The following is a 523,532-nucleotide window of genomic DNA, read 5'->3' on the forward strand; positions in this document are numbered from 1 at the left end:
TCAAATGGCCAATAAGCCTAAGAAAGGATTTTGCCATCATGAGTCATTAAGAAAATGCAGACTGAGGCCAATACGCATCCGCTGCGAGGTCACAGGAAAAATGACAAATGGGTGAGGGACAAGATGCCCCTGTCCTCAGGGGTAGTGGCTACAGAGCACCTTCCGTGTGTTTATTAAATAGCAGTTGTCTTTTTAAACAAGAGACAGAGAGACAGACAGACAGGGACAGACAGACAGTAAGGGTGACAGGTGAGAAGCATCAACTCACAGTTGCGGCACCTTAGTTGTTCATTGATTGCTTTCTCATATGTGCCTTGATTAGGGAGCTCCAGCCAAGCCAGTGACCCCTTGCTCAAACCAGCGACCTCATGCTCAAGCTGGTGACCTTTAGGCTCAAGCCAGCAACCACAGGGTCATGTCTATGATCCTATGCTCAAACCAGCGACCCCATGCTCAAGCTGGTGAGCCCGCGCTCAAGCAGGATGAGCCTGTGCTCAAGCCAGTGACCTCAGGGTTTTGTACCTGGGTCCTCAGCATCCTAGGTCAACACTCTATCCACTGCACCACCGCTTGGTCAGGCATATTAAACAGCAGTTTCAAATGCAGCCCATTAAAGAAAAATAAAACAGCTTCTCCTGGTTAGGCTACAATGGCGCTGTGATGGAACAGGCTCCTTTCAAAACTAAACAAAGAATAGGGGAAATAAAGGGTCTCACTCTAACGGCACCCCAGGAAGTTCCATGGTCAAAGGAGGGAGGGGCAGGTCTGACCAGTGGTGGTATAGTGCATAGAGCACTGACCTGGGATGCTGAGATTCCAGGTTTGAAACCTCAAGGTTGTCAGTTGGAGCAAGGGGTCCCTGGCTCAGCTGAAGCCCTTTCTTCCCTCTTCCAGGCATGTATGAGAAGCAGTCAATGAATAACTGAGGTGCTGCTACTACGAGTTGATGCTTCTCATCTCTCTTTCACTAAAAATAAAAAATAAATAAATAAAAGAAAAAGGAAGTAGGGACCGGGTTTGGGAGTGGGATAGTGAACAGGAGATAAAGCTCAAGGTCAAGGCCCAGTGGGTGAAGTTTCAACCATTCAGACCTGAGGCCCAAAGTCACTGCCCAGTTGCCCCAGCCCGCACACCTCCAGACCCGAGAGTGAGTCCAGAGGTGGCCAGGGCCTCCTACCCCTGCGGCACCCCACACCCTGGCTCCCTCAGGAATGAGAGCCATCGTCTGTCCGCAGTCATCTGGTCTTGTGCCTGGAGGGTAACATTTGTTTCCAAGGGTTGGGCAGCCTGAAAAAGACAGAGACCTGGATGTGGCGTCTGGTCCCTGACAGGGGCACAGACATCGTACAGGGTGGTGACAGCGGGGTGGCTGCAGAGCCAGGGACGCTGCTGGGACAGGTCTACTCTCCTCCCGGCCCACTTTGAGAAGAGCGTGTGATGTGCGACCAGGACGCCACCTGGCAGCCCCGTGAGCTGGCAGCCCGAGGCCCGTCCCAGAGGCCGTCAGAGCTACAGCACTAGGGGGACCTTTTCCCTCCCAGGAACCACTGGCCACTCCAGGAGCTGCACCTCCATCTGCCTGATGCCTCAGGGGCTCATAGCCCCTCTGAGGGACCCACTGCCCTCCGCATGGGCTGGTCAGTGTTGCTATGGCAGAGTGTGTGCTGGGGGCAAGTCGGCTGTGCCGGGGGTGCCCAACAAATGTCCTGCATGTGAGACCCTCCACATGAGAGAACTGTGTACACATAAGCAAGTGAGGGCAGCCAGAGCAAAGAGAGGACAAGCCCCGCGGCTGCTCCTAAAAGCAGCACATCACAAAGACACCCCGACACCTCCCAGCGGCTCTGCAGCCCCTGCCACCTGCTCTCAGCTCTCAGACGCCTGTGGGCCAGAAAGACCCAGCTGGGGCCTCGGGCAGCCCATCCACAAGGCCTTCAGATTGGGGCAGCAGCAGAGCCTGGTGCTGACTTGGGTCACCCTTCCTCTAGAGCCACCCAGGGGAGCCTGGTCTATGTGTAGGGCAGTACCCACCCCTTCACACCCAGAGAGGAAATGAGTCCTACCCAGTTAGAGCCGCCACATACATGCCTGCCCCGAGTCTTCCCGCCTGGTGCCACGTGAGGCCGTCCCACAGCTCCTGTCCCAGCCCCCTAGGCCCAGGGCTAACATAGCCTCAGCCTCTTAGGCAGGCTCCATGGAAGGAACTCCACCTGGATGTCCCGATCACTGAACTGGACGAAGGCTAAGCCACACAGTGAGCAGGCGGGGCCGAGGGACATCACTGACTCCTCTATCTGCCTCTGCTTTCCTGCCTACAACAAGCAGGAGTCCTGTTCAGGAGTTTCCTGGGTCTAAAGGACACCCAGTACAGTCCTTCTGCCCTGCTGCCAGACAACCACATGGGTCCCGGCCGTCACAGGAGGTCCCAGCCAGTCCCAGTGAATGAATCATGTTATGTAGAGCGTTACTTTGATTTCTAAAGACCACACACAAACCCCCATGCTGCCATATAGAGGAATACTAATTCCCTGGAAAACATGGACAAGACACCCCAGCGCCTTTGCTGCTGAGAGTTAAATTTTTTCATGGTACTTTCATAATAAGAATGGTCATCAGTTCTTATGAGGCCCCCAGGGAGCAGCAGCCCATTCCTGAGGCCAGCCCACCTACCCACCCCCGTGTCTGGGAAAGGACACAGCATGGAAACTGTCCCACCCAGGCAGCTTGAGGTTACTGGGGGCAGGGACCTGCTCTGTCTGCAGAGGGACTCAAGGATCTGCCCTGGCTCAGCCTGGCACAGACTCTTTCTGATGAGAGCTGTGGAACCACCTGGAACTTTCTAGAAGCCAATGCCAGGTTACCCTTGCTGATGAGAATATCTGGACTATGGGAACAATGTCAACAAGTTGCCCTCTGACTTTTTGATTAAGAGAATTCGGACAAAAAAGTGTTCCAGATGGTGCAGTTCACACAGGTTGGTGTCCCAGTACCCACTGAGGGACTTCGAGCAAGGGCACCTGGTACCCGTAGGACACCGGCCATGAGACAGCGTGTGCTGTGAATGAGGACGCCGTCGGCTAGGTCGAGCCCCTTGCCTTTTTCTGGGGTGTCCTCACAGTCTACCCTAGAAACAGGTGGGCTGTGAAGGTCAGGGGGAGCCCCAAGCTGAGGAGAGGAGGGTGCAGCTGCTCCTGTCTGCTGTAGCCACTCCCTAGGGTGCAAAAAAAAGGGGGCTATTTTCCCTTCACTAGGAAGTTTACCAAAAATCAGCACACTGTTAATCAAACTGTTTAGGCCTCCAAACTTTGGCTGAACAAATAGTATTGCACCTAAAAGGTATCTGTCTTCTGTCCTCTTTAAGACCTCGTAGACATTTAGTATCTATTATCAACTTGGTTTCCAAAAGTAGATTGCCACACGGTATTTAATTAGACCCAGGCTGCTCATTCAGGCTACACAGTGGCTCAGGTGTGGACTCTGGTGCGGGGTGTCCTGGACCCGAGTCCCAGGCTGCCCTGGGCGCTGTAAGGAGTGGCTATGCACTTGCCGTGTCTGTGGTTATGAAGGTGGGAACAGATCAGAATAGCCTACGTGCGGAAATACGGGTCGGCCACAGATCTGGTGAGAATATTGCATTCGCTCTCATTTTTGTTAGTAAATCATAATTATAGTAATTGATTATTAATGAATTAAACGAAATCTAATTGTTCATTAAGACGAATGCTAGTGATGCTGACGATGGGTGGAGTTGGGTGGGTTTTAAAGAAACAGGGTGATGATGGAGCAGTTTCAGCCGCCCCTCCCCCACCGTCTCCGCAGGGCGGCGCTGCCGCCAGTGGCCACAAGGGGGCGCCGCAGGATAGCGCGCCGGTCGGCCGGCGGGTGAGGCGGGGGCTGGAGGAGGGGCGGGGCCGGAGGAGGGGCGGGGGCCGGAGGAGGGGCGGGGCCGGAGGAGGGGCGGGGGCCCCTGAGACCTGGCAGTCCCCCGCCTTCTCCCTACCTTCTCCACCCCCACCTCGTCCCGGGCGCTCTTGGGCGGGATGGGGACGGACAGGCCTCGGGGGCCCCCAGGGGGCCCCCAGTGCGAGGACCCCTGGGCTGGAGATCCCCCCATGCTCGGTAATCCCCCAAGGGCATGCAGCGGGGCAAGGTCCCTGCGCGGGGCGGGGGTTCCTCCGACCTCCCACCAACTCCCGTAGGGCTCCTGACCCCACCCGGGGCCGGGAGCGTGGCGAGTGGGCCCGCACAGGAAGGGCGGCTGCTGTCCCCTGGGCGCCCTGTGCCTCGGGTCCCTGTTCCATGGCATGAGGCCGGGATCCAGAAGCCGTGCTGGCGTCAGGGGACTTGCGGGCTGAGTCCTGACCCCCACTCCGCAGTTTGACCACTCTCGTGGTAGGCAGTGGCTTCAGGCAGCCGAAGCGTGCTGTGTGGCTTTCTGTTTTTCACTTTTATTTTACTGGAGTGTAACACACACAAGCGCCTGGACACACAGGGACAGCTGAGGAATGATCACAGGGTGGACATCACGGAACCAGGCATGTCAACAAAGAGAACAGGAAGCTGAGGCCGAGGGAGCAGCTGGGTCTTCTCTGGGCACTCTGCACACTGAGGTCTCAGCTGAGGGTTGGGGGCTGGCAGGTGGGGACAGGGGGTGAGCTGGTGGTGAGGATAGCAGGCCATGGAGGCGGCTGGCAGTGAACAGGCCCAGGGGAGGGCACTTTGCTCTATGCCCGGACAGCAGTGCAGGAAGGAAGGCCACGGTGTGGACCAGCAGGGAGCCCGCACACCTCACACACGCTGCTGGGAGCTTTCATGACTGGGTGTACACGGGTAGGTCGTCCAGATGACGCAGAAGGCCATACACACCCACATCCAGACCTCTTCGTAGGGATCTCGGCCAGCACCAGCTGTCGTCCTCTCTCAGGAAATCCTCCTCCCTGCAGGACAGAGACCTTCTGGCCTTCGCCAGTTCTATCGCAGCTGCTGCTTCTGCCGTGCAGGCCCCTGTGCTTTACATACTGAAGACGGGGAGGGAATGGTGAGAGCGCCTCTGCTCAGAGAGGTGCGACCGCGGCCGCCCTCTGCCCTGCCCTTATGCTGGTCAGTGATGATGAAAGGGAAGGTCAGAGAGCCTTTGAGGTCAGGGAAGGAGTCCAGGCCCTGGATGACATTGGCCAAGGATGCAGGGAAGGTGATGGAGCCCTCGTCCTTTTCTATGAGACCCAAGATGTAGGACGCGGGCAGAGCAGCATCACCAGCAGGTCCGCCGCTGCCGCTGGGGTCAGAGCCTGGGCCCTTGTCTTGGCTGAAAATGGAGCCACAACCCTTGAAGATGAAACCCTTTACCTGGAAGGACTTGATGCTGCTGAGCTGGTGGCCTTTCTCATGGAGGATGGGGGCCTTGATGCTGACCAGGGCACCCATGCTGGCAGGCAATGCCCTGAGATTGGGGGGCTGGTGCGTGCAGCCCCTGTCGATGATCAGCAGCCCCCGGGGGTCAGCCTCACTTGGGGGGGGGCTCTCAAGGGCTGATACAGCCCTTGTCCTTACCCCCATGCACCAGGGTGAAGAGGACAGTGACAATGTCTGGGTCCACAGTGCAAAAGTGTTTGCTCTTAGAGAAGGGTTCAGACACAGAGGGCCAGGCAGAGTCCCAGGCATGACTGACCACAGGGCCACTGCCCAGGGTTGGCATGGCCTGGGTAGTACTGGGGCTCCTGGCCTTAGGCCCCCAGGCGGGGTCTGGGGGCTTCTGGAAGAAGCAAAGGTCCCGGTTGCAGGCCTTACGGAGGCCCAGAAGCAGATTCCGGGGCACTGGTCTGAGCCGATGCTCTCCTGGAACCACTGCTGCTGGGCGAACAGGACCAGCTTGTCAAGAAAGAGTTGCACGTTCAGCAGGCTCACCTGGCAGTCTCCTCAGGTACCTGGTGGGCACAGCTGATGTGCACCTTCACCAACCCCAGGAGGCTTTCCTTGTCCCACCACAGGTGGGCCAGCCTGTGCACGTGGGAGGAGGACCAGCTGCACTGGAGTCTGGGGAGGAGAGACAGCAGTGAGTGGAGGTCACAAGGTGCTGCCCCTGCACCCCACACCCCTCAGCCTAATGGGTACAGCGTGGGGGTCCAGCATGAGCTTCCTGACCCTGAGCCCCTTCTGGACAGAGACAGGATGCAGGTGCATAACCCTAGCCTGCAACCCATCATCTGAAATGCAAACACCGTGTCATCAGATTGGCACCCAAACACACTGGATGGCTAAGCCTGGCCTGACACATGAGTCATTCCGCTGCTTTTCTGTCACTTTGTTATTAAGAGCTTCAATGCCCTGAGGAAATGTCACCCAAAGCCAAAGACTGTCTGGTGGGTCTTGGTGACAGCAGGAAAAGAAGGGTCTGCAGTGTCTCAGCTGTGGGTTCTAGGAGGAAGGAAGGTGAGGGGCTGGGTCACGGGGACAGTGCCAGAGACAGAGAAGCATGGGCAGAGTGGGGAAGGATGACAGGGTGCGCCCTGCACACATGTGACCCTGGCTCTGAGCGTGCCCTGAGAGGACCCTGCCCCTCCATACTTTGAATTGAACACTTCATAAGCGCGCGCGCGCGCGCGCGCGCACACACACACACACACACACACACACACACCAGCATGAAGGATGAGAAGCAGCCGCTTAGCTCCCTGGACAGTGAAGGTGCTGGTGTCACAGTCCCTCTGAAGCTTTGTGTCCCCGGGGCCGGACAGGTAAGCCCACAGGTCCCACACGAGTGACCCTGTGCAGCACGTGCATGCAGGTGTGGGAACCCACTCGCTTGTGAGGTCTCCCTGTTTGTTTCCTTGGGAGCCCTCTGGGGCATCAGTGGAACTTTCTGTGATGATGGCATTGCTCTGCGTCTGCATCACAAGAGGTTGGCGACATGTGCCCTAAGGACTGTTGAACATCCACTTTATTTAAATTTATTTGAGCACTTCATAGGCACACACGGCCAGTGACCACTCTGCTGGAGAGCATAGGTCTGTGTGTGTGACGGTCCTACCAACTGGTGTCTCTACCTGGAAACCAGCCCTCACCTGCCCACTTTGGCCGTGGGAACAGCACGTGTTTAAAGGTACTTCTCAGACCCGAGAAAGCCAGTATTCCACTGCTCTGGGCCTGCAAGTCCCCATGGCACCTCTCTTAGCATGCCCTAAATCAGGGGTCTCAAACTTGCGGCCCGCGGGCCGCATGTGGCCCGCCAAACAATTTTGTGCGGCCCGCAGACTAATCCACGAAGTTCAAAATATTTTGGATAAAATTAAGTAAGCCTAGGGGCCTACTTGTATTTTTCATTTCTCTAGCATCCTAGCTAGATATTAGCTTAGTTAACAGCAGTTGTGATGCGAACTACAGTTTCTGGTCGTTTTGTGACACTGAGTAAACTGCATGTACGATTGTGCTTGTTGTACTGATTTTTTGTTTGTTTGTTTTCAACTGCAGTGAGAAAAGTGTTGCGTAACAGTTGCCTTTTGTAGACCTAGTGCGGCCCGCCGAACGGCTGTGATCTTGCTCTGCGGCCCACATGCTGAGTTGAGTTTGAGACCCCTGCCCTAAGGACTGGGACGCTATCTGGTTGGGACCCTTCCAGTCTGGGTTGTCCCACTGTTCTAACATGGCTATTGTCATGACAGTGAAGATGGAGACTCACTAACCACCCACCACTACCAGGGCTCCCACCCAGCCTCTCACTGAGCCTGTACCCCAGGCCAGGCACACAAGTACTGTGCTACATCTGTGCACCCCTCAGCTCCCTGGGGCCCTCTGGTCTGGCTCAGTGTAGGTCACAGTTGGGCAATGACCATGGCCCTGTCCACCCCCTGCTCCTGTCAGTGCTGCCATGGAAACCAGGAGATGCTGCAGTGAGCAGACAAAGCCCTCCCTGCCTGGGTGACTGAGTCATCCTACAGGCCCCCATCTGGGCAGGGCCCTGACTGGGCTCCAGGATTACTGCCCTGCCAGGCAAGGTCTGACCTTGCTGCTGAAAGAGACAGGATAGGAGTTGCCCCTCATTCCCAGAGGGAAGCACAATCACCCAGGGCACCCCCCTGCTGAGAGACAGGACCAGGCCAGACTCATTCCCCTACGCCCACCCCTTAGGGGCTACGACACACCCAGCCTGGTCTCAGGATTCAGGGCCAGCCTAAGGCCAGTGACCAAGCATCCCTCAGCCCATCCCATCCCTGGACCCAGCAGGAGGTCCCCACCCCCCACCGCACTTCGAAAGTCCCTCCAGCCAGTACTGGAAACCACTGCTGTCCAGGTGCCCAGAGGCCTTGTTCTCCTTGGGGACCAGCTCCCAGGTGTCCTCTGGTTTCCTCTTGACCATCAACTGGGCTAAGGTGCTGGCCCACACGTCCACCCTGTCCATGCTGGCACTGGAACCCCAGTGCGGACTGAGGGCTGCTCCAGCTCCCAGGAACCACTGCAGCCTCACCCACCCATCCAGTCGCTGCTTTGACAAGCATCCAGTCTCCATGGCAATCAGTTCAGCTCAGACATATGAGACAGGCCTTTTCTCTTATCCTTTTGAATATTTCACTGCACAAGCAATATATTTTTATTTGGGGGAAAGTTATAAACGAATAAATAAAAAGGAAAAGCAACCCAACGTGATGAGATTGCCCATCACGGTGCTCAGAGCTCATTCGTGCTGAGGTCCACATGTGTCCCCATGCATGTGTACATGTAAATACTCGTGTGCATGCTTCACAGATGGGAAACAACACTGAATGGATCACCCCACACACGGACAGTGCCCCATGCTCACCCCAGAAATAAACATCTGCCCTGGCCGGTTGGCTCAGTGGTAGAGCGTCGGCCTGGCATGCAGAAGTCCCGGGTTCGATTCCCGGCCAGGGCACACAGGAGAAGCACCCATCTGCTTCTCCACCCCTCCCCCTCTCCTTCCTCTCTGTCTCTCTCTTCCCCTCCCGCATCCGAGGCTCCATTGGAGCAAAGTTGGCCCCAGCACTGAGGATGGCTCCTTGGCCTCTGCCCCAGGTGCTAAAATGGCTCTGGTTGCAACAGAGCAACACCCCAGATGGGCAGAGCATCGCCCCCTGGTGGGCATGCCAGGTGGATCCCAGTCAGGCGTATGCGGGAGTCTGACTGCCTCTCGGTTTCCAGCTTCAGAAAAATACAAAAAAAACCCCAAACAAACAAAAAAAACCCACAGAAATAAACATTCGCTGTTTTCCAGTCTGGCTCTGCCGTAACTCCACACTGACCTGCCTCTGTGCTTCTGCCCGGGACTGGCGCTTTGTTGTTAGAAACAAAGGTATGAAGAACGATATTGAACATGTGTCACTGCAAATTTTTTTCAAGCTTTTATTGGCTAGAAATGTACAACATTTACATAAAAGTGCCTAAAGCAAAAATGCATAGCTTCCCCAACTTTTATCAAGTCTTAAGTCAGCACCTAGGAGATTCCCGCTGGGACCGCCTGGAGCCCCCACCCTGCAGGGTGTCCCTCTGCTGCTGTCAGCCGGCTGCACCTCCTGTGTGTCCAGCTGCTCTCGCCTTGTCAGTCTTTTGTTGGAGCTCCAGGAGCTCAGGAGCATAACCTCAGGTCTGTTGGTTTGTCCGGTACAGAGAGGAAAGTGAGTTGAGAAGAGAAACGACGGTGATCAGGCTGAGTGGGGTGGGGCCAGAGGACACGAAGGAGAAGCAAAGGCCACTGTGACTGAGGGAGCGTCCTCAGGGCGAAGGTCACATGGACGTGGGGCTGTCCCACTCCTACCGGAGCCCCCCAGGTTGCGGGAGGGGGTGCAGACTTTCTGCTAAGCAACAGGCTTAAGGCCCAGCCAAGGAGCCCACCAGTCGCTCGCCAGGGAGCAAGTCTCTGTGTGTGGATGTTGACAGACTGTTTTCAGCTAAGTAGACCAAAGCCATAAAACAGCTGCTCAGTGTGGGCAAGATAAAAGGGTCTGAGGACTGACTGGTTCCCAAAACCCTCTGCGAGCTCAGCGGCCGGCAAGGCCACATCCTCGGGAGCCCTGTCCACAGGGGCCTGGAGGGAGTAGGAAGAACAGTCTTCCCAAGAATTTGGCAGACCGTCCCAGGACAGAGCTGGGCCAAACCGAGGAGCAACCCCCCCAATAGGGGTCCCTGCCACGTCTGTGTATCTGGGACCCACCACCCCTTCCGCCCTCCCCCGGCAGATGGAAGCTCTGCTCCCCCACACAGACAGGGTGTGCACTGTGTCCCCAGCTGAGGGTCACGGAGCCAGACAACTGACTGCAGATTCTAGAGCCACAGCCTCAGCCCCCTCTGGCAGGTGACAGATGGGAAACAGGGCCCCTCTGTGCCCTCTCTCCAGCCCGTGGTTCCTGAGCTAGTGGCCCCTCGTCCAGCTCCTCCAGGCACCGGTCCGAGCCGGCCCCTCTCTGGCTGACAGCCCTCTGCGCCTCCACATGGGCTGATTGTTTTGTTATTCCGTTCTCAGCTCCCTGCAAGCCTGGATGCCACGCTCCCGTTTCCATTCTTTTGTTGGTGGCCCTAGAAATCCCAACACACAGACTTACATAACCACCACCTGTCGTAAGCCAAGACCTGGGAATGACAGAGCTGATGCCCCTCCCTCCACATGGCATCTGGACGGGCCCCTCTGTGACTGTCTCTCTCACTGCTTTCTGAACAATTTCTTCTCATTTCCCTCTCAGTTCACCACTTCTCTCCTCGTCCTTGCCCAGTCTACCGCTGATATTTTCACAATACTTTTTATTTCTGGAACTTCTTTTTGACTCTTTCAACCACGTGGCATCTTTGCCTTGCGGCCAGTGGGCAGTAGATGTAAGAAGACATTTTGGTCTGTCAAGTCTGGGAAGCTTCCATAATATGAGACCAGACACCTGGGTGTAGTCCAGCCCACTCCGCTTCGCCGTCCGCTGCACAGCGTGCCGAGGTGATGGCCGGCCTGGCCACAAGCCGCCTAGACCACGAGCTCACCTTGCAGATGGCGGCCATGTGTTGAGGAAGCAGAAATGTAAGGCCCTGGATCCTTGATGACAACTGGAGTCACCATGCCACCTCCAGATTGCCTACCCACCCCTGAATTTGTTGTTCAACAGAGAAATAAACTTCTAACTCTCTGTTTTTTTAAGGCCGTGTTTTCCGGGGGGTTTAGGGGTATCACCCTGCCAATCATAGCCATGCTAACTGAGGCCCCGGGGCTGTGTCCTGGGTTTCTGTATGCACATACACATGCTTACACGTGAATGCATACATGCCACATCTACATGCCTACACACAAACTCATACACATATATACACAAACACACACAACTGGAAGTTTAAACTGTAAATTCACATTGAAACTACTAACAAAATTCTAGAAAGTTTAAACACTAAAGGAGGTGAGAGTCCTCTGAGACCCTCGCACCTCAGCAAACAGGCAGTCAGCAATCTTCGTTCTTGCGCACAGTAAATACTCCATTCGACTTTTTTTGCATTTGATTCTTGAATTGGGCAGATAAATTAGGCACCCTTTTTCAACTTCTGGGAAATGCTTCAAAAACAGAATAGAACAGAAAGTTTTTATTTGCAAACACTATTAACCATTTCCTGTTCCAACCTCAGAGGCGGCTGTGAGCCTGCCGGCCAGGGGCTGCGCTCCCCACCACCATGAAACGGAGACCAGGCTGGAGTCAGGCGTCACTGACATCACCCCGCCAGCTTCTTCAGAAGCAGTTTCAGGATGATCTTCCTGCTTTCTGTGTTTCTCCGTGAATGGAAACTGTCTCCGGAGAGCGCGGGGGATCCCCTCTCCCCCACTTTCCATCTGTGCTGTCTCATGTTCCTCTCTGCCTGCCTGATGCTGTTTGCGTGAGTCACCTTGGTGCTGGCTGTTTGGAAACTCTAGAGCGCCCGTTCCCACCAGAAGGGTGGGGGCCCTCAAGGCCGTCTCCAGCCCCTCAGGACCCTGCTGCGAGAGGGAGGGCGCTGCCCTGCAGAGCCCTGACCTCTGCTTCCTTCCTTCGTGTCTACGGCAGGTCCCGCAGGAAGCAGGTGGCAGCCACAGTCACCGGGTAGAGCGGGTACACCACAAGGACAGGAACATGCACACCACGGCACCCAGTGGCCGCAGTGGGCCACTCCCGGGATGAAGGCTGACGGGAACGTGGACACCCCACACCCATGTGCCCACAGCACGGCCACCAAATCTCTGAAGACAGAGAGGGCCAGGCAGCTGCTCAGCAGCCCACAGGGCCACGTGCTCGGGCTTGAAGTCCTCGGAACCTCGTGGCCCATTCGTTTCTATGTATCACAGAAACACAGAGCCACAGAGGAGGAGGTCAGCCCGGGGGCCTCAGGGACGCTGGGCAGGGGGGAGAGGGCGTGGTGAGGGAGCACACAGCAAGCACACACGTTAAGTCCCCATCACAGGCTCTACAGGATCGGTCAGGCATGCCCATGTCAGTGTCCTGGCCGGGATAGAGACAGTGGTCAAGCAAATAGACTGTTGAGGAAAGTGGGCTGAGCATTCACACTCATGCAAGTCTAAGGTCTGCTAACGACACGTACTCTTCTCTAGGGGAGAGCCCACAGAACTGGGGACCTGGCTTGTCTCTGATGACCCCACCCAGGACCTGCTTATTATGTGGAGCTGGCAGTGAGGGCGAGAGACAGGCCACCCTGGCTGTGATCCTTAATACGACCTTCCAACCCTGAGGGGTGAAGCCAGGACACAGAGCAGAGACTAGAGGGCCAGCCAGCAAGGGACACAGGAAGAAGGCAAACAGCGCCCCTGACCGTCCCACCTTTCTCCAAACAGGGACACTGACCTGTCCACACTGAGGAATAGTGAAAGTAGGACAGTGTGATGGGCTCACGTGTGTCTGGGGGGACAGTGTGCTGATCAGCAATGGGGATCCTTGCATGTCACCTTGGGCATGCGGTGCCCCAAGATGTGCTGGGGCTCCTGTCCCCTGTCTCACCTGTGCCAGCCCCCTCTCCAGGCTCTGACCCAGGTATCAAGTTGGTCCTGCCCACCCCGTGTGTCCCTATCTTCCACAGTCTCTGTCACCCCCACACACACTCTTGCCTCCAAACACCCCCTGACGATTCAGAACCTTCCAGGGCCCAAGTTCCTCTTTCCACCTCCTGTCTGGGCTCCCCCACAATGGCTAGGTCCTAGCCCACCAGCCTCCAGCCAAGGGGGGAGGGGTCACAGGGAAAGGGGAGGGTAAATCTGGAAGGAATGAGGAGGAGGGAGGGGGTGAGCAGGAGGAAGGAGACTAAAGGGAGAGAGGACAGGAGGGAGGGGAAGGGAAAGACGGTGGAGACCAGGGAAGTGGACAGGAAGAGCACAATCACCCCTGACTTCTAGCCCCTCTGTGGACACATCCAAGCTCTTGCAGATAGTCATAGGAAGGGGGATACTGAGATAGTTAGGAGAGCCCCCTCCCCAGGGGTCTGACAGCCTCTCCCATCAGAGCACATCCCCACCCTCCCCCGTGGTCCCCTCAGTCCAGGTTCTGGGAGGGCAGTGTGTCCCTAGTGCAGAGCCTTGGATCCCATGGGTACAAACTGCTGTGTCCTAGACAGAGCCTGGACTAAGCTGAAGTGCCCAGTTTGGTGCCAGCTGGACTCTTGGTGACCCTTAGTCTGCCCTAGCCTCAACCCCACCTCCAGAGTGCCAGTCCCCTGAGGGGAGGCCACAGGGTAGCCCATCTGGCTGGGCCTCCTACTGCCCACGCCCACAGGGGGGGGAGTGGCCCTTTGTTCTGAGCTGAAGCCCCATGCGCTCTCTGCCTCAGGCGTCATGTTTGATGCTGTTTCCACCGTTTCAGTTCTTTAATGTTTTCTCCTCACAGCCTGAGCTGCGGTGCCCGCCTGGTGCACGCCTCCGAGCTTGCTGCGCCCAGAAGCCAGCTGTCGGGCGGTTTCTGGGTTTCTGTCTCGGTTATTTTAAGCTGCTGAGACCCACGCTTTGTATCACTAATATCAGCAATTTCCTTTTCCCTGTTTTCTATTCATTAACATAAAATGCTCAGAGCAAAGTACAATGAAAATATCCAACGATCTCACAAACATCTGGCTGTGTGGCCAGGCCAGAGCCCCTGGGGACCCCAGGATCGCCCCCCCCCCCAATCTGAGCAAACGCTGGGGGTCCATGAGGGGTTTGTGACAAGGTAAGGCCTGCCACCCAGGTCTGTGTCACAGGCTGAGCCCCTGGCACCACAGGCTGTCAGGAGGCTGCTGACAGTGGAAAGATCTGGAAACGGGGCTGCCCCACCTGGCGTGGTGCCTCCAGAAAGCCTGAGGCTGAGAGTGGGGTGCTAGGTACCCAAAGTCCTTACGTAGGGGGCCGGCAGCAAGGCCACTATGGAGGCAGGGCATGGAAACCAGGTAGAGGACAAGGGTCTCAGGTGAACCTGGGTCAGGCAGACCTCCAGCTTCCCCACTGCAGGTGGCCTTGCAGCCTGGGGGGAGAGGTGACATCTCTCCAGGAGCAGGAGAGCCAGGAGAGCCCTTGGCAGGACCGGTCTGTGCTGCCCACTGCCCACTGCCTAGGGGGATGGCTGGGTTGGGGCTGTAGAGATCCGACCAGGCCCCCAGCAGCGGCAGACTAAGCGGGTTCACACACAACAGTCACAAAGGCCCCACAAGGAGGCAGAGGGGGCCGTGGACATGGGGTCAAGCCCACCCTTTCCTGCTTCCTGGGGAAACGGGGCCCAGAGAGTGTGACCCATCTTCCCAAGCATAGGATGGCAGGGGAGGGGAGGAAGGAGTCACACACACACACACACACACACACACACACACACACACAAACTTGTGGAAAGGGAAAGAGGTAACCCCAAAAAAAGAGACAAAATCTACTAGGGGATGAAGCGAGACCACCATGATGGGGGGGAACCCAGGCACCACCTGCCTATCTTTCTCCCTCCCCCAGCCCCCCACCTCCACGCCTCTCTCCGCATTTCTCTCTCTTCCTCCTCCTCCTCCTCCCCCCACTCCCGCCCCCTCCTCTGTTTCCCTCCTCCCTTCTCACTCCCTGCCTTGAAGGTGAAGGAAGAAAGGGCGGGGCCTCGGGCGTGTCCCTCAACCTGCCGGGGACTGCTTCCTTTCTGGTGCTCCTCTGCTAAGGCGAGAGAAGAGGAGGTCGGCAGGCCACTGGCGCTAGGGGCATGGGGACCCCGTGGGCGCCCCGGCCGCTCATCTGGATGGTGCTGCAGCTGGGCTGGTGGCCGGGATGGCTCCTAGGTATGTGGGTTAGGGCTGGGTGGCGGGGATTTGGGCTGGGTGGTGGGGGTCAGGTCTGGGAACAACCTCGCGCCCTCAGTCTCTGGCGGGTGGAGGAGGCCGTGCTGGGCTAGGCGTGCCCCCTGGCAGAGTGCTCTGTGGCTTTGGCTGAGAGAAATGCCCTCTTTGGGCTCATCTGGTGGTGAGTCCCGTGAGGAGGCAGCGATATCCCAGTTCTTCCTGTGCCCAGTGGGACAGCAAGCCTGTGCCCCTCTCTGTAAGATTATAGGGCTGGGATGGCCAGAGCCCCGAACCGGGGCCCAGCTACCCCAACTTGTGTTTTCCTGGGGTGGACCACCCTCACAAGGGGCTGACTGGCTCCTGACGTGACAGCTTAGACGGCTCAGACACTTAACTCTGGGTATATTAACAGTAACTGGTGAGTCAAGACCATTGCCCCATCCCCTCCAGGTCCTGGGGCACACCGGCTCGGGCTCTCTGCACAAGCTGCCCAAGTGTAGAGCCTGGGCATGGCTCAGTGTCCACGGCAGGTCCTGGCGAGGGGGCCGGGCCCTGAGCTCACTGTACAAGCTGTCCACTGGACAGACCCTGCACGCCCGTGATCAAAGTCAGATAGTCAGGGAGTGAGCTTCCTCCTGGCTGCCCCATCCTCAGCCAGCGCTGCACAGATGGGCACTGGGGAAGGTGGACCCCCATGTCCAGCCCAGCATCTTTCATCTGGACCTTATTGGGATAGGGATTGAGGGTCCTTGGAAGGACCAAGACAAAGTGGGGTGCCCTGACTCCTGAGTCCTGGTGCCTCAGGGCCCTCGGTCACCCTGCCCCTCCAGGGTCTGCTTGATGATGACGGGGGCACCAGACAGCCTGGTTTTCCTCCTTGCTGTAGCCTCACACCCCAGGAAGACCTCAGGGTCCATGGAGAAACTCAAACTTGGGGTCAGCGGTCCAGGTTTTTAGCTGAAATGCACCCAGTAAGAGGCCTTGCAGGGAGCCCAGGCAGAGGAGCAGGAGGGCTGTTGCAGCTCCTGGGAGGAGGACCCAAGGTGACGAAGCCGTCTGTGGTCGGGTCTCCCCCAGGGTCCCTTCCCAAAGCAGGGAAAGACGAGAGAGAGGCTCTGCAGTCAGACCCCCCAGTTTCAGATGCATTCGCCTGTGTCTCAAGAGACATTTTCAAACTCAGTGTGCCTCAGTTTCCCCATCTGTCACCCAGGGTGACCCTGCTCAGCACAGAGCACGGTAGTGCCTGTGGCCAGTGGGGTCGTCGTGAGCTTTTGCCCCGGACTCAGGCGCTCAGGGCCACAGGCGGCTTCCTGCCCCATGGCATCCTCATCCCTTGCTAATTCATTCTCTGTGTTTATTATTTTAGTCATTCCCCTGGGAACCCCCCTCCTTAGTACATGTTTTTGTTGCATTTTATGAAATATCCTAAACCTACCAGTTGGTGTCCCCTCTTCCCCCCCCACTCCGTTCTACTGGAGGAGAGCAAATGAGAGTCCTAATCTCCGAGTCACTGACCCCCTCTGAGCCACGGTTTCCAACCTGCAGTTTAGGGACAATAATGCCTGCCCTATAGGGTCACGAGAATCAAGTCAGATCATTTATAAAAACTGTTCAGTTCAGCCCGTGACACATTTTTTTTTAAGTCAGATGGTTTTATTTACCTTTTTCAACGTATAGCTTTGAAAAATATTTGAAATATACAGAACAGTTATAAAACAACAGTGAACACCCTTCACCCCCAGTTACCAATTGATAATATTGTCACATTTGTTGTGTGTATCCGTGGCGGTGACAGATACCATAGACCAGGCAGCTTTGTAACAGAAGTTCATGGTCTCACAGCTCGAGGCCAGAAGCTGGGATCCAGCTGTCAGCCAGGCTGGTTCATCCAGAGGCTGGAGGGAGAATTGGTCCCAGGCCCCTCCAGGTCCTGGTGGTGGCTGTCACTCCTGCCCGTCCCTTGGCTTGTAGATGCATTACCCCAGCTCTCCCTCTGTCTTCATGTGGTGTCTCCTGTGTGTGTCTGTCCGCATGTCCCTCTTCTTATACAGACACAGTCATGTTGTAAGTCCCTTACTTTGCGCAGTCATGTTGAAGGAAGGCCACCCACCAGACCTCATCTTGAATAATTACATTGCAACCACCTGTTTCCAAATAAGGCCACATTGAGGAGCTGGGTCAGCCTGTGAATCTGGACCCACATCCCATCTCTGCATGTTACTGAGATTTGAGCTGAGCCACGGAGGGTTGCTTGCTCTGCTCGTGCCGCAGACGGTCCCTCCTCCGCAGCCCAAGTTCAGATGTCCCTGCAGCCCACCCCAGCCCAGTGGCAAGTCAAACAGTGCCTGCTTGTTTGGAGGGCACAGCCCTCAGCTTCCTCTGACCGGAGCAGGCCCTCGAGTACCCCCTCCCCTTTTTTTAACTCAAATCTCAATCTTATTTCACATATGGAAAGCTTTAGAACTAGGAATATTTTTTATTGAGGTATAATTGGCACAACGTTGCATTATTTTCAAGTACAAAACATAATAGCTTGATATTTGTCCATACTGTGAAGTGATAACCCTGGTTAACAGCCATCACCAAACGGAACTACAGAATTCTTTTTTCAAGATTCACTCCCCTGGCTACTCTCAAGCATGCAGTAGCCACGCCTCCATATCCACAGGGATCGGTTCCAGGATCCCCGGGAAGTCTGGTCAAGTCCCTTATTTTGCGCAAACATATTATAGTTAGTAAAGATGTTTCCCACAGAGATAGGAGTTAACAATTTTGAACCTACTTTTGTGTTCTAAGATTGAATAAAAAAGTCATACATTGTAAACTCTGAGGCTCAGGTCTTAACTGTCAGAGAAAGTAAACCCTGTGTTATCAGGTTGGAACTGGATTGGAACGTGAACTCGTGGTTTTTAGCCAACTCTCACAGCAGCCGTACCTCCCGGGACATTGCCACTGGCCTGGCGGCCACTTAGGCCTTCACTGCTGCTCCTGTCCAGCCACACGGGGTTGTCACTAAATCTTGAGAATCCCCTCTTGTGTTTTTTCTCCTGTTCTCAAAGCTGCCACCTGGATTGCCCTGCCCTTACTGACTCACTCCTAATACATGATCATATTCTCCTAACTAGTCTGAAGATTTTCAGAGACAAAAACATCGTCAGAGGTGGGCAAACTCCTGGCTGGGGACTGGGGTATCCTGGCAGGAGCTCATGGAAGGGCAGCCTTGACTTGGCCCCACATATGGAAAATGGCACCTGCGGTTGCAGATTTTCTGGCATTTAAGGAGAGGTTGGAAATCCAAATTTTTTTGTGACATCCTCTATGTTTTATGTGTTATTGAATTCTAGGCTGTTTTGTTTTGTTTTTTAAAAGTTCTATGTGAGGTAAAAGAAAAACACCATGCCTGCAGGTCAAATGTATCCACCACAGCCATTTTACAGGTTCTGGCCAAAAAGCTTGTGAGAAGAGGTGACATGTACAGTCTGCCCAGGGGACTGACTGTGTGCCGCAGCCTGAGGGTGCTCAGGGCTCTTATATAAAATTGCGTGCCTTTCTGCAGATACTATCAGCTGGTGTTCCCACAATCACTGTTTCTCATGGATTCAGCAAGTGCTCAGCACGTGATAAATTCAAGTTTTGCATTCTGGAATTTTCTGGAATTTTTGGTTCTTTCAAATATTTGACCGGAGCTTGGTTGAGTCCATGGATTCGGAACGCGCAAAAGTGAAGGGCTGACTGTTCAATATTAATTTTATGTATGTATGTATGTATTTATGTATGTATGTATGTATGTATGTATTTTTTTACAGAGACAGAGAGTGAGTCAGAGAGAGGGAGAGACAGGGACAGACAGGAACGAAGAGAGATGAGAAGCATCAATCATTAGTTTTTCGTTGCGCGTTGCAACACCTTAGTTGTTCATTGATTGCTTTCTCATATGTGCCTTGACCGCAGGCCTTTAGCAGACTGAGTAGCCCCTTCTTGGACCCAGCGACCTTGGGTTCAAGCTGGTGGGCTTCTGCTTAAACCAGATGAGCCCGCGCTCAAGCTGGCGACCTCGGGGTCTCAAACCTGGGTCCTCTGCATCCAAGTTCGACGCTCTATCCACAGCGCCATGCCTGGTCAGGCCTGACTGTTCAGTATTATTAAGTGAAGTTGCCATGATGTGCGTGACATCCTCAGGACTTACTCACCTGACAACTAGATGGTTCTACCTTTGACCCCTAGTCACCCCTCCCCCCACTGCCACCCTTGGCAACCACCAGTCTGTTCTCTGTATCCACGAGCTTGCTTTTTGTTTTTGATTCCACATATAAGTGAGATTATATGGTATTTGTCTTTCTCTGCCTGACTTCTTTTTGGGTTTTTTTTGTTGTTGTTTGTTTGTTTGGATTTTTTTCCAAGTGAGAGGAGGGGAATTAGAAAGACAGACTCTCTCATGTGCCCCAACTGGGATCCACCCAGCAACCTCTGTCTGGGCCAATACTCTGCCCATCTGGGGTCGTGCTTGCAACTGAACTATTTTTAGCTCCTGAGGCGGAGGCTGCACAGAGCCATCCTCAATGCCCAGGCTAGTGCGCTTGAACCAATTGAGCCATGGCTGCGGGAGGGGAAGAGAGGGTGGGAGGGATGGAGAAGCAGATGGTTGCTTCTCCTGAGTGCCTTGATCAGAAATCGAACCCAGGACTTCCACACGCTGGGCTGACTCTCTACCACTGAGCCAACCGGCCAGAGCCTGTCTGACTTATTTCACTTTAGCATAATGCCCTCAACGTCTAGTCAAGCTGTCAGAGATGGCGAGGCTTTATTCGTTTTTATAGCTGAGTAGTATTTCATTGTGTATATATGCACACAACTCCCCTCGTCTATTGACGGGCACTGCGGCTGCTTCCATGTCTTGGCTTTCAGAAATAACGCTGCAGTGAAAATGGCGTGCACATGTCTTTTCTGTCACTGTTGTTGTTTTTTTTTGGGGGGGGTTGTATTTTTCTGAAGTTGGAAATGGGGAGGCAGTCAGACAGACTCCCGCATGCGCCCGACCGGGATCCACCTGGCATGCCCACCAAGGGGTGATGTTCTGCCCATCTGGGGTGTCGCTCTTATTGCGACCAGAGCCATTCTAGCGCCTCAGGCAGAGACCATAGAGCCATCCCCAGCGCCCGGGCCAACTTTGCTCCAATGGAGCCCTGGCTGCGGGAGGGGAAGAGAGAGACAGAGAGGAAGGAGAGGGGAAGAGGTGGAGAAGCAGATGGGCACTTCTCCTGTGTGCCCTGGCCGGGAATCGAACCCGGGGCTCCTGCACGCCAGGCTGACGCTCCACCATTGAGCCAACCGGCCAGGGCCCTGTCACTGTTTTTGTTTTCTTCCCAAATATGGATTTGCTGGATCATTAGGTAGTTTTATTTTTAATTTTTTGAGGACACTCCATACTGTTTGATCACTGCAGTGGGCACTGGCGGGTGACAGGAGCGAGGTGGGTCCACAGAACCAATACTCTGTGCTCTGGTGGTGCCGTGTCACCACAGCATGTCATCAAGTCTTTGTCCACCTTAGACTGTCACTCACATGATGCTTTCTTTAAAAAGACCTGTGTGCTTCCCAAATAAACGAGTGAAGAAGCTGCCCAGAGGAGCGGATGTGTGTGTGGGAGGTTTGGGCCCTCAATCACGAGGGAGAGAAGGGCCGGCCGTGTCTCCACTGCGGTTTGTGTGGCCCCCAGGAGGACCCCACTTGCCCTGGCCACCTGTGAGCCCCTGGCTCCCTGTGACACCAGTGCCATTTCCAGGCAGTGGCATATACTTCCACCGAGCTTACCCTCCACGGGGACTGGGGGACCCCAGCCTGGGGGCCCTCCTGGCTCTGGGTCACATCCAGCTGGCACTTGACAGTATCCATAGCAATAGGCCCTGCAGGCACGGGACTGGCCATGTGCCAGCCTTGACCATGTGTCTATAGCCAGAAGAGATGCCAGGGAAAGGGACATGGCAGACTGCCCAGGCAAGCTGAGTCCTGACCTCTCCAAGTCAGTGTCCTCAGTATAAATGGTGGTGGGGTGGCGAAGGTCCTGTCCATCTCCGAGCAAGGCCACAGAAATGTAAGCACACTGGGAACACTAGGACTCACCTGGTCTCACTACCTCAAGGCCCATCTGCCCTCTCTAGATATCTGTGGTTTTGCCCCATGTGAGGTGCCCAGGAAGATGGGCAGAGGATGTCCTGGCCACACCTGACCTGCTTTGGCCCAGACTAAAGGGGCACTGGGTCCAGGCATAGCCTGTCCCCCTGGGGGCTGCCACAAGCTCTCTGGGCAGGTGTGGTCTCAGGCCAGGGGACCCACGCCCAGTAACCATTTCCCCTCAGGCTGGAGCTGAGCAGAACAGACATGTGGACATGCGAATGTGAGGGAGGGAAGGCAAGCATAGCCAGGCCTGTGTGTGTGTGTGTGTGTGTGTTCACATGTCAGCCAAGAGCCTCCTCCCATGGGCACACAAGACCACTCACTGCACATCCTTCTTTGGGGGAGTGTGGGCTGGAGCCCAGAGCATCAGGTGCCCCATTTCCGCCCATCTCAAGGCGATAGCTCAGCTCGTCTCTGAACTGCAGTCCCCAGAGCCCTGGCAGAAGGTATAGGGTTTCCACACTGCCCAGGTCAGCTGTGCCCAGCTCCAAGCGTGTCCTGAGATGGGGGCGTGTCCTGACTCCTGAGCCCACTGGGGGTCTGGGCTCTCAGTGGAAACCCCGCCAACCCAGCCCAGCTCCCAGGTTACCTCCCCGTCTGCTAGCACGGTGCGCACAGCTCAGGGACCCAGAATACAGAGTTGGGAACCTGGATTCAATGAAGGGCAAAGGTCCTACAACCGCCACTCGGGAGAAACGAGGTGGGGTGAGGGTTGGGTCAGAGCCAGAGGTAGCCCATGCCAGAGGTAGCCAGAGGTAGCCAGAGGATAAGATGTCCCCATGGTGTTCCCTGGTGAGAGGCGAGCACCCCGTCCCTGGGAGCATGCAGGAGAAGTGACAAGGCTCCATGGTAGAAGCTCTGCAGAGGGTACTCCATCATGGGCTGGGCCTTCCAGAACCTTCCTAGCTGACAGGATGTGGGAAGTGAGAGGGGGTCTTGGTGGACTGTCACATGCCCCTTCCTCAAGGCCTGCTGGTTCTTTCTCCACCCCACAGAAACCCCCAACAGACCCCAGAGGGCCCCCACCTTCCACCCGCTGCAGCTCACAGTGGACAAGGGTGAGACCGCCACCTTCATCTGCAGGTTCTCCAACACATCTGAGAAATTTGCGCTCAACTGGTATCGTGTGAGCCCCAGAAACCAGAGGGTCAAGCTGGCCGCCTTCCCTGAGGACAGAAGCCTGGACCACATGGACACACGCTTCCGCGTGACTCGGCTGCCGAACGGGCAGGACTTTAAAATGAGCATCATTGGCACCCAGAGCAACGACAGCGGCGTCTACCTATGTGGGGCCATTGACCTAAGCCCTGAGATGCACATCCAAGAAAGCCCCCACGCACAGCTCACGGTGACAGGTGCAGGGGTGAGGCCCCGAGGGCAGGGGTGAGCAGGGCAGGGCAGGGCACGGTGGCCTGTTAGACATAATGAGCAGGGACTCTCTAAGCTCTAGTCCAGATGTCCCATGCCCAGGACCACAGTGACCAGTGGCCGTGGGCCCCTGTGCTTAGAAGCACCCCAGACCTACTTGTCAATGGAGGGCAGGTGGCAGGCACCTCTCAGGATGAGGCTCTAGCAGCCTGGGTTAGACTCATCTAGACAGGTCTAGGATCCAGTCCTCTCGGGGCTCCAGGAAGTCAGGGCAGGACCCTAAGTCCCTGTCCTTGTATTCCCATCCCTGAGTCCTTCCAGTATCCCTATCCCTGAGTCTCTGTCCTCTGTGTCTCCAGAGAGAGCCTCGGAACCACCCACTGAGAGCCCCAGCCCCGCACCCAGGCCCGCTGGCCAGTTGCAGGGCCTGGTCATCGGTGTCACAAGTGTCCTGGTGGGCATCCTCCTGCTGCTACTGCTGACCTGGGTCCTGGCCACCGCCGTCCCCAGGTCTACTCAAGGTAATACCCTAGCCAGCCTCCACTGGCTGCCCCGTCCAGGTGGAGCTCAGTTCACTGTCTGTGGCCTGGTCCACCAGCCCCTCCCTCCACTGCCTTCCACACTGAGAACCCCAGGTAGAAGGTGGACTGGACCTACCAGGGTCTGGGATCCCCTCACAGACTCAGGCCATGTTCCTTCTCCCGTGCTTGCTCTCAGGAGGGGTCTGAGGGAAGGTTGCTGTCAAGGTCCCATGGGAAGGCAAGGAGAGCCCCCAGGCTGAACCACCTGTCTAGTTGCCCAAGGCCACACCCTCAGGTCACTCCTCAATCAACAAGACACTGTGACAGTACTTCTGACATCAGTCTTAGGTCCTGTGGTGACAACCACAGCCTCCTCTGACCACCAAGAGGAAGGCTGTGGATACTATCCCCCCCCACACACATACCCTGGTGGTGTGGTCCCAGGCAGCTGGTCCTCAGTCACTCTGTCGATGGGTGGACATCTCTGGGGCTGGAAGAAGGGGACACTGCGTAGAGGGGGTCCAGCTCATCTGCAGGCCCTGCATACCAGAGACTCTGGTCATGCTCTCCCCAGACAAGTATCTAGGGGTTGTATGTCCAACAGCAGGAGGCTCCACAGGGTCCTAGAAAAGGGCAGACAGGGCCTCCATACTCTTCCCCTAAGTGGTTGGACATAGCGGCCATGCTGACCTGCCAGGCCAGGTCCTGTGGGGTTCATTTATCCAGGAATCACATTTTCCTCCTTCAGGTATTTTTGAGGCCCGCTGTGTATCCCGGGCTCCAGTCACGGGTGCAAATGCATGTGGTGTTCCTGTACAGCACCTGCCAGGGAGGTGCTGCCACCGCACCGCTGAGTGTGTGTCCGCTGGGTGCTCTGTGGCACCAGCCGGAGACCCAGAGTGGGTTTGGTGCCCTGTAGTGGGCACCAAGGTTGGCCAGATTTGCAACCAAAGACAACAGGAGCTGTCTGGAAACCAGGTGGTCCTATGCAGTCATGCACCCAGGCAACTCACGTCCAAACAGGACCCTTGGAGATGAGCAGGGACTTAGGTAGTGGCATGGGGAGTGAGGACAGGCAGGGAGGGTGCTCCGTCACCCAGGCCCCTTCTCATGGCCAGAGGCCTTCCTCACCCTCCTCCCTGAGACCCGCACTGAGACTCGCCCCTGCTGGGCCTTCTGGGTTCCCTGACTCCCCCGTGTTTCCCTGCAGGGCCCTGTGCCTGCTGGAGTGAGGACCAGACTCTGGTGAGTTTCCTTCCCTTGCTAGTGACGGTGCTGGGGACACTGGAGATGGGAGGACAGGTGACTCTGCCCCAAGGATGAATGGCCTCAGGAGCAGCCACTCCTTCCTTTGCCATGTCACCTTGTTTGAGCACTAGGAGCTGGACCCCAGGATGACCTGGGGACCAGCTGGACCTCAGGCCCTGCCCGCTGTGTGTGTGTGTGTGTGTGTGTGTGTGTGCGTTTGTGTGTGTGTGTGTGTGTACGCACATCTGTGTGTGCGCTGTCCACTCAGAGTGCTGAGTTCTTTCTCCCTCTTCCCTAAGAAGGAGGGCCCCTCCACAGGGCCTGTGTTCTCCGTGGACTATGGAGAGCTGGACTTCCAGGGGCGGGAGAAGACCCCGGAGCCTGCCACACCTTGTGTTCCTGAGCAGACGGAGTATGCTACCATTGTCTTCCCTGGCAGACCAAGCTCCCCCACCCGCAGGGCCTCAGCTGATAGCCCACCGGGGCCTGGGCCTTCGAGATTCGAGGATGGACACTGCTCGTGGCCCCTCTGACGGCTCCTCGCCGGCCCACGCTTTCAGACTCAACAATAGAGGAGCGTCGTGCCCTCCTGAGAGGAACACGCCGCAGCGGAGGCCACCCGGAGCTGAACCCTGTCAGGGTCACACTCCTGCACTGGGTAAGTTGCCTGGCTTTCCTCCAAATCCTTGCGGGGACCTGCGCAAAGAAGGAACCACTGTCCCATCTGGGCGAGGAGAGGAGACAGGCCCAGGACTCCAGATGCGACGCCTTGAGATGGCCGAGTCGCTCTCCTGAACTGCTGCTCTGTCACCCTGTCCCTCCCACACACCTGCTACAAGTGTCGAGTGTCAGGAGACTTCAGGAGTCACCACGACTATACTGCCCGTTGAGGAGCCTGGTGCCTGGACGTGCAGCGCAGGCATCTTGAACAGAGACTCTGCTTTGGGATGCCAGATCAGGTGCCCTCACAGCGAAGAGACCCAGGACATGCCACTGGGCACACAGGGCTGTTCATGAGCCTGGTGCTCCCGGGTCTGAAAAAGAGCTCCTGGCCATGGCAGGCAGGCAGCACCCTGGAGTGGCCTCTTCCTTGGCATTCATTCATGGTGCTATTTAAAGGTGACTCAGAGGCTCCCACCTGAGATGCCTGGTAGGCACACCACCCTTCCAGGCCCACTGCTCCTTGTCCTCCGCACCAAAGCATTGGCTGTTCGGAAAGGGTGGTCGGTGGGCATCTGGGTGTGGGAACTCAGAAGCAGGCGTTTGTTGTGGGCTCCACACATACTTGAGAGGTTCTTTCCCTGTCTATTATATTATAATTAAACAATGATGGAAGCTCAAAGAAAGTCCCCCGGTTCTGTCCTGCTCACAAAGTTGTGGGGAGAGGGGGAGGAGACCCTGCAGATGCTGGGTAGATGGAAGGCTCTGGCCCTCACCATAGCTGTTCCAGAAACACACAGGCTCCCTGAGGCCTCTCATGTCTGCTTCCCCCACACCCACATCCTCAGCCTCTGACTTCAGGTTGCTGCTTGACACCGCCACCCAGAAGCCCTTCCGGGCTTCACATCCCAGGGCCCCAGGGCCCCCTGCCTGCCCTCAGACCACCTTATCCTGGAACAGGGCATCCCCAAGTTCAGCCCCTGTTAGTCCCTCACACCTTGGGCTCCCTCCTGGGCAGGGTCAGATATAAAATTAGCATCCCGAATTAGAGGGCTGTCATCTATTCAAACACTAACCAGTGAGCAGAAAACGTGGCAGACAGTGTCCCATCTACAGCAGAACAGACATCATAAAATGTCTGAGGAGTAAATCTAACAAGAACTGTGCAGGCCTGACCTGTGGTGGTGCAGTGGATAAAGCGTCGATCTGGAATGCTGAGGTTGCTGGTTCAAAACCCCACACTTGTCTGTTCAAGGCACATATGGGAGTTGGTGCTTCCTGCTCCTCACTCCCTCTCTCTCTCTCCTCTCTAAAATGAATAAATAAAATTAAAAAAAATAAAAATATATTAAAAAAAAAAAGAACCGTGCAAACCCACAGGAGAGCTCGGCGTGGGCCTGACTGACGGGAAAGCCTTGGTTAGGGTCACTTGACACAAGCAAGGCGTCAGATCTTCCTGGGTTAGTTTATAAGTTTAACAAGATCCCAACAAAACCCTGCATATCTGACTTGAAAAGTTCATGTGGAAAAATGAACAAGTAGCAGCCAAGAAAGCCGTGAAGAGAAAGTGAAACACCTGCTCTGTCAGATGCCAGCGCACCCAGTGGGAGCAGAGGGGTTGGCTCACGAAGAGACACACAGGGATCTGAAAGAGCAGAAGGGAGACTTCTTCGCGAGTGGTGTGGCGACCACACCACCGCCTGGAAAAGCACCCAGGTAGACTACCTTACGCCACGCATTTGCAGAGATTCCCAATGCAGCTGGGACAAGAGTGTGAAAAAGAAGCTCTACAAGACAGACAGGTGATGAACCCTTCCTCACGCGGGCTCAGAATCAAGGCACCAGGAGAGAAGAGGTGGAGCACATCAGCAGGGCAGAACCATTGCAGGCCCCTGGGAAGGTGTGGGCAGTATCACACAGAGACCACCTGGAAATGGGGGGAGAGCTGTTCACCGGGCCATTGAGCAGGTGAGCAGGAGATGTGACCAGACAGCACACACACACACACACATGCACACAAGACACCACATACTCGCACAGAAGAGTACGTGCACACACACCACACACACAAGTGTATGTGCACACATGCGTGCTCACACCACATGCACACACGCACATATATATTATTGATATATGTATATGTATTATGTGCACATTCCTTAACGAAAGCATGTTAAATTTTACTCATAATAAGCGAAGTTCAGATTACATGGCTCCTGTCCACTGACACTGAGGGCTGTGGACGAGGACTGCGCCACGCTGAAGGGCTGCAGGTGACATCTGGCAGTTAGCGGAGAGCAGACCCACCTGCAGTACTTCCTAGGAGGCTGGTAAAAATACGGGCTTCACTTGGGGTCACTGCGCTGAGTCTGGGGTGGCAGAGGACCTGTTGGGACACCGGACCCTCTGCTCCCTGGACCAATGGCAGTGCGGGTCCTCGGGGGCGTGTGCGGGGGGCGGAGGCAGAAGAGACAGCCGCAGCCCCAGGCAAGGAACCGCGCTGCGGTCCTGTCTGGAGGCAAGAGGGACAGTTTAGCATCCAAACTGCCAGAATTGAAGTGGAGAAGCCTCGCTGGTGAGCACACTTAGCCTGTCTCAAGCAGCAGAGAGCCTGTCGTCACAACAGACGAGCGCGCGGGGCGGGCGGGAGAGGCGGCGGCGCGGACAGAAGCGGAGCCGTCAGCACTTTGCGCACCGCCTTCCCGTAACGCGCGCCGCGGCCGCCACTCACTTTTTCCGTTCTCTGGCTCTGCGCAAGCCGCATGTGTCACGGCCCGCCGGGGCATCTCGCCCACCCCCGCCCACGCGCTGCGGCGGGTCTGTCCCTGCATCGCCCCAACGGCGCTTCAGGGGCGCGGGTGTGGCCGGTCTCGGGTCTCGCCTCGGGCCTGGGCTTCCTGCGTGAGGCCCGAGGCCCCTGGCAGGCAGGGCGCCCGAGCAGGAGGCGGATTGCTGCCCCAGCAGGCCAAGCTCCACCTGGACAGCCTGGCTTCGGAGTCCAAGGTCCTGCTGGGCAGAAAAAAACAACAACCCCCAAAAACTAAACTAAACAGGAAACCCGAGGTTAGGCATGTAGGACCCGGTCAGGGCTCTGGCCAGGGTCTCCTGGAAGGACGAAGGCATGGATCTCAAAGGGAACTCACTCTCTGGGCCATGGAGACAGGGCTGGTGGCCAGCGTGGAGGCCCTGGGGTCTCACCTAGTGGGTCAGTGGTCCTGCGTAAATGGGTCCCCTTTGTATGTAGGTGAGGCTCCCGAGTTCTGGAGACTTCAGGATGTGGGGACATCCTCTCCAGAGCGAGCAAGCCAGTGTGGCCAGCACAGTGTTCACCCCAGTCACTGGGACCCCTGACTGGAGCTCAACCCAGCCATTCCTGGGGGTCCTGTGCCCTCTGATACCGGGGCTGTGTTTGTGAGGTGGGTGTGGGTGCCCTGAGCTCACCACGTGTCAGGGGCACCTCAAAGAGCCACTGTAGCTGAAGATGAGTAGCCCAGCTGTCCAGCCTTCAGACAGAAAGAGACTCTGGGCAGAGGCGGCCATGTGTCCAGGCATGTGGCCTTGAAGCCTCTTGTCTGCCACTTCCCAGCCTCCCCCACCTCTTTGACTCCTCCCAGCCAGGGATCAGGGCCTGGCTGTAGATCCCCAGGACTCAGCTCTTGTTGGTTTTCAGGAAAAATGGAGCCAGCCTGGGAGTGGGGAGCCAAACTGTGTGTGTGTGGGGGGGCGCTGCCTGGGTGCCTGGGGCTCCAGTGCCAAGGGCTCCTGGTTTGGGCACAAATCCACTTCCACAGTTGTGTTTTGTTTTGTTTTTATCTCAATCTGAATTTGAAAAATAAATTATTACATGGAATATTATTCAACTGTTAAAATAATTAATTTTTAAAGTTGTACATGAAATCACATAACCCGCAGATGGCAGCAGCCCATGGCTGCGGAGGGATGACAAGACCAACGGGGCGTGAGGGGAACTCGAGGGTCCGCCTCAGTGCAACAAGCCAGACAGAGAAGAAGGACAGACACTGTGTGGTCCCACTGATCTGAAGTCCCTGGAGGAGTCAGATGCACAGAGAGAGGAGATGGAGGAGAGAGGGAGGGAAATGAATGTGTAATGGGGACAGAGTGTCAGTTTGGGAAGATGACAGCTTCTGAGCTAGGAGGTCAGCCCCTGAACCACAGGGACTGGTCAGGGTCCCTGGACCAGGTGCAGCAGTGGGGTGGCTCTGCAGTTCTGGTAGCCCCAGGCACACTGATATACAGAAGGGGGCACAAGGCCCTGGGAGAGGTCCCTGTGTCAGTAAGGGTTTTTCAGAGCAACAGAAACTACAAGACAGGCACACAGAGATTTATTTTAAGGAATGGATCACGCGATTGCGGCAAGTCAGCAGCTGGAGGGCCAGGGAAGAGCTGGTGTTGCAGCTGAGCCTGAAGGGGGTGTGGAGGCAGAATTCCCTCCTCCTCAGGGACTTCTCCTCCTCCATCTCTTTCCTAAGATTCACTGATTGTATGAGACCCACCATATCACAGAGGTGACTCGCTTTACTCCGAGTCTGCTGACTTAAATGTTAAGCTCATCTTTAAAAAAAAATGTTTAAACCTCATAAACATCTAGACTGCCATTTGACCAAATATCTGAGCACTGTGGCCTAGCCAAATTGACGCATAAAATTAATCACCACAGCATCTACAGTCCAAGGTAAGTGTAGGTGGATGAGAACAAAACCCAGGCTGCAAAATCCGTACGCTCACGGGGCAGCTGGGCCTCCCCACAGCCAAAGCAGGGTCCTGTGGCTCCCTTCAGAGCCTGGAGGTCCACCTGGGTGGTCAATACCAGGGCCACAGACTGAAGGATGTGACATCTTGAGTTCTTCCAAGTTTTGGCAATCTTTTTTTTTTTTTTTTTTTCATTTTAGAGAGGAGAAAGAGAGAAAGAGAATGGGGGAGGAGCAGGAAGCATCAATTCTCATATGTGCCTTGACCAGGCAAGCCCAAGGTTTCGAACCAACAACCTCAGCATCCCAGGTCGACACTTTATCTACTGCGCCACCACAGGTCAGGCAGTTTTGGCATTTATGAACAAAGCTTCTATAAACATCCATGGGGAGGTTTCCATATGAACATAAGTCTTCAACTCCTCTGGGTATATATCAAGGAGTGTAGTGCTGAATCAGATGATAAGGATATGTTTAGTTTGATAAAAAACAAACAAACCACCAAATGTCTCCCAGTGGCAGCACCATGTGCACTCCCACCAGCAATGAGTGAGAGTTCCTGCTGCCCCACACTCACAGGCGTTTGGTGTCAGTGTTCCAGACTTTGGCTGTTCTGATAGGTAGGTGTGCAACGGTATCTCACTGTTGTTTTATTTTGCATTTCCTTGATGACATATGATGGGGAGCATCTTTTCAAAGGCTTACTTGCCATAATACACAAATAATTTTTAAAACTCAACAGTTAAAACAATCAGCTCAGTTTTAAAAATAGGCAAAAATGCCCGGCTTGTGGTGGCTCAGTGGACAGACTATCAACCTGGACGGCTGAGGTCCCTGGTTTGAAACCCTGGGCTTGCCTGGTCAAGGCATATCCGAGAAGCAACTACTATGAGTTGATGCTTCCTGTTCCTCCTCACCCTCTCTCTCCTCTCTCTAAAACCAATAGATAAAATCTTTTTTCAAAAAATAGGCAAAAATTTGAACAGAAGCCTCACCAAAGAAGATACACAGGTGGTACAACCACTGTGGAAGAGGTGATTTCTTACAAAGTGAAACTATGAAAGACAAGTTTTGCAACAAATTTCTCCCAGACTGCGGCTTGTCTTTTCATTCTCTTAATGTGCTGTGTCAACTTTTCTCATCAAAATTTGCTTTTATGCATTGTGCATGAAGGTGCTGTGTTAGTGCACTTTTTGAACTTTACTTCTTAAAACATGCCTAATTTCTCAGCTCTTTGACGACTCCTTCTCCCAGGAGGGAGGAGGAGTGTCTCCTGTGCCCCAAGCAGCCCCTGCAGCATCAACCCGCACTCTCCACAGGGATGCATGACGTGATGTGTGCTAAGTCCACTTCGAGTTTGACAGAATTCATTAGGAAAGCCATGGACACCTGGAATGTTCCCACAGAGCAGATTTTAAAATTGTGGATTCAGTTTCTTGAACAGGTGTCGGAAGCCGATCAACAGCTGCTGGTTGACACAGTCACAGCAATGAAGAAAAGGCACAACACTTTCCCCCAACTTCTTGGATTTATTTGAATTTTCTTTCCCCCTTATCTGGGTGTGTGTGCTATCATTTATGGCACAGGGATAATAGCACTGTGCTTTCGCAGCAGATTCACAGTAATTTCTCTGGAAATGAGACAGAGCGTGTGAATTCCACAGAAAAGCCTACAAACCCCCTTGCCTTGACCCATGGACATAGGAAGCTGGCTATGATATCCCCCGAAAGAAGCTAAGTCTGTGGGAAAACTCCCTCCTATAAATCATATTAGGGAAAAATAGATTGTGACTTATGAATAGGTAGGAAACAGAAGCTATACACAAAGTCACCTTTCAGCTTTCACCTAATCCATTACTTTACCTCCCTAGCCTTTTCATATAATAGAAAAACTTTCCATTCCTCTTATATACCTTACCTTCAGGTAGTGGAATGTTCTGAGAAAAATAAAGTTAGAACTTAACTAGTATATGAATATAGTAGACAAATATGTATACAATTTTATTGGACAATAGACCATTAGGTAAGGTAAAATTATTAATCAATACTGACCTTTTAGAAGCTTGCACCAATATTGTTGTTGCTGCTCAAGTTATTGTATAACTATACATAGAATGGCTTACCACCTGACTTATAGCTTATAGAAATGTACTGATTTTTCCTGGAATATTTACCCATATTGAAGCAAAAACAATTATTAATCAATGTATTCTGCATACTATGTGACTGTAACTTAGTGTGTATGTATAAAAATAAAGCTGTACTAGCCATCGGCAGAGATGCCTGGCAGTGAAGGCTAAAGAATTCAGGTCTCTCACTCGTTTCGAGCTGACACCGTCCATTCCTGTGGGACCCCTGGATCACCACCCCGGATGGGACCCCAGCAAACAGGGTTTTCCAGATTTTCTCTTTCATCCTGTGTCAGATATAATAAGTCATATTTTTTTCAAAAATTGTCCATTTCCTTTAAATTTCAAAGTTTATTGGCATAAAGTTGCTCTTCATGTCTCCTTGAAATCTTTGAGTGTCTGGGGAATGCTGTGTGTCCTTTCTCATTCCTGGTATTGGTTATTTGTGTTTTCTCTTTCTTTTTTTTTTTTTCTTCTTTTCTTCCTTCATGATCAGCCTCATCAGGAGTTTAGCAATTTTATTAGTTTTCTTAAAACCCAACTTTTGGCTCTATTCCTTCTCATGTGGGATTTTCCTACCCCATTGGTTCTACTCTTTGTCATTCTTTTCTCTCTTCTCTCTCTGAGAGAAGAGAAATGGACCCAAACTGCTGTCCTTTTCTCACCAGAGCAGTGACTCATTTTTCTTCTATTCTAACGTGTGCATTTCCTTCTAATTCTGGCTTCAGCATCATCCCACGAGTTTTATGTAGTGTTTGCATAAACCATTTCAAAATCTTTTCTAATTTCCACTACAGCTTTTTTGAACCGTGAGTAGTGGTTCTTAATTCTCAAACATATGAAGACATTTAATTATCCTTTGGGTTTTTTTTCTGGCTGAATCTCACTGTGGGTTTTTTTTTTTAATTTTGTTTTTTTTTTAATAATAAATTTCAGAGGTTAAAGAACTGCACGATGCAGTTCTTTACCAAAAATTCTAGAATTTCTTAGAACAAATTATCCGGGGTGGGGTGGGGGTGGGGGAGTGTAAGAAAAGAATGACATCATACAAGTGGACATTTTAGTTTAGGTGCTTTTTAGACTTTAACTGAATTCAGAAGGAGGGGATATTTTACCAATTTTATGGCTGACTCCCGATGAGTTGTCAATACGCACATATATGCTGTTAATTAAACAAGTCACGTTCATGCATCAGGAGCCACTTCTGAAATTTTTAATTCCTTACACACCCCTTCAGTCAAGTCCTGCCACCAGAGGTGGTCATTGGTCAAAAAACAACCACCTGAAGCAGACTTCTAGTTACATCAATTTGTCATTTATAGAAAAATCTCGCATGATTTCCCCGGTGCAACTTAATGGGGAGCGGGGCCTCACACGGCTAGTTAAGCAAAACTAATATGACCGTGTACCCTCTAGATAAATATTTTGATTGGAACTGGACATGGCAAGCGTTTTTAAAAGGATGCAGCAGACCCTGTTTACTTTAGTTCAAGTCGGATATCCTTGGGATAATTTAAAGTTACTACTCTACTGATTGCCCAAAATTTTGAAAATTTTTTAGGGAAAGGATTCCTCTCCCTAAGTGAGGCAGTCTGTAATGCAGACCAGGCATTTAAAACAGAACTTCTCCTTTCTGTTTTTAAAAAATAAAAGAGGAAGCAATGTTCCCAGTTTGCCTTCTTTGTAGAGGAAGCCATAGGTAATCTCCAAGGATGTTAAATTTAGCCTGTGAAAGTGACATACAGGGGAATTCTTAGTATGAGTCTAGAAACCTTATTTTTATCTTGTCCACAGAGCCTCCTTTTTTCTTTTTCCTTGCTGTGGTATTGCAACAACAACAACAAAAATGGTTTCCTTCTTGCTAGGTATTCCCTATGAAATTGGTACGGCGTCCACAAAGGGTGGCGGGTCTTTGCCTCCTCCCGTAAATGTGTGCTTCATTGGCTGAGCTGTTAAACTTGCCTTACCTACCTGCAGACTGCGTGCCGGCAACCTGTGTAGAGTAATTTGTAATTCTAATCTGACTTTTAGAAACGGCAGTCAAATTCAGATTTTCCTAACTCCTAGCTAACTCTCTTCCTTACACTGAGTTCCACGGGGAGAAAAAAAGTGCCATTAACACTGGCTGAGATAATATAATCTAATCGATGACAAAACCACAGACGGTTTAGCCATGCTGCCCTTCCCGCCTTCGGGGGGGGGGGGGTGCCCACGTTCATGAAGATTAGGTTTTTGAGAAGTGGATTTCTTTCGTTTGGTTATATGTTTGAATTCCACATATGGTTTTAATTGATGGCAATTTAAGAAGAACAATTATTTATAAATACAAACATTTTACAGGTAGTTTTTCAGACTACAGGGAGGGAGGTCTTAATACTGCACCTCGTGTCACGGGCAAAAGTCACCCGTGTCCGTGCCTTTGTTCAGATACAACACTGAGGATTGAAATCTGGGAGTGCATGGAGGAGCCGCCTTAGTTGCTGCTATATTCTCAGAAGAGTTGTGAGAAGTCACTGCTTTGGCTCTCTGATAAAGGAGCAGTGTGTCTCCGAGGCCAGTTCAACAGGAAGAGGGCCGATCCAAGAACTCTGGAGGTAGGTGGTTCTTGGTGTGATTCCAGCAGCTCATCAACGGCAGGATCAATGCCTCCACTGGTCTTGTGGCTTCTCTCTCCTGGCTGTAAGATGCTATCATGTCCTTAGCTCAAGGCAAAAAGATGAGGGAAAGGACAGCCCAGTCAACTCTCTATCAGGAATGCAAATGCTTTGTTGGTGCTCTTCCTTCTCTCACCACCTTGACATCTACATAGATACCTTTGTCTTGAGGAACGGGTTAGTGAGAAAGGTGTCAGTTTTTAAAAATGGGCTTTTCTTGGCAGTTCTCCTAGAGTGGAATGCTGTCTTTAATTTTGTTTATTCATTTTAGAAAGGAGAGAGAGAGAGAGAGAGAAGAGACAGAGAGAGAGAAGGGGGAGGAGCAGGAAGCATCAACTCCCATATGTGCCTTGACCAGGCAAGCCCAGGGTTTCAAACCGGCAACCTCAGCATTTCCAGGTCAACGCTTTATCCACTGCGCCACCACAGGTCAGGCTCACTGTGGTTTTTAAGCCTTTGAAGTCTGTGAGGATTTGGTTTTCAGATCCAACATAAGTTGGTGTTTGTATCTGGCTGTGTTTGGAAAGTCGGTACCTCCTGTAGGTGTTCTGTGCCATGTCTGCAGGTGCCAATATGGTTGAACTTGTTAGGCAAGTCATAGATAGCCACACTTGCCCTGTCCCGGCCAATTTTATTTTTATCTGCTTGCTCCATCACTTACTGAGACACTCATGTCTAAAACTTGCTACTATAATTGTGGGTCTATTTTCCCCAATAAATCGGTCCCTTTTTTTTTTTTTGGTATTTTGAGGCATAATATCAGGTACGCACAAATTTAATAGCTATAATTTGCCGTTCAGTCAAACAGAGTTCTGTTGAGTTTGTATTTTTTAAATATGTCCCTTTATCACTCACTAGTCAAGCTTTAGCCGGAATGTCCTTGCCAGATAGAAACACAGCGCCACCCTCTGTTCACCAGCACCTCTGTGGGCTGCTTTTCCTCTCTTAGCCTTCAACTTTTCTCTGTCTTCTGCCCACTGTTTGGGGTAGAGTTTGTGCTGTTGTTTTGCTTTCTGCCACGACCATTTTGTTTCTTAGTTGAAATATTAGTCAAGTTACATGAATGTGCCTGGCCTGTGGTGGCGCAGTGGACAAAGCATCAACCTGGAATGCTGAGATCACCGGTTCATAACCCTGAGCTGGCCTGGCCAAAGCACATATGAGAAGCCACTACTCACTTCCCTCCACTTCTCCCTCTCTTTGTCTCTCCTCTCTAAAATCAGTAAGTAAAATCTTTTAAAATTTTTACATTAATGTAATTTTGATATGTTGTTGTTTTGATTAGATTTTTTTTTTTTTTTGGCAAGAGAGAGAGAGAAAGAGAGAGGCTGGAAAGAAAAGAGATGAGAAGCATCAATTCTTTGTTGCGGCACCTTTGTTGTTCATTGATCGCTTTCTCATATGTGCCTTGACGGGGGGGGGCTACAGCAGAGCAAACACAGAGACATGCTCGCAAATCTTTAATTAAAAAAATAATGTTAAAAAAACAAAACATACTCATGTATTACAATCCATTCATTTCCTACTGCTTATGTTCATGGTTGCGGGTGGCTGGAGCCAATCACAGCTGTCCTCCGGGACAACACCAAATTTTTATTGGATAATGCGTAACCTACACGGGTCATTGTATGGCTCTCACAGAATTACATTTTAAAATATGTGGCATTCATGGCTCTCTCAGCCAAAAAGGTACCTGACCCCTGCTCTAACCAGTGTGCCACTGCCTGGTAAGGCTGATTGGATTCTTAATATTTGCTTTTTCTTTTTTTTTTTTTTTTTTTTTTTTTCATTTTTTCTGAAGCTGGAAATGGGGAGAGACAGTCAGACAGACTCCCGCATGCGCCCGACCGGGATCCACCCGGCATGCCCACCAGGGGCGACGCTCTGCCCACCAGGGGGCGATAATCTGCCCATCCTGGGCGTCGCCATGTTGCGACCAGAGCCACTCTAGCGCCTGGGGCAGAGGCCACAGAGCCATCCCCAGCGCCCGGGCCATCTTTGCTCCAATGGAGCCTTGGCTGCGGGAGGGGAAGAGAGAGACAGAGAGGAAGGAGAGGGAGAGGGGTGAAGAAGCAGATGGGCGCTTCTGCTGTGTGCCCTGGCCGGGAATCGAACCCGGGTCCTCCGCACGCTAGGCCGACGCTCTACCGCTGAGCCAACCGGCCAGGGCCTATTTGCTTTTTCTTGATCTTACCAGTTTGATGTGTATTTTCTTTCATTCCTTGCCTTTTTTTTTAATTGATCACTATTTTTTTTTTTGTATTTTTCTGAAGTTGGAAACGGGGAGGCAGTCAGACAGACTCCGCATGCGCCCGACCGGGATCCACCCGGCATGCCCACCAGGGGGTGATGCTCTGCCCATCTGGGGCGTCGCTCTGTTGCGTCCAGAGCCATTCTAGCACCTGAGGCAGAGGCCATGGAGCCATCCTCAGCGCCCAGGCCAACATTTTTGCTCCAATGGAGCCTTGGCTGCTGGAGGGGAAGAGAGAGACAGAGAGGAAGGAGAGGGAGAGGGGTGAAGAAGCAGATGGGCGCTTCTGCTGTGTGCCCTGGCCAGGAATCGAACCCGGGACTCTTACACACCAGGCCAACACTCTACCACTGGGCCAACTGGCCAGGGCAATTGATCACTATTTTATTTTCTCATTTGTCACCTCTAACAATCTGGTGATTATACAGTTTGCTATTCTTTCAGCACTTGCTCTAGAGATTCCTAAGGCCAGCCTGGGCCAGGACATGAATTCGGAGGACATTACTCATCCAGTGCAGAACTGAATGACAGGACATGGGCCGTATACACCTGCGAGTTCTACACTTCCGGAAACCCCACCCCACCACTACCCTTGCTCGTCTTTGTTAGCCTCTCTGGTTTAGATTTTAAGACAAGACCTGTTGTAAAGACCTGCTGAGGGCCAGACCAGCTGTTCCCCCCAGGCAGGGAGAGGGGTGGTTGGCCTGAGGTGGGAGTCCACGAGTGCAGGCAGGTTTAGGGCTCTGGGGGGCCCTGGATCAAGGCTCCTGTCCTGCCACTGCCTGGAGCCCAGTGGTGACCTTACAGGGGCCTGAGAATAAAGGTGAGCGATAAGGGGTTCCCTAGACAGCTACAAGACTTCTTGGATGCCCCACCTTTGGGGCAGGTCACCTAACAGGCCTTGTGAAGAAATTATATCCAGGCTTGTGTGTGGTGGGTGTGCTGGGTATGAAAGATAGCTAATCAGAGAGTGACAGTTAGGAAACCACTTGTGCTAAAACACAGTAGAATTTTTTTTTTTTTTTTAGCAAGAGAGATAGAGAGAGATAAAAACAGGAAGGGAGAGAAATGAGAAGCATCAACTCATAGTTGTGGGGGACAGGCTGTAAGCTGACAAAGTCCTCACAGCCCTCCCCCACATTCCTGGTTTGATTGAATTGTTAAAGGCAAATCTATATTCCCTTCCTCTTACCCTTTACATGACTTTGTATCAGAGACTTCCTTGCTAAAATTCATGGGAATACCCAAGTGCAAGCTGCTTTGTTCTCTGCATCTTAAATAAAGTTGTTTTTGAGTTTCTGGGCCTTTGGTAGGTAGGTCATCAGCCTGCCTGCTAGGACCTCCCGATCCCATTCCTTTTCTCTCTGTTTATTTATTTTTTCTTTTTTTTTTTTTTTTTTTTTTTTGTATTTTTCTGAAGCCAGAAACGGGGAGGCAGTCAGACAGACTCCCGCATGTGCCCGACAGGGATCCACCTGGCATGCCCACCAGGGGGCGATGCTCTGCCCATCTGGGGCGTCGCTCTGTTGCGACCAGAGCCACTCTAGTGCCTGAGGCAGAGGCCACAGAGTCATCCTCAGCACCTGGGCCAATCTTGCTCCAATGGAGCCTCAGCTGCGGGAGGGGAAGAGAGAGACAGAGAGGAAGGAGAGGGGGAGGGGTGGAAAAGCAGATGGGCGCTTCTCCTGTGTGCCCTGACCGGGAATCGAACCCAGGACTCCTGCACGCCAAGCCGACACTCTACCACTGAGCCAACTGGCCAGGGCCACATATCTTATTTTAAAGTAAAAAAACAAAACGGGAACAAATACAATATTTAAAATAAAGAACAAGTAAATTTAAATCAACAAACTGACCAGTATTTCAATGGGAACTATAGTCCTGCTTTTGGCTAATGAGATGGTCAATGTACGGTTCCATACTTGTCACTGCTAGCCGTAAGAAGTGATATGACGCGCTTCTGGAGCCATGACGCATGTGTACCGCGTCACCAGAAGTAGTACTGTACGTGAGCGACGCCACCACTTACAGTACTCCAGGAGCACAGGATGCATCTTCTCACTGACCACCAATGAAAGAGGTGCCCCTTCCGGAAGTGCAGCAGGGGCCGAATAAATGGCCTCAGGGGGCCGCATGCAGCCTGCCGGCCGTAGTTTGGGGACCCCTGTTCTACATGAGCATATTTTATTTTTACAACCAGAAATGAAGAAGAAATAAAAATGTGCTTCCATGTGGGCACAGGGGCATGTCCTGGCAGGTAACACTGCCTGCAACACTCCAGCGGGAAATGCAGAGACATGCAAGGCAGCCCCTATGCACACCCCAAGCAGATGTGGGAGCTGCCGCACCTAGACCCACTTTTCTTGGCCCCACCTCTGACAGAGTTTGGCCAAAGGGGTGGATGGGTAGGGGGAAACAGTGCAATGAGATTGGGGGGGGGGGCAGGCAAGTGGGCGAGAGAACTGGGTGCCCTCCGCAGGGCTTTGATGGGGAAAGAACTCAAGAGAAACGTATGTCCCTGGGCATAAATGCACAACCCCTTTATTTCCCATCCAGAACCCAGGAAGCAGAGTGAGATTAAAGAGCCAGATGCCAAAAACACTTTGTGCTGGTCTAAAGGTCCAGAGTCACCGGCCTTCACCCACGGCCTGACGCCTGCCCTTACAGGGCTGGGTGGGTATAAAAGTGTTGAAACTGAACTTCCTGTCTGTCATTGCACAAGGTCCTTCTTGGAGACACACTCTCATGACTGTCCATGCAGAGGCCAAGGGGCAAAGGCACCTCTCCAGGGGGCACCCCAGAGCTCTCTCCAGGCCCTTGCCTCCTCCCCCTTTGTCCCCAGGGCCAGGCCTGGGCAGAGCGCCCGTTAGGAGGGCCAGCACTGTTGCTGAGGCTTGCCCCCCAGGGGGGGTGGCTCAGCACGTGGAAGCACGTTCTCCAGGACCTCACCCAGGGAGAACACACAGAAGGAGATCTCCTCATAGGACACCCGGGCTCCGCTCTCATACAGACAGGCAAAGGTCAGGGCACCCTTGGGGGTGGGCCCGATGGATGCCAGGTCAGAGTAACCACTGGGGCCCTGGTAGATCACCCAGGGCTTCGTCCAGCTGTGGGGGTCCAGGGGGAACCTGCTCAGATGGACACCCATATGGAGCCGAGCCCTGCGCCCCGTGGGGTGAGAGTACAGCAGCCACGTGGGGCTCTGGGTCAGGGTGGCAGAGGGCCTGAGGAGTTCCAGGCTCCAGCCCCTCCTGTCCCCACCAAGCCCAGGCTCTGGGCTAGGCTCCCTGAGGCCAGGGTCCCTGGGGCCATTCCCAGATCTTTCTGTCCCATGCAGCCCCCCACCCTCTGGGGTGTCTCTAACTCCCTCCTCTGGGGACTCCTGGGTTCCAGGACAGAGGCTTGGAGCAAAGGGGGTCTTCTTAGAGCCCACTGACCATCCCTGGTCACCAGGCCGGCTAGAGGGTGGGGCTGGAAAGCCCAGGATGCTGCCCTGGCAGCCCCAGGCAGTCTCAGCCAGGGTGGGCACCAGCTCCCCCAACAGAAAGGAGGTGCCCTCATCTGTACTGAGGGCCTGCACGCGGCTTCCCAGGGGGCTCCGGGCGTTACAGTAGAGGACACTGCCAGCCTGCCCTCTGTCTACCACCGCCAGTTGGCACTCGCCCGAGCGCAGGTTGGACACAAGGCCACCATTGTGCCAGGTCTGGCCATGGTCGTCACTGTAGAAGGCGAAGGCGTGGGGGCTGGTCCTGCAGATCTTGCCAAAGCATTCGCGCCGGTCCACACGGTAAGTGTAGGCTGGCACCAGCAAGCGGCCCGAGGGCAGCTGGATGCCGTGGCCTGGGCCCACCGCAAATGTGGCCCAGTCTGCAAATACAGGGGCTGCTGGTTACCTCAGGAGGGGACAGCCACAGCCGCAGGGGGTGGGGAGGACGGGAGCAGTGCCTGGGATCGGGGAGCAGTGTGTGAGGGAGCCACCTGCTGACTGTACCTCTGCCCTCCACTCCTTCGGGTCACCCTGAGTCCTCCTGGGCTGGACAAGCCTCCGAAGGACATTAGCAGGAGGGGAAAACCCAGTCAGGCCACTTGTTTCTCAGCATGTGAGCGGGCGGGCAGTACTGGAACTCAGGTGGACGGCCAACCACCGTGCCCAGCATGAGGGCTATCCAGACAGGAGTAGCTGAGAGGGGTGAGGTGTGAGGAGCTTCAGGGCTGGGTAGAGGCAGCCCCTCCTGGCCCTGGGCCCAAATTCCCCTATAGAGTCCCCACCAACAGGTAGCTCTTCAATTAGCTCCAGGCCTCAGAACCTGCCACCTGCCAGGGTTAGAGTATCCCCTAAGGGCAAGGGGCAGCCAGGCCCTTGGGGAGAGGCAGCTGGAGTGAAGGAAATGCTCTGAGATAAGGGAGAATGAGGAGGGGGGGGAGGAGGGGAGGAGGGGGAGGAGGAGGGGGAGGAGGGGGGAGGAAGGGGGAGGGGAGGAGGGAGAGGAGGGGGAGGAGGGGGAGGGAAGAGGGGGAGGGGAGGGGAGGAGGGAGAGGAGGAGGAGGAGGAGGAGAGAGAAGGTGGAAGAAGAAGTGGTTCAGGATAGAGGCCTTGGGGTTTGGGCACTCAAATTAAAACACAGCTCAGGGAGATGCAGACCTCCTCCTGCGGACATGACCAATATCCGTATACGGACTCAGGGGTCAGGTATGAGACAGCCGGGCAAACGGTGTCCATGGGCCTTAGGCTGGGGGGTGGGGGCGAAGACGGGCAGCCCAGGGACCTTGAGCTAGACCCGACCCCACCAGCGGTTCGGAACCCCCACGGCGGTGAGGGTTCACCGCACCTGGTGCAGACCCACCCCCCTTCCACCCCGCGTAGACTCCTTGTGCGCCGTCCCTGCCCGGCCTACCCTGCTCAGCGCCTCCCACCGCCTCCGCGGTGAGGTCCCGCGGGCCGTCCCAAGTGCGCCCCGCATCCGGGCTGGTCACGCAGCAGAGGCGCGCGGCGTTCCTGCCCGCGGTGATCTGCGCAGCCTCGGAGGTTTGGCCACGCACGGCCACGAAGAAGAGGAAGACGGTGCCGGTGTGCGCGTCGTGCACCGGGCAGGGGTTCATGGACCGGTGCTCCTCCAGGGCTGCGGTGCCCAGCACTCGCACGGCATCCCACTACCGGGAAGGGGGGATGGAGAGGCAGAGGGGAGGGCGGCCTCAGTTTCCCGCCTGTACGGGCACGCTCGCTCCCGCCCTCGCCCGGTCACTCACCCGCACGGAACCGCCCTCCAGCGTGCCGCGCCTCTGCACCAGGCGGTGGGCGTGCGCGTCGTTGGGGCTGAGCCGCTGCTCCGCGAAGGCCAGCAGGGTGGGCCCGGGGGGCACGGGCAATAGCGCGGGCACGCGGTAGGTCAGGCCGTTCCTCTCGCTCTGGAAGAGCACGGTCCGCATGGGGACTAGTGGGGTCTCCATGCTCTGCGGGCCCATGGCAAGTGGGTCAGTGGGCAGGATCCAGGCCTGCTCCCCTAGCTCCATCTGATGGTTCGTCTGCACCTACCCATGCCCAGTCACATTCTTGTGCCCACCAACGAGCACCCTGTCCCAGGCTCTCTACCTACTTCTTAAATCATGGCCAGTACACCCCCAAATGTTTGGAATCGGCCCCTTCCTTCTGTCAGCACAACCCTTGTAGGGAGAGCAGGGCGCCTGGCCAGAGCCCCCTGAACCTACCACCCGTGTGCCTGGGACAGGTCTGCACAGCCCGCCCAGAAGGAGGCTGGCCAAATGCAGTCAGGACCCAAAGTTTTGAGGGGTTGGGTGTCTCCAAATCGGGGCCCCACAAACTCAGGAGCCAGCCATGCAAACAGAGAGAAGCACAGAAACAGATACACTAGACAAAAAAGAACAAAGACTCACACAAAACATGCAGATGCACACACATTCACACAGACACCACTTGGGAGACACACACACATACATTCCATACACAGGAAGAAAGAACCCTCGCTGCTGCCACCTTTCTCAGACCTATGGAGTCACAGGAATCAGGGGATTCTGGGGAGCAGCCGGGAGAGGTGAAGGGTCACACACTGAAACCAAGGTGGCCCCAGTCGGTCTGCAGAGAAGGAGCCTGAACTCCAGATCCCAGCAGCATGTCTGTGGGGTCAGGTGACTTGCTGCCCTGCCCCTTAGGCTCCTGAGCAAGTCTGGGGATCCTGCAAGGTCTAGCAGAGCCATGGCCACCCATAGGGAACCCCTCATAGCTCCCATGTGCCTCAAAAGACCTAGGAATGGGCCCTGGCCAGTTGGCTCAGTGATAGAGCGTCGGCCTGGCGTTCAGGTTCGATTCCCGGCCAGAGCACACAGGAGAAGCACCCATCTGCTTCTCCACCCCTCCCCCTCTCCTTCCTCTCTGTCTCTCTCTTCCCCTCCCGCAGCCAAGGCTCCATTGGAGCAAAGTTGGCCCGGGCGCTGAGGATGGCTCTGTGGCCTCTGCCCCAGGCGCTAGAATGACTCTGGTTGCAACAGAGCAACGCCCTGGATGGGCAGAGCATCGCCCCCTGGTGGGCGTGCCAGGTGGATCCTCGTTGGGCGCATGCGGGAGTCTATCTGACTGCCTCCCCGTTTCCAACTTCATAAAAATACAAAAAAAAAAAAAAAAAGACCTAGGAATGGTGTAGACCAGAGGCAGTGAGAGGGACCCCAGAGAGGCCAGAGGCCATCACTCTATGATCCTGCCCCATCCCATCAGAGAAGGGACCACAGGAGAGGTCTGGGGTGGGCGGAGCCAGTGCTGTGGGCCAGCTTTAGTCCCTCTGGGTTGAATGGACACAGCAGGACATTCTCTCCCCTTAGCTGGCTCCCCAAGACCTGGGACCACTAGGAGCTGGTGTCAACAGAAACAGGGGGCCTAGGCCCAGGCCCGACCTGAGGAAAAAGTGGCAGAGAGGGAGGCTCCCAACACCAGATGGTCCTTCTGGTTGCTGCACAAAGAAGGACAGACCTGCTAGGCACTTGCAGCATCCTTGCCTGGATCAGAGTCCAGAAGTTCTGTGAGGACACCTATTGTAAGAGGAGGAACCAAGCCCCAACCAGTGTGGCCAATTCAGCAGATTCTGGGGCTTTGGCTTGCCCAGATGTCTATGTCTGAATGTTAACTAGAATCAGCACCTTTATCTGGGTGTTCACCCACAACCCCTAGCAGGGCTCCCCTGAGAGGTGACACATGACAGAAAGGGAAATTAAGGCCCAGAAAGGCCATGGCACCGCCAGGAGAACCTTGTCTCCTAACCCTGGACCCTGGGGGTCATTCCGCCTCAGCAGCGGCTTGTCCCAGACCTGCCTGCAGCCTGTCCTCCCTGGGTTCCACCTTGGACCACTAGGGCTAGCCAGTGGTCACCTGCCTCACATGCTCCCTCCCGAGTTTATCCTTTGGACCTGTTAGTGCTGGGCCAGTTCAGCCTGCTGACATCACATGAAGAGCCATGGCCCTTTGCATAATAATCAGGCAGAGGGACCACCTGGCATTGTCACCTCCATGCCGCTCCAGTCTAATCTGAGTGCTCTGTGCTTTGTCCAGATAACTTAATTACAGACCCTTCTGCCCGGTGGAACATCACCCACAGGTCCATCAGGACCCTGTGGACTGGGACCTGGGCCAGCGACTTTGGGCCCCAGCACCCAGTCTGCATCCATCCCGTCCTCTGCATCTACCCCCAGGGCCCTTCAGTGTCACACCGGCCCCCTTGGGCCAGGAAACTGTTTATTGAGGGTCTACAGCCCCATGGCCCTCAGCCCAAAGAGGGGCAGCCAGGGACCACAAAAGCCGGGTTCCGGCCCTAGATAGGTGGGAAGCCAGGAGGGAACTCACCGGGCACCGTGGGGAAGCTTCAGAGTGGGCTGTGGGGCAGCCGCAGGACTGCCTGTCTGTCTCAGACCCAGCGAGCTGCCCAGAGACAAGGGCCCACTGTGTGGGCAGGAGGCAGGAGCTGGCCTTGTCCCAGGGCTGCGTCAGCACTCGAGACCCTCCTGCCATCTGTGTGGCTGTGGTGCCACAGAGCAGACAGGGTGCAGAAGGACACCCGGGGTGGGGGGCAGTGTCAGGACGGGACCACACAGAGCTCCTCTCTTCTGGCTGGCCTGCTCCACCCTGGGGTGCTGGGGACCTGGGGGCAGGGGGAGGGGCCACAGCTGCCCCCAGGCCTCCTACAGAGATGCCTCAGACTACAGGACGCAATGTGACTCCTCCCTTGGCCCCCAGGATGTGGCCTCTTAGAGTCTTAGTAGGCTCCAGCCCCATATTTATGCTCAGGGACCCTAGCTTTGAGCAGGCAAGCCAGCACCCCACCCTCCTCAGCACCAGCTGCCTCCCAGGGCTCCGCCTGCCAATGGCCCCATTCACTCTCACCTGCTCCCCCACTGCTGTCTTTAAGGTGATTTTGTGGGTGATTGCTACTTGGGTGACTACCCAGTGACTGCTGCCTAGGTGACCACTGCCCAAGTGGCCACTGTCCGGGCCAGGGCCTCAGGGGAGGTGCTGTCAGTGGAAGAGGCTATCGGAAGGGCCAGCCTCCTCAGGGACTCCCTGAGCCCTGTCCTACCTGACAAGACTTCAAAGGTAGAAGTGGGCTTAGGGGAAAGTGAGACATCATACAAAGTCCACAGAGAGATGACAAACTTCCTATGTTCCTTCAGGCTGTGGACGAAAAAGGGGCCACACGTTGAACTGACCAGCTCAGGGAAGGCCTTGCAAACTGAGAGACCTAGGGTGGTCTGAAACGAAGACTGTTTAATTTAAAGAAGTTTGTGGTGGGTAGTCATATCCTAGGGAGGTATCTCTCTCTTACAAATGTCCACGCTCACGTTAATGGAGCCTGTCGTCTTTTTGCATCTACAGTAACGGTACCGCATAGCGTACCTTTAAAACATGAAAATAATCTTCTTTTCCAGCCCCCTCAAAGTACAACCACCCCAGGAGAGCAGAGACCACAAATCCCTTCATGGTTAATTATCATGTGAATTAACTATCCTTAAAGGCTTATATGTTTCTTACATTGACAGAGGTTTCACATAACAACCTGTGTTTCTAGCTTCTCTGAAAACTGAGAGGGCCTGCCTCCTGGACTTCTCCCATTTGTCCTGAGACAAGCACATGCCCTTCAGTCACTGGCAGCCCCTCACTTGCCCTCCAAAGGAGGTTCAGGCAGTCTGCTCCCAGTTTTCACTGGCTACTCAGGACGCCACCATGTTCAACTTCTTGGGTGGGCAAACTGTACTGGTCATCTCTGACTTGTTAAAAAACACATGCACTTTACGTGGTAATAAATACTCCAGAGTTTCCCTCCAAAAACAGTACTAGTTTGTCAACATAAGAAATATCCAGCCTGACCAGATGGTGGCACAGTGGATAGAGCGTTGGCCTGGGACGCTGAGGATCCAGGTTGGAAACCCCAAGGTCGCTGGTTTGAGCACGGGCTCATCTGGCTTGAGCATGGCATCATGCACATGACCCATGGTAGTTGGCTTAAGCCCAAAGGTCGCTGGCTTGAGCACAGGGGTCACTGGCTCAGTTGGAGCTCCCCCCACCTTCCCATTAAAGCACATATGAGAAAGCAATCAGTGAACGTCTAAGGTACCACAATGAAGAATTGATGCTTCTCATCTCTCTTCCTGTCAGTCTGTGTCTCTCTCTTCCTCTCTCTCTTGCAAAAAAAAAAAAAAAAATTCCAAACCTGTAAGGGCTGTTTATGAGTCTACTTGAGCCAAACTATCAATAGTTGCCAGGAAACAAAGTCTCAAGGGGTTGAGAAAGTGCTCTGGAAAATGGCGGTTTTACCACTTAACTTTACACATCAGAATCAAAGGAACAGACCTCAGGGGGTTACAGGAAACTGGTGATAGATTAGGGAGGCAGGAAAAGGCAAAGTGTGAAAATCTCTGGGATGGGATAAAAAGTAAAATTGTATATACTGAAACTTTTTTTACATGGGTGGAAATAAGATAGTTTATAGTTAACAACCATGATGACAATGAGGGGGTTTGCAGATTCCCTCTGTGGCAGGGTGTCTGCCCTGCGGGGAGCAGGAAAAGAAGGAGACCCTTATACTTCAAAGGTATGTTTTGTAGATGCAGAAGACAACAGGCAGGCTCCATTAAGGTAAACATGGACCTTTGTTAGAGAAAAATACTGCCTAGGACACAACTACTCAACATGAACTGCTTTAAGTTAAACAGTTAATTTCAGACCATCCTGGGTGGTTACTTGAGGTCTCTGAGTCGGCAAGGCCACCGTGCAGGCTTTCCCTGAGCCTGTCAGGTTGAACATGTGGTCCTTTTTTGTCCAAAAGTTCGTATTCCTGCCAACCTGAAAGTCATGATCAAGTACCATGGAATTTCTACAGTAACTCTGAAACTGGAAAATATATAGGAGTTCATGCTGCATGTTACCAATTCAGCCATACAAGTAAAGGCAGGGATTGAATATGGGAATTCAGATGGCTAGCAACCTGGGGAGATGGATTCCCAAATCATCCTGATTCACTTTCCCCAGCCAACCTTTTTATAAGGGGAAGAAAACAGTAAGTAAGGGTTTTAGGATTTCAAGGGAGAGCTAATCAGATCATAGTCAAAGTTAACTGAGTCAGTCAGATGGCGTTCCGACCTTGGAGCACAAAGGCTTTGCTTGCAGATTTCCTGGGGCACAAAGGTGGATCATTAGCAGATCTCGTTAAGTCTTGTAGGCCTATTCAGGTATCTCAGTTCCCAGAACAAAGCTTTTACTTGCATTAACCACTATGCCCACTGACCATCACCAAAATCACCATTACTCAAGCTAACATTTTAACTCAAGTTCCCCCATCAACTCCACATTCTTAATTCTGTGCAGCTGAAATTGGACCGTGTCTGTGGCCACGGCCGCCGGTCTCTCCCCTCCTCCCCCAACACAACCTACTCTGTTACCCAGACGTAGTAGCCTTCCCTGCTTATCCTGGGTTCACACCCAGGTTAGCCCAGGTGTGGATCTTGCTTTCTTTGGGGGTTGGCAGAACCCACCTGATGCTCAGGACACTGAATTTGATCTGAGTCTTTCTTGTTTGACTAGTTTCTTATCCATGGCTCTGCAGTCCTTCCAAGCCACCTGCCACACCCAGGTGCCACCTCATCAGGCTCTGATTCCCCCTCTGTATTCCTGAGGAACTCCACTCTGCCTTGTCCGCTGGGTCAGAAATGAGTCCCCAGCTCACCCTGGCTCTCTGCAGTGACCTCTTGTGCACTGTCTCTGTTCAGTGTTTTGGAAGTCACTTCTTCAGTTTTCAAATAGTGCAAACTCTGCAAGATGTCCTCTAATCTCACTAAAAACTGATTCTTCTTAAAGTTCTCTCCATTAAACCAGTGTCCAGGGGAGCTTCTGTCTGTTCTTTGAAATGCTGATTCACCAGAAAAGTGTGGACACACCTATACACAGAAGTACCTGCAGCAGGTGCCCAACCCAGCTGCCAGGGTCTTCCAAGCTGGGGACCCTGGTGTAAAAGGAAGGAGACCCCCAGCCCTGGGGAGGCAGGCCAGGCTAAGCCTCTAGGCTGAATGTGTGAGAGCAGCTCTTTCTCAAGTGCTCCAGGCACCCTGCATTTTGAAGGCACAGGGTATATGCCACTGAGTCTGTGCACCCCACTCTAACCACTGGGCACCCAAGCAGCCAAGGATCATGTCCTGTCGGGCAGGGCTTTCTCAGCCCCCCTTCACTGCCAACAAACAAGGGTGGCGTGGGGCTGTCCTCTTCTGGGACTGCATCCAGCATGGTCTCCACTGGACACTAAGAGGAGGGGTTTTCATCCCAATGGGGCTGCAGCACTGACCCTCCACCATTTTTCTTGTAAGCAATTTGAACATTTCTCAACCCAAAACCATTTTTTGGTGGAAAATAAGCATCCTACCACCAAAGATGGGAAGCTGGGTATTCCAGACCCTTGTGCCTCATCCCAGTTCCCCAGAACTAGCACTGTCTTCCAAGCACAGCCTGTGGAGCTGCACCCGCAGCTCAGTGACCAGCCTGTGTTCCCACAGCCAGCAGATGCAGGGGAGCCACTCTGAGCACCATCAGGAGCCCACAGCTCTGCCGTCCCGGCCCCTCCACACTCCCTGGCCTGTCCTTCTGATGTGTCCACACGTGTTCCCTCTGATGGACATCATGTTGTTAAGCCTAATTCGGAGGGACCTGTAACATGGAAGACAGGAACAAGGTCCGTCGATTACACATCAAAGCTTTATTGTCTAGCTTGGCCAAGCGGTGGCTACTCCGACAGAATTCTGAAGGAAAACGCGCCTGCCCTTTGTTCTATTTAGTTTTTATAGTTTTGTAAGTGGGAAGTACAGAAGCAAAAATTGTCATTAGGAGCCCCTTACCACTATTGGTTATAGTCATATGTCCTTTAACATTGATAGGACCACATGTATGGCTTCAATTTGCAAGCCATACATCCTTTTGGAGAAAACAAAATTTACAAGTCAACACAATGGCAGAAAGATGTTTTTTTACATATTAAAAGGTATTCCTATATTATCTAGTGTTCATCTGCTAGCTCTCTGTCCAGAGTCACACATATTAACCACATGCATTTACATAGAAGAGGTAGTTTCCATGGGGACAAATGCCCACAAATGGCTCATTGCTATAAGAAAAGGTTTATTTTGGCTTTTCTCTCCCTGCACCTGGCTAGCCATTCGCCCTTTTCCCCACAGGCGTGGTGGAATGTCTGGGGATCCATGTTTCCCTCCCCTTTGCATTTACAACACAATGCCAAGGGCCATCCTGACTATGCCAATCACACAGTACAGAGACTATTCTCACAATTTCTCTGCACACCTTAACCCAAATTAATAAAATGTTCTCCAAGCCTCTTAAAATATTAATTCTGTAGCCTTTGGTACTTTACAACACCTGCGGGTGAAATGGCTCAGTGGTTCCTCATTCCCCCCTCTGAATGGGAGGATAAGACGCAGTATCTACCAAGGGGAGAGGCTGGTAGGTAGGCTGAAATGTAGGTCAAGGGACCAGGAGGTTGACGGCCCCTAGCTGGCATTTGACCAGGGTGGGATAAGCAATAATCAGGTATTGCTCTGTTAACTGGGCAGGTGAGATGGGTGGTTAGGCCCAGCACCTGTCCCCTGGATATAAAAAAAAACCCTGTTTATATTTCGGTCTCCAACAGATATTAAGATTTCAAATTTGTGTGTTGTGATTCTTACTCATTTGAATTCCCATGTTCGCATTTGGAGGCAGACTGGAAAAATATAAAATAAACAACAGTAAAACAGCCAATGCTAACAAATATTATAACAAGTGTCCTAATACAATTAAGTGATTAAAACCTATTAGATTAATAGGTTTAATCTATTACAAAGTCTTAACTAATACAACAGGATTAAAAATAAAAAATTAAAAATTTTTTTTAAATAAAATTTTTAGTCTTAAATGTCCTTAATATGTTAATGTAATTTCACCAAGTCCATGTTGACACTATTATCGCTTCATATTATTTTTAAATGTAACCCAAGCCTACTTCAGTTTGAGAAGTGTCCCAAGGAGGAGTTACACACATTCAGGAAAAGTTCACAAGGCACTGGAGTTGTGGTCACATTTCCATGCTTTGCAGCTAGGGTCCAAGTCCCAATGACCACTGCTTCTAGCTGGTAACAATTCAGGTAGACTGGAAAAGCCGTCTGCAGCACGTATGGAGACGGAGCTTCTGTTTTCTTTAAACTGGAGAGGTGAACCCAGGGGACCTTTCTCTGGAGCTCTGCAATCATGGCGTGGTGAAGAGAACCTGTGGATACACTGTGCTGGGTAGCAGAGGTAAATTCGTCTAGATTAGGAGTAAGTCCCATCCTAAAATAGGCATGGGGCATTGAAGCAAGAGGAATAAAGGAAACACTAAATATTAAACAAAGCAGCAGAAAATAAGACAATCAACACCCACAATAGAGATCTTCAAGGGATGAATAAAAAAACTGAATATTCAGGCAAGGCATAGTAAGTGGCCCTTGTGTCCATAAGAAAGATCAGTTTACCTGCTACTTGGAAGAAATACCCTAGGCTTGTCCACAGCGATGTGAGATGGGGCCGATGGCCCTGGGCACCTTTAGTCTTCAGTGGCAAGCCTCAGTAGTCTGACAAGGTCAGGTCACAGGTAGCCGGAGCAGGGCTAGAAGAGACTGAACCCTCCCTTGGAGGAGTGAGGGAGCAGCTTACCTTCCAGTGTCCCTTTTTGCCATAGTAAAGGCATGTCCCTGGTGGGGGCCGAGAAGCCTGGCAGGCTTTAGCTCAATGACTTTCCTTTCCACTCTTGAAGCAGGGCCCTGATGGAGTCCTATGAAGTCTCTCGAGGGCTTTGGAGTCTTTATGGGTGTATGCCAAGAGCTGGCATTTTGCCTGATCTCTTTTTGGCTCTGCCTGCCTTTTCTGTTCCTCTCTTGGTCATTATAGACCTTAAATGCCATGCTCAGAAGATCTCGTTGAGGGGTTTGAGAGTCCCCATCTGCCTATATAAACTTTTTCCATATACCTAGGGCTGATTGGAAAAAGACAAAACAGCATTATCAACTGGATTAAATAAAAAAGGGTAGAAGTTTGCAGGAAGAGAAAAGAAGTTTGGCATCTTTTGTAGGATTTCAGAGTCTCTCAGTTGCTGAATAAACCTGTACATTAGTATTTAAGAGAAAAAATTTTAAAAGGTCCAAAACATGAAGTTTTATTGAAAACAATAAAATACAGCAGATTCTTATTTTAAAGTAAAACTGACATTTCCCAGAACTTTCCTAGTACCGCACCATTTTGATTACTATTAAAAAACAAAACAAAGTCCCAATTTCAAAATAATTAGCAAACCTATTGGTAAACATTCTTCTCATGGTTCTAGTTATTTTTCTAAATTTTACATTTGCGCTTTTTCAAGAATGAGAGTTTTGTTTTGTTTTTTTTACACTAAAGGAAATAAACAGATTTATTGTAATAAACTTAAACATAAAAACCTGAATGTCAGAATTACACAGACCTTTCATTCAGAATAAATATTTAAAGAATAAGCTGTCCTGACACATCTAAAATATCCATCCAACAGATTAAAACAAATTTTAGCACATACTTGCACAATGCACACTTGCAGTGGTAAGATACTATCAGGAATACAAAAATGAATCTATTTAAGTAACCCATATAACAATAACAAAGTTTTCAATGTATTAATACTATTAGCGAGGTATTATAAATTGGTACAGTAGCTCAGTGCCATGAAAGATTAATTTCAACCGGTCTTTAAAGAGAAAGAGGTAGTATGTAGTCATGTCAGACAGCTTAACTCCAGAAGCAAGTTTAGATTTTAACAGAATCTTAACTCTCTCCTATATTTACCAATGGAATCAGAGCCTTGCTTGGGGTGGCTCTTTTTCTCCCTTGTTATCATATAGATTTTTTTTAAGCATTTGTTGAGTACACTTTATAATATCTTTACTTCAAAATTGTAAGAAATACTTGTCTTTATGTTAACAAAACATAGTAAATGCATTTTCAAGTAACATTTCCAAACTTATTAAAACATTTTTATCCTATTAACAGGCAAATTAAAGTGCACAATAAGGCTGGAAAATTCCAGTGTGGCTATTATTTTCTATATTATTAATGAAAATCTACACCTTTGCTAGGTAAATTCACCCTGTTTTAAGCTTTGCAGCCTGAAATTTGAAGTAGTTTAGCCAAAATTAGCAAGTTTTAGGATTCACATTTTATTCTATTTAAATTTAAATGAGCGTGCTATATTTACTCCAATTAAAATTAGAAATTTGTAGGGATGATATCATCTTATTTTTCAATATTAAAGCCGGCATTTCTAATTCTTGCATGCAAAGACCAAACATAAATGACGATCTTCAGGCATAAAACAGTAAAGAAATAAAACGAGTTTAGAGAAAGAGAATAACTAGAAAAATCTGCAACTTTCCCAAACTCTTAAGTATTCCCATTTACCAAAGAGAATCAGACAATAACACAACTTCAAAAAGCATCTCAGTCTTCCAATCACTCACAAATTCTATATAAGAACTGCAGCAGCCGAAATCCGCCTCAACCCCCGCTGACCTGGGAAGCCACCATGCACTGGTCGAGGCCGTGTGGTGCGGGCACATCCCCAGGGACGCGAGCCCCGTTGGGCATTCCGCACCGCGCAGGGTTGAGAGGCCGGAGGGCGCAAGGCCCACCGTGGGCCTCCGCGTGGTCCCTCCGGGGAGCTCTTCCCTCCGGCCGCACGCAGCAGCCTTTCGGGGGAGGGGAAGGCGGTCCGGTGGGGGCGGGAACCGGGCTTCCTCTGGTGTTTCCCGGAAGGCGCCCCCACGGGCCCCCCTCTAGGCACAGAGGCAGTCCCACAGCCCCAGGACGCCGACTGGGCCCTTCTTTTACCCCCACCCAAACACCGTCCAATCTCGCTTGGGCGGGCCGCCAAACCCTGCCGCTGTCTTCGCACACAACTTCACCCTCCCCACGGCGGAAAGGCGCTTCTCTCACGATGACCCCGGATGGGGGAGCACCCCACACAACCAGTCCTGGGACGCCAGAGGCGGCCGCCAAACCACGCGCCCTCGGGGCTAGCCTGGCGTCTGTGGCAGGGAGGGGCCCACACCAAGCGCATGCGGAGGAAACCAAGCGGGTGTGGGAAGCCCCTCGGGGCAACAGGCAGGTCCACCGGGAAAACACACGGGAATCCCCCAAACCACCACACAGGGGCCGCCGTGATGCCCAGCACGCCCAGTGGCCCCCTGGGTGCACACACGCCCACGCCTTCCCTTCTCCCCCCCCCCCACACACACTGTACTTAGAAGCTTCACTCTCTAAAAGCTTTGACTTGACGAATGCAGTGACAAAAACGGATAGACAAACAGCAAAGAAAACAGGCAAACAGTAAAAAAAAAACCAGATAAACAGCAAAAACGGATAAACAGCAAAAAACGGATAGACAAACAGGCACCACACTTCCCTTGAGCTCGGAATATCTAAACTCAAACGGGGTTTCCTAAAGGCGGGCTGCCCCCCCAAATCTCCCAACCTCGCCTCTGAGGGGAGACGGCCAGTGGCTCCTTTCCGGCCAGTCAGCCAGAGCTCACGTGGAAAACAAAGGGTCATGACCTTGTTTGTTCTACTTACCCGGGGTTGGACAATAAAGCTCTACGGCGGTCCCTCGTTTCCCGGCCAACGCACCAAATGTTAAGCCTAATTCGGAGGGACCCGTAACATTGAAGACAGGAACAAGGTCCGTCAATAACACATCAAAGCTTTATTGTCTAGCCAAGCGACGGCTACTCTGACAGAATTCTGAAGGAAAGCGCACACCTGCCCTTTGTTCTACTTAGTTTTTACAGTTTTGTAAGTGGGAAGTACAGAAGCAAAAATTGTCATTAGGAGCCCCTTACCACTATTGGTTATAGTCATATGTCCTTTAACATTGATAGGACCACGTTCAATTTGCAAGCCATACATTATTTTGGAGAAAACAAAATTTACAAGTCAACACAATGGCAGAAAGATATCTTTTTACATATTAAAAGGTATTCCTATATTATCTAGTGTTCATCTGCTAGCTCTCTGTCCAGAGTCACACATATTAACCACATGCATTTACATAGAAGAGGTAGTTTCCATGGGGACAAATGCCCACAAATGGCTCATTGCTATAAGAAAAGGTTTATTTTGGCTTTTCTCTCCCTGCACCTGGCTAGCCATTCGCCAAAGGCGTGGTGAAATGTCTGGGGATCCATGTTTCCCTCCCCTTTGCATTTACAACACAATGCCAAGGGCCATCCTGACTATGCCAATCACACAGTACAGAGACTATTCTCACAATTTCTCTGCACACCTTAACCCAAATTAATAAAATGTTCTTCAAGCCTCTTAAAATATTAATTCTGTAGCCTTTGGTACTTTACAACACCTGCCGGTGAAATGGCTCAGTGGCTCCTCAATGTTGACATTTAGTTAAATAGCCTTCACTTTTCTACCTTGTAAGACTTTCCTTCTTTTAAAAGAATTGATTTTAGAGAGAGAGAGAAAGGGAGAGAGAAAGAGAGAAAAACATCAATTTGTGTTCCACTTATTTATGCATTCGTTGGTTGATTCTTGTACGTGTGCTGACGGAAGATTAAACTGTAACCTTGGTGGAACAAGATGATGCTCTAACCAACTGAGCTACCAAGCCAGGGCAAGGCTTTCCTTTTTGTTTTCTGTTGTTATTGTTGGTTTCTAGGACTTTCCTTTCTGATGAATAGGTTCACACTTTCATATGGCATGTGTGCCTATTGTCCTAGACTTGGGACTCGGACCAAGAGAGTGGATCACTGGTGAGTCTTTTCGTAGGTGCTCACCCAGAAGACTCACGGTCCCGCAGAGCTGGATCTCCTGATGCTCCAGGAGCACCGCTCTGAGCCTGAGTCTGTGCCCAGGGCCCCCAGGGATGACAGCAGAGGGGCTGGTGTCAAAGGCGGGGGGGGGGGGGGGGGGGAGGGTTATGCCTCTTGTAAGGGGAAGCTCTTTCGGGGCTTTTTTGGGAACTGCAGGGCGTACAAGTGGGCCATGTACTGGAGCTCGGGCATGGCCATCCTCTGGCACATGCGCAGCGTCTTGTTTTCCAGATCCTGCCTGAGGTTGTAGCCCAGGATGTTTGCGTCTCCCGCCTGGTAGGGGAACAGCCGGAGGTCAGTGATCTGCGTCTTGTTCTTGGGCGCGCCATCCTGCAGGCACAGGGCCATGAGCTCGCGCCGCCGTGCCCGCAGCTGCTCCACCTCGGAGCGCAACCGTCGTGGGCCCAGCTCGGCGTGCACCGAGGCCCAGAACGTGCGGTTGAAGTGCTGGTAGAGGCGCCAGTCCAGGGCGCACCAGCGCTTGGCACGCTCCTGGTCCTCTGGCGTCACGCGCGTGATACTGCCCTTGCTGCGCGAGTTGAGCCTGAAGGAGATGACGTCGTCCAGCCGCCAGCGCAGCCGGCGCCGCAGCAGCACCATGGACTCGTCAAAGTGCTCGGCGATGAGCACCAGCTGGAAGCGCTGCTCCACCTCCGCCAGGCGCGCGCGCACGTAGTTCTCCTCAGCAGGCGCGTCCGGGTCGAAGCCCAGGTCGAACCACATGTGGTTCCTGGCGTAGACATTGGCCAGGCCCAGGCTCTGGTTGTAGTAGGTGCGCGGCGCGGCCAGGAAGGCGTTGAGGCTCGCGGCGGCCTTGAAGGCGGGCACATACCTTCTGTAGTAGGTGAAGGAGGACTCCAGTTGGAAGACGGGGTTTCTGAGGATGGAAAAGTAGAAAGTGTCGTTGGGCATCACTCTCTGCACCTGTGTAGAGACAGAAGGAGGGCTGGTGATGCTCCAGGCTTCTTGGAAGCTGGGGGCAGGTGGCCCCTCCTACCCACATCCTCCAGCCCGCTGTATGCCTGAACCTGCCTCTCCCACTGGCTTCCCTGCATCCCATACATGCTACCTTGCTCCCCTCACTGCCACTTTCCATGAGTGCTCAGAATGATTCTAAAACACCTGAACCTGGCCACATCCTTCCCCCAAACTCCTTCCACTTCCCCCTCTCCTTCCTATAAGGGAATAAGGGAAGCCCCCCAGAAGAAGGTGACCTCTAAGCTGAGACCCAAATGATGTACAGGAGGAGGTGTGAAGAACATTGCCAAGGGGAACAGCACGTGCAAAGGTTCTGGGGTAGGAAGACCCGGTGGTTTGGGAACCAAGGGGGTGCTGGAGAAGAAGGGGAGGGCAGCAGGCTGTGCGGGCGCCCAATCCGATTCTAAGAGCAAATACAAGTGACTGAGAGTGAGAGGTGAAAGGTTGGGGTGACAAGGTCTTCCAAGGGACCTCTACCAGCCCCCTCTAGTCAGGACCCTGTACACACCCCCATGCCCTTAGTCTCTCTAGTGGCCAGGCCGTGACCTTTCTCCCTATGGTCATACCTCAAAGCCACAAAGTGCCTCCAAAGCCTGAGGCTGAGTCCTGTCCCTCCATCACACCCCCATCTCCCACCTGCAGAGGGCCTGCCCCCCCCCTCGCACCTCGGGCAGGTTAAACCTCAGGTGATTGCACATAATGTTGAAGTGTCGCTGTGAGCCGTCTGCCATGCCTTCTACGTAGCGTGCAAGGAAGAGCCATGGGTAGCCCAGGTGGACAGCTGAGCCGGCGGGCAGGGCCACTGAGAGGTTGTGTGTCTCAGCAAAGCGGAAGAGGATGTTGAGTACTGTGCTGCTGGCGGTCTTGTGTGTCTTGAGGAACATGATATTGGTGATGGGTGGCCCCTCATCCTGGCCCCTGAGCAGGCTGAGAAGAGAGCATGCCACTGTCAGGGATGGACATTTTCCCCTGACTGCACTCCCCATGCTGGGGACACCCCATTTCCATCCCCCCAGCCCCAACCCCAGCACTGTGGTCCCCCTGACCCAGAGACCCCTCAATCTTGCAGCCTCTGAGGATCCGTTGGCACAGACATGGTTCTCCCTAAGTGGCTGTCCTGTCTGTCCCCATGTACCGCAGGCTGCGTCCCCAGGCCCTGGCACCCCCCTCAGCTGCTCAACTTTCTGTCTGGCTCCCAGGGCACCTGGCCTGGCTCTGGCCCTGTGACCTGGACCACAAGTCTGGCATTTCTTGGCTGACCCTTCATATCAGGATGAGCCGAGCTGACCACAACTTGTGCCTACCCAGCTATGGACTCCATCCTGGAGCAGCAAGGCCCCAAGGCAGGGCCAGTAAGAGTGACCCAGGATGGTGGGGGACAGGGTCTAGAGGCCTGCACCAGCCTTGGGGACAAAGGGAAGGTGGCAAAGACCCAGCAGACTTCAGTATTCTTCCATCTCCCATCGAGATTCAACCCAAGGGGTGGGGATAGAGGGAGGAGGCCTAGTCACAAAACCCTCCCAGCAGCCAGGCCAAAGTGCTGGACCTGTGTGGCCACCCACATGGATCCTGGGCTTCACAGAGGACGTACCACTGGTGAGCAGTGAGCAGGGGTCAAGACCTGCCCAGTCCGGCCTCCCAACACCCAGTCACTTTCTGCTCACAGCTGCTCTCCCCAAGACACTCCCAGCCTCAGCCCAGCCCCCACTCTCCCAGAGCCCTCCTCACTGCCCACAGGACTCACTGGGAGGGCCTTGGGAAGTAATGGGTCCCCAAAAGGAATGGCCCACCCCTCCTCTTATGGAAGGGAGACTGGAGACAGCCTGGAGGAGTGACCTGCCACAGTCACTGGCCAGTGCTCAGAGGTGGGCAGGCTGGACCCTGTACTGGTCTGGGAGCACCCAATGCAGCACTCACGGGGTAAGCATGCCAATGTCCACGTGCAGGAGGCTGGCCAGCAGGAACACAGTCAGGGCCAGGAGGAGGGTCCAGAAGCACCTGGGGGCAGGGGAACCAGTGAGCCCCCACAGTCAGGGGCACAGGAGGGGCTGGTGCTGCCCCCCCACCCCCACCCCAGCTCAGCATCATCCACAGAACAGCTCCGATTGAAGCTCCGTGTGTGCTTGTGCGGGCCCTGGGCAGATGGGTCATCAGACTCCATGCCCACTGGCCTCCCTGCCACACCTCTCAAAGAGGCAGATCCAGTCCCTGAGAAGGGGGGGATCTGACAGGAGGAGGTGAGAGCAGGTCAGGGGGCCCCCTGAAGACTGGCCTGACTAAGACCTCTGAGCTCACACCCCAGGGGCACATCTGGGGTGGGGCCTGAGAGGGGGTACATCCTGGCATTCCCCTCTCACTAAAAGGAGTAGCCCCGCACAAGGAGACTTTTACGAGGCTTGCCTAGGCAGCAGGATCTCGGCAAGTGGAATTAAGACACTGGTCCCTGGGCTGGGACACCCATGGGAGTCACTGTGACCCAATGAAGGTGCTCCGTGGCTAGGACTGTCCCTCGCTGTTGCTGGTGCTCAGGTTGCATACCTTTCGGGACTGCCGAGTTAAAGTGCAGGGAGCCTTTGTCCAGAAAAGGTGTGTCTAGGGCTTTGTCCTGTAGTCACCAAAATAGCCCTGTATCACTGCACCTGACATGCTCTGCCGCATGGAGTCTCAGGGGGTCACTGGTACCCACTGGGCAGTGGAAGATCATATCCCTCACCTGAGGTCACATGCTGGGGAAGAGGCCTGTGGTCCAGAGACTCATTAACCAGCAGGCCACACTGTCCCCACCCACACAGCACTGGGGCCGGTGGGGAAGCCTCCTGGGACACTAGAAGAGCCAAGACTTGTCCAGCAAAGCATGTCCAGTGGGAAGAACCAGGTCAGGACAGAGCGATGCCACTGTGGGGACAGGAAAGCCCAGGTGGATGCCAGAGACCCCAAGGCTTTGCCCGGGGAAAGGAAGCAAAGAGTGCTGGTAGGAGTTGAAAACACAGGTGCTGGTTACAAGGTTGCCATCCCGTGGGAAGTGCATCAGTCGGGTCTGTTTTCTCTTTATAGCCAGATTATTGTTCCAATGTGCCTCTCCTTGAGTGCATTTTGATTTGCTAGTTTTTGTTGCCCTTGTAAATGAAATATTTATCCAAGTTCCAATCCTATCATTAGAGCAGAAAAACACTTTTTTAGCCTGACCAGTGGTGGCACAGTGGATAGTGCTGACATGGGCTCATCAATGTGAGTCTAAAGGTCCCTGACTTGAACTCAAAGATTGCCGACTTGAAGCCCAAGTTCGCCGGCTTGGTTTGAGCCCTGCAGCTCATCAAGGCACAGATGAGAAGCAATCAGTGAATAACTAGAGTGTGCCGCAACTATAAATTGATGCATTTCATCTCTCTCTCTCCTTCCCCACCTTCCTGCCTCTCTCTCTCAAGAAAAAAAAAAAAAAGATAAACATTTTTTTCCTGTACATCGTAACCAGTTCCATTACCAGGCTGCTGGTCACCTTTTATTCTAGAATCTGGTGCCCTTGGTCTTGGTGGTGTCCCTGCTGCCTGGTATGACAGGCTGCTCCGGGCTCATCCTCCTGGGCCTGGAACCAGACACATCTGCTCAAAACCCTGGGTCTTATTGGCAGGGACCATAATCTAGGGCAGAGAGTGCTTGCTGCTCTGGGTCCCCGCAGTCACAGAGCTGGCCGTCCCGTGTGATTTGCACCTGTATGTCCAGCTCCAGTTCAAGTCTGTGGCTTTTTTTAAAGAAGAACTTTAAATTTTATTTTTCATTACAGTTTGTAGTTAATGTTATTCTTATTATATTCAAGTGTACAGCATAGTGGTTAGACAATCATATACTTTACAAAGTGTGCCCTGATATTTATAGTACTCACCTGGCACCATCCATAGTTGGCTCAATATTATATTCCCTGTGTTGTGTTGTACTTTACATGCTGTGACTATTTTGTAATTGCCAAATTGTATTTTATTTTATTTTTTAAGAGAGAGAGACAGACAGACATGGATAGACAGGAAGGGAGTGAGATAAGAAGCATCAACTAATAGGTGTGGCACTTTCTTTAGTTGTTCATTGATTGCTCTCTCATGCGTACCCTGACCAGGGATTTCTAGCTGAGCCAGTGAACCCTTGCTCAAGCCAGTGACCTTGGGCTCAGGCCAGCGACTATGGGCTTCAATCCAGCGACCACGGGGTCATGTCTATGCTCCTGCGCTCAAGTCGGCGACCCTGCACTCAAGCTGGTGATTCCGTGCTCAAGCTGGCGACCTTGGGGTTTCAAACCTGGGTCCTCAGTGTCCCAGGTTGACGCTCTATCTACAGCGCCACCACCTGGTCAGGCATCAATTTGTATTTCTTAATCCCTTTACCTTTTTAACCCCAAACCGTGACTTTTTAAATGAACCTCTTCGTACTACCTCATTTCCCTTCTCCCACATGAGTGTAGTCTCAAAGACACAGGGTACAGTAGAAGTAAAGCACCCCATAATTATCCCAGCATCATCCGCACTGCACACACTATGGACGCTGAACACACAGCACACACCACACACACAATGCACTATGCACACTCCACATGCTGCAGACACTGCACACACACTGTGGATACTGCACACTGCCCGTACTGTACACAATGCACACCACACACTACACACACAATATGCAGACACTTGATAAGCTCTTCCCACCCTCACCTCCTCTTTGTTCTCCAAGTAATTCTCTCCCTGATGCTCCCCCAGTCCTTATGACAAATGTCACCAGGTGAGCCTTAATAAGCAACTGAACAGCATGGGGGCCTGATGGGGAAGAGCTCCCCCAGTCAGCCGAGTCAGTGGTGGCCTGCAGGCTGCAGCACAGAGACCCCGTAAGATGCACAGGAGTGACCAGGAGGAGCAGGTAAGGGACAGTGGAGGTCTGGGGACCCCAGCAGGATGTACGGCTCTCAAGGGGCCCAGTCACCCACATCAGGGTGAGTAGGCCAAACCCCAAAGGGTGCCCTTCTAGAAGGTCACACTGTGGTTACAGGGTCACAGGAACACAGGGTACCTGTGCTACAGTCATTTCCACTGAACTCACGAGACCTTCCCAGGGAAGCAGTGTGCTGTCCTCTGGTTCCAGAGCACCATGGAGCTGAGGTGGTGTGGGGCAAATGAGTTTGTAAAATCTGTATTTTCTGGTTTTGCTCATCTTTATTGTTAAAAATGGCCACTGTCAAGTAAAATAGCCAATTACATTCCTGCTTGGGAAGGGGCTTTGTTATGTTAATGTGTGTGAGAGGAGGGGGTTTTCAAGCCAAAAAGTTTTTTTTTAATTTATTTATTAAATTTAATGCAGTGACATTGATAAATCATATGTTGAGAGAAAACATCTCTAGATTATTTTGACATTTGATTGTGCTGTATACCCCTCCCCCAAAGTTAAATTGTCTTCTGTCACCTCCTATCTGGTTTTCTTTGTGCCCCTCCCCTCCCCCAACCCCTCTCTCCTTCTTCGCCCCCTCCCCCCACCCCCCACCCCTGTTGCCATCACATTCTTGTTCATGTCTCTGAGTCTCATTTTTATGTCCCTTCTATGTATGGATTCATATAGTTCTTAATTTGTTTCTGATCTACTTATTTCACTCCTTATAATGTTATCAAGGTTCATCCATGTTATTGTAAATGATCCAATGTCAAAAAGTTTTAAGGTGGCCCTGGCCGGTTGGCTCAGCGGTAGAGCGTCGGCCTGGCGTGTGGGGGACCCGGGCTCGATTCCCGGCCAGGGCACACAGGAGAAGCGCCCATTTGCTTCTCCACCCCCACCCCTTCCTTCCTCTCTGTCTCTCTCTTCCCCTCCCGCAGCCAAGGCTCCATTGGAGCAAAGATGGCCCGGGCGCTGGGGATGGCTCCTTGGCCTCTGCCCCGGGTGCTGGAATGGCTCTGGTCGCGGCAGAGCGATGCCCTGGAGTTGCAGAGCATCGCCCGCTGGTGGGCAAAGCATCGCCCCTGGTGGGTGTGCCGGGTGGATCCCAGTCGGGCGCATGTGGGAGTCTGTCTGACGGTCTCTCCCCGTTTCCAGCTTCAGAATAAAAAAAAAAAAAGTTTTAAGGTGAAGAAGGAGAAAGGGAACAGGAGGCCACATTTTTGCGGAGAAGCAGCCAAGATGGGGGTGCTGAAGGAGAAGGCAGTTTGTGCAGAGAAGAGAAGGGAGTTGGGGAACAGAGGTGAGGACTGTTGCGAGCTCTGCTGAGACTGGTGGGGGCCTTTGATTGTAGGAAAACTCGGATGTGTCAGTCGCTTTGTGAGCACTGAATGAGTGGGTTTTGGAGCCCTGTGTGTTTGTGTTTTTACTCGCCAGCCAGGTGCGAGGCTAGAATAAAGGAATGGCCCACCAGTTTTTGACTCCGCAGTTCCGAATCTAATGTGAGCCTGCACCTGCCAGGCTGTGATGGCGGTGGCGGCCCCTGGCCTCATAGGTGGTTTATAGCCCCAGTGGGACATTCATCAGGCTGGTCTCCTGCAGGATTCTACCCAGACATCACTTTTGTGGACAAAAAAAAAAAAAAAAAAGTGCCATGAATTAATCCTGACAAGCTCAGGTGAAGTCTGCACAATGGCCTTGCGAACTCAGAGTCCTAAAGCAAACACTCAGCATGGTCTAAAATTAAACCTTTCTTGCTAAAAACAGTTTATGGTGGATGGTCGTGTCCTAGGAAGATGTTCTCTCTCAACCAAGGTCAATGTGCATTTTTACTCAAGCCTGTCTCTTATCTTTTGCATCCACACTGATGAAACTGAAAACATGTCTTTGGAATATAAGGGTTATATTTTTCCATTAGGCCAGACATCCCACCAGAGCAGGAACCAACAGACCCCACCCCATTTTTATTGCTGTGTGAGCCATTAACTGTTTCCTGTCCTGTCCCCGCCTATGTAAAAGAAGTTTCAGCACATTCACTTTCACTTTTTACCCAACCCCAGAGGTTTCCTCTCCCGCTTTGCCTTTTCCTGCCATCCTAATTATCATCAGTCAATTTCATGCAACCCTTGACATCTGCCCCTTTGACTCTGATGGATAAAGAAAGTGGTGAACCGCCATTTCCCAGAGCACTTTCTCAATCCGTTGAGACTTTGCTTCTTGGCAACTGTTGACAGTTTGGCTTAAATAAACTCATAAAAATTCTTCCAGGTTTAGAATTGCTTTACATCGACATTTTGTTCGGCCATAAACCCCCGCCCCACAATCACTGTGGGTTTACTGGCTCCTTGCCCAGGCAGTTAATAAGATTCTGCCCACACTGACCATCTGTGTGAAACTTACAATAACCCCTTTGGCCTCGAGACAACCTGAATGTGTCTCAGTTCTTTGCAGCTGCCCAGTGCAAACCACGAAGTCTCCCAGAAATATCCCCAAGTCTAAAGAGAGGCTCTTCCTTTGCCAACAGGCCCTCTGGTCCCAATGCCCACAGGTGGGGCCAGCAGGGCATGGAGGCTGGAGCAACCAAGGAAGGCGGTGGGAGCATGGAGACAAATGGTCAGCCAAGAGGGGCCCGTGTGCTTAACCAACCCTCAAGGCCAAGGGGGAAGTCCTGCTCCGGCCTGCTTTGACAACAGGAGCTACTGACAGACAGTCATTCTTCAATGAGAGCTCAGTGGTTGCAGGAGGTTAAATGAATGAATTGTTTGGTATGTCGTAAATTACATGTCAATAAAGCTGTTTAAGAAAAGTAAAATTTAAAAAGATTTTACAGGCGCTAGAATGGCTCTGATTGTGGCAGAGCATCGCCCCCTGGTGGGCGTGCTGGGTGGATCCCAGTTGGGAGCATGCGGGAGTCTGTCTGCCTCCCCGTTTCCAGCTTCAGAAAAATACAGAAAAAAATAAATTAATTAAAAAAGATTTTAGCCTGACCAGGAGGTGGCGCAGTGGATAGAGCATTGACCTGGGATGCCAAAGACCCAGGTTTGAAACCCAGAGGTCGCCAGTTTGAGCACAGGATCACTAACTTGAGTGTGGAATTGCCAGCTTGAGCGGGGGATCATCCCCATGACCCCATGGTCTCTGGCTAGAGCCCAAGGTCACTGGCTTGAGCGAGGAGTCACTGGCTTGGCTGGTGTCCCCCCATCAAGGCACATATGAGAAACAATCAATGAACAACCAAAGTGATGCGACTACGAGTTAATATTTCTCATCTCTTTCCCTTCCTGTCTGTCTCTCTCCCACACACACAAAAAATAATAATAAATAAATAAAATTTTAAAGGCTCCAGCTGATGAAAAATCTTGTAAGCCAATAACTATGAGAAAAACTATGAAATATACTTGGAAGGAATAAACCAGGGGTCCCCAAACTACGGCCCACGGGCCACATGCGGCCCCCTGAGGCCATTTATCCGGCCCCCTCTGCACTTCTGGAAGGGGCACCTCTTTCATTGGTGGTCAGTGAGAGGAGCATAGTTCCCATTGAAATACTGGTCAGTTTGTTGATTTAAATTTACTTGTTTTTTATTTTAAATATTGTATTTGTTCCCATTTTGTTTTTTTACTTTAAAATAAGATATGTGCAGTGTGCATAGGGATTTGTTCAGTTGTTTTTATAGTCCAGCCCTCCAAGGGTCTGAGGGACAGTGACCTGGCCCCCTGTGAAAAGAGTTTGGGGACCCCTGGAATAAACCATGCAACCATGCTTCCAAGTGCCTTTAGCTGGAAGGAACGCCTCAATCCCCGAGGAGCCCGTCACTCACACACTTCTCTGGGACGCCCTTTCCCTTTGAGGGGGTGGCCTGTGTCCCTCACAACCCCTGCATTTGGAACCAAGAACTGGATGTGGCATTGGTCCGGTCCCACTGGGGGCCGGTGGGGAGAATATAAAGCCCCCAGTCCCCAGCCAATGGTGGGATTCAGCCGGTCCGCACTGGTTCGGCAGAACAGGTACCGATTTTTTTGTTGAGTACGGTGAACCAGTTGTTAAAATGGCACTGTTGGCCTGACCTGTGGTGGTGCAGTGGATAAAGCGTCGACCTGGAAATGCTGAGGTCGCCAGTTCGAAACCCTGGGCTTGCCTGGTCAAGGCACATATGGGAGTTGATGCTTCCAGCTCCTCCCCCCCTCCTCTCTCTCTCCCTCTCTGTCTCTCTCCCTCTCTCTCTCCTCTCTAAAAATGAATAAATAAAATTTTAAAAAAATGGCACTGTCATCAGGGTTCTCTCTAAGGTGGGCACCTGGGCAGCTGCCCAATGTGGAAATCACAAATTTACATCCTTTACTCTTTGTTAATGTTCATCTGCACAACAGCGTAGTCTAAGCGCCTGCAGGCATGTTCATTCCATCCACAGGTGAAAAAAAAATGTAAGCGAGGACATCAATCAAGAAGCAATATGGAAATATCTTAAATAACAGTTTTATTGTTTTTTGTCAGGTATTATTTAATATATTTTCTTAAAACTCTTTCTTATAATCTAGGTTTTTGTGCCTTCTTTTATTGTTCTTATTTAAGTATTAAATGCATGAAATAATAAACTATCTTTCAATATATTGTTTTTTTATACTTAAAATGGTCATTAGGGCAGAAAACCGGTTGTTAAATTATTTGAACCCGCCACTGGCCCAAGCCCAGGCTCTAGCATAACATGGGCTGACCAGTGAGTGGCCCCCCACATGAGGCCACTCCTAGGTCATTCAGAAAGAATTCCTGAGCATCTGGTCACCACCAACAAAAGATATAAAATTGTGAATCAAGACAGCCGTGTGCCTGACCAAGTGGTGGCGCAGTGGATAGAGCCTCGGACTGGGACGTGGAAGACCCAGGTTCGAGACCCTGAGGTCGCCAGCTTGAGCACGAGCTCATCTGGGTTGAGCAAAAAAAAAGCTCACCAGCTCGGACCTAAGGTCGCTGAGCAAGGGGTCACTCGGTCTGCTGAAGGCCCACGGTCAAGGTACATATAAGAAAGCAATCAATGAACAACTAAGGTGTCGCAAAGAGAAACTGATAATTGATGCTTCTCATCTCTCTCCATTCCTGTCTGTCTGTCCTTATCTATCCCTCTCTCTGACTCTCTCTCTGTCCCTGTAAAAAAAATAATAATTAAAAAAATAAAAATAAAAATAAAATAATAAGACAGCTGTGTGCAGCTCAGGAACTCTGGCTGTGGTGAGTCTGTTTACTCTGAGCAAGACTCACTCTTGTCTTATATCCAGGATCCCACACACCCCTGCAAGCCCATCTGACCAGCTCAGTAGACATGGAAAAACACCTCCATGGGGCTATAAAAGGTCATAGAACCAGATGACCGACCACCATTCAAAGGTCAGCCAGTTTCAGCTGGAATCTAGAAAAACAACACTCAGCCTAATCTTTGGAGCTTGTAAATCACCCCCCAAAATCCACCACCACAGGTAGAAGGCCCCGGCCACACCTGGGAACCTGTCTTGCCCTCTCTCTCCTGTCAGGGGCCCCTGGCTGGAGGGAAGAAGAATGAACAGGAAAGGGGTACTGCCCTCCCATGCCCACCCCCAAACATACACTAAAACACAATAGTCAAGCATCAGGAAGTTCTCCATCTGTCCTCTGGATCCAGCCACAGGCTTTTTTTTAGAACAAATTCTCCCTCAGCTGGTCCAGATCCTCAGCTGATCCCTCAGCTCATGGAATAGAGTAGGATCCAAATCATCAGATAAAGCCATTCCCCCTTAACAGCAGTCACTGCTCATCCATCCATCTGTTGTCCCTTCCAATGATCCTCATTGAGCTCCAAGTGCCCTTTAGGACCAACCGAAGCTTGAGTGCAGAGGGATCTTTTAATTAGCAGGGGCCAAGGACGAGACTGAACAGTTACTCAGCCATCCCCTACCACAAGCATCTGCTATATTGTCAAGTCAGTCAGTCTAGCATGGGGATTGTAGCCAGCACGAATAGAATAGAATAGAATAGAATAGAATAGAATAGAATAGAATAGAATAGAATAGAATAGAATGTAGTAGAATACAATAGAACATTATACAGTAAGATGGGATGGGACAGAATAAATACAGAATAAAGATAAAATGGATGTAGAATAGAAAATAATAAACAGAATAAATAAAAGTAAACATAGAATAGAAAAGGAACTATCTGAGCTGTGGGCATGGGGACTGTGTTGTGGCCTCTCCTTTGGCCCCACAGATGCCAGCATCCTGGATGCCCAGACCTCCTCTTGACTTGATCCCTCAGGGAAAGCAACATGGTCCCCACAAGCAGAGGCAGGAAAGTTCTGCCTAATCAGCAAGGGAATCCTGTCAGGGTCGACCGGGAGCCCCCCACAGCCCCCCATGAGGTCACACAGCCCCACCTCTACAATTCCTCAGGGCTCAGCATTCCCAGGGTTTGTTGCTCCCCACAACAAACTAAGGCTAAGTCTCAAACAGAAATGCCAGGTTTCAGAAGCCCCAGCAAATGTCCCAAAGCCATCCAACAACTGCCATACAGTCAGCAAGTCCATGGCCTTGGGCTGGGGTCTCCAGAAGCAATAAGAGTCTGAGGAGATGCCCCCTAAATCAGGGGTCACTCAGAACCTTGAGCCACTGAGGTGGGTTTGTGCCTAAACCCATCAGAACAGAGGGCTCACTGCGATGCCACAGCCCACCCGGCTGGACGGTCTGCCTTACTCCCACAGCTCCTCTGATGGCCCAGGGCACTGGGTGACCCGCCCAGCCGGCCTGCCCACAGTTTGCCCCTCAATAAGAGCGATAAGCCTGCAAACACTGGCACAATTCAAGGACAGGAAACAAGAAGCTCTAGGTAGCCAGTGCCAGGGATGTGGGGACAGGGACTCTGTGGCCGCAATGACTTGGGAGCCCCTTCATTCAAGGACTTTGAGCTGAACCCATGAGCCTGGGATGCTCAGAGTGACCCCCGACCCCTGGCCTTGGGTCAGAGCCACCACTATGCTATCGGCCTAGCAACCCATGCCTTGGGGTGCCCACGTTGCCTCACCTGCCCAGCGCCCAGGGTGCCCAAGGCTGACCTGGCTCCCAGCTAATGAAGTGACCAGTGACTGACCCCCAGCCTTCACCCCTTCTTCTCAGTAAGGTAACATCACCCACAGGGAGGAGGGCTGCTGGCACCCTCCCTCATCTCTGCTGGCCCCCGGGGCCCCCAGGGGGTGGGGTGGGAACAGGTGGAGAGGAGAGCACCCAGAGGTGCTGGAATCTCCCAAAAGTATGTGGGGTTAGACAGAGACGTAAGATGCAAAGCCTCTCCAACCACACCGCCTCCCTCCCAACCTCAGAGCAGCAGAGAATCTCACTCCTCTTACAAAGGGAACCACCACCTGTTGCCCAGAGCTCGGGGGACAGGGGCCCGGACCCTGTGACCGGGCTTTACTCTTAGCCACTCAGGCTCCCCAGCAAGCACCCTAGGATGCAAATGCAGATAACTGCCAACAATAGGAAGCTCATCAGGAAGGCAGGTTCAAAGATCGCTGACAATACTGGTGCCCCAAAGGGAGGATCAAAGGGCCCGACCACAAGCAGGTGAGGACTAGACCCAGGCCAGGACTCAGACCCTCAGCAGCTGCCCACCCAGCCTTCAGCTGCCACCAAATCCTTGTCTTCTCCTCGCCCCTGGGCCCTCGTCCCAGAGGTCAAGTCTGGAGGGTGAGTTCTGAGAATTGTTAGTGGGAAATAGCCCCAAATCCCCGACTGGTTCCTTTTAAAGACAAACCAAAGCCCTGGCCATTTGGCTCAGCGGTAGAGCGACAGCCTGGCATGTGGAAGTTGGTCAGGGCACACAGCAGAAGCGACCATCTGCTTTTCCACTCCTCCCCCTTCTCTCTCTCTCTCTCTCTCTTCCCCTCCCGTAGCCAAGGCTCAAATGAGCACGCTGGCCCTGGGCACCGAGGATGGACCACGGCCTCACCTCAGGCACTAAAATATAAAATAGCTCAGTTGCCAAGTTACAGAGCAGCAACCCCAAATAGGCAGAAGAACATCAGCCCCAGATGGGGAGCATGCAGAAGTCTGTCTCTCCACCTCCCTGCTTCTCACTTGATAAAAAAAAAAAAAAAAAAAAAAAGACAAACCCAGAATGGCTCCCTTCTGCCAGGTTGTCACAACATCTGAGGATTAAAGACCGCTTGCCTCCCCTCCCCTCGAGGGCCCAGCCACCACTTCACCTCTTCGTGTTGCCCAGCAGGGACAGCATGCTGGTGGGTCCTTGGCGCTGGCACAGCAGGGTGAGGAGTTCAGGCTGGATGCAGCCTCTTGCAGAGTATCAATCTGACTCCCGGGGAAGCTCACCTGCCCAGAGTATCAATCTGACTCCCAGGGAAGCTCACCTGCCCATGCAGGTGTGAGGCCACTCCTTGCACCCTCACCCGGATGGGAGGGATTAACAACGTTGGGTTGAAGGAAGAACCAGACCTCCTTGGAGGTGCTGTGTGTGGACCCGGCTTCTTCCTCAGCCTCCCCTCCTGGCTCCCCTCTCTGCTCACACCTGTTCACCCGGCCCACCTCTGGGGTCACCGGGCCCAGGGTGAGCATGGAGGGAGCTATGGGAAGCCTCCAGGGCCTCTGGATCCTGAGCTGGGGGGCAAATATTTGCGTGTGACATGAAGATGACAGGTCAACAGCTTTGAGGAGGAATTAGGGAAACAGGAGACCAGGTTCAGGATCCTCCTCCCTCTCCTTTTCTTTGGAAAAGCTTGCTTCATGCTAGCAGGAAATTCACTTTCTTGGGCTGAAAAAGCTTTGAATAAAGATATGATCATAAAAAAATCAACAGTGCCTGGTCAGGTGGTGGTGCAGTGGATAGAGCGTCAGACTGGGATGTGGAGGACCCAGGTTCGAGACCCCGAGGTCGCCAGCTTGAGCGCGGGCTCATCTGGTTTGAACAGAGCTCACCAGCTTGAACCCAAGGTCGCTGGCTCCAGCAAGGGGCTACTCGGTCTGCTGAAGGCCCGCGGACAAGGCACATATGAGAAAGCAATCAATGAACAACTAAGGTGTTGCAACGCGCAATGAAAAACTAATGATTGATGCTTCTCACCTCTCTGTTCCTGTCTGTCTGTCCCTCTCTCTGACTCAGTTTCTGTCTCTGTAAAAAAATAAATTAAATAAAGACAAACAACAGAAGATACTGAGGAAAATGTTTGCAGCACTTGATCATGTGCCAAGTCCATAAAAAAAAAAAGCAAAACTAGCCCTACAGCCCATGGGCCAGCCCAGGGAGACCCATCCCTGAACCCACGAACCTGCAGCCCTGGTGGCAAATTCTAGAGATGGATTTAATGGCGAGGGCACCCCGTGTATGCCCTAGGCCCCAACTTCTGAAGGGCCCTACAAAACCCCCACCTTTTTCTAATGACACCAAGTTTGGTTTCCTATGTGCAATTTTAACATTAGTAGTACATAATGTTTTTTATTAATTTAAAAATATGGCTAACATGTATTTTTATTTTCCCTCTATTTACTTATTTTTTATTTTTGTATTTTTCTGAAGTGAGAAGCAGGGAGGCAGGCAGACAGACTCCCGCATGCACCCAACTGGGATCCACCCAGCATGCCCACCAGGGGGTGATGCTCAGCCCATCTGGGGTGTTGTTTCATTGCAACTGAAGCCATTCTAGCGCCTGAGGCAGAGGCCATGGAGCCATCCTCAGCGCCTGGGCCAACTTTGCTCCAATGGAGCCTTGGCTGCAGGAGGAGAAGAGAGAGGGAGAGAAAGGAGAGGGGGAGGGGTGGAGAAGCAGATGGGCGCTTCTCCTATGTGCCCTGACTGGGAATTGAACCTGGGACTTCCACACGCCAGGCCAATGCTTTATTGCTGAGCCAACCAGCAAAGGCCTGTCTCTCTCTTTTTTTTTAAGGGACCCAATATTTTTTTCTGTGCCTGGGGCCTCAACTGACCTTAATCCGCCTCTGGCAACTGCGGCCTCTCCTCCAGGAAACATCAGCCACACTCGGGCAGTACTGAGACTGGGCGCTTTTGCTGTGAGCCTCCTCCTTACAAAGCCCCCTTTCCGTGCTCCCAGATTGGTCCGAGCCCATCAGCAGCCTCTTGCACTGGCTAGTGACGGGTACAGTGGGAGCAGTAGAAAAAGGGGGGGGTGGGCTGAGGGTCCTGGAGAGGAGAAGAGGGTGTGCGGGAGGCAGGCTCTGGGGAGGACACCGCACCCTTTCAGACCCTTGTTGAACCTGGCGCAGGAGGCCACCAGTGCTGGGACCTGCACCTCCTTCACCGCGGCATCCCACCAGCTCACACAGCATCATGCCGGAGCTCCGGGGCCATGGCTTGGAGGGCAGGGAGCCTGCACCCCAGGACAGCCCTCGACTAAAAGAGGGTGGGGAGAAGTTTGAGGCCTGCCTGGGTACTTAGAGGGGTGCTGGAGCCAAGTACCCTGTGTTTCATCTCTAAAATGGGGGGAGAAGTTGAAAAGAAAAACAAAGGGATTCCGAAAGCAAAGACAGGCAGCACGTGGGCAGTACCCACCTTGCCAGGAATCCAACCAGCGCAGACCCAAAGGAGATTCCACCTTGACCAGCAGGCTGGCCAAGGTAAAACTATCTGGACGCTGGTGTATCAGTCAGCAAGCCCCTCACTAATGCTGCATGAGAAACTGCCCTGAACTTCGGAGGCTCGGCAGCAGGCCTCTGTCCTCCAGCTCACGATCTGCGGGGCAGCTGTGGCCCTGCCGTGGGTCTGTCCTGGGCTTGAGCAGCCACCGGGACACGCTCTTCTCATGGAGGATAGCGGGAGGCCACGTGCACACTTCAGGCCCTGAAGCCACGTGGCCAAGGCTGAGGTCAAAGGGAAAGGCATGAGGCCACAAGGGCGCCTGAGACACTGACCTGAGGTAACGGCAGATAGTTTCAGAGTGACCTGGCATCCCCTCTCCGCGGCTCAGGTGGATTCCAGTCTATGGTGGGAAGACTGAAGAAGTTGTCCTAAAAGAAGACCAAGACTCACATGTTATCAAAGGCCTGGAGCCCAGCACTGAATATGAATGAGGTCTCACTGTCGGCTGTACTGGATGATGGAAGTGAGAGTGAGGTGGTGACCGCTGTCGGGACCACGCTTGACAGTGTTTGGACAGAACCAGCTACAACCATAGTACCTACCAGACCTGTGACGTCAGTTTTCCGGACAGGAATCAGAAACCTGGTTGTAGGTGATGAAATGACTTCTACCCTGTGGGTAAAATGGTGTATTTCAGACAGCAGTGCGCAGCAGTTCAGGGTGACCTACCTGCCCACTCAAGGGAAGTGTTAGGAACGGTCTGTACGCAAAGATCTGACTAGAAACTCTGAGGCTGCTTGGCTAGCAAAGCATCCTCTGACCCTCCAAGGCTGGGGGACAAGGAGCCAGGGGGGTGGGGGACCCTCGCCTGGCCTGAGTCCTGGGACACCCTTGCTGAGGTTTGTGGCTCTGTGATAGCACAGGGGCTTGTTACACAGCCTCCATGCAGGGCAGTGTCTCCCTGTGCCGCCCGCCGTACAGGAACAGAGCGGGGATGGAGGGAGGGTGGCCTGCAGCGAGGGCCAGGCAGCCACTTTAGGAGGGAGGCCTGCTGACGCTCACTGTGATGCATCCCCGGGCCCAAGGGTCATATGGAGAAGGGGTCTGGACAGAGGACAGTGGCGTCACACACCATAGGCCAACCCAGGGAGGCCCAGAGGGCCGTGAAGACATGGGCTTCGGGAGATGCTGGCCTCCTGGACCTCAGAGACCCTTGACCAGAACATCCACCTGGTGGAAGGCCCACAGCCTCTGCTTGCCTCCACCTACAGCCCAAGGACGTGGTGCAGACAGGGCCTGGGCAGCTCTCCACCTGGAACTCCCTGCACCCTCGCATTCCTCCCTCCGTGAAGGTCTGGGGGGCTGCCTTCCTTCACCTTTAAAGGGAGTGCTCTCTTCCCACCCAGCTGCCCCCAGCAGTCTGGTCCCTTGCAGGTGATGGGGCCTACGGACACCACACTCCATTTGGGTTTCAGGTCCCAGGATCCAGGCAGGAAGCGTGGGCAAAGGGGGAGGCCCAAGGCCCTTGTCTGCCACTCAGCTCAGACCGGGGCCGGGGGAGCACAGCGGGACAAAACCCACAACTTGGAATTTTGAGGTCAGCAGGCCAGGTGACCTGGGGGATGAGGGAGGAGCCCCCTGTGACTGTGGCCCAAGGGGTAGATGGAGCACAGAGAAGCCACGAGTGCAGTCTGGGGACAGGCAGTGCCCCTGCCGGCAGAGCCAGATCAGAGGACACAGGGCCCCCTCCAGGTCCACTCTGCCATCTGCTTCCTCTAAGGAACCTTGACCATCTGCAGGGCTGCCTCCGCCAGACAGCCTGTTCACGCTCACGTTTCTGTGCCGGGTGTGTGGCCTGGATTCCTTGGAGATGCACGGCTTCTGGGACAGACTCAAGGCAGGAGGGGAGGCCAGTCAGGCCACGTGCTTCCTTATCCCCTGGGCTCTGCCCGGCCCCAGTGGGTGAGGGGTTGGCAGGACCCAAGGGTGGGAGGGACCCCTGTCCACAAAATCAGGAGTGCGGGTGGGAGGGGCCCCTGTCCACAAAATCAGGAGTGCGTGCTCTTTGCCGGGGGACTGAGCACCAGGGCTGCCAGCTGACTGAAGACCCTCTGGGTCCTGGCTTTCGTCCAAGCATGTCAACTGCTCCCAAGGCCTGAGTCCAACGCAAGACAGAGCCCAGCTTTCGACCTCAGACCAGGCAAGCTCAGAATACGAGTCATCAGGTCCAAGGTCCCAACCCCCCCAGCCAGTCACTCTTGGACATACCTGTGGCCCGTCTCCCTCTCAATCCTGAGAGCCACTGGTCACTGCAGATTTCTTTCAGACAGAAGGGCACTACCCAGGCCAAATCACAGGGAACACCTATGTGCAATGTCTGGACCAGGGCCAGCGGGCAGGGGAGCCAGGAGATAGGCCCTCCAGGGCACATCGGGAAACCCCTTCCTCACACACCCCGGGACCTGGAGCTGGTCCAAGAACTTCCCACTGACTCCCGTGACCCCACAGGAAGATGCCAGATGCATCCTTCAGGGTCACACCAGGGACATCATATGGGCAAGGCTGCTGGTTGGTCCTCACCATCCTGGGAGCCGCCATGGCTTTCAGGGTCTGAACCTTTGTTGGAAGAAGCTGCCCTTCCTGGGGCCCCTGAGTCCAAGAGGCCTCAAGCTGAGGATGGTGGGTGGTGCGCTAGGTGGGAGTGGTGTTGATGAGGCCGGCTGAGACCCCCCAGTCCTCATGGGGGTCAGGGAGAAGGTGGAAGGGTGGCCTGGGACTACACCCAGCGTGAGGTCGGTCTGTCGCCAGTGGGGTCAAGGTCAGAGGTCAGGCATGTTGCACTGTAACCTGTCATCTCTGCCTCTCCACAGAGCAGCATCCTGGCGACCACCCTCAGGAGCCCTGCGAGCCACATGACCCCTAAATTCTTCTCTGAGCCCTGTGGGTTTACACTCATGGGATTGACCTCAGCACCCTGAGTCCTGAGCTTACAGGAAGCCTGTTGTCTACGAGGACAGTGCCCCCTGCTGGCCTGGGTGGAGCTGCACATTCCCCAGCCACATCCCTGGGGTGAGGGGCAGCCTCCTTGCCCCCCACAGTTCCCCCACCCACTCCCAGGGCTGAGACCACAGGCCTCCCCTCTCCCTGACTCGTGCAGGCTGGGGCTTCCTCACCACTCCCTGGGCCCCTCCAGGCAGCTCCCCTGCAGCAGCGGTGGGGTGGCCGTGGGCTCTTATGTAACCTCTTCTCACATTGCAGTTTAGAGGTTTCAAACCAAAAATTATAAACTCTTCCTAATCCAAACACAATAGCCACCTCCCTCCTCTGGCACATTCTAAATTATCCTCAGCAGCAGCCCCACTTCCTGGAGGCAGCTTTGGGAGGGAGTGGTCTCTGCAGCCCCACAGTCTTGGGGTCCCGGCTCAGGGCTCTGGGTTCAGGGCTCAGGGTTCACAGTTCAGGGCTCGGGCCTTGGGCTCAGGGATTGGAAGGCAGGTTTTATTTTGCTGACTTTCCCAACAGGTCGGCTTCCTCATTTCAGGGGATGCTGTGTGTGGCGTGGCAGGGACAGCGTGGAATTCCCTGTGCTTTGGTGTCACGGGCACTCCACCAGCTCTCGTGACATCCATGCCACCTGAGAGTGTGTTCTCCGTGGGTACAAAGGCATGCGGCCTGGGCCCTGTGGGTCTGTGGTGTGGACCAGTGTTCATCAGGTTTTCCTGCTGGTTGCAACAGGATTTCCTGGGTGTGCAAAAAAATTCTCAAGACCTCCCCATCTTTGGGGTGCACGCTCTAGGGTCACAAACACGGTTTGCCCCTCGCTTCCTGTCTGGCATCCACCCGGCCCGGCTGTGCTGTGTTTCGCTGACTGAGCCACCGTCGACTTTCAGGAAAGCTGGAGCAGGGTGGAGGGTCTCCAATGGTCCACAGATTATAGAGTCTATAATCGCTGGGTCTGTATAATCTTCCTACATCAGGGCGGTGAGCTCTTCCGTGGACTGGCAGTGGTTCGTGTCGTCACCTCTGGGAGACACCCAGCCCCCCAGTGTCGGGTAAACATCACAAGAGCAGAGCAAACAGCTGTACCCCACACACGCTCTGAGAGTTCCCAGAGGCCCCCACCCTCACAGTGACCACTGTCCTCCAGGCCGCACTGGTAAGAAATGGGCAGCGCAGGCCCATGTCCACAGCCCAGTTACTGCCACCTGCAGGCTGCCAGCCCAGCCTCCAACCCACAGACAACTAGAGAACACTGGCCTCAGACCTGGCTTCCAGGGGTCCAGGGCTAAGTGCCAGGAGCCGTCTGCCAACCTCGGAAGGACAGAGAGCCAGCTGCCAGGCTCTGAGTCTCAGGAACCCACAGTGTCTCTCTGGTCACCTGGCCGTCTTGGGGCTGCCCACAGGCACCCAGCCAGGGAGGGCCGGATCTCAGGGACAGTGGGGCAGGAGGACCCAGGACACCACAGCAGCAGCCCCACTGACCCACCCAGAGATGAGGACCCTGACCAGGCATGTGGCCCCAGGGACCTGTCGGGGGAGCAGGGGCTCTGCCTGGACTGGACTCCCCTGGGTGACGGGGTGAGGGCACCATGGAGAAACCTCCCTGAGGCCTCACTGCCAATTCAGCAGCAGCCGGCTGCCCCAGCCGGATGTCTGAATCAGCCTGTCACCTGGTTTGTCCTTTTTTTTTTTTTTTTCCAATTTTTAAATGTACATGCGCTTGGCCAAAAAAGAAGTGCAAGGCATCTAAAACATACAGAAAATACCTCCTTTCTACCCTGACCTCCAGGCACCCTCCCTCCCCAAAGTGAGCTCAGCTGTAGTCTCAACACACCGGCATAACCAGCTTCAAGCTGACGCCCTCTCAGGAACAGGTGGCTGCCCCCTGGTCCCGTTCTCAACATCCCCCTGAGCGTCTCAGAGGCACATGTCACCTTCTTTCCCAAAAGGCTGGCCGCAATCTGGCCAGCAACTGCTGCCTCGTGCTGGCAGTGCTGTGTGTGTCCTGAGGACAAGCCTGTGTGCGCATATGCATGTAGTGCCCCTGTGTGCACGTCTTGCATGCATGTTATGTAGTGTCTGTGTGGATGCATGTGCCTTGCATGCATATGCATGTAGTGCCCCTGTGTGCACGTCTTGCATGCATGTTATGTAGTGTCTGTGTGGATGCATGTGCCTTGCATGCATATGCATGTAGTGCCCCTGTGTGCACGTCTTGCATGCATGTTATGTAGTGTCTGTGTGGATGCATGTGCCTTGCATGCATATGCATGTAGTGCCCCTGTGTGCACGTCTTGCATGCATGTTATGTAGTGTCTGTGTGGATGCATGTGCCTTGCATGCATATGCATGTAGTGTCCCTGTGTGCACGTCTTGCATGCATGTTATGTAGTGTCTGTGTGGATGCATGTGCCTTGCATGCATATGCATGTAGTGCCCCTGTGTGCACGTCTTGCATGCATGTTATGTAGTGTCTGTGTGGATGCATGTGCCTTGCATGCATATGCATGTAGTGCCCCTGTGTGCACGTCTTGCATGCATGTTATGTAGTGTCTGTGTGGATGCATGTGCCTTGCATGCATATGCATGTAGTGCCCCTGTGTGCACGTCTTGCATGCATGTTATGTAGTGTCTGTGTGGATGCATGTGCCTTGCATGCATATGCATGTAGTATCCCTGTATGCATGCATGCCTGTGTATATAGTATAAGCATGTGTGTACTGTGCATGAGTACTATGTGCCTATGTGTTCCTGTGTGTAGTATATTGTATGTGTACTGTCTGTGTACACGTATGTACTATATACATGTATATAAGTGGATTCTGTAGGACAACCTCAGGAGTGAACAGCAGAGCCACTTCATACTTGGACATTCTGGGGACCAGCTTGTCCCCATAGGAAGCGGAGGGTCCTCTGACACTTGCTCCCAAAACCTCAGTTCCTGGGTCACCTGAAGCCCCACCGCTCCATCAGCAGAAAATGCCTCGACATTCTTAGCCTATTAATACTTCACATATTATTTTAATTCTCCAAAATAAACTTGCTTAGTCATGAATCTATTATTAAACTCATTACAAATACGAACAGATCCACCTCTGACAGCTTTGGGACAGGGTCTAGGGAGGGGGCCAGCCACCCCAAAGGTGGTCAGGCCCGGGCCACTCTGGCGGCCCCAATGTCCAGGTGCACAGGGAGTACTGCACCTGGGTCCTTCACCGTGGGCCTTTATGAGATAATGTTTCTAGTAACAGGAGTGCCCTGATTGTTTTTGCTGGAAGTTCATGGCAGCCAGAGAGAAAATGTGCCCCACCTCCCAGACTAGCTCCACAGCCCAGGAACTGCCACGGGGCCACTGGTCAACAGGGACAACCCGAGTGTCAAATGTCTGGGGAAGCGGGGACACAGGAGGGTTGGATGTTGTACACACACGTATTCCTGTGGGGGCTTCACTGAGGGACGGCTGACCTACGTGGACTCACCCCAGCAAGTCACCTAGTGCAAGAAACAGGTGTCTGGGCTGACACTTGGGGGGAATGACACCATCCAGGGCCCAGCAGTCACCCGTCCCGTCAACCATAAAGCGCCTGGTAAGCCAGGCTGTGATGGTCAGAGCCCTGGGAGGGACAGATGCTCTGGGCTGCTCACATGGAGTTCATCACTGCTGCCCGGGCTGCAGGGCTCACACCACCCAGGGTGGGGGTGGGGGGTCAGGGGGACCCCCATGCCCCTCCCAGGACTGCGGCCCACAAGGTGGAACCAGGGGCCACAAGCAGGGCAGGTGCTACCTGCTCTACTTCTGAGTGGGCAGGACTGCTCGCCCCAGCCTGCACTGGAAGGAGGCCCTGCTCCCCACTTGCAGAGATGGGAAGTGTCCACCAAAAGGCCGGGCAGAGTAGATGGGGCAGTACCAGGCAGCTTTCTCCTTTCCACTCACACAGTGGAACCCATAGAGCCACCAGAGGGACCCTGCCCGAGAGTGACCACGGTCCACAGAGCCAGTTCCCAGCCCCTCCATCCAGGGGCTCCATGAGCAGAGCCAAGCCCACACCAGCTCTGGGGCCCATCCCAACGGACAAAAACACGACTGGACCAAGGCTACTCTCGCTGACCCAGATGCCCCTTCAGGCCTGAGCGGGTAGGGTCTTATAGGGATTCAAGATGCCCTTGGGGTCCAGGAGGGTCTTGAGCTGCCGCATGAGCAGCAGGGCCTCGGGCGGCTTGCTGTAGCCCAGGACGCTGCGCTTCTTGAAGCCGACGCCGTGCTCAGCACTGACGCTGCCCTGCTGCCCGGCCGTCCACTCGTACACGTAGGGCTCCAGGTCGCCCAGCAGTGCTGCGCTGAAGGCCTCCGCCGTCACGTTGAGGTGCAGGTTTCCATCCCCTGGAGGGACGGGGACCCACACATCAGGCTGGGCAGGACTCCTGAGAGCCCTCCCCTCCACCCTGACGCCCCTCCCCTCCTAGAAAGCCCCGTCCTGCCCTCTGTCTGGTTTCAGTACTTCAAGCCACTGGCCACTGATCTGAAGTGACAGAAACAGCTTCTGGGGGCCACACTTCTCTCTCCAGTTCTCTCTCAGCCGCCCCTCACTCCACAGGCTCAACTCCCTCCAGGGGCTCCTGACTGAGAGTGACCACCAGGACTTGACCCACTGAGAGCCATGGGTTCTGACCACAGTGACGGCTGCCAACAGACTCATGGCTCCAGCTGTGCCCAGGATGGCCCATCACCCCAGAGGCCCCTCACAGACACCATAGGGGCCTTCCCTACCCCCAGGACACCTCCTCTTGAGATCACCCAGCCCACATCCACTGCAAACAAAGTCCTGGCTCCCCAGCCGTCTTCTCTCAGGTCCATTTGGCCCCTGCTGCCCTCTGGCCTTCAGGCTCCCTTACTGAGATCTCCAGGGCCCTGGCTTTCCAGAAGTGTCCAAACACACACTGGGCTGGCCCTGGTGACAGCCAGGCTCACCCCACGCATGTACCCGCTCTCTGGGTCCCAAAGCAATGACGAGAGACAGAGATTCACTCAAGTCAGTGAGACCAGTGAGCTGGGTGGGGCTGTGAGCTCGCTGAACCCTGGCTGGAGAAAGCCCAGGGTGTGCCTGCACCCAGCAGGGAAACAGGTGGTGGACGAAGTTGCCACTGACCGGGGCCTGGTGGGGGTCTGGGGGGTAGGAATCGTGCTGGCCCTGGGAGACTGGGAAGTACACCCAGGCAGTCTGGGTGTGATTAGCACACGAAGCCAGCATGGGAGCCAGAGCAGACATGCAGAGAAGAGGCCCCACACCCAGAGCCAGCAGTCAGGAAGGTGGAGGGTCTGAGCAGATGGTGAGTCAGCCCAGTGAGGACTGCTGCCCACCTAGAGGGGCTGGGAGCCTCAGAGGCCAGTGGAAAGCGCTCCCGAGGCTGGAACAAACACAGCAAACCTGGGGCAACATGGAGGGCGAGGAGGGGCAGGCCTGGGGCCTGCACCACAGTGACCGTGTGGTTCTTACACCGCCTCCTCCATCTGGGCCTTTCAAATGTGGGCGTGTCACAGCGACCCCTCCACGCAAAAGTAGCCCTCACTGACACACTCAGGGAAAAGGCATCTAAAAATGCGACCAAGAGCTTTGCCCAGGGAAGTGCGTGTGGGAGAAGAGACCCATCTCCACCAATACCTGGATGCTCGTGTCAACCCGCCGCAAAGCTGCAGGCAGGATGCACCCTACCTGGCGCCCAGACACTGAGCTCAGGCTGGGGGACACAGGTCTGCACTCCACCCTCCTCATCCCCTGCACAAACAAGCAAATCACCTTCCACCCAGGCCTCAAATAGTTCCGACAGGGAAAAGATACATGAGCCCAGGCCACACATGAGCAAGGACAGCAGAATCCAACCACAAAGCCTCGATATACTGTCACGTCCAGAAACAGAATATAAATGTTGCATATGTTTAAAGAAATGAGATAAAAAACAAAATACGGGCCAGGCAAAGTTTTTAAATGGCCAAGCCAATGTTTTGGAAATAAAAGGTGTGATTGCCAAAGCAGACAACTCAATGAACAGGTTTGTAACAGGACATCACACACAGCCGAGGGAGCGTGCGACCTGGGAGACGAGCAAGGTGGCCACGTGCAGCAGAGGCCACAGGCCTGGACCACAGGGGCCAGCGACTCACGCCTGGGCTGCGGTTGCCGCTGGAAACGGAGATGGGGAAAAACAGCCTCTGAAGACACAATGGCAGGCCCCAGGCAGGACACGCAGCCACCCAGATGGATCACCAGGCAGTCATCTGAGCCCTTCTGTTGCCTGCGTCCCCCTAAAGCAGTGGTGGTCAACCTGGTCCCTACCGCCCACTAGGGGGCGTTCCAGCTTTCATGGTGGGCAGTAGCGAAGCAAAGTATAAATAAAAAGATAGATTTAACTATAGTAAGTTGTTTTATAAAGATTTATTCTGCCAAATTTAGCAAAAATCCAACATAAAGTACTTGGTAAGTAATTATTATTATATGCTTTAACTTGCTGTAACTCTGCTTTATAAATTTTATAAAGTAAAGTGACTTCCCTACTTTATAAATCACCATGACTGTGGAACTGGTGGGCGGTTAGAAAATGTTACTACTAACATAGATACAGAAGTGGGCGGCAGGTGTAAGAAGATTGACTCCCCCTGCCCTCAAGGATGAGATCCAGGCAGAGGCTGTGAAACCAGACAAAGCAGGACAAGAGGTGCTGCGGGTACAGACCCACACTGACCCAGGAGTGACAGCAACAGCGTGGCCACACGGGCTGAAGCACGACCAAACCAAGATACACCCAGAAACACTGTGAGCAGGTGGAGAAACACTGTGAGCAGGTGGAGAAACACTGTGAGCAGGTGGAGAAACACTGTAGCAGGTGGAGAAACACTGTGAGCAGGTGGAGAAACACTGTAGCAGGTGGAGATCACAATCTCGGCTGCAGGGTCCTCAAGTCCTTGCACGCGGACCAGCTGGGCTCCGCAGACAAAGGGAACCAGCAGGATGTGTGCAGACAGAGAGATGGAGGGGTGGGGAGGGGCCAGGGACAAGGAGGAGGGTTTATTTTAAGGAACCGGCTCACACAATTCCGGGGACTGGCAAATCCGAAATCTGCAGGGTAGAGCAGCAGGCTGTAGATCAAGGGGGGTGCTGATGTTGCAGCTTGAGCGTGAAGGCTGTCAGGAGCCAGAAGTCCCTCCTGTTATAGGATCTCAGTCTTTTTTCTCTTAAGGCCTCAAGTGACTGGACGAGACCCACCCACGTTATGAAGGACAATCTGCTTTGCTCAAAGTCTCCTGAATTAAATGCTCATCCCACCTAAAAAATACCTTCCCAGCGACATATAGACTGGTGTTGTTTGACCAAACATCTGGCAACACAGCCCAGCCAAGCTGACACATAACGTGGCCCTCCTGCACTGTGTGGAGGGGCTAATGACCCTGCTTAACCTCAAACCCTGCTCAGCTAAGAACACTGGCTCTGCGTCCGGGCCACCCAAGTAATTATTATTATATGCATGTACATTATATGCAAGGAGCAGATATACATGTACAATTCCCTACTTGGTAAATGGAAAAACCTTAAATGAGAAAAAAACATCAACCAAAAGAAGGCTGAATTAGAGAAAGGGAAATAGGGAAGCAATGACAGACCCAGAGAAAGCCAGAGCAGGGTGAACTGGGCCAAACCAGTGAGAGTGAGACACGTGACTATTATATCGAGGCAGCAGACCCGCCCCAAGAGGCCACTTTGGTATAAGCAGTATCTCAGCGGCAGGCAACTGAGGAGCAGCAGAAGAAAAGCCGTCTGGCCCCTCTTTCACCTAATGCAGGACGTCCGTGTAAAGGTCTCCCCATCCCTCCCTCTAAAAGGAAAGACAGAGACAGTCGTCAGAAATGCTGGGCCCTGGGCCCTGGCCGGTTGGCTCAGTGGTAGAGCCTCAGCCTGGCGTGTAGAAGTCCCAGGTTCGATTTCCGGCCAGGGCACACAGGAGAAGCGCCCATCTGCTTCTCCACCCCTCCCCCTCTCCTTCTTCTCTGTCTCTCTCTTCCCCTCCCACAGCCGAGGCTCCATTGGAGCAAAGATGGCCCAGGCGCTGGGGATGGCTCCTTGGCTTCTGCCCCAGGCACTAGAGTGGCTCTGGTCGCAACAGAGAGACGCCCCAGAGGGGCAGAGCATCGCCCCCTGGTGGGCAGAGCGTCGCTCCTGGTGGGCATGCCGGGTGGATCCCGGTCGGGCGCATGCGGGAGTCTGTCTGACTGTCTCTCCCCGTTTCCAGCTTCAGAAAAATACAAAAAAAAAAAAATTTAAAGACAATGACTGGCATCCCTGGCCAGTTAGCTCAGTTGGTTAGAGCATCTTTCCAAAACACCGGGATTGTGGGTTTGATCCCCAGTGAGGGCACATACAGTAAGCAACCAATGAATGCATAAATATGTGGAACAGTCTGACCAGGTGGTGGCGCAGTGGATATAGTGTCAGACTGGGATGTGGAGGACTCAGGTTCAAGACCCTGAGGACCCCAGCTTGAGAGCGGGCTCATCTGGTTTGAGCAAAGTTCACCAGCTTGAGCCTAAGGTCGCTGGCTCAAGCAAGGGGTCACTTGGTCTAGTATAGCTCCCTGGTCAAGGCACATATGAGAAAGCAATAATAAACAACTAAGGTGCTCCAGCAAAGAATTGATGCTTCTCATCTCTCTCCCTTCCTGTCTCTGTCCTTATCTGTCCCTCTCTCTGACTCTCTCAGTCTCTGCCACAAAAATAAATAAATAAATGGAACAAATTAATGTTTCTACCTCTCTCTTTCTCTAAAATCAATCAATAAATTTTAAAAACAGAAAAAGACAATGACTGCCAAACAATGAAGAAACCTCAGCTCTGTGCTGTCTTCTAGGCACACGTCTAAATCACAGATAGAAATGGCTGGAAATCACAGGAAGAAAACCATAGGGCCCTGGCTGGACAGCTCGACCGGCAGAGTGTCATTCCAGATCACAGAGGCTGCCGGCTCGATCCCTGGTCAGGGCACACACAGGAACAGATTGATGTTCTGCTTTTTCTATCTCTCTCCTTTCCTCTCTCACTAAAATCAATTAAAAAAGAAAGTTAAAAAAGAAAGAAAGAAAAAACAGTATGTAAGGCAAACACCAAATAGAGGAAAACTAACGTCCTGTGTAACATCAAGCAAAGGAAGCTGCAAGACTAAAGAAACTAGAGATGAAAAGCCTCGCTGACCCGAATGAAACAGCAGTCCCCACCTCCTGTCTTCAGCACTGGCAGGCCCCCAGCTGAGACGCTGGTGCTGCGACCCGGGACTGGCATTGTCTGCACAGCCAACAGGAAGTGGCGGGTCGGACACAACGTGAGCCACTCTCTGCGGGACCTGTGCACACACGGGCTCCAGGCTTCCAGAGAGTAGTTGTCCTGAGAAGTCACCACTGTTACAGAGTCAGACCGCACGGGGCCTGCTGGGCCGCTGACTGGTGACACTGGCCCGTATGACATAGGCCTCATGTGCCATGTCATATGTTTGCAAATTCAAAAACACATTTCTGCCCTGGCCGGTTGGCTCAGTGGTAGAGCATCGGCCTGGTGTGCAGAAGTCCAGGGTTCGATTCCCGGCCAGGGCACACAGGAGAAGTGCCCATCTGCTTCTCCACCCCTCCCCCTCTCCTTCCTCTCTCTCTCTCTCTTCCCCTCCCGCAGCCGAGGCTCCACTGGAGCAAAGATGGCCCGGGCGCTGGGGATGGCTCCTTGGCCTCTGCCCCAGGCGCTGGAGTGGCTCTGGTCTCAACAAAGCAATGCCCTGGAGGGGCAGAGCATCGCCCCCTGGTGGGCGTGCCGGGTGGATCCCGGTCAGGCGCATGCGGGAGTCTGTCTGACTGTCTCTCCCCGTTTCCAGCTTCAGAAAATTACAAAAAAAAATCCCACATTTCTACCTAACTCATGCCCAACACAAATAGACCAAAGAGAGGACGATGGAGATGAGAAAATATTTAGAGTTAAAAATAACGAAAGTGCCATCAAATCTGTGGAGGGGGGGATGAGGAATAGAGCAAAAGGACCAAAAATAACCTCAGGGATTGGACATCTGTGCAGCTGTTGTGGTGGGGAGAGGGGACAGTGGGAGGGGGAGGGGACAGGGGGATAAATGGTGACGGACGAAGACTTGGGGGGTGAACACACAATGTGGTGTACAGAGGTGTGCTGTAGAGTTGGGCACCTGACATCTGTATAATTATGTTAACCACTGTCACCCCAATAAAAAGAAACTGTGGGACCTCCACACAAACGCAGGGCCCCCCTTGCTGAGGTAAAAGCTCTCAGGCACCAGCCCCAGAACCACTGAGCTGAAGGTGCCCTCCGGCCGGCCACTCCTGGGCGTGGGGCTGAGGTTAGGGCTGCAGAAGGGCAGGGGGCTGAGGTCAGGGCTGCAGAAGGGCAGCGCAGGGTCATGGCAGCAGCAAAGAGGCCGGGAGACAGAGTCCAAGCAAGTAGGCTACAAGCATCTCACACAGAGATGCTCCGCCCGCCCCACTGAAGCCCCCAGGGAAGTCATGCTTTGTTTACGATGACACCTGGACCCAGAGCCACTGGGACTGAGTAGTAGCTACTGTCCTGGCTGGGGCATGGCCCAGAGCATGCAGGGTCTCACAAGGTAATAAACAAAGATACTATTTAAAACAACAACTAGGGATCAGTTAAGCTGAAACTTGGAGGAAAATGGAAACACCTAAGTTAGAAAAGAAGAAAACCTGAAAACCAATGAGCTGAGTACTTCATTCATAAAGTCACAAAAGCAACAGAATAAACTGAAAAATGGAGAAGAAAACAAAATAATAAACGTAGGGACAGAAAAGAAGGAACTAGAAAACGAACATTCTGGAGAAAGGACTAACAAAGCAAGCGCTGATTCTCTGGAGAGACTGCAACGTTGGGACTACAGAGGGCCACCTGCCGAGTGTGACAGCAGGTAAGGGAACAAGACAACACTGTAAACAACGTTACATCGATATATCTGAAATTCTAGTAGAAATGGACAAATTCTTAGAAAGAGAAACTGCGGTGACCAGCTCAGAAGCAAGGCTGGACCAGCCTGCACAAGTTAGACACGGGGCCGCAGTCAGCTCCACACAGCTTCCGCCCCTGATCTGCACTGGCAGGTTCCCCACACGCGAGGAGGAGGAAGCTCCACCGAGCGAGCACAGACCCCAGAGACAGGTAGAGGGCACCCAACATCAGTGGGGACAGCAGCAAAGACCCTGGTGGGGCAGCACCATCCACAGACTAAAAATGTCCCACTCAGAATCAGATCAATGGGGTCAAACAAGACACAGGAAGGTCATGGTCAAGCAGGGCTCAGGCCCGGAATACAGCACGTCAGACACAGGAGGGTCTCGTGTCATTTGCTCCCTGACTGTTATAGGACAAGCACCTGGTCATCTCAAAGCACCTACAAACCCAGCACTCACTCCTGATTTCAGATGGAGCGCCCTCAGGCCCCTGTGACCACGATGGTGTCCCTGGCGGAGGTCCAGGCTGGGGTCAGTGTCCCCAGAGGACTCGCCTGTCTGGAGGCTGCCCTCTCGCTGGTGGCCCTGCCCCACCGCGGTCTTGGGGGAAGAGCCTCAGCAGCCTCGCATCACTCCCTTTCTGGTACTGGCCTCGAGGACTGTCCCCTGCATGGTCCTCCCACGCTGCGTCCAAACCATGCCCGCCCTGACCTCCTCCCCAAACGCTAGGGTTGTGTGTCCCCATGGAGGTTGTTTGAGGAACAGAATTATTCCCTTTCAATGAAGCTGAAGTTACTGGTCCTCCCTGACTCAAAGTCCCACAGACCAGCCTGTGCTGTCCCCTAACTCGGGTCAGGGCTGCCCTCGTGGGGGCCCCCAGCCCATGTGGGACAGTGTGATTCCAGTGCAGTGGGGTCTCAGACTAGAGGCTCCCATGCCCAGTGCCCTTTCTCCAAACACCCGAAGGACTCAGGAAACTCAGCACCCTCCTGGAATGCTCCCCCAAGCCAGGTTTTACTGGCCCAGTTCAGGGCATGGACATGGTGCTAGCTAGCCCCTGGTTAAACATCTAGACCACTGGCTCTGCTTACCCAGGTGGCCATAGCCCACCACATGCTTGGCCCGCGGGCCGAGGCGGGCACGCACATCAGTCACGAGGTCGTAGAGCCTGTCCACAGGCAGGGAGATGTCATACTTGTACACGTAGCCGTCCCGGCTCAGAGCCTCCGTGATCCTCTCCCGCAGGGCCCACAGCGCCTGGTGGGTGGAAGAAACAGGCCAAGTCAACACCTGACAGCAATGGCCATTAGAGTGGCAGCTGCTCTGGGAGTGATGCTGCCCTGTGTTGTGGCAGGAAGAGTCCACCCCGACCGGTGCCAGGCTCACCCCAGGACAACACCGAATGCCAGCGATGGAGGTAGTGAGGGCCCCCTCTGGACGGGGACAGGCAATGACGGAGGGCACTCAGGCACACCCTGTGTCCCTGTAGGGGATATGCGGGATGCAGGGCACGGGTGGGACAGGGGTGCTAGTGGCTGGAGCAGGGACAGTGGGGGGTGAGCAGTCTTGGAATGGGAATGGGGGGTTTGTTACAACAGTGCTCTTGCACACAAACCCAGCTGTGGTTCCCTGGTTTGGGTTAACAGTCTCTGTGGACATGTGAAACCCTCGTGAGGGAGCAGAGACAGTGTGCCATGCCACCATGAGATGCCACCATGAGCCCCACTGTCCCACATGGGCCTTGTCCTCACCCCACGTGCCCCACCATCTCAGGAAACATCAAGCAAAATCTCTACAAGGTAAGGTGCTCCTTTTGTTGTTAACATGAGCATAGTGCCATGAGCACCCCTAAAAATAACAGGTGCCCCCAATTCCCTCATTGATTTTACAGCCCCGAGGGTCACTCCATGCCCCAGTCATCAGCAGGTCCTAGTGGTGGAGCCCTTCACACACCCAGAGCTCAGCAATGTTACCACACCACTGCACGAGCCGCGGGGACCCCAACTCGCTTGCTGCATGGCTGAACTGCGCACCCTGCTGCCCGCAGGCTCCCCGCGCCTCCATCCACGTCAGTCACACGCTCCTGACCCCAGACGGGCTCTCCCAGCCCACCCCTCCTGGGCCTGCTGCACAGGCCTCCTGGGGTGCTCCCCATCCTTCCTTCACTCAGTGCCCTTCACGGGTGCCACCCCAACCTCTACCCCTGGCCACCTCCCTACCTGGACGCCCCCCAGACCTCTGCCTATCGGGGAGGGAAGCCAATGCCTCCCCCCCCAATGCATGACCAGACCTCTGGGCACCACTGTCTGAGAGCAGGACTGGGGAGCCAGCAGCCCAACAGGCCAGGACCAGTGCACTCCTGCCTCCCCTCAAGAGGACCTCGGCTGCCCTGTGCGGGAGGTCCCCACCCAGGTTCACGTGACCCGCCCAGCCCATGAGCTCTGCAGAGGCCTGGAGCACAGAGGTGTCCCCTCTGGGTCCTGCTCTGCTTTCTCTTTATAGAGCCATGAAGTCGATAACCAACCACAGAGACATTCTGCTCCTCCACACCCACCTGGGCCCGTCCTGCCACTGTCCCCACACACTTCCTGCCCCCTGCTGGCCACTCTCCACACTGCAGCTCAGGAACCATGGGGGAGATGGGTGTCAAAGGCCTGTGATGGTGATGTGGCTCCCTTGCCCCGGGACCCCACCTCCTTCCTTTGGGCTCAGAGGCCAAGTCCTTCTTGGTGCCTCGTCATCCTCAGGACAACATCTCACCCCCTTGAATGGCTAAGCATAGCGCTAACCCTCCCACAGCCCACACAGCTCTCTCAGCCCGTTTAAAACACTGAAAAAATGATCTGGGCACCAGGAGTGTGCTTGCAAAGAAGTTCTTCTGTCAAAGCTGGGTCATCTGCTCATGTCCAGCCAGAACCCACATTCACAGCCGACACAAGGCCTTTCACACGGCCCAGATGAGCCAGGCTGGGCCAAGGCCAGGGGAGGCGGGGGCGTCAAATAGCACACACACCTTGACTTTCCTCTGGTCAGTGGCCACAGTCCCGTCGGTCACCAGGCCAGAGCCCAGTGTGCGCTCCAGGAAGCTGCTCAGCTTCTCAGTGTCATGCTCCGCTCTGGAACCCGAGGTCTCAACCAGGACATAGAACGGACTTTCTGGAGGGGCAGAAAGCAGGGTGGGCAGGGCCAGAGGCGGTCAAGGCGAGCTAGGACAGTCCTGGGCCAGTGCGCTACACTACTCTGATGGCTGTCCTGGTGCCAATGGGGCCCCAGGCAGCCCACAGAGCAGGAGCTCTCTGCTAATGCTTTATTTCAGATGGTTTAAAAACAGATCTTTCACTGTGACAAACCACACTCGCTGGAAATACAGAAACAACCCAGGTGACACTGTGGAGCCCTCATTGATGGCCTGGATGACCCAGGGGTAACTCAGGCTGCAGGAGGCCACTCTTACCAAACCCCAGGAGGCCCACTATCCGCTCAAGCCTCCCATCTGCCCAGGGGTCCTCCATCTTTCCAATGGCTGCATATGTGTCTTCTTTGCCACTAGACACTTACATTCCTACTGTATACTAAATGTAGCATCTCAACAGAAAGTTAGAGCATAGTCTGACTGGTGGCTCAGTGGATAGAAGGTTGACCTGGGATGCTGAGGTCCCAGGTTTGAAACCCTGAGGTTGCCAGCTTGAGTGTGGGGTTGACATGATTCCTTGGTCGCTGGCTTGAGCCCCCTGGTCAAGGCACATATGAGAAGCAATCAATAAACAACTAAAGTGAGGTAACTACAAGTTGATGCTTCTCATCTCTCCCTTCCTCTCCCCTACCCTGTCTCTCAACAAAAAGAAAAAGAGAGAAAAAAAAAAGAAAAAGAGAGAGAGGAGGATGAGACACATGGTCTCTCTGGTCACCATGTTGAGGACATGGTAAGAAGGTGGCCACCTGCACACCAGGGAGTAGGGCACACCTCAAACCAACCCTGATGGCACCTTGACCATGGGCTTCCAGCCTCCAGACCCTGAGATAAATTTACTTTGAGCCAACCCACCTGTGGATCTTACGAGGGCAGCTAAGACGAGGACTCAGGAGGAGAACCACCAAGACCTCAGCTGGATATTCTTAACCTCTAGCTCATGATGCAAACTGCCAATCAACACCCCGAGTGCCCCCAGCAGGGACTGGGGCCTGGGGGCTGCCCTTGCTATTTGCTCACTGAGGTGAGAAGGTGGCCGTGTCACGGGATGCCGTGTCTCTCGGCTGTGGAGCCAGGACAGCATCCCTGATGAGTGCACTTGGACGACGGTGTTCAGTAAACTAATGGAGGGCACATTTACAATGAATGTAAATGACAATTCCATGCTCATCCAATCCTGGTGACACAACACTACAGCAGTGCCGACATCTCCTTGCTGCCCCCTTGTGCGCAGGACGAAGGCCTGACAGCCTGAGCCACCCCGTGCGGCGGAGAGCTTCAAGGGACTGGGCGGCGGGCAGGGACAGTACCTTGCACGGGGCTGGCGAGGAGGAGGTGGTGCCTGACCAGCTGCATGCACTCGTCGTCCATGAACTCGTACGCCGACAGGATCTCGCCCAGCATCCCCTTGCAGGTGCTGAACGTCTGCACAACCTCAGCGAAGCCTGGGCAACCTGCACGGGGCACAGCGCCTCAGGCACACGTGGCCCGGAGTCTCGCCCAGGGCCCCCTCCCCTTTCAGGCCCCGACCTGACTCCCAGCCAGCTAGTGAGGTGGCCTTGCGAGTGGCAGAAGCACTGCCGATCAAACCTGACCTGTGACTGCACAGTGTCCACCTGGAGTGCTGGGGTCCCAGTTCAAAGCCCCGGGCTGGCCCAGTCAAGACACATACAAGAAGCAACTACTAGGAGTTGATGCTTCCCACTCCCCCTCCCCCCTCTAAAATCAATAAAATCTTCAAAAAGAAAAAATAAATAAAAGAGGCACTGCCAATCAAAACACCACTGGTCAGCCAACAACTGCACCGTGGGCATCAAAGACAAGGACAGAGCGGGCTCACTGAGGTGCCCACAGAGCACAGCGGCGGGGAAACAAGGGGGCACTTGGGAAGGCGTGCTGAGCCACACACGGCCCCTCTGGAGACGGCCTACTTGTACTTCTCTTACTAGAGCAGCACGCTGCTCAGGTTCTCACCGTTCCTCAACAACTCAGTCAACACACGTTGTGGAGCATGGAGAGGTCACTGTGGCGCCCCAGGGCAGGGGAGGCTGACTGTCCAGCAGCCGAAGGCAGAAGGGATGCAGTGGACTGCTGCAGTTGGGAGGGGCCAGGACACCCAGTGGTGGGGAGGGGTCAGGCATCAAAAGGTCATGGAGATGTTGGGAACAGTGTCCCGGAAAGAAGAGGCCTGAGGAAGCCTGCTATGCGTCTCCAAGGAACAGGTGGCCCCACAGCCGAACGCGGCTGCTCAGAAGGCTCAGCTGCATGCGGACCACAAGGGGAGCATTAGTGAACTACACAGGTTGGGAGAAGCAGTCCGGAATGCAACATAGACAGTGAAAGAGACAGAGGGGGTGGAAGAGGGTGAGACAGGAGGGCAAGCAAACACTGCCGTGCGTGTTCAATCACAGCCACACAGGGGGAGTGGTGACACTGGAACCAACAAGACTCCGGGCCAGGGAGACCCAGAGAAATGTTCTGACACTCGACGTGCTGAAAACCACGAGAGACCAAAGGAGACGAGGAAATCTGTAAAGTACCCAAAGAAAGCGAGAGACAGAGCCCTTCAGAGCACCCGAGGAGGCCGCCCAAGCTGGAGCACTTCCGACAGGCGGGGGAAACGAGTGCCTGCCTGAACCAGCACACCCAGCGATCGTGTCTCTGCAGAGTGAGCGTGACCCACAGGCACTGCAGACAAGCCGCAGGTGAGAACTCATCACCAGCGGGCGTCCCCACAGGAGGGCTCGAGGGGGTGTCTGAAGGAGCCAGCGGAAGTCCTGACGACAAAGGCACGAGGACGAAGGAAAGTGGCACGTTTATAAAATGACAGTGATTGTGATCTGAGAGAGGAAGACAAGCAGGATCAAGATTCACGACAAGAACAGGGAGGTCTGGAGGGGAAGAAACCACTAACGTCCTCACGACCCTGACTCCCCGCAGGAAGACAGTGATGGGACTGACTGCACCAGCAAGTTAGGGGCCAGCGGAAGCTTCCAGAAGACTGGCGGTTTGCATCCCTTCTGACCGAGGGTAGGAGGAAGCAGGTGACACACCTACTCAATGGGAGAAAGGCAGAAAAGGAAGTGGTCCCAGGTGAAGGGCGGGAACTGAAGGACGCAGGTGTAAGGTCACAGTTAAAGTCAGCTGTGCAGGGCGGTGGGTGCTGAGGGCTTTCCCACGGGGAAACATCACGTGTGCATTTGCTGGGGTTCGAGGGAGGACATCCGTTTGTCCTCATGAGTGTGCAAATCACTCCACACAATGCCAAATCACTTGACCTAATGCCAAATGACATTATTTCCCACAGAATCCTAGGTATACACTCCTTGAATAACAAAGCGGGTGAGAGGGCTGAGGAAGCCCAGTTTTTAGAGAACAAAGTTGTTCTGTCCAGAACCCACAGGCTTGAATCCAGGCTCCAAGGTCAGGTCCTGGATCCCTCTGGAAAGAGTGAGAAGCCAGGAGAAACGGGCCAGGCTGTGGGGCCCCTTCCATCCCCTCCCCTGCACTGTGGCAGGGCGGCAAGGAGAGCCAGGCTCCTGGCAGCAGGAACCTACCGAGGAAGGCCACGTTCACGGCCCTGGGCTTGGGTGGACACAAGATGGACACAGCGGTAATGACCCCCAGGGTGCCCTCCGACCCAATGAAGAGCTGCTTAAGGTCATAGCCAGTGTTGTCCTTCCGCAGGGAGGTAAGGCAGTTTAGGACGGTGCCGTCAGCAAGCACCTGGTGAGGGAAAAGAGAAATGACATTCTTGCAGTGGCCCCCCCCAGGAATGCAGAGGGCCCAGGGCAGGGCCTGAATCCACCCAATCAAGCTTAAGGAAAGACCCCCCACCCCCCGTGGAGTGAAATCCCCCTCAACCATGACTGTAAGCTGCGGGGCACAGTTCTCAGGGGAAGCTGGCCTGAAGCAGGGCCTACACCTGGGGGGTGGAGCAGGACACTCCTCATAAACATGATAAAGTGACTTATAGTAGAAATAACATGCAGCGGAGAACAAAGCTACTGGAACTTGGTGCATTAGAGGACGGAAGTCCCGCCCTGACCAGTTGGCTCAGTGGTAGAGCATTGGCCTGGCGTGCAGAAGTCCCGGGTTCGATTCCCGGCCAGGGCACACAGGAGAGGCGCCCATTTGCTTCTCCACCCCTCCCCCTCTCCTTCCTCTCTGTCTCTCTCTTCCCCTCCCGCAGCCGAGGCTACATTGGAGCAAAGATGGCCCGGGCGCTGGGGATGGCTCCATGGCCTCTGCCCCAGGCGCTAGAGTGGCTCTGGTCGCAACAGAGTGACGCCCCAGAGGGGCAGAGCATCGCCCCCTGGTGGGTAGAGCGTCGCCCCTGGTGGGCGTGCCAGGTGGATCCCGGTCAGGCGCATGCGGGAGTCTGTCTGACTGTCTCTCCTGTTTCCAGCTTCAGAAAAATACAAAAAAAAAAAAAAAAAAAAGAAGAAGACGGAAGTCCCATGCACAGTTTTATGTCTGTTCCATCCTTGGGTAACAAGACAGAAGGCTCCATGCCTTAGGAAACCATGGTGCACGCAACAGAGTCAATGAGGGTTCAGGAAAAGGGCCTCCAATGCCCCTGGAGGGGCAGGAAGTGATGGTGTGACTAATGGCCAACAGAACCTCGCTCCAACTCTACACAGAGCCCACCTGAAAGCCACTGGTGAAACGTACTGGGTTGTGGGAACCCGCTCAAGGGGAAGGGTGCTTAGAGCACCACACATGGACCCGGAAGTCATGGGCCCAGCAGCAGTCTCCCGGGAAGCCAGAGCATGGCCTCCCTGAGTGGGTGCTGTGTGTAACCCACCCGTCCTGGCAAGACTGGGGCCAGACCAAGGTAGGACAATGGGAATCCGATCACCTGTGCCACTGCGACCTGAGGGCAGCCCGGGCACCACCCCAGTGTCCACACACCTGTGGGCCTGCGCAGAGGACTGAACCCTAACCTGGAGGCACAAGGTAGGACTGAGAGCCGAGCCCGACAGGCCCACTCAGAGGCCTCGTGAGCACACTGATGGCTGGAACAGGCTGTGAGCCACACCCTGTGACTGGGACGGGGACACAGGAAGCCAGGCTGCCGTCCTTGGAAGTGGGGCCGCACGTGGACACAGAGCAGTGGCTCCCAGCTCACCACTTCCAGGCCCAGGACGGTCCCGTGCAGTGAGCCGTATCTCAGGAACCGCAGGCCGCCTGCGTTGGTGGCCAGGTTCCCCCCGATGTGGCAGCTGCCCTTCGCCCCCAGGTCCAGGGGCATGATGAAGTCCCGCTCCTCCACGTACCGGCTCAGCTCCTCCAGGACGCACCCTGCCTGGCAAACCAGGATCCCTGCCAAGCAAGCACAGCTACCACAGCGCCCTTGGCTCAGGGTGGCTCAGGCAGGGCCTGCAGTGCAAACCTTCCCCCAAACAAGGAGCAGCCACCTCGGGGCCCTGCCCAGACCCAGGAAAGGAACACATGCCCCATCCCTCCACAAGAGGTTATCTCTGTGAGTACCATGAAAAAGAGGAAAACTGGTAAGGCAAAAAACGAGAAGAAACAAGCACACGCGCACACACACACACACACACACACGCACGTGCATGCTTATGGAAGGAAGCAGAAAAGAGGGTTGCTGTAAGGCACTGGTTCTCAACAGGGGGTACCCCCCCAGTGCACACATGACAGTCTGGAGACATTTTGGGTTGGGGGTGCTGCTGGTGGCCAAGTGGGTGGATGCCAGGAATGCTGCTCCACACCCTACAGGGGCCAGGTGTCCACACCACAGAAAATGATCGGCCCAGAAGTCCAGCTCAAGAAGCCAACACCATGATGCTGCCGCCCCCGAGTAGAGAGCCCTTTCACACTTATGGGGTCTCATACGCCCAAAACGTGGTCATGGCCAGAAACTGTCAGAGCCCAAAGGAGGCCACAGCGACAGCCCCTGCCCTTGACCTCAAGCCCACAACGTAAGTTACTAAGTGGCCAACTAAACAACACCCACCGTGAGGACATGCTCAGAGGGCCCAGGTCCCCCACCGCCCAGCCCCGGCAGCTGACGAGGTGGCCCCGACAGGCAGCCCGGCTCACCAGACACGCTGTGGAAGCTGATGACCTGGTCCATGAGGGCAGTAGACAGGATGACCTCATCAAAGACAGGGACACTGCCTCCCACCAGGCCTGTGTTGCCCCCCTGGGGGTTCACAGCCAGGTTCCTCTCATGACAGTACCTGGAACAAGCACAGGAGGGGTGCCAGGCCACACTTCCCCACCCCATGCCACTGCCCGGTGGGACACACTCTGGGCCAATGCCTGGCTGTGAGGGCAACGATGGCGATCAAGGGCCTGATAGGTAAGAATTTAGAGAAATGGGTGTGCCCACACCTGGGAAGTATTGTGTCACATGCATCAAAGAAACCCACCCTTCGAGGTGCCAGCCTCCAGAGATAGATTCTGAGAGCACACGGAAGCATAATGTACAATAATGTGGAACTAGAGACCACCCTGGTGTGATCTGGCAACTTCAGGGAACTATGAATTATACGGCACTTGTGGGTGGGGCACCTTTCTTGGGTCAAAAATGGCAAAGAAGCCCTGGACGGGTAGCTCAGTTGGTTAGAGCGTCATCCTGATAAGCCAAAGTTGAAGTCAGAGCACATACGAGAATCCAGCAATGAGTGCATAAGTGGAACAACAAATCTATGTTTCTTTCTCTTTCTTGCTCTTTCTACAATCAATAAGTAAATTTTAAAAAATAAATAAGAGCCTGACCAGGCGGTGGTGCAATGGATAGAGTGTCATTCTGGGACGTGGAGGACCCAGGTTCAAGACCCCAAGGACGCCAGCTTGAGTATGAGTTTAGCTTGAGCTAAAGCTCACCAGCTTGGACACAAGGTCGCTGGCTTGAGCAAGGGGTTACTCAGTCTGCTGAAGGCCCATGGTCAAGGCACATATGAGAGAGCAATCAATGAACAACTAAATTGCCACAACAACAAAAAAATGATGCTTCTCATCTCTCTCCCTTCCTGTCATCTATCCCTATCTATCCCTCTCTCTGACTCTCTGAATGAATAAATGAACGAATAAAAAGTATATTTTAAAATAAATAAATAAATAAGAAAATGACTCGGAGAAATAATTCACACGAAGAAACAAACATGGATTTGAGAGAGAGAGAAAGAGGTGGGGTGGGATAAAGTATCAATTCATACTTGCATCACTTTAGTTGTTCAGATTGCTTCTCATACATGCTTTGACTGGGGGCTCAAGCAAGTGACCTTGATCCCACACTCAACATGATCCCACACTCAAGCCAGTGACCTCAAGGTTTTGAACCTGGGGCCTAAGTGTCCCAGGTTGACACTCTAGCCACTGCACCACCACCAGTCAGGCTATATTTGCCAAATGGAAAGAAAAAAAAAGACAACGTCTTAGATACAATTTGATAATATTTAAAACCACCCACATGCAGAAAAAATACTAACGTAACAAACCAAATGTCATCAGTAGTTATCTTCAGAGGTGAAAATAGCGGTTGCTTTTGCATTTTTTTCTTTATGGTTTTCTAATTTTCCTATAATAAACATGATAGTTTACTGATATAAAAAAAATCAAGGCCCTGGCCGGTTGGCTCAGCGGTAGAGCGTCGGCCTAGCGTGCGGAGGACCCGGGTTCGATTCCGGCCAGGGCACACAGGAGAAGCGCCCATTTGCTTCTCCACCCCTCCGCCGCGCTTTCCTCTCTGTCTCTCTCCTCCCCTCCCGCAGCCGAGGCTCCATTGGAGCAAAGATGGCCCGGGCGCTGGGGATGGCTCTGTGGCCTCTGCCTCAGGCGCTAGAGTGGCTCTGGTCGCAACATGGCGACGCCCAGGATGGGCAGAGCATCGCCCCCTGGTGGGCAGAGCGTCGCCCCTGGTGGGCGTGCCGGGTGGATCCCGGTCGGGCGCATGCGGGAGTCTGTCTGACTGTCTCTCCCTGTTTCCAGCTTCAGAAAAATGAAAAAAAAAAAAAAAAAAAAAAAAAAAATCAAGAAATGTATATTTTTTTTCAAAAAGGTCCATTTCCTTGGAATCTGCAGCCAAGCCATGCCAGGCCCAGCGCCCAAGGTTTCAAGGTTCAGGGCTTGGCCCTGCACGGCTGCTGGCTTCCTGGGGCCGACATCTGTGTCTCTGTCTTCCTGAGGAAACTACTCAGGAACCACGGATGGGCACACAGGGCTCCTTACCTGAGGATGTGAGACACCTCCCGCGATGTCCGGGGCTTCAGCAGCACCTTGCTACAGCCTAAGACAGAAAAGCCCATTCCACACGGTGAGGGGACCTTCCGGGTCTTTGCTCTGGAGTAAAAGGTGGTTCTTCAACACCAGTTTCTCCTAACTCTGTGAACTGACCTGCACTAGTCACCTGCAAACCTCAAGGACAAGAGCGGTTAATCTACACACTGGAAGGAGGCGGAGGTGCCAGCAGAGGGCACTGAATGCAGTAATGGTGAGGGTGGATGGGGGGGATACCTCCCAGGATTCTCCACTGAGAGTTATCTCCTGGGCAGATTTGACACTAGGTAGATACTCTGTTGCTCCTAGTTCACCCATGAAATCAGCAGCTGATTTTCTTGCCCCCAGCAGTTCTTAGGATGGTTGCCAAATGGTAATTTTTACCCATCTTCCACTGATTAGCTGACCTGTACTGTAAGGAGGGGCCTTCCTTCTCTCCTGTGTATTCAGCTATCTAAGCATATCAATGTGGGCTCATGGGTTCTTCTTTCATTCACTGGGTTACAATTCTTTGCTGTCATCATTTGAGGTCCTGAAGTGGTTGGTGGGAGCCCCCAAACTAGTCTTTTGGCATCCTTAATCACTGCGTCCCTTCTGCACCTCTGTTTTGTTGAAAGAACTCTGAGTAAGTGAGCAGAGGCTGCAGGGGCAAGAGGAGTACCCAGCACATGTCTGTCATTCACTCTTTATGGAGTTGTGAGAGATTGGGTTGTAGTGTTTGTTTGTTTTGTTTGTTTGGGCTTTTTTTAGAGCAAGAGAAGGGAGACAGAGAGAAAGAGAGAAAGAGAAACATGCATTTATTGTTCCACTTATTTATGCATTCAGTGGTTGATTCTTGCGTGTACCCTGAACAGGGATCAAACCAGAAACCTTGGTGTATTGGGACAAAACTCTAATCAACTGAGCTACCTGGTCAGGGCAAAGCTGTAGTGTTTATTTTTGTTTGTTTGTTTTGACAGAGACAGGGAGAGTCAGAGAGAGGGACAGCTAGGGACAGACAGACAGGAAGGGAGAGAGATGAGAAGCATCAATCTTCACTGCGGCACTTTAGTTGTTCATTGTTTGCTTTCTCATATGTGCTTTGACGTGGGGGGGGGAGCTACAGCAGAGTGAGTGACCCCTTGCTCAAGCCAGCAACCTTGGGCTCAAGCCAGTGACCTTGGGCTTCAAGCCAGTGACTTTTGGGCTCAAGCCAGCAACCATGGGGTCATGTCTAGGATCCCATGCTCAAGCCAGCGACCCCATGCTCAAGCCAACAACCTCAGGGTTTCGAACCTGGGTCCTCAGTGTCCCAGTCCGACACTCTATCCACTGCGCCACCGCCTGGTCAGGCAAGGCTGGAATTTTTAAGCTTACTTTTTTTTTTTACTCTGAAAACGATCTTTCATTTGTTTTTCATCAAATAACCATGTTTGCCAGGGGCTGGCTGTTTGGCACTGTCCAGGGACCTTGGTCACCAACGAGGTTCCTGCAGTTTAACTCACTCACTGCAGGGTTCTCAATATTTGAGTGCCCTCCCTGAGTACTGGGCCCTGGCACAGGCTAAGAGAATGAGAACAGATAAATCGCATGCTCTCATGAAGTTTACCTTCTGATGGAAGAGAGGAGAAGAAAATGAAAGGTCTGATATACTCACAGTGGGAACCCACAACGAGAACAGAGCACAAACGAGAGAAAATCATCAGACAACTCAGGAAACTGAAGCAAAGTAGTGTCTGAGGCCGGGCTGCCAGCCAGTGAGAGGCAGAGAGAAAAGAGCCCCACAGGGTCAGAGCACAGCCCACTCAATGCCTCCCCCAACTCTGAACACCTGCGCATGCTCTGGGGGCCTGTCTCTGTGGGTGAACTGCCTTCAATTCCTGCACATTCCGCATCCTGCCCACCACCTGCAGCTGCCCCGTCTGGGTTTTGTGAGGGACAGTCCATAAACTGCAAGCACCCCCATCACGGTTCCAAGTGCCCCACCCCCAGAGGAGTGCGGTTGCCCAGTTGCACTCCTGGGCTCTGGAGCAGCTGTTTCACCAGAGCATGAGATCTGTCTGGAAGCCCTGGGAAGCAGCTGCTCCAGAGTCCAGGAGTGCAACTGGGCTAGCACAAGGCTCACAAAGCCATCGAGTCCCTGATGGTCCTGCCCCCTTGCTCTCTGACCTCCTCCCTTCTCCACCCACTCCCGCCCTACAGGCTCCTCAAACACACCAAGTGCATCCCTGCTCAGAGGCTTTGCACTGGCTGTTCCTGCTCTAGGAATGCCCTTCCAGACAGCTCCCCATTTTGCAGTCCATTTGCCCACAGCCACCAGCCTGCAGTGACAAGCCAAGACTGGGACCTGGCGTGGCTGAGTCTGGGGAGGGCACTGCCCTCTCCTGACTCCAGGTTGTCACACATGAGCCCACAGGACCTGTGCTGGGCGGCAGCTCTTGACAGGACAGCGTTGCTCGATGGGGTCCTTGCTCGGTGGGCAGAGTGGGGCTCCTGGGCACTGCTGGCACTGAAAAACTGTCCAGGGACCTCCAAAGTCATCAGCCTCTCTGCAGGGAAGAGCTGCCTCTGTTCCTAAACCCGCACCCCAACTCTACTTGCCAAGACCTCACTTTGGTTTGGAATCCCAAAGACAGCACAGCGCTCACCGAGTCCACAGCTCAGCACACCCCTCGACTGTTCATTTGTCATCCCACGAGCGCCGGATCCAGGCCCAGCCTGAGGATCTGCACGCCCAGCCTGTCCTGGAGTTACAGGATTTTTTTGTTTGTTTATTAAATTTTTTAAAAATTGATTTTAGGAAGAGAGAAGAAGGGAGAGAAAGAGACAGGAACACTGGTCTGTTCCTGTATGTGCCCTGACCAGGGATTGAACTGGTAACCTCTGTGCTTCAGAGTGAAGCTCTAACCAACAGAGCTATCCGGCCAGGGAGGCATTACAGGTTTAAATACATCCTTTTGTTGTGAACTGCTCATCTTCTAGCTCTCCTTAATACTACAGCAAAAATGTGGTTTCTTTAATTATATTAGTGGACAGGTTATATTATCTCCAAAGTCATTTCAGGAGAAAACACAGGGCATTACACAATCTGTTATCAGAAAGGCTTGCTGGACCTAGGAGGCTAAGACCCACCCAGTTGGTGCATAGACTTGAGGAAGGGACCGGATGGGTGTGGTGAGAGGAGAAACTAGGGGGCAGCTAAACCAGGAACCCTGCATCTTGCCCTAGGGAGCTGTGGTGGGGAGAATAAGGCCCCCCAAAAGTACCTCCACACCCTACACTCAGAACTTGGAATGTGACCTGTTTTGGATAAAGGGTCTTTAAAGATAGGCCCTGGCCGGTTGGCTCAGTGGTAGAGTGTCAGCCTGGCGTGTGGAAGTCCCGGGTTCGATTCCCGGCCAGGGCACACAGGAGAGGCGTCCATCTGCTTCTCCACCCCTCCCCCTCTCCTTCCTCTCTGTCTCTCTCTTCCCCTCCTGCAGCCGAGGCTCTATTGGAGCAAAGTTGGCCCGGGTGCTGAGGATGGCTCTATGGCCTCTGCCTCAGGCGCTAGAATGGCTCTGGTTGCAACAGAGCAATGCCCCAGATGGGCAGAGCATCGCCCCCTGGTCAGCATGCCAGGTGGATCCCAGTCGGGCGCATGCGGGAGTCTGTCTGACGGCCTCCCCGTTTCCAACTTCAGAAAAATACAAAAAAAAAAAGATGTAAGTTAAGGATCTTGAGATGAGGTCATCATGTATTAGACTGGCTGTAAATCCAATCACAGCTGTCCTTACAAGAGAAAGGAAGGGGAAGTTGAGACACACAAGGGGATGTGGACGAAAAAAAGGATTCTATTTGGGAAAGTGACCTCCCAGGGTGATCTGATCATAAATCCCTGCTGGGCAGGTCATGGTGGGCAGTCACACTCCAGACCTATAACTTCTTTAGTAAAAGGTTTGTCTTTGCTTTAAACAAGCGCTGCCCATTGTTCTTGTGCATCTATGTCAACACACTTTTGAAGTGAGTATAACCACCCACAAGTGAGCACAGAATCTATGTCGTTAACCACCCTGTCCTCCAATCCCACCTTGCTTTCTCCCAGCTCCATATAATCCTCATTATGGTCTCTCCTTAATTTCAAATGCAGAATTATTCTCTTCTGAAGCATATATTTTGCTCCCTAGCATATGTCATCAGTTTGGCTCAAATAAACTCATAAAAATTCTCTACAGGTGCCCTGGCCAGATAAGCTCGGCTGATTATTGTCCCGAAGCGCAGAGGTTGCCAGTTCAATCTCTGGTCAAGGCACACACAGGAACAGCTCAACGTTCCTGTTTCTCTCTTTCTTCCTCTCTCTCTATTATCAATAAAAAAAATTTCTACAGATTTGGACCTTTCCTATGTCCCATTTGATGACAGGGAAAGATTGGAGTGATGTTGTTATAAGCCAAGGGTCCCCAGACGTTGGGAGAAGGGCCGTCCCCTGCAGCCTCTGGAGGGAGGACAGCCCTGGGACACCTGGATCTCAGACTTGTTGCCCTCAGAACCGACAGAATCAACTTCTGTTCTCTTAAGCCCCACTGTGAGAGGAAGCCCCTTAGAAGCAGCCAGGGGACTGCCTTGTCCTCCAATTTGAAGGTGCCATGTACCACCAATAAACTTCTGTAAATTCTGTCCTCAGAGCACTTTAACGTCACCAATGTGCAGCTTCTCCTGGGCACAGAAAGGTGTGTGGGGCCCTTGCTCACCTCGCATGGTTCTCAGCCAGTCCACGTTGGAAGCCTCCATTTCCTCAGGGTCTGTGATGACCCTCCCAGGGACAATGCGCTCAAAGGCAGCCAGGTCTTCCTCAGACACCACAGAGAAGGGCAGCCGCTGCACAGGGTAGCGCTTGCAGGTCAGCGCCACCTCAGGGGCCCGGGAGGACGTGGAGGAACTGCCTCTGCGAACCAGGGGGCTGGGGCCTGCAGCCCCAGGAGGGCAGCCCCACGATGGGGGTCTGGACTGCCCCACCCACGTCTTCTGCTGCATGGAGACTCCAGGAGTGCAGGCCACTCGCCACCGGAAGAGCCAGGCAGGCCACCTGGGCACTAGATGAGGCACCATAGCTCTTGCTCTAAAAAAACAAGTGACAGGACCTGTAACCCGGGAAAGCTAGGAGCTGTGAAAAGCAAGTAACTGCCCAAGGAAGAGCGGAAGTGGGGAAGGTGGGAAACAGGCTAGGTGGAGGAGATGGGACAGGAGGCCATGCTGGGAGGCTCTGCCCTTGCTCCTGTGCAGGGTGTAGTGCCCCTGCAGGAACCTCCTTCTGAGAACTCACTGAGCTGTACTCCCGGCTCTGCCCTCCCGTGGGGTTCATCTTTATGAGCCCTCATCCTTCAGGACAAAGCCAAGATTCAAAGTGTTCAAAGGAAAGGGACAGATGCCACTAAATTGAACACTTAAAGGTGGCTAAATGGGCCTGACCTGTGGTGGCACAGTGGGTAAAATGTTGACCTGGAACACTGAGGTTGCCAGTGGGAAACCCAGAGCTTCCCTGGTCATGGCACATACCAGAAGCAACAGAAGCAGCTACTACTACAAGTTGATGCTTCATGCCCCCCATCTCTAAAATCAATAAAGAAAACCTTTTTTAAAAAACAGCTAAAGGGTAAACTTTATGTTTTACGTATATGTTAACCACAAGTTTAAAAGGTACAGAATCATCGCTGGCAAGGTAACTCGGTTGCTTAGAGCATGAACCCGATACACCAAGGTTGCGGGTACGAGAATCAAAATAATGCATAAGTAAATGGAACAAACAGATGTCTGTCTCTCTCGAAATTCAATCAGTTAATGAAAAACTATTTTAAAGCGCAGAATCAAAGAAAGGAGGGATGAGGGAGCTTCTGTGGCTGCCCACGTGGTGGAGGCGGGTTCGCACACGGATCCCGCCAGTGTGACAGGTGACAGGCGGACACCTCCCCTCCCCTGGCGCTCAGACGACTCGGTGCGACCTCGGGAGAGGACCCGCCGCGCCACCACGGGGCCCGGCGGTAGACGGGCGCAGGACCGCCCGGCACCCGCATAGTAGGGGCCGCGCGCGTCAGGGCACCCGACCGGGACGAGGGCCGGCGGGACCGCGCGGGCCCAGCAGGTGTCGCCCGCCGGCAGGTCGCGGAGCGCGCGCAGGCCCGTCCCGCGAGAACCGTCGGGCGCGCGCGGACGGAGTGGTCACGTGACGGACGCAGCCCGCACGGGGTAGGCTTCGTCGACAGGCCCGGCGCTCGCTGCCCCGGGCTTCTGACCACAGCTGCCGCTCCGCCCCGCAGCCCGCGGCCCCTCCACTCAAACCCACAGCGGCTGCGCGCGCGCGCCCTCACGTCCGCGTCCTCGTCCCGGCTGCAGGGGCGGTCGCCCTCCTCAGGCCACCAGAGCCAGAGTGGGCAGGGCGGACAGGACCGAGCCTGCGCACTGCCGCCCTCCCGGCCACGCCTCCCACGAGGCCCGCCCCCGACGCCGCCGGCCCCGCCTCTCCCCGTAGACCCCGCCCCCTATCTTCCAGTCCGGAAGGCGGGCCCCCTGTGGCCGGGCGCGCAGCAGTGTCCACAGTTCCCACTGCGGGCACCTCCGGCCTCTACCAGCGTCCCGCACCGCTCAGCAGGGGTCTCGGCACACCCTCTCACCACCTCCCCGAGGGCTGGCCGCACTGTGTTCTCCCCGACGGCCCTCCTCCTGCCGCGGGTCCCCGGGGAGCACCGAACCCTAGCCCCCGCTGTGGCCAAAGGGCAGACATCCCTGCGGATCGGGTGTGTTTTGCAGTCGGAACCCGAGCTAGTTCCTAAAGCTGCCTGTCAAGCTGCGGGAACATTATCCTCAACAGAGGCTCTGCCCTGGGACTCGAGTGGAGGGACCGCCGAGGGGACCGGCTGCGGGAGGTCGCTGCGGCTTTCCTGCTCCAGCCGCTCCAGGTTCCCGCCCTCGGGGAGACGCAGCAGCCGAGAAGCACCCTCACCCGGACTTCTGAGTCCCAGCTCCACGAGGCACTCCCTCCCTGAGCGCCGGAGGCACCAGCCAGATAACACCTACTGCCCCATCAGCTGTGCAGCCAGCCTCAGAGCAAGTCCTAATCAGTCCCCTCCCTGCCTGCTGCCAGGTGCGGATACTCTGGCTTCCTCCCTTGCTTGCTCGCCCCCGCCAGGCTTAGGGGTGGTAACTGCTTCCTGCACTTGTGGTGCCCTTGGCCGTCCAGTTAAGTACCCTAAATTAAACTGTTACAGTAAAACGTGGCTTCCACTTTCCTGACACAGTTCCTGGTTCCAGAATAGGGTTCACCTCCAAACCTCTGGCTCCCATGGGTCCTCCTGAGGCATCTCCAGTACCTATCTGTTCAGCTAGCTCTGTGTGTCTTCCATAAAGCAGATGGCAGGGATACTTAACTCTGTGCCATGTCCCGGTGATAAGGGGCTGTGGCCACATGACTACAGACAGCAAGAGTGTTCACTGAACTCTGACTCAACACTAAGGTGCACCAACAGCTTTGCCAAGTGGAACAGATGGGTCCTTGCCAGACCACTGGCTGTTTGCCCAGTGCCAAGAGTGTGCCCATATGCTCTGGTAACAATGCTGCAGCTGGAGTCCTCACCTGACTCCATCTTTGTACTACATTCCCAGAGGTAAGTTGGGGGGTATTAAGTACATCCCACTGCAACTTCCTGCCAAGGATGTGTTTGCCTTTGCATCTCTGTTGTGGCAGGCGGAGGACAGGATGACCCAGACACTGCCACCCAGCCCTTCTTGCCTGGATGGCCTTCCTTCACAGATCAGTCAGTCACCACAGGATCCTGCCAGCTGTCAGGACTGTTTCAGTGACACAAGCAGGTCCTGGGAAGACAGCCACTCAAATATGACTTCCCACCTGATTGCCATAGGCCCTCCTCCGACTGATAGACCCCTGGGGATTGATAACAGTTCAGACAGTGAGGATGGCCACCCCCACTCCAAAACAAAGACCTGGTGTTTCCTCTTCCCAGGGAGTCACCCAAAGAAATGGCTGCAGGTGCCCTTGGAGTGCTCAGAGGGGGACAGCCTGTGGTGGACTCCAGGTCTGTGAATGGTTTTCATCTGAAAAATGGGTGCAGCTGTGCTTCTCTATCATAGTGACCTTGTCAGGTTTCTGGACCCTGACTGTTAACTCTGAAGGAATGTCCTAAGAACTAGTCTTGACATCCCTGTAAGTCTTGATAGCAAACTTGTTCTAGACAAATCACTTTAAATCTCCACACAGCAACTCAGAGCACTCTCATCCACACATATCTTCTGTGTGAGCTTGGAGCCAGCCTTTGACACTGTGACACAGCTGGGACCAGGGTGAGGCCTAGGGTCCTACCCAGGCCGAGAAGCACCCTCACCCGGACTTCTGAGTTCGGGTTCACCTCATGTTCACCTCAGTCCCCTTCAAAACCCCAGTGTAGGATGTACTCACCACCTCTGGACCCAACACTGGAGTTTTATCATTTCCCAAAATAATGGGTTTTCTAATGTTTGTTTCAAAAAATACTTTATTTATTAAACAATATATCCATAATCTATAACATGATCCAAAAATACAGATATACATCTTTACATTATTTAATAAAAAGATTTACATTATCTTTCCTTTACAAAGGGAACATAGATAGTAATTCCTTGAAAATAAAATGTAACATTCATGTTAAAGCTGCATCATCTTTTTGGATGAAATGTAGTAAAGGAGATCACAAAAACACGTAGGTAGGAAGAAACTCCATAGGACTGTCTCCTGAACAAGAACATTTCTTAGACTTCCTGTTTTAAACGCCTCTGAGCACAGGTAATGACAACTACTCGCTGTTCACTAAAAATGGATAGAACCTTAACTCTGCGATGCCCACGAGTAGTGTCCAAATCCTGCAACAGGGCAGGTCCTGGCTATGGCGTGTGGACAGCACTCTTGCTCGAAGCAGCCCCTGGCAAGGACTGTCATGGACAGGGCAGTAGGCAAGTGCAGTGTTACCGTCTGGAACAGCACCAACACACAATGATGGTTGTCCCCAGCATCCCAGCACACTCCGCTATCATTACTGCTACACATGGCCCTGGCCGGTCCTGGTCTCATGTCCGCCTTCCCAGGGGCCTATCCTGCACAGCAGGGACAGTCACAAAGACCTCAGCCGAGTCAACTGCCCCAGTAGGACAGCCAGAGATGTGGGGGCTCAGCTTAACAAACTGCTAGTGCAGACGTGTCCTGTTGGAGAACAAGGAAGTTTCTCAAATGGCTGGCTGAGAGTACAGCGCTGAGAACTAAGAAAATGGTGCTTCTCCTATGAACAAGATACTTCTTCCCCTACCAGTAAATCCCCAGCCATGGAGGCACACCCTCACCCACTGGCCCTGGCCCCGATTCTGTAACCTGAGGGACAGGGTTTACTCCATAGCCATCCCCAGGATCAGATGTGGGACCCGGCAGGCACAGACGGGGGTCTGGTCTGAATCAGCCTGGTACAAGAGTGGTTAGTCCACGGGGAAGCAAAGCCTCAGTGGGGTTCCAGCCGTCTCCACAGGGCCAGAGCCAGGCCAGGGGGCATGATGCTCTTTCCCAACCAAATGGCCACTCCTGCATTTTTCTGACTCCACTGATATAAACAGTCAGGAAGCATGTTCAGTCATCATCCAAACAGCGTCCCAGGGATCCATCCTGTCATGCTCATGTTTTCTGCTTTCTCCAAAGCTGTCTTCATATTATTTGGTGATATTATTATAACTGGCAAAAGTCAACACTAGAAACAGATAAGCACAGAAACTTTAAAAAGTCGACACACGGGATGCTACACAGTGACAAGCAGGACAACAACACTGAACTTGAAACAAAAGCTTAAGACCTTTTGGGAAATGAGTGTGACCTCAGGAAACCAGGTGACAATTGAAACCAGTCATCCATCCACCTGCACCCACACAGTGTTGTCATGGCAACAGCAGGTGTATCTGCAGATGAAGTTTGAATGTTAAATGAGTTTCTAAAGAATCATCACAAACTTACAATACTTACCTATCCTGTCCACAAAAACTGGTAAAAGTGAAGAAAAAATTTTCCACAGTTGATTCCCCACCATTTTTAAACACCTGTAATGTAAAGCTATGTCACTAAATACAAGTGGGCCTCATGTTCTGGCGTGGCTGAATTGGGGGTGTGCTCCCAGCTTCTTCCTGAACAGCAGGAAAGCATTGGTTCTGAGAAAGCACGTCAGGCCTGGGAACCACCAGGGACCCACGAGGAACAGAGGCTGACCGCTACCCTAACTACCAGCCCAAGACAAAGGGTCACGTAGGCTGAAGTGACCTACCCAAAGTCATTTGCAAGCAAGTTCTACTCCCTCGAGTAGCTCTAGAAAGGACAGCAACTGGACACATCCCAAGCTAGTGAGGACTATCGAGGACTGCAGACTCCTGCTGGACCCTGCCCTGACATCCACTCTCATTGACCAAATATTAACTCCTTCGCAAAGCAGCCAGTGTAGGACGCAGCTTCACCAGTTCCTCTGTCCTGTTCCCTCTCCTTGGTGAGATACTGGAAGCCCAGAGAGGACATGGTGAATGAAGCGTTTGGGAGGACCCTCCTTGCAAAGAGAACAATTCTTCTGACACTGGGCATTTCACACCTCAATTCTATCTCCTGGGTTTTGTTTTTTGGCAAGAGAAACCCAGACTTGTCTGAATCACACAGGGCAGGTCTCAGAGAGTCCAGGACACTCCCAGAAGCCACGCTCTAGGAACCATCACAAGCGGATCTCAACACACCAAATATGTGTGATGTCCCCAACTAGTATCAAAGAGATGGTTTAAAATCGGTTTGGTAAACGCTGACTAAACAGAAAGTGCACTCTAGTTTCCTAGCGTCTTTCCAGAATTGCTGTTGTGGCACAAGAAACTCAGAAATCACATCACATAAAGGTAGTTCCCTGGGAGAGAAGCTGCTGACCCAGTGTGCAACAGAAACAGTTTCAAAAGCGGCTTTTAGTAGACTGGACTGACTTCATACACACAGACCCACTGTCTTCATATGATTACAATAATTTCACCTTCACAGTAAAAACATCCGGAATTCCCAGAGAAATGGAACATCAGCCTGTTACGCTGTCTCTCATTGGCGCTGGTCGTGGTAACCTACGACCTGTCTGCCAATCCACAGCCGTTTACTCCAGAAGGTAAAACCTCAGGGAGGAACCAGCAGTCCAGACGAAAGGGCAGGGCAGCCGAGCAGAGCTCCTCTTTGGGGGAGCCGGCCCTTCCTGCACAGCCACCAGCTCCAAGAACACCCGAGTCAGGAGGGCGCCTTCCGGCAACGCCCGCCAGACAACACACACGTGCAGTCAGCATGGACCATATGCATACAGAGGCGTGGGCTCTCAAGAGCGGCCCAGGAAACTGCAGATCACGCAAGGCTCACACCTCTAGCTGCAGACTGATGGCAGTTCTGCTCCCAGCTGGCACATCCCACCGTGCCCAGCACACCACACGCACACACCAAGAGTCACTTGGCTCCTTCTGGGACTGCCATGCTCAGTGCTGGGGTCTGTATAAAAAGTCATGAGAACAAAGTCGCTGTGGCAAGTCCCCATAAGATCCCTTCTCTGTGCAAATGGGGCTCAGGTGGGTTCTTGGTTTCAGGAAATATCCAGAATTACAACTGGCCACCGAGTTCTTAAATATCATTTGAGACAAGGTAGTTTGAAGATGAAGACAGAATATTGCAACGTGAATGAAGGAGTGTATCAACTTGCTCCACTGGCCCCAGAGTCAGCCTCTTCCTTATTTCTTCTTCCTCCTCTCCTGGACGCACCGTGGACAGAACCTGTGATGAGAGGGGCACAGCATCGGCCCTTTGCCGATTTCCACCAGCACGCAGGAGGCCTAGACCCTGTCTCCCGGTGAAACAGCACCAGAAGAGAGCCCCACAGACACAGGGAAAATCTCCTAAGCAAGTCGCTCTATCTAGCACAGCTGTTTTGAAGTTGACAGATACAAATCAGTCAGCAAAAGTGCATTCCGGCATGACCACTCCTCTTGCTCAAGCTAGTGGCTCTCCAAAACGGAGATGACAACTGCTGTCAAACTGGTAGCCTATGGTGGGGGCAGGATGGTGTGCACGCCAAACCAGCCAGGCTACAGGCTACAGACTCCCACCCTGTCCTGGAGACGGAGGGACCAGGAGACCCTACGCAAGCAAGTTCTGGAGCCGCAGACATAGTGCGCTCTCTCTTCACTCCCGGACCATCACAGCCACAGGGACACAAGGTCGCCCTAGGCCCAGCCACCCCACATTCACGGGGAGGAGACAGGAGCACCCCATACTGACCATTTTCCTTTGGGCTTCGTAGTCAAGTCTACACAGGCGAAGTGAAACCACTCGATTGGACACTGCAGGGCAGGAGGAGGAGCTGCAGTGAGCACTGGGCTTGCTGTGTACCACACACGGAGAGACAGCTACCACCCCAACCCCACCAGGTATAGGGCCCTGCCCCGGGTTCCACACGGGGATGCCAGTGTCTCACTTCCCACCTCAAGGCCCCGTGTCCCGTGGCAAAACCCTGCTGCAGTGTGTCCAACACTCACATCTGGATTATCACAGCCAATCATCTCCCCGTAGGACACCTGATGGCAGAGGCAGTAGGTGGGCTCGTTGGGGTCCACGGGCATGTCCAGCACATCGGAGGGATGCACAGACAGGATGGTGTCAGTAAACTCGGACCTGCAAGGACACAACAGCACTGAGCAGCAGGCAGGAGGGGCCCCGGTGGGGCCAGACCAGGGTGAGGAGGGCAAAGGTGCCGACACCTGAGGAGGAGAAAGCACTCACCTCCCGGCCTTGGGGTCCAGGCCCACTTGGCATAGGATGCCATCCATCTTGGTCCCTCCACCTGGACAGGACCTGCTCCTAGGGCTTCCCCCCAGGCTGACCCTCCTTGGCTTCCTGGGGGCTCCTCCCCGGGGGCAGGCACCCAAGAACTCTACCTGAATCCCACCCTTCCCACCCCAGGCAGGTTTGGGTGGGCCTGCCCTCACCAGCTCTCTCCCGGTCCCTACCTCGAGAAGGGCTGGTGTGTTCCCACCCACATCCCCACACACCTTCATTCACTCTGAAACCTACAGAACCCACCATCTCCCCTCACCCTCCCTGGAATCAAAATCTTGGGAGCTCTCTCTGCCTACCCAGCTGCCCACCCATCAGCAGGGACACTTCTGATTGCAGCCAGCCTCCCAGCCCACCGGAGAAGCAGGCTGTCATGGTGGGGTCTCTAACCCACAGCCCAGACAGGATCTCGCCATGCCCAGACACCCCTGCAACCACTGCCCACGGCTCTGCAGGCAGGCGGGTGGGACACCCACCAGTTCCAGGCAAGGGTGTGGGGCATCTACTCCTAATGCGTCTCAGTATTTGTGAAATAAAGCTGCAAGCTGCACGCTACACAGACAGGATAGCCCTGTCATAGAGACCCATCCCCCATTGAGAGCACACATGTTCACTGGACACACGTGCTATATACACTAGTTTACAGGGCAGTGGGGCAGAGGTGATGCAGAGTAGCACTGGCAGGCGTGACAAGGGTGACGTGAGAAGTCTGCTACCCAAAGAATCTCAACCCTCACCTTCTCCTGTCTAGGAAGGTCATGTACCAGGCTCCATAATGACCCCTGGCTGCTACACAGTTTACCCAATATGTGCTGCCCGCCCCCAGTGAGAGTGCTGCCCATGGAGGTGCCAGGCCTGTCTGAGTTTCCTCCCTCTGCTCTGTCTCTGGGAATAGACAGGATTTTCTCTTTATATCTGAAAACCACACTGTCACAAGAACCTGCCCTTTCCAGGTTCTTTAACACTGCTTCAGGGAACAGTGCCAGCTGACCTCAGGCTAGGACCCTGAAACCCAGACTTGTCACATGGCCTGTGGTCCTTTCTCACCCACACGCTGGCTCTGGCCTGCTCCCCAAGTGCTCACCCTGAAACCTAGACTTGTCACATGGCCTGTGATCCTTTCTCACCCACACGCTGGCTCTGGCTTGCTCGGACCCTGAAACCTAGACTGGTCACATGGCTTGTGATCCTTTCTCACCCACACGCTGGCTCTGGCCTGCTCCCCAAGTGCTCACCCTGAAACCTAGACTTGTCACATGGCCTGTGATCCTTTCTCACCCACACGCTGGCTCTGGCTTGCTCGGACCCTGAAACCTAGACTGGTCACATGGCTTGTGATCCTTTCTCACCCACACGCTGGCTCTGGCTTGCTCGGACCCTGAAACCTAGACTGGTCACATGGCTTGTGATCCTTTCTCACCCACACGCTGGCTCTGGCTTGCTCGGACCCTGAAACCTAGACTTGTCACATGGCCTGTGATCCTTTCTCACCCACACGCTGGCTCTGGCTTGCTCGGACCCTGAAACCTAGACTGGTCACATGGCCTGTGATCCTTTCTCACCCACACGCTGGCTCTGGCTTGCTCGGACCCTGAAACCTAGACTCGTCACATGGCCTGTGATCCTTTCTCACCCACACGCTGGCTCTGGCCTGCTCCCCAGGTGCTCACCCTGAAACCCAGACTTGTCACATGGCCTGTGATCCTTTCTCACCCACACGCTGGCTCTGGCTTGCTCGGACCCTGAAACCTAGACTCGTCACATGGCCTGTGATCCTTTCTCACCCACACGCTGGCTCTGGCCTGCTCCCCAGGTGCTCACCCTGAAACCCAGACTTGTCACATGGCCTGTGGTCCTTTCTCACCCACACGCCGGCTCTGGCCTGCTCCCCAAGTGCTCACCCTGAAACCTAGACTTGTCACATGGCCTGTGGTCCTTTCTCACCCACACGCCGGCTCTGGCCTGCTCCCCAAGTGCTCACCCTGAAACCTAGACTTGTCACATGGCCTGTGGTCCTTTCTCACCCACACGCGGGCTCTGGCCTGCTCCCCAAGTGCTCACCCTGAAACTCAGACTTGTCACATGGCCTGTGGTCCTTTCTCGCCCACACGCTGGCTCTGGCCTGCTCCCCAAGTGCTCACCCTGAAACCCAGACTTGTCACATGGCCTGTGGTCCTTTCTCGCCCACACGCTGGCTCTGGCCTGCTCCCCAAGTGCTCACCCTGAAACCCAGACTTGTCACATGGCCTGTGATCCTTTCTCACCCACACGCGGGCTCTGGCCTGCTCCCCTTGTGCTCACCCTGAAACCCAGACTTGTCACATGGCCTGTGGTCCTTTCTTGCCCACACGCTGGCTCTGGCCTGCTCCCCAAGTGCTCTCCCTGAAACGCATGTACTCGGCAGGAACTCTCCGCCTCTGCACTGACTTCATTTCAATTGCCACCTGACCCGCTCCTGTCACCCTGTGTTCAAGGGCACTGGCCAGATGCAGGTACCCGCAAGAGGGGCGGAGGGAGCCTGACCTGTGGTGACGCAGTGAATAGAGCATTGAACTGGAATGCTGAGGTCACCAGTTTGAAACCTTGGGCTTGCCCGGTCAAGCCACATACAAGAAGCAAGTACTACGAATTGATGCTTCCCGCTTCCTGCTCCCCCCTCCCCTTTCTCTCTTCTCTCTCTAAAATCAATAAATAAGTTCTTTAAAAAAGAGCAACTGACAGAACCGAAAAGAGAAACAGACAAATCTATAACTAGTGTTGGAGATTTCAACAAGCTTTTTTCAATAATTTATAGAACTAAACAGAACATCAGTAAGAATACAAAAGCCATGAATAACACTATCAACCTAGCTATCAAATTGATGTTAATAGATACTTCACTAGCCTGACCAGGTGGTGGTGCAGTGCACAGAATGTCGGACTGGGACGCAGAGGACCCAGGTTCGAAGCCCCAAGGTTGCTGGCTTGACCGTGGGCTCATTGGCTTGAGCATGGGGTCACTGGCTTGAGCGTGGGATCATAGACATGACCCCATGGTCACTGGTTTGAAGCCCAAGGTCACTGGCTTGAGCAAGGGGTCAGCTGCTCTGCTATAGTCCCCCAGTCAAGGCACATATGAGAAAGCACTCAATGAACAACTAAGGAGCCACAACGAAGAACTGATGCTTCTCATCTCTCTCCCTTCCTGTCTGTCTGTCCCTATCTGTCCCTCTCTCTCTGTCAAAAAAAAAGATACTCCACTGAGTATAACACAGGTTCTTTTGAAGTGCATATGGAACGTCAGCAAGACAAACCATAAATCATAATACACATCTTAATTGAGTGTAGAGGATTTCATTATTGAATGTTCTCTGATCACAACAAAATTAAAATTGATACTGAAATCAGAAAGTTCTATGGAAAACCAAAATTACTGAAAACTGAGAAATCTACTTATACATAAGCTATGGAATAAAGAAAAATCACCAAAGAAACTTAAAGATATTTTGAATGGAATAAAAAATACATATATACATCAAAATTCGTGGGACGTGAGCCTGGCCAGGTGCCTCAGTTGGATACAGCACTGTCCTCATGCATCAAGGCTGCAGGTTCAATTACTGGTCAAAATCGTCTCCAGAGAAGCCAGCTGACATTTTACCATTTTCTCTTTAGTCTAAATATTACTTCTGAGAAAAGCAACGCTACAATACAGGGGAGGAGGGGAAGGCGGGTGAAGGCTTTAAATGAAACATCCTCAAAATCAAGTTAAAAATGACGTGTGTTTAATAAACGTATTCACACAACAATGACTATATACAAAAATATATTTATATGTAAAACGATCAACCAGTTTGTAGGCAGCTACTGAAGAGCAACTTGGCCCGCACTGTGCATGAGCACCGTGACGTCACTCAAGAGGCAGACTCACAGCCCAGAGAAGGGCCTGTGGTGCCAGCCTGGGGCTCCTGCACACGGGCCACCGGGCGGGGCAAGTGCCCATCTTGGGAACCAGTACCTACCAGCCTGCTCACCACGGCTGCTTCGAGGACTGGCAGACCAGCACACAAGAAGCCCACAGAACTGCAGCCATGCTGGGCATGGTAAGCACTTCCTCAGGGGTGACTGCCATTGGTGTTTAGACCTAGCAAATACTGATGGCGTTCTTTGGGGGAAAAAGAGAAAAGAAAAAGGGCGCTCACCCTCCTTTATGCTTCTTTTTCTTTGGAGTGTCTTCCTCTGAGGTCCTCCTGCCCCGCCCCCGGGAGCTTCTCTTTTCTTTCTGACTCCGACCTTCTGAAAGACAGTGCAGACCCAGTCTTGTCACAGAGTTCACTAAAGCAGGACAAGACTCACCCAAATGTGATATTTACCGTCAGGCTCCTAACATTAATTAGACAATTCTTCAAAACTCAGTAGTTAAAAGTAACAGAATAAAGAAAAATGGACAGACTTGCTTTTTAACCCTCGTGCTGCAGAGCTCTCAAAGTCGCTGCCCTCCAGCTTGTCCTTCAGGTCTGCTTCAAAGCGCGCCAGGTCCGCGTCAAGCCTCCGAATGTGTTTGTCCACCTGCACAGAAGGATCTCACACATCACATTTAACAGGAGAGCAAACAGCCCACTAGCAGCCCACCACACTGCAGTATCTAAGCCTCTACCAGAGCCTTCCATTAACAAAGTTCTGCTAAGGCGAGGCCACTGTGTCACAGTATATAAGAGGGTCCTTTCTGACACCTCAACCAAATAAATCCTGCTCAGTAAAAACTATAGGTCAGCAGCACTGACAGAGTTATGAAACGTAATGAACTAGGGTTGAAGACATTTGAGACCAAGTCCTAACTTAAAAACCTTAGGAACATATAGATTCTTAAACAGAATAACAAAAATAAAAAGAAAACAAAATTCTTCCAGTGCTTTGGCTACAGGATGAGATAGAAGGGATAGAAGGCAGTGCGGTCAGGGCAGCGGGAGGAGCTGCCCACCGAAGTCACAGCCTGCCAGGGAGGAGAGACGATACACTCCCAAGCAGACACGAACTGCAATCTGAAGTTCATTCTGCATCAGAGAAAATCTGACTCACTAACAAGAGATACAAACCAACATTTCTGGAAACAGGCTGCTTACTCTATAAAGACGTAGCAGTTGGGGCATCAAAATCCCAAATACAACATTATAGTATTCTTCTAGAGTATTCTCCAACACAAGTTAATTCAAGGGGTTAAGAAATCACTGTCGTCTGACTGGGGAGGCGGGGCACGGCATCTGTCAGGTGGCGGCCTGTGGGACAACAGAGACCTGCACACAGGTGCCTCACAGAACAAGGACTCAGGCCCCGCACAAGCGCTGAGTGAAGCTTACTTGAGAGGAAACAGGATACAATTCTAGGACTTTTCCTAAAGCTGACCAAAAAACAGTTTTAAAAAATCTATATAGAAAAGTGGAGTTTCTCCAGCCAAATAAATAAGCAAAAGAGCAGAGAAAACAAGATTCAGTCATGGTACAGGGTGAATGACACCTGTTTGTACTCCTCTGGAAGGGGCAGTTCGCCACAGCCTGAGCCTCCTCCAACCAGCCCCTCGCCATCTCGTAGTTCTGCATGGCCAGCTGCCCCTGACCACCTGGCCCCTGGGCAGCTGTCCCTCACCCCACACTCTGACCCCTCACCATCTCGTAGGTCTGCATGGCCAGCTGCCCCTGACCGCCTGGCCCCTGGGCAGCTGTCCCTCACCCCACACTCTGACCCCTCACCATCTCGTAGGTCTGCATGGCCAGCTGCCCCTGACCGCCTGGCCCCTGGGCAGCTGTCCCTCTCCCCACACTCTGACCCCTCACCATCTCGTAGGTCTGCATGGCCAGCTGCCCCTGACCGCCTGGCCCCTGGGCAGCTGTCCCTCTCCCCACACTCTGACCCCTCACCATCTCGTAGGTCTGCATGGCCAGCTGCCCCTGACCGCCTGGCCCCTGGACAGCTGTCCCTCACCCCACACTCTGACCCCTCACCATCTCGTAGGTCTGCATGGCCAGCTGCCCCTGACCGCCTGGCCCCTGAGCAGCTGTCCCTCACCCCACACTCTGACCCCTCACCATCTCGTAGGTCTGCATGGCCAGCTGCCCCTGACCGCCTGGCCCCTGAGCAGCTGTCCCTCACCCCACACTCTGACCCCTCACCATCTCGTAGGTCTGCATGGCCAGCTGCCCCTGACCGCCTGGCCCCTGAGCAGCTGTCCCTCACCCCACACTCTGACCCCTCACCATCTCGTAGGTCTGCATGGCCAGCTGCCCCTGACCGCCTGGCCCCTGGGCAGCTGTCCCTCACCCCACACTCTGACCCCTCACCATCTCGTAGGTCTGCATGGCCAGCTGCCCCTGACCGCCTAGTCCCTGAGCAGCTGTCCCTCACCCCACACTCTGACCCCTCACCATCTCGTAGGTCTGCATGGCCAGCTGCCCCTGATCGCCTGGCCCCTGAGCAGCTGTCCCTCACCCCACACTCTGACCCCTCACCATCTCGTAGGTCTGCATGGCCAGCTGCACCTTGTCGTCGCTGTACTCCTTGCACTTGCTGTAGGCGCTCTGGATCTTCTGCAGCTGCTCCACCCGCTGCTCTGCAGACAGAGTCTTCACCGTGGAGATGTACTCCGCAGCCAGGATGTCGATCTCCGCTTTCTTATCTGATAAAGCAATGGTTGAAAGCTAGCTCTTGCACGAGAGGCCAGAACATGCTCACCAGACTGGCAAGCCTGACAACACCAAGTGCTGGCAAAGTGACTGCTGTGCACCCTGAAGCACTGTAGGTGGGGGCGCAGTGCACACGGCCCTCAAGAGGCAGCGTGTCTGCAGACAGAATGGCATCACAGAGCTGGGCAGACACTCCAGCCTGGGCCAGGTGCCCAGGACAGTCACCCGTATGACTGCTGTCCCAGGTATAAGCATTGTGCCTGCTCTGACTCTCAAAAGTCCTTGTTTAAGCAATGAAGTGTATGCTTACCTACTCTTAGGTACCCACTGTATAAAGATTTAGACACAAGGATATACACAGAAAACAAGAAACCACCCACATGTTCAATCCTCACTCAAATAGATAAATGAGCTGTGGTCCAGCAACAAAAAGGACCAGCTGCTGCAACATGGAACAACATCAATTAATCCACAAAAGGTGACCTGGAGCAAGAAGAGCAACACACAGGGGGGACAGCCTGTGTGGCTCATCAACATCAAGGTGGGACGGACACACTCTTAACTCTGGTTTAGAGGTGGGAAAATGCCTGTTATAGATGGGACTCAGCATGGTAGAGCTAAGGGAGGGGCACACAGGTCCCCAGGTGCCAGAAGCTCCATCTCACCTGGGGACAGTTTCCCAGGTGATATGCTGTAAATGTTTATGCTTATTTCTGAATGTAAATCTGTATTTCATAATAATAGAAGTCTCTGTATTCCACAGTTAGGATGCTATACCTTCATGAAAAACAAGATATTCCAATAAAGAAAACTGAATGAAAATATGAAAGTCACGTACACCCAAGGTTATCATCACCAAATGTAAAATCTCAGGGCTCAAGGCAGGCTGAAACTTCTAACCAGGACAAGAAAGAAGATCACATGTGTAAAGGACGAGGGACCCAAACGGCCTCAGATTTCTCAACAGCAACATGGAAACCAGGAGCCAGTCCGCAATACCTGTCACATCCTGGGGGGAATGACTGTCAACCTGAAATGCTACACCAAACTATTAATTGACTATGAAGACAAGCACATTTTCAGACATACAATGTCAGGAGAAATTTACCTTCCCAAGGACCCTATCCCAGGAGGCTACTGGAAAAGCTCCTTGAAACAAGGGGGCAAGCCAAGAAAAAGGAAGCTTATGGCCCAGAAAATGAGGTCCCAACCAAAGAGGAGGCAAGGAAAACCCAGCGCCAGCCTGTGCAGACAGACCTGCGGGACAAAGGGGTCTGGAGAGGTCTCCGCACAGAGCAGGCAGAGGACTTAGGGCAGCAGTCACACCAAACATGTGGAGTGAAGAAAAAAGAGTCAACAAACAGCAATTAGGAATGCCAAGAAAAACTCAGTTATGCAAAAAAGGTCGTGAAAGCACAGCATTGGTGAGGCTCAGCAGTAAACTGCCTACAGAGCGGTCCCAATGAAAACACCATCACCGGTCCAGCACAACCCCAATTCCAGCCCACCACACCCAGGAGAGAGGGGCAGGGGTGGCGCATAGGGTGGGGGGGGCGCAGCTGGAGAAGTAGAGCTTCATAATAACTGAACAGAGGAAGTCTAAAACTGAAAGGGAATTCATAATAGCAAAATGTGATGCTGAGAAATACGGAGGTAAATACCAAGATATCAAAAAGTACTCTCTTTTTATTTTATTCATTTCTTTCTTCTTTTTCTTTTTAACTTGTTTCTTAATGTTTATTTTATTGGCTTTAGAGAGAAGATGGGAGAGAGCCGGAGAGAGATAGGAACAATCTCTATGTTTTGGGATGATGCTCTAACCAACTGAGCTATCTGGCCAGGGCAAAAAACTACTATCTAACTTTTTAAACTATGCATACATAGTTCCAAGTTAGAAAGTCTTTTAAGAGAAAGCAAAGAGCCTGACCAGGTGGTGGCGCAGCATAGAGCGTCAGACTGGGACGTGGAGGACCCAGGTTCCAAACCTCAAGGTCACCAGCTTGAGTGCAGGCTCATCGGGTTTGAGCACAGCTCACCACCTTGAGCCCAAGGTCGCTGGCTTGAGCAGGGGTCACTCGGTCTGCTGTAGCCACTCCCCCAACCCCAGTCAAGGCATATATGAGAAAGCAATCAATGAACAACTAAGGTGCTACAATGAAGAATTGATGCTTCTCATCTCTCTTCCTTCCTGTCTGTCCCTATCTGTCCCTCTCTCTGTCACAAAAAAAAGAGAAAGCAAAGATAAAAAATAAATAATAATAAAAGAAAAGCTAATAAATATTTTGACTGTAAAGAGAGGATACTCTGCTTATAGATATGATTTGAAGATGTGTAAGAATCCAAAGAACTGTTTGCTTAAGTATCAACCCTTTCGCCTGACTGTTGGTGGCGCAGTGGATAGAGTGTCAACGTGGGACTCGAGGTCCCAGGTTTGAAACCCAAGGTTGTCGGCTTGAGTGCAGGCTCATCAGCTTGAGTTGCAGGGTCACTGCCTTGAGCATGGGATCAACATGATCCCATGGTCGCTGGCTTGAGCCCAGAGTTCTCTGGCTTGAAGCCCAAGGTTGCTGGCTTGAGCAAGGGGTCACTGGCTTGGCTTGAGGGTCAAGGCACATATAAAAAACAATCAACGGGCCCTGGCCGGTTGGCTCAGCGGTAGAGCGTTGGCCTGGCATGCGGGGGACCCGGGTTCGATTCCCGGCCAGGGCACATAGGAGAAGCGCCCATTCGCTTCTCCACACCCCCCCTCCTTCCTCTCTGTCTCTCTCTTCCCCTCCCGCAGCCAAGGCTCCATTGGAGCAAAGATGGCCTGGGCGCTGGGGATGGCTCCTTGGCCTCTGCCCCAGGCGCTAGAGTGGCTCTGGTCGCCGCAGAGCGACGCCCCGAAGGGGCAGAGCATCGCCCCCTGGTGGGCAGAGCGTCGCCCCTGGTGGGCGTGCCGGGTGGATCCCGGTCGGGCGCATGCGGGAGTCTGTCTGACTGTCTCTCCCCGTTTCCAGCTTCAGAAAAAAAAAAAAAAAAAAAAAAAGCAATCAACGAAAAACTAGAGCACTGCAACTACAAGTTGATGCTTCTTATCTCTTTCCCTTTCTCTCCCTTTCGGTCTGTCTCAAAACATAAATAAATTAATTAATAAAGTATTAGCATTCTCTAAGACAACATCCGAAGCCAAAGCCTAGAGCTAGGCCCCATGCACTGGGTCCCCTGGTCACCTAGTGCCAGTCCAGGGTCCTCGTGCCTCCTCTCCCCGGCTGTACTGAAAGCCTGAGCCCACCTTCTGTCCTTTGGTCCAGCTCTCGCATCAGTTGAAAGTTCCTCTGAAGTTCACAAGGAAGGTTCTCAATACCTGAAACACAGGGACATGGGCTTCTCAGTAGGAGCACACAAATCTGCCTGCTAGGCTTTAAACCTACGATCTACACATCACAAGCCCACTTTGTCTTCTCTTTCTGTTAGGTTTTGGAGAAGACAAGGATGAAGGTATCTTCTTTTAGGGAGGAGTGAGTACCAAACACTGATCATAGGCAGATACACTTCAGAACAGGGGTCAGGAACCTATGGCTCGCGAGCCAGATGTGGCTCTTTTGATGGCTGCATCTGGCTCACAGACAAATCTTTAATAAAAAAAAACGTTAAAAATATAAAACATTCTCATATATTAAAATCCATTCATTTCCTACCACTCATGTTCATGGTTGTGGGTGGCTGGAGCCAATCACAGCTGTCCTCCAGGACAACACCAAATTTTTATTGGATAATGCCTAACGTACATGGGTCATTGTATGGCTCTCACGGAATTACATTTTAAAATATGTGGCGTTCATGGCTCTCTCAGCCAAAAAGTTTCCCGACGCCTGCTTCAAAAGTTGCCAGAAGCTGGAGAAGTCAGAGGCGAGTCTAGAAACAAGCTGTGAGCAGAGGCAGGGAGGACAGCCATGTGAATCTCCCACCCCCCCTCCCGTCTAGATGCCCCCCACCACAGCCAGCCAGTCCAAACCCTGGGGTCCTCTTTGATCTTCCCCTACCTTACCCTGAAATCCAGTGTACTGGGTACTGCAGGCCAGTGCTGCTGGCAGAACTTGATGCACAGATGTGAACCTTCTCTGAGCTGCCCAAAAATGTGGGCACTGGCCACATGGGGCTACTGAGCACACGAAATAAGCTAGTACCACTGAGGGACTGAACTTCTAATTTCGCTCAAGTTTAATTCACTTAAACAGGCCATGCGAGACCTTGTAGGTGGAGGACCCCACTCCATGCTGCTAACCCATCTACGCTGCCGTCCTCCTAGTCCAGGCCAGCCTTCCCACACACCTGCATGGCCACAACAGGCCCTGACTTGGCTCCTGCATCCAGTCTTGGCACTCCCCTCCACCCTCACCACGCACCAGTCTTCATTTCAAGAGCTCAATCGAATCTTTCAAAGCTGCTGCCCAGTGCTTTAAGAAAACCATGAAAACTCCCAGCAAAGCCTCAAGAGTCACTATGCCCTCCCTGGACCTCCCTGCTCTGTCCTACTACCCAGGGCTCTGTAGCACAGGGCCACTTGGTACTCTTGAATCCTGCTAGGCCCCTTTATGGCCTTTAATCTTCTATGAACTTAAAAAAAAAAAATCTATCTGCCCATATGACAGTAAGTTCCAAGAAAATGAGGATCATGGTTGCTTTCCTGGAACAGAGGAGGGGGGCTCAAGGAGCAAGCAGGTGCCTCCATTTCCTGAGCCTTCATTCAAGTTCCTCAACCCTCCCAGGGGCCCACTGGACAGGTGGTGGGACAAAGAAGGGCAGCTCCAGTACTCCCCAGCAGACACCTGGGAGCAGGCCTCTCTAGCAATAATGGGGAGAGGGCTCCCCTCAACATGCTCTACCACGGGACCAGTGCTCAGGATGGGCCAAAAGAGCAGAATAAATGACCAGGATTGGGTGACCCCCTTGGGAAGAGCTGATCACCACTATCTGCTCCAGAGCAGGGACTCACTCCCTACTCAGCATCCTCAGGTGAAGTGCCCAGGCCCGAGTGACCATGAATATCCCCAGTGCACCCCAGTGCTCCATGCCCCAGCCGGAGCCAGACCCAAAATGTGCATGACACTCATGAGCTACTCAGTTCCGTGAAATGGGGGGAAAACCATTTGCTCAGGAGTGGTCAGGATGGTTCACCCTGATCTACAGGTAGACAGGACGTCTGCTGGAGGAGCCTCACAGCCACCGGCCCTGAACACCTTAATCAGCACTGGAAGTACTCCTGAGAAGAGGTAGGCACCCTGGGAGACCCTCCATGCCAGCATCGCCTCCCCGTTTTCCCGATTCACAAGCTGAGGCTCGGCGCCCGAAAGCGACTCCAGGGACCCCAGGCCCGGAACCCTCAGACTCAGTCCAGAGTCCAAGGGGGCTAGAACTCTACCACCTTCTTAGGCCTGAGTGGTGGGAGCCAGGCCCAAACCAAGTCAGGGCAAGGCCTGAGATAAAGACAGAGGAGGGGCGGGGCAGAGCCGGAGGGGGCGGGGCTTAATCAAGGACAGTGGGCCGAGGCCTGGCCGGGGAGGGTCGGAGCCACCAAAGAGCAGGGCTTACGGGGAGGGACCTAACAAGGAGGGAGGGGCTTAACAGGCGGGGCCTAATCGGAGGAGGAAGAGAGGGCCAGTGGTGGGCGGGGCCTAACCGGGGACTGCGGGGTCCCGCCCCCCCGCAACACACATAGAATTGGCGCGGCCGTGACGGCGGACCCAGCGCCGCACTAGTGCGCGCGCCCCACCCTCGTACCCGCCCGGTCGCGCGCGCGCCCGTCCCCGCCGACCCCAAGCCGCCCCGCAGCCCCCACGAGCCCCAGGGTCCAAATGCGGGTCCTGGCGTGCAGGGGGGAATGGCAGAGAGGGCCCCACGCAGGCGGCGGCCTGAGGGGTTTAGGGGGGTGCTTACTGTCCAGGTAGTGCTCCAAGTACATGGCGGTCGCCATCTTCGTCCGCGGCCGCGCTCTGGGTCTGCGCGGGCGGGTGGAGCCGGGAGAAGTGGAGGGCGGAGCCGGTGCGCTCACTATTAATGAGTCGCGTGCATGGATTGGCTAGCAGGCGGGGCGGCCGCCTGCCGATACGCCCCCTGGCTTCCGGCAGGCGCCGAGCTGGAGCCGGGTGGCGGCCAGGGGGCGTTTGCTGCAGGGACACGGAGGGGTGTCTACGGGGTAGTTTAACCCCCTGGACGTCCTCGGCCTGAGAGCCGCCGACATTTGGCCCGGGCGGCTATGGCGCAGAACAGGTGCCTACGAAGAGTGACGAACGTAGTCCAGCTGACGACAGGGTCTCCGGAGTACACCGGGTGCACACAGGAAAACTGGGGGTGACGGGGTCAGCACGTGTCGATGAAGGTTCGGTAGATGCAGTGCTCAGCTCTGGTCGCCCCCGGGGCGCCTCGCGGGGAGGGGTTCTGCGCGACCTCCGGCCGCACAGCATGCCCGAAGGACAGCTCGTTACTGGACTGCAGAAAGCTGGGTCCCAAACTGCACCGTCCTACCCACTTCGTCCCCGGGGATTCAGGTGGTCGGTCTACAAGTAGCATACCCTGACCAATGAGCAGTAGTTTCCTTATTGAAAATGCATGTTTAAAGGTGTACCCCCTGCCTGGATCTGGAATGCTGAGGTCATTGGTTCGAAACCCTGGGCTTGCTTGCTTAGTCAAGGCACATATGGGAGTTGATGCTTCCCTGCTCCTCCTCCCTTCTCTCTCTAAATCCTCTCTAAAATGAATAAATAAAAATCTAAAAAAAAATTTTTTTTAAAGATAAGTGTACACCTCCTTCTAGAACTCTTCCCTAAATCCCAAATTTTTGAAAATGAAAACGTTTTTGCCAATTTTACTTTCATTACAAAAATTCAAACTGTCCAGGAACTTGTAATTACAATAAGTTTCCCCATCTCTGGGGGGTACAGAACTGATTATCTTGCTCACCTTTTACTCCAAACGGTAGCAGTTTTGGTGCATTCTCTCTGTTCCCATGTAATGCTTGAAGAGAAGACGCCCACACGAATTCACACATAACTAAATACTATCCATCTTTTTTATTGTTTTAAATGGCCGTTTTTTTTTTAATTAATAGACTTTTTTAGAGCATTTGGATTCACAAATAAATTGAGGACAGAGTTCCTATATACCCCCTCCACACAGTTTCCCCTATTACAAACAATTTGTATTGGTGTGGAACATTTATTAAAATTGATAAAACAGTATTGAAACATTATTAATTAAAGTCCATAATTTACATTAGGGTTCACACAGTTGTACAATTATGTTAGGTATCCACCATTATAGTATCATATATAAGTTTCTCTGCCCTAAACATTCTTTGTGTGCCACATGTTCACCCCTCCTCCCCTCACAAACCCTGGCAACCACTGATCCTTGTGTTTCTGTAGTTTGACTTTCTCAGCCACACAGCTGGAATGGTACAGCATGTAACCTTTCAGATTAGCTTCTTTTACTTAGTAACATGCATTTAAGTTTCCTTCATGCCCTTTCTTGGCTTGATAGCTTCTTTCCTAATGATCAAATATTTCATTTTTTTTATGTATCACACTTTACCACCTATTGATAAAGGTTGCTTCCAGTATGTCAATTATGAATAAAGCTGATCAATTTGTTCAGTACAGGTTTTTCTTTGACTATGGTACCAAGAGGTGTGATGCTAGGAAATACTGTAAGATTACAGTTAGTTTTATAAGAAACTGCAAACTGCCTTCCAGAGTTGCTGCACCATTTTGCATTCCTACCAGCAATGAATGAGAGTTCCTGCTGTTCCACATCCTCATCATCATTTGGTGTTGTCAGTGTTCCAGACTGTGGACATTCTAATAGATGTGTAGATCTTTTATTTCCAGTTCCCCAATGAAGCATCCACCGGGTATAATAAAAAAACAAATGTCGGAGACTTTCAGAGGTAGGTATAGATGTAATTTTATTGGCCAGTTTCACCTGCGCAGGGGCGAATTCCCTGATGTCCGGAGACACCGTACTCAGTAGGAGCTGCAAATGGGAACCGCCCCAGGCGCTTACAGCTAGTTCCTTATATATCCTAAGCAAGCAAGCATAATACAGAAGCAAAAATAGCGGTTACTTATTCGCTAAGGGAGTTGCACATAGCATAGCAACAGGGGCTGGGTCTAGCTCATTGGCGAACTTCAAACATAAACTTCTGATAAGGGTCTCTAACCAATGGAATGCAGACGTTTGTCTTCCTTTGTTCTTAGCCTTACAGGGTCCCTAACCTTACCTCCCTGTCTCTGTGTCTACACTCTGGCAATCCCAGCAGACTTTCCTGAATCTAACAATTTGATCTTTTCTTGATCCTTACATCTAACATGATGTTGAGCACCTTCTCACATGCATATCTGCCATCTGTATTTCTTTGTTTAGATGTCTGTCCAGATCTTTTGCCCATTTTTCTTTCTTTTTTTTTGTATTTCTCTGAAGCTGGAAACGGGAGAGACAGTCAGACAGACTCCCGCATGCGCCCAACCGGGATCCACCCGGCAAGCCCACCAAGGGGCGATGCTCTGCCCCTCCGGGGCGTCGCTCTGTTGCGACCAGAGCCACTCTAGTGCCTGGGGCAGAGGCCAAGGAGCCATCCCCAGCGCCCGGGCCATCTTTGCTCCAATGGGGCCTCGGCTGCGGGAGGGGAAGAGAGAGACAGAGAGGAAGGAGAGGGGGAGGGGTGGAGAAGCAGATGGGCGCTTCTCCTGTGTGCCCTGGCCGGGAATCAAACCCGGACTTCTGCACGCCAGGCCAATGCTCTACCACTAAGCCAACCAGCCAGGGCCATTCTTTTGCCCATTTTTCAATTGGGCCCTTTGTTTTCTTGGTGAGTCGTACTTTCCACTTTTACACTATGTACATTTTTAATTTAATATGCTTCATGAGCCTGACCTGTGGTGGCGCAGTGGATAAAGCGTCGACCTGGAAATGCTGAGGTCGCCGGTTTGAAACCCTGGACTTGCCTGGTCAAGGCACATATGGGAGTTGATGCTTCCTGCTCCTCCCCCCTTCTCTCTCTCTCTCTCCCCCCTTTCCCCTTTCTAAAATGAATAAATAAATAAATAAATAATAATTAGTTAAAAAAAATATGCTTCATGAATTCTGACCACATTTTGCTCAGTTCTACATCATGCTGTTTACTACATATATTTCATTGTGTTGTGTTGCGAACCAGCACAACTAGTAATTCCAGGTCCTGAGTGGGAATGGTACGAAATTAAGAAAATACACTTAAAGAATTAAAGAATGGGTTCAGGAGGGTTCTGCAAAGCTGACAGCAGAAACATCGCACCCCAAACCACATCTTGCTTTATTTATAGGGCAAAGTGGGCCATTAGCAAATCAATGAGATCTCTGATCATGTTTCCCAGGCAACCCAAGAATTTTTACTAAGTGCATTAAAACCCCAGCATTCATAACATCTTAACTTTACACAAAACAAAAGATAGAAGAAACTTGCCTCCAGTCTTTCTGGGGACATGGGGGTAGAATAAGTAAAAACAATCCAGCACCACAGCTTAACAGCCTTTTGCAACCTAATCAGTAAAGTGGTGGGGGTATGGGCAGACTGTCAGCTTGCAGCTGACAAAAATCTAACTCCTTGTTGGCTTTTTGGTTCCCAACAGTGTTGGTTTACCAAACTTTAACAAGTTCCTTACAGTTGTACAATATTATTATAATGCTCTGGTGAACCTTGGTTCATATAGCTATCTATAGGTATCCATCTGTCACCTATTGCTCATAATAAACTACCTGAAAACTTAAGTGTTGTGGTTGGGATTTTTTGTTTTTGTTTGTTTGTTTGTTTTTGACAGAGAGTCAGAGAGAGGGATAGAAAGGGACAGACAGGAAGGGAGAGAGATGAGAAGCATCAATTCTTCGTTGTAGCTCCTTAGTTGTTCATTGATTGCTTTCTGAATGTGCCTTGGAAGGGGGTGCTATAGCAGAGCAAGTGACCCCTTGCTCAAGCCAGCGACCTTGGGCTTTAAGCCAGCAACCTTTGGGCTCAAACCAGCGACCATGGGGTTATGTCTATGATCCCACGCTCAAGCCAGTGACCCCTTGCTCAAGCTGGTGAGCTTGTGCTCAAGCTGGATGAGCCTGCGCTCAAGCCAGCGACCTCAAGATTTCGAACCTGGGTCTTCTGCGTCCCAGTCCGATGCTCTATCCACTGCTCCACCGCCTGGTCAGGCAAAAACTTGTGTTTTAAAAGCACCATTTCAAAAAATAAAAACACCATTTAATTATAGCACACACTGTTTGAGTCAGGCATTCCAGTAGGGCTCAAGTGGATCATTCTTCTGTTCCATGTGATACCATAGAGAAGACTGGGGTGTACTGTACTGAAATCCCTTTGTCCTTTTGAAGGCAAGGAGATGGACATTTTAGAACAAGACATCTATCAGACAGCAGGATATTGCTTACCTACATAAGGTGATATTAAATAGTCTTTGCATTATGAGTTTTCACCAGGTTGTGCTACAGTAACAAAGAACCCAAAAGTCTCTGCTTGAGTCAGAATGGTTTTTCTTTCTGGTGCTACCTATCAGGCTACACTGGTTGTAGCTTGGCCGTGACTGTATCTTCATCCCAGGATACAGGGTGAAAAAGAAGCCCTAATTGTGCACTTGCTGCTCTCATGTTGAGGTCAGAAGGGAATGGACAAACAACGCAACTGCTTTTATAGTTTCTGCCTGAACTTGTGCTGTCAGTTGTGGTTACAACAGCATTTGGAAGTCACATGGCCAAGCTCAACATCAAGGAAGGAAGCAAATAATTGGAAACAATATAATCTATCACCCTTCCAAAACTCAAAACCAAATCAGGGAGGGGGTCAATAAGGAAAATAAAAAGCTACTGTTAAGTGTCTTGGGTAATACTGTTCTCAGGGGCTTGCGCAGCCACCCAGAGAATGGGGGAAGAAAGGTCAGAAATAGTGCTAAGAGCCTCAGCCCAAGCATTAAACGCGGGCAGTCTCGGGGCGGGGGTGGGGCACTGCTGTTCTTAACCCTCACAGACCTCATGGTCTGCAGCGGTGAGGCAGGTGGTTCTCAACAGCTCACTAGAGAACAGCTTGTAATTGCACACCTACCACATTTCTGCTGCATCCACCTCGGAAAAAGTGGCCTCCAAAGTTTGCACCAGTGCCTCTCCCCCGCAGCCTAACCCAGAAATCCTGGGAAAAGTGGTTCCTAGCTTGCTCCAGCCTGAATGTTCGCGTCCCCACCTTGTGATGGCATTGGGCCTTCAGGGTAACTGGGTTTAGACAGCTCCGAAGCCGGGACACTCATGTGGGAACAGTGCCCTCCTTAGGAGAGAAAGGCAGCCTAAGCGCGCAGCCGGAGGACTCTGAGGCAATAACAGCAAACACTGCTGTGCTCTGTAGATGCCAGGGCTTGTCTGACTAGCCGTGTCACCTCTCTACGACAGGGACCGTTCGTTCACCCTCTCCTGGTCGGCGCCCACAGGTCAGAGACAGACACACAAACGGAACAATCCCCCTTCTCTCCTCTCTACGAGTCTGCACACGTCGTCTTTGCAAACAGAAGTCTTTGCAGGCCCGTGCGTTAGGTCCGACAGTACAGTGACCGCGCCGTGCTCATCAGGTCTGCCGCGCGACCCCCATGCAGACACACCTCCCGCATTGCAGGACACGCGGGTGCAGCCGCGGCCCCGCGCGCGCTACAACACCCGGCCGGCCCCGGAACTCCGCTCCCCTCCGCACCGCCCTTCCGTCGTAACGCGACGCTGCCTCGACACTGGCCGCCCTGGGCCAGATCGCGCGCCGCCCGCACGCCCCCTAAGGCGGAGGCTCCCACAGGGCGAAGCACTCCCGCCTTTCGGCCTGAAAGACTGGGGCCCCGCCGGAAAAGGCGTGGGGACCAAGGCGTCCTCAGCCCGCCCCTACCCCCATTTTAACCAATCACAGCGCGCGCCGCTGATGCCAGCCAATGGGGGCTCAGGGCGGCGTGGCAACGCGCGCCCGCGGCGGGCGGCGGTAAGGGCGAGTTGCAGGGTCGGCGATGGCAGGCCGGCGCGGAGCCCTCATCGTGCTGGAAGGCATGGACCGCGCCGGCAAGAGCACACAGTGCCGCAAGTTGGTGGCCGCGCTCTCCGCCGCCGGCCACCGTGCCGAGCTGCTGCGCTTCCCCGGTGGGTAGGGCGCGCGGGCGGGCCTGGCGGGCGGTGAGGAGCCGCAGGGCGGGAGAGGTTTAGCAGCAGCGGCCGGGCGACTGGACCACCCGGGGGAGCAGGGGTAACCCCGGTCCGGGGACCGGGTGTGTCCACCGTGTTCGCCCTGTCCTTCAGTGTTCGTGGTGTGGGCGGGTTGAGGTATCTCATCCGAAGCTGTCTGATGAAGAAGGAACCCAGCCACGTGCAGAGATGGTTTACCTGGAGCCGTGGGTGGCCACCGTCGGTGTTCTCATATTATTCCAGATGGTTTGATGCTTTTATATTTTGCACAGCTGTACTGATCTGTAATTGATGAGCAGCAGAGCGCACATGTGGGAAGTGTGTGGCAGATGACCTTAGACGTAATTGTACACACATGGAACTGTCTTCACACTCAAGACCCCAAAAGTTTGCTGGTGCTGTTTTGTAATCCACATCTCTGGTTTTGCTGTTTACGGCATTTTTTTTTTTCTGAGATGCAGTTTTAATGATATTAAAAGAGAACTGAGCCTGACCAGGTGGTGGCGCAGTGGATAGAGCGTGGGAATGGGACGCAGAAGACCCTGGTTGGAATCCCCGAGGTTGCTGGCTTGAGCCCAACGTGACTGTCTTGAGCAAGGGGTCACTCGGTCTGCTGGAGCCCCCCAGCCCCCCCCCCTGCCGTCAAAGCACATATGAGAAAGCAATGAACAACTAAAGTGTCGCAATGAAGAATTGATGCTTCTCATCTATCTCCCTGCCTACCTGTCTGTCGCTCTCTCTGTCTCTCTCACTGTCTCTCTTGCTAAACATACAGGGGTTGCTGCAGGCATTTGCTGGCATGGGGTTGCCTGCGCCTGGACATGTTCAGACTAGCATATCTTGGTTTATTGCCTTTGGTCACAGACTGTCTCCCTTTCCTAACCCTCAGGTCCTTCGTGATGGCCTTGTCCCAAGGACATTTCTCAGAACCTGCCCAGGGTAGGGGTAGTTGCTTAAGGTGAAGTGGAGGTTGGGTGAGGGAGATGCTTAATGAAGAAGTTGCCCTAGTGAGAGGTTGGGTGCGGGGAATTTGAGTTTAAAGGCACCCTGGACCCAAACCTAACAGAAACAAACTCAGAAAAAAGGTTAAACTGGCCGTGCTTTTTTTTTTTTCTGAAGTGAGAATGGGGAGGCAGAGAGACAGACTCCCGTGTGTGCCCAACAGGGACACCCCCACCCCCGCATGCCCACCAGGGGGCGATGCTCTGCCCATCTGGGGTGTTGCTCCACTGCAGCCAGAGCCATTCTAGCACCTGAAGCAGAAGCCATGGAGCCATCCTCAGCACCCAGGCCAACTTTGCTCCAATGGAGCCTTGGCTGTGGGAGGGGAAGAGAGAGACAGAGAGGAAGGAGAGGGGGAAGGGTGGAGAAGCAGATGGGCGCTTCTGTGTGCCTTGGCTGGGAATCGAACCTGGGACTTCCACACGCCAGGCCGACACTACCACTGAGCAAACCGGCCAGGACCAAACTGACCGTACTTTATATGAACTCAAGTTCCCAAGAGCCTCGTATGGAAGGTTACTTGAAAGTGCTTATAAAAATATTAATGTTCAGATAATAGCTTAAGCTTAAGGCTTACAAAACAAGGATAAGGAAATGGGAGAAATGTGTTTTAAATATCATTTTACTCTTTTTTTTTTTTTTTAACACATGCTCCTGCCGAGAGATGGGGAGGAAGAGAGATGAGAAGCATCAGTTTACAGTTACCACACTTTAGTTCATTGATTGCTTGTCATACTGCCTGGGGAGGGTCCAGCCGAGACAGTGACTGTGGGATCATGTTGATGGTCCCACGCTCAAGCAGGCGACCCTGAGCTCAAGCAGGATGAGCCCTTGCTCAAGCAAGCAATCTTGGAGTTTCGAACCTGGGACCTCAGCATTCCAGGTTGTTGCTCTATCCACCTTAGGTCAGGCAATATCGTCCTAATCTTTAAGCCAACCATTCTACAAATGTTAGAAATACTGCCCTGACTGGTTGGCTCAGCAGTAGAGCGTTGGCCTAGCGTGCGGAGGACCCGGGTTCGATTCCCGGCGAGGGCACACAGGAGAAGCGCCCATTTGCTTCTCCACCCCTCCGCTGCGCCTTCCTCTCTGTCTCTCTCTTCCCCTCCCGCAGCCGAGGCTCCATTGGAGCAAAGATGGCCCGGGCGCTGGGGGTGGCTCCTTGGCCTCTACCTCAGGCGCTAGAGTGGCTCTGGTCACAACTTGGCGACGCCCAGGATGGGCAGAGCATCGCCCCCTGGTGGGCAGAGCATCGCCCCTTGTGGGCGTGCCGGGTGGATCCCGGTCGGGCGCATGCAGGAGTCTGTCTGACTGTCTCTCCCTGTTTCCAGCTTCAGAAAAATGCAAAAAAAAAAACAACAAAAAACTTCCTTTGTGGTAACTTTCTTCTACCTGAGTTCCTTTTTCCTAAGGTATTTTCACGCCAGTGTGTCTGCATACTGCTGCATTTCTTAGGGCAACTCTTATGCCTTCAGAGGAAGGTCTGAACTTGTCTAGAATGTAAAAAAAACCCAATCTCAAGCTCAGACTTGAGTCTAGGACCAGAAGTTTAGCTCAAATTGTTTCTGATTTAGATGGAAAGCCTCAGTTTTGTGTGTTTCTCTCTCTTAATTTTTTTTTTCTTTTTAGAAAGATCAACTGAAATTGGCAAGCTTCTCAGTTCTTACTTGGAAAAGAAGAGTGACGTGGAGGATCACTCAGTGCACCTGCTTTTCTCTGCAAACCGCTGGGAACAAGTGTAAAAGCATTGCCCTCACCCCCCCTTCTGCGCCCCCCCCCCCCCCCCCCCCCCCGTGCTTTGCTTCCTCTTGTGATTCAAGACGGGATGGATGCAGCTCTTGACTCAGAGGTGTTGCGAGTGGTGCGGGAGGCTGAACCTTTACAGGGTTCCTGTAGTCACCATTCCTGTGACCGGGTCTAATCACTGGGCACTCCCCAAGAGCACTGATAGATGCTTTCTCTTTCTCCTGCCCACCCCCCTCTTTGTAATTCTTTAGATAGCTTTAGGTAGACAGAAAAGCCATTCAAAGGGTACTGACTGAGTCGCCCCATACCCCTGTCCCTTCCTCCTGCTCCCCCATAGTTCTCTTTATTTCTTCAGTTAACTGAAGTTTGCAGTTTAGGTTGGTGTTTCATCCTCTCCCACTCCCTTTTTGTTTGACATCATCTTAGAGCCCTTCTCCCAACACTGAACTGTTGACTGAACAGTAGCCTGTGCTTTCCCAGGCTCTTGTTTCCATTCACACGGATGTAGGTAGCACATCACTGCCGTCGGTTGGTTGTGTATAAATGGGATCCCTTGTACAAGTCATACAGCAACTGCTTTCTCACTGCCTTGCAGACCTCTGACAGCGGAGGGAGGCCGCTCTCCCTCCCTCTTGGCCAGCGCTGCAGGCTGCTCTCCAGAAGGGCATCTACAGCAGTACTAAGGGGTGTTCAGGGGTTCTTACAAGCAAGCCCACTTTGCTCTCTGCTTGGCTTACTGTCTTGCTTGGAAAGCCCTTCCCTACTCGAGGACACCAAGACCGTTTTTACAGTTGGACATTGCCACTTATAGACATAATTGTTCTGGATTTTGCTTTTTGTGGCTTTGTAGAAAAGTAATATAGGCCCAGTTCAAAATGAGTAATCATGCTAGCTACTTCCTAAACAGTGATCTCATCCCCCTGTACAGAGGGCCATGTGTCTGTTGTCCCTCTGTTCTGCCACAGACCCCCATGCCCTGCAGATCATTCGAGCCACTTCCATCAGACTACGGTTTCTGAGACTGGAAAGGCCTTGGGTGACAGGTACCAACTTCACAAGTGGCACCACTGTCCTTGTGACCTTGGTCTTGCTCAGCCCTCAGCCACAGCTTCAATGTTGGCACAGTAGTGTCCCTGACAGGTCATGTGCAGTGGACCAGGCAGCCTGCGAACAAGTGCTTGGTAAGCCTCGACTGTTTTGAATTCATCCTGATGCTTGGAGCACTTTGTGAGGAAATTAGTTATTTCCTCAAAGCCATTTAATTTTTCACCCTTAACTTTGCTTCATCTGACCTGGGTTGGTGGTGGTCCCTGCAGATATCTTACACGATGGGGGGAAACGTTCTTCAGACCCCTTCTCATTTCTATGGCCTTAAACATCTCTGTGCAGGAATTCATGCCTGTAAATAAGTGATTTCTCTTCCCTTAGCAATTTTGTACCCTACCTGTTTTAGTGGTTTTTTTGTTTGTTTTTTAAGGTGAGAAGAGGGGAGACAGTGAGGCAGACTTCTGCATGCACCCCAACTGGGGTCCACCAGCAGCCAGTGCTCAAGTACCAAGCTGTTTTTAGCACCTGAGGTTGTTGTGTTCCGATAGAGCTGTCCTCAATGCCCAGGGCCATGCTCAAACCATTGGAGCCACTGGTGGTGGGAGGGGAAGAGGGAGGAAGGGTTGGAAAGCAGATGGTCACTTCTCCTTTGTGCCTTGATGGGGGATCTAACCTGGGACGTCCATATGCTGGGCTGAAGCTCTGTTCACTGAGCCACCAGCCAGGGCCTACTCCACCAATAATTTCAATCAACTGGAAGAGTTGTAAGAATAGTACCAAGAATTTCCAAATGCCCTTCACCAACCTTCACCTTTGATTAACACTTGCCACATTTATTATTTGCTTACTCTAAAACATTACAGGCCACCTGTACAGTGCTGCATTTGTCCGATGTTTCCTCCCTAGTGGACGGGTTTGGACTCTGGCAGGAATGCCAGAGGCGATGTGACTTTGGGTCCTTAGGGGGTCAGGCAGGTGGAGAGGTGAGACACTGGCCATCCCTGACAGAGTCCCTGGATCACTGGTGAGGGGTGCTGGCCGGCCCCTTCCACTTAAGTGACTATCTTTCCTGTTGTAAATAATTAAAAGGGGAGATACTGCAAAATTATATAAATGCCCCCTCAGCAAACTCTGAAACTCAGCTATGGGTTTCATTAATATTCTCGTCGAAAGCAGTCATTGTGGTTTCACATAGTGACGTCTCATTCCATTCTTTCTACGTTTCTTAGTTGGCACTTAATGTAAGGAAGAGCTTTCCTGCCTTCCTGTCCACCCATCGTTAGTGTAGACTCACAAATTTCTTTTTACTCAGTGAATCACAAGCCATTTCTGTCATTTGCCGTGTTCCCAGGCCTCTTATTTTGAGAAGTTTTTGGTATAACAAGATGTTTAGGCTTGCCTGACCAGGCGGTGGCACAGTGGATAGATCGTTGGACTGGGATGCCGAGGACTCAGGTTCGAGACCCCGAGGTCGCCAGCTTCAGTGTGGGCTCATCTGGTTTAAGCAAAAGCTCACCAGCTTGGACTTAAGGTCACTGGCTCAAGGAAGGGGTTACTGGCTCTGCTGAAGGCCTGTGGTCAAGGCACATATGAGAAAGCAATCAATGAACAACTAAGGTGTCTCAATGAGCAATAAACTAATGATTGATGCTTCTCATCTCATCTCTCCATTCCCCTCTCCGACACTCTCTCTGTCTCTGTAAAAAGAAACCAAAACAAAGAAAGATGTTTAGGCTTCTCATGTTTTCTCCCATTCTAGCCTGGGAACCAGCTGTTCTTTTCTTTTTTTTTTTTTTCTGAAGCTGGAAACGGGGAGAGACAGTCAGACAGACTCCCGCCTGCGCCCGACTGGGATCCACCCGGCACGCCCACCAGGGGCGATGCTCTGCCCCTCCAGGGCGTCGCTCTGCCGCAACCAGAGCCACTCTAGCGCCTGGGGCAGAGGCCAAGGAGACATCCCCAGCGCCCGGGCCATCTTTGCTCCAATGGAGCCTTGGCTGCGGGAGGGGAAGAGAGAGACAGAGAGGAAGGAGGGGGGCGGGGGGTGGAGAAGCAAATGGGCGCTTCTCCTATGTGCCCTGGCCGGGAATCGAACCCGGGTCCCCCGCACGCCAGGCCGACGCTCTACTGCTGAGCCAACCGGCCAGGGCCAGCTGTTCTTTTCTTGAAGGGGAGAGGAGTGTTTGAAAACCCAGCTTTTGGTGATAGGCGTGCTCACTCATAGTGGGGTGTCCCTTGTAGGCTTCTGCTGTGGACAGACCTACAGGTGCTTATCGGCTCTGCCTCTGCCTGTTGATTTACTTTAGTCCCCTTACTGGTTTCACTTTCATGGTTTCAGTTACCTGTGGTCAACCACAGACTGAAAAGATTAAATAAAAAAAATTCCAGAAACAATTCAGAAGCTTTAAATTGAACACCGTTCTGAACAGCAGGATAAAATCTTAAGCTGTCTCCCCTCCCTCCCACGACGTGACTCATCCCTTGCCCAGCGTCTCTGTGCTGTGGACTCTGTTAGTCACTTAGTAGCTACCTTGGTCACTCTATTTAATGATGCCCCAAAGCTGCATAGTAGGATGCTGGTGATCAGCATATGCCAAAGAACAGCCATAAGAAGGGCCTCCCTTAAGTGAAAGGTAAAAGATGAAAGTTCTCCATTCAAAGAAAGAAAAAAATTGTATGGTAAGTTATTTAGGGTAGGAACAAATCTATCCATGAAATTGTCTAATTTATAAACTAAAGTTTATTATAAGTATATCTATATACACACATGTAGGTGAAAAAACAGTATACAGGCCCTGGCTGGTTGGCTCAGTGGTAGAGCATCGGCCTGGCGTGCAGAAGTCCTGGGTTTGATTCCCGGCCAGGGCACACAGGAGAAGCGCCCATCTGCTTCTCCACCCCTCTCCCTCTCCTTCCTCTGTCTCTCTCTCCCCCTCCTGCAGCCAGGGCTCCATTGGAGCAAAGATGGCCCGGGCGCTGGGGATGGCTCTGTGGCCTCTGCCTCAGGCGCTAGAGTGGCTCTGGTCGCTGCAACATAGCGAGGCCCAGGATGGGCAGAGCATCGCCCCCTGGTGGGCAGAGCGTCCGCCCCTGGTGGGTGTGCTGGGTGGATCCCAGTCGGGCGCATGTGGGAGTCTGTCTGACTGTCTCTCCCCGTTTCCAGCTTCAGAAAAATACAAAAAAAACCCCAACAACAACAAAAAACAGTATACATAGGGTTTGGTACCACCTGTGGTTTCAGGCAACCACGGGGGGTCCTGGGATGTACCTCACGTGGATAAGGGTGGAGGACTGTACATACCTGTGCTGACCCCTGCTGTGGGTCCAGCCCCACAGCACTCCTGGCTCTGGCAGGGTGGAGGATGTACATACCTGTGCTGACCCCTGCTGTGGGTCCAGCGCCACAGCACTCCTGGCTCTGGCAGGGTGGAGGACTGTACATACCTGTGCTGACCCCTGCTGTGGGTCCAGCGCCACAGCAGTCCTGGCTCTGGCAGGGTGGACGACTGTACATACCTGTGCTGACCCCTGCTGTGGGTCCAGCCCCACAGCACTCCTGGCTCTAGCAGGGTGGAGGACTGTACATACCTGTGCTGACCCCTGCTGTGGGTCCAGCGCCACAGCACTCCTGGCTCTGGCAGGGTGGAGGACTGTACATACCTGTGCTGACCCCTGCTGTGGGTCCAGCGCCACAGCACTCCTGGCTCTGGCATCTGCTCCCTGCAGTGCATTCCTCTAAGAGCCTGCGTAGTGGGCAAGGCTGTTGCCCCTCTCTCCTTAGCTCAAGGGCGCAGGGAGAGCCGTGTTCAAGTTTTGGGGGTAGGTTTTCTTACCTTCCCTGTGTGTTCATGTGGATACAGTTGGGTTCATTCAACTGTATACAATTTTTGGGTGTTATTTTTTTCGTGCTTCATTTTAGCGTTTGAATACATAAAACATTAAGTGTTTCTAAAAGTCAAAACCACACAAAATATGTCACTGCCTTACCCATCCCCCTCTGTCTGACACCTGCCCTCCCCTCACCTATGGGGAAGTGTCCCCTACTGACTTCTTTTTAGGTTTTTTTTTTTTTAGTTTTTTATTTTATTTTATTTATTCATTTTAGAGAGAGAGAAAGAAGGTGGGAAGGAGCTGGAAGCATCAACTCCCATATGTGCCTTGACTAGGCAAGCCCAGGGTTTCAAACCGGCGACCTCAGCATTTCCAGGTCGACACTTTATCCACTGCGCCACCACAGGTTAGGCCTGACTTCTTTTTAAACAAAAGCAGATGCTGTCATCCTGATTCGCTTGATCTTTATTAGTGGCACATTAAGAGACTTGTTCCTATCCCCTTATGGGCATCTTTCCCAATCTTTATGATTGCATCATCTCTGTTGAGTACGTGCCATATTTCACGTCTGCTGATTGGGTAGTTTTTCAATACTTGTGATATCAAATGAAGCTGCATCTTCCTGTTGCAGGTCTGACTCCCCGACCCCTACTCTTCTGTGAGCCTCCCTAGGTCACTGGTGGGAAACACCCTTTTGCTCCTAAGCCATGCTTCTTGCTAATGTCAGCCCTTTTCTGCACATTGTCCTAAGAAGCTGCTGTCACCTGGGTGAGAACATCCTTGGCATCCCCCACCCCAGGCTGGAGGGCAGGAGCCCTCCTCCCCCAGCATAACCTGGCTGGTCCACCACTCCACTCTCCTTACCCACCTTTGTCAGTGATATCTGTGATTCATGAGGGGACTTGTCTTCCACTTTGGGCTTCCCCGGGAGTACCTGTGTGGCGTCTTTTAAGAGAAGATCCGGAGCTTTTTAAGAATAAAGACACATGTCACTGGCTCAGAATTCTTCTTGGGTTATTATAGCATGACAGTTGAGGAGCTGTGGAGCCAGGTCTGTAACTCAGAAGAATTTTCTGTTTTTTTAGGCCATTAATTAAGGAGAAGTTGAGCCAGGGCATCACCTTGGTCATGGACAGATACGCGTTTTCCGGTGTCGCTTTCACCAGCGCCAAAGAGGTGAGCGCTGCGGCCAGTGGGACGCTGTCAGGTGTGTGACTGCCCAGAGCAGCAGTCCAAGCACGTGCGCCATGACATCACACCAGTGGGACGCTGTCAGGTGTGTGACTGCCCAGAGCAGCAGTCCAAGCACGTGCGCCATGACATCACACCAGTGGGACGCTGTCAGGTGTGTGACTGCCCAGAGCAGCAGTCCAAGCACGTGCGCCATGACATCACACCAGTGGGACGCTGTCAGGTGTGTGACTGCCCAGAGCAGCAGTCCAAGCACGTGCGCCATGACATCACACCAGTGGGACGCTGTCAGGTGTGTGACTGCCCAGAGCAGCAGTCCAAGCACGTGCGCCATGACATCACACCGGTGGTGAGGTCCGTGGTCATTTTGTTCGTTGCTGGAATCTGGTCTTTATCGAAAGGAAGGGCAAACATTTGTGTCCTGTAGCTGTTTCCACATCACAGGTTTTCCGCGCTGGTCTCCAGCAGGGCTTTTCCTACGTGCCTTGTTTCCAGACAGATGGCGAGAGCATCTGGCTGCTCTGATTTCCCTGGACTGTCCCTGGTAGAATGGTGGTGACTGCACTGCCCTGTTCATTCCTGGTTTGCTTGTTTTTTTTATTTAGAAAGTTTCAAATAAGTATCAGCAGAGAAAATCAAACCGCCCAGTACTGTGACCCACCAGACACATCATTTGCTTTATAAATGTTTCAGTGCACATCCCCAAAATAACCTTTTAAAAATACCTCGCCTGACTGGTGGTGGTGCAGTGGATAAAGCATCAACCAGGAATGCCAGTTCAAAACCCCGAGGTTGCTGGTTTGAGCAGGGGAATTGTCCACATGATCCCAAAGCTTGCCAGCTTGAGCCCAAAGGTCACTGCTTAGCAAGGGACACTGGCTTGGCCCTAGTCAAGGCATGTATGAGAAGCTCAATATACAGTTCAAGTGAAAGCAACTATGAGTTGATGCTTCTCCCCGTATCTTCCCCTTTCATGTTTCTCTCTCACACACACAAAAAAATACATGACCTGTGAACACTAAGTGAACTCATTTAGTATTCAGTTCCTCATTCCTCAGAAGCTGTTAGATTGAACCACTGTACTCAAAATATCTCTTAAATCTTTTCCTGTAGATAGTTTCCTGCATCTGTTTCTTTGCATGAAAACTTTTTTTTTTTTTTTTTTGAGAAAGAGAGACGGGAACATCAAGCTGTTCCTGTATGTGCCCTGATTGGGGATCACACCGGCAACCTCTGCACTCCGGGATGATGCTCCAGCCAACCAAGCTGTCCAGCCAGGACTTAATATTTATTGATTTTTAGAGACAGGAGGGGAGGGGGAAGCACTCATTTGTTCCACTCAGCCGTGCATTCTTTGGTTGCTTTCCGTGTGTGCCCTGACGGAATCAAACTCACAACCTTGTCCTTTTAGGACAGTGCTCTTAACTGACAGAGCTAACCAGCCAGGGCCTGGAAACTTTCTTGATGTCATTTTCATAAGGCTTCTTCGGAGGTCCTCAGGGCAGATGTCTGGTCACCCCGCGTGATAACAGCCCGATGACAATTAATTCATGAGGGGCTGCCTGACCGGGCGGTGGCGCAGTGGATAGAGTGTTGGACTGGAATGTGGAGGACACCAGCTTGAGCGTGGGCTCATCTGGTTTGAGCAAGGCTCACTAGCTTGGACTCAAGGTTGCTGGCTCAAGCAAGGGGTTACTCGGTCTGCTGTAGGCCCATGGTCAGGGCACATATGAGAAAGCAATCAATGAACAGCCAAAGTGCCCCAACGAAAAACTGATGATTGATGCTTCTCATCTCTCCGTTCCTGTCTGTCTGTCCCTGTCTATCCCTCTCTCTGACTCTCACTCTGTCTCTGTAAAAAAAATAAAAATAATTCATGAGGGGCTGCAGAAGGATAACCTTTAATTCTGCCAGTTCTCCCCAGCTGGCTGGAACGCTCCCTTCAAGGACAGCTTCCTGGGAAGCTCCAGCCACTCGGTTTCACCTGTGAAAGGAGAACCTGACAAATGACTGACACGCTGTCCGTGGGCTGGTCCCTCACGTCCTGCTGCTGGGCTGCGGAGGCCAGAAAAGGGCTGGCAGGCTCAGTGCTTAGCTTGAGGGTGGTGTGGACCTCCAGCGAGCAGCCCTGGACTCGGCTAGGTTATAACCCTACATCAGGGCTGTGGCCGTGAGCCGTGGCCTTTCTGGCCCTGTGTTTTCCTCCAGAGACACGGACACTTTTTAGTTGGTGGCACGAGGAAGAGGAAACAAGCATGGTGGGTCTCCAGGAGTGCTGGTCTTTCCTCTCCCTGGAAGGAGGGTGCGCCCCGGGCAGTGTGCAGGTGGAAGGGCAGGACCCTGGGCCCTGCGCCCATCCCTGGCCCACCTGCTCTGCCCCAGGGCTTCTGTGCCTGGTGGGCCTCTCCCTCTGCCTGGCCAGAGGGTGTGGGGCTGCCTCAGCGTGACCACTTTAGTTAGCATGGGCTGCGAGGGAGGAGACCACGGGCCACGTGCCTTCTGTCCACTTTCAAACGTGCTCACCAAGTCAGACCAGAAGGAGGTGGCGTGGGAAACAACATTCGTGACCTAAAAAAATCAAAAGCCATTTACTGGGTGAGGATCCTCACTTCCTGGTGTCTCAGCAATTGGTAGCTTATTTTTCCAGTTTTCTGTGACTTTTAAAACCACACATTAGACCCCATGCAGTTCTTTCTCTGACTGCTGGTTTCCTTGTGGCAGAACTTCTCCCTGCATTGGTGCAAGCAGCCGGATGTGGGCCTCCCCAAACCGGACCTGGTCGTGTTCCTTCAGCTGCGGCTGGCGGAGGCTGTGGAGCGGGGCGGGTTCGGCTGCGAGCGCTACGAGAACCAGGCCTTCCAGGAGCGGGCTCTGCGATGCTTCCACCAGCTCATGGAGGACACGACCCTGAACTGGAAGGTGAGTCGCCCACAGTGCTAATGCACACAGGGGCGCGGGCACCCTAGGATCCTGATCCCCAGTGGTTTCTCACGGCACAGGAAATAGGTGCCTGGTGGGCAGGTTGACAGAGACCCACAGCAGCATCCTCCTTGGTGGGCCCTTTCCAGAGCTGACCACCCAGTAGGTCCCTGTCCTCCGGTGGGCCTCTGCCTTGTGACTGTTAAATGGACATGAAATCCCTGAGTCACTCCTCATCACCCTCCCTGCCCATCAGAAGAATAACACTTTAGTTTGTGGCCTGTGATTAGGTCCTTTCCTCGGAAGTTGGATCTTACCCACTTTGGGGGTCAGCCCTTAGTCCACCCCCTTTTGGCTGCTAGGGTCAGAGGCTGCCTCCCTTCTGACCCTCGTTCTGCACAGTTCCAGCCCCAGGGTGTGCCTGCACCACTTGTGGGGAACACCTGTGTCCACACTAGCTACCAGGCACGAGACAGCTCCTGGCTGCTGGCTTGGTCTGGGGTGCTCAAGCCCAACATGCTCCTGCTTGGCCCTCTCCTGTATTGGGGCTCTCCCCTACCCTGGTGCCAGGCAGCTGGTACCCTGGCACCAAGTGCTACCCTCCTCCTCCCCCCTTGCAGACGGGCCACTGTCCTGCTCGCAACACCAAGGCTGACCCAGCACTGCCGTCTCTCGGGCACCCCAAGTGCCTGGGCTCTGGGGGTCCAACAGTGCAGCAGGTGCCACCTCAGGCCTGCAGAGCCGCTTCTCTGTTGACCAGGTTCCCCGTCGGCCACGCACTGCGCCTGCCGCTGTGTGGAAGGTTAAGCTGTTGGCCCTCTCACCTGCATGTGCTTCCCACCTCCCTGCTCGCTGCTGAGCTGCGTGTCCCGACTGGGGCGAGGGCTCCCTCTCCCCGCGATGGGGTTAGCACGGAGCCTCTGGTAGCCGTCACTCACACTTGGAGCATCTCACTAAACCTGGGGGTCAGTTCCACAGGGTTTAAATGACTTTTAAATACATTTATAACACATTTCAACATCTGCAAGGAACAAGCCAGGAATGTAGAGAAGTAGGAATGTGAATCAGGAAACATTGTTTTTTTTTCTTCATCTTCTTTTTCCAAGTGAGAGGAGGGCACATAGAGACAGACTCCCGTGTGTCCCTCGACCGGGATCCACCTGGCAACCCCCACCTGGGCCCATGCTTGCAACCGAGCTATTTTTAGCACCTGAGGCAGAGGCTCCACGGAGCCACTCAGTGGCCATGACTGATACTGGAACCAGTCAAGCCGTGGCTGCAGAAGGGGAAGAAAGGTGTGGGGGGGAAGCAGATGGTCACTTCTCCTGTGTGTCCTGACCAGGAGTCAAACCTGGGACATCCACACATTGGGCCAACACTCTACCACTGAGCCAACCGGCCAGGGCCACAAAGGACACGCAGATACTCGTCTCTCCTTCCAAGTTTTCAGCATGTTTCATCTCCCTCAGCCCTAAGAACTTCCTTTTTTCCTGTAGGGAAGATCTCCTGGAAAAGCTCAGCTTTTGATAGAGATTGATAGAATTCTCAGCTTTTATCTGAAAGTTTTTTGTTCTTTTTGGCATTATTTTAAAAAATGTTTAAGCAGTAAGACACTCAAAATGGCAAAGATAGCCTGGCTGGATAGCCCGGTTGGTTAGAACATCGTCCCAAAGCACAGAGGTTGCTGGTTTGATCCTCAGTCAAGGCACATACAGGAGCATAGCACATAGATGTTCCTTTTTCTCTCTCCTCTCTTGCTAAAGTTAAAAAAAAAGTGGCAAGGACAGTACAAAAAAAACCTCCCCTAGGACTATTTGAGAATAAATTGGTACTTAACACCCTCATGCCGTCCATAGTCAGTGGTCGGGCTGGTTCTGTGCAGCTGGAACAGTGGCCAGTGAGGTGACCTTCGGGGTGCACTTACGTGGGGTCCCAGGGACTGGGAGGAAATCTTTCTCATTCCTGCTAGTCAAACCTCATGAAATGGCTCGGTTTTTCTGACCACGTCTATACTCCCAGGAGCTTTTCCAGAATTGGCTGTTCTTGGCCGAGACCCAGAATGATGGCGGGAGAGGGACTCGAGTCCCCGTCCTCCCTCCCGGTGGAGACCAGTTTCTCGAAGGTCGGCCCGTGCTTTCCGTGTGAGGGCGCAGCATTTAGTGTGTGAATGTTGTGGCCGAAGAGGTGCAGAAGTGTGGCCTAGAGTAGACACTGCCCTTTCTGCCTCCTCCGCCAGATCTGAGCTTGTAACTCGTGGGGAAGGGGCTGGTGTGTGGGCACTTCGTGGACGTGTGCCTCACGGGGTCAGGGGCGGGGACCAGAAGCAGGGTGAGTATTTCTCCTGCATCTGGGCTGCAGCAGGCACGCAGGGCAGCCTCGTCTCCAGGACACAAGCAAAGCCCTCACTGCCCAGCTACGTCTGAGAGAGGCGTGGGGTGAAGGACCCCGGGGGGCCTGTGCTGTGCCCTTCAGAACCTCACCCCGTCTAAAATCCCCCATGCACTGAGAATGCTGAAAAGCATTAACTATCCTCTTTCTCCTTGCACCCCACGGGAACAGATGGTCGACGCTTCCAAAAGCATCGAAGATGTCCACAAGGAGATCCGTACCCTGTCCGAGGACACCATCCGGGCCGCCGCACAGAGACCGCTGGGGCAGCTGTGGGCGTAGACATGAAGGGACCCCCTCTCTGGCGTTCTGTGAGGTGGGAGCTGGTGGGAGGTTCGGGGTGCAGACCAAGTGTTCACTTTGCACCACAAGGGGGCTGTGCCCGAGCTGACAGCAAGCAGAGCTGCAGGCCGACCTCTCGAGCTGCAGGCACAGCCTCGTGGTCTCTCAGCCTTCCTTGGCCGCTTTTACCCTGAGAACTTGTCGAGCTTTTTCCTGAAACTTAATAACCATATCCAAGTCATTTCAAGATCACTGAAGTTGCGATCTGAGTTTACATGCACAAATAAAGATTAATTTGAAAGTGCATTGTGGGAGGCCTCCCTCTCCTTACGGTTCTTCTGGGAAGGAGGGCCCTGTGCTGGGCCCTGCTGGGCCTCTCTGGACATCCCCTCTCATCTGGACACCCATCCAGGCTCTGACGGTCTCAGCCTCGCACGGGCTCCAAGCACCTCGTGTGCTCGCCTTGCTGGGCCCCAGCCAGCCGTGTCCTAGGGTGTGACATCCTGTCTCCTCTGAACACAGCTTGTAGCTTTGCTGTTCTTCCCGTTATGGTCCTGAATTCCACGATTGCGACTTATTCCATCTCGTCCTAAACTGCTCTGAGATAGGATGTTCCCTGTCCTTCCCCAGCAGAGCCCTCCCAGGGCTGCACAGGGACCCTATCTGTACAGACAGCAGCTGTGGGTCAGTGCCCTCCCGAAGCCAGGACACTGCATGATGGGACACTTGCTTAGCCCGAGTTGTGAGGAGTAACAGGCCAGTTCTGATCGGGCTGGGGCAGAACCTGCATTGGCCAGGAATGTCCGGTACCGCAGTAACAGCCAGGCCCCAGTTTCCCCAACCAGGCAGGGTCCACACTTGTCTGGGCTCCACAGACAAGGCTGCCTGTCGTGTCCATGTTACTCAGCAAGTGGGTGTAGACAGGATGTGCCCAGGCCGCCTGGCCCTCTGTCCTGGTCCCTGCATAGCACCTTAAGGACACAAGACATGACAGAGGATGGGTCATGTCCACATGCTCAGGGCTGGGGGTATGGTTCTGTCTACTCACAGGGGTTTTGGGAGCTCACTGCAGCCCTGCTGATGGAGCGGGTCAGCCTCGGGCACCAGCACGTCCCCCACACCACGCTGTACACACTCAAAGGTCAGAAGTCGAGGGGCCGCAATGGAGGAACAGCATTCAGGAATCACGTGCAAAGACGATTTTCATTAAGACGGAAAACCTGGCGACCTCCTCACCTGCCTGACTTCAGAACTAAGCCCCGTCTGTACTGGGGCCGAGGCAGGCCGGTCTCAGCGACTGTCGGGGGAGCTGGTGTTGGCAGGGGGCCTCGGTCAGAGGGCCAGAGGGAGCCACGCGCCAGGCACGGGCTAGGACAAGGGTGAGCATGGGTCCCAGCTGGAGCTGGGGAGGGCTGGAAGCTGGACTAGAACTTTCTCTGGCCCGGATCAGGATGTGGGGGTGAGGTGGAGGTCGCAGTACAGACCACCCTCCAGGGGTTGTAGGCGGTGGTGGGCAGGCTCAGGAGAGGCCAGACCTGAGCAGAGTCCCACAGGCGTGGCAGTGGGGCTGGCTTGGAGGCAGAAACAGGCTGACCTCCAAATGAAGCCCGTCTTATCTTCATAGATACAGCTTGTGTTGTCAAACAATCCCGGCCAGGGTGGTGACAGACATGGCCAAAGGGCTGCAGGCCTCTGAGCACCCTAAAGAAGCCTTTGGGACAGACATCCACATCCTCATCCCCAGAAACTGTGAATGGCATCTGCACAGCAGAGGGACCTTGAAATGGGAGGTCACGCCACACCAGGGTCTCCTGCAGGGAGGCAGGAGGGGTAGAGAGCCACCTTCACCAGCTCTGAAGGTGGAGGCAGTGCAGGCAGCTCTGGAAGCTGGACGGATGAGGAAACCCCCGGAGCTGCAGCAGCACCCCACCCCACCCCCTGCAGCCAGTGCTCAGCTCACCAGAGGGACATGAGGCTGGGCTGACCTCCGGTTGAAGAATGGGTGGCCGTGTTTTCCTACACCAAGTTTCCTGGCACTTTTTGCTTTTAGGACCACAGGCGGCCAACTTCACCTGCTTAGTGTGGGGGAGACGCCTTTGCCACAGTTCACAAATCCTCACCAAGACTCGTGGGACACGAGCTTAGGACACGTCCATTCTCATCCTGTCATGTACAACTAACCCAGGAAGGTCAAGACACAGAGACAACAGACGGTTTTCTATTTAAACTGTTATTATTTGCCATGAAGAACTGCAGACTATACTAAGAATGGACAGCACTCTCTTCACTGAGCCTTTTCAAATCACTAAGACAAAGCTCCCTTTGGTCTGTCACCCCCTCCACAGCAGGAGCTATAGCAAGCCCTCCTGGCCCAGCACGCCGGTGGCACATCTCCGAGACTTGACAGAAGGAATGGAGACCACCCAGCCTTTCTCCTTCCCCAGAGAAAGGGAGAGACAGAAGGAAGAGCAAAATAACTTATGTCAGCTGGGAAGTCCTCTGCTACCCGGTGGGCCCCTGCCCACTGTCCTCACACGTGCAGACGTGGAGGGAGGAGTGGGGCTCCACAAGGAAGGCCCTGGGGAGAAGGCAGCCACCTCCCTGAGCTCCCAGGCCCGTCCACATGTCCCACGGAGGCCACTCTTCAGGACCCGAAGCCCGCATGGGAGCCGTGCACCCTGGGACCAGCGCCAGGGTTCAGGGCTGCAGGTGCTGCCATTAGTCAGTGCTGAGAAGGTCTGGAAATGTCTCCAAGTGATGCGATGAGTGATGAGCTTCCTGTCTTGCACCATAAACAGGGTTTCACCCTCTGGCCCCAAACCATCTGAAGCCTTGGTGACCAGGAGGGCAGTTCCACGGCCCCCTTAGCCTCTGCCCGCTAGGCCTGTGGTGCCCCCATACCCCACATGGGCCTGAGACCACAGGCCAGGGCAGCTTCCCACCTGCCCGCCACTGACTGCCCACCCAGGGGAAGCCGGCACAACAAGCCAGCAGCACATGGGTGTCTCAAAGTGCCAGAACCAGGAGGCGGTGAGGACCGTGACCCCACTGCGGCTTTACCTGAGGGTGTCCTAGCGAGTCACACGCACGGTGGTGTCTCTGCATCGCCCCACGTCTCCCCGAGGCTGGGAGGTGCCAGCAGTCACTCCTTCCTATCTCCCACTGGGCAGCCTAGAGGAGCTACAGGCCCATTCCCAGGGCCACGCCTCACTCGGCCACCAGTCTTCTTGGACTTGGGACAGTCCCAACAGAAATGCATGTCTGTCGATTAACTTCAAACAGGACTTTAATTCCAAAGCAAACCCAGAACCGAGGGTCTGGAGGAAGCGGGACGGAGGCGATGCGGTCACTCAGAGCCTGGCCCCTGCGCTGCTCCCACAGCCGCGGCTCCTGGTTCTCTCCCGCGGCCCTGAAGCGTCTGGGCTGAGCAGTCCTCCTCCCGCAGCGAGGCCTTGAGCACAGTGCAGTCCCGTCAAGGGCAGAGGCAACCGGGGCACAGGCAGCGGGCGGGGTGGATGAAACGCGTGGCACCGAGCGCCCCGAGGCTGGGCTGGGCTGGGCTCTCACAGGCGCCCCCAGCAAGGGTTAACTGAGATGTCCCCTTGCTCTAAGATTTTCAAAGGGACAAGATTTCGAAGTCCTCATCTTCTGAGTCAAAGAATCTTTCCAGTCGCTCTACATCAGAAGAATCTAGAAGAAATAAGACAAACCCCATCAGACATGTGCATGGATTCCAGGATGTGGGCGGGAGACAGGTGCCTGTGTGCCAAGCTGGCCCTGCTCCTGTGCCTGATGGGCGAGGGTGCTCCGGCAGGGTGGCCAAATTACAGTGGGCGCAAGAGAACACCAAGACTGCCCAGTGGAGGGTGTGGCCTCTAGGCCTGAACCAGCCAGGGGCCTGAACCAGCCAGGGGCCTCGCCAGCAGGGAGGGGAGCCGGAAGGAGGGGCCAGAGGCTCTTTTACGAAGAGGAGGCAAAGCAGACACATCTTGTGCCAGAACCCAGAGGAATGTGACAGGGCTGAGGGTGAGGACCACCAGTCCCAAGGAATGTCCACCCTGTATCACCTGGGACTGATGGGGCATCTATCCCGAGTCTCAATGCGGGCACCCAACCCCACGTGGTTCTGTCAGGCAGAGGGCTTCATCGTCCTCTTCCGTCTCCTCAGTGACCTTCACAGAAACGGGACAGGGGGCTGCACTGTCCTCAGTCGTTTTCAAAGACAGGACAATGGGCTCCATCGTCCCCATTGATCTTCAGAGGGGGGCCGCGGCTCCGTCTCTGTTGTCCTCATGACCTTCACTACACAGGATACAGGCTCATCGTGGTCCTCACAGTGGTCTTCCTGGGCACGGATGGAGACGTGAACTGGACGAGCTCTCAGTTTCAGTGCCAAGTCCCTGTTTTCGTGTGCTGCATCCTTGGTTCGTGTGGAGGGAGTGGAGGGTCTGCTCGAAGGAGGCGGTGCCTGGGCCCAGAGCACAGAGTGGTGGGAATGAAGACCACCTGCAGCTCTTGTCAGCTAGACCGGGACGGGCTCCCACGGTGGACTGTGTGCAGAGCACGCATCGTCACAGAATGCTGAGCATGTTCTGGGTCATGCTGAACCCGGGGAAGTCTGAGAAGCATACCCAGGTCCACACGTACGGGCCCAGGTGGCCACACGTGGTAACCACATTGCACACACAAACCAAGTGACTGCTGGCCACAGCTGGGGTTCACACAAATCTTAAAGGTCAAAATCAAGTGGGAACAAGACCTACAGGGAAGCAAGGAGGGAAGAACAGAAGCTCCCTACAGACCACACCTGAGCACCAGGACAGGCAGGGACCACCTGCACCTGAGCTGTGGCCCTGCGGCCTAGGACTCACCTAAGGACAGGTTCAGGACGTCGGGGCAGGCCAGGTGGGAAGGCTGCTGCTCCACCAGCTCAAACATAGGCAGGGCGCCTCCGAGCAGCGACAGCTGTCAGCAAGAGAGCCGTGAGAGGCAGCCCCCAGGGTGCAGCCCCACCTCAGACCACCACTGCGGGCAGGAGGACGCCGACGAGAGCGGAGGCGGCCTCCACACTGAGGGCTCTTCATCTTGGGCTGAGATGGGAACCCCCAGGTGGAGGCAGCCGAGGAACCCCCTGTCCCAGCACCCTGTCAGCACAAGGCTGAGAAATTAGACCCCATTCTCAGGCTCCTGAGCGGGTCAGCCCCCACACCCTCGAATCACGACTAGGACGATGCCAGAAGCAGAGATCACACTGGTGCAGGGGGCGCTGGTGGAGGAACGGGGGGGAGGTGGGTGCCAAACTGGAGATCCTGTCCATGCAGACAGACTGCTACCAACCTTTTTTATCTGCTGGCACCAGTCATTAAAGTCATCCTCCGTCTTACAGAAAAACCCCTGAAATGAATACGTGGTAAGCAACAGCAAGCACCAGGCTGCACTTGGCACTGCAGAGGCACGGCCTGAAGGGGTCTCCATTCCCAGGACCACTGCAGAGACCCAGGGCACCTGCTACTGTCCTCACTGCTCTAGCCTTCGCCCCTCTCCACTGGCTCCATCCATAGCTGGAGCCTCTGCCCTCTGCTCTGCCTCAGGTCATGGCGGTTGTGCGTATTATTTTTTATTTATTTATTCATTTTTTAGAGAGGAGAGGAAGAGAGGGGGGGGGGAGAGGAGAGGTAGAGAGAGAGAAGGGGGTAGGAGCTGGAAGCATCAACTCCCATATGTGCCTTGACCAGGCAAGCCTAGAGTTTCGAACCGGCGACCTCAGCATTTCCAGGTCGACACTTTATCCACTGTGCCACCACAGGTCAGGCGGTTGTGCGTATTTTTAAGGCACGGAAATGAGGCAGCATAATTAGCAGGACACACAGGTCTCCTCCCCCTATGCCCCTGGGGCCAGGTTGGAGGGTTTGAGATTCAGCCTTGACCAGCCTCCCTCAAGCAGCTCAGCAGCAAATGCTACCAGGACCCAGGTACCCGCAAGCTCCTGCAGTCACAGGGGTGGTGGGCTGGAATGGGCGACGCACCACAGCGATGGATGGGTCGAGCTCCCCGATACTCATCCTGCTCGGGGGGTGCTGGCAGTGGAAGCTCTCGTCCGGAATAGAGCAGCTGTCAGTAAACTCCACTGCTGGCTGCGTTGTATGGGGGTCCAGGTAGATGAGCTCCTCACCTGAACAAGACGACACAGAAGTCAGCAGAAAAGGAGCAGGCGGGTCCTGTTTCTGACCTGCCACACTGCAACCCAGCCCACTGGACGGGCCAGGTAGGGAGACACTGGGCAGGAGACGGGGGGGGGGGGACAGGCAGGCACTTGGGAGGCACCACTGCCCAGGTGGGGACAGGCAGCTGTGCCACGGGTGGCCCTGGGCCAAGCCATCTCTAGGTGTGTGGGGGGTGCTGTGCTGGGAAGGTGCCCTGAAGAGGACTCCCTCCTTTGCCTTCCAGCTGACTGGAGCATCGCTGGGACCCAGCACTCACCCACATAGCCGATGAAGTAGTGGGCACTGTTGGGCTTCCCTCCAATCACTCCCAGGGACTGAGGCATCATGAAACAGCCCTGCAGGAGGAAGGGAGAGGGGGCTGCTGAGTGCATGCGAGCAGGAGGCCTACACCTCTGAATCGAGCCCCCAAGGGCTCACTCAGGAAGGAGGATGAGAATCATGTGGCGTGGGCTCAGCCCTGCAGGAGGAAGGGAGAGGGGGCTGCTGAGTGCATGCGAGCAGGAGGCCTACACCTCTGAATCGAGCCCCCAAGGGCTCACTCAGGAAGGAGGATGAGAATCATGTGGCGTGGGCTCAGGAGCTCTGCAGGAGGCGGGCCGAGGAAGGTGACGTGAGAGCCCTGGGAGGGAGGCAGGGAAGTATGGCGAGGGGCCTGCACACTGAGGCCAGTCTAATCAGTTTTGCAAAACTAAATAAAATTACACACTGTATTCTGCTTGTTAGTTTTCATGCATGATGTCATGTTTCTCCTTAATAAATTGGATAGCTGATCTCTCCAAGACACCTCAATCCTAGAGATTGGGGTCCTCCACTTGAGTATTGTCACTGCCTCATTCCTTTGCAGCTCCTTTTCATGAAACCCTGAATACCAACAACAAATGGTGCCCGAACAAGGACCGTGAGGAAGAAATAAGTCTGAGACTGCTTGGTTTTCAGCACAAGGGAGCCAGAGGGATTTGTGGGGACTGGTAAGTCAGTGGAGCAATGGGAATTCCCCATCAAGTGACTATGAAGCCTATGCCTATTTCCTATTCACAGTTGCTTAAGATGTTGTTACATAGTTCCGAAGTCAAAGAAAGCAAGTTTAGAGGAACTATGGTATTTAGTTAGAAGGCATTGTTATTGGTTTACCCCCACAGGAAAAAATTTACTTAATTTACGACAGTGGACATTAGTAATGAAGTCTCACCAGAGAGCTCATCAGAGTGGAGAACTCATTCCTTTAAAAGGCTGGTCCGATGGCAGTGGGTTATCAGAACTTACTTAGTTTGCCGCTCAGCTGGAATTGGGGTGGAGGAGAGGTCTCGGCATGGTCAACCTGAACTGCCAGTTGCAGCAGCTATAGAATTTGAGAATGGACAGGAGACTCAGGTATAAGGAAGGTTACAGCTTTTCCTGTTATGGTCTGATTTTCTTTAATGTTTTAGATACAATCATCTGAACCATCATTTTGTTTCTTTCTTATTTTTTGCCTGGAAATTTAGACAGGGGACTCCTGATGGATCCGATTACAAAATCTGTCAGCGGCCGTTTTTTTCTCAGAGATTTTGATTGGTCCTATCCATCCTTAGTCTCTGTCAGAAGATGCCGAGACCAGGCAGGCATCTGTCTAGTCTGACTGTGCTCTGAAATCCTGGGTTTCTCTAAGATTCTAGTTTCTGTTTAGTTTTTGTTTGATTTTGTTTAAAATGTGATTTTTAAGGCCTGAATTAAGTTCAAAAATTGGAAATGGCCTGACCAGGTGGTGGCGCAGTGGATAGAGCGTCGGACTGGGATGCGGAAGGACCCAGGTTCGAGACCCCGAGGTCACCAGCTTGAGCGCGGGCTCATCTGGCTTGAGCAAAAGAGTTCACCAGCTTGGACCCAAGGTCGCTGGCTCCAGCAGGGGGTGACTCGGTCTGCTGAAGGCCCACAGTCAAGGCACATGTGAGAAAGCAATCAATGAACAACTAAGAAGTCGCAACGCGCAACGAGAAACTGATGATTGATGCTTCTCATCTCTCTCCGTTCCTGTCTGTCTGTCCCTCTCTATCTCTGCCTCTGTTAAAAAAAAAAAAAAAAAAAAAAAAAAAAAAGCAGTCAATGAATAACTAAGGTGCCACAACTATGAGTTGATGCTTCTCATCTCTCTCCCTTCTTGTCTCTTTCTCTCTCGCCAAAAAAAAAAAAAAAAAAAAAAAAATTGGAAATGCTGGCTCTTATATAAGGAGCACTCATTTAAATTTAAACTGAACGGAATGTGGATCCTTAAAACTTTCTAATTTGGTTAGTGCATTGTAAGGTATATTCGAAGTTAGAAGTCAGTCATTCAAGTATTAGGATTAATCAGTTGTTATACTTGTGTTTCTGTGCTGTAAATTGTCTTGTTTGTGTGTAAAGATGTGCTCAGGTCTGTGAAACAAAGGAATTGAGCAAAATTAAGCAGGGCCCTAATATGTCATTTCAAGAATTTGTCTCAAGCTGCTGCAGGCAGTTGGCTGCTTGTCAGGCCACATCCTGCAAAGGAGCGACTTTTTGAATTAGTCTAAACTTTCTGACGTGGAGGTTCGACATAGTACTAACTCTTTCAAAACTGACCAAGATAATTGGCCTCCGCCTCCTCCTTCTGTTGTTGGGAGATGTTAGCTTGGACTGTTCTTTCAAGAGCGGAATATTTACAATTTATGACTTGGTGGGAGGATCAGGCTTGTATTCAAGCTAATCGGAATGCTAACGCTAACCCTCCTGTTAATATTATTGGACAGGGACAGTTTGCTGATTTACAACAGCAATGTGGGCAAAATAGGGGGCGAGGATTTGCTCTTATTTCCACAGATATAGGAGACCAGTGGATACCTTCCAGAAGATTGAAGCCTCGGCATGAGTCAGAAGTAAAAGAGAGATCTGACATCTTTGAGCCGCCAGAAGAGGAAATGACTAAGCCTAGAGCCAAAGGTTATCAGAGAAGTGAAGATGAAGACAACCCCAACACAAAAAGCTGAACCCCCTACTTGGGGGCAACTGAGAAAACTTACCCAGAAGGCAGATAATGTTTAATTGGAACTAAGACTCCAGAAATATCCTTAACTCTGTTTTTGGCAATATTGGTTGTTGTGTCTGTAACAGTAAGGGGAACTAACTATTCTTAATGGGCTTATATTCCTAATCTTCCTTTAAATAGACTTTTTAATTGAAAAAACACCCCCCTTTTCTGTTTATGTTAATAATTCTGTTTGGCTTCCAGGACCATTTGACAGCCGTGGACCCTTAAGGCCTGAAGGACTGGTTACATCAAATTATACTGTGGGCTCAGATAGATCACTCGTTTGTATAGGTGCAGGACATCATTGCTTAAAGATAAGATCACAGGGTTGGTTATCTACTATACAGAATGGGTCACATCACCTTATTCTATATATATGACAAGGGTGGACCTTTCAGACTTGTGTATGTCTACCTTATATGTTCATGATTGGTCCTGTGTTCTGGAATGAATCAATTAATCTCATTACCTGTGTGAATTGTTCTTTTTATACATGTCTCAATTTCTCTATTAATTATAATTAATCTGTTGATTCTGTGTATATACTTAAAGCCAGAACAGGAATCTGGATCCCTGTTCAGATGCATAGACAAACAACTGCAATAAGATATATATGACACTTTTAGAGAAAGATTGAAATTGCCTTCTAGTACACCTTTATTAAGTAATATTGCTGATAGATTATCTGAACTAAACCCTGTTAAACATTTACAACTGTTAGGAGCTTCTACAATAAGCACATTGTCATTGCTGTTTTATGTTTTTGTATTTGCTTAGTCTGGAGAAAGAGCAGAAGCGACTTGTGTTGTTCGGCAGGACGAGCCTCCTTGTACAGCATGATGTTGCAGAATGAGTTAAAGAAAAGGGGGGAGGCCTGACCTGTGGTGGCGCAGTGGATAAAGCATCGACCTGGAAATGCTGAGGTCGCCGGTTCGAAACCCTGGGCTTGCCTGGTCAAGGCCCATATGGGAGTTGATGCTTCCTGCTCCTCCTTCCTTCTCTCTCTCCCCCCCCTCCTTTCTAAAATGAGTAAAAAATTAAAAAATTAAAAAAATTAAAAAAAAAAAAAGGGGGGGGGAGATGTTGGAGGAAAGCCAAAGCACTGAGTGACTTTCCATTCCCACCCTGAGGAAGTGAAGGTCGAGACCAAGCACACATGACTGAAGGCAGTTGCGTGCATCCAGGGAAGGCCTCAAGGACGCGAAGCTTGGCCCTGCTGGAGCTTTCTGCAGGTCAGGAATCAGACAGCAGATGGTGTGGTGTTATGTCTCAATCTAATCAGTTTTGCAAAACTAAGTAATAAAATTATACACTGTATTCAGCTTAAGTTTCTCACGCATGATGTCATGTTTCTGCTTAATAAATTGGATAACTGAGCTCTCCAAGGCACCTCAATCCTAGAGACTGGGGTCTTCCACTTGGGTATTGTTGCTGCCTCATTCTTTTGTGGCTCCTCTTCATGACACCTTGGATACTAACAACAAAGCAGTATTTCAATCCCCCCACTGGTCAGCAAGAGGACCCAGCACAGACCCACCTTCAGTGTCTCCACGTAGGCCTCGTTGATGTCCGTGAGCCCCAGGCGCAGGGGGATGAGAAGCACCAGAGGTCTCCACAGGGACGGCCTGTTGGTGACCTCGGCTCCTGCAGGGAGTCCATTGCAGTGCCCTTGGGAGTCTGCAGGAAATGCAGTGGCCCCCACACATGGAAGGCTGCTCTTGCACACTCTTCCTGAAAAAGGGAGACGTGCTTTTATGGGCTAAAAAGAAGTAGGGACAAGTTCGCCCAAAAGAAACAGATATATAAACAGGGCACACAAAAACCAAGTGTCTGAAACACAACTCAGCCTTGGGAAATAAACCTTCAGATGAACCCTGCTGCCCACAGAGAAAAAAGAACCAAACATTCTCTATGTGAGTTCAATTAAACATTTTTATTGTGAAATAAAGCATACACAAAAAATAGTGCAAGAACACACTGATGTGCCCCTCAAAAAGCCACCCTACAACAGGCGTCACGGAGCAACCAGCCTGGCCAGGTGCAGAACTGACCAAGTCCCCAACCTCCTGTGACCCCACACCCAGCAACAACACCAAGAAATAGCTTCTTCAAAATGTTTAGGCAACTGAGCGTCGGCCTGGCGTGCGGGGGACCCGGGTTTGATTCCCGGCCAGGGCACATAGGAGAAGCGCCCATTTGCTTCTCCATCCCCCCCCTTCCTCTCTGTCTCTCTCTTCCCCTCCCGCAGCCAAGGCTCCATTGGAGCAAAGATGGCCCGGGCGCTGGGGATGGCTCCTTGGCCTCTGCCCTAGGTGCTAGAGTGGATCTGGTTGTGGCAGAGCGACGCCCCTGGTGGGCGTGCCGGGTGGATCCCGGTTGGGCGCATGCGGGAGTCTGTCTGTCTCTCCCCGTTTCCAGCTTCAGAAAAATACAAAACAAAACAAAACAAACATTTAGGCAACTTATTTCTTTCCTCTTTTCTTTCTTTTTTTTTAGTGAAAGAGACAGAGGAACAGGCAGAAACAGACGGACAGGAAGGGAGAAAGATGAGAAGCATCAACTTGTTGCGGCACTTTAATTGTTCATTGATTGCTTTCTCATATGTGCCTTGACTGGGGGGCTTCAGCTGAGTCAGTGACCCCTTGCTCAAGCCAGCAACCTTGGGGGTCATGTTCATAATTCCGTACTCAAGCTGGTGAGCCTGCACTCAAGTCAGCGATCTCAGAGTTTTGAACCTGGGTCCTCAGCATCCCAGGCTGATGCTCTATCCACTGTGCCACCACCTGGTCAGGTCTCTCTTTCTCTTTTTATTAAGTGAGAAGAGGGGAGGCGGAGACAGATTGCTGCATGCACCCCAACCAGGATCCACCTGGCAAGCCCCCAAGGGGCCATGCCCTGCCCATCTGAAGCATTGTTCTGTTGCTTGGCAACCAAGCTATTTTCAGCACCTGAGGCAGAGACCACAAGCCATCCTCAGCAACTGTGGCCAACTTGCTTGAATCAATCAAGCCATGGCTGTGGGGGAAAGGGGAGAGAGAGAAAGAGAGGGGGAGGGGGAGTAGTAGAGAAGCAGATGGTTGATTCTCCTGTGTGCCCTGACCAGGAATCAAACCTGGGACATTCAAATGCCGGGCTGAAGCTCTAACACTGAGCCAACCAGCCAGGGCCTTATTTGGATGCTTATAAAAGTTTCTCTTCATTTTTACAATTTGGAAATGTCACCAGGAACACGCATATTTTACATATTCTTGATTTTTAAAGTTCCGGGTTCTTTAGCTCTTAAGACTTAACTCTTCTTCCATCTATGGTTCCTTCTTCTGTCACCCTGGCTTCCTTCCTGCTGTTTCAAACCACACAATCACTTCTATTTCTACTATCAGATTCTTCACCCCACACCTTTTCTGAATACACCTGTATTCAATCTGCATTCACCCATGTCACCTGTACTCACTGCCAGACAATTTTTTCCAATCTGCTGTCTCCTTAGACTCAGTGACTTCCTACCACCTACTAAGCTTACAAAGTGTGACTCCATCAGCAATAAATGGCTGATAGGCCTCTGCAGAATGCTAGGAACTGCAGAAACTGTGCTTTTTACTAAGAAGTGATAACCCCAGCTCCCTAGTCCTATGCAGACAGTAGCCCAGGGTGGGGCCCCACTGCCCAGCAAGCAGGGAAGCAACACCTCTAAGCCAATGTACATTTGTGGTCCACTTCTGGCCATGCTCTATACCAGTGGTCCCCAACCTTTTTTGGGCCACGGACCGGTTTAACATCAGAAAATATTTTCACGAGCCGGCCTTTAGGGTGGGACAGATAAATGTATCACGTGACGGAGACAAGCGTCAAGAGTGTCTTAGACGGATGTAACAGAGGGAATCTGGTCATTTTTAAAAAATAAAACATCGTTCAGACTTAAATATAAATAAAACAGAAATAATGTAAGTTTTTTTTTTAATTTATTTATTTTAATTTATTTATTTATTTTAAAGGAGAGAGAGAGAGAGAGAGAGAGAGAAGGGGGAAGGAGCAGGAAGCTTCAACTCCCATATGTGCCTTGACCGGGCAAGCCCAGGGTTTTGAACCGGGAACCTCGGCATTCCAGGTCAACGCTTTATCCATTGCGCCACCACAGGTCAGGCAATGTAAGTTATTGATTCTTTCTCTGAGGACCAGTACCAGTCCGTGGCCCGGGGATTGGGGACCACTGCTCTATACCACCAGTCAGGTGTGCAAGACCTGCTTCTAAACATCAATGTTGCCCTGCAAATCTGTATATTTGCAGATGATGTAGCACAAAGTGTTCTCCCTTTTGTAAAACTAGAGTCAGGCAACAATCTATATGTGGAACTTCAATAAAATTGGGGTTGAGGCTGCCTTGGTAAGTTCACTGGGAATTGGTGCTGCTGAGTAAAAATTTAATAAGGCCTTAAAGATAAAGAGAGCTCTGTTAGCCTGGGTGATTAACAGGACATAAATTGCGAGCTCAAAACTTGTTCATGACAGGCTATCTGCCAAACAGCCCTCAGCCTCCTCTGGACTAAAACATCAGTGTGCCCAACTCCTTCAGGTTTCCAGGGGATCCTCCCAAAAGAGATGGAGCTCTATCCCTGCTTCAGGTCATGCCGCAGCCTGAGATGGCTGAGTCGGAAAGTTTTTCTTGCCTCCTTTGGCGGTACATTGTGCACATGAACACCTGTACAAATGCAGCTCAACCCAGCGTGCCTTAACAACGGCACAAAAGCCATGTGGGGCCCTAAGCAACCCAGCTGTGGAGAGAATCCAGGCCCTCCCCTTGGCCTAGTCCTCTCTGTAAGGAAACGTGGGTTCCTCTGGCCCCTGGTCGGGACCCAGCTGTTCTGCAGGACGCACAGTCCCCACCTCCAGGCAAGGCCCCTGTGAGCCCAGCGGGGACATGTGCTCAGCGCCTGCTCCCTCAGTCCCTTCAGTCCCGACCCTGCTCCCTCGTCACTTACTGATCTCCTCCATCACCACCGTGTTGTCCATTGCTATGTGGACGGCCAGGGCGCTCCACGTGTCGAAGACAGCAAGCTTCCTATCAGAAAGGGGAGGACAGGCCAATCAGCTTTCACAATTCAGGGACAGCTCAGCTCTGCAGGACACCGAGAGGACAGCATTTCCCAAACGAGGAACACCGAGGCTCAGAGACAACCGTGCCCAGCGGAAATAAAGCTGAGGCTGGGGCCTGTTTCTTCCCCTGAAGCCCAGTGCTCCTTCCATAACCCCCAGCTGCCCTTGGCAGAGAGGAAGTCCCTGCACAGGAGCCTCTCGGTGGCATGTCCTAGTCTAACGGGCACTCCTAAGTGGGAAACAACACGAGCTAGGTCGGTACCGCAGGCTTCACCAACCTGAGGTGGGCCCTGGCCCCTCACTTCCCCAGCACCTTCCTTCTGCTCCCCTCTTCCCCCCAGACACGCAGAGCTGAGGTTCCAGCTATAAACGACAGGAGGAGCAGTGGCCACAGCCCTCAGTGCTAGAAGAGGGGCAGACTCTGCCACCAGAAGCCTAATGGGGGAGAGGCATGCGAGCTACTCTCGGGTGCAGTGGAGAGAGGCTCCCACGCGAAGGAGGACCTGCTGCATCTGGGGACAGGGGTGGGAGGCACCAGGGAGGCCACACAAAGCCCCTCTGGGGGCAAGGCCAGATGGGGTGCCAGGACAGCCCTTGCAGGACTGCCTCCCTCCCGTGCTGAGAACGCACTGACCTGCCAGGGACAAAGCCCCGACAGACATTCCAGGGGGAGGCAGGCAAGAAAGAAGAAACCCCATAAGGTTCAGCGCCTCAGAGAACAAAGCAGGGGCAGCAGAGGAGCAACCAGAGTGGCACAGGAAGGCCCGGATGCAAAGCACAGCACACGCAAAGGGCCTGAGTGGGTGTGCCAGGGAGGGCGCAGGGCAGCCAGGCCCACACCTGTAGCTTCTGAGCAGTCACCTGGGAAGCTGGGGATGTGCTGAGAAGAGGGATGGGTGGCCGACCTACACAGGTGAAGATGACTTCTGCTACTATATGAAGAGACTCCGGGGCGGCAAAAAGAAGGAGGACCAACGAGGAGGTGGGAGACGGCCGTGGACCAGGGTGAGCACAGAGAGGCAAAGCACCCCAGTCAGGAGAGACTGGATGGGTGTGTTGAGAAAGAAGAGCCCAGCATGATCCCTGTGTGCGGCCTGAGAGCCAGGAAGGAAGCTGCCTTCCATGCAGAAGAAAGTCTGGTAGGGTCAGTTTGGGGTTCTGGCTATTGGGTCCACATGCCTCTTGGACATCCAGAGTGATGAGTGAGCATCTTGACATGCCAGTCACCACTAGGAATGTGACTCTGGGAGCTGGGAGCAGAAAACAGCTAGAGCTGGGTGTGGACAGTGCAAACAGAAGCAGCCGCAGGACCAAGACAAGACCCAAAGTGCTCGCGGGCGGGGAGGAGGGTCAGCAACAGAGGCTGAGCCGACCGGAAGGACAGAAGGACCAGACAGCATGGCCCTGTGGCCCAGGTTTCCAGAAATAGTAAGTGCCTGTGCCAAGGGGTGCTTACTGGATGGCCACGTTGGGGCAAAAACTCAGCCTTCAAACATGAAAGGGTTGATGGTGACCTTGATGGGGCTGCTTCAAGGCAGCAGTGGGAAGGGAGGTATCAGTGAGCAGTGCAAGACAGGAAGAGCTCACACAGACCACACAGGCTGACCACACTGGTCGATCATGCACGTGGACGATGCTTCCAAGGCACGCATCACTGGGCCCAGGACCCTACAGGGAATGTACAAGGGCTGAGTAATTGAGGGAGCTGGGTAAGGAGAAGTGGCAGGCTTGGGGGCCAGCTGGACATGGACGTGTACACAAAGGAAGTGTCCTGGAGGAACCCAAGGAACCTGACAAGGACAGCTGGGTGGATACAACAGCTGTCCACTACGAGGAGGGAAGAGAAGGGCAGTTCCAGGAAGGCCGTGTGGGGCCCTGTGGGAGCCTCCCATGGGGCAGAGAGCAGGCAGGTAGACAAGAAGGGAGGCAGAGGCGAGGACAAGGCTGGAGACAGAGGCTTCAAGGAAAGGGAAGCCAGGCAGAAGAGAAGCAGAGCCCCATAGTGGCTGCACAGGGGGCTGCCCTCCCCACCAAAGTGCTGCCGTTCCCAACCAGTTTCAAGCTCCCCAACCATCAGACCACCATGGCAGACGGGTCCACCCACAGATACAGAACAAAAGCCCGAGCAAAGGGCACAACCTGGATCATGGTATTCATTCTACTGGAAAACTAAATTTCTGATTCACAGGAAGTGATGACCACCTGAGGACACTCCTGAAGGCCCTGAAGAGTCAGAGAAGCTTCTGTCCTTCAGCAGCAGCCCCAGGAGAGTCTGCACGCCCCAGGCACGGCTAGGCACACACTCCCCAAAGAAACAGCAGGGACAGAGCTCGTACATACTTGAGAACCTGGGCGACCGTGTTGGGCCCGTACCACTGGCCAATGGACTTGCCCTCGCCAACTCCCATTTGTGCTGCAGGAAACAGACCTGATTAGTGACACGTATGTCCTGACCCCAACCCCAACCCTCCTCCCCCTGCCTCTTAGAAGAGGCTGGTCCTGGTGGCATGTGGCATGATGAACACTTAAAGGAAGCCTGGAGGGGCAGGCCCAAACCTGCCTCCAGCATGAACTGATGGGCACCAGGGCACTTTCTCCAAAACGGACAAATGCCGCCTCCAGGTGTGTCTTTCATTAAGGGCCAAGATTCCAGTCCTTCAATGAGAAGCAGGGTCAGGAAATAAATGACTCTGAATTCAGAGCTGTATTTTACTTCCTTCTACAACTGAGAAGATGATGCTCAAAAGTTGGACTTGCTTAAAACAAAAGAGCATTCCGACTCCCTGACCAAGTCCGATTTTCACAGGTGCTGTGACATTTTCATAGAGCAGCCTGGCCCACCCCCAGCAGCCCACAGTGGTGACAGGCCTCACGCTATACACAACATAATCCAGCAAAGCTCTCAGGAACGCCACGACTTGCTGCCCCTCTAAACAGCCAAGAGGTGGGCACCCTGTCTCTGCCCACCTATCTGGTGGATGGAGTAGTAACTGTCCTTCCTGTCGATGAATGCATTGAGGACGTGGAAGTAGCTCTCTGGCTGCCTCTTTCGCTGCGTCCACCTCCAGTCTAGAGGAGACAGGGGCAGAGTGCAGTTTTATCAAGTGTGAGAAAGACACCATTGCATTATGAAACACACAAGACACAGACGGCATCCAAACTGCTCTGAAGCCTGCTCAAGTTAAAAGCCAAATTCCCTAGGATTCCAAAGACGCCGACCCATCAATACAAATCCATAGAGAAAGCAAACAATAGTTTCAGGGGTTTAAAGAGAACTTCTGAAAGACAAACATTTATCAGCATTCTTTAAAGTCACTTTTTAAAAATCAGTGAAAACCAGTGGTCATTACTAAAAAAAACCCTGAATTTTATCTGTTTTACAGAATCTCAGCCACAGTCCTTGCTTCCTGAGAATGTCACTGTTCCCGGCACGACTCACCTCGGCCCAAGTGCCGGCACAGCAGGGCCTGGGCAAAGATCATCTGTCCGCAGCGAAGCATGCAGCCCCAGCCCGTGTCCGAGGTGGGGCCGGTCCCCCCTGTTGTGTGGGGAGAGAGAGCAGACTCGCCGTCAGGGGGCAGCCACCAGAGCACGCTGGTCACTCTGTGCTGCAGGCGTCAGCGCCATCTCGGCAACACGCATGACCTAGAACCTGGTGATGCCCAGGATCCATGCTGGGAAGTGAAATGTCCTCTAACAAACCCTCTCAAATGGGCAAAGTATGTGAAGAGGTCACAGAGAAGCAGGACTATCTGGACCGCACCGGGAGATGCTGCCCCTGTGAGTCATCAGCACACAGACAGGAGAACAGGAAGGGGGTCAGTGCTGGGAGGGGGCGGGCCTCAGCATGCCCTCCACCTGTCCACACCCTGTCCACTCGCCAGCACGCAGTCTCAGACTCTGACCCTGGGTACATAGTAGCACGTGTAAGGTGAGATAGGCCTGGACATACAGGAAATGTCCTGACGTCCCAACCATCAGCAAGACTCAGGCTTGCTGGCAGTAAAGAAGCAGAGGCAGGGTCCAGACCACATGGGCTACAGCCTCACTTCCCAGCCTCCGGAGCCCCGCCCAGGCATGCAGGGACAAAGCCCACCTCTTGGGGCAGGCGTGGGATCAGAGAAGGCACCAGCATGGTACCTGTCAGCCCCCCGCCCCCATACCAACAAGCCATGTCCAAGGGGCTAAGGGAGGAAACACCATTCTGGCCTTCAGAACTGGGACAGCCTACCTCCTCCTCAACAACTGTGTCAAACAACACAAGGCTCCTCTCTAGCCTGTCCTCCCTCCCTGTGCTCAGACATCTGACCTGTAGGACAGCACTGTCCTCCTTCCCTGTGCTCAGACATCTGACCTGTAGGACAGCACTGTCCCTCCTATCTCCACACAACACGCTTCAACTAGTGGGTGGGCGACTCACTCCCTGCACCCAGAGCTGAGCAGACCAGCCTCAGAGTAAGTGTGCAACCAGAAGACAGTGCACCTGAAAAATCACGTTCTTCATTATTAACCTGGTCTCACGTCCCTAAATGTCAGTGTCCTGAACATCAAGCATGTGGCTATGTTACGCCCACTCACTGGAGAACAGAAGAAACCACCACATCTTGGAGAGGAACTGAATCAGGACCAGGCACTGAGGTGTAGCCTCCAGGCCTTGAACCTCTGGTCTCAGGTTTTCTGACTGGCAAGGCCAGGCCAAGCTGGTGCTGCCCTTCAGCGCTCCCACAATAAGAGCAGAACATAACAGAGAAATGATGGACAGAGCAACAGCCTCCAGCCACCGTGGACCTACAACCCTGACCTAGGACAACACTCAGACCTATAATCCAAATACAGCCTCTGAAACAACTCACGCTTCACAGTCCACCGTCCTACACTTTCACTGACTGTAGGCCCAGTAATAAAGGGGGGCTGGTGGTTGGAAAGCCACTGCCTTCAGAAGCCCTGGGTGTGGAATCTAGCTCTGCCACAACTCAGGGGAGACACCTGCTTCCCTCTGAGGGGTTGCCCTGAGGACGAACGTGGAGTGACCAGCAGTGGGCACGTCCAAGCCTTCCTACTCATCAGTCTGTCTCCTCCTAAATGTGCACACTTCATCACACAATACAACAACAGTACTCACCAATGGCTGGGAAGTAACCAGCAGTGGGCACGTCCAAGCCTTCCTACTCATCAATCTGTCTCCTCCTAAATGTGCACACTTCATCACACAATACAACAACAGTACTCACCAATGGCTGGGAAGTTCTTCCTGTACGTAAACCACAGTCTGGACGCCACATCGGATAAGATTTCGTCCTTTTCTGGAGAATGTTTGAGGAGAAAAAAACAGGCACACAGCCTTAAGTGTCAGGTCGCACGTTACAGGAGGCTAGCAGATAACCGTTACCACCACACAACAGTTGGAGATGAGCACTAAGAGCACAGTGGCTCCCAGGCGGCTGATACCTGTGCAAACGCTGTATTTTCTACCCAGTATCCAAACAGGCTCCGAGGTCTCTGGGAAATCTTCAAACTCAGCAAATCGGAGAGTGTCATAGGTCAGGGTAGCTATTGAAACGAAAGGCATATACTGATCAAATTTTTATAACTTCACAAAATGGTATTAAATTATCACATTTCCATATAAAAAACCCATGTGTCTCACAGCCACCCAGCAATCACCACTACTGATGGAACAAACAAATGTGTCTAGGCAGTGGTTCTCTAATGTGTGGGGATCTGTGGGGACAAGGTGTGGGACCTGCCACCCGCTTCCTGAGCCTTTAAGAGTCAAAGCCCGAGGCAGTCGGTGATGGTGACGTGCACGAGGGACTTGGAGCCGGGCGCCCACCCCGGCCCCCCACCCCCGCGGGACGCTAGCCTCCACGAGTAGGAGGGCCAAAAAAAAAAAAAGAGTCCAAACCCGAGTCAGTGCCCATAGAAATGAGGGTGAGAGGCCAACTGTGGGCCAGGCCCAGGGGAGAAAAAGTAAAAACAAAACAAAAACAAAAAGCCATTCAATTTAAACACGTTTTAAACTTAAAATGTTTAAAACCTGACAGATAAAAGTACAATGGAGCCACACCCTTATCTTTGTGTGCACGGGAGGCAAGGCTGACAGGAGTGAGTTTCCACAGCCACCCTGGCTCCCCAGACGGCAGCTGGGAGCACATCCCCGGACAACGGGGGATTCCAGCCCACTGCAGATTCCTTAGGGGCAGGGCACAAACCCCTGGGTAGGAGCCCAGGAATCAGAAAGGGAGAGAAAAGTCCCCTGAAGCCCTAGTGCCAAAAGGCCTGGATATCAAGGCCAGAAGCCTGCTTTCACTTCAACGATGCTACCAGATGGGCACAGACACCAGCTTCTGCTGGCAACGCCCCACTTCCTAAGGAAGATACTGTGTGCAGAGCATGAGGTCTGCCTACTGACCTAACAAGACCAGAAGTTCATCTTACTCTGTGTTGCTTCCATAAGAAATGAGACAGGGCCCTGGCTGGTTGGCTCAGTGGTAGAGCGTCAGCCCAGCGTGCAGGAGTCCCGGGTTCGATTCCCGGCCAGGGCACACAGGAGAAGCGCCCATCTGCTTCTCCACACCTTCCCCTCTCCTTCCTCTCTGTCTCTCTCTTCCCCTCCTGCAGTCAAGGTTCCATTGGAGCAAAGGTGCCCGGGCACTGAGGATGGCTCCTTGGCCTCTGCCCCAGGCGCTAGAATGGCTCTGGTCGCAACAGAGCAACTCCCCAGATGGGCCTAGCATCGCCCCCTGGTGGGCATGCCGGGTAGATCCCGGTCGGGCGCATGAGGGAGTCTTGTCTGCCTGCCTCTCCACTTCTAACTTCGGAAAGATACCAAAAAAAAAAAAGACTACAAAAATATCGTGTAAGAAATTATCTGCAGCCTCATACTCAGCAACAAATGTCTTCCCAGCGGTTTTTCTGCACAGACGAGGCCACAGGACACCAGGGGTTTCTTCATTGTACTCTTCTCAATGAGACGGTCAGTAGTCAGTCCTCAAGGTCACCACTCCACCTGTGTCTTGTGTCTCACCAGTTCTGCAGCATATGCACCTGCTTCCCACCACCACCCTGTTGGTCCTTCTGTGCTGTGCACACCGCAGGGGGTCAGGGGCAGAGTGCTGGCTCTGGCGCCTGATGGCCAAGCACCCACAGGTTGCAGGTTCTTGGGGCGCTGACGTAATCTCTCTGGGTGGAAATTCCCTCACTCATAGAACAGGGAAAATAACAAGATGCCCTCACTGCACAGGCACGAAGTGTCCGAGGACCCTCTCCAGGAGGTGCTTAGGAGACCGAGAGAAGGGCTCCAAGGTCAGCAGCATCAACAGGGACAAGGACTGTGTGCTCAAGGGCAAGCATTTCGCTACATCAGAGCCTGAACCAATGCACAGGTAAGTACCCAAAACAGAGCCAGAAAAGCCACATGCTGAACCATCAGACCCGCAGCCACACACGGCCGGTGTGCGTGGCCGTCAGGAGCCCAGACCCAGCTCTGCCTTTCCAGGGTCCCAGGAGTCCTGTGCCCCCAGAGCAAGCCGTGCTGCCCAGAGGGTCCTGGCATAACAGCAGATGCTGGAGCCTCACTCCTCTCTCACATCTCCTGTGTCCATGTGTCTACATTCAATGTCAACCAAGGTGCTCAGTGAGGGGAATGCAAAACATAACATCAAGTTTATTTGCCTTTTTTTTTTACATAAGATTAGTTATTGTTGTACATGATTACGAAAGCTCAGTTGGAATGAATGAAAAGTCCATCCTCTCAAGGAAGTGAAAAGACCACACATCTCTGCTGTCCCTGAAGTCCCTCCATATCTTCAGCACTCACTGTCATCTGTGACCTCCAGGCCTTCACCAGTATGTGGACTCAAAGCCACAGTTTACTCTCAAGGAAGAAGCGTGCTAATGACACCTGTGGGATTTCCATCAACAGTAATTCTCATCCTGCTGGAGCTGGAACACTCCGCTGATGTCTGAGGCCTCCCAGGGCAGCACTGTGGACTGAAGACACACACTCCTAGAACGCCGGAGAGCTCTGAGCGCTCTGCGAGAGCAGCTCCTCTGTGACGGTGGCACATGTCAAAAAATCACGCCACTCTCGATAAGTGTGCAGTGTCACTCCTCAGATACCTAGCTTCCAATATGAAAAAAATGATGACAAGGAAGGGAAAGGGTTGGCTCAGTGGTAAAGCACCTGGCTGGCTGGCTCAGTGGTAAAGCACCTGGCTAGCTGGCTCAGTGGTAAAGCACCGGCCCAGCATGTGGATGTCCTGGGTTCAATTCCCAGGCAAGGCACACAGAAGTGCCCATCTGATTCTCCTCCCCTCCCCCTTCTCTTTCTTCCCTCCCACAGCCATGGCTTGACTGGTTCGAGCACACTGACCGCAAGCGCTGAGGATGGCTCCATGGAGCCTCTGCCTCAGGCGCTAAAAATAGCTCAGTTGCTAGCAAGGGCCCAGATGGGGTGCGTGCAGGAGTCTATCTCCCCTCCTCTCACTTGGAAAAGAAGGGAAAGGCTCCTTCTAAAGGGGAGGCAGTGGTGACAAGGCTTAGAGCAGCTTTGAAGTTTAGGAGTTTCCTCATTGCAGCAGCAAAACACAAAGCAAGCATATTTCTTAGCTTTATGAGCAAACTTTATAGGCTACGAAGCCAGCTTCAGAGGAAAGGTAGTGAGAGGTGTTCTATTAGGTTAAAAGACATCCCTAAATTTTCTACCCTAAGAAAATTATGGGTTGTGTAGCCTCAGATTCTTTATTGTATGAGCCAAATGCAAAGAGACGAGACTCCTGCAGGGAGTCCACCCCCAGGAGGCAACCCCAGCGCTTGTCAGCAAACAGGAGCACACAGCAACAGCACACATGCCTACAGGGTCCCTAAGGAGGCTCCCATCCCGTATCCCCATCTCTCGCTTCACTGCCTGTCCTGTCTAGGCAAACATCCAGGCCTCTGACCCCTCTCACCCAGATGAACTTGTGTGTCACATCTGCCCCCAGAATAGGACATTAACGTGTCCCTCTCATGATGGGAAGCATCATAGCCTCTGTGCCCTGGAGGACACCACGTGCAGAAGGCATCTATTGTCACACCTGCTGAAAAAACTCCCCCAGTGCAGAGCCAGAAGCCCAGGCCATCCTAATCAGTCCCGTGACCCCAAGTCAGTGGCTTTCCTGTGCCTCAGTTTTCTCACTGGTAAAATGGGAACGGTTGTGCTTTCCTCAAGGCTTGTGTGAGGAAAAACAAGTTAATAAATGTGAAAGCTTCCCTGGCCGATTGCTTGGTTGGTTAGAGCATAGTCCCCATATGCGAAGGTTGTGGGTTTGCTCCCTGGTCAGGGTATGACAGGAACAGATCGATGTTTCTGTCTTGCTCTTCCTAAAGTCAATCAATAAATTAAAATAAATAAAAAAGCTGTGACCCGTGTTGGGCAACAGTAAGCACATCTCTACATGGATGCTCTGGGACTTCCCGCGATGGGTGAGATACACCTCACACAATGCACCGCAGAAACGTGAATTACTTCAGTCCCACCGAATCCAGGATAACACACGTCCTCACACAGACAGGACTGCGAGAGCAGAAGCCAGCCGTCTGCCACTGCATAGGCTCACCCAATGCCTGCAAGCTTTCTCCCTGGAACACTTGCACGAAATGCCCCCAGACCTACAGCAATTCCCACCAGAGAAGCAGGTGAAGCACCTCTCGTCCCTGAACAGCCACTGCAAAGTCCTGACTGGCATCGGTGGCTCTGTCCCACCTGCACTGGGGGCAGGACCAACCTGCCTGACGCCTGACATGCCACAGGCCAGGCACGCTCACAACTCACTCTGCACGACAGAGGTGCCTGGACAAGACCCCCTCTCCCAGGCCTTCTAGATCTGACTTTCGAACGGAAAAAGGAGATTTTCTAAGTAATACTTCTAATGCTCAACCTCCTAATTTCTATGAAGATTTGTTTCTGGAGACAGAGCTCACTTGCTAGCTGTGTAACACATGACTTCTCTAAACCCCACTCCTATCTGTATCTTTTCAGGTCTCGTGTGGACTCTGCTCTCGGACCAGAGGCCTCCACCTGCGTCCCAGAGATGGCCCCTCATCTCAGTTCACAGCTGCATTATAATATCACCCTCTTTCCATGCAATGTCATTTTGTTTATGAAGCTGTCCCTTACCTCCTGAGCTAAAAGGACTTCCTGATGTCAACTTTAATTTGAGATAAGATGATACACAGAAGCAGCCAGATGGAGAGGCATCATCTACCTTATGAAAAGGCTCTTTGATATATTTTTTCTTTTTTAAAAAAATTTTATTTATTCATTTTAGAGAGGAGAGACAGAGAGAGAGAAAGGGGAGAGGAGCTGGAAGCATCAACTCCCATATGTGCCTTGACCAGGCAAGCCCAGGGTTTCGAACCGGCGACCTCAGCATTTCCAGGTCGATGCTTTATCCACTGCGCCACCACAGGTCAGGTGGCTCTTTGAGAGCACTTTCCCCATCTGAATACCTGAGGCCTGATTTTCCACATTTTCCCTGGGATATCCCTGATCATACCTGGAAGACGATGTGGAAAGCCCTTAAACAGAAATAGTAACTCCACTAGAAAAAAATTTCAACTTAATATTATTAACTTGATAGAAAAACTGAAAATTGTGTTAAAGTAATGTAACTAACTTGTCTGCACTTGGCACCAATCACACTTTCATTCAACCAGGGATAACCACAGAACATCATTAGATTTCTTCAAGAACTTACCACATGGATCATGTTTCAAAGATATTTCCCCAAAAAACTTCTGCATTCTGAAAAGTTATCCTTTAAAAATAAAATCAAAAGGAAGGGCCCCCCTTTCCTTTAGAAGATGCTTGTTTAAGAAAATGGGTTTGCACCTGACCAGGCGGTGGTGCAGTGGATAGAGCGTTGGACTGGGATGCGGAAGGACCCAGGTACGAGACCCCGAGGTCACCAGCTTGAACATGGGCTCATCTGGTTTAAGCAAGGCTCACCAGCTTGAGTCCAAGGTCACTGGCTTGAGCAAGGGGTCACTCGGTCTGCTGTAGCCCCCCCCCCCCCCCCCCCGGTCAAGGCACATATGAGAAATCAATCAATGAACAACTAAGGAACCGCAACGAAGAATTGATGTTTCTCATCTCTCTCCCTTCCTGTCTGTCCCTATCTGACCCTCTCTCTGACTCTCCCTGTCTCTGCCACAAAAGAAAAAAAAAGATAATGGGTTTGCAAGTAGTTATTTTCTTAAATTCAAAATATTTTATATGAAGATGCTGGTGGTTCAGTTCTGAATGAAAAGAAAAAGGGGAGGGGAGGGGAAGGGGGGAGGGGGGAATGGAGAGGGGGAGGGGAAAGGGAGGGGAGGGGAGGGGAGGGGAGGGGAGGGGAGGGGAGGGGAGGGGAGGGGAGGGGAGGGGAGGGGAGGGGAGGGACCCAACTGGGAACTTGAGCAACACCAGGAAATTCGAAAGCTCTGCACCAATAAACAGAGGACAGAATGTCCACATTAATCCTCACTGCCCTGCCATGAGCAGTCCTTCTCATTCACTGACAACTTATACTAACAGACTGGGTACACAAACTCTATGACTGAAGTTCACAGTACACAAATGTGCAAGTTATTAATGCAAGTTCTGCTTCTTCAATTACCAACCATGTACGTGCTAGACACACTGGAGCACTAGATAAACAAGCATAAGACACCACTCAGTCTTCAAGGAACAGACAGTGGCCATTTAAGCATTGCACCTGCCAGTTCCTTGAACCGGGAGCACATTTTGATGGATAGTGCTGGAGGCTCAGTGAAGAATACGGCCAGCCTGCTGTCTGCCTGGTGTTTTCTGGACCTCTGTGTGGCAGTAGCCGTGGGCCACCACCACCCCTTCCTAGCTCCTTCTCTTCCTTTCCACACTCAGACCTTCAGTGACCTCATCCAAAGTGGCCTTACACACACATGTACCTCTAGGACAGGGGTCGGGAATCTTTTTGGCTGAGGGAGCCATGAACGCCACATATTTTACAATGTAATTCCGTGAAAGCCATACAATGACCCGTGTAGGTTATGCATTATCCAATAAAAATTTGGTGTTGCCCTGGCCGGTTGGCTCAGCGGTAGAGCGTCGGCCTAGCGTGCGGAGGACCCGGGTTCGATTCCCGGCCAGGGCACACAGGAGAAGCGCCCATTTGCTTCTCCACCCCTCCGCTGCGCTTTCCCTCTCAGTCTCTCTCTTCCCCTCCCGCAGCCAAGGCTCCATTGGAGCAAAGATGGCCCATGCGCTGGGGATGGCTCTGTGGCCTCTGCCCCAGGCGCTAGAGTGGCTCTGGTCGCAACATGGCGACCCCCAGGATGGGCAGAGCATCGCCCCCTGGTGGGCAGAGCGTCGCCCCTGGTGGGCGTGCCGGGTGGATCCCGGTCGGGCGCATGCGGGAGTCTGTCTGACTGTCTCTCCCTGTTTCCAGCTTCAGAAAAATGAAGAAAAAAAAAAAAAAAAAAATTTGGTGTTGTCCCGGAGGACAGCTGTGATTGGCTCCAGCCACCCACAACTATGAACATGAGCGGTAGGAAATGAATGGATTGTAATACATGAGAATGTTTTATATTTTTAATGCTATTTTTTTTTATTAAAGATTTGTCTGCGAGCCAGATGCAGCCATCAAAAGAGCCACATCTGGCTCGCGAGCCATAGGTTCCTGACCCCTGCTCTCACAGACCAAGTCTACTCCCTCAGCTCCAGGCTCATGGACACAAGGCTCCTGGGATATCACAACATGAGTATCTGACAGGCACCTCATATCAACATGTACAGAACTGACTCCCAACAGATTCCCATGAGGCAGGATATCCCCAGGTGTTCCCCATCTAGCTTCTGAGCTCAGGCATATACTACCACACCTGCACCTCTGTAACTCCTTCCTCTCCATCCCCCCCTCTCACCACTTCCCACCTGTACACAACCCTATCATCTCCACCTTCAACACAACCAGAATTCAGCCTCCTCTCCGGGCATCTGGCCCAGCTTACCGCAGCAGCCTCCTAACTGGCCTCCTGCTGCTGCCCTGCCCTTCTGCAGCACATTCTCAACAGACCAGCCAGAGTGAGCCTGTTAAACTCACCCCAGTCTCTTTACACCTCCTCTCAAACCTCCGGAGGATCCCCGTCTCCTTCGGGATAAACATCTGGCCGAGTCCTCACCACAACCCAGCCACAGCTGGGTTCAAGTCTTCTCTCTGCTTCCAGCTGCGGCTTCTCCGCCCACCTGCGGAGCTTCGGCCACATGGTCTACCTGCTGCTCCTTGCCGGCCACCTACCTTCTGCACTGCTTCCGAGTCTTAGTCAAACTTCCTTCTGCAGTGACACCTCCCCAGGCCATCCTGGCTCCAGCTCCAACCACCCTGCTTAGCCCGCATTACTCTTCCACCTGACCCATGCGGCTGGGGTCACGTCTGGAACATCAGGCAGAGCATGGTTCTCCGCGACTTTGCTCACTGCTCTAGCCCTGGGGTCTAGAACAATGCCCAACACAAACCTCCCATACAATAAATGTAGTTTATTGAGTGAATGACTATGAAAACAACCAGGAATCCCTTAACACTTGGTCAGAGAAGGCAGACTTAGTAAGGACCACAGTAATCATGGGAGAGTGGATCATTTACTATCCCTAAAATGACGTAAGCATCAAGCCAGAAGAAAACACCCCACCACACCCTACAAATACGACATATTTTTATCAGCATCAACACAAGCCTTCAAATGAAAACACCTTTCCTACTTTGAAGCAGCCTGCAGGGTTCCATTAAAGTATCATATGGCTACTCCTAACTTTAACATAGCAATTTTCACATTAAAGGTAACATGTCCGACAATTAAACTGTTTTCCACCTTAACCAAGTCTCTCATGTGAACGACTTTAGATGTCAAGCAGAAACAACTTCAAAGATAGAGCGCAAGTAATCCTATTCCTTCCCCACCCCATGCCCCAGCAAACTGTACAAAAGTGTCTAATACATACTTTTTATTTCTTATATGAACTACACAAAAAAATATGTGTGGTTAACAGGCTCTTTTGGGAGTCAGGGCTACTGTTTCCTCCAGCCACCACACATTTAAGTGAGCAGCTGCCACAAATCATGTCAATACTGGCAATTCGCATCTACTTTGCAGGGAGATTTCAGGAAATCCATGGTACAGCTACCAGGAAAAGGAAAACGAAGCAGAAACAATGTGACAGGTGGAATGAACCCCCATGAAAGTCTTCCTTGGGGAGGCAGGTATCTGAAGTCAAAGCACCCCTTACAGAAATGAAAAAATTGAAATTTCTGTGGGATGAAAAAGAGTGTCTGGGTAAAAATGCTTTCAAGGCTACTGGAAAAAGATCCAAAATATCTTGCTAGCAAAATCTGAGGAGAAGCACGATGAGCTAGGCGGAAACCCCTATATATACCTGTATGTATGTTCGCATGTGTACGTGCGTGTACACACATCCTCCCACCCCCACTTTGAAATTAGGGCCTCAATAAACTAAGATAGGGTGGGATGACTTCACTTTTCTGTTTACAACCGCAGAAAAAAGAATCGATTGGTTCCTGAATTGAAAACTAAAACAAGGCGCGGGTACCGTGAGTGTCGGTCTGTCTCTCGCCTCCGGCCTATCCACAGAACTTCACAAAAGTTAACATTTATGCCTCGTAACTCCCCGCGGGCGGAGGCAGCGGCTTCCCACGACCCCCGTTTCAGGACCCGGCTCCGCCCGAGCGACCAGACGCGCCCGGCCCCTCGCTCCCGCTCGGGCGCCGCGCTGCCCCTTCTCGTCCGAGCCGGCCTTGGGCCTGCCAGGCCGCTGCCCGGGCGCTGCGGGCGGACCGGGGACGCGCCGAGACCCGCAACACGGGGCTGTCAGATCCGAGCCGACCTCCCCGCCGACGCCGCCCCGCCCGCTCCGCACCCTCCCAGCCGCAGCCCCGCGCTCAGCCCGCGCAGGGAGAGTCCCCAGCGACCGAGGAGCCCGGCGAGCGCCGGCCGCGGGTCCCCAACGCCCCGGCAGGCCCTTACCTGCGTCCATCTTCCCACTCCGGCCGCCGACTGAGCGCCGCGTCGCTCCGACGGGACCGCAGCGCGACGCGACGGGCCGCCGCCAGGGCCAATCCGAGGCGCGGGCGGGGCCGGAAGTGTGCACGGAAGAGCGCCGACCGCCATCTTGACGTACGGCGGGGCCCGGCACGAAAGGCCCGACTAGTGCGCTCGGCACCCCGGCGGCCTTCTGCACGCGCTGCGAGGGTCCCAGCAGCGACCTGCCAGGGCTCTGGAAGCAGGAGCAGGCGGCCAGCGAGGCATTGGGGCGAGCGCGTCAGCCCGCGGTGCGCTCGGACCCGCAGGCGCGGCCATCTTGCCGTACGGACGGGCTCGGCGCGCCATGTCGCCGTACGGAGCGGCCGGCCAGGGCGCCCTTGCCCACCCCCGACGCCGCGAGCCGCGGGCAGAGCCCCGCCGGGTGCCTGAGACCCCGGGCGCGCCGAGGACCGACGGCCGGCGGCAGGGAGGCGGGCGCCGCCATCTTGCTGTACGGCGCCGCGGGGGCCGGCTCCCACGTCCCGCAGCCGTGTTGCCGCGCACCTCCCCTCGGGGCGGTCCCGCTCCGGGCTCGGCGCGACGAAGCGAGGGCCAGAGCCTGGCGGCAGCGCGGCGGCCCGAGGCCCGAAATGGTGATCTGCTGCGCGGCCGCGAACTGCTCCAACCGGCAGGGCAAAGGGGAGAAGCGCGCCGTCTCCTTCCACAGGTAAACCCGACCCGGCCCGCCGCCCGCTCGGCCCGGCCACGCCCCCGCCCGGTCCGGTCCGGCCCGGCGCCGGGGAAACTGAGGCCGCGCGGCCCGGTCCGAGGTGCACTTTCCGCGCCGGGCCTTGGGGCCGGTCCTGCTGGTGAGTCAGCGCCGGGCGCTGTGTGACCTTGGCCGGGGCCGCTGTCTCTGGGCCGGGCGCCTCGGCCAGCGGCGTCCACCCCGCGCGGCCACCGCACGGCCACCAGCGCCGGCCGGGGACCACCCCGCGGCCAGGGCGCCCGTTCCCCGCGCACCCTGTGTCCGCGTGGAGGCCGTCCCCAGGCCCCCGGCGCCCACCCGCGGCCTCGGCGCCCTCGCCCCCACCCCGCGGCTGCTGCGCTCCATTGATTCGGGTTGGCGCTGCCGGCTTCCAGAAGCGGTGTGTTCTGGAAGCCGGTGCCTTGGGTCAGTGGTCCTCCGCACTGGCCGGGTCTTGCCTTCTGTTTCGGTCGCGGGAGAGGCTGTCCTGATCTCTGCCATCGGGGCCGCGCGGAGCAGAGGCGTTCTGCGCCTCGTCGATTATTAACGCGCGCCCCGGGCGCTCTGGCTGGAAGGGTCCCCAGTCTCGGGGACCGAAAGGGTAGCTGTGTCCTCGCGGGGAGGTGAGTCCCTGGAGGGGCCCGACAGCCTCCTGCCCCGAAGAGGCGGCACTTCCTGGCCAGCTTCCCCTCGGAGGCTGCCAAGGGCTCCCGGCCGGGCCGAGGGCCCCCGCGGGGCGAGGGGCTCGCCTGCTGCCCGCCCCGTCGGCAGGCCGCGAGCTCACGGAGGCGCAGGAGGCCCCGGTGAACTGAAGGGATGCTCGATGTGTGTTGCGGGGCATTGGTGTTTAATTTTTAAACCCCCCAGTGACACTACTTTTAATGTTACTGGAGTCTGCCGTGGTGCACTAAGTCTTACGTTGGTTCAATCCGTCAGAAGGAATGGGCTATTTCAGAGCCGCGGCCGTGCTTTCCTCGCAGTTTCCTTCGGAGCCTCTGGTCCCCAAAGTTTTTTTACTGTTTCGAAAATGAGGCAAAGCCCTGCAGAGAAGGCTGCTCTTAGTGTCACTCATAATGGTCTAATGTGGTGTGGGTGTAAACGAGGTGGGAATTGGGGGTCTTCAGAAATTTAGAAGGTCATTTGAGGACAACTTGCTGAGTAGTGAGATCCCAGGCCATCCTAGTCCACAGTGGTCATGGTTTGGTGAGAGTTTTCTAAGTGTAGATTTGCCTTAATGAAAAGAAATGATTAAGTGTCTTATTTAGTGGCCTTTGGGGACAGGGAGTGTAGTAGAAACACAAAACTACACGGTTGAGACTGACCTCCACTGAGAGCTGGTCTCCCATACTCCACTGCTTGAGTCTCAGCCGGGGCTTCCGGGATACTCGCTGGCCTCTGGCTCCCCTCTCTGATGGCTGACGCCTGTCGGGCTTCTAAAGTGGGGCGACCAACTATCCCACTTTCAGCACCCAAAGTCCTTCATCCAGGCACACGAGGACGGTTGCTCAGCCATGACCTTCTGGGAACTATTTCCAGGGCTTCCTGGAGCTTTTCCTGTTGTCTGGATGCCATCCTGTGCTTCTCCAAGCATCCTAGGAGGAGTCACCTACCTTTGTTCCTGTCTGCCCTGCAACTGTAAGCTCCTTCAGTGTAAACCATGGTTCTTCCATTTTACCATTCCAGGAGTGACTTACAAGTAGAATGTGTTTCTTAAACGTTTACCAAATTTTTAGCCAGGTAAAATCAATATGGGTTTGGGTGTTTGCAAAAATACTTGATTTGCTTTTATAGTTGATCATTCTAGGGGAGACATGTAATTATTTCTTTCTAATCCCTTTGTCATATGCCCCGCAGGTTCCCCCTAAAAGACTCAAAGCGTCTGATCCAGTGGTTAAAAGCTGTTCAGAGGGACAACTGGACCCCCACTAAGTATTCTTTCCTCTGTAGTGAACATTTCACCAAAGACAGCTTCTCCAAAAGGCTGGAGGATCAGCACCGCCTGCTCAAGCCCACAGCCGTGCCCTCCATCTTCCACCTGGCTGAGAAGAAGAGGGGGTCTGGAGGCCATGGCCGCAGCAGGAGAAAGGACACCAGAAAGGCTTCAGGGGGCCTGAGGGGACGTGCAGCCGAAGCCGACGGGAAAGGAGCTGCAGGCTCACCATCGTCCTCGAGTGAAACCCTCATGGCCAAGCCAGAGTCTCGCACGTTGAAGCGGGCCGCCCTACAGGTTGAAGCCGCCAGTCAGGAGCGGGCGCAGCAGCAGGGTACACAGGGACCTCCGGGTGGCACTTTGGCCTCAATAGGGTCAGGCAGCGGAGCAGAAGCAAACGGGCCTGCATGCGATGCTGGCGACGAGAGCAGCACCGCCCCCGAGGAGGGCCTGGTGGATAAGAGTGGCATTTCAATGGATGACTTTACCCCCCCAGGATCTGGGGCCTGCAAATTCATTGGTTCACTTCATTCTTACAGTTTCTCCTCCAGGCACACCCGAGAGAGGCCGTCTGTCCCTCGGGAGCCTGTGGACCGGAAGAGGCCGAAGAAAGACACAGAGCCCGGCTGCAGCGGGACCAGCCCGGGGCCTGAGAAGGGCCTGGCCCAGAGCCCCCCAAGTTCATCTCTGACAGCAACACCGCAGAAACCCTCCCAGAGTCCCTCTGCCCCCCCAACAGACGTCACCCCGAAGCCGGCAGCGGAGGCTGTGCAGAGCGAGCACAGTGACGCCAGCCCCATGTCCATCAATGAGGTCATTCTGTCGGCATCGGGAGCCTGCAAGCTCATCGACTCCCTGCACTCCTACTGCTTCTCTGCGAGGCAGAACCGCAGCCGGGTGTGCTGCCTGCGGGAGCAGGTGGAGAAGAAGAACGGAGAGCTCAGGAGCCTGCGTCAGCGTGTCAGTCGCTCCGACAGCCAGGTGCGCAAGCTGCAGGAGAAGCTGGACGAGCTGCAGAGAGGGAGCGCCCCACGCCTGAGCAGCCTGCCGGCCCCCGGCCGCGGTCAGTACCCGCCTCAGGCTCCCACTGCCTGTTCATTAGGGGTCTCCTCTGCTGAGGCTTGGATAGGAGCTGTGGATGAGGTCCAGTCAGAGAGCTTACCCCCGGCAGCTGAGGGGCCTCTAGCTGTGGGGTCAGCTACTCAGTGAATGGGGCCCTGACACTGGTTTTCCGCTTGGACCGGGTAAAGTCACCTCTACAGCCTACCTCACACAAACAAATTCCATAGGGGTTAGGGTCAGGTAGGTGTAGAAAACGATTAGGAAAATGATAGGAAACAGTCTTTGGGAGGGTCTTTCCATTCGTGTTTTATGGTTATCTTTGAAGTTAAGTAATTTTGAACATTAATAACAGTACAATTTTAAACCTCTCCTTAAGTAGAAGACATTCTTTTCCATAAAAATCTAAATGCTACAAAAATAGCCCCGGCCGGGATAGCTTGGTTGGTCAGAGCATCATCCTGAAGCACAGAGGTTGCTGGTTCGATCCCCACTCAAGGTACATACAGGAGCAGATTGATGTTCTTGTCTTTCTCTTGCTCTCTCCTTTCCTCTCTCTAAAGTCAATAAAATTAAAAAACAAAAAATTAAAATCGCTATAGTAATATACAGGCTAAGAAGTGATAGAAACTCCCTTCTCTCTGCCTCCTAAACTTTTATTCTCTGTTGCTGTTAAAATTTGGTGTGTGATGTTTTAAATTGTTTTCTGTAGCCTATATATTTTTTGTACATCTACAGATAGGTTGGGTATATTTTTTATATGTTTATTGGCTATGTTTTTGCTTTCACTCCTGTTTTACTGTTTAGTATGTAAAATAATTCATTTCTAGATATTACATATTGAGGATGGAACTTTTGCCTGTAATAGATACATGAAAAATGTTTTCCTACCACATTCTTCTTTGGAGATGTAGTTCACACTTCAGGAGGGAAAAGGCTATTGTGTGACAGGCTGTTCATTAACATCTGGGCCCCCAAGACCAAAGCCACTAGCACGACCAAAGCAAAACCCAAAATTTCCTGCATGTTTCCAAATGCATCCTGGGGGAGGAGCAGCTCCAGCGGAGGACGACTGATGTCCTGGTCAGAGTGACACACTGTATTCTCCTGTCTCTGCAAAGCTGTATTTTGTAGTTTCTTGATGTTACTTTTTTATCATTTTCTGTTCCTCTTGGTCAGCTGTTCAAAGTTTGTCACTGTTACAGGTTTTTCCAAACTGCCAGCCTTGCACGCCATTGATCCAATCTGTGTTGTTTCTGCCTCATTAATCCTCATTTCTTCCTACTTTCTTCAGTTTCATTTTGTCTTCAGCTTCATTTCGTGGCGGTTCTTGCTTCTGGATGGAGGAGCTTAGTTTATTCTTGTACGCTTGTATCGATACTTCTGATACCTGCGTTTGAGGCTTCAGTCCCGTCAGCCCCTCAGGGTGGACCTGCCTCATGCTGCCCTGCTTGCTCACTTCTGAACCGTTTCTAATGCCAGTCTTGCTGTCCTCTTTAACCCAAGTTATTTATTTAGAAGGGTGTTGACAGTTTTTTCAAGTGGATAGATTGGGGGAGGAACCTAATTCGCTTGTAATTTTTTTTTAAGAATTTTTTTTAGAAAGAATTTATTTTCATTATTTTTAATTTATTTAGAAATTAAATTTAATGGGGTGACATTGATCAATAAGAGTACATTGGTTTCTGGTAAATATTTCTATAGCATTGAACTGTTGATTATGTTGTGTACCCATCACCCAAAGTCAAATTACTTTCTGTCAGCATATATTTGTCCCTCTTTACTCTCCTCCTGCACTCTCCTTCTCCTGGTCACCACTTCACTTTTATCTGTGTCCATGAGTCTCTGTTTTATATCTCACCTGTGTGTGAAATCATATAGTTCTTAGCTTTTTCTGAATTACTTATTTCACTTAGACTAATGTTCTCAAGTACCATCCATGTTGTCATAAATGGCAATATGTCATTATTTCTTATGGCTGAGTAGCATTCCATTGTATATATGTACCACATCTTCTTTATCCAATCCTCTATCGGGGGACAAAACCAACAATAACTAAAGAAGGAATTTTTAAAAATTCTTATTTATTGATTTTGGAGAGTGACATCAATTTGTTGTTCCACTTATTTATGCATTCTTTGGTTGATTCTTGTATATACCCTGACCAGGGATTGAACCTGCCACCTTGGCATTTTGGGACGACACTGTGACCAACTGAGCTACCTAGCCAGGACCTCTACTTTCCATTGATTACATTTTTTTTTAGCAAGCGACAGATAAACAGGAAAGGAGAGAGATGAGAAGCATCAACTTGTAGTTGCGTCACCCTAGGTATTCAGTGATTGTTTGTCTATGTGCCTTGACCAAGAAGCTCCAGCTGAGCCAGTGACCCTTTGCTCAAGCCAGGGACTTTGGGCTCAAGCCAGAGACCATAGGGTCATGTCTATGGTGCCATGCTTAAACCAGCAACCCTGTACTCAAGGTGGATGATCCTGTGCTCAAGCTGGTGACCTTGGGATTTCTATCCTGGGTCCTTGGCATCCCAGGCCGATGTTCTATCCACTGTGCTACCACCTGGTCTGGCAGGCCATTGATTACTTTTTAATTGAGATATTGTTTTCTTGGGAAAATTTTATTTTATTTCCAGAAAAATTCAGCAAACAATGCAGAGAATTTCTCCTCCCACCCACCTAGTTTCTTCTATTATTCACATCTTGCCTTACCACCTGTGTTGGTGGGATTCATTCATTTCAAGTGGTGAACTGATATGAATACATTGTTATTCCCTGAGTCCATAGTTTACATGAAGCGTCACTGTCTTGTAGTTGGATTTTGACAAGTGTGTGCATAGTCTCATGTATCCAGCGTTCCAGTAAGGGTTATACAGAATGGTTGGAGTTCCCAAAAATGCCTGTGCCCCACCCATTCATTCCTATTTCTATAGCAGTGCCTTTTCTCAAATGTCATGTAATTGAATGTATGGGTACCACGGACGAGAGCAGTGTTTTCGGCCGCTGGTCTGGACTGGTGCCAGTTCACAAAAGACTTAACCAACCTGTGGACGGTGGTTGAAAACCACTGGACTGGAGTGTGTCGCTTTTTCAGGTTGACTTCTTTTACTTACCAATATGTAGGTATGGTTTCTGTGTCTTTTTGTGGTGTGATAGCTCATTTCATTTTTTTTCTTTCTTATACTGAGTTAAAATACATATAACAAATATATCATGTAACTATTTTCAAGTGTCCACTTCCGTGGTTTTTAATACATGCACATTGTTGTGCAGCCATCCATCCTCCCCATAGCTCTGGTATGTCTGAAGCTCTGTCTGTTACACTGTAACTCGCCCTTCTCCCCTCCCCTGCCCCTGCCCCTGCCCCTGGCAACCACCATCTACTTTCTGTGTCTGATTTTGATGACCCTAAGTCCCTTGTGTAAATGGAGTCATGCGGCGCTTGTCGTTTTATGACTGGTTTGTTGTACTCAGCATAATATCACCAAGGTTCATCCATGTTGTATCAGGTGTCAGAATTTCCTTCCTTTTTAGGGCTGAGTACTATCCCTTGTGTGGATGGACCACATTGTGTTTGGCCCTTCATCCGTCTGTGGACACTGGGGTTGCTTCCTGTTTTAGCTACTGTGAGTGATGCCGCTGTGAACACGGGTGGCAGACATCTCATTGAGGCCCTGCTTTGTTCTTCTGGGTGTAGATACTCAGAAGTGGAACTGCTGGGTCATATGGGAATTGTGTTTTCTTTTAGATTTTATTTATTGATTTAGAGAGAGGACAAAGAGAGAAAGAAAGGGGGTGGGGGTGGGTAGGAGTGGAAAGCATCAACTCATAGTTGCTTCTCTTATGCATTTCGACCAGGCAAGCCCAGGGTTTCGAACCACTGACCTCAGCATTCCAGGTCAATGCTTTATCCACTGCGCCACCACAGGTCAGGCAGGAATTCTGTTTTTAATTTTTTCAGGAACCTCTATCCTGTTTTCTACAGTGGCTATGCCATTTTCCATTCCCATCACTAAGTGCATGGGTTCAGATTCCTCTGCGTCCTTGTGAACACTTGCTTTCTGGTGTTTTTTATAAGCCATCCTATGAATGTGTGGTGGTATCTCACTTTAATTTTGATTTTCATTTCCCTAATGACTAGTTGCTGTTGAGCATCTTTCCAATGGGCTTCTTGGCCATTTGTGGACCTTCTTTGGGGTAATGTCTGTTTCAGGGCCTTTGCCCTTTTTTTTTGTTTGTTTTTGTTTTTGTTTTACAGAGACAGAGAGAGGGATAGATAGGGACAGACAGACAGGAATGGAGAGAGATGAGAAGCATCAATCATCAGTTTTTCGTTGCGACACCTTAGTTGTTCATTGATTGCTCTCTCATATGTGCCTTGACCGTGGGCCCAAGCTGGTGAGCTTTGCTCAAACCAGATGAGCTCACTCTCAAACTGGTGACCTCGGGGTCTCTAACCTGGGTCCTCTGCATCCCAGTCTGACGCTCTATCCACTGCGCCACCGCCTGGTCAGGCGCCTTTGCCCATTTTTGAATCAGATTGTTTTTTGTGGTTGAGTTTGGGAGTTCTCTATATCTTCTGGATATCAGTCTCTTACCTGAAGATTTGCTAATATTTTCTCCCATTCTGTAGCCTTTTTATTCTATGGACAATGCCTTTTGCTGTAAATACTTTTTTTTTTTTTAATTTATTCATTTTAGAGAGGAGAGGGAGAGACAGAGAGAGAGAGAGAGGAGAGACAGAGAGAGAGAAGGGGGGGAGGAGCTGGAAGCATCAACTCCCATATGTGCCTTGACCAGGCAAGCCCAGGGTTTCGAACCGGCAACCTCAGCATTTCCAGGTCGATGCTTTATCTACTGTGCCACCACAGGTCAGGCCTGTAAATACTTTTTTAAATTTACATGGAGTCTAAATTGTCTTTTTTCTTTTTTCTTTGGTATATCCAAGAAATCATCGCCAAGTCCAATGTCATGAAGCTTTTGTCCTGTGTTCTATGACTTTAGTTTTACGTTCAGGTTTTTGATCCATTTCGACTTAGTATCTGTATATGGTGTTAGGTGAGGGCCCCACTTCATTATTTTGCCTGTGAATTTCCTGTTTTCTCAGCACCATCTGTTGAAAAGACTGTCTTTTATTCATTAAATGGTCTTGGAACCCTTGTCAAAAATCATTTGACTATATGTGCGAGGCTTTATTTGTGAACTTTCTATTCTGTCTTTGATTTCTTCCTGAAATGTTTTATAATTTTCATTGTACAAGCTTTCACTGTCTTGGTTAATTCTAACTAATCATGCTTTTTTGATGCTATTAGAAATGGAATTGTTTTTGTAATCTCTTTTTCAGGTTATGTACAGAAATGCAGTTGATTTTTGTATGTTTACTTTGTATCTGCTATTTTTGCTGAGTTTATTAGAGCTAACAAAACTTTTATTGACTCTCTAGGATTTTCAACATATGAGATCAGATCATACGCAGACAGACAATTTTACTTCTTTCTAATGTGGTTGTCTTATTTCTTTTCTTTTTCTTTTTTTTTTGTATTTTTCTGAAGCTAAAAACGGGAAGAGATAGTCAGACACTCCCGCATGCGCCCGACTGGATCCACCCCGCACGCCCACCAGGGGGCAACGCTCTGCCCACCAGGGGGCGATGCTCTGCCCCTCCGGGCGTCGCTCTGCTGCGACCAGAGCCACTCTAGCACCTGGGGCAGAGGCCAAGGAGCCATCCCCAGCGCCCGGGCCATCTTTGCTCCAATGGAGCCTTGGCTGCGGGAGGGGAAGAGAGAGACAGAGAGGAAGGAGAGGGGGAGGGGTGGAGAAGCAGATGGGCGCTTCTCCTGTGTGCCCTGGCTGGGAATCGAACCCGGGACCTCTGCATGCCAGGCTGACGCTCTACCACTGAGCCAACCGGCCAGGGCCTGTGGTTGTCTTATTTCTTTATCCTGTTTAATGGCTCTGGTTAGAACTTCCAGTGGGTTTTGTTATGCTGAGGTTTTTTTCCTTCTGTTCCTATTTTGTTGAGTGTATCACAGAGGCGTTGAATTTTGTCAAATGCTGTTTCTGCATCACTTGACTTGACCATGTAATTTCCCCTTTTGTTGATGTGGCACATTACATTGATCCATATTTGTATGTTGAACAGATTCCTTGCATTCCAGGAATAAATCCCACTTGGTCGTGGTGTATAATCCCTTTAATATGCTGCTGAGTTCAGTCTGCTAGTATTTTGTTCAGTATTTTTGCATCGGTGTTCATGGGGGATATTGGTGTGGAGCTTTTTTCTTGTAGTGTCTTTGCTGGCCTCAGAATGAGATAGGAGGTGCTTCCTCCTGCTACTTTTTAGAAAGGTCTAAGAAGGATTGGTATTAGTTCTTCTTGAAATGTTTGGTACAGCCATCAGCGACACTCTCAGGACTTCTCTTTGTTGGGAGACTTTTTTTCATTACTGATTCAGTCTCGTTACTAGTTATAGGTCTATTCCAGGGGTAGCCAACCTTTTTATACCTACTGCCCACTTTTGTATCTCTGTTAGTAGTAAAATTTTCTAACCGCCCACCAGTTCCACAGTAATGGTGATTTATAAAGTAGGGAAGTAACTACTTTCTAAAATTTATAAAGCCGAGTTACAGCAAGTTAAAGCATATAATAATAATTATTTACCAAATACTTTGTCGGATTTTTGCTAAGTTTGGCAGAATAAATCTTTATAAAACAACTTATTATAGTTAAATCTATCTTTTTATTTATACTTTGGTTGCTCCACTACCGCCCACCATGAAAGCTGGAACACCCACTTGTGGGCAGTAGGGACCAGGTTGATGACTACTGCTTCAGTTTTCTATTTCTTTCTGATTTAGTCTTAAAGGTTTTGTGTTTCTAGGAATTTGTCTATTTCATCTTGGTTATCCCATTTTTGGCACACAATTGTTCATAATACTCACTTATAATACATGCTTTTTATTTTTGTAGAATCAGCCATATCCCCACTGTTATTTGTGTTTAATAATTTGAGTTTCCTCTCCTTTTTTCATTTTTTTTCTTTTATTTTGTATTTTTTTCTGGAGTGAGAAGCGGGGAGGCAGAGAGACAGACTCCTGCATGCTCCCAATCAGGGTCCACCCGGTATGCCCACCCATCTGGGGTGTTGCTCTGTTATAACCAGAGCCATTCTAGCGCCTCAGGTGGAGGCCGTGGAGCCATCCTCAGTGCCCAGGCCAACTTTGCTCCAATGGAGTCTTGGCTGTGGGAGGGGAAGAGAGAGACAGAGAGGAAGGAGAGGGGGAGGGGTGGAGAAGCAGATGGGCGCTTCTCCTGTGTGCCCTGGATGGGAATCGAACCTGAGACTTCCACATGCCAGGCCGATGCTCTACCACTGATCCAACTGGCCAGGGCCATTCTCTCCTTTTTTCTTAGTCTGTCAAGCAGGAAAAGGGACCATGTGCTTTTCCACCCCTCCCCCTCTCACTTCTCTTTTCTTTTCTCTCTCTCCCCGTCCTGCAGCCATGGCTCCATCGGAGGGAGTTGGGCCCAGGCTCTGAGATGGTTTCAAGGCTTCTGCCTCAGGCACTAAAGAGCTCATGTGGCTTGTCTTTTTTTGTTGTTTTATTTCTTTTAATTTTTAATTTATTGTGTTGATATGGTTTCAGGTGTCCCATTCAATATAACACCACCCTCGACATTGCCTCGTACCCCCATGCCCCAGGCGAAGTCTCTTCCATCCCCATTACCCCCATGCCCCCTTCTTCTTACATCCACCCCTCGTGGCTTCTCTTTCTAGTCTCTCAAAGTCTTTTCTAGAACAGACTTTCTTAATTTTAATGAAGTCCAACTTACCAGTTTTTTTCTTGCATGGATGGTGCTTTTGGTGTTGAATCTAAAAACTCATTGCTAAATCCAAGGTCATGTAGATTTTTCTCTACATTTCTTTTAGATTTTTTCTTTTTTTTTTGTATTTTTCCGAAGCTGGAAACGGGGAGAGACAGTCAGACAGACTCCCGCATGCGCCCGACCGGGATCCACCCGGCACGCCCACCAGGGGGCTGCTCTGTCGCGACCAGAGCCAATCCAGCTGGGGCAGAGGCCAAGGAGCCATCCCCAGCGCCCGGGCCATCTTTGCTCCAATGGAGCCTTGGCTGCAGGAGGGGAAGAGAGAGACAGAGAGGAAGGAGAGGGGGAGGGGTGGAGAAGCAGATGGGCGCTTCTCCTGTGTGCCCTGGCCAGGACCCCTTGCATGCCAGGCCAACGCTCTACCACTGAGCCAACCAGCCAGGGCTCTCTACATTTCTTAAAGGAGTTTTATACTTCTGTGTTCTACATTTATGTCTGTAATCTGTTTTGAGTTGATTTGGAGGGCAGGCCTAAGGTTTGTGTCCTGGTTCCGTGTGTGTGTGTGTGTGTGTGTGTGTGTGTGTGTTGCTGTTCTTTCTCCATTGTGTTGCCTTTGGTCCTTTGTCAGAGATCAGTTGCCTGCATTTGTGTGGGTCTGTTTCTGAACTCTGTTGTGTTCTGTTGTTCTACGTGAGTTCTTTTTGGCCAGTACCGCCCTGTGTGGATTCTTGTGGAGGGTGAGAAGTCTTGAGAAAGTGTACTGTGAGCTCTCTCTCCATTGTTGTTTTCCGTCAGCACGAGTGCTGGCTGTTCTGGGACTTTTCGCCGCCATATAAACTTGAATGTCAGTTTGTCCCTATCCTCAAAATAACTTGTTGGGATTCTGATTGGGATCTGTTGAATCTATAGACCAATTTTGGGAAATTGAAATGTTGACAATATTGACAGTTCTTTTCAATGAACATGGAGTATCTCTCCGTTTATTTAGATCTCTCATATCTTTTATCAGAGTTTTGTAGTTTTCCTTTTGTAAATATTATACACATTTTGTTAGATTAACTCCCAGATACTTCTTTTTTGGTGAAAATATAAATGTTATTGTGTTTTATATTTCAAATTCCAATTGACTTTTGTATGTTGACCTTGTATCCTGCAACCTTGCTATAATTACTTCCTAATTCTAGGAGGGGTTTTTTTTGTGGATTTTCTGCATAGACAGTCATGTCATCTGCAAAGACAGGTTTTTGTTTTTACTTTTATTATTATTATTTTTTATTATTTAGTGAGAGGTAGGGAGGCAGAGACATACTCCTGCTAGTGCCCTGGCGAGGATCTACCCGTCATGCCGTCTGTGGGGTGGGGCTTTGCCCATCTTGGCGTTACTTCACTGCTCAGCAACTGAGCTCTTCTTTAGTGCCTGAGGCAGAAGCCATGAAGCCATCCTCAGAGCCTGGGCCCAACTCCCTCCAATCAAGCCAGGGCTGCAGGACAGGGGGAGAGAGAGAAAAGAAAAGAGAAGGGGGCCTGACCTGTGGTGGCGCAGTGGATAAAGTGTCGACCTGGAATGCTGAGGTTGCCGGTTCAAAACCCTGGGCTTGCCTGGTCAAGGCACATATGGGAGTTGATGCTTCCTGCTCCTCCCCCTGTTCTATCTCTCCCCCCCCTCCAATAAAAATGGATAAATAAAATCTTTTAAAAAAATAAAAAGGCCCTGGCCGGTTGGCTCAGTGGTAGAGCGTTGGCCTGGTGTGCGGAAGTCCCGGGTTCGATTCCCAGCCAGGGCACACAGGAGAAGCGCCCATCTGCTTCTCCACCCCTCCCCCTCTCCTTCCTCTCTGCCTCTCTCTTCCCTTCCCGGCTCCATTGGAGCAAAGTTGGCCCGGATACTGAGGATGGCTCTATGGCCTCTGCCTCAGGCACTAGAATGGCTCTGGACACAACAGAGCTACGCCCCAGAGGGGCAGAGCATCGCCCCCTGGTGGGCGTGCCGGGTGGATCCCGGTCGGGTGCATGCAGGAGTCTGTCTGCCTCCCTATTTCCAGCTTCAGAAAAAAAAAAATTTTTTTTTAATGCAAAAAAAAATAAAAAAAAGAAGAAAGAAAAGAGAAGGGGGAGGGGGAGGGGGAGGGAGAAGGGTGGAGAAGCATATGGTCCCTTTTCCTGTGTGCCCTGACCAGGAATCAAACTCACATGCCCAGCCGACACTACCACTGAGCCAACCAGCCAGGGCTTGTTTTTATTTTTCAATTACAGGTGACATACAATATATATTAGTTTCAGGTATAAAAGACAGGGTTTTTTTTTCCAGTCTCAATCTATAAACTTTTTATTTCCTTTTTTAATTGCATTAACGAGGACTCCCAGGACACTGTCAGATATGAATACTGAGGGGCATCTTTCTTTGTCTTGTTCTTGATCTTAGTAGGAAAGCTTTGAGTTTCTCACCATTACATATGATGTTATCCATAGAGTTTTAAAATAGATACAATAAATGTTCTTTATCAAGTTGAGGAAGTTGCCCTTTATTCCTAGTTTATTAAGAGCTTTTGTCATAAATGCATGTTGAATTTTGTTAAATTTTTATTCTTAAATTTTATTTATTGATTTTTAGAGAGGAGAGAGGGAGAGAAGGGGCGGGGTTGGAACAGGAAGCATCATCTTGTAGCAGTTACTTCTTGTATGTGGCTTGACCAGACAAGTCCAGGGTTTCAAACTGGCGACCTCAGTGTTCCAGGTCGATGCTTTATCCGCCGCACCAGCATAGGTCAGGCGGATTTTGTTAAATACCATTTCTGCATCTATTGAGATGTTCATGTGAATTTTCTCCTATAGCCTGTTGATAGGATTGATTAAATTAATTGATTGTAGATGCCGACCCAGCCTTGCATACCTAAATAAACCCACTCAGTCATGGTATGTAGTTTTCTTTTATATATTGTTGGATTCAGTTTGTTAATGCTTGTTAAAGACCTTTGCATCCGTGTTCATGAGACATATTTGTGTGTGTGCAGTTTTCCTCTTTCGTGTTGTCTTTCTCTGGTCTGGGTATTAGGGTCATGCTACCCTCATAAGGATGAGTTGGGCAGTGTTCTCTCTGCTTCTGTATCTTAGAAGAGATTGTAGAGAAATATATATCGATTCAGTTTCTTCAGTAGATGTAGGCCTCTCTTCCACAAGGTCAGGACATAAAGAAGACTGCCGTCTGTAAATCAGGAAGCGGTTCCTCACCCGACCCCAAAATACTGTGGCCTGATCTTAAACTTCCCGGCTTCCAGACTATGAGAAATAAACTTCTGTTGTTTATAACCACCATGTCCCAAATAGATGCAAGCCCGTCGGATTATCTATTTTTCCTTGTGTGAGTTGCAATACTGCGTCTTTCAAGGAGCTGGTTCATTTCACCTAAGTTATCAGATATATGGCACACAGTTAGTTCATCATATCCCTTTATTAACCTTTTAGCATCCACGGAGTGAGTAATGCTAACCTCTTTTATTTATGATATTGGTGGTTTGTGTCTTTTCTTCTTTTCTTAGCTAGGCTATTAATTTAGTTAATAGGTTTATCAATTTTATTGATCTTTTCAAAAAAAGAAAAACCTTTGATTTTCCTGATTTTCTCCAGTTTCCTGTTTTTAGTTTCATTGGTTTTGCCTCTAATTTTTTTTCTTGTTTGCTTTCAATATAGCTATTCTTTTTTCTCTACTTTCCTTTTTTTGGGGGGTGGTGGTATTTTTCTGAAGTTGGAAACGGGGAGGCAGTCAGACAGACTCCCACATGCGCCCAACTGGGATCCACCCAGCACGCCCACCAGGGGGCGATGCGTCACTCTGCCACAATCAGAGCCATTCTAGTGCCTGAGGCAGAAGCCACAGAGCCATCCTCAGTGCCCGGGAAAACCTTGCTCCAATGGAGCCTCGGCTGCCGGAGGGGAAGAGAGAGACAGAGAGGAAGGAGAGGGGGGGGGGTGGAGAAGCAGATGGGCGCCTCTCCTGTGTGCCCTGGCCGGGAATCGAACCCAGGACTCCTGCACGCCAGGCCGACACTCTACCCCTGAGCCAACCGGCCAGGGCTTCTCTACTTTCCTAAGGTGAAAACTTAGATTACTTATTTTAGATTTTTTTTTAAGTTTCTTTTTTGATTTTAGCCGGAGAGGAAGGGAGAGAGAGGGGAACATTGATCTGTTCCTGTATGTGCCCTGACCGGGGATCAAACCGGCAACCTCTGAGCTTCGAGACCAAGCTCTAACCAGTGGAGCTCTCCAGCCAGGGCACTTATTTTAGATATTCTTTTTTTCTAATGTACACATTCAGTGCTATAAATTTCCTCCAAACATTGCTCTTACTACGTCCTACAAATTTTCCTGTTTTTATTTCCATTTACTTCAGGTGTTTTTATTTCTCTTGAGACTTCCTTCTTGATTCACTTGTTACTTAGAAGTGTCATATTTAATCTCCAAATATCTGGGGATTTTTAACTATCGTATGGTTACATATTTCTTGTGTAATTTCATTGTGGTCTGAGAGCATACTTTGTGTGATTTCTATTCTGCTAAATTTGTGAGGGCCCAGACTGGAGTCTGGGAGAATGTTCCATGTGAACTTAAGAAGAATGTGTATTCGCCTGACCAGGCGGTGCGCAGTGGATAGTGTCGGACTGGGATGCGGAGGACCCAGGTTCGAGACCCTGAGATTGCCAACTTGAGCACAGGCTCATCTGGTTTGAGCAAAGCTCACCAGCTTGGACCCAAGGTCACTGGCTCAAGCAAGGGGTTACTCGGTCTGCTGAAGGCCCACTGTCAAGGCACATATAAGAAAGCAATCAATGAACAATTAAGGTGTCGCAATGAAAAACTAATGACTGATGCTTTTCATCTCTCTCCATCCGTTCCTGCCTGTCTGTCCCTGTCTATCCCTCTCTCTGACTCTGTCTCTGTAAAAAAAAAAAAGACGAATAGATATTCTGCTGTTGGTGTAAAGAAGACGCTGTTAGTGGTCTCCAGAGAAACAGCCAATAGGACACGTGCTTGTATGCATGCATAGGGAGACTTACACGTGAGGAGGAGAGGTTTATCTTAGGAATTGGCTCCTGTGGTTGTGGGTGGCAAGCTGGAGAGCCAGGGCAGCTGGGATCTGTGGAGCCCCATCTACAGGCCTGAGAGTTGGAGGGGGTGGAGATCAATTCTGGTCGGAGTCTAAAGGCTCAAGAGCCAGGAGGAGTACAGACATCCACACAAAGTCAAGTCTTCCTTCCTCCATGCTGTTCAGGCCCTCAGTGCCCACCCCCTTTAGGAGGGCCTTTGTTCTGTGCAGTTCTCCAAGTCAGACACTAGTCCCTTCTAGGAACACCCTCACAGACACACCCTGAAATGATGTTGTTTTTTAAGATTTTGTTTATTGCTTTTAGAGAGAGAGTGGAAGGGCAGCGGGAAGTATAGTAGCTTCACTTGAGTTACTCACTGCTTGCTTCTTGCTTGTCCTCTGTGCCTTGACCAGGCAAGCCCAGGGTTTCGAACTGGTGACCTCAGTGTTCCAGGTTGATGCTCTGTCCACTGAGCTACCGCAGGCCAGGCACAATTAGTTTGTTTTTGGTTGATTGATTTTAGTAGAGAGGAAGGAAGAGAGAAAGACAGGAACATCGATCTGTTCCTCTGTGTTCCCTGACTGGGGATCAAAATGGCAACCTCTGCGCTTCAGGTCAGTGCTCTAACCAACCGAGCTGTCCAGCCACGGCCTGAAATAATGTTTTACCAGCTGTCTGGGCATCCTATTCGCCCAGTCAGGTTGATACATGAAGTAAACCGCAGTATCTACAGATGTCATTACGGCCAGTTGATTGTGCCATTGATTTTAACTGTGTCCTTACTGCTTTCTGCCCACTGGATCTGTCCCCACCTGGAACAGGGGATTTGTCTGTTGCTTCTTGAGCTCTGTCAGTTTTGTCTCACGTTTTAAAGCCTTGTGTGAGGCACATAGACACCGAGAATCAGCATGTCTTCTTGGAGGATTGACACCTTTGTTGTTAGGTCATGCCCCTCTCTCCTCAGGTACTCTTGTCTTCACATCTGCTTCATCTGAGACTCATCAGGCTCTCCAGCTTTCTTTCAGCTTGAGTTCACAGGGTGTGTCTTTCTTTAGACCTTTGTTAACCTATGTCTGTATGGAGTGGGTTTCTTACAAACAACAGAATGATGGGTCTTTTTCTTTTTTAATCTACTCTGACAGTCTCTGTCGTTTGGTAAACTTAGACCATTCATGTTAAAGTGATTATTGCTGCTACAGCGGGATTAGTATCTGCTGTGTCCGTAGCTGCTTTTTGTCTCCTTCTGTTTTCTTCCTGTCCTTTTTGCCTTCTGCGGTTTTAATTGAGCATTTTATTTGATCTTATTTTCTTCTCTTTCTTAGCATATCAATTACACTTCTTTTTAAAACTCTTTTTGTGGTTGTCCTAGGGTTTGCACTAAACATTTATAGCTAATCTAAGTCCAGTGGCAATAGCACTATCCTGCTTTGTGGGTAGAGACAGTCCCTTGTAACAGAGGGTTCCCAATCCGTCCCTCTGATCCCTTATACAATTGCTGTCATTCATGCCCCTTACACACATGCGATAGTCTCACCATTACTATTATTAATTTGAACAAACATTTATTAGGTCAGTTAAGAATAAGAAAAGGAATAGATTTTATTTTACCTTCATTTTTCCTTCTCTTGTGCTCTTTGTATGGATTTGTGTTTCTGACCTGGATCATTTTTCTCCTCCTTAAGGAACTTCCAATATATCTTGTAGGGTCTGTCTACTGGCAATGAATCTTTTTGTTTTTATTTAAAAGAGTGAATTTCTTCTAGTTTTGAATACAGAATTCTTATGTTTTTGCTCTATTGGTAATCTTTTTCTGCCACCAGCTTCTTTCTCTTTGTCCTTGGTTTTCTGCAGTTTGACTATGAATGCATGGGTGTAGATTTTTTGGGATTTATTAAGTGCAGTGTTCTCTGAGCTTCCTTGATCTGTGGCTTGGTGTCCATCATTAATTTTGAAAAATTCTCAGCCATTATTACGTCACATATTTCTTCTTTCCCTCTTTCTCTTCCTTCTGTCACTCCCTTATGTATAGCTATTGCTTTTGTAATTGTCCCACAATTCTCTGATATCTGGGTGGAGGGTTTCATTCTTTTTTCTGTTTGCATTTTATTTTGGGAGGTTTCTATAGACAGATTTTTAAATTCACTGACTCTTCCTCAGCCTTATCCATCAAAGGCATTCCTCATTTCTGTTACTGTCTTGAATCGTTGTATTTCTTTTTTTCTCTTACATTGCTTATCTGTTCTTGCATGAGGTCCATTCTTTCCATTAGAGCCCTTAGAATATTAATTGTAGTTATGGTATTTAAATTCCAGATCTGATCATTCCAAAATCTCTGCCACGTCTGTGTCAGTTTCCAGCTTTGTGCCGTCTCTTTTTCTTGCCTTTGATCACGACTTGTAATTTGGAAAGGGGACTTGATGTATTAGATTACAGAAACAAAGGTAAGTGGCCCTTCCGCTTGAGGTAACAGGTTAACTGCCCATCAGTTGGCAGTGTCTCATCTCTGCTGCAGCTGTCGCTTAGGTGTCAAGGGCTTCAGACCCTCTAATGTCCTCATTTTTTCTCCCCTGTTGTCTTTGGGTTTCTGCGTTCCCATACGCTGCACTTAGGGCTCTTCCATTATAATCTCTGTTGTGCTAGAGCCCTGAGGAGCGGTGTGGGGCAGTGTGCTGTAACCTAATGATTACGTTTCAGCCTCTTAGTGGCCTGTGTTCTGGGGCTGTGACCTTTGCAAGTGTTTCTTCCCTTTCTTTGCCCCTGGGGTGAGACAAGAAGACTAGCAGGGCTGGAGTGGGGGGTGCCCCTCATGCAGGCAAGATGAAGCTCTGGTCACGTCTCCTTCACTGCAGAGCAGCCCTGTGTTCCGGAGAGTGCTCTGGGCTGGTTTCAAAATGTCCTCTGCCCCTCCCCTGCCAAAGACAGGAGCTGATTCCTCATTGGATCTCCAGGGTGGGGTTCCTGAAGTAAAACCCATGAAAGTTTGGGGTCCCCAGGAGATTCTCACTCATGCTGGTCTATACTCGGCCTCCAGTGTTTCATCCACTTTCCCATCAAGATTTCTACTAGTTCATGTGTCCAGTAGGTTCTGCTCTGGTGAGCATGTCTCCAGAGTTCACTGCTCTGATGGGTCTAAGAGTCATCAATCTTCAGTTCATTCAGTATTTCTCTTGTAAAGACAGGAGTTACAACTTGTAAGCTCTTTACATGTCAGCATTGAAACTGGAAGTCCTCTCCCTGCTTTTTATTAATTTTTTTGTGTATGTGTGACAGAGAAAGAGACAGAGAAGGGGACAGATAGTGACAGACAGACAGGAAGGGAGAGAGATGAGAAGCATCGATTCTTCATTGCAGTGTCTTAGTTTTCATTGATTGCTTTCTCATATGTGCCTTGACTGGTGGGGGGGGCTACAGCAGAGTGAGGGACCCATTGCTCAAGCCAGTGACCTTTGGGCTCAAGCCAGCAACCATGGGGTCATGTCTATGATCCCACGCTCAAGCTGGTGACCTCGGGGTCTCAAACATGGGTCCTCTGTATTCCAGTCCAACACTCTATCCATTGCGCCACCGCCTGGTCAGGCCTCTCCCTGTTATTTTTAATTTGCTTATTGCTACCAATTTTGGTAACTAACCATCTTATCAAATTCACTTAATTCTGACGGTTTTTTAGTTAAGACTGTTGGATTAACCAGGTAGCCAATCAACTATAACATCTGCAAATAATGATAATTTGACCGGTCTCCTTTTGTGTTTGCTCTGTTTTCTGTCGCCTTTTCCACGTGTGTGGGATGCCTTTCAGTTTAACGGGTGATGAAGTGAGGGCTTTGCTATCTCTTTAAAAAGAGCTTCCCCTGGAGTGCCGTGCCAGTGGGACCCAGATGGATCACCAGCGCGGTAATGTCCTCTCCACCTGGGACAGCCAGTGTTGGGCGGGAGGCCATCTTCCTTGACACTCCCTACCCTGTTGTGCTGTGCAGTTAGCGTCGTTTCCAGAGTGCTGTGGTGGGAAACTTACCACTAACACAGAGCGATGTGAGTGTGGGAGGTACCGGGAAGGAGTCTGTCCTTAGGTCCCAGTGAGCATTTCCTGTCCCTGGGGTCCAGAGCCATCTGCTGACACATTTGCTAAGAGACAGCAGTCTCTGAGCATCCACATTTTAAAAATTGCACTTATTAGGGTGACACTAGTTACTATAATCATACAGGCTTCAGGTTCCCAACACCACAGACATCTCTTTCAAAGCCAGGAGGAGTAGGTGGTTAGCGCTCTGGGAGACAGATTGTAGGGAACTACAGTTCCCAGAATGCATTCTTCAGCTTTGCCATTCACTTCCTGCCAGGCTCTTAACATTCAGGTGCAAACATTTCCCGTCAATTGGCAGAAAACAACCTTGAAGAACCTTGACGGTGTTCGAGTTTAGAAAATTTAGGGATGGGTAAGCCTTCTTTCGCTGTCTTGGGCCAAAAAATGAAAATTTAAATTTCTTGAAGGAAATTTAAATTGTTTTGCATTTTGGTTAAGATTTTAATAAAAGGAAAATGAGATCACAAAAAATGCATTAAAAAGTCTGTCGGAGTTACTTGAAGAGGTTGACAGTGGCAAATATACTAGAGCCCTTTTTATACTTTTTATTTGTCTGACTTTTAAATTTATTTTATTTTTGTTTTTCTAATGAAGTATAATTTACATAGAATGAAATACACAGATCTTAAGGATGTGGTTTAATGAAATTTGACAAGCTTGTGTAGCCTGATTCTGGATTTTAGAATTATCTTGTTGCTCATTCTCCCCCCTCAGAGCTTCAGTGAAAACTGGGAGAGACGAGGCCAGGGAGCTGCCAGCAGAGCTGTGGGCAGTGCGCAGGTGGGTGGTGGAGGAGCCTGGGCACTGCCATCCTGGGGTGGAGCCCACCTGCCTGCCACCGACTACTCCTGGCCCTGGTGTCCTGTCCAGATTAAAACTCCTTCCAGTTCAGAGCAAATAACAGCAGGCCGGGAGGCCAGTGTGCACACTCTCAGAGCAGCCGGACATCCTGGTGCAGAAGCAGACACCTCAGGGTATGGCACCTGTTTGCTGGTCACTAACCCTCGATCACATGCAGTCTCCTGACCTTCATTTCTAGTCAGATTTACTCTTTCTACTCAAAATGTCTCTTCTGACTTTAAAAAGAAGAGTCATTTTGGGATTTTGTAGTCTTTTCTAACATTCTGCCTATAAACGATTTTTTCCCCGTGTTTCTTCTAGTGATGCCACAGGGTGTTTGTAGGGCCCACTCAGTGAGCTCTGTGTCCTCAGAGACAGATGGTACTTAATGGCTGCTCCTCATCCAGAGGCACTTGTTGAACTTGGATTCACAGAGGCTCTACACCACGGGCACACATGTTCTGGCCATTGCAGAGTCGATTCCTGGGCACACGTGTGACCGAGTGGGCTCCAGAGTTGTCAGAGGCAGGAGACCAGGCCCTCAGCAACCTTGCTGCTCTTCTGGAAATGCTCCCACCTCTGTTCAAGGGCCAGTGACTGCACTGAGCCCCCTTCTCCTTGGTGATTCGATTCTGTCCTAGGGCACTGTCCTTTCCTGACTATGTGGCCAGGCTCCTCTATTCCTCTCTTCTGCCCTTGCCCGCCTCTCTAACCCACATTGCGTCTTGAGTCTTGCAACCTCTGTTGCTGTTCTGGTGATGCCCTTGGCCCGTGTCCCTGGGACTGGTCAGTCCTTCGTTCTGTCACCTGGCTGTGGTTTGCACACCAGCTGTTCTGCATCCTCCTCTCCCCTGCCAGTGCCTACTGGGTGGGCCTTTGCCCAGACCGCTGGCCAGCCTTGCTGTCTTATCCCAAGACCCTGTGTTAGTACCCCGTGGTGTAAAAGGTGCAGTCCAAGCCCGCCTCGTGCGCCCAGCTCAAACCTCCAGGGTGAGCTGGTCTGTGCTTGTCATGCCTATCTCTGTCACAGTCCCTTGTGCCTGTCCTGCCCATTCTTCAGGAGCAGCTGGGACCTGTCCCTTCAGAGCTCCTTCTCCATCCTGTTCCCCATCTTATCTCTGTCTGCCTTGTGACATCATTTAGGTGGAATTGTACAAATGCCTTCTGCCTGCTAGCCAGAGAGGGCAGGGGTGGAAACTCCCTGGTCCATCTTTGATTGGTGAGGAATTGCAGTGCGTCCCTGGGCCCCCTGGAGCAGGTAGAGGATCAGTCCAGTCTGACTTCGCTGGGACTCCCGTAAGCCCAGTTCTCACGCCCTTCTCAGCAGGTGCTGCCACCCCCATCCTCCTGCTCCTTGTGGGCTGCTGATTTCATGTTGACAGCAGAGGACCAGCCCCTGTCTGCACACAACATGTGTCCCTGTGTCCGGAGCCAGCACCCTGCACACCTCAAACGGACCAGACACCTGCTCACTTTCAGACACAGCTGCAGGCAACAGGATTCCTCCTAATGTTCTGTGAGCCATTAGTTCAGGACCTGGAGGACTTACGGGGTGACACCAGCCTTCTCACTCCCTGCTATCAAAGGAACAGGTGGAGGAGCAAAGAGGAGAGCACAGGCTGGACCTGGGGAAGGACCAGGAGTGTGCTGGGCCACACTGAAGCCCTCAGACCTCACCTGGCCCCCCACATGCTCTGTTCTGTCTGAGAGCAAGGTCTTGACTGCCTTCTGGACAGGACATCCAGGGATAAGGGCATGTGGTCCACATCACAGGTGTTTATTTTAATTTGAACACATCTTTAGAAATTAGGATTTCTACCCTGGACAGTTAGCTTAGTCAGTTAAGAGCATCATCCTAAAACGACAAGGTTGTGGGTTCGATCTCTGGTCAGGGCACACACAAGAAGCAACCAGTGAGTGCATGACTGAGTGGAATAACAAATGGATGCTTCCCTTCCCCCTCCCCTCTCCCACTCTCTGTCCCTGTCAAGAATTTTAAAAAAAGTCTCTGAGGATGATTCAGTTGGTCTAAGTATGTCAGCCTTAGGTGCTGCAAATAGCTTGGTTGATTCAAGCATCAGTCCCAAATAGAGATTGCTGGGTATATCCTGGTTGGGGCGCATGCAGGAGTCTGTCTCACTATCTCCCCTCCTCTCACTTAAAAAAAAAGAAAAAAATTAATCCCTGGCCAGATAGCGCAGTTGGTGAAGTTGTCATCCCAGCGCACGGAGGTTGATGGTTCAATTCCCTCCAGTCAGGGCGCACGTAGGAGCGGCTACATGTTTCTGTCTCTCTCTCTCTCCCTGCCTCTCTCGAAAGAAAGAAAGAAAGAAAGAAAGAAAGAAAGAAAGAAAGAAAGAAAGAAAGAAAGAAAGAAAGAAAAGAAAGAAAAGACAAAAAAGAAATTGGGATTTCTAAAGTTTATTCCCAAATCACTATTTCTGGCTTTTCTTAAAACACCAGAGGACCTGCAGCATAGGCCCCTTATCCCTGGGGGCACTGTCAGCTGGCACAGACTGAGGCCCAGGGGGCTGGACAGCTCCCGGACATACCAACTCTGGGGATGGGGATGATGTCACCTGGCCACTCATGACCCACACTTTTAGAGCTTAGCAAGTGGGTGAGCAAACAGGTCCAGAGAAAGGGCATTTTGGTCTCTGACTTTTTTTTGGATGTTTGTTTTGTGGAAATTTTGCCTTTAACATTTCTTTTCCCATTGATTTTTGAGAGAGAGAGAGAGAGAGAGAGAGAGAGAGAAAGCATCATCTCATTGTTCCACTTAGTTGTGCATCCACTGATTTGATTTGATTGTCTCTCATACATGCCCTGACTGGGGGCTTGAGCCAGTGCCCTTAGGATCAAGCAGGTGACCCTAGGATCGAGCTGGCACACCAGGATTGAACTTGTGACCTCGGCACTTCAGGACGACGCTCTATCTACAGGCCGCGTAGCATTTTTATTGAGCATGCTGTCTGTGAGTGAAACAGCCCCAGAATTGGTGCATTCCTGCTTTACTGGTTGCCACCATGGGTCTGTCCCATTGTAGGATTTTGTACCAGTGGAATCATAGAATATGTACATCTTTGTGTCTGGCTTCTTTTTTGTAGCATAATGTTTTCAAGGGATAACTGATAGTTTTTAAATTTCTACTCCTGTTACATTATGATCAGACAGCATGGTGCGAACTCGTTCTACTTTTTGGAACTTACAGGTTTTCTTTGACCATTTAAAAAACTTTTTTAAAGAGAGAGAGGGGAATGGAGAGAGAGAAACACTGATTTGTTGGTCCACTTTTTAGTGGTTTCTTGTATGTGTCCTGACTAGGGTTCGATCTCACAACCTTGGTGTGTTGGGATGATGCTCTGTTCAACCCAGTTAGGGCTGCTTTGACCATTTAAAGGTCAGTTTTCATGAGTCTTCTGGAAGAACTTGAAGGAATATTCTTATAGTTTCCAGCTGCAGAATTCAATGTGTATCCATCAGAAGTGCCTTATTTATCATATATATATATATGTGTGTGTGTGTGTGTGTAATATATATATATTTTTTATGATGTGTTTTTTATTCACTTGCATATAGAGAGACATGAATTGAAATTTCCTTTAGCTTCTTTCTATCAACATGTGTCTCTTAAGTAACTTCTACTTTATAAACTCTACTGATGTGTCTGGTACGTGAGCCTTCACATCGTGGTCCCTTCGTGGTGACTTGCACCTTCAGCCGTTCTGTGACCAGTGAGTTTTGGCTTGGACTTCATTGTATCTGACTGCTTTCTTCCTGTTGCGTCTGCCCTCCTCTCTGGATCGCCCTCTGAGTCACTTTGTTGCTCTGAGTCACTTTTCAGAGCAAAGGAATGGGGGGGGGGGGGCGTCTTGCTTTGTGATCTACATGAAAAGCTTTCTTTTATGGGAGGTCAGGTGTGGCTGGGCTTAGTTCTGTCTTATTATTTATATTGTGCTGCTGGGTTTTGTCTTTAAAGTGGAATCTCCCCTGAGGGCTCCGTTGCTTGGTTTGTCAGCCCTCAGTGACGCGACTGTCAATGGCGGGCCACAGCCTGCTGCCCCACTCCCCACGGCTGAGGGCCGTGCCGCACCGTCAGGGCGTCCACCGCCCTGGAACCAGGCCCATTTACTGTGATCCCTTTTGCCATCGTCTATCGTCATCTCATGGGGAGGTCTCCCTTCTAGTAACGTCCTCCGGGAGTGTTCCCTGAGTGTTGAAACAGTCCATAACATGAGCTCATCTGTAACTTAAAATTTTCTAACAGGCAGAGAGAAGCAAAGTTAAGGTAAAGTTAATTTTAATATATTTTACTTAACGCAATATTATCTAAAACAGAATTTCCACATGGAACCCACCAATACTTAAAATTACTGAGGTATTTGGAAGTTTTTATTGGATGTGTTTCTGAAACGCAGCATGCTGTACACTCAGAGCACACCTCCATGGACCAGCCACGCTTCCAGGGCTCGCGTGTCCGGCACTGCTGTGGGACAGCACAGATCTGTAGCCGGCCTGTCAGAGAAAGGTGTGGTAGCTGTAGATTCTGTGTCTCACCTTCTGTCCCTGTGTCTCCTGAGTGTGACACTAGCATCTTCTGCCCGGAAGGTGCTGTGGAGGAACCACGGCCTGCTTTCTGCTGCTGCAGCCTCACCTGTTCTGACTGGAGGAGTGGAGTCTGGCCTTCGGGGCCTCTCCGGTCTGGCTCTTCCCTTAGCACAGTGTTTGCAGGGTTCATCCGTGTTTTAGCAAGTGTCCGTCTCTTGTGCCTCTACGGCCGAGTGAGAGCTGTGTGATCTGGATGGGACCCAGTGAGAGCTGGGTTGTCTCTGTGCCCTGGCTGCTGTGGCACTACTGTGAACACTTGTGCACCGAGTTGTACGTGGGTGGGTGTGTCCTCGGATCTCGCGGGGGTCTTGCTGCAGGGCCCTGGTTCCTCAGTCTGGGGAACCGCCAGACTTTCCCACCAGCGGGGTGTGGGTCTCTAACCCTTACAACTTTGTTTTCATTTCTTTTTTTTTTTTTTTTTTTTAATTTGTTGAAAGTTGGGTTGTCCCAGATGGGCAGAGCATCGCCCCATAGGGGACTTGCCGGGCGGATCCTGGTCGGGGCACATGCGGGAGTCGGCCTCTCTGCCTCCTCGCCTCTCACTTAATAGTAATACTTTTTTAAAATTTATTTTTGATTTTAGAGAGAGACAGAAACATCGATCTGTTTCTGTACGTGCCCTGACCGGGAATCAAACTTGCAACCTCTGCTTCTCAGGACAATGCTCTAACCAACCGAGCAATCCAGCCAGGGCTCCTTTTTATTCCTTTACCTTTTCTCTCCTCTTGAACTCGTCTCCGCCAGGTCGTGTTACCCAGCAGTGCCCTCCCGAGCCCCTTCCCCGTTCCCCTCCATCTGGTGGTGCTCTGATGAACACTGTTTCTTTGGGGGCTCCAGCTTCCCCGCTTCCCCTGCTCCTGTCTGGGGTCGCCAGTGCAGCCCTGTGTTCCCCGCCAGGGGGCGGCCTTGCTCCTCCCACGGCCTTGGAGCTTGGGCCAGACAAAAGGACCAACACACTCAGAAAACCGGAGAGAAGGAAGGAAGAACGCTGGTTTGAGGTGGCATCATATTACCAGGACAGTTTTATGTGAGCAGTCACAGACTCTCGGCCAGAGTGACCGTCCCCCACCCGAGATCCAGAGATGTGAAATCAGTGCTCCCCCTACCCCCTCTGGCTTGTCTCCACCCCTCCTCCTGTTGCTGGTATCCAGGGAGGGGCTCCTGGATGTGCTTCCTGTCTTTTCCAAAGGGCCCCCTTCTGAGAGGCATCTGGTGTGTGCAGTGAAGGGCCCAGGTGTATGTATCAGAGGTCAGGGGATTCCAGTTCACAGCTCCAGGTGGAGCAGCAGGTCAGATCTGGACCCCTCTGCATCTCACCCCCTTGCGCCCAGGGTGCTGAGGTGGCCAGGCTCATGCCAGCCTCCGTCTTGATTGAACCCCCACCTGAGCTGCAGGGTCAGCTCGAGGGACCAAACCGCTAGGTTGGCATCTTGGGCAGCCCTGTGCCTGGCTCTGGCTCTCCTGGTCACAGACGAGGCCGTGCTTCGTGTAGAGACCAGGACCTGATGTCAGAGGAGCAGAGCAGGCTGGGAACCATAGAAAGGCCTGAGGTTTGCAAAGAGCGTGTTCTCAGTGCCCCCCTCTGCCTCACAGAAGTCCCCCAGGTGGGAAGGTTCTCTAGGCCATAGTCGTCTGTCTGGAGAAAAATGATTGCTGTGTATTCTGGAGAGCTCGGGCTCGGACTGTCCTGACAGATAGGTTGCCATTAGATGTTGAGCCTCACACTACCCAGCTCCTCCGCCTCGCATGTCAGTCGGTGGCAACTTGTCTTCTTAGCTGTTCAGGCTGTAAACCTCCCAGGCTCCAAACCTCCCTTTCACTTACACCACCCGAGCCTTCAGCAAATCCAGCCACCTATACCTCCAGATCAGACCCGGAATCTGGCCCTTTCCACCGCCTCCACCGCTGCCAGCCGCCCAGGCTGCCCGCCTCCACACCAGGTGCTTCCTGCAGCTGCGCCCACTCTGCTCTGCCAGAGTCAGGGCCAGAGCCCTCCCCAGCAAGGCCAGCCTGCCCAGCTCAGGGCCTTTGTGCCTGTGCATGTCTGCCTGGCCCTCTCTTCCCCAGAGTGGTCGCCCAACACTTCCAGGGAGGGAGGCTGGCTCTGCCCCTCCTAAGTAAGATCTCAAAATCCCCATCATCCCCCATTTCCCTTCCTGGCTATAACCAGATGTATAATCAGTTCTGCCTCTTTTCTTTATTTCTTTGTGTATTGTGTGTCTTCCCTCACTGGAGTGTAATGCCACAGGGTGGGCAGGGATGTTTGTTTTCTATTACCGTCTGTTAGCTGGCGGCTGTCTGCCTCCTACAGGGACAAGTGGACAGTCAAGGGGAAAGGTCACAGGTGGCTCACAAACATGAGCAGCAGCTTCTGGTCTAAACTCTTGGCTCTGAAGCTTTTATTTATCTGTCAGAAACTGACATCCTGATTTATGTTTTTGTTGTCTAATTAATGCAAGTCTTATCAGCCAAAGCTCTATTGGTGCCACCCTCACTAACTTTCCACATCCTATTTTAAAAGGAAATACTGAAAGGGATTCTGGGTTGGAGTGGAATGGCTTTTCACCCCACTCCTGTTCAGGCCCAGATGGCATGCAAGCCCCAGTTCTGCCCTCGGTGTTCTCATTGTGGACCCAGCTGCCACCTCGCCACGTGGCCTCTTCCTCGGGTCCCAGTTGTCTCAGCCATGGACAGATGCTTCTCTGCCTCCAGAGCCCTTGACCTCTTTCCCTCCCAGCAAGTTCTCCCACTGTTCCCAGTTCACCCCGAAGGTTGTGTGAATTCAGAGGCCAGTAGCTCTGCAACTCCTGTCTTTCTGTGTAGGAGCTGCCGCATCTGGTGCTGCTCTGCAGAACAACACTTGCTCACCCCTTGGCCTTTTTCTCCCCCTCTTGACAGGTGGCTGGTGGCACGTTCACAATCTGCAGGGTATGCTGTGGTTACGAGGCTTGTGCCGATAGAGTGTGTTTCCCCAGAGCTCAGCAGGACTCTGTCAGAAGGAAACCTGTGGACTCGGAGCCTCTGACTGTCTTGTTTGCCCTCAGAGCCGCCCAAGATGAACCCGGTGGTGGAGCCGCTGTCCTGGATGCTGGGCACCTGGCTATCAGACCCTCCAGGAGCTGGGACCTTCCCGACACTGCAGCCCTTCCAGTACCTGGAGGAGGTACACATCTCCCATGTGGGCCAGCCCATGCTCAACTTCTCGTAAGTATGCCCGAGTCTTCGTGAAAACACCACGTGGGAAGGGTGCAACCCAGAGAAATGCCTTTCACCCGCACCTGAGACACATGGTGGGCAGCAGTGGGAAGCCCTGGCTCACCTCTCTAACGCTGGGCTAGTGAGAGCTCAGGCTTGTCACCCCAAACACAGAAGTGAGTGCTTGTGCTCAACCGAAACCTTCACCCAGTACTACTGAAATGCCAGGCTGGGCTTCCTTTCACACTTACCTGAGCCAGTCAGGGTCTCAGAGGAGCTGTTAGTATTGTGCTGCTCAGAGGTTACTGGACAACAAAGAGAAGCCCTTGAGGTCCTCCAGCTGTGTGCCTGTCATCCCCCAGCCCTGCTCTTTTCATTTCTAGCACAAGAGATACAGACAGGCAGGGACAGACAGACAGGAAGGGAGATAGGTGAGAAGCATAAACTCAGACTTGTGCCACTTTAGTTGTTCATTGGTTGCTTCTCATATGTGCCTTGACCGGGAGGCTCCAGCCAAGACAATGACCCCTTGTTCAAGCCAGCGACCTTGGGCTTCAAGCCAGCAACCGCTGGCTCAAGCTAGCCAGCGACCATGGGGTCATGTCTATGATCCCACGCTTAAACCTGTGGAATGAGCTCTGGGGAAACACACTGTATCGGCACACGCCTCGTAACCGAGCTGATGAGCCCCCGCTCAAGCTGGATGAGCCCCTGCTCAAGCTGGCAACCTTGGGGTTTTGAACCTGGGCCCTCAGCATCCCAGGTTGACGCTGTGTCCACTGCGCCACTGCCTAGTCAGGCACCCTGCAGTACTGATCTTTTTTTTTTTTTTTTTTCCTAAAGACAGAGTCAGAGAGAGGGATAGACAGGGACAGACAGACAGGAATGGAGAGATGAGAAGCATCAATTATCAGTTTTTCGTTGCGACACCTTAGTTGTTCATTGATTGCTTTCTCATATGTGCCTTGACTGTGGGCCTTCAGCAGACTGAGTAACCCCTTGCTTGAGCCAGAGACCTTGGGTCCAAGCTGGTGAGCTTTGCTCAAACCAGATGAGCCCGCGCTCAAGCTGGCGACCTCGGGGTCTCAAACCTGGGTCCTCTGCATCCCAGTCCAACGCTCTATCCACTGCGCCACCGCCTGGTCAGGCTGTAGTACTGCTCTTAAGGAGGCAGGTTGCAGGGTAGGTAGCTAAATAGAGCAGGACCAGAGGAGGTGGCTGAGGATATTTTTATTTTTAATTTTAAAATTCAAGCCTGACCAGGCGGTGGCACAGTGGATAGAGGGTTGGACTGAGATGCCGAGAACCAAGGTTCGAGACCCCAAGGTCGCCAGTTTGAGCGCGGGCTCATCTGGTTTGAGCAAAAGCCCACCAGCTTGGACCTAAGGTCGCTGGCTCCAGCAAGGGGTTACTCGGTCTGCTGAAGGCCCGCAGTCAAGGCATATATGAGAAAGCAATCAATGAACAACTAAGGTGTCGCAACGAAAAACTAATGATTGATGCTTCTCATCTCTCCGTTCCTGTCTGTCCCTCTCTCTGACTCTCTCTCTGTCTCTGTAAAAAATAAAATAAAATAAAAAAAGAAGTAGTGGAAGAAAAAGGTTCTTCCCCTTATAAAAAAAAATTCAAATATATAAAATAAAAAGTAAATCTCTACTCTTCCCCAACCTCCATAGTAAAAATCTTATTAAATTAACATGATATTATTTGTGTCATGCCTAGCAACTTCAGAAGGATTTAGACGATTTGTTTTTTAAAATATTACCTCAGCCTGACCAGGCGGTGGCGCAGTGGATAGAGCGTCGGACTGGCATGCCGAGGACCCAGGTTCGAGACCCCGAGGTCGCCAGCTTGAGCGCAGGCTCATCTGGTTTGAGCAAAGCTCACCAGCTTGGACCCAAGGATGATGGCTTGAGCAAGGGGTTACTCGGTCTGCTGAAGGCCCACGGTCAAGGCACATGAGAAAGCAATCAATGAACAACTAAGGTGTCACAACAAAAAACTGATGATTGATGCTTCTCATCTCTCCGTTCCTGTCCCTATCTATCCCTCTCTCTGACTCTCTCTCTTTCTCTGTAAAAAATATATATATATATATATTACCTCATACCTTTCTATGTTATTCTTGACTGAAAGGATGAGGACAAAGCAGTATTCCACACATTACACAAAAGGAAGACATTTTTGATAAAATAATTCACAATGTAAAGAGTCCTTTTAAACCATGAGTGACAACCCATTAGAGCATTTTGTGGCTAGCATTAGAAGAATATAGTAGAAAGTGTCTATTTTGGTAAATACGACAGGGTGTGTGTGTGTGTGTGTGTGTGTGTATGTGTATGTGAATTCGATTATGACCCGAAGTGTATTTCTCATCAGGAGTCATGGTAGAGAGGTGTGTGCTGTGGCCACCAGCACTGGCCTGTCAGAGTTGACCTGTTCAGGGGTAGGTTCTGCCGGCAGCTGGTAGTGCTGGGAGAGTTCTGTTACAGTGTAAGTGCTGTTGGCACAGCTGTCTCTTACGCACCACCGTGAACTGGCATCATTACGCCAGCTGGTGGATAAGAAGCTGAGTCCTGGCTCGTCCTGTTCTGTTTCCTACCATGTGGATGTGTGGGCGTCTGAGGCAGGATGATAGCTCATGGGAGGGCAGGCCTGACTGGGGGAGGGATTTTACCCATTGGTGTGCAGGCCTGAAGCATATCATGCCTTGGGGGTTACCCCGAGTTATAAAGAGCAAGTTACAGCCCTTGAGGTAGAGACAGGCACAGTGGAGTTGGCTGGAGGAAGTTTCCCAGGGGGACACATCCAGGCTGGAGGCAGAAGCCCTGATGCCCCTGGGGCCACAGCCCACGCACGTGGTTGCCTGAGTGTCCCAGTGTCCTTTGTGTGGCTGTCCGTTTCCTTGTGAGCGAGGAGCACATGACCTTGTGCTTAGTGGGGGCCTGATAAAGTGGGGAGGGTAGCCACAACACCTGTGCTTGGGGCCCTACACCCCTGTGCTCCCCTCTGCCTGCCCTCACTCCACGATCCTTGTGCAGGTTCAACGCCTTCCACCCGGACACTCGGAAGCCCATGCACAGGGAATGTGGCTTCATCCGGCTTGAGCCTGACACCAACAAGGTGGCCTTCGTCAGTGCTCAGAACACAGGTAACCCTCGGCCACACTGGTAGCCCCTGGGCGAGGGAGCCTCCACTCCTGGTCTCAGGCACTCTGGTGTCCCTGCTCATAGACACATCTGTGGGTGCCAGTTGGGACACAGACCTGACCTGTGGGTGCCTTTCAGGTTGGGAAGTGTAGGGACAAGTGCAGTGGGGCCCTGTCCGCAGTCTCTGGGGGCCCCAGGAGGTGGGTGAGCTGTAGGAGCGTCTCTGCTCTCTTCCAGTGATAGCACATGCCCAGCACCTGTTTCAAGGTGCACGTACGTCAGTGTTCCCGTCAGTGGGGGAAGAGCTAGGCCAGGGAGGCTCACTGTCTAGCCGAAAGCTCTGTCTGGAAGTGTGCTTTGTCTCCAGAGGGAGGTCGTCCTAAAATAGCTTCCCATGTTTGTAAGTTAGAAATTACTCAAAATCCACCTGTCGACCTTTACCTGGTTCAGGCGAGTCTCACTTCCTGGAAGCAGGTGGACAGTTAGGACCAGTCCAGTTTAGAATAGAGCCCACAGCGTTGGTGGAGTGGAGGTCAGTGGGGACCCAGAGGGGCGTCCATTCCCCTGGCCACCTTCCCCTCCTCTCTCAGATCCCAGGGGACCAATTTGATTGGGGGGGTGGGGGGTGGAGTCACAGCGACCCTCTGTAGATCATCACCTCCCCGGCTGTAAGAGGAAATAGAGTCTCTTCTGTCTTGATGCCAGGAGGGCCATTGCAGGCAAGAGGCCTTTGGGTCCCAATGGCTCCAGTGTCGGGTCTGTTACTCCCTGATACAAAGACGGTAGAGGCGTAGAGGCGCTGGGCAGCGAGAGCCTGTGGCAGGCTGCCCTGGACTGACGGCCCCCCCTTGCAGGCATCGTGGAGGTCGAGGAGGGTGAGGTGAACGGACAGGAGCTGCACATCGCCTCCCACTCCATCGCCAGGATCTCCTTCGCCAAGGAGCCCCACGTGGAGCAGGTGAGCCCATCCGCGCAGCCACCATCCTAGGTGTCATGGCGCGGTGGACGTCTGTTATGATGTCACGTCGTCCCCCTTCCCTTGACCTGGGGGCCTGTGTGTCTCCGAGCACATCCTTCCTCTTTGCTCCTCATGTGCCCTGCTGGGGGCAGTGGGGTGCTCAGCCGCCTGTTTCTCTATCTTAGACTCTTTACATTTGTGTCCACTTCTGCAGATACCTCCCCATCTGTTAGATAAATTTCTCCCGGTTAAGTTGCTGGAGCAAAGGGTGGGTTCACTTTAAATTTTGACAGATACTGTGAAGTTCCTTTTCCTAATGGTTGCGTTTCTGCCAGCATTGTAGGAGTGCCTGCTTTGCTGCCCCCTTCCCAGCATGCCGTGATTGCAGGCTTCCTGATGCTCTTGAATCCCATAAATGAGATGGTCTCATTCGTGTTTTGAATTGTAACTTGTGAGTGAGAGGGAGCTCGTTGCCCATTCCTATTGTTCTGTGTACTTGACGTTCAGAGTCATTGCCTGCTCTCTCTCCTGTGGGCTCTCACTTTCTGGTTGACCTGTGAGAGCTCTTTACATGCTGTGGGTGTGAACCCATTGTCTGCTGTACATGTGACAGGCATTTCCCCGTTGGAGGCTTGTGTGACCGTGGTGTGTTCTGTGTTCGGCCTGCAGGTTGTAAGCTCTTTGGAAGTCCCTCTAGGGGTCTTCCTCATGTGGTGTATGGATTTGGGTTCATGCTCAGGATGGTGTTTTATCCAAAATGATAAGCTTATTCTTCCATTTTCTTGTACTTTTGTAGCTTTCCTTTTTACACTCAGACCCGTAGTCTCTCTGTTTTGTTTTTATAGGATGCAACCTAGAGATCTGACTCCCCATGGCAGTGACCAGTATCCCACAGATTTGAAGTCTCAGCCTATCTCAAGCCACATCCCCATAAATAGGGGAGGACCTGTTTTCTTTCCTCTACTTTTTCACTAGTAATTTAAATTTAAAATTTTGGGGGTTATTGATTTGAGGGGGAGGGAGAGAGAGAGAAACATCAATTCATAGTTGCTTCACTTGATCTGTTCATTAAGTGCTTCTTATGTGTTGATTGACTGGGGCGCTTAAGCTGAGCCAGTCCTTGCTCAAGTCAGCAGTTTGGGATTATGTTGATGATCCCACGCTCAAGCCAGTGACCTCGGGGCTTCCAACTGGGGACCTCAGTGTCCTGGGACCTCTATTTACTACACCACCACCAGTCAGATTCTTCAGTAGTAATTTAAAATCATCTAGGCCCTGGCCAGGTGGCACATTGGACAAAGCATCGTCCTGGCGGGCCAAGGTGGCAGGTTCGATCCCCGGTCAGGGCACATGTGAGGGGCTCTGAGTGCAAAAGTGAAAGGGAATGGAGCAACTAAGTGGAATGAGTTGATGCTCCCCCCTCCCCCTCCCCAAATCAATGGAAACCTTTTTCAAAATAAAATCTAATAATTGAGGGTTATCATAGCTTTATGTTCTATCTTAACGTGTAGGGAAAGCTCTTGATTCTCTTCCCAAAGTTTTCTTAATTCTTAAGCATGTCCTCGTTTAGATGACTGTAGAATGAGCTTGTCCAGGTCCATACAGTTTGCATCCGACTGTGTGAGTGCGTTGGTGAATCGGAGAGTCCGGTGCCGTCTCATCTGCGCTGCACAGCAGGGTGATGGTATGGCAGTGCCTCCGGGCCTTGTTCGGTGTCTTCAGGAGACATCAGAGTTCATTTCTGTGTAACTTGAATCACACAGCTCAGTTCTTGTTGCTTTGTGCAGAGAAGGTTGTTTCCCTTTCCTGTTCTGATTGGTCGTTGGTTATGGGGAAACTTCTGGTTTCTGTATGTTTCTGTGAACGCGGCCATGTCTGCCCATTTCTGAGTGCTGGGTGTGAGGCAGGGCGCTGACAGGGCTGCAGGTGAGCTTCAGATGGTCCTGCTGTGTCCCTGCCCTGTGGGACACTGGCTGTAGGCAGCCATTGCCAGGTCAAGGGTCAATATCCTGTGTCTGTGTGCTCTGGACTGTTCTCAGGGAGGGCTTTTTGAGTCTCATTAAATGCTCTTGCAGCCTCTTTGGGGAGGATTCTGTTTTTCCTACTTGAAGCTGTCAATACAGTGAATTACATTAGTAACTCTAAACGTTGAAGAGTGTTTGTTTTTTGAGGATCACTCCTACTAGTCATAATGTATTAAATACGTTTTTTTTTTCACATGTTGTCTATTTTGATATCACTGATTTGTAGAATGAGCTGGGAGCTCTTGAGCTGTTTTTGCCTCTGACAAAAAAGGTGGCCCCACAGAACTCATCATGGTGACCCTCAGGAAGGCACCTGAGGTCAGGGGCCACGTCTGGACGGTGCTTCTGCCTCCATGTTGATCACCTCACGCCCCTTCCTCACTACTTATGCAAATTCACGTTTGCCAGGAAAAGTGCTCGTTTCATCACTATTCTCAGAGTTTTGGGGGAAGCGACCAGACTCCCCGTGGTTCTCTGTGTCTGCTCGTGTTCTGGTTCGTACTTGCCAAGGCTGCTTGCTGATCAGAGTTTTGTTTGGTTTTTGTTTATTTTTGCTGAGAACTAACTTTTGGTTTTATTAATTTAACAAAAGTTCCTTTTCTAGAAAAGGGGGGTGGGAGTAGGCGGAGGTGAGTGAAGCCTGTGGGGTAGGGTCAAGGGGAGGGCTCTGTCCCACCAAGTGACCTGGTTGACCAGAGGCTGGCCTCACATGCCGGGTTGACCTCTCCCCCAGTTGACAGTTGACCTTCCCCCTGGTTGAGCCTTACTAAGTTCTCTTGGGTTAATTAAATATTCTTAGCATTCTGCCTGACCAGGTGGTGGTTCAGTGGATAGAGCATCATCCAGGAATGCTAAGGACTCAGGTTCAAAACCCCAAGGTCGCCTGCTTGAGCACAGGCTCACTGGCTTGAGCTTGAGGTCGCCAGCTGGAGTGTGATATCATAGGCATGACACCATGGTCACTGGCTTGATCCCAAGGTCACTGGCTTTAGCAAGGGGTCACTAGCTCAGCTGGAGCCCCCCAGTCTAGGTGAATATAAAAAGCAATCGATGAACAACTAATGAAATACAACTATGAGTTGATGCTTCTCATCTCTTTCCCTTACTGTCTGTCTATCCCTGTCTGTACCTCTTTCTCCTCTCTCTCTCTCTCTCTAAAAAAATAATAATAATCTTAGCATTCTGTTTTATTTTTTCTATTAGCTTCTTAACTATATATCTTTTTAATGGCTGCTTTAAGGTGTCTGCGTTTTAAACTTAATATCAATGTTGTTTCATTACGTCCCCGCCGCCCAGTTCATGTGTGCTAGCCTCACAGCTTGGAATCTCTGTGTACCCTCCTTCCGTGCTGCTGTGGCCACACCTGGTCTGTATAAAGGTGTGCACACACCGCACTAGAAACCTTCACAGTGCTCCTGCCTTCACTCTTAAACAGTTGACTTTCAAAGAAATGACAATGAGGGGAAAGTAACCTTACGTGATGGCCACACACTGACTCTCTCTGTGGTGCTGTCTCCTTGCTCTTGATCTGAGTTTCAGTGGCATTACTTCTCTTCATCCTGAAGACCTGACTTGTCGCACAGGTCTGTTGGCAGTAATACCCTGGAGTTTATTTCACTCCCAACTTTATTTTATTTTTTAATATTTTATATTGAGTTAAAACACATACAACAAAGATTTATCATCGTAACCATTTTCAAGTGTCCACTTCCGTGGTTTTTAATACATGCACATTGTTGTGCAGCCGTCCATCCCCTCACAGCTCTGGTATGTCTGAAGCTCTGTCTGTTACACTGTAACTCGCCCTTCTCTCCTCCCCTGCCCCTGCCCCTGCCCCTGCCCCTGCCCCTGCCCCTGGCAACCACCATCTACTTTTCTGTGTCTGTGATTTTGATGACCCTAAGTACCTTGTGTAAATGGAGTCATGCGGCGCTTGTCGTTTTATGACTGGTTTGTGGTACTCAGCATAATATCACCAAGGTTCATCCATGTTGTATCAGGTGTCAGAATTTCCTTCCTGCCTGACCAGGCGATGGCGCAGTGGATAGAGCATCGGACTGGGATGTAGAGGACCCAGGTTCGAGACCCCAAGGTTGCTGGCTTGAGCGAGGGGTTACTCGGTCTGCTGAAGGCCCACGGTCAAGGCACATATGAGAAAGCAGTCAATGAACAACTAAGGTGCCACAACGAAAAACTGATGATTGATGCTTCTCATCTCTCCGTTCCTGTCTGTCTGTCCCTGTCTATCCCTCTCTCTGACTCTCTCTGTCTCTTAAAAAAAAATTTCCTTCCTTTTTAGGGCTGAGTACTATTCCCTGGTGTGGATGGACCACATTGTGTTTGGCCCTTCTCCGTCTGTGGACACTGGGGTTGCTTCCTGTTTTAGCTACTGTGAGTGATGCCGCTGTGAACATGGGTGGCAGACATCTCGTTGAGGCCCTGCTTTGTTCTTCTGGGTGTAGATACTCAGAAGTGGAACTGCTGGGTCATACGGGAAGTCTATGTTTAATTTTTTAGGAACCTCCATCCTGTTTTCCACTGTGGCTGCTCCATTCTCCATTCCTGTCACTATGCACAGGGCTCCGGTTCCTCTGCATCCTCACCAACACCTGGTGTTTTCTGGGCTTGATAGCAGCCCACCGGGTGGATGAGGTGGTAGGTCGTCAGTGCTGGAGCATCTTCTCATGGGCTTGATGGCCGTTCGTGTCTCTCCTTTGGAGAAATGTTTGCTCAAGTCCTTTGCCCATATTTTTTGTTGTTGTTGAGTTGTAAGAGATCTTAATATATCCTAGACATTAATTTTTTTCTCTTCTTTTTTTCCTTTAAGATTCTACTTACTAATTTTTAACACATGCACAGGAGAGAGCAAGAGGGATAGGAGCAGGAAACATCAACTTGTAGTAGTTGCTTCCAGTATGTGTCTTGACCAGGCAAGCCTGGGGTGTCTAACTGGCAACCTCAGCATTCCAGGTCAACGCTTTTATCCGCTGCGCCACCACAGGGCAGGCTGGAGATTAGCTCTAATATCAGATATATGTTTGGCAAATACTTTCATTCTATAGGCTGCCTTGTTATTCTGTGGAGAGTGCCTTCTGATGTACTTACAAAAGTCTAATTGGTCTGTTTTTCTTTGGACTGTGTGTTTCGTGTCATTTCCAAGGCAGTGTCGCCAAGTCCAGCATCGTGAAGCTTCTGTCCCGCGTTCTCATCTAAGAGCCTTGTAGAGTCAGCTCTTCCATCCACGTCTGTGGTCTATTTTGAGTCACTGTTCTGTGTGCACTGTTAGATAAGGCCCGGTTTCATTATTTTGCGTGTGAACATCCAGTTTTCCCAGCACCATTAGCTGAAAAGACTGTCCTTTTCCCACCGAATGGCTTGGCAACCTTGTTGAAAAATAATTAGAACAGCTAGCTAGGAATGTCTTCAAAGGAAGGATCCATTTCATTAGACAGTGAAGGCAGCTGGGGTCTTGAGCACAGAATTGGAGCTGAGGGACCCGGGGTTCATAGCCTGGAATTGTTTCTGGCCTCCTTCCCTGTCACCTCCCATATTCCACGTGTCACAGAGAATTGCTCATTCTTCCTTAGTGATATCAGGCCCCGCCCACCCTGCCCAGCCACTGCCAGGTCCCCATGGCCACAACCTTCAGTCTCTCGCTGATGCCATTTTTTAAACCCTGTGGTCATGACTCCACTCAGGAATCTTAGGAAATGCCCTTTGCTCACATTGTAATAGCCACACTCGACGCAAATTACTCATCACTCACACAGTTCTCACATTGTAATGTTCCAGTGACTCTAGGGGTTTTGTTGAAATGCAGACTTTGACCCACTGAGTCCGAGTGCCCCCTCAGAAAGAAAAGACAATGGTCTTCCTGTAGCTTCAGCGGCTTGGATGCCCTTGGACTCCCCCTGTAGAGCGCCTCCAGCCGGGGTGCTCTCAGTCGCCTGGGCGAGCGCCGTTGGGCAGTTGGCGAGGCAAGCCGTCGCCTCCAGCCACACCTGATTGGAACGAGGACCAGTTTGGCTCAGATGGCTCTCTGGCAGCCTTGGGACACGCCCGCACTTATCATTAGTGACCTCACGGGGTTGCTGCTTGCCACCAGCAACAGGCCTCTGCCTGTGGAGCCTGAACAGGGCAGTATACACCTGCCTCTGTGTTAACTCTTCCAAATAACGAATTTGAAGAGGAAAATAGCACAAGAAAGTTCAAGGGGAGAAAGTCTCCAAGGACTTGACAGGTGGCTCTTGGGGCGGCTGTGCATGGCACTGCCATTGCTGAGCTAGCCACTGTAACAGCCGACGGTCATCCTGAGATGCGGGGACAGCACTCTGGAGGCCACACCTGCTGACTGCACACCTGGGGTGGTGGGCACAGGGTAGCCCTCACCACTTTTCCCAGCACTGCCTCCTTCCTGGGACCCAGGAGAGGTGGCCTTGGTGTCTTCACCGCGGGGACGCGCCCCTCCCCCCTTATTCTGAAGCAAGATGGCTGCTGCGGTGTTTGCAGGTTTGGCCCAGGCAGAGCTGGAGGCCGAGGGACAGGTCGCGCGGGGTCCCTCGAACAGTGAGATGATGTGAGTGCGCATAGCGTGTCCAGGAGCCACTGCGGCCGTGCGGGCAGAGCTGGGAAGTAGCGGGCGACGGAGCCATGCTGGTCTGGTCTCTGCACTCCCTTCTCCCTGGGACCTTGGTGACCCGTGGCCTTGGTGGCTCTCATGCCTTCAATGAGACATTTTAAAATTTGGCTTTTTCTCTGCCGGAGGGCTGGTCTGTTACAAAGCAGTTGGCTGTGGCCCAAAGGAGCACTCCTCTTTCGTGTGCTTCTGGAGCCCCCAGAATGTTCCAGAACATGAGAAAGGATGGCGTCAAGGTGTCTCTCAGCTGTACGAAGAAGTCCAGGCAGAGGACTGGTGCTGCTTCCTGTACTGCAGCTTCCTTGTTGGGGACGGCTGCCATAATTCGTTCCCAAAGTGTCGCCCTGAGTCTTCCAGGAACATGTGAGATGGGTTCAAGCTGTAGAGTGAAGGAAGGTCAGCGTCTGTCTGACAGGTGTATAATTTACCGATGAAAAAAGAAGCTGGCATCTAAACACCCTGAGATGGGGCAACAAAGTCACATGTTCACCTGTTGGCCTTCTGGGCACAGCTGGGGGCAGGGAAAGGCACAGACCAGGGCTCAGGACACCTGGATTACGGCAAACGCTGTAGCGCTGTAGACACTCGTCACCGGCTCACGGCTAAGGTGACATGTTGCAGCCCACGCGGAACACTTGGCCTGTGGTGCGACGTCACACATTTGTTGAATCTGTGGGAGATAAAACTAAGGTGTTTTGTATTTGTTTTGTTCTGCTCAGATTACCCGAAAATTCAGGCTGAATTCTGAAGGCAAACTTGAACAGACGGTGTCCATGGCAACCACTACCCAGCCCATGACTCAGCATCTTCACATCACGTACAAGAAGGTGACCCCTTGACCCAGAACAGAACTTCATCCGGCCGTGTGTCCTGACGTGACGCTGCCTCAGCAGGTGTGGGCGTGCCGCAGGTCCAGTGGGTTCAAGGATGTTGCCCCGGGTTCCTGTAATGGCATAGAAACCAAATAAAAGGCCTTTATTTTTATGGCTGAGCATTTTGCTATTATCACGTGAGCAGACTGTACATCTCCTCATCTACTGGTGACTGTTTTCCAGAATGTTTTCCCTAAAAACTAAGAAGGGGGGGCTCTCTTTCTCTCTCTCTCTCTTTTTTCCTGAATATTTGACAAGATCTGAAATACTTATAAAGTGTAAGTAGTATGATCAGTAATGAGCTAAAGACAGATGGGACAGAAAGGGTTGCCATGATTGTTAAGGAGCTAATGGAGTGAGGACCCCGTTTCCACAAGGACAAGCCACGCTGCCGGGGCTCAGGGTGGTTGTGGACTTTGTCATGTGACTCTCACTTTACTACTCTGTAAGACATTACTTTGATTTGAGTTTTTTGTTACAGAGACAGGGGCAGATAGGGATAGGCAGACAGGAAGGGAGAGAAATGAGAAGCATCAATTCTTCGTTGCAGCTCCTTAGTTCCTTTATTGCTTTCTCCTGTGTGCTTTACGGGTGCGAGGGGCTACAGCAGACCGAGTGACCCCTTGCTCAAGCCAGAGACCTTGGGCTCAAGCTGGTGAGCTGTGCTCAAACCAGCGACCTCGGGGTTTCGAACTTGGGTCCTCCGTATCCCAGTCCAAAGCTTTATCCACTGCGCCACCGCCTGGTCAGGCTGATTTGTTTGTTGACTAGGAGTTTGCAGACACGCACGGACCCTGCACCTGTCACCCAGCTTTAACATCCACCACTCTCTGTCCCAGTGGGTCCCTTGGTTTCCCCCCCCTTTTTTCCTGCAGTATATTTTTTAAGATTTCATTATTGATTATAGAGGGGGGTGGGGGAGAGAAAGGAAGCAAAAAGCATTTGTATGTGCCGAGACCAGGCGAGACCAGGGTTTCAAACCAGTGACCTCAGTGTTCCAGGTCAGCGCTCTATCCACTGTGCAGTATTTTTTAACAAATCCCAGACATCATGTCATTTATCCCCCAGGGCTCCAACATTCGTTTACAGACAAAGCTGGTTATTGTCTTAGCATACCCAGGGTGTCAGAGGCCACAGCAGGGACACAGACTGATACGGGATGAGAGAGGAGGCACTTGGGCTGCAGCAGCGGCTGTACCACTGCCCTGGGGGCTTAGGGACAAAAGGCATTACCAAGTGGGCACTGGAGTCCAGGTGAAGAACCAGCGCTGGTGCTGAGCCCTCAGAGGAGCACGACCAGTGTGCAGGAAACTTAGCTGGTACCCCAGGTGCTGGGGGCACAGGGAGGCTGGTCTGGGCACTCTGAGTAAATCAGGGGTGGAGGAGGCTCAGGTACAGCTCATCTTGAGCCACAGCCCCTCCAGCTGTGAACCTGTGCAGCCAGACAGGTAACATGCCTCCAAGCCTGATCAATGGTGGCACGGGGAATAGAGCGTTGACCTGAGACACTGAGGTCCCAGGTTGAAACCCCGAGGTCACCGACTTGAGAACAAGCTTGGCAGCTTAAATGTGGGGTCATCAACATGATCCTGTTGTCACTGGCTTGGCTGGAGCCCCCCAGTCATGGCACATGTGAGAATCAATCAATAAACAACTAAAGTGCCGCAACTACAAGTTGATGCTTTTCATCTCCCTTCCTGTCTCTCTCTCACCAAAAAAAAAAAAAAAAAAAAAAAGCCTCCAAAATATGGTGGAGGGGCCGGCATGGATGGACACTCCCATTCCAAAGGGGAAACGGGGGGGGAATTGACAGGCCCTGAGCAAGACCAAAACCTAAGACTGCAGAATAAGTCTCTGCCCCAGTGTTGCCCTCTAGGCCCCTGGGATAGAGGTCCCTTCCAGACTGCATGCACACACCAGTAGCTCTGCCCACCTGGGGTCACCCTAAGGGAGCCTCACTGTAGCAGCCTCACCCATGCAGGGCCCGGGTCTCTTCCTGGGTTGCGAGCCCCAGGGCCATTGTGTCTTAGGAAATCCAGGCGGAAGTAGCAAGGCCCCCATGGCTTGTGCACATGCTCCCTGTGAGCAGGCCTGTGCCCCTAGAGGATGGCTTGAGAATGTGGGGAGCAGGCCTGCACTCTGGGCCTGGAAGGGAGGCACCCCATACTCTCCGAAGTGCTGTCCATCGTTCTTCCTGGTCTTGGAGACCAGCCCCTAGCTTCTTTGAGACGACCATCAATAGTAATCTCCTTATCACATGTGGCAACACCTCTCATGTTCCACAGAACAGCTGTCTCATTACTTTAGTATGGACAGGCTGAGAATTTTCCAGATTTTTACAGTCTGCTTTCTTTTTTTTCTTTTTTTCTTTTCTTTTTTGACAGAGAGAGAACGACAGGGACAGACAGACTGGAAGGGAGAGAGATGAGAAGCATCAATTCTTCATTGTGGCTCCAGTCTCCTTAGTTGTTCATTGATTGCTTTCTCATATGTTTCTTGACCAGAGGGCTACAGCAGAGCAAGTGACCCCTTGCTCAAGCCAGCGACCTTGGGCTCCAAGCCAGCGACCTTTGGGTTCAAGCCAGTGACCATGGGGTCATGTCTGTGATCCCACACTCAAGCTGGCGACCTCGGGGTTTTGAACCTGGGTCCTGTGCGTCCCAGTCCAATACTCTATTCACTATGCCACCACCTGGTCAGGCTATGGTCTGCTTGCTTTTTAAAGAACAATTTTGTCTCTTAAATTATTTCTCATGCATTTTACTATAAATATTCAAAAGAGAAATTAGGCTGCTCCTTCAACATTTCAACTTTCCTTAGAGATTCCCTGCCAGATATCCGGCTCCGTGGCTCCCAGGCCATGCCTTTCCCGAACTCCAGGACACTGACTCAGTTCAGCCAAGCACTCCGCCACTTGGGAGCAGTGAGGGTCTCCCTGCAGCTCCATCTGAGATGTCATCGGAATGGCCACTACTGTCCATACCTCTACAGCATCCTGCTCGTGGGGCTTAGGTTTCTCTAGGGCGGTGCAGGCTTTCTCCCCACTCCCCTCTTCCCTCTCCGAGTCACCAGAATCGCCCAGAACGGTCCGTTCGTGCAGTGTAGACTTGCTAGCATAGACCTCAAACTTCCAACCTCCACCCTCTCCAGTTGCAAGGTGTCCACACATGAGACATGTTAGAGTAGCACCCACTTCTCGGTGGTAATTTCTGTTGACCTCCGCTTGGGCTACTATCACAAAAATGCCACAGACGGGGCGGGGTGGGGGCCGACTTATAAAGAACAGAAACTTACTTCTCAGTCTGGAGGCTGGAAGCCCAAGGTCATGGCATTGGGCGACTGTTCTCGGGAAGGTCCTTCCTTCATAGCTACATCTCCGCTGTAACCTCAAGGGCAGGGGGGGGGGCCCTCCAGTCTTGCAAGGGCACGAGTTCGTCTAGGGAACAGAGCTGTCATGTCCTGACCTCCTCATGCCGTCACTTGAGGGGGGCTAGGATGTCAGCGTTAGGAATTCAGAGGAAACAAGCAATCAGACCATAGCACTGAGGGGCCTGGGAGGTTGGGGTCCACTGTCTTCGATACTGGAGTGAAGATGGGAGAAGCAGGGAGCATCAGGTCCGGCCCTCATTCCGCATCCTTGCCCCCGCATCCCAACCAGCACCCCAACCCCAAACATGGCCACCTGAACCCCGAACCCCACATCCTGCCTTGCATTCATCCCTGCACTCCACACCCACCCCTGAATCCTGCCCCAACATCTGCCCCTCTATCCCACCCCCATCCAACCCCGCACCCTCTACCCCTTACCCCGCACCTTCCCCTGCACTGAGCTGGGAAGGCAGCACCCAGAACAGAGCTGGAAAATGAGAAGCAGATAACTGAAGGTCATCTGGTCACCTCCCCATGTCCAGCCATTGACTTGTTGGGAAGCTGGTCGCCACTCCTGGAAGGTGCCCAGCTGTGACCTGGGCTCACCTGGGTTCTCTTAGTGATGGACCTGTGCCTCTCCTCCCTCTTATCTCCTGTAGTCTGGGAGCTCCATGGAAAGTTCTGGTTGGACACCTCCCTGTTGTGGGGGCCCAGTCCTCACTGTCTGCTCCTGTTGCTTCGCTGATGCTGGAATGAATGGGCCCGGACTGTGCAGGCTCTCATGTCAGAGCTCTGCCAGCCCGGGGGAATGCTCTGAGCTGCCCCTCCGTCAGCATGGCGGCTCTGTGTCCCTTCCTCGCACACGGGGCTGGGGCTCCTCAGGAGAACTTCCCTGCACCCGGGGGCTACGTTTGGTTTCCCCGAAATGTTCACACCAGTAAACCAGCATAAGAGTGTAACTGCCCTGGCCAGGCGGTTCAGTAAGTAGAACGTCGTCCTGAAACAAGGTTGCAGGGTTGGATCCCCAGTCAGGGCGCACGCACACAAGGGAAGGAACCCGTGAATACACGGCTAAGTGGAACAACAAATGAACGCTTTCCTGCGCCTCCTGTCTCCCCCCTTCCGCTGCTGTCTTTCTAAAAGCCATCAATTTAAAAAAAAAAAAAAGGCATAGCGCAGTTGTTGACAAAAGGAATCTTCAAACCTGCAAAAAGCCTTAATAATAATTTATTTGAGGACATGCCCAGAAGATCTCAATGGATTGAGACAGTGCTCTGGAGAATGGTAATTTTCTAGTTATTTTTCTAATACTAAGATCAAAGGAGAAGAAAGACTATAAGAAAAGTCCCATGAAGCCAGCCACGCAGAGCCGAGAAGGAAGGCGGGGACAGCTACAGGACTGGATAGAGAAGAAAAAGGGGAGACACAGGCTTGCTGTGCATGGGTGGGGGCGGGGTGCTTGACACCTGGCCACCGCAGAAGCAGCAGGATGTTTCCACGTGACCTGCCGGCCACTGGCAGGCCTGTTCTGAGGGTCTGGAAGCGCAAGTGACTCTGGCACTCCCAGGCCCTGCTGCCCTAGATGCTCAAGATTGGACTGGGCTGGGTGGGGTGAAGAGGAGGCTTTTCCTAAGGGTGTGGTAGGCCTGGGACAGGACCGCCCACCACGACCTGCCCGGTGAGGGCTGATGTTCAGACCCCTGTGGGGCTCCTTTCTGTCGCTAGCTCGTCAGGTCTGCTCAGCCCCCTCTTCATTCTCACCTTTAACTATCAATTGTTAGAGGAAGAAATGTGCCAACCCTGGCAATGCCAGGACCCTGGGTGATGCCAGATGGAGCCGTTTTCACACACACACCCCTGAGCTCCACCTGCTCTGGTGAGAACCCAGTAGGTACGTACCCTTATACATTTGACAGGACTCTAGTCCCTTGCAGCCTTTTTCCCTGAGACAGGAGGTGCTCAAAGGATCCCATATTTGACCTGGGAGCCCCCAGAGGCAGTTCTTTCTACGTGGGTGGGACTCAGAAACCAAAGCAGCAGCTGTGCTTCCAGGCCTCTTCTGTGGGCGGATCTAGAAATGGTTTGTAACTGACTTATTTTCACAGAGCTGTGTGAGGCTGGGGCTGAGATCATGGCCCTGCACCTCAGGTCACCTTAGCACAGGCCAGACCCATGTTTTAAGAAAGAAGAAAACAATGTGTCCACACTTTCCAATTCAAATGTTAAGATTGTAAATTATTTTTTACTTGATTTTTTTTTTTTAATTTTACATCTTGTAATAAGGAAAATCTTGGTTCTTTGCTACATTAACATTGTTTGCTTTATTCTACAGGACACACAGTGATTTCAGGATGATACTATGATTAAACAGTAAGGTTACTGATGAAACTTTCATTTCTTATTGTTTTTATCCCTTTCTGTGGTTGCTTATGTCATCAGCTGCCAGACGAGATAGCAGCTAGGGAAATGCAACAAACTTGATATACGAGCTCATTTATTTTAACTTCTACAAACTGAGTGTTCTCTTGTCAGCTTTGCTTGTGTAAAACGTTCTGCAGGACTTGACTGTCAAAACTGTGAGCTCAGGTGCCTCTTACCTGCTCGGGAGCACAGTGCCAGTGTGCCTGCTTCCCAGTCTGCTGATGGCCTGTCAGGGGACAGCCTGGGTTTGCACTTTCTCCAGGATACCTTTGGGATAGATTTCTAGAAGTGGGATTGGCCGCCTCGGGGTAAAAGCATGCCTGCGTGTCCAGATATTGCCCCTCCCCATCCTCCGTCACAAGGAGGGTGCCACTGGGCCTGCCTCGCCCACAACTCAGTCTGTGGTCAGGTCTGGATTTGGACCAGGCTGATCAGTGTGATGTAGGGTGTTTGGTTTGCATTTCTTTCCTTTCTTTCTGTTCTTTTTCTTCTTGATTTTTGGAGTTGCTGAACTGTAGTTTTTATTGAGATAAAACGCACTGTTACAACAAAGTTTTCATCATTTTAACTTTAAGAAAGTATCTAAAAAGCATGCGGTTCAGTGTCATTTAGTATACTTGCAATGTTGTATAACCTTTACTTGTCTACTTCCAAAATAGTTTGTCACCCCAGAAGAAAACCTCGTGACCACCCATTAGTCACTGTCCGGATACCAGCTATGGTTTGTCCCAGATTGTGTTTTTAAAAATGTTAAATGTTATGTTTTTTTAGTATATTTTATCTTTTGTTCCTGAAACTTAAATCTTATCTGGGAAGGTTCTGACCATGCCTCAGTTCCAAATATAATAATTCACTCTTTTCTTTCTAGAGTTTTTCGTCTTTTTGATCCTCCGCTCTCTGGTTCATGTGGAATGTGTCTGCTGTATAGTGGGACATGCCAGTCAGATTTAGTGTTTTTCCAAGTGGCTCACAGCATGTCAGCACTTGGTGACAAGCCCAGCCTCCCCTGCTGCCGTGAGCCGCCAGTGCCCGCAGGACTGGTGTTCCCATTTGGGCCTGCGCCTGGGAGTCCCGTGTGCCTACCTGCCTGCTTGGCCTGGCGCCTGGTAGATAGTCCACCCACATGGCCCTCCCTCCTCCCTTTTTTCTTAAAGCTGTATGGCTTTTTTTGTTTCTCTCATACGAGCTTTATAATTAGCTTGTTTAGATGCAGGGGGTAAAATTCTGGTATTTTTGTAAGGACTACATCAAATGTGTCAACTCAGGGAGGACGACATCCTTGTGCAGGGTTTCGTCTATCTCAGAAGCATGGTGCTTCCGTCTGTCCCTCTACTTGGGTGTCCTTATGGTCCTGAAGTTGTCCTCACAGTGTGAGTTGCTGAACTGTAGTTTTTACTGAGTGCTGGAGGGGGTGGGACAGGTCAATGTGAGGCAAGCTTCCCCCGTCTTGTCTGGTTCGCGCCTAGAATTTTCTTCTTCTGTTGCTGTTGGAAACGGGGCATCTCCCCAGTGGTACCTTCTAACTGCGTGCACACAGACTGCTGTCACGCCACACGCCACACCCTGCTGCTCCTCCCAGTGCCCTCAGGGCTGAAGTGTTACTTTTTATGCTGGAAACACCAGAGCCTTTGATCCAAGCAAAGGACAGGAAGCAGGAGCAGGAAGGGTGGCCTTATGTACCTAATGGCCATCCCCTTCCTCTCCTCTCTGTCCCTTTCTCCTGCCCACTCCCTCCCTTCTTTCCACCTGCCAGACTCACACTGCGGGCCCCTGGGAGAGGGGCGGGGAGGACTGGTGTGGGCTGGGGGGGGGGGGCAGGAGGGGGCGACGGGCCTGCTGAGGAAAACTGCACCTTCGGCACCCTCGCTTCATCCGGAGGCTGCACGGGAGGCAGGGCTGGGTCTCAGCAGTGGTCTGAGTCACCCTGCCTCGTACAGAACGGGAACCTGAGGCCCAGAGGCCCCCTGTGCCATGTGCCTGTGGTCCCAGCTAGAGTTAGATGGGCTGCAGAGCACGGGCCCTGCTGGGGACAGACCAGAGCCAGGCTGGGAAGTGTGTGTGTGTGGGGGGGAGTGGCGAGGAGCAGCCTTCAGAGAAAGCAAGCTGCATCGGCGGGCAGAGCAAAGGCGGGCGGCTGCCAGGAGCAGGCTGCTGGGCAGAGCAGAGACGGGTGGCCGCCAGGAGCAGGGCTGCTGGGCAGAGCAAAGAGGCGGGCGGCCGCCAGGAGCAGGGCTGCTGGGCTCACTCCTCTCCTCCTGCGTGTGCACGCACGAGTGTGTGCGTGAGCCCCCACAGCCCACAGGAACAGGAGGCCACAGATGAGGGAAGATGGCTTATCACACTGGATGCATCTGCTCCAGGCAGCTGCACAAGACGAGCACAGGGAGTGCGGGCAGGTCGCCCACCTCTGCCAGGACACTTTATTGGAGCAGATCACACACGCCGTCCTTGTCAGCTCAGGAGCTTGTGCATTCACAGCCCAGGTGTGCCAGCCTTGAGCCCACGCCCCTGGTCCCTGCCACATGAGGACCCTGCCCGGGGGGGGGGGGCGCACTCCCTCCAGAAACGGATTAAGCAACAGCCTTACAGCCTCATGCCACGTTTGTGGGGTCCAGAAAGTCCCACGGCTCCTCTAACCTCGGCCAGGCCCAAGTCTCCTTCGGGCTGAAGGTCCTGACGTGTTCACCCTTCATGGACGGGACCTGGCGTCCAGTGAGAGTTTGATGACCCCAGCTGCCTTCCTGTTGGGCCTGGGAGGTGACCCCGACCTCCCAACTCCAGGAGAAGGGACACAACAAGGCAGGGCACTGCAGGCCAGCTCCAAGCCCAGGGGGGCCCCGTGCTCCCGCTTCCCCAGGGCCTGGGTGTGCAGAGGAGGGTCTGGGCAGGAGCAGGGTGACGCTTCCGCCAAGAGCCTCCTGGGCGCAGCGCCAGGGTCATCTGTCCGGCAGCAGCACGAAGAAGGCAGCCTTCAAGAAGCGGCCGAAGCTGCAGAGCGCAGCCACGAGCCAGTGGGAGCAGAAGCTGGGGTCGCTGCTGATGACGCACTTGAGGATGTCGGTCTGGAGGGAGGGAAGACGGTCAGAGGGCAGGGCTGGGGAGCACAGACACCGCGCCTTCCACCCCCGCCAGCGGCCGGGACGGAGCACAGACACCGCGCCTTCCACCCCCGCCAGCGGCCAGGACGGAGCACACAGCCATGTGGGGGAGGTCTGCGGTCTGGTCGGGACTGAAGGCGTCAGCAGGGACCCAATCCCCCCGTGAGGATTCAGATGGTGAGAAGAGAAGGAAGGAGCTCAGGCGGGCACCCACGCCAGGATGTCCCAGCGGGCTCCACAGGGAGAGGCAAGGAGGGCAGAGACCTCAGAGTCTCTGTGCTGGGAGGTGCCGCAGCCACCTGGAGGGGTCACCTCCCCACCCAGTGCCGCCTTCAGGAGAGACCACAGCCCTCGGCTGCAACCCCAGCAGAGGGCTGAGCTCTGGCCCACCTGCCAGTGCACCCCACACACTTCCTACCACCCCTCTTACTGAGAAGACAGATCTCCTATGGGTGGGGTGGTCCCACGCCCAGGGCCCACAGCTCCCAAGGGCTGGCCAGGCCAGGTGAGCCATTGGGGGCAGAGGCCGTGTTGGGGTATGACCAACACCGCTGCTCATTTTGCCGCGGAGCCTGGGGCGAGAGCAGGACAGTGCTGGGCCTTTCCCAGGGGCCTGAACTGGCCTCCCCAACCCCTTCTGCAGTGCAGGGCTTGGGCAGCGGGTCTTTAGTGCTGGAGGTGGGGGGGGACAGGTCAACCTGAGGCAAGGCAGCAGGGCCAGCCCCAGGCCTCACCCCCTCCTCTCACCCTTACCCCACCCCCCTTTCCGACACCCCCAGACCCACTCACCCATCCGCCTCGCCTCCGCAGCCAGGTCGCCAGGGTCTTGCGCACAAACTCCCCGAGGCAGTCAACGAGGGCGTGAACCATGGCGGGCTGGGCCTGCCGCACACAGTCCACGGCCAGCCCCGCGGCCACCAGGTACAGGGACACCACCTTGCCCCACGTGATGCCTGCAGGCAGAGGAGGCTGGTCAGCGGAAGGCTGTCGGAACCCCGCTCCAGTCCAGCCGTGGGGTTCCGTGAAGAGGCTGAGCATTCCGCCTGCGTTCTGCTGGTGGCCGGGAGCCAATGTGGGGACCAGCCCCTCCCCGCAGCACCACCTGAACTGGGAGCCTGGCTGCCGTCGGCTACAGGCCAGTCCTGCCCACCCTCACGGGTAGTTCTTAGAGATTTCTTGGGCCTCATGACACACCTGCACGCCTGTGCCAGAGCCCAGGACAACCCGGCCCAGCCCCCATCTCCCGGAAGAGGCAATGTGACAGCAAGGTGGAATCCAAGGGGTGGGTGGTGCTGACTGACCTGGAGCTGGACACAGTTAACAGTGAGCGAACTCGCTGTGCACCTGCCCACCTGAGTGGCACAACATCCCACGGGAGGAAGGACCTCCCAGACCACCGAGCTGCGGGTGGGTCCGGGGGAAGGGCAGAGCTGAGAAAAACCACCCAGGGAGGAGTGCTTGCCCGTTATAGGACGTGAAGTCCCTTCTAGATGAAAAGACTTTACGAGTCAATGCGCAAAAAAATGCAAGACCTTTCGAAAGAAATGAGCTCAGAACACGAACAGTCGACTCACGAAAGGGGAAGAGAAACGTCGGACGTGAACAAGGCTCACTGATAACCAGAGGGTGCAGACTGAACTCCGTGAGACTGCAAACTCCAAGGGCAACGTGCTCCCCGTCACGGCAGCATCTGCGGGCACTCGGCCCCCGTCCCAGGGAAGGGCATGGCGGCAGAGAGGCGGCCCCTGCATCCCACTCACACAGTAGCACAGCGACCGTGATGACACGGACGTCAGCTCGAGCAGGGGCTCGTTCACGAGCGTTCACAGCAGCCTCACTCGCGTGGCCCCAGCTGGGAGCGACACACGCCCTGCGTCCGTCCAGACAGCCGAGTGGGACTCGGCCCAAGAGCAAAGCACGACACTCGCTGGGACTGGACGCACCACGGACGCTCCGCTCAGTAAGAACAGCGACACAAAGGCCACGTGGGCGGGTCCCTCTATGATGTCCAGGAAGAGGCCGGTGGTTGCCGGGGACGGGGGAGGGACAGGTAATGGGCACAGCGTTCTTCCGGGGTAGTGAAAAACTCAGTGGCACCGTGAACCCACTAAGTGCCATGGACCTGTACACATTAAAATGGGTTCTTGGCCTGACCTGTGGGGGCGCAGTCAACCTGGAAACCCTGAGGTTGCCGGTTCAAAACCCTGGGCTTGCCTGGTCAAGGCACATACGGGAGTTGATGCTTCCTGCTCCTCCCCCCTTCTCTCTCTCTCTCCCCTTTCTATAATGAATAAATAAAATCTTTAAAAAAATAAATAAAAGCTGCTGTTACTTTAAAAATAAATAAATAAGTAAAATGGGTTCTTGTATGTTATATAAATGTCACCTCAATAAAAATTTAAAAACCTGGCCCTGGCCGGTTCGCTCAGCCGTAGAGCATCGGTCTGGCGTGCGGGGGACCCAGGTTCGATTCCCGGCCAGGGCACATAGGAGAAGCGCCCATTTGCTTCTCCACCCCCACCCCCTCCTTCCTCTCTGTCTCTCTCTTCCCCTCCTGCAGCCTAGGCTCCATTGGAGCAAAGATGGCCCGGGCGCTGGGGATGGCTCTTTGGCCTCTGCCCCAGGCGCTAGAGTGGCTCTGGTTGCGGCAGAGCGATGTCCTGGAGGAGCAGAGCATCGCCCCCTGGTGGGCAGAGCATCGCCCCTGGTGGGCGTGCCGGGTGGATCCCGGTTGGGCGCATGCGGGAGTCTGTCTGACTGTCTCTCCCCATTTCCAGCTTCAGAAAAATACAAAAAAAAAAAAAAAAAAAAAAACCCATTCCACAGACCATATCACTCTCTGCTTAAAACAGACTCAAGTCTGAAATGCCACAGCGCCGGCCTCACCCCTCTCAGAACTCCACCCCCTCCTTCCAAACACCCGAGGGCTCTGAGCAAGGTCCCCCTCCAGGTGCCACATAGGCCCCCACACCACGCTGCCGCAGGGCACCAGGCCTGGCACCCACAGGTGCTCAACATGGAGAGGGTAGGCGAAGGCTCAGTGTGGAGAGCGGGGACAGGAGCCTGACGTCTGGACTACCTTCCTGGGGTCTGAGAGAGTGAGTGACAGCAGGTTCTGAGATGCCACCGGCAGAAAGGTGCTCGCGATCCCATGACAGGTCGGTGACTGGCAGGAGTTGGCCGAAGGTGCCAGCAGGGAGGCCTCCGGGACATCTCGATTCCTTTGAGTTCTTCCGTGTTTTACCATTATACAGATGTCTCATTACCACAAAGCCGTCCTTCCAAAGCGAGATATCCGTGTTTCAGCACGTTCACCCAGTGGTGCGACCATCTCTGCTGTCGTGTTCCAGAACATTCTTATCACCCCAGAAAGCAGTCTGCTCCCGTGAGCAGTCACGCCTTGTCCTCCAGCCCCAGGCCACTGCTCTGGGGACTCACCTGTGGTGGACACGTCACATGCGGAGTCACACAGCGTGTCCGGCGTGTCTGCCTGCGTTCAATCATCAGGCCAAAGTGCGTGCTCTCGAGGCCGAAGCCGTCGTGTGGGCGGACCACGCTGCTGATCCACTGCTGGGGGATGAGCAGCCTGTCTGCACCTCCCCGGCTCCTGGGAATCCTGCGGCTCTGAACGTCTGCGCGCCAGCGTCCGCGTGGCGTGCTCTCGTTTCTCTGGCTCGCATGGTGACTGGCGTTTCCCAGGCAGTGGCCCCCTTCCCATTCCCCGTGGTGGTTTTCCCTGGAAATACATCTGTCCCAATCCTTTGCTCATTTTTTTTTCTTTTTTTTTTACAGAGACAGAGATTGAGAAAGAGGGATAGACAGACAGGAACGGAGAGAGATGAGAAGCATCAATCATTAGTTTTTCATTGCGCGTTGCAACACCTTAGTTGTTCATTGATTGCTTTCTCATATGTGCCTTGACCGTGGGCCCTCAGCAAACCGAGTAACCCCTTGCTTGAGCCAGTGATCTTGGGTACAAGATGGTGAGCTTTTTGCTCAAACCAGATGAGTCTGTGCTCAAGCTGGTGACCTCAGGGTCTCGAACCTGGGTCCTCCGCATCCCAGTCCGATGCTCTATCCACTGCGCCACCGCCTGGTCAGGCCCTTTGCTCGTTTTTCAGTCGGTTGTCTTTTTAGGATTATTCCTAGGAGTTTTTAGTTTCCATATTTTCTGATCCTTCTGTTGTAGAATAACTTGCTCTTGTGATATGAGGGAAAAGGAAAACTTGTCAACTTTTAACCAGGGAGGAAAATCAGTTGTTCCAGTGGAGTGAACAGAGAAACCCAAAGTGCAAACATCTGCCTTGAAGGGGGCTCGGCCACTGCAGAGGCCACCATGGAAATCGGCCCTGCAGATCTGCAACTGCCCACAACACGGGCACAGCCCTAGCTCTGGCCAGAGCCAGCAAAGGTCAGGCCTGGTGGGGGACGAAGGGGACAAAGGTCCAGCCCAAGGGTTAGCCTTTGCCAGGCCCAGCGGCAGCATGCCAAGGGCTGCAGGCAGAGAGGGACAAGGGCGGGCAAGCACCTGATGGCTGTGCACACCCCCCTGTGGCCAAAGAGCCCAAAGACCCTGAGGTCTGGGATGGATGAAGGTGGCAGGGAACCTACAGGCAACAGGCAGAAGGGCACCTCTTAGGCCTGCCCCACCACCACCACGTGGCAAGGGCAGGGTTCTCTGACCTGGTCCTCATCCTGTCTGCTGCACACACACACCCACCGCCATGCAGGGGCCGGGCCCCCAGCTCCCCGCTCCGTCCCCGCCACCGGCAGGCTGGAGCTGTCTGCACGCAGATGAACCTTCCTTTTAAAGCCAGCCTCGGGCTTGTAAACCAGCTGCCTGACAGTGCGGAGACAGACACAGGTGGCCCCATGCACCGGCGTCAAGCCCAGGATATGGTAGTCCAGGAAGGGCCGGGGGCAGGCGTCACCCCAGGACACTCACCGTGCCCCTGCTTTTTTCACAGCCCACCGAACACCTCTTCCATCAGGTGCCTGACAGATCCCAGTCCCTTCCCCTATCCCCCCCCCCTGGACCCCCACCCCCACCCCTGTGACCTCCCCAGACCTGGGTCAGCCCTGGGAGAGCCTGACCCAGACAGACACCCCTCACATCGTCTTTGCCACAGCGACTCCTGCCCAAGGAGGAGGCTGGACTTGACAACTGGCAGTCCCGAGCCCCAGCCAGCCCTGTGTCTCACTGCCACACTCAGGGTCCGCTCCGGCCCTGGTCGTCTGGCTGTGAAAAGCCCCTTCGGCCACAGGACACTGGCCCCGCTCCAGCCGACAGCCTGGCAGGCCCCGTCTTCATCGAGGGGGACAGCACAACCCCGGTCCTGACCCCTGACCCTGACCCCAGGCCACGCCGGCGCGGTGGGCTTCCTGGGCGGATGCACAGACCTACCTGCGGCGAAGATCTGGGCCGCCACGGCCAGGAAGGCGTCGGTCACCACGCTCTCGGAGTGCAGGGAGATGTTCAGCTGGCGCGCCACGTTGCGGTAGACGCTGGGCCGGATCATCTCCAGCTCGTCCCCTGCAGACCCACGAGTGAGTCAGAGGGTCCCCAGCTGCCTGACCCCGGCCCTCTCCTTAGTCCCTTAGCCATGGCTGGTTGGAGACCCTTCCTGCACTGACTGGTCTATACCTGACCCCCACTTAACCCCCACCCCAGGGTCCTGGAGACAAGGAGACTGGAGAGGTGTGGTGGGCACCCCCAGAGCTGCCTCTGTGGCCTGCCCTTCTGATGAGCCAACCCCCCAACCCCCACCCAGGGCCAAGCCGGCTTGGCCGGTGGGGCGGGAATCCCAGGAGGAGCATGGGCCGTGCCTGGCGGGTGACTCAGCTCACAGTGAGCTGCCAGGGCGGCAGGCAGACGGGCGGCAGGCGGACAGGGCAGTCAGCCAGACCCAACGTGGGCAGGGGCTGCAACCCACACAGTTGGGCAGCCCTGGTCATCGCCCCAGAGGCCATCCTCAGGTCCAGCACCTCTCAGTGAACCAAGAAACTCAGCCATAGTCCGGGGCCCCCAGCAGAGCCCAGGTTCCAACTTGTGCCCTGGGCCAAGTGGGTGTGTGCATGGGGCAGCCACCCTGGAGAGGACAGGCCTGTCACCAGCACTGTCTGCTGCCTTTGCTCCTCACGGAACCCCTGGCAGGGACGTGCAGGGAATTCCACCGCCCTTGCACTGGGTGTCCCCAGCCCTCCCACCTCTCCAGCCAAAGCAAACAGGGAAATGCCGACTGGACAGTCCTGGCCGATAAGGGCTCCCACGTCAGCCCTGGGGCCAGCCGCACACCATCTAGTTAATTAAGATCTGGAACGAACCAGAACTGAGGCACGGCAACGGGGCAACGAGAGGGGCACGGAAATTCCCAGCCTGGCCCAGCTGCTCCCACACAGACCTCGGGGGCCGCTGGGGACTAGCCCCGAAGAGAGTGACCATGGGACGTGACCCAGCTTCTTCCTGTGTGCCCTGTCCCCGGGAGCTGGGAGTCCGCTGAGCAGGGCTGGGGGCGGGGAGGCAGCCCCAGGCTGGGGGCTCACCATGGAGCAGCTCCAGGGAACCGGACACACAGGCACACTCTGCGGACCCGAGGGCCTCCCTCCATGTCCCCCCAGTCATCTGGCAGGGGCTGGGCCCTGGGAACTGAATGTGGCCGAGCTGAACACTGCTGGGAAAGGGCCTTGCAGGCCCAGTCTTTGAGAGGGCCAGCACAGCGACCCAGGCCCCGGCCGGAAGTGCTGAGGCTCTCAGGGTGAAACAGAGGGAAGAAGGCACAGAAGGCCAGTAAGGTCTGCAGAGTCCAAAGCAGGGCTTTTCGGGTGAGCTTGAACAGCAAGGGCAGGGGCCCAGGGTGGAGGCAGCCCCCAGGAGGCTGGGGGCAGGGTTGCAGAGCAGGCAAGGGCAGGCAGAACTTCCTCCTGGCCGCTCTGAACATCCTCCAGACGGCGCCCCCAGTGCCGTCCCCACAGCCCAACCTGAAGAAACAGCAGTGGGCAGCTAACCTCGTGGGAGGCCAGGCACTCCGGACTCCTGGCTGATCCCCAAACCCCATTTGCTCTCCACACTTAAAAACCTCTCCCCTCCCCCAAGACCCCGGTGAGGCAACACCCTCCCGCAGCCCTCTGCACAGGCCACCATCAAATCTGTGTCTCATACACACTCCTGGGAGGCCAGGGACACATACAGCCCTGCCCCCAGGAGCGACACACACACAGCAGAGACAGCAGGCACGGGTGTCAGCTCCTCCCCACACTTGGCCTGGAGAAGACTGGCCAAGGCCCATCTTTGCTTTCCAAGTACCCACTCCCAGAACTGATAATGGTCCCCCCATGGTGACCATGGTGAGGTGGACTGACTGACTGGGGTAAGGGGTCCAGGCCCTGGAGAGAGTGGAGACAGTTACTGGGCTATATTTAACCTCAGAAACAACAAGAATGAACAGCGCTGCGGAGGTGTCAGCTGTCCTGGGCATCCAATTCTGTTGGGAACCCTTGGAGGCCCCCAAATCAAGAGAAAAGGGCAGAAGAGGGCAGAATTTTGGCCAGTAACTGAGAGGACGTATTTTCCAAAACAAACATCAGGACACGTGGCCCAATTAGGCTTTTTGTACCCAGCTAAGTACAAGGGTCACTCTGGAAATTTAGCCACCAAAACATTCTTCCAGCAGCTTTTTATCCATTATGGCCAAGATGTCTGAAATCTGGGGCGAGCAGGGGAAGTCGTGGGAGGTCTGCCGGCGCTGAGAGCCCGAGGGGGTAAATACAGGACAGCACCCGAGAGGGGGAACATCCGCGTGGGTGGCCTGCCTTGCGCGCATGACTATTCCGGGCACCCCCAGGCAGCCCCCACTCTGCCCCAGAAGGAGACTGAGTCTCAAAAGTGGAGGGTGAAGTTCAGGTCAGCGGGCCCAGCCCAACCGGCCACCTCGGGAGGGGCCGTCTGGGGACCTCGCCCGTCTGGTCCCACACTCACCCAGGCGCAGCAGTACCGCGCACACCTCCGCCAGGCGGCCGCCCGGGGCGGGCCCGGCTCTCTCCGGCGCGTTCCAGACGAGGCCGGCGCGCAGCAGCCGCGCGTGCACGAACTCCCGGCCGAGCGCCTTAGCCTGGGCCACCAGCTCCTTGTCGGTGGGCGAGCGGTCAAAGGCGTCCATAATCTCGGCGGCGAAAACTGAGGAGCGCCGCAGCACCTCCATGGCGGGGACGCGGACGCGGACGCGGGGCGCCGCACCTGCGGGCAGACAATGCTCAGCCCGCCAGGCCTGGATGGCGATGGGGGAGGCGGCCGCGCGAGGAGGGCGGGAAGGGGCGCGGCGTGTGCCCAGATCACGCCCGCGCGCGCGCGGGGCTGGGGCGCACCGGGAGGCCGGGCCGGGCGCGGCTCCGGGGAAGGGCTGCGGCCAGCTGCGGGTAACCGTACGTTTCTTTCTGTGCCCCGAGTCTTTAAAAGCACGAGTCACACACTCGTTTAGATTCCGGATTAAATAACAAAGATCTCCGTGGCTGCCAGGGATAGGAAAGACCGCGGGGAAATGGCGATTTGATCTGGGGCCGCCGTGCCCGCGCTCTACCGACGAGTGCACGGGCGGCGGAGGCACGGACGCCACCGCCCAACCTGCGCCCAGCAGCCAGGGCCCGGGCCCCGCGCGCGCTCCTAGGTCACGAACCCCGCGCCGCGCCGTCGACGATGTTTGTTCCCGGCCCGGCCGTTCCCTTGGCGCCGCCGCCAGGGAAGGGACACCGCGCGCGCCCTCCTCACCTCTCCAGCCGCATGTCGCGGGCGCGGGGACTGGGGAGGAGTTCTGGCTTCAGGTTCTTCTTGCCGCCGTCTCCGCGGATCTCTCTCCTTCCATTCAAACCCGCGAGGACGCGCCCGTGCCCGCCCCGTCCGCGCCTGAGCCGGGCTGGAGCGCCGAGTGCGCGGGGCCTCGCGCGCTCTGGGACTCCGGCGACCGCACTGGGGGCGTGGGGAGCGCGGGGCGCATCGAGGTACTCTCCGCGGGCCAGAGGCGAGGCTTGGGGCTTCGCCTTCTATGGGAAAGGCAACCCCCGGGGCGGAGCCGCGCGGGAGCTTCCCCGCCGCCTCCCCGCTTAAGGAGGCTCGAGCGAGTTCCTGTACGCGCTCAAGCTTTCCCCTCCTAGCCCAGTGAGGCGGACTGAGCTGGGACTCCAGCCGCCTGGGTTCACTCCCCCGGCTCCACATTCTTGTTGATTCCTAGAGGTTGTTTGTGTTGTATATTCTGGATAGTATGTCCTTGGTCCAACACATGGGTTTGTGTTAGAGATGGATCCGTGGGTTTGTATTGTATTGAATATTTTGTGCCACTCTGTGGTTGCTATTGCTTATAAGGAACAGGAGTTAAGTCTCAATGAGGTCGAATGTATCCGTCACTTCATAATGATAGTCTATGTTTTTTATAGAAGTGTGATTATTTTAGCGTTCTCATGGTGGTGGTTTACAAGATTAAATCTTTGTGAATGGTGTGGTGGTGGGGCGGGTTCATGTATTTTCCATATGGATGTCCAGTTGACCCAGCATAATTTATTGAAAAAACCATCATTTTTCCATTAAATTGGAAATGAGCCCCAATCATACGTCAAGTGATGTATATGTGAGGATCTGTTCTGGACGCTTCCATTCCACTGGTTATATCTCTATCTTTAAGCTAATACAGCATAGTTCAGACAACAGGATTGAATACCTTGCCCCAATACACACACATATAGCCAATACAATACTGGGGGCCCTCAGTTACAACACAGTTCTGTTCCTATGACACTGATATAACCTGAATTTTAGTGTAAGTCAAAATACACCCTAGCCTAAGTCACTTCCTTATCCTAACACGGTTGTAAAATCATAATTTAGAATACAAAAATACAACGAAACCGCAGAAAAAGAATACTGCATATTCTTCCTCCACACGTAGTTCCCCCACGTGGTCTATAAGCAGGACACTAATGGCATAAGCCAAAAATTCACGTCTCAATCTTTTAAAGTTTTTATAGAATTGAGCCTGTTAAACTCCAAACACCATGGAGACTGTCATAACCCAAGGCTGCTGTACATGTTCTTTTTCTTTGCGAATGGGATGTTAACCAAAATAAACCAAATCGTGGGCCTTACGGTGGCAATGAATTTCAAAGGATTGAAACTATACCAAGTGTATTCCCTCTGATTTAATTAGAAAATAACAGTAAAACTACTAGAAAGCCTCCTAGTTCTTGGAGATTAAACATCACACTTTTAATTTTTATTTATTTATTTATTTTTTACAGAGACAGAGAGTGAGTCAGAGAGAAAGACAGACAGGAACGAAGAGAGATGAGAAGCATCAATCATTAGTTTTTCATTGCGCGTTGCAACACCTTAGTTGTTCATTGATTGCTTTCTCATATGTGCCTTGACTGCGGGCTTTCAGCAGACCGAGTAACCCCTTGCTGGAGCCAGCGACCTTGGGTTCAAGCTGGTGGGCTTTTCCTCAAACCAGATGAGCCCTCACTCAAGCTGGCGATCTCAGGATCTTGAACCCGGATCCTCTGCATCCCAGTCCGACGCTCTATCCACTGCGCCACCGCCTGGTCAGGCACATCACACTTTTAAACAATCAAAGAGCCAAGTAGTGAATCACAACAGAAGTTGCAAAATATTTTGAAGTAAACAATAGTGAAAATATGACATTAAATGCTGTGGGATGCAGTTAAAGCAGTTCTTAGAGAAAAACTTATAGTGTGTGTGTGTGTGTGTGTGTGTGTGTGTGTGTTTGAAAGATTAAAAATTAATGCTCTAAGCTTCAACCCAAAAAGCTAGAAAAAGAATAACAAATTCAACTCAAGGTGTATTCCCTCTGATTTAATTAGAAAATAACAGTAAAACTACTAGAAAGCCTCCTAGTTCTTGGAGATTGAACATCACACTTTTAAACAATCAAAGAGCCAAGTAGTGAATCACAACGGAAGTTGCAAAATATTTTGAAGTAAACAATAGTGAAAATATGACATCAAATGCTGTGGGATGCAGTTAAAGCAGTTCTTAGAGAAAAATTTATAGTGTGTGTGTGTGTATGAAAGATTAAAAATTAATGCTCTAAGCTTCAACCCAAAAAGCTAGAAAAAGAATAACAAATTCAACTCAAGGCTGAATAAAAATAATAAGCAGAAATTAATAAAACAAAGCAAAAGTTAGAGAAAATCAACAAAGCCAAAAATTGGTTCTTTGAAGAGATTAATAGAATTGATAAACCTCACCCTGGCTGGATAGATCACTTCGCTGGAGTGCCAACCTGTAGTACAAAGGTTGCCAGTTTGATCCCCTAATCAGGGCACATACAGGGGCAGCTTAGTGTTCCTGTCTCTCTATGCCTCTCCCCCCCCCAAAAAAAGAAAGGATAACTCCTGAAATATTGGTTAAGAAGCCCCCCACACACATAAATACCAGGTGTGAAAAAGAGGACATCACCACAGATACTTACAAATATTAAAAGGATAATAAAAGAGCATAAACAACTTCTACAGTACATTTGAAATTTAAATGAAATGCAATTTATCAAAACGGATACTAGAAGATATAGAAAATCTGGATAGTCCTATACCAATGAAATAAATTTAATCCATAATTTAAAATTCTCCTACGAAGAAAATTCTGGGTTCAGATGGTTTCTTTGAGGAGTTCTTAACAGTTTAGGAAATATCACCAACTATATACAAACCTGGCCAAAGAGTCAAAGACGAAGGAGCCTGTCTCAGGTCATTTTGTGAGGCCAACACAGCATTGATCCCCAAGCCCATCAAGTATTACAAGGTGCTAGGAAAACTACCAGACCTCTGTCTGCTTGACATTCCCACCTGTAGAGCAGACAATAACAACATCTACCTCCTGTGTTGCTGAGAGGACTGAATTAATTAACCTATCCAAAAAATTACTTGGCCCTGGCCAGTTAGCTCAATGGTAGAGTGTTGGCCCAGTATGTGGATGTCCCAGGTTTGATTCCTGGTCAGGGCACACAGGAGAAGCTTCCATCTGCTTCTCCACCCCTTCCCCTCTTACTCTGTCTTTCTCACTCTCTCTCTCTCTCTCTCTCCCCTCCTGCAGCCATGGCTCAAATGAGTGAGTTGGCCCTGGGTGCTGAGGATGGCTCCATGGCCTCCACCTCAGGTGCTAAGATGAGCTGGGTTGCTGAGCAGTGGAACAACACCCCAGATGGACAGAGCATTGCCCCCTAGTGGGCTTGGCAGGTGGATCCCAGTTAGGGTTCATGCGGGAGTCTGTGTCTCTGCCTCCCCTCCTCTTACTGAATTAAAAAATAATATATATATATATATTTTTTTTTTAATTGCTTAACGTGTAGTAAGCTCTTGGTAATTTTTAGCTGTTTTTGCAGAACAGCCACAGAACTCTAAAATGTGAGTGTGCACTCTCATGGTATCTTTAACACAGAATCTGGTTAACAGAATCAGAACAGAGTATGCCTCTGGCATTTCTGAAGAACATTCAGGTTGGGGTTCCCTGTGTTTTATAGGTGGGAATGTGGACGCACCCAGAGGAGAAAGGGACTTGCCCAAAGAGTGGCTGCAGGACTGGGCGTAGCCAGATTGTGAACTTGAGTCTGACCCCAGGGCCTGGCAGGGAAAAAAATCTATGTCTGTGGACCCCCATGATGAGCCCACCCCCACCCGTATGTGAGATGTGTGACCTCAGGGAACTTCTGGCCCCACTTACAGCCTCAATTCCCTCCTATACAAAATGAGAACTGGCACCTGGCCTGTGGTGGCACAGTGGATAAAGCGTTGACCTGGAACACTGAAGTCATTGGTTCGAGACCCTGGGCTTGCCTGATCAAGGCATCTATGGGAGTTGATGCTTCCTGCTCCTCCCGTGTCTGTCTGTCTGTCTCTCTCCCTCTCCTCTCCTCTCCTCTCTAAAATTAATAAATAAAAAAAGAATTTTAAAAGAAAAGAAAAAAAAATGAGAGCTGGCTCTTAGTTTCCTGTGTCCTGAGGCGTGATGGGTGTAGAATGACTTCCTGAGCTCTGAGTGATGAATCACTGGGCATTACTGATAGTGGCAGGGCCCCTTCAGTCCAGCAGTGGCCACGCCTGGATCCAGCCATGCCTGAGACCAGTAGATGACTTTCTGGACATTCCAGGTCAGATAAAGCCATGTCTCAGGACATTCAAGACAATATTGACAGCAGTGAGGACGGGCACAGGGCCCAAGTGTTCATCAGCGGTGGTGGCGGGATACTAAAACCATCTGGAGTCCTGGGACCACAGCCCTTGAGCCCTTATCCAGACCTTTGAAAGCCCAGGCTGTGCTGGAATCAGTCAAGGTCTTCCTGCCCCTTGAGGCCTGGAGGAGGCTGGCTTGGCCCGCCCACTCCCAGCCCATGGTTTCACATTCCTCCAGTTACTCCAGCCTTGATTGTCTGCCTGCTGGAATTCTTGCTTTCCACTCTTATCCTGCATCTGCCCCCTGTCTGCCCGGCTGTTGACCCAGGGTGGAACTTGGTTCCTGGTTGGTGAGGAGCTTTCTGAGTGCCCGACAGCCTGCAGTGACTTGAGAGCGTAGGGAGGTTTGTGGAATGATGTGACTGAAATGTCAAGGGGGGAGGTCCTCTGGATCCAGGCATGGATCTCTCTGTCCGTCTAGGGGTCTGTCTGTGCTTCTTCATGCTGGCTTTGCTCTCAGGCAGCTTGTCCCCAAAGGATTGCAGAATAATGCCTACACTATTATTATATATCCTTGTATACAACCCACCACCGATTCAGCCTTTCCCAGGGGGAAAAGGCCACTCTTTCCAGGTAGTTCCTGGGGGTGCCCTGGTGTTGGAGCCTGCAAGCTGACGGGGGTCCTTGCTGCCCATGCCCCCACCTCACTCGCCTGATTAGGTTGCTAGAGGCTAAGCTCCTCCCCACCACCTCTGACTGATGGTTGAAGGTGGTAACGACCGTTCCCTTCCCCCGCACCTCCGTGTTAGCTGTGATGCTGGATTCTTTCTGCTCGTCCAGTCCTCCACTACCCTCCAAGAGACTGCAGGCAGTTTTCTTTTCACCCTTTGTTTTGTGAAGTTAAGATGTTACGCAGGGTGTGGGGGGGGGGTGGTTTCTGCACTGGGGAGAATTCTTGGGTTGCCTCGAAAATGGGACTTTGTTTCAGAGATCTCTTTGATTTGCAAATGACTTTGCTTTACACTATAAAAATAAAGCTTTGGGGAGTGCAGGCGCTTTTGGTAGGCCATCAGCCACCATAAGACCTCCGGGTCTCATCCTTTTTCTTTCTGTGTTTATTTTCTAATCCTCTTTCGTTCCCACTCAAGACCTGCAAAATGACTAGTCACAGGGATTCGCAACACCGTGGGGCTGGCAGCTTCTGCCCTGTGCCTGTCACTGAGGCAGCTGTGGCTGGATGTGGGGGAGATGCCCATTGTCAGGCCTGGTCACAAACCTGGTCCTGGATGGGGTACAGGGGCCCTTCAGTGCCCCCATAGGCATGGGTGAAGGCAGGGTTCAGAAGCTTTACCTGCTTACGGCTATTTTGTGGGCCACGCTTTGGGAAACAGTAATCTAGTAATGCCAGGTTTGTAAAATGAGTGGCAATACCTCCCTCGGATGTGGTCGGAGTCCCTGCCTGATCCCCCTTCAGCCATTCAGGGGAACAGACATACGCAGGGTGGTGTCCCCGCCCCCCAGAGCAAACACGGAGGTCCCCAGAACACCCTTTCTACACCACTGTAGCCTCTGCCCTGGAGGGGAGTGGCCAGGGTTTGCAGGGTGTGGGTGGGTGTGGACGTGTGGGCTCACTGAGAAAGCTGGCATGCCAGGCTTGCTGGGGGTGGAGGAGAAGGTTGGGGCCAGGTTCTTGGCTAGAGTCGAGGCCTCTGGATTGGGTCCCAGCCTTCCAGGCCGTTATGCAGCCTGCTTGTCCCGGGCGAGTCCATATGCTTCGTGGAGCTCACTGTGCAGGCTGGGGACACCATGCCCACTGTCCAGGGACCCACAGCTGGGTATCCTTCACCATAACCTCTTCACTCTCTTTCAAAATCTATTCTGAGCACTGCTTCTGCCCCCTCTGCTGCTAGCACCGTGGTCCAGGTCAGCCCCCCTCTCCTCTGGAAGGCCTCCCTCTGTCCCCACCCCACCCCAGTCCACCCTGTGTGCACGGGGACACTGTTCTTCCAAAACCAACCAAATGCACCAGTGCCTGGCCCCCCCACATCTGATGCACCCTCTGAGGGAAGCTAGAGCGCCCCCACCCCTTGCTCTCCGGGCTCCAGCCATGCACCTCCTTGCAGATGATCAGAAACGCCAAGTGCCTCAGGACCTTTGCACTTGCTCTTCCTCCTTCTAGGTCTGCTCATGGGTCATTTTCTCAAAGAAATCTCTCCTTCTCCTTGTTGCTGCTCCACCTGCTAAAGCGTCCCCCACACATGTCATCTCTGTGCAAAGCAGGTCCCTGCAGGGGTGGCCAAGGACAAAGTAGGCTAGTGGGACATGCGGTGGAGCCCCCAGGTCTGCCCTTCAGATCCCAGATCATCATGGCTGCTGGACATTCTTAGTTCGCATTGCTTTATGGGTGCAACCTGCTCTTCCTTCTGGACAGGTGTCCTCCTCAGGTCTCCCCTCTCCTCTTCAGTGCATCCCCTGGATCTCAGGGCAGAGCCTGTACTGAGTGCCTGTGTAGACTGAGCCCAGAGCGGAGGCTGTGACAGTGAACCCCACCCCTTTCAGTGGGTCCTCCCAAGTCATCTGCTTTATTTTTATTTTATTCCTTTTTGTGAGAGAGAAGAGGTGCGGGAAGAGAGAGAGAGAGAGGGAGAGAGAGAAGCATCAACTTGTTCCACTTAGTGGTATATCTATTGATTGCTTCTCGTATGTGTCCTGACCGAGGATCAAACCAGTGACCTCAGGGTTGAGCCAGCACCCTTGGGATCAAGCCGGAGCCCTCAGGACCGTGATCCAGCGGCCCCGGGATGGAGCCTGCAACCTCGGCGCTCTGAGATGATGCTCTCTCCTCTGTGCTGCGGCCATGGCCCTCGTCTGCTTCATGCTAAACCCACGTCCTTCTTGTCCCCTTTTCTCTCGAGGTCCCGGACATCCTCCATTAGCGATCCCAGCCGCAGTGGGATGCTGGGCCGTGAGTGACAGAAAACCGGCTCTCACGCTGCTGTCCCCTCCCTGAGGGCTTCCATCGGAGGGCACAGGGGGAGGAGGCTGGCCTCCCAGCACCAGCCTCTCCACAGGAGGGAGGCAGGATTCTGACCCAAAGTGTATGGGCTCTTCAGTCCCTGGAGATGTTTTATTTAAGAGCCCCAGAAACAGAAGCTAACGAAGGGCTCAAGCAGACCTCGTTCTGCACCGCTGCCAGAGCAGACAGCCCAGGAGGGAGCCTCCGGGGTGTCATGCAGCAGCGGTGGGGTGCTGGCTCCCAGGGGGTCACCACTTGGGTGCTTCTGTGGCCCCACCCACCGCTGGGACAGAGGGACCAGGACCATGCCCTGCAGGTCAGAGCTGCACCTAAATTCCCCGTGGGAGCCACTGTGGGGACAGGGAACCCTCACTGCCCCCCTCAGGAGAGCCATGTGGGACAGAGGTTGGGGACAGGGGCCCCTGGGGTGGTGGCCCTTCTGATGAAGGCGGGTGTCCCTCCCCTGCCCTTCCTGCAGCAGTAGGACACGATTAGATGGGGTTTGGGTGACAAGGCGGCACCTGGGAGATTTCTGGGGCTGAGGCCTGAGGGTCTGTCAGCCCGTTTGCCCGACTTGTTCTGGCAGCTTTGTCAGAAGCTTCTTCAGGAGAGATTGAGCTCAGACCAGGAGGGTTTTCTATGATCTGGGCTGAGTGCTTGACAGGCCGGGAGCCCACAGACCAGAGGGCAGCGCAGCCAGGCAGGGGGGTCTGGCCCCAGGCACCTGCCCCCTCCCACTCAACCCGATGGGATCTGGAAGGTGGGTTCCTGCCTGGGGGCGACCCCAGCTGTGGTCTCCCATCCAGGGTCAGCTGGACCAGCCGCTTCTTCACCCTGACCATGGACTGCCCCCCTCACTGCCTCGAGCAGCACCCTGGGTATTGTTAACTATCCATGTTTAAATAGTGTCCACCTAGTGGGTGAGCAGTGATAGATACTTTGTTTTCTTTTTGTTGTTGTTGTTTTTTTTAAAAGATTTTACTTGTTGATTTTAGAGAGAGAAGAAAGAGAAAAAGAAAGGCAGGGGGGTTGGAGGAGCAGGAAGCATCTACTCATCATGGCTTCTCATATGCACGTTGACCGGTCAAGCCCGGGGTTTCTAACCGGCGACCTCCTCGGCATTCCACGTGGACGCTCTCTCCACTGTACCATCACAGGCCAGGCTAGAGACCTTGTTTCAGGGGGCTCCTCTGTCCCTGGTCGCCCCAGGGGCTGCACAGCTGCGTCCAGCCATCCCTGGTGGAACACCTTCGATTTGTCTGGATGTAGACGTTGCCCCTTTTTCCAGGAATATTTCTCTTCCTCCTTGACTTGATCGTTGTCCTTGTACCTTATGACTAGTAACCCTGTAACCGCTCGACCCGGGACGTCTTTCTCTCAGGCTGTCACTCCAAACCTTGTCTTTTTTTGAGCTCAGAACTTGCAGGTTCCTGTCCCACGATGAGTGCCCCACCCTCACCCCGCGACCCTATGCTGCTGCCCAGGCCGGTTCCTGACCTTCGCTTCACTTCTTAGGTCCCTTGTGCATGTCAGTAAGAAAGATTTTACTTTCTTTTTTCTCCCCAGATCAGCTTGGCTGCTGGTCCAGCACTTTCTGCTGTGAGGCATTCGCCTCTCCAAGACTTGAGACTCAGCCAGACTGGGTTCGAGTCTGCCTGGTCCATGAACCAACTCCTGCGCCCCCCACCCCTCACTCCCAATCATTTTATCATGGGTCCTGACACCCAGCACAGGAAGTTCCACTTTCATGCATTTGGGGGCATTTTATTTTATTTTCTGGGTTTTTGTTTGGTTTTTATTTTTTCTTCCTTCTTGTTTTTTTTTTTTTTAATTGGGCATTTTAACCAAAATTATGCAAGTTCATGATTTAAAGAATCCAGTGGTTCTAGGAGGTTTTCAATGAAAAGCAGCTCCCGGGGGCCACCTCCCAGGATGCGTTTCCGAAGCATGGCGCCTGACAACCCGCTCTCCGAATGTCCCTGCTTCCACTGCCCGGTCGGTCGGAGGCAGAGTGGGTGGATTTTCTGTGACGAGATCCATGCCTGGGTCTGGTTTCTGGAGAGTTCCCCAGTTTCATCTTCCGACTTTTTCCATCGACTTGTGATGCCCCTTGCCGATTCCTTGATTGATGTCTTAACACCTCCTTCTGAGGACTGAGCTTTGAAGGAACTTTTTTGTGGGTGGCATTCCCTACTTCTTGTTGGCTTCTGTACAGTTTGGTCCTTCCCTTGAGGGAGGCGCCCTGTGGCTGTCCTCCGTGTGGACAAGGTCCACAGCTCCTTGTAGGGTGTCCAGGCAGAGCCTGGTGACTGGCCAGCTACTTTCTCAGGAACCCCCAAAGGAGGTCCTTCTCCTGGGCGATTTGACTTCTCCTGAGAGGGCTGCCAGGTGGGGGCGGACGTCCCCGTCTGGCTGGTGGCATCCTGGAGCAGAGTGTAGGAAGCCAGAACCCACAGTCAGGAGGTGGCATCTCCCTGTCCCTCCCTGTCCTCACCATCCCAGGGTGGGGGGGGGTGTCCCTCTGCTGGAATCCTTCAGGGCTTGGGAAGGGGCTGCTCAGACCCTGTGGGAGGTATGGGAGAGGTTGGGAGGGTCAGACCCCCCCCAGCAGCCTGTGTGCCCCCTCTGGCAGGGACTGGGTTGGAACATGCTTGGGGTATGTTGGGCAGATAAAACATATTATGCTCACTTTGTTAAAGATGGCGCTGCCCACATGGAAGCCCGTTACCCAGGTGATAATATTAGTTGCCCTTCTTGCTTGGGATGGGTGTGATTATGTTAATATGTGTTGGGGGGCTTTTGTGCCAAAATGTTTTAAAAGTAAGAGAGATCACGTTGTTCCAGAGAAGAGTGATTATGTTCTAGGAGGAGCCCATGCTGTAGGAGAGCAGAGAAAGGCCACGTGGAGGAGGCCAGGAGAAGCAGCCAAGATGGCAGAGTGCTGAAGGAGAAGCCAGTTTGTGTAGTTTGTACAGAGAGAAGGAGATGGGGAACAGAGGTGAATAAGGCTGGTGAGGTAGAAACCTTTGATTCTAGGAAACTCGGATAAGTCAGTAGCTTTGTGAGCACTGAATGAGTGGGTTTTGGAGCCCACTGTGTGTTTTTACTTGCCTGCTGGGAGCAAGCTAGGATTAAAGCTAATGGCCTATCAGTTCTTGGCTCCGTTGTTTCATTACTGTCTGTCCGAATCCAATGCGAACCTGCACGGGCCAGGTGGCTGTGATGGTGGCCGTGGCCACCCCAATAGTCATCATCCTTACCTGTGGGGGAGGAAGATACTCCTGTCCTGGACATCTGGCCCCGGTCCCCTAAATCCTAAACATGTGCAGGCTGATTTCAGCAAGGGGAAGAGCCAGCGTGTTTCTACCTGTCCCCTGGCCCCCCTGCCCGGGCCGCTCTGCCCCTGCCTGCTGGCTCCTGGATGAAGCAGGAGGGGCACAGAGTGTGAGCAGAGCCGGGAGGGGTGGTGCCATGTGACAAGAACCCCTGCGGCTGGGCCAGGTCGCGGTGACCCTGGGGGGGGGTGTATCTGTGTGTTTGTGTGTGTGACCTCGTGACTCGTGACTCACCGGGGCTGACGGCTACGTTTGCGGGAGGCGTTTCCACCCTCCCCCTTCGATTAAGATGGGGTGGAGAACCCTACCCCCCTCACCTTTGCTGTCTCCTCTCCAGTTGTCTTTGTTCTTCTGGGTCTTCCTCCCGTTTAAAAATGTTCTCACTGTCGTTTTAGAAAGGCTGAAAGGCTTGGGGGGGTGGGGGCAGGCAGGGCCGTGAGTCTTTTTTACCTGGGATGTCACACAATCAGCCCTTCTGTCCTCTGACACCACAGGGCCGACTTCTCTGTGCCCTGCTGCCCGGTGCTCTGCTCCCAGGACGCCCTGCACCAGTGCCGCAGACCAGGCTCCGGGCAGAGGGAGGGAAAAGCAGCAGATGGTTGCTCCTCATGTGTGTCCTGACTGGGAGTCAAACCCGGAACATCTGCATGCCAGGCTGACGCTCTATCCACTAAGCCAACCGGCCAGGGTTGTTCTCAGTTTTTTTCTTTTTTTTTTTTCCCCCGAAGCTGGAAACGGGGAGGCAGTCAGACAGACTCCCGCATGCGCCTGACCGGGATCCACCCGGCACGCCCACCAGGGGGCGATGCTCTGCCCCTCCGGGGCGTCGCTCTGCTGCGTCCAGAGCCATTCTAGCGCCTGGGGCAGAGGCCACAGAGCCATCCCCAGCGCCCGGGCCATCTTTGCTCCAATGGAGCCTCGGCTGCGGGAGGGGAAGAGAGAGACAGAGAGGAAGGAGAGGGGGAGGGGTGGAGAAGCAGATGGGCGCCTCTCCCATGTGCCCTGGCCGGGAATTGAACCCGGGACTCCCGCACGCCGGGCCGACGCTCCACCGCTGAGCCAACCGGCCAGGGCTGTTCTCAGTTTTTATCCCTTGCGTTCTGGGATCGTACCGTACGCATTGCTCTTCAATTTGGGGGACATTTTCTCATGTGTGAGTGGGGCTCTCTGTGTCTGTCTGTGTGCCTGGTCTGAGTGTGTGTCTGTGGGTGGTGCCCCCTCCCCGGCCTCCTCCTGGAACACCTGCTCCTGATGGACAGCAGAACTCGGGGGCTCTCCTCCCTGTCTCAGTTTCTCCTTCACACGCTTCTTCTTCCCGGGTCCCACATTCTGGAGGAGGAATTCCTAGGCTTGGTCTTCATCTCATAAACTTTTTCACCTTTGGTCATTTGCTCCTCAGTCTGTTTACCGTGTTATTTTATTTCAGGTCACATCTTTTTTTCTTTTTTTTTTTAATTTTATTTATTTATTTTTTACGGAGACAGAGAACGAGTCAGAGAGAGGGATAGACAGGGACAGACAGACAGGAACGGAGAGAGATGAGAAGCATCCATCATTAGTTTTTCATTGCGCGTTGCAACACCTTAGTTGTTCATTGACTGCTTTCTCATATGTGCCTTGACCGCGGGCCTTCAGCAGACCGAGTAACCCCTTGCTTGAGCCAGCGACCTTGGGTTCAAGCTGGTGGGCTTTTTTTTTTGCTCAAACCAGATGAGCCCGCGCTCAAGCTGGCGACCTCGGGGTCTCGAACCTGGGTCTTCTGCATCCCAGTCCGACGCTCTGTCCACTGCGTCACCACCTGGTCAGGCAGGTCACATCTTGATGCCCGTATCTGTGGCTGGAGACGCAAGGCTGCCTCTCTGAGACGTGAACCCGCGTTCCGGGCCTCCAGGCGCCCCTCACCTGGGCCTCCCTGTCAGGGCCCCGAGGTCCTCCTTCAGCCGGGTGGCTGTTTCCTGCCACCTCGCCTCCCCCCAGCGCTCCGTGCGCCCTCTGAACAGCCACCCCCACTCAGTCTTGTCCTGATCCCTGTGGCTGTAGCACCTCACCTAGCAGGTGCGGTCAAATCTTGGGTCCTGAGCTGAAGGGAGTGCCCTGGGTTCTCCGTGGGCCTAATGCCATCACCAGGGCCCTCCCAACGGGACTAATGCCATCACCAGGGCCCTCCCAACGGGACGGAATGAGGTTCCGCTCAGAGAGGCAGCGTCAGGGAGGTGCGCATGTCCCGCTCTGCAGATGGAGGGATGGCCGCAGGCCCAGGGAGACGGGGCTTCTAGAAGCTGCAGAGGCCGGGAAACAGATCATCCCTGCAGCCTCCAGAGGAGCCAGCCCTCGTGACACCTTGGTCTTCGCCCCGTGAGACCTCTGTCGGAGTTCTGTCCTCCGGAGCCATCAGGTGCGTGTGTGCTGTTTGCAGCCGCCATAGGCACCTCACAGCCCTGGCGCTCCTGTCTGCCTTCGTCTCTGTTCGGGGGTCCTCCACACCCACCTGCTTGGAGAGGCAGGCGCGCCATGTCAGGGGGCAGGATGGGAGCTGGTCTCTGGGCCGCCCAGGGGGAACCCAGTCATGCAGTAATAGGTGCTCATTTGATAGACTCTGGAAAATACAGAAGAAACATAAAGGATTTGCATAAAAGGTCCATGGTGTGGCTCACAAACAGCCATTGTGAACGGTCTGGTATATTTTCATCCAACCACAGGAAGGAAAATGAGAAAGGGAAGGGGAGAGGGAGGGAGCTGGGTTGTAGCTGTGAGTGTTTGTCCACTTCTCACTCTGGTCGCAACTGTGAGCCCTTTCCCAGCTCCTCACCATTCCTGACAAACAACAGTTTGGTGACAGCACCTGCTCTCCTCTGTGGCTGTATCACCTAGTTATCTAGACCACTGGGTGTGTTTAAGTGGTTTGTACTTTTCCACTATTGAGCTAAGTCGTGTCTCTAATCCCTGTCTCAAGCATCGCTGCCCAGAAGTGGAGTTTCCAGGTCAGCAGTAAGGGGCATTTTCAAAACTCCGCATTAGGGCGAGTTTGGGGGACATTTCGGCCCCGTGGAACCCCGGTGCCTGGCTCTGACGCTGGAACAGGTTAAGGACTTTGAGCTCGTGGGCGTGTGGCAAAGCAGGCGTCTGGTCTGCACCCAGGTGGACGGGGCTGGCAGTGTCCAGGAGGCCGGTTGGAGGCTAGGGCCCGGTGGCACCTGCAGGCACCCCCCTTCACCAGCCTTGGTTTGAATATTTCCAAAACTTAAATTCAATCTTAGCAGATGAGGACAGAGGACACTGTGACCGAGGCCTCCAGGCGTGCAGCCCAGGGCAGGACGTGACCATGGGGGCAGCTTGCCCTTTGCCGCCTTGGATTGCAGTGGGTCAGCCTGGGGCCTGGCTCGCTGGGCTCTGTGAAGACACATGAGTGAGTTTCTGAACACAAACTCAGCCAGCTCCGCATGCTCCCGGTTAGGGGCTCCTGGTGTGCCGCCCCTTACGTGCCAGCACAGCACCCCAACCTGGGCTGCGGGGAGCCTGTCTCGTCCATCCAGGGGTAGGTGACCTCCTTGTGCGCCCACGGAGGCCTAGGCGGCCGCACTGTCCACCACGCGGGTCATTCATTCGTCTGTTTGCTGAACGTTCACGGGGTGCCCACCCCGAGGGGCCTCGCTGGTCGCCGGAGGCGTGGTGGTGGGCACAATGGCACCATCCCCCTTGGGTGAGGCAGACGCTTTCCCCGGGTCCCACAGCTTCCTGGGAAAGGGCGCCAAGGTCTGCTGGGGGGGAGGGATAAGGGCCTGGACCTCCCGCGCAGGGTGGGCGGGCCGGGCCTGCACTAGGGACACCCCCATGGTCTCAGAGCTGGGGCCTGTGGCTGCTGTGAGCTCCAAGGAGCTGAGGGTGGGCACTGGGCACTGGGCACAGACCCCTCCAGCCCCCCACACAAGCTGCCATGCCTCCGGAGCAGCACTGTGTCCTCAGTACCACTGCTTGAGGCAGCTGAGTCCGTGCTCCAGAGGGAGAAACTGAGGCTGGGTGTGAGGGGAAGTCGGACCGGGGTGGCAGCTCTGGGGATGAGGAGGAGCAGAGGGAGGGCAGTGCTGACCCCTCACCTCCCGACGGCCCACGCCCCGGTGTGGGGCTGGAGACCCTGGCCCCCCAGTGCTGGCCGCCGTGTGGACAGGCCTCTGGCTCCCCCTTCACGAGGCCACACATGAAACCATGTCCACAGTCACCCACCCCCGAGTAACCCGAGGACTGCTCACCAGGTCTCTCCAGGCTGACCACGGGTGTGCACCTGCCAGCCAGGTGCCCACACAGGGGGCACGTCCTGTGTCCCACGCTCCCACACAGGGGGCACGTCCTGTGTCCCACGCTCACAAAGCTGTGGTCCCCGAGGGGGTGAGTGCAACGGTCCACCTGAGACTAAACTGGGGGCCCAGGGCTCACCTCTTCAGGGGTGGCGGGAGCCCCCACTGCAGCCCGTGTGGGACAGAAGCGAGGCCCAGTCCTCGACCGCAGCGGGCCCAGTTCAGGCAGCAGGAGGGACAGACGACCCGTGGTCTGGACATTTGTTCCCCCGCCCCTTAGAAATTCTTTTTCTTCCGCCTTTCCCCTTTCCATGTGATCTGGGGGCATGGTTTATGCACAAATATGCTGTTCTGCATTGTTCTGAGACTTCAGAGTCACGGCCAGCGGCCAAAGACAACATTTCTGTGACTGAAACAGTAAAACTTGGTCACTAAAGTAAACTTGCAAGACTTGAAAGGCATAAAAGAAGAAAAAAATTAAAGCCCTAGCGCTGTGTGGAGACAAGGACTGTGAGTACTTGGGCCCATTTCCTCTGAGTTCAAAGCAGTGCACACATTTATACAGAATTCGTACATGGTTCTGAAACCTGGTTTTTACCCAACGCTCTGTCCTGAGTGTTTCCATGGTGCCGGGCTGTGTCGTGTCCTGCGCTGTGACTCGACCCCCCCCCCACTCCTGGAGCAGTCAGACTTTATCCACACCACCCACCTGCACGGGGAGCACCCGACCTCCTCAGACGGCCCACGCACTGCCGCCTGGTTCGGGTCTCAGGGGCCTGGGGATGTCCGTTGAGGACCCCCTTGCGGTCAGGGGGGAGCTGAAGCCCACTATGGCTCAATCCCCTCCCATCCCAACTGCCCTCACCCTGGGTGTGCTCCTGACCACCGAGGTGAATCACTTTGACCCCTGTACTGGCCAGAAGAGCCCACACTTGGGGCAAAGTCTTCCAGGCTGCCTCACCCCAACTTCAGGCCCCTAACCGGGGGTCCCAGCAGAGTTCTGACCCCAGCGCCAGGGTCACCGTGCAACTGGGATCATTAGAGAACCGGGCAGATCTGGAGGGGGTGACAGGGAGAGAGAAGACACTTGTGCCTCACCTGGGCCCGCTGGCCAAGGAGAATATGAACTCTGAGTGACCTCCAAGGGGTCAACAGGAAGCCTCTGCCTATCCCCCCCCCATAAGCTCAGGCTGTCATGGAGAGGGGCCTGTGTGGTACCCCACCCTCTGAAGTTCAGGAGGCTCTCCAGGTCGTCCTCAGGCACCGTCTCTCCCCACACCCCCTCCCCACACATACAGAACCCGATACCTTCAGTTCCTCCCCCCCTTTGCCATGAGCCAGGGCGGCCTCCACGCTGCAGCCCCCACCCCCGGGCTGGGGTGTCACTTGCGCCTGCCGCCCGCCTGAGCGCTTCTCTGGCTTGGCGCCCTGGGGAAGGCAGTGGGAAGACACCCCCACCCCCACCCCCGTCTTTCCTGCAGGTGTTGCCAAACCAAAGGTGTCCCTCTGCCTGCACATCAAAGCCCAATCAAATGCAAACGGGTTTGCAGCCAAGAAAGTAAAAGGCGCCCTGTCTGTGTCCCAGGCGAGCTGATGTTCCCGCGGCTGCAGGGCTGCGTTGTGCGGAGAAAATCCTCAGCTACGGTGGCGAGGGGAATTAGAGCTGCAGGCAGGGTCGTGTCTCTATACATTGGTCGGAGCCAGGGTCCTGCGTTGTTGATCATTGCGTCTGGTCCCAGCGGTGGGATTCAAATAATTTAACAACCGGTTCTCTGCCCTAATGACCTTTTTTTTTTTTTTTTTTTTTTTTTTTTTTTTTTTTTTTTTTTACAGAGACAGAGTCAGAGAGAGGGATAGACAGGAACAGAGAGATGAGAAGCATCAATCATTAGTTTTTCATTGCACATTGCAACACCTTAATTGTTCATTGATTGCTTTCTCATATGTGCCTTGACCACGGGCCTTCAGCAGACCGAGTAACCCCTTGCTCGAGCCAGAGACCTTGAGCTCAAGCTGGTGAGCTTTTTTCAAACCAGATGAGCCAGCACTCAAAGCTAACAAGCTCGGGGTCTCGAACCTGGGTCTTCCGCATCCCAGTCTGATGCTCTATCCACTGCGCCACCACCCGGTCAGGGCTAATGACCGTTTTAAGTATAAAAAACGATATACCGGAAGTAGTTTATTATTTCATGCATTTAATTCTTAAATAAGAATAAAAGAGCTACACAAAACTGGATTATAAGAGTTTTAAAATATTAATGAAAAAAAAATTAAATAATACCTGACAAAAAACAATACAAGTTATCACTCTGGATGTCTGGCACTTTTTATGTTATATGTTTGTGTACTGAAGTAACAAACATGAGGGAATTAAAATGTAGTATTTCATTAAAGGTATAATGAGTTTTATGAAATGAATAAATAAATATTAGAAGCATAGTTCTGTCAAATTTTTTTCACCCATGGATGGAATGAACATTGCTACGGGCGCTTACAACACGCTGTTGTGCAGACGAACGTCAAAAAAGAATAAATAATGTGAGTTTGTAATGTCCACATTGGGCAGCTGCCCGGGCGCCCACCTCAGAGAGAACCCTGATGACAAGTGCCATGTGAACAACCGGTTCTCTGAACCCAACAAAAAATCAGGTATCGGTTCTGCTGACCCGGTGCGAACCAGCTGAATCCTACCACTGTCTGGTCCTGATGTTAGCCATTGTGTCTCTGTCTGGTTTCTCCAGGTTGTGTCGTGGGGGCCTGCAGCCGAAACTCAGCAGAGGTCTCGATGTTATCTCTGGTTGGACTGAAACTGTCTCTGGGGTCAACAGACTTGAGGCTTTGTCCCTAAGATTATTTAAGGCCAACCAGGGCCTCCCTGTGCTGAGGGCCTAATGCTGAAGGGAGTGGACGTGCAGGGGAGACTGGGTGAGTCAGGGTGCCTGATGGGGCCAGTCTGAATCAGAAGAGAGGAGAAAAGGCCAGATTGAAGGGGTGAAGTTTCTGTCTGGTTACTGGGTGGGATGGGTGGGATGAGCCCACCCCTCCCCCCTGGCTCTGTAGCCCTGGCTGGGTGGGCCCAGTGTCAGCCGGGTCTGCGTTCTTCTTGAGTGGCTTCAGGCCCCGACACTCTGCTTTGTGTATATTCCTCTAGAGTGACTGCTGTGGACTGGCTTGTGTCCCCAGATTCATATGTTGAACCCCAATGTGATGGTATTTGGAGATGGAGCCTTTGGGGGGGGTGGAACTAGGGAGGGCTAAATGAGGTCATGAGGGTGCAGCTCTATGAGGGGATTTGATGCCCTTATAAGAAGAGACACCGGGGAGGCTGTGCTCTCTCTGTCTGTCCCTCCTGTGAGGACAGAGCAAAACAGGTGGCCATCCATCCGCCAAGCTTGGAGAAAGCCCCTCAGGAAGCAGCCCTGCTGGCCGGGAACTCGGTCTCGGACCCCCAGCCTCCACACTGAGAGAAATAAATGTCCATCATCTCCGCCCCCATGTGGTGTCTCTCATGGCCGTTCCAGCCAACTGATACAAGTCTTGTGTCCAGTCATTGTTGCAACTCTCCGTCCCTCAAGCACCCACACGCTCAGGGAATCCCCGCCTCAGGTGGGGCTCGCCAGCAGATCGCCAGCCAGCCGGGACTCTGATTCGCAGGGTCTGCAGTCTCTCCGTGTAAATACCCCACCGGCCACCGTGGCTGGTGGCTGACGGCACGCGGTCAGCACGCCGTGTGCTGGGTCTCCGCTGTGCTGATGCCTCTGAAAATGACCTCACGGGCGCGGATGTGTTAGGAAAATGTGGAGACATGATGAGCAAGTGGTATGTTCTGAGTATTTATTAGCTATCTCTGTCTGTCTCTATTTCTATTTCTATCTCTGTCTCTCTCTCTCTTTGTCTCTGCCTCTTATCTCTCTGCCTCTGTCTCTCTCCCTCTCCCAGAACCCCCATCCTGGGCCAGTCCCCAGAGGACTGGAGGAGCTTAGGTAGGCTCTGCAGTTGGCAGGGAGAATGACATCGGGCAGCAGAGGCTCTGACAGGCAGCAAGTCAGTGAGGCTATAGAAGGTCATATGCAGGGGTGGCCATGGGGTCTCCTGGTCTAAGCAGAGGGTCCACCAAGGTGCCAATTGGTGTGGCAGGGGGCCAAGGACACACAGGTTGGGGGCCAGCCCCTTTCCCCATTCCCAGGCCAGCGGCACCCCATAGATCTGGGTGCCTGGACAGAAGAGGGGGCAGGACAACGCGAGGAAGGACATGGCAGGAACCCCAGAGGGGGCCTCGGTCTCCCCAGCCAGCAGGTGGCTCCTGGGTAGATGTGGGTCAGGATGGCTCTCTGTTCCTGGCCTAGTGCCCTGAGCATCACCTGAGGGGCCCCGTGGGGTCTCTAAGCCTCGGTTGGGGTTTCTGTTTCAGGCAGGAGAACTGGCTCTGAGGGGTGAGGTGAGCCCAGGCTGCCAGCGCCCCACCTGCCCACAAGCAGCAGCCACGTGCGGCCACGCGGCACAGCGAGATGGCCCCTCGGAGCACTGGGCCCACCACGTGGCTGTAGTGACACCTTGGGTGTCACCCAGGTTTGGCCTGGGGCCGGGGCCAGGGCCAAGAGATGCAGCTGTCCCATCCTTGATGCTGAGGCACTTCTGATGCAGAAGGTTTGTGCTCAGGGGTGCTGAGGCCGTTGGGCCCTTCAGTGGAGTTGAGGCTGAGACCCCAGATCACCTGGGGTATTGGGCCACCTGGGCTCCTCTGGCTCTGACCTCTTGTCTCCACTCTTTCCTCTCCGATCCCCACACCTGTCGTGAGGGTGCTGGTGACAGCAGAGCCCGAGAGGCTGTGCCCTGCTCCACTTCCTCTCCAGCCCCTCTTCTGTACCAGCTCCGGCAGTGCCACTGAACCACGGGGCAGGGCTCACCGTGGGCAGTGCAGAGAAGAAACCGGGCACCTGCTGGGACATCCTCATGTAACCTGGGTTCCAGGACCTTCCAGGAAGACATGCTGTTGTCCGCCCATTGGGGTGTGTGTGTGTGTGTGATCTGTCTGACAAAGGTGCCCTGTGCCTCCTCACAGAAACAACGGAGCCTCAAGTCCAGCTCTGAGGTCACCAGCCGGGTTCTGAGAGAGGCACTGGCATGGGGAGAGGGAGGCAGTTGCTGGTGGGTGTGAGGTCGATCTGCACAGCGTAGTCTGGGGCCCTCACTGGGATCCCTTATTGGGATTTGACTTGAACAAACTGTGTACAGTCATATATATGAAATCACAGGTCTGTGTACACACACATGTATGAAAGTGGAATGTTTGATATATTTGATGTGGAGGACTCATTGTTAACTTTAAAATTTTTATTTAAAAAATAAGGCCCTGGCTGGTTGGCTCAGTGGTAGAGCGTCAGCCTGGCGTGCGGAGGTCCCGGGTTCAATTCCCGGCCAGGGCACACAGGAGAAGCACCCATCTGCTTCTCCACCCCTCCCCCTCTCCTTCCTCTCTGTCTCTCTCTTCCCCTCCCGCGGCCAAGGCTCCATTGGAGCAAAGTTGGCCCGGGTGCTGAGGATGGCTCCATGGCCTCTGCCTCAGGCACTAGAATGGCTCTCATTGCGGCAGAGCGATGCTCCAGATGGGCAGAGCATCGCCCCCTGGTGGGCATGCCAGTTGGATTCTGGTCAGGCGCATGCGGGAGTCTGTCACTCTGCCCCCCCCCCCGCCCTTCTCACTTTGGAAAAATACAAAAAAAACCCCAAAAACTGCCAAGCTGGGAGTTTAGAGCAGCTGCACCACTGAGCATTCATACCAGTTACAATCCATGAATCTCAGGCTGTCAGGCCCGGCCTCCTCCTCCTCGCCCGGAGTGACCATGTGACCCACCACCTGCTTTGCCCAGGACTGGGGGCTGGAGGTGTTTTCTGGGATTCGGGACTTTCAGCATCAAAAGTGGGAAACTCCTGACCCTGTCCAGGTAGCTCAGTAGATAGAGTGTCATCCAGGTGTGCCCAGGTCGTGGGTTTGATCCCCAGTCAGGGCACATACAAGAGGCAACCAATGAGTGCACAACTAAATTGAACAACGAAGTGGAACGAGTTGATGCTTTTCTCTCTCTCTCTCTTCTTGCTCTGTCTCCTCTACCTCGTCTCTCTCAAATTAATGGAAATTTTTTTTTTAGAAAGTGGAAAACTTCTAGGAAAACTAGGATGGTTGGTCACCCTATCCTTGGCAACACTTGCTAGTGTCAGTGTTTTCCATCTTAGCCATTCTGATATGTGTGTAGTTAGTATCCCGGAAAGCTGGTGATGTGACCATCTCTCTTCATGTGCTGTTTGCCACTTATATGTCCTTTTCGGTCAACTATCTAAGTCAGCGGTTCTCAACCTGTGGTTCGCGACCCCGGTGGGGGTCGAACGACCAAAACACAGGGGTCACCTAAAGCCATCGGAAAATACATATTTCCCGATGGCTTTAGCCGCTGAGAAGCCGCGCTACCGTCTGCAGCAGCGCTATTCAGCTTGAACGCAGGCCGTTATGGACGTGAGTTCCAAACTGAATGCCTGCGGTCAGGCGCAGACGTGATTGCATCATCCGTCTGGGGCCTAAGGGGCGGGGGAAGGGGGGCACGCTCCACAGTCCATAGCAGCGCATTACGTGTCCGGCGCTTGCTGACTTCATCAGTGGGCGGGTGCAGCAAGCGCCGGAGGACAGAAGCCTAGGAGGCGGAGAGGCAGTGAGAATACATAATGCATATCAGGTATTTACATTCCGAATCATAACTGTAGCAAAATTATAGTTATGAAGTAGCCACCAAAATTATTTTTTGGTTTGGGGTCACCGCAACATGAGAAGCTGTATTGCGGGGTCACGGCATTAGAATGCTTGAGAACCACTGGTCTAAGTCTTGCCGTGACCAGCTCAGCAATAGGCGTGCACGAGAGGAAGGCGCTGCAGGACTTAAGAAAAAACACAGGCCCTGGCCGGTTGGCTCAGAGGTGGAGTGTCAGCCTGGCGTGTGGGGGACCCGGGTTCGATTCCCAGCCAGGGCACATGGGAGAGGTGCCCATTTGCTTCTCCACCCCCACCCCCTCCTTCTTCTCTGTCTCTCTCTTCCCCTCCCGCAACCGGGGCTCCATTGGAGCAAGGATGGCCCGGGCGCTGGGGATGGCTCCTTGGCCTCTGCCCCGGGCGCTGGAGTGGCTCTAGTCGCAGCAGAGCAATGCCCCGGAGGGGCAGAGCGTCGCCCCCTGGCGGGCGTGCCGGGTGGATCCCAGTCGGGCGCATGCGGGAGTCTGTCTGACTGTCTCTCCCCGTTTCCAGCTTAAAAGAAAAAAAAAGAAAAAACACACACAAGACACAACATAGAGAAGAGATGGGTCCAGGGGACTCCCAACCTCTAGGACTGAGAGCCCAGATCTCTGCAGCCTCATCGTGTGTATTGGTCTCTTTGCTGACCAAGCAGATTAGCAGAGCTTGGGTCTAATTAGTCTACAATGGATTCTGGTGCAAAGAAAGATGACCAACCAATGCCCCCCAGGCATGTAGGAAAATGGCTACAGGGATCAGCTGCTTTCTATAAACAATCACAGTAGTGCTTGCCGGGGCGGCATTCTGCCCCCGCGGGACTTGGCTTTCCAAAGTCCACACCAAAGACTTGTCTCAAGGCTGCAGTTTAATCTCTCAGCCATTTTCCCATAGTCTAATCTCAATTATTTATTTATTTATTTGTATTTTTCTGAAGTTGGAAACAGGGAGGCAGTCAGACAGACTCCTGCATGTGTCTGACCGGGATCCACCCGGCATGCCCACCAGGGGGCAGTGCTCTGCCCATCTGGGGCGTTGCTCTATTGCAACCAGAGCCATTCTAGCGCCTGAGGCAGAGGCCACAGAGCCATCCTCAGCGCCCGGGCAAACTTTGCTCCAATGGAGCCTCGGCTGCGGGAGGGGAAGAGAGAGATAGAGAGGAAGGAGAGGGGGAGGGGTGGAGAAGCAGATGGGCGCTTCTCCTGTGTGCCCTGGCCGGGAATCAAACCCGGGACTCCTGCACGCCAGGCCGACGCTCTACCACTGAGCAAACTGGCCAGGGCCTAATTCCTTTTTTTAAACTTTCTTTTTTTAAATGTTTATATTATTTTTAAAATGATTAAAACTTTTTTTTTCAGGGGCAGAGAGAGAGTCAGAGAGAGGGATAGATAGAGACAGACAGGAACAGAGAGAGATGGGAAGCATCAATCATCAATTTTTCGTTGTGATACCTTAGTTGTTCATTGATTGCTTTCTCATATGTGCCTTGACCACGGGCCTTCAGGAGACCGAGTAACCCCTGGCTCGAGCCAGCGACCTTGGGTCCAAGTTGGTGAGCTTTTTGCTCAAGCCAGATGAGCCTGCACTCAACTCAAGCTGGCGACCTTGGAGTCTCGAACCTGAGTCCTCCGCATCGCAGTCCGACGCTCTATCCACTGCGCCACCACCTGGTCAGGCTGTTTATATAATTAAAAAAAAATATTTTATTTATGCCTGACCTGTGGTGGTGCAGTGGATCAAGCGTTGACCTGGAACGCTGAGGTCATTGGTTTGAAACCCTTGGCTGGCCTGGTCAAGGGATATATGGGAGTTGATGCTTCCTGCTCCTGAGGCCCTTCTCTCTGTCTCTCTCTCTAATAAATTAAAAAAATATTTATTAAAAATATTTTTAAGGCCCTGGCCGGTTGGCTCAGCGGTAGAGCGTCAGCCTGGCGTGCAGGGGACCTGGGTTCGATTCCCGGCCAGGGCACACAGGAGAAGCGCCCATTTGCTTCTCCACCCCCCCCCCTCTTTCCTCTCTGTCTCTCTCTTCCCCTCCCGCAGCAAGGCTCCATTAGAGCAAAGATGGCCCGGGCACTGGGGATGGCTCCTTGGCCTCTGCCCCAGGCGCTAGAGTGGCTCTGGTCGGCAGAGCGACGCCCCAGAGGGGCAGAGCATCACCCCCTGGTGGGCAGAGCATCGCCCCTGGTGGGCGTGCCGGGTGGATCCCGGTCGGGCACATGCGGGAGTCTGTCTGACTGTCTCTCCCCGTTTCCAGCTTTAGGAAAAAATAAAAAATAAAAAAATAGCCTGACCAGCCTGACCAGGTGGTGGCGCAGTGGATAGAGCGTCGGACTGGGATGCGGAAGGACCCAGGTTCGAGACCCCGAGGTCGCCAGCTTGAGCGTGGGCTCATCTGGCTTGAGCAAAGAGCTCACCAGCTTAGACTCAAGGTCGCTGGCTCCAGCAAGGGGTTACTCGGTCTGCTGAAGGCCCACGGTCAAGGCACATGTGAGAAAGCAATCAATGAACAACGAAGAAGTCGCAACGCGCACAATGAGAAACTGATGATTGATGCTTCTCATCTCTCTCCGTTCCTGTCTGTCTGTCCCTGTCTATCTCTGCCTCTGTAAAAAAAAAAAAAAAAAAAAAAAAAAAAAGCCTGACCAGGTGGTGGCGCAGCGGATAGAGCGTCGGACTGGGATGCGGAAGGACCCAGGTTCGAGACCCCGAGGTAGCCAGCTTGAGCGCGGGCTCATCTGGCTTGAGCAAAGAGCTCACCAGCTTAGACTCAAGGTCGCTGGCTCCAGCAAGGGGTTACTCGGTCTGCTGAAGGCCCACGGTCAAGGCACATGTGAGAAAGCAATCAATGAACAACTAAGAAGTCGCAACACGCAAGGAGAAACTGATGATTGATGCTTCTCATCTCTCTCTGTTCCTGTCTGTCTGTCCCTGTCTATCTCTGCCTCTGTAAAAAAAAATAAAATAAAAAAATAAAAAAATATATATATATATTTAAAATATTTATTGATTTTACAGATTGGGGGCGGAGGGTGGTATCAAGAGAGGCAGTGAGAAGTATCGACTCATTGTTGCCTCACTTTAGTTATTCATTGCTTGCTTGTTGCTTGTATCCCAGGGTTTCAAACTGGTGACCTCAGCGTTCCAGGTCGAGGCTCTAGCCACTGTGCCACCACAGGTGAAGCTTTTTTACTGATTTTTAGAGAGAGAGAGGAAGGGGGAGAGAAAGAGAGACAGGAACATCAATCTGTTCCTGTATGTGCTCTGACCAGGGATAGAACTGTTAACTTCTGCTCTTACGGATGATGCTCCGGCCAGGGAAGAACTTAATTCCTTTTTATTATTTTATTTATAACTGTGGCAAAACACACGTGATCTAAAATTTACCATCTTAATAGTGCGCAGTTCACTTGCGTTAAGCACATTCACATTGCTGTGCAGCCGCCACCACTGTCCATCCCCATAGCTCTTCATTTTGCAAAACTGACACTCTGCCCGCATTGAACACTCACTCCCCACCCCTGTCCCCCACCGTTTCCTCTCTGTCTCTGGGAATCTGACTCCTCCAGGGGCCTCAGATCAGTGGGACCACACAGTGTCTGTCCTTCTGTGTCTGGCTTGTTGCACTGAGGTCAGTCCTCAAGTTCCCCTCACGCTGCAGCAGGTGTCCTACTGCTGCCCTTTCAGGCTGACCCACACTGCGCTGCATGGATGGACCCCACTCGTCGGTCCTGTCATCTCTCCACAGACACGGGCTGCTGCCGCCGCCGCAGGGCCCACGGCCTCTACGGCGCTGGGAGGGATGCAGAACAGGATGGGGACGCGGGAGGATGGAGGAAGAAGACCAAAGGAAGAAGAGAAGGAGGAGCAGAGGGCGGCCCCAAGCCTCGGGCGCTCTCGTGGTCCTGCCCCAAACCTGGCCCCGCCTCTAGGCCCCGCCCCCGCCGAGGCCTGCTGGGAGAGAGAGTCCAGAGCCTCCCAGCAAGCCGGACTCGGAGTCCCAGCGTGCCCCGCGGCGCGCCTGCGGAACGCGACACCGCCCCGTCCCCGTTGCCTGCCGGGACTTGTAGTCCAGCGATGCCAGACGTCCAGGCACGGGCTAGCGGTGGGACTCGATGTCCCAGAGAGCCCCGCGCTGGGCCACGACACCCGCGCCGCCCTCGCCCTCGCCGTCGCCGCCGGCCTTTCTCCGGCCGTCGCCGCCACCGCCGCTGCTTCGCGGGTTGGAGGGCCCGGACGTCCCGGGGCGAGTGGAGGCTGCGGGTGGGAGCCCGCGTGGGCACTGCGGAGCGGGCCGGGGGAGGCCGGGATGGAGCCCCCCGGAGGTGGGCGCGCTGCCGGGCGAGCCCGCGCCTGGGGCGGTTGGGGAGGGGGCGCGGGGCGGGGGAGGGGGCCGGGGGCGGGGCCGGGCCGGGGGCAGACCCGCCGGGCGGCCGGGGATCCGCGCGGCCCTCCCTCCCTCGGGGCCGGTGGCCGGGGTGGGGGCCTCTCCCGGCTCCCGCCCGCCACGCCCCGACCCCGAGCGGGGCCCCGAGCTGCCTGCTCTCCCCGCAGTTGACTGAAGCGAGCGAGCCGGGCCCGCGGGGGCCGCGCCGGGTGGTCGGAGGCGGCGCAGACATGGCTCACCTCCGGGGATTCGCCAACCAGGTGAGGGCGCGGCCCCGGGCCGCCAGCGCTGAGCCCGGCAGAGGAACGGGCGCAGGGGGCGGAGGGGCACCCTAGTGCCCGAGGACTGTGCCTCGCACCTCGGCCTGGGGTTCCAGAGGACCCCTCCCCTGGGCCTTCCCGGGAACCTCGGTGCACGTCTGTCTCGGGGGGCAGAAGTCCCCAGGCCTGGGGCAGGCGGGGTCCGCGGCGGCAGGTGTGCGGAGACCCGGCTCGGGGACTGGGCGGGGCAGGGCGGCGCCTGCGGGAGCCTGGACCCGCGTGGCTGCGGGCCCCGCGGAGGTCAGAGTCCACACTGGAGGCCGGGCCTGGGCTGGGCTCGTTCTGGCCTGGTTGGGCCGGGGATGCGGGGGACCCCGCCTCGATGGGCAGTAAGAGTGGCTGGGAATGCGACGAAGCAGCTGTCGTGTGGGAGGCGCGGGCAGGGAAAGCGGAGGGCCTGCGTGTTGAGTGTTTCCATTGAGAGGAGCTGCGTTAACGTTCTCGCGGGGCAGGTGTGCTTACCTGGACGGTTTCCACGCCCGCTCTCTGTCTGCTTCGGTTGGTTGAGTCTTGCAATTCATGACAGCAGCTGACTCTGGGGGACTCTCTGCAGTGTGTCCTGAGTTTGTTTGGAATGAGGACCTGCTACTAGGGCTGGGAAGCGGGGGACGTGTGAGGGTTTGTGGTCTGTACCTCCTTTCTTCAGTTATTTCAAAGCAAGTGCGGTGTGACGCTGATTTGAAGTGGAGTCAACCACCTGAAGGCAGGTGGGCCCGGGCCTCACCATCTGGTGGGGCTCCTCTTGATGGGCCAGCGTGGGCAGATGGCAGCGACGGCTGCAAGCTATTAGAGAGTTGTCCTCCAGCTCCCACCGCGGGCAGGGTCAGTGGGGGCAGCGCACGGGAGGAGCAGGAGGCGGGTGTCCCTGTCTGGCCAGGAGGACTGGGAGTCGGGGTTCAGCTCCGGAGCCAGCGGGCCACTTGGAGAAACCCCGAAGGGCACGTGCAGCTGTTGGGCAGGGCGGCGGGACCGGCTGTGGCCGCAGATGGGAACTGGGCTTGCTAACTGACCGGAGTTAACGCCCACAGGTGTTCCTTCCCCACCTGACCTGTGTCTGGTAAATTACGTGATAAGGTGCTGGGAGAGAAGTGTACTTTTAAGAGCTACAGGAATAGCTCCCATGGGTCCCCGAATGAGAACTTGGAGCCGTGAGCTGCCTTTTACCCGTGTGCCAGTGGTGCTCGGGGCTTGGCCTGGGTGTCCAGCCAGACCTGGGGAGGGAGCGTGGCGCGGAGGAGCTGGGGAAGGAACCCCAAAGGAAGGAAGCCCCCTTTATCTTTTTTAATTTTAATTTTTTTTTTTTTGTATTTTTCTGAAGCTGGAAATGGGGAGAGACAGTCAGACAGACTCCCACATGCGCCCGACCGGGATCCACCGGGCACACCCACCAGGGGCGACGCTCTGCCCACCAGGGGGCGATGCTCTGCCCCTCCAGGGCATCGCTCTGCAGTGACCAGAGCCACTCTAGTGCCTGGGTCAGCGGCCAAGGAGCCATCCCCAGGGCCCGGGCCATCTTTGCTCCAATGGAGCCTTGGCTGTGGGAGGGGAAGAGAGAAACAGAGAGGAAGGAGGGGAGAGGGTGGAGAAGCAAATGGGCGCTTCTCCTATGTGCTCTGGCCGGGAATCGAACCTGGGTCCCCCAGCACGCCAGGCCGACGCTCTACCGCTGAGCCAACCGGCCAGGGTCCCCTTTATCTTTTTAGGTGGAGAGACTAAGCCTTTGTTGGTGACAGGAAGCCTGACAAGACAGTGCTTTCTCTTGAGATGTCACTGCCCTGTGGGTGGTCCCCCACACCTGTGCTCCTGCCCTGGGTTTCCTATCTACCTGGTTCCTCCTCCACCCACAAGGCCTGGGTGGCTGTGAGTGCTCCCTGGCTGCTGCCTGACATGTGGGTGGGGACAGCTTGGCTCTTATTTTATGGGGTGACACTGCTAACATGGTGTACCCAGATCTGGCCGCACTAGGGCTGATTTGGAGAGCCAGTCAAGCAACTGGAGCAATTGTCCAGACCACGTGCTCTACCTAGAAGGGCAGCCTAGGCCCCCAGTGTGGGTAGCCTCTTGCCTTTCCTTCGCCCAGTGGGGCTCTCTGTGACTGCTGGTGAGGTCAGTATCATGGCCAGGACTGTTCCCGTCACGCCTGTCTGCTCAGCTGACTGACCTGCAGAGGTGGGGAGCCAGAGAACGCGAGAGTTGAAGGTTGGAGTCCCCTTCCCTGTGCAGTAGGGGTGTGCTGTGTTCTGCTTGAGGCTATGGCGTGTGCCTGTGCCACCTGGGTTTCCCTTGAGCTCCGGCCCTGTTGCAGTGCCAGTGTTCTCAGCAGAGCCTAGGAGGAGGCTGTCATCAGCAGAGGCCTGAGAGAGGTGGTGCGGGGACCCCTGAGAGCCAGGTGGACATTGGTGCCCAGGGTGCTGCCAGGCCTTGGCCCCACCTCCTCCGGGTCCTAGGCCTTAGAAGGAGAGGGACTGTCCTTGCTGATCAGGACACCAGCTGGACTGGAATCCTTGGACTGCTGGGTGTCTTTGCAGGAGGACTCCAACGTCAGCTGCGGCTGGGGGCAGGCCTGCAGGGCGCTGGTGAAGCCCTGTGGGAAGGGCTGTCTGGGCTGCTGGGGGAGGAGCAGGCAGAGACGGGCCCTTTCCAGACCACACTACACATGGCCAACGCTGAGCAGGGAGCAGGGAGGTTTCCCATCCAGATTGGAGCGGCTTTCTCTCAGGAGGAAGGTGTTTCATGCTGATTGCTGAGTGGTCCGTGGTGTGGTTCGTGCATTGATGAGAAGTTATTCTTACTGGGTGGGATTGGTTCTAATCTTGTGACCTGTGCCCCTACCCGCACCCTGAAGATGTCTGAGCAGCTGTGATTTGAAGCAGCACACCTGTTAGAGCGTGTGGCCGGATGGCAGAGGCTGGGACAGCCCAGCCTGAGGGACCCGTGCTGTGCTCCGCTCGCCTCATCCTGCCCTCGACCTTGACTTTGGGAATTTCTGGCAGCAGTTGGCTGCCAGCATCTGTGGCTGTCTCTTCCTCTGCGTGCGCTGGGCTGCCAGTTCTGGTGAGGGAGTGGGAAGGGCTGCATTCCTTACCCAGCTGAGCCAGGGTGCTGGTGGACACCTCACTGGCCTGCTTGGGTCACCCGCCTGTGGCTGCAGCCCCTATCTTGCTCAGCCCGCCTGTGGGGAGGATTCTGTTTGGGACCTTGCTCCTGGCCCCTGGCCCCTGGCCCCCGCAGTGGCCCCTCGCCTGTGGCCGCGGCCCTCCCTCTTCTGGCTCGCAGGTGTGCTGTGGGCTCAGGTAGGTGTAAGCCTGCGTGTGACACCTTCTGCCCTCCTCGTTAGGAACCCCAGCACGGCAGGTAACTGGCAGTTTCTGATCGACATGTAGTCTCAGGCTGGGCCAGGATGAAGCTCTCTGCCTGGGGGTGAGCCTGGGGTGAGCGTGGGCTCCGTGGGGAGCGCTCCCTCCCTGGGGTGATGTCTCAGCACTGAGCGCAGCAGGTGTGACTGTCACTTTGCGTGGGCCCTGCTGTAGGTGTTTGGGAGGGGAGGTAAGCCTCTTCAGAGGGAGATGTGCCCGGGGTATCTGTGGCTTATAGGGTTTGGAAACCTTTCTGCCTCTGTCCAGACAGTGGACTCCCCCTCCCAGCCCTTCCCCAGCCCTGCCCAAGGCTGCTGCACCACAGTCCTGGGCACCCGGCTCCCTTGTCACTGGGCTTGCGAGGACCAACTTTTGCTTTCTGAGAACATGGTCAGTGGTGGTGGGTGGGGTGCAGCACTCTGAGGAGCCCAGGAAGCCACGTGGGCTAGATTGGGGGACGCACAGGGTGGCCCTGGCCAGCTCTCTAGTGTTGCCATCCTCTTGACTAAGCCATCTCAGCCCCTGATGTTTCAAACTGGCGACCTCAGTGTTCCCGGTGGAAGCTTTGTCCGCTGCACAGCATAGGTCGGGCGGGAAGCCCTTGCTGAGGGTGTAGCTTCTAGGTGTGTTTGTGCACTCTGGGTTGTCTTACTTAATTTAGGTTTGGGGGTGTTTTTTTGCAGTTTTACGTTTACAGGAAAATAAGTGAGAGTCCCTTATTCCTCCTGGGGTGTTGACTGTTACAATTGATGAGTTCCTTTGGACACGTTACTGACTGGGCCAGGGTTTCCATGTGGTGGTAGACGCTGCAGGTCTCTGTGCTCCACCTGCTCCCCCGGAACCCGTCACTGCCTTCTTGGGCCTCCCACTGATGGGAGTGGGAAGCAGACAACATGACGTCATGGCTCCCTGCCTGCTGCACGCCTCCCCCCGTGGCTGGAGCCCGGCCTCTGCACTGAGGGCTGTCCCTGGTGTGGATCGTGTGTGTGGGCAGTGGGGGGAGTCAAATAAGGTGACAACCGGTTCTCTGCCCTACTGACCGGTTTAAATATAAGAAAACAATATTCCGAAAGGTAGTTTATTATTTCATGTATTTAATACTTAAATAAGAACAATAAAAGAAGTACACAAAACTAGATAATAAGAAAGTTTTAAAATGTTAATGAAAAAATATTAAGTAATATTTTTACCTGCTCAGGTAATACAATTACCCTGACAAAAATAACAAAACTTTTAAGATATTTTCATATTGCTTCTTGATTGGCTTCCTAACTTGCAACTTTTTGACCTATGGATGGAATGAGTGTGACTACGGGCGCTTAGAATATGCTGTTGCTCAGATGAACGTTAAAAAGGAGTAAGGAATGTAAATTCGTGATTTCCACATTGGGCGGCTGCCCAGGCGCCCACCTTAGAGAGAACCCTGATGACCAGTTCCATAGAGGCCCTGGACGGTGGCCCAGTGGATAGAGTGACAGCCCGGCGAATGGACGTTCCGGGTTTGATCCCAGTCAAGGCACACAGGAGAAGCAACCATCTGCTTCTCTCCCCTTCCCTTGGTGCTCAAGCATTGGCCCCAGACGGGGTCGCAGGGTGGATCCCGTCAGGGGGCATGCGGGAGTCTGTCTCCCTTCCTCTCACTTAGGGAAAGTGATAGAAGGGATGGAAGGAGAAATGTGAAAAGAAGCTGATGCCCTCCTGGCGCCTGCGCTCTCCATGTCCGCGAGGGGCGCTCTCCCTGACTCCGCCCCTGCCCTCGGGGCTGCCCTCCCTGACCCCGCCCCTGCCCGTGGAGCTGCCCTCTATGACCCCGCCCCTGCCCGTGGGGCTGCCCTCCTCGACCCCGCCCCTGCCCTCCCGGCTCCCCTCCCTGATCCCGCCCCTGCCCTCGGGGCTGCCCTCCCTGACCCCGCCCCTGCCCGTGGGGCTCCCCTCCCCGACCCCGCCCCTGCTCTCCGGGCTCCCCTCCCCAACCCCGCCCCTGCCCGTGGGGCTCCCCTCTCCGACCCCGCCCCTGCCCGTGGGGCTGCCCTCCCTGACCCCGACCGTCCTGTGCCCCAGCAGCATTCGCGTGTGGACCCTGAGGAGCTCTTCACCAAGCTGGACCGGATTGGCAAGGGCTCCTTCGGGGAGGTGTTCAAGGGCATCGACAACCGCTCCAAGGAGGTGGTGGCCATCAAGATCATCGACTTGGAGGAGGCCGAGGACGAGATCGAGGACATCCAGCAGGAGATCACGGTGCTCAGCCAGTGTGACAGCCCCTACATCACCCGATACTTCGGCTCCTACCTGAAGGTGCCTGGGGGGCGGGACATGTGCTCAGGTGGATGCCCAGGGTTCTGTGGGGCTGGGGCCAAGCCAGCAGTCCCTGTGGGGAGAGGCCTGGTCTGAGGCGAGGGGCCCGACAGCTGAGCATGGACACAGCTTCACAGTGGAGCAGACCCCCAGAACAAGAGCCCCGAGGACCAGGCAGGTGTGCAAGAGGCTCCTGGTCTCATCCTGAGGGGAACCCCTGGGAGAGGCAGCGCATAAGCAGGGTCCGAATTGACCGTACGACTCCCTGGCTAGGGCAGCCCCCATGGGATGCACTGGTGAGGCCGAGCTGGGAGCACTCTGGGACCCTGCAGTGGAACCCAGAGCCCAGCGCCAGCTCGGGGCCTGCCCGGGACACAGTGCAGGTGCTCCGAGGCTGAGTGCTGGCTGGGCAGGGAGAGGGAGAGAGAAAGCTGGGGGGTTGGGAAGCATCAACTCGTTCCTCCTAGTATGTGCTCTGACCAGGCAATCCCGGGTTTCAAACCCACGACTTCAGCATTCCAGGTTGGCATGTGATCCTCTGTGCTACCACGGGTCAGGCCCAGCTTGGATTTCGATGGGGTGTTGTCGAGTGGACTGGGCCACTGGTCTGAGCGTCTGGTCCGTCTGCAGAGCTGGTGTCCCGGCTGTGATGGGAGGGGAGCCCGGAGAGGCTGCTGGTGCCCTTTCCTGGGGGGCCCCAGGCAGAGCCCTGTGGGGAGGGCGTCCGGGGCGCTGACGGGAGTCTCTCTGGGCCCAGAGCACGAAGCTGTGGATCATCATGGAGTACCTGGGCGGCGGCTCCGCGCTGGACCTGGTGAGATGTGGCCCCACAGCAGTGCCCACAGCGTGGGCAGCTTGCCCGGGGCAGGACCAGACGAAAGGTTGCTGTGGGGTTGCCCCAGCTGTGTGCTGGGCTCCTGTGGGCTCCTCTCCTTGGCCATCTTGCTGTTAGGTGTCAGTCAGGAGCTGCTAAGTGCTATTTTAGTGCCCCCCACCCCCACCGGGGGTGCTGGCCTGTGGGGGCAGGCGGGTTAGTGCCTTCCTCCCACACCTGGGCTTCATCTGTGACCTTGACAGTGGTGGTGAAGCCAGTATACTGGAAGCAGCCTCCCCCCACCTGTCCCGCATCTGAGACGTTTCATTTCTGAGTAGGAAGCCCCACCTTTCACAGGGCCACCCTTCCCTGGTGGAGAGGGTCAGGCTTGGGCCTTGGTGAGGGTGTGGCGTGGTGTGGAAGAATGGGCGGGTCGGCCTTGGTGGGGGGAGCCTGAGACCCCGTCCTGTCTGTGCAGCTGAAGCCGGGCCCCCTGGAGGAGACCTACATCGCCACCATCCTGCGGGAGATCCTCAAGGGCCTGGATTACCTGCACTCGGAACGCAAGATCCACAGAGACATCAAAGGTCTGTCGGGCGCGGCTCCCGCCTGGGCCCTTGAGCCCCGTGACCCCGGGACGGCCAGGGCACAAGGGGGCAGGTCGCTGTGAGCACCAGGCTCTTGGTGCCGGGCGTTGGGGAGGTGGGGACCCTGGTAGCTCGGTGGCCACTGGAACCTTAGCACAGCCGTCAGCTGTTGCCAGGTGACAGGTAGAGCTTCCTTAGTGCCACGTCCCCATATAACAGGGACACCTGCTGCGTGCCTAGTGGAAGACAGGGCCCTTCTTAAGCTGACAGTGTGTGTATGTTCTAGTTTGTGTTGGGTGTGGGCTGGCCCTGCTGAGTGTCCCAGGAAGGACTGGGCTGAGGGGCTGACTGGACACTGGTGGAGCGAGGGGAAGCGTCAGGGCCCCCTGCCTGTTGGGGATGGCCTGGTGGGTTGGTAGAAGGGGGCCATTGCTCTGTCCTTGGGGTCTTTCACAAGAGGCCAGCTGAAGCAGGGCCTGGAGCTCAGGCAGGGACAGTGCACAGGGTGGCCCCGTACGCTCCCAGCACTGTCCTGTGGCCATGAGTTGAGGGTAGACAGCCCTGGCCCTGTCTCTGGCCTGCTGGAGGGAGAGGTGAGCAGAGGTCCCAGGGACAGCTCCAGGGGTGTCCCCAGAGGCCAGGTGGCTGCCAGCAGGCTCGTCTCCAGGTGCACACGGTCAGGTCCGCTTGACTCCGAGGGTGACTCTGCCGTCCTGTGTTGGGCAGCTGCCAACGTGCTGCTCTCAGAGCAGGGAGATGTGAAGCTGGCGGACTTCGGGGTGGCGGGGCAGCTCACGGACACGCAGATCAAGAGGAACACGTTTGTGGGCACCCCCTTCTGGATGGCGCCCGAAGTCATCAAGCAGTCGGCCTATGACTTCAAGGTGGGCGCCGCAGGCATTAGGGGGGCTGCCGCAGGCTCAGGTTGTCCTGGCGGTGAGTCTTAACTGTGGCTCTGTCCAGGCCGACATCTGGTCGCTGGGGATCACGGCCATCGAGCTGGCTAAGGGGGAGCCTCCCAACTCCGACCTCCACCCCATGCGTGTCCTGTTCCTGATCCCTAAGAACAGCCCCCCCACGCTGGAGGGCCACCACAGCAAACCGTTCAAGGAGTTCGTGGAGGCCTGCCTCAACAAGGACCCCCGATTCGTAAGCCTCAGGCCTGGTGCCAAGGGGTGGGCTAGGGCGGGTCCAGTCCTCTGGGGGGTGGTCTGTGGTACGAACTGGAGATGACAAGGTCTGAGACCCCTCTGCCCAAGTCCCCCTTGCCCTGGGCCCCTCCCAGTCCAGGATATGGGGATGCTCTTGGATGCTTTGGCCTGGGGTGGACAGTGTTTAGCCCGGCCCCAGCCTCCTGGTTGCCTCCCCACGGGACCCCCCTTTGGATCCTGCCAGAGAGCCTGGGGACTAGGCTCACGACCCGGCCCAGCTGCCTGGAGGACTCGGGGAGTCTGAAGGGCAAGCCCAGCCACCCCCTCGTCCAGTGACGCGTCCGTGTCCCTGCAGCGGCCCACGGCAAAAGAGCTCCTGAAGCACAAGTTCATCACGCGCTACACCAGGAAGACCTCCTTCCTGACAGAGCTCATCGACCGCTACAAACGCTGGAAGTCCGAGGGGCACGGAGAGGAGTCCAGCTCCGAGGACTCTGACATGTCAGCTTGCTTGTCCTGGGGGCTCCCATTCTGGGCTGTGACACACGAGGGGTCCCCACTCCAGGGCGGGGACTTGGGTGCTGGTTGCTGGAGACCTGTATGGTCACTTGGCTCCTGCAGCCTGGGCAGGGTCTTTCTCACCATTCAGGGTTGTGGGGCTGCTTCATAGAGCAGTGGGTGGGGGGAGGGTCATTGCTGAAGGGCGTGTGCTTGGGACCCCCAAATCCCGGCCCCCAGGGCTACAGTGGCTTCATTCTCCTTGCAGCGATGGGGATGCCGAGGACGGAGAGCAGGGCCCCATCTGGACATTCCCTCCCACCATCCGGCCGAGCCCACACAACAAGCTGCACAAGGGGATGGCCCTGCACGGCCCCCAGAAGGTGGGGTTCCCCCGCCCCCAACTCCGCACATGCTGGGAGGGTGGGGTCGGCCAGCTGAGGCAGGGGCTGTGGCGGGGGCACACCTGCACTGGGCGCCCTCGTTTCTCGGACCTCTCACCACCAGGCCTTGCTCTCAGTCCGCAGAGCCTGTCCAGAGGCAGCCACGCTCCCAGTGCCTCTCCACGCTGCTCCGCCCCGTCTTTGGAGAGGTGAGGCCCGGGCTGTGCTCCCAGCGCCTGGGGTGTCTGGGTCTCGAGTTCACAGTGTTTTGACTGATGAGCAGGGCTTTGTGGCAGAGGACTGGAATGGCTGGGCTGGACTGCCCTGACACAACTCAAGTTCCCTGGCCTGCGGTGTCTTCCGGGGTCCCAGGACGGCTTTGAACGCAAAGACGTGGGTTGACCAGAGCGCTGGGAGTCAGGCCAGGGCAGGGAGGGAGCCCCCAGGAGCCCTCACACCTGGGAGTCAGGGTGGCAGAAGGTCATGTGACCAGTTCCCACCCCAGAGGGACAGCACCTGCAGTCCAGGGAGGGTGGCAGGGGGCAGCAAGGCCTTCCTGAGGACGGTGGGGCATCTGGGCAGGGCGGGCATGCTCTGACCTCTGGGAGCCTGGAAGGCGGGGGGAGGAGGCTGGGTGGAGCTGGTGGGCACAGGGACTGTCACAGGGGCCTTGTGGGCTCTTGGGTCTGTGCACTGGGAGCTCATAAGCTCAACCTGAACACTGGGACCAGAGGCTGGGCCCCTTGTGGGAGAGGGCCTGGGGCGGGGTGGTGGTTGGAGAAGAGGACCAGGCTGCTTTGAGTGTGTGGAGGGCGCCCTGATGTGGGCTGCCGGGCGGCTGGTCTGGGAGGCATGCAGGGTCCCCCATCAGCGTCAGGTGTAAGGGGTGTGGCGGGAAGGACAGAGGGCAGTGCTGGACCTGTCCCTAATCCCTCCTCCAGGCCAGGCCGGTTCCCACAGCTTGGGGCATCATGGAGGCTGAGGGTCAAAGCTGGCCATCTGGTGTGCAGTGCATTCTGGGAGTTCTGGGATGTTTGCTCAAACCCCCTGGCCCTGAGCTGTCGCCCACAGCAGGGCGGAGGTCCTGTGGTCAGCCAGCTGGCTGCATCACAGGAGGCTGGCAGAGACCCCTTGGAAGAGCCACGACTTGAGAGTCTGCGGGGCAGCATCTGCCTGCGGGTTGGCTGGGTTCCTGAGCAGAACCTCAAGTGCTTAGCGGGCCCAGCCGTCCTGGGCTCCCGATGCAAGCCAGGGGCCCAGAGGCTGCAGGGCACCTCTGAGCAGGTGTGTGGTGGGGGTCTGCCCGCAGCTCAAGGAGAAGCACAGGCAGAGTGGCGGGGGCGTGGGGGCGCTGGAGGAGCTGGAGAACGCCTTCAGCCTGGCGGAGGAGTCCTGCCCTGGCATCTCGGACAAGCTGATGGCTCACCTGGTGGAGCGGGTGCAGAGGTGAGGGCGGGGCCCAGGACAGGCTCTGGTGGTTTCTTTGCGGTCATCACCCTGGAGGAGGCTCTCGGCCTGTCCTGTCTTTGTAGCTCTGGGGCTGGAGAGGGAGGGTTCTCCATGCGGACAGGACTACCCTGGGAGGTGCCCTGGTCCCCAGGCTGCTTGGTGCTGCTGACCTCAGCCCACGCCCCCTGGTGGCTCCTGTGGGGCAGTGACGGGGCCTCTCTCCTCCAGGTTTTCACACAACAGGAACCACCTGCCTTCCACCCGCTAGAGCTGCTGTTTGTGGAGAGCAGGGTCCCGTGTTGAGCTCTGAGGACCACGCGGACTCGGATGCCCTTGTGGGACACGGCCCCCACCCTGTGCCGAGGGCTGTCCCACGTCATTGTCCCTCCGGGCCGGGCTGAGGTTACCTGGCAGCAAAGACTCATGGAGAACTGTGTGCCCTGCAGGGAGCAGGCACAGCCTCCAGGTCCCCTCGGCAGGACTGTCCCCCTCTGGCTCACGGGGTGGTGGCCACGCGGACTAAGGAGCGGAGACTGGTGGGCAGAGCAGCACCCTTCCCCGCGCACCCAGGCCTCCTCCCCACCAGGGCCCACGACAGCCACCGTGGTCATAGGTTTCCCTCGTGACGTTGGGTCAGGTACCGTGTCTTCTCTCGAGCACGTGTGTCAGCCAGAATGTTTTTGTTTAAGAAAACCGAACTTCTTTGTTCCTTGTATACTTACTCTGAGGTTAAGGTGTTAGTTTTCATAGAACATTGAGAGACTCCTGCCACTTTCAATAAAGACCTGAATTGGAGACGTGCTGGTGGTGGGCGAGGACCCAGGCAGGGTCCCAGCTGCCCCGTCTCCCCCTGGAGTGGTTGGTTCCTGGCTCCTGAGTTGTCACAACACACGGTGACCTCAGACAGAGACTGAACAGAGAGGGCAGCAGGCAGGCGCAGAAAGATGCCTTTTATTTTCAGCCACACACAGGTAAGCACAGAGAAGGCGTGTGGCTCCCCTGCTGGGAAACACTGGGTACAAATAAATTAGAGGCCTTGCCTTCCCAGGGCCACACGGAACTTCGCTTTCCACTTCTCCAGAGGTGTGTGGGGTGGACACCAGAGTGGCTTCTGCTGGACTTTTGCACAGCTGTGACCTGAGGGCCGCTGCCCCACCCCTGGCTGCCCCAGACCAGAGGACAGGCAGCCGGGCCCGTGTGCAGCTGCGGTGGTGGGTGCGGGAGCAGTCGCTGCACAGAGCTAGTTCTCCGCAGGCCCCGCTCTGGAAGAGGAGCCGGCTGGTGAGCACCAGCTTGACCGCCACCGGAGAGGCGGGGTGCGCTTAGCACGTGTTCTCTCCAGGGCCCCTGGGGACAGCACTGGGTCTTCAGGGGGACAGTGTGCCTCCCAGATGTCACTGTGAGGTCCCCTGCACTGCTGCTCTGTTTTGGGAACTCAGGACAGCAGTCATGGGGCCAGTGCCGACCGAGCTTCGCTTCCTGGGCTCCAGGCTCCATCCTCATCCAGACAAGGTGGGCTTCATGTCTCCTCCTCGGGGACCCCGACCCTCCCGGACGAGCTGCCGGCTCTCTCAATCACCTCCATCCACCTGGAGAAGGGTTGGCCCATCAGAACGCCCGGGATGCTTGTTTGGGAAGCAGTGTACTTTCCGAATATCTGACCAGTGGGCTTGTGCTCAAATATCTTCCCAAGAATGACCCAGAATACAGAGCGAATGGGACAAGACTGGGCCGTGAAGACCCTGGCACCGTGTGCAGCCCTCCAGCCCCAGTGGGAGGGAGGAGGCCACCGCAGTTACCTCCCAAACGTGTACTTGCTCTCAGCCCGGAAGAAGTAGACGTGGGACTTGAACTGCAGCTTGAAGACGTGCTCCTTGTGGATGCCGTCAGCCTCTCCGGGGATGCTCACGCTGTAGCCCAGCAAGGGGAGGCTGGCCAGGGGGTAGTCATCCTGGAAGGGGACACAGCTCAGCTCTGGGGGTGCTCCCTGGCCATCCTCCCCTCGTGTGGCAGTGGGGTCACATGGACCCGCAGGCCAAGGGGCCCTGGGAGGGTAAGGAGATTATGAAGTGGGACACAGGGCATGGCCGTCCCAGGGCCTGGTGAGCACCCCTACCTGATGTGTTTTGTAGAAGAACAAGCAGAAATTTGTGAAGACCACCCAAAGCTTCTGCCAGCCATTACTGTTTTTGAACTTTCTTAGCAGATACCCCGAAAGCTGGTTCTGAAGGGAAGAGAAAGTGCATCAGTCAGGGTCCCAAGATCCCAGACGCCCAGAGCAGTCATCCCCCTGGGGTCCTGGGAGAAGGTCTGCTCTCCAAGAAGACAGTTGGCTCCTCTGGATTTTTTTTTTCTTTCTTTTATTTAGTGAGAGACAGAAGGGGGAGAGATGAGAAGCATCAACCCGTAGTTGTGGCACCTTAGTTATTACTTCTCATATGTGCCTTCACTGGAGGACTGAAGCCAAGCCCGTGACCATGGGGTCATGTCTGGACCCACACTTGAGCTGGTGAGCCTGGGATCTTCACTGTCCCAGGTTGGCGCTCTGTCTACTGTGCTGCCACCAGTCAGGCCCCCACACCCTACAACTGTCACAAATGCCCTGGCACAGAGAGAGGATGCTGTGCGGGACCACACAGGGCCAAGTCTGGACGGTTCTTTCACGTGGGTCTGTGGGGCAGGCACGGGAGCCCTGGCCTGAGCGTGGCATCCACTTGGCAGTTAGGACTGAGCCACACTCAGTCCTGAGACGAGGTGTGAACCCTGGACCAGACGAGACTGCTTCCTGCAGCAGCCACTCCTGCCCCCTCACCCTGAGGGGACACGGATCCTGAGTACATCTGTGGACCTCTCTACCCCCCAGGTGTGACAGATGGGCTCACAGGGGACACTGTTCACATGTGCCCCGTGTTTAAGCCCCCCAACAGGTGAACCTGGGGCTCTGCTCATCTGTACCCAGATTCGACAGAAGCTCAGAACCCACAGCACACGAGAGGCTGCCTAGGAGAGGTGGCCAGAGCCAAGGTGACGCTGGGGACAGGCTCAAGAGCAGTGAGGACACCACCCTTCTGGTTCTTCCCAGCACACACAGCTCTTAAGTTTTCCTCATTGTGCTGCACAAGCCCTGAGGGTGACTGTCACCTCACAACCCTGGCAAACCCCAGGCTGCTGTGCCTGAGGGGACTTTCCAAATGGACTTCCTGCCCACGGGAGACGAGGCAGCTCGCTGTGGCCTGCGGGCCTGGCCCAGCCCTGCCCCATCTGCGAGCTCAAGCAGAGGGGGTCTCAAACCTCGACGGCAGCGCTGTGGTCCGCTCTCGAGACGCTGGTGTTCCGGTACCAGCACACGTGCACCGTGGTGTTGGCCCGGTGCTGGCCCTGCCCCTCGGGGGAGCCGTGGGTGCCGCGGGCATCTTCTTCCAACTCCTGCTCTGAAGAGGCCTCATCGGAGGGTCCTGAGGGAGAAGTCAGCCTTCTGCTTAGAGAGGATGGGTGCGCCCTGGTGAAGGGGCCCCGGAGCAGGGAAGCTGTCCCTTTGTGCCCAGGTCAAGAGCAGGCAGAGAGCAAAACTGCGTGGGGCTTCTGGCAGAAGAGCTCCCCCTTCCCACCGGGCGTGGCCTGGAATGTTCCTTGTACAAGAGCATGTGGGCTTAGTAGGTGGAGTGTGGCTGAGAAAACCCATTTACAAAAAAGCTTCCTCAGTGCAGGGGGGCTGGGCCGGAACTCACTGCGGGGAGGAGTGCACACCGTGCTGCCCGGCAGGGCCAGGGTTGTGTCGCTGCCCTTGGCTGCTTCGATGGCGCTGTTCAGGTCGTGCATCCACTTCTCCTTCTCCAGCCTGGTGCTGCGGGGGGGTGGGGGGGTGGTTCTGGTCTTAGCGCCCCTCAGGGGACAGAAGTCGGGGTGCCTGTCTTGTGGGTCCAGAGGGCTGTTGGAAGTGCTGCTAGTGGCCCAGCCTGCATCCTCCCAGCAGCACCTCTGTGTGGACTGGGGTTCCCTAAAGGGCAGTTTGATCCTGAAACAAGCTGTAAGCCTCAGATACAAGGCTGGTTGGTCCTGGATGTAGCTAAGCTGCCAGGGTTTCCTGTTGAGTCCCTGCACTGAGAGATGGACAAAGGGCTGGACCGAGCACAGCATGGTGCTGATGACAGACAGGGCTGCCTGTCACCTCTGAGCTCAGGCCTGCTGTTGATCTGATGTGGGGACAGGGTAGCAGCCGATTGCTCCTGGGCTGTGACCGGTCAGCCGGGGCCAGAGTGCAGGTGAGAAGGGGCCCTGGCATGGCCACCCTGTTGGGCTCTCCCCATTAGCCTGCTGGCACTGCCCCTTGAGTGTGTCAAAGTGCTTGTGCCCCTGGGGACCAACCATCCTCACAGGCCTGTTGAGCACTGTGACCCTGCGGCACCATGGCCAGTGTCTGGGGCAGCGGTTCTCAACCTGTGGGTCGCGACCCCGGTGGGGCTTTAGGCGACCCCTGTGTTTTGGTCGTTCGACCCCCGCCGGGGTCGCGACCCACAGGTTGAGAACCGCTGGTCTAGGGGAACATTCCCAAAAGTCAAGCTTCTCTCTCAAGGGCCACATGTACTCCTTCAACTGTGGGGACAACTCTCCTGCCACTCAGGGGACTGGGTCACGGCAGACGAGCCCCTGCTCTGGGGGCCCCTGGGATGTAGGTGTGAAGGCTCTTACCTGGCTGCCACCACGATCGTTTTCTGAGCTGCGTAAATAGTGAAACAGTGCGGCACAGACCACTCACTCTGGCTGTCTTCCACCTGTGGACGGGAGAAGAAGTCGACCAGGAGCAGGGCTGGCTGACACCACACTTTTGAAGCACAACACAAGTGGTGTGAGAGTTCTGTACTGTCTAAGTCTACGCTGACTCTACAAGGGGCTACGGGAAGCATGAGGGTCCCCAAACCATGGCACCTGCCACCCAGCTGGGTGAGCTGTGGGCCACAGGGCACCCAACTACTCACCGGTGGGTCCAGCACTATTAGCTGAAAATCAAGCACAGGAAAAAAAATGTGGATCATTATCATTAAAAAGGGCGTTGGACAATCCATGTCATAAACTTGGTACCAAACCTAAGAGTCAAAGAAAAGCCTAGACATAGTAACCTCAGTTATAAATGACTAAATGAAGTCACTTCAAAATAAAGTATTACAGCCTGACCTGTGGTGGCGCAGTGGATAAAGTGTCAACCTGGAAACGCTGAGGTTGCCTGGTCAAGGCACATATGGGAGTTGATGCTTTCTGCTCCTCCCCCCTTCTCTCTCCCCTCTCTATAATGAATAAATAAAATCTTAAAAAAAAAAAAAAATAAAGTGTCACATAGCCCTAGAAGCAGACTGGAAATTGTCCTGTGACCAAGTGAACTTGTTCTAGGAATGCAAGGGCAGACACCAAGTCAAAGGGAAGATGGTAATCATCTCCAAATGCTGAAGACACCTTTGCTGAAATCCAACATGTTACTTCTAATACTGTCTCTTAGAATCAGAAGGAAACTTAACATGATCAAGGTGGTCTTTCTCAGGCCAGGAGGTGTCCTCCTTCCCCAGGATCAGTCAGTCACATATCACCTGACAACACACAGCTTCCCTGTGCAGTGCATGTGGGAACACCAGCCGAGCCTTACACTGGACATAAGAGATCTGAAATTAACACGAGCAGTGGGCAGCAGGAGAAGGTTGTCAAGATGTTCTAGTCTTTCCCCCCAAGTTATAGGTCATTTTACAGCTAAGGGCTGCATAACATTTCTGTCAACAACAGACACACATGTGACTGTGGTCCTATAAGATAATGGAGCTGAAGAATTCTTATTGCCTATTGACACAGTGGCCATAATATCCTAGCACAGCACCTTACTCATGAGTCTGCACAGCGGGCAGTAGGTTATCAACAGAACTACTGCCTGCTGTACAAAAGTATGTAACAAGTTACCACGCCACTGGTTTACGCAGTCCCTTTCAGAGTGTGCTCCTAGAATTAAAAACCAGTTCACTGCAGAGCAGCAGCTGCGTTGAGCCAGCGGCCGCCTCACGGCTGCTTCACTGTCTCTGGATAGCATTGTCTCTTGGGCCTGATTCATCTCGTGTTGCCCTATAAACTGAGTGTGGCCTGAGTGCACAGGGTTTACAGTCCACAGCTGTGTGCAGTGATGTCCTAGCCCTCACATCCACTCCCTGCCCGCTCACTGACTTGCCCTGAGCACCTTCCAGTCCTGTGAGCTCCGTGCACGGTCTGCGCCCTATCCGTGTACCACCTTTTACCCCCTACTTTTATCTTTTATACTGGATTATTACAGTACCTTTTCTGTGTTCAGCTGCACAGATAACATTGTGTTACAGTGGCCTGTGCTATTCAGTACAATAACTTGCTGTACAGGCTTGTAGCCCAGGAGCAACGGGCCGCACCCCAGCCCCGGTGTGCAGTGGGCTGGACTGGCCAGGTCTGTGTGGGTGCGCTCTGAGGTGCACACGGCAAAACTGCAGTGACACATTTCTCAGACTCATATCCCCGTCATTGTCTCATGACTGCAGTGCAATTTCAGTAGAAATCTCCGTGGTGTTTTCTGAAGGAATTTGTCCAAATGATTCCGGAATTTATTGGAAGAATAAATAGTTGAGAATAGCCAAAAGCTTTTTTAAGAGGAGGACAAATAAGGGATGAAACGTATTCCCCCCGAGAGCGACGGTCCCACGTTACAGCAGGAATTAGAGGTGTGGACTGATGCATGGAACAGGGCTGTTCACGTGGGAAAGGCAGCCTCTGAGGTCAGGGAGAAAAGGATGGGTCAACGAACAACCGGAAACTCTCTGGGCAGAAAAGGTTACACAATCTAATAACACCCAGGACAGCATTTTAGGAAGATTAACTGAACGAGAAATGCCATAAATGTACAGGAAGACAAATCTTGGCGTGGGAAGGACTTTCTGAGCCCACACCAAACCAAGGGCAGAAACCCTGAAGGGAGAGATGGGCAGATGTGACTGCAGAGAATGTCTGCATTCACTCCCTCAAGACGAATGTGCCAGATGCTGTTCTATGAGCAGGACAGTCCCTGCCCCGCTGGGCGGCAATTCTATAAACCAAAGTGCAGGCAGAGTGAACAGGAGTTACTCACTGGAAAAAGCATCCCTGACCTGTGCAGTCAGCTGACATCTTCATAAACATTTCACAAATGCACAGGAAAGCTAACAGACAGCCCTGGCTAGCTCGGTTGGGTAGAGCGCTGTCCTGATGCACAGAGGTTGCCAGTTCGATCCCTGGTCAGGGGACACACAGAAACAAATGGATGTTTCTGTCTCTCTTTCCCTTCCTCTAAAATCAATTTGAAAAAAAAAGAAAAAAGCTAACACGCCTGGAGACCAGAGTGTCAGACACACAAGTGCCTTTAGAGCAGTGGTAGTCAACCTGGTCCCTACCGCCCCCTAGTGGTAGTCAACCTGGTCCCTACCGCCCCCTAGTGGTAGTCAACCTGGTCCCTACCGCCCACTAGTGGGCATTCCAGCTTTAAGAGTGTCAGACACACAAGTGCCTTTAGAGCAGTGGTAGTCAACCTGGTCCCTACTGCCTGCTAGTGGGCATTCCAGCTTTAAGAGTGTCAGACACACAAGTGCCTTTAGAGCAGTGGTAGTCAACCTGGTCCCTACTGCCCACTAGTGGGCATTCCAGCTTTCAGGGTGGGTGGTAGCAGAGCAAACAAAGTATAAATGAAAAGATTTAACTAGAGTACGTTGTTTTATAAAGATTTATTCTGTCAAACTTAGCGAAAATCCAACATATAGTACTTGGTAAGTAATTATTATTATATGCTTTAACTTGCTATAACTCTGCTTTTAAATTTTATAAAGTAAAGTTACTTCCCTACTTTATAAATCACCCTTACTGTGGAACCGGTGGGCGGTTAGAAAATGTTACTACTAACAGAGATACAGAAGTGGGCGTAGGTTTAAACAGGTGGCTAACCCCTGCTCTAGAGGGAGTGACAAGGACCCAGTCGCATCGCCAGCGTCCCCTGTGCTTCCCAGGGCTGCGCAGAAGGTGCAGCCTCAGATGTCACCAGTGGGACGTCCGCTGCTACAAATGCCCCAACAGCCACGGAGCAGCAACACTGAAACTGTGGGAACGGCACACAAGGCCCAGACAAGGCGCTCTGGAGTTTATCTAGGACGTGGTTAAGGATGTGTCGAGAGGTGTGCGACGGGGTCTCCTCAAGTTCTGGAACGCTAGCTGCTGCTGGAGCGTGAGGCCGGGGATCAGCATGACTAACCTCCCCTCGGCGAGGTGGGAGAGGCAGAGGGGACACAAGCTAAGCAAGACAAGGTGGGGCACGGAGCAGCTTGCAGAGGTGCATCCCCTGTGGCGGCAGAAAGCAGCGATCCACACGTGGAGGGGGGCCGTCCAGCACGCCAACAGCGCTGACTGCTGGGAGCAGAGTCGTGACTGATTTTCAGTTACTTTTTTTCTATAAGAAAAGTGTAACTTCTAAAAATACACTTTAAAATGGGGGGGGGGTCTGCTTCCAGCGGTGGTGGGTGAGCGCTGTCACACTAACCCTCCTGGCTGAGAGCTAGAGAAGCCTGGAGGGGTGGGGAGGGCCAGGAAGAGCACCCCTCAAAGACGGGGGTGCAGGATGGCTCTGAGCGGCAGAAATCGAGACAGCGGGCTGCGCATGACAGAGCAGAGCGTGAGTGTGGAGTCCAAGCACAGACACCTGGATGGAGGCCTGGCGGGGGTGGCGGGGACACTCGCTGTGCTCAGGCGCTCAGGGCCAAGGGCAGACCCCAAACAGAGTCCCCATGAGCGCGGACTGACACTGCAGGGCAAAGGACGGGCCCGTGGGTGTCTGTGAGGGGCTCCCACGGCCTTCACACTGTCCTCGCGAGGCCACAGAAGACACTGACCACAAAGGAGGCACCAACACACTGGATCACACTAAAGTGAAGAATTTCTGCTCGTCAGTGACATTAGTGTCATGTTGCCGCTGAGCGCTCCCGGGGCAGCAGGACCCCGAACGGCCCAGGCCCCCAACAAGAGCGGAGACGGACTAAAGGGGAAACGAAGGTCACAAGAGACTCACTGCAAGGACCTCCCAGGGGACACGGAGGGGAGAAGCCGAGTGCTTGTTCACAGGGAGCCCCCCGCCCATCGTGAACTGCATCTCACCAGAGGAGGCAGCATCCACGTCAGAGCTGTGTGTGCACGTGAACTCACTAACGATGCCCCGAAGGACCAAACCTTCCGTCTAAGAGAGGCTGATACAAATCAAAGACATGAAAACTGCCCAGTCCTCCCTGGACGGGTGACGGGTAGCTCAGCTGGTGAGACCGTCGTCCTCACACACAGAACCCGACTGCGGGCTCTGTCCCCAGTCAAGGCACACACAGGAGTCAACCAATGAGTAAGTGGAACAACAAACCGATGCTTCCCTCTCCCTCTCTCTCTCTCAAATCAATAACTAATAAAACGTAAATAAAAAACTCACGCCTTAAGAGCTGGTGGTTCAGTTTTCTCTTTCAGAACCAGTCAGCCCCGCCCTCTGGCAGCAGAGGGGCCCCAGCACCTGCCTGGGCTCCGTCATCACATCTCCCCCCAGAGGTGCCCTGGGGGTGGCCGGTGGAGGAGCTGAGTGGGGCCTGTCCTGCAGGGGCTGGTGCTGACCGCAGGGGGCGCTGTCTGAGCACCGACAGTCACCACGACGGGGTGGAGACGGGCCAGCGGGCGCCTGGACACTCACCAGCATGCCCCGCAGCGGAAGGAGGCCCCGCATCCGGAAGTGGCTGGTTCCAGAGGCTCCTCTGCTTGTGTACAGCAGCATATCTGAGAACTGAGTTAAAGACAAGTGACAGGGTTTCAGCACCTTGACTGTCAGACCAACTTCCACTCCATGTCAGCTTGCTGGAGATTTAGGGCAAAAAAAAGGAACTTTTATTCCATTCATACAATTGTTTCTGACCAGAGGTAACTAGTAACCACAGGAACAGCAGACGTCCTGGGCCAGGCAGCCCTCGCCCAGGACACCGTGGCCCGGCTCTAACTGGGCGTGAAGGAAAGTGGGCGGCAGGGACGCACTGAGGGCCACCGCTCCGGGAGCGAGACCCGCGAGCTGGCAGCTCGCAGGAGTGGACATCCTGCGGCCAGAGGCACGCAGGATCTTCTGTGCTGGCTCTGCTCATCCCGCAGATGGGCCACGGCCCACAGTCAGGAGGACAGCTGGCCCAGAGCCTGTCTGTGGTCCTCACTTGGTGTCTGACTTTGATGCCACCCTCCTGGCCCAGTGTCGGCACAGCCCCCCGTAGAACCACCGTCCACCTACCAGGAAGAACATCCGCTGCTGCAGGCCCTTCCTGGTGAGCTTGTGGAGACAGCCCTCCCGGATGAACTCCTGAAAGACAGCCGTGAGGTCCCCTCATGCAGGCCCGAACCCCTCAGCAGATGGCATGCTGCCAGGCTGGGCCAGGCCAGGCTGATGTCACCATGTATGCTTCTCTGAGCCCCTTATGGCCCCCTCAAAGGCTCTGTCCAGCACTTCCACAGCACCCTCCTGCCCAGATGCCCAAGGGCCCTTCACGCCTTTCTGTCTTCCTCACTCCTGCCCGTTCCTCTCGGCCACCCAGGGCCCATCTGTGTGCCAGGTAACTAGTCCCCAAAGTCTGCTGAGCACCGGAGCCTGGTCTCACCGGGCCGGCTGTGCGGAGGGCTGCCGTGTCAAGCTCAGGGCACTGCCCATTACTGAGAAGCTTCTGGAAGGCTCAGCGACAGAAATGACAGCAGTCCCACCTTGAGAAAACCTAGGTGGGAGCAGCTGAGGGCTGGAGGAGGAGGGCGGGCACACCTGGTTCCCACCATGCACGGCGTCAGGCTCTGCAGCCAAAGGGAGGAGCTGGAGGGGCTGAAGCTGCGCAGGGCCGTCCAGGCCTTTGTGGGAGGAGGAGGGCAGGGACTGCACAGGACGAGGCTCCCTCGGGGCCTGGCCCCGCATCCAGGACCCCGAGGACATGCTGACACTCCACACCCATGACAGCACAGAGGCCCCCAGGGAGCCTGCGTCCCTGGCCCCACACGCCTGCCGCTGAGGGCACAGGCACCCGCCCTGATGTTGGGAACGGCGCGTCTTGGCAAAGCCGAAGGCTTCTGGGGACCCTTTACTGCCTGTTCCTTTCACAGACGTGGCCTCCAGTCCTCCGCTCTACCAGCTGAGCTGCTGACAGGCGCACAGGCCTGTTCCTCTCAGACCAGCAGGAGCTTCGTGCCCCGAGGACACGGCAAGGGTGCAGCCTCAGCAGCTCCCAGAGGAGCTGAGCTGGCACAGAGGGGACACCCCGAGGACAGCCCTCCTGACCGCCAGACCTACAAGACGGGGCTGCCAACGCCCTTGTCTGGCTCTCACGCCACACCTGGCCCTGCTCTTGGGGTCACAGACCAGCGCTGCTCTTCCAGGTGACAGGGCCACCAGACTGGAGACCCCACCAGGGGTCTCCTTCTGCAGCTGCCCGTCCAGCCTGCAGGCAGTCCTGCCCTTGCAGAGCCAGCTTCACCCCTGGGGCCCTCTGCAGCACCCCCACCCCAGGGGAGTGCATCCCGGACACACGGGCATCTCCCCACCGAGCTCAGCCCCCAGCCCGCCCTCCGTGGGCGCTGCCGCACAGTGAGTTTGCCCCTGGATACTTCGGGCTGCTTCTGTGCCGTGTACTGGTTAGCCGCTGCCTGCCTGGTTAACAACCCTTGCTCTGGAGTTCCTCTGCTGAGACACCTGGTGTGGGCCTGTCTCTGACAGCACGCACTCGTGCACGGCACAGGTGAGCGGCCGACATCAGTCCTCTTGTCAAGCCCAGGACCCTCCATCTCAGAGAGGTGGGGCTCAGGCCCTGCGGCCACCGAGAGCCTGCATTCCAGCCGTGGCTCCAGAGCCCACTGGCCGCTGCTTCCTGAGGCTACTCTAGTTTATTGTCCCTTTAATGGTGGTTCCCTGGGACTACCGACTCTAAGACCCTGGGGGAGGCACTAGAAGAAATGATGATGTGTGAGGAGAGCCCTGGGGACCCCCAGGCGCGTCCAGGGCCACCACGTGAGCCACAGGGCCAAGGACAATCAGGAAATGAAGCTGTCCTGGCCCTGGAAGCCCCCAGTCCAGGGGGGCAGGACAACCAGGAAATGAAGCTGTCCTGGCCCTGTGAGCCCCAAGTCCAGGAGGGCAGGACAACCAGGAAATGAAGCTGTCCTGGCCCTGTGAGCCCCCAGTCCAGGAGGGCAGGACAGTCAGGAAACGAAGCTGTCCTGGCCCTGTGAGCCCCAAGTCCAGGAGGGCAGGACAATCAGGAAACGAAGCTGTCCTGGCCCTGTGAGCCCTAAGTCCAGGGGGGCAGGACAATCAGGAAATGAAGCTGTCCTGGCCCTGTGAGCCCCAAGTCCAGGGGGGCAGGACAACCAGGAAATGAAGCTGTCCTGGCCCTGTGAGCCCCAAGTCCAGGGGGGCAGGACAATCAGGAAATGAAGCTGTCCTGGCCCTGTGAGCCCCCAGTCCAGGAGGGCAGGACAGTCAGGAAATGAAGCTGTCCTGGCCCTGGAAGCCCCCAGTCCAGGGGGGCAGGACAACCAGGAAATGAAGCTGTCCTGGCCCTGTGAGCCCCAAGTCCAGGAGGGCAGGACAATCAGGAAACGAAGCTGTCCTGGCCCTGTGAGCCCCAAGTCCAGGAGGGCAGGACAGTCAGGAAATGAAGCTGTCCTGGCCCTGTGAGCCCCAAGTCCAGGAGGGCAGGACAATCAGGAAACGAAGCTGTCCTGGCCCTGTGAGCCCCAAGTCCAGGAGGGCAGGACAGTCAGGAAATGAAGCTGTCCTGGCCCTGTGAGCCCCCAGTCCAGGGGGGCAGGACAGTCAGGAAATGAAGCTGTCCTGGCCCTGTGAGCCCCAAGTCCAGGAGGGCAGGACAACCAGGAAATGAAGCTGTCCTGGCCCTGTGAGCCCCAAGTCCAGGAGGGCAGGACAACCAGGAAATGAAGCTGTCCTGGCCCTGTGAGCCCCAAGTCCAGGGGGGCAGGACAACCAGGAAATGAAGCTGTCCTGGCCCTGTGAGCCCCAAGTCCAGGGGGGCAGGACAATCAGGAAATGAAGCTGTCCTGGCCCTGTGAGCCCCCAGTCCAGGAGGGCAGGACAGTCAGGAAATGAAGCTGTCCTGGCCCTGTGAGCCCCAAGTCCAGGAGGGCAGGACAACCAGGAAATGAAGCTGTCCTGGCCCTGTGAGCCCCCAGTCCAGGAGGGCAGGACAGTCAGGAAATGAAGCTGTCCTGGCCCTGTGAGCCCCCAGTCCAGGAGGGCAGGACAACCAGGAAATGAAGCTGTCCTGGCCCTGGAAGCCCCCAAGCCCAGGAGGGCAGGACAACCAGGAAATGAAGCTGTCCTGGCCCTGTGAGCCCCAAGTCCAGGGGGGCAGGACCTCCTGGCTATTTTAGGCAAAGTCTGTTTCTTTGAGCTCACAGTCCCCCGTTCTCGGTCCCTTCTCCTCCCCAGGCAGAGGCAGAAACAAGGTTTGCACACCCACACTCTGACACACGTGACATGGTTTCCACACCCACACCCCATCACACGTGACATGGTTTGCCCACCCACACCCACACTCCGTCACACGTGACATGGTTTGCACACCCACACCCCATCACACGTGCGCTGGGGTTGAGGCAGGAAACGCCCCAGGCAACGCACCAGGCGCTTCCTGACGCTGACAGCGCTGAGCTCAAAGCAAAAGGCATTTGTGACGGAAAGTAAGCAGCCCAGTGGACACGGACACAGCGATGGAGCCGAGAGTCCAGAAATAAACGCAAATGGTGCCGGGACAACTGGACATCCACAAGGAAAAGAATGCGGTTGGGCCGTTGTTGGGAGCCGATCAACGACTGCTGGCTGACAAGGTCACAGCAGGAGAAGACCCACAACTGCTGGCTGACAAGGTCACAGCAGGAGAAGACCCACAACTGCTGGGTGACAAGGTCAAAGCAGAAGAAGATCAAAAACTGCTGATTGACAAAGTCACAGCAGAGAAGACCAATGGCTACGGGTTGACAAAGTCACCGCAAAGGAAAGGCACAACGATACTTCCCCCTTCGACTTTTTGAATTAATCTGGCCTTATATCCCCCCTTTTCTGGGTGTGTGCTATCATTTATAGCACAGGGATAATAGTACCGTGCTTTCCCTGTAGATTCGTAGTGATTTATTTGGAAATGAGACAGAGGGTGTGAGTTCCACAGAAAAGCCTGTAAGCTCCTTGAACTGGGCTCATAAACATAAGAGGCTGGCTATGATATCCCTCGTAAAGGGTTAAGTTTGTAGGAGAATTTCTTCTTAATCATGTTAGAAAGAATAGATTGTGACTTGTGAATGGGTAGGAGGCAGTGGCTATGCACAGAGCACCTTTCGGCCTTAATTCATCATTTTTCCTCCCTAGCCTTTTCATGTGATAGAGTAGAGAAACTTTCCTTTCTTCTTGCTTACCTGACCTGCAGATGGTGGAACACTCTGAGAAGAATATAGTTAGAACTTAACTAGTGTGTGAATATAGTAAATAAATAAAATTTGACTAGACAATAGAATTTTAGGAAAGGAGTAATGGAATGGCTCGTTGCGTGGCCTGGGATGGGAACGCAGTCAGCAAGAAAAGAGACTTTTGCTAAGAGACTTGTTTTATGACTAAAGGCAGTTGCTGGGCTTTCTCAGTGAGACATTCTCATGAGATTTATATACTTTCCAAGGTTTTTCGATTCAGATAATAAAGAGGAATATGGGGGGATCCATAGAAGCAATAGCAATTAATGCCTTCTGATATTATGTTGCTACTAAGCTATCTTGCAGGTGCACTCTATGTATCTTTAAGCAAAAGTTACTCTTGATGTTATGCCAATTTCTTAATAAGCAAGCCTTTTGAAGTCTTGTAAGAAAAATTAGGACACTGCATGAACTCAAGGCCATTTGCCTGAGCAAGTGGTGGTCCTTTGCTAGTCCTTAATGATTTCGTCTGCTAATCTCTCTCTGCGCCCTTGACTCGCAACAACAGTAAAGTAGAGTTATTAATTAGTACTAATCTTTTAGAAGTTTGTACCAATATTGTTATTGCTATTGTATAACTGTACTTTGAATAACTTACCACCTGATTTATAGTTTATAAATATGAATTAACTGTTATCTGGAAACATGTAACCATAGTGAAACAAAATACCATTTGATTGTAACTTAGTGTGTGTGCATAAAAAGAAAGCTAGACCAGCATTTGGCAGAGATGCCTGGCAGAAAATGCTAACTAGGCCTGACCAGGCGGTGGCGCAGTAGATAGAGCATTGGACTGGGATGCAGAGGACCCAGGTTCAAGACCCCGAGGTCATCAGCTTGAGTGCGGGCTCATCTGGCTTGAGGAAAAAAAAAAAAAAAAAAAAGCTCACCACCTTGGACCTAAGGTCACTGGCTCGAGCAAGGGGTTACTCGGTCTGCTGAAGGCCCACGGTCAAGGCACATATGAGAAAGCCATCAATGAACAACTAAGGGGTCGCAACGAAAAACTGATTGATGCTTCTCATCTCTCTCCGTTCCTGTCTGTCTGTGCCTATCTATCCCTCTCTCTGACTCTCTCTCTGTCCCTGAAATAAATAAATTAATTTAATTTAAAAAAAGAAAACGCTAACTAGAGAATAAAGAGAAAGAAAAGAATTCGGCTCTCTCACACGATTTTCGCCAACGCCGTCTCCTCCTGTGGGACCCCTGGATTCCCCCCCGGGGCTGGACCCCGGCAGGCCGTACCTCACAACACACACAAATGAATTCAAAATGGATCAGATCTAAAGGTAAGAGCTAACACATATAGAAACCTGTAGAAGGGGGAGAGCGCTATGGGGAGGGGGGCAAAGGAGATGTTGAGGGGAACACGGGGAGGGGGATGCATTTGGGGCAACACTAGAATCTATGTAAACACAATAAATTAAAATCAATTAAAAAAAAACAACTTGTAGAAGGAAACAAGGGTAAATCTTTATACCTTGGATTAAGCGATGCTTTCTTAGCTATGACACCTCATGTACAACAACCAAAGAAAAAAACATACATTGAACTTCATCAAAATTAAAAACTTTTGTGTTGTAAATGGTAACGTCAGGAAAGAGAAAAGACAGGCAACAAGATGGGAGAATATATCTGTACGTCATATTCTGGTGAGGTTCTGGTATCCACAGCAGATAAAGAATCTCACAACTGCCTGACCAGGCGGTGGCGCAGTGGATAGAGCGTCGGACTGGGATGCAGAGGATCCAGGTTAGAGACCCTGAGGTTGCCAGCTTGAGCGTGGGTTCATCTGGTTTGAGCAAAAGCTCATCAGCTTGGACCCAAGGTCGCTGGCTCGAGCAAGGGGTTACTTGGTCTGCTGAAGGCCCACAGTCAAGGCACATATGAGAAAGCAATCAATGAACAACTAAGGTGTTGCAACGCGCAACAAAAAACTAATGATTGATGCTTCTCATCTCTCTCCGTTCCTGTCTGTCCCTGTCTATCCCTCTCTGACTCACTCTCTGCCTCTGAAAAAAAAACAAAAAACAAACAAAAAACAACAAAAAAGAATCTCACAACTGAAATTAAAATATAAACAACCCAGCCTGACCAGGTGGTTGTGCAGTGGATAGAGCGTCAGACTGGGATGCAGAGGACCCAGGTTCGAGACCCTGAGGTTGCCAGCTTGAGCGCAGGTTCATCAGCTTGAGCACAGGGTTGCCAGCTTGAGTGTGGGATCATAGACATGACCTCATGGTTGCTGGCTTGAGCCCAAAGGTCACTGGCTTGAAGTCCAAGGTCACTGGCTTGAGCAAGGGGGTCACTCGGTCTGCTATAGCCCCCCCCCCCCATCAATGCACATATGAGAAAGCAATCAATTAAGAGGCCACAATGAAGAATTAATGCTTCTCATCTCCATTTCTGTCTGTCCTTATCCCTCTCTCTGACTTTCTCTGTCTCCCTTTGTCTCTCTCTCTCTCTCTCTCTCTCTCACACACACACACAATATAAACAACCAAATGAAAAGGTAAGCAAAGGGTCTGAAAAGGCATTTCTCAAAAAAAAAGGCATTACTGTGGCCAATAAACATATGAAAAAGGCTTGACATGAGCAGTCAGGGAACCACAGACCAAAACTACAACATGATGCCATGACATATCATCAGATGGCAAGAGCCGGAAAGACAGAAAACATGGAGACATTCTCTCACATACTTCATACACTCCTGGTGGAAATGGAACATGGTGCAGTCACTATGGAAGTGTATGGCCGTTCCTCCAAACGTCCAACACAGAATCACCAAGGACCCAGGAATTCCGTGCCTCCACCCAGGAGAACGGAAAACTCTTGTCCACACAGGACCTGTACACAAGTATTCACAGTAGCATTAGTTAGAGTAGCCAGAAGGTGACAACCAGCCGACGTCCACCAGCAGGACAAGCAGAATGCCGTGTGTCCAGAGACTGGAGTACTCTGCGGCCACCGGAGGTAAGAAAGCACCGACATGCTACCACATAGGTGGACCGTGAAAACACGGCACGGAGGGAAAGAGGCTGGACAGAGGCCACGTACTGTAAGACTCTTTATAAGACAGGTCTAGAATCCGTAAACCCACAGAGACAGCAAGCAGGTTAGCAGCTGCCAGGGACCCGGGAAAGGGATGGGGGTGACTGCTAACAGGTCTGGGGGTTCTTTCTGGTGGGGTGAAAAGGTTCTGGAATTAGATAGAGGTGATGGATGCACAACCTTGCAAATACACCAAAAACTGCTGATCGCACACTCTGGAAGGGTGAATCCTGTAGTCTGTGAATTATACCTCAACAAAAACAATGACCCAAGCAGCTCAAAAACCTTCCTCAGTCACTCACCCTGCCCGGAGCGATGAGGTTCTCGATGCCGATCAAGTCCCGCTGCAGCTCCGTCAGTTTCTGCAGGTTCTCCAGCCGGACAAGGCTGTGCTGGAGCATGGAGGTCACCTCCGTGATGACCTGGAGGGCGTCTGTGGGAAGAGACCCCTCAGGACAGGCGCCCAGGCAGACTGGGCTGGTGGTGGCACAGGCAAACTTGCCTTCACCCAATACTTTGTGACAGGGACTGGCATTTCAAAAAGCAGTTTTCTATTCAAGGAACATTCTACTCAAACTCCACCCATGGTTTTCAACTGCCAGGCACGGCAAGTGGATTCCTGCAGATGACCGAAAGATGGATTTGTTCAGCCCCGACTGTTGACAAGCCAGACCTCAGGGTGTTAAGAAAAAGAACACTCTTTGTAAATAACTGATGTAATGGGCAAAGCAGTCTCTGTTCTTTAGGGGAAATCATTTCCTGTGGTTTAAATTCTAAATCATTTGCACCCTCAAAGCATTTGTAATTTTCTCTTTGAATGGAGTCACAGATGCTAATCTTTTTATTTATTTATTTATTTTTATTACAGAGACAGAGAGAGTCAGAGAGAGGGATAGACAAGGACAGACAGACAGGAACAGAGAGAGATGAGAAGCATCAATCATCAGTTTTTCTTTTTCTTGTTGTTTTTTGTTGTTTTTTTTATATTTTTCCGAAGCTGGAAATGGGGAGAGACAGTCAGACAGACTCCCACATGCGCCCGACCGGAATCCACCTGGCACGCCCACCAGGGGGCGATGCTCTGCCCCTCCTGGGCGTCGCTCTGTCGCGACCAGAGCCACTCTAGCGCCTACCGGCAGGGCCAATCATCAATTTTTTATTGCGACACTTTAGTTGTTTATTGATTGCTTTCTCATATGTGCCTTGACCGTGGGGCTACAGCAGACCGAGTAACCCCTTGCTCGAACCAGATACCTTGGGTCCAAGCTGGTGAGCTTTGCTCAAACCAGATGAGCCCGCGCTCAAGCTGGCGACCTCGGGGTCTCAAACCTGGGTCCTCCGCATTCTAGTCCGATGCTCCATCTACTGCACCACCGCCTGGTCAGGCTCTCATTTATTTTTAATTATAGTTAACATATGTTATATTTGTTTCACAGAGATTAGACACCATATAAGTTACTAAGTGACCACCCTGACAAGTCTCATACCCGCCTGACACCATGCAGTGTTAGGACGTTACTGACTGTTCCCAATGCTGTACTTGGCGTCCCCACGACGACTCTGTGACAACCGATCTGTGCTTCTCAGTCCCCTCCCTCTTCTCACCCCCCAGCCCACCTCTCATCTGGCGACGGTCAAAATGTTCTCTGTAACTATGAGTCTGTTTCTGTTCTGCTTGTTTGTCTTTTAGATTCATTTGTTGATAGATATGTACTTATTGCCATTTTATTGTTCATATTTTTTATCTCTATTTTTACTTTTTTATTATTATTTTTTTTTTATTTTTTTATTTTCTTTATTATTATTATTTTTATTTATTTATTCATTTTTAGAGAGGAGAGAGAGACAGAGAGGGAGAGAGAGACAGAGAGAGATAGAAGGGGGAGGAGCTGGAAGCATCAACTCCCATATGTGCCTTGACCAGGCAAGCCCAGGGTTTCGAACCGGCGACCTCAGCATTTCCAGGTCAACATTTTATCCATTGCGCCACCACAGGTCAGGCCTATTTTTACTTTTTTTAAAGAAGACCCATTAACATTTCATGTAATACTTGGTTTGGTGGTGATGAACTTTTTTAGCTTTTTCTTGTCTGGAAGCTTTTTATTTGTCCTTTGATTCGAAAGGATAGTTTTTCTGGGTAGAGTCATCTTGGTTGTAGGTCCTGGCTTTTCACCACTTCGAATACCTCTTGCCCCTCCCTCCCGGGCTGCAAAGTTTCTGTTGAGAAATCAGCTGACAGTCTTACGGGAGCTCCCTTGTAGGGAACCGACTGCTCTTCTCTTGCTGCAAAGATTCGCTCTTCTTGGCCAGGTGGCTCAGTGGGTAAAGCATCGTCCCTGTGCACCAAAATTGTAGGTTTGATCCCTGGTCAGGGCACATGTGAGAGGCAATCAATGAGCGCACAACTAAATGGAACTGAGTGGCACAATGAGCTGATGCTTTTCTCGCTCTCCCTTTCTCTATGCAAAACAGAAAAGCCACTGCAAACACTCTGGGTGGGCCCCCACACTGGGAGTGCCTGTCTCAGTGTGATCCAGGTTGATGGAAACTCGGACATGGCACCCACTTGGGGGCTCTCTGTGTATCTCAGGAAAAGAGAAACGGCCCCTGCCAGCACTTTCGTCAGGCAGAAAGCTGCCCCCACCCCGGCTCTCGTCCTGATGCCCCACAATACAGCTCTTCCCTGTAGGTCCTGGTTCCTCTCAAGCTGCTGCCCCAGTGCGGGGGCTCAGCGGGAGAGATGAGCGGGGGGGTGTGCAGTCCTGTGAGCGGAGCTGCCTGGCAGCCTCTCTCGGCCACAATCTTCACTGCGTTTCAGTCTGAAGTTACAGGGACTTCTTTTCCTGGTACTAGATCCCTGGGCTGGGGGGCCCCGATGTGGAGCTGGGCCCCCCTTGCTCCACAACTGAGATATCCCTCCCAATTCTGAGATGGCACACACGGGTGCCCGTGCGTGGGTGTGGCTCAGCCACTCCAGGTCTCTGCTCCTCCTCCCACCCTCCACGCGGCCCCTTTAAACCCCATGCAGGACCTCAGGTGGTTCTGGAGGACGGCTGTCTCGTAGTGCAGCTGGAACTCTGACGTGGTTGTGGGAGGAGGCGAGTACCATGTGTACTTGCGCCACCATCTTGACCGGAAGTCACAGATGCCAATCTTAGAGTTCAGTCCAGGTTATGAAAAATTGGAATCAGGAAGGAAAACATATTCAGAGGAAACAAAGTCAGACACTGAGAGTGGTCTTCAGAGACCTGACCAGGCCACACTAAGAAAAGCTTCTGGCCAGACCTGGTCCTGCCCCTTGGTTGCAGTGACCACATCTTCCTTATGTCCTTGTCCTGTGGACCCTGCTGTCTTCTTATCATGACTCCCGCTGACCGCCTGGTCCCAGCACCTCAAGGTCCAAGGAACCACACGAGACGTCCCTTCCCAGCTCTGTGCCTCTCAGCCCTGCCTCTGTGAGTCTGGAGAGTGATCCGTGACACTGGCTCATGTCCTCTTCAGCAGCGGGACAGTCCATGCCCACGGCTTCAGGGGAATAAAGCCAGATAAGGAAGCCCGTGGGGAGATGTTATTCCCTCATAAACAACACATTGTAGGAGCTGTGGTGATGCAACCTCTGGGGCGGACCCGGGAGTCGGTCTGTGCAGATTGAGGCCTGGTCATCCCTCAGGCTCTAGCTCACGTCTGAGCGACACACTGCAGGCTGCCTGGCCCCATGGGGCTGCCCCGGATGGTGCCCAGTGCCATCTTGTCCCTGGATGCTGTGTGTGCATGGAGTGCAGGGCTGGCAGGGTTGGCTACGTGTGGGCTCCACATTGCCCTCGGGCTGGCTCTGGGAGCTGCTGGATGCTATTCTATTGTACAGAGTATCACCCCTGCCTCGGTCTCCATGGAAACAGCGTGATGTTGATAAACCATCAACACACACTCAGCACCTGGCCAACCCTGGCACAGTCCCTGGGAAACACTTACTGAATGAAGGATAAAATTAAAATGCAAGGCCAACTTCTCTAAGATCCAACCAAGAGGTACCCTCTTTTATACAACAGAGGGAAGCCAAAAGGAGTGGTCACGTCCGCACCCCGAGGGGATGCGCCCTGTGGGTGGGTGGGTCCTGGTGGGAAGTGGCTCCAGCTGTTGCCGGCTGAGCCTCGGCAGATGGCTGAAGCAAACCCATCTGGCTGCCAGGTCTCTGCACCACGTGGTGTCAATAGTTTACAAGCCGTTCCAAGAACGCAGCCTCACTGAGCTTCTGCATCAGCCCACAGCTGGTTTCTTCTGGTGAGGAGCCCGAGTGGTGAGTGCACACGGCCCTCTCCTAGGCGCCGTGTTCCTGAAGACCTGGAGGGGCCACCCTGCCCCCCCAGCGCCACCTCCCACTTTAGAAGGTTGATATTCAGTAGCATTTTAAATGTGCTACATTTTTTTTTATTTCCCTGAAAATGCTTGGGAGCTTTTCTGACAATTTTGTTTTTCGTTTCAGCAAACACGAAACACTTGCTTTTAGAATGAAGGAGAAGAGACCTGTCCACGTGGCATGACCTGTTGTTTCTCGTCCACAAGAACCTTATTTACATCCTCTTATGACTGGGGGAGACCAGCTGGAAGGAATCCTCCTCTTTCATCTTTACTTCTAGCGACGGTGAACTTCCTTGTAAAACCCTTCCAATGGACAGTAACTGCCTGCACTGACTTTATCCTACAACTAGAAGTCATACTGTAGGTTCAAGAGGCCAGGGTTTATTCCTTTGCTCCTTTAACAGAAATAAAAGGTGATCAAGTTCATCTATGTCAGAAACTTCTAACAGGCCACCTGGACTTTGAGGTTTTAGAACCCAAGATATTTAGGACAGAAATGCCTACAATTAGCAGGTAACTCTGGGGGTCACTCTACCCCCAGGGCACTTGTGGGGGCTCTGCCTTGGTCATAGTGTCCATGCCTTGTGACTCCTCTAGGACAATGGGAGTCTTTCACTTTCTGCTCAAAAGCAGAGATGGGTCCTGCCCTGGGTGGTGGAGCTGAAGGGGAGTTCCAGCTGCTCAGACAAGGGCCTGCTGGTCTCCATCAGCTGGATGGGAGGAGTGGGCAGTGGCTAGCTCTGGCGGACTCACCCTTCTGCGCTTCCCAAGGAGGAAAGTCAAAGCCTCAGGCTTGCCAATGCCACCCTGGCCCACTCACCACAGAGCCCTGACAGCCCACTCACCACGGCAGTCGGCGTGGTCCCGGTGCCCGGGCGAGCAGAAGGCGCACAGCCGCCTGAGCAGCAGGCGGTAGTGCACCAGCCTCTGGATGGGCTTCAGCAGGAACGAGTTCAGCGGCAGGTAGCAGACCTTCTGGAGCTCGAACTCTCTGTACACCGTCTCCAGCTTCCTGGAGCGCTTTGTCGCCCTTTCCAGCTCCGTCAGGACCTCGTCGTGCCTTTGGAAGTAGCCAGTGAACTGCTGTTCAAGTACAAACAGGGGCCCTTTAGGCTCGGGGCCTGGGAGAGGGTGTCCAGCTGGTGGGCAGCCCATCTGTCCTGAGGGCATTCCCAGGGTGGATGTCACACACTTGCTGGAAGTCCCAGTGGGTAGAACAGATGAAAGTGGCCCAGGGGCGCTCAGCTGGGGCTTTGCAGCCGCCAGGGAGCTCGTCCTGCCCCATCAGACTCCACCTGAACCAAAGCCGTTCCAGACGGGGCGCAGGGCTTGTCCACCGCTGTCCCCACGCCACTGCGAACCAACCTCCCCTGGTCGCGGTGAGGACATGGGGGTCTCACCTCTGCTTTATAGACGGGGAGCCGCGGCCGAGGGCTGTGGCCCCCTCATGGGACACAGCAAGCCAGCTCTGGGCAGGGAGGGGACCAGTCTGAGCCGGCTCTCCCCAGGCCCGGAGCGGAGCGCGGGCGGTGGCGTCCCCAGAGAGGAAATAGTGACCCCTGAATCGTGGCCGCACAGTGCACACACTGGGATGCGTGCGGGGTCTCCCGTCAGGACCCTCAGCTCGCCCCTACCTTCTAGAAGGTTCCGGGCATTAAGGCAGTTTGTTTAAATGAACATGGCAGATGGCCTGAGATCTGGGCAGGTAGCCACCAGCCCGGGACACAGCTGGGTCCCCAGGCCCGTGGACAGCGGACAGGCGGGGCCGGAGCAGCGACACCGGCCCTCCCGAGATGCACCCACACCGCCCCGCGCTGCCCGTGGTGACGAAGGACAAGCGTCGGGAAGGAGTGGTCTGAGGAGGGTGCTGTCCCGAGGAGACACTGTCCCCCCAGGAACTGGGTGGCGAGGTGGACAACGGGCGTGGTCGCTGTTCTGACTGGAATGCTCCTGCGACAGAAGCGCCACTGGGAAGAGGACACGGTCCCGAGGGTCACGCCTCAGGGGCACAGTGCGGAGGCGAGTCCTGTCTTGGGCACCCACGGGCGCACCCACCTGCAGATGCCGCAAGTTCCTGAGCAGGATGTCCCCGATGCGCTGATGGCCGCCTGCGGCGCTGGAAGGTCCGTCCCTGGAGCAGAAGGACAGACACGATCACAACACGCGGAAGCTCACGAGCCTTGCTGTGACCACCGCCCTCATCACAGCCTGGACAGCAACAGGTGCTGGGTGGGGCTGTGCATGGGGGGCGGGGCTGTGTGAGGGCGGGGCCATGCGTGGGGCGGGGCCTGCGGGGCTGTGTGTGTGTGTGTGTGTGCGCGCTCGCGCCATGTATGTGTGGGGTGGAGCCGTTGTGTGTGGGCAGGGCGGAGCCATGTATGCGGTGTAAGGGCCCCGTCTACCGTGTGGGGTCTGCTGTGGGGCGGGCCATTACCAGAGTGCCAGCCTCTGCTCCACCTCCCGCAGGAAGCCTCTGTGGAACTCGTAGATGGGGTCTATGTTGGAGAAGAGCAGGGTCATCAGGTCGGCAGGCATGGCGTCCTCCTTGACCACCGCACTGCGGAACCACTGCAGGAAGAGCTCGAGGTGACTGAGGGATCTCGCCCTTGAGGGTGTGTGGTCACAGGACACCCAGCACTGGCTGAGTCTCCCTGAGGACAGCTCAGTCCAGTGCTATGGCTGTTCTCTTAACCACCAAATCTTCACAATATAAGAGAATAATTCTGGATGAAAAGCTTCAAATAGATGCAGTCCCAGTTTTACAAAAGCTAGACCCGATGTTCTAACTGTAGACATGCTTTAAGCCAGCAAATGTACCTTCACAGAGCATATGCCTGTAGCTCTCATGACAGCTGAGAGCTATTCCTTAGCCGGATTCTTCTGTCTCTGGTTTAGAATTAGGAAATATTAAAATAAAATGGTGTGTTCTCCCTCAGGCATGCACCTTTGCTCTCTTTCTCCTAAACTCCAAGGGTCCCCACAAGCCTTGCGACAAGAGCAGCAGGCAGCAGCCGCCAGTCCTGGGCTCACCCTGAGCCTGACCCCAAGGCCCCCTTTTCCTGACTGCAGTGAGCTGACAGCGCCCCACCTGGGCTCACTTGTCACTGTGGTTCTTACTTCAGAGTTCATGCAGCCCAGCACGGCCCACTTCCTTCCTCTGTTTCTAAAAAGCTGAAGCAGCCCCACCTAGGCCCTCCTGTTGCTCCTTCTCCCCTAAGTCCTTCCTAGATGGTAATGAATGTACTCTCAAAATCTAAAAAAAAAATAAAAAGAAAATATGTAATGAAGGACTTAGTTTTCATACCACGGTAATCACTTCTAAATCCTTCAGGTACGTCCGTTCTGTAGCGAGAATCTCCTTTGCTATGAAGTAGGCCTCGTCCACGCCCGTGCTCTGCAAGAAGGCCGACAGTGAGCAGGTGTCTGCCGGCCATGTCAGCGACAGCAGTGACACTCACTCTCTCCTGCTGAAGTTAACATCATCGTCAGCTCTCCTTCACAATCCCTGAAGGCATTTCCTTCTGAGTAAAAATTAAAGCCCAGTTTTATCTCCTTCACATGTTTTTCTCATTTTATATTATGTATCTGAGCAAAGAATTGCTGTTTCAACAGATACTGAAGCTTAGGGTTCGTTTTGGGATGAAATGATAGCTTAGTTATCACTGCCGGGGTGTAACGGGAGAACACACAGACACTGGAGTGTGTATATGTGCATATATGATTATAAACGATTGAGCCTAACTCACAGAGAGTCATTAAGTTGCCAAGTGCACATTCTAACTGTGCTGTATGTTAGAGCACTAGGTGGCCAGCACACTTCCAGTGCAGGGGCAGAGATAGTCTGGCCCTGGAGCTCCAGAATTCCAGTCAGGGTCTCTGCAGGGCCAGCAGGCAAGTTAGCAATGACAGGACCCTCAGGAGCAGGAAGGGTCGCACTGTACCCCTGGGAACCCGGGCCTCACCATGCCCAGTCCTCAGCACCTGGCAAAGCAGAGCCTCGAGCTCAGGCTGCATGAGCTCCTCCATCCTTGCCCAGTCCTGCTCTCTCCCTGCACAGGCTAATGGGGCGTCACCCAGGAAAGCAGAGAAGTGCTCTGGGTGGGGCAGCCGCAGCCTCCAGGGAGGACACAGGCTGCCTGCTAGAGAGGGTGGAGCTGGCAGCTGGGAGACAGGTCAAGGACAAGGGATGGGTAGGAGATGGGCAAGATGGTTACTGGTGGGGAAGGCTGGGAGGGGCCAGGGCTCCTCAGGAGGCCTCTTCCCGCCCTGGTGGGACAGCAAGGGAGGGAAGTGACAGTTTGTTGTGGGTGGAGGTGCAAGGGACCAAGGAAGCAAGGATGACTTCAGTTTTGGGCCCAAGCCAAGGGAAAAAGCCATGGAAGCCTGCAGGGGTCAGGTCTGGGGAGGAAGGTGGAGTGAAGTTTGCACCTGGGGAGCTGATGTGCTTTAGGTGCCAATGAGCAGGGGAGGCTGGGCCCGAGGCTGATGCTTTGGGGTCCACGCCTTCATCCCTGTGCCCCTCCCCTAGGTGAAGTTTAGAGGAGAGGTGACAATGCTTGCAGAGATAACAAAGGTACTTTCTTCTTGAGAGCCCTGGAGCCCACACTGCAACTGGCCCCCTGGGGACACTCCACTTGCTCAGCGCCCTTCAGAGCCCATATCCTGCTGTCCATCCTTGTCACGTGGGACAGGTCTGCTGGTGGCTTCCCATGTCCATTTTTTACAAATAACCGATAGCCACTCAGCTGGAGTTGCGAGTGAGCCTGCTCTGTGGTCACAGGATGCTCTGTCCTGGTTGCATCTACGCATCTACTGGGAGGCTGACCCCTAGTCCCTGGGGCTCTGGTCCTCCTATCCACAGGAGAGCAGGTCACCTTTCCAACCTTCATGACCTTCCACTTCTTTTTGGGTGTCATGCTATCAAAAAATGACTTTCAAATCCAGGTTGAGGAAGAGCTCTTTGAAATGTATCTCTGAGCTTCATACAACCAGTGAGTTCTGTGGGGTCAGAGCTGGCCCTGAGCAGACCACGTCCATGGTCTGGGAGGCTCAGCCCCACGCAGCCAAGCAGCCTGCAACGGTCAGCCTGGGGCTTCCTAACTGCCCGCACTTCGCTTGGGGTCCTCCTCTAACCCCTAGAGCCAGCCTCAGGTCACCCGAGGTTCTAGACCAGGTCCTCTCCCCTGGGGTGGGGGCCGGAGACCCTCAGAAGCATGACCACCACAGCTCACGGATGGAATCACGTTAATGTCACAGGCACCACTAGGGAGAGACAGTAAGATGCCAGGAGCTGAATGGTTGTGGACGGCAGGGCTGTGGAGCTGGGCTGACAGTTTCCAGTGTACGCTGACCAACAGGTCCCTTTGCTCAGAGGCCTGGTCTAGATGATGAAGGCCACAGCCACCACCATTAGCCCTCTTACCATGAGGTATCAGGGGTCATTACGCTACAGAACTACCTAAAGATCAACTATTTTATTAAAACAGCAAGTAACAAATTAAAATTTAGTTTTTTTTGTTTTGTTTTTAAGGAAATACAATTTTTTAAATTATTGATTTAAATTTATTGCGTTTACATAGATTCAAGTGTCCCACCGAATACATCCTCCCGCACCCCCGAATTCCCCTCAACATCCTTCTTGCCCCCTCCCCCAACACCCTCCCCGCTTTCCTCCAGGATTTGCTCTTCTGCTCTCTATAATGCTGTTATGTATACATAATTTCACCAAGCTCTTTCCCTTCTCTGACCCCATCCTCTCATCCCCTTTCCTTCTGTCCGCTTGCCCACTGGTCCCCCCCCCTTTTTTTTTTTTTTAATCTCTAGTGTCTCCAACTCTGACACTAGAGATTTTTTTTAAGTTTTTCTTTTTTTTAATTAATTTTTTAGAGAGGAGAGAGAATGAGAGAGAGAGAGAGAGAGAGAGAGAGAGAGAGAAGGGGGAGAGAGGAGCAGGAAGCATCAACTCCCATATGTGCCTTGACCAGGCAAGCCCAGGGTTTCGAACCAGTGACCTCAGCGTTCCAGGTTGACGCTTTTCCCACTGTGCCACCACAGGCCAGGCCACTAGTCCCTTTGATCCCTCCTCTGCCTCTATTCTGTTCCTCAGTTCACATTGTTCATTGGATTCCTCATATGAGTGAAGTCATATAATAGTTGTATTTCTTTTTTTCTTTTTTTTTTTTTTTTTTTGTATTTTTCTGAAGCTGGAAATGGGGAGAGACAGTCAGACAGACTCCCGCATGCACCCGACCGGGAACCACCCAGCACGCCCACCAGGGGCGAAGCTCCGCCCACCAGGGGGCGACGCTCTGCTGCGACCAGAGCCACTCTAGCTCCTGGGGCAGAGGCCAAGGAGCCATCCCCAGCGCCCAGGCCATCCCTGCTCCAATGGAGCCCCGGCTGCAGGAGGGGAAGAGAGAGACAGAGAGGAAGGAGGGGGTAGGGGTGGAGAAGCAAATGGGCGCCCCTCCTATGTGCCCTGGCCGGGAGTCGAACCAGGGTCCCCCGCACGCCAGGCCGACGCTCTACCGCTGAGCCAACCGGCCAGGGCCAATAGTTGTATTTCTTGTCTGGCTTATGTCACTTAACATAATAGTTTCCAGGTCCATCCCTGTTGTTGCAAAAGGTATTTTCTTCTTTTTCATGGCCCCACAGTACTCCATGTGTATATGCAGTACAACTTTTTAATCCACTCGTCCACTGAAGGACACTTGGGCTGTATCCAGATCTTCATTATTGTGAACAATGCTGCCATAAACATGGGGATGCATTTCTTCTTTTGAACCAGTGATGTGGTGTCCTTGGGATATATTCCTAAAAGTAGGTTGGCTGGGTCAAAAGGCAGTTCCATTTTTAATTTTTTAAGGAATCAATTTGCATTTCTCTAATTAGTGATGTTGAACATTTTTTCTTTTGCCTATTGGCCATCTGAATGTCCTCTTTGAAGTGTCTATTCATTTCTTTTGCCCATTTTTGATTTGATTATGTTCCTTGATTTCTCTTATCAATGTTTTATAATTTTCTGAGTACAAGTCTTTAACCTCTTTGGATAAATTTACAGCTAGGTACTTTCTTTGTTGTTGTTGCAGTAGTGAAGGGGATTGTTTTCTTAATTTCTCTTTTGGACAGTTCATTGTTGGTGTATAAAAATACCACTGGGTTTTTTAAAAATTATTTTTATTTATTTACTCATTTTAGAGGAGAGAGAGAGAGAGAGAGAAGGGGGAAGGAGCAGGAAGCTTCAACTCCCATATATGTGCCTTGACCGGGCAAGCCCAGGGTTTTGAACCGACAACCTCAGCATTCCAGGTCGATGCTTTATCCACTGCGCCACCACAGGTCAGGCGCCACTGGTTTTTGAGTATTAATTTTATATCCTGCCACCTTGCTGAATTCATTTACTAGGTCCACTAGTTATTTTACTGAGACTTTAGGGTTTTCTAAGTACAATATCATATCATCAGCAAATAATGATAGTTTTACTTCTTTTTCAATTTGGATGCATTTCTAAAATCTTAACTCTACATTCCTCTTTACCCTTGTTCTGTTTACAACAGGACCGTTAACACTTCTTACATCATTGGTTTGGTTGTAATAAATTCCTTGAGGGTTTGTGGGGTTTTTTTTGTACGGGAAGCTTTTTATTTCTCCTTCTATTTTAAACGATAGCCTTGATGGATAAAGAAGTCTTGGTTGTAGGAAACTGTTCTGCATTAATTTGAATATCTCTTGCCATTCCCTTCTTGCCTCAAGTGTTTTTGTTGAGAAGTCGGATGTCATCCTTTTGGGGTCTCCTTTGTAGGTGACTGACTGCTTTTCTCTTGCAGCTTTTAGTATTCTTTATTTCTTAGCTTTGGTTTTTTAATTATGATGTGTCTTCGTTTAGGTTTATTTGGGTTCCTTTTTAATGGGATTCTCTGTGCTTCTTGAACTTGTGTGACTTTTTCCTGCATCAATTCTGGGACATTTTCAGCTATGATTTCTTCAATCAGGTTCTCTATCCCTTGTTCTTTCTCTTCTCCTTCAGGCACCCCTATGATGCAGATGTTGTTTCTCTTCCTATTGTAACAGAACTCTCTTCGAGTTTTCTCAGACATTTTGATCCTCTTTTTCTTTTGCTGTTCTGCTTCCGTGCTTTTGCTTATCTTGTCCTCTAAATTGCTGATTCGATCCTCTTTTTCATCCCGCCTGCTTTTCATTCCTTGTAGTGTAGTCTTCATTTCTGATACTGTGTTTATCATTTCTGTCTGATCCTTTTTTATGATTTCAATGTCCTTTTTGATGCCAGATATCTCATTGTTTAGGTGCTCATGTTGTCTATCTATGGTTGCTCTAAGATCCTTGAGCATCCTCATAATTATTATTCTAAACTCTGCATGCGGCATTTTAGTTATTTCCATTTCATTCAATTCTTTTCTGGGAATTCCTCTAGTTGATTCATTTGAATTGCACTTCCCTGTCTTCCCATTTTGTCTCAATATAGATTGCTCCTTCAAATATGTTGTTTGTGGCCTGACCAGGCGGTGGCACAGTGGATAGAGCGTTGGACTGGGATGCAGAAGACCCCGGTTCGAGACCCCGAGTCACCAGCTTGAGCATGGGCTCATCTGGTTTGAGCAAAAAAAAAAAAAAAAAAAAAAAAAATTCACCAGCTTGGACCCAAGGTCGCTGGCTCAAGCAAGGGGTTACTTGGTCTACTGAAGGCCCATGGTCAAGGCACATATGAGAAAGCAATCAATGAACAACCAAGGTGTCGCAATGCACAACGAAAAACTAATGATTGATGCTTCTCATCTCTCCGTTCCTGTCTGTCTGTCCCTGTCTATCCCTCACTCTGACTCTCTCTCTGTCTCTGTAAAAAAAAAAAAAAAAAAAAAAAATGTTGTTTGTGTAGTTGAGTATAGGGTTGGTGTTGTCTGACTCCAGCTTTCAGTTGTGTAATTTCTAAATCTTCCTGGGATGGCTTCAGCTGTTTGTAATCCGCTGTGGGCTACTTGTCTGTGACAACGTTTTCTTTGCCTTAGCTGGGTCAGGTGTGAGGAGCCTTTCCGTAAGATACCACTCTAACTATGGTTGTTAGGTCTTGAGCTGATGCTCTGTATCTGGCCACTGGATGTACTGGCCCTGGAACTCACAGGCTGGAAACTGGCGAAGACCAGTGGGAATCACTGCTTTTGACTGGCCCTCAGCAACCTTCTTGGAGCTACAGGCGATCCAGAATCATCTTCTCCTCATCCAACACCCGATCCTCCAAGTCCATTGGTATCTGGTTTGACTTTCTCTTCCTTGATCTGCAAATCACTGATCGACTCGACAGCCGCTTCCTGCTCGTCCACTGTGAGGGCCCATGAATCGGTGGCCAAGGTGCGGAGGGAAGGAGGCTGACTCCTAAAATTTAGTTTTTTAAACAGCTTTCCTATCAACCATTTTTGTCATGGCACCAAAGCTGCAAGGCCGAGAGGGAGGCCTGGGGGCCGGCTGCTGGCTGCAAAGCACTGACCATAATGGGGGATGGAGGCCAGAAGCCAGCCCACACGCACACCTTACATCAGCAGGTCTTCTGTCCTGGGGTACAAGGACGGTGTCTGCACGGAGGCCTCCATCCTTGGGAGGGCTGCAGCCGCTGCTGAGGCATCTCAGGTGGCCCCAACACAACATGCTCTTTGGCCAAGTCCGGAGGAAACACAAGGCTCAAGTGTTTGCGAGGACAGTCGCCCACCTAACAGGTAGCTGTGAGGTGGGGGCCCACCACTCGGCCCCTTCAGGTCTGTGCCTGGGGGGCTTCTCTCCAGGCAAGGACACAGACGGAATGGTTCTTGACTCTTCCCTCCTCCTGGGCATGTGGCCTATTATTATTTTTTATTATTTTTTATTTTTCTGAAGTTGGAAACGGGGAGGCAGTCAGACAGACTCCCGCATGTGCCCAACCGGGATCCACCCGGCACGCCCACCAGGGGGCGATGCTCTGCCCATCTGGGGCATCGCTCTGTTGCAACCAGAGCCACTCTAGCGCCTGGGGCAGAGGCCAAGGAGCCATCCCCAGTGCCCGGGCCATCCTTGCTCCAATGGAGCCTCGCTGCAGGAGGGGAAGAGAGAGACAGAGAGGAAGGAGAGTGGGAGGGGTGGAGAAGCAGATGGGCGCTTCTCCTGTGTGCCCTGGCCGGGAATCGAACCTGGGACTCCTGCATGCCAGGCCGACGCTCTACCACTGAGCCAACTGGCCAGGGACTGGCCTATTATTTTAACCAGTGTCTTTCCTGGGGGTGAATTCTCTGGACCCTTTGCCCTTTCTCATGTGTTCATCTGCAACGCACCTCACCCTGACTGCCTTAAACACGACATGGCCCAGGCTGCAGGCCGGGGCCAGAGTGGCAGCAGCCATCACCTTGTCCTGGAGCCCTGCACTCTCCACCTGAGCTCTCAGGGCCTGCCCCACTCCTGTCCCTGACAATACACAGAAACCTACATGGAGATCAACACTTTCACCCCTAAATCCACCCCACTCACGCCTCCTCCAGAAACAACACTCCGGGGCCCACTCACCCATCAGCCCAGAGCCTCCCGGCCCCAGACAAGACGCCTCCCAGCACCGGACCTCCTCCTGGGTGCAGAGCTGAGGGTCCCCCGGGCTGCCTGTTGCTGCCACACCTCTAGGGCCAGGCACTCTTACAAAGACCCTGGAAGAGTCCTCGAGGGTAAGTGACAGGAGGTTCTCAGGACGAGATGTCTCTGGGAAGCCGGCCCACCACCTCCTCTTGCTCAGCAGACCCAGGGTGGGGGGCTGTGTGGGCACAGGCCCAGCCCTGCCCTGCCTGCTGGCTTCCCAGCCTAGAAGGAAGCTGGCAAACCCAGGCCCACCAGCATCGAGCCCTCTGCTTGGGGTGGTGCCCACCTTGTGTTTCGGCTCCTCCTCGTCCATCCCGGCTCCGCCAGCGTCACTGAGGACAGGACTCAGGAGCGGGGGCGAGCCCTGCTCAGCGGGGCCCAGAGTCCCCTGAAACGCAGGGCCCAGGCTCAGCGGGCTCCTCCGGGTCGAAGGAGAAGGCTGAGGGCTGTCCACGGAAAGGCCTGGAAGTGAACGGGGTGGGGGTGGAGCGAGAGATGAGAAAGGGCCAATGCGGGCCAGACACCACATTTCTTACCAGGCCTTAGCAGACTCTAGCCTGACTCGGCACTTTCTGGAAACTGTAAATAGAGCCGCTACTTCTCAGCGTGAGGGAAAGGGAACCTGGGAACAGGCTGGCGGCTGACCAATCCGACTTCACAGATGCCCACCACAGGCCTCCGGGCCCCGGGCTCTGGTTCTAGGGATTTCTCCACTCCAGAGAGAAGGCAGCAGAGCCAGCAGTGCACGCCTGTGAAGCAGGGGTCAGGAGGACACCTCCTGCACGTGTTGTTAGAAACACGCCAAGTCCACGCTAATGCAGTTGAAAGGTCTATTTGAAGGCCAAACATATTAATCGTTTATTAAAAAAAAAAAAAAAAAAAGCTGGACTGTATAAAATTACAACTCATTATATTGTTTTCTACTTCCTTGGATTTTTCATTAACAATGACTGTATTTTGGTTTTTTAGAATTATACCAGAAATGTAATTAATAATTTTTTCCCTTCTTAAAACAATGTCTACTTTTGACTGGAGAGAACCTGAAAACTCTGGCCTCACTTTACGGAGGCAGTGATGAGGTACAGGCTATCACACATCTTGAAAAAAATAAATTCATTCATTCTTTTTTCTTTATTTTCAAAGATTTCTAGTTTTTCTGTGTGAAATCAGTCAATGCCAAAAATTTAAAGATACCACTAAATGCCAAATTTTAAAGATACCATTAAAGCAGAATTTTAAGAAGAAATTTAACTGTTTAAAATCTCAAGGTAGAAATTTACCTTAGGTTTCCAAATGCATAGCGTTTTAACCCTCAACTACCATTCTTTCCTAGCTGTAAGTCAGCTTATCATAGGCCAGAACAGAGGTCACTCCACCTGAGCCCCGGGTGGCTGCTCACGCCCCACCGCGCTTTCCAGCAGGACCCTCCACACCTCTGAGGGAGAGGTCAGACGCAGTCTCCTTCCGTGACCAGTTTGTAAAACCAGAGCTCAGTTTATTTAGCCCAAAACATGGAACTGTGCAGGCAGGCTGGCACAGAGGATTCGTGAACGGGACACACCCGTTTCCTGCTCCCGGGACGGGCTCGGCAGCTGGGCTGGCGTGAGTGAGTCAGTCCCGGGAAGCCTGGGACCAGAGGGTCTGTTTTCACATTGACAAACCTGGAGCTCAGGGGCCACCCGGGGGCGCGAGGCCAGTGGCTTCCTCTGAAATCTCACAGCCAGCAGCTGACACCCAGAGACAGTCAGTCGTTCACTTTAGAAACCCGGACAACATACAATAGGAAGTTATCAATGACCGGTTTATTAGAATTTGCTTTTATTACACATTTAGCATGTGTGCAGCAGCCTTAACATAACATAACATTCCCACCCCGCTCTTCCCACAGCAGGCGGGCTCCGTGCCTGTCCCCGCAGGTCACCTCCCACGTGGAGAAGAGGCCTGTGTCCAAAGACAGGCCTCTTAGGATTCGCATTCCAAAACCTTTTTTTGGCCCCAATAAGCCCCAAATTGCATCATGAGATACTGTCACACATTGAAAATTTAGAAAAAAGTCTAGAAGTGCCTAAAACTCATCTATTTATTCTTCACAACTGTGCTGTTCAAAGCGTGTGAGCCGAGGGGTCTTACACTCACTGGTTCCGAGTCCTCTGTCTCTGTCTCCTGGCACACCTGGGCTCCCCCCTTGGAGCTGGGCAGTCCCCACAGCAAGTTCCTAGGGGACAGGTCACCGCAAGGTTACTGCAGAGCTTGCCTTTACTTTTCAATAGCAGACGGAGTGTGAAAGCTGAGAAGATGGCAGGCATGGCCAGCGCGGGCTGGTGAGGCCGGCGGATGAGAGAGCGCTGCGCCCAGTCAAGCGCCCGCAGCGAAGGACGCGGGAACGGAGGAAAGCCCGTCGGGACAGAGTGCTCACTGGGAGGCTAAAGGCCACCCTCTGCTGTCAGCATCGTAGATACCTGTGACTTCACAGAAACTGTCAACAGATAAAAAAGCACCACCGCAACTGCCATCAACGTCGGTCTTTACTGGCTCTGCTGGCTGCAGCGCAATGTTACAAACTGTAAATACAGATCCTACGAGATCAAGGCAGCAAACCTGTGGGGAGGTGTTTCTTTAGGCAAGCGGCCCATCCCCATCCGCGCTGCCCGCATGTGCACCCTGTGTTCCCATGCCCATCCTGTGCGGGCCAGTCTCTAACAGACTCACACGCCACCCCAAGAAACACGTGTGGGCCACGGCTCGGCGGGTGCCTCGCCGGCAGGGACACTGGTACAGCCCCGGCCCTGCAGTCACACGGGGACCACGAGAAGGGGGCACGCTGAGCGCTCCCAGCCTCGGAAAGCCCTGCCCACGCCCACGTGCACGAGGCTGCACAGAGAAAAGGCAGTTGTCTCCAGAACTTTAACAATGCTAAATAAACATCACGTTTTGGGCATCACGATGTGCTCAGTCTGAAACAGACATGGTGAAGAATTACTCTGAAATATTTGTAACAGACCCGTGTTCAGGATCCTCTAAGCGGCGGGCAGGGCAGGGCAGGGCGCGTCCATGCGGCCCTGAGCCAGCGTCCCCAGCAGGGGGCCCACTCAGACTCAGCGCGCCTCCAGCCACTGCGGCACAAGCGAAGACAGAGCCCTTCCCGTGGACACAAGGAGGTTTTGGAAATGCTTCCGTTTTCAAAACTGAGTTACTGGGGAGTGACACACACGGCGGTCCTCCTGCATACACCCCGTGTTTCTGCGGGAGTGGCTCAGATGACCGTGTCACAGTCAGGCGCTGTCCTCAAAGCTGCAAGTGCCGAGGTCCCGTCATCTTCAAAACCCACAAATTAGAACCCTATTTCAGACTGTCAGCAGAGAGCACCTCCTGCTGTTAATTTTCTTTCTGGCATTGTCTCTAAAAATTTCTAACTGTTCCTTCCACAGCGTTTGAAAAGTCACTTAAAAGCACAGTCTCATTCACACTTCTGTGCCGGCCTTCAGCTTCTTGGTCTGACTAACCAGGCGATGAAACACAGACATCACGTTTAGAGGAAAGGTAAGCTTCCTTTTACTTCACACCCCTAAATCCTCTTCTTCAAATTTCTACAATATGCAATCTTGAAATTTCCTGCCTAATTGAGGGGGGAAGAATCAGCTTCAGTGTTAAAGGTTCAAGGTTAGGTCTGAAGGTTACCATGACAGCAGCAGGTTGAGATCTACAAATTCCTCCTTTAGCTGAACAACAGCTCGGGGTCCCACCAACACGGCTGACTGGTCCGAAGACTCCGGCACTTGGAGAGCACGTTGCTGAGTCAGCAGTGACTTGTCCGAAGACTCCGGCACATGGAGAGCACGTTGCTGAGTCAGCAGTGCACGGTCTCTGGCTCCCTTTCTGGACTAGAAACTTGTGAGTCTCTCCACACAAAATCTGACTCAAAAACACAAGTAGGAGGTAGAAACATGGTTCCTGAGGGGCCAAACGGTCAGTTCACCTCATCCCGGGTGTTCCTGCCCAGCTCACCCGCCGGCTCCTCTTCTACATCTACTGGCAGCGGGTGACAGCCTGGCATGTCGGTGGTGTTCATCATCAAGAAAGAAATGTAATCTGAAGTAACACACTTCAAATACAAAGGCTGCACAGTGGTGCCCTCCTGATGGGGCAGCGGGAGAACTAACAGAGAAATGATGCCTTTAGCAGTTTCGTAAAATCTGGATTTGTCACAGAGGCGCCTCTGTGAGGACCCAGGGGCTTATGTCACCACTGTGTTCCCGAGCTGGGGCACAGGGCAGCGGTGGCCTTGGTCAGGGAGCAGGCGGGCAGGATGTGGGAGGGAGCTGACGCTCCCTGACGCACCGCCCTCTTCTCTGAGTCTGTGCCCGTAGGCACTTTTCTAGAAGCCACAGCTGCCTGGCCCTGCTGCACCTGTGCCAGGAGCCTTGAAAGCCAGTGTCTGTGCTGCTCGGAGCAGCCCAGAAGGAGTGGAGAGGCCCTGCTCTCCCAAGGCACCCTGAGGCTGCGGCCCAGGAGGTGGGGTGGGTCACCACCAACCTCCACGACCCCAGTGGGGCGGAGCGGCAGGAACAGCTCCGGGGAGGCAGCAGAAAGCGTGCTGGCCGAGTGCGAAACTAGTTCAGAGCCGGAGCAGAACCTGCCCAGAATCTGAGCAGCGGCTCCACTCTGGGTCAGGGGTTGAGGGGGTTCTAGCAACTGGGGGGGGGGGCCCAATAATGTTTCCTTTTCAGAATTAAGTAGCCATGTGTTCTGTGCACAGGATGAGCTCAGCGCTGCCTTGGGCCAGAGCCTCGGGCTGGGGGAGGGGCCGAGCAACAGAGGCCCTGAGGCCATGGACCTGTACGACCTGTGCAACCTGTACGACCTGTGCGACCTGTACGCAGGCCACAGGCCACAGGACCTGTACGCAGGCCACACAGGCCACAGGCGCACACGGCACAGGAGCGGGCCCCTCCCCTCCCCCAGGCCTCCAGGGGCCGCCACCGTTCTGTCTGAACAGTCCCACCGCAGAGGGCTGTGTGCTGCTGCGGAGCCCACGGAGTGCCCACGTCAGGGAGGTGAACAGTCCGCAGCTCTCGCAGGGATTCACTTAACACGCGAAACAACCTTTAATTATGTGAATCAAAACTCCAAGCAAGTAGAGGGAAAGAAAGCTAAAAAACCCATTTAAAAATTCATAGTAAATATTTCCTTATTTTATTGAATAAACAATAAAAAATGTTGAATTAGTACATATCTGTAAATTTATAAATGGCAATTTCAATAGAAAACAAGCTTTATAAGTACCACAAACCAGGCAAGACAAGTCTGTTGAAAGAGTGAACACGTTCAGATGCCCAGTGAATGCCCATCCCTCTCCTCCCCACTTTCCAGGGGACGCAGAGACAGCACCGAGGGGCTGCAGGCACGGTGACGGGCCAACCGTGGCCACCACGGCTAGTGTGACGTGTGTGCAGCAAAGCCCCGGCAAAGTAAGACCAGTGGCCTTGAGCATAGATACCACAGTTCTCGACGTGAAGCGCCTGAGGAAATACGACCATTTTCGCCTGTGAAGTAACTGTTCTAGTAACAGACGGAAGCTCCACGAGCCAGGAGGGAACAACTGTACCGTAAGATGTAGGACGAGGCACTGTGTCACGTACCACAAGGGACACGGTGCACGGGCTGCATGCTCGGCCGGGCAGCGGGGGCGAGAGCCTGCCCTCACAGAGCCGCGCCCAGGTGACAGCGACAGGGCCAACGCCCCCCCTCCCGCGCCCTTGTGGCGTGGCGTCTCACGGCTCATCTACCCTGACTGCTGTTCTTGGAGCCTGCGCGCACTGGGACAGGGGCCCTGACCGGGCTCTGTCCTCAAAGAGCCTGGTACCAGAAGGGAGGCGCCATCAATACCCTGTGCCGGAGGTGGTGGCAGTGCACAGTGTCCCTGCATCACAGCGTCCCTGCACCACAGTGTCCCTGCACCACAATGTCCCTGCACCAGTCCTGTGCGACTTGAACATGACGTAATGGCTTATGTAGAACACCTGGACTTGGAAGCTTGAATACAAAAATAGACTTGGTAACTAATAAAAATAAATATTCTACACAAGCAGGGTGTATTCTTAGAGGCGGACTCAGCCTGCTGGGGCCTGGCAGTGTGGGGGCAACACGGGGCTGTGACCGCTGGTGACAGCACACCTGCCTCCTGTCCATGTAAGGCCCTGGGTCGAGCAAGGGAGACCAGCAGACAGAGGGGACTGTCCACACCCTCAGGCACTTCTCGGCCACACTTGAGGCACCTGGTGGCCAGTGGCAAGCGTGAGGGGATGGCTGCACAGCTATGCATTTCATTCACGTTGGGACAATCGTCCTGTCAGCAGGCACACGGCCGCCCCAGGCCGTGCTGCTCCACAGTCAGTAGCCGTCAGCGGCCTAGGGCCTGGACTGCTCTGCCCAGCTGAATATGGACTGAGATCAGACACAATGAGGTCACTGCATCAGCGACCGGCCACAGCAAAAGCCATGACATGAGCAGGACAGGTGGTCCTTGGGCCTTGCTCCCCTCTCGTTTCTAAAGAAGCCCCTCTGGGTGGGTGGGGAGGTGGTCACAGGCCCTCAAAAGTGAAAGGGAGAGCCGTGAGCAGTGACAAAGCCACAACTGATTTTAAAGTAAATGTCTCGTTATAAAGAAAAAGCTATAAACTTAAAAATATTATGAACATGCTGGAAAGTAGAACTTGAAATGACATTTTCACTCGCAGTATCCAGTGTGTCTGGGACCCTGGGCTTGTCCTGAGCTGTGGGTCCCATGCACCAGTGGGAGGGAGGCGATGGTCAGTGAGCTCCAGGCCCAGCCCCAGAGGTATGGAGGCCTGAGGGGCTGACCGGGCTGTGGGGCGCACAGCAGGACCATGTCTCCCACAAGCCACTGGCACAAGGGTGTCTTCTAGTGACAGGGCCCCAAGGGCGACCATTCAAAAGTGGCACACAGACAGTGCAGGACCCTGACTGGACAAACCAAATGGTAAAAGCACTTGAGACCAGCGGTCAAAGTGCAGCCTGACCTCGTGTTCGGTGATGCCAGGGCGTGCTGGTCTGTGGGGCGACGTGAGGTCCTGATGCTGTGGGCACAGACAGGCAGAGGGACACCAGAAGCGTGCCAGGAACCACAGAAGTGCTGCAGGGTGTGGTCAAGCCAGGGAATGCGGACTGGTGAGGGACGGGGGTTAGGTCCTCAGACTCCAGTTCTCGCTTCTGTAAATTTTGAAAACTATAAACAAAAATCTAAAAAAATCACCCCAGAAAATAAACTTTCACTGAAGAAACAAAACCAGCCCTTTTCTGGGAAGGCCTGGGCAGATGTATGAACAGCGTGTCTTCAGACTCTCTAGGACAGACACGTGTGTGCCCAGCGCTCTCCACCACCTGCAGTCCTGGCTGCCTCCAGGGGCCACCACCTGGTCGCTACAGAGCTGGCTTGAGCCCACGCCTGACCTGCTGCCCAGACACTTGTGTGGGTGCTCCTGAGACGGAAAGGACAGCTTGCTAGCTGAGCGCATTGCAGGCAGACGCCTGACCTGCTGCCCAGACACTTGTGTGGTGCTCCTGAGACGGAAAGGACAGCTTGCTAGCTGAGCGTATTGCAGGCAGCAGCAGGTGAAGGACGGGGCTGCCTCCCCATGGCTGAGGCCCAGAGAAGCACTATGGAGGCAGGGTGCGGACTCCTCACAGACCCCAGGCTCGCTTCTGAGTGACGTGCTCCTCTAACGAGCAGCCCTGACATCACCCTTCCCTTCAGAGCACAGTCTCCCGGCCCTCTGAGGTCAGCCCGCTGCCTCGACACTGACCCAACGCCCTGCCGTGCCCAGAAGGTGGTCTGCAGAACGAGGGGATGAGTGGCCACCATGCCGGAAACACTGGTCTAGTCTTGCCCACCAGGCGAGGGTGAGACTGCAATGCAGATTTAAGGCAGCAACAAAAATGGGAAACTTCTCGATGCAGTTAGCCAACACCCCAGCTGTCTGGACCAACACTGATGAGAAGAGAAAGAAGGACCCTTGCCAGAGTCCCTAAGCACTTGGTGCCACACGGCAAACCCACCCAGAGTCACAGCCTCACACAGGACCAGAGGCCGAGGCTAAAGTCACCACAAGACCCGGGAGGAAACCATACCTCTGAACATGGTACCGCTCTCCCGGGAGAGCAGAGGACAAAGCCCGGTCTGGGCGTGACAAATCTAATAGTGCGCCCAGGGCCGGGCTGCAGGCCCACACAGCAGTGGTTTCTCCCAACGTCCACAGACGGACACGTCCAGTGTATGCCATGAGCACCCGCCCACCTTCCACAGCGGCACACACAGGGCCCCGTGGGTGCTCACAGCCAGCCTGGCCGCTCACACAGCCGCCCCCGCTGCCTGGGGGCAGCCTGAGTCCAGGACAAGGCGAGGAGACGGCTGGTGGCTGTCACACCCCTGAGAAGGTGGGAGCCCCTCGACAGTTGGGGGTTCCTGGCGTGCTTGTTTTAGCGAACAACCCACTGTGAGTTCAAGGGAAATGGCTCTCAGGGGTGAGCTGGCGCTACAACCCAAGCCGCCTGGTGCATCTGGTGCTACTTTTCCTGCAAACACCAATTGATACCCTCGATTAAGCTAAACAAAGGAAACAGTTCAATTGCATTTTAAACCAATGCCCCTGCATGCCCACTGCCTAACCCAGCACTCACTCCGGGTCTCCAGTCACTAGTGGGACAGCAGCTTTGGCACCGAGACACGTGGGCAGCCCAAGGGAGCCTGCAAGTACACTGAGCCCAGAAGACCCGGCTCCCGCGGGACGTGCCCTCGCTGGGCAAACAGTCCTGGCAGCGCGCCTCACCTTCAAAAGCAGCCTCACTAGCAGACCATACACACTCTATTAAAGACCAGCATGAACCAGAACTTGGGACGAAGTGGGCACACCAGCTGTCATGTGATCAAAGCACAGCCAGAAACACAAAGCTGCAAACTCACTCACCAGCACCTGGGGACTCGCTGCGAGCATGCATCTGTTTTAAATGTGATGCACAGCTTTTTTTTTACAGAAACAGAGACAGAGAGAGGGATAGACAGGGACAGACAGGGACAGACAGGGACGGAGAGAAATGAGAGGCATCAACCATCAGTTTTTCGTTGCGACACCTTAGTTGTTCATTGATTGCTTTCTCATATGTGCCTTGACTGTGGGCCTTCAGCAGACCGAGTAACCCCTCGCTCAAGCCAGCAACCTTGGGTCCAAGCTGGTGAGCTTTGCTCAAACCAGATGAGCCCGTGCTCAAGCTGGTGACCTCGGGGTCTCGAACCTGGGTCCTCCACATCTCAGTCTGACGCTCTATCCACTGCGCCACCGCCCTGTCATGTGATGCACAGTTTTAAGCATCACTTCGAGGGAAAGTTTTAATTCCGTGACATTCAAAACAGAATAACGCACCAGAGAATTAGAAGAAAGAGTCCCTAGCTGTGGACACAGTGCTAATCTGAGTCTCCACATGGGCAGGAGCGGGTTGCCCTGGGAAGGCGGGAATGGTCAGCATGGGCTCTTATCTACCTGCTCTTCTGGAGTCCCGTTCTTTACGTTATTCTGCAAATCAAAGATGACTCTCTCTCTGCTGGTCTGTGCAAAGGGGTTGCTGAAAAAGAGGCTCACATCTAGAGGGTCCACGGCCTCGGAGCCCCAGGAGTCCGTGCCTGTGCTGCTCGAGTCCTCGGCCGTGGTGGGCGGGTAGCTGAGCTGCTCTAGCTGGTCGAGGATGTCGGAGAACTGGAAGGCCGAGCTGGCCTCCGAGCGCACCGAGCAGGCGGGGAAGTTGGCCATGGAGCTGGCCTCGGACTGGTTGGCGGAGCTGGGTGTGCGCGCGGCCAGGCCGAGCAGCGGGAGGTGGCCGAGGGAGCTGCTCTCAGAAGGGCTCAGCAGGCTCTGCATCAGGCTGGCCTGGGCCTTCACCTCCAGCAGCTCCGACGTGTCCGAGGCGTGCACGCCGCCAAAGCCACGCTCCTCCCCAAACTCAAAGCCGTGCTCGATGCTCCCGGGGGCTGCCTCGGTGGAGTACCTGTCTGGGCTGGACTGGGCAGAGCCCTGGCGGCCACATAAAGAGGCCTGTGTGGCCAGGCTGCCGTATGGGCAAGAAAAGGCCTCAGAGCCTCCAGCAAAGAAAGAGATGTCGGCCGGGTCGTCATCTATGAACTCCTCGAACACCTGCAGCGGGGCGCTTGTCAATGTGAAAACAGGCCCCCCCCCACTGCCCGGCTGGCCACATGGCCGCTGCCCCGTGGGCGGGAGCGAGCCCCCGGTCAGACCTCCCTCGCCGTGGTCGTTTTTACCAGTGGCCCCCCCTGCACCCCTGTCTGAGGCACCGTGATTCTGCTCCCCAGGACCGCTGGGGCTGCAATTCCTCACAACACGACCGAACCCGACACCTTGGCAAGGCTGGGGCGCAGGGGGCCCGGGGGGCGGGGCCTGTCTTGCGCCGGCGCTGTCCACAGGGCCGCGGCTCCTCTCGGCAGCGGGCCTCTTGGCGTGGGGAGCCTGGGGCTCCGTCAGGGAGACGCCGCTGTCCTGGACGTCGGGCTGGCCGGGAGGGGCCACAGGGGAGGTGGGTACCGAATAGAAGGAGGCACGTGTTGACAACGGGGAGGCAGAAGTCCTCACACCCTCGGTGAATGAGACACTCTGGGGACCAAAATTAAAAGAAAAACAGGAACATCATTTTACAAATCACAGCTAGAAAGTTGCAAAACCAACTGGGCCTAAATTAGCAAGCCCACACATTCCTGTCACGGCTCCCACAGACGGCCGCCAGTCACTCCCCTTCACCAGAGACTCGTCATGCAGACGAGGCTGTCTGTTCACAACCCCCATCATCCCCTTCTCTCTGCGGAAGCGATCATCTGCAGTAGAGAAAACTCCCACCGCTGACTGCCGGCCACATGCAGCCTGGCCACATGCAGCCGGCACCCACGTCCCTGAGTGCACACGAGAATGTTTCTGGGTGTCTGGGTTTCCCCAGGGTTTGTCCAGAGAGCCAGAGACGGGGAGCCGGCCCCTCGGGTCACAAGGCCCCACAGCAGTGCTGGGTGGGGTCGGCGTCTGCGGCCCTCAGCACACAAGTCTGCGAGGGTCCCCACCACGGTGACGCGCAACAAGGTGTCAACACGGGCGATGAGGGGGCCCAGGAGCCTGAGACTTGTGGAGAGTGCTGGAGCGGCCCCAGGACGAGGGGAAGAGGCACACGAGGGGGAAGAGACGTGGAGGGCAGAGGCCGGAGGAGCCAGGCAGCCACACCACCTCACGTGCACCTATGCACCCTGTACCATGGGCACAGCGTGGGCCCTCCCTGCCACTTCTCATGCGTCACGGAGAGTCGCACTTCCAGAACACCCTCCACCATGTGTGCACACGCAGCAGGAGGGTGGCTAGCCCTCCCCTGACCGGGCGGCTCTGAGGACGGTCCCGGGCCGAGCCTGCCGCGTGAACACACAGCTAATGTTCAGGCTCTTGTGACCACACTGCCAGACTACTGTGAAAAAGGTGCAGGTGAGCGCCCCGGTGTCTGTTTTAGCCAGAAGGACGCACCTGTTTTGGCAGGTCTGCAGTCAGAGCGCGGCTGGACGTCCGCGTCCTGCTGTGTCGTCTGCAAACAGAGAACAAGCCATGAGCCTCCTGGGCCCCCTGCTCTGACAGCAGCCCCCAAGGAGGGGTTCATGCACAGATGCGGCTAAGACACAGGAAACGTGCCAGAGGCATCTTGCTAGAAACAGGCAGAACAGCAAAACAAAAGCAGATGTCCCAGAAGAGTTAAAATGGTCCCCACACGGAAGGAAAAACCTCACGTACAAAGAAACAAGGTCAGTGTTCAGATTCAAAGGTTACCCAGTGTTCAGATTCAAAGGTTACCATCCTCTGTGAAAATGTATATAAACTGAGCTACATGAACTAGAAACCGAAACCCCCGTCTGTATACAGTAACTGTATGAAGGTCGGACAAGTCCAGTATCGTAAGAAATAAAATAATAGAGCCCTGGCCGTTTGGCTCAGTGGTAGAGCATTGGCCTGGTGTGCAGGAGTCCTGGGTTCGATTCCCGGCCAGGGCACATAGGTGAAGCGCCCATCTGCTTCTCCACCCTTCCCCCTCTCCTTCCTCTCTGTCTCTGTCTTCCCTTCCTGCAGCCGAGGCTCCATTGGAGCAAAGTTGGCCCGGGCGCTGAGGATGGCTCTGTGGCCTCTGCCTCAGGCGCTAGAGTGGCTCTGGTCGCGAGAGAGCGATGCCCTGGATGGGCAGAGCCTCGCCCCCTGGTGGGCGTGCCAGGTGGATCCTGGTCGGGCGCATGCGGGAGTCTGTCTGACTGCCTCCCCGTTTCTGGCTTCAGAAAAATACAAACAAACAAACAAACAAAAAATAATAGAAGTAACAATTCTAGTGTAAAAACACACGTTCATGTACTTGAGATGACTTTTATTCAAGGAAAGGTTAAAATGTTAACTTTAAAAGCATGCACTTTGCATCCTAAAGACCACAGAGCTCACCTTTCATACGGCGTTCTCTTTGTCGCACCGTCTTTGACATAATCGACCAGTTGTCTCTGAGTCCTTCCACTGTGAACGAGGGTTCAGATATTAGAGACAAGAAGCAACAGTATTCGCAGCATTAACTTTCCACAAAGCCCAAGGACGGTAAGACATGCCCACCCTTTCTCATAAATCTGTATATACATCTTATAGTTGTGCTCCGTAATGAGCATCACCAATTTCTAAACAAAGTTTTTACTAAATGTACTTTTCCCACTATTTTATGTGATGCTCCCTCTAGTCTAGTGTGTCAGGAGCTGCCCTCTGTATACAGTTCTCCGAATGTCCTGCCACCTGTTTCTGGCCAAGGGGACAGTTCTGCTCTCAGCCCACGGAGCAGCCAGGAGTGTGGCCGGGCACTGCCCCACCTGTATCTGAAGGAGGAGCCCCTGCTGAAGAAGACAGCTTTCGCTTTCGGCTTCGGTTGATCAAAGAGTCTGAAGAAGGTGTGATACTCCACACAAATCTTCCAGAAGTTCTTACACTCGTCTCTGCTGCCCAACAAGAATTCCAGTGTGTCCTGGTAAGGTCCCTAGAAACAAGTATAAAGGTTCAAGTAACTGATTCAGGAAGCAGTCCAGATAACAGGCTCTTGCAAAGTTAAAAAATGGGAAGGTGTTTCTTTCTGAAAATTGTATGTAAAGACTTCTGGTTCTACTTACATTTAAGAGAAGAAAACACAGCACATCTATATGGACTTATATACATAGTCACTATTTAACTCTCAGAAAACCACCACTCTGGATCACACACTGCAACATGCTGGCTGTCCTGTAACCCCCGCAAGAGAAGGGGCACTTTCTGTGTGGGTCAACACGCTTGTCTGTGTCCCTGCGTTGTTTCCCTGGGGGCTTCTGGGAGTGTCCTGGATGTCCAGGGTGGGCAGCCGCTCAGCTCACAGACACCACCATGAGGAAAGCACGGCACCGTCTCAGGGTTATTGCTGGAGATGTGATGTGAGCCCAGAGACAAGGCACAGGCACCCTCGGGGAGTGACTGTCTAGGCCTCGAACACTCTGACTCCTAGAATTAGACTTAGGAATCTCAGTGCCTGGGACATAAACTGCAACTTTGCCAAGTGCGGCCACAGACACGACTGAACTCTGAAACACAATGCTGTTATAATTAATAGCTGCTGCGGTGCCTTGAGTCACAATTCCCTCCGTTCCCTATCTTCTCAGGGTAACTGCTGGAAACTCCTTCTTCAACTCAGAGGGAGCAAGCAGCCTTCTGCTTGCATTTGGTCTGTTTTTGCCATTCTTTATACTTCCTTTCAACCACAGGAGAGAGACTTGAGTCATCAACACGCCGTCTCACACGACAAAAGCCCTTGCCAGCGAGAGCCTCTGCAAGCTCAGGGCGCCTTCTCCTCCAGCCCCGGCTCTGGCCCCCGCGCCAGCGCTGTGCGCCCTGCCGCTGCCTACGCCTCCAGCCCGCAGGTGGCGCAGCTAACCTAGTTCTCATCCTCTGAAGAGCTTCCTTTGTGCACTGTAAACGCAACGATTGAACGTATTCGAATAGTTTGAAGTATTGAGTTTCTGCCAATTATCAGATTGTATAGGCACTTTCTCCATTTTTACTCATTTCAGTAAATCCATATGCAATTATTACTTTACTGATTGATAATCTCAAGGAATATTTTTTGAAAATCAAGGCTCCTTCGATTAGAGGTGTTCAAGGGTCAATCTCAGAGTCACAGACAGAACGTGGGGAAACCGTCAGCTCACACGTGGCACCTGCCCCGTGACCCAGAGCACCAGGAGGCTCTAATAGGCCCGCAGCCTCAGCTCACACGTGGCACCTGCCCCGTGACCCAGAGCACCAGGAGGCTCTAACAGGCCCGCAGCTTCAGCAGCTCCGGGAGGGCCTGTCAAGCGCATTCTCAGGGCCACCCCGCCCTGCTGAGCCTGGACCCCAGACACACCCTCACCAGAGCACGCTGGGCAGACTACGGAGAGCCCTGCTGGACCCCAACCTGAAGCCCGCCGTTAAACTGTTGTGTGCATTATGCCAAAATGACTTACCGAGTGACTAAATAACTCACTCTCCTAGCAAAATACATTCTCTTACAATTTAGCAACCTCTGAAATAATACTTACATGGACTTCTGGGTGGAGTTTGATAAGGAATCTCTTCCTCTTGAAGCTGAGTTTCCGAACCCGGGACCAGTTGAAGGTGTTAATTTTGGTGGTGCACTAAAACCCAAGAGAAGGACTCTTCATTTATTTATTTATTTATTTATTTACAGAGACAGAGAGAGAGAGTCAGAGAGAGGGATAGACAGGGACAGACAGACAGGAACGAAGAGAGAGATGAGAAGCATCAATCATCAGTTTTTCGTTGCGACACTTTAGTTGTTCATTGATTGCTTTCTCATATGTGTCTTGACTGTGGGGCTACAGCAGACCGAGTAACCCCTTGCTCGAGCCAGCGACCTTGGATCCAAGCTGGTGAGCTTTGCTCAAACCAGATGAGCCCGCGCTCAAGCTGGTGACATTAGGGTCTTGAACCTGGGTCCTCTGCGTCCCAGTCCAATGCTCTATCCACTGCACCACTGCCTGGTCAGGCGAGAGAAGGACTCTTAGTAACACTTGTAACCCAGACAGAGGCATGCACACTTCCCCAGGAACCAGGGTGTTTGAGTTATACCTTCCTAGACAACACAGCAACACCCATGGCATTTTACATGTACACTCGGAATGAGTCAATCGAAGTGGCTACACTACATACTAATCTGTTTAGGAAAGTACAAATCTGTGTGCACGGTCACAGAGAGAAACTAAGCACACGTGGGGAAACCCCTCCAAGAGCACAACACACAGAGTTTACAAAGTTGTCACCTGGCAACCACCACAGTAGCCCAAGCAGGAGGTGGTGGGATGAGTCTCAAAGTATCTCTCCACAAAACAGTTACAAAGGGTAAACAGCAACTTTACAGTAGAAAAGCTTGTGGAACCCAGTGGCAGTGGGCCAGGTGGACACCGTGAGCTACGTCACAGGCACAGTGTCATGTCTGGGATTCACCGGCCCAGACGCCAAGCCGTGGGCTGATCACCAGCAACCCGTGTTAGTCTACACGGTGACCAGCCCGGAGCCTTCCAACACCAAGGTCACGAGACTCGAGGAAAGAGGAGGAAGGTTCCTGACTGGAGTGAGGTACAGATAGAGCACAGCGCTGGGCCTCAGAGTGGACCTTCTGCAACAAACAAGACTGGGGCAGCTGGTGAAGTCTGGACGGGCCGGGAGGGTGGATAGCCCGGGAGGGTGGACGGGCCCAGGAGGGTGGACGGGGCCAGGAGGGTGGACGGGGCCGGGAGGGTGGACGGGCCGGGAGGGTGGACGGGGCCCGGGAGGGTGGACGGGGCCCGGGAGGGTGGACGGGCCGGGAGGGTCTGGGGGGAATATGCTCTTGGTGCTGTGTTTGCAACTTTTCTGTACACTCGAAATTGTTTCAACATAACAAGTTTAAATATATTAAAATACTTCACTGGTAATTGTCTCGTTCCTGCAGACTGGAGATGGACAACAAGGTACAAGTGCTTTCCCTTCAGAGACTGAAAACCCCCTCAGCCGTCAAAGGGGGCACTGACCCGCAGGACAGCGTGGGCTGACCGAGGCCAGGGGCTGGCCGGCGCAGAGACCACGTGCTGCAGGGTCTCAGACCGCAAACTGTCCGGAGGACGTGCAGGCACACAGCAGGGTCGAGGTGGCTGGGGCTGGGAGGGGGCGTGCAAGGTTCTCAGGGGTGACCGCTGCTTCAACACGAGGAGGAACAGTGGGATGTGACCGTGTGCCCTCGGGGGGACAGTAGGCTCCGTGACAGTGAGGACCAGGACAAGACAATTTCTCTACTGGGTAAGTGGTCGGATCAGATGACATGCAAAGCTCCCTCTCCACATCCAAGACCTTCAGAACAAAAACCTACCCCTTCCCAGCACCGCCCCTACCTGGAACACGAGGACTCCCATGTGGGACACAGCCAGGTTGATCTTGGCCCCTTCCCTGTCAGAAGCTTTGTGAAACCTGACGCCGTACATTTCCAACTTCCGGGCAACCTCGAGCACCTGGAAATCCGACTCCGCAGGCGTCTGGCCCCTGTGATAAAAGACAGCAGGTCAGAGCACCGGAAACATCCCAGTTCTAAGAGCCCAGCACGTTACAGAAGAGACCAGGGGACAGAGGACAGCAGCAGGAGGCTGTCGTAGGGTCGACCCTGCCCACACATGCATCGTGCACTGCATGCAGAGACCCACTCCTGCCCAGTGACCCACTCCTGCCAGTGCGACGGGCTCCTGCCCAGTGATCTGCTCCTGCCCAGTGAGACCCGCTCCTGCCCAGTGATCCGCTCCTGCCCAGTGAGACCCGCTCCTGCCCAGTGAGACCCGCTCCTGCCTAGTGCGACGGGTTCCTGCCCAGTGATCCGCTCCTGCCCAGTGGTCCGCTCCTGCCCAGTGGTCCGCTCCTGCCCAGTGGTCCGCTCCTGCCCAGTGATCCGCTCCTGCCCAGTGATCCGCTCCTGCCCAGTGAGACCTGCTCCTGCCCAGTGATCCGCTCCTGCCCAGTGAGACCCACTCCTGCCCATTGATCCGCTCCTGCCCAGTGATCCGCTCCTGCCCAGTGCGACGGGCTCCTGCCCAGTGATCTGCTCCTGCCCAGTGATCTGCTCCTGCCCAGTGAGACCCGCTCCTGCCTAGTGCGACGGGTTCCTGCCCAGTGAGACGCTCCTGCCCAGTGATCCGCTCCTGCCCAGTGGTCCGCTCCTGCCCAGTGGTCCGCTCCTGCCCAGTGAGACCTGCTCCTGCCCAGTGATCCGCTCCTGCCCAGTGAGACCCACTCCTGCCCATTGATCCGCTCCTGCCCAGTGATCCGCTCCTGCCCAGTGATCTGCTCCTGCCCAGTGCGACGGGCTCCTGCCCAGTGATCTGCTCCTGCCTAGTGATCCGCTCCTGCCCAGTGATCTGCTCCCGCCCAGTGAGACCTGCTCCTGCCCAGTGATCCGCTCCTGCCCAGTGAGACCTGCTCCTGCCCAGTGTGATCCGCTCTTGCCCAGTGACCCGCTCCTGCCCAGTGAGACCTGCTCCTGCCCAGTGCGATCCGCTCCTGCCCAGTGTGATCCGCTCCTGCCCAGTGTGACCCGCTCCTGCCCAGTGAGACCTGCTCCTGCCCAGTGATCCGCTCCTGCCCAGTGAGACCTGCTCCTGCCCAGTGTGATCCGCTCTTGCCCAGTGACCCGCTCCTGCCCAGTGAGACCTGCTCCTGCCCAGTGCGATCCGCTCCTGCCCAGTGTGATCCGCTCGTGATCCGCTCCTGCCCAGTGTGATCCGCTCCTGCCCAGTGAGACCCGCTCCTGCCCAGTGTGATCCGCTCCTGCCCAGTGTGACCCGCTCCTGCCCAGTGTGATCCGCTCCTGCCCAGTCTGCTCCCACTGGGTGCATGTTTTCTTGGCACTTGTGATGCTCGGCCTTTCGATTTGCTCTCCACACGGATGCGGGGCGTGCATGTGGCAGATGGGACACTGAACACTCAGTAAACCATCTCAACCCTTTCAACGTTGTCATATGCCCAGTCAGTGTTAGAATATAGTCTTATCGCAAGGAAATTATAAAACTGGACACAAATACCACCTTGCATGTGTTTTTATGCACAAGCAGGGCCCCACACGCCCCGTGTCCCAGGTCCACAGGCACGGTCTCGCCAGGAGGTGGCTGTGGCCCCTGGCACAGGGCAGACTGCCCCTCCTGGTAGAAGCACCCCCATCCCAGGCCTGAACCCTGCATATGGGATTGACTTGTCCCCTCCATCTCACTTCCAAATACCTGAGCTTTGGGTCTTTAGGAAAACACAGGGTTTGGGTTAGGCCATTCCTGGGGTTTCCTGAGTTTGATACAGACATCTGACTATTAACTTTTATTTCCATAAGTCACCAACAGAAAAGGGCACCCCCATGAGTGACCTCACCACTTTCCAAGGCATCGTGGGTGATAAGGGCAATTCTGGTGACTCGAAGAGGGAAGAGGAGTGGGGAGGAAGGCCCCACGAGTGGAATGCTGTCCCCAGGACGGTACCCAGGACGGTACAGGCCGTTCCGATGACGTCTCAGCAAAAAGCAGAGAGAAGGCGACTCCCTTTACAAAGTGCAGAAATCCTGGCTGATTGTCCTGCAGCTCTGTGGAGGGCAGAACTGGTGGCCCATGAACCTGGGTGTCCTGCTGAAGAGACTTCTAGGCACAGTGTGGAAGGTGCAGCCGGCCCCACCTTACTACTCACACAAGACAGGACTGACTGAGAGATGGGATTCTTAAGCATGAAGGGAGCAGAATTTATAGATTTGGAAAATTCTCAACCCGTCCATATTGAAAACAACGGGAACTCTCAGGGTGTGGACAAGCAACCTTCTGTGAGATTAGTGTGGTCAGCCACGTCCATGGGAGGCAGGACCAGGGAGGAGAAGCCCTCCGAAGCTGCTCTACGGCATGGGCCACGGCTGCCTCCCTCTCAGTTTCAAAGGGCAGGTGCCGGGAGCTGCGGGTGGGCCAGTCTGGGCGCCGTGCTGTGGGGGGGCCTGCGGAGCTGTCTCGTGTCTGTCCCAGCGCTGCATGTGGAGGCACATGACTTCGCTGGTCTCACAGGCCCCAGAGAAGCTGGGGGGAGCCTCAGGGGTCCCTAGAGCCTCACCCACGTCGGGCTCAGAGAAGCCTTCACAACAGAGGGTGTCAGGGCGAAGTGAACGTGATTTCCACGTGAGGACATAAATGAGGGGGGGCAGGGGGATGTTATAAATGGAATGTTTTCCCCCAAATCCTTCCACCCCAGTGTGATGTATCTGGAGGGGTCAGTCCCACGTCCAGGGATGAATCCTGAACCAGTGATTATCTCCTTTGGGCTGGCATCAGGAGGGATCTTTGCCCTGCGGGACCTGGGGTCTGGGTGAGACCCCTGGGATGGCTGCACTTTCCCTGCCACCAGCCCGGGAAAAGGCAACACCTGAGAGACGCTGAGCCAAGGGCATCCAGGAAATGCGCCTGAGCCCTGAAGTGCCCGGCCCCGAGCAGGGACTATGGCCTCTGTAAGGTGGCCTAGGGACACTAACGCCTGACACCAAGAGGTGGCCCAAAGTGTCACACCCAAGACGGAGCTCATGCCTTTGCTCAGTATCACCACACAAAAGGGGGCCACAAAAGCACATTGCACAGGGTGTTTGAGGACCACGGGCAGCGTCTGGTCAGTGGCCGGCCTTGCCACCAGCTAGCTCTACTGCTCGGCCAGACCTGTGGGCACCACGGTGGCCCCGCCCGGCTGTCTCCCGACCCCTGCTGTTCCCTCTGCTCAGCCTGTGGCCTCCACCCATCTCCGCACCCGCATCCTCGCCGCTCCCTGCAGGGGCTCTGCCTGCCTCCCACGCAGCTGTCACACTCACAGCGATGCGGCTGCTAGCGCTCGCCCAACGCAGGCCCCTGAGTCTCCTGGGGCCGTGTCCTCGAGGCAGGACGCCTGCTCTGTGTTGTCCACGCTCCCCACCCCACCGGGCAGACAGCAGTGACCGAGAACTCCGCCTGCACGGTGTTATCTGACAGGATGACCAGGCAGCTCCACAGAACCCTTCACGAGGCCGAGGCCAAGACATCGGTCTGTCCGTGGAGCACCCCCGTGATCAACTCACGGTCACCTTCCCCTCGGCCACAGGCACGCCCGGGCTCTACTCGTCCCTCCCGTCTGCGTGTTGCCCCTCAGTCCCCCCAGGCGCCCCTCCCTTCCGTCCAGAAAAGACGCCGGGCCCATGAGGAGGGCCCAGCACCTCAGCACTGTGCACGGCCAGTGCAGGACCGGCTCTGCCACCAACGGACAGGAAGGGCCACGCCGGCCGCCACGCTGGCTGCTCCGTCCTCACGCCTTCCCACCCTGATGCCTCCCCAGCCGTGCCTGTGTGCTGTGTGCACGCTGGCTGCCCCTGGGGGCCGGGGGCCGTGGGCCGACCGCAGGTGCCCTAATGCGCTGCTCCATCACGACCAGAGGGCCAGCGGCAGCTCCGTCCTCATGCCTTCCCACCCTGACGCCTCCCCAGCCGTGCCTGTGTGCTGTGTGCACGCTGGCTGCCCCCGGGGGCCGGGGGCCGACCGCAGGTACCCTGATGCGCTGCTCCGTCACGACCAGAGGGCCAGCGGCCAGCGGCAGCTCCGTCCTCATGTCTTCCCACCCTGACGCCTCCCCAGCCGTGCCTGTGTGCGTGCTGGCTGCCCCCGGGGGCCGGGGGCCGTGGGCCGACCGCAGGCGCCCCGATGCGCTGCTCCGTCATGACCAGAGGGCCAGCGGGAGCTCCGACCGACTCACGTGTGCTTCTGATGGAACTCCAGGATCTTCTCCACCGCGCGCTCCTGATGGGGCAGGTACCTGTTGGCTCTGAGGTGCTCGCGGTCAAGGGTCTCCTCGTAATCTCCTATTTCCGCTGAGGCGAGACGGTAACAGTCAGTAATCTTAGTATTTAAATAAAAAAAGATATAAACTCATGTTACTTTACTACCAATCGAGGGTAACTTCTCCTACTCTTGGTTTAAGCCCTGTGCACCCAACTGCATGAACTAGAAGGAGAAAACAAACTGTTCTAAGTCTGTGGTAAAATAACAGAGTTTATATAAAAATAACGTAAACAAACAGGAGTTTGTCTTTTATTTTCCCAAGTATTTTATGCTATGAAGGCAGGCAGACCAGTGGGGAGAGTTTTCCGAGTTCTGAAAATCAGGCGCAGGAGGGGCCCAGGATACGGTACTTCATTTTGTTTCAAGAGAATGTATTCTAAACCATTTTCTCCTTCAGGGCCTCTTAAGCTCTTGAGGAACAATGCTTCTTTCTAATTTCATGTATTTTCAGACTACAAATATTTAAAAAACAGTCAAGTCCAATAATCTTAAGCAATATACTTCTTTTGCTTTGAGACGACTTGAAATTTGCAGGAAAGGTGTGTGCACGGACCCCCACGCTCTCCCCGCACCCGCGTCCTCACCCAGCACCCAGAGGACAGGCCGTGCGCGGGGTGGCCGAGCGTCAGCCCTGTCCATGGCTCGCCAGCCAGACTGGTCTTTTACAGCGAGGCCCAGGTCAGAACAGACGCTGCTGTGCCTGTCCAGTGTCTTCAGTGGCCTGCAGTCTGAGCGGCACACGGCTAAGGTAAAATGACAGCTGGCGGCTATGACGGCACAGCCGAGCTGCACACCGAGCTGTCAAGCACGAGGCCAATGGGTCTGCGAGGAACGCTATCTGTCCACCTGAGGGGACCTCAGGACAAACAGAGTCAGTCACCTGAAAACCGTGTTAATGAGTCAACCCGTCCGTCACCAGGAGGCAGACCACTGCCGCGTGCGGCGTGAGTGGAGAGGCGTGCGGCGTGAGTGGAGGAGTGTGGGGAAGAGATGGCTGCACTGCCAACCGCAGACCCGTTGACCTGCACCGAGGCTCCCCCAGAACACCGGCTCCACGCCAGGAGGGCGGGCACAGCGCTCGTCCAGAAGCAGTGCGGGCATCTCCAGCCTCTGCTCCACTAGCTGGGGGCCTGGCCGGGCCGGCAAGGCCCGCGCACGTTTGCCAGAAACTGACATTTCTCCCCGTTTATTTCTGAAGTAACTACATTTGTTCACATGCTTCCCCACCGTCTCTTGTCCTGCGTGAGATCCTGAGGGCACGTTTTCTTCGTCCTTCAGGGTTTAATGCCTAACTTGTCATTAGGGGCTGTGACATTCACCGCAAGAGGCCTCTTTTTTCTGGGGGTGCCGAGCTGGGGTTACCATCTGGTTTCTACACTGAAGAGGCTTTTGGTAAAATGCAGGGGCACCACTGAGAGATGATCTGAAAGAACACATGGGGGGCTGACTGGCCTCGAGCCTTAAGGGCCGGACTGGTAGAAGTCAGTCTTCTGTTTATTACAAAATGTGCAAGGGAAAGGCCCGTTCTGTCACACACGTGAGCCCGTGGGCGCCCCCGACACTCACACTGCAGGAGGTGGGACGTGAGGAGGGCCGCGGTGGTGTCTGCGCAGGTCAGACGCTTCTCCAGCAGGTCCCTCTTCAGTTGCAAAGCAAACAGGTATCTAGAAGGGAATTCAGAACATCAGAGGCCAGCGCCAGGGGGTCCAGAACACACTCCCCAGGCCCCCGCTGCAGCAAAGCCCGACGGCTGCTGCCACCAGAGCAGGCGATGAGCCAGGGCACGGGCACGGCCACAGGGCCGTCCCACCCACAGCACCGCCCCCTCCTGTGCGCAGGCCTGTCACATTCACCGCTGCACCCACGACTGTGTGAAAGGGCAAAACATACAAAGATATGGCTGCACACGTGGCTAGGACACGTGTAAGCGCACTGATCATACCTGGCGGCTAGAATCTGAGCAGCCGGGACTGCTGCTGCCGCTGGAGAGAATGTAACTGGAGACAGCAATTTGAAAATAAAATGTATCATTTCTTCATTTCTTCCATCAACAAAGAACTACTGAGCAGACTGTGTTCCAGGTACCGTTCCTGGACCCGGACACAGGATGGTGAACCAGACAGACACTGCCCCTTGCTGGAGTTCACACTCTAGGGTGAGCTCTTAAAGCATACTACATCCTCTTAAAATGTAGAGGTGCAGACCCCTGAACTCAGCAGTTCCACTCCTCTGAACTTTTACAACAGAAGTATTTCCAGAGTTCACAAGGATATGTGGACAAGGGTGTTTATTTGCAGCGTTGTAAGAGAAAAATTAGATAGAACCTAAATACGCACTAGTATTTGAGAACGACTAAATGAGGTTGCAGCCCTATGTAGATTGATAGGGAGTGATGTCCGCGCACACCAAGGACTAGGGGACGACCCCCCCAGAGCTCCTCGTGCACAGCCTGCCGCTGGGAATTCACCCGGAACAGGCCCGGATCAGGCCTTCTGGGCTGAGTGTGGTGCAGGCAGCGCGGAAACTACTTCTGCTCTGCAAAGCTTTAGCTTAACACGCTCCGTCTCACCATAGTGAGCACTCTTTCTTTTAACTTAGAGAAGTGGGGGGGGGGAGAGAGAGAGATAGGAACATCAGGCTGTTCCTGTATGTGCCCTGACTGGGGATTGAACTGGCAACCTCTAAGCTTCAGGACAATGTTCTCACCCAACTGAGCTATCGGCCAGGACTTAAATTTTCATTTATTGATATTAATTTTTTTTTATTTTATATAGAGAAGACAGAAAGGGAGGGAGAGAGAGGGAGGGGGAAGGGAAGCATTCACTTGTCCCACCCAGACATGCCCTCACTGCTTGTTTCCCATGTGTGCCCTGACTGGGGAGGGAACCTGTAACCTTGTCATCTTGGGACGACGCTCTAGCCGACTGAGCTAACTGGCCAGGGCCGTGACACTTTTATAAATAAAACAAGGCCTTCTGCCTGACCTGTGGTGGTGCACTGGATAAGGCATCAGCCTCTAACGCTGAGGTCGTCGGTTCAAATCCCTGGGCTTGCAAGTCAAGGCACATGGGAGAAGCTACAGATTGATGCTTCAGTTCCTGACCCCCCACCCACCCATTTCTCTCTCTCTCCTCTCTTTAAAATCAAGAAATAAAATCTTAAAAAAACACAAGGCCTTCTGCATACACATGGCGTAGGCCTGGGGCCCTGCGTTAGGTAGCACTTTTTGTCACTTGTTTTCCAGGTATATATATTTAGAGGCTAATCCCTTAAAAGGGATTTTTTGCTAACTGTCAAGTATGTAATACACCATTGACAGAAGTTCTCTGTTCACTGTAAGAGCTCTGCCGTCCCGGAGGTCACTTCCTCAACCCTGGCGTGAGGTCTCGACACCCTCGCGCTGAGAGTCCGCGCCCCTGGCGTGAGGTCTCGACACCCCTCGCGCTGAGAGTCCGCGCCCCTGGCGTGAGGTCTCGACACCCTCGCGCTGAGAGTCCGCGCCCCTGGCGTGAGGTCTCGACACCCCTCGCGCTGAGAGTCCGCGCCCCTGGCGTGAGGTCTCGACACCCCTCGCGCTGAGAGTCCGTGCCCCTGGCGTGAGGTCTCGACACCCCTCGCGCTGAGAGTCTATGCCCCTGGCGTGAGGTCTCGACACCCTCGCGCTGAGAGTCTGCGCCCCTGGCGTGAGGTCTCGACACCCCTCGTGCTGAGAGTCTGCGCCCCTGGCGTGAGGTCTCGACACCCCTCGCGCCGAGAGTCCACGTCCCTGGCGTGAGGTCTCGACACCCCTCGCGCCGAGAGTCCGCGCCCCTGGCGTGAGGTCTCGACACCCCTCGTACTGACAGTCCGCGCCCCTGGCGTGAGGTCTCGACACCCTCGCGCTGAGAGTCCGCGCCCCTGGCGTGAGGTCTCGACACCCTCGCGCCGAGAGTCCGCGCCCCTGGCGTGAGGTCTCGACACCCCTCGCGCCGAGAGTCCGCGCCCCTGGCGTGAGGTCTCGACACCCCTCGTACTGACAGTCCGCGCCCCTGGCGTGAGGTCTCGACACCCCTCGCGCCGAGAGTCCGCGCCCCTGGCGTGAGGTCTCGACACCCCTCGTACTGACAGTCCGCGCCCCTGGCGTGAGGTCTCGACACCCTCGTACTGACAGTCCGCGCCCCTGGCGTGAGGTCTCGACACCCTCGTACTGACAGTCCGCGCCCCTGGCGTGAGGTCTCGACACCCCTCGTACTGACAGTCCGCGCCCCTGGCGTGAGGTCTTGACACCCTCGCGCTGAGAGTCTGCGCCCCTGGCGTGAGGTCTCGACACCCTCGCGCTGAGAGTCTGCGCCCCTGGCGTGAGGTCTCGACACCCTCGCGCTGAGAGTCTGCTCCTCTGTGATGCAAAAGGCCTGTGAAAGCTGAGCACAGAGAGGTCCACAGACGGGGAGGACGCGTCCACCTTTCTTCCTGAGGGCTAAACGTCCTGTCCTTCCACACCATACAGCTCTCCTTCACCTCAACCTACCTTGGGCTCTGAGCAGGTGTTTAGGTTGTTGCTTTATTCTCTCTTTTTAAAAATATATTTTATTTTTGATTTTACAGAGAGAGGAGAAGGAGAGTGAGAAGTATCAACTCACAGCTGCCTCACATGAGTGCTCACAGCTGCCTGTCGCATGGCCTTGACCAGGCGAGCCCAGGGTTTCGAGCCAGCGACCTCAGCATTCTATTCACTGGGCCACCACAGGTCAGGCATTGCTTTATTCTCATTACAAAATCAGTACATAAAACACGAGGGAAAAAACCTTCCATAATTCACCCTGTTGCGCAGATGAGAGAACCGTTCAATGTTTTCTTCCCATTATTTCTGCAAAGACTCACTTGAGAATTCCGAGTCGAGGGAAGGAGGCCACCAGCAGCCCCTCTGCCGCCTCCACTCACGAGGGGCACACCTTGGGCCTCCCCACCCAGTGTGCTTTGTAGATAAAGAAGTAAATATGCGGCAATGTTGGTAACAACTTTACGCATCTGAACAGAACCTTTCTTCCAAGTCTCATTCACATTTGTGTTTGTGTAAGGGTGAACTTCAGAATGATTCTTCTCACGACTGCACTGTAACTACAACTTTTACGTGTGTATGGGGCTCATCCATCGTTCTCCGAGTACGCCCTGAGCACCCAGGCCGGGCGCTGTGGGCGGTGCAGCGGAGCTCAACGCCCCGCCCCGCGGGCAGCGGCAGCTCGGAACAGGCTCTTTACCGTGTGAACTCTTCCTGCAGCTGACCCGGATCAGGCGGGAAAAATTTCACCGCTAGGCGAAGCATTGCATTCTTCGGCTCTATAAGAAGAAAAAATTTAAATGTCACAGATAAGACCAATCTCTGCATTTGCTCCATTTCCATTTATGATGATATAATTGAGCTAGTACTTTAAAATGTATTGTTAAAGATCTTTCCAAATAAGATAATATTAAGAAATTTTCTATGCATGAAGTTATGAGTCTTAAGTACCAGTTATATATGTCAAAGAAAAATTGAAAAACTTTTCTGTTAAACAAGAAACCCTAAAAACAGGCAGGAAATTGCACGTTAAAATTAAAAATATGTATTTTTATTTTAAAAAGTTAAGGTGTTTACACCATTAGTAGTAAAAATAAAATATTTTTAATTCCTTATATACTTTACTGAAAAAAAAAGGCTGTCATCTCATTATATTGAATCTGAACAGCCTGATCACTGTGAAGACAAAACATTTTACCAGCTCACCTGAGCACTCCAGCTTAATTGAAATTTTATAGCAACATGACCAGATAATTGTCACCAAAAAGGAAAGAGAAACTTTTTATTTATTTTATTATTTTTTTAAATTTTATTTGTTTATTCATTTTTTTAGAGAGGAGAGGGAGAGACAGAGAGAGAGAGAGGAGAGACAGAGAGAGAGGAGAGACAGAGAGAGAGAAGGGGGGGAGGAGCTGGAAGCATCAACTCCCATATGTGCCTTGACCAGGCAGGCCCAGGGTTTCGAACTGGCAACCTCAACATTTCCAGGTCGACGCTTTATCCACTGCGCCACCACAGGTCAGGCCGAAAGAGGAACTGTTTCGATAAAATGCCATGGCAACTGAAAACAAGTCTCTCTCACACACACACCCCCTTCCCTCCTCGGTTCAGCACCAGCAGAGCCTCCTGGGGGGTTCATTCTGTGCAAGTCGGTAAGAACTAGAAGATGGAATGAGGAGACTAACAAAAGTAATTACATTTATGCGTACAAGAGCCTCATGGTCATTCCATAGCTTGGAAACCGCATACTTGTTTTTGCAAATTGTTTCCAAACGAGAGGCAAGTGGGCCAGACGAGCGAGTCCGAGAACCGCCCGTCTGTAGCTGCATCAGCAGCACAGTGACCTCCCGGGCCGTCCACTGCTGGCCCCCCCTCCCGGGAGGCTGTCCCGAGTGTGAGAGAGAGCATCTGGTCAGGCCTCGAATGTCAACAGTCAGGAACAACAGCCTTTTACATGAACAGAATTTCCAGGAGTTAAATAAAAGACTTACTTCGCACTTGCCTGACGATGGGTTTCATAGGTTCAAGCCAAACCTACAGAGGTTTTAAGAAGAGAACAAATTCATTAATACTCTCTCTATTGACTAATAAGTATGTTACAAATGACAGAAATGTTTGTGACGGAGACGCTGAAGCCCAGGGCCTCGTGCTGGCACACACAGGGCACGTCCTAAGCAGAGACGGGCGGCAGAGCGTCCACTTGGAGAGCGGGGACCTCGGTGAGCTCCAGGGTGCCGGCGCTGCCATGCACAGGATGCACCGAGTCCTGGGTGCGCGCCGAGACCAGACAGATGCCGCACACGTGGCTCTCCAGCCCAGCCGAGGAGAGGGCTCCTGCCTGAGAGTAGGGCCAGAGCTCCACGGTGCTTCTAAACTAGTGGGATTACTCTGGTTTCTCTAAAGCAGTTTCCCCTACAAATATCAATGCTCCACTGCCTTAAAGATTCATCTATTAAGTAAAATGAAGCATAACCGTTTTTGTAAAACAGTTTGCTCAAAACTCACTTCCAGAACGACCATCGGGCAGAATGCCCTCACGGAGGGGTGCTTTGACCACTAATGAAGAAAGGAATTCCAGCACGGTGCGGGAAGATAGGACAGATTCCAGGAGCACGCAGATCAGGCTGCGCTAAGAGGCAGCTATAACAACACATCGAATACTCCAGCTTTGGTAACAACTGTGCTGCAGCTCGGAAGTACCTTCCTCATCTCGCCACAGTCTTCCTCCCGGGCTCTCGGTGACCCACCAGGACCCGCAGTGTAGCGAGGGTTCTGTACCACGTGAATGAGCAGCACCTACCCAGTAGGACGGGGTGTTCTGAAACTCCAGCCCGAAGTAGTCACACTCCATCAGGTTCAGACGCCTCCACACCTGCGACAGTAAGACCTGGCCCTCACACCTGGGCTGTGGGGAGACAGGTGAGAAAGAGCAGGAAGAGGATTGAATGACGACAACAAAGAGTTACACACGCCGTGTGACAGGCATGAAGCTACTGCTTCCTGTGCACAAACTGCACTGCGGTTAGTCCCCTGTTCACATCCCTTCCAAGCAGGCGTCCACGCCGTCACAAAGCACATGCACGAGCCCGGGGCCCTGTGCTCAGGAGCTGACACCAAATAAAGCTAAAGAATTTCTTCAGTTTCGCATTCTCAGCGTCTTTGGTCACTTTTTTTCATAACTTTAGGCTATAGAAACCCTTTTGGTCTCAGTAAACATTTTATCAGATTCTGATATTTACTAAAAGGGCGGGCCTCAGAGTCCGCGTTTGCATAAGATCCTGTGAATCATGTATTACTTGGCGGCATTTCATGCTCACGAGAACGGCACGGACCGTTCTGAAATGAGGGGGCAACTGGCTCTAACCCTCCTGTGGACTGAGGGCCAGCACGAAACCGAGGGGTCCGTTTCTGCAATCCTGGGGTAAGCACATTCTTCCTAAGCACGGCACAAAGCAGAGAAGAGATCTGAATAAAAATGTAAAACTTCTAAACAGAAAAACATGAACAAGGTCGCACTCTGGGACCACAGTGAGAAGACGACCATCTGTCTCACACTGCTCTTGTGAACCGGGCAAGAGAGGCAGAGGCACCAGCCCCCGGGTCACACGGGAAGGAAAGCAGTGGACACGTCCCCACATCCAGGGGGGTGAGGAGGAGGGCGGTGTCCACAGCGGTGCGGCTGGGACGGCACGTGACCTGCAGGGATCACTGGAAAACACCTCACCATCTGAAGTGTACAAAATGCCTTTGCCCAGCAATTCTACTTTTAGAACTTTCCCCTGCAGGTACTCTCACACAGCTAGACGGAGCTAAACATGCAGGTCAAACTCAGTAAAGAATTGTAAAATAAACAACGGTACATCCATAATTGAAAATTATACAATCCTTACGAAGAACACAGAGCCCTGAGGTACTGTCAAAGAACAGAGTTCAAGACCAGTTTACTCACAAGAATGGCTTCCACGTCTGTACAGTGTGTGACTCCATGTTATGCCCTCCCCCCCCCCCCATTTACACACAGCAGAAACCAGGCTGGAGGGCTGGTGGCATCCCTAAGGAGGACCAGAGTGCAGGACGGATAGAGGCGGAGGACGGGTCCGGGGCACTCACTGTCACCTTACTGCTGTAACGTCTGGATCTTCTTCAAAAGGCATGCCATTTTTGCAATTAAAAAGAACACACAGGAGTGTGTGTGAGGGGAAGCAAATATCCACTGTTCCAAAGGACATCTGTCCACTAGGCTGACCACCAGCTCCCCTGATTCTGTGCCCCAGGAGTGTTTATGCTCCTAAAATGAGAATTCTTATTTGAATAAAAATCTGCACCCCTCGAACACAGATGTGTCCAGAGGGCCACAGCACAATGAGCCCCTCATCAGAATGAGGCGAGCTACAAGGTGACCTTATATTGAAAACACAACAAAGGACCAAAGCGCAAATCTTATTTGGGTTTAGGTTCCTCAAGCGTCAGGCTGCAGCCTCGGTGACGTGCTGGCTGACGGGAGGAGGCTGCTGCACTCCGTGAGGCTTGGGTGTTTCAGACTGACACGCAGGCACATGCATGTCATGTGGCCCTTGTGGCCCCACCCACCGTGGGCTCGCTGCACCAGCCCTGCTGAGCCGTGCCCACCCTGGAGAGCTCTCCAGCCATGCGTCCCGGCTGATGACGAGGCCCCTCTTCTCTGCTCTCCCAGCCGACAGAGCTGACCGTGTCGCTGCAGACTGGAGGTGGGTGGGGGTTCTGCAGGGTCGACCTGGAACACCCCAGGCCCCTCAGCTTGAGTGCCCAGCCCCACACTGTGTGGCATCACCCACCCGGAGTGACTGGCACACCCGGGCTGTTTCCTCCTGCCGGCCTCCCGCATGCCCTTCGAGAGCCTGGTCAGCCACCTCCCACCACCTGACTCGGTGCTCACCTTCCTAGATGGTGAGGCTGAAGGAAGAGACTGTCTCACCCAGGCCCAGCACACAGGAGGGCACCACCAGCGACCTAACGCCCAGGCCGCTGCTGCTGCTCCGCTACCCCCGGCCCTGCCTCCTCGTCAGCCGCCTGGCCACCCCATGCGATGGCTGGGCTCACCGCCCTCCACTCCTGGTCGGCATAGCTGGGCTTGCTCCAGGAGACCTGCCGACGGGGCTGAGGGATGCCAACGCACGTTACGTGGGCAGACAGACACGGGCACGGTCACACGCATCCTTATCCTGCCCTGTCCAACACCGAGGACAGCGTTCATGAGTCTGGGCACAAAAATACATTTAGGCCTTCCCTGGGTGGCTCCGTGGGCAGAGCGTTCATTGTTCTGGTGCACCAAGGTTGCGGGTTCAATCCCCAGTCTGGGCACATGTGAGACAAGCGATGAGTGCACGAGTGGATGGAACGAGCTGATGTTTCTCCCCCACACACCCTTCCCCTCTCAAATCAGTAGAAAAGATTTTAAAAATCAGTTACACATGCACACATTTACATGATACACAGATGGACACACACACGAGTGGATATGCATATATACAGACATGTGTGAGACACTCATAGACATGCATGTTAATGAATATGCATATTCATATATGTATGTAGGTGTATTTAACCTCCTGAATTGGAATAAATTTTACTAACTTGAAAAAGTTTCCATAAGTCAATTACCAGGTAAGAAAAGGAATATTGGATTCTCTGTGTCACACATGAAATATGTACATAACTCACTTCTAAAAAAACCATCAGAATCAGGTATTTTCACAAACCATATAGAAACAGACATTTCCAAAGCTAATAAATTGATTCAAAGCATGGCAGTGGGGAATCTCTTCTAAATCTTTTTTATAAAAAAAACCCAAATTCAAACACACACAGACACACACACACACACCTTACAGAAAAATGTCCATTTATGGATATCAATAAAAATGTCCCCAGTAAAATATCAGCAAACTTAATCCAGCAACAACTAAAAGAATAAGAAGCCACAACCAAGTAAAATTATTCTAAAGATAGAGGACAATTCAATATAATATTGGAATATTCATTACTACATCATATTAATAGACCTGTAGAAAAGAAAAACAATCCTATGATGAGTCCCAGAATCCAAGATGCTGAGAAGGCATCTGATAAATTTGGTATGAATTCTTAGTAAAGACGGAAGAGGCATGATTGCTACCATCTATTAATGGGGTCACTCCCAACACCATGCTCCGCTGCTACTGTATGAACACCAACATCAACATGGAGAGAACAGGAGGCAAAAATCCAAAAAGAGGAAACAAAACCATCATTTGCAATGAACTAAAAACTATTATGGAACAAGAAGAGGTCCCATTAGGTAGTAGGGGAAAATTACTATACAGATATCAATAGCCTTCAGGTACACAATTGACCACCATTTTCAAGACAGAAAGGAAAAAACAATCACACCTGTAGCAGCAACAAAAACGGTGAAGTATCTTGGAATAAATTTTAACAATAAAAGAAAGCTTTATATGCCTGACTGTTGGTGGTGCAGTGGACAGGATGTCGACCTGGGATGCTGAAGACCCAGGTTCAAAACCCTGAGGTCACTGGCTTGAGCGCGGGCTCAACTGGAGCCCCTTGTCAAGGCTCATATGAGAAAATGATCAATGAACAACTAAGGTGCCACAACTATGAGTTGATGCTTCTCATCTCTCTCCCTTCCTGTCTCTATCACTAAAAAATAAAAATAAAAATAAAAGAGAAAGCTTTACAGAGAAAATGTAAAATCCACTATGGTAAGAGAGAAAGTGGGGACAGAGAAGAGGCGTGAAGAGGTGGTGAGCACGCCATGTTCTTGGGCAGAAGCCTCCCCACAGAGATGTCAGTTCTTAATAACCCGCTGTCCTAACAGAAGTACCAACAGGCCTCCTCGGAGCCGTGTGGGTCTATTCTCTAGTGCACCCTAACAAATTCAATTTAAAAAAATTGGATTCTTTGAGGAAGTTGATAGGCTGATTCTATAATATGTTGATATATATTTTTTAAATGCATAAACGGCTAAGAAAATTCTAAAAAAAGAAAAATGGAGGACTAGCCTTATCAGATATTCAAATTGCTGAAAACCACAGTAAACAGATGTTTGGTACTGGTGCACGTCTACAATGACAGAGCAGTGGAACAGAACAGGAGGTGAAGAAACAAATCCACATAAATAAGAAACTGGAATGTCTGATAAAAGTGATGTCTGAAGTCTAACAGTGGGAGAAAAACAGATTTTTCAATGAATACTGGTTGGTACCCATCTGGAGAAAATAAGGCCTTCCCTCACATCATAGTTCCAGGATGAGTAAAACATCTCCACACAAAACATCAGTTCATCCAAGCGCTGCCAAGGAGACAGTTTTCTCTGGCTTCCGGGAGGGAGCAGCGTGCTCAGCGGGCTCCGGAAGCCACACGCCCTAAGGGCGGCTCGGGAGACTGAACACACAGAGACCAGAAGCGTCTGCCAAGAAGCACTGTGAACTCAAAAGACTTTTTCAAAGACAAATAGGGGGAAACATGTATGGCTCCTGTCACAGACAAAGGACTAATTTCCTTCAAACACAGCAAACAGTGAATCACATCAAGATCGGAGCTGAACAAGATCAGAGCTGAACAGAAGAACAGGCTGTTCTCACAGCAGAAGCCTAAACGACGTTCAACACTCAGGAGAGATGGACATCGTAAGGAAGCTGACCGCCCACACTGTGTCGGTCAGACTGGCAGAGCACTTGGTCTGAAGGCGTGTGGGGCGTGTGGGAAACGCGGGGCAAACCCTGTGGAGGTCCGCTTGGCGCCACCTGATAACTAAACGTCCCCACCAGTCCCTTAGAAACCCCACTTCTGCTGAGTGTCTCCCAGGTGCGGAACCACGCATACACACAAGACCTGCTCCAGCAGCGCCTCCAGCAGCAACGATTCGGCAGACCCCAGATCCAGCAGGACAGGACAGGGCAGGACAGGCAGTGAGCTGCGGCACAGCCACGGCCATGCAGGGTGGTGAGACCGAGGCTGCCCCCTAGGCACTAACTAGAAGAAAGCAGGTTGCAGAACAGTGCCCAGGACATATACCCAACCCCAGCCATCACCTTCCCACTGACCTAACCTACGCCAACACTGGAGTGGGGGTGTAGACAGACACAGATACGTTCACGTGGGGAGGGGGCACTGGGCCAGGAGTGCTGGTTAGTTCCAGAGAATCGAACCGAGTGCGTATCCTTCTATATTTTGTGAAATCTGTATCATGAGCATGGTCTGAACTACTTTTAAAAAATCTACACATTTTTTTAAAAAGTAAAAAAGTAGGCTGGGTATGGTGCAGGGACGAGTGCAGGGCCCAGTGCAGGACGTTGGGACCCGGGAGGGTGAGGGGGGTGTGAAGGGGGGGTGGAAGTGGGGGAGGCAGTGGAGACAGCAGCCCAGGGTGAGACAGATGTCAGAGCAGTGAGAGCGTAAGTGTGTGTGGGCGGGAGGCCGGGCAGAGACACAGCCCTCAGCTGTGCACTGAGAGGCCCAGGGTCAGCAGGACTCAAGAGGAAGGCATGCATACCACACCTACCACACCCACCACACCTACCACCCCCCTTGGAGGAGGGGCTGATGCCAGGCGTGGGTGCAAGATGAATCGGAAGGGTTTGCACCACAAAATACAGCGAGCTCACAGGTAACGGACGTGTCCAAGGACACAGGCCAGTCCCCACTGGTTGGGCTGGGACAAACGAAGCCTCAGAGGCAACCCAGGGGGCAGAGCCCACGAGCCACACGGATGCACAGTCATGAATCAACTGGGTAGATCTGAGGAGCAGCGAGATGCTTGTATGGTTTCTAAGAACTTCCTCACTGTGCTCGTTACAGAGGGAGGAAGAGAACTTCCCTGTGGAGGAACTTGGAGGCACCACTTCAACCAAGTGGTCAAAGTGACCATCACCAGAAATGGGACAAATGCAAACTACACACCACACACAGTGAGGACCCGGCACCCTTCTGAGCCAGCTCCGCATCTTAGTCTGTCCCGGTTGCCATCCACAGACTTATAACTAGGAATTTATTTCTCAGAGTCCTCGAAGCTGAAAGTCCAAGACCAAGTGGCCGGCAGATACTGTGTGTGGGGCAGCCCACTTCCCGGGTTATATGGTGCCTTCTACCTGTGCCCTCCATGGTGTACAGGGTGGGGGAGCTCTCTGTGGTCCCTTCCCTGACCCCATTCACAAGGGCTCCATCATCATGACTAATCACCTCCCCAAGGCTCCATCTACCTCATAAAACCATCACATTGCAGGGGTACGTTTCAACATAGGAATGTGGGGACACATACATTCCATCCGTAACCCCCTGCCAAAGGCTCACCTACAAAATAACTGTTGTGAGCTTCAAAAACGTCAAGGTCATGAATGAACGCCATGGGTCAGACACCAGTGACTGGGGACTGGGTCCTTTGTTATACAGGACAGCAGTGCACCCGACAGGGCTCTGACAGTAGGAATAGATGTGTGCTGCAGGCCTGACCTAGACTGTTGATCCAGAACCTCCTGGTTCACAGGAAACACACTTGCAGTGTTGCTGGTGTTGGCCGCGTGTTGGCAACTCACTGTCAGATACTCAGAAAAAAATTCTTTGTACTATTTCTGATTTTTTTTTTTTGGTAAGTTTGAGATTTCTTCAAAATAAAAAGTTACTACTCAAAAAACAATTCTGTTTCTGTAAACTAAATAAAAACAACTAGAAAGTGAAATCTAAAAATGGCTATTCCCAGTGGCAGGAAAAACCAAGTGCCTAGAAGAAATGGAAAGATCTGGAAGTCTGCCACACTAGAATGTATGAAACTCTGCTGAGGAACGCTAACAAAGCCTAAATGAAGGGGAGATGCAGCCCATGTCTTACCAGCCTATGGGCACGGCACGTCCTCCGAACGGGACGCTGGCTGACCCAGTGCTCTGACACTGCTTGTGACGGGCTGCAGCACACACAGATCTCACACAGCCCACTCGGAAGACGTGTGTAGGAAACTTAAGGTCTGCAAAGCTGTTCTATGGTAGCTGGTAGCAGAGGCGGAAACAGCGGTGACTTTGGGGGGGTGTTACAACTGACTGGTGGGAAGGGAGCCTGCTGTGTACCCCACTCAGGCGGTGGGTCGTGGGGTACACTCGCAGAATCCACTCTGCTGCTTGGGGAAGGTGTGTGCACTTCACGGTGGAAGCTATAGCTCACAAGAAGCAGTGACAAGCCTTGGCGTTCATGAAGACCACTCTTCACTCCCACACGAACCCCGGGTGTCACCAGCAGCACACGTCCATGCATCGCAGGGCAGCTAGTCCTCTCGACAAGAGCACAGGAGTCTCCACCCCACCCCCACCAAGCTCGCACCTGAGCAGCCCCCTCCAGACAGCGCCCAGTTCCCAGTTTGCCAGGCCCCCCAGAGAACACCAGCACAACCCAGAACCTGCTCAGCAGTGGTCAGTAGCTCGACGTGGGTCACTGGACAGAAGTGGTTTTCCAGAGAACAGCATGCCGCGCTCCACGACCACACAGCACTAAACACACAGCCGTCCACTGCACTTCAAACACAAACCATTTTTGAAAGGACTTAAACACAAGAGAGAGAGAGAATTTCTTAGACTGCGTTCTGGGACAACATGAACCATATTTTAAATTTTGACCAATAGTTATTTAACCAATCCTCACACACAGAGATTTCCAAAAGAGTGAGTGTTCTTGAGGACAAAATGCTACATGGCTCTCTACTTTGTAGCTCTCTACACTTCAACTAAAATCATACAAAAAGAGGTCAGAGTTGTTGACATGGCAGGCACTCATTAATGAATCAGTAAGTCACTTGATAGTATATAAAAAATCTGAGGAAGACGTCGACCAGTTATTGCCAAACCTAAAGAAGACCAAAAGTACATTTTCACTAAATGTAAGGGAACACTGATGGTCAAGGCGAGGAAACAAAAAATAATTTGGGCGTGTTGCCCACTCACCTCCAACAAAGCGGAGACTTCACCTGGCGGAGGGCTGGCCTGTGCCGGGAGCAGGAGAGAGAGCAGGCATGTCTTTCAGACGCCCACTGGCCCCCGGGTCCGTGAGCAGCAGCGGGCCCTCCAGGCGGCCACAGAGCAGGCTGTGGAGAGGAGTCTTGTGCCCGGGTGGTAGGGAGGCTGACCTGGGCTTCCTCATTTGAAAGGTAAGTCCAGTTCCTGCCCTGGAAGGTTTATGGGGCTGCAATGAACAGTGCCCTGCACCGGCCCGGCCGGCTCCCAAGTCCAGAGCCAGGTGCCCGGTCTGCACGCCCAGCGCAGTCCAGAGCCAGGTGCCCCGTCTGCACGCCCAGGGCAGTCCAGAGCCAGGCCCAGGGCAGTCCAGAGCCAGGTGCCCGGTCTGCACGCCCAGGGCAGTCCAGAGCCAGGTGCCCCGTCTGCACGCCCAGGGCAGTCCAGAGCCAGGTGCCCCGTCTGCACACCCAGGGCAGTCCAGAGCCAGGGGCCCCGTCTGCACACCCAGGGCAGTCCAGAGCCAGGTGCCCCGTCTGCACACCCAGGGCAGTCCAGAGCCAGGCGCCCCGTCTGCACACCCAGCGCAGTCCAGAGCCAGGCCCAGGGCAGTCCAGAGCCAGGTGCCCCGTCTGCACGCCCAGGGCAGTCCAGAGCCAGGCCCAGGGCAGTCCAGAGCCAGGTGCCCCGTCTGCACGCCCAGGGCAGTCCAGAGCCAGGCCCAGGGCAGTCCAGAGCCAGGTGCCCGGTCTGCACGCCCAGGGCAGTCCAGAGCCAGGTGCCCCGTCTGCACGCCCAGGGCAGTCCAGAGCCAGGGGCCCCGTCTGCACACCCAGGGCAGTCCAGAGCCAGGGGCCCCGTCTGCACACCCAGGGCAGTCCAGAGCCAGGGGCCCGGTCTGCACGCCCAGGGCAGTCCAGAGCCAGGTGCCCCGTCTGCACGCCCAGGGCAGTCCAGAGCCAGGTGCCCGGTCTGCACGCCCAGGGCAGTCCAGAGCCAGGTGCCCGGTCTGCACGCCCAGGGCAGTCCAGAGCCAGGTGCCCGGTCTGCACGCCCAGGGCAGTCCAGAGCCAGGTGCCCCGTCTGCACACCCAGGGCAGTCCAGAGCCAGGTGCCCCGTCTGCACACCCAGGGCAGTCCAGAGCCAGGTGCCCCGTCTGCACACCCAGGGCAGTCCAGAGCCAGGGGCCCCGTCTGCACGCCCAGGGCAGTCCAGAGCCAGGTGCCCGGTCTGCACGCCCAGGGCAGTCCAGAGCCAGGTGCCCGGTCTGCACGCCCAGCGCAGTCCAAAGCCAGGGGCCCCGTCTGCACGCCCAGGGCAGGGCTGTGACCTGCCAGGAGCCTGGTCTGCACACCCAGGGCAGTCCAGAGCCAGGCCCAGGGCAGTCCAGAGCCAGGGGCCCCGTCTGCACGCCCAGCGCAGTCCAGAGCCAGGGGCCCCGTCTGCACGCCCAGCGCAGTCCAGAGCCAGGGGCCCGGTCTGCACGCCCAGGGCAGTCCAGAGCCAGGTGCCCGGTCTGCACGCCCAGGGCAGTCCAGAGCCAGGGGCCCCGTCTGCACGCCCAGCGCAGTCCAGAGCCAGGCCCAGGGCAGTCCAGAGCCAGGTGCCCCGTCTGCACACCCAGGGCAGTCCAGAGCCAGGTGCCCGGTCTGCACGCCCAGGGCATTCCAGAGCCAGGGGCCTCGTCTGCACGCCCAGGGCAGGGCTGTGACCTGCCAGGAGCCTGGTCTGCACACCCAGGGCAGTCCAGAGCCAGGTGCCCGGTCTGCACGCCCAGGGCAGTCCAGAGCCAGGGGCCCCGTCTGCACGCCCAGCGCAGTCCAGAGCCAGGCCCAGGGCAGTCCAGAGCCAGGTGCCCCGTCTGCACGCCCAGCGCAGTCCAGAGCCAGGCCCAGGGCAGTCCAGAGCCAGGTGCCCCGTCTGCACGCCCAGGGCAGTCCAGAGCCAGGGGCCCCGTCTGCACGCCCAGCGCAGTCCAGAGCCAGGGGCCCGGTCTGCACGCCCAGGGCAGTCCAGAGCCAGGTGCCCGGTCTGCACGCCCAGGGCAGTCCAGAGCCAGGGGCCCCGTCTGCACGCCCAGGGCAGTCCAGAGCCAGGTGCCCGGTCTGCACGCCCAGGGCAGTCCAGAGCCAGGTGCCCGGTCTGCACGCCCAGCGCAGTCCAGAGCCAGGTGCCCGGTCTGCACGCCCAGGGCAGTCCAGAGCCAGGGGCCCCGTCTGCACGCCCAGCGCAGTCCAGAGCCAGGGGCCCGGTCTGCACGCCCAGGGCAGTCCAGAGCCAGGGGCCCCGTCTGCACGCCCAGGGCAGGGCTGTGACCTGCCAGGAGCCTGGTCTGCACACCCAGGGCAGTCCAGAGCCAGGTGCCCGGTCTGCACGCCCAGGGCAGTCCAGAGCCAGGGGCCCCGTCTGCATGCCCAGCACAGTCCAGAGCCAGGCCCAGGGCAGTCCAGAGCCAGGTGCCCGGTCTGCACGCCCAGGGCAGGGCTGTGACCTGCCAGGAGCCAGCATCCTCTGTGCCCCTTCATCTAGGACCGCATGCTCACCCAGCATCCACAACGGGAAGGAGGCAGACAAGACGGAGCCCCTACCTTCCATGACAGGGCCTTTCCTCAAAATGGAAAATGATAACTAATGTCTCCTGCCAAAATATATGCAAACATATGAGAACTCTCTCTCTTTTCTCTAATGAATTTTAAAGATACCAAAGTTTAAGAGTATTTCTCAACATTACTTGACAAAATAATTTTTCACAGGTTTATCCCTCTTAATTCTACAGAGCACCATGACTGAAGCTCACGAGACATTGTGGTTGTCTCTGTTCTCTGTGTCCCTTGTCTGTCACACGTCCACTTCTACCCACTCACATCTGTATTTAAAATTTACCTTTTCTTCCTAAAAATGCAGAAATTCACCATCATTGGACTGTAGCACCCACTGTATGTTCCCCAAAAAGCAAATGGACAGATGACACAAGACTGTCCCTGAACGGGGATGGGAAGCCCTCAGACACTGCAGACGCTGGCGTCATCAACAGGTCTCACAGACAGGACATGCGGCCCCCACAGCGCTGCCCACGGGAGCAAGCAGCCGCCACGGCCGCTCGGTCACCAAGGACAGGGTGGGGGAGAAACCGCAGCGAGAACATGAAGTACAAGATATAGGTTAGAACCGAACTCTTGTTCGGCCTTCCGTCTCCCCAGTTGGCCAACTCAGACATAAAGTGTATTGTTAAAGGGTTATATCCACAACAGTGCCTTTGGAGACTGTCTGGATGGGAATGGGCTACAAAAGCTCAGCTAACAAAGTCCTTCTTTATCCTTTGTCTTAAGCAGCGTGGGAAAACTCCTCTGAAAAAGCTTGATTTCTTCCTTCAACTTGTTTCATGTGCCCATTTAGTTCACTTGCCACATCACACCGTCTCCACTGAGATGCCGCTGCTGTTATAGAACGCATCTCTACTGCCGATTTCGTTGCAAGATGTTTCTTGTCTAGTAATTAAATTGGCCCAAATTTCCTTTTATAATGTTATACTGTAGAAGGAAAATAATCATGAGCGCTCACAGGAAACTGGCTTCATTCATTCCGGATTCTTTGAAAGGTCACCAGCATTTCTGAGGGGCGTCTCCCTCTGTCTGGCACACTTTCAGGTCCAGGTTCTCCCGTATTCTAAGACGCTGTGGCACAGACACTTGTTGAGTTTGGGAGCAGAGCTGTGACTGCTGCTTCTGCTTGTCGGCAGGGTCTGTGTCCCGGGGGGAGGGCCGTGGCCCTCACTCGGCGCTCAGACTGGCGACCTACCTGCACACAGGCCACCTGCACCGTAGGACAGGTGCCTGGGACCCCGTCTCGCCGGTGCGCCATCGGCACTAGGCTCTACTGCACTGGTTCCTCTCCAATGACTCAAGGGAACAGCACAAGAAAGCCCCCACAGCTGACCTGTGAGTGTGGGGAAGCCAGTTTTCCAAGTGTTGCCTCTGCTCTGAGCCCCTTCCTGAGCCTTGCCTTGTGAGACCGGGTCCACAGGAACCCTCCCTGCTCCTGCGGCTCTGGGCTCTCGCCGCCATGGCACGGCTGTGAGCAGGTACCCGCGGAGCACAGGATCGCCAGTGCCCCCACCCCTGCGATGCTCCCGGACCTCCTGCGACCACCTCCATCTCCCTGGTCGCAGCCGGGCCTAGACTCCTCAGCGCCTTTCCTCACTTCCCAGTTCACAGAGCCAGTGTCTCTGCCTCCTGACCAGTCCCTGGAAAACGCCCATGGTCTGCCAGACGCCACAGCTTTACCCAGGACAGAAGAGTCCTAGAATCGGGAGGACAACCCAACGTCCAGCGGCCTCCTGCTGTGCGTCAGCTCGGACACTTAGCACACGGAACGGAACGGAAGCTCTGAACGGCTGACGAGGTGTGAAGAGGCACGAGGTCCACATGGCACCTGTGTGGCTAGCTCGCTCTTGAAGTCCCCGAGTACATCCAGCACCTCTCACAAGTGAGGGGGGGGGTGGCAGGCTGAGGACAGAGCTGGCCATGAGCCTCCAAGCCCAGTGGGTGCAGAGGGCACGAGGGTGGAAAGGTGCGCGTGGAATCTGCTCCGGTCATGGGGAAGGACGGGAGGCCTCCTGGCACAAGGCCAGGGCACATGGAACAGGACACACGTGAGTGAACCGGCTGACGGTACCACATGTGCACACAGCACATGTCAGACACGAGCCCTAAACATGCAACCTGATACTTTTTAGGAGCTGGGAGAGAATCCACTTTTATTCCTTGCCTGTAACTGAGCCCCAGGGACAAAGCAAACCAGTTGTCTCAGCTCAGCAGTCAGCCTCTTGGGCAATTCCTTCCTCATCGAGGACGGGCTCTGGCCAGCCTGCCTGTCCTTGCTTGTGTGTGCTTGTGAGAACACACACACAGGAAGAAAACCCGTCTGTCGGCATGCCCTGCCCACTCACCAGCCAGGGCTCCGTGGCCCGGCAGCTCTCTCTTCCGTAAGGGGAGCCTGTCTGGGAAAATCACACCTTAAAACAGTCGATGAAACCAGCACTGCTCAGTCTGCAGCTCTCTCTTCCGTAAGGGACGTCTGTCTGGGAAAATCACACCTTAAAAACAGTCGATGAAACCAGCACTGCTCAGTCTGGAGCCTCACACACAAAAGTACACAGACAACCAAGAATGAACAGACACTGAAAAATTAAACTCCTGAAACAAAGGTAGCAACCCGAAAAGCAGAAAAATTAACTCCCAATGAACAGAGTGGATGTGCTTTACTAAAGAAAATTTAAGCAACTAAAGACAAAAAGCGGAGGCACAAAGATGATGGCAGAAATTAACCCTCCACAGGAGGTCCGGATGAGAGTCAGAGGTGATGGGGGAGGGGACAGAGCCGGGGGGGGGGGGGACAGAGCCCGGGGGGGGGGGACAGAGCCTGGGGGGGACAGAACCCGGGGAGGGGGGGGACAGAGCCCGGGGAGGGGACAGAGCCGGGGGGGGGGGGACAGAGCCCGGGGGGACGACAGAGCCTGGGGGGGACAGAACCCGGGGAGGGGGGGGACAGAGCCCGGGGAGGGGACAGAGCCGGGGGGGGGGACAGAGCCCGGGGGGGGGGGGACAGAGCCTGGGGGGGACAGAACCCGGGGAGGGGGGGGACAGAGCCCGGGGAGGGGGACGACAGAAGCAGACACGCACTCTGGACTCTGGACGTGGGGTGATGCAAACACTGTCCAACCTGGGACTCGCCCCGGAGTCCCACGTCTGGGGTCGGGACACAGGCCCAGAAAGGACATGCTTTCTCTTGTGCTAAGTTGTCACCCCTCAATCTGTGGGTTTCAAAACCAAGAAAGAAAACAAGGAACAAAAATGTAAACTCCATTTTCATCAAAACTAGGAGACGACTGAACCCTGGATCACAAACTTGGCGGGAGGTGTGCCAGCGCGTGCTATGCACATGGGAGTCGCAGACAAGATGCCAGGGTGCCGTTCCAGCAGGAGCCTCACGGGGGCGGCGAAGGGCACACCTGCGGAGTTAAACCGGAGTCCCCGCGGGGCCTGGCTGGGCTGGGGGGGGCACAGCAGGCTGCGTGTGGGGGACACCTGAGGGGCTGCACTGCAGACGCCCCACTGCGGAGGCCTCCAACAGCTGAGAAAAAATAATGGCCTACCTAACTCACACACAAACCTCGGGTCATTAGACACATTTCAAGTTTTCACCCGTCTATAACCTGTGACCCACAGAAGACCTCCTTAAAACAGCCAATCCACGAACAACTCACCTGCTTCACATATGGGTGACCAGACGAAATTGCTGTCTCTTTGGCAGATGAAACTGGGACCAAAATTTCATCATGAAATTCAAAAACAGTTAGTAAGGCCCCTGTCTCTGATACAAGAGCACAAAGCAGAAATGTTATGAGCTCTAGAAAGAGCCCTGGCCGAATAGCGCGGTTGGTTAGAGCGTCATCCCAAAGCACAGAGGTTGCCGGTTCGATCCCTGGTCAGGGCACACACAGGAACAGACTGATGTTCCTGTCTCTCTCTTCCTCTCTCTCCCTTCTTCTTCTCTCACTAGAGTCAGTAAATAAAAATTTTAAAAAGACCTCTAGAAAGAGAAGACAAAGCCCATCACAAGAAAAAGGGTCAGCTGTGTGAGACTTTCTAGCATGTGACACTGGCCACGCTTTAAACTGGGTCACTTTTCCTTTTAGAATTGAGTTGTCAGCTATTTAAAAAAATATGTAAGTTTCTTATCAGGTATGTAATTTGCTCTCATTCTCTTCACTTTCTCAATAGTATTATTTCTAGCACAAATGTTTATTTTAATGAAGTCCAACTTATCTATGTCTCTTTTTGTCATTTGTGATTTTTGTGTTCTATCCAAGGAACCACGCTCTAACCTGAAGTCCTAGGTCTTCTTTTAAGATTTTTCTAGTTTTAACTCTGGCGTTGAGGTTTTTGATATTCTGAGTCGTGTGTGTGCTGTGAGGTAGGGGTCCCGCCCCGGGCTCTGTGTACGAGGATCCGACTGTCTCAGCATCCTTTGTTGAAGACAGATCTCTCTCCGTGACTCCGCTTGGCACTCTCTCCACTGTATTTTCATGAACTGACCATAAATATGAAGGACTGTTGGACTCTCAACTCTATTCCGCTGAGCTGGCCATCCATCCGCATGCCCCCCCTACACTGCCTCGGTTCCTAGAGCGGCGGTTCAACACGAGGAAGTGGGAGCCCTTCAACTTTCTGCGTTTTCAAGATTGATTTCCGCTACTCTAGGCCTTGCGTTTCCATGTAAATTTTAAAATCAGTAAGTCAGTTTCTGCAAAAAAGCCAGCTGGGATTTTGACAGGGATCTTAAGTCTGTAGATCAGTCAGCAAGTACCGCCGTCGAAATTAAACAGCGAGTCTTCTGATCCATGATCAACGGATGCCTTTCCACTTGTTTAGATCTTCTTTAATTTCTTCCAATACTTTTACAGTTTTCAGTGCACAAGTGTGGTTAAAATGTTTTCACTGGAGTTTATAATCCTTGTGGCATTCGGCTGCAGAAACCGACTCTTGGGCTTCCCCAGCGAGGTCAGGTGTCACTCACTGCCTTTCCTAGAAGCGCGAGGAACAGTGGCTGAAACGTGTTTTTGATATTCTGGTAAGTACTATCCTAAAATGAAAGCAAGTAACATGTGTTTCTCCAAGCCAAACCTCTTCCTTTAATCTTGAGGCATTTATTGAAAGAAAAGGAGGAAAATCTCTTCTTCTGAAACTTGGTTCTGCCATAATTTTTTTTTTTTTTTTTTTTTTTTACAGAGACAGAGAGAGTCAGAGAGAGGGATAGACAGGGACAGACAGGAACGGAGAGAGATGAGAAGCATCAATCATTAGTTTTTCATTGTGCATTGCGACACCTTAGTTGTTCATTGATTTCTTTCTCATATGTGCCCTGACTGTGGGGCTACAGCAGACCGAGTAACCCCTTGCTCAAACCAGCGACCTTGGGTCCAAGCTGGTGAGCTTGGCTCAAACCAGATGAGCCCGCGCTCAAGCTGGCGACCTCGGGGTCTTGAACCTGGGTCCTTCCATATCCCAGTCCAACGCTCTATCCACTACGCCACCACCTGGTCAGGCTGCCATAAATTTTTTTTCTTTCAAGTTCACCTTTTCCAGAAAACACAGTGAGACTTATCAACTTTGTTTTTAGCGGCTCATACCCTCTCCCTTAATTAACAGAGCTTTTCAGGGGAACCCCCACTGGCCTCCATCACAAGCAGCGCTCCCAGTGGACAGGCCAAACGTTAATGCAGAATGGAACAGCCATCATCTCAGGGTTTCACATGTGTTACTGTGTTTAGTTATTAGGGGAAAAAAAATGTAATGTAAAGAACAGTACATATTTTTGTAGCCAGATTCAAAAGAAAATACAAATGTAATTTAATATTTAAAAGACTATTTGAAAACTCTCTTTTTATGGTTTATAACTACAGATTTCCCTTTCAAGAAATTAGTGCAATTTTGAGATTTGTTTGTTCAAGTCATTCCTAAACACTTTGTTCTTTTTGATGACTTTGTATATGGAATGATTTTCTTAATTTTATTTGGATTGTTCGTTGTATCCTGCAATCTTGACTGAATTCATTAGTTCTAACAGCCTTTTTTTTATGGGTTGCTTAGGATTAGGATTTTCCATTTACAAAATTATGTTATCTATAGTTTCATTTCTTCCTTCCCAATATGGATGCCTTTTATTTTTATTTTTTTCCTAATTGTCCTGGCTGGAACTTCCAGTATTAGCTAAGTTTTAAAAACTCTCTGTACCTCATTTTTCACAAATATAAACTAAAACTAATAATACGCTAATAGTGAGGATAAAAATGAAACAGTGCATGCAAAGTGCTTCAGCACAGCACAGGGAAAGTGGCAGCCCCTCAGTGCTGGATCTTTGGTTGTACAGAAGAAACACATTTAAAGCAAATGATTCAGAAAAGTTACACATATACAAAAGAATGACATGAGTACGCCAGCATATTGTGGACGAAAAAAATTGAAAATCGGGGAACCTGAACTTATAGGAATACATAGTTGAATTTAGGCCCTAAAAAACACTGAAACAAAACAAAAACAAAACAAAAACACAGATTAGTTCATAAAAGGACACTAGTGCTCTGCCCATCAAGCTAAAGTGATGACCATAGCTGTACCAATCAATACAGTGCCAACGTCCACAAAAGAAGAGGGAGGCAGAGGGCACAGACAAGCCCCTCCCAACAGGAGCTTATCTGCTCTCCTGGTCTCACACAGGCGGCTAGAGGCAGTGACCCGACTGGTGTGGGGACCACGCATGCACACAAGCACCGAATGTCAGGAGAATTAAATAGGTAATATGGTCAGAACGGCAAAGAGGTTATTTCTGGATGCAGAAGAATAATTACAATTTTTTTCTTATGTACTTAAAATTTTTTTTTTATTTTATTTTAGCTAGAGGAAAGGGGAGAGAAAGAGGGAGGGAGAGAGGGAAAAAGGAGGGAGGAGGAGGGAGGGAGGGAAGGAGGAAGGGAGAGAGGGGGAGAGGGAGAGGGAGAGGGAGAGAGAGAGAGAGAGAGAAGAGAGGAACATCAATCTGTTCCTGTATGTGCCCTGACCAGGGATCAAACCGGCAACCTCTGCACTTCGGACCGATGCTAACCAACAGAGCTATATCCGGCCAGGGCTTATGTGCTCTAATATTGACTGAATTTTTTTACTGTGAGCATGTATTAATTTTATAATATGAAAAAATACATGATGAACACTTTCTAGGTTGGAAAACACAAGAAATTCCCACGGGACACTTATTTTATAAACCCAGTTGATTTGTATAATTAAAAATAACAACACTGATTTCTGAACTGCAGAAAATTTCATCAATAAACTTTATTTAGAACTTTACAGACACAATTTCCCAAGACCGCCTTGCTTGGTGCTCTTAGCTCTGTCCAGACTGGGTTCCACTAAGTAAGAAACAAGGACCTGTCGTCAGAGCCTGTGTTCCAGGCAAGAGTTTGATCGAGTCTCTCGTGACACCCTCTATACTCTTTATGTTAAGATGCTGACAAGTTCGACATCATATATGTTAGCACTTCCTTTTATAATATAATTTGCCGTAACTATAATACATTTAAGGTATGTTTCAATTTTATTTTATTTTTTTATGTTAATTTTAGAGAAAGGGGAAGAAAGAGAGAGACAGACAGGAAGGTCAATCTGCTCCTGCACGTGCCACAACCGGGGACTGAACAACCAGGGGCTGAACCGGCAACCTCTGCGCACTGGAACGGGGTCTGAGCTACCCATTCAGGGCTGTTATTTTACATGGTTTCATAAGATGTAAGATTAGTGTAAGTTAAAGCCAGAAGCAACCAGGCACGGTGCTGACTACTCTTTTTTTTTTTTTTTTTTGAGAGAGACAGGAAGGGAGAGAGATGAGAAGCATCAATTCTTCTTTGTGGCACCTTAGTTGTTCATTGATTGCTTTCTCACATACACCTCTTGACTGGGGGACTCCAGCAGAGTGAGTGACCTTGTTCAAGCCAGAGACCTTGGGCTCAAGCCAGAGACCATGGGGTCATGTCCATGATCCCATGCTCAAGCCAGCGACACCATACTCAAGCTGGTGAGTCTGCACTCAAGCCAGCGACCTTGAGGATTCAAACCTGGGTTCCCTGTGTCCCAGTCTGATGCTCTATCCATTGTGCCATCGCCTGGTCAGGCTGTTATTCTTAATTTAATATGTTTGAGGTCAAAGAGCTCACCCTGTCTTTTTAACGTGTATTCCAACATACTTTCCAGAAGGAGAGCACTGTCTAGAGCCTCAGAGTCACTCTGAGTCATCTTAACTGAAATGACTTTACTCAGGAAAAATGTCTTTTCTTCTGCTACAAAGGTCTGACTTGACTAGTTTCACATATCAATACATGCAAAGAGCATGTGGCCACATACGAGGAAGGACCAAACAAAAAGAGTGTAATTATGAGGAAACATGAACACTAAGAAAGAATGAATTGTTCATGATCAGAAACATTGGATTTATTTTAGGAAAAGATATTTTGGATTTGTCAATAAATTACGACAAAAGTCTGACAGAAGCTTTTAAGAAGGCCATCAGGTGCAGGCAGAGGTTTAAATGTGAGCTGAGAACACTTCTGCCCGGAGTGCACTGTCAGCAGAGAAGGCCCGTGAGCGGGCGGGTTCCTCACTGCCACTGTGGCAAATGTGTTCCATGAAGGACAAAATTAGACCAAGAAAAGCACCACACGTGTGCAGAGACCATTCCAGTGACGACAGTTTGGAAGCACCTACAGATGTTTTCCATGTTTCTCTTTAATGACTAGTCAAAATCTCTAAAAATAAAAGCCCGTAATTACTGAGACCAAGGAGTCCAGAGCTGGGGAGTTTCAGAGCTGCCCCTGGGCCAGTGGTGCAGCCTGTCCGACAGCTGGGGTCAGCGTGAGCTCATGTGTGCACGACAGTGGCATTGCAGAGGGGCCACTCAGGGCAATGGCACCCTGCCCCTGTGCACGAGCTCAGACCCCTGAGAACACAGCCAGGCCCCACACGGCCCTGCTCTCGCCCCCACAGCTTCCAGACACTCCCAGGACCACAGTGATCCTGGCTGCCACCACCCGGTCCCTCCTGTCCACACTCTGTCCTGAGCCAGGCCCAGGTGCACTTCCTGAGAAGAACCCCCGCCCGCCTTCCTACCTAACCGCACCAGGCACCTGGGCCTCCTCCTGTGTGTTCTCTCCTGAGCTCGAAGGCCTTGTTGTACCTTGTTCCCTGCAGAATAGGAAGGCTGTGCTCACTGCCCATCCTGCTGACCTCTGTACCCCAGCTTCTAAAACTGCCTGTGCCATCCCCAGTCAGGGGCTCGCCTGGCAAGTTTCATTTCTACGCCCCTCCACGGAAGTCCTGGAACATGTTCTTCCTTGCACAGCTGTGGTGGTGGGATGGTTACAGGCAGGGTGACCAGGGGACACGCTTCCCTAGTCTTTTCCTGCTGCTAGCTGAACTTCTTCATCACTGTGTCACCAACATAGACGGTGCACACCAACCTCATGGATGTGCGTGTTCATGTGCATGCATGCATGCGTGTATGCGTGTGGGGCTGGGGGGAGGCGGGCCTGGGAGCTTGGTACCACAACCGGGTAACTAAGAATAACAACATCCACCTCTCTGCCTTGTGCCACATTCCTGGGCATCGGGCTCAAAGAAAAAGACCAACTGCCCAAGACGAAATAACAGGACTTCAAGGCCAGGGCAGAGTCACATAATAGCTGTATATTCCAGAAACACACAGAACTTCTGTCGAAAGCCCACATTATCTCCAACTGTCAGATGCTGAATTACTAACTTTTTCTCTAGAGATGAGACTAAAATAAGTTCTAAAGCGGTTATTGCCATATTTAGGATGTTCACGTCGGAGCAATGACAAACATCTGGCTGTGATACTCTGGAATTCTGACTATTTTTTTCTGGCCAGAAAGAAAACATTAAGTTTTTACTGGAATAGCAACGTACAGTCTCCTCGCATGGAACTCCAGGGCTGAGAATTTGTCCTCCTACGTGTCACATACTCAAGCTAAAGCTTCTACAATTCTTAAAAAAAAAGGAAGAAGGAAAGCCCACTCTAAAAATGTTGAGTATTTCAGGAAAAGGGGAGTGTGAGCAAACATGAAGAGCAGCAAAGGCGCAGTGCGCAGGCCGGGTGCGCAGGCCGGGGCACGGCCTCACACGCCCGGACGGCACCCCAGGTGGGTTCTGAGTTACCAACAGCACTTTTCCACAGCACCGACTTCCAGGGAACAGAAAGGCTACAACTTGCATCAGTTCAAACCCTGCTCACAGCTAAAGGTGGAACGGTCTGGACACCGTGCACTCTCAGCCAACGAGGGGACTCCCTCCCTCCACTGCGTTCCTGCCAGGCCAGAGCTGGACGCGTTGCTGGACCTCGACTCTGTACACAGGCCAAGGCAAGCGACACGTGGCTTCCATGTGGCATCTTTGGTGGCTCATAAAAATGACTTTCCAGAGCTAAGGCCAGAGTTCTATTTTCAAAACCACAGAATCCATTTAATCAACCGAAAACAAATCAAGATTTTACTAGATCAAAAAATTGACCAACTGACCTTAGGTAGCTTAAAATCCAACCAATAAGTGTCAAACGTCATGTCCACTAAGACACACGGGGCCCATGCCGAGGGCCCCTCCCTGGGTTCACAGAGGCTTCTGTCTCGGTGCCCCAGCAAGTGCCCTTCCACAGAGAAGGGCTTTCCTGTAACCGGGACCCATATGAAAACCGCCATGCGCACCTCACCTCATGACGGCGCCCATGTGAGCACAGGCTGCCCACCTGTGAGTGCTGTGGACGGGGTGATCACAGACTCTGGTAGCTAGTACCCATGAATGAGATGAACACTGATTTAAATACCATCAATTAAAGTTCCCAGTTCTGTATGTCTGCGTGACAACTCTAAACGCAACTTTAAAATGCTTAAGAATATTTCAAGTAGGCCTGACCAGGCGGTGGTGCAGTGGATAGAGCGTCGGACTGGGATGCAGAGGACCCAGATTCGAGACCCCGAGGTCACCAGCTTGAGCGTGGGTTCATCTGGTTTGAGCAAAAGCTCATCAGCTTGGATCCAAGGTCGCTGGCTCAAGAAAGGGGTTACTCCGTCTGCTGAGGGCCCACGGTCAAGGCACATATGAGAGAGCAATCAATGAAAAACTAAGGTGTTGCAACACACAACGAAAAACTAATGATTGATGCTTCTCATCTCTCCGTTCCTGTCTGTCTGTCCCTGTCTACCCCTCTCTCTGACTCTGTCTCTATAAAAAAAATAAAAAATTTCAAGTAGGCTTCCAGTCTTTGACAGCTTCACTTCCCCAAGTTCACAATGGCCAACTCTCAGCCATGCTTTCTCCATGGTCCTCACAACCAGGGAGGTAGCAATGTTCATTCCTATGAGGCAATCATCACCATCACTCACGAACTATCCAAGGAGTCAATGTTGCAGTAATATAGTATTATAGTAATTGAATATATAGAAATATAGAAAAATATGAAAGATATATAGAAATAATTAGGATATAATATTAAAAGCAATTAAGGAAATTAAATAAAGTTATGCCATCTGGATAGGAATTAATCTAATGTGTTCAGATATGACACGCACTCTGCCTTTCGCGCAGGGCCTAGTGTATGTGAAGTTATATATAGATAAAAAGTGGCTTCATGTCATAATTCTGTAGGTTAACATATGAAGCTTCCCTAGAAACACCTTAAAAGTGGCTTGGCCCTGGTCAGTTGGCTCAGTGGTAGAGCGTCGGCCCAGTTTGTGGAAGTCCCAGGTTAGATTCCCGGCCAGGGCACACAGGAGAAGCGCCCATCTGCTTCTCCAACTTTCCCCTCTCCTTCCTCTCTGTCTCTCTCTTCCCCTCCTGCAGCCAGGGCTCCATTGGAGCAAAGATGGCCTGGGCACTGAGGATGGCTCCATGGCCTCTGCTTCAGGCGCTAGAATGGATCTGGCCGCATGGGAGCAATGCCCCAGATGGGCCGAGCATCACCCCTGGTGGGCGTGCTGGGTGGGTCCTGGGTGGGCGCATGCAGGAGTCTGACTGCCTCCCTGCTTCTAACTTTGGGAAATTACCAAAAAAAAAAAAAGTGGCTTGATGTGACATTTCAGTAGATTAACATAAAAAGGGCACCTTGCGAGGAACTCCCAAAAAAGGTGGTTTGAGGTGATAATCCTGTAGATTGACACCACACCTGTTAGAAGGCATTGGCCAGAAAAGGTACTAAAGCTGAGGGCCCCCCCCCGCTGCGGTCATCGCCCAGACTCCAGCGTGAACGTGGACTGTCTCCACACCGCTCGGACCAAGGACAGCCGAGAGGAGCACGCCCACGGGGCCCCCGTAAGCTGTACCCAGGCACACCCAAAGGACTTGTGAGTAATGAACTGCCTGTATGATTCTCGCAACTACCTGTGTTGGTTGTGTCTTTCCTCCGGTGGCAGTTGGTCTTGACACTGGTAGGCAGCATCCTCATAGCCACCTCTAGAGTCGTCTCGAAGAGGCTGCCCGCCTGCAGATACGCAGGATGTCCCACTGCACGGGGAAGTCGAGTTGGGGATGCCTGATCGGTGGAGCTTGGCTCTGAGGGCAGCGCCTCCAGGGTAACTTCTCATGTTCTCGGCCCAGAATCTTCCTTCTTTAGCCATTTAAATAACTCCTTACAGTTCATCTCAAACCACATCGAGCTACAACCTCACACCCGTGAGGAGGTCTAGACCCCAAAGTCAGACGCGTGCAGACGAGGAGGTGAGGCTGTGGAGGGGTGGGCCCTCATGACACTGTGGAGGGGTGGGCCCTCATGACACTGTGGAGGGGTGGGCCCTCATGACACTGTGGAGGGGTGGGCCCTCATGACACTGTGGAGGGGTGGGCCCTCATGACACTGTGGAGGGGTGGGCCCTCATGACACTGTGGAGGGGTGGGCCCTCATGACACTGTGGAGGGGTGGGCCCTCATGACACTGTGGAAGGGTGGGCCCTCATGACACTGTGGAGGGGTGGGCCCTCATGACACTGTGGAAGGGTGGGCCCTCATGACACTGTGGAGGGGTGGGCCCTCATGACACTGTGGAGGCGTGGGCCCTCATGACACTGTGGAGGGGTGGGCCCTCATGACACTGTGGAGGGGTGGGCCCTCATGACACTGTGGAGGGGTGGGCCCTCATGACACTGCTGGGGCGTCCACGGTCCCACCACTTTGGGAAAGCCTGTCGGCTCCTCAAACAACCAAGCACAGAATTAGCGCATGACCCAGAAATTCCGGAGCACGGAATTAGCTAAACAGCACATGCACACGGACATTTACAGCATCACTTACGACTGTCACAGGAGGGCTATCCATCAGCTGACGACGGATACAGTGTGGCCCATCTCCGCTGAGAAAGGGACAAGTGCTGACACATGCTGCGTGGATGACCCTCTAAGACATAGTGCTCGTGAGAGAAGCCAGCACAGAGACCACAGGTGACCCCACTCAACATGAAACGTCCACCAGTGACATTTGTACATAGAGGGAGACGCAGGTCTGCTTAGAGCTGAGGGAAAGAGAATGGAGGAGAGGGAGGTGACAGCCAACAGGTGTGGGAGATCTTTTTGATGTGATGGCCGGCTGGCTCAGTGGTAGAGCGTCAGCCCAGTGTGTAGAAGTCCTGGGTTCGATTCCTGGTCAGGGCACACAGGAGAAGCGCCCATGTGCTTCTCCACCCCTCCCCCTCTCACTTCTCTCTCTCTCTCTCTCCTCTTCCCACAGCCATGGAGCAAGTTGACCCTGGGTGCTGAGGATGGCTCCATGGCCTTGCCTCAGGTGCTAAAATAGCTCAGTTGCCAAGCAACGGAGCAGCAGCCCAGATTGGAAGAGCATTGCCTGGTAGGGGGCTTGCTGGGCGGATCCCAGTCAGGGTGCATGTGGGGTCTGTCACTGCCACCTTGCCTCTCACTTAATAAAAAAAAAATAGAGAATGTTCTAAAATGGACTGTGGTGATGGCTGCACCTATCCGTGAGTATACTAAAAAACATTAACTTGTACACTTTAAATGAGTGAACTTTATGGTAGGTGACTTATAGCTCAATATAGCTATTCAACATTTTCAGTTTCACTTCATCTTTTTTTTTTTTTTTTTTTTTTAACATAGGCAGAGATAGACAGGGACAGAAGCATCAATCATTAGTTTTTCGTTGCGCGTTGCGACTTCTTAGTTGTTCATTGATTGATTTCTCATATGTGCCTTGACCCACGGGCCTTCAGCAGACCGAGTAACCCCTTGCTGGGGCCAGCGACCTTGGGTCCAAGCTGGTGAGCTTTTTGCTCAAGCCAGATGAGCCTGCCCTCAAGTTGGTGACCTCGGGGTCTCGAACCTGGGTCCTTCCGCATCGCAGTCCGACGCTCTATCCACTGCGCCACCACCTGGTCAGGCCACTTCATCTTTTAACACTATTAAACACTGTCTCTAATTTCTGGCTTCAAGCCATCTTTTATCTACAGCAGCAAACATGAAGTAAGCATGTGTTACCTAGATCCAAGAAAAGCTGGAGCTCTCTCACGCACTCATGCACCATTCATGCCGGGATGGCTGGGAAGCTTTCTCACATGTGTGTTCACCAGGGGGGCTCCAGCTGAGCCAGGGACCTCTTGCTCATGCCAGCGATCATGGGCCTCAGCCAGTGACCATGGGGTCATGTCTAGGATCCTGCGCTCATGCTGGCGACCTCGGAGCTTCGAACCCGGGTCCCCAGCATCCCAGGCCAACGCTCTATCCACTGCGGCACCGCCCGGTTGGGCTGCCGTCTTACAAAGAGAGCTCACTCTGAAGCAGAGAGAGTGAGGGAGCTTCTGAGGGCACACCGGCACAGACTCTGCACGGACAGACAGACGTGACCTGAGAGGTCCACGGGCCAAGCTGCTTTCTATTTTCACTGAAGCAAAACATAGGCATTTCAAAAATAACTAAATGTCAGATTCTTTCCTAAGTTAAAATGGTCCCTTAAGTATATACGCCACCATCGAGTAGGGACTCCCACAGGCCAGTGCTGTCGCCCTCTGTGAGGAAGCCAGGGCTTCCCCAGGCACATTAGCCCAGCGACCTGCAAGTTTGCAGGCTCTACTCTGAAGACTTAAGTACAAAACACAACACATAAACAGACCTGAGACGGTATGGACGGCCAAAAAGCCCAGAACGAACGAAACGAAACACTCGGATGCCTGAGGCCAGAAAACACCCAGAGAGGAAAGACTCAAATATCTTAAATAAAGCATGTTAATCCAGTCTGACTTTTGATTCTGTTCACTCAACATTTATTTACAGAGCAAAGCCCCGTCCAAACACGCAGGGCACAGCAGTGGTTGAACAAAGCCTTGCCTCCCGGAACTCGCCCTCCGGGAGGAGAGACCGCAGGCCAACTCTGGGACAGGGAGTGTCCTCACTGCGGCCAACAGAGACACACCCGGCCAGGGCCCTCACTGCCCTGTGCGCCCACGCCCTGCACTGCAAGCCTGCACCACTCCACAGGTCCAACAGCAATGTCACCAACTATAATGTGTCTCCCCATTCAAACAAAGGAGGGGAGGGTGGCCCAGGTGACAGTGGAGCAGGACGAGAGGCCCTGGCAGGTGACCAGCCTTGCTCTCAGGGTCTTTGGGATCTTTGGAGCTGCGACCCACGAGAGACACGGGAGCAGAAAGAAGTGGGGTACCCTGGTCTTCTCGGGCCAGCCCCTGCAGGAAGGCTGCAGGGCAAGCACTTCCGGGGCCGGGCATCGAAGTGTCCATCATCCGGCAAACCCACCCAGGCCACTGACAGGGCACTGAGCTTCACAGACAGTCTTCTTTCCAAGACTGCGTTCCTGATCCTCTGGCAACGGGGGCTGTGGTAGCCACCAAAGGCCACCACTTCTGAGGCACGCCCCATCACGGTGGCTCTGCCTCTCCAGCCCGTGAATCCGGGTTGGCCTGGGAGCTTCTGTGATCAGTGAACCCCGGCAGAAGTTCAAGGGGCTTTACAGTTTCCAGTCATCACCAGGCGAGCTTGGCCAAGCTGCCGTTGGAGGGTGAGAGTCTGCACGGAGGGAGGTCCAGGGGAGGCCACAGGCATGTGTGTGAGGCTGTCCTAGGCCACCAGCCCTCAGAACCAGCCAGACCAGAGCGACTCCAAGCAAACACTCAGACACGCAGGCAATCCTAAATGTTTGCTTTCAGCTACTAAATTTTGGGGTGGTTGTAACTTCGCAAATCTAACTGATACAATGGTGGAAGACAGTGCTTGAAAGCAGAATACAGCTAACTTAAAAAAAAATTAAATTTTTTCTTTAACTCTTCCTAAAAGTAGGTAACCACTAGCTAAAAAGTACCTTATATAACTCAGGATGTGCAACAGCAATTTGATTCTTTAATTCTGGTAACTCTCCAAGTATATCAAAATACCAAATGTGATAAGTTGTATCTGATTAATAACAATCTCAATTTATTAAAACTTTTACCAAGCTCTAAATAATCTGAAATATTTACAAAACGCCATCTCTAATTTTCTTATGTACAAAATGACCCAGATTCTTAGTAGAGTGCATTTCTAGAGAAAGACTATATCCTGTTATGACTCAACAATAAGCAAGTGCATTTTTCTTTTGGGGGCCTAGTTTTGTGTGTGTGTGTGTGTGTGTGTGACAGAGACAGAGAGAGGAACAGATAGGAACAGACAGTCAGGAAGGAAGAGAGATGAGAAGCATCAAGTCTTCATTGTGGCACCTTAGTTGTTCATTAATTGCTTTCTCATGTGCCTTGCTTGACTGGGGGTTATAGCAGAGCAAGAGACACCTGCTCAAGCCTGAGCAATCTTTGGGCTCAAGCCAGCGACCTTGGGGTTTTGAACCTGGGTCCTTCACATCCCAGTCCAAAGTTCTATCTACTGTGCCGCCACCTAGTTTTAACTGATAAAGACCATTAAACAAGACTAAGAGAAAGGTGCCCTAAAAGTAAACAGTAGTGCATTCTTTTCTTCCTTCTTTCTATCTTTTAAAATTTCTGGCCCTGTTATAAGCCTAGACTATACTGAATGCGTTTAGCATAGGCTGAGGCTGGCTACATGGTGGAAATGCCTGGAAGAGATTTGGGAGCCCAAGTAATCCCCAGACCTTTAGCCTGTTTCCTACAAGAGATTCACGGAAGGGCACCCTGGTGAGACGCGAAATGCTGTTACAGACCAGCAGCCACCCTTGGCCCTCCATGGGGGTGGCTGGTGCCAGACAGCTTCCCCAGACCAGCAGCCACCCTTGGCTCTCCATGGAGGGAGGGGGGGCCGGTGCCAGACGGCTTCCCCAGCAGAGGCTGCCTCCTGCCTCACAGGAGAGCTGGGAGGTTGGACAGACAGGTCCTGCCAGTTTCAGCTGCCTGTCCTGATAAAATGCTATTTAATGTCCTCTTCAAATAAGACTTAAAAGAAGCATTTGGCACCCCCAGTTCGGGCCCTCCTGTGCCCCCTCCGGCACTGTGCTTGCCCCTCCTCCTCCTCTGCCATCAGGAGCCGCCAGAGCCTCAGGGAGGGTCCTCTCAGCCCCTCACAGCCTGACCCACAGCTCAGTAACCTTATTTCCTGGGTAGCTCTTGACTTCTGACAGGAAAACCCAAGCACAATAAAGCTGCTCACGTTGAGTTCACTCTTGTCCTTGCTGTCATGGTATCAGAGCAGGAGACGCTCCTAAAGATACCGCTGTCAGTCATACAAAAACATTTAAAAACATACTATGTGCGTGACATTTGAAAATAAATATTTTTAAAAATTCATTCTAATATCATTTAGAAAATCAGAAAAAAATGTATTATGTTGAACTAAAACTGTTATTTAGAAACCACGTATGCACACAGGCACGCCTATCTGACTGTTCTCGTGACACTCGGCTCAGTCTCTGCCTGGGGCTGACCCAGAGGAGGCAGCTCAGCGCAGAGACGGGGCTGCCCCGCCCCTTGGGCTCTCTGTGTGGTGAGCACTCCGTCCTCCCCGGCCATCCTGAGCAAGGGGGGCTGCAGTCACCCCCACACTGCAGTGAGGAAGCTGACACACAGTGAGGCTAAGGGACACCACCCAGAATCCCGTGGCCGAGCGGGGAGGACCTGGGTGGGCCCCACGTGCCTCCTGAGATCCCACTTCTTACCTCAACGTCAAACGTTTCCACGGAGTTGTCCAGCAGCTTCACTCGGAGGGGGAGGTGCTTCTCCTGCGTTCTCGCCACCGTCCGCGCAGTCCCCAGGGAGGGGGCCTGTCCGGGCTCCAGGGTGCTCACTCCCACAGAGGGCTGAGCGCCAAGGCGTGCCCCTGGGGTCTGCAGAGCTCGGTATGTTCCTTCTATCTCCCCCATTCTTCACCAGCCAAGAGGGAGGAATGTGCTACAACACAATGAAACCCAAAGACTCATCACTAGCTGTTCAGACATTAAGACAATGTAAAAAGTGATCAGGTACACAGGAATTCTCTGCATGATTTCTGTAACTCCTATGGGTCTTACGTTACATAAAAACACAGACTTAACGTGGTAAGTGTCCCCGGTAATGACATTTCCCAGGGGCTCTGCAGGCCAGCAGCATCTGCATGCCCCGACCCCCAGCAGCTCCTCCACGGGGGCTCACCATAACTCGGTGGGCGGAGGGCAAGAGGCCAACAGGCCCACTGTGCTGACTCCGTGTTGTGAGCACTGGCCGGGCCTTCAGCCAGATAATGGGTCCCACACAACACGGTACCAACATGTCAGGTGGCACTCAGCAGGCCCTGTACCGCTGCCAACAGGGTGGGAAAATTCCAAGGACAGAGCTCAAGACAGCCAGGCCCGTTTCTGCCAGCTTTGCACTCCTTGTGGGTTTTTTTGTTTGTTTGTTTTTTAGGTGAGAGGTGGGGAGCCAGAGAGACAGAATACTCGACCGGGACCCACCGGCAACCCCTTTTTGGGGCTGATGCTCAAATCAGCCGAGCTATCTTCAGCACCTAAGGCTGATGCACTCAGACCAACTGAGGGATCCTTGGCACCTGGGCCACACTCAAATCAGTTGAGCCTCTGGCTGCAGGATGGAAGAGGGAAAGGAGGGGGGTAGAAGCAGACAGTCACTTCTCATGTGTGCCCTGACTGGAAACCGAACCCGGGACTTCCATATGCCAGGCTGACGCTCTATCCACTGAGCCAACCGGCCAGGGCCTCCTTGGTTTTTCTAGGTTGTGTCTCTCCAGGCTGGAGTGGGTGTCCTGGGTGGCGGGAAATAATTTCAGACATGGCACAGAGGGACAGTTGGGGTGAGTATCATAAGACCACCTGCCTGGTGTTAGAAGGCAGCTTCCTTACCCCAAACTCACAGAGCCCATCGCCCATTTAACAGATGACAACACGGGGGGGGGGGGGGGGGGGAGGGCCGACAGGGCCAAGCAGCTGGGCAGCGCTGGGTGTCTTCTCAGTCCTCCTGGTGCCCAGAGAAGGTCTCTGCTTCCAAGCTACTGAGCTGAACAGGGCGATCACTCACGGCACAGCCATTAACAATGAAAGAACAGGCTAAGTACTGCCGGAATCTAGGAAGGCTGGCTTGCTTTGACGTGTATCTGTTATTATAATTACCTCTATTTATGGCAAATTTCTTTCTTAAATATGTGTATTTACATTTGAAAGTCAACTTAAAGAAACACATTGAACAGTGACACACAGCATGGCACATGGATGCCACGTGTGCAACTCAGAAGGGATGCTGCCGCTCCACAGTCCTCCATGGCAGTGGTCCCCAAGCCCCGGGCCGCAGACCGGTACCGGTCCGCAGAGAAAGAATAAATAACTTACATTATTTTTGTTTTATTTATATTTAAGTCTGAACGATGTTTTATTTTTAAAAAATAACCAGATTCCCTCTGTTACATCCGTCTAAGACTCACTCTTGACGCTTGTCTCGGTCATGTGATACATTTATCCGCCCCATCCTAAAGGCCGGTCTGTGAAAATATTTTCTGACATTAAACGGTGCGTGGCCCAAAAGGCTGGGGACCACTGCCCTACGGGGTGGGTCCGCAGTCAGAGTTCCCGAGGACCGTCTCCCTCAGTTCGCGGCCCAGGCCCTTGCGCGCCAACGGCCTTGCTCTGAGTCCTCTGGCCCTTTTCTCTTTTTCATGCTTATTTTGTTATCAAGACAAACTCATGAATTTTTATATATCTTAAGTTCAAAAGCTTCTCAGTGAGCAGATGCCAGGCAACCCCCTTGGTTCACTTTTAAACTCTGTGCAGCAGAGATGGCCTGCTCAACCCACCTGGGCAAGAATTTCCACACGTCTGATTTCCCCAATGGCAAGCGAGGAAGTGAAACCCCTGGGAAGGTAGACCGTGAGCAGCATGGGCACCTGGTGAGGAGGTGTGCCATTCCACCAGACACACCGCCCGTCCCAGTTCCCGCACACTGAGCGAACCGCCCCCCTCACACACAGGCGCGCTGAGGACCGGGCCCGGGGTCCACCTCTGGGTCAGGTTAGCAGTCACCTGTCATTCTCAGGACTCTATCTGCAGGTTGTCTGTCCCTGAGAGCAGGACCTCACTTCTCACTGTAAATGTTTGCTGAGGATCTCAAGGGCACTGGCATCAAAGAACCTAGACTGCCTGATTGTGTTGCACCATGTTCACTACAGAAACGCAAGACAGGGCTCTTCACAAGCAGAACAGTGCGTTGGAAAACCGCTGTCTTCATGCCACCAACAGTGCACCTGAGATGCACAGGCTCTGAGAACCACAAATATGAGTTTTTGCACTTCGGTTTCAGACACTTGAGTAGTTTGTGCAAACGTGAGAGGGTGTCAGCGAGGACCCGCCCTGACGGTGTCTCCAGCATGAGAAGATGAACAAGTTCTTGGTCAGCTCACAACATGCAGAGCGGGTTCTTCTGAAATAAGCTGGGGAGCTCTTTTATTTGGGGTACCAAAGCTACCCTCCCCTTTCAAGCAAAGCTACAACCCTGAAAACATAAATACAACCAGTTCCCTTATTTATTCCACTGCATAATTCTCTCTTTTAAATTTTGAGAGTAAGTCTATTATTACAGCTGGGACAGTGAACCAAGGAGGCGCCCCAGACGGAAGCCCCAGACGGAAGCAGCAGGAGAGCCGGGCAGGGCTACTGTCAGCTCCTGGGAAGTCAGAGATAAGGGGCTTTGCAGGCAGGGTTGGGGGCGAGCCCGGGAGGAGCTGCTGCCCACTGCTCCCAGGCTGGAAGTCTCCAGAGGACCCTCCGAACTTAGGAGCTGCATGCTTGTGGGGGAAGAGAAGGGAAAGGCACGGACATGTTCCCGGGAGAACACGCTGTTCTCAGTAATTCCGGATGGAAAACATTTCCTCAGGTTCTTTCTCTTCTATTTATCATAAAAAAAAGTCACATCTAAATACACACTTCTAAGAAAACAGCAGAACCATCCCCTAGTGCCCAGAGGGCACATGTGGGTGAGAAATGCCCAAGGAGATCAGTGCTAGAAAAGTTAGAGCAGTGGTCCCTTGTGGCTGGGTGCGTGCGTGCGTGTGTGTGTCTGTGTGTCCTGTCACTGGGAGAGGGCACAGGAAAGGGGTCTGGGCTCTACTGCTTGGCCAGGACAGTGTTCACTTTATAATTCACTAAGCTATATACACTTGACTCATGTGGGTTTTCTACATCTGCGTTTATTTTATAATAAAAACATATATTATTAATTTTTAAAAATTCATTTTAGATAGAGGAGGGGATGGGGGAGAGGAGAAGAGAGAGAGAAAGGGAAACATCAATTTGTCGTTCCACTTATCTATGCATTCATGGTTGATTCCTGACTGGGGATTGAACTACCTTGGTGTATTGGGTCAATGCTCCAATTAACTGAGCTACCTGGCCAGGCAATAAAAATATACTTAAACAGCCTGACCTGTGGTGGCACAGTGGATAAAGTGTGACCTGGAACGTTGAGGTAGACGGTTCCAAAGCCAGGGCTTGCCCAGTCAAGACACATACGGGAAGCAACCACTACAAGTTGATGCTTCCTACTTCTCCCCTGTCTCTCTCTCTCCCTAAAAATCAATTAAAAAATAATTAAACAGCATAATTTCAATTTAACATAGTTTCATCCATCAGGAGAATGAAGGACATTTTAGACAAAACAGAAAGACTGTTCTTAGCTCAAGGAATACTAAAACATGGCTCCCCACATGAAATCTCTTCCGAGCAGCAAACTTAAACCCCGATGATTCTCATTCAGCCCACAGTAAACCTCAACACGGCTGACACGGACACTCGGGCCACAAAACACTCATTCTAGAGGGTCATCTGAAGAAGACAGTTTCACTTAAGAGTTAATGTAACCCCATGAGGAACCAGCTGTGATGTTCCAAAGAATAAAATCTATTTGCTAGGACACAACAGTAATGTGGCATAAACTACACACTTAATAATTATTCAGCTTTAAGTTTAGAAAAGCTTGGAAAGTAGAGAACTTTTATTTTTTTAGCAGAAGAGAGACAGACAGGAAGAGAGAGAGATGAGAAGCATCAACTCGTAGCTGTGGCACTTTACTTGTTCACTGATTGCTTCTCATACGTGCCTTGACCAGGGAGCTCAAGCCACGCCAGCGAACTTGGGGTTCAAGCCAGCGACTTGGAAATCTTCAGTGAACTCATGCTCAAGCCAGCAACCGTGGGGCTTCCGACCTGGAACATCAGTGTCCCAGGCTGCAGCTCTACTCACTGCGCCACCACAGGCCAGGCTCTGTCCATCTGTTTCAGATCAAGCAGCCCAGCCTGACACTTTCTGTAGAAATGTGCAGCTGCTCATTCAAGTCACTTTCTCTAGCCTGAGAGCCTCCTCCAGCTTGACCAGGCGGAGAATGTATGCACTGAACTGTTTATATCAATTATGACCTAGCAGAGTTACTTTGTTTCATTTTGGGTGCTTATAAACAAATATTACAAAGGCAAGACTATACAAGCTAGACTAGAAACACTAGCAGCCCCTGCTCTCATCTCTGCTGCTGCCAGAGAACCTTTCCAGAAATCCAGAGGAAAGCGGCCATGGAGAGACTCAGCAACCTATGAGGAACTCTGGTTCATTTTCCCATATTCCTTCCACGTGGTGGAAATGCTTTGTGGTCTTCATGCCTAAAAATATTTCTGGTGGCTGGCTCTAGTTTCCACTTACGGACATTTAGTGCTACCTACAGCAACCTCGGCTCCTATGCATAGGTTCTCATCAAATAAAAAATTTAAAAACTACCTTCAGACATACTTCCACCTTGACATGAAAAAAATTAGGCTCAAAGTCTTCGGAGGCTTTGAGTGATGACCCGTCAATGCAGGTTTGTAACAAATGTTGCCTCTGGGGAGGGGAGGTTGATATTGGGGTAAGGGTAGGGGTCATACGGAGAACTTCTGTAACTTTGCTGTGAACTAAAAACTGCTCTGAAAAATAGTCTATTAAAAACAAAACAGTCTGCCATGGAACATATAACTCAGAAGTGACAGGACGCGAGCCAGCCAGGACGTGGCCCCTCCTCTGCTGGGAAACAGCTGTTCTCTGCACTGAGGGCTCACATTCCGTTGTGCAAGAAATCCACCTTCCACAAAAGAGGACCAGAAAACCCAGCAGGTCCTCAGAGATGTCATCTCCTTGTAACGTTGGTGAGAAATGCACTGATTCCCTGGGGGGCCGCTGTCTGTGGAGTGTGATGGCCTTCTGTCTGCATGGGCTTCCCCTGGGAACTCCTCCTGGGATGTGCACGTGAGGAGGATGCCCTGTGCACACTGTCCCCGTCTCTGTGGGTAGGCGTGACCCTACGATGGAGGGGCACCTGGCCAGGGGAGTCCCACCTTATGTCTTAAGCTGCTGGGAGAGGCCTCAGCCACCCATGACCCTGACAAGGTTGGGGGGGGGAGTAAAGAAAAAAAGGAAGAGAAAATGACCTAATTTCTTCAATAAATGGAAAAAAGGTGGGGAGGGGGAATAGAAACTGTTAAAAGACATTATCTGCCAAATGAGAACCTTATTTGAATACTGAATCAAGTACAGCTAGTGCTCGACTTACGACCACGATTGGTTCCGACAGACCGGTCATAACACGATATGGTCGTAAGTTGAGTAGGCTATATGTACAGTACTGTGAAATGATGTTATAAAAATCTTTAAGTCATATTTTATCATAATTTTCTTTCATTATTGTTATATATCATAATTTTCTTTGTTCATTTTATGCCATTTGTATCACCTCTACACCATTTTAAGTAAATACTGCATTACCAGTACAACTGGTTTAATATTTGCAAAGACAATTTCCTCTTGGTAGACATCGTGGGAGGGGTTTGATGAAAAATATCCAGGACACAAAACACAAATTGCTGTACCGAGTCTGGGATAACAGTGGAAATGGTGCACGTGGAGATGGTAGTGCTGCCGGAAGCTGCTCCGCACTGTCGTACACCCAGCTGGGCAACGCTTGCGCTGCCAGATGCAGAGCAGTCGTGGCTAGAGATTGTGGTCGTAAAGTCGAATGGTTGTAAGTTGCATAGGTCGTTAAGTCGATCAATATTTGTATTTAGGGAACAATCAGGGAAATCTAAACTCTAACTACATATTACATATCACGAAGTCCTGTTAATTTTAATTTCCCAGATGTTTTAATGTCACTGGATATATATAAAGAATAAAATGGAACAATGTCCAGGATTTACTTTAAAATAATCTAGTGGGGTGAAGGAGACTACAGACCCACCAAACAAACATGCAAAACCCCAAAATGTTGCCCACATGTTGACTATTTTTATTGTTTTCTTTTTTATTATTTTGGAAAGACTTTATTTATTGATATTACAGAGTGAGGAGGTAGGGGAAGGAGCCAAAAGTATCAATTCATATAGTAGTTGCTTCACTTCAGTTGTTCATTGGCTGCTTCTCCTGTGTGCCCTGACCAACCCCAGGGTTTTGAACCAGCAACCTCAGCGTTCCAGGTCACAGCTTTATCCACGGCGCCACCACAGACTTGACCACGCAAATGCTGATTGTTGAAGCTGGGTTTGATATATTTTTCTCTAATTTTGTGAATGTTTGGAATTGTCCTCGAGTTACGAACAGGTCTGGCAACAATCATCAATGTGCACAAGGATCCGAGGCACTCGGGAACAGTGCCCGGCTGAGAGGGCGCGGGTGAGCCTCCCGCAGACTGTCCCTGGCCCAGTGCTTCCTGCTCACGGGAATCAGTGCCAGAGAACAAGGCCGTGCGGAAGGCCACAAATCCGGTACCCTGGCTCCCAGGCCAATGTAATACAATCTAAGTACAATCTAAGGCAAATTCTTCAAGATTAAAACACAAAAGTATTTGACTTAAAAAACTGTCCAGCATAAATTATAAATTCACTTTCCTCTTTTCCCCCAGGGTGTAGGGGAAGCATTGAATGCAGCCCCACACCCCAAACTGTGCAGTCGAGTGCGCCACATCTGGGGATGTCCCAGGGGTCAGCATGTCCGGAGCGCAACGGTGAGTCTTGCCCTGGAAAACCATTTTTGTGATCACGGTCTCTTTCCTACCAGGTGAGTATCACTCCTTCTTTTTGTCGCCTCCATTTTATGTTATCGTATCTTTGAGTTTTACCTTTTTTCTTTATTTTTGCCAAGACCGTTCTGTCTTTCCATCCGTGTCAGAGCACCCTTTTTGGGACATTTTAATAGCAGCTGCTTTCAACTGTGCTTCATAGCTTTTCACTGCAACCATAACAACTCACCACAAATTCAGCAGCTAAAAGTAACAGCCTTTTATTATCTCCATTTCTGCGGGAAGGATGTCTGGGTGTGTGTGGATCAGCAGAGTTCCCCGCCTGGGGTCCCACAAGGTCCAAGTCAAGGCATCAACTGGCCTGGGGTCCTATGTGGGTGCTCTGGGGGAAAGGTACTTCTGGGCCATTCAGTTCTGCTTGGGGACAGGACGGAGGCCCCCAGCCGTGCTGGCTATCAGCTTCTGGAGGCTGCCTGCCTGTGGCCTCGTCCACCTTCAGCATGCTGAGTCCTTCCCACGCGTCCACGCTCACTGCCGTCCCTCTGCTGCTGGCTGGGGTGGGAGCCTCGCTGTTCAGGGCTGTGGCATCAGAGAGGCCCAGTGGGATAACCTAGGACACCTCGCTCTTTTAAGATGACCTGATTGGGACCCTAAATCACATCTGCAAAGTGCTTCTGCAGTGTAACACAACATAACCCTGAGAGACACCAGTGGGTGACGATCCGGAGGGCCTCACCTCCGCCCACCCCAGGTCTCTGTCAGGTACACCTGTCTTTTCTCTTGTGACGTGGTCTTTTCCCGGCTCTGTGTACGCTGGGTTATTTGGATTGTATCCTGGACGTGTAAAAAATTGTTATGAGACCACAGGCCCCGTTTAAATCCCAGGAGAAATGTCAGTACTTCTGCTCTGGTAGGCACTGGCTGCCAGTCCTGGCCAGCCTCCTGTGGCCGTGGTCAGCTTCAGCTCACCTGTAGAGGCTCTGTCCTCCCTGTGCACCATGATCCGCTGGCCAGCCTGGTTTCCGTTATCTGAGTTGCCAAAGACTCTGGCAAGCTGCGTGGGGTTGGACCCGGGCACGCACCACTCAGCACTGAGTCCTAAGTTCATAGGCCACCTTAGGGGTCACTCTTCCGAACTCCTCCCTCTCCACAATCTCCCCGTGAACCTCTCAGATGCCCGGGGCTCCCTTCTCAGTCCTCTAGCCAGAAGCCGCTGCTTCAGTCACCTGGCTCCACCATGCACCTCCTGCAACTGCACCCCGCCTGGCGGAGAGAGAAAAGGCAACAGCGTCCGCTCCCTCAAAGCCGGAGGTGTCTGCAGGCTCCTGCTGCCACAGGAGTGCGTGGAGGGCAGGGCGGGAGAGGACAGCGTGGCCCTCCCCGCCCGCTCTCTCTGCTGCAGCTCTGAGCTCGCACTGGGCTCACCTCTGGGGGTCCGACACCCGGAGACCAGGCAGGGGCTGCTGAGGACCAGGACCTCCCTGCGGTGCAGCGGTACTTCAAATGCCGGCCTGTGTCCCCAGTCTGCCTGTCCCACTTACTGGTAGCATCCTCGGATAGCTCCACACAACAGTCCAGGCATTCCACCTTCCCGCACTGACCACGACATCCCTGCACCTCAAACTACGCTCACAGTGCTTATCTTCAGGAGAGGAAAGAGGGTGGATCTTTATTTTCTTCTTTCCAATGTTCTGTATTTTCAAACTGCCATTATTTTTTAAAGCAGATAGCTTTTCTGCAGACCACTGCGTAATTATGACCTGCTCTAGAAGGTGTCACCGGTAGGGTGACCTACAGGGTGCAGCTGCTCACCTGCCCAGAGAAAGCAGGAGTAACTCCTCTGTCTCACCTCAAGTTGTGCTTGTTCTTCTAAAATAGTTCACGTAAGCAAAAATTAATATTCTCAAACACTCTGGAATAATTTCTTGTTCAGATACAGTTATGTGCTGTTAATGACTGGGATACAGTCTAAGAAACGCACCCTGAGGTGTTTTTGTCGTTGTGTGAATACCATGGAGACACTTACACAAACCTAGATGGTACTGTATTGTTCCCAGGCTCCCAGCCTGGGGAGCGTATTTCTGGACAAAACACCGTGAGATGAAACAATGGTGCCATCAACAGACAATGAATAGATGTACCGGCAGCTGCCGCTGTGACGTGTCTGTGTGAAGCAGGAAAAGCACACTCTAAAATAACGATAAAAAGAATAGGACAGTAGATACATAAACCAGTAACATGGTCCTTTATTACTGTTTTCAAGACTCGTGTGCTATCCATACTGCATGTGTGGTGCTTCTATACGACTGACAGAAGTGTTGCCACCAGCACCACCACAGACACGTGAGGAATGTGTTGCACTGTGACCTTATGACATCTGTGACATCACTGGGTGGGCAACAGGAACTTTTTCGGTCTATTGAAATCTTGTGGGACTGCTACTGTATCAAAGTCCTTCATTGGACGGAAGGCTGCTTGTTACGCAGCCATGAACCTACTGAGACTTGTTCCCCAGCATTCACCTGGTTAACCACCGCCAAAGCCACTGGGGTTTGAATCAGAAAGGACACGGGCGTTAATAAGGCCCAGCAACTTAAACAGCCTGTGAAACTGGCTAGTAGGCTTCCTCCTTCCCAAACACAGCCCCACTGGCGGCTGGAGGATGCTTGTTGCTGCCTCATCCCGCGAGCTCTCCTGTTTCGTCTGGCGTTAACAAAGGGCCGGAGAAACCACCCCTGCAAAAGCGGCTATTCTGTCTCCAGTTCCTGGCTCCTCCCAAGGTCCTGTGCGAAAGTGTACCTATGATCACCTTTTGTAAAATCTGCACACAAAAAAAACCATTCTAACTGCAATGAGCGCAAGACTGCTGACTCTGCACGCCTTCTTCTCTCTTCTTTTATTTATTTATTTATTTATTTTTTTATTTTTTTTTATTTTTTCATTTTTCTGAAGCTGGAAACAGGGAGAGACAGTCAGACAGACTCCCGCATGCGCCCGACCGGGATCCACCCGGCACGCCCACCAGGGGGCGACGCTCTGCCCACCAGGGGGCGATGCTCTGCCCATCCTGGGCGTCGCCATGTTGCGACCCTCCTGGGTGTCGCCATATTGCGACCAGAGCCACTCTAGCGCCTGGGGCAGAGGCCAAAGAGCCATCCCCAGCGCCCGGGCCATCTTTTGCTCCAATGGAGCCTTGGCTGCGGGAGGGGAAGAGAGAGACAGAGAGGAAAGCGCGGCGGAGGGGTGGAGAAGCAAATGGGCGCTTCTCCTATGTGCCCTGGCCGGGAATCGAACCCGGGTCCTCCGCACGCTAGGCCAACGCTCTACCGCTGAGCCAACCGGCCAGGGCTGCCTTCTTCTCTCTTATGGCAGGTTGCTTGACTGGGGCTATTGGCATTTGAGATTCAGCTAAAGGCACGATGAGGTGGGGAGGTTTGCTCCGGGTTTTTTTTTTTTAAGATTTTTATTTATTTTTTACAGAGTCAGAGAGAGGGATAGATAGGGACAGACAGACAGGAACAAAGAGAGATGAGAAGCATCAATCATCAGTTTTTTGTTGTGACCTTAGTTTTCATTGATTGCTTTTTTATATGTGCCTTGACTGTGGGCTTTCAGCAGACCGAGTAACCCCTTGCTCAAGCCAGCGACCTTGGGTCCAAGCTGGTGAGCTTTTGCTCAAACCAGATGAGCCCATGCTCAAGCTGACGACCTTGGGGTCTCGAACCTGGGTCTTCTGCATCCCAGTCCGATGCTCTATCCACTGCGCCACCACCTGGTCAGGCATCTGGGGGGTTTTTTGTTGTTTTTTTTTTTCTTTTTTTTTTTTTACAGAGACAGAGAGTGAGTCAGAGAGAGGGATAGACAGGGACAGACAGACAGGAACGGAGAGAGATGAGAAGCATCAATCATTAGTTTTTCATTGTGTGTTGCAACACCTTAGTTGTTCATTGATTGCTTTCTCATATGTGCCTTGACCATGGGCCTTCAGCAGACCGAGTAACCCCTTGCTGGAGCCAGTGACCTTGGGTTCAAGCTGGCGGGCTTTTTGCTTAAACCAGATGAGCCTGCGCTCAAGCTGGTGACCTCGGGGTCTCGAACCTGGGTCCTCTGCATCCCAGTCTGACGCTCTATCCACTGCACTACCGCCTGGTCAGGCCTGGGTTTTAATGGGATTCATCTCTGCTGTTTGCAGTTACTTCGTGTATATTTAGGTTACGACCAGCCATCTCAACACAGGTGTGGCTTCCAGCAGCGCTGTACACCAGGGGCTGACACAAAGGAGCACGCGGGGGGGGGGGGGGGGGTGTGTGTGTGGCCCCCGAGCAAACACATCGGGGCTGGCATTGGAGGTGTGTGGGCAGCGGGCAGAAGCAGGGCTTGAAAGCCTGTAATGCTCCCTGTCAGGAAAACGGATAACGTAGTAGTATATCTGGAAGTGCACCATAGAGTTTCCTGGTTTTTTTGAATGATATTGTGCAAAACAGAATTTGAAAGAATTCCTGCTTTTCCAAGACACAAACCTGGAGCCGTGCTAGAAACAGCAAATATGCCTATGTGTGAAACCATGTTTTCTGCATCCTATCAATAATACAATTTTTGGATCAATGGTACTAGAGGAATCACTAAATTCTTTCTATTGTCTGTCATGTGAAGAGGCAATTAAAAAGTACACGGTCAGCCTGACCGGCTGGTGGCGCAGTGGACAGAGCATCAGACTGGGATGTGGAAAACCCAGGTTCGAGACCCCAAGGTCACCAGCCTGAGTGCGGGCTCATCTGGTTTGAGCAAAAAGCTCACCGGCTTGAGCAAGGGGTTACTTGGTCTGCTGAAGGCCCGCGGTCAAGGCACGTATGAGAAAGCAATCAATGAACAATTAAGGTGTTGCAATGTGCAACGAAAAACTAATGATTGATGCTTCTCATCTCTCCATCCCTGTCTATCCCTCTCTCTGACTCTCTGTCTGTAAAAAAAAAAAAAAAAAAAAAAAAGTACACAGTCAAAGAAAAAATATTAGTATATACAAGGCAATGAACAAATATACTATTTTCTAGGATTTAGTGATGTTTGTGTTACTGGTTGGATTCTTCAAATCTGTAACTTGTTTGCTTTTTCTCGTTCTAAATAATTATTTGCTTTCAAAATTAATTTTTATTTGTAATATTGTATTTTTTTCTTAGAAGCCCTTCTACCCCCAATTGCATAAGTTTCAGGCCCCATAAAACTTGACATCCACCCTTACCCCAGATGAAATCTGGTCAATTTATTCAAGCGTTTACTGAGCACCTGGTAGTTTATCAAGCAAGTCTAAGTTCTTGAGGATATGAACTTAGCGAGAGAGAAAATCCCTCCCATTATAGTGGGAGACCAGAGTATGCAAAATGGTGGGAAGTCCCTGGAGAATGTCAGGTAAGGACAGCAGACGGGAATTGGACAAGAGGAGAGGGAGAAGAAAGCCTCAACAAGATGGCAGTATCTGCATCAGGCCTGAAGAAGGTCCTGGTACATTTCCACAGCCACCACACACTGAGTGAACCCCGCTGCTAGGAGCCCACGCCATGCCCTGTCCACATCATTACAATTGACCCTCGCAATCCCCATTTATAGACCAAAGAACCAAGATTCAGGAAGGTGAGTGACTCATTTGTGGTTACTCAACTCTGCAAGGTTTTCAATCCCACTCTGATTCCATGTTGTGCCATTTCCTCTCCGCTTTGAGGGACCCCGGATGCCAAGCAGAGGAACAGAAAGATCTATGAGGGGAGATGACTGTGTAAGTGGTCAGGATCACACCCCACTGCAGCACCAGAGAGCAGAAAGTACGAGGTAGCATCAGGAAGGGGGTGCTGCTAGCCTGACTCAGAGAGGCTTCCCAGGCCTGGACTTGGAGCTGGGCTTTGCAGGGGACAGGAGACTGCTGGACAAGGATCAGCGTGGGCACAGACAAGGCACTGCCGGACAAGAACAGAAGGTTGCGTGTGCCTGAGGCCCTGAGGATGTGCAGTGGGGGGCTGGGCAGCGAGGGGTGTCATGGCCCAGCTTAAGAAGTCTGGATGCAGGCCCTGGCCGGTTGGCTCAGCGGTAGAGCGTCGGCCTAGCGTGCGGAGGACCCGGGTTCGATTCCCGGCCAGGACACATAGGAGAAGCGCCCATTTGCTTCTCCACCCCTCCGCCGCGCCTTCCTCTCTGTCTCTCTCTTCTCCTCCCGCAGCCAAGGCTCCATTGGAGCAAAGATGGCCCGGGCGCTGGGGATGGCTCTGTGGCCTCTGCCCCAGGCGCTAGAGTGGCTCTGGTCGCAACATGGCGAGACCCAGGAGGGTCGCAACATGGCGACGCCCAGGATGGGCAGAGCATCGCCCCCTGGTGGGCAGAGCGTCGCCCCTGGTGGGCGTGCCGGGTGGATCCCGGTCGGGCGCATGCGGGAGTCTGTCTGACTGTCTCTCCCTGTTTCCAGCTTCAGAAAAATGCAAAAAAAAAAAAAAAAAAAAAAAAAGTCTGGATGCAACCTCACACCTACTTCTGGTCTAGAGCCGGGAAACAACATGGAGGATAAGCTGGGGAGAGACGGGCTGAAGAGAGTCATCACTGCATCCTACAACATCATAGCACTGTCTCGCATCAGAATTTTAAAATGGCTACAAACCAAACACCAGGTTAGGGGATCAACAGTCTGGTGACTCTAAAAACTACTTTATTATTGTAACTTTCCTTCTGATTTGTATCCACGCCCTCAGACACTTTTCCAACAGTACAATTGTTGTTGTGCATTTTTGGTTAAGCCATGTATCTGAACACACTTCCATGGGTCAAACTGGATCAAGTTTTGTTAGGAGGGAAGGACAGGAATGGGGTTCCCAGAACATGCTTTCTGACTGTGGAGTGTTATACCACACTGACACACAGAGTTTGCATATCAGTTTGTTTTAAAAACTGGGATTCCACCCTGGCCGGGTAGCTCAGTTGGTTGGAGCATTGTCCTGATGCACCAAGGTTACAGGTTCCATCCCTGGTCAGGGCACATACAAGAATCAACCAATGAGTGTATGAATAAGTGGAACAAGTCGATGTTTCTCTCTCCACCACCCCCTCCTCTTTCTAAACTCAGTCAAACAAACAAACAAACAAAAACCCTCTGAGATTCCAAAATCAAAGTCTTTCTCACATACTGCTAGTTGCTCCCTGGAACGCTGGTGGCTGAGGCCAGGCGGGGTCACCTGGGATTCGGGCACAGGGACTGCGGAGCCAGGAAGCGAGGGTCATGCCCAGTCCATTTTAGTCTTGCACTGGTGGGCGAGCACAGAGGCGGGGGAAAACTGCTCCTCAGATGCAGGGAAGCGGCTGCAGTGGCGGCAGCAATCCGCCCTGAGGAAAAGCACCCGTGACCTTACATAGGCTACACACACCTCGCTCTACCACGTGCTCAGGCACTAACCACGCAGAGTGCAAGAGAGCGAGCCTAACATTAACACGGCTGTTTCCCCAACACCCTCCAGAACAATCAGATCAATTTACACAATCACCACCAATGTAACGGCTCTCCAGAAACCCACCAAACACTGGGATTTTTCATGTTCAGTTTTGTGGAACCCTCACCTGTCTGACTCCACTGCCAAGGTGAAACATGGAGTGACTGTGGTTTCCCTGCACCCGTGACACCTATGTTGTGTGCGGGAAGCTCACGACCCACTGGCAAGCTGATGAGAAAGTGGGTAAAGGAAAAATACAAACCAACCTGCACGGGGGTGCTGCAATGAGGAAAACCTGCTCCTCGCTGAGTACAGAGGTGCTGACCTGACCTGACCGGGGCAGCAGAAGGAAGGACAGAATTCCCTGCAGCTATATGGGTTTAAAGAGCTTGCAGAGAATTATTCCTGTACCAACCTTTGTCAATCCAGTGCACACCCCTCCTGCCACAGAAGGTGACTAGTTAAGTCTTGCCCACTTTTCTCTGTCTCGTGTCTACTCAGCCTAATCATCATCTACCTGAGGACGGGATGGCTGACAGTAAGCACCAACTGTGTGCCAGGCACCCTGCTAACAGCTTTTCTGTTGGCGTTAGTCTTCACAACAACCCCGGGAGGAAAATTTTAATCCTATTTTATCAATAAGAAACTTGAGGCAGAGATGAATTAATGGCATATAAACTTCCTCTTTGGGAAAAAAATATCACCGAAGAAATCTGATGTTCACGTGTGTAAACGAGCAGGCAAATGGTGCAGCTCCGGAGGCCGCGCATCCGTGCTAACCGCGCCATGAATGTGCGGTAACGCTGGGCACCAGGGAGCATGGCACGGGTGGAGGGGCACACCAGCCACTCCACTGCCTCTTTTAAAAGGGACCATGCAGCCTGACCAGGCAGTGGCGCAGTGGATAGAGCGTCAGACTGGGTTGCAGAGGACCCGGGTTTGAGCAAAGCTCACCAGCTTGGACCCAAGGTTGTAGGCTTGAGCAGGGGGTTACTCGGTCTGCTGAAGGCCCGCAGTCAAGGCACATATGAGAAAGCAATCAATGAACAACTAAGGCAGGGGTCGGGAACCTTTTTGGCTGAGAGAGCCATGAACGCCACATATTTTAAGAAGTAATTCCATGAGAGCCATACAACGACCCATGTACATTACGCATTATCCAATAAAAATTTGGTGTTGTCCTGGAGGACAGCTGTGATTGGCTCCAGCCACCCACAACCATGAACATGAGCGGTAGGAAATGAATGGATTGTAATATACGAGAATGGTTTTTTTATTTATTTTTTTATTTTTTAACTTTTTTTTTTTATTAAAGATTTGTCTGCGAGCCAGATGCAGCCATCAAAAGAGCCACATCTGGGTCACGAGCCATAGGTCGAGAATGTTTATATATATATATATATATATATATATATATATATATATATATAGTATTTTTCTGAAGCTAGAAACGGGGAGAGACAGTCAGACAGACTCCTGCATGCGCCTGACCGGGATCCACCCGGCACGCCCACCAGGGGCGATGCTCTGCCCCTCTGGGGTGTCGCTCTGCCGGGACCAGAGCCACTCTAGCACTTGGGGCAGAGGCCAAGGAGCCATCCCTAGCGCCCGGGCCATCTGTGCTCCAATGGAGCCTTGGCTGCCAGAGGGGAAGAGAGAGACAGAGAGGAAGGGGGGGGTGGAGAAGCAAATGGGCGCTTCTCCTATGTGCCCTGGCCGGGAATCGAACCCGGGTCCCCCGCACGCCAGGCCGACGCTCTACCGCTGAGCCAACCGGCCAGGGCCAGAATGTTTTATATTTTTAACGTTTTTTTTTATTATTAAAGATTTGTCTGCGAGCCAGATGCAGCCATCAAAAGAGCCACATCTGGCTCACGAGCCATAGGTTCCCAACCACTGAACTAAGATGTCGCAACGAAGAACTGATGATTGATGCTTCTCATCTCTCTCCATTCCTGTCTGTCTGTCCCTATCTATCCCTCTCTCTGACTCTCTCTGTCTCTGTAAAAAAAATAAAAAAATAAAAAATAAAATGGACCATGCAGCCTGGCCACACCTCCTTTTCAGATTTTGGCAGAATTTTATAAGAGGCATTCAAGTGCTTCACAACTCGACACAGAATGATGTCTTGTACAGGAACCCAGAAAAACTTTTCAAAAATCAGCAGATACGGAAAATTAAAATTATGTTTGGCTTACAAGTAAAGGTGACTCCATGCTGCTGCTCCTCCAACATCTTCCATCTCACCGGCAGGGAGAAAGTCTGCATGCTCTGCCGTAATGCAGTCTACACCCTAACCCAGGGCCACCTGACGGTTATCAAACATTCCCAGAGTGGTCCCGGCCAAAGCTACTCATGGAAACAAAACTAGCGGAGAAAGAAAAACCACCCTCTGAAGACTTAGCCCCTGGCCTGAAATCTCTCCATCCTTCTTCTACACAGTGTATCGACATTATTTCGACAGCACTGCCAAGTTTTCATTTGTTCACACAGCCAGTACTGACTACCACCGGGTCCTCTAGAAGGCTCTCACTGCCCTATCAGTATCTACACACCTCAGTGGGGAAAAACCTGAGTGCCTAACACCGGATTCCTACCTTAAAGATACAATTTAAGGAAAGGCCTACAACCATGCCAGCAGAAGTTGCCACCTGTGGCTCTGCACGGGCCTGCATGCGGGCACTCCGCCCCGCCGCGCACACCTGAGCCTCCACGCGGGCACTCCGCCCCGCCGCGCACACCTGAGCCTCCACGCGGGCACTCCGCCCCGCCGCGCACACCTGAGCCTCCACGCGGGCACTCCGCCCCGCCGCGCACACCTGAGCCTCCACGCGGCCACTCCGCCGCACCACGCACACCCGGGCCTCCACGCGGGCACTCCGCCCCGCCGCGCACACCTGAGCCTCCACGCGGCACTCCTCCGCAACACGCACACCCGGGCCTCCACGCGGGCACTCCGCCCCGCCGCGCACACCTGAGCCTCCACGCGGCCACTCCGCCGCACCACGCACACCCGGGCCTCCACGAGGCACTCCACCCCGTCACGCAACCCCGCCCCGCCGCAAACACCCAGGCCTCCACGCGGGCACATCCTCTCCGTCCACCCCGGGGCCCTCCGCGGAACCCTCCCGAGGCACCCCAACCTTCAGGCAGTGGTTTCCCCACACACGGCCCTCCTCACGTGGGGCCCGCCGTCTTGGAAGGCCTTGCGAGCCCGGGCGTCCACTCCTCCGCTGGGCCGCGGTCTGAGGCGCCAAGCCTGCCCTGCCCAGGCCCGCGTCTTGCGCCCCCACTCCCCACCGCCGCGTCCTCGCGGCCCCGAGCACTCACTCACCCGCCGGCCGCCCGCGCCGTCGCCAGCAGCGGCCTCGCGCTCCTGCGCCCGCTGGGCCCGCTCGGCTGGCTCCCGACTGCCCGCGGGCCGCGCCGCGTCCTCGCCCCCACCTGGGGCCCCGCCCCCGCCCCCGCGGACGCGCCGCCGATTGGCTCGCCTGGAAGCGCTGCACTGAGTTCTGATTGGGGAACGGACCGGACAGGCGACAGGAGGGCGACCCGCGGAGTCGAATGCGAATCAGCTGAGACTCGGCTAGCTCGCTGGGCGGGACCCTGTTATGGGCGTGGCCTTGAGTGGGGCGGGGCCTCGGGTCGCTGGGCGGGACTCTGTCTTGGGCGTGGCTCCGAGTAGGGGCGGGGCCTCGGCTCGCCGGGCCGAATTCGGTCCTGGGCGGGGCGTGGACTACGTCCTGGGCGGGGCTTCGGCTCAAAGGCCGGACGCTGTTACCCCACTCGCGGTTCTCGGCCCCAGCCGGTGCCCGCCAGCCTTCTTCCTAAGCTCCACTCATTGCACTCTTGGGACGACCGAGGCTGTTGCGTTGCCTAAGGGCACCGAAAGCCACTTGAGGGTGTGACGCGGTGGAGACCGGTCGCTCCTGGAAAAGGATCCCTCTAGTTTCGCGACTCCCACCTGGGCATGGAAATGGGTCGCATCGCCCTGGCACCCGCGGCTGTCCCCCGCAAGGGTGTCGAGGTGACTAATCACGACCGGCAGCGCTCCCTGTCCCTAATGAACTAGAAGCCGAGTTGGCAGTAAGTGCTGCTCCCAGCAGGGTGGCCTCAGGTCCCAGGCCCGGCAGAGACCCCTCCCTCCTGCTCTCCAAGCCCTCCAGCGGCCCTTCCGTCTTTTCCTCTTACCGGCCCCCAGCGACGCCACCGCCACCGCCACCACCTACCTCATAACCCATCGGTTGTCCTCGCTGCCCCCAGGGTGGCGCAAAGCCCCCACTGGACCCCCGACAGGTGCACAGTACTACGGGGCACTGCGAACCTGCGAATCGGAGAGGCTGGTTAGAGGGCTGTTGACCCAGTGAGGGAGGTTGCTGGGCGTATGCTGGCGACTGGAGGGAAAGCGCTAGCCAAGGAAGTGCAGGGCATGGGGGACGGGGAGAAGGATCTCGAGGCAGAGGGAGCTTCACTACCCAAGGGGGTGGAATGGGGCCCTCAGTCCTGGGTGGTCAGTGGAATGGACAGAGTGCGCTATCCAACCCCCCGGAGCAGCCTTACAGTCCAGACTTTTAAAATGTCAAATTGTAGAGGTACTTCCCTTTCTGGATCTTGTTTTTAAATTTATTTTTTTATTATTAATTTTAATGGGGTGACATAGATCAATCAGGGTACATAGGTTCAGAGAAAACATCTCCAGGTTATTTCAACATTTGATTACGTTGCATACCCATCACCTTCTATCTGGTTTTCTTTGCGCCCCTCCTCTCCCCCCACCCCTTCCTTCTGGATCTCAGTGATACTTAAAATAGTACTTACTCTATTTCAGTCACTCATTATATTTCCAAGTATTTAATAGTTACTGCCATAGCACACGAGAACTTTCCTAAAATTCCTTAGTGAGTAGACATAATTGAACTCTTACTAGTGCTAATTTTTATCATTTTACTTTAGGTGATCAGATCACTTGCAAATATCTAGTTCCATTTCCAGCCCTGATGGCTTCTTCCTTTGGGCTGGGATTTGCTAATGCATTGTTGGGTACTAGCCCCGGCCAGATAGAGCATCGTCCCCAAGTGCAGAAATTGTTGGTTCCATCCCCTCAGGTCATACAGGAACAGATCAATGCTCCCATCTCTCTCCTCCTTCCTCTCTCACTAAAATCAGTCAATTAAAAAATTTAAATAAGTAAAACTGAAAACAAAAGTGTTGGCTGCTGCTGACACTGAGTGCAGGTAATTGACCTGACTTTTTATGTTTGAAGGGCTTCAAACCTTTCCCAGATCTTACACCATTCCATGGGAAAGACCCAATAATGAGAGCTACTCACTTAACCTCTAGACAATAGTGCTTTATTGATGAAAGGTTAGTTTCAATGGATACAAAATTGCTGTGTAAATTAAGTTTTCAAAATACATTTCTATAGGTAAAGAGTATCTCAGTAATAAGAACAATGATCTATTAGCAAAAGTATTTATTTTTGTCTGGACAACAAAAGGGATTTAAAAGTGTAAAAGTGTAGGTCCACCCACTCTGCAACCATTATTAGGTGGCTGCCAGCACCAAGTAGTTTTACTCAAATGCACTCAGGGCTTACAGACCAACTTGCAAATCTCTCCTTGCTTCCTTTTAAACAGCTTTTACTAACAGTTAATAAATGCCAAAATAACCCAAGTAATTGGCCTTGGAGGTGCTCTAGTCGTGGAACACATTTTCTTGGTAAAAACTTTGTACAATGTGCCTAAACCTAAAGCTTTTGACCATTCACAATTGTGTAACAGTGAAGAGGCCGAGTTTACAAGGTCATATTATTTTTTGTAGTATAATTCTATAACATATTTTGACCTCATTTTATTTTTTGCTCAAAACAAAAAACCCTCTTCATCCTCAGATCAAGCCTTTTCCCCCATTTTCATCCCAACTGTTACAGCAAGATGAAAATAGTGAACCAGCACCTGCTCCCTCCAGGTCTTCCATCTGTCACCTCCTTTGTCAACTCCAGTAGAAATGTGGAGAAAAGCAGGCCGTAAGTCACCAGCACCCTCAGAGGGTGAGACGTCAAGATGGAGTGCAGGACAGAGACACGCCAGGAGGGAAGGGGAAGGCCAAGGCTACAGAGCAGAGAAGACCCACCAGGGGCGGCTCTTACTGGTGGCACCTGCAACCAGCACATGGAGCAGATCCAAAATGTCTCCTCCTTTCCTGATATGTAGAGAAACTTGAATTACACAGAATGAAGGAAATGCTGGTGGCTGAAAATGGGCAAGACAGCCGCACATAAAAAAATGACCATTGTGATGTGTCTCCCCCTCAATAAATCACTCAAAAAAGAAACAGTTCAAGGAAAGCCAAACCGGGAGAATGTGATTGGCACTTTGGGTTTCCTGGCGTGGAGGCCTCAGGACATGTAACAGGTCTAGGTTAAGCACCTGTCCACCCATGAACCCTGATCTTCTGCTGGGGGAGATCCCCTACACCTGCAGTTACAGAAATACATTAAAGTGCAGTACAAAAATACAAAATGTTAGTTTCTGAACAGATCAGTTGCTAATTTTCTTTAAAAAGTTTTTAATTCAGTCAAGTAAAAATAGTTTATTGACTTGCACTGTGCTGGTAAGAATCTTAGCTGCAGTATGAAAACTGGAGCACGTGGATGCTCTGACTTTTTGCGTAGCAGTGGTACCAGTATTAGTGGAGAGCACCACAAAGTGGCTGTGGCACGTTCTCTGCACAGTGGTAGAAAAGAACGACCTAGTAAAAGAATCCAGAAACCTCTGACATTTACCTCTAAAAGCCTGTTTTTTAAAAGAAAACTAAGTATAAATATATATCTCATTAGATAACTCATGGTTTCATTTGGCAAACATAAATGTGCAGACAAACTAACAGTATTGAATTATAGCAGCAAAACCCGTGTTTGGTGTTGTGCTCAAACAGAAGCAGGCAGGGAAGGCTCCACATGGTGCTGCTCTGGGGCAAGTGAATGGCCCTGTACCTTCTGTGTCACTAGGTCCATGTCTCTACCACTCAGGAACATTCTGGGTAAAAACGAATGTTCTAGAAACAAATCGAGTGCTCCTTCACGGCTAGTTGGTTAGGCCAGCCAAACCATGTTAACCAACATGCTGACTGGTCCCTGGAAATCCATTCCAACATTAGTGGTTAGTTAAGGTGGGAGAAAATGCAAATGCAAAGTTCACTCACAAAACATAAAGTCTACCCTCTAGCAAAGAATACAAATGTTAAACCTATTTCATATAAAAGAACACATCAAAAGCTTTAAAAAAATTAAAATTCTTGAGCCACAGGCACTATCAAGTGTGGATGGGCAGTCTCCAAAGATCTCTTGAAAACACAGAGCTGCATCACTCCCCCGGAATGTTTTCTTTATCTTGCAAAGTGTTTTCTGGAAAAACAAACAACACGTTTCAATGGGAGGGATGTGATGCTTGCTGCTTGACCATTAACAGCATTATTTTTCTACAAAACAAAGAGCACAAATTGAGGTGGTCAGACTCATCTGACCATAGAAATAATGAAACAAAATATATGCCGGACTGGTGGTGGCACAGTGGGAAGAGCATCGACCTGGGACGCTGAGGACCCAGGTTCAAAACCTGAGGTCGCCAGCCTGAGCATGAGTGACCCCAGGGTCTCTGGCTTGAGCAAGGAGTCACTGGTTCAGCTGGAGCCCCCTGGTCAAGGCACATATGAGAAGCAATTCATGAACAACTAAAGTGACATAACTATGAGCGGATGCTCCTCATCTTTCTCCCTGCCTGCCTGTCTGTCTGTCTGTCTCTCTCAAAAAAGGTCATTTATGAGACTCTGGAAAGATGGGAGGACTGCAAAGTATACAAAAATACAAACACATTTTATGTACCTCACGTAGAATCTCCCTAATTCCATAGTTTCAAAAAGAGCAGCAACAAGGGCAGAGGGAACCATCACTACCTCCCACCTCGATCAGCCCCCTGAGTCCTTGCTGTGTTCCACTTTACCTCCGTGTCCCCAGTGGGCGCCAGACCTGCGTATGCAAATCAGCCTCTGGAGTCACTAGTTATATGACCGCAGGCAAGTGATTTCAAATGCCCGGACAGCCTCAATGTCCTCATTGGTAGAGTGTGAATTCAGCATGTACCCTGGGACGGTGCCCGGGTCTCTGCTAACTCTGACCCAGGAGGGTGACACCATGCTCCCGGGATAGGAACTGCTCACACTGCACAAATGTACTTGTGTCTTTTGGTGCGTCTACTTCATGACTAAAACTTTTCCTAACAAGCCACACAAGGGCAGAAGCTTTGGTGACCAATGTCCTCAGTATGCTTCTCCAGGTCCTTCCTTCATCACCTGTCCATCGGTCATGGAGGACGTCTGACAGGCAAACCTCTGGGCTCCTTGCCTTCTATCTCCTCAATGCTGCTGCATGTCAGCTCCCAACTAAGCCCGTCACTGCTGTCATCACCCCCCTCCCTGTTCTCAACACCCCCACGCCTCCATGCAGAGGGCCTCGCTGTGCACCAGACATGCGTCTTGCTGCCCAGCTTCTCCTCCCAGACCTGAGCCAGCTCAGACTCTGCCCAGCCCCAGGCATCTCTCTTCTGAGGACAGGGCTTGCCCCTACCCAGCCCCATGTGACAGCTTCCTCCCTCTTCTCAGAGGTGATGGACACAGGCACTAAAGAGTTCTGAATGCCCCCCTGTCCACAGGACACAGGCCTGAGTCCCCAGTCTCTAGACTCCCTTCAGGCAGGGAGGCCACTTACTGATTCACTGTTACCATGGGCTGGAGCAGAGCTGTGGTGAGGAACGGAGATCATAATCTTCATCAGGGTAACCCTGTCCAACTGGTATAATTTGCCTGTCCTGCCAGCTTTGCTTTTGGTCTTCATAAGCTATTTAACATTTTTAAAATTCTCTTTGAAGGCCCTGGCCGGTTGGCTCAGTGGTAGGGCGTCGGCCTGGTATGCGGGGGTGGGGGGTGGGGGGGGGTGTCCGTCCCAGGATTGATTCCCAGCCAGGGCACACAGGAGAAGCGCCCATCTGCTTCTCCAGCCCTCCCCCTCTCCTTCCTCTCTGTCTCTCTCTTTCCCTCCTGCAGCCAAGGCTCCACTGGAGCAAAATTGGCCCAGGCGCTGAGGATGGCTCCATGGCCTCTGCCTCAGGCGCTAGAATGGCTCTGATTGTGGTAGAGCGACACCCCAGAGGGGCAGAGCATCACCCCCTGGTGGGCGTGCCGGGTGGATCCCGGTCGGGCGCATGCGGGAGTCTGTCTGACTGTCTCCCCGTTTCCAACTTCAGAAAAATACAAATAAATAAATAAATAAATAAAAAACAAAAATAAAATTCTCTTTGAAAACATGGTTTCAGCTCTAATAAACTTATACCTGTATAACTAATAAAATTTAGTTTAATATAGTTTTTCTTCTATTGTTAACTGTATTTATAAGCTTAGAAAATAGGAAAAAAATCTTTCCTAGACAGGAGTGGAAGAGAAGCTTCCTCCGTTTCTCCTTCACAGAGAGACAGAGCTTCCAAGTGCCAGATGTGAGTGAGCCCTGAGGAGGAGCAGCACAGCCCCGTGCTCGGGCTGAGTCGGGCACAGAGCTCTCCTGGCCCCCACCTCACACGTGGTGCCCATGAACCGCTCCATCACTGTCGCCGCCCTGCATCTGGAGCTGCATCTGGGCCTGCATCCTTGCGATCATCTCCTGCATGCGGCGGAGCTGCGGGCACAAGAGGAAACGCATCACTGTGGGCGGAGTCTGCTGTCCCTTATTCTTCATGCGTGGATCTTGGGAGGCCAAACATTTCAACTTCTATGATTTCCCCACACAGGAACTCTTACAAACCAGTAAAATAAGCAACAAGTCAACAGGAAACTGATCAAATGGATAAAAATATGCAATTCAAGTACGAAACAGAAGTGATTGACAGAAGTAAAAAAAAACAAGAGACATTTCTAACCTAAACGGTGGGAATGTGAGCCCAGGACAGGGGACGTGGGCCGCCCCTCCCCTCCCCTCCCTGAAGGACGTGCCCCCTGCTGTCCTGTCCACTCCGCCACTGCGGTTTCTCTCTCCTTAAAAGACCATGAGGCTTGCAAGAATCATACAATATTTATCTAAATATTCTTCAGCTAACTTTGTGGTTATGTTTTTAACATTTAAATATTTACTCCATACTGAATTAATTTAGCCAAAGAAGTGAGTTTATCTTTGTTTCCCCAGGCTGGCCTGTGGGGATTCTCTCAGGACCGGCTTCACACTCCACAGGTCTCAGCACTGGCTCTGCCGGAGCACGCGGCCTCCTTCCGACCTGGCTCCAGACGTGCGCTCAGCCAGCCTCCCACACCCGACCGTCACTCAGGGAGACCTGTCCCCCAGTTCTCCGTGACCAGGAACACGAGCCTCTTCTCATCAGTCCACTTCCTGCAGCTTCCCGTGCCGAGTCCTCGACACAGACATCGTTACCTTTACCCCTCCCTCAAAGGACAAGCCAGGCAAGCACACACCACTCTGCTGGAACTGCATCATATTTAGAGATTAATGTAGAGAAGAGAATGATCTTTCCATGAAGCATCCTAAAAAGCTGTGTCTCTATTAGAATTCTGAAAACGATTAGTTTGCCAGTCTTCTCCTAGGTTAATGTCTACATATTTCTTTGTAAATTTTGTTAATGGTTGTGAATGGCAGATTCTCACTAGTTATATTTTCTAACTCGTTATTATCTATATATAGGAAAGCTGGCTTTATGGACATAATATAAAGTCAGTCATGTTACTAAATTCTCACTGGTTCCGACTTCCTCCCTACACTGCTACTGCAGATGAAATGAGATAATCATGTAAAGCAGCAGGCACATTATTACATGTAGGTGTATGTATAAAGCACATTAGTTATATAAACTGTATTCCTTCCAAAAAACAAGCTAATTACAAACACTATGTTGGATACAAACTAAACAGCCGCAGACTTAATAGCAGTGCTTTTTCTACTCACCTCAGCTTCCTTCTCCAGCAAGATCTGGTCTTTATTCATGTCCTCGTTCTCCACTTTTCTAAAAGTCGAAAGAAATTATAATTACAATACGATAAATATGTTGGTTCTTTCTGATGATAGATAAGCAAAGTAACATTTCACTTGATCTTTATGAGAAATGTATCTACTTAAAATTACATATTATCTATCATTTTTCTGATTACTGACATGATTAATGAGAATAATTAAAAAAAACCATGAAATGGAAAATTCAAGAGTTACTCTAGGCTGGGGTGATGACACTCTGTCCTTGCCTATGCAGAATATAGTACCTACTTTCTGAAGAATACTTTTTAAGGTTATTTTTTATGAACACACACTATGACCCTCACACTCAAAATAAGGAACAAGCTCTCAGGTCTAGGCAGAGGGGGCCAGTGTGGAGGCCCAGTTCACAAAGACACAGCTTCTCACACCCCCACCGGGCTCGAGGCCAGTGCCTGGCCGTCTGTTCCTCAGTGGGATCTCCCTGCAACCCGCATAATGTCTCATCCCCACATTTATAAAACAATAAAGCAGACTTTAATGTATACCTTGTGTAAATGTACATATCTGCCAAATTTCTTTTTTATAATACTGCTTTAAATGTTTATTTTACTGATTTATTTTTTAAGAAAAAGGGAGAGAGGGAGAGAGACAAGAACATTGATCTGTTCCTGTTATCTGCCCTGACAGGGAATAGAATAAGCACCTTGGCGCTTACAATGTTCTAAGCCAGTGGTCGTCAAGCTGGTCCCTACCACCCACTAGTGGGCGTTCCAGATTTCATGGTGGGCAGTAGCGGAGCAACCAAAGTATAAATTAAAAGAGAGATTTAACTATAGTAAGTTGTTTTATAAAGATTTATTCTGCCAAACAGTGAAAATCCAACGTAAAGTACTTGGTAAGTAATTATTATTATATGCTTTAACTTGCTGTAACTCTGCTTTATAAATTTTATAAAGTAAAGTTACTTCCCTACTTTATAAATCACCATTACTGTGGAACCGGTGGGTGGTTAGAAAATTTTACTACTTTTTTAAAAAAAATTTTTATTTATTCATTTTAGAAAGGAGAGGGAGAGATAGAAGGGGGAGAGGAGCTGGAAGCATCAACTCCCATATGTGCCTTGACCAGGCAAGCCCAGGGTTTCGAACCGGTGACCGCAGCATTTCCAAGTCGACGCTTTATCCACTGCGCCACCACAGGTCAGGCAGAAAATTTTACTACTAAGAGAGATGTAAAAGTGGGTGGTTGGTATAAAAAGGTTGACTACCCCTGCTCTAAGCAATTGAGCTTTCTAGCCAGGATTCCACCAATTTTTTCTTTTTAGGTGAGAGGAGAAGAGATAGTGAGGTAAACTCCCACATGCGCCCCGACTGGGATCTATCCAGCAACCCCTTCTGGGGCTGATGCTTGAGTGCCAAGCTTTTTTTTTTTTTTTTAGTACCAAGCTATTTTTAGCACCTGAGGCTGATGTGCTCCAACAGAGCTATCCTCAGCACTTAAGGTTAATGTTCTAAACAATCGAGCCACTGGCCGTGGGAGGGGAAGAGGGAGAGAAGGGGGAAAAGAGGAAGACAGAACCAGATGGCGGCTTCTCCTGTGTGCCCTGACCAGGACATCCATGGACTGACGCTCTATCCACTGAGCCACTGGCCAGGGCTCCCAACAAAATTCTGAAATGTGAATAATTTAGTGAAATACAATACAGAAAATTTTTATGAATGATATATATCACATATTTGTTAATTAAGACGCACATGTAGACGTGGTTTTATCAGATATGACTCAGGTGTCCAAACAAACCTATTAGGATTGTAAAACACGAGAGACAAGTGAGGCAGCCATGTGCACTTCTGAGGAGGGTCCTGCCGTTCCTGACGCGAACCCTAGTGGGGGTGCTGCCCTTTCATAAGACAGGTGAATCTGTCCCCATTTACAGACAGACTGACAGCGTTAAGAGAGCACCCAGCACGCATCTCCAGCTTTTCCATCTAAAGCTGTCCTGTATATGCAGATGATTACAGCTGCTTTGATAGGCTACAGAAAGGGCACGCCTTGACTTTATTAGCAACAAGCAGCTTATAATAGCTCTTGAATGGAAAACCAAATCCTGCTGCTCCGAGGTCAAGAGGGTTGGGCTGGACACAAACAGGAGGGGACAGTGTACCTTGGGGCAACACAGTACGGACAAGAAGGGGCAGTGTAACGGAAACAACCGGACAAGAAGGGGCAGCGTAATGGAAACAGCCGGACAAGAAGGGGCAGCGTAACGGAAACAACCGGACAAGAAGGGGCAGCGTAACGGAAACAACCGGACAAGAAGGGGCAGCGTAACGGAAACAACCGGACAAGAAGGGGCAGTGTAACGGAAACAACCGGACAAGAAGGGGCAGTGCAACGGAAACAACTGGACAAGAAGGGGTAGTGTAACGGAAACAACTGGACAAGAAGGGGTAGTGTAACGGAAACAACTGGACAAGAAGGGGCAGTGTAACGGAAACAACTGGACAAGAAGGGGTAGCGTAACTGAAACAACTGGACAAGAAGGGGTAGTGTAACGGAAAAAACTGGACAAGAAGGGGCAGTGTAACGGAAACAACTGGACAAGAAGGGGTAGTGTAACGGAAACAACTGGACAAGAAGGGGCAGTGTAACGGAAACAACTGGACAAGAAGGGGCAGTGTAACGGAAACAACTGGACAAGAAGGGGTAGTGTAACTGAAACAACTGGACAAGAAGGGGTAGCGTAACTGAAACAACTGGACAAGAAGGGGCAGTGTAACGGAAACAACTGGACAAGAAGGGGTAGCGTAACTGAAACAACTGGACAAGAAGGGGTAGTGTAACGGAAACAACGACCTGCCGCCTCTTTTGAGCCTCTCGGAGCGGAAGTTCTCATAGTGAAGGTCCTGGGTCACCTCCTGGAGGTCCTGCATGTGAGTGCTGGAAGACAGAAGAACCACCATGCTGGCGTCAGCCACATGCCATTCGCAGGGGAAAAACCACCAATCAAGCACACGGAGACACCCGGGAACTATACCCACTTACACTTACTCATTACTTGGGACTTGGGGATAAGGCTACGGAAACATCTACAGAGGTGTCTCCCCCCAGCTATCACAGTAAACGCACAACACACCCGCCCAGTAGGGCCGGGTTAAGAGTCCCTCCACGAGGCCTCTGCCACAGGCACACCCACACTCCACCCGAGACCATCACCCCGGACGGGGCCAGATACACAGAGACTTTAGATTTTTTATGTAAACAGTGCCTGAAACAGAACACCCTTTTCTGAAAGAACTTGTAGAAAACATGCAATTCAAATATTCACGACTTCCTAAGCTTAAAATTTATATCAGAAGTTAATAGCTTAAGCTATTCACAAGAGCCCAAACTGAAGTATTAACATTCTGGATAAAATACCAACAGCCCTTTGAATCTTCTAATCATTGTAAAAAACGTTCCAGGGATCTGGCTCAGGTTTTTAAGGAATGGAGATACTCCAGTCCTGTTACTCAGGACCCAGGGACAAACTGAGCGATGACAAAGGGGTGGCCTGATCTCCCTCCTTCTGAAAAACATACAACTGACACCAAAGCTCCCTCTCAGCCTCAACACCCTCCGCTGGTGACAGGAGTATGAGAGCCAAAGACCCACCCTTGAAGGGGCCGAGGAGCACCTTCAATGCCTTACATGGCGATTGAATTACACTTAATAGAGCCTGAAAGGTAAACTTAGGGGTAGTTTTAGTGATTTTAATTCACTAAAATTGCTAACCCAAGTAAGACCTTTGTGGCATGTAGAGTAACTTTCAGTTATACAAACTTGAACTCTTCTGATTAAAAAGGTTAACAGATTTTAGCAACACTCTTTCACCATCTTCCTTCAAGAACAATGCTAACATGTTACTAAATGTAAAATCTCCTTTCAGAGAACACTGTCTGTTTTTGTAGTCGGGTCTGTCCTGGCTGCTGACACAATGGTGGAAACTCTAGGCTAGTGGGGGTCACTCTGAGGGAGCCTGAGGCTGACCGGCAGTGGCAACGCATCCCACCTGGCCCCTGCAGCGGACCCAACCACGTCCTCACCGGAGGAGGAGGCAACGCATGTTGAGTATGGCCACCCCACAGTTAAGTCTAATCTTTTGGCCTCAAAAAGGACCCCAGCATCCGTCAGACAGAAGAGTGTGCTGAGCTACAGGTCACAGGCAGGAGGCCAGTTCAGATCGGTCTGGAGAGCTCACAGGTGGGGTCTTCTGCACCGCACTGCAGCAGGCCACTGCAGGCACGACACAGGCCTTGGGCCCACCCTGGGCCCTCTGTCCCAGGCCCTCTGTCCCGGGCCCTCTGTCCTGGGCTCTGCAGCCGGAGCACACGAGCGTCTTACATGAGCATTGTCCGCAGCTTCAGAAAGTCATTGTGCTCCGGGTTCTCCACCTCCACAACACCCCACGGGTAGAGGCGGCCTCGGACCTTCTTGCCTTTGACTTCAATCAGCTGATTGGATCCAACCACGGAGAAGGGGATACTGGCCTAGAAAGAGACAGTGTTGATGGGCTCCCCACAGGGACCCCCACATTCACCGTGAACACAGGAGCATCGACACAGAGGGGCACCTGGCTGCTCCACAGGAACGCTGAGGGTGCACACTCTATTTGGAAGCGGCAGACATCTTCCAGACGACTGTACAAAAAGCAATCATATCTGCAACCGAGATTTCTAAACCTCATAGACACAGTTGGGTCACAGTACATCTAAAGCAAACACACTACTTACTGTAAGCAAAGCTGCTCAGTAACTTCACAGAGTCAAGGCTTCCAGGATCTGATCTTTTGCCAGCTCTGCACATATTTAAAAAAACTTATTGATTTTAGAAAGAGAGAGGGGGAGAGGAAGAGGAAGAGAGAGAGAGCAAGAAACAGAAGTATTGATAACACTTGCTGTATGTGGCCTGACCAGGGATCAAACCGGCAACCTCTGTGTATTCGGATGATGCTCTAACCAACTGAGCTACCACACCAGGGCCAGCCCCTCACATTTTAAATGCTGGCACCAAGAAAAAGAAGCTAGTCACACTGTGCACCTGGACTTCTAACCTTGAGAAGCCTGGTCTGCTCTTTAAAATCTTCATCTTCATCTGATTCTGCATCAGGTAAGTGATAGATCTTGATGCTATGTTCTTCAATTTCATCCAGAATCTGAAAGAATGAAAAAATCAGGAGCAATTTTAACAAAATGCACAAACTGAGTCAAGCCTAACTCATCATATTAGAAAATACATCAGAATTACCTAAACTTCAATTAAAAAAATCATATGGATGACAAATGATTCTCAGGTTTCATGAACTGCTAAAACAGAATGTGAGCCTGAGGAGCCTCGGTCCACAGTACAGCACCCACCACCACCCACGCAGAAGCGCCCTCACAGAGGCCACAGCGAGTGTCCCAGGAGAGGTGCAGCCAGAAGCTGCCGCAGAGAAGAGCCACAGATGTCACCCGAGGTGTCCCCGGAGACCACGCAGGAGTCTCACAAGGAGAGGCAGAGGCACCCGGGAAAAGCTGTCAAGCGACGAGGGGAGGACACAGAAGGCTGTTTTGGGAATCACAAGAAATCCAGGGTGGCGGGAATGGAGGGCATGAAGTTGGTTAAGACAGGAGACCCATTGGAGTTCCCAGACGCCAGCCTGGGGTCGAGGACACGGACTCTTCCTCAACAGGCAAGAAGTGGCCTCAGTGCAACCTCACACTCTACACTGTTCCACACTGTCAACCGGGGAGCAGACCCCCGAGAGGGGAGGGAGCACAAGGCTCGACTTGAGGTAGGCAGTCACTTATCCGGCTCCACGCTGGTCTCCACCAGGTATAGGCACGCTGGAGCTCTGCTGACTTGGACCCAGGACCTGGGTCTTGTGGCTGGAAAAAGGGTTCTAAGACAAGTCACCTCACAGGGTGACCTGGTCATAACTCCCTAAGTGGGCAAGTCACAGTGCAGTCACAACCCAGACAGGTAACCTCCTCGGCGAAAGGGTTCTCTTCACTCTAAGCCGTGCTGCCCACTGCTTCTAGGTTTACACAGCTATGAAATGCCCCCAGAAGATCTCTCCTTCTAAGGACGTCCTATAATCTGATCACGGTCTTGCTCTCTCCCACCCTCATGCACTCTCTCTTACGTTCCCTTCTGAATTCCAAGTGCATAAAACAAACCACAGAACTGTTATTCTCTGGAGCACTGAGAACCTGCTCTCCTGCCAAGTCATCAGTTTGACTCAAGTAAAGTCTTAATAAAAATTCTCTACGACTTAGACGTTTTTTATGCAGACAGCCCAAGGGAAGACAAGACATAAACCCAGCCAGTGTGTACTATGAGTGCATACAATTCAGAAACCCTGCTACGGAAAGACAACCAGGAAGACGTGCACACGGGAAAGTCAGACTGTGACAACAATCACTGTCTAGAACAAGAGTATCTACAAGTCAATGAAAAGAGAGGCAAGGGGCCGGCTTGGTGGTGGCACAGTGGATCGTTTGTCAACCCAGACACTGAGGTCCTAGGTTTGAAACCTCGAGGTTGCCAGCTTGAGTGCAGCCTCATTTGGCTTGAACGTGGGATCATAAACATGATCCAATGGTCACTGGCTTGAGCCCAAGGTCTCTGGCTTGGCTTGAGCATCCCCCTCCCCCAGTCAAGGCACACATGAAAAGCAATCAATGAAGAACTAAAGTAACACAACTATGAGTTGATGCTTCTCATCTCTGACCTTCCCTGTCTTTCTCTCTAGCTAAAAAAAAGTAAGCCTGACCAGGCAGTGGCGCAGTGGATAGAGCATCGGACTGGGACACGGAGGACCCAGGTTCGAAACTCTGAGGTTGCTGGCTTGAGTGCAGGCTCATCTGGTTTGAGCAAGGGGTCACTCAATCTGCTGTAGCCCCCGGTCAAGGCAAGTATGAGAAGCAATCAACGAACAACTAAGGTGCCACAACAAAGCACTGATGCTTCTCATCTCTCTGCCTTCCTGTATGTCTGTCCTTATCTGTCCTTCTCTCTCTCTCTCTCTCTCTCTCTCTCTCTCTCTCACACACACACACACACACACACACACAATAAAACAGAGAGGCAAAGCTCTAAAACCTAAGAGAATGCAGAGGACCATGAGCATCCGGACCAGCAGTGCTCCAGCAACCAGAGGGAAACAAGCCAAAACTGGTCACACACCAGCAGGGCCCATGTGCTGCTTTGGGAACATAAACTGGTTTTAAAGGAAATTAGCCATCTTTCAAATATTTAAATGCGCATCAATTTCCTTTCCAAAAATTCATCTGACTTCCCATCTGTGAGAAGACAGACGTGGACCACTGTTCACCACGCACACAGAGTGCCTGCTGTGTGCCAGGTCCTGTTCCAACCTTGGGATGCATAGCGAGCAAAGAGCCTAAAGTCAGGACTGAGAGACGGTGGGAAGACCCAGAAACACAATGCAGAAACACTGTGCATGCCAAAAAATAAGGGTGAGGGGTGCGCTTTCTATGTGTGTTGGGAGTTACCAGGAAGTCTAGGGGCAGAGTCTTACACGTGACATAATCCCGTTTCGAAAACAAAACCATACATAAACAGACCACGCTCTGGAAGGATGGGTACCTGTGAACAGTGTTGTTTCTGTGGCTAAAGGAACTCTTAAAGAAATAGCCTATGGGTCTGGACTCTCTCAGTGAACAGGTCAAGGAGGGTTTGTGGGAGAACAGACTGCAGCCAGCACAAGGGCTGCTGGGAAGCAGGAGGCACGGGGGGGGGGGGGGGGGACGACGGACAGACGGACGGACGGGACCACTGCTGTGCAGCCTCCAGGGCCCCACATGAACCCCTCGGGCCTTTGACACCAGACTGTCAGCATTAGTGCAGGCTCCCAGATGAGTGTGTGGGGCGGAGTGTTTAGAAGGAACAGAGTGTCAGGAAGATGAGGACAACCCACCCATGTCGTTACTGAGCATGACATGCCAGCTGCACATTAGCCACCTTCCAGGCACTCAGGGGACCTTCACAGAATAGCAGTAATCAGACCCCTTTGTGAAGGGAAAATGCTGAAACTCACCAGCATTAGGTGCTGGTGCACCCCCCCCCCTGCCCTGGCTGTGCCCAGTGCCCCCCCCGCCCTGGCTGTGCCCAGTGTCCCCCCCCTCCGCCCTCGCTGTGCCCAGTGTTGCCCCCAGCCCCCACTGTGCCCAGTGGAACCCCCCGCCCCGGCTGTGCCGTGCCCCCCCCGCCCTCGCTGTGCCCAGTGTCCCCCCCCTCCGCCCTCGCTGTGCCCAGTGTCCCCCCCTCCGCCCTCGCTGTGCCCAGTGTCCCCCCCGCCCCCGTTGTGCCCAGTGCGCCCCCCCCGCCCCCGCTGTGCCCAGTGCCCCCCCCCGCCCCCGCTGTGCCCAGTGCCCCCCCCCGCCCCGGCTGTGCCCAGTGCCCCCCCGCCCTCGCTGTGCCCAGTGCCCCCCCGCCCTCGCTGTGCCCAGTGCCCCCCCTCCCAGCTCACCCTCTTCTTCAAGCGCTCCCGTTCCTTCAGCGTGAGTGTGTCGGCCTTCGCAATGACGGGCACGATGTTGACCTTGTTATGTATCGCCTTCATGAAGGCCACGTCCAAGGGCTTCAGGCCGTGCCCGAAGGGCGAGATGAAGTAGAAGCAGCAGTGCACCCTGTTGTCCACAATGTGCCGCCGGTTCAGGCCACTCTCGTCGTGCAGGTAGCGCTCAAACTGCTCGTCGATGTAGGAGATGATGGTCTTGAAGCTGAGGGAGACACACGGTGACCAGAGGCAGGCAGGCCCGAACCTCAGGCATACCCAGCTCAACCGCAAGACAGAATGGAACCAACTCCTTCACTTGGCAAGATGGAGATCTCTGGAAACTGCCAGGCGCCAAGGGCCGGGGGTCAAAGGTCAGAATGGGAGCGGTCACAAGGCACAGGGGCGTAGCAGAGGGAAGCAGTGCCGCCCTGCGTGCCTTGCGAGGCTGACCTGCGGAAGGGCAGCTCCTGACGAAGGAGAGTGCCTCTTCTGCCCGGGGCGGGGCACTGGGGCTTCCTACCAGGGGAGGCCCAGGAGCCTCTGGGCATGAGTCGGGACTCCCAGCACTGTCCTGAGGAGGACCGCTCCCATCTCCTACTTGTGGATTTCCTCATTTGTGCAAATGAGGCCAGTAAGCTGCCCCTCAGGCTGAGTCTTGAGTGGAGAGACTTCATTTCCTCACACTGAAGAGGAAGAAGGGACACTGGGCCCTGACGTTACAGCTCAGATCAGGAAGAGGACTGCCGTCTCAGACCTCACTAGACCTTACGGGAAAACACTCAGATTCTCTGTGAAATTCCTTACTTGAAACCTCGGAGTTAACATGCTTTAAAGTGCCTGACTGTTCTACCATAGCCAGTTACTCCACATCCAACAATCATTCATCAGCACTATACACCTGAGTACATCAGGACGGTGCACAGCCTGACCCACTCCCAGAGCCCGACCCCAGGGCCATACCAGTCCCTGCAGTTGATGGCATCGCCGTAGCCAGGTGTGTCCACCACTGTTAGGCGCAGCTTGACCCCTCGCTCTTCAATCTCAACAGTTGAGGCCTCGATTTGGACCGTTCTTTCAATTTTCTCTAGAAGAGAAACAACTTAGTAAGAAAACATGCCTTACCACTGAGCCAGTGTGCAAAGGTAAGAAATTACCTGTCAGCACAATCGAATGTCAAAATAATCTGAGATGTTTTCTCTCAACATATTCCCTGATTTATCAATGTCACTGCATTACATTTCATTTAAAAAAAGAAATTACCTGTTAGGTACTTTGTTATCAAACGAACCATTTGAAAGTCACTGAGGAAGGTTTCAGAAGGTAACAGTGAGGACTGTGTACACATGATCCCCGAGTCGGCAAGGGGCACGTGGAAGCTAAGATTAAAGGTCTGCCTGGGGATGTAAAACTGCCAGTACCGAAAACTACCATTCCTTTTCTGGGACAAAGAAAACGATCTATGAATTCCTTTAAAAACTGAATTCAGAAATACCTACAAAAGGGCTGTCTGTCCCTGCTGTGGCAGCCCAGTCCTAGCTCTTTCTGTGCTCGATCCATCCACCCAGCCAGCACTCAGGGTCAGGCCATCCCTGTCCCCACAGTGATCTACCTGTGACAGAGGGCTGTCTGTCCCTGCTATGGCAGCCCAGTTCCAGCTCTTTCTGTGCTCGATCCATCCACCCAGCCAGCACTCAGGGTCAGGCCGTCCCGATCCCCACAGCGATCTACCTGTGACAGAGGGCTGTCTGTCCCTGCTGTGGCAGCCCAGTCCTAGCTCTTTCTGTGCTCGATCCATCCACCCAGCCAGCACTCAGGGTCAGGCCGTCCCGATCCCCACAGTGATCTACCTGTGACAGCGCTCGCCACGAGAGGTAACGCGGCCGCCCGATCCTCCCGTCACACAGAACAGAGGCAGAAACTCTTTATGACACTTGATAGACAAAGCACTCGGAGAGGATGTCCGCACGGGTGTGCTGTCAGTCTACCAACCACCCCCATGGCCATCGGGGCAGCATGGCTCTCCCCACCTAAAGGACAGTCTCCTGTGGTCACGGCTCAGCCACCTCTCATTAATCATGCACTCCTCAGCAACTTTCCTGTTGAGCTACACTTACAAGGGTGTGGGAACTTTCATACCTGCAGCGCCAGGTATGACTCTTTCGGGGTAGAGATCTGTCAGGAACAGGCTGTTGATGAGAGTTGACTTTCCCAGACCCGATTCACCTTAAATGAAAATGAGAACATGGTCATGGTGTTACCAGGACGAGGGTCTGCTGAGTGCTAATGCTAAGCACCACCTCAGTGCCCCACAAACACCCATCTCTATACAACCACCAGGAACTTGGCACAACGCTCTCCGCTTCACTAATGGGAGATGGGTGCTCCCAGGTAAGTCACCACCCTGAGCAGGGCAATTTGAATCCAGTCTGTAGGCACCCAGAATTTAAACTTAAGACCAGAAATGTGACCTCACATATTCACAATGTGTGGAATGGACTCTGTAGAGGTCTTTATTTTTTGACAAATAGAACACAAAGTAGGTTTTCAGTCACGAGTTTGCTAATCATTTTAAGTATTACGTTTTCAAAAGCGTGCTTTTTAAATTGTTTTTATATTTAAGTGAGGGTTGGGGAGATACTGAGATGGACTCCTGCATGTGCCCCAATAATCCAGCGGCAGAAGACAAAGTTATTCTCCATCCTGGCTAAGTTGTGACAGCTGAAAGGTGACTCATGTAGACCTCTAAGCACAGGTGTAGCAGAGGCAGCCTCTTTTTACTTTTGTTTTTAAAATATTTCTGAAGTGAGAAGCAGGGAGAGACTCCCGCATGCGCCTGACCGGGATCCTCCCAGCACGCCCACCAGGGGGCGATGCTCTGCCCATCTGGGCCGTTGCTCTATGGTGGCCAGAGCCATTCTAGCACCTGAGGCAGAGGCCATGGAGCCGTCCTCAGGGCCCGGGCCAACTTTGCTCCAATGGAGCCTCGGCTGTGGGAGGAGAAGAAAGAGACAGAGAGGAAGGAGAGGGGGAGGGGGGGAGAAGCAGATGGGCGCTTCTCCTGTGTGCCCTGGCCAGGGATTGAACTCTGAACTTCCACACGCTGGGCCAATGCTCTACCACTGAGCCCACTGGCCAGAGCAGGCAGCCTCTTTTTAAATAGCATTTATAGGCCCGGGCTGGTTAGCTTAGTCACTTAAGAGCATCATCCCAAAACAAGGTTGTGGGTCTGATCCCTGGTCAAGGCACACATGAACAGCAGCCAAAAAATACATGACTGAGTGGAACAAGAAACGTTCTCCTCCCCACTGTCTAACAAGCAATAAAAAAAACCCCAAATCTGAGCCCTGGCCAGACAGCTGGGTTGACTGGGGTGTCCTCCCGGAGCGTGAAGGGTGCCGGGTTGGTCCCTAGTCAATGTCCCCGTTTCTCTCACAAACAAACAAACAGGCAGTAATAAAACCCAGTGGTTGACTCAGAACTCTAACCCTTAAGGGTGAGGGACTATTTCAGTTGGGGCAGCTTTGGGGTAACATCTAAACTGCTCTCAAAAGCAGAACGGTGCAGAACTCGGACAGGGCTGTTCCGCCCACTGCCGCCAAGTCCCTCCCGACACTGGGAGCTTCGGAGCTTCTCCAACAGGCGCCTCCAACGGGAAAACACACACAAAGGACCTGGGCCAGTGCAAACGCCTCACATCCAAGAGTCTCGTGGAGAAGCCACGGGCCGCGTCTCCCTTGTCTGGAAAGCAGTGACAGAGCCCAGCCGCACTGCAGTGTTCCGTTTACAGAAGGGCTCATCTGCCCCGGAGGCAATGCGCACCCTTGGGCACAAGGTGGCACAACAGGAAAAGCAGACTCGTGAGAATGGGGCACTGGCTCTGACAATACCACCGAGATCCCAGCAGGCAAACTGTCAGGGGCTTTAGATTTTAATCTAAAATAACAAAATTTAGCTAAAGCCAGGAATGCTAGGAGATAAAGAACTACCTAATCCGAGGGAATATTTGTTCACATTTACTCTTGATTTTAACTGACACAAGAAACTGCTTTCTCCATGTTTGACAAGGGCCCTTCCGAAAGGCCCTGAAGGGCAGCCCCCTCAGCGGTCAGCTTTTCTGCCCAAAGGATGCCTCTCCCATGAGAACACTGGAGCCAACTACCATGTGAGCAGGTTTTTGCTCTAAGACCAGTTTTCATTTCCTTAGCATCACTCGAATGCTCGTGTGCATTTGTTCACACTAAGCATCCTTTCTTCTACCAGGTCACATATTTGGCAATAAGCTTTCTATTTTTAATCTTACTTTTCTTTAAAATGGAGCCACCATCCAGCATAACGGTGGGGGCTCACACCTTGGTGAGTTACTGTCAACTATGAGCCTGGGGCCACCATCCAGCATAACGGTGGGGGCTCACACCTTGGTGAGTTACTGTCAACTATGAGCCTGGGGCGGGCTCTTCAGCAGCTCCGCCTTCCTGGTCTCATGGATGATCTGCCCCTGGACTACCTCCCTTGATGTCCAGCAGCAACTTGTGATTTATTTTTTATTTTTTGAGACAGAGAAAGGGACAGATAGGAAGGGAGATGAGAAGCATCAATTCTTCGTTGCGGCTCCTTAGTTGTTCCTTGATTACTTTCTCATATGTGCCTTGACCAGGGGGTTTGGGGTGGGGCCTACAGCATAGCCGGTGACCCCTTGCTCAGCCAGTGACCCTGGGGTCATGTCTCCGATCCCACACTCAAGCCAGTGACCTCAGGGTCTCGAACTTGGGTCCTCCACGTCCTAGTCCGAACTCTATCCACTGCACTACCGCCTGGTCAGGCAAGTTGTCTGTGATTTCAAATTCCTTGCAGATTACTGCCCAAAAATCTGTGGTCTTTCATTTGCACATGGCCTAGGATTTTGTGAAGTTTCTCACCTTCCTGGCAGTTCTGTGTTGCCCAGCCACATGGAATTTCAGTGTCAACGACAGTGCCTTGAGAACCCAGGCAGATTCTCGAGTCCTCGGCTGTCTCTGGAACTCAGCCAGGCCACCTCAGGGCCCAGGGACTCAGGTTCCCTGAGGGGTGCTCAAGTCCTTCAGCTCTGAGACTCCTGCGCTCTGACCGCCTAGTCCTCCTCAGGGCCGGAGCAAGAGTACATGGTAGAGAGCTGGCATGACTATAACTCATGTCACTTGTTTTCCTTCTCTCGAGGACTGAAGCTGGCACAGCCTGCTGCAGAATACCGTAAAAGAACTGTTCCCTATGTTTTGACCAGCCTTTAGTTATCTGTGCCAAGACTAGTCCACAGCAGTTGTTTCAGAGAGCAGCAAATCGAGCCCACTACTTGTAAAAGCGACACAGGAGCACGGCTGTGGCCCTCAACCCTGGCAGAGCTGAACGGCTGTACTGAGCCCCGCGTGGTTCACAAAGCCTTCAATGTTCACGCTCTGCCTTGGGAATCGTTCTAGCATGGCCAGAGCAAACGTTATTTCCTGACTCAAAATGCTTTATATTAAAATAACTGTGCGGCAGATGATACTGAATTTCTTTCTTCCTTCCAATGGCCATTATCACGTAGTTGTGATCCTAAAACACAGGGGTCCCCAAACTAGGCCCGTGGGCAGCATGCGGCCCCGAGGCCATTTATCCGGCCCCCACCGCACTTCCGGAAGGGGCACCTCTTTCATTGGTGGTCAGTGAGAGGAGCATAGTTCCCATTGAAATACTGGTCAGTTTGTTGATTTAAATTTACTTGTTCTTTATTTTAAATATTGTATTTGTTCCCGTTTTGTTTTTTTACTTTAAAATATGTGCAGTGTGCATAGGGATTTGTTCATAGTTTTTTTATAGTCCGGCCCTCCAGTGGTCTGAGGGACAGTGAACTGGCCCCCTGTGTAAAAAGTTTGAGGACCCCTGCTAAAACACATCACTATCCCTCTCTCTGGATCAAGGGTCCCACAGTTTCTCTCATTTCAGATTAATGAAGTATTCACCCTAGGGAAACAATTATTCCTCCTACTCATACATGATCATCAACAAACTACTTCCTCATTTTGGGGAGAATTTTACAGTTATCAAGAACAAAATGTGATATGGTAAACAAACAAGTTCATCAGTAGATAGTTAAACTTGTTACGGTCATGAAGAAACACAATATATGCTGTAACCCATGAAAAAATATATCTGATAACAGGAAATAATTTCAAGTAACCACTGAATTTCAAAGGACTTTAGGTAATAATTTTTAAAAATTTTAAGAATTGTTACTTGTTTCAAATATACCAGAAAAAAATAAGTAGTCTGAGTATTAACCAAATGTAAAACACACTTCTACTTAAATGTGTATTTGTTAATAATATGTAACAAATTACTGTAAAACTCAGAGACCTAAACCAACAATAAACGTGTTATCTCCTAGATTTTTGGGTCAGGAATGTGGGGTTGTCTATGGTAGGTGGCTACGGCTGGGGACAGAGGGTCCTCTCTCCTGGGGTAACAGCAAGTGCCAGCTGGACGGTCACCACCCCAGGACTGACTGAAGCTGGGGGATGCTTCTGAGATGGGTCACTACCTGGCTACTGGCACGGCTCAGTCCCTTGCCTTTTGGAACCTGGCAATAAGGCTGCTGAGTGTCCTGCTATCACGGTGGCTAGCTGCCCCTGGAGTGAGCCGAGAGAAGGCAAGGTACAGTAACAATGGCTTCTGGGACCCAGTGTCCGAGTCACACACCTTCCTTTCTGCAATGTCGTATTGGCTACACAGGCCAGCCCCACTCTGTGTAGGAGGGAAGTAGAGAGCTGCATGGACACCAGCACACCAGGGTCCCCAGGCAACACTGTGGGATGCTGGCTGCCCCAATGAGTAAAAGTTATTCTTACATACAAATGACAGAAAATTTAATTCCCAAGTTATTTGATTCTGCCAACAAAGGAATTTTCTCTGACTTTGTAGGTCACGCTGCTACTACACTCTGCAGGTTGGGAAGGGGAAAGAGCCACACAGTTAATAAACTTAAAAGTAAAGTTAATTTCTTACCAACCACCATCAGTGTGAACTCAAAACCTTTTTTCACTGATTTTCGGTGAACTTGGTTAGGAAGATTTGCAAATCCAACATAGCCAGGAGTTTCTGGATTTACAAACTGAGCTGGTTGTTGCTAAAATGAGAATTAAAAGAAAAAAAAGAATAAGCACCTTATCTGTTGCTTGTAAGATACAATCAAGCTGTGATTATAAACACAGGTATCATTAGTTCTCACGAACACACGTAATACATACCACTTTCAAACATTTACTTTTATCAGACATTTAATGGTCCTCACTTAAGATGGAAAAAACATACAAAAAAACCCATTCCAGTATTATTCAATACCTATTAGCTGACCTAAAATTACACATTACATAATTAAGCAATACTTAAAAGAAAAACTTATCAGATGTAATGCGTTCTTGAAAAGTATTCAGGAAGAAGTCCTCTCTTGCTCTATTACTAGCTGCACAAAACAAGTCTCTCCAAGAGGGAGGCAGGCAACTAAGGGGGGGGGGGTTCAGTACTCAGCTTCAAAGGCCAAGACAAGGAAGACCGGGAAGGACACACGGCTGACGATACTAAGTGTCAGGGTCCCTGGACAGGCGAGCACAGGACCAAGCAAGCAGAGCGCAGAGCGGGGCCGTGGCACACCGACGGGAGGAAATCATTACATGTCAACGGCTTCTCGACTTTCTAATTGTATAGTCACAAGCTATATCCGTAGTTATTTATGGGGGCTGGAATTAGTTAATTTTTACTTTCCTTCTTGCTTCCTGGTGTGCCACACTAATTCTTGTACAAAAAGCAGAAATTACCCTTTTGCTTATGCATCCAATAGTAACACTGAAAGACTAAAAAAAAAAAAGGCAAAAAGAAATCTTTTTTTGTAATTTTAAACACAAGTTCTGCTTTTCTCTGCATGTCTTTTATAGCTAATTAATTTCAGGGTTTTATGCTAATCTGTGAAAACTAATGTTAATCAATTTATCAAGTCCAAAAGTGCCATCAGTTTCATCATGATAAATCACTAGAATTTTAAATTATTATTTGATTAGTCTACTGGGAATGAGAGGCTAACTGGATTGTTCTGGATATATTTAGGAATAAGAAATAGGAAATCTGAGATAAAAAGCTCAAAGCTTTTTTCTAAAACTCTTCATAAACTGAATATATCAGTTGCATTAGAAATAATGAATTGGCCTGACCAGGTGGTGGCGCAGTGGATAGAGTGTTGGACTGGGATGCAGAGGACCCAGGTTCGAGACCCTGAGATCGCCAGCTTGAGAGCGCGCTCATCTGGTTTCAGCAAAGCTCACCAGCTTGGACCTAAGGTCGCTGGCTCGAGTAAGGGGTTACTCGGTCTGCTGAAGGCCCACAGTCAAGGCACATATGAGAAAGCAATCAATGAACAACTAAGGTGTCGCAACGAAAAACTAATGATTGATGCTTCTCATCCCTCTCCGTTCCTGTCTATCCCTCTCTCTGTCTCTGTAAAATAAATTTAAAAAATAATGAATTGCCCTGGTGGCTCAGTGGTGGACTGTTAGCCCAGTGTGTAGATGTCCCAGGTTCAACTCTCAGGGCACACAGGAGAAGCGCCCATCTGCTTCTCCACCTTTTCCTTTCTCTTTCTCTCTCCCACTTCCCCTTCTGCAGCCCTGGCTCCACAGGCTTGAGAGCTGGCCTCGGACAATGAGGATGGCTCCATGGCCTCTGCCTCAGGTGCTAGAATGGCTCAGGTTGCATCGGAGCAATGGCCCCAGATGGCCAGAGCATCGCCCTCTAGTGGGCATGCCGGGTGGATCCTGGTCAGGGCACCTGTGCGAGTCTGCCTGCCTCCCCTCCTCTCACTAAAATAAATAAAAAAGAATCATATATTTTGACTGTAAACAGTTTGAGAGTATAAAGTAGTTTCTCCTCACACTGTAGACTCATGAAGTATGAGCTCTTACCTTAGACATCTTCAGTGAAGTTCCCTCACTCTGTAAAACAAAACAAACCATACGTATTCATAATGCATACACAGATGTAACTTAGCACGCATAGGCATGAAAGACTTAGATGTAAGGCATCAATAGCCTGTTTCACTGAGATCCTCAATTATATCAAATGCTAATATAATCTCATAGTAGATACATTAGATATGAATTAGCTGATGAAAGCAACCACACTTATGTTTATATAACTATTTCATTTTCAATATTCACTTTTTTAATGTTTATTTTATTAATTTTGAGGGGAGGGGGAGAGAGATAGATGGGAACATTGATCTGTTTCTGTATATACCCTGACTGGGGATTGAACTCGCAACCTTGCACTTTAGGACAATAGTCTAACCAACCAAGCTAATCAGCCAGGACCCAACTTTACTTAATAATGAGTATGTTAGGCACTATGGCTACATCAGGAGGAGATGACCAAGTTTCCACGACCTCTGGAACTGGTCTTCTCCTCTCTTTGAACCTTTTCAACAAGAAAAGGGTGCCCAGAGCGCCCTGGGCTGGCTGCAGGGGAGACTCTTAAGAGCTCTGGAGAACTACATTTTAATACCGGAGAACAGAGCATATGGGATAGGCACTTGGGTGTTTGAGAGATGAGACGAGGTATTTGAAATTTTAATGCTAGTTTTAGAAGCCTTGAAACTTTGGGAAATGTGGGTGTGTTGGCTAACCTTTGATAGCACAGTCAAGAGATATGAATGCAGTCAAATTTTATTTCCTCTGGAGCTTAGAAACTTCATTAAAAAGCTTCTTTCACTTTTCTGCCCCTACATCCCGCAAACCTTAACACTGACTAACGCAGACCGTTTCTCTTCTGAATGAAAATGTTTCCAACCACCTCTCAAGAAATGGGGCCCCTGCACTCCCAGGTATGGTTTGGTTAAGATAGCATTCTTAATTTTAAGCCTTTAACTCTGCGGTATTATATCACAGAACAGCTAGTCTTGCTTCTTTTTTTCAGTGGCCCACTAGAAGCCTCACTCTTATCTGTCAGGACGAATGAGACAGGAAGAGGAAGGTAAGATTAATATTTATATGCAGTCTGTAAACTGCTTTTTGCTCTGACAGTCACATCATTACTAAGAGTGGAAAGGGGAGTATGGAGTGAAGTCTAGAGCTCAACTTAAGGACTACTGATGACGAGCATGTGAAGTGGGATCTAAACTATCCCAACGGTTTTCAGCCTTGGTGGTGAAACGAAGATGAGCTTCAAGGAAAGAATATGGGGCAAGATGAGCAGATGAATTAGAGAAAAACACCTGTCACTGATTTATGGAAATCCTTTACTTAATGTTTTCATCAGTCTTGGACACTGAATTTTATGTCTTTCAGCATCTCTCTGCATATGATTTTCTCCTTTAATTTGTTCCAACAGCTCACTGATGGATGCTTTAGGCACATTTCTGGAATCTAATTGCCAGCATGTATCTCACTGAAAACTTGCATTTACGTTCTTAAGAAAAACCTATAGCTATACCTAGCTTTCTTTCTTAGGTCTTCATCTGGATTTATTATTAAAGTTGTTCTATCTTCATAAAACACAGTGGGAGTGCTTGTCCTTTTTAAGTAGTGGCTATGTCTGACCAGTGGTGACTCAGTGGGTAGTGTCGACCTGGGACGCTGAGGACCCACGTTCGAGACCCCAAGGTCGCCAGATTGATTGTGGGCTCATCTGGCTAGAGCACAGGCTCACCGGTTTGTGCATGAGGTTGCTGGCTTGAGCGTGGAGTCTCCCATAGTCCATGGCTCGGCTGGAGCTCCCCCTTTATCGTCTTGGCACATATGAGAAGCAATCAATGAACAACTAAAGCGATGCAACTATGAGCTGATGCTTCTCATCTCTCTCCCTTCCTGTCTCTAACACACACACACACACACACACACACACACCAGTGGCTTATGTGATGCTGGTGTTATCTGTTCAGGATTGGGTGAAATTCAGCTCTAATCCCACCTAGTCTTGGTCTGTTCTCACTGGTAGATCTTTTACTGGGCTGTCCAGTGGTCACTGTTCGTCAGGTTTTCTAGCCCTTGATCCCCTCAGACTTTCGAATTTGCAGCCACATTGGTATCAGTCAGTCTCCTGTACTTCTGACTGGAACTTCTTTCCTGTATGCATTTGCTTTTGTTCTTCATGGAACATCTAGCAGGGGTCCCCAAACTTTTACACAGGGGGCCAGTTCACTGTCCCTCAGACCGTTGGAGGGCTGCCACATACAGTGCTCCTCTCACTGACCACCAATGAAAGAGGTGTCCCTTCCAGAAGTGTGGCAGGGGGCCAGATAAATGGCCTCAGGGGGCCGCATGTGGCCCGCGGGCCATAGTTTGGGGATGCCTGATCTAAGGAATGTTTCAAAGCACCAGCTTTTGGATTTATTTAGCCTTCCACTGAGTTTTGTTCATTTCTTCATGTCCCCAGAAACAAATTTTCAATGTTCCTTAATAATGAAATGATACAAAAGCCAAATTCTCCTGGGGCTCTATGAAGCTCTGGCTGCGTCCCATTAACTTTGCTTTTGTCTCCTTTCCGTTGCTTTCTAGAGAGCTTGTAGTTTTTGCTATAAATGCCCTTTAAGGATTATCCAGGAATGCTCCAAATTTGGAGTTATTTTTATGTCTCCCACCTAGTTTAAACAGGGCATAATTTGTAAACATCTACTATAAAAGTGTTTTTAAATTTGCTTTAATTTTCTTCAGAGCAGTTATATAATTTTTAAAAATTTCAACTGCTTTTTTATGCCACTGACTGCAGCCCATGGTTTTCAGAGAGAAGGCCTTGATCCAGCAACACAGAATGCCACACAGTGTAACTACTTTAAACCTTGAGTGCAGACCAACTGGATGCCCCAAACCTAAGAAATGTGGTCAAATGAAAATTTTACTCTTTATGGTTGTATTCATTCTAAACGCTGGAACTTGTCTAAATTTTTTTTTCTCCCTGACCTATGGCTTGCTTCTTCCACAAAGCAATACTCCCATTCGAATTCACATAGAGGAAATCAACTTTTACAAAACGACAACAACAAAGAAAATAATAACAAAAGGGTAAAACAGGATTCTTGGCAATATAAACATATTTTGTTGGTGGGATTTCTATTAATGAACTACCCGTAACTAGCATTCACTGTCACGTTACCCCTGTATTTGCAGACATTCCCCTAGTCCACACAACGACCCTGCAATGGAGGCCCTGGAAGGCTGCCTCGTAATCCAGAGCCCTTGGAGTGTGCTGGCATTCAGAGTCTTTGGACCTGAAGGAGACACATGTACAGTGTACTACACAACAGCCCCAAGGGCATCTGGGGCAGCACCCCGCCATCATATGCATTTTAAGTAGTGACATGTACGACTACTAACACAAAGTGGGATAAATACAAGATAGTAAACAGCATCAACCCAATTCTGCTGCCAATGAGTTTTGGTGTCCCCTCTTTCTGTGAAAATAAGTATTTTCTTTTTTCAGCGGTCTCTGAAGTTGGGTATAAAAAGTGACCTGAAATTCTTCTTTTTTCAGCGGTCTCTGGAGTTGGGTATAAAAAGTGACATCACATTTATGAATGATAAAGGAAAGTACCCCCTTCCCCCTCCCCATCTCCCCAGGTCATCCTGCTAGTTCAAGGACAAATCTGATGTGATCGAAAGGCCCTTGCTCTTTACCTCAGACTGCTGTGCTGGGCGCAATAGCAAAGTGGGAAGAGGAAAAAACTATCAAGATATCCTTTAGAGCTGAGACCATTGCCAAGATTCCTCGGAGCAACACACACAGCGAGTTAGTAGGATGCTGGGCGGTGAAAACAAAGGCTTCCTCCAAACTACCAAAAACGGAAATCACGAACTTCAACTACAAACACCAGGAAGCACCTTTTGGGACCCCTTACCCTGTTCTACCTCTCGCATCCTAACAGTAAGGCTGCTTTGGACATGAGCTTTATCCTGAGGTATTGCCACGGACTGCGTCGTTCAAGAATACTCGAGGACCTACCATGCAGAGCTCGCAGTGCTAGGCAACGGGTCCCTCATGGGCCAGTGGGCAACCAACACACAGGATGACAGAGGCTGGCGCAGGCCAACACCTACCCCAGCCGCAGGAAATCTAAACTGGGCCAACTCCTGAATAACAGAACTGGGACTAGACAAGCCAGAGGCAGAGAGGATGGGGAGGTTAACGGGGTTCCAGACAAAAGAAAGGGTTCGGGCCAAGACCAAGGGTGAGAAAATCCACAGCAACCTAAACCAGTTTAGTGTGGCCAGCTCACGTGCCCATGGGCTGGGGACAAGTAACAGTACTGGCAAAAAAAACGAGGCCTGAGAGATGGTGCAGGTCTGTGGGTCCTGCAGACCACGTGAGAACTGGGGCTTGACGGAAAGCCAGGGTCACCGCAGGCCGGCTTCCCACCTGGCCTTCGGGGCAATAGGGGGGCCCTCTCCTTCTCTCCCCTGCTTTAGACCCGCGGCCGCGGGCCGCCTGGACCGTTAGCAAGACGACAAAGAGCTTCTCGAGGTTTCCTCTCCGCCGGCCCCCGGCGGGATGGAACGGCCCAGGCCAGGGGCGACAGAAGGGGTGGCCGCGGGACGAAAGCGCCCGCCCAGCAGGCCTCGACGTGCACTCACCCTCCTGCGGGGCGCCCAGCAACTATCTGCACGTTCGGCACCCCCCGGGGGCAATGACTGAGCCGGCTCCCCGAAATATTGTCCCGCAGGGTGAGCCCGGACACACCCTGGCGCTTCCGCCCGCGCCCGAGCTCCCGGGGGGCGGGGAGGAGACCGAGGGAGCCAAGAAGAGAAACGGAGCCGAACAGAGAAGAGCTCGGGAAACGAGGGGTGGGGGACAGAGGAGAGTAGGGGGGGGGATAACGGGGGAGCAGAAGGAGGGACGGGAGGAGAACACGGGACAGTGAGGGGGGACAGAGGAGAGTGGGGGGGAGGGCAAGACGGGGGGCAGAGGGAGGGACGGGGGGAGGACACGGGACAGTGGGGGGGACACAGGAGAGTGGGGGAAGGGCAAGACGGGGGGCAGAGGGAGGGACGGGGGGAGGACACGGGACAGTGGGGGGGACACAGGAGAGTAGGGGGAAGGGAAAGACGGGGGGGCAGAAGGAGGGACGGGGGGAGGGCCCAGGACCGCAGGCCAGCCGGCCGCCCCTCCCCCATGCCGCGCGGTCACCCCCCGCCCACGCGCCACCGGAACGGCCGGCCGCCGTCCCGAGCAGACCCCCTGCCCTTTCTATGTCCGCCCCTACCTCGCAACCGGGCGGCGGCGGCGGCACAAACCCACAGCGAGACGCACCACCGACGAGCTGCAGGACAGCGACAGACCGAGAGCGCCGCGGATCCGCCCTGGGCCCGCCGTCCCCTGGGCCCCGCCCCCAGGCAGATGGCGTCATCACGTCGCCCCGCCCCTTGCCAACACTTTCCTCGCCTCCGCGCGACCTGTTCTTCCTCCGCTCCCTTCCCCCCGCCCCTCGGCGCCGACTTCTGAGTGCGCAGGCGCCAACTCGTCAGCGGTTTCCACCTCTGCGCACGCGCCGTGCCCCTCCCACGGCGGTTGGCCATATAGACGCTGGGGGGTGGGGGGGAGGTCAAGCGTAGCCTCTTCTCCTTTACCAAGATGGCGGCTTGTCCCTGTTTCGCCACAGTTCCCACCTTGTAAGCCTGATTTCCTTACGCTAATAAGACTGGAACAGGTAATGTGATTCTTCGCCTGTGGGTCACTAGAGTGGGGGGAAGGAAATTTCTTTAGAAGGAGCTAAGTAACTGCCAAGAAGAGAGGCAGTCGGGGGAGGACAGGTGGCGGTGAGAGTGCGGAGCGACCGAAGAGAGGGGTACCGTCGCTTCTGGCCCTCTCCTCCAGGAAGATGGCGGCAGCACCGAGCTGGCAGCGCTGGAGCGGGGCCGGGAAGGGGAGGGCAAGCGGACGCGCAGGGCTGCTCTAGCCCCGGCCCGCCGTCATCTCGATGATCAGAGGACTCTCCTCGATTGGCTGCCGCAGGTCACGTGGGTCGGCCGGCTTGTGCGCGGACCATAGAGTCGGGCACCCGTCCCAGGGGACGTGGCCTTCGTGATCCTGGAGCTGGGAGCTGGGAGCTGGGCCCTGGGGCGGGGGCGGTGCTAGGGTAGAGGCCCGGGCGGGCGCACCCCTCGCTTTCTTCTTGCGGTTTGGGGTCGTCCGGGGAGACCTGGGGGGGGGGGCACTCCGAGACCTAATGTGACCTCGCGGTTCGGGGACGGTGGGGTGGTGGGGTGGGGGACATGCCCGGCTGGGGTCGGGACGGGAGCAACGCTGCCCCCTGCTCTTCCCGGGGTGTCCCTCCTCCCTCCCCGCGACCTGCAGGCCCCGCAGCCTTCCGACACTGTCTTGGAGGCCCAGCTCAGGTGCTCTGGCCTTTTGTAGATTCCTCCAGGCCAAGGAAACACCGTCTGGAGAACCTGGAGCAGCTCCTGACGCTGGCGGTTCCCGAGGGCACGTTTTGGGGGAAAGTGCTTAGTTAGGTACTCAGGGCCAGCTGCCAAATCTCCCCTCCCACCCGACTTAGAGAACGGGAGGGTCGGAGTGTGGATACCACCTAAAACCAAAGGAAAATGTCGACCCGTGTGTTATTAATGAAGCGATGCTTCTGGTCAAATGAAACATCTTCAGGAACACGGGTGACTGGCCCTTGGGTTTTCTGGGTTTTCTTGTGGGTCCTCTGTTTCATGGCTACCCCACTTCCAGGCAATGACTTCCCTGTGTTTGGGGCCAGCTTAAAGATTCTTACTCTTCTTGGCAGGTAACTTTCCTAAGGCCCTATTAAGATGAGGTGTTACAGTCAGGATTCTGTCTGAGGCCGCTGCCTGATATTCCGACTTGGGGTGATGGATGAAACGGGAGGAAGCCTATTGCTCCTGTGAAGACGCCACGCACCTCGAGCTGAGCTCATTAAGGACGTTTAATGTTAGGGTGCTTGGAAGCAGTGTTTAAAGCAGTTAAGGAGATATTTGGTTTAGGGTGGCTTCTTTCGTGTGACTTCCGAGTTCTTTGGGTCTGAAACAGCGACTTGTCCTAAGAGTTTTAGGTTTGGAGAAAACAGAGCATACCCCCTCAAGCCTTGGGGGACAGCACTGGAAAGCCAGTTAAATAATTAACGGTGAGGTTTGAACTTTCCTGTAGCTGCCATTAGTTCAGCTCTGTGCCATGCAGTGTTTGAAGGCTTGACTAATCATCTCTCTAATCAAGTTAATTAACATTGATTAGAGCATTGAGCCTACATTCTGCAGCCCCGCGAGGCCCCTTCTTCTCAGCAGCCTGATGGGAGAATTTCTTCCTGAATCATGAAGTATTTTTTTTCCTTTGGTTTTGTTGTTTGGGGCTTCTGATTGACTTCAGCCTCAAAACTTCACTTCTTCAACAGTTCAGTTCAAGAAATATTTATTGGGGCCCTGGCTGGGTAGCTCAACTGGTTAGAGCAGGAGTCCCCAAACTATAGCCTGCGGGCTGCATGTGGCCCCCTGAGGCCATTTATCCGGCCTGCTGCACTTCGGAAGGGGCACCTCTTTCATTGGTGGTCAGTGAGAGGAGCATAGTTCCCATTGAAATACTGGTCAGTTTGTTGATTTAAATTTACTTGTTCTTTATTTTTAAATATTGTATTGTTCCCCGTTTTCTTTTTTTTTTTCTTTAAAATAAGATATGTGCAGTGTGCATAGAAATTTGTTCATAGTTTTTTTTTTATAGTCCGGCCCTCCCAACAATCTGAGGGACAGTGAGCTGGCCCCCTGTGTAAAAAGTTTGGGGACCCCTGGGTTAGAACATTGTCCTGATATGCCAAGGTTATGGGTTCAATCCCTGGTCAGGGCACATACAAGAGTCAACCAATGAATGCATAAGTAAGTGGAAGGAACAACAAACAAATTGATGTTTCTTTTTCTCTTTCCCCTCTCCCTTTCCCTTACCCCTCCTCTAAAATCATTAAATAAAAATTTTTTTTTTATTTAATGGGAATTGCTGTGTGCCAGACACCAAGAGACTTGGGGATGCAAAGATAAAGAAGATACAGACCCCCCCCCCCCAAGCAGTTTATGGACTAGTGTGGAGGTTTTACTAGTAAAGGGATAATTACATTACAGTGGTCTAAGTGCAGTAATGGAGGTACGTCCAACATTTGGATAGAGGGAAGAGGGGGCAGGATCACCTGTTGAAAAGTCTTCACAAACAATATGGTTTCTGAACTGAGGTTTAGAGGATGAAGACGAGCTTTTCCAGGTAGAGTCACAGGATGGGCTGTTGTAGGCAAGAAAGGTAATGTAAAGGGGACGTGTGACAGCTGTAGCTGGGCACGTGTGGACCAGAGCTGGAGAATTTGGTACATTGCTGACCTCTGAAAAGGTGAAGGGTTTGCCGAGATCCTGTTACGAAGGACTTCTTGTCCTTGTCAGTCCTGTCTGAGGCATTCTGACTGGGACAGGGTTTCAGGTGATCACACACTGTCTGCCAGGATGACTTGTGACCTTTAGTTACAGTGGATCAGGTAGATTCTCCATGAATGCTTTCCCACTGAAACTGAACTCGTTGACCAAGTGAGCAGAGAACACACTCTGGAGCTCCAAGTGGTGCTTATACCAGGTGGGCCAAAAGTAGGTTTACAGTTGTGAGCACATGAAACAGTTTATTCTTGTGTTACTATCTATTAATTATTGTATTATTTTGCGTATGAACAACTGTCAACCTACTTTTATTTCCCCCTATGTTGATATCACCTCTTTAGCACACATTCCTCCCACAGGGCTAGTGATCGTACTTAAGATCATATTTGCATATTTCTATTAAGAGATAAGCAAGTTCCTGGAAGAAATAGTACGCAGCTGGGTTCTCAGTTGCGGAGTTAGGGCTGCAGAATGTCCAAGACAGATGTCAGAGTTTCTGCCCAAGTGGGAGAGCAGCCAGAGAACCGGTGTGTCGGGATGCCCTTTCCCTTACAGAACATCAGCTGCATTCAACATTTGGAAACCCAAGAAAAGAATTAAGCTCTTTTCATGGGTGTAACACTTTAAAAGTTGATCATACAAGTTATTTTGGGCTAAGCAAGATTTTCTTTCTTAAATCGGAGACATGTTGGAAGTGACATTCCTAGCAGGCTGTCGTTTTATCAGGCATGCTGAAGTTCCTCGAATACCATCAAGGACAAGCCAGACGTGTTGTCTCAGGCTTGTCTGGGCATCGTGTGGTTAGTCATCTAGGTGCTTGCCATCAATCTGATAACAATATATTGTGTATATACTCCCTTAATACATTTTATTGTCATTTATATGAATTTTAAAATTAAAAATTGATCTCACTTCAAGTCAAGGATGTATCTTTGTGTAGTTTTTAGAAGTCAAGTACATCTAGGAAGGCTTGTGAGGGAAAACTGAATTTCCTCCCCTGAGAGCACCCACGTGTGCTCCTAGCTGGTTCCCTTGGTCTTTGCTGCCACCTCCAAACAGCATAGACAGTAGCTATGTCTCTTCCCTCCCGTTTCACACATAGTCTTCACTTGACTCTGAGAGTAGATACCAAGTTTCTAGGTTTTTGTTTGTTTTTATTTTTAATCCTTCTGCCTTTGCGATGCAGACAAATCCTTGTCTACCAAAGCAGGTGCAGCGTTAATTTGGTCAGTTCGATATTTATTGATTATGACTACATAGTATCATTTGCAGCTAGGTCAAATGTGATTGGGATCTCTTTTTCTTTCCTGGATAAGTTTTTACTTTCCATGAAGTTCTTAAGAGTCTTGTTTTTGTTTGCTTGCTTTTCTGTGTGTTTGTCACTAAAACTCAATGCCAGATATATCAGTTGTCTAAATCTCTTTCTATCTGATGAAATTACATTTTTTATTAATCTTATCGTAAATAAATCTGTCCCAGACTTCCGACCTGCTGAACTCTCCCTGACGCCCTCACCCACCCCTATTGTGTTTCCTGGAACCCGTTTTTCTTTCTCTTCCTTGACTTGTTTTTTTTTTTTCTCTCATTTTGGTGAAGCAGTTCCTCAAGGAGTTGCCTAGGAAGAAGTGCAGAGGTCAAGTTTGGAGACTCTGCATGTCTGAAAGAGCTCTCTTCTGGCCTTGTCCCTGAATGAGGCCTGGGCACCACTGCGTTCCTCCGTCCCCTGCCTTCCAGTGTTACTGCTGACGCCTTCATAGGTGGCTGTTCTTTCAGCTGGAAGGATTTTCTCTCTGAGATTGAAGAGTACCCGGTGCGATGATACCTTGGAATTTGTTTTTATCAAACATCTTGCCCACATTTGGGCCCCTGTACCTGGTAACTCCTGTTTCTCAATGCTGGGCATTTTTCCTTTCCGTTCTCTTTCTGGAATGAAACTGTTAGAGCTCATAGACTGACACTGATTTTCTGAGATTCCGTTTTCTTCCTGGAAGACATTTTCAGCTTTATCTGCAGACTTTCTGTTGAGTTTTTGTCAAAGAGCTTTCTCTTCCTCTTGTGTAATCTCCTGGTTTTTTTTCTTGGATGTGTTTATCTCCTTATCTGAGGACGAGTGAGTTTTAAAGTTCTCTTTTCCGTGAAGTCACTGTTTCCTTCAGGCTGCTTTTTGTTTGTTTGGGGGTTTTGCCTTTCATACCAGAGCCTTTTCTGGGCTATCTGGTGATGGCCTCCTGCCTGCTCACTTGTCAGAGGGCTTCCGAGCCTGGGGCTAGGCTTGCCAACTCGGCCTCACTCTAGGGGCACCTACCTGGCAGGGCCATTTCCTTGAAACGTCCTGTCAGCTTTTTGGAGGGGAGGGGTTCTCCAGATTATCCAGAGAAATACACCTCCCAGCCTCTTGCTTGGCTGCCTGTGTTCAGGGGGCTATGGGAGGGAGAAGGCTACAATGTTAACAGCAACAATGGAAGGACTTCCTTCCTTTAGAAAGGGTTTACCAGCCATTGAAACAGGTGTTCCCAGCCGGTAGATGGTGTTTCCCTTTCCTGAGAAGAACCAGAGCCTTTGGACAGGGCAGGAGAGACAGAGCCTGTCCTTTCTGACAGCATGTTCTTACCACTCCTGCCTGGTGCCTTAGCCGTGTTCTTTTTAGCTTACAAATTGAGATTCACTGATGTTTGTAGTTCCTTTTGTTCTTTGCTTCTTTCTTTAGCCCAGCTGTGGATTTTGCTTCATCTTAAGGTGCTGCAACACCCTGGCATGAAACGGGTCCGAGGTGTGACTAGGTTAGTCTTCACAGTTAAGAAATTCAGATGGCCAGTGAGCAAAGCAAGATTTCCATTTCACTGAAGATCCAAGGATTAGCATTAAAATCATACTTCCCTACAGCCTGACCTGTGGTGGCTCAGTGGGTAAGAGTCCCCGGCTTGACGCCCTGAGCTTGCCAAGTCAGGGTACATACAAGAAGCAACTACAAGTTGATGCTCCCCACTCCCCACCTTTCTCTCTCGCACACTCTCTCTCTCTCTCTCCTCTCTTTAAAATCAATAAATAAAAGTCTTTAAAAAGTCATTTTTTCCTACAGATCGGGAAAAATAAGCCTGACCATTTTAGTTATCGAGGGTGACGGGTCAGGTGAGGATAAGGTACATGTGAATGTTGTGGAGTGTGGTCACTGTAGCTTGTTGGGGTGCTGCCTTGACAGTGCCCGTCCATGCACCCCTCATGAGATTGCAATTCTAAAACTGTCCTGTGGTGGGGGTACAGCTTCAAGTGGGCAGAGGATAGTCTTCAGCAGTGTTTGTGATCACAGACAGGTCACTCTGTATGTAAAATTGGAAAAACAGCGGCATGCAATTTTTTAATGGAAATGAGAGTAGCAAGTGGTGAAACAATACATTAATTTGATCCTGCTTTTATTTACACAGTGTATTAATATATCCAAGAAACATCTTAGATAAAAAAATAATTTTGAAGATAGGTCTTGGGGAAAAATTATGAGGGATTGCCAGTTTGTTTTTCCTGAGAGAGAGGGGGAGGGAAGGAGGGAGGAAAGGAGAAAGAGCAGCAGCAACTCATTGCTCCACTTAGTGTGTATCCAGTGGATTGCCTCTCATACATGCCTTGGTAGGGGGTCAGATCAGCAACCTTGGGTTCAAACTGGCGACCTTGGCACTCCGGGCCGATGCTCCGTCCACTAAGCCACCACCAATTAGGTCGGAATTGCCAGTTTTTGCATTTTGTTGTAGTTGTGTTTTACAATGTTTTTATGCTAAAAATCACATTCCTTGGTAGACCACTGCAGCAGGCTTGTAGTAGTGTGGGTGTAGTAATGCAGTCAGTATTGCTGTTGTCCACAACCCTGGGACCCTGCTCCAGGCTCTGCGATGGCTGTGGAGCCCTGCCAGGAGGTCTCGCTGTGCCCGGGACTCCACCACTGGTACAGCGGGCCTTCCTGCCTGGGGAAGGGCAGGAAGTGACTGGTGCAGAAGCCTCTGGTTAGCTAGCAAGTGCCATTGAGCAGTCAGTATGCACTCTGTCAAACCCTTCGGTTTGCTGTCTGTGTGTGTGAATCGGTGTTCTCAGATGTTCCTGGCGGTGGGCCTTGGAGGCGGGCAGCAGTGCTGTGTCTTAGGTGTAGCCTGCTGGGCACTGGTGCTTTTCTGCAGACAGGACAGAGGGTGGGTGTTGACAGAGGTGGGGAAGAGCGCCCCTCTGGACTGGAGTCGCAGGCCTTACTTCAGTTTGGACCTGTTCTGTATCAGCCCTGGGACTCGGGTGTTTTTGGTCTGTGGAACTGGAGCTCCTTCCCGTTGAAGATAAGGGAGGCTGAATCTTTTCGTCTCCCCACCCCCACCCCGCCTTCGATAGCTCTAAACCCTTAGTCAACTCGGTTTATCAGTGACTTAGTTGGGAAGAATGATCCTGGGAGCAGATAGTCACTCGGGTAGCATCTCGCTTTGTGATTTGTTTCAAGGGTGCGTGAGTGATACCAGAGCTTTGCCTATGAAAGCTCTGTTCTTTGCTCCTTTCCACATACCAGACATCATGCCTTTGTTTCCAGCAGTGGTGAGCCAGGCGGTTTTGACCCCAGAGAACATCTGGCAGCGTCTGGGGAGCTTTTGGTTGTCATGACTCAGGTGTCAACATCCTACAGCACTGGTCCCCAACCCTGGACCGCAGACTGGTACCGGTTTGTGGGCCATTTGGTACCGGTCCGCAGAGAAAGAATAAATAACTTATATTATTTCCGTTTTATTTATATTTAAATCTGAACGATGTTTTATTTTTTAAAAATGACCAGATTCCCTCTGTTACATCCGTCTAAGACTCACTCTTGACGCTTGTTTTGTAAGTTCGACAATTATATTAAAAAATACCACAGTTTTTACGCCGGACACATAATTTTATTTGTGCATTTATCTGTCCCACCCTAAAGGCCGGTCTGTGAAAATATTTTCTGACATCAAACCGGTCCGTGGCTCAAAAAAGGTTGGGGACCACTGTCCTAAAGGGCCCAGGACAGCCCCACAATGAAAAATTGTCTTGTGCAAAGGTCAGCAGTCCTGGGGCTGAGCAGCCCTGCTTTCCCGGGCAGCCGCCACTGTTCCCAGCATGGGCCCCATTTTTCACGTGAGTGGGGAAACTGCTTGCAGAGGGGCTGAGTTGGGACTGTTGTTGCTGACACCACTGGAGTCCTCACGTTACAGGTTGTTGACGAGGGTAACGGGAATACAAGATCCTCACTGAGCTTTTTGTCTTGTGCCCCTTAGAATTTTGAATATTTCTCGTTGGTTCAGTCATCAAGCAGGTGTTTTCTCCCAAGCGCACATTCATCAATAGGTTCAGGTAAGGAAGTGAACAAATCGAAAGGCCCAGTCTGATGCCAGGGCCCGTCTCCGTGGTCATTGGCCGGAGACGGCTGTCGGTCCGTGTGCAGCCATTTCCAGGGGTCGGCTTTCCAGTCTAGGCTCTTGCTGGGCTACGGTGTCCATGATCCGGTGGCAGCAGCCCAGTGCATTGTCCGGCCGCCTGAGCCAGGCCTCGTGGGGCAAATCCCGCTTGGTCTCACCTGCCCCACCCCCAGTCCGGGTCACGGGCTGTCACGCACGTGTCTTTGCTTGTTTTGGATCCCGTGGGGAGCAGGCAGCCTGGGCATGGCAGGTCCCCGGTGCTTGTTTTGAGGGATGAACAGACAGGACAGAGAGCATCTGGCAGCATCTGGGGAGCCCCAGGACTGCTGACCTTTTGCACAAGACAATTTTTCATTGTGGGGCTGTCCTGGGCCCTTTAGGACAGTGGTCCCCAACCTTTTTTGAGCCACGGACCGGTTTAATGTCAGAAAATATTTTCACAGACCGGCCTTTAGGGTGGGACAGATAAATGCACAAATAAAAGCTCCCCAGACGCTGCCAGATGTTCATTGCTAAAAACGGAATATTCTGAACACCTGTCCATTACTGACTGTCGGTGAGTTACAGGGGCTGCTGATTCCAGAGTCTCTTTCTGGGCTCTGAGGGGGATGCTGGGTGCAGGAACCAGCCGCCCAGAGGCCAGCCCAGCGGCTGCAGTGCTTCACGGCCTTGGGGTTTGTGGCCTTGGCAGCCACTTCGCACAGCAGTTTCTTCTGGAGGTTTGGCTGTGGTTGGATGGACAGACTGCCGAGAGGCCAGAGGTGTGCTGACCATGTGCCTCTTCAGGAGAGCTGCTGCTGCTGGGCGTGCAGTGCCCAAGGTCGCGCGGTGTTCAGGTGGCCATGTGGTCCTGTGGTAATACCGTCACTGTTATCAGCATGATCCCTTGGTCTGACTGGCTAGCATCTTATTTGGGAGCATGAGTTGGGGTCCAAATATCTGAAGAGGAGCAGTAGTTCTTGGCCTTGCTCTGCTAAGTGTGAGAGGACCCTGCCTAGTGTTTCCATGGCTCAGCATTCTCATTGACCCACTGCTCATGAGCAGGACACACGCTCTTTCTGGCCGTGAGGTCAGTGACAGCACTGAAAGCTTCTGGACACAGGCGTCATTGCTACTCTGGGTTTCTTTCTGGAGGGGGAATAACTTCAGCTTCAGCTGGGTGTGTTTGGTCTAAGTCTTACTCTCCTGCAGAAACTGATGTGCTTCTCTGGGAAGTTCTGTGCGGGGAACCTGGTGTCGGTGCCTCGTGTTAGCCCTGCACGTCACCTGGCCTGGGCAGCTTCAGTTACGGGAATGGCAGCAGGGAGGGAAGGCCCTGGATGTCGACATCTCTGGCTTTGCCCCAGTCGGTCGGGTGCAGGAGGGCCTGGGGGCTGGCGGCTGAGCTGTCCCCTGCTCCCTGGTTCTAAGGCGTCCTGCCGACCTGGGGGGGGGTGTGGCTCCCTGGGGGGGAAAAGCAGTTTTCTTGCAGGTTTCTGGATAGCAACTACTTGCATGGCAACCTGTCAGGAGGGTTAGTCTGGAGGCTCTGGAGAGAGCTGTTTTCCTGCAGAGGTTGCCATGACAGACAGCCTCAGGGGACATGGCCAACCTACAGAAACTGCCCCGATCCCAAAAGGACCAGGCCTCCGGGAACAAACAGGTCAGAGGGAAAGAGGAAACAATAGAACTAGAGCGGTAAAGGAAATAGTTTTTGAAAGGGAGCCGTGCGTTTGGCATTTTTTGCTGTTTTTGACAGTGGGGCTGAGGTGAGTGACTTGTTGATACATGGCTCTGCCCCTCGGGACTCCCTCCTCAATACAAAATGTGTGGTTTCTGATTCTTGATGTAGGGTTGAAAACTTTTTGGCTTCTCTAAAACTCTTTTTCTTCAGAAATTAAAAAGGAACGAGGAAAGAATGGCCCTCCACCATCTTTTCTGCCTTTCTGCTGCACATCCTGACAGTCGGTGGGAGCAGGTCTGGTGCGTGCCCCGTGACTTAGAAACAGAAGGCCCTGCTGTGTGTCCCTCACGTAGTGTTCCTTATGTTGGAGATAGTGCCTGGGCCCCTGGGCCTATTAGGTGACCACAAGAACGGACTCCCATGATTGCTGCCTGGCTGGAATCAAATATGTTGCATTATCCTAACAGGTTTTACTTTGTAATCAATGTACGTGTTGCTCCTCATTTCACTCTTAGCTGTATGTTTCTAATTTTATTAATACTCAGCTCATTTATAAATATCTTAACAATGGAATTACTGGATTGTGTTTCCTGTTTTGACTTTGATAATAGAAGATTAGTTAGGTGGTCCTGTAGCACTGGTTTAAATCAGTGTGTATGAGATTAATTTGAAGACTACATTGTTTTCTGTTGCAACAAGGCTCCATTTGCCTATTATGCTGTGGAGCAGACCCCTGAGACCCGAGCTCTGTTGTTGCCCTTGTGGCTGCTGTGATAAGCTCTGTTGCCAGGGTGCCTGTGCAGGGCCCACTGGCTCCCAGGCACAGTTCTGTGGTCTCTGGACTGCCCAGACAAGAGCCAGCTACCACCAGGGCAACCCGTCTCACTTGGTGCTGTGGGGTCCATCCTTAGTTTTTACAGGTGCTGGAGATGACCACCGTGTCCCCTTGAGATTGGTAAGTTGCAACTCTTGTGTACAAGGTTGGGCGAACGGAGAAAGATGGTGTCCCTGGGGGAGTCGGCAGTGGGAGTCTCCCACAACAGCCAGGTGGCTTTCCTTCGAGCTGTGAAGAGCCTTTGCTTGTGAAGCAGTGTGGCATTTCACCTCTCCTTACCTCCAGTTGGTTGGGGCTTCTGGATGCTTAACTACCAGAGGTGTTGTTGGGCTAGAGAACATGTGTGTGGAGGAGTTCTTGATTTCTTCCAAGAGAGGCCCTTTTGGTTTCAGACTGTGCTGGTAGTTTCGGGACTAAATTTGCAAGCAGGAAATGGCTTGTGAAGGACTCGGTGGCGATCTGTGGGTCTTCCCTCTCTCAGATCTCACTGCAGATGCTGCGTAGGGTGAGTAGGGTTTTGTTCTTAGCTGGGGTATGGCTTTACTGAAGGGCACAATCTTTTTGGCCAGTTCAGAACTTACTTGGGAGGATTAGGAGGCGTCTTATGAGAATGTTTTAATTGCAGAATGTACTTCTGCTCGTCTGCTCACCTCCTCACCCCAGTCATGCAGTGACAGGTGTGTGTGGGGTGTCCCTCTCTTTTAAGCCATTGCTGGTTGACGTGGTCACTGTCCACAGGTCACTTCGCTGCCCTTGGGCAGTGCTCCTCTAGAGGGACACGCTGGCTCCACGTGCTAGTGTCACTGAGATTGCCTCTTGCTAGAGAGTGAGTGAGCGGTTTGGGTTCAGCAGTGCTGGTGGCTGGCTCAGATGGAGTGCCATGTGCTCTCCCCTCTGAAGGAGTTGTCCGAACTGCCTGGGGTACTGGGTGGAGCTGGCAGGGGTCCCCGGGTACACCTTGAAGTTGTTTATGATGTGCTGCTGTGTGTGTCTACGCTGGGGTGTCCCCAGTCTCCTGGACACTTCCTATGACTTTCATGAACTTTGAATAAATGATGTGTAACAGACTTGACCATCGTCACAGTATCCTGAAATGGAGGTAGAACTCGTTGTGCTATCTAAAAGGTAGGTGAAGTGTGTCTTTGTCTTAGCAGTTGCTCTCATCGTGAAACATCTCTAATTAAAATTGGGTTTTGGCTTTGAGCTTGAATGGTCAGTGTCACTTGCTATCCCTCTTCTGTCTTGATGTGTTTATTTCCAAATGAAGGCATTTATTTGTTCTAATTACAAAGGTAGTACGTATTATCTGCCATTAAATATTTTAAACTGCAGTATATTATACTTACAGAGGAGTTGCATACAGAACACTATTTCTGAACCCCTGAGTAAGCGGGGGACCTGAACCCTCATTACCCCTTGGCTTCCTTGTGTTTCCACAAACAAGACAGTGACTTTACCATACAAAACCCTCAAACGAGGAGAGGCAACACAGATCCTCGCTGCCTCGACCCATTCTCATCTCACCAGAAGGACCAGCTCAGAGTCATGCTAACATCTCACCGTCAGGTCTCTAGTCTCCTTAACATCGGGGCGTTTACTCAGTGGTGTTTTTTTTATTTTATTAATTAAAAGTATTGGGGTGACATTGGTTAATAAGACTGTATAGGTTTCAAAGCATACAATTCTGTGATAGGTGCGCAGTATATACTGTTGTGTTCCCAGGTGTCTTATTTGGACCAGCTTCAGGCTTTGCCTCCGGCTGGACCAGTACCGCAGGGGAGCCGGTTCAGGCTTTGCATTCTCTCAGAAGGTGCACAATTTCAGCTTGTCCCACTACCAGTGGGGCTCTGCCAGGTATCTCCATAGTGAGGCCTTTGTAATTAATAAGTATACTGTGGGGAGGTACTTTTGAAACAATGTATCTGTTCCTATTAAACTTTCAGATTATTCATTTATTTGGATCAGTATAGGCTGGCAGTTTTCTTTTATTCAGTAGGTTACCCTCTATCATCATCATTTATTTTTATGCTCATGTTATCCCAGGTGTGGACAGTGGGACCCCCTGAAGCCAGCTTATGTCTTTTTGATACACCCCCATATTCGTTTAGCCTTTGTTGCTTTCTGGGACCCCAAGATCCTCTGGGCTCCTCATGCACTTTTCTGGCCCAGCCCTGGCATCAGTCTTCTCTTCAAAGAAACCCAGTTATTTTTTATGACAGTTGGTACTCAGAGAGCAGAGTCTGGGCACCATATAGAGGATTGTTGGGGTGTGAGTGCACCCAGGCCTTCAACAGAGCTGCAGAGTGTATGTGTGCATACATGTGCACATTTACATGTGCATATATACACACATTCTTGTGTTTTTATAGCACTTGTGTCTATTTTTATATCTATTTATATATATTGAAAAACATGAGTTTATTCCATTGCCTCCAGTTTCAATCTAACACCACAGGGTTTGTCCCAGTTTCTCCGTTTTCCAAATTAGTGGCTTCCTTTTCCAACAGTGACAGTCTTAGATGCCATTGTCCCTAATCTATCTGAGCAGTCGTCTTGCATGTCTTATACTGCTTCCCTCTCCCACACAGGTGCTCTCTGCCCTCCATCTTGCAGCCTCGACACCAGCTTTGTGGACATTCTCTTACGTGGAAGCTCGTGTCCCCGTTTTGAAATTTTGTTTTTATCTATTTAGCAAGAGAAAGATGAGAAACATCAGCTTGTAGTTGTGTCACTTCAGTTGTTCATTGATTGATTCTCATATGTGCCTTGTCCAGGGGGCTCCAGCTGAGCCAGTGACCCCTTGCTCAAGCCAGCAACCATGAGATTATGTCTGTGATCCCACGCTCAAGCCGGCGAGCCCACACTCAAGCCAGAAACTTTGGGGTTTCAAACCTGGGTCCTCAGCGTCCCAGATCAATGCTCTGTCCACTGCGCCGTCACCTGCCAGTCACGTGTCCAGGTTTTTAAAAACAAGTCCTATACACGGTCTTGCCCTCCCCAGGCTATTGCCAGAGCCATCACTTCATTGCTGCTGATCGCACACCTGCCGTGTGGTTTCCATGGGACACTGTAGTGACCCCTTTCTCCCTGACACACACTGGTGTTCTTCCCAGCTCTTTGCCTGTAGACAGTGCTGCCTTCCTGTGCGTCTTACGCCTGTGCCTCGGCTGTCCTGCGGGTGCAGCTTCTTCCTGGTGTCCTTAGTGCCTTCTTAATGTTACACTTCCTCAGTGGTCAGGCAGCCTGTTTTTCCTCACCATTTCATAAACAACATCCCTGTTCTTCATCTTCGTTGATCTCAGAGTGAGGGCTGAGTGAGAATGGACGTGTATTCATGTGATTATGTGCAGTATGTGTACATTTTCTATGAACTGTGTGTTGATATGTCCTAACCTATGTAGATGTTTTCCAGACAGAGAAAAACTCTTTGTATCCTAATTTCTCTACCAGATAGTCTCTGCTATATAAAATTCTTAAGCGTTTGGGGTCAAATGAGTCAATATCGTCCTTGATGGTGTCTGCAGTCTGTTGTCACCAGGCTCTTGCACCCCCTAGGTTGCAGGTTTTCCTCAGTCTTCTAGCTACGCGAGGTGTAAGTATTCACCTCTACAGCTCCAGTCTAGCTGAAATTTATTTTGGAGTATGGTGTGAGGTAAGGATCACTCTGAATTTTTCTCCGAATGGATAGCAAATTGACCTAATTCTGTTTATTGCCTAGTCTGTCCTTCCTGCTGATTTGTAATGGCACTTGTATCAAAAGGTAAACTCATAGATGCGTATGACTTCTGTTTAAAACAACAGCAGTTTTCTCTCTCACATTTCTGGAGGCTAGAAATCTGAAATCTGGCAAGGTCATACGACCTTTGGGGGCTTCAGGAGAGAAACTGTTCCTTGCCTCTTCCGGTGTCTGGTGGCCACCCCCACATTCCTTGGCTTGTGGCTGCCTCACTCCTGCCTCTGCCTGAGTCTTCACACAGCTCTTCCCTCTGGGTTGTGTTTCTTTGGCTCTCTGTTGTAAGCACACTTGTGATGGCATGGATAACCCACGCAGATAAGCCAGGGCAGCCCCCTCGAGATCTTTAATTTAATCACATCTGGAAAGACTGTTCTTTTCCAAATAAGGTAACATTTACATTGTAAATCATCAGGACTTCATATCTTTGGGTGACCGTTATTCAGCCCACCACAGATATTATTTGATATTTCCTTGGGATGTAGATGACCTTGGAGAAAAGAGGCCTCTTTGTGATAAGTCCCCTGGACTTTCCTTCAGTTTTTCTAGCTTTTCATCATAATAGAGGGGTCATCTAGATCAGTGGTCCCCAACCCCACCTGTCCGTGGGCCATTTGGTACTGGTCTGCAGAGAAAGAATAAATAACTTACATTATTTCTGTTTTATTTTTTTTTTTAATTTACTTATTCATTTTTAGAGAGGGGAGAGAGAGAGAGAGAGAAAGTGGGGAGGAGCAGGAAGCATTAACTCCCATACGTGCCTTGACCAGGCAAGCCCAGGGTTTTGAACCGGCAACCTCGGCGTTTCTAGGTTGACGCTTTATCCACTGCGCCACCACAGGTCAGGCGATTTCTGTTTTATTTATATTTAAATCTGAACGATGTTTTATTTTTTAAAAATGACCAGATTCCCTGTTACGTTCGTCTAAGACTCACTCTTGATGCTTGTCTCAGTCACATGATACGTTGCCACTAAAATTAAACCCATAAACTAGCAAAATGAGTGAAAAACAAAATTCCATCAAAAGTTCTTTTGCGAAGTGGAAAAGGGCCAATGAGGAGACAGAAGAAGAACCTATAACCTCGAGAAAAAGAAGGCTTCATTTAACAGACAATACCAGGAGTCCTACTTGAAGTATGGATTTATTGCAACTGGTGATTCTCGCGCACCAAGGCCGCTCTGCATAATATGTGGCGACCGGCTAAGTAATGAGGCAATGAAGCCTTCAAAACTGCTTCACCACTTGGAGACCAAGCACCCTGCTTTAAAAGACAAGCCTTCTTAGTATTTCGAAAGAAAAAAGCATGAACAAGAAGGACAGAAACAATTACTGGTGGCCACTACATCAATAAATGCGAGTGCACTGAGACCATCATACTTGGTGGCTAATCGTATTGCTAAGGCTAAGAAGCCATCCACCATTGGTGAAGAATTGATCCTTCCAGCCACTAAAGACATTTGCTGTGAACTTCTAGGAGAGGCTGCGGTTAAAAAGATAGCACAGATGCCTCTTTCGGCTACCACCGTCTCACGGCGCATTGAGAAAGTAGCAGAGGGCATTGAATCACAATTGTTGGAAAGGATTAATAAATCACCGTGGTACGCTCTCCAGGTTGACGAATCTACAGATATTGACAACAAGGCAATGCTACTTGTTTACGTGCGTTATCTTTATCAAGAGGATGTGCATGAGGATATGTTATGTGCACTATCATTGCCAACCAAAACCACAGCCGCAGAACTATTTAAATCGCTGGATGACTATATATCAGGAAAACTGAAATGGTCTTTTTGTGTCAGCATATGCACATGGAGCTGCTGCCATGACCGGAAGGATGTCTGGTTTAACTACTCGGATTAAGGAGGTTGCACCTGAATGCAAGTCTACGCATTGTGTCATTCACAGGGAAATGCTGGCTAGCCGAAATATACCACCGGAACTTAACAGCGTATTGAATGATGTCGTTAAAGTTATTAACCACATCAAAGCACATGCCCTCCACTCGCGCCTGTTCAAGCAGCTTTGTGAGGAAATGAACGCGGAGCACAGACACCTTCTCTTATACACAGAAATAAGATGGTTATCCCAAGGGAGGTCCCTGGCCAGAGTGTTTGAATTACGAGAGCCACTGCAGAAATTTCTTTCAGAAAAAAAGTCACCGCTAGCAGCACATTTCAGTGACGAAGAATGAGTCACAAAACTCTTACTTGAGCAACATATTTAATGACCTCAATCATCACTTCAGGGGAAAATGACAACTGCCTTCAAATTGGCAGATAAAGTAGCTGCATTTAAAGCCAAACTGGATTTGTGGGGACAACGCGTGAACAGGAGTATATTTGACATGTTTCAAACATTCGCGGGAATTTTGGAAGAAACTGAACCCAAGCCTTCATTGTCCCAGCTGGTGCACAATCACCTGTATTTGCTTTTTTTTTTTTTTTTCTGAAGCTGGAAATGGGGAGAGACAGTCAGACAGACTCCCGCATGCGCCCGACCAGGGCGACACTCTGCCCACCAGGGGGCGATGCTCTGCCCCTACGGGGCGTCGCTCTGCCACTACGAGAGCCACTCTAGCGCCTGGGGCAGAGGCCAAGGAGCCATCCCCAGCGCCCGGGCCATCTTTGCTCCAATGGAGCCTTGGCTGCGGGAGGGGAAGAGAGAGACAGAGAGGAAGGAGGGGGGGTGGAGAAGCAAATGGGCGCTTCTCCTATGTGCCCTGGCCGGGAATCGAACCCGGGTCCCCCCGCACGCCAGGCCGACGCTCTACCGCTGAGCCAACCGGCCAGGGCCACCTGTATTTGCTTTTAAAAGAGTTTGAACGCTACTTCCCTACCACAAAAGACCCACAAATTGCCAAGGAATGGATCCAGGATCCATTTGTCAATAAACCAGGTGAATCCAGCATGTCTGTGCAAGAAGAGGATCAACTACTGGAGATCGCAAATGACTGCGGCCTTAAAAATATGTTCGAGACTACAACTCGTCTGGATTAAAGTCATGGCAGAATACCCCGAGATCGCCACAAACCACCAAAAACCCTGTTGCCATTTCTGACATCCTATTTGTGTGAAGCGGGATTTTCTGCAGTGACAGCAACCGAAACAAAATTACGGAATAGACTGGACATAAGCAACACACTTCGAGTGTCATTGTCTCCCATTACCCGTAGGTGGGACCCTCTGGTTGCAGAGAAATGAGCTCAGGGCTCCCACTGATTTAGCGTTATGGTCGTGGAGAAATAGGCTACTATCTCTCATTCTATATAAACATTATAATAAATAACCCTTAACTTACAATTTCATAACAATGGTGAGTTGTATTTTTCATGCACTTTATATTTGTTTTTGTGTTGTATCTTATTTCTAAGGCATGTTTAAACGTTACCATAGCGACTGGAAAGTGTTTGGAGGCAGAGAGGATGTTACTCATGTTATGTTGTTGGTGCGATGTTAAGAGGACGCTTCTAATAAAGTTGCATACGAGTACACAGTGGGTTCATGCTTATTTTTATTGTCGTAGGTTCATGATTGGTAGCGAGCCTGAACCTATCATATTACATATTGATGTCAGACATGAAATGTTGTCAGAATAACAAATTTAAATACAGCCTGAATAATGAGGACATGTTTGTTCCTCCTTTAACTTAGCCCAATAAATATAGTAAGTTTGACAATTATATTTAAAAGTACCACAGTTTTTATTCCAGTCGCATAATTTTATTTTGTGCATTTATCTGTCCCACCCTAAAGGCTGGTCTGTGAAAATATTTTCTGACATTAAACCTGTCCGTGGCCCAAAATAGGTTGAGAACCACTGGTCTAGATAGATGGTCATCTGCAAACAGGTATATCTGTCTCTGTGCTTAATTATGTGTCCTTAGGGTGCATGATTAACAGTCTCTGACAATAGTAGACATCTTTGCCATTTTGTTACTTATTTCAGTAGGTTAATTTTAGCTTTTAACTAAATATGATATACCATATTTCCCCATGTATATGACACTCCCGTGTATAAGACACACCTTAATTTTGGGGCTCAAAATTTGAAAAAAAAAAGTATTACATAAAGTTATTGAGCTCAAGTTTTATTCATCATAAAATTCGTACAACTCATCCACGTGAAAGAGCGGGAAATGCAAGTTTAAAAAAATCTACAACCAATGTATAAGATACACTCAGTTTTTAGACCCCACATTTTTTGAAAAAGGGTGCATCTTATACATGGGGAAATATGGTATTTTACTTCTGGGCAATATTTTTTTATAGCCATTTCCATCTATTCCTGATATCCTGTACTAAATTCCATAGGAAGCAAGGAATAGATGCTGAATTTCATCGGTCTTTTGGGCATTTTTAAATGGCCATTTATCGGTCATGTCAATATGTTTATTTGTCCTTTGAGCTATAAATGCAAGATGTATCCACTTCCTAATACTGAATCCTACTGCAATCCTAGAACAGACCCTACTTAGTCGTGGTGTTTTGTTTTCTAAATTTAGTGGTCTGGTGTTCTGGTTCAAGTTTTACATGTTTGTAAACTGCCTTGTAGTTAGTTGGTAATCTCTTCTCTCTCAGATGCACTCATTTTGGGGAGGCAGAGAGTGATCTTCTTCAGGAATCACCCTTTCCACCATGTGCAAGCCATGTGTTTTAGATGAAATGGGCCAACTGCATGGGTAGACTGTGATGGTTCTGTCTGTTAAATCCCAGCCCCTGGGCCCCTTGACTACAGTTACTGATCCTCTACTGGGCTCAGAACCCGATTAATACCAGTGAGATACAAAAATAATTTGTAGGGTCCCCATGGGGCAAAGAGCTCTAACTTCCTTGGGATCTACCCAAAGATATAATTACTGCCATTTGTAACACTTGTTAGTTCAGAACTGGGTAAGGATGATACTGTATCATTGTGAGCTGGGTTCTGTGTGTTCTGTGTGGGACTGGAAAGTGCTCATTGCTTCTGTTTTTTTTTCCAAACTGATTATAATTTCAATTTACCAACCCATTTGTATTTTGTTTGTTTTGGTTTTGTGTTTTGCCCATTCTTATTTAGTCCTACATTTTTAAAATTTTTTCTTTATTTTGACTCAAATACTTAGCTCATTTATCTTCATTTATGAAGTTTATAGCTTTGATTCACACTGAGTGTGGCTTTGGCAGCATCATGTAGAACTTGAAAAGTAGTGCTCTTTGATTGTTTTTCTTTTTTTAAGTCTTTTTGTTGGAAATATTTTCAAACATACCTCAGATGGAAGACAAGACTGCTGTCTCATACACCTGTCACCTGCCGTAACCAGGGGAAGCATTTTCCATTTTTGTTTTCTCTCTCCCAGCCCCCTCCACGTTTTATTTTGAAAAATTTAAAGCATATCTCAGTTTTCGTGTAACTTGTAAATACTTTAGCATGCATCCTTAGTGGATGAGGGATTTAAAGGAATCATACCTTAGAAAATTAACTATACAGTGTGTCTGTAAAGTCATGGTGCACTTTTGACTGGTCACAGGAAAGCAACAAAAGATGATAGAAATGTGAAATCTGCACCAAATAAAAGGAAAACTCTCCCAGTTTCATACCTATTCAGTGCAGTTCGATGTGGGCTCACACACAGGTTTTTTAGGGCTCCTTAGGTAGCTATCCCGTATAGCCTCTACAGACTCGTCACTGACTGATGGCCTACCAGAACGGGGTTTCTCCACCAAACTGCCGGTTTCCTTCAACTGCTTATCCCACCGAGTAATGTTATTCCTGTGTGGTGGCGCTTCGTTATAAACGCACCGATATTCACGTTGCACTTTGGTCACAGATTCGAATTTAGCGAGCCACAGAACACACTGAACTTTCCTCTGTACCGTCCACATCTCGACTGGCATGGCCGTGGGCTGCTCCGCTGTATACATGGTGTTATGTCATCATCTGTGCATGCGCACATGCTGCCACATCATCCTACAGAAACTGGGAGGGTTTTCCTTTTATTTGGTGATTTCACATTTCTATCGTCTTTTGTTGCTTTCCTGTGACCGGTCAAAAGTGCACCATGATTTTACGGACACACTGTACTTTAAGGTCATTTGATGTCTTTGTTCAGTTTTCTCCAAATATCACAAAATGTGGTTTTATACTTGTTTTGTTTGAATCAATACCCAAAAGTCTCCACACTGCACGTGGTCATTACCTCTTAAGTTTCCTTGAAAATCTACTACAGTTGATTTTTCTTTTTAAAAAATGCTCATTTAATTAGGAGAGCAGTCGGACCATCTGTGCTGAGGGATTTCGTGTGTCCTGGACTGGGTGGGTTATGTGGTGGTGGTTGCAGTGTGCTGCTCTGGCTTCATATTTCTGTAAACTGGCAGCTGGGTTGAGAAGCATCGTTGGTTTCAGGTGGGTTTTTAATGTTTTGTTTTGTTTTTTTGCGGGGGGGTGTGGAAGATAGGGGGAGGTGTCAGGAGTAAGCCCTCAGTCCAGCTATGTGCTCAGGTACATTCCCCAGGAGGCCTGCTGTCTCTTTTCTGATTGATGAGTGGGCACTGTTAACAGGCTGATTGTGTCCCTTATAAAGTTCTTTATCAACCATTTACTTAATGGGTTCAACAGCCACTTTGCTGGTAGTTGTTGTTTCACTGGTGTATTAGCTTCCTATTACTGCGGTAGCAAATGACCACACTCATGGCTGAAATCTCTCACGGGGGTGAAGGCAGGGCGTTGGGGCCTCTAGGAAGCTCTCGGCAGAATACATTTCTTGCCTTTTCTAGCTTTACGTTACCTACCTTCATTGTAGCCCCTTCCTCCATCTTTAAAGTATAATATTTTAAGGATCACGTTACTTATGATTATATTTAGGTCACGTCTGTGTAACTTATCTGTAACATTCATGGGTTTCGGGATGAGGGCCTGGATATCTGTGGGGCCATGACTTAGCCTATATATGGCAGTTGCAAAAGAGAGGTTTTTTTAATTCTGTGCCTACATTTATAACTGGCATTCTTACACAGGCGCACCTTGTTTTATTATGCTTCACAGATGTTGCATTTTTTACAAACCGAAGGCAAGACTCCACCAGCAAAAAAGATTACGTCTCGCTTTATTGCAGTACTTGCTTTATTGCAGTGGTCTGGACCTGAGCCTGCCACATCTCTGAGGTCAGACTGTGTAAAGAAGCTTCCCGTATCAATCTGGTTACCCTGAAATATGGTTCCTATGACAGGGAAAAATGAATACCATAATGTTTAGAAGGTATTGGGGCTAGCAGCTTCCAAAGTGACAGCGCATTGTTGTGGCTTCCCCCAGTATTATACACTTGGTGTTTCAACCCACTGAAGTCATTTTTTGGTGCTTCTGTTGTTGCCCCAAGTTGGCCTCATGTTCTTTGGACGTGGCCCCCTCAGGATGAGACTGCTGCTTTGCTTTCCGCCATAGCACCAGGCCTCATCTTGTCTGCATTCTGCTCCAGTCCTGGAATCAGCCCTTCTTCTAAGGAACCCTGGTTCCTTAGTGAGGAGTGGTGTTTGAATGCCACAGTCTTTGTCTAGGAGTGCCCATGCGGCGTGGGAAACGATTGTGAGTATAGATAGTTTCAATTCAAACAAAAATTTACATGGCTTTTACTTAGATGTGTATCTTTTACTTAGGCTGAAAATGTTGGTTACCTAGTCACCTTATCTTGCAACATGTATAATATTTTCAGAATAAAATATTCATATTATTAAGATATATCCCACTCAGAATATACTGTTAAATTACTGTAGGTTCTGTCTGTTTGTTTTTAATTTTTCCATTGACTGGAGCTGTGGATAGCTCAGTTGCTTTGAGCCTCTGCCCCAGATGCGGGTTGCCAGGTAGAAGTCTGTCTATCTCCCTTCCTCTCACTTAAGAGTAATGAATGAGTAAATGAATGAATGAATGAAAATAAAAATTTTCCATTGGTTTGGGGGGGGGAGGGAGAGTGAGAGAGAGAAGCATCAATTCTTCTTGTTCCACTTAGTTGTCTACTCATAGATTGCTTCTCTTATGTGCCCTGCCCGGGGCCCGAACCCATGACCTCAGTGCTCTGGGATAACCCTTTCTCCACTGAGCCACTCAGCCAGGGCCAAATTATTGTGTTTTAAAGTTACATTTTCTCTGATGATTATGCCACCAAGGTGACCTTGTTAGATTCATCTCAGTTTTTTTAAGCAAACTTTTTATTGAAGTACAGTAAACATACAGGGAGTTCTGCAGATCCTGAGCATATAGGCTCAGTGATTGCTCACTGACTGAACTCACCCATATGACCAGCATTGAGAGAGAGCAGGGGATGTTTTAGTTTGAAGTTTGTTCTCTGATTTATATGGTTTTCAAAGCAAAGCTGTAAACCGTGGTGTGTTCAGAAGTGTTTGGCTTCCATCCCTGTCCTCCTCCCTCTTTCCTTCCCCGTTGTTTCTTTCTGCAGATATGAGCAGATGTCCTCTCTGTACTCTGCACGTGCCCGGGGACCACACAGGGGCGTGTGTAAGGTGCCCCTTCCCATGCCTCTTAGACAGCCTGTTGATGCCCTGTGTGGATGTAGCGTGATTGTCAGTCAGTCGCTTCTCTGGAAGTTGTTTCCAGACTTGGCTAGCTTTTTATTCTCACTGTTTTTTGTGGTTTCTATAACCCCTTCTTCACAGAGCCGCCAGAGGTCATCCCAGGGGTGCTTCACGTCTGTGTGGAGCTGGATGGCCTCAGCGACTTCTCAGTCCTGAGGAGGACCCTCTCCTGTCCTTGGCGGAGTCACAGACAGGTCGCCTTTCTCTTCTGTTCCTCTGGCGTTTGGTGCTGGTTTTCTAACAGTGGTGTTAACAGTTTGTTCTGGCCCTGCTGGCTGTCTCGGCAGGTGGAGCATCCGCGTCCCTGCTCCCAGATCCTCGTACCACGCAGCGTCCTATGGAGTCCGGGCTGTTGTTGTCTGCCTGGCAGAGTAGAAAACCTCTGCCCTGTCTGCACACTGTGCTCGTGGAAGGGCACCCTAACAGGGAGGGAGTTCTTTGGGGGATAGCTGTAACATTAAGGGTTATCAGAAGTGAGGTTCCCTAGAATAATCTCAGAAAAATGGTGCTGGATCCTGACCAGGCGGTGGTGCAGTGGATAGAGCGTTGGACTGGGATGCAGAGGACCCAGGTTCGAGAGCCCGAGGTCACCAGCTTGAGCGCAGGCTCATCTGGTTTGAGCAAAGCTTACCAGCTTGGACCCAAGGTCGCTGGCTCGAGCAAGGGGTTACTCGGTCTGCTGTAGCCCCGCGGTCAAGGCACATATGAGAAAGCAATCAGTGAACAACTAAAGTGTCGCAACGAAAAACTGATGATTGATACTTCTCATCTTTCTCCATTTCTGTCTGTCCCTGTCTATCCCTCTCTCTGACTCTCTCTCTGTCTCTGTAAAAAAAAAAAAAAGAAAAAGAAAAATGGTGCAGACACTTCCTTGTCTGACAGATGAGGGGGAAACAGGCCAAGTGGAGAGGTGTGACAGCCAGTGTCAGCAGGCGGGTGGCGTCATTGGAGTAACCACTGTGGCTTAACGCTCTGGAATCTGCGGAAGGCTTGATTTCTCTGTTTGTTTCTTCCTTTGGAGAAAAGCATTACATTTGAAGCACTGGTTTTGATTCCTAAGTATTTCCACCCTCGGCTTTTGCTAGTTTTGTATCCATAGCAAAGTTTTTATAAACATGAGCTAAGCTCATTCTGGCTCATGGAACTTTTCTATGTAAATTGTAGGAAGAAAACTATCTTCCAAGTATAAATTGTTGCCCAAGGTCAAACTTGGAATTATTCTGTTCTGTACAGTTAAATGGGATTTGTAATTGGAAGATGAAAAGAATATTTTCATTGTAGGACTGCGGGAGAATCGGCCAGAGCTCTGTTCTTTAGCGGCCCTTCCCTGTGCTGGCTCTGCTGCTCTTCCCTCCCCAGAAGCACGAGGCCCTGGTCAGACAGCTCTGTTGGTTAGAGCCTCTTGCTACACAGAGATTGCTAAGTACATTGGGTGGGGACTTGCTGTGGCCCGAGGCAGTGGTGAGGAACCTGTATGTGCAGGAGCTGCTCTGACATTTCAAACGCAGTGACCCCAGGGTCGTGCAGATGTATCTTCACCTGGGAGCACTGGTTGGTTTCTTTAATGAAACAAACAATTTTAGTAATGGGGACCCTAGACATCCTCTAGGCCAAGTGACCGCCCAGGGGGGAGCACGGCATCGTGGGGAGGTTTGCCCCATGTTTGCTGGAAGCAGGTGTGCTCCCTGTCAGGGACAGTGTCCTCGGGCCGAGGTGAACTGTGTGTGCAGCCCTGCGCCCATGTCATTCCTCGTGTGCCTGCCGGCGGCTGCCGGGCCTTCTCTGCTGCTGCCCGGGTGCTTGCACGGCAAGTCTTGCTCTGCAGGTAGCTGCCCTCACAGAATGAGAGCAGCTGAGAAGTCTGACTTCGACTTGAAACAGGTCTTAGGACGGCCATTCACTGGGTGGCAGTAGCCACTGCTTACCCGTTTCCCTCTCAAAGGGGAGCATCAGATCCCACAGAGCTTTCCCCTCCTGCAGATACTGTCTCGAACACTTAGCATATGTCCATCCATAACTTCTGTCCTTGCTAAAGCACACCTCTCTTTGTTCAGCGGCAGATGAAATACTGTGTTTTTCCACGTGCTCGCCTCCCAGCTTTCTGCATGTGACCTAACAGCGTAGTGGCTCCTCTTCAGGCCGACCGGTGGCTGTTGCCAGTGACTGCCACCAGTGACTGCCACCACCTGGCTCTGCCCTGCTGCTCTGGTGGCCAGAGACCCTGGGGCACAAACACACCCGGCTCTCTGGCACAGCGGGGTCCGCGCCAAGGACCGCAGACTCGACGTGGCCCGTGGGTGTATGGTCGGGGTGATGCTCGGGCAGCGTCCACCCTTCGTGCGTGGCTCAGTCTGGGGGTCTGCTGACCGGATTTTACTGCCTCCTCTTACATAGCTCATAACACGTCCTCTGGGACATGAGTCTGTTTTGAGTGGGTAAGAAATTTAACACACTTACAAAGCAGTTGGAATGTGGGATTTCTTGAGACTTTTAAGATTTTTTTTGCCTGACCGGTGGTTGTACAGTGGATAGATTATTGATCTGGGACGCTGAGGACCCCACTTTGAAACCCTGAGGTCTCTGGCTTGAGCTCAGGTTTGCTGGCTTGAGTAAGGGGTCACTGGTTCAGCTGGAGTCCCCCCCCCCCGTCAAGGTGAGTATGAGAAGCAGTCAGTGAACGACTGAAGTGGTACAACTTATCTCTCTTCTGTCCTGTCTCTTCTGTCTTTCCCTCGCTCCTGCATAACTGCATAAGTCTTTAAAAGCAGCCTGCCCTGACCAGGTAGCTCGGTTGTAGCATTGTCCCTGCCAAGGTTGTGGGTTTGATCTCTGGTCAGAACACGTGAATAAGTGGAACAACAAACTGATGTGTGTGTGTCCGTCCCCCTTCCCCCACTTTCTCTCCACCTCTCTCAATCTTCCTTCCTCTCTGAAATCAATTAAACAAAAAAAGCAACCTGCCTTGTTGAGAAATTACAATGTGCTATATTTAGTATTCACAGAACTATTTCTTTTGCTCTTATATTTTCTTCTTTTGTATTATTTAAAAATTATGTAATTACATGAGCGAGCGAGCTGGCATGAGCATCCATTGTCTTGGGGGCGCGGGAGCTGGAGCTCAGGGCCCCCAGGGAGTGCAGGATGGTGTCCGTTCTTGCCCGAGGGGGGGGGGTCAAGACTCGGTCATGGTGCAGGGCGTGGTGGGGGCCAGTTACGGGACTGTGCTCCACAGCATGTTTGCTCACAGCATGCTTCTCTTTGGACACGTACAGTACCTGGGTATAGGTGGGAGAAATTATTAGAAGTAGGATTTGCTGAGTCAAAGAACGTTTGTATTTTAAATTCCAACCTATAATCAAGTTGCTTTCCAAAGAGATCACATCAGTAATTATTCCTCCAGCCACACCAGTTTCCCGTACCTTTCTCAACGGTCATCAAGCTGTACTTTTGCCAAACTGAGAGGTGAAGTGAAGACTCACGCTACTGTCAACTTGGGCTTTATCTTGTACAGATTAAATAAACATTTCTTGCTTTTTTGTGAAAGATGTTAGTATCTTTTGCTTCTGCATGGTCCCCCTCCCCTCCACCTCTTATTTAATGGGTTGTTAGAGTCCTTGGAAGAAATACCGTAAACTACACTCAGTCAACTCTTTCCCGGAAGTCTTTGAGACTGTGCCCTGTGTCACACACCCTTGCATGTTTGTGGTAAAGGAGATATTTTTATGACTGAGACAAATACATTTTGTATTTTTTGCCCTAATATAAATTTATTCATTATAAACAAGAGATTTAGAATAAGTGGTTTGAGATATTTTTTCTCTAGGACAGCTATATAAAGTGTGTCAATAAAAGCTTTTTGTCAGATTTCATTTCTGCTTTGGTTTGGGAAAGGAACCCAATAGTACTGCTGTTCAAACAGGAGCCTCATGCAGTGGTGTCATTGAACACTTTCTGATATCTGCTCAGAAAATGTAAGAAGAAATAGGTGAAGTTAAGTTTAATGATATATATTGTTTAACCTAATCCAAAATATTAGCATTTCAACGTGTAATCTATATAAAACTATGAATAATATTTTAACATGTAATCAATATAAAATCATCAATAAGATGTTTTACTTTGAGTGCTTTTGGTCTAAGTCTTCAAAATCAGTATATATCTTAGACTTGCAGCTTGTATCACTGTGCACTAGCCACACCGTGAGTGTCGACAGACACCGATCACCAGGGACATCGGCAGCGTGGCTCTGACGAGGATTGTTTCATTCCATTCCTCTTTTGAAGCTACCGTTTGTCCAGTCTTTTTATTTTTATTTTTTTGAGAAAGAGAGACAGACAAACAGGAAAGGAGAGAGATGAGAAGCATCCACTTGTAGTTGCAGCACTTTAGTTGTTCGTTGATTGCTTCTCACTTGTGCCTTGATCGGGTGCTCAAGCCGAGCTAGTGACCCCTTGCTCAGGCCGGCAACTACAGAATCATGTCTGTGGTCCCTCACTCAAGCTGATGAGCCCACACTCAAGTTGGATATGAGCCTGTGATCACGCCAGCAACCTCAGGGTTTTGAATCTGGGACCTCAGTGTCTGTCCCAGGTCATTGCTTCATTCCCTGCACCACCACCACTGGTGGTGCAAGCTGCCCAGTCTGCTTTTTAAACAAAGTTATAAGGTGTATTGACCTGACATGTTCTTGAATTAGGCTCTAGATATTATTGTTTTTACTCATCTGTGTAAAGGTACACTGTTTTTCTCAGTATTCTATATATACATTGATGCAGTAGAGTACTTCATCACATGTACTCATTAATGCGATTAAACACTAATATCCTCAGTGAGATACCTCCTGTAGAGCAACAAAGGCTCCAGAAGTTCACAAATAGGAAACATAAGTGTTAGGAGCTTAAACACCTGGCCAAGGGGACCCAGACAGTATCTGAGCGAGACTGTGATCATCGCGTCCTGACAGCACATTTGGTGTTCTCTGCAGCCTTCTTCTCCCAGAGGACATCTGTGTTTTCAGATTATGGAGAAATAACGTGAACCTAGTAAGAGTAACTATCCTTGAGGGAAATTCTAAGTCACCGTTCCTGAAAAGAAGTGGAACTTGACAGAATTAGTGGAGAAAGAACAAGGCTGCAGTTAGGCAAGCCGTGGAGCCCAGCAGTGTGTCTCATCCGAACTTGTGCTGCTTCATGTTGGAGACCAGGCTGCTGAGGTGAAGGTGCCCGTGTTAGTCTACGTTTCCTGAGCAGAGAAGGAGCCTGGGTTCGATGTGCTCAGTCCTAGGACAAGTCAACCTGGGTTGATACTACAGTTTATTTTTATAGCCAAGTATAAATAAGCTTAATCACAAAAGTTTATTGGTGTATTTCAGCTAGCAAGGGGGCTGAAACATAGTATTCTTTGCCCTGACCTGCCTGGTGCGCTAAGGATGGGAGAGCCCACTTGAACAACCTCTCTAAGGGTGTTCCTGTGGGCACAGGACTGCCGGCAAATGTCAGGCCTCAGATGCTGTTAGCCAGTGAGGAGCCTGTGGTCCTGTCTGCTCGTCCTGACCTCTCAGCATGGCAGTTAGCTAAAGCTATGAGGGCAAGTAGCATAAATTATGCACTGTTTCTCTATCCGTGTTCACCCATTGGCCGTTAGAGTTGTTGGCTAACTCATCTGTGATGACCGTCCGTGTACATGTCTCCTTTCACTCACGTGTGCGAGCTTCTTCCTAAGGCCTGTGTCTTGAACTAGAGGTGGTGTTGCTCTCTCGCGGCATCTGCACCTTATGCCTTCACAGGCCTTGAGAGTGGAGTCAGGGCCGAGGTTTCTTCCTCATCGGAATAACCCCTTTTCCCAGAGGCACTGCTAGTAGTCCATCCACAAGGCCACCTCTGGGTCTCAACATACATGCTGGGGAACCGCTTGTCCCGTGTGCCTGTCCCTGCACCAACACACAGCCTGAACTACTGTCGCTGAACATCTTGATGTTGGGAAGGGCAGGCCCTCTCCATCTCATTTTCCTCAGAGTCTTATCAGCTGTTCATGGCCCCTGATTTTTTTGTTTAAAATTTGTTGTATAAATATAAATTGTATATGTAAATATTCTAAAAATTGTATATATGTATATTGTTTTACAATGCACCATTACAAAAATGTCTTTAGAAGTGTTTTGTTCTTTTTTTTTTAAGACTTTATTCATTTTAGAGAGTAGAGAGAGAGAGAGAGAGAAGGGAGGAGCAGGAAGTATCAACTCCCATATGTGCCTTCACCAGGCAAGACCAGGGTTTTGAACTGGCAACCTCAGCATTCCAGGTCAACGCTGTATCCACTGTGCCACCACAGGTCAGGCCAGAAATGTTTTAAAAATACAATTTGTATAAAATCTGGTTGTAAAATTCCACACCTACGTTCATAGGCACAACCACTTTTGGGATTTAACCCTTTGAGTAGTGAGTTTTTTTCATGCTTACTGACCCCTGGGAGTGAGTTTTTGGTTGTTGTTTTTTTCCAAAAAATTAAATTAGTTCCAGTTCCAGTTTTATTAATTTAAAATCATGTTTGTTTGATAACCAATTTATAGAAACAATAAGAACATACATTTGCCTTTTTTTTTTTTAATTTTATTTATTTATATATTTTTTACAGAGACAGAGAGTGAGTCAGAAAGAGGGATAGACAGGGACAGACAGACAGGAACAGAGAGAGATGAGAAGCATCAATCATTAGTTTTTCATTGCGCGTTTCAACACCTTAGTTGTTCATTGATTGCTTTCTCACATGTACCTTGACCGCGGGCCTTCAGCAGACCGAGCAACCCCTTGCTGGAGCCAGCGACCTTGGGCTCAAGCTGGTGGGCCTCGCTCAAACCAGATGAGCCCGCACTGAAGCTGGCGACCTTGGGATCTCGAACCTGGGTCCTTCAGCATCCCAGTCCGAGGCTCTATCCACTGCGCCACCACCAGGTCAGGCTACATTTGCCTTTTTTAATGTTGCCTTATACATTTTTAAAATAAATCGATCGTACTCTGGATGGTCAGGAGGCACGAGGACGTACATGAACGTTCGTACCACTCCAAGGGTTAAGTTGCATTTTCTTTGCAGTTCTAATCTAATTAGAGAAGAATTGCAGCCTTTATGATTATCTTCCTGTGTAAGTGAACATGCGTTTCTACATTTGTTTAGGTCTTTTCTGTATTTCACAAAGGTTTTTATAACATTCTCTATAAATCTTATTTTTTATTTGGTCCGTTTCTAGTAGTTTGTTGCTGGTGTCGGGAACATAATTTTGCGTGCTGGTTTTGTTGGACTTGGTTGTGTTGCTGTGTTCACATGTGGTCGCTCAGACGTGGTCCTGTCTGAGCTCAGGCAGCCTTGCTCTTTCCCACCTGCATGCCTTTCTGTTTCTTGCCTTATTGCCCTGGCTGGAATCTCTAGTGTGGTTTGAATAAATACAGCACTCAGTCAGTGAGCCTGTCTTCTTCACAACCCTGATGTGAATGCTGCTGATGAGGGGAGTGTCCTTGTATTCCCAGTTTTTATCAGGAATGAGTAAATCATATCAAATTCTTTATTTGAATGCTTTGTGATGATCAGATCTTCTTGCCCCAATGCTAATAGTGTGGTGAATTACATTATTTTTCTAACAGTGCACCCCCTTGCATTATTGTAATAAACTTGATTTTATTGTGATGTGTGTGTGTGTGTGTGTGTGTTATTTATTTATTTATTTATTTAGAGAGAGATATAAAGGAAGAAAGATGAGAAGCATCAACTGGTATTTGCAGCACTTTAGTTGTTCACTGATTGCTTCTCATACGTGCCTTGACTTGCAGGCTCAAGCTGATCCAATGACCCCTTTCACAAACCAGTAACCATGGGCTCAAGCTGGTGAGCCTGCACTCAAGCTGGCAACCTCAAGTTATTGAACCTGGGACCTCAATGTCCCAGGTCGATGCTCTATCTACTGCGCCACCACCAGTTAGGATAGATACACATATTTGCTTTTACGTTTCTGGATCAGTTGACCAGATTAGGTTAGGCTTTTGCTTTAAGTACCTAGATGGAATTCACACACTGTTTTTCTCCTGTTACCCTGGTCTGGGAGGTACTAGAGTCCTCTGAGTCTGTAAGTGAAGTGGGAAGGCTCTCTCTTGGGGCATTTGGCCTGCCTTTCTGTTGTGACTTTTATATTTGTTTTTTCAAAGATTGGAGAGGCCTGGTTATTTAAAGTTTACATTTCTAAACAGGATCATTTGCAGAACTTATTTCTAGAAATTGCCTATTTATCCGTTTTTAAGTTTTTGGTAATATGTTATTTTCTCAATAGAATTCTTGTAAGATTTTTCAAAGTCTTATTGTGGCTGTAGTTTTGTGTTTTTTTTACCCCCTTTGAATTCTTAATATTACCTAGTTACACTTGTTCTCTTTTTTCATTAATCATTTTTGCCAGAGAGCTAACTTGTTTGTTTGTTTTTTACAGGGACAGAGAGAGGGATAGATAGGGACAGATAGACAGGAATGGAGAGAGATGAGAAGCATCAATCATCAGTTTTTTGTTGCGACACCTTAGTTGTTCATTGATTGCTTTCTCATATGTGCCTTGACCGCAGGCCTTCAGCAGACTGAGTAACCCCTTGCTCAAGCCAGAGACCTTGGGTCCAAGCTGGTGAGCTTTTTTTGCTCAAACCAGATGAGCCCGCGCTCAAGCTGGTGACCTTGGGGTCTCAAACCTGAGTCCTCCACATCCCAGTCCAACACTCTATCCATTGCGCCACCGCCTGGTCAGGCTAACTAGTTTTTTTTAAAGACTTATCTGTAGGGTTGTGTTTATTCTCTCTAGTATATCTTTTACTTCATTTCTTATCTTTATTTCTTTCTACTCTCTAGGTTTATTCTATATTTTTTTCCACTTTTAGGAGAGAATGATTAGCCAATTAATTTTTTCTTTTTTCTTTAATATGGTGGCTTAAGGCTGTCAACTTGTCTCCAAGTTACACTCTGGCTTCATTCCACAAGTTTGGATATAAACTGCTTTATTCTGAATATTTTCTGGATTCTAAGTATTTTCAGATTTCTTCTTTGATCCATGAATTATTTAGGAGCAAGTTTTAAAATTTCCCGGTTAAAATTTTAAGTTGACTTGTAATTAATTATATTGTAGTCAGACAGTGTCATGAAATTAATTTTTTGCCATTTGTTGAAATTTTTCCCCCTCAACTCATGGCCAATTTTTTTTTTTAAGTTTTTTTTTAAATTTTATTTTATTTTTTTAAATTTTTTTTTAGTTTATTCATTTTTAGAGAGAAGAGAGAGAGGAGAGAGAGAGACAGGGGGGAGGAGCTGGAAGCATCAACTCCCATATGTGCCTTGACCAGGCAAGCCCAGGGTTTCGAACCGGCGACCTCAGCATTTCCAGGTCGACGCTTCATCCACTGCGCCACCACAGGTCAGGCCCATGGCCAATTTTTAAAAAGGTTTCCTGTATACTTGAAAAGAACATGTCATTTCTAATCATTAGGCAAAGGATTAGGTAAACCCAATAATGCAGGTTTATTAACTACATTGTTTTAATTTTCTGTACCATTTTAATTTGTATAATCTGTTACCAAGAGTGGAGTCAGTCTTCCCCTGTAGTCTTGGGTATGTCAATTCTAGTAAACTTCAATTTTTACTTTATATATTTTTGTAGCTATGTTATCATATATACACAGATAATCAGAGCTGATGAATCTTTTATTCTTGACCTTCATTATTTTTGTTTTTTATGTTGTTTTTTTAGCACGCATGAGAAAAAGAGAGAGAGAAATTGATTTGTTGTTTCATTTATTTATGCATTCATTGGTTGTTATGTATCCTGACCAGGGATCGAACCTGCAACTTTGGCATATCGGGACAATACGCTAACCAACTGAGCTACCTGGTCAGGGCTGGAATCTTAATTCTATCTATGTACTGCTTACAGACAGTAGGGGATGTCTCAAAGTGAATATGAAGCGATAAAATACCCCCTAGTTTTTGTGAACGGTATATTTTAACTCTCTCCAGATTTTATTATTCGTAGCATATGGTCACAACTTGTTTCACTCTAGGTTACCAGTTCCTTGATCAGTGTTCTTCTTGCAAGTCTCTGGCTTTCATTCTCTTCTTGCTGAAATGTGTCCTTTAGTCAGTTGTCCACTGATAGTAATTGATTACTTCATTCTGGTTCTTAAATCAGATGAAGAATTTCAAGTTGATAGGTATTTCCTTCAGTGTAGCTGGCAGGTGTTACTTCATTGTCCTCTGGTAAGGTGTCACTGTGCCCTCCTCCCCTGCAGGAGACCCATCTCTTCCCCCAGCTGCTCCTCAGGTCTACCCCTGGCATTCTGAGGTTTCGCTATAGTGTGTTTTGGTGTGGATTTGTTTAAATTTTGCTGCAAGCCACCTGTTGTGTGTCTTTTGGGGAGGGGAGGGAAATGTTGTGTCTTTACATTCTAGGATTTTCTCTAGTTTTCCTTCTCTGTTCTTGGTATTTTCTTCATTTGGAACTCCTATTAGACATATGTGGAATGTCCTCTTGTCTGCGCTTTTTAACCTCTTCATTTGTCCACCTCTAGATTTTTAATGCCGTCTTTATATGTTATGTCTCTAATCACTAGGATTTTTTTTTTTAAGTCTCAGTCTGATAGTTCTGTTATCTGAGGTTCTTGATTCTAATCCTATTTCAATCTTATTTTTTGAATTTTGGACATTTAGCCTCTCTGCAGTGTGGGTAGGTCTGTAGGTGCCCTTTGCAGGCTGGTGTAAGGTTTATTCCCTCCTGCACGGGATTGCTTTCTGTCTTGTTAATTTCTACATTTAACCTAGGGGTTCTTGGACAGATGGGATTGTAGGAGTTTGAACCCTGAACCTTTATTGATTGGTCCATGGTTGCTGGTGCTTAGAGGTGCTCCCAGCACCCCGCACAGGCTGGTCAGAAAGCATCCTGTAACACCTCTGTGCTTGGGGGCTCTTATTCTCTTGTTCTAGCATCTGCCTTCTTCTGAGGGTTAAGCCTCTTGGGGATCATGGCTTTGAGTCAGAGTGGGGATGGTGGCCTATTTCTAACCTTGTACATTGTGCAAGCCCAAAGCTTCTCCCTTGTCCCCAAATGTCGTAGACAGATGCTCACCTTTTGAGGCAGGCTTAAGTGGTTGGCACATTATCTGGTGTGAAATGTTGCTGGATGTAGACATCTCAGAATTCACCTCTGCAAACTATCTCACTGCACTAAACCTCGCTAGGAAGAACAGCTGGTCATAATTAGCACCAAGGCACCCTGTGATGGTTTTTAGCACCAAGTTAACATTTGATATTATAATATTTTTTGTTAATTACAGGTTCTTTAGCCAGCTCTTGTAAGGCTTCCCGTGCAGTAGGCACTGTGTGAGCTGCTCCCTAATCCCTCCCTTGGGCCTCCCACTCCACCCCCCAGTCCAGAGCTGCGCCTTCAGAATCTACACAACAAAACACACTTGTCTGAGTTGTGGCCAGGCAATCCCTGTGGAAAGACTACCTACAAACAGCAGCAATAGCACAAGAAGGGGTTCTGACAAGTTCCTTGGAGCTTAAAGAGGCTCTTCCTAGTCTAAGTAGAGGAAGAGCTTCTCCTGGGGGGGGGGGGGGTAGTGCACCAGGGCACCTTCCTGCTGACTTAGCACACTGCTTTGAGGATGATGTCTTTGGCTCTGAGTCGCAGGTTTTCCTTTGCCTTGCGTGGTTTCTGTCCCACGGTGATGTCGTGAGGGCTGTGGCGTTTTTTGCCCGCTGTGCTGGGCTTCTCCCTGGCCCTCAGTTTGCACATACAGTTGCCTACTTGACATCTCCGCTTAGCCATCCAGTGGACATCCCACATGTCACCTCCTCAGCGTAAGTCCTGATTTTCACATCACACACTCCTTCTCCCTTGGGCCAGCTAGAACCCCCATGCCATTCCTGACTTTTTCCATGGCCCTGTTCAATTAAGATGGAAGTCCGGGGCCACCTTCCAAATCTGGCCACTTAGTTCATCTGCCATTGCCAACCTCAGTGGTAAGCCAGCCAGTCATCTTGAGACTGAACAACTGCAGTAGCCCCCTGCCCACCTTCTCTTTGTACTTGGAGAGTGTTCTACAGGGAAGCTCCCCACCAGCCCTAGGCTGGTCTTACCTGACCTCTCTGTTCCCACAATGCCCATATGCCCCTGCGGCTCACCCCATGTAGGATGGTCCTCTGCTCAAGTATCCATGGTGCACTCCCATACTTTATGCAGGATTCTGCTCATGTGTGTCCTTACCACAGGTACAAATTGGAATCCCTACTAATTCCTCCACTAGAATTGTACTCACAGTGGGCCCAGTCCTGGCATATCATCTACACCCACCTGGATAGAAGCCCCTCTGAGGTTGGGGCTCCTGTTCTGCCTCTATTGCCTGGCAATAGGCACCCCCCTTTTCCTGTTCCACTGCAGAGATAATGTACTCTTTAAAGGAAGGAAGGCCTCCGTTTTTGAAGGGGATTAAATTGGCAGCCAAAAAACAGAGTGAGGATATTTTATAGAAGGACGGACATAAGGAACAGAACCCCACACAAGTGAGGGGAGGGAAGGAAAACCCGTGCTCTGAACTTTGGAGGCCTGGCACGTGTTCCCAGTGAGTGTTGTTAGGCAAAGCCAGCTTGTCATCAGCTACCAAAAGTTGGAACTGGTTGGGGTAGCAGCTCACTGGCTTTGCGCGGTCCCTCGAGGCTTCTCGTTTCTCTTGGCTTTTGGGTGAGAGGCAGAGCTGCAGTTCTTCCTGCCCCTTCCCTGGTCGGCCCTGCAGGTCTCGGGTCCGGAGCTGGGCAGGACTCCTGCGCCCTGACCTGTGCGCGGGGCGGGGCGGGGCGGGGCGGGGCCACCGAGCGGGCGGGGCGCCGAGGTCTGACGTGTCTCGGCGGGATTGGAGCCGCCGCCCTATATAGCCGCCGGGGCCCGTGCCCCGGCCTCGGAGCGGAGCACAGGCACCCTAGGCTGGCGGCGGTGGGCGCACCGCACAGGAGCGAGTGAGTGTGCGAGCTGGCGCACGGAGCGGGCGGGGGTGCGGGCCGGGGGCGCCTGCGCCCAGCTCTGTGCGTGGGGAAGTTGGGGCGCCGGGGGCGGAGCCGGGTGCCGGGCTGGGCCGCCGACGTGGAGCGCCGGGCGGGCGGGCAGTCAAGCGGGGGAGGGGCCGGGGTCGCCTTTCGTCCCCCTACCCTGGCCCAGCCGCTGCCCCTCCTCCCGGCCCGGGCTGTGGGCGCCCCCTCCTCCTCGGGCCGGCTGGGCGGTGGGGGGGGGCGGCGGCTACGTGTCACCAGTGCGCATGGGCCGTGGCGCTGGCACGGGAAGAGTTAGAAACTTTCCCGAGTCCAGCGCCTGCCGGTCCCGAGGCTACAGCGCCCCCCTGACCCCCAGCCAGAGTCGCTGTTCCCTCTGCGCTGAAGCCCCCCAAGGCCCCTACGCAGGGGGAAGTGCGGCCGACCTGGGCCCAGGTCGGTGACGTGGGCGGCTGGACCGTGCTCCCTTACCCCCCCCCAGGAGAAGCGCTCCTCCCCCAGGAGGAGGGGGGTTCACAGATGTCTGTCCCGCAGGGTAGCCGGCGTTGGGGATGGCGGGAGGGGTCTGGCAGTCCGGCTGCACCTCCACCTGCTGCCCACCCCGCCCGCCTGCATGGTCGGGGCCAGCCCTGCGCCCTCCTCGGGCTGCAGCGCATCTTGGATGTGCCCCAAGGTCCCGGACGAAAAATACATTACGGAAAAACACCGAATTTGGATGGAAGGTGGGGAGGCCGAGCGCGCTCCTGCCCCTTTAAGCTTGTCCCCGCCCGCGGGCTCGCGTGGCCTGTGGGAGGGCCGTGCTGAGGTGGCATCTGCGAAAGTTCCTCCTGCGGGATGGTGCCGACTTCCAGACTTGGCGGAACGCACGCGCGCCCGCCTCTGCGAGCTGCTCCTCCGGTCCTCGTGCCGGCGACCCGAGAGAGACTGTGGCTGGCTGATTTCCAGGTCCATTGGGATTTCACGTTAATGAGTTTGGTTTATGGGTCCTGAGAAGGACTTTAAAAAAATTTCCCTTGCAAGTTTGTTGTGGGGATAAAAGTAAGTCGTTTTGGGAGAAGAGGGGAGAGGGCCTGGGTTTCATCTGGAGGTTTTGGTGCTCTCCATACTCGGTCCTGTCTCGTGTGTGAAGTGTGGAAATTTTCGTTAGTTGGAGGTAACACTTTCTGGACTGTTTCTCATGATTTATCTTTGCAAAGATATTTCCTTTTAAATATGTTATTGTCAAAATATCACAAGGAATCAGTTTAGACTTCGTTGTTCGGAAATATAAATTTACAACTTCATTTAAAGATTTTTCTGCTGTGCCTTTGTTAAAGATTTCAGGTGTAATCTGCACATTTCTCTCACTTGGGGTCAAGAGCGCTTGTCGTTTTCTGGGGGCAGAGAAGAGTCTTGGCTTCCATCCACTCTCCGTTTCTAGTTGTTTGCTGCATGCTTACAATCTGAGATCTGGCTTTTTTGCTGTGGACATTTACATTCCAGAGAAACGCCCCCTGAAGTCCAGGTTGAGAGTAGCTTGAGTTTTGTGTTTGGGAGACCCGACTGCTTGTTGCTGGGGAAGGAGTCGGGAGGCAGTGCAGTGAGGAAGGGACCGGGGCCATCTTGGGAATGTCCGAAGTCGGAACATGGCCTCACGCATCCGAAGGAGTGTTGTGGAGAAGAGCAGGTGTGTCCTCTGGCCAGAAGGGGCAGAGGGTGGTAGGTTTGGCATAACATAAGGCAGTGTCCTGACCACTAGAGAAGCACTGAGGTGGAGTGTGGCTCCGTTGGAAGGCTGTGCAGTTCTTGTCTCTGATGGTATTCAGAGACTGCAATAGAGAGATGTCTCAGGCCCCTTTTGGTACTAATTTGAACAATATTATTAAACCAAGTGAAGGCCTGTGATAGCAGATGTCTGGCTTCTGCTCTTTGGGCCTAAAGTCTTCTGGGAACTTAAGGTAGCAGGTGAAGGGTTAGGGTTAAGGTTAGCACCCCCAGTCACGACTTAAGCTTGTGAGGTCCTCCAAAGACCACTGTGAGCAGAAGTGAGTCTGTTCTGGGTTGTGTGTCAAGGCAGAGCTGGAGCCAGTGGGTGAGGTTGGTCCTGGCCGGACCTTGGGTGGGGCTGAGGTCTGATTTACACAGCGGTCATCAGATACATGTTTAAAATGGGTTCTTTAAAGGTGAGGTGTTGAGATATTTATAAGAGAAACGATAGCCTTATTTGACAGTATCAGAACCTTATGTGTTAAGTGTGTTGCTAGGTTTTATCTGTTCACTTAATCTATTCAGCTATGACATTTCAGATTCAAACTGCCATTTGAAATCTGGAGATGGGAGATGCAGTGTGTCCTGTCAGACCAGTGTGTGGTTTCCTGGAGGTCCCTGCTGTTCACAGCGGCCTGAGGGCCTGTGCACACGTGGGGGCGTTGAGGCTCAGCTGCAGTTCTCCTTCCCACACGCTAGGTCCCCTGCGTCAGCCACGTCGCTACCCCTTTCTTGAGTCCATCAGAAGGATTAGCTGGAATTGATTTCTGAAAGGTGTGTGAGCTGTGTCAGAAAAGACCCACCCTCAGGAATGTGTCCCATCTTGTGTGTGATACCAGGTGCGGGGGTCATGGCTAGTGGCTGTGCTCTATGGGCTTGTTGTGTTCCTGACCCTGGGACCTGGGGCTGGTCCTGGCCAGGACAACAGGAGGACTGGTCGGCAGGAGCAGAGAAGAGAGGGTACGGTGTCGTTGTGGCTATGTGTGTAAACCTGGCTTGTAAGGGGGTGGCTGTCCGTGGGTTTGAAGAAGAGACGTTGGTGCCCGAGACAACCTGGAGAGAGAGGTTGTCAGGTAGGCCACCAGGTAAGAGTGTGTGCAACCCCAGGGGGGTTCTGGGAAAGGAGGGTCCTGGCTTCACTGTCAGTGTTTGGACTCCGAACACCTCCATCTTGCTTCTGGACTGGCCAAGTGTGGACTGGCCGGACACTGGGAACCCCACAGAGTGTTCATGCTCCCCACCTGTCAGACCCGCTGGGTGGATGGGCTGCTCTGACTGTGACTAAATAGAAAGGCTTTCTTTCTTCCTCACATTTATCTTTACACTGCAGGTTAGAATTAGGTGGAGACAGATTCCTAAGTAGTCCTGGTCAGTTTTCTCCACCTCATTCCTTGGTCTCTGGGTGCATCTGTGTATTGGATGGGACTGGGGTCCCAGAGAGGCTCTGGCCTGTGGGTCGGAGCGTCTTCCCCTGTGCCACTGGTCCACATCCCAGCTGGGACATTGAGACGCTTTTGAATCTAGTCCTCTGGCTTCACCTGTGGTGTTGCAATGGATAGAATGTCGACCTGGAATGCTGAGGTTGCAGGTTTGAAGCCCTGGGCTTGCCTGGTCAAGGCACATATGAGAAGCAACTACTGTGAGTTGATGCTTCCCACCTCCCTACCGCGCTCTCTACTCTTTCTAAAATCAATAAATAAAATCTTATTTAAAATTTATTTTATTTTTCCAAAGTTAGAACTGGGGAGGCAGTCAGACTCCTGCATATGTCCAACCGGGATCCACCCGGCATGCCTACTAGGGGGCAATGCTCTGCCCATCTGGGGCATTGCTCGCTGTGGCTGGAGCCATTCTAGCACCTGAGGTGGAGGCCATGGAGCCATCCTCACTGACCAGGCCAACTTTGCTCCAGTGGAGCCTTAGCTGCGGGAGGGGAAGAGAGAGAGAAAGGAGAGGGGAAAGGGTGGAGAAGCAGATGGACACTTCTGTGTGCCCTGACTGGGGATTGAACCCGGGACTTCCACACGTCAGGCTGACAGTCTACCGCTGAGCCAACCAGCCAGGGCCAATAAATAAAATCTTAAAAAAATAAATCTAGTCTTCTGATGCCTCTCCAGTTGCCATGAACTGTCTCCCTAGCTCCTGAGCCATGTGTGCGATGGGGTATCACTCTCCTGTTAGGTGGGAAGTTCTGTTACTGTTGTGAAGTCTCCCATTTCTGACTCACCCTTACCTGTCGTTACTCTGCCTCACTGTACCTTGTCCGGCTCGTGGTATTCTGCATAAAGCATCAGGTACTGACCTGGCGGCCTTACTGCCCTGAAGTCCCTCGTGGCAAGGTGACCGGCACCATCCTTATGCACAGAGCAGTTCTTGGCCATCCCCTGACAGCCTCAGAAAGTTCCTTCCCACCTTGCTGTCTTCTGGCCTGGCTTCTAAAACCCAGTGGATTATAAGGGACCAGAGGACTTTCAAGGACAGTAGCTCTCAGGCACCCTAAAAGTTCAGGAGGCCCCAAGCTCCACGTTCTGTTCGTCATAGCGTAGCATCAGAACCTTTTCCTCTGGCTCAGTGGTCAGAGATTGAGTGGTGCAGAAAGAAGACATAACTATGCAGGAGAACAAACCATCAGTTTTGTGAGCATTTTACTTCAAAACAGTTACACTTAAAAAATGTTTAAGAGATCACTCCCTCAGGGTCCCTGGAAAAGGTGCCCTCTGGTTCTGGGTGGTCAGCTCTCATTGCAGTATGTTTTGTTGGAAGCTAATGGCCTAAGTTCAGAGCTCCCCGCCCCCAAGAAAATTTCCTAGGTATTGGTAAGGTTTAAATACTGTTGTAACTGTTTCTGGCGGGGAGGTAGAAGGGTCTGGTTTGTAGAATGCAGATAAGTGATTTTCTCCTCGCTCCCTCTCTCCCTGCCCCACACCAGCAAAAGCTGGCAGGCTGACACAGGTGGCCTCAGGACGGACTTTCTGGCTATTGACCATTTTGCTGGTAAGTGTGCCTGTCCTGTCTGGATGCTTCTTGTCCCTGGGCTGTGTGTGCCCTTCCTTGCATTAGATTTCATCCTTGCCTTCCCGGTAGTTCTGCAGAGTCCGTCCTGCATGAGCGGTGTGTCCACATGTACCCTTGAAGTGTGTCATTAGGCACCCATCTACTTCTAATCTTTTTTCTTAAATGTGATTATGTGTGCTCAGGGTTATCTGAGTGTGGCTAGTGCTTCTCTGTAATGCAGAGCTTAATTTTCTTTAACTTGAGGAGAGAGGTCTGAGTTGTAAAACTGATGCAGAAATTCTTCGAATGAAGTTTTGGGCCTTCACACTGTCTTTGGCCGAGGTGGTTCAGGGCACTTGGAGCGTGATGGTGAGAGCAGAGGGCTCTTCCTCATTGCAGTAGCCGGGGGCGGATGCGAGTCCCCCTGCTCAGTGTCCTGTGAGCCATGGTTCCAAGTGCAGGAGCTGTGGCTTTGAGGGCGGGGTCCATGGCGTCCCCCTGAGTACCAAGGCACATGGGGTGGGATCTGTGTCCTGTGCCAGGTTCCACCTGCTGCATGTCCCCTCCCACACTGGACACCTGTCAGAGACGATTGGTTGCCCCTCTTCTGGGCAGTCCCTGCAGCTCTGTGCCCCATGTTGTTGCCATAGAGCATGGTAAGGCTCCCACCACCCGCCAGTGCCCTCGGCGTGTGGGCTGTTGGGTCAGCGGGCCCTGGTCAGAGCCCTGCCCCTGCTGCTGGACTGCCTGTGTTAGTGACTGTCCTGAGAGGGGCTGGACAAGCAGCAGGAGGTGTCTGGGTGGGCACGTGAGTGAAGTAACTGAGACCACTTCCAGATGCCCTGTTGCCGCGGCACTGCAGTGGGGGGGGGGTTCCCGTTGCCCCAGCAGGTGGGGTGCAGGCTGTCCCTGCAGGTTGGGTGTTCTGGTGCTCGTCCTCTCAGCCGGAGCCTCTGTCTGCTTTTGAGGGGACAGCTGCCCAAGGAACAGACCCTCTTTTACTTGAATTTTTTTTCTTCTTTTGGTGACAGTTTGGGTATCAACTTACCATATGTTTAGCTCCATAAGATGTACCTGACCACAAGACACACTTAGGGTTTTAAGGAGGAAAATAAAATATTCTGAGCCAAATGGTGTGTTAAAATATTTAATAAAATAATGTATTTTTTTCTCTATAAGACACACGGGCATTTCCCCCTCCACTTTTGAGGGGAGCAGTACATCTTACGGAGTAGAAAATAGGGTACATTAGAAGTTGTAAGAGAGGAAAGCAAGGTGTAGTTTGCTAGTAAAAGAGAATTAAACTTTGGCTGAAAGTCAGCGTTAACAGTCTTGTGAATGGCAGAGAGCCGGCCATGCCTGACCGCCCTGTCCTTATCCCCGTTCCAGCGGCTTACCCGGACCGTGCGTGGGCGCGACATCAACCATGAGCTCCGTTGCAGTTTTGACCCAAGAGAGCTTTGCTGAACACCGAAGTGGGCTGGTTCCGCAACAGATTAAAGGTGACAGCCCCTTGACCTTCTCTTCTTCTCTTCAAACAGCGTTCTCTCCAGGCCCCTGACACAGCCCAGGGAGGTGCCCCTGACCCTGTAGCTGCGGGGCAGGCCGGGGCCTGTCTTGTACGTTGGGGTTTGCGTCAGCCTTGTGCGCAGGGTGGAAGGGGCCAGGGGTAGCAGGTGAATCTGGACACAGTGAGATTTAAACTGCAGACAGCTTTCTGGAAAGTGGATGAATTTGACCACTGGTAATTACTAGGATTCTTTCCTGAAAATTGCTGTTCCCAGTGATGTTGAACAGCATAGGGCTGTGGAGCCTCCCAGAGTACTGCCAGGAGCCCAGCTGGGGGATGGGCCTGGGCTCCGGAGCTCCCTAAAGTCCCCGCGGGCGTGACTGCGACACTGGTGCAGTCGGAGTCTGCTGAGGGGTGGTCCTGTCTGCAGCTCTTTGATGGAGAAGGAAAGACTGGTGTTGGGCTGTCTCTATTTTCTTCAGAATCTGGTCTCCATTGACAACTGCAGGACAGCTTGTTTTGCATACCGAATTTTTATCTAAAATTCTTCATCTGTATTTCGATTTTATAAACTTTTTACTTGAAAGAGTAGGTCATTCTACTCCAAGTTGTTCCAAACATTCTTAAGTTTTCTAATAACTGAATCAGGTATTAGTTCTTAACTTTAAAGTAATTAAAAATGATTCACTTTGTCAATCAGGTCACCTTTCACGTGCTCATTTCTAGGGCAGCTTTAACTCTGAGTGCCTGTGTGGTGGGTCTTTCTAGCTGGCCCAGCCACCCAGTGGGGTTCACACTGGGTCCCTTCCAGAGGAGGGGCGAGTCCAAGACAGTGACAGACCTGCCCTGGCCAGCACCACGTCTTTATTGGTGCACGGCGACAGCGTAGCACACAGCTGGCCGTGACGGACCCAGAGTCAGACGTAGGCCTGTCTGATTTCAAAAGTCCTTTCCCTTCTCTGGGCACACCCATTCACAGCGAGTTTTATGGGTCCTCCACCACAGACACTTGTGTTCGGCCTGAGCACGTGGGCTGCTCTCAGGAAGCTGTGCTTGCTGGGACAAGGGTCTGCAGGGAGAGATGGGGGCGGTGCAGGTGGCGAAGGGCCCGATTTCTAGGGCTGGCTGCTGCCAGTGGAGGGTGGGGGTGATGGGACCCAGTGGCCCCCACTGGAGTTCCAGTTGCTGGTACAGATGGAGGCCATGCTTGGCAGCAACATTACTTTGTTCTGCGAAGTTAAGGGCCAGCTCTGTGTCAGGTATTGTCCTAATTGTAGCTTTTTTAAGTACAAGATTAGAAAACTCTTAGGCTTAAAAATATCTGCTGTGAGGCCTGCCTTCAAGGGGCTCACCCCATCAGGGGAGGGACTGGGGCACCTGGTATCCAAGCTGACACTACAGTTCACAGGCTGAGGCCAGGAGTGCTGGGCCTTGAAGTTAGTGGATTTTTTTGTTTTGGGGGGTGTATTTTTGGAATTTTCCAAAGTGAGAAGCAGGGGGGGAGGCAGACAGACTCCCGCATACACCCGAGCGGGATCCACCCGGCATGCCCACCAGGGGGTGATGCTCTGCCCATCTGGAGCCCTTGCTCCATTGCAACCAGGGGCCATTCTAGCACCTGAAGCAGAGACCACAGAGCCATCCTCAGCGCCCGGGCCAACTTTGCTCCAATGGAACCTTGGCTGCTGGAGGGGAAGAGAGAGACAGAGAGGAAGGAGAGGAGGAGAGGGGGAGAGGTGGAGAAGCAGATGAGCACTTCTCCTGTGTGCCCTGGCTGGGAAATGAACCCGGGACTTCCATACACTGGGCCGATGCTCCACCACTGAGCCAACCAGCCAGGGCCAGTGTTCTTCTTTTGAAAAATAAAACCTCTTGACCCTGGCCGGTTGGCTCAGTGGTAGAGTGTCGGTCTGGCATGCAGGAGTCCCGGGTTCGATTCCCGGCCAGGGCACACAGGAGAAGCACCCATCTGCTTCTCCACCTCTCCCCCTCTCCTTCCTCTCTGTCTCTCTCTTCCCTTTCCACAGCCGAGGCTCCATTGGAGCAAAGTTGGCCTGGGCACTGAGGATGGCTCTGTGGCCTCTGCCTCAGGCGCTAGGATGGCTCTGGTCGCAACGGAGCGACGCCCCAGATGAGCAGAGCATCGCCCCCTGGTGGACGTGCCGGGTAGATCCCAGTCGGGCGCATGTGGGAGTCTGTCTGACTGCCTCCCCATTTCCAACGTCAGGAAAAAAAAAAAAAAAGAAAAAAAAACCCCTCTCAGTGTTATTTCATCTGATTTTGAAAGCAGTATGCTTTTTCTTAATCTGTGTTGGCTGGTCTAGTTGCCACTTTAAATTCAGAAGAAGAGAGTGACCCTCCAACCTACAAGGATGCCTTCCCCCCACTCCCTGAGAAAGCAGCGTGCTTGGAGAGCGCCCAGGAACCCGCGGGGGCCTGGAGCAACAAGATCCGCCCCATCAAGGCTTCCGTCATCACTCAGGTAGCAGCTCTGCTCCCCCCTGCCCTGCAGCTCTGCTCCCCCCTGCCCCTGCAGCTCTGCTCCCCCCTGCCCTGCAGCTCTGCTCCCCCCTGCTTTGCAGTTCTCCCCCCTGCCCCTGCAGCTCTGCTCCCCCTGTCCCTGCAGCTCTGCTCCCCCTGCTCTGCAGTTCTGCTCCCCCCTGCCCCTGCAGCTCTGCTCCCCCCTGCTCTGCAGTTCTGCTCCCCCTGCCCCTGCAGCTCTGCTCCCCCCTGCCCCTGCAGCTCTGCTCCCCCCTGCCCCTGCAGCTCTGCTCCCCCCTGTCCCTGCAGCTCTGCTCCCCCCTGCCCTGCAGCTCTGCTCCCCCCTGTCCCTGCAGCTCTGCTCCCCCTGCCCCTGCAGCTCTGCTCCCCCTGCCCCTGCAGCTCTGCTCCCCCCGCCCCTGCAGCTCTGCTCCCCCACTGCCCCTGCAGCTCTGCTCCCCCCTGCCCTGCAGCTCTGCTCTTCCCCTGCCCTGCAGCTCTGCTCCCCCCTGCCCTGCAGCTCTGCTCTCCCCTTGCCCCTGCAGCTCTGCTCCCCCCTGCCCTGCAGCTCTGCTCCCCCCTGCCCCTGCAGGGAGGACTGGGAGCACTGGTGGAGAGTGCTGAGGGTGGAGAGGGAGGAGGCCTTCGGGTTAGAACCGCCCGCCCAGGGCTGCTGCGTGGCGCTCGCTGCCTGGTGCTCCCCAGTGTTCCCAGCGCCCGGAGGAAGAGTGGGTCCCCTTGTGTTTTTCAGCCCAGTGCAGTTCCATCTGTGCTCCCATTCCTGAAACTGCCCCGGCTTCCACCTGAAATTTTCTATCAGCATCTCCAACAAGGCCTGTCTGTCTACCTTGTGTCCCACCATCTTCGAGCAGTCTTCTCTGCCTTCTGTGACACCATTTTTCGGGCTTTTTCCCCCTTTGTTGGCCTGTGTCTGTGGCCCACGAACCTGGGGTGTTGGGGGCTCGACTTGTCTCCGTGAAGTCGGGTCAGGTCATGGTTGTTGCTGGCAGCCTGTGCCACCCAGGGCGCCACCCCTACACCCAGGCTCTCAGAACCAGTGCGTCCTGGGCCTTCCTTCTGTCTGTCGGTCTCCTCCCGGGCACCACCCCTACACCCAGGCTCGGGGAACCAGTGCGTCCTGGGCCTTCCTTCTGTCTGTCGGTCTCCTCCCGGGCACCACCCCTACACCCAGGCTCTCGGAACCAGTGCGTCCTGGGCCTTCCTTCTGTCTGTCGGTCTCCTCCCGGGCACCACCCCTACACCCAGGCTCTCGGAACCAGTGCGTCCTGGGCCTTCCTTCTGTCTGTCGGTCTCCTCCCGGGTACCACCCCTACACCCAGGCTCACGGAACCAGTGCGTCCTGGGCCTTCCTTCTGTCTGTCGGTCTCCTCCCGGGCACCACCCCTACAGCCAGGCTCTCGGAACCAGTGCGTCCTGGGCCTTCCTTCTGTCTGTCGGTCTCCTCCCGGGCGCCACCCCTACACCCAGGCTCTCGGAACCAGTGCGTCCTGGGCCTTCCTTCTGTCTGTCGGTCTCCTCCCGGGCACCACCCCTACACCCAGGCTCTCGGAACTAGTGTGTCCTGGGCCTTCCTTCTGTCTGTCGGTCTCCTCCCGTCCTCCTGGTCTTGCTAAACCCCTGCTCAGTGTGTTGTGCTCAGTTCCCCTCTGCAGAGTAGCTGGGGTCCGATCGGCAGTCAGACGTGTCCTGCTGATAGCACCTCACCATAGCCTCCCCCCCTCCCCCCCGCTCAGACTGCCCCCCACAGGCCTTCCTTAAGCCTTTGCGCTCTCTCCACTCGTCCTCGTGCCCCGGCATCGCCAGCTGTGTCCTGACTCTTCAGGAACTGTCTTCCTGGCCATCCTCAGGACCTCCCTTCGGCCTGCACCCCGCAGCCCCCAGCCTGCCCTTTCCTTCACCACACTTGCCGTGTCTGCAGCTCTGCCGGGTGTGGCTGCTGCTTCACGGGAAGGTCAGCCTCCTGACCTTGAGCGCTTTCTGCTTGTCTCTTTGCTGCCCTAGGCCTTCTAGCAGTGGGGAGAGGGGTGGCACCCAGTGCTTGGACGCTTACACGTCCTCCTTCTCCTCTTGACCGTTTACCTGCCCGTTGACCTCTCTGAGCAGGTGTTCCATGTACCCCTGGAGGAGAGAAAATACAAGGACATGAACCAGTTTGGAGAAGGTGAACAAGCAAAAATCTGCCTTGAGATCATGCAGAGGACCGGTGCTCACCTGGAGCTGTCTCTGGCCAAAGACCAGGGCCTCTCCATCATGGTCTCTGGGAAGCTGGACGCCGTCATGAAAGCCCGGAAGGACATTGTTGCCAGGCTGCAGACACAGGTGGGTGTCCCCTAGCCTGGTCCACCGGACTGGGTGCACTCACACTTCCTCAGACCTCCCGCTAGTATGGCAGGTTTCGTAGTTCAGGGGTGGGATGGCAACTTTTGGAGCCTCTGAACATTTTTAGTGAAAAACCACTAATTCAGTAATAGAACCGAGACACATCTCTCATTTGGGCTATTGGAGTGAATGAACTGAAAGTTCAAAGCAGTCCCAGCGTTTGATACATTTAAAAGGAGCTGAGCTCGCTCCGTGGCGTAGCAAGGGGACCGTGTAGACGAGCAGCACCTAGTCCAAACAGAGTCAGTGGCGCTCTGGTTAGTGCACACTGCCAGGCCCGGACTCTCACAGTCTGTCTGTTTTGAGCCAGTTCCAGAGTCCTAAGAAGTGATACCAGAGCTGGGATTTATTTGGAAACCATCATAATAAACAAGTGAACTGCCTGACCAGGCGGTGGCGCAGTGGATAGAATGTCGACCTGGGACGCTGAGGGCCCAGGTTCAAAACCCCAAGGTTGCTTGCTTGAACCGGGGCCGCTGGCTTGGCTGGAGTCCCCTCAGTCAAGGCACATAGAAGAAGCAATCAGTGAACCACTAAAGTGCCACAGCTACGAGTTGATGCTTCTCATCTCTCTCCCTTCCTGTCTGTCCCTCTCTCTTGTTAAAAAAAAAAAAGATGAGTAAATAAGTAAACCTGTGGAGCCTTTCTCCCGAACAGGAGTCACTTAAAGACCAAGAATCTATGTAGAGAATCATCAGGTTCTCTGACAAGTAGAGCTTTGTAGGTTTATTTAGAACTGGGGGCCTTTCCTCCTGCCGCTGAGTCCTCGAGAATGCGCTCTGGGACGCGTGGTGGTGAGAACGTGGGGCTCTGGTGCGGGAGGGGTCGGGCTAGCTCAGGGGGCGGGAACCTATGGCTCGCAATCCAGATGTGGCTCTTTTGATGGCTGCATCTGGCTCGCAGACAAATCTTTAATAAAAATAATAATAGCGTTAAAAATATAAAACATTCTCATGTAATACAATCCATTCATTTCCTACCGCTCATGTTCATGGTTGCGGGTGGCGGGAGCCAATCACAGCTGTCCTCCAGGACAACACCAAATTTTTATTGGATAATGTGTAACCTACATGGGTCGTTGTATAGCTCTCGTGGAATTACATTTTATTTATTTATTTTTTTTTTATTTTTATTTTTTTTTTTCATTTTTCTGAAGCTGGAAACAGGGAGAGACAGTCAGACAGACTCCCGCATGCGCCCAACCGGGATCCACCCGGCACGCCCACCAGGGGCGGTGCTCTGCCCCCCAGGGGGGGGGTGCTCTGCCCATCCTGGGCGTCGCCATATTGCGACCAGAGCCACTCTAGCTCCTGAAGCAGAGGCCACAGCGCCATGCCCAGCGCCCGGGCCATCTCTGCTCCAATGGAGCCTTGGCTGCGGGAGGGGAAGAGAGAGACAGAGAGGAAAGCGCGGCGGAGGGGTGGAGAAGCAAATGGGCGCTTCTCCTGTGTGCCCTGGCCGGGAATCGAACCTGGAATTACATTTTAAAATATGTGGCATTCATGGCTCTCTCAGCCAAAAAGGTTACCGACCCCAGTGCTAGCGGCTTAGCAGGAGGAGGAGACTGACTCAGCCACTCAGGGCCTTGGGACAGTCCCAAACTCTGCTAGCTTCAGTGAGTTATTTAAGTCACTTAAGTGCAGAAAGTGGGAAATGTGTATAAACTGCTTCCCAGTGTGGCTGGTGCATAGTAGCCACTAGGACTTGCTATTAGCTAGTGAGTACTCGAATATTCTGGGTGGCAGTGGGGACACTGAAAGCAGTTGTCTCTGCCTCCCTCCTCCCTCCCCCTCGTTACTTTAGAGCAAACCCTGGTGCACGTTCACTGGTAAATAATTCAGTGTGGCACCCCTCAAGTCGTTTTGTTTTAACTGTAACCCCTTTGCTGTTAGCTCACTAAAATTAATAGTAATTTCTTAGTGCACCCACATCCCACCCCGTCTGTGTGGACGTCCCTTGCTGGGGTGTGCACGTCTTGTCCTCACGCAGCTGCCGCTGGCTGGGCCTCGAGTCCTTCCTCTGTCCTCAGCAGTGCGTCCCCCTCCTTTGGGGCCAGGCAGGTGTCTGGTTTGTCCCACTCCACCACTGTTTCCTGTACACTGGTGGTCAGGTCTGGGGGCTTGGCTACTTCCTGTTCAGCTTTTTGTTTGGCCAGAAAACTTGTAGGTGGTGCTGTGTACTTGTTATTGATCCCGGGGTGATCAATAGGCTGAGGTGTTTCCAGCAAACCCATCCATTCCAAAGTTCCGGATCCGTCTGTGCTTAGGTGTTGCCTTGTGAGTTGCCGGGGGCTTTCCGTCTCCCTGCCCGCGTCCACAGGTGTTCTCTGAGGAAGACGTTGTCTCCTGGGCAGTGGAGGTGGGAAGGGCGGGACAGGTGGCTGCTCCTGTTTTCTTCCCTGGTTTGTAGACTGAAATCGACACTCTCGTCCTCACTGGTGATCCATGAATCTATAGTGTTGTTAGAACTTGTGACGTGCTTATGAGTCATTCTTCAGGCTGAAGTTGCCTCACCTTTGGCCAGTGCCCCCCCCCGGCCTGGCCCCCCCATCCCTGGCTACCCCCCCCCCCCTGCCTGAGCCCCTGCAGCTTTTAGACCGTCCACCTAGCTGAAAAGTGTGGCCTGACCGGAGCCATGTCCTTCCACAGGCCCCAAATCTGCTTTTGGCCAGTAACCCTTGACATTTGTAGTGGAAAGTTTCTTGAGCTCAAATTGATCCTTCTAATTAAGCTGCAGGGTCGTGGGTTTTGCAACCACTTGAAATTATTCTTCTGTTTAGGTTAGGTTAGTTGGATTCATTCATTCGCTTTAGTTTATTTCCTGCTTTGAAAAGTTTCTTAAACGTTCGATGATTGCAGGTGCAGCTGGGTGATCAGGTCCTGCACCTGACCTCTCTCCCGTGGGCACTTGGGTGGCTTCCCAACGTCTGCTGTTAGTAATCATGTCACAGGAAAGCCTTACGCACCTGCTGTTCTCTGTTTTACCCAGTGTATGTTGGGGTGGTTTCCTGGGCTGAGGTGGCTGGTCAGCTAGTAGAACTGCAGCCATAACTTTGCCATGACAGTGAGGTCCCTTCCCTCGGGCTGTGCCCCTGCCCTCTGCCACTTCCCGTGTCCTTTCCAGGCCCAGCCAGTGTTGGGGATTTCGGTCTGAAAGGCAATGTTCTAAGAGCAAGATTGAGCATCTGGCCGTGTCCAAGGGCCTTTGCTTTCCCTGTGCACCGTGTATGTTTGCCCCTCTGTTACGGTCAAGTTGTCCACGTTGCTCAGTGTGTTTGGGCCCCTAAAACCCTTATCAGTCGCATGCTACAAAATGATGTTTCTCGGTGTGCCATTTGTGTTTGGTCTTGTCCTGCTCTATGGAAGTCTATTTTTATTTACTCAGATTCATCGAACAGTTTGTTATATTGAGTCACTGTTAGGAAAGTTTTTTTCATGTCGAAGTTGTAAGGATGTGTATTTGTACTTTCCCTGGTGCGTGTAGAGGTGTTCTCACGATTCCAGTCCTGCTGTGTGTGGAGTGTGCTGTGAACGGAGCCGGGACACGCCCACTGTCCCCGGCTCCCACCTTGCTCTCCCCTCACCAAGGCCATTTTCAAAGGAACTTCCCCACCCACCCCGTTATTCGAGTGGCTGTTTTTTATTGAGTCATTTGGACCTGCTCCTGGGTGTCCGTCTGACCCGGTCTCTGTGCTGGTGTCCTGCTCTCGTGCGTGGTGCAGCCTGTGCAGCCCTCCAGGACGGCTCCACGTCGTCCTGATGTATTGGTCTTTGTGCTACACACAGACTTCAGCAGCAGCTCTTCGCTCACAGTCACATTAGACCTTCTTTTTTTTTTTATCTTTTTTTTTTTCTTTTTTTCTTTATTCATTTTTAAAGAGGAGAGAGAGAGAAGGCGGGAGGAGCTGGAAGCATCAACTCCCATATGTGCCTTGACCAGGCAAGCCCAGGGTTTTGAACCGGCGACCTCAGCATTTCCAGGTCGATGCGTTATCCACTGCGCCACCACAGGTCAGGCACATTAGACCTTCTAAGGCATGCTTCTGATTTCTTTTTTTCCATCGATTCAAGAGAGAGGAAGAGAGAGAGAGGCTTCAGTGAATTGTCCCACTTAGTTATGCATCAGCTGATTGCTTCTTATATGTGTCCTGACCGGAGATCGAACTGGCAACACCATGATTGAGCCAGTGACCCCGGGATCATGATCGGTGACCTCCGTGCCCTGGGATGACACTTTTATCTACTGCGCCACTGGCCAGGACATGCTTTCTGATCTCTGATGTCCACATTCTGTCTCCTTCGCTGGCTTGGAACCTGGCCCCTTCCTGTCCTTTCCCCTCTTTGCCTGTGTCCCCCCACAGTGTGGGCTGCGGCTCTCCCTGTCCCCCTGTGTCCCCCCCCCAGTGCGGGCTGCGGCTCTCCCTGTCCCCCTGTGTCCCCCCCACAGTGTGGGCTGCGGCTCTCCCTGTCCCCCTGTGTCCCCCCCACAGTGTGGGCTGCGGCTCTCCCTGTCCCCCTGTGTCCCCCCCCAGTGCGGGCTGCGGCTCTCCCTGTCCCCCTGTGTCCCCCCCCAGTGCGGGCTGCGGCTCTCCCTGTCCCCCTCTGTCCCCCCCCCACGCTCCAGTGGAGGTCGTCTTGTGGGCGTGCACAGCCTTAACGAGCGCTTTCCGTCAGGGACAGCTTTGGGCTGTGGCGTGTGCGTGTGTTTTGTCGTGTGAAAAGGAAAGAGTGAGAGGACGTGTGTGAACGGGCCGCGCAGCTCACACTGTGCTGGGTGTGCCCTGGTGGCCGTTTTCTTGTGGATTGTTGCCATGGATGGGTTTGAGTTTTGTGGAGATGATAATCTGATTTTTTGTCTAGATCTAATAATAAGATGAATTATATAAGTAGATTCCCTAATATCGAACCATTTTTGGAATAAACTGTATTTGATCGTTATGAATAAGCCAAGGGCCTTGGTTTCCACACTAGTTAGGAAGCAAGGACCTTTTTTATTGCCTCTGTAATAGAATTTAACATTTCTGTTGTGAGTGTTGAAAATTCTGTATAAAACTATCCCTTGGGGAAGAGGGGACGCTGGCTGGTCTGGGACTGTGCTGGGACGTGGTGGAACCTCGGTGCTGTCCTTTCTCTTCAAGTTCTCTCAGATGCTGGCTGTTTGTACGGAGTTAGAACGCCTGGAACCCTCTCGTCCTCCCGGCTCTCTGTGGTCTCAGGACGTTGATGGATTACTGGCAGTTTGAGTCATGGGATGAGGAGTTTGGATTATTTTCATTTTCTTCACTCAGATGAGTTGTCTGTTTTAACTGGTTATAGTGGAGAAAGAGAGAAGAGTTTGTTACCACAAAGTACCCATGTCTGAAAAGGACAGCCCACCACTCCAGAAACGGAGCTGAGTCTGGTGACTCAGTAGTCCCTGCTTTCCTACCATGCCCAGCACGGGGTGACGGGTCCACTGACATGGACCGAGACAGAGGGACTTGGGTGTTCCTGTCCTCCTGATAGCTTGTGGCTGGGCCGAGAAGATGCTGAACAAAGAATTACCCCTAGATCAGTGTTTCCCAACGTGGGGCCCATGCCCCACCGGGGGGTAATTAGATAGTTAAGGGGGGCAATTTGAAAATGGACTCGACACGACTTTAACTCTTTCGCCCCGGGCCATTTAAATGCAATGCTAGATATCGGTACCAAATTTAACAAAAAATGCAATTCTTAAATAATTGCGGTAAATAATTATTAAGTATAATTTCATTTGACGAGACCAAAATATCAACTGGGTGATTGGCGTCGTCAAGTAAACTTCGTCCTGGGTTCACCGCGGAGCATGCTGTCTGCCGCGGGGAACCCCGGACGTTTTAAAAACTCGCTAAACAACACAGTTATTCTCACCTAATTGGCCCATCGCAACTTCTGTAGTGTTTCACATCATTCAGTTGGTGTTAATTTGAAATAAGTGTCAGTCAAAACTGTTGTAAAAGCTTATTGATTTAATAAATATACATATATATATTGCATAGATATAATTGATAAGTATTTGATTTTATTTTTATCAATATTAAACTCTTTATTAAGTACTTCTTGCATCGGGGCTAGAAAGCAATAATATTTTATAAATATTATTGGGGCTATAATAGTGCATGCACGACAATTTTAATTTTAGAAGCATAACTTTCCAGAAAATTTTGTCAAGTGGAAAAAATATAGATACCTTTTGATTTGTGGTGGTAGTGTAGTAAATGTGTTATATACATTTAAATAAATATGAATTTTTAGTATACGTTTATGTCACATTGAATATATTTTAACACATTTTAATATTAGTTTTTAATTGATCTTATTTTTATTATAGCCCATAGTAAAATGAGTGGTGCAAGCAAGAAAAAAACTCATCAATATTTGGAGGAATATTTAAAATTTGGGTTCATACCCGCTGTTCACAATGAGCGGATTCCTTTTTGTCTTTTATGCCAGCAATGCTTAACCAACAAATCAATGAAATGAGGTCGTCTTGAGGCGCATTTGAAGGCGAAACATAGTGCTCATATTAATTCAGATTTGAGTTACTTTAAAACTTTAAAGAAAAATTTTGAAAAAAGAACATTAAAGTCTCTATTTACTGCTCGTACTTCAACTAATAATCATGTTCTTGAGGCTAGTTATCAAATTTCTTTATTCATCGCTAAAACTAGCGAAAATCACACTATAGGAGAGAATTTAATAAAACCGTCTATATCAGCATTTCTTAAAACGGTTCTTGAAAAAGATGACAAAGATGTAAAAGCTATGCCACTCAGTAACAATTCTGTTAGCAGAAGAATAGACGAAATGAGTGAGGATATTGAAAAACAACTTATTGAAAAGCTGAAAACAAGAAAATTCTCCTTGCAAATAGATGAATCAACTTTGAGAGACAGTGAGGCAGTATTGATAACTTACATAAGATATATTGATAAAGGACATTTTGCTGAAGAAATGTTGTTCTGTAAAAGATTAGAAAGCACCACTACCTCCAAACATATATATAATAAGCTAAAAAACTACTTAGATGTCAATGATATACTAATGAAAAATATAACATCTTGTGCTGCAGATGGTGCTCCCAATATGATGGGCAAGAAAAATGGCTGCTTAAAATTGATGAAAGATACGAATCTAGAAATGATTCTTGTGCATTGTGTTATTCATAAGGAAAACTTGGTAGCTAAAAACATCTCGCCTGTTCTGAATGAATTATTACATACAGTAATAAAGTATGTTAATGCTATTAAAGCTAGTGCCAAATGTGAGCGTCTTTTCAAGCTATTTTGTGAAGAACAAAATGAAGACCACGTGAGACTTTTACTTCATACTGAAGTAAGATGGCTATCTAAAGGAAACTGTTTGAAAATATTTATGGAACTGTTTGATACTCTTAGTGATTTTTTAAGCGACAAACCTGAAATGAAGTATCTGTTAACAATAGATGGTAAAGCATTTGTGAGTTATTTAGCCGATATCTTTGAAAAACTAAATATATTAAATAAGCAACTCCAAGGAACAAATAAAATTCTTGTCGATGCAAAAGCAAAGATATTTGGTTTCATTACCAATATTGAGTTATGTCAGAAACATATTAACAACAAAAACTTTAAACAGTTTCATTGGCTCCAAAAATGTGAAGTAACTGATACCGCTTTACTTGTTATTGTCAATCATTTAAATGTTCTATCGGCTGATTTAAAAGAAAGATTTTCTGATTTAAAACAAATTGATTTCCCAACATGGATGATGCAGCCAATGTTAGTGGATTTGTCTGATATATCAGATATGCAGTATCAAGAAGAACTCGCAGAATTGTAAAATGATGAGTCAGTTAAAGCTTTATTTAATATCAAAGGAGCGATGGCATGGCTTTGTGAGGAAACAGAAATCAAATACCCAAATTCAACCGAATGTGCAAGAAAACTATTGCTACCGTTTCCATCTTCATTTTTAGCTGAATGTGGATTTGGTGCTGTAAATGATTTACTGGTAAAAAAAGAAATCGGCTGGATATAACACAACGTGGAGACTTGAGACTAAAGCTAACCAAATTGGGACCTAATATAAAATCTCTGTGCAGCAAGCATCAAGCGCAAGGGATCACACTAAATTAAAATAATAAATATAGAAAAATCTGTATTAAAATTATTTGGAATTTAAATTTGTTTTTCATTATATGTTTTGAAATTTTGCTTACTGTGTTTTGTTAACAATTTCATAGTGATTTCTTCTTAGAACCTATCATTTATGTTTATTAAGTGAACAAATCAATTTTTTAATGTTAAAAATTATGTTACATAGGGGGGGACATAAAAATTTTAGAAAGGTTAAGGTGGGGCATGGCACAAAAAAGGTTAGGAAACACTGCCCTAGATAATTACAGTAGCTGAGAGTGTGATCTGAGGCCAAGAGAATACACCACACTGGAACTTAACCTAGCCAGGCGGTCAGCACAAGCGTCCCCCAGCAGGTAATGTTTAACCTGAGACTATTCTAAAAGATAGTGGGGGTTGAGTCGCAGGAGCAGCTGAGAATGGTGTTCTAGCCAGAGGCATATCGTGGAAACAATCTTTTTCAGAACTCACACATACTTCTGTTTTCTCTGACTCTCTGCCTGTTGTAGGCCTCAGCAACGGTTGCAATTCCCAAAGAGCACCATCGCTTTGTTATCGGCAAAAATGGAGAGAAGCTACAAGACTTGGAGCTAAAAACTGCAACCAAAATCCAGATCCCACGCCCGGATGACGCGAGTAACCAGATCAGGATCACCGGCACCAAAGAAGGCATCGAGAAAGCCCGCCACGAAGTTCTGCTCATCTCCGCGGAGCAGGTAGGCGAGCGGTGGGCCTGGTGTGCTTGCACTGCCTCCACCCGGGCCGATGGCCATGCCCGTCTGTCCCCAGGCCGTGGCCAGACCTGTGCTCAGGTTTGTCCTCTCCTGTCCAGGATAAGCGTGCGGTGGAGAGGTTGGAAGTGGAGAAGGCATTCCACCCCTTCATTTCTGGGCCTTACAACCGGCTTGTTGGCGAGATCATGCAGGAGACAGGGACGCGCATCAACATCCCCCCGCCCAGCGTCAACCGGACGGAGATCGTCCTCACTGGGGAGAAGGAGCAGCTGGCTCAGGCCGTGGCTCGGATCAAGAAGATCTACGAGGAGAAGGTAGCGATGGGGCAGGGAGTCCCCGCGGCAGGAATGGGGGTGTCAGGGCCCAGCGCTGCTCCATGTCCTGTTGTCCTTGGAGGGGGCTGAGCTCGATGCTGGAGGCTGGACGCACTGCCCAGCACTCTGGCTCCCTCCCCAGGCTGGGCTGCTGCGGGCTGGACGCACTGCCCAGCACTCTGGCTCCCTCCCCAGGCCGGGCTGCTGTGGGCTGGACGCACTGCCCGGCACTCTGGCTCCCTCCCCAGGCCGGGCTGCTGCGGGCTGGACGCACTGCCCGGCACTCTGGCTCCCTCCCCAGGCAGGGCTGCTGCGGGCTGGACGCACTGCCCGGCACTCTGGCTCCCTCCCCAGGCTGGGCTGCTGCGGGCTGGACGCACTGCCCGGCACTCTGGCCCCCTCCCCAGGCCGGGCTGCTGCGGGCTGGACGCACTGCCCGGCACTCTGGCCCCCTCCCCAGGCCGGGCTGCTGCGGGCTGGACGCACTGCCCGGCACTCTGGCCCCCTCCCCAGGCCGGGCTGCTGCGGGCGGGACGCACTGCCCGGCACTCTGGCCCCCTCCCCAGGCCGGGCTGCTGCGGGCTGGACGCACTGCCCGGCACTCTGGCCCCCTCCCCAGGCCGGGCTGCTGCGGGCTGGACGCACTGCCCAGCACTCTGGCCCCCTCCCCAGGCCGGGCTGCTGCGGGCTGGACGCACTGCCCAGCACTCTGGCCCCCTCCCCAGGCCGGGCTGCTGCGGGCTGGACGCACTGCCCAGCACTCTGATTCCCCTCCCCAGGCCGGGCTGCTGCGGGCTGGACGCACTGCTCACCAGTGGCTGCGTCTTTGAGCTGTTGGCTCCCATCGGTGACTTTGGAGTCTGAAATTTGTTCCTCACTGTGGGGAGAGGACTTGGTGTTTTTAGCTTTTCCAAGCTGCCATTATCAGTCTGGGTTTGACTTAAATTCTCAGTTAATTCTTTGAGGAGAAAACATAGCCCTTGATTAGTAGAGTTTCTGGAGATTGACCGGTCATCATTGTCCCTCCAGGGGCTCAGCAGCTCTCGTCTGGGCCCGTTTCCTGTTCTCTCCCTTTTTGTGGCAACACTCTGCCTTTGGCCCCGTTCGTGCCCTCTCCTCTGACACCCTTGCTGTGCTCTCACTTAGAAAAAGAAGACCACAACCATTGCGGTGGAGGTGAAGAAGTCCCAGCACAAGTATGTCATCGGGCCCAAGGGCAATTCCCTGCAGGAGATCCTGGAAAGAACGGGAGTCTCTGTGGAGATCCCACCCTCAGACAGCGTTTCCGAGACCGTGATACTTCGAGGCGAGCCTGAGAAGCTAGGACAGGCGCTGACGGAGGTCTATGCCAAGGTAACTGCTTCCCGGTGGATCCCGGGTGGATCTGGGGTGGATCCCGGTGGATCTCGGCTGCTCGCCTGCTCCGAGCCCCACGGAGCAGCCTGGATGCTGCGAACTCTCAGGCTTGTCTCCTGGTTCTCCTAGGCCAACAGTTTCACAGTTTCCTCCGTCACTGCTCCATCCTGGCTTCACCGATTCATCATTGGCAAGAAAGGGCAGAACCTGGCCAAGATCACTCAGCAGATGCCAAAGGTGAGGGCACCTTGCTTTTGCCGCACCGGGTCGGCCTCATTTCTCGCCGTCCTGTTTCTGGGCTTTGTCTTGGGGCTGCTGTTCGTCCTGCTGGGTGTCTTTGAAAACGGGCATGTTTTTCAAAAATTAGGATGAGTGTCTCTGTCATTCTTGGTCTCTTCAACCAGAAAGAATGTGTATTGCTAGGTTTGATGAGCGTCTTAAGAAACACCTTATCTACTTATTATGGCATCATAACTTCCTTAGTAGTCACATCTATAAATTCTTTTTTTTTTTTTTACAGAGACAGAGAGTCAGCGAGAGGGATAGAAAGGGACAATAACAGAGAGAGATGAAAAGTATCAATTATCAGTTTTTTGTTGTGACACCTTAGTTCATTGATTGCTTTCTCATATGTGCCTTGACTGCAGGCCTTCAGCAGACGGAGTGACCCCTTGCTCAAGCCAGCGACCTTGGGTCCAAGCTGGTGAGCTTTTGCTCAAACCAGATGAGCCCGCGCTCAAGCTGGAGACCTCGGGGTCTCGAACCTGGGTCCTCTGCATCCCAGTCCGACGCTCTATCCACTGTGCCACTGCCTGGTCAGGCACATCTGTAAATTCTGAAGAGCAAACTTTATCTGCTAATTGTGTGAAGAAGGGAGTTAGTGGCCCTGTTCTCTGCCTGTTTGTCCTGGAGGTCCTCTTGGTTTTCCAGAGGAGACAATAGTCCCAGGGGATTTGAACCAGAGGACATACCGTTATATTGTATTGCTCTGTAGACATCTTATTTCTTCCAAGATCAGATTTCTGGTCCATACTGATGGCCTGGCTTCCTGAGGCCAGTCTCCCATGCGGTCACTTCCTCGCCCAATGTGTTGTGTATAGGAGTGCAGTGGCCTTGGCTGGGGACTGCCTTGGGAGCTGCACTGGGTCAGCATCTGGCCATGTGAGTGCCTCCTCTGCGGCCCGTGGGGGCGGGCGTGCACAGGGAGGCACCCTGAGGTGCAGCGCCCTGCCTGCTGGTGACTGCCGTGTAAGGGACTGTGCAGTTCCCGGTTCTGGTAAAGGAAAGATGACTCTGTCCATTACCTTTAGAACCGACATAACAGCGTTCTTCAGGCCCCCTTCGCAGCTCCTGTGGTGTCAGGAAGCAGCTTGGGACAAGCCGCCGCCTCCGGGAAGCACTGTGGGTTCTCGGAGTCGGTGCTGCTGTGCCGTCCGTCCTCAATGTCCCTTGTTTTGCTGTGCTAGGTTCACATCGAGTTCACGGAGGGTGAGGACAAGATCACGCTGGAAGGCCCCACGGAGGATGTCAATGTGGCCCAGGAGCAGATCGAAGCCATGGTGAAAGACTTGGTGAGGCACCTTTTCCCGGTGCTGGTGACTGAGCATGGGCTGCATGTTCAGGCCTCACGGGCGTGGGCACAGGAAGGGGGCCCATTGGGTGAGCACTGGGTTCTGAGACAGTTAGAACCGGGCCAGGAGCCCAGAGAGGCATGGAGACAGAAGGGTCTTGCATGGGGGCCGAGGGGTGAGTTTGCCGTCCTGGCGGTGAGTGGTCAGAAAAGGCAGCAGCTGCCGCTCTGGCCGCCCAGCCACACGGCTCATGGACGTGCTCTGTTCTCCACAGATCCACCGCATGGACTACGTGGAGATCAGCATCGACCACAAGTTCCACAGGCATCTAATTGGGAAGAGTGGAGCCAACAGTGAGTGAGGTGGACCGCGGGGGCAGCTGGGAAAAAGCCACCAAGTGTCACACTGGGTGCCCTCACCCAGTTGTTTGGCCTAGAGGCAAACGTGATCAACTGGGTCAGTTTCTGAGTCACCCACAAGGGCCATGGTGAAGGCGCCCCCAACGGTGTTGTCCTCTGGAATTGTTGGGTGAGGTCCAGCAGCGCTGCTCCCATCCCTAACCCCTGACCTGGAGCTGACCAAGGGAGGAGTCAGGCATTCCTAGACTCGTGCTCCAGGCAGACAGCACGGGAGGGACTCTGCTGGGCACACAGCTGTGTGAGCCTGGGCTCGGCGCTGGAATCGCCTGTGTCGAAGAGGTAGCGTAGCACAAGGTGGGACAGGGGCAGAAACGTGTCAGGGGAGCTGTCCTTGAATCCCAGGATGTTCCGAAAACCGTTCTCTCGTTCAGTTTACCTGCATGGCCATCGCACATGTCACAGGGCTCCCCAGTTCTAGAAACAGCCCTGGGTCTCAGCTGCGGAGGGAGGTGAGGGCTAGCATGTACCCCAGGCCAGGGTCCTGCCCTAGGTTATGAGGACCCCCACACACACCACCCCACACACACACACACCCCTGAGTGCACCCTCTCTGGGGTGTTGGCCTGGGTGGCCCGTTTTTTGTTCAAAGTACATGCAAGCTTGTCCCTTGTTATCTGGTGTCAGTCTTGTGTTCTGGGATCCTTTTAAGTAACAAGTGACTGAACACGCTCAGAGCAGCTCTTCTAAGTGCTCATTTGCACACATGGCTTGAACTGTGCACACTCCATGAACTGCTTTTGTGTGCTTTGTTTTGGGTGACTGCAGTGTTTTAGTAGAAACGTGAGGAGGTACAGTGCTAACGTTAATTCTGGTTTCTGCCCCCCGGGACGTGTGGAATCACTTAGCGTGGTTCAGAGTTGTGCCTGTTCTGTTTTCTTCTAGTTCAGTTTCTAACTCGTTTGTTTACATAAATCTAAGCTGCCACCCAGCTTGTGTGCCCTTGATTCTTGTCCTGCCTGGTTCCGCCCTGAGCAGCACCTCCTTCTGTGTCCGAGCACGCATGCTCAGAACCTGCCCTGCTGGCACTGGGCGCTGGGCACTGTCGGGAGACGGTGCCCGAGGAGTGCTCTCAGCTCCGCCCGCTGTGCAGAGACGGCCAGGCGCTTGTGCATCTGCGCAGGCGCAGGCGCAGGGCGCAGGCGCAGACACAGGCACAGGCGCAGGCGCAGGCCACAGGCGCAGGCGCAGGCCACAGGCGCAGGCCACAGGCGGTGCCGCCCCCGTGGGGTCCGGGGCTGGTGGGGATGCTCCTAGCTTCGGTTAGCCTGAGGGCTGCTGGTTTTTAATGGCTCTTAATATTTATTTATCGAGAAGTTTCTTTGATTTGAGGTTCCCAAACTTGCCTTCGCATTAGAAATACTTGAGGTCTTTCACACACAGCGTGTCCTCACTTAACGTCATCGATGGGTTCTTGGAAACTGCAACATTAAGCGAAACAAAGTACAGAAAGCCTGTTTTACCAGAGGCTCATGCTGTGGACCAGAGTTGAGTTCCCACAGCTTCAAATTCCAAATAAAGACCCGAGACCCTGCTAATACTAAACACTGAAGTAAGTGTGAGCGACACGTACATTTGGGAAAGATGAATAAAAACCAGTAAGGTAACTGTCTTCCCTCCCTCGGTCCAGCTCAGGGTCATGGGTGGCTGGAGCCTCTCCCAGAAGCCCCGGGTACATGGTGGACCCCCTCGTAGACAGGGCCAGCCACTCCCATAGAGACGGGGACAGTGTGGACATGGTGTTCCCCTTAGGTGCACACCCTTGGGCTGTGGGAGGAACCTGAGTTTCTGGAGGAGATTTTTCTTGTGGATGTGGGAGACCCTGCACATTCCACACACGGTGGCCCTGCTGGGAAGCGTGGTTTTTCCCCTCAGCCTTATAATGAAAGCGTGTTGTCGCCCTGGCTGAGTGTCTCAGTGCATAACACGTCATCCTGGTGCACCAGGGTCGCAGGTTCAGTCCCCAGTCAGAGCACATACGAGAAGCAAGCAGTGAGTGCACAGCTATAACAAGTGGAAGGGCAAGTTGATGCTTTTCTCTCTCTCATTGTCTCTCTAAAAAATATCAGTAAGTTTTAAAAGAAAGAAGGTGTAATGAAGCGTGTTGAACACAATGTCATTGTTTGAGGACCTGCTGTATTCTGACACCCACACGCTTCAGACCAGCTGAGACCCAGGCTCTCTAGTCCCGGCCATCGGTCACTCAGAGCTGTCGGGGCAGTGCTGCTGTGGTCTGTCCCGTGGAGGGCATATCCAGATTGCACTGGAAGATGGGAATTCTCGCTTTGGGGGCCTCCTCATTCTTTCTGCTTGTGGGATGGCTGGTTGGGTCATTTGGGCTTTTCGTCCTGTTGGTCATTGGTGGCCTGTAAGCAGATCCTGAGTCCAAAAGGTTTCCTTTTGTTCTTAAGTCAACAGAATCAAAGACCAGTACAAGGTGTCTGTGCGCATCCCTCCTGACAGTGAGAAGAGCAACCTGATCCGGATCGAGGGGGACCCTCAGGGTGTGCAGCAGGCCAAGCGGGAGCTGCTGGAACTCGCCTCCCGCATGGTGAGCCCTGCGGCGGGCAGAGCAACGTGGGACCCAGCCCCAGGGTCCAGCTGCCGGCACCTGGGCATTCCTCTTCCCATCTGACACAAGCCCCATGCCAGTGGCCGGCTTTTTAGTGGTGACTTCGAGTTCCTCAGCTGTAGTCCAGGGCGTGGAGTGGCCTCCACTTCTCTCCGGCCATCCACTAGCTCACTGCTCAGCCTGGGAGTGTCCCGTGTTCTCCCCCTTGGTCAGCCAACTCTCGTCCTGAGTGTCCAGGGTGCTTTGCTCTGGACTGTCATGTTTCTATAGTACGGACCCTTGTCTCTGTCAGTCTGAGGCCAGTCTGCTCCACAGCTCCCAGCACTCTGTCACCTGGTTGGCTGGTGGGCAGGTGATGTTCTTCCCCTCCTGCCCCTGTTTGTGTATCTTCTGACCTCTTACCGGGCCCGCTGGAGGCGGTTGAGGACCACATGGTCCAGGGTCCTATGCCGAGCCGTTCTTTTCTAATCATGTGCTCAGGGCCATTGTCCAGCCCTCCAGGCAGTGAGGAGGGTCACTGGCCTCAGTCTCTGGGTCCAGTTAGTGCGCACGCCGAGTGTGTGGCCCTGGTGGTCGTGTCGTGGCTGCTCAGCGGCAGTTTTGGTGGGAAGGCTCTCAGTCCGTTCTTCAGCTACACTTTGTGCAGGAGGGCGGGGCAGCAGTGGTGTGGCTGTGGAGAGAGCAGGTGTCTAGTGGGTGGTGCCTCCTGTGAGGGGTTTGCTCACCTGGGGATAAATGACAACCTCAGTTGTACTTTCAGGAAAATGAGCGTACCAAGGATCTAATCATTGAGCAGAGATTTCATCGCACAATCATTGGGCAGAAGGGTGAACGGATTCGTGAAATTCGTGACAAGTTCCCAGAGGTAGAGTTCCCAGGGGCTTTATCGTGCTCGGGAGTGGGCTGACTGGCCCTGGGAGGGGTCAGTGGGGGCTGACTGGCCCTGGGAGGGGTCAGTGTGGGCTGACTGGCCCTGGGAGGGGTCAGTGTGGGCTGACTGGCCCTGGGAGGGGTCAGTGGGGGCTGACTGGCCCTGGGAGGGGTCAGTGTCTCGGAGTTCTCTGTCACCAGTGACGACCTCAGGTTATTCTCTGTCACCAGTGACGACCTCAGGTTATTCTCTGTCACCAGTGACGACCTCAGCTTATTGGTGGTTCGTTCTAGGTTATGATCAACTTTCCAGACCCAGCACAGAAGAGCGACATTGTGCAGCTCCGAGGGCCCAAGAACGAGGTGGAGAAGTGCACGAAGTACATGCAGAAAATGGTGGCAGATCTGGTAGGGGCTGCTTTCCCCCTTCGCTGTGTGACAGGGTCGTGGGGTGTGCCATCAGGACCTGTTTTGGGGAGCACACTTGGGCACAGGGTGGGTCTGCCTTCTCAGGGACTTGAGACAGTTGTGCCACTTCTCAACCCTGATGTTTAACTGGCAGAAAGTCTCACAGGCCGAGTGTCCTGTGGAACTGACGTGGGAAGGTTCCCTCTGGCCCGTGCCAGGTGACCTTGTTTCCTTCGGGGTCACAGACGCGTAGAAAACTCCCGTCCAGGGAGGAGAGAGGCTGGTACAAGTAGCATCATTTATGGACTGTCCCTGTCCTCAGACCTAGAAAGAGGAGAGGTCAGTTGATGGGGAGGCTGCAGGGGGTCTGTGCTCTCCACAGTCACTCGCAGGCACACACTTAGCTCGTGGCCATCTAGGAGAGGGGTCCGGTGGGCTTCCCTGCACAGGGCTCATTGTGCTGCCGGGAGCACTGGGCTTCCACAGAGTAGCCAGGTCTGTGTGTGTTCTAAGCTCACTCCTCGGCCTGGTGTCCTGGCCTGGTGTCCTGGCCTCTGACTGTCCCCAGCCCTCTCTCCTCCTGGAGGTGGCATGGACTCCCTCTTAACCTACAGTGCTTATCGGGGCATCTGATCACACTTTGTTACGTCTGATTGTGAACATGCATCTGACAGGTGGAAGGTCACTGTTTATCAAAGGGGGCTTTGTCCACAATAGCTGTGACGGGCCAGGCCACTTAGTGGTTGCACAGGCATCTCAGACGTGCTCGCCACGGACCTCTGAGGGTCGGACAGGGGGAGGGCAGGGGGAGAGCGGAGGAGGGCAGGAGGAGGGCAGGGGGAGAGCGGAGGAGGGCAGGGGGAGGACGGGGAGGGCAGGGGGAGAGCAGGGGGGGAGAGCGGAGGAGGGCAGGGGGAGAGCGGAGGAGGGCAGGGGGAGAGCGGAGGAGGGCAGGGGGAGGGCGAGGGGAGGGCAGGGGGAGAGCGGAGGAGGGCAGGGGGAGGGCAGGGGTGTGAAGTGTGCTCTGCATCGGCCTGTTGTTTCTTCCTGCCCTTGGGGACCGGGCACTTTTTAGCGTGGAGGTTAATTGGGCCGTCTCTTTTTGTTTTTCAGGTGGAAAATAGCTATTCGATCTCTGTTCCAATCTTTAAACAGTTTCACAAGAACATTATTGGGAAAGGAGGCGCCAACATTAAGAAGGTAACTGCACGCTCACCCCTGAATCCTGGCTCTCTTCACCGTGCCCCAGGGCTCTGGGCCGTCCTGGCTTCACACTGGAAGGGGGGAGCTTCCTTCTCACCCCTGCTCCGAGTGTCTCAGTTGTAGTCACTTGTCACGGCCCCTCTCCCTGCAGATTCGTGAGGAAAGCAACACCAAGATCGACCTTCCAGCAGAAAATAGTAACTCGGAGACGATTGTCATCACGGGCAAGCGGGCCAACTGCGAGGCTGCCCGGAGCCGCATCCTGTCCATCCAGAAAGACCTGGTAATGGGGGTGGCGGGCATGCGGGTCAGGCGGGCAGTGCTCTCCCAGAGGAGCTGTTGTCTCGTGGTGGACTCCCCACAGGGCCCCCGGGGGCCCTGGGAGCGGTGGCATCGGACGCGCCTGCTCGGAAGTCGTCATGCCCTGAAGGCGTTAAGGTTTGGGGGTTTTTCCATTTTTTTTTTTAACTTTTTTTTTTAACTTTTTTTAAAATTTATTCATTTTAGAGAGAACAGAGAGAGAGAGAGACAGAGAGAGAGGAGAGACAGAGAGAGAGGAGGGGGGGGAGGAGCTGTAAGCATCAACTCCCATATGTGCCTTGACCAGGCAAGCCCAGGGTTTTGAACCGGGACCTCAGCATTTCCAGGTCGACGCTTCATCCACTGTGCCACCACAGGTCAGGCGGGTTTTTTTCCATTTTTAAGAAATGAACACGTGAGAAACTACACATCTACCAGTGTGGACTGGATGTAGTTGGTGTGTGTCCATGGAACAATCTCCACAGTCAAGACAGCAGGCTCGTCTGTCAGCCTGCAGTGGCATCGTGCCCCGTAACACCTGTCCCACCTCCCTCCCCCCCTCCCCCGCTCCCCGGTGTCCCTGTCCAACCCGGCTGCTGTCACCCCACATCAGTCTGGGTTTTTACATCATCGTCTAAGACAGTGCTTTTCAACCGCTGGCCCGCCAGAAATGTCCTTCGGGTCTGCGGAGGAGCGAACCGCTCTGATGTTGTGTGAAGATTTCCCCTCCGGATTTAAGGGAATCATAGTATCTCTTCTCCAGTCTAGCTGCTTCACTTTGCATATTTTGAGATTCATCCATGTTATTACGGTATCAGTGTGTGTGTGTAAGAGAGAGAGAGAGTGTGTCAGAGAGGACAGATAGGGACAGACAGGAAGGGAAAGAGATGAGAAGCATCGGTTCTTCGTTGCAGCTCCTTAGTTGTTCATTGATTGCTTTCTCATATGTGCCTTGACTAGGGTGGGGGGGTGGGGGGAGCTACAGCAGAGCAAGTGACCTCGTGCTCAAGCCAGCGACTTTTGGGCTCAAGCCAGCAACCATGGGGTCGTGTCTATGATCCTGTGCTTAAGCCAGCGACCCTGCGCTCAAGCTGATGAGCCTGCACTCAAGCCAGCGACTTGGGGTTTCAAACCTGGGTCCTCCACATCCCAGTTCAACGTTCTATCCACTGCACCACCGCCTGGTCAGGCTCAGTACTTCATTTTTTAATTGAAATGTAATTGATGTACATTATATTAGTTTCGGGTGTACAGTGTAATGGTTTAATACATTGTGAAATGATCACCATAGTGAGTCTAGTAAACCCCCATCACCACACAATTACAAAATTTTTTCTTGTGCTGAGAACATTTCTCTCTCAGCAACTTTCAGACATGCAGCCCAGTATCATTAAGTGTAGCTGTCACCTTACGCGACAGACACCTCAGGACTTCTTTTTTTATACCTGGGAGCTGACCTCCTGGCCCCTTCACCCCTTCCACCCTGACCCCACCCCTCCGCTGTCAGCTTGGGGCTCATACTTTTGCCGGGTGGTGTTTCCCTGTGTGGACGAAGCAGGTGCCCTTCGCGTGAGCTTGGTCCTTCGAGGGTTTCTCCGTTATCCGAGTTGTTGAATGCATTGACGTAGAGATCTTCATAATGTTTCCACATTGTCTTTTTATCGCTTGTAGTGATGTTACTCCTCTCATTTCTAATATATGTAATTTGCATACGTATAAGATGCCCTTCTTTTATCCCTGGCAGTAATATTTGCTTTGAAATCTATATATTAAGGCTTTCTTTTAGGCGGCTTGCTTTTCTATTCAGTCTGACAATCTCTGCATTTTAAAATGAGAAGTTTACATTTGTTAGGTTAGGATTGTATCTATTGTGTGTTATGTTATATATTTTATTATATATACTTAAGTGTAATAAATTACACTTAGTGTGATTGATTTACTTTTAAGTTTATGGTAAAACATACAATTTATCTTCTGAGTCGTCTTTAAGTGACATTAAGTACATTCAGGTTGTTGAGCGGCCATCCCCACCATCCATCCCGAGAACGCTGTCATCTTCCCAGACAAACGCTGTCTCCATGAATCTGTGACTCTGTCCCCTCCACCCGGCCGGTCACCTCCCAGGACTGGCACGCGGTTGGTTTTGTCTCTTCTCTGCCTCCTTTCCCACTGACTGTTTCTCTGGTTGCCCTGGAGTGGGAGGCGCCCCCGCCGCTGTCTCCCTGCAGGCGACGCCCCGTTGCTCACCCTGCCCCCTTGGTGCGTCATCCGCGGCCCCTTCCACGCGTTAGGAACGCCACAGCCTTTGTCGGCCTTCTTGTTTAAATACCCAGTTATTTTTTAAGGAGATTCAAATAATGGGAAAAAACTCACATGTTGACCCACGTAATATATCCTGTGTTTCCTGTTCATCCCTCCTCATCCCCCTCCAACTCCTGCACTTTTTTTTTCTTCCTGAGACAGGAAGGGAGAGAGATGAGAAGCATCAACTCGTGGTTGCAGTACTTTAGTTGTTCATTGATTGCTTCTCATATGTGCCTTGACCAGGGGGCTCCAGCCGAGCCAGTGACCCCTTGCTCAAGCCAACGCTTGGGCTCAAGCTGGTGAGCCTGCATTCAAGCCAACAATTTCACGGTTTCGAACCTGGGACCTCAGCATCCCGGGTTAGCGCTCTGCACGGCACCACCGCCCGTCAAGCAGGTCTTTGTTCAGCTTTTTGGTCCTGCTCTTCAGGGACTCAGCTGCATGGGAGGCAGTGTGGTGTCCTTCCACTCACTTAAGCTCTGCTGATCTGCGTGGGGTGGAGGCGTGGCACCCTTTCTCCCTGAGTTCCTGTACATCTGTTCATTTTCTGCCGTGTCTAACCTGCCTGTAACCTCATCTCTAGTGTATTTTTCTATTCCCATACTATTTTCACCTGTGAAGGTCAGATTGAATTTTTGTTTTCATACCTGACACATACTTCCCTTCAGCTTCTCAGCCGTGGGCTGGCTGCGTGGTGCAAAGGCCCGATCACTGTCCGTGGCTGTTCCCAACTTCTCATTCCTGGCTTGTTTTCCGCTGTTGTGTCCTCGTTGTGGGGGTGTTTTCTATTTCTTGGCATATCCGTATTTTTTTCTCTGGCAGACGTGAAGTTTGCTTTGGTGGATGCTGGATATTTTACGTTTGTGCTTTGTTAGTCAGCTCCTCTCTGGATGTGTTAGGTGAGGTCATGGCAGTGTTTATCCGGCCCAGTCACTGCCACGTGAGGCGAGCCACTCGGGCGCACGCTCCGTGTCCCGTGGATGTGGCCCAGTCACTGCCCTGTGAGGCTAGCCCCTCGGGCGCACACTCCGTGTCCCGTGGACGTGGCCCAGTCACTGCCACGTGAGGCGAGCCACTCGAGCGCACGCTCCGTGTCCTGTGGACGTGACCCAGTCACTGCCACGTGAGGCGAGCCACTCGGGCGCACGCTCCGTGTCCTGTGGACGTGGGTGTGGACTGCGCCGCAGCCTCTGCGTCCTTGCTCTACCTCCCCCTCTTCTGGAGCGGGCGAGCTCCGTGTGTCGGCGTGGGCGCCTCTCTCCCGCTCTCTCCTGCGTGCTGACCCGCCAGCTCTGTCCTTGACTCAGGGCCTTAACGGGGCAGTCATGGGGCTCACCGTGGGTGCTGTCTCCAGTGTCTCGAACACCACTGTGTCGGTGGCAGGTAAACCTAGTCCGTTGTTTCATCTTGACTGGAGGCAGAGTCTCTGCCAACAGGGTTTCACCAGAAAAGGCTCCTCCCCAGACATTTCAGACCTGTCCCTGCTGCTCGCGACAGCGGGCTTTCCGTCTGCGCTGTGCCACACGGGCACACCTCGGCTGTGCACGCACAGGCTCTGGGCCTCGCCTGCCGACGCCGCGCCAACCGGCTGAGTGCTTGCTCCCCCCCGTGCTGTGGTTTCAGGCCAACATCGCGGAGGTGGAGGTCTGCATCCCGGCCAGGCTGCACAACTCCCTCATCGGCACCAAGGGCCGCCTCATCCGCTCCATCATGGAGGAGTGCGGCGGGGTCCACATCCACTTCCCCGTGGAAGGCTCGGGGAGCGACGCCGTTGTCATCCGGGGCCCTGCCTCAGACGTGGAGAAGGCCAAGAAGCAGCTCTTGCACCTGGCAGAGGAGAAGGTACGTGCCGCCCGCGAGGGTCTGTCTCTGCACCTGTTCCTGCCTGAAACGCCCTCTCTTCAGAACGCCAAAGACTTCCTCTGTGGCGGGGCAGACGGCTTTGTGTTCCTTTATGTCTCTGACTTGGCTGTTCCTGAAGGACCTTTCCAGGTCAGGTGCCTTGTCTGCAAAGTAGATACGGTGACGTTGAGCTTGTCAGTCTTAAAAAGTATGATTTCTGTATAGTAAAGTCCACCTTCTCAGTGTAGTTCCGACACGCAGCGGGACCCTGTCCGCCAGGCTGTGTGTGGACATTCCCTCGCAGTCACAGGGTGGACAGAGCTGGGGTCAGTGCGCAGCAGACCGGACTTGCTGCTTTGTGCTCTGTCACTTCGCTGTGGTTGTCCCTGACCCATTCCTTCCCAAAACCATGTTGGAACCAACCTGTCGACTTAGGGGAAATCCATGCTGGATTTTGGTTGGAATCACGGGGAAGTTGGAGGTCAAGCTGGGGGGAGCTGACCCCAGCAGTGGTGTGTTGTCTCTTCACTCCTTCAGTCTTTGACTTTTCATTGACCATCTGTAGTTTTTAACATACAGATTCCGTTCATGTTTTGTTCAGTTTTTATCTGTTTTGGATCTTAGTGCTGTCATGAATGCCACATTTGTAGTCCCTATTGTAGTGTATAGAAGAACACTTGATTTTGGAGTTGTGGTCATGTGTTGTGCATCTAGTCTAAAGCTCACTTATTAGTTCCAACAGCTTTTTTTGTGGGTTCAGGTGACTTTTGTGTAAAACACGTCATCTGTGATGGACAGTCCATTTCTTCGTTCCCAGTCTGTACCCATGTGTCTGGTCGGCTGTGTTGAGTGGGCAACCTGGCCTATCGAGGAACTCGCAAGTACTCCGCCCCCTACTGTGCATGCGCGCGTGTGTGCGCGGAGGGCCAGGGGTCTGGCAGGCTGAGGACGCTTCCCTCTGAGTGTTTACTGGAAATCCCTGTTGGATGCGTGCAGGCCCCTTTTGCCTCCATTGACATGATGTATGTGTTGAGTTGATTTGTTTTTTATTTTTAACATTCCGTCTACTTTGCATTTCTGGGGTGAGCCCCCTTGGTTTTGGTGTCCTGCCCTTGACTGGGTTGCTGGGCTGGGCTCACCTCTCCCGTTAGCTGTTTGCGAGTATCTGTGAAGAGGGGTGTCCTGGAGTTCTGTGGAGTCGGCCTAGAAAGGTGACCGTGTGTCTGTGCGCGCAGCGTGCTGGCCCGCGGTGCCCTCCCTGGGGGCCTGCAGGAGCCTGGCCCTCCAGGTGCATCGGCTGAGGAGCTGGCCCCGCCCCCAGCATAGGCCTGTGGCGGAGCCTTGCCTGCACCCTGGTGCGTCTCTGAGCCTGAGGCTGGGGTGTCCCTGGCTGTGTGGGCTCACCCAGAGCACGTGTGGAGGAAGGAGTGGACAGGGAGCACTGCCTTGGGCACAGGAGGGGCTCCCCCACGCCCCACGGTCCCTAGCAGTGGTTTGCTCAGCTCCGGGATGTGGCAGGCCCGGGGTCCGGGTCTGCGTACTCTAACCGCTGTGGCATCTCCCACTGCGGCTGAGGGAAGTGCGAAGGCGGTTGGTCTGAGTGGCCATGCGTTTGTTTGGCTGAGGCTTGATTGGCCCTGTTGGGGGACATGAGGACAGTGTAAGGGGAGCTCCACACCGCATGCCTGTCCCCTCGGGCCGCTTGTTCACCTGCCCCCGAGCCAGGCAGGTGGCATCAGGCCAACGCAGGTGGGCTTGGTTTCTGCAGCAAACCAAGAACTTCACCGTGGACATCCGTGCCAAGCCAGAGTACCACAAGTTCCTCATCGGCAAAGGGGGCGGCAAGATCCGCAAGGTGCGCGACACCACCGGAGCCCGCGTCATATTCCCGGCGGCGGAGGACAAGGACCAGGACCTCATCACCATCGTCGGGAAGGAGGACGCCGTCAGGGAGGCCCAGAAGGAGCTGGAGGCCCTGATCCAAAACCTGGTGAGGCCGGCCTCCCTGGAGCCGTCCGGGCAGCGGGCGTGCGGCCTTGGCCATTGGCCCTTCACTTTGCTCCTCTCGTCTCTGCACAGGACAACGTGGTGGAAGAGCACATGCTGGTGGAGCCCAAGCACCACCGCCACTTCGTCATCCGGAGGGGCCAGGTCCTGCGGGAGATTGCAGAGGAGTACGGCGGGGTGATGGTCAGCTTCCCACGGTCCGGCACACAGAGTGACAAAGTGACCCTTAAGGGGGCCAAGGAGTGTGTGGAGGCCGCCCGGAGGCGCATCCAGGAGATCATCGAGGACCTGGTGGGCACCCGGGGGTTCGGTGGGGTCCTCGATCGGCGGCCACTCAAAGCTGTGGGGCCACCGTCGCCCTCACCCCGGCTTGTCCCTCAAGCCAGTTCACTGGGGTCCCCGGGGACTGGGGCTGTGTCCTCCCGGACCGCTGCCTGCGGTGGGTGGACGCTGTCAGAGAAGCAGCCTAGGTGTCAACTTTGTGAAGGTGCCATGTATGCAGGGAGCTGCTGGGCTTCTGAACCAGCCTTGAGAGAGCTCAGCCCTCCTCTGCCTCCCGGGACTCCTGTGGCCACCTGCCGGCAGGAAGGTGGGGCAGGGGTCTCCTTGTATGTAGAGAAATAGGGTGTTACAGTCGAATTCTGGGTGGGAGCAAGCGTCAGCAGTTGTATACAGATGAGTCATTTCTTTCTTAGTTTTTTGGAGAAAGGGTTCACAGGGGCTTCCCTGGGGCCCCACCCCATCCTTCCTCCCCACCCCTTCACCCCATCATCACAGGCGTCCTGGGTTCACCTTGGGAAGGGGGTTTTTGCACGCTGTGTAAACATGAATGGGCTGTAAGTGCTTAATCTTTGCCTTTGTTGTTTCTCTCCTTCCTACCCCCCCCCCCCCCAGGAAGCCCAGGTGACCATAGAGTGCGCCATACCCCAGAAATACCACCGCTCTGTCATGGGCCCCAAAGGTTCCAGAATCCAGCAGATTACTCGGGATTATAACGTTCAAATTAAATTCCCGGACAGGGAAGAGAACCCAGGTGGGTGCCCCTGGGAGCCCTGTGCTGGTGAGAGCAGGAGCAGGAGTGTCCCGGGCGGGGTGGGGCAGGGCGGGGCGGTGGTCGTGGCACCGTGTGTCTGGTGGAGCTGTGTCTTGCCTGCAGGAGATGCAGGCTCTCCTGGTCTCCAGGCCACGGGCCACGTCAGTGGCTTCAGGGTAATGCAGTCTCTTCGGGTGTCTCAGGCTTGCAGCCGATGCTCAGGCCAGAGCAGAGAAGCCCCTGCACCATCATGCAGGGGGAGCCCAGATTCAGCCTGCTGGTCCCTAGCCTCCTTGGGGGTCCTGTGCCTTCTGGGGCTGGGAGCCTCTGGCCCACCCGAGGACGCCGTGCTGCCCGCCCTTCTGCGGCGACCTGTCAGCCCCCTGTATCTTGTTGGCCATCTGGTTTTGCCTTGTGTCCCAGGGAGGTGACCTGAGGCTATTGTCCCAGACCTAACTTTGTAAGGCCTGTGTGCTCCTCGAATTGTCACAAAGAACATAGTTAGCTAGTGTTGGAGGCCCACCGGGCCTGGCTGGGACGAGCTGGGGCCTGCGGTTTGCTGACCGCTCTTCATCTACTCTGACCTCCACAGGCCTGTGAGGGCCCTGCCTCCCTGGGAACACAGGCTGTTTTGAGTAGAAAACTAGTTACGTCACACTGTGTCAGTCACGTTTCACGCTTGAACATTTCCTTTTTAATTTTGATATAGTTTTACACTTAAAGAAAAGTTTCACCGAACAGAATTAAATGTCCATCCCGTGTACTTGATCTCCCTGGCCTCTCTCACCCACTCTGCCCTGTACATGCGTGTGCACCTGTGTGCTCTGAGTTATTGGGTGCGGTTCTCAGACCTGCCCCTCCTCCCGCGGAGGCCGATGGCCAAGACTGAGGACGTTCTCCTGGCAGCCGCCGCGTTAGTCCTGGCACGCTCACCAGAATCTGGAGATCTGACTACGTGACACGGTTCATAGCTGACGTCTGTTTTCCCCTTGTCTGCCTGGGGACATGACGGCTCTGAGCAGTCCCCGTTGGTTTATGCGACCCGGGCTTACGTGCTGTCTCTGGCCAGGAGCCCCACCAGCCACTCCCGTGGCCTCGTTCGGGTCCCGTCATCCTTGGCACTTGCCTTTTTCCTAGCAGCAGACGCTGGTGCGGCCTCCCCACGTCCCTCCTGATCTCTCAGGCCTCCCGGCGCTGGGTCTCTGGGGCTGTGAGAAGGCCCGTCCCCCCATCAGCCCCTGGGTCTCTGGGGCTGTGAGAAGGCCCGTCCCCCCATCAGCCCCTGGTCTCAAGTGGCAGGCCTGTGTGGGAGCGAGGCTGTCGGAGGCTGTGTGGCTGACGCCCGTGTGACCTGCCATCTCTCCCCAGTTCACAGTGTGGAGCCGGCCGTCCAGGAGAACGGCGACGATGCCGGCGAGGGGCGCGAGGTCGACCCCGGCTCTCCACGGCGCTGTGACATCATCGTCATCTCTGGCCGCAAGGAGAAGTGTGAGGCTGCCAAGGAAGCCCTGGAGGTGCGTGTGGCTCCTCTTTGTCCTGCGTGCTGCGCCTTCGTGGCCACCGCCTGTGGGTCTGGTCACCTGATCAAGTCCTGAGCCCCGAGCGCCGCGGCTTACGCTGCTGGCGTGGGGTTTCCTCCCCCAGGACCTGGCAGTGGTGCGGGGCAGCCTCAGGCCAGCGGGTCAGGGGGCTGTGGGGAGCACAGCTGGTGGGTCTCAGTGTCCCTTTCTGTGAAGTGGGGGTGCTCAGACTTACCGGGCACCACTTAGGTGTCGGGAACCGCAGCACACGGAGTGCAGTCATCCTTGCGTTGAGGGGACATGGGAGAAGCTGCTGCCCCACATCTAGGGATTGTAGCTGGGTGGCCCCGGGCTTGTCCTGTGACCCACGCAGGCTGGAACCACAGTCCATTCTTGATCTCTGAGGCTGGGAATGGGGGCAGCCTCTGCGTCTGAATTTCTGGCCTCCTCCATGGGTTTCAAGTCCTGTCTTTCCTAGATTCCTTTTGTTCTGTTGTTCTGCGTCGACAAGGGGCCTTCTGCATTCAGCAGAGGCTCGGGCCAGCGTTAACCTGGCCGTGGAGTCCATATCCCTCCTCACATGTTCTCAGTCCCGGTGGAACAGGGCAGGAGGTCTGAGATCCCCGTAATCTCTCCGTGAAGCCCTGAGCTGACCCCGTGGGTCACCCTGCTCACTGCGCTCACGCCTGCTGTCAACCCTCTTCCTTGTAGGCACTGGTCCCTGTCACCATTGAAGTGGAGGTGCCCTTTGACCTTCACCGGTACATCATCGGGCAGAAGGGAAGTGGGATCCGCAAGATGATGGACGAGTTTGAGGTGAGCAGTGTGCAGGTCCTGTCCCTGGAGACATATGGGGGTGAGCAGTGTGCAGGTCCTGTCCCTGGAGACGGGTGTGGGGGTGAGCAGTGTGCAGGTCCTGTCCCTGGAGACGTGTGGGGGTGAGCAGTGTGCAGGTCCTGTCCCTGGAGACGTGTGGGGGTGAGCAGTGTGCAGGTCCTGTCCCTGGAGACAGGTGTGGGGGGTGAGCAGTGTGCAGGTCCTGTCCCTGGAGACAGGTGTGTGAGTGAGCAGTGTGCAGGTCCTGTCCCTGGAGACAGGTGTGGAGAGTGAGCCCCCAGAAGGTGCCCTCCTGCTCTTCTCTCTCAAGCTTCACACTGCCCACCCCGTCCCCGGCCTGTGGGTCTGTCGCTGCCGTCAGTGGGGGCCAAGTGGACACATTTGTGTCCTGAGGGACCACAGACGTGGGGTCTGTCCCCTTCTCCCCCAGGTGAACATACATGTGCCAGCTCCTGAGCTGCAGTCTGACATCATCGCCATCACAGGCCTCACCGCAAACTTGGACCGCGCCAAGACCGGGCTCCTGGAGCGCGTGCGAGAGCTGCAGGCAGAGCAGGAGGACCGGGTGAGCAGCAGGCGAGGATGCAGGTGCTTCCTCCGGAGCCGCGGTCCTCTGCCATGGGCACACTCGGGAATCGCCAGGGGCTTCCAAGAGCCCTAGCACTCGGGCCACGCTGTGGCCAGTTAAATCAGGAGGCTAGAGGCAGAGCCAGTAAGCATCCAGAGGTCTTGCTGAGCTGGGAGCCTCCATCACATCAGAACAGTGCTGGGGCATGGCCCTTTCCTCTTCCAGTGAAGCAGTGACTTTCTGTGCTTAGTAGCAAGTTCTTTGAAAGCAGGTCTGGAGACATGGTGTTGCTTTCAGCCTCACAGGGAAGATGAGGTGGGAGGCGCAGGGGCTGCTGCCCAGAGACCAGGTGTGTGCTGAGGTCCAGACTAGGCAGCACGGGACCACCGCCCCCCTCCCTCCGCAGTGTCCTGGGGGGGTCACGTGACTGCGGCACAGCTGGCGGGGTCCTGGGCCCTCGGAGCAGCGTGGGAGGTGGTGTGGAGGCCTCGCCGAGGGCCGTGACTGAGCTCCAGCACCCTGCCCTGTCGGCCTGGCCCCGTGGTCTTCGCCCTGGCACTGACTGGGGTCTGTCCTCTGACCAGGCCTCTGGCCACACGCATCCGGGGCTGTGTCCCTTAGCACTTTGGTTCTCTTTTCTTTTTGGCCTTTTTAATGCCTACTCCTCAGATCAGAAGACCCAGCTTCACCTGTTGTCATCGGGCCTCTTTGTTCCTTTCCTTTTTTTAAATTTTACTCATTTTAGAGCGGTAGGGGGAGGGAGAGAGAGAGAGAGAAGAGGGGAGCGGAGGAGCAGGAAGCATCAGCTCCCATGTGTGCCTTGACCAGGCAAACCCAGGGTTTTGAACTGGCGACCTCAGAGTTCCAGGCAGACACTTTATCCACTGTGCCTCCACAGGTCAGGCCCTCGAATCTTTTTCTGAGAGACCCTTGGGCCTGGCTCTGCTGGGTCCAGGCCTCCGGTTCCCATCACTGGCTGATGATGGAATGTGGCAGAGGTTTGCGGAAGAGGCACGGCTTGTTCTTGTTGCTCTGGTAACAGTGGTGCCTCCCAGGTTCAGGACCGAGGGAGCACAAGCACGTGATGGTGAATGAAGCTCGAGACGTGGGTGTCCTGCCCTCCAACTCTTCCTCGCTTGTTTCCCTGCAGGCTTTACGGAGTTTTAAGCTGAGCGTCACTGTTGACCCCAAATACCACCCCAAAATCATTGGGAGGAAGGGGACAGTGATCACCCAGATCCGCCTGGAGCATGACGTGAGCATCCAGTTTCCCGACAAGGAGGATGGAAACCAGGTGGGAAAGGCCGTTGGGTCAGGCGCCACTTTGGGGCAGATGGGTTCTCGTGGACGTTTGTGCTGACCTGGGATAGTGACCAGGCAAACAGGAGGTGACCAGCTGGGTGGTGTGAGAGCAGAGTTCGGAGTGGCCGGTCTGATGCTTGAGTCTGGCTCAGGGTTTGGGTCCCGTCTTGGCTGTGCCTGCTGAGTAAGCTTCCTTTTCATGGCTGTGCTGCCACGTGGACTTGGGGCATTTTCTTGTGCCCCGCAGGGGGCTCTGGCAGGGCCCTCACAGTGGTGGTCACAGGTGGGTCTGAAGAGGCGAGCCCTCCACCCTCTGCACTGCAGACCACTCCCTGGGCCCCCCACTGTCACACCTCTTGGCCCCTCCTGGCCCTCAGCCCCAGCCCCAGCCCCAGCCCCAGCGGTGTGCACACTGGGAGGCCATCTCCGCTGGGTCTCCTGTAGTCTCTGTGACAAAGCAGAGCACCCAGACACGGTTCCCTGGGACCTTTCAGTCTGCAGATGGGCCCCGCCCGCTGTGCCCCCCAGCCCGCATCTGGGCGCTGGATGGGCCCTGGCTGCTCCTCTCTGCAGCCTTCACTCGGGGTCCTTCATCGTTCAGAGTGGGGCCGGCCCTGCAGGTGCTGCCCACGCCCCGGCCCCCGTGCCAGATGCAGCCTGTTACCAAGGCATCTGTTTGCCTCTCTTTCTAAGGACCGGGTTTATGTTGCTGTTCTTTTTCATTTTTGACTTCATTTTAGTTTCCTTGATCCTGGAGTTTAGCTCTCTGCAACCCTTGCCTTCGCTACCCTTTATGGGGCTTTGTTTTTGCAAGAGAGAGATGAGAGGCATCAACTTGTAGTTGTGTTGCTTTATTTGTGCCTTGACTAGGGTGGGGCTCAAGCCAAGCCAGCGACCCTTTGCTCAAGCCAGCGATCTTGGGCCTCAAGCTGGTGACCAAGGGATCATGTTGATGATCACACACTCAAGCTGGTCAGCCTGCTCTCAAGCCGGCTACCTCTAGGTTTCGCACATGGGTCCTTGGCATCCCAGGCCGTTCGTGCTCTGTCCACTGCCCCACCACTGGTCAGGCAGTGGGTATTGAGGTCCTCGTCCAGTGTTTGGACTGTGGGTGTCCCATGAGTCAGGCAGGGTTGGCTCCGTGTTCCGAGCGTGGCAGTTTCCATAGAGCTGTGCTTTCAGCTGCCACATCTGTTCTGTGTTCAGCACTGCCCTGGGCAGCGCCTCCCTGGCTGGTGGGCACTTCCGGGTGTTGCGGGGCAGGGACTGGTCAGGGCGCCTCCTGTACCTGTGGCCCCGGGACTGTCCCTGGCGGGTCCCCGAGCTCCTGCTCTCGTGCCTGGTGCTCCCTTCCAGGTGCTTGTTCCTGTTCTGCTCTTTCACACTCTGTCCTGGTCTGATTTTGGGGGTACAGTCAACCCTCACCACGTCGCGGTTCACTTCTCATGGTCTCACTGTATCACGGATTTTTAAATTGTGTATATTTAATTTGTATCACAGATTTTTTGTTATATCGCGGGATTTTGTGGTATGGAGGTATTTTTGTGTTATTAATTATTTTTACGGTAAAATAAGTGTGGGAGCCTGACCTGTGTGGCGCAGTGGATAAAGCGTCGACCTGGAAATGCTGAGGTTGCCGGTTCGAAACCCTGGGCTTGCTCGGTCAAGGCATATATGGGAGTTGATGCTTCCAGCTCCTTCTCTCCTCTCTCTTTCTCTCTCTCTCTCTGTCTCTCCCTCTCCTCTCTAAAATGAATAAATAAATAAATTAAAAAAAAATAATAAGTGTGGGAGAGGTTTGTAAGAGTGTGGGGAGGGTTTATAAAGCCTTAAGATATAGATAAATAATATAAATGTAAGGTCGCTACTTTGCGGATTCTCGCCTATCACGTTGAGTTCTGGAACTGACTACCGCTGTAGATCAGGGACCACTGATGTTTTCTCAGTCCTTACGAATGCAGCTCAAGGCTTTTGTTTTGTTTTTCAGTTCCTTTCTCTCTGTCTTGAATTATGCATTTGCCTTGTTCACTCTACTGTTTGGTGCCCTTGCCTGGACATGTGTGCGCTAGGAGGGGTGCGGGGGGCAGGGCTGCAGATGTGGGGGGCCGGCCATGCTGTGTCTCCACAGAGGCCCCTCGCTGGCCAGTGTCCACCCGCTGCCTGTCGGGCGGGGGCTTTCTTTTCTCCGTGACTGTCTCTTGGGAGGGACAGGAGCTGAATCAGCGTTGTTAACCTGCTGTTTCTTTCTGAGTGGGTCAGTGCTTCTGCTTGAGAGGCCTGCCTCGGTCCAGCCAGCCCTCGAGCCCTGCACCGCGAGCTGTCCTGATGGACTCGCCTCTCTCAGCCGCAGGACCAGATCACCATCACGGGGTACGAGAGGAACACGGAGGCTGCCCGGGACGCCATTCTGAAGATTGTGGGTGAACTGGAGCAGATGGTTTCCGAGGACGTCCCACTAGACCACCGTGTCCACGCCCGCATCATTGGCGCCCGTGGCAAAGCCATTCGCAAAATCATGGATGAATTCAAGGTTTGTCCCTACCGCCCTGTGAGTCTGCTAGTCCTGGGAGCCCGGGGCTCCTGCTGTCAGAGCTGTCTTCCACCTGCTCGTGGGGGACACGGGATGCCCAGGCCTCGGTCTTCCTGTTGAGACTGCAGCAAGCACTCGCTCACCAGCAGGGGTCTGGAACAGGAGACAGCGAGGCTCAGGGGCTCGTCCCTAAGGTGGTGGCTCTGAGTGGGTTCACAGCAGTGTGGTTGATGCCGCTGCTCATTGCCTTGTGCTGGCCTCGGAAGGGGCACCTTCTGAAGCAGCCCCACAACCCTGCCAGTCCCCAGGAGGCACACACAGCTCAGAAACATGGGTGACTGCGCTGTGCCCGCGGCCCCTGAACCAGGTGCTCCGCAGTGCCCTGGTCTTCGTGCCGTGGTGACACCTGGGAACACCGTGTACCCAGGTCTTGTGTTCTCATTAACTCAGGGGAGACGCCACAGGGGACCGTTCCCCGCCACACTGATATAAATGGCTTAGTCCAGAACCCCTGGTGGGCACTGGGAGCCCCCTCAGCTGCTGCGTGTGCCCCTTCCAGGTAGACATCCGCTTCCCGCAAAGTGGGGCCCCAGACCCCAACTGCGTCACCGTGACAGGGCTTCCAGAGAACGTGGAGGAGGCCATCGACCACATCCTCAACCTGGAGGAGGAATACGTGAGTCCCAGGGTCCTGCGAGGTCGTGTACGGGTGTCCAGATGCCCACCAGGCGTGGACGAGTCCCGCGCCCAAACGTAGGGTGAGCACGGAGGGGATCCTCCTGGGGGGCCCTGCTGCCGGCTGACCCCCTGTGCCCACAGCTGGCCGACGTGGTGGACAACGAGGTGCTGCAGGTATACATGAAGCCCCCGGTTCATGAGGAGTCCAAGGCACCGTCCAAGGGCTTCGTGGTGCGGGACGCTCCCTGGACCGCCAGCAGCAGCGAGAAGGTCAGAGGGCTTGTCCCCTGGCGCTGTGCCCGGGAGGGAGTGCCTGCCTCACCCGCCTGGCCGCAGGCGGGCCCAGGACCTAGGGGTGGGGCCGTTTTGGAGCTGCCTACACACAGCCCATTTGGTAAAGCTGTGCCCTCTCTGTCCCTACAGGCTCCGGACATGAGCAGCTCTGAGGAATTTCCCAGCTTTGGGGCTCAAGTGGCTCCCAAGACCCTCCCTTGGGGCCCCAAACGATAATGATCAGAAAACAAACCTCTCCAGCCTGCTGACCCAAATCCCACCACACAATGGTTTGTTTCAATCTGACCCAGCAGCTGGAGCCTCCGTAAATTGTTGACTCTTCCCCTCCCGAGGTCTCGCAGGGAAGCTGGGTGCCTGGCGCTGTGTGCGGCCAGCTGTCGGGCCTGGCCGGCACGTGGCATGTGCTCGGTCTGCCCTGACACCGGCGGTGGCCGGCTCTCCACGGTTCAGACACTAACAGGCGATTGGACACTTCACGACCAGCTTCCTGGCGCACAGGCATCAGTGAGGCCCCGGCCCCACCACAGTGCTGCACAGCTGGGGCTGCGCCTACTTCCTGTGTCGTGACCTCAGGAAATAAATTTCCTTGACTTTAGAAAAGCCGAACGTTTGCCCTCTTCCTTTCCCAGCCCCCTCTCCCCCTTGCTTGCCGTCCAGCACTCCAGAGTGCAGTCTTCCCCGCACGGCCCGGACCACGGGGTGGGGGGAGGGCCCGGTGTGCACAGGGGGTGCCCGGACCCAGAGGGGACCAGGTTCCAGTGTCTCGCCCTGTGGCACCAGAGGCCCGTGTCCCGTGAGCGAGGCCTGCAAGGGAGGCTGCACGTGCGCCGTCAGGGTCTGGTGTGAGCAGAGAAGCACGGGCCGGGAGAAGGGGGCCACGCCCTCAGACAGCCTGCTCTGAGCAACAGCCGATGTCACAGCGCCCACCCCAACGCCAGTCCAGCTTCCTCTGTCTACCTCAGAGCCAGGGTCGTGACCTCACTGGAGGGTGGAGCCACCCCCAGCACACAGCCTGACTCCGGTGCCTGGTGGTCCTGAGTGCCCGGTCCGCGGTAGCTGTCACAGCTCCGAGGCGTCCACAGGGGCCTGCAGGCTGTCCTCTGACAGTGCTGTGTGCACACCCTGGGAGCTGGCCTTTGGTGGCAGCCTCACGGTCTGGGTTAGAGAGGCTGTCACTCGGCCTGGACTGGAGGACCAGGTGCTGCTAGGGAGTCTGCTTTCTCAGGTGTGTGCAGGCCAGACAAGGTGCCCCGCCCTGGCCAGCCTGGCGAAGGTCTGCTCTGGAGAGGGAGGTGGTCCAGGCGGTGTTGGAGGAGAGCCATAGATGGGCCCTGGGTTTCTGGGGTGTGGAGTCTCCCACCCCTGCCTCTGCCCCATGGAGATGACCGAGTCTCTCTAGAGTTGTCCATCCCACGTACTGGTGCCCGTCTCCCAGACCATCCCCAGGGGTGGTCCCTTTTTCCTTGACCGCTCCCTCACGAAGTTCTCCACTCGGTTACACCTCCTTGGTCATCTTTAAACTAAAATTCCTGGATAGACCAGATTGCTTCATGCAAGTCTGATGTCAATGTCTCGAGTTCCATTAGTTTCAGCAGCCTTAAATGTATCTGTGTGGGAGCGAGGAGTTAGGGTCGGATAGCACATCTGCTTCCACTGAGCAGGCTGGGTGACCCCACAGGAGGTGGGGTCAGTGGAAATGGGAGCAAAGGAAAAGGTGCCTCGCCTTCCTCTGGACTGTCCCCTACATCCCTGTCCCTGGGGCCCCTTCCGTCTGCTTGAGTTAGGCCAGCGCTCTACCCTCCCCTCACCTGGCATCTGCCCAGACCTTCCCTCCCGTTTCTGTGGCAGCTCACCTCTACCAAAGGTGGACTGACTTCTCACAACGGGCGTTTGCACATCTGCACCTACTGCTGCGTGTTGTAGGCGCAGCCCTCCTGCTCTGTGGGGGTCTTGCTGTGTGGCTGGTGACTGTCCAGGGCTCTGCCACCACCTCGTGCTGCCGCAGGAGCCCGCAGCGGGTGGGGCGTGAGCGTTGCCTCCTGTCAACTGTCTTCCGTATCGTGTGTGTCCACAGTTACCATCCATCCCTTGGCCTTAACTTTGGATTTTGGAGATTATATGCAAACATGTGTAAAGGCTCATGAATATGGATGACACTGGAATTTTATAAATTCTAAAATAAAACCCAAAACCAGATGCAGTGTGCTGAAGCTCATTTTAACATGCCACACGTGTGCTCGGCCCGGGGCACCCCAGCTGTCTCCAACACACTCTCAGGTGCTCAAGCGGCCCTGGACGTTTGTACCTAGTTCTGGGCTCTAGCGCATGGCTCTCAGCCCATTAACTGATCGCCCTGCAGGGGCCACGTGGGAGCCTGCGGTGGGCACAGTCCACACGGACCACGCCTGGGCCCCCGACCTGGCCTCACCTGCTGTGGAGCACAGCCCTGCCATTCTAACTCGGAGTCTGCCTGAGTCACCTGCACCAGCAAGCCGCGGTGTCCCCGGGACAGGCTACAGCGGCCAGCAGACGCTGAGCTGTGGGCGTCTGCGGAGGAGCTGCCCCCTCCCACGTGGCACAGCATCTTGTCCCGTGGACAGGGACGCAGTGGCTCCTGCTCTGACAGACGGGAGCAGGGCCACCTGGGGAGAGGCCCATGCCAGGTGCCGGGGCTTGGTGATTGGCTGTCTTGATTGACATGCTGACCACAGTGGTGCATTCATGAAAGCCTGAGGTATGACTCGAGCATTTCCTGATTTTGCAATAAATTTATTTTAAAATCACAGAGTTTGATATCTCAACAGCAACAAAGTACCCAGCTGTTAGGAACACTTGGCGCATCCACAAGGACGGCACCGCAGCAGGGCCGTGTGTCACTGCTGCGTCTGGTGCTGAGGGCGGTCCCTGCGCTCAGGGGGTGGTCCCTGCGCTCAGGGGGCGGTCCCTGCGCTCAGAGGGCGGTCCTTGCACTCAGGGGGCGGTCCCTGTGCTCAGAGGGCGGTCCCTGCGCTCAGAGGGCGGTCCCTGCGCTCAGAGGGCGGTCCCTGCGCTCAGGGGGCGGTCCCTGCGCTCAGAGGGCGGTCCCTGCGCTCAGAGGGCGGTCCCTGCGCTCAGAGGGCGGTCCCTGTGCTCAGGGGGCGGTCCCTGCGCTCAGAGGGCGGTCCCTGCGCTCAGAGGGCATCTGGTGCTCAGGGGGCGGTCCCTGCGCTCAGAGGGCGGTCCCTGCGCTCAGAGGGCATCTGGTGCTCAGGGTGCTCCCTGTGCTCAGAGGGCGGTCCCTGCGCTCAGAGAGCATCTGGTGCTCAGGGTGCTCCCTGTGCTCAGAGGCAGGGGATGAGTGACCCCTGGAAGTAGTGCCGGGCACCTGCGCTGCTGGGCCTTGCTCTGCAAAGCCGCCTGCAGTGTGCACAGCCCACCTAGGCCAGCGCAGCGCACTCCTCGTGGCCCCCGGTGGCGAGGATGCTGCTCAGAAAGGGGTCACTGGCCCTTCTGGAGGTGCCTTCGTGCCTACGGGGTTGAGTCCTGAGGAAGCCGGTGGTGCACCCAGTGTTTCCAGGTTTATCCTGGCAGGATTTATACCGTGGAGGCCGAGACAGCCGCACCCGCCCTGCAGGCAGTGCCCAGCCAAGGGGCGGTGCCCCGTGGTGCAGTCCTGCAGTCCTGCACAGCAGTTAACTGAGTTAACGAAAGGTGGACGTGGACGGGGCTCACGAAGCCCGTCAGCGGTCGAGGGCCAACTGTGTGCACTCCAGTGCTCCTGACTTCAGGGAATAAAACGGGCTCCTCCCAAACCTTTCCACGCTTCGGGGCCCAGCCTGGGAGGACCTGGCAGTGACTCCCTGCAGCCTGGCTGTACGAAAGGAGGTGTAGGGGTGCTGAGGCTGCCCACTGGCTACACAGGGAAAGGGGCTCCAGGTTCAGGAGAGGGGCCAGAACCAGGAGCCCTTGGTGGGCACCAGGCAGTGGAGAGGCTGGGGTGAGGTGGTGAGCTGACACCCTGCTGTGGCCAGGAACACAGGGTGCTGGGGGCGGACTGGACTCTGGATAGTGGGCCCAGGGAGGGGTCATTCCACCATTCAAAGGACAGCAGGTGCAAAAAGGACCCCAAAGAGCCAGTGCGCAGGGGCCCAGGATGGCACGAAGTGGCTATGGTGAGCCCTGGGAGGGCCAGAGCTCTAAGTAAAGATGCAGGCAGTGGGCACTGCACTGAGACAGCGGGAGGGGCTGAGCCAGCACCCCAGAGGTGGAGTCAATCTGCCCCAGGAGTGCGGGACAACACCAGTTCGTGGGGCTGGAAGGGAGAGGGTGGGTAGGGCATGCCTGGCCTCCAGGTTTTGCTGCCATAGTCGCCTAGCTTTGGGTACTCCAAAGGCATGGCCAGTGGGGAATGTGACCAGGACCTGGGAGGCAGGAGCGGGGGCCCTAGGCAGCCGAGGAGGGGCAAGATGTGCTAAGGCCTCGAGGCAGTGAGTCTGACAGCCCCTCATCCCCAGAGCAGCGAGAGGCCTCTGCCCACCAGTGAGTCTGGCTCCAGGCCCCACAGCAGCCAACATGACCTCTGTGGCCTCAGAGGGAAGGGACCGGGGAGGCCCAGCCGGCTTCTGGCCTCCTGGGCTGGGGGCCCAGGCTCTCCTCTGAGGCTGGGGGCTGGCTGTCCTTTGCTCTATTTGTTCCAAAGAGAGCCTGTGGGAGCGCAATTACACACTGGTCACCCCAGCCTGCACGACAGGCTGGGCCCACGCCGCCTGTGGGTGCGGGAGGCCTGTGGGCGGGCTCACCTCGTTCTCGGCCAGCGCCTGCTTGGCCAGGTAGTATTCCCGCTTCACCTTGATCTCCACGGACTCAGGGATGTCGGGCACCAGCAGGTCCAGGACCCGGCCGATGGAGAACACCACGTGCTGGGAAGCCAGGAAAGGCCCGTGGTGGGGGAGGGCACCCCCCCCACTGGTAAAACAAACACCCAGACTGGCCCTCCCAGGCACAAGCGTGAGCTGAACAGACACCCGGCCACCGCGGCCCGTGGGGCTTCCTGGCCCAGAGCACTCGGATGTCCGCCCAGCCCGCCACCAGCCAGGCAGCAGACCACTCGGAATGCAGATGCAGAGACCTGGGCCTGACCGAGGGGACCGTGTAAGTGCCGGGGCTCTCCTCCCACGGTCACGCCGACACCCCAGGCCACGGGGTGAGGTCAGATCTAGCCGTGGGGATGTGCGTCCTGCTAAGGCCGAGAGAGCCAGCAGTGGGGAGCCCCCGGAGGGGCTGGGCGGCACACTGGCTACCTCAAACACAATGACGAAGGCCAGGCGGATGGCCAGGAGGTTCCAGTGGGTCCGGGAGTAATGCCCATCGTCGTCCCTGAATGCTCGGTACCTGCCGGGAGCATGAGACTGGGTGTGGGGGGTCAGGCCGGGGACTTGGCCTCTCCACCTTCTCCCTCCCTGATGCTCTACTTCTGGGCCTGGCTTGGACATCTTCCCGAGCCGTGTTCTCTGACAGTACTTTCAGCTTTCAACTGTTGTGGTCCCAAAGCGGGGGGGGGGGGGGGGGGGGGGGTGAGCTGGGTCGTCCCACCCCCTACTAGGCTAGACTGGGCCCCACAGTGGACAGTTCCTTATTATCAGGTAGATGTGACAATCCTGTGACGGCCGCCAGCTCCCACCGCGCAGGCTGCTCGGCTTAGAGGCGGCTGCCTGGCACAGCTCCCTGCTGTTATAAGGACAGCGTTGGGCACTGACTGTCACTGCCGGCTGAGTGGTCACCTTGTTACCCTTGACAGTTCCTGTATTTCTGTCTTGTGGTAAGATGGGACACTCCATTTTGTCACAGACCTAATTAGATGTTGCAATCCATGCAAAGCATTTACCAGGGTTGGCGTTGTAGGACACGAAAAATAATCTTGCAAGTTAAAAATATTGCCGTTGAAAAAAGTTCAGCCTGACGTGTGGTGGCGCAGTGGATAAAGCGTTGACCTGGAACACTGAGGTTGCCGGTTCAAAACCCCGGGCTTGCCTGGTCAAGGCACATATGGGAGTTGATGCTTCCTGCTCCCCCCACCTTGTGTCTCCTCTCTCTCTCTCTCTCTCTCTCTCTCTCTCTCTAGTGAATAAATAAAATCTGTTAAAAAAAAAGTTCATTAACAAATGGGAATAAACTGTAAGTGACCAAACTGGGCACGGCAGAAGAGGGAGTGGAGACTGTCACGATGAAGTCACCCCGTGTGCAACCAGAGAATCTAACAGATTTAACTTGCGAAGGAAGGAGAACCACAGAGGGGCTACAATGTAGCCGCCACATGATATGGTCCCAGAGAGGGGAGGAGGAGGAGGAGGAGGAGGAGGAAGGAGGGCGGGAGGAGCTTCTAGGACTAAAGAAACACCACTTTAGATCAGCAGCACATTCTGAGTCTCAGTAAGAAACTTTTAAATCAGCCCAACCATGACTGACACCTGTTAGTGACACAGTCAAGGAAAATGAGGAAAGAGCTTAAATGCCATGGGATAGGTACGCGCGCTTCCAACAAGAAACGTGAGGTCACTCAAGGGTATTTCCAAGACCCGAGGGAAAAGAACCCTTAAACCTGGAATTTCACACCTGCTATCGGAAGGACAAAGACAGACTTTTTTTTGTTTTTGTTTTTGTTTTTTTTGTATTTTTTTTTTTGTATTTTTCTGAAGCTGGAAACGGGGAGAGACAGTCAGACAGACTCCCGCATGCGCCCGACCGGGATCCACCCGGCACGCCCACCAGGGGCGATGCTCTGCCCACCAGGGGGCGATGCTCTGCCCATCCTGGGCGTCGCCATGTTGCGACCAGAGCCACTCTAGCACCTGGGGCAGAGGCCAAGGAGCCATCCCCAGCGCCCGGGCCATCTCTGCTCCAATGGAGCCTCGGCTGCGGGAGGGGAAGAGAGAGACAGAGAGGAAGGAGAGGGGGAGGGGTGGAGAAGCAAATGGGCACCTCTCCTATGCGCCCTGGCAGGGAATCGAACCCGGGTCCCCCGCACGCCAGGCCGACGCTCCACCGCTGAGCCAACCGGCCAGGGCCCAAAGACAGACTTTTAAGACATAAAAACCAACATCCATAAGAGTTAAAGAGCCACACACCATTCTATTAAAGGAGGTACTTCTGCAAGAAAGAGGAATTCAGAGGGGACACAGGAAATAAGAAACTCCTGTGGCCAAATAAGTTAACACACCAAACAGCTGTGATTAGCAAGTGACTACAACTGTCCCTCTGTCTTTCTTAATTTTTAAAATATTTTTCAAATGGAATTTATTGGGGTGACACTGGCTAGCATAATTAGACAGGTTTCAGGTGCCCAAGTCTGCAACGCATCTCTGTACACCATATTGTGTGTTCACTGCCTCCCCCTCATGTTTCTGTGTGTTTTTCATAGTAAAACTAAAACGGCAGATCAATAAGAGGGACTGATGGGTGCTCACGGGTGGTGGGAAAGCCCGGGAAGATAAGAGCAGCCCCTAAAATAATAAAGGTATGCAGCATCAGCTCCAAAGGCGTATAAAGACTAAAAAAAAAAAAAATACAGCACGCTCATCCACCAGAAGGCAGAAGAGGAATACAAAGGAAAAAGAATCAATGGAAAAAGTAACCATGAAAAAAGAGATCATGAATAGAAACTTCCATGCAACTAAGAACCTCAAAATACATAAAGCAAAACCTGAGGGAACTGTCTGCTGAACAAATAACCCTATATTCCTAGAAAGCTTTTAACTCCCATCTATCAGAATGGGATAGAATTATCAGGAAAAACATAAAAAAAAAGGGGGGGGGATGAAAATATGAATAATAAAATTAAGCCAGACCTAACAGTAAATGTAGACCTTGCTTCAAAATGAACTGTGAAAAAAATATATTTCTTCAAGTTCACCTGAAACATGCAGAATCCATCGTGACCAGATCACGAGGAACCCTCAACAACGTGAGAGATTTACAAGCACTTACGTCAGAAAAAAAGGTGGTTTTTCTAAGTATCCAAAGGAATTTAGCATGGATTATGCTAAGTGAAATAAGTAGCACAGAGAAAGACTTAATCCCACATGATTTCACTTACATGTGGAATCTAATGAACGAAACAAAACGGAAACAGACCCTGTTGGCTGCCAGAGGGGGTGGGGACAGGGGAAAACAGAAGACAGGGGTTAAGAGGTTCAAACTTCGGCCTAACCAGGTGGTGGCGCAGTGGATAGAGCATCGACCTGAGATGCTAGGAACCCAGGTTTGAAACCCCAAGGTCGCCCTGGCCGGTTGGCTCAGCGGTAGAGCGTTGGCCTAGCGTGCGGAGGACCCGGGGTTCGATTCCCGGCCAGGGCACACAGGAGAAGCGCCCATTTGCTTCTCCACCCCTCCGCCGCGCTTTCCTCTCTGTCTCTCTCTTCCCCTCCCGCAGCCAAGGCTCCATTGGAGCAAAGATGGCCCGGGCGCTGGGCATGGCTCTGTGGCTTCTGCCTCAGGCGCTAGAGTGGCTCTGGTCGCAACATGGCGACGCCCAGGAGGGGCAGAGCATCGCCCCCTGGTGGGCAGAGCGTAGCCCCTGGTGGGCGTGCCGGTTGGATCCCGGTCGGGCGCATGTGGGAGTCTGTCTGACTGTCTCTCCCTGTTTCCAGCTTCAGAAAAATGAAAAACAAACAAACAAACAAAAAAAAAAAAGAAAAAAAGAAAAAAAAAAAAGAAACCCCAAGGTCGCCAGCTTGAGCTTGGGGTCATAGACGTGACCTCATGGTCGCTGGCTTGAGCCAAAAGATCCCTGGCTTGAAGCCCAAGATTGCTGGCCGGGGCCCAAGGTCGCTGTCTTGAGCAAGGGGTCACTGGCTCAGCGGGAGCCCCCCCCCATCACAGTCAAGGCACATTATGAGAAGCGATCAATGAACAACTAAAGTGTCACAACTACAAGTTGATGCTTCTCATCTCTGTCCCTTCCTGTCTCACTGTCTCTCACTTAAAAAACAAAACAAAACAAAAAACTTCTAGTTCTAACACAAATACATGAAGCCTAGGGAATATTGTCAACAATACTGTAACAACTCTACAATGACACTTGGTGGCTAGACTTACATCATGGTAGATAAAAGGACTGAATCAGTATGTGCTATACCTGAAACTAACATGATACTGTGTGTCAAGTATAATTCCATTTTTGTTTGTTTGTTTTTTTTGGTTTTGTTTTTATTTTTTACAGAGACAGAGAGTGAGTCAGAGAGAGGGATAGACAGACAGGAACGGAGAGAGATGAGAAGCATCAATCATTAATTTTTCATTGCGCGTTGCAACACTTTAGTTGTTCATTGATTGCTTTCTCATATGTGCCTTGACGGTGGGCCTTCAGCAGACCGAGTAACTCCCTGCTTGAGCCAGTGACCTTGGGTCCAAGCTGGTGAGCTTTTTGCTCTAACCATACGAGCCCGCACTCAAGCTGGCGACCTCGGGGTCTTGAACCTGGGTCCTCTGCATCCGAGTCCGATGCTCTATCCACTGCGCCACCGCCTGGTCAGGCTTGGGAACTTACTCTCCTATTATAACTCATAACTAAGGAGGAAAATCACAACTGAAGTTGTGAAATGTCTAGAACTGAGGGATAGCAGAGGTAGTATCAGCACTAATGGAATGAGGCTTTTTAGGGGTATATTCAAGTAAACTTACAGACGTGAATTTGTTTATGAAAACCCAAGAAAGACTGAAAATGAATAACTTAGAATTTCAACTCCAGAAGATTGATTTTTAAGAGAAAACACACAAACTTTATCCGGGAAAAAAATGTGTCCATAACTACAAAAACAGGAGAGCGTAAGAAAATTTAAGAGACTATTATGAACCAATGTGTGGTGTTACATTTTAAAGCTTAGCCTGACCTGTGGTGGCGCAGTGGTAGAGCCTCCACCTGGAATGCTGAGGTCCAGGTTCAACACCGGGTTAAGGCTCATAGGAGAAGCAACTGCTAGGAGTTGATGCTTCCAACCCCTCCCCCCCCCGCCGCTTTCTCTCTCTCCCCCCTCTTTCTAAAAATCAATTTAAAAATAATAAATAAATAAGTTTAACTGAAATAGTTTTCCGTAAAAAAAAAAATCAGCAAAATTGACTGTTAAGACTCTTGAAGAACACTGGCTTCCACTGTGCGGGTCCTATACTCAGGTTCTTTTTTCTTTTTAAAAAATCTACTCATTTTAGAGAGAGAGATAAGGGAGGAGGAGCAGGAAGCATCAACTCCCATATGTGCCTTCACCAGGCAAGTGCAGGGTTTTGAACGAGTGACCTCAGAGTTCCAGGTCGATGCTTTACCCACTGCGCCACCACAGGTCAGGCTACGCTCAGGTTTTCAAACCTCGCGGTTGGAGGGTCAAGAATCCCCCAAGCTCCCACCCCAATGGGGAGGATGTCACCGTAGTCCCTCCCCGCGCCCCGCCCCCAGATCCACAGCCGGGGTCCTGTTTGAGGCTGGAAGCGCCGGCATGGGACGCAGGGGCTGTCTGACCCCTGTCCTCCGGGCTAGACCCCTCCTTCCCCGGCCTGCCCTCAGCGCCGCTCGACCGCCCCTCACCTGGCGGCCTCACCTGGCGGCCTCACCTGGCGGACCCACCTGGCGGACCCACCTGCACGTGCGGTTGTGCTCCGCGGCGAAGGCGGGCGGGGCGCGCGCCAGCGTGAAGTTGACGAAGCCGCGCAGGTCGCCGGCGCGGGTCCAGCGGTAGAAGGCGCGCGGCAGGAAGTCGGACGAGAAGGCCAGCAGCAAAGCCTGGGCACCGGGCGGTCAGCGCGGGGCGGCCCCACCCGCCCGGGACCCCGCTCCCCGGGACCCCGCCCCCGGGACCCCACCCCCGGGACCCTACCCCCCGGGACCCCGCCCCGCCCCCGGACCCCGTTTCCCCCCGGGACCCCACCCCGCTCCGCCGGACCGCTGCTCACGTTGCTGATGACCGCCAGGTGCGCGATGCCCGCCAGGATGGGGAACCAGATGCCCACGTCCTGCGCGCGCTCGGCCACCGGGCGCCGGCGCTCGCACACGAACTTGCGCGCGTCCAGGCGGATCTCCACCCAGTTGTTGAGCAGCGCGAAGAGCGGCGCCAGCGGGCAGGCGGCCACGAAGATGGTGACGAAGCCGAACTGCAGCACTGCGGGCGCGGGGCCGTGGGCTGAGCCGTCGCTGCGCCCCGGGGTGGCGGGGCCCCCGCCTGGCCGCGCCCGCTGCCGCTGCACGCGTCCCCTAGCCTCGGCCCAGGCCCACCTGCAGGAAGCCGCCCGACTGCCCCCAGTGCCCCCAGTGCCCGCCGTGGGCTTCTGGCAGGAGGAGCAGAAACCTGCTCTGGAATTAGGGCTGCCCTCCGCTCTCCGCTCCCGGGGAACTTTGAGAAACAGCTCCTTAAAGGGACCCTGGGGTCCTCTGTGAAGTTACTAAGGAGCGCACTGGGGCCCAGTGCTGCTATCCAGTGGAGTAGGGACACGTAGGTCAACCCCACTCACACGTTATTACGAGAACGCACGATAAACGGCTCCCTTTCACCCAGGGACGGATGGACTACGGTCACCCCTTTTGCTCTGGCTGCTGGGGAGTTCAGGGTGATGTGTTTGGCTCAGATGCAGCACTTCCCATCACAAAGTGGGCCATGATCTCAGAGGAAGACCCTGGGCTGCAGAGTGCACCACCCTGTGCAGGGAGTGGGCACAGCCATGGGCCACTGCCTGGTTAGCTCACAGGGTCCAGCAAAGAGTGTGAGAGTCGAGAATATTTCTGGACTCAACTCCCAGAGGGGACACCAGTGGTCAGGGCACTTGAGGCCCGTCACCTCCCGGGGACAGCCTTCCTCTCAGGGGCAGTTGTCTCCACTTCTAGCGCCTGGTCTCCTGAGCCCCTGGCTTCTTCCCTAGCTCCCTGCAGGAGGGTCTAGCCAATGCTCTCCCGGGTGGTGGGGGGATTAAGGCCACTCCAGGCGAACCCCATCAACTGATCCCGGCCCCCTGCCAGCACCTGTGCGCAGGGCGCGGTCCCTTCCCATGCTCCGCCAACCTTCCTTGGACACGCCCACTGCAGCGCCTGCCATCCTTTCTGGATCCTTTGCAGGTCTGGCTCCACCAGGGACCCTCTGTCCCCACCCATATCATGTTTCGAGGGAGTTGTAGACTGGACCCCGTCACCCTCGGATCCCACCCCCTCAGGGGCGCCTACCCATTTCGAGGTACTCGTCAAACAGGCCCTCGCAGGGTAGGAGCTCGTAGTCTGCCTCCCAGGGCGCCTGGCCGGCAGCCGCGGAAGCCCCCACCTTCCTCTTCTTGGAGCGAAGCCGGAACTTCTGCCACCAGCTCTTTAGCTTCCTGGGGGGTTGGGGGGGGACACCCAGGAGAATGTCTCCTGCTCCTCAGGTTGAGTCCTGGCTGCTCTGCAGCTGGACAGCAGCAGGTGCGGGTCGGGGCCTGGGGTGGGCATGGCTGGGCGAGGCCTTGCAGAACTCGGGAGAGCTTTTGCATCCTTTTGGGGGGGGCAGCTCATCACCCACCTCCCTTGCAGCACCCCCAGGAAAGTCGCCATTGCTCATGGACGTTTGGGGGGGATGGGCTCCTCCTGAGATATGCAAAGAGGTGGCCAGGGCTGTCAGGTGGAAGAGAGCTGACGGGGACAGTCGCTGTGCCAGCAGTGGGGGCGCGTGTGCATGTTGCTTTGTCATATGTTCGGCACGTGTGTGTTGCTGTGTCGTATGTGGGCATGTGTGTGTGTGTGACTCTGCTGTCACTCATCCAGCCCCTGCCCCTCCCACCAGGAACCAGCTACACCGCAAATACATGATCTTGTTCAATTTAGCTGCAGAGCCCCAGCCGCGCCCAAAGGGGGGTTTGGGTTGGGCCAGGCTCCGTAGCTAGGGTGTGTGGTGCTGGGGGAGCCCATGCCGTCTGGGGGAGGTCGGGTGTGCAGGGGAAGGTGGGCAGGTGTCCAGGTTGGATCCAGCCTTGGGGGGGGGCAGTCATGAAAAGGGCTCTGGCCTGGGAGGGGGCCTAGCTGCCTGGATAGGAGTCACGGTGGTGCCAGTGGGCGGGGAGGGGGCCCTGGGGAGATGAGATCCTCGTGGCAGAGCCGCTGCGGCCGGGGGCCCCCCTGGCTCCCCCACTCTGCTGCTGCCCTGTTTGGGGAGCACAGCAACCATGGGGTAGGGCGTCAGAGAGCCCGCGGGACAGACGGCAAGGCTGACCCTCCCTCCCCTCCCCTGGGGGTGCAGCAGCAGGTCCAGGAGGGCCCCCCTGGCTCCCCTCCACCTCTTCTCCAGGCTGAGGCTGAGCTGGGGAGACTGCCCCCAGACAGCCTGGGTCCCAGGGCCCCCGGATGCTCCCCAGGGCGGGTGGGGGGACTCACGGGATGAGGATCTCCTGCACGTTGTTGATGATCTGCTTGCCCACCATGATGACCAGGAGCTCCTGGGCCAGCTCGATGAGGCAGCCGCCGGCCGCACACTGCACCGCAGAGCTCCGGGTCAGCGCTGGGGAGGGGCCTCCTGCCCGCCCCTCCTCCTCCACCCCTGCAAGGCTGCCCGTGCATGCCCCGCCTCCCTTTCAGACATGCCATGGGCACCTTGCTGACCGCACAGACCCTCCCCCGACATCCCCAAGCACCCCCACTGTTTCCCCAATGTCCATCTGGCAGACAGTGCATGGGAATGACCAGGGTCACTGTGTTGGGTGGCCCCTAGTTTTTCTTTGGGGAACCATGTGGGGTTGCATGGGGCTGATGCTTCTGTGGCCCCAGGGAGGACCCCCTGCTCAGCCTCAGCCATTGCAGCCAATAAGAGGTGCTCCCAGGGGCCATTAGGGGTGCTCCTGGGACAGCACGTCTTGCACAGGGCACTGACTTGTGCTGCTGGGGACAATCTTCCTAAGAGCACGGCCAGTCCCGGGAAAGCCGGGCAGCGTGGTTCAGACACCTCACTCAGCCCCATGGGAGCCCGGTGCACCTGACCGGCTGCTCACGCCAGTGTGAGCTGGGACTTTTCCCACTGATGACTGAAAGCCTCCCAAGTTGGGGGTCCCAGCTGCCCTGTCCCCGAGAAACCCTCCCCGTCGCGTGAAAATAAAACCCGTTCCTCGGGGTGGCTGCTTTGCAGGCAACCATCAGCTTGGGTCACAGCCCAGACCCACGGGGAGGAGGGAGCCCCTCCGGTCAGAGAGAAGAGGGTCCTCCAGGTGAGGTGCTCACAGGCACTGTCGGGGCCCCTCTGTCCCCCTGTGGACGGCCGCAGCCCCACGCAGCCTGCACCCTCAGCCCACGAGAAGCCAGACGCATGGGGACAATTTCAAGGGGCTTTCTACAGTGTCTCTGAGGGGCGGGGCTTTCTACAGTGTCTCTGAGGGGCGGGGCAGGGTCGAGCCCTGGTGCCTGCAGCAAGTACTGAACCCCAGGGATGCTCGCCAGCCTCTGTGTCCCCAGCGGAGCTCTGGGCAGTGACAGTGGCTGGGACTCAGCTCGGGTGATTTGGGTCAAAGTGGGGAAAGGGTGATTGATGAGAACACAGATTGTGATTTGTGGAGGGCTATTCCGGGTAAGAGTCTGAGCATGCTGTGAAGAGAGACCCTGGGGTGGGGGTCCCGGGGCAGCTGCCACCATAAGGGGGACAGGAAGAACCTCTGTGAATTAAGGTTCCGACGGAGGTCAGGGGCAAGACCCGCGGCCTCAGTCCCCGCACACTCACCTCCTCGTTGCGGACCCCAAACAAGGTGTGGTAATTGCCTGGGTAACCCACAAACCTAGGGGAAACGGAGGTCCTGAGGCTGTGAGGGAGGAGGTGCCCCCTGGCCGTCCTCCTCTCCTCTCTGTGGCTCCCTCGCTGCCCAGACTGGACCTGCAGGAACCTCGAGGTGGACCGGAGCCTGGCTTTGCTCAGACAGAGGCCCTGGGTCAGGACAGTGGCCGCCCCGCCAGGCCTCCCAGGCCGTCCTCCCCGCCCTCCTCCCTGAGCCCCTGGACAGCCATGCCCAGGTGCCACAGGGGGACGGGACACGCAGACGCAAGGCCCCGGGGCGAGGTGCGGCCAGCCGGGCGCGGTGCTGACCTGCCCTTGAAGAAGGCGATGTAGATGGGCGAAGAGTAGAAGTTGACGAACTGGAAGATGAACACCTTGAGGGTGAAGGCGTCCTCGAACCTGGTCTGCGTGCGGTGCATCTCTGGGCGGAGAGGCCGACTCAGGCTCCCAAAGCCCACCCTGTGGGACCGCCCGCCCACCGGGGGCGAGGAAAACCCGCTTCCCCCACATGTCGGATGGACACTCGCTCAGGAAGGGCAGGGCCCAGCTCTCCCGAAGTCCTCGTTTCTAAGCCATCTAAAACGCGGTGTCGGCCGAGGACGAGCCGGCGGTGACCATGAGCTCCAGCCACGCCAAGACGGACACGGCGGGTGACCATCGGGGGGGATGGGGTGACAGTTCCCCGGGAAGCCAGTGCTGAGGCGGAGGTGGGGGCCCGAAGGTGACTCGGAGAGGACGCCTGAGGCTGGAACCGGGACGCACTCTGGGGGCGCCCTGGGGCGCCCGCCTACCCCCCGAAGTCTCCCTGCCACCCTCCCTGGGACACTGAGCTCTCTGTCCCACCCCCCAGACCAGACTGGGGCTGCTAATAGACAGTTTGTGGAACAAATGAAATGGTTCTTTGGTGTTTGTCCAACGGGGGTGAGGTGGGTGGGGTAGAGAAAGTGGGGTGAGAGGCAGGCAGGTGTGGAGAGCAGGGAGGAGGGCGCGGACGCAGAGGGGAGGAGCTCATTCTACAACACCCGCCGGTCACCCTCAGACACTGAGAGCGGGGCACGCAGGGTCCTGGGTTGCAGACCACCCCCCCCAGAGGAGTTCAGCCACGAGGGGTCCTGTGCACGGGGCTGAGGGCACCCTCGGAGCAGGGCAGGGCCTGGGGCCCAGAGGACACTCCCGCCACCCCCAGGTCCTGCTCAGAGTGGGGGATGGGTGCACACCCCACCTGTGCCTCCTTCAGACACAAGGATTCTGTTGATCGGCCCGAGTTCTGACGCAGGCGGCTGGGCTGGGGTGGATCTGGGTCAGTGCCCGGCCCGGCTACTCACCCCATCTAGTCAGGACGCGGGCCAGGGACACGTAGATCTTGGAGAGGATGAGGATGAAGATCAGGTTCACCACGGAGCCTGTGAGGCTGGCGATGCGTGAGGCCTGGTGACAGGGGGTGGGTCACAGCTGGAGCCGGGGGGTCCCAAGCTGCCCCCCGCCCACCCAGCAGGGCAGATGGAGGCTCACCCAGGCTGCCAGGAAGATGTTGTCCGACCTGGACACCAGGATGGCCATGATGGCGCGGTACAGGATGATGGACACGAGGCACATGACCACCACGGCCACCTAGGGGTGACCAGGCGTGTGAGCCCCTAGAACAAGGCCTGGGACCCCAGCCCCCGCAGGCCACAGCCCCCACTGGCAGAACTGGCTGTGTTGGGTGCCTCTTCCAGTGGGCTGCTGGGAAGACAGGGAGGCAGGGAGTGGAGGAGAAGAGGAGGGGGCTGGAGGCCACTGAGAACTAATGAGTGGACGATATCCGAGTGTCAAGGAGCCTCTACGTGTTGTTCTTCCCGCCAAGTGCCGAGAGCCGACCCTCCAGCCCAGCCCAACCCGCCTCCCGCCGGCCAGAGCTTGGTCATTCCTGACATCTTGGAAGAGGAGGGGAGGGTCCTATTAGGAAGCCCTTTTGGCTGAAGGACCCCTGTGCCAGGATCCTCCCCTATGCTTGAAGGATGCCCCAGGCCCACACCTGTGGGGAAAGCCTCTCAGAGCCCCTGTCCACACTCTCCCTGTCATACAGCCCAGACCCCGTAGCCTGGCCCCGAGTCAGGTCCCCTCCCCGGAGGCCAGGCACGCAGGGAGCTTCCTGAGGCAGCCAGGGCCTGGGGGTCCCGGGGGCAGGGTGGGGCCTGGGGGTCCCGGGGCAGGGCGGAGACGGGACCCTCACCATCACCAGCACGAGCACGGAGCCGGCCAGCACGCGACGCACACGGCTCCTCTTGGGAAAGTAGGGCTCCTCCTCACCAGTGATGGGGTTCCGGGCGGTCGTGGGGGCCAAGGCAGCAAACTGGGGCCGCGGCCGCTCCTGGACAGGAGCCGGGGCTCAGTGGCAGGCGGGCGGGCGGCCCCGTGGGCAGCGGCCAAGGGCCGGGGGCCCACCCACCTCGATGTCCTCGTAGTCGGAGCAGCCCCAGCGGTAGGCCAGCGTGGCGCTCTTCCGCTTCCAGTACTCGAGGAGAAGCACGGCCCACAGCGCCATGAACACGCTGAAGAAGACGGTGCCGCCGTGGTCGAAGAGCCGGCCGGCCTGTGGGCAGGGGCACGGGGCGCGCTCGCTGCGACAGCCGGCCCCTGGGCGCCCAGCCTCTCCCGTGAGGACGCCTCTCCTGCACCCGTCCGCCATCGTGTTTGGGAAGCAGGTGCGTGGGGGTCACGGAAGGTGGGATGTTGCCCCGTGATGGCCACACCCACGTCTCACAACTTAGGTGACTTGGATGTAATTCATGACTTTTTGAGCTGTTGAGATTTAGGTGTTTTGGGACTTAAGAGTTAACGCTTTGATGTGTTCAGAATCTGGGGAGATGTCGGGTTGAGGGTGAATGAATTTTGCACGTGGGATGGACATGAAATTTTGGGGACCAGAGGGTCAACTACAGTGGATCAAACTGTGGTCCCCAGCTGGAATCTCAGAATGTAAGCTTATTTGGAATTTGGGTGTGTAATTAGGGTGTGTGTGTGTGGGGGGGGGTCTCTGCACGAGATCACCCGGTCTTCGGGGGCCCTGAGCCCAGGGACAGGTTATGACAGGAGGGAAGGGGAGATGGGCACAGATGCACAGAGGGAAAGGCCTGTGGGGGGGACGTGGAGGCAGAGTTTGGGGCGAAGCGGGCGCTAGACAGGACGAGCGCGGCCTGGGACAGTCCGGGGCGCTGGACCTGCAGCCGCCCGCGCTGTGAGAATGTAACTTCTGTTGTTTCCAGCCCCCCAGTGCAGGTTGCAAGAGCGGCCCTGGGAGACCAGTGCGGGGTGGGGGGCAGGCGGGGGCCCGGCTGTGTCTGGCTGTGGGCCCAGCCTCGCACTTCGGGTGCCAGGCCCAGTGTGCAGGGCTGCCGTGAGCAGCAAGGGGCCTTTGCTCCTTCTGCTGGGGGTTCTCGGGGGTTGTAATCAGCTGTGTGCCCTGGGGGCTTCCGGCTCTTTCTGCCTCCGGGCCCCCCAGCTGACCCCCTCGGTCAGTGGTACACACACGGGCACGCTGCCCAGGGGGCGCCCGTCACAAGCCTGCTCCAGGTGAGGACATTGCCACAGAGCTGGGGCCATAGGCGGGCGTGGCCAGGCCCCGGGGAGCGGCCTCCTCCCCTCGCCCGCCCATTCCCTTACCTGGACCAGGGGGCAGGCGCTGGAGAGCAGCCAGAAGGGGCAGTCGAGGCAGAGTGGGCACATCTCGAAGCTGTCTGTGCTGCGGCAGAGCTCCTGCCTTCAGAGCAGATGGCGAGCCAGAGTGTGGGACCGCCCTCCCTCCAGCCCGCAAAGCGTGGGGCCGCCCTCCCTCCCGCTCCCCCTCCCGCCAGGCTGCCCCGAGTCCCCTCCCTCCCACTGCCGCCCTTGCCAGGGCCGGCATTTCTTTAAAATATAGGTGACGATCATGCTTTTGAAATTTAGGCTCCGAAATAAAGTAGAACTCAACCCTCTCCCCCTGTTTGTTATCGTAAGGAAAGCTCACACTATTGCGGGGATAAGTACTGCCGATAAAACCAGCCGGGAGCACACCTGCCCACTGACCAGTCCTAGGAGCACCCCCTCCACCTGTCATCCTTCCAGCCGGGCCTGCACAGCCCTGTGACACCCACGAGGGCAGGTGTGTGCTCCACGCTCACCTCTATCCCCAGCTCTGCACGGGCCTGGCAGGTGGCTGTCTCCCGACCACACCCCCCCCCCCCCAGACACAGTGTGAGGCACTTACGTGGGCGTGTCTGAGAACACCATGGAAACGCCGACCAGGAACACCAGCGTGCCCACCACGGCTGCCGGCAGGAGCCAGCCTGTGTAGAATCCTGCGGAGGGGACCCGGGTGGGAGGACCCCAGGAGTCACCCTGTGTACCCAGCACTGGGCTGAGTGCTGGCTGGGGGTCTGCACAGCCACAGCTGTCCCACAGGGACCCACATCCAACCAGCAGGGCCAGGGGCCATCTGGGAAGCAGCTGTGAGGGACAGTCTCCAAGGGTCATGGTCCTGGCCTCTGCCCTGGCCTCTGGAGCCCTCCTCCCGTGTTGACCAGAGCCCCAGGGTCCATATGGGGCGGGTCAGGGACACTGGCGGTTGCAGTGGGGAGGGTCTGCCTGCAGAGAGGGGTCTCCAGCCCCTCCCTGGGGTGCTAGGAGGGCCCAGCACGGCTGCAGCACTCGCCGTCTCATCGGCCGGAGGCTGCTGCGTTGGCCGAGAAGCTCACGCCCCTCGTGAAGACACGAATGAGCATACTGTTAACCGGAAGACGGAGCTGGGGCCCAGGAGGCCCCACGGGGCAGCGGGTGGGACTCACCGAGCCAGGCGAAGTAGAAGGCCACCTTTTCCCCGAAGTACCCGCGCACGTGGTCCAGAGGCTGGTACTTGTACCACTTGCGCCAGCGGGCCCAGTGCCGGAACAGGACCTGCCGCGGGTTGAGGCCAGGGCTCTGCAGGCCCTCCGGGGGCAGCGTGAAGGGACCCTGGGGACAAGGAGCCGCTGGGTGGGACGTGGACTAGTCTGGGCTCCCTCCCCCCCGGGTCCAGGAGTGGGGCTCCAGCGCCGGGCAAGGCCCACGTGCCCTGGCGTCCCGGGACTCAGTGTTTCTGCTCGAGGACGACAGAGGGATGTTGGGGCCCGGGGTTCAGAAAGGCCTCTCTGGGTGGGCCCCTCTGTCCTGGTGTCCAGGCACGCAAGGCCGACACTGCCAGATGCTGTGTGTCCTGGGCTCTGGCCAGAGGTGGGAAGAGGGACGCCCCACAGCTGAGGGGGAGCTGGCCATTCCCCTGTGTCCCCTCAGGTGGCCCCTCGGCCCCTCACACAGCGGTGGCTGCGGGCTGACCCGGCCTCTGCTCCAGGGCCTCCTTCCTTAAGCTCTGAGGCCTGGCGGGCGCCCGCTGGGGTCCAGGGTGTAAGCTGCTTCCAGATCCACGTGGATGTTTTTTTCAGGCGGCTGGTGAATGCCCTCCACTGCCTCAGTTTACCCAGCTTCGTGGGGAGCAGAGGGGACCTCACTGCCTTCCCCTGTCCACTCACAGCTGTGGACAGGCTACTGGGCCTGTTGTGTGGCGCGAGACCAGGGCCCACTGCCTGGAGCCTGGACAGGCACGGCCTGGGCGCAGCACAGTGTGTGGCCGAGTGCCAGCAGCCACGCACCTGTCTACAGCTGCCCCCACACCCCCGAGGGCGAAGCAGAATCCCCTCATCCAGAACCGCCCCTCCCCCTGCACCCTGCGGCCCCCAGGCCTCACCTCGTGCAGGGGAAAGGCTGCCTTGAACACTCCTTGTGAAAGCAGCTGGTCGACCCCAAACAAACTCTTCTTATCGTGGCCGTACGGGGTTTTGGCCAGGATCTCAAACAGCTGGGATGGGGAAGGAAGGCACTGGTCACCTGTCATGGGACGGCAGGGTGGGGACATCCTGGCCCTCCCACCTCAGGGCTGAGCCCACGATGGCCTCCCGAAACCCTCTGGTGACACATGAAAGGACCCCTGTGCACCCAGATCCTCCTCGTGTCCCCCACTCACACACACCACAACCCCTGGGGTGTGACAGTCATGCTCCGTGGTACAATCACACGACCTTGGCCAGAGTCATGGGTGCATTGGAGTCAAGCCTGGATTTGACCCCAGACCCTGGCGGTGCACGGCCAGCTCTGGACCCTGTTCTGGGCACAGTCAGCCTCCAGCTGACCAGCTGTCAGGGTGGGCTCTGCCCCTTTGGTGGCCAGCAGGGGGCTGTCCTGGGCAGGTCTGTCCTAACTCCTTGCTCCTTCTCATTCCCCTCAGGGACGGTGCTCTGACTTTCGGTTCCCTTCCTCACTGACCAGCTGGACCCACACCCACCTGGGCCCCGTGGCCATGGCTGTCTGTCCCACAAGCCCAGAGCCAGAATGTCCATTCTGAGTCCAGGGGGCGTCCCACAGGGGCCCCGATTAGGGTCCCAACCTCGTGCAGCTAGGTGGGGCAGCCCCTATGTCTCCGGCCCCCAGCCCGGCCTCAGCGCTCCAATCACAGGAGAGCCTTCCTGTGTCCAGACCTGGGGCTGGGAGGTCTGGGGCCGGCAGGCTCCTCAGAGCCGGGGCAGGGCATGGGGCCTGCAGCAGGGGCCCCACTCACAATCTGGTGCCTGTTGGTGCAGGTGAAGAAGGTGTCCTGGTCATCACTCCCGAGGAACCTGTGGGCGTGTGGAGAGCACAGGGCTCACACTCCTGAGCACACTCACGCCTGCACGCTGTATGCTGTCCCCCCGGGGGCATGATCAAGTCCTGCTTTTCCCCTTTCCTTTCTGGAGGCAGGGGGTCACAGACACCCCACCCCTGGCCAGTAGAGGGCAGAGGGCAGGTGGTGTGGGGACACCAGGCTCACCAAGGACCCCTACGGCCGCCATGGGCCCCCAGAGCACCAAGTGTGGGACCAAAGGCCTCGTGGGCAGTGTCTGGTGGTGGCCCGTGTGGACAGATGATTGACCAGAGGACCCTCCCTGGGATGCCAAAATTCTGGGGAGCCCCGTGGGTGGGGACAAGAGTCAGCGAGGCTGAATTTCCCCCAGCCCAGGAGGGGGTGCTGTCGGTGTCGGCAGTGACACTGTGTGTGAGGCTTTTACTGCTGGCCCCTCACACTGGTGCCCACCATGCCTGGTCAGGGCCCCAGTCTGCAGCCAGTGCGGACTAACCACGTCCACCTCCTGCCTAGGCTGGGCCCGGAAACCCTGCCGCCCACCGTGGACGCGTAGTCGAGCAAGAACGGGCCGTGTGTCCAGCCACGGGAGGTTGGGAGACGTTTATCCTGACTGACGCGGACGTGCGCTGAAGCTGCCCACGGCCGCTCCCTCGTGGAAAAGCTCCGGAAAAGGAGGTTTGGCTCCGTCACTGTTGGCCTCTCGTGCACGTGTCCCTGGCTCTGCGTCCAGCCCCTAGCCCGGTGCCGCACGAAGCTGTCCCACGGGCACGGCGGGCCGCCGGCTCTCACCTGGACAGCTTGTTCACTCTGAACTGGCAGGAGTAGTACTCGGGGGGCACATTGGGCACGTCCTCCAGCAGGATGTTGGGGAGGCCCAGCCCCTGCAGCAGGCTGGCCGACCAGTTGCAGGCCTGGTTGGGCAACTCCTGAAAGGAAGGGTCACTTGTTCTCCCCCCAGGAAGATGGACGCCTCCTGGTGCGGCGTGGGCTGTGGATTGGCAGACTGAGTGACGGCTCAGCGAGGGAACAGGTGAGCCCCCTCCCGTCTCAGGCCTGGGCGCTATGCACAGCTGCTCCAGTTGAGGCCCAGATGCCCGCAGGCAGGGAGGGACAGACGGTGGCATCTGTCCCTTTGTCCACCAAAAAGGGAGCCAGAGTAGGTGGCCGAGCAGTCCTCAGGCATGTCATCTGGAAGTCACCCACTGCCTCTCTACCCTGTGTCCCCCAAACTGGGGCTGCCCCTCACCCTCCTGCAGTGCCCTCTGTGGGCGGCCTGGTAAGGATCTGTGCCTGCCCCCCAGCCCCCCCTGAGCACCTCATGGTTGGCGGGGACGACTGCCCCACCCTGTCTGCCTACTAGGGCTTCTGGGGCACAGTGTGGTGGTGGCGAGCTAGGAGGGGCCTCGAGGGCCCCTGGGGGACCCCCAAGTTGTGCAGCATGGACACGGCACCCAGCACATGGGGCACAGTCAGGAGTGACCCTCCAGCCCCCTTCTGCCCCCGTGTGCCCAGGTACCTGCAGGGGCAGCTTCAAGCGCAGGTCTTCTGCATAGTAGCAGAGCACAGCCCAGGGGGCGCTGAGCAGGACGTAGTGCAGGGTGCTGTCCTCATCCTGGACGTGGCGCTGTGGGGACCGGGGCTCCGTCAGAGCCTGGGGGTGCATGCCCGTGTCCATGTGCGCGCATGTTTGCACGCATGTATCTGCACGTGTGTGCGGATGGTCACAAGTGCATGATTGTATTGTGTGCACACACATTTTTGTATGTTGGTATAGGTGTGTGCGTGCACATGAGTGTGTGCCCATGCTTGTATATTCATTCACACTTTTAGGAAAAGGCAGATGTTTCTGTCGCCATGGTAACGACCAACCAGCCCTGGTTTTAAACCTATTTGATATGTGACTGAAAGGTGGGCTGAGCTGAGAACTGTCATTTAGACTGAAGACCCAAGGGCACTTTGGGCAAAGCTGCCCACTGGTGCCCCTGCAGCGTCCCTCTGGGCCCTCACTGGCATGTCAGCCCGCCCACATCTGGATGAAGGCTTTGCAGCCTCACGTGGCCACACCTGTGCCCCACGCTGTTTATGGGGAGAGGAAGTCTTTTTATCCCCACCTGTCGAACTGATGAGTGGACTCAAACTCAGAAGGGGACAGGATGTGAGCTCCGTCTCCCCCTCCCACTGTGAGCGTATTTGCGGCAGCTCTGAGGGGGGGGTGCAGCAAACATGGACCCGGGAGGGGCTGGCGAGCAGCAGGGGAGGCGCTGTCCACTTCGCACAACAAGCAGGAGCATGAGAACAGGAGGGTGGATGGGAGGGACGGGCACAAGGCAGAGGGGAACCCACACTGGGTGAAGCCAGCCAGGACACTGCAGTGACGGTGACGGGCCAGCCGGACTGGGGACCACGCTTGCCACATGTAACCGGCAAACAGTAGTGTCTAGAGCAGGGGTCACCCATGCACAGGTCAGAGAGAGGTCAACAACCCTATAGAGGAAGAAGCAAGAGATGGAAAACGGAAATTCACAGAATGAGAGATGCAGCTCGTAACCGTGCACAAATGCTCGTTCTCTTTGGGAAGCAGGGTAGATGAAACCCCAGGGGCACCATCTCACACCGACCTGACCTGATGGGCAAAGATTCGAGTCAGACTAAACCAAGCGCAGAGAAGACAGAGCACAGGGCTCCTGGCCGGCCGGAGAGCAGGGGTGACACCCAGCCACCCCTCGGGGAGACTGCGGCCACACCACACCCAGGCCGGCGAGTCCACCCTCGGGAGAGAGGCCTGCACCTGGTCGCAGGACACACGCCCACATGCGAGAATTTACAGCCAGTTTTCATAAAAGCCCCGGACCGGGAACCAGCCCGATGTCCGTCCACGGGACGGGTAAGCGCATAGCTCTGAGGAGTCGCGCCGTGCGGAGCCCTAAGCAGGGACACGGTCCAGCCGCGGCTGCCCCAGCAAGGTGCACGGGGCTCGCGAGCGTGGTGCCAGGAGGAGTCACACCGAGCACGGCTTGCCAAGTTCAAACCGAACCAAGCCGCTCTGTCTGGCAGCGTGCACTTGGGGTCCCAGTGATGGAGAAACACAGAATGTGATTAACGTAAAACCCGGGGGTGATCGCTCTGCGGTGGAGGGTGGGGGGGACAGACACCTGACGGCAGAGGAAGGGGGTCGAGAACCAGCGGACGACACGGGAGGCGTGTCGCGGGCCTGGGGCGGAGCAGGGACGAGGTGCAGCCAGGGCTCTGCCCCCGACCCCCAGGGGCTCTGAGCCCCACTGACCCCCACAGCACACAGCTCCTGCTGCGCCCCAGGTGGGACCGACTGTTACAACTGACCCCGTCCCTGTGAACGGCCGTGCTCCCTGTGCCATCCGATAAGCACCCAAGAGCCGTCATGACAAACGTCCCACTTGGACGGAAGCTCTAACGCTGGAGGTGGGCGGGCGAGTGCGGGAGAGGGCGTATGAGATTTCGGTGAGTCTGACGGGCTCCGACTCCCATCAGCACATCAGCAAGCCTGGTGCGCTATGACGGGCCGATGTTCCACCTGCGGGCGGGGCACCCAGCTCGGACCTGGCCTTGATTTGCTCCAGGTCTCTGGTGTCACGACCTCAGGCCTCGTGGATGTACAGCCCTCGGGCCCCGCCTGCCCACACCCAACGCCGTGTACCTGGTCCACATGCAGCCCAGCCTCACGAAGGTTATCCAGGAAGGCCTCTCGCCAGGCCCTGTGTGTGTCTGCCTTGTCCAAGGTGGCATGGTCCTGCTGCTGACCCGGCCTCAGGTCTTCCTCCCAAACGAGGACAAAATCTGCTGGGGACCAACGGGGACAGTGGCAGGGAGGACGGGCTAACGTTGGGATGCCAGCCCAGGGAGGGAGGGAGGGAGGGGGGAGGGGGAGAGAGGGGGAGGGAGGGAGGGAGGGAGGGAGGGAGGAGGGGAGGGAGGGAGGGAGGGGCTGCCAGCAACCCAGCCCGGCACCCTGGTTCCGGGGAAGGTAGGAGACAAGCACTTGGACCCTTAGCCTGCCGCTCGGAACCAGAGGGTGTGGTTACGGTCAAAGGGCCAGCACACTGTCCTCTGGGACCCAGGAAGAGAGATTGGGGGAAGAAGTGCTCTGGAGAAAAGGGGTCAAGAATTTATCCATCTGTTGAAAGAAATCAATCCAAAGAATCAAAAATCTCAGCGATGCCCGAACAGGATAAAGAAACTCCAGCCAGGAAAACCGGGCACAGCACATCTCTGCTGTGCTCTACAGAGACAGAGGAAAAAAGAAATCATTGTTGTCCAGGGAACAATAAGAACATAGAGAGCTGATTCCCCAACGGAAACGGCAGGAGCCAAGTGGCCAGAGGACAGGGTGGCTAACGTGCCGGGGGACACAGGGGACACTGGAGTCCCAGCCCCGGAAATGTTCTTCAGAGAGGAGGCTGAGTGAGGACCTCAGACCCTCCCAACCCGGGAGACGCCGTCCCGTACCCCTGCTCTGCAGGAGACACGGGAGGGAGTCCTTCAGGCTGGAGGAGGTCCTCGCAGATGGGAATAGGGATGAGCAAGGAGAGTGACCACACCTCCAAGGACCAACAGACAGAAGTGAAAGTGAAACGACCTCCTGACGGGTGACGCCGTCTCGTGTATCGGAAACACAGAGGGTCCTCTGCAAAAACCACGGGAGCTCACAACAGGGTTAGCAAGGTTGCTAGGAACCAGATCAGTACACAGTAGTTACCTGCGCTTCCATGTACTGGCAATAAATAAACTAGAAATGAAACAAAGAAGAAAATCCCATATACAGTGTGTCCGGAAAGTCATGGGGCACTTTTGACCGGTCACAGGAAAGCAACAAAAGACGATAGAAATGTAAAATTTGCACCAAATAAAAGGAAAACTCTCCCAGTTTCATACCTATTCAGTGCAGTTCGATGTGGGCTCACACACAGATTTTTTAGGGCTCCTTAGGTAGCTATCCTGTATAGCCTCTACAGACTCATCACTGACTGATGGCCTACCAGAACGGGGTTTCTCTACCAAACTGCCAGTTTCCTTCAACTGCTTATCCCACCGAGTAATGTTATTCCTACGTGGCGGCGCTTCGTTGTAAATGCGCCAATATTCACGTTGCACTTTGGTCACGGATTTGAATTTAGCGAGCCACAGAACACACTGAACTTTCCTCTGTACCGTCCACATCTCGACTGGCATAGCCGTGGGCTGCTCCGCTGTATGCACGGTGTAATGTCATCATCTGCGCATGCGCACATGCTGCCACATCATCCTGCAGAAACTGGGAGGGTTTTCCTTTTATTTGGTGCAGATTTCACATTTCTATCGTTTTTGGTTGCTTTCCTGTGACTGGTCAAAAGTGCACCATGACTTTACGGACACACTGTACAACAGCACCAAAAAGGAACAAATTTAACAACAAAAAAAATGTGCAAGAATTACACATTGAAAACCACCAAACACAGCTGAAAGGAAATGAAGAGTTGAATGCAAAGATGTTCCTTGTGTAAGAGTCAGATGTGAAGAAGACTCATCATGGTCAGGATAACACAGTGACCTACAGATTCAATTTCTGGAGCAACCCAGCTGGGTTTTTCTGCAGAAATTGACACGTTTAAAATTCTATGGAAACACATGAGGTCCAGAAGGTTGCACAATGTTGTTGAAAAATAACAGAGTTGTACAACTCATGTGTTTTTATTTGAAAACTCAGGACAAAGCTAGAATAATCAACACCGTATGGTACTGGCATAAGGATAGACATAGATCAATAAAATGTATTAGGAATTCTGAAAATAAACTCATATATCTATGGTCAATTTTTGTTTTGTTTTGTTTTACAAAGGGGCTAACATAATTCAATGGGAAAAGAACAGAGATTTCAACAAACGGTGCTGGCGCAAGTGGACAACCGCATGTAGAGAATGAGTGTGGACCTTGGCTGGTTGGCTCAGTGGTAAAGCATCAGCCCAGCATGTAGAAGTCCCGGGTTCAATTCCCGGCCAGGGCACACAAGAGAAGCGCCCATCTGCTTCTCCACCCCTCCTCCTCTCCTTCCTCTCTGTCTCTCTCTTCCCCTCCCGCAGCCAAGGCTCCATTGGAGCAAAGTTTGCCCGGGCACTGAGGATGGCTCTGTGGCCTCTGTCTCAGGCGCTAGAATGGCTCTGGTCGCAACAGAGCGACGCCCCAGATGGGCAGAGCATCGCCCCCTGGTGGGCGTGCTGGGTGGATCCCAGTCGGGTGCATGCGGGAGTCTGTCTCTCTGCCTCCCGGCTTCCAACTTCGAAAACACACACACAAGAATGAATGTGGACCCCTATTTCATACCACGCACAAGAATGAGATCAAAGTAAAGATCGTGGCCCTGGCTGGTTGGCTCAGCGGTAGAGCGTCAGCCTGGCGTGCAGGAGTCCCGGGTTCAATTCCCGGCCAGGGCACACAGGAGAGGCGCCCATTTGCTTCTCCACCCCTCCCCCTCTCCTTCCTCTCTGTCTCTCTCTTCCCCTCCTGCAGCCAAGGCTCCATTGGAGCAAAGTTTGCCCGGGCACTGAGGATGGCTCTGTGGCCTCTGTCTCAGGCGCTAGAATGGCTCTGGACACAACAGAGCAACGCCCCAGAGGGGCAGAGCATCGCCCCCTGGTGGGCATGCCGGGTGGATCCCGGTCGGGCGCATGCGGGAGTCTGTCTGACTGCCTCCCCGTTTCCAGCTTCGGAAAAATGAAAAAAAAAAAAGAATAAAGTAAAGATGGTAAGATAAAGATTTTAGAACTAAGGATGAGAACTAAAATGATAAACCTCTCAGGAGAAAACACAGTAGTAAATTTTCATGACCTGGTTTCTTAGATACAACACCAAAAGCACAACAGTAAGAGAGACTATTGATAAGAAATTACAACAGAGCAGAGAATGTGGATAAGAAGGAGTTCGTCAAAATTGAAGACCATACTCTTCAAAGGGCACTGCCAGGAGAGTGAAGAGGAAACCCACAGAGTGGAAGAAAAAATACATGCCAATCATGTATCTGATGAGAGACTTGTATCCAGAGTATATAAAGAACTGCCACAACCTAATAAAAAGCCAATGACCCAAGATTAAAGTGGGCAAAAGTTTTGCATAGACATTTCTCTAAAGAAGACATACAAACGGTTAATAAGCCTATGAAAAGATGCTAGGTATCATTAGCCACTGGGAAATTACAAATCTGAACCACAATGAGATGGCACTTGGCACCCACTGGGGTGGCTGTCACCAAGACGGGGCAATGAGTAGTGGGCAGGAGGTGGTGAAACTGGAAGCCCTGGGCATTGCTGCTGGCTTGTCAAACGGGGCAGTCACTTTGGAAGACAGTTTGGCAGCTCCTCACAATGTTAAACGTTGAGTTGCCGTGTGACCTGGCAGTTCCGCTCAAAGGTACCTGCCCAGGGAAGATGAACACGTACGTCTGCACACGACCGTACCCTTGAATGTTTACTGAGGTGTTGTGACCACAGCCCCTCCCAATGGAAACAACCCTAGTGTTTGTCATCGATTCTTCTGGGTGTATTTCCAGAAGTGGGGTTGCTGGACCCCACGGTAACTCTATGTTTAATTTTTTTGAGGAACCTCCAGCCTGTTCCCACCGCGGCTACCCCCTTCTCCATCCCCCCGGCAGGGCCCGGGGCTCCAGTGTCTCCACGTCCTCTCAACGCTTGGTATTTTCTGTTTCTGTTGTTGTTGTTTAAACAGGAGCCACCCCAGCGCGTGGGAAGTGAGGGTGTCTACTATTAATAAGGGTCTTTCTGGTGCTGCCTGGGGGGCAGAGGAGGGTAGAGGGGCTCCGGGAGCCCAGGAGGAGCAGTCCTCAGGGAGACGGTGGCGGCGGTCTGGGGTGGACAGGAGCGACGGGGCTGGGTGGAGAGGGTAGAAAGCTACGCAGCACAGCTCGCAGCTGTCCTGAGGCCGGAGCAGAGGGAGGTAGTACCTGACCTGGCTCAGGAGATAGTGTTGGGTGAGGGAGGGTGGCCTGGTCACAGAGGACAGTGACCCAGACCTACTGTCCTCCTGCCGCTGTCTGTGGGCGCCCCGTCTGTGTCCCCGCCCCCAGGACTAACATGGGCACAGCTGGCAGATACTGGGAGGGGCTCACCAGTCCGGGGCTTGGCGGGGCTCCCCACCCTGCAGGTGGCCACCGGGTATCCATCCAGCTGGAAGGGAAATACCTGACCGTGAGGGCACAGCCCCGCCCTGCCCTAGCCCACCCAGGAGCACAGCAGGTAGTGGAAGGAGACACTAGTGGGTGTGGGCAAGAGGCTCACAGGCACATCTCGGGTGAGGAAGCCCCGTCCCCTTCCTGCCCCCTGGCCTCTGAGCCGCTGGCCTGGGCTGTGGACAAGGACCAGGCTTGCAGGCAGCATGGCCAGTACCCAGGGTACCCACTCCTGCTGGCCTCCAGAGGTTAGAGGGGATGCCCTGTGGGTGGCTCTGTGGATGGGCCAGGTGGTCATGAGCCCAGAGTAGAATCCTATTCTGGGTGAGGGAGGCACTGTGTCCCCCACCCCTAGAAGCTATGTGCTGTGGGCCAGCAGGAAGGGGCCCCATGTCCCCTCTCAGCTGTAGGGGTGAGGTGGGCAGAGCCCGGGAGGCCACCCAGGGCCCAGGTGGACCTTTCACGCCAGGGCCTTCTGCCTGGGACCAGGAATCCTCCCAACAGCCTCGCTCCGGGTGTCTGTGCCCCCCAGGGTCAGGAGTGGGAGCCCCACATTCCCTCTCTCCCCTCCACGCTGGTGGGTCTGGCCGTGTCCCTGTCCCCACCTCACTGGCCTTGTCTGCACACCCCTCAGGGCCAGCAAGGCAGGCAGTGACCTGTGACACCTCCCTCTTCCCATCGCCAGGCAGCTCGGGGACCCAGGAGGTCCACGCAGCAGGTGAGGGCTCAGGGTCCCCAGGAACGCATCGACTCCCAGAGGCTTGGGGACAGCGTAGGCCATGGTCCCCAGAGTCCCTGTGTTCATCCCGGGAGTGGGGACTCAGAGACCCCCCTGCCTCCACCCTAGACTGTGGCCTGGAGCCTGGCAGGGAGGTGAGGGGCTGCGTGGGATCCCTGGCCGGCCACGGAGGGTACCTGTGAGGAGCTGGCTGTGCTCCCATAACAGTCCCCCTTCTCCGTCCCCGTGGCCAAGTCGATCAGGACTGCGCTGTCCTCCTCCGGTGTGCGCCTCCGCAACATCCCACTCCTGCACCTGCAGGGCCGGGGTGGGGGGCCCAGGGTCACAGAGGGCGCTCATGAGACCTGGACCCCCACCTCACAGCCCACAGACCCGCCTGACAAGTGAGGAGGAGCCCTGGGCCGCAGGCAGGGAGGGCCAGGCTGAGCTGTCTGACCTGGGACCACGTGAAGACCCCAGACCCGGGCGAGGGAGCTTCCTGACCAGTCCCTCAGCCTATCCGACGAGTGACCACCTCCCCCTCAGCCCTGCATGTGGGCTCGGAGCAGGGGCGCCTCTTTTCTTTCTGCTCCCCTGCGGGGGACGGACGAAGCCCTTTAACAGAGCGAGACAGGGCCTGGGCTCCTCCTGGGGGCCCTGAGCCTGGCCCGATGCTGGCCTGGCCACACTGACCCTGCGTCCTCCCCCCACCCTGCCCAGCTTGTGCTCTGTGAGGAGGTCAGTCACCATAGATCCAGCTGACGGGCTGGCAAAGTGGGTCAATGAACGAGAGAAGGCCCAGCCCAGAAGGGGGGTGGATTGGAGCTGGGGCTGGTGGTTCACCTCGGAAGAACAAATGTGGCCCTGAGGGACATCACCAGGGCCACAGTGACGACCTGGACAGTGTGCGGGTGGGAAGCAGACAGGCGGCACACACCTCCTGACCCCTCCCAGGTTCCGGAGGCCCCAGGGTCAGGATTCGTGACATCACGGCATCATGACGTGGTCCCTGTCAAGGACTGGGGGACCCCAGAGCCAGGGCGGGTATGGGGCATTCCTGCTACTGTGAGCCGGCGGGGAGGGGGCTCCTCAGAGCTCTGTTCAGCAGAGACAAACAGAGGGCGCCCCAACCAGAGGCTCAGGAGTGACCTGCTCCGAGGCTGGTTCACTGGACAGGTGGGGTGCCCTGCCCAAAGCCACTCTGAGCACCTGGCCCTTCTCGGCCCCCTAGGCCTGGAGCTGACTCTGCCAGGCCTCAGGGTACCCGCCTCCCTGGCGCGTCCACCCCTTGGAGCCCCGTCACCAGCCTCCCCGGAGTCCCTCTGCTTGCCCTCCTGCCTGTGCCCGCGCGAGGATGTGGAGTGGTCCCCACCTGGCACCATGGTTTCCAGGAGAGGCCTCGGAGGTCATGGCCCACTTCCAGCCCAAGTCTGGTCTGAGCGCGTCCGGGTGGCCCTGCGGGCGGACTGGAGGGAGCCTGTCCGAAGAGCCCTGTGCAGGCAGCGACAGCCACTTGCATGCCACCGCACCCAGCCAGCGGGCGGGCGGGAGGGGCGCCTGGCACCGGGGTGGGCAAGGTCTCCCAGCTCCTGGAACAGGACCTGCCTCTGTTTGCAGAAGGGGTGTGGACGGGAGTCTGCAAACAGGCCCTGCATTTTCCTAGAGCCCGAGCGCCCACATGCAAATGCCGCCCTCCACTCTCTCCCCTCTCTGTGGAGGGAGCTCAGGGCCACCAGCTGCTGCTGCCGCTGTGCAGGGTGACAGAGGTGGAACTCAGCTGGGCAGCCGCTGGAGGGCTTTGTCATCCTCTGTGCCTGGGGGGACCTCAGGGGACCCAACTTGCCGAGCCAGCTCTGCCACTGCCTGGGTGTGGTCTCAGACATGTCCCACAGCTCGGGCCCGTCTCTGAGCAGGGGGTCCCAGCCTCCCGAAAGCCCACTCCCTCGCCCTCACAGCCTGCTCTCTTCTGCCTGTTGAAACCCCTGAATCAGACGCTCGCCCTGGCTGGAGCTGCACCTGGTCCCCATGCCCCTCCTCGGGGGCCCCTGTGGCTAGGCCCCCTCCCTCAAGCCCAGCAGAGAGCCCGGCAGCAGCCGGGACACCCTGGGTCTGAGAGCAGCAACACTGAGGCGTCTGTCTGGGGTCAAGCTCTCCCCACAAAGACCCGAGGCTCAGTCCTGTGCAAGGGTGGGTTCAGGAGGTGCTCAGGGTCTCAGAACAGTGGGAGGCAGGTGGTGAGAAGGCGGCCTTGGGCTGACCCCATGGAGCCTCGGCAGGGAAGCGTGGGCCATCCCAGGAAGACGACAGCTCTTGGGGGCTCTCTACTCTTTTTTTTTTTTTTTTTCTGTATTTTTCTGAAGCCGGAAACGGGGAGAGACAGTCAGACAGACTCCCGCATGCGCCCCACCGGGATCCACCCGGCACGCCCACCAGGGGGCGATGCTCTGCCCCTTTGGGGCGTCGCTCTGTCGCTACCAGAGCCACTCCAGTGCCCGGGGCAGAGGCCGAGGAGCCATCCCCAGCGCCCAGGCCATCTTTGCTCCAATGGAGCCTCGGCTGCGGGAGGGGAAGAGAGACAGAGAGGAAGGAGAGGGGGAGGGGTGGAGAAGCAGATGGGCGCTTCTCCTGTGTGCCCTGGCTGGGAATCGAACCCAGGACTCCTGCACGCCAGGTCGACGCTCTACCACTGAGCCAACTGGCCAGGGCCGGGCTCTCTACTCTTGGTGGCAAAGTGGCTCTGGTGGTCCCAGTCCCACGGCTGTTGGTCCAAGAAGAGCAGAAAGGGACAGCCTCCAGCCACCGCATCCCACAGCTGGAGCCCCAGGGGACACATGCATGGAGGTCACCTAGGCAAGGACTTACTCTGGGTATACTTTTCAATTTTTATTCTCTACAATTTTTAAAAAAGATTTTATTTATTGCTTGACCAGGAGGTGGCACAGTGGATAGAATGTTGGACTGGGACACAGAGGATCCAGGTTCGAAACCTCGAGGTCTCAGACTTGAGTGTGGGCTCACCAGCTTGAGCATGGGGTCACTGGCTTGAGCGCGGGGTTGCTGGCTTGAACCCAAAGGTCACTGGCTTGAGCAAGGGGTCACTTGCTCTGCTGTAGCCCCCGGTCAAGGCACATATGAGAAATCAATCAGTGAACAACTAAGGTGCCGCAATGAAGAATTGATGCTTCTCATCTCTCTCTGTCTGTGTGTCCCTATCTGTCCCCCTCTCTCTCTCTGTCACACACACACACACACAAAAGATTTTATTTATTGATTAAAAATATTTTATTTATTGATTTTAGAGAGAGGATAGAGAAGGAAGAGGGAAGCACCAACTTATAGTAGCTGCTTGTTGTCTGTGCCTTGACGGGGCAAGCCTAGGCTTTTGAACCGGTGACCTCAGCATTTCATGTCGGATGTTGTACCTATGGCACTATCATAGGCCATGCCTCTCTACGGTGTTTTATGGTTTGAAAATTTTTTTTCTTTTCTTTATTTAGATAATTAAATTTGACCATGGCCAGTTGGCTCAGTGGTACAGTGTTGGCCCAGCCTGTGGATGTTCTGGGTTTGATTCCTGGTCAGGGCACACAGGAGAAGCACTCATCTGCTTCTCCACCCCTCCCCTCGCTTCTCTCTCTCTCTTTCTTTCTCTCTCTCTTCTCCTCCTGCAGCCATGGCTCGATTAGAGTGAGTTGGCTCTGGGGACTGAGGATGGCTCCATGACCTCTGCCTCAGGTGCTAAGAAGAGCTCGGTTGCTGAGCAACGGAGCAAGGGTCCTAGATGAGCAGAGCATCACCCTGTAGTGGGCTTGCCAGGTGGATCCCGGTCGGGTTGCATGCCAGAGTCTGTCTCTCTGCCTCCCCGCTTCTCACTTAAGAAAGAAAAAGAAAAAGAGAATAAAAGTAAACTTAACAGGGTGACATTGATCATTAAGTGCATAGGTTTCAGGTGAACATCTCTATGGCATTTGAACTGTTGATGGTGTGGTGTGCCCATCACTCAATGTCAAATCATCTTCCATCACCGTATATTTGTCCCTCTTTACTTCCCTCCCCTGCACCCTGAAATGCTTTTCAAGTTGTGTTACTTCTGCAGTTTTAAAAAATTAAGAAAGAAAGGAAAGAAGGAAAGGAGCAAGTAAGCAAGCTATAACCAGCACAGGTGACTCTTTGGGTCCCAAAAGCACTAAGAAGAGCCCATGTCTAGTATTTGCTACACTAGCTTTATTTGACTATAACTTTTTTTTTTTAAGTGAGAGGAGGAGAGATAGTGAGACAAACTCCCTCATGTGCCACAACCAGGATTCACCCAGCAAGCCCACTAGGGGGTGATGCTCTGTTCATCTGGGCTGTTGCTCTGTTGCTTAGTAACAGAGCTCTTAACGCCTGAGGTGAAGGCCACAGAGCCATCCACAGAGCCATCCTCAGTGCCCGGGGCCAACTCGCTCCAATTGAGCCATGGCTGTGGGAGGGCAGGAGAAGAGAGAGACAGAAAGAGAGAGAGAGAGAGAGAGAGAGAGAGAGAGAAGTGAGGGGGGAGAGGTGGAGAAGCAGATGGGCACTTCTCCTGTGTGCCCTGACCAGGAATTGAACCTGGGACACCCCCAGGCTGGGCTGACACTATACCACTGAATGACTGTAACTTTTTATATTCATTTATGTAACATTTAGAAATACATCTGGTGGAAGTTAAAGTAAAAAGCTTCTGACGACTGCAGCTTAAGGAAAAAGCTCTCCCTCAGTTTATAAGAAGTGGGGAAGTGGAGGCACCTGGTGGGTTCAGAGGCTCCAGGAAGTCATGACCAGAGCCCTTGCCTCTTGGTGGCAAGACGGTTGCAGCAGGTCCAGCCATCAAATCCGTATTCAAGGCATCACACTAGCTGCACCTGCCCCTTTTCCCAGGAAGGCGAGTTTCATTGGCTAAGCATGAGTCTCTGACTAACCCTGGCCATAATGCAATCTGGAAGGGGTTAAGGTTGGGGTTGGGGTTGGTTTAGAACAAATGTGTCTCATTCCTGGGGATGGGCACATTGTTGGTCTGAACAAAACTGCTGGGGTGAAGGGTCCCATAGTTACTGCCAAACTGGGTGACACCTCTGTCTTGTTGTTTTTCCAATGAGACTTTACTCTCAATATTATTTTGTACTGATTTCAGGTGTCCACGTAGTGGTTACTCTTCTGCCTTTCCCATCGGTCCTGCTCATGGCCTGAGGGGTGGGCGCCAGGTGGTTCCGTCCTCCTGCACCGAATTGTGCTCCCCTATTGCTCTACTCGATGGGTCGGCCCTCTGCTACCCAGGCCCCGCCCACCCCGGGCCCCGCCCACCCCGCCCCGGGCCCCGCCCCACCCCGCCCCCGCCTCTCCTCTACACTTCCTCTGTGCACAGAGCAGCAGCCTCCTCCACATGGCCTGCTAGTCTTCCCACTGCCCATCTGCTCCCCTCCTCTCTGTCTGCCTCTTGCTCCACAGGACACTTGCCCCAGGTCCCTCGTGGCTGCATGGCTGTCCTGCCCTCCCCTCCTCAGGGACCCCTCTCCGCGGCTCATCTGCAGCTCTCCCGGAGCTGGCCGCCTCCCAGAGCCCCACAGCCGGGCTCCTCCTGCCCTGCTTCCTGGCTCTCCCACAGCCACATCGGGGGGTGCCTGCGCACCCTCTCCCCAGCTCTTCCCGCCAGGTGCCTGGGCCCGCAGCTCAGGTGTGAAGGCCTCCTTTGCCCTCCCCGCCCCTTTCCTGGCTGCTCTGCCAATGGGCTCCTCCCCACCCCTCCTCCTCCCTGTGTCCCCTTCTCAGTAACCACACCGCAGTTTTGTTCTGGTCAGTTGGACCCGTCAGGGTCATCCTGTGTCAGCCAGACTCAGTGTCTCTTCGGTGAGCCGTCAAAATGCTCTGCCTTCTTCCAGCGCATGCATTACCTTCTAACTACATACGTTACCATGGTGAT

The 523,532-nt window shown here is 53.0% G+C and overlaps 14 protein-coding genes and 1 non-coding gene across 43 annotated transcripts; 5 read left to right on the forward strand and 10 right to left on the reverse strand.

The window, feature by feature from the left end:
• Window positions 1-15,125: 15,125 nt before the first annotated feature.
• PDCD1 (programmed cell death 1) lies at window positions 15,126-25,874 on the forward strand. 3 transcript variants are annotated; one of them, XM_066280288.1, is made up of 5 exons: window positions 15,126-15,234; window positions 22,404-22,763; window positions 23,136-23,297; window positions 24,508-24,542; window positions 24,845-25,874. In XM_066280288.1, the coding sequence occupies exons 1-5, from the start codon at window positions 15,159-15,161 to the stop codon at window positions 25,076-25,078; spliced, it is 867 nt and encodes a 288-aa protein (XP_066136385.1). In that variant the 5' UTR covers window positions 15,126-15,158; the 3' UTR covers window positions 25,079-25,874. The 3 variants fall into 3 exon arrangements, with proteins under 3 accessions (XP_066136385.1, XP_066136386.1, XP_066136387.1); XM_066280289.1 differs by having other exon boundaries at window positions 24,848-25,874; XM_066280290.1 differs by having other exon boundaries at window positions 15,129-15,234; window positions 22,492-22,763.
• A 13,717-nt stretch (window positions 25,875-39,591) lies between these two features.
• Window positions 39,592-42,395, reverse strand: NEU4 (neuraminidase 4). Its single transcript, XM_066281152.1, has 3 exons — window positions 42,195-42,395; window positions 41,843-42,098; window positions 39,592-40,814 (listed from the first exon to the last, which is right to left on the reverse strand). Exons 1-3 carry the CDS (start codon window positions 42,393-42,395, stop codon window positions 39,814-39,816), a joined length of 1,458 nt encoding a protein of 485 aa, XP_066137249.1. The 3' UTR covers window positions 39,592-39,813.
• A 13,071-nt stretch (window positions 42,396-55,466) lies between these two features.
• On the reverse strand, window positions 55,467-69,587 carry GAL3ST2 (galactose-3-O-sulfotransferase 2). The gene is made up of 4 exons (XM_066281265.1): window positions 69,469-69,587; window positions 58,257-58,337; window positions 57,005-57,266; window positions 55,467-56,285 (listed from the first exon to the last, which is right to left on the reverse strand). Exons 1-4 carry the CDS (start codon window positions 69,495-69,497, stop codon window positions 55,467-55,469), a joined length of 1,191 nt encoding a protein of 396 aa, XP_066137362.1. The 5' UTR covers window positions 69,498-69,587.
• An 8,198-nt stretch (window positions 69,588-77,785) lies between these two features.
• Window positions 77,786-104,637, reverse strand: D2HGDH (D-2-hydroxyglutarate dehydrogenase). Of its 6 annotated transcripts, none has more exons than XM_066233825.1 (10): window positions 103,584-103,802; window positions 101,970-102,337; window positions 97,213-97,270; window positions 95,080-95,219; window positions 94,145-94,338; window positions 92,571-92,739; window positions 90,324-90,467; window positions 88,837-88,979; window positions 86,915-87,080; window positions 77,786-79,191 (listed from the first exon to the last, which is right to left on the reverse strand). In XM_066233825.1, the coding sequence occupies exons 2-10, from the start codon at window positions 102,325-102,327 to the stop codon at window positions 78,932-78,934; spliced, it is 1,632 nt and encodes a 543-aa protein (XP_066089922.1). In that variant the 5' UTR covers window positions 102,328-102,337; window positions 103,584-103,802; the 3' UTR covers window positions 77,786-78,931. The 6 variants fall into 6 exon arrangements, with proteins under 6 accessions (XP_066089922.1, XP_066089917.1, XP_066089920.1 ...); XM_066233820.1 differs by lacking the exon at window positions 103,584-103,802 and adding an exon at window positions 104,536-104,637 and having other exon boundaries at window positions 77,787-79,191; XM_066233823.1 differs by lacking the exon at window positions 103,584-103,802 and adding an exon at window positions 104,583-104,600 and having other exon boundaries at window positions 77,787-79,191.
• A 1,124-nt stretch (window positions 104,638-105,761) lies between these two features.
• Window positions 105,762-122,768, reverse strand: ING5 (inhibitor of growth family member 5). Of its 4 annotated transcripts, XR_010725710.1 has the most exons (9): window positions 122,704-122,768; window positions 120,059-120,130; window positions 116,611-116,777; window positions 114,565-114,676; window positions 114,310-114,403; window positions 109,831-109,966; window positions 109,574-109,635; window positions 108,297-109,069; window positions 105,762-106,997 (listed from the first exon to the last, which is right to left on the reverse strand). XR_010725710.1 is itself a non-coding variant. In XM_066233829.1 (8 exons), the coding sequence occupies exons 1-8, from the start codon at window positions 122,738-122,740 to the stop codon at window positions 109,027-109,029; spliced, it is 693 nt and encodes a 230-aa protein (XP_066089926.1). In that variant the 5' UTR covers window positions 122,741-122,768; the 3' UTR covers window positions 107,117-109,026. The 4 variants fall into 4 exon arrangements, 3 of the variants coding, with proteins under 3 accessions (XP_066089926.1, XP_066089924.1, XP_066089923.1); XM_066233829.1 differs by lacking the exon at window positions 105,762-106,997 and having other exon boundaries at window positions 107,117-109,069; window positions 116,641-116,777; XM_066233827.1 differs by lacking the exon at window positions 105,762-106,997 and having other exon boundaries at window positions 107,117-109,069; window positions 114,310-114,400.
• Window positions 122,769-128,780: 6,012 nt separating this feature from the next.
• DTYMK (deoxythymidylate kinase) lies at window positions 128,781-143,710 on the forward strand. Its single transcript, XM_066279802.1, has 5 exons — window positions 128,781-128,958; window positions 131,632-131,740; window positions 137,712-137,802; window positions 140,539-140,736; window positions 143,296-143,710. Exons 1-5 carry the CDS (start codon window positions 128,829-128,831, stop codon window positions 143,404-143,406), a joined length of 639 nt encoding a protein of 212 aa, XP_066135899.1. The 5' UTR covers window positions 128,781-128,828; the 3' UTR covers window positions 143,407-143,710.
• A 1,910-nt stretch (window positions 143,711-145,620) lies between these two features.
• Window positions 145,621-172,852, reverse strand: ATG4B (autophagy related 4B cysteine peptidase). Of its 2 annotated transcripts, none has more exons than XM_066233709.1 (13): window positions 172,786-172,852; window positions 163,192-163,293; window positions 162,975-163,046; window positions 161,183-161,281; window positions 160,711-160,812; window positions 160,084-160,156; window positions 157,629-157,708; window positions 154,190-154,383; window positions 149,887-149,965; window positions 149,433-149,578; window positions 148,744-148,800; window positions 148,278-148,371; window positions 145,621-147,096 (listed from the first exon to the last, which is right to left on the reverse strand). In XM_066233709.1, exons 1-13 carry the CDS (start codon window positions 172,793-172,795, stop codon window positions 147,023-147,025), a joined length of 1,182 nt encoding a protein of 393 aa, XP_066089806.1. In that variant the 5' UTR covers window positions 172,796-172,852; the 3' UTR covers window positions 145,621-147,022. The 2 variants fall into 2 exon arrangements, with proteins under 2 accessions (XP_066089806.1, XP_066089805.1); XM_066233708.1 differs by lacking the exon at window positions 145,621-147,096 and adding an exon at window positions 147,110-147,874.
• Window positions 172,853-173,281: 429 nt separating this feature from the next.
• On the forward strand, window positions 173,282-213,913 carry THAP4 (THAP domain containing 4). Of its 4 annotated transcripts, XM_066233697.1 has the most exons (7): window positions 173,282-173,509; window positions 175,067-175,165; window positions 175,385-176,523; window positions 202,012-202,171; window positions 205,204-205,313; window positions 206,166-206,269; window positions 213,649-213,913. In XM_066233697.1, exons 1-7 carry the CDS (start codon window positions 173,433-173,435, stop codon window positions 213,766-213,768), a joined length of 1,809 nt encoding a protein of 602 aa, XP_066089794.1. In that variant the 5' UTR covers window positions 173,282-173,432; the 3' UTR covers window positions 213,769-213,913. The 4 variants fall into 4 exon arrangements, with proteins under 4 accessions (XP_066089794.1, XP_066089795.1, XP_066089796.1 ...); XM_066233698.1 differs by lacking the exon at window positions 175,067-175,165 and having other exon boundaries at window positions 173,283-173,509; XM_066233699.1 differs by lacking the exons at window positions 173,282-173,509; window positions 175,067-175,165 and adding an exon at window positions 174,054-174,153.
• A 5,464-nt stretch (window positions 213,914-219,377) lies between these two features.
• BOK (BCL2 family apoptosis regulator BOK) lies at window positions 219,378-231,709 on the reverse strand. Its single transcript, XM_066279884.1, has 5 exons — window positions 231,451-231,709; window positions 230,665-230,922; window positions 228,094-228,222; window positions 223,479-223,642; window positions 219,378-222,653 (listed from the first exon to the last, which is right to left on the reverse strand). The coding sequence occupies exons 2-5, from the start codon at window positions 230,885-230,887 to the stop codon at window positions 222,528-222,530; spliced, it is 642 nt and encodes a 213-aa protein (XP_066135981.1). The 5' UTR covers window positions 230,888-230,922; window positions 231,451-231,709; the 3' UTR covers window positions 219,378-222,527.
• Window positions 231,710-257,420: 25,711 nt separating this feature from the next.
• Window positions 257,421-269,372, forward strand: STK25 (serine/threonine kinase 25). Of its 7 annotated transcripts, none has more exons than XM_066233704.1 (12): window positions 257,421-257,523; window positions 257,832-257,924; window positions 263,402-263,635; window positions 264,393-264,449; window positions 264,928-265,036; window positions 265,763-265,920; window positions 266,000-266,185; window positions 266,543-266,688; window positions 266,954-267,068; window positions 267,206-267,277; window positions 268,378-268,514; window positions 268,746-269,372. In XM_066233704.1, exons 2-12 carry the CDS (start codon window positions 257,895-257,897, stop codon window positions 268,783-268,785), a joined length of 1,284 nt encoding a protein of 427 aa, XP_066089801.1. In that variant the 5' UTR covers window positions 257,421-257,523; window positions 257,832-257,894; the 3' UTR covers window positions 268,786-269,372. The 7 variants fall into 7 exon arrangements, with proteins under 7 accessions (XP_066089801.1, XP_066089803.1, XP_066089800.1 ...); XM_066233706.1 differs by having other exon boundaries at window positions 263,405-263,635; XM_066233703.1 differs by having other exon boundaries at window positions 257,427-257,540.
• A 505-nt stretch (window positions 269,373-269,877) lies between these two features.
• FARP2 (FERM, ARH/RhoGEF and pleckstrin domain protein 2) lies at window positions 269,878-376,573 on the reverse strand. 4 transcript variants are annotated; one of them, XM_066233693.1, is made up of 28 exons: window positions 376,448-376,573; window positions 358,297-358,528; window positions 329,397-329,501; window positions 328,588-328,630; window positions 327,297-327,375; window positions 323,626-323,723; window positions 321,974-322,088; window positions 317,593-317,740; window positions 315,745-315,840; window positions 314,014-314,177; window positions 313,604-313,672; window positions 312,653-312,710; window positions 311,497-311,749; window positions 301,360-301,535; window positions 293,773-293,862; window positions 292,903-293,036; window positions 292,524-292,599; window positions 291,314-291,551; window positions 286,412-286,542; window positions 278,836-278,904; window positions 278,257-278,346; window positions 273,494-273,514; window positions 273,207-273,289; window positions 272,246-272,361; window positions 271,809-271,972; window positions 270,634-270,741; window positions 270,317-270,468; window positions 269,878-270,106 (listed from the first exon to the last, which is right to left on the reverse strand). In XM_066233693.1, exons 2-28 carry the CDS (start codon window positions 358,498-358,500, stop codon window positions 270,037-270,039), a joined length of 3,150 nt encoding a protein of 1,049 aa, XP_066089790.1. In that variant the 5' UTR covers window positions 358,501-358,528; window positions 376,448-376,573; the 3' UTR covers window positions 269,878-270,036. The 4 variants fall into 4 exon arrangements, with proteins under 4 accessions (XP_066089790.1, XP_066089791.1, XP_066089789.1 ...); XM_066233694.1 differs by lacking the exon at window positions 273,494-273,514; XM_066233692.1 differs by having other exon boundaries at window positions 273,207-273,514.
• Window positions 365,537-365,696, reverse strand: LOC136306984 (U1 spliceosomal RNA). The gene has a single exon (XR_010725738.1). It is a non-coding gene; the product is annotated as a U1 spliceosomal RNA (small nuclear RNA).
• Window positions 376,574-382,734: 6,161 nt separating the features above from the next.
• Window positions 382,735-407,054, reverse strand: SEPTIN2 (septin 2). Of its 2 annotated transcripts, XM_066233713.1 has the most exons (12): window positions 406,936-407,053; window positions 403,389-403,467; window positions 401,648-401,677; window positions 399,702-399,822; window positions 394,821-394,907; window positions 393,645-393,768; window positions 392,655-392,907; window positions 389,232-389,333; window positions 388,523-388,668; window positions 386,996-387,079; window positions 384,113-384,170; window positions 382,735-382,837 (listed from the first exon to the last, which is right to left on the reverse strand). In XM_066233713.1, exons 2-12 carry the CDS (start codon window positions 403,437-403,439, stop codon window positions 382,736-382,738), a joined length of 1,158 nt encoding a protein of 385 aa, XP_066089810.1. In that variant the 5' UTR covers window positions 403,440-403,467; window positions 406,936-407,053; the 3' UTR covers window position 382,735. The 2 variants fall into 2 exon arrangements, with proteins under 2 accessions (XP_066089810.1, XP_066089811.1); XM_066233714.1 differs by lacking the exon at window positions 403,389-403,467 and having other exon boundaries at window positions 406,936-407,054.
• Window positions 407,055-407,240: 186 nt separating this feature from the next.
• On the forward strand, window positions 407,241-487,880 carry HDLBP (high density lipoprotein binding protein). Of its 2 annotated transcripts, none has more exons than XM_066233691.1 (28): window positions 407,241-407,379; window positions 448,032-448,096; window positions 449,486-449,598; window positions 451,931-452,088; window positions 454,212-454,427; window positions 463,131-463,337; window positions 463,454-463,669; window positions 464,816-465,022; window positions 465,155-465,262; window positions 466,492-466,596; window positions 466,871-466,949; window positions 469,424-469,563; window positions 470,345-470,449; window positions 470,749-470,862; window positions 471,976-472,062; window positions 472,217-472,348; window positions 476,293-476,511; window positions 478,280-478,501; window positions 478,591-478,809; window positions 479,413-479,551; window positions 480,920-481,065; window positions 481,783-481,887; window positions 482,339-482,473; window positions 483,627-483,770; window positions 486,123-486,308; window positions 486,868-486,984; window positions 487,128-487,256; window positions 487,410-487,880. In XM_066233691.1, exons 3-28 carry the CDS (start codon window positions 449,523-449,525, stop codon window positions 487,494-487,496), a joined length of 3,798 nt encoding a protein of 1,265 aa, XP_066089788.1. In that variant the 5' UTR covers window positions 407,241-407,379; window positions 448,032-448,096; window positions 449,486-449,522; the 3' UTR covers window positions 487,497-487,880. The 2 variants fall into 2 exon arrangements, with proteins under 2 accessions (XP_066089788.1, XP_066089787.1); XM_066233690.1 differs by lacking the exon at window positions 407,241-407,379 and adding an exon at window positions 443,218-443,326.
• A 2,664-nt stretch (window positions 487,881-490,544) lies between these two features.
• On the reverse strand, window positions 490,545-519,124 carry ANO7 (anoctamin 7). 4 transcript variants are annotated; one of them, XM_066232642.1, is made up of 24 exons: window positions 518,964-519,124; window positions 517,789-517,900; window positions 516,814-516,871; window positions 512,356-512,498; window positions 510,199-510,306; window positions 509,472-509,608; window positions 508,620-508,677; window positions 507,753-507,863; window positions 506,818-506,983; window positions 506,241-506,331; window positions 505,658-505,754; window positions 504,444-504,587; window positions 504,228-504,365; window positions 503,525-503,623; window positions 503,338-503,440; window positions 502,322-502,433; window positions 501,962-502,016; window positions 500,632-500,729; window positions 499,456-499,601; window positions 498,198-498,403; window positions 497,885-498,027; window positions 492,560-492,650; window positions 492,059-492,178; window positions 490,545-491,963 (listed from the first exon to the last, which is right to left on the reverse strand). In XM_066232642.1, the coding sequence occupies exons 1-24, from the start codon at window positions 518,999-519,001 to the stop codon at window positions 491,847-491,849; spliced, it is 2,691 nt and encodes an 896-aa protein (XP_066088739.1). In that variant the 5' UTR covers window positions 519,002-519,124; the 3' UTR covers window positions 490,545-491,846. The 4 variants fall into 4 exon arrangements, with proteins under 4 accessions (XP_066088739.1, XP_066088738.1, XP_066088737.1 ...); XM_066232641.1 differs by having other exon boundaries at window positions 517,789-517,906; XM_066232640.1 differs by having other exon boundaries at window positions 512,356-512,495; window positions 517,789-517,906; window positions 518,922-519,124.
• Between the last annotated feature and the right edge of the window lie 4,408 nt (window positions 519,125-523,532).

The sequence above is a fragment of the Saccopteryx bilineata genome, chromosome 5 (assembly GCF_036850765.1).
Source record: "Saccopteryx bilineata isolate mSacBil1 chromosome 5, mSacBil1_pri_phased_curated, whole genome shotgun sequence".
Classification (NCBI taxonomy): Eukaryota; Metazoa; Chordata; class Mammalia; order Chiroptera; family Emballonuridae; genus Saccopteryx; species Saccopteryx bilineata.

Excerpts from the sequence above, each read along its gene's own strand:
- SEPTIN2 (XM_066233713.1), bottom strand. The coding sequence starts at position 403,439 with ATGGACTATGGGAGACTCCACGCTCAAGCCAGCAACCTCATGCACAAA. Across the intron at positions 399,823-401,647 it reads CTTCACTGAAGATGTCTAAG|CAACAACCAGCTCAGTTTGT; the intron begins GTAAGAGCTCAT and ends TTCTCATTTTAG. Across the intron at positions 382,838-384,112 it reads TGCTGGAGAAGGAAGCTGAG|CTCCGCCGCATGCAGGAGAT; the intron begins GTGAGTAGAAAA and ends TTGTGCCCGCAG.
- D2HGDH (XM_066233820.1), bottom strand. The coding sequence starts at position 104,573 with ATGCCTCAGGAGGACCCATGGGAGCCAGAGGTTTGGAG. Across the intron at positions 95,220-97,212 it reads GAGGTGTCTCACATCCTCAG|GTACTGTCATGAGAGGAACC; the intron begins GTAAGGAGCCCT and ends TGCTTGTTCCAG. Across the intron at positions 79,192-86,914 it reads GGTGGGCTATGGCCACCTGG|GGGATGGAAACCTGCACCTC; the intron begins GTAAGCAGAGCC and ends CCGTCCCTCCAG.
- PDCD1 (XM_066280288.1), top strand. The coding sequence starts at position 15,159 with ATGGGGACCCCGTGGGCGCCCCGGCCGCTCATCTGGATGGTGCTGCAG. Across the intron at positions 15,235-22,403 it reads GTGGCCGGGATGGCTCCTAG|AAACCCCCAACAGACCCCAG; the intron begins GTATGTGGGTTA and ends TCCACCCCACAG. Across the intron at positions 22,764-23,135 it reads CGCACAGCTCACGGTGACAG|AGAGAGCCTCGGAACCACCC; the intron begins GTGCAGGGGTGA and ends CTGTGTCTCCAG.
- NEU4 (XM_066281152.1), bottom strand. The coding sequence starts at position 42,395 with ATGGAGACCCCACTAGTCCCCATGCGGACCGTGCTCTTCCAGAGCGAG. Across the intron at positions 42,099-42,194 it reads TGGAGGGCGGTTCCGTGCGG|TGGGATGCCGTGCGAGTGCT; the intron begins GTGAGTGACCGG and ends CCTTCCCGGTAG. Across the intron at positions 40,815-41,842 it reads GGTGGGAGGCGCTGAGCAGG|ACTGGGCCACATTTGCGGTG; the intron begins GTAGGCCGGGCA and ends CTGTATTTGCAG.
- THAP4 (XM_066233697.1), top strand. The coding sequence starts at position 173,433 with ATGGTGATCTGCTGCGCGGCCGCGAACTGCTCCAACCGGCAGGGCAAA. Across the intron at positions 173,510-175,066 it reads CGCGCCGTCTCCTTCCACAG|GGCTTCCTGGAGCTTTTCCT; the intron begins GTAAACCCGACC and ends AACTATTTCCAG. Across the intron at positions 205,314-206,165 it reads CGTCAGTGCTCAGAACACAG|GCATCGTGGAGGTCGAGGAG; the intron begins GTAACCCTCGGC and ends CCCCCCTTGCAG.
- ING5 (XM_066233826.1), bottom strand. The coding sequence starts at position 122,740 with ATGGCGACCGCCATGTACTTGGAGCACTACCTGGACA. Across the intron at positions 114,677-116,610 it reads CCATGCAGACCTACGAGATG|GTGGACAAACACATTCGGAG; the intron begins GTGAGGGGTCAG and ends CCTTCTGTGCAG. Across the intron at positions 109,967-114,309 it reads AAAAAGAAGCATAAAGGAGG|GTCCGAGTTTACTGACACCA; the intron begins GTGAGCGCCCTT and ends GTGTCCTTGCAG.
- FARP2 (XM_066233692.1), bottom strand. The coding sequence starts at position 358,500 with ATGGGGGAGATAGAAGGAACATACCGAGCTCTGCAGACCCCAGGGGCA. Across the intron at positions 317,741-321,973 it reads GAGTTCCATCAGAAGCACAC|GGGCCAGACGCCTGCGGAGT; the intron begins GTGAGTCGGTCG and ends CTTTTATCACAG. Across the intron at positions 312,711-313,603 it reads AAGAGAACGCCGTATGAAAG|ACGACACAGCAGGACGCGGA; the intron begins GTGAGCTCTGTG and ends CTCTGTTTGCAG.
- STK25 (XM_066233704.1), top strand. The coding sequence starts at position 257,895 with ATGGCTCACCTCCGGGGATTCGCCAACCAG. Across the intron at positions 257,925-263,401 it reads TCCGGGGATTCGCCAACCAG|CAGCATTCGCGTGTGGACCC; the intron begins GTGAGGGCGCGG and ends CCTGTGCCCCAG. Across the intron at positions 268,515-268,745 it reads CTGGTGGAGCGGGTGCAGAG|GTTTTCACACAACAGGAACC; the intron begins GTGAGGGCGGGG and ends TCTCTCCTCCAG.
- HDLBP (XM_066233691.1), top strand. The coding sequence starts at position 449,523 with ATGAGCTCCGTTGCAGTTTTGACCCAAGAGAGCTTTGCTGAACACCGA. Across the intron at positions 476,512-478,279 it reads TGCACCTGGCAGAGGAGAAG|CAAACCAAGAACTTCACCGT; the intron begins GTACGTGCCGCC and ends TGGTTTCTGCAG. Across the intron at positions 482,474-483,626 it reads AGGCAGAGCAGGAGGACCGG|GCTTTACGGAGTTTTAAGCT; the intron begins GTGAGCAGCAGG and ends GTTTCCCTGCAG.
- BOK (XM_066279884.1), bottom strand. The coding sequence starts at position 230,887 with ATGGAGGTGCTGCGGCGCTCCTCAGTTTTCGCCGCCGAGATTATGGAC. Across the intron at positions 228,223-230,664 it reads CGCGGTACTGCTGCGCCTGG|GGGACGAGCTGGAGATGATC; the intron begins GTGAGTGTGGGA and ends GTGGGTCTGCAG. Across the intron at positions 223,643-228,093 it reads GGCCCAGATCTTCGCCGCAG|GCATCACGTGGGGCAAGGTG; the intron begins GTAGGTCTGTGC and ends CTCTGCCTGCAG.
- ANO7 (XM_066232639.1), bottom strand. The coding sequence starts at position 519,001 with ATGACCTCCGAGGCCTCTCCTGGAAACCATGGTGCCAGGTGGGGACCA. Across the intron at positions 512,499-516,813 it reads CCCCGCCAAGCCCCGGACTG|CAGATTTTGTCCTCGTTTGG; the intron begins GTGAGCCCCTCC and ends GTTGGTCCCCAG. Across the intron at positions 502,434-503,337 it reads CCGCGTCCTGACTAGATGGG|AGATGCACCGCACGCAGACC; the intron begins GTGAGTAGCCGG and ends CTCTCCGCCCAG.
- ATG4B (XM_066233708.1), bottom strand. Across the intron at positions 163,047-163,191 it reads AAAATACAGCGTTTGCACAG|AAAAGGACGAAATCTTATCC; the intron begins GTATCAGCCGCC and ends AACATTCTCCAG. Across the intron at positions 148,801-149,432 it reads TCGACCCATCCATCGCTGTG|GGGTTTTTCTGTAAGACGGA; the intron begins GTGCGTCGCCCA and ends TATTCATTTCAG.
- GAL3ST2 (XM_066281265.1), bottom strand. The coding sequence starts at position 69,497 with ATGCTGTCCCTGCTGGGCAACACGAAGAG. Across the intron at positions 58,338-69,468 it reads CTGCTGGGCAACACGAAGAG|GTGCTTCTGGACCCTCCTCC; the intron begins GTGAAGTGGTGG and ends CCCTGCCCCCAG. Across the intron at positions 57,267-58,256 it reads GACATTGGCATGCTTACCCC|CCTGCTCAGGGGCCAGGATG; the intron begins GTGAGTGCTGCA and ends CTCTCTTCTCAG.
- DTYMK (XM_066279802.1), top strand. The coding sequence starts at position 128,829 with ATGGCAGGCCGGCGCGGAGCCCTCATCGTGCTGGAAGGCATGGACCGC. Across the intron at positions 137,803-140,538 it reads CTTTCACCAGCGCCAAAGAG|AACTTCTCCCTGCATTGGTG; the intron begins GTGAGCGCTGCG and ends TCCTTGTGGCAG. Across the intron at positions 140,737-143,295 it reads ACACGACCCTGAACTGGAAG|ATGGTCGACGCTTCCAAAAG; the intron begins GTGAGTCGCCCA and ends CCACGGGAACAG.